General features: G+C 43.8%; 2 protein-coding genes across 7 annotated transcripts; one reads left to right on the top strand and one right to left on the bottom strand.

Moving 5' to 3' along the window:
• Positions 1 to 17,086: 17,086 nt before the first annotated feature.
• On the top strand, positions 17,087 to 94,264 carry daw1 (dynein assembly factor with WDR repeat domains 1). The gene is made up of 13 exons (XM_068042430.1): positions 17,087 to 17,160; positions 17,741 to 17,813; positions 42,925 to 43,069; positions 47,488 to 47,546; positions 50,112 to 50,234; positions 55,874 to 55,973; positions 59,418 to 59,525; positions 60,662 to 60,768; positions 66,067 to 66,169; positions 68,673 to 68,787; positions 71,432 to 71,508; positions 92,219 to 92,381; positions 93,712 to 94,264. The coding sequence occupies exons 1-13, from the start codon at positions 17,121 to 17,123 to the stop codon at positions 93,744 to 93,746; spliced, it is 1,248 nt and encodes a 415-aa protein (XP_067898531.1). The 5' UTR covers positions 17,087 to 17,120; the 3' UTR covers positions 93,747 to 94,264.
• Positions 94,265 to 96,218: 1,954 nt separating this feature from the next.
• Positions 96,219 to 473,427, bottom strand: sphkap (SPHK1 interactor, AKAP domain containing). 6 transcript variants are annotated; one of them, XM_068042424.1, is made up of 13 exons: positions 473,339 to 473,427; positions 250,446 to 250,560; positions 218,763 to 218,873; positions 160,385 to 160,444; positions 158,870 to 159,007; positions 155,607 to 155,934; positions 150,553 to 154,345; positions 130,046 to 130,201; positions 126,372 to 126,458; positions 122,832 to 122,884; positions 122,550 to 122,734; positions 97,656 to 97,827; positions 96,219 to 96,363 (listed from the first exon to the last, which is right to left on the bottom strand). In XM_068042424.1, exons 1-12 carry the CDS (start codon positions 473,380 to 473,382, stop codon positions 97,681 to 97,683), a joined length of 5,217 nt encoding a protein of 1,738 aa, XP_067898525.1. In that variant the 5' UTR covers positions 473,383 to 473,427; the 3' UTR covers positions 96,219 to 96,363; positions 97,656 to 97,680. The 6 variants fall into 6 exon arrangements, with proteins under 6 accessions (XP_067898525.1, XP_067898524.1, XP_067898529.1 ...); XM_068042423.1 differs by having other exon boundaries at positions 96,219 to 97,827; XM_068042428.1 differs by lacking the exon at positions 473,339 to 473,427 and adding an exon at positions 295,578 to 295,850 and having other exon boundaries at positions 96,219 to 97,827.
• Between the last annotated feature and the right edge of the window lie 103,289 nt (positions 473,428 to 576,716).

Below are 576,716 nucleotides of genomic sequence, written 5' to 3'. Positions count from 1 at the left end.
AAACCCTGGTTAGGACTTCACACTGTTTTGCCTCTAAGTGTAAAAGCTTATTGTTTAATTTTCCTAGCCATTCTGTATTCGCTAATCTGATAGTTGGAGGTTCAATCTGAGAATTTCCTAGGCCTGCTTCTGCCTCATCCTCACTATCCTTTCCTTCTCAACAGTCCCGATTACCTGACATTCCTGTACTGGCTTATCCTCCTCCCTGCGGTTATATTGTTTGAGCATATTAATATGACACAACTGGTTCTTCATCCGGCGATCAGGGGTGTCAATCATGTAATCTACCTTACCTACTCCTTTGATCACTCTATATGGGCCACTGAACCATACTTTTAATGGTTTTCCCTGTGACGGTAACAAGACTAATACTTCATCCGGTGGTTTCATGGTAGGTTGTGGCTTTCCCACCATTTGACAGGTTTGGCACGCCCTACAAAACTGTCTCACATCCATTGTAAGACTTGGCCAGTAATAATGTTTGCTTATGTATGATTTGGTCTTCCGAATTCCCCTACGTCCTACAAAAGGAATGGTGTGTGCTAACCTTAATAATTCTGGTCGATATTTAGGCGGTACCACTATCTGTTCAACAACTGTCCAGTCTTCATCGGCAGGTCTATGAGGCGGTCTTCATTTCCTCCTCAAAACCCCGTTTGCCTTCCGGAACTCCTTTCACCTCAGCTTCTGACAGAGCCGTCTGTGTCATTTGGTATATCTCTTGTTTAGCTTGCTTTGTTGCAATGATAGACGATCTGTTAAACATCTCATTTGGATTATCTAAATCCCCAAATAAGGTTTCAGATGCCTGGCTATCTACTTGTGGTGTCCCTTTTACCTCCGACAATGGATCCTGTTTAGCCATTGCTCAGGTAACTACACACGCAGGAAATATTCCTGGAACTTGTTCTTGTAATTGCTCCGTTTCCTGAATTTCACTCCGTTCCTCTGTAACTAAAGAAGAAACGGATACTTTTGATCCAACCAAATCATTTCCTAGGAGTAGATCAATTCCCTTTACTGGTAAATTGTGGACAACACCTACAGTCACTATTCCAGATGTTAAGTCACTTTCTAGGCATACTTTATACAAAGGTACGGGTACATACTTCCCGCCAATTCCATTCACTAAAACTTTAGCGTTCAAAGCTATCTTTCCCCAGCAAGAGTGTTTGGATTGCTCCTGTGTCCCTGAGTATAATGATAGGTTTTCCTGCCTCATTTACAGGATACGGAGTTACTCTCCCCTTTGACAGAAATTCTGTATCACTGTCAGGTATTTTATTCTTAACCTCTACACTCCTTTTAGTTTTAGTATCTGGTTTCACATTCACAGCTGTCGTTAAAGCTATAGCCTGGTCTGCTATACTGTCAGTCAGAGTCTTTTCCTCTGCACTAACTTTGCATACCACAACAAGTCCTATGGGTTTACCATGAAATTTCCAGCACTCTGAACGAAGATGACTTGTTTTGCTGCAATGATAACACTTTGGCTTGCAAACCTCATTTCTACCCTCAGCACCTTCCTTTCTGACTTGAGGAGGTGATCCTGGGGCATTCCCAGCTGTTCCTTCTTGTCCCCGGCTACTTACCTTCCTTTCACTCTCCCACTTTCTATGCTTCTCGGGTTTATGGGGGTGACGGATAAAATAGGTTGGCTTATTCACAAGCACAAAGTCATCAGCAATCTCTGCTGCTTGCCTAGCTTTCAAAACTTTCAGGTTATCTATATGAGTTCTCAAACCCTTTTACGAGAATTAATTCTCGAAAGTTCTCATATGTGGTTTCTATCTTTAACGCCCGTATTCAACGGTCAAAATTCATTTGCTTCACCCTCTCAAATTCTAAATATGTCTACCCAGCCAATCTCTGTAAGTTCCTAAACTTCTGACGGTAAGCTTCAGGGACTAACTCATACACAGCGAGAATAGCCTTTTTTGCCATCTCATAATCTGCAGAAGCCTCTTCAGAAAGCATGGCATAAGCTTCATGAGCTCTCCCTACCAACCTGCTCTGCACGATTAATGTCCAGCTTACTTTTGGCCATTTCATCTGTTTGGCTATTTTTAAAAAAGATAGGAAAAATGGTCTCTATGTCCCTTTCCTTGAACTTAGGAAGAGCTTGAATAAATTTAAACAGCTTTTTGCTGGGTCCTGAACTTAATTCAGATTCTTCCTGACCCAAATTTTCCCTGGATTTAAGCCTTCCCCTTTGTCTTAGTTTCATCCCTTTTAACCTAAATTCCCTCTCTTCTCTTTCACTTTCTCTTTGAAGTTCAAGTTTTCTTATTGCTATTGCTTTTTCTTTTTCCTATTGAAGCTCCAGTTTTTTCATTTCCAACCAAATCCTAGCCAATTCCACTGCATTACTCTTGGACCTACGACCTTCTTGTCTCTTGTATTCCCATTCTTGTTCCTCATATTGCCCTTCATCTGCCTCATCATCATCATCATCATCACCAACTTCTACTAATTACAGATGTTCGGCTATTATGTCAATTATCTCTGCTTTTTTGGCAACTGTTTTCAAATCCAACCCCAATTTTGCTGCCAATTCTTTTAATTTGTTCTTAGTTAAAGTTATCAAGTCACTCAGGGAAACATTCTGCTTTCCCAAAAATTCTGCTATAACTACTAATGCCATTACAATGGTATAGACTGTACCTTATTATACAAGAGACTTGGTTCTTTTCTTTGTAATTGGTGTCAGATTTAGATCCCAACAATTGAGTTTCCAATTGATATGATCCCAGACTCGAGAGAAATTAATATGATGCCAAATGCAAGACCCCAATTTAAATATGTTATCCCAAAGACAACTAATCAATATGATTCCAAATGTGAGCCCTCCAAATTAGTCTGATTCTGGTCCCAGACACAAGCCATCTAATTAAATATGATTCAATCCTGAGCGAGCCCTCAATTAATATGATTCAGGTGTGAGTGAGCTCCCAATTAATATATGATTCTAATCCCAGATGAGCCCCCAATTAATATGTTATGACCGATCGCTCCAGTCACAGCCCCCAGTCAAAATATACGATTCTGATTATGGTGGGAGAAATGCTCGGATAATACAATCCTGTCCACAGATCGCCTAACGTGTCATTTTAAACTTTACAAATTAAAGACCCAGCCAAATTGTACAATCTATTAACCCCCGAATGAGGCTAACCAAACCAGGTGTCTTTAAATCAACAAATTAACTGTTTAATTAGAAAAACTAAATTCTTAAACACTACTAAGATATAAACAACATTTAAAATAGAAAAATTAGAGTCCTTGCATATTTACGCTCTTGCCAAATGTGGAACAGTCGAGGGTTGATTGAAGTCCTCCCAGCCGCCTGATGGGGAAAAAAAGGTTCTTCAATAGTAGAACAATCCGTAGTCTAATTCAGAAGTCGAAATAGTTGCTCCTTCTCCAGCGATGAATTTCAACAATTAACAACTTGCAAACACTTTTTCGTGAATCCATTTGGCTTTAGAATTTTTGAGGGATAAAATATTGTAACAGTATAACTTCCCTTCCTTCAGTTTAAGTTATCAGAGATCTCTGTTTTGGCTTGACATTTTAGAATTTTGAGAGAGAATAATAAATAAACAGACTAAATTCTCTTCCTTCAGTTTAAATGTCTGAGAGCCCTCCTTTCAGGTGCGAACACACAGCTGTCTGTTTCCCCTGTTAGAACCATCTGTTTTTCACTATAAGCCAGTTCAACATTAAACTGTAACAAATGTATCTCTCGATACTCAGTCTGAGTGGCTGTATCCAAGGCAACGAGAATGCACCCTTTGAATCGCAGTCTCCGAATGGCTGTATCACGGGGCAATGAAAACGCATTCTTTGACTCAGCTTCTGAAGCCTGCTGCTTTAAAGCAGTACGGCTCCTTTTCCCAGCCTTAAAGGCACACCACATTCTTCCCCCAAAAAAACTATAGGATCATAACAGTATCCACATTGCTCCATTTTACTTTGGACGAGGTTGGTTTGGAAATTTGATTACAAAGCCTGCCACGGAAGATAAATTCATCTCCAACACAGCTTGCTGAGACACAAAGGTAACATTCAAGCACTGCAGCCACTGAAGAGAAGAACCACGAGGCTGATCTCTGGCATCAGGAAACTGATTAGAGAAAATTGGGCTTTTAATTTGGAAAGGAAGTATCAGTGGAATGATCTTATAGAGATATAAAAGATAGAAAATGGAAAAGTTAAATCTTAAATATATTACTTTGTGAGAATAAGGGGACATAGGTTCAAACCAGTAAAAGGTAACCTTAGGACTGATGTCAAGAACCTCTTCTTCATACAAAGAGTAATCAACAATTGGAATGGACTTCCAGTAGTGTTGTGGAGGTGAAAATCGTTGGATGAACTGCAGAAAGAATTGGGTGCTGTAATGGGAGAGTGTAGGATGGCGTCTGGATGGATGAAATAACGTGGGCCAAACGGTCTAACTGTAGTTACCTTGTGATCTCCAGATCATGGAGACAACTTAACTCTAAAAATACCCAATATACCTACAATGCTTCATCATCATCAAAGGTCACTACTAACAACAAGATCATCTGCAATCACTTCTTCAACTTTCACCATACACAGCTCCCTGTCTAACCTTTTCATTCCAAGCCCCTAACTTCTTAAACTTGCATATTCCTCTCTTCTGTCTGCCACCTAACACTAATGCTGGTGTCTTTATTGATCTTCTGAACAGCCTTCCTAGCATGTTAGAGCCCTCATCCCAACCACATTCCAGATCATCTCACTGCGATCCCTAGTACAAGTGTTATCTCCCATTCTAAACTATTGAGATGATATGAGAAACTTGAAGTTCTTTGTTTCCAAAATGGAGGCCATTCACTCAGCAGTCTGCATCTTCCTCTCTTCCATCATTCACTTCTCCTCAACCCAATCCAACACAGCTCACAAAACTTAAAACTTTGCAGTTTCATTTCCAAATACCACCCAATCTTGGCTGTAATCAGATTTATTTCCTCCTGGAAGCCTAACCCTCCTCTCTCAACACCCTTTCAACTACTACTTCTTTATCCAATGTTTATCAACATGGCAACGTCCATGATCTTTCGGCATATTTCTCCCCTTTCAAATCATTTGTTGCCCTCCTCCTCTTAAAAAGCCTTCCTTTAACTCTTCTATTTTCCAAACTACAACTCTACCTCTAACTTAATTTTTCCCTTCAAATCAACTTGAATGCATCATTGCCACACAATTACTGCATTAATGCCCCTCAATGTTTCCTGTTTTAGTGAATCTAAGCCAATTTCCAAGTCACCCAAAACAGGTGGACAACTTGCAAATAACATCCTGCATGACTGAGACCATGTTTTGTTGTTGTTTTTCAATCTCCTTCACCTTTCTATCACTTTTGACAGCTTCAGTCATTCCATTCACCTTATAGGACACTCATAGGACTTAGGAGGAGTAGGCCATTTGGCCCCTCGAACCTGCTCCACCTCTCTGATCTGATTGTGGTTTCAATTCCACTTTCCTGTCTGCTGCCATTATCTGAGACTCCCTTGTCTATCGAAAATCTACCTCACTCAGCCTTCAATAAATTCAATGACCCAGCCTCCACTGCATTCTGGGGTTGAGAATTACACAAAATAAGAACCCTCTGAAAGAAAAAAAAAATTCTCCTCATCTCCACCTTAAAACGAGAGATCTCTTATTCTTAAACAGTGTCCACCACAGTCTCCACCACAAAAGGAAACATCCTCTATCAAGTCCCCTCAGGATCCTAAATGTTCCAATAAGATCACCTCTCATTCTTCTAAACCTTCATTGTCTTTCCTCTATGGTCCACCTCTGGATCATTGTTCTTCTGTAGCCCAGTCCTATTCGGCCCAATGAGGTCACTTCATCTCCTTAAGTGGTTTTTCTTATGTACCCACATGAGCATGGCCTTAATTGCACACGTGGTCTTTAGGTTTATATCCCTAGTTTGCTCCTATTCATTTCTATATGGTACTTCGTGATGGTATTAGCTACAAACATGGTGCCAGTTTCTATATGTACATATATAACTGGCTTTACTCACTCAAGCTGAACCTCAGGGTATACAGACTCAGCATCTTGTTCAACCCCGAGAGGAGTTTTCAATGCTACATCTGGTCCTTTGCTTTCCTCCACCTCTGGAACATTACTTGATTCCTTATTTGCCTAATTTCCACTCCCTTTATCACTAAAACCCTGATTCATGCCATGGCTGAGTTGGTGGCACTTTCACCTCTGAGTCAAAAGGTTGTGGGTTCAAGTTCTACTCCAGGACTTTAGAATAAAAGTCAAGGCTGACACTCCAGTGTAATACTGCCCTGCCAGAGATACTGGCCGGGATCTTGTGGAGGTGACAGGGCTCCCAACACCGAGACGAAAAGGTGCGGGGGATCCCCACCTCAGCCTTTTCGTGCTCCCCCGGCATGATCCTCTGTTGCTTCGGAGGTGACGTTTCTGGTGCCGGGATTTTCATCCCTTTAAAGACAGGGATCCCGTCTCCAATAGCTGCTGGCCAATCAGAGGGCTGGCAGCTCAGCAGTCTTGGCAGCGCCACTGGGAGTGGTGACCACCGCCAGTACTGCAGAAGCCTTAAACCCAGGCCCAGTGCTGGAACCCCAGACCTCTAGTTAAGTGAGGCGGGGTCATTGGGCCCAGTATGGAAGGCCCCAGTGATTGGGTGGGCATACCATCTGGGGGAGGGAGGGGGGGGGGATTCCATGGAGGTGGAAGTTTTGCTGATGGGTCTCCTCCATGGGCCACAGATTGCCCATGGAGGAGGGGACCCCCCCCCACCCCACCTCCAAGCCCGGAGGGAGTACACCTCATTTTACAAGACACCCTCAGCATGTGGTGGAGGTCCCCCTCCGCCGCTGGTTGGATCCCAATGGTGGTGGTTACTTCAAGGCCTCTATTGGCCTCTGGGCGGGATGACCGTCGCTGGTCTATCCCGCTCCTGGCAAAATGCTTGGCGACAGGGCAGTGACTGGCCTTCTGCCCACTACCACCCCTTCATGATTCTATGGGCCACCCATCCTCCAACACTGCCTCGGCGGGGTGGGGGTGGGGGGGGCGGGGGCATAAAATCCAGCCCGCTTTCATTTTGTTAAACTGAGGCTCCTTTTGCACTATTTTGAAGAAGAGAAGAGGAGTTATCTCCTGTGCCCTGGCCACTATTTATCCCTCCATCAACATCATTAAAACATATTATCTGGTCAATATCACATCACAGTTTGTTGGAACCTGCTGTGCACAAATTGGCTGCTGTATTTCCAACATAATTGTGACTACACTTCAAAAGTACTTCATCGCTGTAAAATGCTCTGACACATCTTGCAGTTGTGAAAGACACTATATAAATGCAAGTCTTTCTTTTTCATTCTTTTTTATCACTTCAAATGTTTATTTCTGAAATGGTCTCTCTGCTAGCTATTCCATTTACATCCTACATAAACTTAATTAATAAAGGAATCTGCAGCATGAATCTATCTGCAGAAATTTTTGCTTACTATCCTCCTTTGTCAGGGAGTGCACAAATGAATCAATTGCAAAACAGTCGATTCTATTCTTTTGGGGCAGTGAAAATTTACATTTTACATTGTCTCTTAACAATACTGGGCACTTGTGACATGAGGCTGTTACTAGCGTCTTAGGTTTCCACAATAGTAATGATGAAAAATGTAACACATTGCATCATTCCGTCATTACCACCTTTCTTGAACACATAATTAACGTGTGTCATCGTTTCCAGTGGCAAATCCTGGAAGAGACAGCGAATGATGAGCAGAACGGTTTGCTGGCCAATTTTACTTCCCACTCCTGTACAGTCTGAAATTGACTGGTAGGCCAGAAGAATATCTGGGCCTAGCTACCTTCCTACCAGGATATTTCTTTGATGTGCCAACCATTACATGTAACCTTGTCTCTCCTTGCATCGGAAATGTCATGCTAGGCCCCCACCTGCCAAGAATGAGGCACATTAATTTTGTCATGAACATTGATTTTTGAACTGTTGCTGGAGCAAGGAAAGGACTTGTTAAACAGTTCAGCTGTGGCTGGAAAATACTTTTTCATATTAAAAGACAGTGCTTGGAAGGACAAAGGACCATTCCCTGACACATTCAATCCACAATGGACCTTGATCACCAGGTATTGTGTGTCAGAGAAACATTCCAGAGACTGCTAAAGTGATACAATTCAGGACTGGTTGGACCAGCTGGTCACATGACTAACTGGCTGTTCCAGGAGGGCTTTTGAACTAGCCACAGAGAGTTTGAACTCAGAAAGACTGTTTGCTCCTGGACTGAGAAGATCTCTCCCATCTGCTCCCATCTCTTTCTTACAAGCCTCTGAATCCACTGAAGACACATGAACCTCAAAAGAGAAAAGTCTCCTACAATGAACAAGGTTTAAGAATACTGGGCCCCAATGAAAAGCAAGAACTGCCTATAATCAAGGACTCTACAGTGAGCTCGAAGAACCATAACAAAAACTCTTCAGATATTGCCTCACACTTTTCACTTTATTTTTTCTTCTGCTCTTTTCTGTCTCTATTTTGCATGTATCATGTATGCATGCTAGCGTGGGCGCATCGTGTATCTGTAGGCGTCAACCAAATTAGAGTTTAAGTTTAAATTTAATAAATGTCAATCTTTCTTCTTTAAAGCTAAGAAAACCTGTTTGTGCAAGTTTTTTTGCCTTATAATTGGAAAGTGGTGAACAAGGATTCACCAAGGGGTGCTAAAAATATGGTGCGTTTCAAATTAAACCCTGTTACAGTAAGACCAGGTGAAGGCTGAAAGGGTGCCCTAGACACCTTTCTCACCTGGTCGTAACAGGAAACTTCCAAGTATAAAATACCTCACAGCCAGGGGAATCCCTAATGTAATTACTATGTTAATGACTTCCCTCTGAAGGGACAGCTGTACTACCATCCACAAAATTACCTCCAAGGTGACCTAACCCAAGGTTGTCCAACATACAGCCCAAAGGCCAGGATCCGGCCCAGAAAAGGGTTCCATCCAGCCCATGGACGTATTTCAGAGATGAGAAATTTTCCAGTGTCTTCTTCTTTCAGACTGGCCTTCTAAAAAGATCGCAAGTCAGTTTCACAGCTGATAGGTGCTGATATCGGGAACAGCGGTTTCCCAACTTCAGACTGACTCGAGGTTTTCCAGCAGCTTTCAACGTTTTTGTAAAACCCTGAATCTGTCCAAAGTTGGCGGTTGTTCCTGATGTCAGCAGCTGTCAGCTGTGAAACTGACAGAGCAACTTCATTAAAAAAAACTGACCAACCACAAAGCTGCTGTGCTGAGCGCTCCTGCTCCCTGCAACTGCCAGAGAGAGAGAAAGAAGGACAGGGAGAGATAGAGGGACAGAGAGAGAGAGAGAGAAAGAGAGAGAGGGAACAGAGCATGAGAGAGGGGGGAGAGAGACGGGGGGCAGAAAGGCGGGGGACACAGAGAGAGTGAAGGGCAGAGAGAGAGAGGGAGAGAGAGAGGGGGAGTCAGAGAGAGGGGGAGGGGACAGAGCAAGGGAGAGAGAGATGGGGGGAGAGAGAGAGGGGGGTCAGAGAGAGGTGGGGGGGGGGACAGAGAGAGAGCAAGGGAGAGGGAGAGAGTGATCAAGATCATTTCTGACAGATGAACATCTTTCCACAATACTCTGCATCGCTACAAGTGTGAGGGCAAACATTGACTACTTGTGCAAACAAAAAATTGCAGGTATCTCACTAAATCAGTGTCCAACACAGTGATGAAAAAATAAGTCAATAAATTAATCTTCTCATTTGAAGCTTCTTCACAAAAGTGCCCGTTTCTTCTTGTTTTGATTAATAGTAAGATACATTTTTAATGCCTTTATCCTTCCAAAATTGTCTCACCAGCCCCCTATGTGAGACAAAAATTGTATTCTGGTTTCCCACGTGATAGGTTGGACAACCCTGACCTAACCAGCATAATTTATTCATGCTCCCCTTAGGCACCGTGACAAGAGATCATTTTATAGTGCAGCTAATAATAGTGACTTCACAATACATGGTTCAGCTAAAAATTCATATGAAAAATATTAGACAGAATTTTTATAATATGAACTGGGAGGAAGCTTCCTGGTTCCCACAGAAGTAGCTCAGAGTATAAATGTTAAGACCTGCAAATAGGATATAAACCCAACCCAGAGGCAAAATGTTTGTTGGCAAAGTAAGCATACCAGCAGAAAACAATGAAGCTGATTGTATCACTAACAGTCATAATTTAAAGCAGATAATACTACGATTAAAAAAGCTGATTATTTACTATTTATCACTTTCATCAGTTATTGACAGTCCTCTTAATAGGGAAGCGACGGTGCTTGCCGCTGACCTCAAAGAAAGCTGCCCACAAATATCTAGCAATCTCTATGGTGTGGATTTCCCGTTTCCTGATGGTCGTTTAAATCTGGCAGCAAGTCATGGGGGGGTCTCCAGGCATATAGCAATAGTGATGTCTGCAAGAAGGGTAAGCAGCCAATCCTCCTACATCCTGGGTTTTAAAAGAGATAGCTGCAGATATAGTGGATGCGCTGGCTATGATTTTCCAAAATTTCTTAGATTCTGGAATGGTCCCATCAGATTGGAAGTTAGCAACTGTTACACCACTTTTCAAGAAAGGAGGGAGAGAGAAAAACAGGGAACTACACGCCAGTCGTTGGGAAACTGCTGGAATCTGTTATTAAGAAAGTCTTAACAATACACTTAGAAAAGCACAGTATGATTAGAACAAGTCAACATGGTTTTACTAAGGGGAAGTCCTGTTTGACAAATTTATTGGAGTTTTTTGAGGATTGACCGCCAACAACCACAACCATCATCCTTTGAAACACAGAATCACAAAATTATTACATGCAGAAGGAGGCCATTTGGCCCATCGTGTCTGCACCAGCTCTTTGAAAGAGCAATTCACTGAGTGCCATTGCTCCACTTTCCCCCCGTAACCCTGTACACTGTTCATTTTCATATAACAGTCTAATTCCCTTCTGAATGCTTCAATTGAACCTGCTTCCACCACACTCTCAGGCAGAACATTCCAGACCTTAACCATTCGCTGCATGAAAACATTTTTCCTCATGTCACTTTTGCTTCTCTTATTTACTACTTTAAATCTGTGCCCTCTCGTTCTCGATCCTTCCACCAAGGGGACCAGTTTCTCCCCATCTACTCTGTCCAGGCCCCCTCATGATTTTGAATACTTCTATCAAATCACCTCTCAGCATTCTCTTCTCCAAGGAAAACAGTCCTAACTTCTCCAATCTATCTTCATAACTGAAATTACTCATCCCTGGAACCATTTTCGTGAATTTTTTCTGTACTCTCTCCAAAGCCCTCACATCTTTCCTAAGCTGCAGCACCGAGAATTGGATGCAATTCTCCAGCTGAGGCTAAACTAGTGTCTTATACAAGTTCAGCATAACTTCCTTGCCCTTATTAATATAGCCCAGGATTAGGTATCCTTTATTAACCGCTCTCTCAACCTGTCCTACCACCTTCAATGACTTATGCACACATACACCCAGGTCCCTCTGCTCCTGCACCCCCTTTAGAATTGTAACCTTTATTTTATATTGTCTCTCTGTGATCTTCCTACCAAAATGGATCACTTCACATTTCTCTGCATTGAACTTCATCTGCCACCTGTCTGCCCAGTCCACCAACTTGTCTATGTCTTTTTGCAGTTCTACACTATCCTCCTTACAGTTCACAATGCTTCCAAGTTTTCTATCATCCACAAACTTTGAAATTGTGTCCTGTACACCAAGGTCTAGGTCATTAATATATATCAGGAAAAACAAGGGTCCCAATACTGACACCTGGGGAACCACACTACAAACCTTCCTCACACTAAAAAACATCCATGAAACCACTACTCTTTGTTTCCTATCACTCAGCTAATGCTGTATCCACGTTGCGACTGTCCCTTTTATTCCATGAGCTATAACTTTGCTCATGAGTCTGTTGTGTGGCACTGTATCAATTGCCTTTTGAAAGTCCATGTACACCACATCAACTGCATTGCCCTCACCAACCCTCTCTGTTACCTCCTCAAAAAACTCCATCAAGTTAGTCAATCACGATTTTCCCTTAAGAAATCCATGCTGGCTTTCTTTAATTAACCCGCATTTGTCCATGTAACTATTAATTTTGTCCCGAATTATTCTTTCTAGAAGTTTCCCCACAGCCGAAGTTAAACTGACTAGCCTGTAGTTGCTGGGCTTATCTTTACACCCTTTTTTGAACAAGGGTGTAACGTTTGTAATTCTCCAGTCCTCTGGCACCACATCCGAGTCTAAGGAAGACTGAAAAATTATGGCCAGTGCCTCCACTATTTCCACCCACACTTCCCTCAGAATCCTTGGATGCTTCTCATCTGGTCCTGGTGTTTTTTCCACTTTAAGTACAGACAACCTATCTAATATGTCCTCATCATCAATTTTAAACACTTCTAGTATCTGAATTACCTCCTCTTTCACCATCTTCTTCATTTAATACCTCAGCTATGCCCTCTGCCTTCATGTGTAAATCCCCTTTATGGTCCCTAATTGGCCTAACTCTTCCTTTAACCACCCTTTTATGATTTATATATCTGTAGAAAACTTTGGGATACCCTTTAATGTTAGCTGCCAGTCTCTTTTCATGTTTTCTTTGCTTCTCATTTGCTTTTTCACTTCCCCTCTGGACCTTCTATATTCAGCCTAGTTCTCAATAGTATATTCTACCTGGCATCTGTCATACTTTTTCTTCTTTATCTTAATCTCTACCTCTTTTGTCATCCAGAGAGCTCTGTATTTGTTTAACCTACCTTTTCCCTTCGAGGGAACATACCTTGACTGATGTGATAAGTAGGGTAAAGGGGAACCAGTAGATGTAGTATACCTGAATTTCCAAAAGGCTTTCGATAGGTGCCATACAAAAGGTTAATTGGCAGGATAAGGGCTCATGGAGTTGGCGGTAATATATTAGCATAGGTAGATGTTTGGTTAACATATAGGAAGCAATGAGTGGGCATAAATGGGGCATTTACAAATTGGCACGTAATAAATAGTGGAGTGCTCCAAGGATCAATGCTGCGGCCTCAGCTATTTACATTCGATATTAATGACTTAAATGAAGAGACATAGAGTGATGTATCTATGTTTTCTGATGGTAGAAGCTCGGTGGAAAGGTAAGCTGTGGGGAGGACACAGAGAGGCTGCAAAGAGATATAGACAGGTTAAGTGAGTGGGCAACAGATGGCAAATGGAGTATAATGCAGGGAAGTGTGAAGTTATGCACTTTGGTTGTAAGAATAGAAAAGCAGAATATTTTTTAAAAGGTGTGAAACTTGTAAGTGTCGATATTCAAAGAGACTTGCTGCGCTTGTACAAGGAACCGCAGAAAGTTAACATGCAGGTACAACAAGCAATTAGGAAGGCAAATGGCATTTTGGCCTTTATTGCAAAGGGAGTGGAGTAAAGGAATAAGGAAGTATTGCTACAATTATACAAGGTTTTGATGAGACCACATCTGGAATACTGTGTGCAGTTTTGGTCTCCACATTTAAGAAAGGATATACTTGCATTGGAGGCAATGCAGGGAAGGTTCATTAGATTGGTCCCTGGGATGAGGAGGTAGTCCTATGATGAGAGACTAAGTAAATTGGGCCTGTATTCTTTGGAGTTTAGAATAATAAGAGGTGATCTCATTGGAACATATAAAATTCTAAAGGGGCTGGATCGGGTAGACACAGAGATTATTTCTTCTGGTCCGGGAATCTAAAACACAGGGGCACAGTCTCATGATAAGGAGCCTATCATTTAGGATTGAAATGAGGAGAAATTACTTCACTCAAAGGGTTGTGAATCTTTGGAATTTTCTACCCCAGAGGGGTGCTCCATTGTTGAAAACATTTAAGGCTGGGATAGACAGATCTCTGGTCTCTCAGGGAATCAAGAGGTATGGCGAGCGGGCGGGAAAGTGGAGTCGAATCCTAAGATCAGCCATGATTGTTTTGAATGGGGAGCAGGCTCAATGGGCCATATGGTCTACTCCTGCTCCTATTTCTTGTGTTCTTGAGTTCACATTGAAGTCCTTTCATAGACAGCAAAGCAGGAAGTTAAAAAAGTACTGATTATCCTTCAGTTTTAATTCAAATTTTCAGATATTGAAATAAATTATTATTGATTTCAGATAGAAGCTAAAATATCATAAGCAAACTTTAAAAAAATTAAGAATATCTGGAATTTTATCAATATGGAGAAATCTGATATTCCACAAATGTAAAATTAGCTTTTCAGGGCCAGTGAGGATGTTTGGCAGTAATGATGAACTCAGTATACGATTAAAAACCCAGTTTTACCTCATGCAACAAGGTGCAACTTTTATCAAGAGTTTTTACAGTGAGAATAGCAGCGTAAATGTGTAAGTTTTCATCAATTCAATGATTGGTTAGGGATTTCACTCTGGGGGTCATCAACAGCACACTTTCCAAAGGACTGCAGAATCATGGACAGCAACTTCTGGATTTTCATATTATTCTGCACATGTTTGGACTCCTGAAGTTGCCATCAGTTTCAGTGAAGTAATGATGGTGAATGCTAACAATTTCACCATCATTACCACTGCAAAATCCATGCCGTTATTTTACAAAGTGGAAGCATCAAGAGGCATAAGATAAGAACATAAGAAATAGGATCAGCAGCAGGAGGACATTTGGCCCTTCAAGCCTGCTCCAGCATTCAATATGATCATGGTTGATCTTCCTCAATTCCACCTACCTGTACTATCTCCATATCCCTTAATCCCCTTCTTGTCCAAAAATCTACTGATTTCTGTCTTGAATATATCAATGACTCAGTATCCACAGCCCTCTGGGGCAGAGAATTCCAAAGATCCACATCCCTTTGAGTGAAAGAATTTCTCCTCATATCAGTCCTAAATGGCTGACCCTTTATTCTGAGACGCTGTACCTATGAACATACAAATTAGGAGCAGAAGTAGGCCATTCGGCCCCTCGAGCCTGCTGCGCCATTCAATAAGATCATGGCTGATCTGTTTGTGTTTCGAATTCCACACTCCCATCTACCCCTGATAACCCTTGATTCCCTTGCCTAGTTCCAGACTTCCCAGCCAGGAGAAACATCCTATCAAGCTACAGTCCGTTAACCAACCCTCAATCCATGCTAATATATTATACAATGTTAGATCTCATGGGATTGGGGTAATAACATCTTGTGTGACACCTTATCCAATGCTTTCCAACAATCCAAATACATGACATCCACTGGTTTCCCCCATCTACCTTGCTAGTTACCTCAAAAAGTCTAGCATATTTGTCAAACACCATTTCCCTTTCATAAATCCGTTTTGACTCTGTCTAATCATATTAACCATGTTTACTTTTGCTAATTTCTTCCTTTTGACATACCTGCAGAAGCTTTTACAACCTGCCTTTATGTCTCTTGCAAGTCTACTTTCATATTCAAGAGATAATGGGCAATTTTAAAGAGGCGGGGAGCAGGCCAACTGCTGGGATAAGACCAGGTAAAGGCCGGCTACCTGACCCAAACCCGACGGGACCCAACGACATCTAAAGGATCATAATATGATTAGACATCCTTTACCATGTCCCTAATAATAGATTTGAGCTTTTTCCCTCCTACTGATGACAGGCTATCTGGCGTATAGTACCCTCTTTTCTCTCTCCTGCCTTTTAGAACAGTGGGGTTAGGTTTACTACCGTAATCATGGGGACTGTTCTAGAATCTGGGGAATTCTGGAAGATTAAAACCAATACATCCACTATCTCTGCAGCCACCTTTTTATTGTCTTCGGATGCAGGCCATCAAGCCCAGGGATGCAAACTTTAAGTGCCATTAATTTCTGCAATATTATTTATCAGTACTAAAATCGCTAAGTTCCTCATTTTCACCAGATCATTTATTCACCATTACATCCGGAATGTTTCTGTGTCTTCTACCGTGAGACAGATACAAAGTATTTCTTTGATGTCTCTGAAATTTCCTTATTCCCCTTTGTAATTTCTCCTGTCTCTGCCAAGGCATCCATGTTTACTTTTGCTAATTTCTTCCTTTTGACATACCTGCAGAAGCTTTTACAACCTGCCTTTATGTCTCTTGCTAGTCTACTTTCATATTCAAGAGATAATGGGCAATTTTAAAGAGGTGGGGAGCAGGCCAACTGCTGGGATAAGACCAGGTAAAGGCCGGCTACCTGACCCGAACCCGACGGGACCCGACGACATGTGTTGGGTTCGGGTCGGGTTGCACTTTCGGGTCGGGCATTCGGGCTCGGGTTGGACACACTCTATCACAGGTAAGTGGCTCCAATGTTAATTTAATTTTTGGACTAGAAAGGTGGTTTTGTTACAGTTATTTTAAGCTTGTGCAGATCAGCAGCTAAGTGAAAAACGGAAGGTAAGTTAACTGATGGTCGGGTGCTGCGCGGGAAAAAATGGAAGGACTCGGGGCGGGGGCGGGGGCGGGCTCGGGTCAGGGTTTTTTTTGCAGACCCAAGCAAGCCTTTAAGACCAGGTGTTCATGTTTTCCGTCTCTAGGTTCAGTATAATGTGTCACCTTGCTGATACATATGATTCCAAAATGTGGTTGAGTCTTCAAATGCCCTCTGAAGTGGCCTAGCAAGCCACTCAGTTCAAAGACAATTAGGGACGGACAATAAATGCCGGCCTAGCCAGCGACGCCCACATCCCACAAACGAATAAAAAAATGTTAAGTATTGTGGGAAAAGTATTTACAAATGGCTTTAATATAAAAGACTCTCTACAAATTTATACATCAAATAAAAAAAACAAACGCAACAAATCAAATTGAACAGTGTTAACACCTCATCAATAGGCGGACCCAATGAGACGGCCCTGACCCAAGTGACGCGCGGTCCTGCTGCGCAGCCATTCCCAGGCACCGGGCAAACTCTCCTTTGCCAAGATGGACGCCTCAGAGCTGTTACTGGAATGTGCGCATGCGTTTGAGCTACCAGTCAGCCTCCCCGTTGTGCGATTGCGCAGGCTCGGCGGCAGTTTCGTTGCTCGGCAACAAGAGAAGGACGCACTTTCAGAAAGATGAAACTGAAACGGTTCCTGCTGCGGTATTATCCGCCAGGTGAGAATGAAGGGTTACTGCCTGCCAGCTGAGACCGGTGTGAGGGTGTGGGGTTGGGGTTGGGGTTACGGTTACGGTTACGGTTACTGCCACTGCCTGCCAGCTGAGACCGGTGTGAGGGTGTGGGGTTGGGGTTGGGGTTGGGGTTGGGGTTGGGGTTGGGGTTACGGTTACGGTTACTGCCTGCCAGCTGAGGTCAGAGTGTAGGGATGCTGGTGTCTTGAGCTCTGAGCCTTAGCTATCTGGGGGTTCGAGACCTGTGTCCACAAAGCGGAGCCCTCGCTGCTATTACCGCCACGGCTTTTCTATTCGTTGTTTCTAAAGTTGCAAAATCATTTTTAAAAATTGGCTGTACAGCAGATGTGGGGGTTTGACGTTTGAAAGTTCGTTACTGAAAGATTTTTAACCTTTTTTTTTGTTTTATTAAGCCGGACAGGAAGGTAAACCGTAATTCGGAGGTTGCCTCCAAACTCTTCAGTGTCCTGATCATTTTTAGGAGATGTAAATACAGGGATGCTGAAATTATCAAAAGTTTCGTTGCTTTGCACAAATACACAATGAATGTTTTTTTTTTGTACAGGAATTATTTTGGAATATGAAAAAGGAGGGGAGACGAAGAACAAATCCATTGATCTGCTTGACTTGACACCAGTGTAAGTGTGATGTCTGAGTAGGATTAAAAATGCAAATGTTATTACATAGTATTACATAGTATTTACAGCACAGAAACAGGCGATTCAGCCCAACAGGTCTTATCACCCTTCTTCAACTAACCTCATCAATGTATCTTTCTAAAATAAAAACAGAAAATGCTGGAAATACTCAGCAGGTCAGGCAGCGTCTGTGCAGAAAGAAACAAGTTAACTTTTCAGGTGGATGACCTTTCATCAGATGAAAGATTGCAATGCGGAATTAACCCACATCCATTTCTACTGTTGCAGACAACAGGCAAGCTTGTTGCTGCCTGCTGAATTGCTTGATTGCAGTGTGCAACCAGGGCTAAATGCAATGCTGAGCGGTTGTACACCTCAGCAGGAGACCCAAGTTTGTGCGACACCAGCAACACTTAAAGTTAGTTTACACTACTTAAAGCCAGCCTGCAGCTCTTAAAGGGGAGGTGCATTCTGGCTGGAACATGTGCTGGAACTGGTTGTAGAAGAACCTGTGAGCTCGAACACTGAATAATGGTACAACAGGACAGAGAGTGTGCTCCAAGTTTCTCTGACGCGTAATAGACACCTAGATGGAGGAGGTGGACATGAGGAGCGATGTCCTATATCTGCAGGGGGCCAGGAGGCCCTCCAAACAAACTGTGCGAAGGCAATGGAAGATGATAGCTGTTACTGTCAATGCCAAGAGTCTGGCCCTGAGGACTGGACGCAGTGCTGCAAGTAGTTCAATGACCTGACACGAATGGTCAATTCATCTTCAAATGCTAATTCTCACCAACTGTACCACTAGCTTGACACGCTACTCAATGCACCATTCTGCCTTCACTCATCTGCCAACAATCTCTATCCATCACAACGCATGCATTAAATTCACAAGGGAGGAGCCGGTGGCACAATGGTAATATCACTAGACATAAAATAGAGCCCCAGGCTAATGCTGTGGGGACACTCAGTTGCATCAAACTGCTACCACTATAAAGTCTAAGAAAAGGAATGAAACCGGACTGACCACCTGGCATTGACCTAGGCACCAGAAATGACAATGGCAAGCCCAGCCCTGTTGACCCTGCAAAGTCCTCCTTACTAATATCTGGGGACTTGTGCCAAATTGGGAGAGCTGGGAGAGAATTATAACTTGCAGACAATGTCCCAGATACCACCATCACCTTCCCTGTCCCACCGACAGGACAGACCTATCAGAGGTGGCGGCACTGTGGTATATAGTCAGGAGGGAGTTGGCCTGGGACCCCTTGAAGTCTCATGGCATCAGGTCAAACATGGGCAAGGAAACCTCCTGCTGATTACCACCTACCGCCCCCACCTCGGCTGATGAATCAGTACTTCTCCATGTTGAACACCAGTTGGAAGAAGCACTGAGGGTAGCAAGGGTACAAAATGTACTCTGGGTGGGAGACTTCAATGTGCAACACCAACAGTGGCTCGGTAGAACCACTACTGACTGAGCTGGCCAAGTCCTGAAGGACATTGTTGCGAGACTGAATCTGTGGCAGGTGGTGAGGGAACCAACAAGAGGGAAAAACCTACTTGACCTCGTCCTCATCAATCTACCTGTCGCAGGTGCATCTGTCCATGACAGGATTGGTAGGAGTGACCACTGCACAGCCCTTGTGGAGACGATGTCCCGTCTTCACATTGAGGGTACCCATCATCATGTTGTGTGGCACTACCACCTTGCTAAATGGGATAGATTTTGAACAGATCTAGGAACTCAAAACTGGGCATCCATGAGGCGCTGTAGGCCATCAGCAGTAGCAGAATTGTATTCAACCACAATCTGTAACCTTATGGCTTGGCATATCCCCAGTCAAGCCGGGGGATCAATCCCTGTGCAGGAGGGCATGCCAGGAGCAACACCAGGCTTACCTCAGAATGAATTGTCAGCCTGGTGAAGATACAACCCAGAACTAATTACATGCCAAACAGTGGAAGCAGCATGCGATAGACAGAGCTAAGTGATCCCACAACCAACGGATCAGATCTAAGCTCTGCAGTCCTGCCACATCCAGCCGTGAATGGCGGTGGACAATTTGCGGCGGAGGCTCCGCAAATATCCCCATCCTGAATGATGGGGGAGCCCAGCAGATCAGTGCAACAGATAAGGCTGAAGTATTTACATCCATCTTCAGCCAGAAGTGCCGAGTTGGTGATCCATCTCAGCCTCCTCCTGAGGTCACCAGCATCACAGATGCCAATCTTCAGCCAATTTGATTCACTGCACGTGATATCAAGAAACGACTGAAAGCACTGGATACTGCAAAGGCTGTGGACCCTGACAACATTCCGGCAATAGTACTAAAGACTTATTCTGCAGAACTAGCCAAGGCGCTAGCCAAGCTGTTCCAGTACAGCTCCAACACTGGCAATATGGAAAATTGCCCAAGTATGTCCTGTGCACAACAAGCAGGACAAATCCAACCCGGCCAATTACCACCCTAACAGTCTACTCCCTATCATCAGCAAAGTGATGGAAGGGGTTGTTGGCAGTGCTATCTAGCGGCAATTGCTCAGCAATAACCTGCTCTATAACGCTCAGTTTGCATTCCGTCAGGGCCACTCAGCTCCTGACCTCATTACATACTTGGTCCAAACATGGACAAAAGAGCTGAACTGCCGAGGCAAGGAAGAGTGACTGTCCTTGACATCAAGGCAGCATTTGACCGAGAATGGCATCAAGGAGACCAAGCAAAACTGGAGTCAATGGGAATCAGGGGGAAAACTCTCCGCTGGTTGCAGTTGTACTTAGCACAAGGAAGATGGTTGTGGTTGTTGGAGGTCAATCATCTCAGTCCCAGGAGATCACTGCAGGAGTTCCTCAGGTAGTGTCCCAGGCCCAAACATCTTCAGCTGCTTCATCAATGAGCAGGGGCTCTGACACAAATTTTCAAATCTTCTCTGGCCACAGGAGAGGTACCAGAGGACTGGAGGACAGCGAATGCGGTATCATTATTCAAGAAGGTTAGCAGGGATAAACCAGGTAATTACAGGCCAGTGAGTCTAACATCAGTGGTAGGGAAACTTGGAAAAAATTCTGGGGGACAGGATTAATCTCTACTTGGCGAGGCAGGGATTAATCAAGAATAGTCAGCATGGCTTTGTCAGGGGGAGATCCTGTCTAACAAACTTGATTGAATTTTTCGAGAAGGTGTGTAGATGAGGGTAAAGCAGTTGATGTAGTCTACATGGACTTCAGTAAGGCTTTTGATAATGTCCCGCATGGGAGATTGATTAAGAAGGTAAGAGCCCATGGATCCAGGCAATTTGGCTTAGTGGCAGGAAGCAGAGGATGGTGGTTGAAGGTTGTTTTTGCGAGTGGAAGCCTGTGACCAGTGGTGCACCGCAGGGATCAGTACTGGGACCCTTGCTGTTGGTAGTGTAGATTAATGATTTATACTTGAATATAGGAGGTATGATCAGTAAGTTTGCAGATGACACTAAAATAGGTGGTGTTCTAAATAGTGAGGAGGAAGGCCTTAGATTACAGGACGATATAGATGGGCTGGTAAGATGGGCAGAGCAGTGGCAAATGGAATTTAATCCTGAGAAGTGTGAGGTGATTCATTTTGGGAGGGCAAACAAGGAAATGGAATATAGAATGGATGGTAGGATCCTAGGAAGTACAGAGGGTCAGAGGGACCTTGGTGTACTTGTCCATAGATCACTGAAGGCAGCAGCACAGGTAGATAAGGTGGTGAGGAAGGCATATGGGATACTTGCCTTTATTAGCCGAGGCATAGAATATAAGAGCAGGGAGGTTATGATGGAGCTGTATAAAACGCTAGTTAGGCCACAACTGGAGTACTGTGTACAGTTCTGGTCACCACACTATAGAAAGGATGTGATTGCACTGGAGAGGGTGCAGAAGAGATTCACCAGGATGTTGTCTGAGCTGGAGCATTTCAGTTATGAAGAGCGACTGGATAGGCTGGGGTTGTTTTTCTGAGAGCAGAGAAGGCTGAGGGGAGACCTGATTGAGGTATACAAGATTATGAGGGGTATTGATAGGATAGATAGATAGGAACGTTTTCCCTTAGCAGAGGGATCAATAACCAGGGAGCATAGATTTAAGGTAAGGGGCAGGAGGTTTAGAGGGGATTTGAGGAAAAATTATTTCACCCAGAGGGTGGTTGGAGTCTGGAGCACATTGCCTGAAGGGTTGGTAGAGGCAGGAACCCTCACAACATTTAAGAAGTATTTAGATGAGCACTTGAATTGCCATAGCATAGAAGGCTATGGGCCAAGTGTTGGAAAATGGAATTAGAATAGATAGGTGCTTAATGGCCGGCACAGACACGATGGGCCGAAGGGCCTGTTTCTGTGCTGTATAACTGTGACTCTATGACCTTCCCTCCATCATAAGTTCAGAAGTGGGGATGTTCGCTGATGATTGTGCAACGTTAAGCACCATTTGTGACTCCTCAGATACTAAAGCAGCCTATGCCCAAAACGCAGCAAGGCCTGGACAATATCCAGGCTTGGGCTGATAAGTGGCAAGTACTATTCACGTCACACAAGTGCCAGACAATGACCATCTCAAATAAGAGAGAATCTAACCCTCTCCCCTTGACATTCAATGGCATTACCATCGCTGAATCCCCCACTATCAACATCCTGGGGTCCACCATTGATTAGAAACTGAAGTGGACCAGCCACATAAATACTGTGGTTACAAGAGCAGGTCAGAGGCCAGGAATTTTGCTGCAAGTAACTCACCTCCTGACTGTCCATCGTCCACCGTCTACAAGGCACAAGTTAGGAGTGTGATCGAATACTCTCCACTTACCTGGATGGGTGCAACTCCAGGAACACTCAAGAAGCTCGACACCATCCAGGACAAAACAGCCCACTTGATTGGCATCTCATCCACTGCCTTCAACATTCACTCCCTTCACCACCGATGCACTGTGGCAGCAGTGTGTACCATCTACAAGTTGCACTGCAGCAACTCACCAAGGCTCCTTTGACAGCTCCTTCCAAACACGTTACTGCTACCACCTAGAAGGACAAGGGCAGCAAATGCATGGGAACACCACCACCTGCAAGTTCTCCTCCAAGCCATACACCATCCTGACTTGGAACTATATCTCTGTTCCTTCACTGTCATTGGTTCAAAATTCTGGAACCCCATTCCTAACAGCACTGTTGATGTCCCCACATCCCAAGGACTGCAGCATTTCAAGAAGGCAGCTCACCACCACCTTCTCAAGGGCAATTAGGGATGGATAATAAATGCTGGCCTAGCCAGCGCCGCCCATCTCTCAGGTACGAATAAAAAACATGCCTCACCTTGCCCTCACACTCTTGGCTCTGCTGCAAACTTCATACCAACAGCACACATCTTGTCTGCATTGCCAGTTATTCAATCATGACAGCCACCATCATCATAAGATAGGACAGTTCTTAACCAGAGGCAGCAACCCTTAACTTGGGGGGACCTGGCAAAGCCGCATGTCCTAACCTCGATGTCATCATTGGTGCATCCATCGCTGAGGTGTGGACAGTGGTGGGGCTGAAGCAATTTCAGATGCTGGTATCCTGATACCTAATCCTCCTTCTCACATGCCCTCTAATCCCAAAGTTTCTCCCGATTTACAAGCTGCAAGTGGTGTAAACATGCATGTCTTGCTTTCCCACCCTTCCTTCACCATAAGTCTACCCTTGTGCCATTCTCCTTTCCAATACCCAAGAACTGCAAACTGGACAGGCAGTGGTGGAGGAAGAAGAATTGGAAGAGGAGGAAGAGAGTGATGAAGAAGAAACACCATCACTTGCTCTCTCACACATAGCCTCCAGCTCAGGCACTGACACTGTGTGTTCTTTTTAGCAAGGCTGAGAGGTGATACACAGGGCATGAGTGACTTAGAGCCAGGGTAGGCAGCAAGGACAGCGCAGGTGCCAGCTTGCCAGAGGACGAGGTTGCACACCAGTTCTCCTGCAGTGCACTCAGATAAGGACTCCTATGGGGGTTCCTTCAGAAAAAGGTTGATAGGTATGCAAAATTGTTATGACCGAGGCAGGAGGAGTGCACTGTTTATGCTAGTTCCACCTCTCCATGGATCAGAAGGTATGTTTAATATTTTTCCCACTACCGATACGGTCAATCAAAGACGCTATATTTTTATCCTAGAATAAAACACACCAACTAAGTTTCTTCAATAAACAACAAAATTATCAGTTTATTATGAAACAAGTTCTCTTTTTACTTTAGCTCCTCACGCTCACAGACACACACATACATTGGTTAACTGGAAAAATAAAGGGATTTGTGTTGTAGAGCTCTATTACAAACATGGAAGGTCTGGTAGGCTAAACTGCATTTACTTTAATGCAAGAAGCCTTACAGGTAAGGCAGATGAACTCAGAGCATGGATTGTGATGTTATAGCTATTACGGAAACGTGGTTGAGGGATGGGCAGGACTGGCAGCTCAATGTTCCGGGGTACCGATGCTTCTGGCGTGACAGAGGTGGAGGTAAGAGTGGAGGGGGAGTTGCACTATTGATTAGGGAGGACATCACGGCAGTACTTAGAGAGGATATCCCAGGGGGAACATCCAGCGAGGCCTTATGGGTAGAACTTAGAAATAAGAAAAGGGTGATCACTTTGATGGGATTATACTATAGGTCCCCCAATAGAATTGGAGGAGCATATATGTAGGGAAATCACAGACAGGTGTAGGAATTATAGGGTTGTAATAGTAGGTGATTTTAACTTCCCTAATATTGACTGGGACTGCCTTAGTGCTAAGGGATCAGATGGGGAAGAATTTGTTAAGTGTGTCCAGGATAATTTTCTGAAGCAGTATGTGGATGGCCCTACTAGTTCCGAAGAAGGGTCACTGACCCGAAACGTTAACGCTGTTTCTCTTTCCACAGATGCTGCCAGACTTGCTGAGTGGTTCCAGCATTTCTTGTTTTTATTCCAGATTTCCAGCATCTGCAGTATTTTGCTTTTATTATAGGAGGTGTTGGAGGTTTTGAAGCGCATTAAGGTGGATAAATCCTCAGGGCCTGACCAGGTGTTTCCTAGGATGCTATGGGAAACAAGGGAGGAGATTGCTGGGGCCCTGGCAGAGATTTTTGTATCATCGTTAGCCATGGGTGAGGTACCTGAAGACTGGAGGATAGCTAATGTTGTGCCTTTATTTAAGAAGGGCAGCAGGGATAAGCAGGGAACTACAGGCCAGTGAGCCATACATCAGTGGTGGGAAAGTTATTGGAAGGGATTCTGAGAGACAGGATTTATATGCATTTGGAAAGGCAAGGTCTGATTAGGGATAGCATTGCTTTGTGCATGGGAACTCATGTCTCACAAATTTGATTGAGTTTTTTGAGGAGGTGACCAAGAGGATTGACGAGGGCAGGGCAATGGACGTGGTCTACATGGACTTTAGCAAGGCCTTTGGCAAGGTCCCGCATGGTAGGCTGGTCCAGAAGGTTCGAACACATGGGATCCAGGATGAGCTAGCCAATTGGATACAAAATTGGATTGGTGATAGGAGACAGAGGGTGGTAATGGAGGGTTGTTTTTCAGATTGGAGGCCGCTGACCAGTGGTGTGCCGAAGGGATTGGTGCTGGGCCCTCTGTTGTTTGTCATATATATTAATGCCTTGGATGTGAATGTAGGGGGCATGATTAGTAAGTTTGCAGATGACACCAAAATTGGTGGTATAGTGGACAGTGAAGAAAGTTGCCTAAGGTTACAACAGGATATAGATGAACTGGGCAAGGGATTGGCAAATGGAATTTATTTATTTTTATTTTATTTATGTAGAGATACAGCACTGAAACAGGCCCTTCGGCCCACCGAGTCTGTGCCGACCAACAACCATCCATTTATACAAACCCTACAGTAATCCCATATTTCCGACCACTACCTACAGTAGGGGCAATTTACAATGGCCAATTTACCTATCACCTGCAAGTCTTTGGCTGTGGGAGGAAACCGGAGCACCCGGCGAAAACCTACGCAGTCACAGGGAGAACATGCAAACTCTGCACAGGCAGTACCCAGAATCGAACCTGGGTCCCTGGAGCTGTGAGGCTGCGGTGCTAACCATTGCGCCACTGTGCCACCCCAATTTAATGCAGACAAGTGCGAAGTGATGCATTTGGGGAAGGTAAACCAAGGCAGGACATATACAGTGAATGGCAGGGCCCTGGGGAGTGTTGTTGAGCAGAGAGACCTTGGGGTGCAAGTATATAGTTCCCTGAAAGTGGCAACACAGGTAGATGGGGTGGTGAAGAAGGCGTATGGCATGCTTGCCATCATCTGCCAAGGCATTGAGTAAAAAAGTTGGGCCGTCATGTTACAGTTGTCCATAACGTTGGTTAGGCCGCATTTGGAGTACTGTGTGCAGTTCTGGTCGCCGCACTACAGGAAAGATGTCATTAAGCTAGGGAGGGTGCAGAAAAGATTCACAAGGATGTTGCCTGGTTTGGAGGGCTTGAGTTATAAAGAGAGATTGGATAGGCTGGGTCTGTTTTCCCTGGAGCGAAGGAGGCTGAGAGGGGACATGATACAGGTATATAAAATTATGAGAGGCATAGATAGGGTAGATAGCCAGAGTCCGTTTCCCATGGTAGGGGTGACTAAAACTAAAGGGCATAGAGTTAAGCTGAGAGGGAGGAGGTTTAAAGGGGATCAAAGAGGTAAAGTTTTCACACAAAGTATAGTGGGTATCTGGAATGAGCTGCCAGAGGAGGTGGTGGAGATATGAACAGTAGCAACATTTAAGAGGCATCTGGACAGGTACTTGAATGAGCAAGGCATAGAGAGATATGGAATTAATGCAGGCAGGTGGGATTAGTATAGATAGGCATTATGGTCGACATGGACACGGTGGGCCAAAGGCCTGTTTCTATGCTGTACGACTCTATGACTCTTAAACAAACAAAAAACACTTGGGTTAAATACTTGCTAATTGTTGAAGAAGAAAGAGAAGATATGGAAAGATGTCCTTTGTTTTGGTTTGGCATTCCAAATGCGTATAGACGGCTGTCACTGGGATCTTCCTCGAACAGTTCTTTTCAGGCAATGTTGAAGATCAATTTGGGTAGGATTTCCAGGAAATGCAGCAACAGAGGTTTCAGAGAAAGGCCTTAAAGGAGGAATACAGCAACAGTTTTGGTCTGCTTCTTACACTTGCTTTCCAGCTCCTTGAGAGATGGAAAACTGACAGGCTATTACCAAAGGCTGCGTTTGCTGACAATGCAACCGTTGGGTGGCGTAGTACTGGAGCAAGCACAAATGCAGCCTCATCCACTGAAAAGGCATTGTCTGTGAAGTCAAGGAAGCTGTCAATAATAAAGATGGCGCTGCTCAATTTATCACAAAAAACAAATTAAGCCCAAATCCACTCAGTGGCTGTGATTGCCGCCTCTATGCAAACCCCAACAGTACCCCACTCTCTTCTGCCACTGCGCTTCTCTTCCCCACTTCCTTCTGTACTCATTTGCTCGCCGCTAGCCACTCACCACCCCCCCACTCTGCTCGCCGCTGCCTTCCCTCAGCCACTCGTTCCCGGCCTCACTGCTTTCCCCCCCCATTCCCCCGGCCTTGGCCACTCGCACCCTGCTTCACCCCACCCCCACATCACCAGCCGCTCGCTGGAGGCCTCGTCGCTTGCCCCCTCGGCTGCTTGCTCCCTGCCTTGCCCTTCGGTGGCCGTTCCCCGCCAAAGTGAGCAGCTGGGGTTAGGGGGGTACGAGTGGCCAGAGGGGATGGGGAGGAAGTAGCAAGTCTGGGAGCATCTGAGGGAAGGCAGTGGCGAGGCTGGGAGCAAGCGGCCCTGTTCCAGCACTCGATGACGTTTTTGAGCGCACGCGTGAATTAGTCCTGGCAAGCTGGGTGCTGACGTAAGCTGCACATGCGCAGCACTGCTGTAAATGACTGTATGTCTCTATGACTCTATGACCATACTGGCAGGATGAAACCGTTCTGCACACGTGCGCAGCTGGGAATGCAGCAATGACATCGGTGCTTGGCTGCATTGTCAGGAGTCACTTTGTTTTCCAAACTGCTGGAACAGACTGAGTTGGGGTGGTTTGTTCTTGGCAAGTTTTCTTCAACTGTCTTTTCAAAACATTGTCCATATCTCAACTCACTGTCCAAAGTGAAACCCTAAACAAAAACATTGTCCATATCCCAATTCACTGTCCAAAGTGAAACCATAAACGATGTCACAAGAGACAAGCCTCCTGACCTTTATAAATCGTGATCTGTCACTTCTCTATAAACATCTTCCCCAAGTCAAAAACAACCCCTACTGGGTAATTATTTGAAAACATGTGCCTTCCAGGAACTGTTTGTTTTCAAAGCCAGACTGTCAGTGACACTGGTAAAAACCCATCCATGGAGTCTTTTCACTTTTCCCAAAATAAACCAATGTCCAGCTCTAAAATACATGAGTCCTCAAAGAATGCTTAAAAATATAGAAGCACTTATAACACCTCCACCCTTGGAGGAATGAAGTGCCATTTTTAAATGCGTTCCATTACAAACTGTGGAAAAAATAGAAGTCGAAAAGAATTTTAAAACTGATTCTCACACTCATACGTATTCAATCTTTACCTGTAGCTAATACTGTTCTGCTTTGTACCACCTTTGCATTCAGATAACTCAAATCAAAGTTAGATTCTAGATAAACATCTGCATTGCAATAGTCTAGCATTCTGGTTTTTGAATTTTTGGCAAAGTTTGTTACCAAATCAGCCAGCTGTAATTTTCTAAACAGAGCTTCAAGTTGTTTTAAGTGGACCTTCCAAGTGTCACTGTGTACCAGCACATCATCAAGGTAATCTACACAGTTAGGAACACTGGCTACCACTTAGTTCATTAGTCTCTGCAAGGTTGCTGGGGCATTTTTTAGCCCGAATGGCATCACTCGGCATTGGAAAAGGAACTTTAACAAATCTTTTTTGTAAGTAATGTGGCACTGCCCACTCTGTCAATACGGTCTTCCAAGCGAGGAATTGGGTAGGAGTCTGCCTTTGTTACTGCATTATTCTTTCTGTAGTCTATGCAGAGTCCAGTTGAACCATCAGGTTTAGGCAATAATACCACTGGGGAACTCCAGCTACTTTGATTGGGTTCCATAGGTGGTTTTACAGCATGTATTGGATTTCTGCTTTTACCTGGGCCTGTTTCTCGAGACTTAAGTGATAAGGTTGCTGTTGGATAGGAAAGGATTCCCCTAAATCTACATCATGTGTGGCTAAGGTTGTTCATCCTGGCTTATCCCTACAGACTCTTTTGAATGCCGTGAGTGGTCTTGTTAGGTCTTCTCGTTGTTCTGCATCTAAATATGAAAGCAGAGTGCCAATCTCCCTAACAATTTAGTATTAGTGAACCAGATAATAGGAGGTTCAATCTGAACCAATTGCCTAGGCCTCCTTTTGCCTCATCCTCGCTATCCCTTTCATCCTTCACTGTCCCTATTACCTGACATACCTGTGCTTGCTTATCCTCCTGGTGATGATATTGTTTCAACATATTGATATGATACAGCCGATTCTTTTTCCGACGATCTGGGGTGTCAATCAAATAATTTACTTTACCAATTCTGTTGACCAATTTATATGAACCACTGAACTGTGCTTTCAATGGTTTACCCTGCAAAGGTAGGAATATGAACACCTCATCCCCTGGTTGAAATGTTCGGGTCTTGGCATGCTTGTCTGCCCATTTCTTCATAGTTGTTTGGGAAGCTTTAAGGTGTTTCTGAGAAACTTTGCAGGCTCTTTTGAGCCACTCCGGGAACACAGATACATAATCTAGCATCGAAGATTTGTTCCTATGTTCTAAAAACCTTTCTTTAATTAGTTTTAGAGGACCTCTTATCTCATGTCCATAAACTAATTCAAAAGGACTAAAACCGGTACACTCTTTCGGTGAATTCCTCGTGGCAAGCAAAAGAAATTCCAACCCTTTATCCCAATCATGGGGATACTCATGACAGTATGTCCTGATCATTGGTCTGATGGTACCTTTCTAAAGCTCCTTGTGTTTTTGGGTGGTATGCTGAAGACTTCAACTGTGTTATACCCAAATTACCCATAACTTGCTGAAAACTTTTAGGCATAAGATTGGAACCTTGATCCTACTGAATCTCGTTTGTATTCTGTATTGAGGGAAGAACTGGGTTAACTTCTCTACCACTACCTTAGCAGAAATTGTTCTCAAGGGAATGTCCTCTGGAAACCGAGTAGCCATATCTATGATAGTGAGTACATATTGGTGTCTCACTTCTGTTTTCGGTAAGGGTCCTACACAGTCTACCAATACCCTACTAAATGGTTCCCCAAAAACTGGTATGGGAATTAGAGATGCTCGTTTTATGGCAGGTTGCGGATTTCCCACAATCTGGCATGTCTGGCATGTTTTACAAAACTGCATCATGTCCGTAGAAAGACTTGGCCAGTAAAAATGTCGACTTATATGTGATTGGGTCTTCTGGATCCGCACATGTCTCACTATAGGAATTTTATGCGCTATCCTTGATAGCTCCTGGCGATACTTAAGCGGTACCACTATCTGATGAACAACCGCCCATTCTTCGCCTACAGGTCTGTGAGGAGGTCTCCAGTTCCTCATCAGAATCCCATCTTGAATATAGTAGCCTTCTGGAACTCCTTTTCCCTCAGCTTCAGTTCGAGCTGACTGTGCCACTATCTTTAACTCTGGATTGGCTTACTGAGCCTTGATCAGAGAAGACTGACTAAACATTTCCTTCGGATTGCCCAAATCCCCAAAGAAAGTTTCAGATATTTGACGATCTGACGGTGCCAATTTTACCTCCGACAATGCAACATATTTAGCCATTGCTCGGGTTACTACACATGACGAAAAAATTCCTGGAACCTTTTCCTGCAACTGTTCTATGTCTTTAACTTCACATGGGTTTTCCCTTTCCTCTTTTTTAAAATCCAAGCTTCTTTGTTGTCAATTGTCTTTTGAGCTCAAGTTTTTCCCAATTTTTTTCTCTCCTTTTTCTGTTCTAGCTTAAGTTTTACCATTTCCTATTTCTGCTCAAGTTTTTTCAATTACTTTTCCTGCTCAAACTGCTTCATTTGTAACTGAATTTTAGCTGATTCAACTGCACTACCCTCTGGTTTGCTTTCTTCTTCTTCCAATTGCAAATGTTGTCCTATTACCTCAATTATGTCTGCTTTCTTAGCTCCTGGTTTTAACTCTAACACCAACAGTTCTGCCAAATCCTTTAGTTTAACCTTGGTTAAGGTTAAGGGATACATCCTCTTTAGAAAGCCTGTCATCAATGTCAAGGAGCATGGTGGGGTTTAGCACCAACTCGGCACAGGGCTTTGTGCAGAGCTTGGGACCATCCATTCCAACTTGGAAGTGTTGACCAAATCCATGAGGGCACTTTCTTCCATTGCAGCACAAGCAGAAACCCCCCACTGTCTGGGATCTGCTGTGGGAGCTCAGACTGATGTCATGCAAGCTCAGCTGTCTGCCTCTGAAGTTTAGACTGCTCTCAGGAAATCTCAGTTTGCTGCCAAGCAGGATCACTGCTGCCATCATGGCTGCCATACCAGTGTCAAAGGGACTTACAGGATATCACAACAGTCCAGCAATTTGTCCTCCAACAGATTACTAGGATTCCTGAGGTGCCGCCTTGGGGGAGTGGGAGTGGCACTGTGGAGCACAAACCTGCTGTCCTCTCTCAAGATGACAGCATTCGTCCTCCCACCATTGCTACTCCATCAAACTCCTTGCTGTTGCCTGTCAGTCAGCCAGCCCAGACTGCTGCCGCCCATGCCAAGCTGGTGCAGTTAGAAACAGGGCCTTCTAGAACCAGAGCTGCTCTAGGTCATCCTGCAAAGCCATTTGCAGTCTCCCCCACTGGCCATGCTGCAGCCACAGGGGAAGCACTGCACAGAAGTACTTCTTCTTTGGCCTCCTTGTCTCGAGAGACAATGGGTAAGCGCCTGGAGGAGGTCAGTGGTTTGTGAAGCAGCGCCTGGAGTGGCTATAAAGGCCAATTCTAGAGTGACAGGCTCTTCCACAGGTACTACAGATAAAATTGGTTGTCGGGGCTGTTACACAGTTGGCTCTCCCCTTGCGCTTCTGTCGTTTTTCCTGCCAACTGCTAAATCTCTTCGACTCGCCACACTTTAGCCCCGCCTTTATGGCTGCTCGCCAACTCTGGCGATCACTGGCAACTGACTCCCACGACCTGTGATCAATGTCACAGGACTTCATGTCACGTTTGCAGACGTCTTTAAAGCCGAGACATGGACGGCCGGTGGGTCTGATACCAGTGACGAGCTCGCTGTACAATGTGTCCTTGGGGATCCTGCCATCTTCCATGCGGCTCACATGGCCAAGCCATCTCAAGCGCCACTGGCTCAGTAGGGTGTATAAGCTGGGGATGTTGGCCGCCTCGAGGACTTCTGTGTTGGAGATATGGTCCTGCCACCTGATGCCAAGTATTCTCCAGAGGCAGCGAAGATGGAATGAATTGAGACGTCACTCTTGGTTGACATACGTTGTCCAGGCCTCGCTGCCGTAGAGCAAGGTACTGAGGACACAGGCTTGATACACTCGGACTTTTGTGTTCCGTGTCAGTGCGCCATTTTCCCACACTCTCTTGGCCAGTCTGGACATCGCAGTGGAAGCCTTTCCCGTGCGCATGTTGATTTCTGCATCGAGAGACAGGTTACTGGTGATAGTTGAGCCTGGGTAGGTGAACTCTTGAACCACTTTCAGAGCGTGGTCGCCGATATTGATGGATGGAGCATTTCTGACGTCCTGTCCCATGATGTTAGTTTTCTTGAGGCTGATGGTTAGGCCAAATTCGTTGCAGGCAGCCGCAATCCTGTCGATGAGTCTCTGCAGAGATAGAAGTACTCAGACAGACAAAGGCACATGAAAGACAGGCACTAAGGGAATGCGTGAGGGTGATTAGTTGACATTGGTAGGCAATATGGCAATACTTGATTTATATATTTGTTTGTGTTGTTTGTTTTGTGGTGGCTTAGAATTCTACATTGGTTTCAAGAGGATGCTGTGAGGTCAGTATCAGAGGGAATGTAAAGTATGGGATTGTTGGTAAATGGGGTTGTGTTCATTGGTACTGAAGTCGGATGTGTCGATCACAGATAACCCAGCCAGAAAGGGGCTGTATTGGTTGCCTCCTCCCTTCCTTCTCTTCACTGGTCACTGGTGGCAAGGGCTGTGCCCTCATGATGGCGAGGTTGTGCAGCATGCTGCAGATTAGGATGAATCTTGACATGCTCTCTGCTGAGTACTGCAGGGCTCCTCCAGAGTGGTCCAGGAAGCTGAAACACTGTTTAAGCACCCCAATGGTCTGCTTGATTACACTTTATTTGGCAGCATGCGTTTAGGTATATGCATGCTGCCCACATGTTCATTTCTCACCTGAGTCATGAGCCACGTGGTCAGCAGATAGCCCTTGTTGCCTGTATCCATCCTCTGGTTTGTCTTGTTGGCTTGAATGCAGTTGGCACAGTGGACTGCCGCAGAATGAAGGTATCTTGACCATTTCTAGGATACTGAGCACTGACCTGCATGATATGCGGCGTATGGTCGCACACCAGCTGAATGTTGAGGGAGTGGAATCCTTTGCAGTTGTGGTACATCTCAGAGTTGACATGCGGCACCCACTAACTGATGTGGGTACAGTCAATGGCACCCTTCACCAAAGGGAAGCCTGCAATTGTCACAAAGCCATATGCTCACTCCAATTGTTTCTCTCTGGCTGGGTAAAAATGAAATATGTTCAGCTCTCTTGGAATACAGAGCCTCAGTAATCTCCCTTATGCAATGGTGGACAGTGAACTAGGTGATGTTACTTGCACCAGCCTGGAAGGAGTCAGATGCCTAAAAGCTCATTGCACTGTCACCTTCACAGCCACTGGTAATGCCATCCTTGTCCTGCTTTGAGGTTGCAGGTCTGCCTGCAGCAGGTGGCAGATTTCAGTGATGACATCCTTAGTGAAGCGGAGACGTCTGACACACTGGGCTGAATTTTGTGGAGGCAGCAGAGGTCCCACCGCTGGAGTTGAAAGTAGGAGGCGACCCTGCTTTGACTGGCAGCGGGACCCAGGGCGGCATACTGCCAGCGGCAGCTAATTAAGTGGCTGCCACCTGGACTGCCATCCAATTAAAGACGGAAGCCCGCCCCTAGCTGCCAGCCCAATTAGATGGCTGGCAGCTAAGCAGCCTCAGGGAGAGATGGTCCCTCAATGGCTGGGGGCCTTAAAGAAAGGTAAGTGAGGTTGGGGCATGCCGGTGCCAGGCAGGCAGGCCCCAGTGATTAGTGGGGTGTGGGGCTCACTAAGCACCTGTTCAGGGGCCCCTCCATGGGCCATAAAGTGCCCATAAAGGAAGGCCCCCCCTCCACAGAACCCTCTGGGAGGCCGGTAAGTTTCAATGGGCGGGCTCCCCACGTGACAGTGGGCCCTCCGACACAGGCAAAATGTCTGTGGAGGAAGGAAGTGGCCCTTAAGTGACTGCTTAAATGGCTCAATTGACCTCCCAGTGGAAAGGTGATCTGCCAACCTTTCTGCTGTTGACAAAATGGCATGGCAGTGGGAGGGCATTGGGCACCTCCTTGACACCTACCTGCACCATTTTGCCAGCCTTCCGGCCTCCCAGACTGTCACCAAAGGGCCTGGTAAATTCCAGTCGTTGTTCCTCACTGAGGCTCAGAGGCCAAGGATTGCTCCCTGCATACTCTGAGTGGATATGGCTTCCTGCTGAGAGCCCTCTCCTCCCTCTTCCAGCAGCTTATTCTGCTGTGTCACCTCTGCACCTGTCATGCTGTAGTCCACGGTGGATGCAAACTGCTGCACCCATGTCTGGGAGCAGGTGGTTCGTGCCAAATCCTTGAAATCAGGCAAAGTCCTTCAGCATGTGCCAGACCACTCCCTCTACACTTTAATAACTTTAAACAACTCTGGAAACTACCAAACACTTCTACAAACACAGCAAGAACCAGTAGAGATCAATCTGCAACTAACCTGGAAGTAGTTGATGATCCCTTTAAATTGCACTGATGGGGGATTCTTTCTGCTGCTGAATGCATGTCAATCTATGTGAGGTTAAGTGGGGGCATTAGCTGGAGTGTTGAGATCCAAAATGGCAGTGCTGGCATATCAGTGTTACAAGCTGATTGGTGTCACCATCTGCCTGCTTTGCATATGGGTGCTCCCTGTGTGTGCACTAATGCCTTCACTATAATTGCATCTGGCGTGGCTAGCAACAGACGTGTGTGCTGTGGACACCATTTTGGAGGCAAAATGGTGCTAGTAGCCCAAAAAAAAGACTGCATTTGTTGACAATGCTACCGCTAGGGGGTGTTGTTGTGGCACATGCGCAAATGCAGCATGTGCCACTAAAACGTCACAGACTGCGACTTTAGGCAGCTGCCAGGACTAAAGATGGCGCTGCTCAAATAATCACACGGAGGCAGCCTAACAAACACATGTCAGCATACAATGGCGGAGTGAGAGAGCGAGCGAGCCAGGGCCGGGGAGCAAGCCGGGGCCGGGGAGGGAGTGGGGGGGGCGAAGCGTGCCTGGTAGGAGTGCAGTGGCCGGCGAGTGGGTGAGCGAACGGCCCAGTGACGGAGGGAAGCGGAGCGGGCCTGGGGGGTGCGGTGCGGCCGGCAAGTGGGTGAGCGAACGGCCCAGTGACGGAGGGAAGCGGAGCGGCCGGAGACAGCAGCGTGAAAGGGGGGGGGGGGGGGGGGGTGCGTTTTTCTACGCATGCGCCATAAATTTGCAATGGCAAAAGACGCACCAGCCGGTCCCCGCACCCAGCGACACCAGGTCTTCGGCCGCTCGCTCCCCGCGGCTCTCTAAGGCCTCTCGCTTCCGGCCCTCTCCATCCAGCCGTTCTCTCCAGCTGCAGATCCCCCATCCAGCCGCTTTCTCCCTTACTTCTCAACTGTACTTCAGGCATTGCAGCTGTCTGGTCCCTGCCTTTTGCATCCCCCTCTTCAGGAGCTTCTGAATTTAACTCCCTCCCACTACCCCCCCACACCCCCTCTCTACCTCCCCCTCACACCCCCTTTCCCCCCACCCCTTCACAACCCCCTCCCTCTTCCCCCTCACAACCCCCTCCCTCTCCCCCCTCACAACCCCCCCTCTCCCCCCCCTCTCCCCCCCCACCCCTTCACAACCCCCTCCCTCTTCCGTCTCCTCCTCCGCCCCCCGCCACCAAGGACCACACCGCAGTTGAATATCTGACGTGCAGTTGCAAAGTCGGGAAAATAACTTCAAAAATCTCAACAATTCCAGGTTTAATTATTGAGAAATTTTATTAAGTGCATTAAACATTCGAGGCACTGCTGTGCATGGATACATGAGTGTTGTGTTGCCAGCATTCCCGTGAGACAGACAGGCCGAGTCTCTGCTATGCAGAACTAAAGAGATTGTTCCTGGAGAGCCTTGTGGTGAATGAACGCGTGGCTATCTATTCCACTACTGTATTGTCCATGTGAAGAAGGCAAAGTCACAAAGTCATGCTTTGAATCCACCCAGGACTACAGGTATCTCTGAGAAATACAACGTTCCTCGGACTACTACTCTCGCCGCATCCTGAGATCCACGCTCAGTGCTGTGCGCCGCCACAAGCACACACTGGACCTCTCTCTCCTTGAAGAAAGTCACAAGAGTCTGAGCTCAGTCTATTCTTGGTGAATGTTCCCCAAATGCATCCCAATGTGCGCTCCCACTTCATCCATAAATGCAAGGTTCCTTTACGTATCGTGACAAGCTCCGCAGCATGATCCAGTTGCCTTCGTTGCTTGAATGCTGATCTCAAGTCTCAAGGATTGTTTTCTCAAGGGCATGTTTTACGTGAAAAGAAATAAGGAAAGAACATCAGTGTCAGAGCTTCCCTCCTCCAATGAAATTACTGTTGAGCATGCTTTATGTTCTGCAGTAAAGGCATGTACTGATAACGCCGCCAATGAATTACTTACTACCCACCTCAGCTGTAGGAGTCAGGATGATGTTACTGCCCCATCTCGTGATGGTTCAATGCTGCTCTCAGGGAAAACATGAATGATGTGAGGGTGCTGGAAAATGAAGCACATTTCTTTTGGACTATGAACATAAAGCAGGCCATTTAGCCCAGCTGTTCCCTGCTAGTGGTTATGCTACTTGTGCGCCTTCCCATCCGCTCCCATTTAATCCTGCCTACTACTATCAGCATCATCTTCCATTTCTTTCGCTCTACTTTTGCCTTCAAGCAACACTGAGGATGGAGAACGGTGTGGCTGCACTCCCACCTTACCAGTTGTGTACTCAGCAAGAGCATTCACATTTGTGCTACCACTGGACACGGCATGCTTGTTTCTTTCAGTGCTCAGTCTCATCTTTCTGGATGTTCCCCAAGTGCTTGACCGCTTAGGATGCCCTCTCTGCTTGACAGGCAGCAGCTGGCAATTGCAGAGTTTCACAAGGCTCTGCATGGTAGTTTCAAGAGCGGTTGGGGACACATGTGGCTGTGTGTCCATGTGCATGGCTCTCATGGATGCAGGAACAGAGCAACTTACAACAGGGACTGGAGCACATGTACTGCCTGCACACAGCCCCAGACAATGGAAAGGATTTTAGTGCAGTGCAGTGGACTGGAGTACATGCAGTGCCCCAGACAATGGAAATGTTTTCAGAGCATCTTACAACAGGGACAGGAGCACATGCAGTTCCCCAGACAATGGAAATATTTTCAGAGCAACTTACAACAGCAGAGCAACTTACCTTGGAGCAATCTCATCTTTCTAATAAAAATGAAGCAGACTGAAATCTCCAAAATGACTAAATAATTGCGAGAAAATGCCCGACGAAACCTCTCCTCCTTCCACTTTCAGAAACTCGCGCCGAAGCTTTGACGCATGCGTGAATATCAGAAGGTTGACGCATGCGTGAATACCCGTTGGTGTTGCATAAAGCGCATGCGCAGAGGCCGACCAGGTGCGTTGCCCGAAGAAGCAGACGTCACGCGATGACGTCATCGGCGCATGCGCTAACCAGTCCTGGCAAGCCGGAACGCAGCGCATGCGCAGAGAGCAGGAGACCGTCTGTGCATGTGTGCACCGCGGCGCAGCCTGATGACGTCAGTGGCGAGCTGCGTTGTCAGGAATCACTTTGCAAAAAAAAACAGATGCTATGGATCTGAATTTTACTGCCCCATTTTCCAAGAAGTATGTGGCCTACTTATTCTTTCTAACAAAATGGACCCCCTCACACTTGCCTTTATTGAAGCTCATTTCTCAATTACAATTTTAAACATGCTTCCATTTTTAAATGCTTGCTTCTTCAGTTCCCTTTTGAATGTTTGCAGAAAATTCATACTCACTACACAAGCTTGCAGCTTGTTCCAAAGGTCAAAAACCCTTCGTCAAAGGCAAAACCTTCTGACATCTGACCTAGCTGTATGCTTGTGTAAATCGCCTGGTTTTCTCTACTATATTATAAAATACACTATCCACATGGACAAAGTATTGTCACTTCATTATTTTAAAGACAGCAATCAAATCTCCTCAAGGACACTGCTTTTAAAAAAAAAAGACCGAGCTTTACAAGCTTATCGTGGTAATTAAGAACCTTCAAGCTAGGTATGAATCTACTGATTCTCCTCTCTATTGTTAGCCATATTTTAGGGGCCCAAACTGGGCAAAGTATTCCAGATGAGGCCTAACCAAAGTCTTTCACAACAGCTGTATAGCTCTAGAAAAACAGAAAATTCTGGAATACTAAGCAGGCCAAGCTGCATCTGTGGAGAGAGAAACGGAATTAATGGGGTAGAAATTCGTTTTAGGCAGGAGTGCAAGATGAGTGGTATCGCATCCATGACCTGTTATATGACCTGCATGCTATTCAGTTCCAGTGACTTCAATAGACTTCAAAATGTGGGAATTGGAAAGGACTTGTTTGAGGGCCCTGTCATTCATGGTGGAAGGGAATCCTCAGTTGAGGAAAAAGAAAAGCATATCAGAAGCACTTGTGTGGAAGGTGGAATCGTCAGAACAGATAGGGTGGAGAAAATGGAAGAATAGAATAGCGTCCTTACAGGAAGCGGGGTGGGAGGAAGCGTAATCAAGGTAACTGTGGGAGTCATTGGGCTTATAGTAGATACTAGTTGTTTTTTATTCGTTTCATGGAATGTGGGCGCACTGGCCAGGCATTTATTGTGCATCCCCAATTGCCCATGAGAAGGTGATGGTGAGCTGCCTTCTTAAACCGCTGCAGTCCATGTGGGCTAGGTACACCCACAGTGGAAGGGAGTTCCAGGATTTTGACATCTTTTCTCCGGAAATGGAGATAGAGAAGCTGAGGAAGGAGAGGGAAGAGTTAGAGATGGACCATGTGAAGGTGAGAGAAGGATAGAAATTTGAAGCAAAGTTGATGAAATTGTCCCACTCTCAATCTGACCTTAATGTTCTGTTTCAATGAAGTTTGAGGAACAGCGCCTCATTTTTCGATTATGGTAAGAATGGAAACATTCTACAAGTGTCTTGACAGATGGGGATAAATTTCCCAGCCCTATGGCAATGGGCTGGGAGGCGGGAGCAGACAGAGTATTGTGCAAAAGGCATTGGAACGACAGTCCGACATCTTGACATTGCAAATGGATAAACCAAAGGACAGCCGGCATGATGGGAGGACCTCCTGCTCAAAATGGTGGGAAGATAAATAAACCTGTTAAATAGGCAATTGAGCAATTAACTGCAATTTTACTGGGGTTTTCAAATTTTACAAAGCGTGCATGGGAACCACGAGGCTTCAGAACCTTGCCAGGTATACCAAGGTAGTGAGTTAGCGGAGGTCAGTGATGGCTCCAGACAGGAACCATTGTGAGCACCAGCATGGCTTGGCAGGAAGGTTGGAACAGCGCGACCATTGGCTGTATCATTTGGGAGCAAGGACAAAGTTGCTAGCACATTAAGGGGCATACTGCTAGAGTGCCATCTCAGAAGTAGCACTTGTGCGAATAAAGCTGGGCGGGAATTGGTGAGATGCCCCGGAAACTGAGTGCAGCTACCTGCCATGGCCCTCATTCACTCAGGCTTTGGGGCCTCCACTGAGGAGGACCGTCAGAGAGGGAGAGAGCTGCAGCCATAGGCAGTGGGACAGCAGCAACCTGAGGGCCAACAGGATCTCCAGCGTTAGTGGGGCTGAGGTCATAGCGGCATGGCGCAGAGGGGCACTCAACCAGCCTTCTGTGCACAAAAGAGTTTACCCTCGAGAGGGTCTACCATCTGAAGCTCAACTACCTTCAAATGTTGGAGTAACAGTGTCGCCGAAGACTGCATCTTTCTATGGAGGCCATCACAGAGCTGTGCGCCATGATGGAAGACAGGCTGAGGCCTATGGGAAGTGGTGGCCACCCAAGCCAGTGGTGCTGAAGGTCACAATGGCATTGAATTTCTACACTTCAGGATCATTTCAGGGATCTTTTGGAGATAGGTGTGGGATTTCTCAGTCTGTGGCTCATCACAATGGTCATTAATGCCACCTCAAGAGGGCCAGCCAATACACGCACTTTTGTACTGACTCAGACAGTCAAGCTGAGAAGACCAGAGGGTTGAGGGCCAACGCTGGATTCCCCAGGTGCATGGTGTCATTGACTGCATGCATGTAGTCATCAAGGCTCCCACAGACCAGGCTGCAGCCTTTATCAACAGGAAGGACTTCCACTTGATCATTGTACAACTTATCTGTGACCACCGCAAGTGGTTCCTGCAGGTGTGTGCAAAGTTCCAGGGAAGCAGCCACGTGGCGGACATACTAAGTCAATCCCAGGTGCCAGAGTTTTTCAGTCCCCCGCTCACTTTCGTGGATAGATACTGGGTGACAAGGGCTAACCACTGAAGATGTGGCTGCTGACACCTGTGAGAAACCAAGCATTGGATGTAGAGAAGAGGTAAACACCTGCCACAGGACAACTCAAGTGACCATTGTGCTGGCCATAGGGCTTCTGAAGATGTGGTTCAGATGCCTCGATTGATCCAGTGGTACCCTTCAGTATGCTCCAGCAAGGGTCTCACGTAGAGGGCTATATAATTCCAGTATTAATCCTGGATGGGGAGCGCACATCTTCTCTTGCAGCTTTTGGTCTTTGGACTTCTTTTCTCTTTGTTTTGATGTTTCTGGTTCTCTCCACCATACAGATGTGGTCAGGAGGGTCTCTTTTATCCTGGCTCTTATCCAATTAACCCCTTCCCCTCCCCAATCACGTTCATCCTGTGGCTATCATGCCCTGTGCATGCCTTTCTTGGCCAATCAGGCATTTGTTCATGTGGCTGCTACCAACCTTAGATAATTCCATAATGCCCTTTTAATTCACCACTGTCTTATTTTCTCCTTTTCTCAAGGTTTCTACATCCCGTGGTCACTTATTTACTTGAGAGAGGCCTCTGCATCGCTGCTAGACAGTACACAGACAGTCTCAGACAGTTTTCAAGGACCTTTAGCTTCAGTTGCGCTGAGCTTGTTACAGCTTGACACGATTTTCAACAATCCCTCTACCTTGACATCTTTTATGTTATTCTCTATGTTTTGACTATACTATACTATAAAAAGGCTTTTTAGTTGGACTAAATGTTTAATAATTTGCTGACCTTGCTGCCCCGTGGCTTCGGATGACCTTTGCGGTCATCTCCTGCCACCTGATGCCTGGTGGGCCCCGGCATATCAATGACCCCCTGCAGCCTCCTCTGTTGGCACAGCTAAGTGAGGCTGGTGTCACTAACAGAGGGGCAGAGGAGCCGCTATCCATGCCAGGACCACCCTGAGAGGAGCCCCCAGATGCTGTAGACAGTAGCACCTCTTCCCTTTCAGGGCACACTTGTAGCTCCCTGCTCATCTGAGGAGTTGAGGACCTGCTGGTGAGTCCAGGTGCCTCGAACCCTCTCACCCAGCCATTGCTCTGTGTTCATACCCTCTGTCCTGTTGAGTGGCAGGTGGTTGAGGAGAAGGCTACTGCTATTCCTACTGGTGCTGCTCTGCTGCTGTAGGTGTTGCTGGTGCTGTTTGCATTGTTCCTCATCAGAGGTTCAAGGTATAATTGCGGTAATGGCTCCCATGCTGCTGTGAAAGTTGACAATGGGATGTGCTGATCAAAGGCAGCAGAAATGACTTCGGAGAATTTTAAATTGATTTATTCGGGAAAGAGGGGGGAGCATGGTCAGTAAGGACCAGGTGAGGAGAAAATAGGATTTTGAGCAGGATACATTGCCTGAGATTTGGGTAAGTTGGAATGTTTGGAGGATAAGACGCCAGCAAAGAGCATTGGGGTAAGAATTTTGGAGATGACAAAAGCAGAGTAAGGGTTTTGACAGTAGAGGTGTTGAGGTAAGAGCAGAGGCAGACAATGTGCAATTTACTTGCACATTAGTGTAGCAGGGTATTAGGACCAATTTGACAACTGAAGGACATGATCACCCTGACTATTAATTGTTCCAGATTGTGGTCTGATGGTTAAGTCAATGCTCTTAATTTCTTTTACTTAATAATATCCATGCCTGCGAAGTGGTTACAAAATGCTGTGCTGTATTTTGAAGTTTATCATTCTTCAAGAAAAAGCACTTCTCAATGTAATTCAATGGTTTTATGATATTCTCACAAATGTTGCTTTTATTTCTTAATTTGCAATTTATTAAATATTGTGGATACAGCCTGTAGTGGCTATTGCACCATACGATCAGGCCTAATGAGAGGTATCCAAGACTTTAAAACTTGTCCAATTTTCATAAGCTTGTGCAGTCCAGGCATCAGATGAAGTTTTGGTGGACATTCCTTTTCTTAAGGAATTTGTATAGAGATTGATGCCCTATATTTAAAGGTAGTTAATCTCACATGAAATGTATTGGATTTTGCAGATATGCTCAGTAAACCTTTGTTAAAGTCTTGAGAATCTCAAGATTTAACTTTGTCTTGGCAGAATCGTTTATTTTTGCAAAATATTTCCAAGTAGTGTTGCAATTTGCTCTGTTCTTGTCTATGCTGCTCAAAATCTTCTGGTGTTGAGGTCTGTTGGTATTAAAATTTATTTTTCTTTCACACTATACTCAATCCAGTGCAGACGCAGATGCTGTGGTTGAGGAAATTCAGAAGATTGAGCCACTCATAACTGCATCCCGCACAGAGCAGGTGAAACAGCTGGTGCAGAGGCTCCAAGAAAAGCTTGGTCAACAGGATGATCACAGATTCTACCTTTTTAAGGTGAGACGTTTTCATGATGTCAATAAATAAAAAGTTCTGTTGTGCTACAACCTAAATTGTTCTTTAGAGGGCAGTAGTTGCCAGGAAATGCTGACATTGTTCTGATGCAAAACTATATTGTTATGACACCAAATGGTGGTTCCCTTGGGCAATATTTATATAATGAGCTGAGTGGGCCTATGCATTGAGACAATTAGGCAAATGAGTTAGCTTTTTTTACATTAGGAATCCCTTTTTTAAATTCTGTTCATGCCTTGGTTATGGTCTAGTTTATAAATTATGAAGGATTTGTCAGAGAATTTTGCAAAAGTACTCCCTGTGACCGCAGGTTGATAGGTAAATTGGTCATTGTAAATTGCCCCTAGTGTAGGTAGGTGGTAGGAGAATGGTAGGGAATATGGGATTAATGTAGCATTAGTATAAATGGGTGGTTGTTGGTCGGCACAGACTCGGTGGGCCGAAGGGCCCGTTTCAGTGCTGTATCTCTAAATAAATAAAAAAATAAATAGTAGATTATACAATAAAACCTTACTACAGGACTAGATTTAGTTGCAGTAACCTGTGAATTAATGTCCACTTGATGTAACAAACACCATGGCTGCGCTTTAAGAGCTCTATCACTGTTGGGTAAGAGGGCAGTCCCTTTTCCCTTTCCCAAGAATAAAAGTATTGCAGAATGGTCCCAATTAAAGTCCAACTACCCATTTGAAAATGCTCACATTTACAAATGTCCCAAGTTTGTATTTTTGAAAAAAAATTAGTTAGCTTTAGTGATGGTTCTTCTACAATTGTCAATTTGAGTGTTTAGCACAGAAAAAGGCAGCTCTCTTACAGAGTTTCTGCTCCACAGCTTTAATTAAGGGTAATGTCATACAGACCCCCACCTGCCAAGAATGAGGCACACATTATTTCACCACATGAACATTACAACTTCAAATTGTTGTTGGGTAAAAAAGAGGGCCTATCACAAAGAATTATCAGGCCCCTTGCCGGAAAGATCTTTTCTGCATACTAGCAGATGGTGTTGGAACAAAGGAACCAGTCCCTACTTCCCCAGTACAAAGAAGACGTGGTCAGACCAGTTTAGCGACATGATTAACTGGCTGTTGGAGTTTTTTGAATTTGAACTTGTCACAGAGTTTTAGAACTCAGAAGGCTGTTTGCTCCTGGACTGAAAAGACCTCTCTCCTGTCTGCTCTCATCTCTTTCTCATGGAACTGAAGAACCATTGAGGACACGTGAACCCCAGAATTTCTACAGTGAACAAGGTTTAAGAAGAATACTGGGCCCCAACAAAAAGCAAGACTACCTACCATCAAGATTCTACAGCAAGCTCGAAGCACAGTAAAAAAAAACACTCTTCAGAGATTGCCTCTAACCTCTCCACTATTTTTCTTCTGCTCTTTTCTGTCTCTATTTGCATGTGCGTATCGTGTATGCATGCTAGCGTGGGGCGCGGCATGTATCCATAGGCATTACCTGAATTAGAGGTTAAGTTTAATAAAATTTCACTTTTCTTCTTTAAACCTGAGAAAACCTGTTGTGCTGGTTTCTTTGCCTTATCATTGGAAAACGGTGAACAAGGATTCACCAAGGGGGAGCTCAAAACACAGTGTGTTTAAAATCTAAATCCTGTTATAGTAAGACCAGGTGAAGGATGAAAGAGGCTCATCCCAGATTTTACCCACAGACAAACGAGAGAAATGGAAGTGGGAAGCCAAATTGTTCCCAATCAAAAAATGAGTACGTTTTCAAGAGAGGTTTTCTTGTGTTTGTGTGTGCTTGAATATTAACATGTCTGCAACTGAAGCAAGCAGCTCCCTGAGCCAGGATCAAGTAATTTGGGATAAGTTAAAAGCACTGTTTAGTTTAGTTTAGAGATACAGCACTGAAACAGGCCCTTCGACCCACCGAGTCTGTGTCGACCATCAACCACCCATTTATACTAATCCAATATTCCTACCACATCCCCACCTGTCCCTATATTTCCCTACCACCTACCTATACTGGGGGCAATTTATAATGGCCAATTTACCTACCAACCTGCAAGTCTGTTAAATCCTGTTACAATAAGACCAGGTGAAGGCTGAAAGAGAACCCTCGACACCTTTCTCACCTGGTCGTAACAGTAATGATACATTTGCTGATTAATGGTTGTTCTTATATTTTTGTGTGAGTTTCTGGTAATTGTGAGAGACCAAAAGTTAATTTGCATCAGATATCTTTGTGTTTTTTCATGTGAATTCTGTATTTATGAGGGTGAAGAATGTTGATGCTGATCTTGAAATTATTTCTATTTTGGGCACCAGTGTCAACAACAAGCACTCCTAGATTATGTGTAGCTCGTGTCCTTTTACTGATTGCTACAGATAAATTCCTGAATTATTTTTGGATTTGATTTATAAAAAATTGTCCCAGATGTAAGGAAAAAAATCTGAAATTTCTGTTTTTTTCTTATTAAAACCCACATCTGGATATGTGTGCAAATTGTATCTTTGACATGTTGCATGATGTAAGTACATTTCTGAGGCCACTAACGTGGTTTTCATCCCTCGACCCAGTTTTGGGTTGGGAAGGAAATGAAGGCTCTACTTTGGACTTTGTTTAAAGGGACGTGAATCAACTTTAGGTAAAGAGAAAAGAAAGGCTTGTATTTATATAATGCCTTTCATGACCTCAAGACATTTCAAAGTGCTTTACAGCCCATGAAATGCTTTTGAAGTGTTATGCAGGGAATGCAGCAGCCAATTTGTGCACCTCAAGCTCCCACAAATGGCAATGTGTTAATGACCTGATAATCTTATTTTTTCTGAAGTTGATTGAGAGATAAATATTGGCCAGGACACTGGGGATAACTCCCTGTTCTTCATCAAAATAGTGCCAAGGGATCTTTTACGTCCATCTGAGAGACAGTGTACCTTGCTTTTACATCTCATTCAAAAGACAGCACCTCTGACAGTGTAGCGCTCGCTCGGTACTGCACTGGAGTGTCAGCTTAGCTTTTTGTGGTCAAATTCTCTGGAATGGGACTTGAACCCACAACTTTCTAACTCAGAGGCTATCAAATAAGCCACAGCTGATAAAGCTACAGCTACTACAAGCACAGCTCTGAGGACTATACTCATTATACTGCAACAAGCATCAGGCTTTCACTCGTAGTTAAATTCGGAGTGTGATCAACAGTGCACTGACATAGCTGCAACATTTATAGTCCTCTGAAGATTGAAGTCATCAATCAGAGACTAGTTCAGCTTACACACAAAGGCATTTTTTAACAGCAAGACCACAACAGTTCCCCTATGCCTACTCTACAATAATTTTTAATATCCCACCATCAGAGTAGTAGGTAAATGGTAATAAACATAGGTTTGTCAAACTTACTTTTAATTTGGACAAACTATCAAGGAGTTCAGACTCATTGTTGCTGTTGACCTGATGGATGGGAATTTAGTAGTAGTAGTATCAAGGAATTGTAAAAGTCTGATGGTGATCCCCATAAAAAGTGTCTGTGATCTGTGTAAATTATTATGGATTGATGGTTAGCTCAACCGTGTTTATTTCAAGTCCTTTGCTTGTTTCCTTGAGTTTTAGCGATGTTAGATTATTGATTTGCACTGAATTGATCTGGGTTTTTTTGGAGTCCAGTTTTTTTACACTAAAAAAACCCATAAAAACCCAAGGAAAACCTTGACTTTCAAATTGGCAATAAAACTTGACTTTAAAGGTCTTTACTTATAGCAAAAGTAAATGCAGAAAAATAAGTAAGAACTGGATTGAGACTGCCCCAACTCATTTCACATAGTATTCCAATAAACAATAAAGGAGACCAGAGGCACTCTTGCTGACTCCATACACACTAATGTGGGCCACTGCCAGCCCGAGTCAACCCCCTCATTCACTCCTGCAAAAGCTAAGGGCCACTGCAGGCATCACAGCTGGCCAAAATTGGTCCAGGGGTAACCAGTGAGTTGCCTCAAGAAGCCCAACAAATGCCCGAAGCCCAACTTTGGGCCAACCGGCTTCTGTCGCAGGCTATGAATGTACTGACGAATTTCTCCCAAACTTTCATTTTCTTCAATGGCATGTGCAGGCTTCACTGCCCAACACTGTGCACAAATTATATACTAAACACAGATTAGGGGAAATTTTGAAATTGTGATAGTTTAAAAAGGGGATAAGGAATCAGGAGCTTGAATTACATTGCTCCCGATTTTATTTCCATTGATTTCATAATTCTCATTTTTTAAATCGTCCTATCAAGGTAATCTTAATGTCTGTAAAAGTTGAGTATTGACCCAGTCAGAAAACAATGTTATACGAAAGCAGATTCAGACTGGGCATACTCTAGGTGGGTGTACCTGAAGGTTGTAACAAAGAAAACCGAAGGTTTTCAGTAACAATTCTCTTTTTTCATATAGGTACTTCGGGCACACATATTACCACTGACAAATGTTGCATTCAACAAGTCTGGCTCAAAGTAAGTGTTCCACTTGCTGTATGAAATCTTACCTTTTTATTTTAATCCCCTTGTCGGAAAAGTTAAATGTGACTTTTTTGTGTGTGCAGTGACCCATCCAGTGGTGTCCTGATGAAACCTGAAATGTTGGCCCTGGTATTTGTGGGGGATTGCGCCAGGAGTGTGGAGGTTCTGCCTTTGAATTCAAAGGCAGAACCTCCTTATAATTTTTTTCTTCCATTTCACACGTGGCTGCCAGACAAGTTGACAGACTGGGTGTCAGGCAGGAAAACCAGTGATAGGAGGCTGCAACTCGGGACCCTTGGTGATGGTTCCCAGCAATCAGGAGTGAGGGATCAGGAGCTGGGGGAGGGAGGTGGAGAGAGGGAGAGACCATCACAGAAGGGAAGGAGGGAGTGATTGGGGTTGGGCCTGGGGGCGGATGTGGTGTGGAGGGAAGCTGGCAATTGTGGCAGTGGGAAGGGATAGGCACTGATCGGTAGAGATGAGGCAGACGACTTTGTTGAAGGGCTGTGAGAAATACTCTTGCTCCTCCTGGCCCACAAGGACTGTTGTGAAAAGTACTTACCTTCTTGAGCTCGCAGCTTCTGCCTCCCTTTGAATCCTGAGCTTTGGGAAACTCACCCAGCAAGTTAAATTTAAACCAGGATCCCAACTGCACTATGAGAGTCTGATTTAAATGTGTTAATGAAGTTCTCCGCCTGCCTCTGGCAGGACACTTGTACAACACAAAATTCATCACCGTAAAAATGACAATGCCATGGGTTGGCACGTTTTAAAATTTTAACCCCCCTGCTCTCCACCCCCCCAACCTGACACTCCCCAACATGTTGTGGGATGAGAGGTAACTATTGAGGCCATTATTTTTGTTTATAACTCCACAGATGCTGCCTGACCAGCTGATTGTTTCCAGAATTTTCTGTTTTAATTTCGATTTCCAGAATCCATAGTATTTTGCTTTGTTTCTGTGAACATTCAACATCCATTAGAGCACTAGAAAAGTATTTAAAAAGAAAATACTGATGCAGTCCCAATTATTGCAGTTACAAGTACAAGTCATTGAGAATTGTAAAGGAATTTGAGTTTAAAAATTGTAGTCTATGTCAAAATGTGAGTTTTCATTTAAAGTCAACTATTATTAATTATTAATTAAGCTCGAGTTGGGCTTAATCGCACAAATATTTGACATGGGTTCGAGCGCTGCCATGAGTGAAGCTGACATTAAAATAAATTTTAATAGTTCAATCCATGTTATAAACAGATAAAAAGAAATAAACATTAATGTTACAAGAAATGTGAAAACTCAATGCCAGGCTGTGAAAGTTCATTTGTCTTACTGTGGATAATCCCAAACTGAGTTAAAATTGAGTTAGACAGGTTTACAGTGGAAAGAGAACAAATGTTTCACAGGGCAGCATTGAGTTCTGTTTATCAAATTCCACTTCAAACAGTACAAACTTAATGATTTTTACATTTCTTCGAAGTGGGACATATTAGGAAACCAGAATAAACAATTGGATGAGGTCAGTAAACATCAGATTGCATAACCTTATTGGAAATCAGAGAAAAATAAGGTCAACTGTCAGTCCACATGAATGTTAAATTGGGACAATAGCATTCAACACTGGTATGTTTATCAATTAACAAGTTTCAACTGCTGCATAATTACAAATGGAATCAGATCTCCTCATAAACCTAGATATTTTGTTAAAAATCCCAAATGCACACCATCCCAATGGATGATCTTTTCAGTGATATTTTTGGTGCAAATGCTAATGAAAGATCAATCTTGATGATTCCTGGTAGTTTTATTTTAATTCCAAGCCTGCAGAAAAGATCAGGGATGCAGTAAATATACTTTGTATTTAATATGTTTCCCTTATTGCTGAAAAGGCCATAAAAATGCGAATCAAATTCTAGGTTTTGTCATGAAATATAAACTATAAAAGTCAATGATGGGCCTCTATAAAACATTAATAAGGTCTTAGTTTATTACTGTGTACAGTATTGGTGTCCACACTCTAGAAGGATATTAAAACATTAGAAAGGATACAATGCAGATTCACTAGGGTGCAGCCTTGTTTGAGGAAATACAAATAAGCCTCTCCTTTTCTGTTAAACAACAGGATTTGGAGCAATATGACAGAAGTGTTTAAAATTATGAAAGGAAGGGACAGGGTACATAAAGGAAGGCTGTTTCTGGTAGTTGATGGATCAAGAACGAGGGGCCTTAGATACAACATTAAATGCCAGAGATTTACAACAGAGGGCAGGAGAAACTTCTTTACACAAAGAGTTGAGGGTATGGAATTCATTTCCAGGATTAGCAGTTGGGGCAGAATCTATGTCAATGTTCAAGGTCAGATTGGATAGGTAGATGAAGGAAAATGGGATGAAGGGATACAGGAATGGGATGGTTAAATGCTCATGTAGAGAGTAAACACTGACACTGGCTGACTGGCCTATTTCTGTATTGTAACTTCTATCTATTTCCAAACATTTCTCTGTTATTTTAAGTAAACAATTATGTTTTGGTGAAATTAATATTTGCTTTGCACTTGTTAGCTTTATTACAGGAAGCTATGATCGGACTTGCAAAGTGTGGGATACCGCATCAGGAGAAGAGCTGCACACACTTGAGGGACATAGGAATGTGGTCTACGCTATCGCATTCAACAATCCTTATGGGTGAGATCAGGAATGGCATGTTATTTGTCAATAAACCTGTTGTATTGCTGAAAATAGAGTCATTTTGTCAAAGCTTTTCGTCTTGCACTCATCAGGACAATTCGCAAGAATACCAATGTAAGGGAAAGCAACAAATTTATACTGTATGAGAAGAGAGTGTTGATTGGTTGGCCAGTGGATTCTGATTGGTAGAGGCGTTGCCATGGGGAATGCACCAGTTTATTGTGACTGACAGTTAACTGCCAAGCTTTGTTTGAAATTTAAACCAGGCAGCTTGACTCCGATTGGTCAAGGCATTGCCCTGAGGGATGAACCAGCGAATGGCTGCCACTTATTTTGTTTAGCTGAAACAGGCACAATGGGCTGAATTTTACTGGCCCTTCGTCACCGCCGTCGAGGCGGGCCTCTCCCCGCAGCATTTTACCGGCAGCACGGGACCTCGGTGCGACTCCCCCACGCACGGCAGCGGCACCACAATCAACATATGGTAATGTTATTTACCTATGCTGATTATGCAGCCCGCCATTTCTCCACTGTCACTGCCGGATTTTTCGTTGAATGGGCAACTGTCACATGATGTCCTGTTCACGATCTGAAAATCCGGCGGGTCTTCACTCAGCATTTTGGAAGGGAGGAGAGAGGGGGGGGGGATACACAGGGGTCTAACTCTGCATTCTTAAAGGGAGTTGGATCGGATATGCAGGGTCTAACTCTGCATTCTGGAAGGGAAAAGGGAAGGGGACGTATGCAGGGGTCTAACTCTGCATTCTTAAAGGGAGGGGGTAGTGGGGGATACACAGGGGTCTAACTGAGTGCTTAAAGGGAGGAGGGAGGGGGAATATGCAAGGGTCTAACTCTGCATTCCTAAAGGGAGGTGGGGTGGATATACAAGTGTCTCACTCTGCATTCTGAAAGGGAGGGGGTCTGGGATTACTGGAGGGGAAGTTGTGCTGGCATAAAGGGAGGTACCGCGTACCATCTCTCTGTTAACAGTGTACGCTCTGTGTTTGTGAGGGGGCAATGGCACACTAGGCACCCTGTGTGTGGGGAGGGTGCCAGAAAGGGCAGGAGCATTAAGGTTTTATGGATGGTAGGGGCAATCGATTCAGCTGGTAGGATCTTGATGTGGTCATGCTGTGCCACTCTGAGTGTTGGCCAAGTTGGGCATTGCCATGGCACGCCATATAGTTGATCCAGGAAAGCAACTGATGTATCAGTCAATACCAATTCATGCCTTGTTAGGAACCTTCGAATACATGCAGGGTTCAACTTTATTTATCACATGGAAATAAGTATGGCTCATCCTACATTGTGTGATCCTCTGCACGTGAGGATTCGTATGCACCAGAGGCTAGAGGCCCCTGGTTGTGAGCAGCAGCCCCCAAGGCGAGCCTGCCATTACAGTTGCTGTGCATCTACAGGCCCCACATGACATGCCATCAGATGTCAGAGCACCAGTGTCAGAGGAGATTGCGCATATATGGTGGTGACACGTCTCTGTGCCCTGTTTAAGGATGGCCTGCAGCCCATGGGCTCCAGTGGACTTCCCATGCCTTTGTTCCTCATAGTGGCAGCGATTCTGAAGCGTGACACCTCTGCAGCCTTTTAGGGGCCCATCAGAGACCTTTGTACGGTCAGCAGTGCACCGGTGCATCTGGGAGGTCACCCATGCCCTGTACCGGAGGGCCAGTGAAGATGTCCGCTTCAGGACAGACTCTCACAGCCAGACCCAGAGGGCCATTTGTTCTGGTGCCATTGCCGGAGAACCATAGGTTGTAATGTTCATAGACTGCACTCATGTGGCCATCAGGCCTCCCGCCAGGCTACCACCTGCAGACATCACCATTAAATGAGCCCTCTCAATCTAGGTGAAGCTGGTATGTGAACACCGCAGATGCTTGCAGTGAATCTGTGACCGCTTCTCAGGCAACTGCCATGACACCTGGATCTTGCGCCAGTCCTGCCTGCCACCGCAGTTCACTGAACTGGCTCAGATGGAGGGGTGGCTTCTTGGAGATAAGGGCTATCCTTTGCAGATATGGCTCCTGACACCGGTGAGAGACTCCACCACTGCTGCAGAGGAGAGATACAACACCAGCCACTGAGCTACATGAGCCACCATTAAGTAGGAGATCGGCATGCTGAAAGAGCGCCTCCAATCCCTGTATGGATAGGGTGATGCCCTGTACTACGGGCCAAAAAGGCCAGCTCCTTTCTTTGCTGCTCTGCACAACTATGCACCCAATAGGCCTGGCATGATGAGGAGAGACGTCAACAGGATTCCTCCTCGGACTATGAGGACGCTGAGGACCTACAATATGAAAGACGCATGGGAGGGCAGATGGCACCCAGGCTCTACATACAGGACTAGCAGCGAGCTAGGGATGTACGGAAGTGGCTTATTGGACAAAGGCTGCCTGCTCCATAGGAACTGACATGAGCTCTGCAAGTCACACATCGCCCTCGCTCACTTGTTGTGCACCAGTCCACACCTGCAGCATCCCTGTGTAAACCATTAGAGGCAGCAGCTGACTGAGCCAATGTCCATGTCACTGCATTCGTGGAGACACTCATGTGTAATGGTGGCTTGGCAATGATGTTATTGCATATGTTGGCTGTTCTGAAGGGCCAAAGGTGCAAAGGGATGTGACATTGGTGCTACATGCTGGTACACATAATTCGCACAGAGAAAAGGACACACATGTTGGTGAGGAACATTTCGTGAAAGACGTATTTACATTGCTGTGACACCCGTGCATTCCCATTTGTGTCACTGTGTTCTCTGTAAACCTCTGTAATACCTTTTATGGTGTATTTAAATCTCACGTCCTGGAATGTGCAAATTAAAGATTATTCACCCAGGTGCAGCACGCCTACAAGAAGGAATGTTACACTTGAGTGGGAGAAGAGGATCGCAACTTCACAGGACACTGGGACACCGCAGGCTAAGTATGTGGCAGCAAAGCATAAAGTCCTGGGGTCACTCAGCAGGTCAGGCAGCGTCTGTGAAGAGAGAAGCAGAGTTAACCTTCAGGTCTGTGAACTTGGACATGTTAACTCTGCTTCTCTCTCCACAGCTGCTGCCTGACCTGCTGGATTTCTGCAGGACTTTATGCTTTGCTATCAGATTGGCAGCAGCCCCACTCTTCAGCAGTCAGGAAGCAGGTACTGGGGTGCTTTAAATATTGCCCCATCACCTGCTGCACAACTGTCAAAGGGTTCCTCATTGCGCCGAATGTTCTGCCTCTTCCCACGTAATATCGGGGCGGAGGTGCGACACAGTGATGCTAATGAGCCTCCGCGCGTAATAACATGGGGGCTCTGTGGCAGCCGCTAAATACGGCCACCGTGCTGAGTTCAAAGGGCGCTGAATGCTGCCCAGTGTGTGTCCATGTTCTTCCTGTCTGCAAAGAACAGGGCCCTGTGTATTAATACATGTAGCTTCCACTACGCACAAATGCGCCACTCTTACACTGCAAGCTCGACTGACAATCTCAAATTGATTGTCAGCATAATTCTTAGCACACTGAGGACTTTTTAGCAAATGTTATCCAATCGTGGAATCACATCTAATGTTGGACACTGTATTTTGAGTTTTGTAAGCATGGGCTGGTTGGGTACGGTCTGTACCTTGCCTGTTGCGAACAGCGGAAGGGACATGCTATTTGATACAATCTGCCAGTCTTTGGGACGTACGGCCTACATGCGTAGTATCACACTGGCATTGAAATTCATATACCACATTATTAATTTGTGTGATAGGCAGAACGTCTTTTTGGCTTGACAGCAGCATTCCATTAGTAGCGAACACCAAGTGTGATGCTACTGCATAGTAGCAGTGTGAAACAGCTAACTTCACCTGTTGCTCAAATTTTTGAAATACCTTACCTTCCAGGGTAACCTGAGGTGGACTGACACTTTTCAGGACCAAAAATGCCGGTCTTAGGAATGTTCATAAGTTTGCGCGATATACAGCGAGAAATGTGTTTTATAAACAAATATCCATTCACCAAAATCAGGAAGCTGATGACAATCTCTGATCCACAACTGTTTTATTTTCAATTCACAGTTCAGTCCTAATATCAGTTCCCACTCTTCCCTTCGAGATTAACTCTCTGTCCAGAGGTAACTCCCTGACTGGGGAAAAACCCGGCCCTGAAATGCAAACTGCAATGAGCATCACCCGCTCTCTATTAACACTGAATTTAAGTTCTGTTTAATTAAAGGGACCAACATTTTCAAGATAGTCAAAACGATCTGATCAGGGTAGCGATTATCATGCAGGATGCCTTTGACTCGCCCTATTTCAGCATCAAGTTTGCATGGTGAGCAAATGGCTTGGGCCCTATTTACGAGGTTGTCGCTAAGGCCAATTTTATAGCACATGGAACTGTAAGAATCCCAGCCCGTCCTTGCAAAACACAAAACACAGTGTCCAACATTAGATGTGATTCCACGATTGGACAACATTTGTGCACCCAACTGTGATGCAGTGTCTGGTGACTGAGAAGTCAGCTTCCATTGCAGCACAAGTAGAAGTCGCCCAATGTCTCAATGCTGCACTGGAAGCTCAGACTGATCTCATGAGATCCATGCTTTTTGCCATGCAACCTTAGTTTCATGCCATGCAGGCTCAGACTGCTGCCATAATGGCTGGGGATACCAGTGCTCAAAGGGTTTCATAGCAGTCCAGCAATCTGTGCCTCAGTAGATTACTAGAATTGCTTAGGCACCGCTCCGGGGCAATGTTCATGGTTCTATGGATGACAGCATTCATGCTCCCACCATAGCCATTCTGCCAGTGCCCTTCAGCCAGCCAGCCAGCCTAGCCTGCTGCCATCCATGTTGGTGTAGTTCAAAGCTGGGCCCTCAAGGCTCAGAGCTGCTCAAGGGTGTCCTACAACATCTTTAGCAAGGGTCAAGTTCTGTGCTGCCAAACGACTATTTGTAAACCTGTAGTAGTGAATTTCTTGTCTGAGCTTTGTTAAAAATCACAGTCACAGTATAAAAATTGCACACACACACCCCTCAAATTATCTATATTTCTAACCAGCAGATGCTGGTGATTCAATTTTGGTAATTGCTTTACTTGCAAATGTTTAGGTAATTGCATTGTTATAAACATTATAATACAAATTTACATTTATATTGTGTATTTCACATTTTAAGTTCCCTTCAGTTTTAATGTTTAACCCTTCTTCAACCTAGGTGCATGAAATTATAGAATGTCAATGTTAGCATATGAGGCCACTGGTGCCATGATTGTAAGGGTGCTAGTTTGGGCACCAGAAGCATGCAAAGTGGGCAGGTCATTAAGTCAGTGTCTCATGTTGATTTGGTGCTCGACCTGCTATTTTGGACCTTGCAGGTCCTGCTAATGCCTCTCATAATTCTTCCCATGCATTCAACTGCACAAGGGTGGGTTTCAATTTCCAGGGGGTTTTTACAGATCCTCTGCTGTAACTTTGGCAGAACTGCAGAAACCCCAGGGAAATAACATATAATTTCCAGGGTTTCTGCAGCTCTTCCACTGATGTTACAACAGAGATTGGAGAACGATCCCATGAAAATTCACCCCCTATGTCTTTCAGATGACACCTTTTGAGTCATATTTAAAATGTCTGCTCATTTTTATTTAGAGACAAGATTGCAACTGGTTCATTCGATAAAACCTGCAAATTATGGAGCTCTGAAACAGGCAAATGTTACCACACATTTCGTGGACACACTGCAGAAATTGTAAGTTTTTATGCTTCTTAGACTTAAAGAGGACAGCTCACTGTTATTGTTCCTCTTAATAATCAAACCTCTAAAAACCTCTTTTGGGATTTTGTTGTTTTTTGTATATTTTTAATTTCTAAAGAAAATTGTGAAGGCATCTTGGGAGGAGTTGAGTGAGATCCACTGTCTTGAATTTATTTACATAAGAGAGTTGTATTAATGACCATATCAATTAGACCTAGACTGTTATTTCAACTGTTTGTGTTAGCACAGCTTCCTGGCAACCTAAGTTTCAAACTGGGGTCTGCATTATCATCTCAGGGGGTCCGTGATGTTCTCACATTTTCATCCATTTGTCACAATAAGCGCAGGACTGAGTTTTGCTATGGAGATGGGGGTCCTGGTGGCGGGCCGGAAGACCCCGCCTCAGCCCACCGTCAGATCCCTGTGCTATTTAACAGCAGGCAGGCAAGTAACTGCCCAGTGTTGGGCATGCCATCCTTTAAGCGACAAGCTCCCACCTCCAGAGCTGCCGGCTGGGATCAGTGGTGATTGCTGATACTGCAGAAGGCCCTGCAGTGCTGAGGATGGTGGAGACCTTGGGAGAAGTAAGTGGGATCGGAGTCACCAGGGCCATTCAGGCAGGCCCCGGTGATGGGTGGGGTTAGGGAAGGTTATCTATTGCTGCTGGGGTGGGGCCTCCGGTGGCCCTGGATTGTCCCCATAGGAGGGACCCCCCGACCCCCCCCCTAGAAGGCCACTAGGTGTTTCCCGGCGGCGGGGGGCCCCTCCACTTTCTATTAAATTGAGGCAGAGGTGGGGTTAGCCATTAATTGGACACTTAAGGTCCTCAATTAGCCTGGGGTGGGAAGGTTGTCCTTGGCCTTCCCCGCCCTGGACTAAATTGGAAGGCATCGGGAAGGCGACTCCACCTCCCGACACAACTTTATGAGCCGCACCACCTCCATTTCTGTCCCGAGGGGGGCCCGTAACATTCAAGCCATGTTGTCTGAAGAGTTCAGCATTTTATAGGTTTTGGATTTGTCTCACATTTGCACATTATTTCTTTTATGTTTAGAGATACAGCACTGAAACAGGCCCTTTGGCCCACCGAGTCTGTGCCGACCAACAACCACCCATTTATACTAACCCTACAGTAATCCCATATTCCCTACCACCTACCTACACTAGGGGCAATTTACAACGGCCAATTTACTTATCACCTGCAAGTCTTTAGCTGTAGGAGGAAACCAGAGCACCCGGCGAAAACCCACGCGGTCACAGGGAGAACTTGCAAACTTCGCACAGGCAGTACCCAGAATTGGACCCGAATCCCTGGAGCTGTGAGGTTGCGGTGCTAACCACTGCGCCACTGTACCACCCACTTTTGCTGTATGCACATTTTTTAATGCAATGATGACATTATTTTCCTTTTGCTACCTGAGCTGTTTTTTGAAAGTTAGGATAGGGCTTTTCATCACAGAGCTCAATAACTCCCTTAATATTGGCAATGTCACGTTAATGAAAAATAAAAGCAAATAAATTCATTAGTAAAAAGCTGAGGCCCCAGTACAGATCCTTGGGGAACATCACTTGTCATATCCCACCAATCAGAGTACATTCCCTTTTATCCCTACTCTGCTTCTTACCTACCAATCCATGTCACAAGGTTATGTCAAATTCAGTGTGCATTTATTTGTGTTAATCGTCTTTTGTGAGGAACCTTATCAAGTGCATTCTGGAAATCCATATAGACAACATCCATAGACCTTTCCCTAGCCACCATATTAGTGACCTCCTCAAGAAGTTCAACTAAATAGTCAGGCAAATCACAAATCAATGTTATCTCTTTTTGATCAGTTCATCCTTGTCCAAGTCATCAGTTACACTGTCCCCAGTGATAGATTCAAGAAACTTCCCCACATTGATATTAAACTAATAGGTCTGTAGTTACTTCGTCCCTCACGCCCTTCTTAAATAGTGGATTAACGTTTTCAGTTTTCCAATCCAAAAGAATCAAGAGGGATTTGAAAAATTATGATTCTGGATGGACATGGTGTTTGTTTCTGTTTTGGATAGAATGGAGATTATATAACGTTCAGCATACAATTTCCACTACCCTGAAGTTGAAACCTGGAGATTTGTCTATCGTATATTCCACTACTTTCTGCATTACCATTTTTTAACTTATATTAAATACACTGAGTTCTTCCCTTGAGTTATTTTTTTAGGCTCCCTTGTTATTGTGGTGCTTTTGCCCTCTTCCTTTATTGTAAAAACGGATACAAAGTATCCATTTAACCTGTCAGCTGTTTCCTTTGGGACACAGATTCACATATGAACACGAGCCACTTGGCGAGGTACAGGAGGGCTGCAAGTGCCTTTGGAAAATAATATCCTAGTATGAGATGCCATCTTCAGGCCAGAAGAGTGTTACCATTTTGCACTTTTAAAACTGTTCTTCCTTTCAGCAGTTATATCAGATAACATGAGTGAATATCACCTGTGATCTATAAAAATGTATCTTGGGTTCTGGAGCTCAGACTTAACAGCCATCTGCAGTGAAACTGTATGCTGAACGTTATATAATCTCCATTCGATCCAAAACAGAAACAAACGCCATGTCCTTTCAGAATCTCCCAGATTTACACCTTAAAGAGCATACCGAGTTTGAGAACTGGGCAGCACACTGAATTTTGTTTTAGTACAATTACATAATTCTTGCATCTACTGTATACTCTACAGAGGTTTGTTACATTGGAGGCCTTTAATCTGCCATCTTTACTGAAGAAACAAATGGAATTAATTTGACTTTGTGTAAGGCTAGCAGGGTAAGAAAAAAATCTATTCTTATCAGGGGGTAAAAGGGGAGAAAACTGGAAGGGGAGCAGGAATCATTGGCTGCTGTTACATGACCTCACCAGATATCTTACAGTCATACATACATACATAATCCTATATCTCTCTGAAATAGTTATTTGCAGTTACTCTGCAGTTCAGTTCATTGCAGCATCAAATTTTGTATCTTTAGTTTTTATGTTCAAATCAATATTATGCTCTTTTAGGCATTATACAACATAATGTTAACTATTGGAAAACCACAAGAATAATGATGAAACAAATTAATATTTGTGTATAAGTGAACAGCCTAAAGCAGTAATTTAGTTGAGAGGTTCAGAGGATGTTCAAAAATCCATGGTTCAGACTTTTGTGGGTTGTGATGTCCTTTTATTCCTGTGATTGGACCAGTGTTTTATGTAAGCATCATCCATTGTGCTTCCAGAAACCGCTGTTCATGTTCATGCAATTTGAAGAGAGCCTGATATAAATCAATGTGGTTTTTATGTGAAGTAAAATAACATACCAGAGTTAAAAAGAATTAAGGTGTCCTATAAAAAATGTTCATTGTTTTTTATTTATAGAGGTTGATATTTTTAACTCCTATTTTTTAACCTTTTATAGGTGTGTTTATCATTTAATCCTCAAAGTACTGTAGTAGCAACAGGCAGTATGGATACTACAGCAAAGCTCTGGGGCGTCCAGTCTGGAGAAGAATCCGTTACTCTAACGGTATATGTAGAATAATGCTAGAAATACTTCTTTTTAGTTTAAACATACAGTGATTTTGATCTTCTTGCACAATTTGATGACAAACGGTTTACATTTTGATACTGTCTCTTCAAATATTGTGGTTCCTACTGGCATACGTTCAAAAAATTCTACTCCAGCCTTTCTTCTCTTTTGATTATGTATGTCTTCTCTATGTAAATGTTTACCCAGCATACTTCCTGAGTGATGACAGCCATTGTTCTAAGCTGCCTCTGGCAGTGTGGAGTTGGTGGAAAATCAGTCTCCACGTTAAGTGGGCTGTTTGAACTTTTTCTTAATAATGCCTGACTTGGTTGCGCTCAAGAGTCATAATTCAAATTAGAGGTTATAGATGACATTGGCACTTCTCAATATAATCCTAACTAGGTCCACCCCTTGGTTTATTGGTAGCACTCTCACCTCTGAGTGAAGATTCAAGTCTCACTCTAAATGACTTAAGCACATAGTTTAGATTGATATTCAGTGCAGTACAGAAAAAGTGCTGCACTTTTGGTGCCATCATTTGGATGAGTCGTTAAATCAGGATGCTGTCTACTTCCTCAGGTGGCTGTAAAGGATCCCTTGGCACTATTCACAGCTGTGCAGGAAGCTCTTTTGTGGCCTGGTCAATTGTATATCTCAACCAACTCACCAAGCCTCCTTCGACAGTGCCTTCTAAATCCGTGACCTCTACCACCTAGAAGGACAAGGGCAGCAGATGCAGGAACACCACCACCTGCAAGTTCCCCTCCAAGCCACACACCATCTTGACTTGGAACCATATCGCCGTTCCTTCACTGTCGCTAGGTCAAAAGCCTGGAACTCCCTTCCTAATAGCATTGTTCGTATACCTACACCAGATGGGCTGCAGCGGTTCAAGAAGGTGGCTCACAACCACCTTCTCAAGGGCAAATAGGGATGGGCAATAAATACCTGCCTTTCCAGCGCCAATCGCATCCCATGAAAGAATAAAAACAAACTATAAATAGATTATCTCATTGCTGTTTCTGGGACCTTGCTGTAGACAGATTGATTGCCATGTTTGCCTACATAAGAACAGTGACTTTACTTCTAACATACAGGTTGTTCCTTTCTGATAACTTATTTCTTTCTTTCAGGGACATTCAGCTGAAATCATCTCTTTGTCATTTAATACAACAGGAGATAAGATTATCACAGGCTCCTTTGACCATACAGTTTCTGTGTGGGATGTGGGATCTGGCAGGTGTGTAATCTGCTTTGTATGATATCTGTAAGTTTTAAACACCTTTTGGAACATTCATGTTTTGGAACATGCTTTCTCATGTAACCTATAATGCCTCGTATCTTTGTACAAATTATGAAAAACAAAATTTCAGCACAGATTCTTGGATCACAACGGTACCCACATCCCATCAATGCAAAAAGCAACCATTTATCACTACTTTTCTCACTTAGTAATCTTTCTATCCCCTAGCAATCATTTTATCCTTATGGCTGCATTCATTTTAACATTGTGTGCCTTAATATTTGACACTTTGATCAAATGTCTTTCAAAAAATACACAATACAGCATTCACTGTTTTCGCTTTGTACAAAAAAGAATTAGTCAAGCATGCTGTACTTTAAAAGTTCATAAGTTTTACAAATCCTCATAAGACAACCTGCTCATTCCAGGTATCAATCTAGTAAACCTCCTCTGAACTACCTTCAAAGCATTTACATCCTTCCTTAAATAAGGAGACCAAAACTGCACACACTATAGAGATGTAGTCTCACCAATGCGCTATATAACTGAAGCATAACATCCTTACTTTTATTTTCAATTCCTTTCGTAATAAAGGAAAGCATTCCATTAGCCTTCTTTATTACTTGCTGTACCTGCATACTAACTTTTTGTGACTCATGTACTAGAACATCTAGATCTCTCTGCACCCTAGAATTCTGCAGTCATTTTCCATTTAAGTAATACTCTGCTTTTTTATTCTTCCTTCCAAAGTGAACAATTTCACATTTTCCCACATTATACTCCATCTGCCAGATTTTTGCCCACTCACTCAATCTATCTATATCAGTCTGCAATCTCCTCATGTCCTCTTCACAACATACTTTCCTACCCATCTTTGTGTCATCTGCAAATTTAGCTACCATGCCATTGCTCCTCTCATCTAAGTCATTGATATAAATTGTAAAAAGTTGAGGCCCCAGCACAGACCCCTGCAGGACTCCACTCATCACATCCTGCCACTCAGAAAAGGACCCATTTATGCATATTCTCTGTTTTCTGCCAGCCAGCCAGCCAATCTTCTATCCATGCCAATATGTTACCCCCCTACACCATGAGCTCCTACTTTGTGCAATAACCTTTTATGTGGCACCTTGTCAAAAGACCTGCCCTCAGAGTATTTATTTGCACTGCTTCATTACAAGCTGAAGACGTCTTGAGCTAATCATAACCAGGTGTAAAACAATTGGATGATACAAGATATAACCTTTCACATTTAGAGTTAATGTTAAATTAACAAGGTGTCAGCCTTGGCTCACTGGTAGCCTCTGAGTCAGAAGGTTGTGGGTTCAAGTCCCACTCCAGAAATTTGAGCACATATTCGAAGCTAACATTTCAGAGAAGTACAGAGGGAGTAGTGCACTGTCAGAGGTATTGTCTTTTAGATGAGATGTTAAACCTAGACGCTGTTTGCTTTCTCAGGTGGGTGGAAAAGATTCCATGGCATTATTTGAAGAAGAGCATAGGAGTTCTCCCCATTGCCAATATTTATCCCTCAACTAATATCACTGAAACAAATTATCTGGTCGTAATTACTGTTTGTTGGACCTTGCTGTGCACAAATTGGCTGCCATGTTTACTACATTACCACACTACACTTCAAAAGTACTCCAGTGCAGTTTGGGTCATCCTGAGGTCATGATAGGCAGTATAAATGCAAGTTATTTCTTAACTTCTATATAAAACATTCAATTCTATCTTAGTTAATGCATTCAGAAGGGAAATATATTTACTATTCATCAGGTAAAAGGAAGGTGAAGATAATCCGTAGTGGTCTTGACAAGCGAAACTGTGGAATAGTGGGGGACAAAATTAGATAAGGCCCAATAAAGGTATGGGGATCCTGATGCGCGATTAACCTGCACCTGTTCATTGCAATGCAGGCAGCACACAAACTTCTTGCTGTCGGATCATTATAATGATCGTAGCATGCAGCCCAGTGCTAAATGTGCTGCTGAATAGTTACACATCTCAGCAGGCAGCCCAAGTTTGTGTGAGGCTAGAAACACTTAAAGCCAGTCTCTAATACGTAAAGCCAACCTACACCGTTTAAAGGGGAGTGAATTCTGGCTGCATACGTGCTGGAACTGTTTGTGAAATAAGTCTGAGCAGGAAGAAAAATGAAAATGGAGCCACAGGAAAGAGAGCATGCTCCAAGGTCCTCTGATACTGCACAGGAAGGCGATGCAAAAGGTGGACAGGAGGAGAGAAGCCCTCTTCTCACAAGGGGCCAGGAGGACCCCAAGACAAACTTTCAGAAGGCAATGGGAGCAGATAGCTGTGCCCGTCAATGCAAGTAATCTAGCCCTAAAGACCTGGTGCAGTACAGGAAGTTGTTTAATGACCTCACATGAGTGGTCAAGGTCAGTGAATGCACCTTCAAATGCCATAGCCTTATAAATCGTCCACTAGCCTCACACACTGCTCCATTCACCACCCCCACCTTTGCTCAACTACCAACATTCTCTGTGAACCATGACTCATATCTAAAATTCTTAGCCCCACCTCACCCAAACACACTTAGCACTGCTACAAGCCTCACTCTCGCATCTCACAACTTGCACACGCTGCCAGTTATTCAATTATAACAGGCACATCAACCAAATTCATAGCAATACACATACTGACACTCTTCCCTCTTTCCTGCAGGATAAGGTGGCATGTAACCCCAGGCAGCAGCATCTAACTGGTGAGGAACAGGCATGGCTGCATACCCTCATTCCCATGGAGGAGACAGTGCCGGCAACCATTGGAGTGACCATGACTGAGGCTGTGGCAAGTGGCGGGGTTGAAACCATTAAAGATGATGGTATTTTCCTGCCTAATCCACCTTCTCACATCCCACTTCCGCATCATCCCACAATGTCTTCAGATATACAAGCTGCAGAAGGTGTAAGCATGCACCCCTTGCTTTCCCTGCCTTCCTCACTGCAAACCTATCCTTGTGTCTTTCACCTTTCAGTTGCCTAAGAACTGCTACCTGAACAAGCACTCGTGCAGGAGTATGAAGTGTAAGAGGAGCAGCATACCTGATGATGAAGATGTTACTCGATGTGGCACTCCCAGCACCAGCTCAGATACTGGGACTTTGTGAACTTTAGAGGGTATCCTAGATGTGGGACCTACAGGTGATGAATCATCGGGCATGAGTGGCCTGCACAAGGCAGGAGAAAAGGGTAGCATTGGTGCCAGTTCCCTGGAGTATGAAGTCGCGCATGAGTTCTGCAGCAGGGAACTCAGATGAGGACTTTGATGGGGCGGAGTACATAAAAAGGCTGATGGGCATGCACAATGAAATTCTTGGTGCATTGGCTGGCCTTCCAGAAAACTTGCTTTCACTGTCAAGGAGTGTGGAGGCATCCGGCACCAATAAGCATATAAGGGAGAAGAAAATAGAGAGTTACGATGACAGATTTAGATGAGGAAATATGGGAGGAGGCTCGGGCGTAGCATAAATGGTCTGGTTGGGCCGAATGACCTGTTTTTGTGCTGCATATCCTATGTAAAGCTTGGCACAGGTCTTTGCCCAGAGCTTGGAGTCCATTCTTTACAGCATGGAAGTGGTGGTTGACTCCATAACAGCACTTGCGGACCTGACCATGATGCAGCATCTGATGGCCGATGCTCAGCTTCCATTACAGCAGAATCAGAAGCCACCCAATGCCTGAGTGCTGCAGTGGAAGCTCAGACTCAGGTCATGAAATCTCTGCTTATTGCTATGCAAGCGCAGCTTGGTGCCATGCAGGCTCAGACTGCTGCTAACGTGCCTGCAGATACCAATGCTCAAAGGGGCTTTCAGGGTAGAGGTCTGCTCAGGTCGGGGAAAAAGAACCCAACCCGAACCCAACTGAACTAAAGCGGACCCCAGCCCGACCCAGACCAAGTCCCCCTGATTTAGCCCTGGGCCCTACCCGACCCGAACCCGCCCAGACTCGATCTGACCCAAGCCCAACCTGACCATCCCTTTGCTTACCTTCGGACTCGGAACCTCCAGACAGCTACAGCGCATGCGTGATGACATCATGGTGACGTCACTCGATCAGTGAACAGACTCAGTTTCGTCCCGGACTCCCAGCTCAGGTAAGTTTTTTATTTTCAATACTTACCAGTAGAGCACTTACCGTGTGTGTCCGACCCGACTCGACCTGGCCTCGACCCGACCAGAGCCCGAAAGCCGGACCCTAAAGATGGGACCGACCCGACCCGAACCCGACACATGCTTGCAAGAGGTGCCAGATTTCTGTGAGCACCTCCTTCATAAAACAGAGTTAGCGTGCACACTACTCCTGGCTTGGGTTGCGGTAACAGAAATGCTCTTAGAAAATCCTGGATGGATAAAGTCTCCTGCTGAGAGCCCTTGTCATCATTCTCCTCCTACCCGCCTCTGTGAGCAGCTCGTCCTCTTCTATGCTACCTCTGCTCCATGTCCTTCTCATACTACAGGCCAAGAGGGATGATTACTACAGCAGCCATGACTGGGAGCAAGTCCTTGAAGTCCATGTGCAGCACTACTCCCTGTTGAATTCACCAACTTTAAGTGGGTCTGCAATCCACCAATTACTTCTACAAGCTCAGAGTCAGTAGAAATTAATCAGCAATAAGCTGAGAGCGGTTGATGATCTCTTTAAATAGCGCTGGTGAGAGGAAGTCCTTCCTGCTGCTGAACGCATGTTCAGTTGTATGTGTTTAAGAAAGGGTATTAGCTGGAGTGGCAAGGTTGAAAATGGCAGCGCTGGCATCAAATGAGCATTATATTTTAACTGATGTCATGACCTGCCTACTCTGCATAGCTTTGTCGCATGCTCTTGACGTTCATGCTATTGACCTTCCCACCATGGCATCCGGCGAGTGTCAACAGAAGTGTGCATGCACAGCGTGCACATCATTTTGAAACCAAAACAGCACATATAACGCCAGAACTTCATGGGCTACAGAACTAAATTTTGTGTCCGTGATCTTTACATTTTTCAGTTGTGTACTCAAATGCTTGAATATTCAACATTGAAGACTGAAAACTTGGGAAACAAGCAAGCAATAATTACAGTTCAATTTTGGATAAGTACAAAATGTAAAATTCTATACTGACATTGCATTTGTACAAACTTGCCTTTTAAACTTGGGATGTGTGACTCGTGCAACAGTCTGCTTTTTTGGTCCTTTGTTCTCATATCCAAATATGCATAAGGTTGAAAATAAAGGTTTATACTCTGAACAGTTAGAGAATATTAACTGGCTGTTGTTAATTCTGTGATCTGTTAGGAGAATGCATACCCTGATTGGGCACCGAGGAGAGATCAGCAGTGCACAGTTTAATTGGGACTGTTCACTTATTGCTACTGGATCAATGGACAAAACCTGCACGGTAAGGATGTCACTAAATGCTGCCAGCATATTGTAGAAATTCCTATAGCTTTATTGAGGAAATGGCACTGCTAGCTTCAGTCACATGAGGTTTCAGTATGAAATGGCCCAATGTTTCTGTTATTTGGCACTGCAGGTCTGGAACATAATTTCTAGTTAAATTTCTTGTTTAAAAATTGTTTGTTATTATTTTGTTTTTCCTACAGCCTCAATTTTAAAATTAAACTCATGAAATGGAAGATGAACTTACATGGCTCTATGATTTTGTGAGCTGTGAATAGGTTAGTGCTGCCAACATTCAGGCCTCTGGCACCTACCTATGCTCCTGAAAAGTTAAACGAGAAGTGATGAACAGCAACCCTGTGGTGCATAGTGCTGGTTGTTTAATGCAGTCATAATTGTATTTTGAGCCTGTACTATGCAGGAAAAATTACAAAACAAATTGCTTATGGAGGCATTGGGAGGAATTTTCATGCTGTTCCCATTTTAATACTTAAATTTGTATTTCATCCAAGCCATAAACTGACAATTACATAGTCTTGTTTCAGCAATGTCATCGGATAACACAGCTTCAAATTCCACATGTACACTAACCACACTTAGCTCTACCTCACCCCACCTCTCTTGCCCCCTCCATGGTCTCTGATTTGTCACACTGCTTTTCCTACATCAGAAATTTCTTCCCATTGCATATTGGGAAGACCGAAGCCATTGTCTTCGGTCCCCAACACCAGTTAGCTACTGATTTCCATCCCTCTCCCTCGCCACTGTCTGAGGCTAGACCAGACTGTTTGCAACCTTGGCATCCTATTTGACCCTGAGCTGAGCATTGTTCCTGATATCTTCTCCATAACCAAGACCGGTTCCATAATATTTCTCGTCTCTGCCCCTACCTCAGCTCATCTTCTGCTGAAACCCCCATCCATGCCTTGTTTAACCCAGACTCGACTATTCCAGTGCTCTCCTGGCTGGCCTCCCACCTCTGTGAGCTCATCCAAAACTCTGCTGCTCAGACCAAGGACTCATACAAAGTCCCATTCACCCATCACTCCTGTGCTTGCTGATCTACAGTGGTTCCCAATGCAGCAACGTCTTGACTTTATAGTTCTCATCCTTGTTTTCAAATCCCTCCATGGCCTCGCCTCTCCATAACTCTGTTATCTCCTCCACTCCTACAACCTTTTGGCTGTGCTCCTCCAAATCTGGCCTCTTACGCATCCTCGATTTTCATCGCTCCACCATTGTAGGCCAAGCCTTCGGATGCCTTGGCCCTAAGCTCTGGAATTCCCTCCCTAAACCTCTCTACTTCTCTATCTCTGTCTTCCTTTAAGTCGCTCCTTAAAACCTATCTCTTTGACCAAGTTTTTGGACACCTGTCCTAATATCTCTTTATGTGGCTCTGTGTCAAATTTCATTTGATAACAATCCTGTGATGCGCCTTGGGACGTTTTTATTACATTAGCGCTGCTATGTATATAAATGCAAGTTGTTGTTAAATATTTTTCCTAACATTTAACTTTTGTCATTTTATTTGCTTTGTGACTTCTCTCAAACCATAAATGTTAGAAACTACTCCTTGTCTATATTTGGAGTTTCAGTTTAAGCTCTGGCAATTTATCTCCGCCAATTTGTTGTGTCATATAGTGACCAGTAGTGGGTGCATATCTGCAGTTCCCCTTACGGTGAGCCCCTGATGTTGGTCAGAGAATGGAAACAGCAAGTATAGCTGATGGGTTTTCATGAAGAAAGGGATAGAAATCACAGGGCAGTCATCCTGCAGTACTATTGTGCATCTCCCACCAGCATTGGTAGAACCCAGAGAGCAGATTGCTAGTTTTCTGATAGAATGGTGTGTGTCAAATGGAGATCAGAAAACAAGTTGAGAAAATGTTAAATTCGGAACTCTGCATTGCAGTGTTTCTGTGGTCCTATGCCTTATGCATTTACATTAAAACCGATTTTTGGTGGTAGTTAGGAAAGGAGTATTTGTACTGTATATCATAGTATAGGAAAGCTAGAGGTAGAAGTTGGATCTCATTGCACCTGTTTTCCAGGAGTAAAACAATTGCCATGAGTCCTGATTTTGGAGTCCAATTGCCTGCATTCCAAGGACACCCGACAAAGAACCAATCCGAAATTTGCTTGGGCCATTTGACAGGCAGTCAGGATGGCCACCAAAACAGGTGTTAGGCCCCTTGAATACACTAATGAAGGGTCTAGCACCTGTTGTAGAACTCTGCTGCCCTGAATGCAATAGGTGATGGTCCTGCTCCGCTTGGGTTTTCTAGATATGGATGTAGTATAACCAGTGATTTCCCACCCCACCCCCATTGCTGCAATCCCAGTCTTTCTTAAGCACTTCCTGGTGTACTGGCAAAAACATTGGGCAGGTTAACTACCTGCCCCTTCAGTTGAGGTGCAAGGCAAGATATTTTGCATTTCTTTCATTAGAAGACTCTTTAATAATGCATTAATTTGACTCATGAATACTGAATATTTTCTAGCTTTGGGATGCTGTCAGTGGAAAATGTGTGGCAACATTGTCTGGACATGAAGACGAAGTACTGGATGTTTGCTTTGATTACACGGGGCAGTTTATAGCAACTGCATCAGCTGATGGTAGGTATACTAACAATTGGGTCTATAAAAAGGAATAAGTGTGTCCGTTGAGCCTCTTTTATGTTCTGGTGCTTGTATGCCCCACTTTCAAGGAAATGTACTCAGTTACACCCCATAATGAATTTTATAGATAAAATATACAAGATGAGGAGGTAAATGTGATATGAAATCTTTGGTGCGAAGGCCTACTTTGCTTGCCTGGAGGCAGGCTGCACCAGGGCCACTACCTGTACAGCTCGTGTGGCATTCTCCATTGATATGAGCACTCTCAGCTGCTTCCCCTGTGTGCTCCCGAACACGATGAATTGGCGCTATCCTGACTAGTTGATGTGACGCCAGGACTCCAAATTTGACAGTGCAGGTCCTGGCAATGGCTGTGTTGTCACTCCTGAAATTAGAAGTGTGAAACAGCAAGCTGGGCTTTGCAGCAGAGTTATTTGAAAGACCAAGCACCTTAATTGCAGGCAAGTTAAATTTTTGGAACCTTTTCTATTAGAAAGTGTCTGAAAGTATTCTGCAGTATTTTTGGAGGTTTGGTGCATTTACCAGAAAGTGTTGCTGCATCCTCATAGAGATGGCAGAGGATTAGGTGACCTGTCCACATAAAGCCTGCAACAGGTATGGGGCAACAGTGTCAGTGTCTCTGGGCCTGCAGCAGGATAAGAAGATGGAACAGAGGCTGTGGACAGGGCAAGCTCCATGCCATGCCCTCTGCCAAGTTGGAACCGGACTTCTCCTTGACAGTGACAGGAGGCTACCTGGCAGACCAGCCAATGCACCCAGTGTCTCAATGTGCATGCTCATTCAGCGCTCTACTCTATGCTGCCCCATCGAGGTTCTCATCTGAGTCCTCTGCAGAAGTATTCATCTGCCACCTCCCCCTCCAGTGGGCTGGAAAACGAATCATCCTTTCAGCCTGGCCTGGCTACAGCCCACTTGTGTGCACTGTGCTGATCACCATGTGCTGATCCCAACTCTATACTAGCCTCTGAGATAAGTGCAGTGCCAGTGTTTAAGCTGATGGCTGAGAGTGTCAGATCAAGTAACAGAGCTCCTTCATCTGTGCTGTGCTGTTGCTCTGTTTCCTCCTCCTGGGCTGCTGCGACTGGGCAGGCAGCAGTTCTTCAGTGTCTGAAAGCAGGAACTCAGAAGGGGAAGGTTCATATGAAGGAAAGGAGTTGGGGTGGAAAGCTTGCTCCTCATGCCAGATAGCTGGATGGGGGTGTGCTGGGACTTGAGAAGGGGCATAAGGCAGGAAGATACAATCATCCTCAATGTTCTCAGTGGCGTTGGGTGCTGCGGTCCCTGTTGCAGCCGACCCCGTGATGCTACAACCCATCTTCTCCATAGGGCTCAGGTGATGCAGGCATCCGTGTCCCCTGCCAGCTCTGCTCTGTTTCTTTCTATTGTATGTCTCCTTGTCCTGCAAGAGAGAGGGTAGAATATCAGTGGTTGTTAGCACTGTGTTTGGGTGATGTGCCTGCCATAGCTGAACAGCTAAATGCATTTGCAGTCAGTCAGAGGTGGCTGTGAGGCTGGCAGTGTGAGGGTCAGCTGGAGTATTTGGATGTTAGCCGTGTGTCCTGCATGCCAGGGAGTGCTGCTGGGTGAGTGATGGGGGTGTACTAAATTGAGCAGCATGAGAGGTTGGTGGTGTGGTGAGTATGTGATGACATGAAGATGTTGACCGACGTTGACCACCCACATGAGGTCATTAGACCTCTCATGGCACTGCTGCAAGATTCTCATGTCCAGACTCCAGAAGTTGACCTTCCTGGCCACATGCTCCCAGTCTCTTCAAAAGGTGGCCCTTAAGTGTCTTCTGGCCCTCCGCAGGGCTAAATGAGTCTATTGCTCAAAGCAACAATGCAATGTGCAGCCTTCCCACAAAATTACAACTGGCAAGTTTTAAGCAAGATCAGAGTGGCAGCACTGGCTGTCTAGTTCATGTGGATCACACACGCAACTCACACCAGAAAATTCAACAGGGTGAATTTCAGGAGTTGTTTCGTATGTGTTGATTTTCTAAGTTATAAGTGAGATGGTGGCTTTTTACTTGAGTGAATGAATGTCAGAATTGTACCAGTTTAATACTTATTATATGATTTGTCATTTTAATCACTATCTGGAATATGTTACATGATTATAGACAGCCCAGTCATCACTAACTGCCCTTGGATAGATTTTTAATTTTCACTGCAAGTATATCACCTAATAATTTAACTAGTCGGTAAGAATGATTTAATTATTCAAACTGTAATTAATCAGTTAATAAAGTAAATCATTATTTAAATATTTTCAGTTAAAGAGGCAGGATGTAGTTTGGCACATCTAATTATCACTTAATGTAAGGTGTGTTTAACCCCTTCTGGGATAATGAAGTTGTTACTGATCTTTGGGAGTGATAACAAGTTGGTAATTGGGTTCTGATGACATCCCTGTCTGGTTTCTAAAGGTCAACTGAAGCCAGGGAATAGGTAATACTTTGAGTTATTCCCTGGTATACACTGACAGATCAAATTTTATCAAGTTTTAATTTGCAGCTAATCACGAGAAAATTTCACACCTTCATTGTAGTTGTTTTATACATCTGTGCCATTTGTCCAGAGAGGCCTCGATGCTGACTACGTTTGTTTGCTTGAAGGTACTGCAAGAGTTTACAGTGCAGCCAGCCGCAAGTGTGTGGTGAAGCTAGAAGGTCATGAAGGAGAAATCTCCAAGGTAGGTGTAAAAAAACTGGCTGAAGAATGATTGTATAAAAGGTAAGATTTAGGGGCATAATTCGTTTGCACCCAAAATGCGCACAAATTCAGCAGAACAATTGCTCTGAGTATTGGTTTGTACTGTGTCAAAGTTGGCTTTGAGCATTATATAAATGTTGTGGGCGCAAATGTGTGCCCCACGTTGCCTGTTATGTGGAGCCAGCCAGTAACTCTGGTGTTTGAACGGGTTCAAATCCAACTGTAGGCCTAGGCTTTTTGTGGACTGCAGAGGAGCACTCTTGCTTCTCCTGGACCCAGAAATAAACACGCTGGGCCTATTTCTGAGCAGCCTCCACTGGTTTCTTTAAGGATGGTAGGTTAGGTCACTTGACCTGGTACAACTAGGCACAAGTTCCACCCATTTGTATCCAAATTTCGCTTTCGGGGTCTTACAACTGGTGTGAAACAAACCTAATGCCCATTTCAGGTGGGCAGCTTGAATGACTCAAAGATGCCCAAGCCAATATGGTGTCTGGCACACTTCTGGTGTAATTAGGGAGTGGCAGGTAGCTCAGTTATTTAAAAGGACGCTGCTAGGATGAGAATTATGAAGTGTTTAAACAGAATCAATGGATCCACAACATTGCAAAATAGCACCGCACTTCACAGATGCCTCTCTAGAGATGATACTGTGGGCTGTAAGGGCTCAGAGGAAAATTCAGTTCCCTGCCAATGGAAGGAAGAAGTCTGCTACAGAGAAGAAAAAGGCGTGGTTGGAAATCACTGAGGAGGACAGCAGAGGCAGTGTGGTGCCATGCTCTGGATGCAGTGCCGGAAGAGGTTTAATGACCTAATTCTTCTTTCTCTTCTTCTTCTTTGGCCTCCTTGTCTCGGGAGACAATGGGTAAGCGCCTGGAGGTGGTCAGTGGTTTGTGCAGCAGCGCCTGGAGTGGCTATAAAGGCCAATACTAGAGTGACAGACTCTTCCACAGGTGCTGCAGAAAAAATTGGTTGTCAGGGCTGTTACACAGATGGCTCTCCCCTTGCACTTCTGTCTTTTTTCCTGCCAACTGCTAAGTCTCTTCGACTCGCCACACTTTAGCCCCGCCTTTATGGCTGCCCGCCAGCTCTAGCGATTGCTGGCAACTGACTCTCACAACTTGTGATCAATGTCACAGGACTTCATGTCGCGTTTGCAGACGTCTTTAAAGCGGAGACATGGACGGCCGGTGGGTCTGATACCAGTGGCGAGTTCGCTGTACAATGTGTCCTTGGGGATCCTGCCATCTTCCATGTGGCTCACATGGCCAAGCCATCTCAAGCACCGCTGACTCAGTAGGGTGTATAAGCTGGGGATGTTGGCCGCCTCGAGGACTTCTGTGTTGGAGATAGGGTCCTGCCATCTGATGCCAAGGATTCTCTGGAGGCAGTGAAGATGGAATGAATTGAGACGTCGCTCTTGGCTGACATACGTTGTCCAGGTCTCGCTGGCATAGAGCAAGGTACTGAGGACACAGGCTTGATACACTCGGACTTTTGTGTTCCATGTCAGTGCGCCATTTTCCCACACTCTCTTGGCCAGTCTGGACATAGCAGTGGAAGCCTTTCCCATGTGCTTATTGATTTCTGCATCGAGAGACAGGTTACTGGTGATAGTTGAGCCTAGGTAGGTGAACTCTTGAATCACTTCCAGAGCGTGATCGCCGATATTGATGGATGGAGCATTTCTGACGTCCTGCCCCATGATGTTAGTTTTCTTGAGGCTGATGGTTAGGCCAAATTCGTTGCAGGCAGCCGCAAACCTGTCGATGAGACTCTGCAGCCACTCTTCAATGTGAGATGTTAATGCAGCATCGTCAGCAAAGAGGAGTTCCCTGATGAGGACTTTCTGTACTTTGGTCTTCGCTCTTAGACGGGCAAGGTTGAACAACCTGCCACCTAATCTTGTGTGGAGGAAAGTTCCTTCTTCTGAAGACTTGAACGCATGTGAGAGCAGCAGGGAGAAGAAAATCCCAAACAGTGCGGGTGCGAGAACACAGTCCTGTTTCACGCCACTCAGGATAGGAAAGGGGTCTGATGAGGCGCCGCTATGCTGAATTGTGCCTTTCATATTGTCATGGAATGAGGTGATGATACTTAGTAGCTTTGGTGGACATCCGATCTTTTCTAGTAGTCTGAAGAGACCACGTCTGCTGACGAGGTCAAAGGCTTTGGTGAGATCAGGAATTAGAGCAGGAAAAGTGAGTGGTATAGCACATTCAAGTATATTCTGATGTGCATCTTATCACAACCCCCTTCACACTGCCTTGCCAAGCCTAATCCTGCACATCACTCCTCATACCAACTTACCTTGCATGTGCACTGTTCCATCTCTGTCAAGGCACCTCCTCACATCCCATCTGACCTGGATCTAACACTGGAGGCGATGAGGGAGAGGAAGGAGGTCCTCTTTCTGGAAGATGGCTAGAGGAAGCCACTTTGTCATGCAGCAAGGGCACCTCTCTGTGCAGTGTCATCTCCCTCTGCCTCCAATTCCTCCATCACTCTTACCTCTTGCTCCTGCTTCTCTCGCAGTGAGCTGTTTGCTTCCAGGGCTTCACCATCTTCAAGTTCCACACTTTTCTGGATGGCCATGAATTGGAGAGCGCAGCAGACCACCACAATGACTGAGATCCTTTGCAGGAGAGTATTAGAGGGTGCCACCTGACTAGTCCAGGCAACAAAATTACATCCCCAGAATGGTTGTCCTATTAAGCAGGTGGAATTAGTTTTATTGTCTCTGTGGCTCTGTCTGGGGCTCCCAAAGAGGAGTGAGTAGCCATGTCTTCAAGGGATATCCCTTGTTTCCTCAGATCTTTTTACATATTTGGGGGTTGGCGTGGAGATCTGGCAGAGGATGAAGGAGTCATGGCAGCTAACAGGAAAGAACATAACAAGAAATAGGAGCAGGAGTAGGCCATTTAGCAGCTCCAGCCTGCTCCACCATTCAATAAGATCATGGCTGATCTGATTGTGGCTTTAATTCCACTTTCCTGCCTGCACCTCATAAACCTGACTCCTTTGCCAATCAAAAATCTGTCCAGCTCAGCTTTGAATATATTCAATGATCCAGCCTCCACTGCTCGTTGTGGTAGAGAATTCGAAAGATTAACAACCCTCTGAGAGGAGAAATTTCTCCTTATCTCCTTATCTCCATCTTCACTAGGAGACCCCTTATTTTGAAACTGTGCTCCCTAGTTCCAGATCTCCCACGATGAGCTGTTTCCTTCCAGGGCTTCACCATCCTTAAGTTCCACACTCCTCTGCACGGCCATGAAATGGAGAGTGCTGCAGACCACCGCAATAACTGAGACCCTTGCAGGAGGATATTGGAAGGCGCCACCTGACTGGCCAGGCAACAGAATCGCATCCTCAGAGTAGTTGTCCTATTAATCAGGTGGAACTGGTTGTATCACCTATGTGGCTTTGTCAGCATCCTCTCAGCATCTACCCTGTCCAGCCCCCTCAGAATCTTATAGGTTTCAATAAAATCGCCTCTCATTCTTCTAAACTCCAATGAGTAAAGGCCCAATCTGCTCAACCTTTCCTAATAAGACAATCCCTTCATCCCAGGAATCAACTAGTGAACCTTCTCTGGCTGCCTCCAATGCATAGTATATCCCTCCTTAAATAAGGAGACCAAAACTATACGTTGTACTGTAGGTATGGTCTCACCAAAGCCCTGTACAGTTGTGGCAAGACTTCCCTACTTTTATACTCCAATCCCTTCCAAATTACTTGCTGTACCTGCATACTAACTTTTTGTGATGCATCTACCAGGACACCCGGATTGCTCTATACCACAGCATTCTGCTATCTCTCTCCATTTAGATAATCTGCTTTTCTATTCTGCCCACCAAAGTGGACAACCTCACATTTCCCACATTATACTCCATCTGCCAGTTTTTTGCCCACTCACTTAACCAATCTATATCCCTTTGCAGAGTCTTTGTGTCCTCCCCACAACCTCCTTTCCTACCCATCTTTGTAGCCTTGGCAAATTTGGCTGCAATATACTCGGTCCTTTCATCCAAGTCACTAATATAGATCGTAAATGGTTGAGGTGCCAGCACTGATCCCTGTGGCACCCCACTAGTTACAGTTTGCCAACCTGAAAATGACCCATTTATCCTGACTCTCTATTTCCTGTTAGCCAATCCTCTATCCATGCTAATATGTTACTTCCAACACGATGAGCTCTTATCTTGTGCAGTAACCTTTTATGTGGTATCTTATGGAATGCTTTTTGGAAATCCAAGTACACTACATCTACTGGTTCCCCTTTATCCACCCTGCTTGTTACATCCTCAAAGAGCTCGAATAAATTTGTCAAACACTATTTTCCCTTCACAAAACCATGTTGACTCTGTTTGATTTTATTATGTCCGGCTACTATTTCCTTCATAATGGATTCCAGCATTTTCCCAATGACAGATGTTAGGCTAACTTGCCTATAGTTTCCTGCTTTCAGGCTCCCTCCTTTCTCGAACAGTTTTCCAATCTGCTGGGATCTTTCCGGAATTTTGGAAGATTACAACCAATGCATCTACCATCTCTGCAGTCACTTCTTTTAAGAAGGCTATCAGGTCCAGGAGACTTATCACCCTCTAGTCCCATTAGTTTTCCAAGTACTTTATCTCTAGTGATGATTGTTTTAAGTTCCTCCCTCCCTTTTGCCGCTTGATTTTCTACTATTCTTGGGATGTTTTTTGTGTCTTCTACTGTGAAGACAGATACAAAATACTTGTTCAAAGTCTCTCCATTTCCTTGGTTCCCATTATTAATTCCCCAGTCTCATCCTCTAAGGGACTAACATTTACATTAGCTACTCTTTTCCCTTTTATATACTTATAGAAGCTCTTACTGTCTGTTTTAAAATTGTTTGCTAGTTTACTCTCATATTCTAATTTCTCCCTCTTTTTGTTTTAGTCATCCTTTGCTGGTTTCTAAAATGTTCCCAATGTTTGGGCCCACCACTAATTTTCACAGCATTGTACGCCTTTTCTTTCAATTTGATACCATAGATAATTTCCTTAGTTATCCACAGATGGCACATCCTTCTCATGGAGTTTTTTTCTCAATGGTAATTATCTTCGTTGAGTTATGAAATACCTCCGAAATGTGTGCCACTGCTTATCTACAGTGTTACCTTTAACCTATTTTCCCAGTCCATTATAGCCAACTCCGTCTTCACACCTTTGTAATTGCCTTTATTTAAGTTTAAGACACTAGTTTCAGACCCATGTTTTTACCCTGAAACTGAAAGAGAAATTCACAATCATGTTATGATCACTCTTGCCTAGAGGATCCTTTTACTTTGAGGTCATTTAATTAATCCTGTCTTATTACACATTACCGGGTCCAAAATAACCTGTTCCCTGGTTCATTCCTGGACGCATTGTTCTAAGAAACTGTCCCAAATGCACTCTATGAACTCATCCTCAAGGCTACCTTTGCCAATTGGATTTGTCCAATCGATATAAAGATTAAAGTTGCCCATGATTATTTGCAGTATCTTTCTTACAAGCCCCCATTATTTATTGATTTATGCTCTGTCCTATAATGTGGCTACTGTTTGGTGGCCTGAAAACTACTCCCACCAGTGACTTCTTTCCTTTGCTATTTCTTACCTTCAGCCAAACTGATTCTACCTCTTGATCTTCTGAGCCAAGATCATTTCTCACTACTGTACTGATCTTATCCTTTATTTATAGAGCTACTCCACCTCCTTTTTCTTTCTTCTTATCCTTTCGAAATGTCAAATACCCTTGACTATTCAGTTCCCAGTCCTGGTCACCCTGCAACCACATCTCTGTAATGGATATCATATCATCCCCACTTATTTCTATTTGTACTATCAATTGGTCCCTCTTGTTACAAATGCTGCATGCATTCAGATAAAGAGCCTTTAATTCTGTCTTTTTAACATTTTTCCCGACTCTGACCCTATTTGCTGGTGCATGCCTATATTTGTATTCTCTGTTCCTTCCTGTCACACTCTGCTTATCATTACTCTTATTGCATCCCTGCACTATCCTTGTCCTTTCTCGTTAACTTTCTAAATCTCCCCTTTTGTGAACCTGCCCCCCCACCCCCGGCACACTACTTAGTTTAAAGCCCTGTCTACAGCCCTAGTTATATGATTTGCCAGGACACTGGACCCAGCGCGGTTCAAGTGCAGCCTGTCCTGCCTGTACAGCTCCCTTTTTCCCCAGTATTTGTGCTGGTGCCCCATTTCTCTGACACCAATCTTCGAGCCACGCACTCAACTCTCTGTTCTTATTTACCCTCTGCCAATTTTCTCATGGTTCAGGTGCAATCCAGAGATTATTACCTTTGTGGTCCTGCTTTTTAATTTAGCCTCGAGTCGCTCATACTCCCTTAGCAGAACCGCTTTCTTAGTTCTACCTATGTCATTGGTATCTATGTGGACCACGACAACTGGATCCTTCCTCTCCCACTCCAAGTTCCTCCTTAGCCTCGAGGCTCTGTCCTTAACCCTGGCAGGCTACACTGCTTTCGGGATTCATGCCCTCGGCTGCAGAGAGCAGTATCTATTCCCCATAATTATACTGTCCCCTACTACTACATTTGTACACACTACTGAGTCAGCGGCGTTTGAGATGGCTTGGCCATGTGAGCCGCATGGAAGATGGCAGGATCCCCAAAGACACATTGTACAGCGAGCTCGCCACTGGTATCAGACCCACCAACCGTCCATGTCTCTGCTTTAAAGACGTCTGCAAACGCGACATGAAATCCTGTGACATTGATCACAAGTTGTGGGAGTCAGTTGCCAGCGTTCGCCAGAGCTGGCGGGCAGCCATAAAGACAGGGCTAAAATGTGGCAAGTCGAAGAAACTTAGTAGTTGGCAGGAAAAAAGACAGAGGCGCAAGGGGAGAGCCAACTGTGCAACAGCCCCGACAAACAAATTTCTCTGCAGCACCTGTGGAAGAGCCTGTCACTCTAGAATTGGCCTTTATAGCCACTCCAGGCGCTGCTTCACAAACCACTGATCACCTCCAGGCACGTATCCATTGTCTCTCGAGATAAGGAGGCCCAAAAGAAAGAAAGAACTACTACATTCTTTTTTACTCCCCCAACTTGAATGGCCCCCTGTACCATGGTGCTGTTGTCAGTTAGCTCGTCCTCCTTGCAATCCCTGTTCTTGTCCACACAGGCTGCTAGAACCTCAAACCTGTTGGACAAAAGCAAAGCCTAAGGCTCCTCCATTGCTACTTTCTGGATCCCCATACCTGCCTCACTTGTTGTCGCACCCTGACCACAGACCAAATCTGAAGTACCTACCTAAGGGGTGTGTTGCCTCCTAGAACGAAGTGTCCAAGTAACTTTCTCCCTTCCTAATGCATCGCATTGTCCGAAACTCAGACTCCAGCTGACCAATGTTGAGCCAAAGTTCCTCAAGCTGCAGACACTTACTGCAGATGTATCCATCAGCTTCCACATGCTACAGCTGCAACACATCACCTACCCTGCCATCTTTATTGTATTTTGTTTAACTAATTAGGGTTTCAAGTTTAGAAATATTACTCAATGATAATTTGTAATTATATTAAGTAGTTTAAATAGTTAAGCTATAAATTTAATAGAGTCCTTTGTCTTTCCTGTGGAGGGTGTTATCACCACTGGGCCTAAAATCTGACAGTTGTGCCCCCATTGCTAGATGCAGTTTCCATTTTGGACTACTGGCTGCCCAATTGTCCTTGACAGCCTTGCCCCCTGCTCGTTTGCCCGTACGATGCCAGAGCGGTGACAACCCCGTTTAGTGCCTGAGAGCTGAGTGCATAATCTTCCCACTACCTGTGCAGCATCAAGGGCTACTCATAAGAACTTGAGAACTAGGAGCAGGAGTAGGCAATTCAGCCCCTCGAGCCATTCAATACTATCATGGCTGATCTCATCTCGGCCTCAACTTCACTTTCCTGCCCATTCTCCATAACCCTGTAGTCAAGGTAGCTGTGGGAGTCGGTGAGCTTATAATGGGTATTAGTAGACAGCCTATCCCCAGAGATGGAGATAGAGAAGTCGAGGAAGGGAAGGGAAGTGTCGGAGATGGACCATGTAAAGGTGAGAGAAGGGTGGAAGTTAGAAGCAAAGTTGATAAAGTTTTCAAGTTCGGGGCGGGAGCAGGAAACGGCACTGATACAGTATCAATGTACTGGAAAAAGAGTTGGGGGAGGGGGTCTGAGTAGGACTGGAACAAGGAATGTTCAACATATCCCACAAAAGGACAGGCATAACTAGGACCCATGTGGGTACCCATAGCAACACCTTTTACTTGAAGGATGTGAGTGGAGTTGAAGGAGAAGTTGTTCAATGTGAGAACAAGTTCAGCCAGGCGGAGGAGAGTGGTGGTGGATGGGGACTGGTTGGGCCTCTGTTCAAGATGGTAGTGGAGAGCCCTCAAACCGTCCTGGTGGGGGATGGAGGTGTAGAGAGATTGGACGTCCATAGTGAAGAGGAGGCGGTTGGGACCAGGAAACTGGAAATTGTCAATATGACGTAGGGCGTCAGAAGAGTCACGGATGTAGGTGGTAAGAGACTGGACCAGCGGAGAAAAGATAGAGTCAAGATAGGAAGAAATAAGTTCAGTGGGGCAGGAGCAGGTTGACACAATGGGTCTGCCGGGACAGTCCTGTTTGTGGATTTTGGGAAGGAGTTAGAAGCGGGCTATCCGGCTTTGTGGGACTATGAGGTTGGAAGCTGTAAAGGGAAGATCTCCAGAGGAGATGAGGTCAGTGACAGTCCTGTGGACAGTAGCTTGATGTTCGGTGGTGGGGTCATGGTCCAGAGGGAGGTAGGAAGAAGTGTCTGAGAGTTGGCGCTGAGCCTCTGCAAGGTAGAGGTCGGTACGCCATACAACAACACCACCACCCTTGTCTGCAGGTTTGATGACCATGTCAGGGTTAGACCTGAGAGAACGGAGTGCCTCAAGTTCAGAGGGGGACAGGTTAGAGTGAGTGAGGGGGGGCAGAGAAATTGAGATGACCAATGTCTCACAGACAGTTTTCAATGAAAAGATCAAGAGCGGTAAGAGGCCAGGGGGAGGCGTCCAGGTCGAGGGAGAATGCTGGAGGCAGATGAATGGGTCTATTGTTCGGGGGAAGGACTCCTGGTCAAGGAAGTGAACCTGGAGGTGGAGGCGACAGAAGAAGAGCTCAACGTCATGCCGAGCGTGAAATTCAGTGAGGTGGGGGCGTAAGGGGATAAAACTGAGACCTTTGCTGAGTACAGAACATTCAGCGTCAGAGAGGGGGAGGTCAGAGGGTATAGTAAATGCATGGCAAGGGGTCAGATCTGAAGAGGTGGAGTCAGAGGGAAGTGAAGGGGAAGAAGGATCTGGAGGGGCATTAGTCCCCATCAGCTGCTGGAGCTTGCGTTCCTTGACACCTGAAAGGAAGAAAAAAAGTTTTTTGTTAATGCGTCGGATGAGACTAAGGATGAAATGAAACTGTGGAGTAGAACAGCTTTGAGCTAAGGTGAGGCGGTGCTGCTGGAGAGAGAGGTTCAATGTGTACATGTGGCGACACATAGCACTGAGTGTGGATCTCAGGATGTGGTGAGAATAGCAGTCCGAGGAACGTTGTATTTCTCAGAGATACCTGTAATCCTGGGTGGATTCAAAACATGATGGGTGAAACTGCAGTTGGAATCCACGTGGAATAAGTCGGAGCCAGAGACTGTCACTGAGGAAGGAGATGTGGCTCTGAAAACAAGTTTTGGTCGACTCTTTATCAAACACCAGGAGGGAAATAGAAAGCAATAGAAAGCCATGTGATCCTACCTTGTGTATTAACCTTTTGTGCGGCACCTTATCAAATGCCTTCTGGAAGTCCAGATATACTACATCTACAGGATCCCCATTATCCACTTTACTTTGAAGAACTCTAGCGAATTAATCAAACACGATTTACCCTTCATAAAACCATGCTGACTCTGATGGATTGCGTTTTGACTTTCTAAACCTGTTATTACTTACTTAACAATGGATTCGAACAATTTCCCAACGACAGATGTTAAACTAATTGGCCTGTAGTTTCCTACTTTCTACCTCCCTTCCTTTTTGAATAAGGGCGTTATATTAGCATTTTTCCATTCCAATGGAACCTTTCCCGCATACAAGGAATTTGGAATATTATAACCAATGGATGCACTATCTCCGCTGCCACTTGCTTGAAGGCCCTTGGATGTAAGCCATCAGGCCCTGGGGACTTGTCTGCCTTCAATCCCAATAGTTTGCTCAGTACTTTTTGCCTAGTGATGATGATTGTTCTAAGTTCCGCCCTTTCTAAACCTCTTACTCCTTACCCCTTTGCCTCACTGACCCTCTTATAGGGCTGGTGTGATGCCTTGGGGCAGCTATGATTGGCTCCTCACTCTTTACTTGCCAACCCTGCAACAGACAGCTCCTGAAACCCATGCGTCCCCTTCAAAATTCCACCTTCACCCTCCAACAAACTCTTAACAAGCTTTTTAAATACTTTAATTGACCTCAATGAGGAGGAGAGTGAGATCCCTGTCCCGCCCCTCCCCTTCCCAAAACATTGCTTGCACTGGGAACGGCATCCTGAAACTGATAAGTTGGCCAGCGCTGGTATTATTGAGCCGCTCCATCTCCGTTCCTGACCTTGTTGCGCGGGGGGTGGGGGGGAGGGGGGTGCGAAAATTCAGCCCGTGGTGTCGCACACATCACAAGTGAGCTGAAGCAGGTGGTGGTGAGAGGGACAGCAGTGGAGTGTCCTCATCGGAGGGCGCAGGATGCTCCAAGCTCTGCTCAGCTGGATGCTGATGCTGAGCCTTGGGAGCCATTGATAAAGGACAATTCTGGAGCAGCAACAGGAAATGTGAGATTCTGTCAGCTGTTCCAGCCACACTGCACATGATTGAAGAGAGTTTGGAGGGGTCTATCTCTAGAGTGAGTGCTATGATGTTTCAGGCCTTCATGTTGATATCTACATGCATGGAAAGATTGACCGCCTGCATAGAGCATCAAACACGGCAATCGATCGAGTGCATGCTGCCCTCACCAATGGCTTGCACACTCGGAATGCCACCTGAAACAGGATTAATGAAAATTAGCCTTGGCCTTTCAGCACAACACTGAAGTGCAGGAAAGTGCTCTCCTGCTCGTTACTAGAAGGTAAGTGGGGTGGTCCATGAGAGGGGAGTTAGAGAAAGGGGACATGTAAGTGGGGACCCTGCTCAAAGTGCTCCATTTCTGACCCCTTGCCCCCCTCCTCATTTAGAGCCCCACATGTTGCCTCCTGTCCTGATGGTCGAGTTTGACCTTGCACAGGTGGGGCAGTTGTTGGCGGGGTCCTCATGAGCTCCAAAACCCAGAGGACATTGGCTATGAGCATCTGAGCAGTCAGAGCAGGGATATGAGCAGCCTGGCTTATCTCTGCTGAACCACAGGGGATGCACCATGTAGGAGTAGTCCTAAAAGGAGGAGTAAAGAACTGTAGTTGCTCAGCGGAGAGAGCGGCGGCAGAAAGAGCGGGAACAGGCGAGAGGAGCCGGGAGATAAAAGGAGCCGAGGCCCGAGACTAGAAGCAGGTGCGAGAGCTCTCTCTTCTGTTCTGTGGACCCGCTTGACCAGCAAAAGTCGAAGTGTGATGTCACAGGAGAGCTGGTAAGTGATTGGTGGGTATTTCTTTCTTCCGTGTCTCATGTTTTTTTTAGTTTTGGCCAAGTGATTTAAATCAGGTGACGTCATTACAGGTTAAGAGTACACTTAAATTGTTCTTTTTTTTTGTAATACTGAGATCCAAATTAATTAATTAAATAGAAGAGATAATTGGGCAGGCGATGTGTTGCAGCTGGTGGGAGCTATGTGGGAGCTGGTGTGATCCACGGTGACCACATCTGCAGCAAGTGTTGGCTGCTCAAGGAACTTCGGTTCAGAGTTGATGAGCTGGTGTCCAAGCTGCGGACACTGTGACACATCAGGGAGGGGGAGAGTTACCTGGACACTGTGTTTCAGGAGACAGTCACACCTCTTAGATTAACTACCTTGAATTCAGCCAGTGGTCAGGGACAGGAGGATGTGACTGTGAGTGAGGCAGGTATGCGGATCCAGAATTTAGCTTTGGAGGAGCCTCAGCCAGTCCCCTTATCCAATAGGTATGAGGTTCTTGCTCCCAGTGTAGATGAGGGCACAGACTGTAGGGAGGATGAGCGAACTAACCACAGCACCGTAGTTCAGAGTGCCATTCAAGTGGGGGGAGAAAAGAGAAATGTAGTTGTGGTAGGGGATAGCATAGTTAGGGGAGTAGATACTGTTCTCTGCAGAAAAGAGAGAGTCCCGAAGGCTCTGTTGCCTACCTGGTGCCAAGGTTAAGGACAAGTCTTCTGGGCTGGAAAGGAACTTGGAGTGGAAGGGAAAAGATCCAGTTGTCGTGGTCCACGTAGGTACCAACGACATAGGTAGGACTAGGAAAGAGGTTCTGCTGAGGGACTATGAGCAGCTCGGGGCTAAATTAAAAAGCAGAACCTCAAAGGTAATAATCTCCGGATTACTACCTGAGCCACATGCAAATTGGCATAGGGTAAATAAGATTAGAGAGGTAAATGTGTGGCTCAAAGATTGGTGTGAGAGAAATGGGTTCTGATCATGGGACACTGGCACCAGTACTGGGGAAAGAGAGAGCTGTTCTGTTGGGATGGGCTTCACTTGAGCCATGCTGGGACCAGTGTCCTGGCAAATCGTATAACTAGGGTTATAGATAAGGCTTTAAACTAAATAGTGGGGACGAGGGTTCAATTGAAAGCAAGTTTAAAAAGTCGAAAAGTAACGAGAGAGTAGAGCTGCAGGATAGTGAAGGAGCAAACATTAATCAGAGAGTGACAGGAAGGGACAGAGAATACAAGCGCAAGAGTACAACAGAAATTAGAACCAGAGTAGGTAGAAATGGTAAAAAGTACGTAGTAAGTACGTAAGTAACAAGATAGATGAGCTGACGGCACAGATAGAAATAAATGAATATGATTTGATAGCTATCACTGAGACTTGGTTGCAGGATGACCAGGACTGGAATCTTAATGTTCAAGGATATTCGACGTTCCGGAAGACTAGGCAGAAAGGAAAAGGAGGTGGGGTAGCTTTGTTATTAAAGGAAGGGATCAGTGCAGTTATGAGTAATGATATAGGTGTAATAGATTGTGATGTAGAATCAGCTTGGGTGGAAATAAGGAATAGCAAGAGAAATAAATCACGGCTGGGAGTGGTCTATAGGCCCCCGAAGAGTTGCCTCTCTGGAGGACAAGATATTAATCAGGAAATAATGGAGGCGTGTAAGAAGGGCACTGCAATTATCATGGGTGATTTTAATCTGCATATAGACTGGACAAATCAAATTGGCAAGGGTAGCATGGAAGACGAATTTGTAGAGTGCCTCAGGGATTGTTACTTAAAGCAATACTTTGCAGAACCTACCAGGGAACAGGCTATTTTAGATTTGGTATTGTGTAATGAGGTAGGATTAATAAGTGATCTCGTAGTTAAGGATCCTTTCGGGGGAAGTGATCATAACATGGTAGATTTTCAAATTCAGTTTGAGGGTGAGCAACTTGGGTCTCAAACCAGTGTCTTCAACTTAAATAAGGGCAATTACAGAGGTGTGAAGAAAGAGTTGTATAAAGCGGGCTGGGAAGATAGACTACAGGGGAGGTCAGTAGATGAGCAGTGGCAGACTTTTAAGCAGATATTTCATAACACTCAGCAAACATTTATTCTAGTCAGAAGGAAGGGCTCGAAGAGAATGATGAACCACCCGTGGATAACAAAGGAAGTTAAGGAGAGTATCAAATCAAAAACAAAGGTGTACAATGCAGCGAAAACGAGTGGTAGGCCAGAGGAGTGGGAATTTTTAGAAACCAGCAGCGGATGACTAAAAAACTAATCAAGAGGGAGAAAATTGATTATGAGAGTAAATTGGCAAGAAATATAAAAACAAACAGTAAGAGCTTCTAAGGGTATATTAAAAGGAAGAGAGTAGCTAAAGTAAGTGTGGGACCCTTAGAGGATGAGACTGGGGAATTAATAACAGGGAATAGGGAAATGGCAGATAACTTAAACCAATATTTTGCATCAGTCTTCACGGTGTAGCACACTATAAACATCCCAACAATAATCGATGAAAAGGTGTAAATGGGAGGGAGGAACTTGTAACAATCTCCATCACAAGGGGAAAGGTGCTGGACAAACTGATGGGACTAAAGGCAGACAAGTCGCCAGGACCTGATGGCCTGCATCCAAGGGTTTTAAAAGAAGTAGCTGCAGAGATAGTGGAGGATAGTGGAGTAAGATACCAAAACTCCCTGGACTCCGGTACGGTACCAGCGGATTGGAAAACCGCTAATGTGACACCCCTATTCAAGAAAGGAGGGAGACAGAAAGCAGGAAACTACAGACCAGTTAGCTTAACATCAGTCATTGGGAAAATGCTAGAGTCCATTATTAAGGAAGAAATAGCAGGACATTTAGAAAAGCATAATGCAATCAAACAGAATCAACATGGTTTTATGAAAGGGAAATCATGTTTGACAAATTTGTTAGAGTTCTTTGAGGATATAACAAATAGAGTGGATAAAGGGGAACTGGTAGATGTAGTGTATTTGGATTTTCAGAAGGCATTTGATAAGGTGCCACATAAAAGGTTATTGCACAAAATAAGAGCTCGGTATTGTGGGTAATGTGTTGGCATGGTTTGAGGACTGGTTAATACACAGAAGGCAGAGAGTCGGGATCAATGGCTCTTTTTCAGGGTGGAAAGCTGTAACTAGTGGGGTACCACAAGGATTGGTCCTAGGGCCTCAACTATTTACGATCTATATTAATGACTTAGAGGAAGGGACAGAGTGTAGTGTATCCAAATTTGCTGATGGTACAAAAATAAGTGGGAAGGCATGTTGTGATGAGGAAACAAAGAATCTGCAAAGGGATATAGATAGATTAAGTGAGTGGGCAAAAACTTGGCAGATGGTGATCAATGTGGGAAAGTGTGAGGTAATCCACTTTGGTAGGAAGAATAAAAAGGCAGATTATTATTTAGATGGAGAAAGACTACAAAATACTGCAGTACAGAGGGATCTGGGTGTTCTTGTGCATGAAACACAAAAGGTTAGCGGGCAGGTGCATCAAGTAATTAGGAAGGCAAATGGAATTTTGGCATCTATTGCTAGGGGGTTAGAGTTTAAAAATAGGTAAGTCTTGTTACAACTGTACAGGGTGTTGGTGAGGCCACAACTGGAGTATTGCGTACAATTTTGGTCCCCGTATTTAAAGAAGGATATACTAGCATTGGAGGCAGTTCAGAAAAGGTTCACTAGGCTGATTCCTGGGATGAAGGGGTTTTCTCATCAACAACGGCTAAACAGGTTAGGCCTTTATTCATTGGAGTTTAGAAGAAAGAGAGGTGATCTTATAGAAACATATAAGATTTTAAGGGGGCTTGACAGGGTAGATGTTGTGAAGATGTTTCCACTAGTGGGGAATCTCAAACTAGGGGACATAGTTACAGAATAAGGGGGCATACATTTAAAACTGAGATGCGAAGGAATATCTTCTCTCAGAGGGTGGTGAATCTCTGGAATTCTCTGCCTCAGAGAATTGTGGAGGCTAGGTCACTAAATGTATTTAAGGAGGAGGTAGATAGATTTTTGAAATCTTGGAATTTTGGAGTCGAGAGTTAGGCAGAGCAGGCCCAAAAGAGGAGTTGAGGCCTGGGACAGATCAGCCATGATCTTATTAAATGGCGGGGCAGGCTTGAGGGGCTGAATGGCCTACTCCTGCTCCTATTTCTTATGTTCTCAGGGGCATGTACCTGGGTGATTAACACAGTTTTTAGATTGTTAATTTTCTGTTCAGTTTTTTTGTATGATAGAATGTATTAGTTTGCTCCATTTTCTTGTATTGCCCATTTTTACCTGCTGATTGGAAAAAGACCTTCTGCCTTGTGAAGGACGGGAAGAAAAGCATTAAAGATGATCAATGGGTGACTGTGAATGGGATGGATTGTTGATCTTGGCACTGCTTTGTGCTGGAGTTTAGGGGAAGCCAAGTAAGTTCAGAATTTTGTTGTCTGATGGGTGCACTGCCTCAGTTTAAGTGAAGTGTGCATGAATTAGTCCATCCTGGGCATCCCAGGCAGCTATGTGTGCAGATGTTGGTGCCCTCGCCACATCACACGCCTCCTCCTCCTGTTCTTCATGTTGCTCTTCCTCCTCCTCTGAAGAGACAGTGCATTCAGCACCTTCCTCCTCCCAGAGCTCCAATCCTCGCTGCTGCACTATGTTGTGCAAGCAGCAGCAGACCATTATCATTCTTGATATCTGGGCTGGTACATACTGAAGGGTGCTGCCAGATCTGTGAGGTACCTAAAGTGCATCTTCAGCATCCCAATTGCTTGCCCTATCACAGTTCTGGTGGTCTGGTGGCTTCTATTTTACCTCTCCTGGGCATCATTATCTGGGCTCATGGGTGTCAGCAGCCACATCTTCAGAGGGTATCTCTCATCTCCAAGGAACCATCTATTAACTCTGTTTTGAGGTGTGAAGATCTTAGGGAGTCTTGACTGGTGCAAGATGAAAGTATTGTGACAGGTCCCTGGGAATCTGGTACAAACATGCATGATGATCTTTCTGTGGTTGCAGATGAGCTGAACATTGATGGAGTGAAATCCCTTTCAGTTGAAGATTCCAGGGTGATCTGGGATGCCCTGATTGCCACATGTGTGGCATTGATAACTCTCTGGAACAGTGGGAAGCCAGCCAGAGTGGCAAAGCCGCGTGCCCACTTATTCTAACTGGCCTGATCAGTTGAGAAGTTTGCATAGTTCCCAGCCTTGGCAACATGGCATCGATCACCTGTGAGATGCTCTTGTGGGCAGCAGATCGTGAGATTCTGCAAATATCACGATCAAATCCCTGGAAGGAGCCTGAAGTGAAGAAATTAAGGGCTGTGGTGACTTTGACAGCCACTGATAATGCATGCCCACCTGTCCATTTGGCAGGAGTTCTTCCAGGAGGCTGCAAATCTCTGTGATCACCTGACATGAAACCCTGAGGCACTGCTGCTTGGTTATGTCCAGGATACTTATCCTCTGTTTGTAAACCCTGTGTGGTGCGTATCACCTCCTGTGAGCGAGACCTTTGTGCTCATCCCCTCTCTCCTGTGGAGCAGCAGATGGTTGAGGAGAAGCCTGCTGCTGCTGCTGCTGGCACTGCACTTTCTATTGGTGGTGGTGCTCCTGCTGCTCATCTTGTTCCTCATCTGAGGTCCGTGGTAAAGCTGCATAAGTGGCTCCCATGCTGAACTGAAGGTTGACAGTTAGGTGGTGTAGATCAAATGCACTCAACTCCAAAGTAGTAGAATGACCTCCAAAGTAGTGGAAATCCTCTCCAAAACAGTGAAAACACACTCTCAGAACAGGTCCTGTGAACAAAAGCCTTTCACATAGACAAGGAAACAGGTATGAGGCCTTAGTATTTTAAGAATTTCTTGCCAGTCATTTGTTCAGCCCCCTCAAATTCCGCTGTCCTCTTGCCTTTATTTCCCTGGCGAGTTCCACAAAGCCTGAGGAACCTGTGCACTCACAGTTAAAACAGCTGATAATGGCTATTTTACCAACTCCAGTTCCACATGAGTTTCCGTGTGCAGCAGATCACGCTGAGTTTAAAGATGGAAGTCGTTGAGTTCCTGCCTGCTTCCCAACCCACCGGCAATTTCAGCCCTTCTAACTGCTCACCAACATTTCACATTGAAATTCCTCCCATTGTCTCAAAAGATTCTGGCCAACAGCAGCAGCAATACTGTCAATACACAAATAAATACTGTGTGCTGCATTACCCAGGAGATAACAGCAAAATTACTTACCAACTAGCAGCAATGAATTTAATTGATGGGGCAAAAGGTTTCATGAAAGAGTTGGTATAAAATGGAAACTATACATGTAGGAGGGTGCTGTAGTATGATTAGCATTTTTATGGCTTTTCTCATTATTGCAGTGATGCATGCATCAGTGTGATAAGTTAGTGGCAACAGTGAAGAGGTTAAACCAAATGTTTTCATTATGTGAAAGGATAATGATAAAGTACATTTCATTCAACATCATAATTCTCAAAATAACTATTTCCCATATGCTATTGAATACTTTTGTACAATTGCCTTGAAGCTTTAGAGCTGCCTGACCTTGAAAGAATTGAAGTAGCCTTTAATCCCATGTAAACCTTCATTCCAGCTCTGATAAAACAGTATGAATGCCATGACTGAGTATTGCACTATAAAACTTCTGTTCTCGAATGTTGACCTTTGAATTTTTGTCATTTCTCTGTCCAAAAATTCCAATTCTCATGTAACTGACTTTGTTATTCGTTTGAATTCCTTTTGCCGTTCCCTAAATTAACATTTATGTAATTTAAAAGGAAAGAAAGCAATGGGGGAGTACTTTCTGTTCAAGTTGTATGTAATAGAATTAAATTGTTATAAACCTCTTCACTTTTATACACTCCTGATGACTCTCAGCCTACGCTGTTACTTACATTACTTTGGAGGGGTCTAGAAAAATGGGGGTAATTGTAAATACGCTCACAAAAATCAGATGGGTTTGGTTCAGATGGACAGTTAAGAATCTGAAACAGGAACCCAACTCGCTTCAAACCTGCCCACTTCCATTTTAATGGTAGTGGGATGAGGGGCAGATGACCAATCCACTCTCAGGAGGTGGGTCAGTCCCTGAAAACTTTTAAGGAGGCTGCGTGCTTCCATTTTGACAAGCTTTGTCTTTTTAACCCATGTTGGCTGGGTTTTCCTGGGCTTGGGAAACCTGGCAGGTAAAAGGAGGCCAGAAGGGCCTGGATCAGTCAAGTAAGTGCCTTTATAGGAGCAGCAGGAGCATTTCCTCCAGACTCAACAAGCTAACATGTAAACCACCACCCCTCACCAACACCCCACCCCATAATCACTGAACCCCTAGACCCTCCTGTGATCTCCCAGTCCCCCACAATCTTCTCCAAACCCTTCAACCATGCTCTACTACCTCCCTCCCCACACCCCCGTCGTCTCTACCCAACAAGCATGAAACTTACCTAATCCTGAGCTGTACCCTTTTCTGGAACCTTCATCGCCCAGCAGGCAACCAAACCCGTTCATCAGGCCAGCTTCCGGACAGGGAGTCTGTTTAAAAAAAAAAACACATGCTCCACACTGTTTGGGGAAACCCACACTCCTGGGTTTCCTGACCATAACTCCTCCCTCCACCTCACTGCTACAGTGAATTATTGTGGCCATGGTTTCAGCCTTTCTGAAGGTACAAAAATCAAGACTATTTCTAGCAAGATTATGAGAAACTTGAGGCAGTGCCAACAAAAGGTATTCTCCAGACGTTTCATGCCCATTATATAGTTAAGAAACAAATTATCATATATTAATAATACCACATATTAAGCATATATTTCAAAATTTGATACACCAGCAACTGTTTAGTTCTGTGTTTTATGTGATATTGAAGACTACAGTACTGTAAACCTCTTCCCACTCCATTCAGATTCAGTAGCCCAATTTCCTAATAAGCAACCTAGCAAGAACAAGACCAGAACCTATTTATAGTCAAAACTCTAGTACTGGATTGCATGGAAAATTAATGCAGTTCCAAAAAAGGTAATATAAAAAGATTTTCAGTAATCATTTGCCCAAATCTAGCGAGACTGATGTCAGGGCTGGCAGGCTGGAGTGGAAATTGGGTGGGGAGCTGGAGGACACTGAGGATCCAAGGGAATGGTCCTTAACATAAAGTTATTGCTGAAGACGTCAATTTGACCTCACCTGAGAAAAAAGCAGCTAGCAGTTGAAAATCGGGGTGGGTACTTCCACCGTTAAATTGATACCCAAGGCTTGTCAGATGCAATTTCCCGGCAGCCTTATAAATGGGCAAGTGCATAGGCAGGAGGCTGCTTAAATATGCAAACTGGGGCCCTACATCAATGATACGATTTCAAGTGCAATTGTCAGGTGAAAATGGGCAGAGACCATTGGAGGCTAATTCAGAAACAGCCCTGGAAACTTTTGATTTTTTTTGGGGGGGGGTCAGGGGGGACAGGAGTGCAGGAACTTTCAATGCTCCCATCAAGATTACTTCCCTCCCCCACTACTAGTCGGCTCAGAATGTGAGCCCGCCAATTTTGCAGCCTCTCACAACTGGTGAACTGCAGTGCGGTACCCATTTTCCACCTTTGGTTCACCAGCAGCAGTTGAATTAAGCTGGAACTGAAAATGTTTTTGTCGTCTTGATGCAAGCATCGGTCATCCAACAATGTTGTTGCTCCACTGACATCGCACCAGGTTCCAGTGTAAGTGAAAAATCGGCCCCATAATGTTTGGTCAGTTTGATTTCCCAACAGTAGTCTTCCCAAATGAGTATATCATACAATATCTTTAAATATGTGGCATATACAGCAACACCTCGAAGGAACAAAGGACAGCTCCAACAAATCCACAATGCATCCTCATGGGTTGAGATAAGCAGGCATGACTTTAAAAATCATATTTAGTGCTGGCGAAGTTTGCATTCTAGCCATAATAGTAACATTGTTATTATAGCCTTTTAGGTAGTATGAGTAGTTCTTATGACGTAAATGCAGAATTGTTCTAATGTTTCAATGGTTTTGTCAGATTTGTTTCAATCCACAGGGCAGTCGTATTCTTACAGGCAGTTCTGACAAGACGTCCAGGCTTTGGGATCCTCGCACAGGTCAATGCCTTCAGGTGCTGGAAGGTCATACCGATGAAATTTTCTCATGTGCATTTAATTATGAAGGAAATGCCATCATCACAGGTACTGTATGAAATGATACTTGGATAAGTAAATACTTTTCTGCCTGACATGCTGGTGAAAGCAGATTCAATAGTAACTTTCAAAAGGGAAATGGATATATGTTTGGAAAAGAAAACCTTGCAGGGCTATGGGGAAAAGAGTAGGGGAGTGGGACTAATTTGATAGCTCTTTCAAAGAACCGACACAGGCACTATTGGCCGAATGGCATCCTTCTGTAATGTATGATTCGATGATATTTTTTCTTTTCCCCTGCTCCCTTTAAAAAGTGCAACAATTTTCTTTCCTAATTAAGAGTACAGGAAAGTTCAATCTGCATGTCTTTATTGACTCACCTATATGTCCTGCATTTCAATAGAGACTACACTTCAGAAGTGCTTCATTGGCTATAAAGGCTTTGAGACATCTGGTGGTCATGAAAGGCGTTATATAAATGCAGGTTTATTTTCACCTGAGTGTGAACTTGATCAATGTTGGAAAGGCTGGTCCTTTAGATGCGCCAGTAGAGACAAGCAAATAATTGTATTCTTTATTAGATTATATCCTTCAAATCACTCCCTAATATGTATAATTTTTTAAATTCTTTCATGGGACATGAGCATTGCTGGCAAGGCCAGTATTTGTTGCGCATCCTTAATTGCCCTTTGGAAGGTGATGGTGAGCTGCCTTCTTGAACCACTGCAGTCCATCTGGTATAGGTACACCCACAGTGCTGTTAGGGAGTTCCAGGTTTTTGATCCAGTGATAGTGAAGGGACAGCGATATAGTTGCAAGTCAGGATGGTGTGTGACTTGGAGGGGAACGTGCAGATGGAGGTGTTCCCATGCATCTGCTGCCCTTGTCTTCCAGATGGTAGAGGTTATGGGTTTGGAAGGTGCTGTTGAAGGAGGCTTGGCAAGTTGCTGCAGTGCATCTTGTAGATGGTACACACTGCTGCCACTGTGGAGGGAATGAATGTTTAAGATGGTGGATGGGGTGCCGATCGAGCGGGCTGCTTTGTCCTGGATGGCATTGCGCTTCTTGAGTGTTATTGGAGCTGTACTCATGCAGGCTATATATCTATATTTATTTATTGTACATAGTTGGTGTAACTTTAATTCTTATTGTACTTGATTGAGGGTCATGAGCCTACCCCTAGTCTGTGAGGTGAATAGTGCAGTCTTTTCTCAATGTTCCTTGAAGGGTATTCAACTTGTATGTGAAGTCAATTACTGCAGGTTCAGAAATAAATCACTTGCAGAAGAATGCATTTGATGTCCAGTATTAAATATTGAAGATCTTTGGCTTATTTGGAGTAAGAAGAATTACGTTTATTTTTTTTTTTACAATACAGGAAGCAAAGATAACACTTGCAGGATATGGCGCTGAATGAAGATGGAGTTACTAAGCTAACTTAGTAAATTCATACTGATAAATCTCTAGGATAAGAATGCTGTAATGTTGTCTCAAAGAAGGACTTGTGAAGAAATCTAAGCAGCATGTTCAGTTTCTTTGTTGTGTACAGACAACTGTGATTGCAAACTAGTGGCAAATAAGATATATCAGCTCATCAGAGAATTGTCTTAAACAAAGTGTGAGCTATACTTCTGACTGCAACAAAGCTTATGTAAGATCAGAACCTGAATTTTTCTTTCTGATGAGGTTTGTTACAACAAGTTTAAGCTTTAATGTGGTTAATAATGCAATATTAACTGTTCTGAAGTTTGCAAATATTAAAAAAACTATATTTGACCGTATTTGATCATTGAGTCATTGCACGTAAATGGAATGCTTTTATAAAGTACCACAATTAGACTGAAGTATTCTGCCATAGCAGCTAACCATCTAAACCTTCTTCAATTTGTTTACAAAATAAAAGCTTGATCTGTGTATCTTGGAGTTCTTCATTTAAGTGTCTTGCTGTCTTCATTAATCCTATACACAATGGTTATCCAAAGCTAATTAGAAAGCAGTTACCACTGAGATTCAATTTTTATGAATATGCGCTCCAGCAGAGGACCTTGCTTGCCAACAGTGCAAATTAAGAAATCACAGACTTTTCTTCATGATTTTCCATGCATTAAAATTAAGGAGTAGAAAATCACAAGGAACTCATTTGTGATTTCCCATTTTGCATGGTCACCAACCGAGGGTCCCTGCTGGGAGTGTGCATTTGTAATATCAGCCCTCTGATGCTCTTCATGTAAAGGTGATCAGATAACACGCTCAGGTTGAAGATGAATTTTATCGGGCCCTCCCAGGTGGATGATGCACCACATACTTAACAACAAAACTTTGACATTTTTGGTGTTGCATTTTAATTTTTCAGTAATTGGAAATGCATATAGTTTATTTTCTTCTGTGCTTTTTTATGATTGGGAAAATTAGTCATACTTGTGCAGGGAAGGAATCTTAAAAGGAGGTACATTAACTTCATCTGTTACAAAGGAGCTGTTGCTTATACTTTGTTTGCAATACTTTTTTACATCGCACAAAACGGGTCATTACCTCTACAAGAGAGAATGTTAAGCAGTCACTTCTTGTGATTTCTTTTACTGAAGTGTGTCTGATTTGGGTCAGTAAGCAAAAGAGTGATTTGAGGCTCCTCCTTAATATCCGTGTCCCTATATTTTTTCAGGTTAGGCTCCACCAAAAACTTTATTGCCCACTTGCAGTGAATACTGGTCCTAATCAAGTGTACAATTAACTGCAATGTTTATATTAGTAGTCTAAATTTTCTTCTCTATTACACATACTAATTCACTTGATTCTTTTACACACGTTTAAGAAACAGCCATGGCTCAGTTGGTAGCACTCTTGCCTTTGAATCAGAAGGTTGTGGGTTGAAGTCCCACTCCAGAAAATTCAACACAAAAATCCAGGTTGACACTCTAATGCAGTACTGTGGGAGTGCTGCACTGCCAGAGGTGGTGGTGTTTAGATGAGAGGTCATATCGAGGCCCATCATCCCTGTCAAGTGGGTATAAAGATCCCATATCACTATTGCAAAGAAGAGCAGGGGAGTTATCTTGGGTAGTCTGGCAAATATTTACCTTTCAATATACAAAAAAATTATTTGGTCATTATGACATTGCTGTTTGTGGGAGCTTGCTATGCAAAGATTGGCTGCTCCATTTATACATTACAACACTGATTATACTTCAAAAGTACTTCATTGACTGTAAAGTGCTTTGAAATATTCTGAGGTCATGAAAGGCACTACCTAAATGTAAGTATTTCTTACACACATGCAGAAGGACAGTCAAAGAAAGGAAGAAGGGTCAGGGCCACTAAGGGGTAAAGAATCCAGCACCAATCCTGCCCAAGTTTACAGGGCCAATAGAAGGGCACTACATCAGCATGAGGCAAGCAGGTGCATATGTCACTTCTGATGGAAATTTACCAGCTGGTTATTGTGGAACAGGACAGGGGATTTCCTGCCTCTGGTCCCACCTCAGCCATTGACTTGCCTTGTAACAGGTGGACGGAAGTTCTGCTTCTTGCATGTTAAATCAGAAACTCCTGAAAATGGCCGCAACCAGGTGGAAGTGCCATGGAATTTCAATCCCAGAGATTTAAATGCCCAGACAAATGAGGAGGGAAGCTGACTGACAGCTTGATGGTGATGGTGTTAATGCTAATGCTAAACTCAACATACATGCCAGATACCAAAATTTTAGTATAAAGATGAGTTAGTAAAGTTCTGCCTTCCCCTAACATAGTTAACAATAATTCAAATGTTTTCAACATAAAGACAAAAGGAGGAGAGGAGAAAGAGTTCTCGAATTCAGAGGAACAAAAACCAGTCCTGAGACTTTTAATCAATATTTATTGTAAGTTACATTAACAATGAATCTAGTTTCATAGAAGAACATGAAGAAGATGGATGTGTGTCATGCGAAGTGCTTACAGTAATCAGGACAGTAAAGCACTAAATCCTAAACAAGATTCCAGAGGAAGTTTGAAGTGCACATGTTCTGTTTTTTTTCACGGTTTTGATATGGTACTGTAAACAAATTTTAAGAAAAGTTTAATGACTACATATGGCAAAATAACTAATATGAAGTACTACAAATGAACTCATATTTCTTGTACAGAATCCACATTCTTTTTGACCCCGAATATTTGATTTTAATGAAACACTGTAGATTTTAGCCTTACTCGTCGCTTGTCCCAAATTTCCCTCTGATATCCTAGATTTGTGCTTTTTAAACGTTTTAAAGGAACTGTATTGGTTTGAAAATTCACAAATAATTGGGCCAAATAGAAACTGCACAAGGTAAATTATTCTATTTCTCCTCCAACCCTGTCAATGTCAAAATCTTGCGTTATTTTCGTCTCCAATGTCATACTGGACAGTTTTAAACATGTGACTGAATGTTTTTTCCAACAATAAGGATAGACCTCTGGAATGTAGATGTATTAATCACAGTGTGTAGTTTGCAACTGGATTGATTCCCATTTATTTGTTTGTGTTGCCAGACAATACTGCCCCTGTAACGGAGCCGGCTGGAAATTGTAGCAGAGTTATAATTGTGATTGACAGCATTTTGCAAAGATTTTGGTTTGGATAGGCAGCATTTTTTGGTGTTACATTTTAATGTTTGACCTAATATCGTATATCCTTTTCAACAGAGTAAGCAGCCTCAGAACATTAAAATCATTGTTGCAATTGTGGTTGTCTAGATCTATACACTAACTTAAAAGTTGGCTGTATAGACATACATGATCACTGTACATACATTATACAGTTTTAATAAGATGATTGCAAAAATATTTTTTCAAAACACTATCCAAATCTGCTCTAAATACATGCCACACAAATATACATGTACAGTACACACTTGATAAAAGCTGACAGTTTGTTGCTGTCTGATACTATATGGCTTGTGTATGTCAGTGTCAACTTCTCAACATGTACAGTACACATCAGATAAAAGATAACAACTTATTCAACTTTGCACTATGTGGCTTGTTTTCATCAGTGTCAGCTCTTATACATGTATACTGCAAAATGAGTACATTTTATGCCCATTATAATGGTGGAGCTGCTTTGGCAATGAAAGAGCATTTTTATCCATGTATAATCATAGATAGCTACATCAACTTGCTCCTGATTGACACATATACAATTGATAGCTTTCACGTGTTGTGTACAGTACCACTTGGTTTGCCCATGTGTACATGATGTATGATTAGTCACTTCAAGAAGAACACAAACTGGCTTTAAAATAGTCATACAAACCAATTCCAAATGTCAAAATGGTTTCAAATTGACTATTATGCCTTTTTACCTACATAGTCAAAATTCCCAATTGAATCTTTAGCCAAATTCAAGGAGCCAGTCAAACAGACTTCTTGGCGGAAGGCTTCCTCCCTCCTCCTGTAATTTACAATACTGCAGGATTGCAAGGAACAGATCTTTGAGTTTCCAGGCTTGCTGGTGAGCAGAGTGGACAACATCTAAAAACTGAATCCAAACAAAGAAATCAGTTATTGCACAACAGTACTTTGCCTTGACACAAATTGCTGCAAAGTAAAAGAAAATGGTATACATTATTTCTACACAGTTTACCAGCAATTTCATTACAATAATCTTTAGGATGTCATAATTTTATTTCTTCTTTCTAAACTCCCAGTAGCTTTAATGTTTTTTCATCTGCATAGTTACATAATTTACTATCAAGGAAAAGAAAATTGTATTTATAGTGGTTTCACAATCTCAGGGTGTTCCAAAGCTCTATATAGCCAATTTTTTGTTTTGTTTTAAGCATAGTCACTGCTGTTATGTAGCCATACAAAGTAGCAAAACTCCTTAACCTCTATAACCTTTCTGCAAACAAATCTAAATCAAGGTCGCTCTTCTGGTTTTCACTTTGTTTCAGGAATTGAGAATTATTTTTCTTTGACCTTTAATTAAAAAGGAAGGCTGGTCAATGACTGCACCACATTTAAGTGGTGCAGAAGGTTTAGAACTCCTGACCAAAGCCATGGAGCATTAGCAAACTGTATGGGAAGGTCTTGGGTGCTTGCATACTCTTAACCAATAACTTGAGCTCCCAGTCAGTGACGAGGTACAACAGGAGATGGTTGCATGATATTAATTTTGAACCAAACAAGCAAAGAGCTCACAATCCCCGAAGGAGAACAAAGCCAAGAATCAGTTGCTGTTCAGTTGAATTCCCAGATACTCTATTATACAGCAAGACTGCTGTCTGTAGACAGGTGACTGGATTTAGGTGGAAATGATAACACTGTTGTATGGGAAACATCACAATTGGTTCCTTAACAAAATGTTATTCAGAAAAGGTATGACTGCCTTAAGGTAAAGGCAGGGGAGTTTTCCCTCGTGTCCTGGACCAACATTTACTCCTCAACCAACATAATGAAATACAGATGATCTTGTCATTATCACATTGCTGCTTATGGGAGCTTTCTATGCAAAAGTTGGCTGCTGCGATTCCCACATTAAATAGTGACTATGCTTAAAAAGTACCATGAAGTGACTTGGGACATTGTGAGGTCATTAAAGACTCAAAATATGTTAGATTTTTCTCTTTACTAACATGGGTGTCTATCACCAGTAAGGTCACATCCCAGTCAATCATATGCTCGCTGACCCACATTGGCTCCCAGTCTGGCAGTGCCTCAATTTCAAAATTGTCATCCTTGTTTTCAAATCCCTCCATGGCCACTCTCCTCCCTATCTCTGTAACCACCTCCAGCCCTACAACCCTCCTAGATCTCTGCATTCCTTCAATTCTGGCCTCTGGTGCATCCACCACTTTGTGCCACCATTGGCAGCTGTGCGTTCAACTGCCTAGGCTCCAAGCTTTGGAATTTCCTCCCTTAGCCTTTTTATCTCTCTCCTGCTTTAAGCCACTGCTTAAAACCAATCTCTTTGACCAAGCGTTAGGCCACCTGTCCTAACGTTTCCTTCTTCCACTTAGTGTCAATTTTAGTCCGATAACGCTCCTGTAAACATTTTGCTATGGAAAGGCTCTGTATAAATGCAAGTTGTTCTTAAACTCACAGATTAAGAATGGCCACTTGGGCAAAATACTGGGAGCTGTTGAAAGCTGTGCTATTGTGCCTCACCATATTGGCCTCTTTATCTAGATTCTGGTAGCTGTCTCCTGGCATTTATACCATTAAAAGCTATGTTCCCGTAAACTGGGTCTCATAGATGTAAGCAAGACATAAGAACATAAGAACTAGGAGCGGGAGTAGGCAATTCAGCCCCTCGAGCCTGCTCCGCCATTCAATACGATCATGGCTGATCTCATCTCGGCCTCAACTCCACTTTCCTGCCCGTTCTCCATAACCCTTCAACCTATTACTAATTAAAAATCTATCTATCTCTTCCTTAAATTTACTCAATGTCCCGGCATTCCACCGCACTCTGGGGTAGTGAATTCCACAGACTCATGACCCTTTGAGAGAAGTAATTTCTCCTCATCTCTGTTTTAAATCTGCTATCCCTTATCCTAAAACTATGACCTCTCGTTCTGGACTGCCCCACAATCTCCAATTCTCCAGGTGCGGTCTCACTAATGCCTTGTACAGTTGCAGAAACACTTTCCTACTTTTATACTCTATTCCTTTAGCAATAAATGCCAAAATTCCATCTGCCTTCCTTATTACCTGCTGTACCTGCATACTAGTTTTCTGCGATTCATGCACGAGGACACCCAGATCCCTCTGCACCGAAGCACTCTGAAGTTTCTCTCAATTTAGATAATAATTTGCCTTTCTATTCTTCCGACCAAAATCGATAACCTCACACAGATCCACGTTAAACTCCATCTGCCAAATTTTGGTCCATTCACCTAACCTATCCATATCCATTTGTAAATTTCCTATTTCTTTCTTGCAACTTACAATCCCACCTATTTTAGTGTCATCTGCAAACTTGGCTATAGTACCTTCTATCCCAGCATCCAAGTCATTAATATAGATTGCAAATAGTTTGGGCCCGAGGACCAAACCCTGTGGCGCCCCACTAGTTACATCTTGCCAACCAGAAAAAGACCCATTTATCCCGACTATCTGTTTTCTGTTGGTTAGTCAATCCTCTATCCAAGCTAATAAATTGCTAAATTTCTAAATGTCCTGTTATTACTTCCTTTACAATGGATTCTAACAATTTCCCAACAACAGATGCTAAACTAACTGGCCTATAGTTTCCTACTTTCTGCCTCCCTCCCTTTTTGAATAAGGACGTTATATTAGCTTTTTTCCAATCCACTGGAACCTTTCCCGCATTTGAGGAATTTTTTTAAATTTTATTTGTTATTTAGAGATACAGCTCTGAAACAGGCCCTTCAGCCCGCCGAGTCTGTGCTGACCAACAACCACCCATTTACACTAACCCTGCAATAATCCCATATTCCCTACCACCTACCTACACTAGGGACAATTTACAATGGCCAATTTACCTATCACCTGCAAGTCTTTGGCTGTGGGAGGAAACCGGAGCACCCGGCGAAAACCCACGCGGTCACAGGAAGAACTTGCAAACTCCGCACAGGCGGTACCCAGAATCGAACCCGGGTCCCTGGAGCTGTGAGGCTGCGGTGCTAACCACTGTGCCGCCCCATTTTTAAATTTTATAACCAATGGATCCACTATCTCCATTGCCACTTCCTTTAAGACCCTAGGATGTAGCCATCAGGCCCTGGGGACTTGTCTGCCTTCAATCCGAATAGTTTGCTCAGTGCTTTTTCCCTAGTGATGATGATTGTTCCAAGTTCCTCCCTTTCTATAACCTCTGCATTACCTGTTACTATTGGGATGGTACTAGTGTCCTCCAGCATGAAAACTGAAGCAAAATACTGATTTAGTGTCTCTGCCATTTCTGTATTCCCCTTTATTAACTCCCCAGTCTCATCCTCCAAGGGACCAACATTCACTTGAGCTACTTATAGAAGCTTTTGCTATCCGTTTTTATATTTTGCACTGGTTTTCTTTCATAATTTACCTTTGCTCTTTTTATTACTTTTTTAGTAACCCTTTGTTGATTTTTAAATGTCTCCCAATCTTACAGCCTGCCACAGGTCTTTGCAATATGGTATGCCTTAGTTTTTGGGGCTAAAGACTGGGGCTAAAGGTCTAGATGCCAGTATACAGAAAACTGATTTAAATAGCAAAAGCATCGGAGTCCACAGAAAGGCCTACATGAACCTTCAGGAAAAAGGAAAAAAATTAGGGAACCCTGTGGAGTAGAATGAAATAATGACAGAGGAAAGATAATGGTTTACATCATATTCAGTAATTGCAAATTCAGTCAGCATCAATGGACACCTAAACATGTAAATTGAAACACTGCTACATTATTCAAAGTGCTCCGACCAGCGATCCAGGACTAACTCCTTGTCGATGTGTAGGATCTTGCCATCAGCGCACCTCAGGGGGTTTTGGGTTTGATATATGCTGGTCCAATAGACAGATTTTAGTTCTTCATAAAAACTTCTTATATCGCCAGCTTCGGCGTATAGTTGAGTTTTTTCTGCAAGTGCGATCCACCAGTCATTTTGGATGTTCCTCAGTTTGCATTGAAGGGTGCTGCATGCTTGACAATAGGCTATCTTTTTCTCTTGGCTGGCCGACTGAGCCAGGTGAGCCTGATGAGCTGACCTTTTTATTTTTAGCAGAACTTGAATTTCCTTGTCATTTTCATCAAACCAGTCCTTATTCTTCTTGGTGCTATGTCCGATGACCTCGTTGGAAGTATCCAGTACTGCAGCTTTGATGTGTTTCCAGAGTACTTCTGGAGTGGAATCAGCAGTGAGATCAGAATGTTCCAGTCTAGTCTGTAAAGTTATAAAAACAAGAAATGCTGGAAATACTCAGCAGGCCTGGCAGCATCTGTGGAGAGAGAAGCAGAGTTAACGTTTCAGGTCAGTGACCCTTCATCAGAACTGGTAGAGGCTGGAAATGTAATAGGTTTTAAGCAAATAAAGCAGGGGTGAGGCAACAGATAACCAAAGAGGTGTTGATAGGACAAGGTCACAGAGAATAACTGACCAGAAAGTCATGGAGCAAAGGCAAGCGGTATGTTAATGGAGTGGTGAAAGACAAAGCGTTAGTGCAGAGAGGGTGTTAATTAACAGAAAAATAGAACAACCTGGCCCAAAGCACAAACATGACAAAAAAAAGCACTGGGTAGGCACAAGGTAAAAAATGATTGATGAAACAACATGAAATAAAATAAACAAATGAAAAATAAAAAATAGCTGAAAATAAAAAGGGGGTCCTGTCATGCTGTGAAATTATTGAACTCAATGTTCAGTCTGGCAGACTGTAGCATGCCTAATCGATAAATGAGATGCTGTTTCTCAAGCTTGTGTTGATGTTCACTGGAACATTGCAGCAAGCCCAGAACAGATATGTGGGCATGAGAGCAGGGATGTGTGTTAAAATGAACAGCAACCGGAAGCTCGAGGTTATGCTTTCGGACTGAGTGGAGGTGTTCCGCAAAGCGGTCACCCAATCTGCGTTTGGTCTCCCCAGTGTAGAGGAGACCACATTGTGAGCAGCGAATACAGTATACTAAATTGAAAAAAGTACAAGTAAATTGCTGCTTCACCTGAAAGGAGTGTTTGGGGCCTTGGATAGTGAGGAGAGAGGAGGTGAATAGGCAGGTATTACACCTCCTATGATTGCCTGGGAAGGTGCCGTGGGAAGGGGATGAGGTGTTCGGGGTAATGGAGGAATTTTCAGCTTTTTTTTCTTTTTTCTTTTTCATTTGTTTATTTTATTTCAGTTTGTTTCGTCATTCTTTTTTTTTTACTATCTGCCTACCCACTGCTTTTTTTGTCATGTTTGTGCTTTGGGCCAGGTTGTTCTATTTTTCTGTCAATTAACACCCTCTCTGTACTAACATTTTGTCTTTCAGCACACCATTAACATACCGTTTGCCTTTGTTCCATGACCTTCTGGTCAGTTATTCTCGGTGACCTTGTCCCATCAACACCTCTTTATTTATCTCTTGCCCCATCCCCGCTTTATTTGCTTAAAACCTATTGCATTTCCAGCCTCTGCCAGTTCTGATGAAGGGTCACGGACCTGAAACGTTAACTCTGCTTCTTTCTGCACAGATGCTGCCAGACCTGCTGAGTATTTCCAGCATTTCTTGTTTTTATTTCAGATTTCCAGCATCTGCACTATTTTGCTTTTATTTGTTTAGGCCACCTTTTCTAGGCCCCTCTCTAATTTCGGAGCAAGCAGTGCGGTCCTTCAAAAAGGCTGCTTGGTCGCTCAGGGTGCTACCGGGTGATGATGTCGTCTCTAGGTCCTCATCAAAACGAACAATATCCTGAGCCGCCTGCATGCAGGATTGGAACTGTGGCTGCCAGTGCCATCTTGCACCTGCCGTTTTTGCCCCTTTCCTGTTGCTACAGGGCTCACTAGTTGAATTATAGTTGGGGTGGATTTCCTTCCTGCCTGTGCAGTGGTGCTTTAAGATGGAGTACAGTTTGCGCTGCCTGACCTCACCTTTAAGCCTGGAGCTCATCTTTCGTGGCTTCATGAACTGGGACGGCAGTAGCGAGGTCTCCAAGCCTAGACTTAGATTCTGAGTTTTCCTCTCCTAGATGGGTTGCTGACTAAGGCTCGAAGGGACCCTCCTGCCCTTGCTATTTTATCCATAGATGGTATACCAACAATCGTAGCCCACGCAATATGGTGTGGTACGCCTTTGGTCCAGAACATGATGGTCACTTGAGCCGCTTGGAATCCTTCCAGCCTGGCCATTACCTTTATCAAGAAAGACATCTGCCCAGGTGGTGTCATGTTCATCATTTCTCCCCTCACTATGTTTCACCCGTCAGCTGAGACGGTGTACTGGGGTGTGGCGCTTGGAGCCAGCAGTGCGAGCTGGGTGTAGATGAGGGTACTCTCTCTATCTGAACTCTCTTCAGTGCCAAGTGCACAGTGCATGATATTGCCATCAATCACATCCAACAACAGCCTGTCAAAGAAGGATGACAGCCCAACTCTGCAGGAAACTGTGACCGCCATCAACCAGATGAAGAACAACAAAGCCCCCGGAATCGATGGAATTCCACCCGAAGCCTTGAAGCATGGTGGCCCTGCCCTATATACCAAGCTCCATGAGTTTTTCACGGCCTGCTGGGAACAGGGCAGGATTCTATGGGATCTTCGTGATGCTGTTATCACCTTGTACAAAAACAAAGGAGAAAAATCAGACTGCTCCAACCACCCTGGGATCACCCTCCTTTCTATTGGTGGGGAGATCCTGGCTAGAATACTTCTGAACAGGTTTGTGCCTACCATTGCGGATGGAAACCTCCCAGAGAGCCAGTGTGGTTTCAGAGCAAACAGAGGCACCACAAACATGGTATCTGCACTCAGACAATTACAAGAAAAGTGTCATGAGCAAAACAAAAGCCTGTACCTCATTTTCGTAGACTTCACCAAAGCATTCGACACTGGAGATGGACTTTGGAAAATCCTTGAAAAACTGGGATGCCCACCCAGGTTCCTGGCCATGGTGAAGCAGTTTCATGAAAATCAGTACAGACAAGTTAAGCAAAACAGCGACTTCTCAAGTCCCTTCCGTATCTCCAATGGTGTGAAGCAGGGATGTGTGCTGGCCCCGACCCTATTCAACATCGTTTTCAGCAGGATGCTGCAGCAGGCAATGGAAGGCCTTAAGGAGGGAGTTTGTGTGCGCTTCCAGACTGATGGAGGCCTTTTCAATTTCAGGCGTCTTCAGGCTCACATAAAGACACATGAAAAACTCATCTGTGAACTTCTTTTCGCCAATGACTGTGCTCTCCTGGGTCATGCTGCCCAGATGGACGACAGTCGCCTGCCCAAGATCATGTTGAGTGGAGAGCTGACCATGGGTAAAAGAAACAGAGGGGCCCCATACAAACGTTTCAAGGATTCCCTGAAGAAGTCCCTCTCTGTGTGCCACATCGACTATTGCTAGTGGGAAGTGCAGGCCATAGATCATGATGTCTGGAGATGCTACATCAGGAGGGCTACAGACACATTTGAGACTGAGCCAAGAACCAGCATGAAAGAGAAAAGGAGAAGGACAGATCCAATTGCCCCCAGCAGCGACTACACCTTCACTTGTACCCGCTGTGGGAGAACCTGCCGGTAACGGGTAGTCCTGACTAGCCACCAGCGGGCCTGCAACCGATGACTGCAACCTTCCCAAAATCTTTGTCCATGAAGAAATGCCAAAAAGACATTTTTCAATGGCAGACTCAGAATAATCTTCACTTCCAACTGCATTCCTTCACTATAAAAACCTCAGTATCTGGTGTTCCAACAAAGACATTTTCACAGGTGCCAGGAGCTGCCATTGGATCTCTGTTAAAAGTGGGCCTGCAGAGTTCTCTCCCTGTTAGCAGTTGGAACAATGGGTTTCCTTTCTCTGTCATTCAGTAAGCCTCAGTAGGGGCATCTGAAGCAAATGGAATAGCAAGGCATCAAGGGGTAGTGGATTTCTCAAATTAAGCAACAACACCCCTCTGCTGGCTGACTCACTTTGCCACCCGATCCAATAAAGGCTTAAATTTAAAAGTCATGTTCTTGTTTATAAGTCCCTCCATTGCCTCACTCTTTCCTTATCTCTGTAACCTCAACCAGCCCTACAACACTCCGAGATCTCCATGTTCCTCCAATTCTAGCCTCTTGTGCATTCCTGATTTCCTTTTCCCCATCATTGACAGTCATGTCTTCAGCTGCCACGGTCCGAAGTTCTGGAAAGCAGAGGGACAACCTGACTCCAGCCAGCCTGGAAGCTATGCTGCTATTTTGTGTGGCTCAGGCCCTTAATTAGCTGCAGTCAGGATTTCTGCGACTCGGAGGCAAGAAGTCCCACCTCCAAGAGCTGCCAGCCAATCAAAGGGCCGGCAGCTCTTCAGTCCCAGCAGCGCCACCGGGAGCAGTGGTCACTGCTGGGACTGCAGCCACCCAGGATCAGCAACATCAGAGGAGGACCTGGAATGGAGGTATGTGTGTGGGACCTCAACAGGGACAGTCGGCTAGGTCCTGGTGAAGGGGGAGTCAGAGTGTAGGACAGGGGGACTGTTTCAGCAGGGGAGGCCTGTGCTGCTGGGGGGGAACGCTCCATGGAGCACAGGGTGCCCGATCAGGAGGCCCCTTCCACCCTCTGACAGCCTGCAAGGAGGCTGCCACGAATTACTAAGTGGCCTCCTCCAGTGCTGAAGTGCCCTCTACTGTTGGTAAAATACCAATAGCAGTGGGAAAGGCCCTTAAGCAGCCATTAATTGGCCACTTAAGGGGTCAATTGGTCTAGGGCGGGCACGCCGCCTGCCACCTCCCTGCTGTTGATAAATTAGCAGCCAGGGTGGAAAGACAATGAGCACAGCACTCCTTGCCACCCATCCTATTTTAGCTCTGTCAAAGATCCAGCACAGGTACGATGGGCTGAATGGTCTCCTCTGTGCTTCTATGGCTGTCTGCATCACTTGAGGGTCAGATTTTCTCTCTTCTATCCCTCTCCCCTTAGGATACACAGTCTCTTCTCAACCAGAGCAATTTTTAAAAATTCTTTTGCTAATTGCCCTTGACAACTGAATGGCTTGCTCGGCCATTTCAGAGGGCAGTTAAGAGTCAACCACATTGCTGTGGGTCTGTAGTCACATGTGGCCAGATCAGGTAAGGATGGCAGATTTCCTTCCCTAAAAGGAGGATTTTTACGACAGTCAGTGATAGTTTCAGGGCACCATTACTGAGACTGACTTTCAAATCCAGATATTTTTAATTAATTAATTGAATTTATTAACTAATTGAATTTAAATTCCACCAGCTGCCATGAAGCTGTGTCCCCAGGGCCTGGGCCTCTGGATTAATAGTTCAGTGACATCACCACTGCATCATTGTCTCCCCAGAAAACTAACCAGTCAATAGCCTGAGTCAGAGGTTTACAGTTCAGTTGGAAAAGAATTATGCTGTTGCATTTTCCCCTCAATTTAATAAAACGGAAATAAGTATAGTTTTAGTGCAGGTGAGGTCCCTTTCGACCAAAAAGGAGCTTTGTGTAATTTCACATACCTGCACAAAATGCCCCAGTCTCAAGGCTATATTTAAGCTGTTTCTACACATGTTAAAACTGCTCCAATCTAAACAAGAGTGCAGCATCCTCCTGCTTTTGCTATCGCGTACAGTGCAAGTCACACTGCGATCGACTGGATAATGCCATCTGGTTCTATTTAATGTCAACATGAAGGAACGGTGGGGAGATGATGAAGCAAAACCAACTCCGCACTTTAGCTTTGTGGACAGGCAAGCTCGAGTCTCACATTTTTATGGATTTACAATATCAGTTATTTACACCTGAGAGACACGCAGGCTGGCCATTGTTGACAGCACTGGTGTAATGTAAACCAATTCTTTTATCAGTTGTCTGAAGCATTAAGAGGACAGGTAACAGAAAGTCTTATAAAAATAGTAATAAATAGGTTTAAACATCCACTCCCTCCACCACCAATGCACTATGGCTGCAGTGCATACCATCTACAAGATGCTAAGGGTCCTCAACAGCACCTCCCAAACCTGTAGCCTCTACCACCTAGAAGAACGGGGGAAGCTGGTTCACGGGAACATCACCATTTCCAAGTTCTCCTTCAAAGCACACACTGTCCTAACTTGAAATATATTGGCCGTCCCTTCATTGTTGCTGGGTCAAAATCCTGGAACTTCTGTCCTTGTAACAGTCGCTTGTTGATGATTTTGAATGTCCTCGACTCCATCCCTCAAAACCCTGTCCAGCTCAGTCTCGGTGCTACCCCAGTCCGGAGCGAGGCCGAGAAAACCATTCAACAGTTGAAGAACAACAAGGGCTCTGGAGTGGATGGAATCCTTGCTAAAATCCTGAAGCATGGCAGATACACACTCCTGGCACGACTGCACAACCTCATATCCCTCATTTGGGATGAGGAATGCTTGTCGGGTGACTTCAGGGACGCTGAAATCGTGACTGTTTTCAAGAAGGGAGACAAGACCGATTGCGGCAACTAAAGAGGAATTTCTCTGCTGCCTGTCACAGGGAAGATCATTGCAAGGATCCTCCTCAATCGCCTCCTCCCAGTGGCTGAAGAGCTCCTTCCAGAGTCACACGGCAGCTTTCGCCCATTGAGAGGCACCACAGACATGATCTTCACTGCACTGCAAATTCAAGAAAAATGTAGGGAACAATGCCAACAGCTATACATGGCTTTTATTGACCTCACAAGAGATCTTTCAACCGCAAAAGTTTATGCAGCATCCTACTCAAATTTGGCTGTCTTCAGAGGTTTGTCACCATCCTTCGTCTGCTCTACGATGACATGCAAGCCGTGATTCTCACCAATGGAACCACCACAGACCCTATTTCAGTCAAGACCAGGGTCAAGCAAGGTTGTGTCATTGCACCAACCCTCTTCTGCATTTTCCTCGCTGCAGCGCTACACCTCACCTCCAACAAACCACAGGTGAGGAGATAATCTACAAAACAGACGGGAAACTGTTCATCCTATGCTGCCTTCATTCCAAAACCAACCGACCTCAGTCATCGAGCATCAGTATGCAGACGATGCCTGCGTGTGTGCTCATTCTGAAGCTGAGCTCCAGATCATGGTCGAGTCCTTCTCCGAAGCATATGTGATAATGGGTCTTTCACTAAACACTCAGAAAATGAAGGTCCTCTTCCAACTGGCTCACACAGCACAACACCTCCCCCTGTCAATGGTGAGATCCTGGAAAATATGGACCATTTTACCATATCTTGGGAGCCTTCTCTCAGCGAAGGCAGCCATAGATGACGAGGCTCATCATTACCTCCAATGTGCCAGCTCAGCCTTCGCCTGACTGAGGAAGAGAGTAACTGAAGATCAGGATCTCAAACCCGAGACTAAGACCATGGTTTACCGGGCAGCAGTGATCCCTCCACTCCTATATGCTTTGCAGGCTTGGACAATCTACAGCAGGCACTTAAAGCACTGGAACAGTACCACTGGGGGTGCATCCTCAAGATCCTCCAAATCCAGTGGCAAGAATGATGGTCCAATAGCAGCATCCTCTCCCAAGCCAACCTGCGCAGCATCAGGGTGCTAATCACTCAAAACCAGCTCTGCTGGGTGGGGCATGTCGTTCATATGCTTGATTTCAGACTTCCAAAGCAGCTGTTCTACTCAGAACTTGGTTGCGGCAAGAGACTCCCAGGAGGACAGATGAAACGCTTTACAGATATCCTCAAAGCATCTCTGAAGAGATCAAACATCCCCCTCGATGCGTGGGAGTCCCTGGTTCACGACTGTCCTAGATGGAGAAAGCTCATTCAGGAAGGCATCATACACCTCGAGGGAACATGCAGAGGCGAAGTTGAGGCATCAGAGGGAGCGCACAAACCTCCAAACTACTCATCTACCTGACCCTTCAAGCACCACCTATCCCTCTTGTGGCAGAGGCTGCAGATGGTGTATTGGACTTATCAGCCATCTCAGAGCCCATCGAACCAGAGTGGAAGCAAGTCATCCTCGATCGCGAGGAACTGCATAAGAAGGCTTTCCAGTCATTGATAATTGATCAAGAACAGAAACACTATCCTAACCCAGGCCCTCTAACTCTCCTTGTGCTCTTCCGGTTTGCTGTGCGGAAAAAGGCAGTTCCGTTTCCTGCATTACCATAGTTGAAAAGTACTTCTTGGTTGTAAAATGCTTTGGGCCATCCAAAGGTCATGAAAGGTGCCATCAAGAGAAAGACCTGCATTTATATAGCATCCTTCATGACTCCAGGAGGTCCCAAATCACAATGAGCTACTTTTGAGGCTTTGTCACTGCTGTAATGTCAGAAAAGTGGCAGCCACCTTATGCACGCAAGATCCCACAAACAGCAATGTGATAATGACTAGATAATCTGTTTTAGTGATGTTGTTTGATATTGGCCGGGACACTGGGGAGAATTCACCTACTCCTCTTTGAAATCACAGAATTATTAGAGCGCAGAAGGAGGCCATTCAGGCCAGCGTGTCTGAACTGATTCTCTCTGAATGAGCAATTCATTTAGTGCCATTCCCCGCCTTCTTTCCGTAACCCTGCACATTCTCAGATAACAGTCTAATTTCCTTTTGAATTCATCGATTGAATCTGCCTCCACCACACTTAGGCAGCACATTCCAGACCTTAACCACTCGCTGCATGAAAAGTTTTTCCTCATGTCACTTTTACTTCTTTTGACAATTACTTTAAATATCTGCCCTCTTGTTCTTGATCCTTTCACGAGTGGGACTAGTTTTTCCTGATCCACTTTGTCTGGACCCCTCATGATTTTGAATATCTCTATCAAATCACCTATTAGCCTTCTCTTCTCCTAGGAAAAGAGTCCCAACTTTTCCAATCTATCTTCATAACTGAAGTTCCTCATCCCTGAACCATTCTCATGAATCTTTCCTGTACTCGCTCCAATGCTTCTACATCTTCCCTAAAGTGCAGTGTTCAAAATTGAATGCCATGCTCCAGCTGAGGCCAAATTAGTGTCTTAATCAAGTTCAACATAACTTCCTCACTCTTGTACTCTATGCCTCTATTAATAAAGCCCAGGATACTGTATGCTTTATTAACCACTCTCAACCTGTCCTGCCATCTTCAATGACTTATGCACACATACACCTAGCTCCCTCTGCTCCTGCACCCCCTTTAGAACTGTATCCTTTATTCTACATTGTCTCTCCATGTACTTCCTACCAAAATGAATCACTTAACATTTCTCTGCATTGAACATCATCTGCCACCTGTCTGCCCATTCCACCGACTTGTCCACGTCCTTTTGAAGTCCTACACTATCCTCCTCCTCAGTTCACAATGCTTCCAAGTTTCATATCATCTGCAAACTTTGAAATTGTGCCCTGTACACCAAGGTCTAGGTGCTTAATATATATCAGGAAAAGCAAGGGTCCCAACACTGACCCCTGGGGAACTCCATTACAAATCTCCTCCAGCCTGAAAAACATCCATTAACCACTACTCTTTGTTTTCTGTCAGTCAGCTAATTTCGTATCCATGTTGCTACTGTCCATTTTATTCCATGAGCTATAAATTTACTCACAAGTCTGTTGCATGGCACTGTATCAAATGCCTTTTGAAAGTCCATGTACACCACATCAACAGCATTGCCCTCATCAACCCTCTCCGTTGCCTCCTCAAAAAACTACAAGTTAGTTAAACATGATTTTCCCTTAATAAATCAATGCTGGCTTTCTTTAATTAACCTGCATTTGTCCTTCCCAATTTGGTGATATAAAAGTACTTCTTTCCTTGAATGTGGTGACCAGAACTGGACGCAATACTCCAGCTGAGGCCGACCTTGTGTCTTACACAAGTTCGACATAATCTCCTTGCTCTTGTACTCTATGCTCCTATTAATAAAGTCCAGTATACTGTATGCTTTATTAACTGCACTCTCAACCCTTCCTGCCACCTTTATGCACATATACACCCAGGTGCCCCCACTCCTGCACCCCCTTTAGAGTTGTATCCTTTATGTTACATTGTCTCTCCATGTTCTTCCTACCAAAATGAATCACTTCACATTTCTCTGTATTGAACTTCATCTGCTATTTGTCCACTCATTCCACCAACTATGTCCTTTTGAAGTTCTACACTATCCTCCTCACAGTTCACAATACTTCCAAGTTTTGTATCATCTGCAAATTTTGAAATTGTGCCCTGCACACCAAGGTCTAGTTCATTACTATGTATCAGGAAGAGCAAGGGTCCCAACACTGACCCCTGGGGAAACTCCACTACAAACTTTCATCCAGCCTGAGGAACATCCATTAATCACTGTTAAACAGGTAGATGTCCAGTAGCCAAAATCAGGAAGCAAATGACAGCCTCTGACCCACAACTGTTTATATTGGCAATTCATAGTTCAGTCCAAACATCAGTTCCCACTCTTTCCTTCTGTACGAACTCTTTGTCCAGAGGCAAAGCTCCAACTGGCCAAAGACCCAGCCCTTAAATACAAAACTATAATGAGCAACACCTGCTCTCTATTAACACTGAAATGAGTCCTGTTTAATTAAAGGGACCAGCATTTACAATCTTGTCAATCACAACTCTCTGTTTTGTATCCATGTTGCTACCGTCCTTTTTATTCTTTGGGCTATAACTTTGCTCACAAGTCTGTTGTACAGCACTGAATCAAATGCCTTCTGGAAGTCCATGTACACCACATCAATAGCATTGCCCTCATCAACCCTCTCTGCTACCTCTTCAAAAAACTCCAGCATGTCAGTTAAACATGATTTTCCCTTGACACATCCATGCTGGCTTTCCTTAATTAACACACATTTGTCCATGTGCCTCTTAATCTTTCCCCAAATTATTGTTTCTAGTAGTTGCCCCACCACCAAAGTTAAACTGACTGGCCTGTAGTTTCTGGGCTTATCTTCACATCCTTTTCTGAGCAAAGGTGTAACATTTGCAATTCTCCAGTCCTCTGGCACCACCCCCGAGTCCAGGAAGACTGGAAAATTATGGCCAGTGCTTCCACAGTTTCCACTCTCATTTCCCTCAGTATCCCTGGATGCATCTCATCCGGTTCTGGTGCCTTATCAACTTTAGATAATTCCTCGTTAACAACTTAAAATCCTTCTGTTGTATTAATTACTTCATCTTTCACCATGGCCTGGGTAGCATCTTCTTCTTTAGTAAATACAAATGTAAAGTATTCATTTAGCACCTCAACTATTCCCCCTGCCTCCATGTGTAAATCCCTTTTTTTGCTCCCGAACTGGCCCTACTCCTCTTTTTACCAATTTTTTTCCAATTTATATGACTTATAGAAGACTTTGGGATTCCCTTTTATGTTAGCTGCCAGTCTCTTTTCATTCTCCCTCTTTGCTTCCCTGATTTGTCTTTCCACTTCCCCTCTGAACCTTTTATATTCAGCCTGGTTCTCCATTGTATTATCCACCTGAGATCTGCCATAAGCACACTTTCTCTTCTTCATCTTAATCTCTATCTCTTTTGTCATCCAGGGAGCTCTGGATTTGTTTTCCCTACCTTTCCCCTTCGAGGGAATATACCTGGACTGTGCCTGAACTATCTCTTCTTTGAAGGTAGCCCATTGTTCAGCTACCATTTTTCCTGCCAATCTTTGATTCCAATTTATTCGGCCCAGATCCATTCCTACCCCAAATGCTGCTGTGGGATTTTTTACAACCATGCGAAAGGGCATATGGGGCCTCGGTTTACTGCCTCATCTGAAAGTACAGCACCCCCTCAATATTGTGATGGGAATATCAGCCTAGAGTTTATGCTCAAGTCTCTGGAGTCTATATAAATAGAAATCTTTCTCCTGCCTTGTTGTACATACTCGATCATTGGTGGAACTTGTTCAACATGTTGAGAAAGCAGTACCCAAGATTTAGTACAAAACTAATGGTTTCCAACACACACACACACAGCGCTGGGTTTTGTGTTGCCAGTGAAGCTCCTGGGGCCGGGCCAAAAAGGCAGGGGGAACCACACTTCAGCCTCTTCGAGCCCCCACCACCAGCCCGGTGTGATCCTGCTTTGCTCCAGAACCGACGTGTCCGGTGCCGGGATCTCCATCTCTTTAAAGATGGGGACCCCGCCTCCAGGAGCTGCTGGCCAATCACAGGGCTGGCAGCTCAGCAGTACCGGCAGTACTTCCAGGGGTGGTAGCCACTGAGGGTACTGCAGAGGCTTTGGACCTAGGCCCAGCGCTGCAGCCCTGCACCCCAGGTAAGTGAGGTAGGGTTGCCAAGGCCAGTCTGGAAAGCCCCAGCAAGGGGGCGTGGGGGAGGTGTGGGACGGTGGGTGTGAGGTGCAGGCGGAGGGGTGTCCATGGAGGTGGAGGTTTTGCTACTAGTGGTCCTCCTAGGCCAACAGATTGCCCATGGAGGAGGGATCCCCCCAAAGCTCTCAGGGAGGGCACTTTGTATTACCAGGCACTCTCCCCATATGGCGGAGGCATCCCCCTTCGTTGGTTGAATCCCAGTGGCCAGGGCAAGAGGCCCTTAAGTGGCTGTTAATAGGCTACTTAAGGGCCTCAATTGGCCCCTGGCCAGGAAGGCCGCTGTCAGCCTATCCCGTGCCCGGCAAAATCGCTTGACGATGGGGAGGCTACAAGCCCTCTGCCTCACACTTCCCGTTGTGATTCTATGGGCTCCTTTCCTCCAACCCCCCTCAGGGGGGCCCATAAAATCCAACGACACACTCTCTCACACACACACACATACAAACACACACAGATCTCGGAATTCTAGAATGTCTCATGTGCCAAAAAATATTGACTGGAAGGAACAAATCCTAAAAAGGAGTAAAAGGTAGGGAATGGTTGAGTTGAATGCCACAATAAAGGCTGGCCAGGAAACAGAGTCGTCTAGGTTGACATTTAACTGCTGTATTGAGAGACTGCCACATTTTTGAAGGTTCTGCCTTTTGGATGAGATGTTAACGTAAGCCCCATCCACCTATTAAGGTGGATAAAAAAGATCCCATTGGACTAGTTGAAAAGGTATAGGGAGTTTGTGTAGTGTCTGAGCATACCTTCCTCAAAAAAAAAATCCAGTCAAACAATCATTCATTTCATTCGCTGTTTGTGGGATTTTGTTGTGTACAAAGTTGCTGCCCCATTTTGTTACATAACAAAAGTAATGCAGGGAAAAATGCTTTAGAACATCCTGAGGATGTGGAAGAATATATAAAAGCAAATTGTTTCTTTCTTAGTTACAATCCTTGATACCATGGCTCCAATTTCTAAGTCTTCTCTGGCCATAATCACTTTCAGCATGACACTGAAGAGATATTGACACAGTGAAATGATTTCCAGCATGTGGACAATTCTATTTCAGGTACTTCCAACATCCCTTCACAGTCCAGGGATTTTTTCATTGTTGGAAGCTCTTATAGGATGGAAATAACCTATAATTCCTGTATTTTGATTTGATCTGTGATGCCTCCTCCACTTCAATATACAATCTGTGCTTAATGGAAGATTTCATCAGCACACCAATCTGCTGATATGCAACATTGGCAAAGCAAGGCAAAGCAAAGCAAAGCTCCTTGTCAGTACTGCTTACTCAGGTAAATCTCCCCTCCATCACTGCAGATAATCTAGATCAGAGGTTCTCAACTGGGGGTCCATGGCCCACTAAGGGTCCGCGAGAAGATTTCAAGGGGTCTGCCACTGTCACCCTGTGGGTTCTCCCAACACCATCAATGTAGCCCCCAAACCAGCTCAGCTCTTTCTGACCGATTGGCAGTCATCACAGTCAGCACAATGTCAGTCATGTGTCCTCTCTCACGAGCCAACAATTCACTTACCAAGTTCAACGTTAAAACTAAACTGCCAGCAATATTTTGAATACATTTTGCACTGTTTAGATCCAATAATAAAGGATTATTTTATGACTGTGTTATGTTTGATTTATTACCGCTCTCTCCAAGCATTCTGCCCCCTCCCCCAACCACATGCTTCTGCATGGTGTGAGCCAACTGTTCCGTTTGAATTATCAGTGCGAAGGGGGGATAGAAATTTTAATAGAGAGAGGGCTTCCGGTATTGAAACTGCAAAGCAGACCTTATAGCAGAATGAAACATTTGAGTGGGAACTATTTAGGCACCCGTCAGAGGCAGCAGGAAGCTACAGAAAGAGGAAAGCAGGTGAGGAGAAAAGCCTGTAGAATCAATCCCTCTGAAGACAAAAATCAGGCAAAAGCAGGACCTAAAAACAGTCAGAAAAGCAAAGAAAACTGGAAGCTATGGGCGCCCTGTTAATTCTACAAGTAGAACATCTTGGCACTGGTGTTGCTATTAACAGTCAGAATTATGTAGGGGGAAGTGGCAGGCACAGACTGCAAAATCAGTCTCCAAGAAAAAGACTAACAATTTATTCAAACATAGAAAGAGGGGATAAAAACAAGAAATGCTGGAAATACTCAGAAGATCTGGCAGCATCTGTGGAAAGAGAAGCAGAGTTAACATTTCGGGTCAGTGACCCTTCTTTGGAACTGAAAGAGGGGAAACTGAAGCAAGAACAAGGGTGTGTAGTTGTTCCAGTCCCGCTGTTGTGCTGGAGGGAGGCGAGGAATGTTGGTGATGCCCTGGAGCTGTGAGGTTGTTCGAATTGTGATGTCGAAAGGACAGGTATGGGGATCTGCAGCTCAGCTGGTGATGGGTGACAGGTAGCTTCATAATGCCTGATAGGATGGTCAAAATCGATTTAAAAGTAGCTTTCAAAAGAGAATTGTATAAATACTTGAAGGAGAAAAAATTGCAGGGATGTGGGGATAAAGTTGGGAAGTGGGACGAACTATATTGTTCTTCAAAAGAGCCAGCACAGGCTCGATGGGCTGAATGTTCTCATTTTGTGCTGTGCTATTCTTTGATTCTATTCTATTGGAGAGAGTGAGGGCTCCTGGCACTGGAGGCAATGAGGCTCTGGGCACCCAAGATAGTGAGGGCTCCAGGCACCAGAGGCAGCAAGGGGTCCGGGCACCGGAGGCAGTGAGGGCTCTGGGCACCGGAGGTAGTAACAGCTCTGGGTACTGGAGACAGCAAAGCCTCCGGGCAATGGAGACAATGAGGGCTCCAGGCACCAGAGGGAGTGAGGGCTCCAGGCACCTGAAACAGTGAGGGGACCGAGCACCGGAGACAGTGAGGGGTCCAGGCACCAGATACATCAGTGACCCGAAACGTTAACTCTGCTTCTCTTTCCACAGATGCTGCCAGACCTGCTGAGTGGTTCCAGCATTTCTTGTTTTTATTTCAGATTTCCAGCATCCGCAGTATTTTGCTTTTATTATTCAATTGTATAGAACCTTGGTTAGACCACACATGGAGTGCTGTGTGCAGTTTTGGTCCCCTTACCTTAGGAAGATTATTATTGCCATAGAGGGAGTGCAAAAGAGATTCACCAGACTTGTTCCCAGGTTGGCGGGACTGTCCTATGAAGAGAGATTGGGGAAATTGGGCCTGTATTCTCTAGAGTTTTGAAAAATGAAAAAGGTGATCTCATTGAAACCTACAAAATACTTAAAGGAATAAACAGGGCAGAATCTGGTAAGATGTTTCCCCTGGTTGGGGAGTCTAGAACCGGGGGACACAATTTCAAAATAAGGGGGAAGCCACTTAGGACAAAGATGAGGAAAGATTTCTTTACTCAGAGGGTTGTGAATCTTTGGAATTCTCTACCCCAGAGGGCTGTGGAAGGTCAGTCATTGAATATGTTTAAAGCAGAGATTAACAGATTTCTAAATATAAATGACATAAGGGAATATGGGGATAGTGTGGGAAAAAGGCATTGAAGTGGATGATCAGTCATGATCATATTGAATGATGGGGCAGGCTTGATGGGCTGAATGGCCTACTCCTGCTCCTATGTTCCTATGTCCTATGTTCCTATATGTATATAACACAGGAGGGTGACCTCAGAAGCTGAGAACCCCGATCCAGACAATACAGATAATGTGAACTGCAAGAAATTATTTATCAGCTGCTAGAGCTTCTTAAAGATTTAATTAGCATTTCCTCAATATACTTCATTATCTAACTGTAACTGCTATAAGGCTTGGCCTTCAATTTCCTGATTGTGCACATGAATAATAGACACACAGGGAATGGTCCCAAATGTTGGCGGAGATCATTCACACGATCACAGACAGATTCGTAATTAAGTCCAATGTTTTGTCCTTGGTTACTGGCAGGTTTTAAATAGTTTCAGCTGGCAGTGTGCCATTCACAACCTCTTTACTTAGGTTAGCTGATTTGCATAGATTTCAGGTACAGATTTGGATGGTTGCTGGGAACACAATAGTAGAGGGAGTGGAGAATTGTAAATAAGTGTATTTTAATGAAGAGATTCACAAATTGGAGGCAGAGGGCCTGATTTTCCTTCCAGGGTCAGGAAATGGACATCAGGACTGTTTCTGGGTCCAGATCCTGCCCTGGGGGGGTAACAGTCACAGGCCCTGATTTTCAGGTTGGGCGGTCAATTAGCAGCCATGGGATGGGAATGGAGGTGGGTCTGAAAGATTGTGAACCCATATTTAAACATTACTCATGTTGTATATCGCTGTCACGATATTGTTCATTGTTGGTAGCGAAGTTATAGGGTTCTTCACAAAGATCTCGGAGTCTCTGCCTAGCTAAAAATCAACTCTTTATTTACATTTACATTCTATTTACACTCTCCATTAGGATCTCTATCTAGCACTTCTAATGGTGCTTCTAGCTCCTTCCAAGCCTACTGCTCATGTGAAATTATTACCATGTCATCACTACAGTAGGAGGGGTTACTCTCTCTGTTTCAACCATTAACGCTGGGGTGGCCATGAGGGGCTCCCTGCTGTGTTGCTGCCTCCATGCAACTAGTCTGCCCCTAACCCGGTGTGCAGCCCAGGCGTCCTCACCAAACTCTCACACAGCACAGTGGCACAGTGGTTAGCACCGCAGCCTCACAGCTCCAGCGACTTGGGTTCAATTCTGGGTACTGCCTGTGCGGAGTTTGCAAGTTCTCCCTGTGACTGCGTGGGTTTGCTCCGGGTGCTCCGGTTTCCTCCCACAGCCAAAGACTTACAGGTTGATAGGTAAATTGGCCATTGTAAAATTGCCCCTAGTGTAGGTAGGTGGTAGGGGAATTGAGGGAAGGTGGGGATGTGGTAGGAATATGGGATTAATGTAGGATTAGTATAAATGGGTGGTTGATGCTTGGCACAGACTCGGTGGGCCAAAGGGCCTGTTTCAGTGCTGTATCTCTAAATAAATAAATAAATGTCCCTCTACGAGCTCTCAATAAGCTCATCGACAATCTTAATTGGATTCAATACCAGGTCGGGCAGGTTCTTGGAGTCAGTCTCCCCCCACCCCCCCACCACCCCGCCCAGATGAAACTCGCTGGAAATGGGAAACCGGCATGCTGGCCGGCGACACTATTTTCATCACCCACTCACCTTTGTTCCCGCCCCTGGCAGACCTAAAGCCCCAGCCCAGAAACTCGGACAGCTTTTGGAAACCTGTGCAAAGTCTGAGGAGAAAGGGACGTCAGAAGTAAGGAAACTCAAGGTTCAAGCAGGCATCTGTAGGTAAGGAAAAGAACAACCCCGCACCTAACCTCACGTTGAAGGCTGCTGAAGTGTGCTGGCTCCCTGCGCTACTCCATGGTTGAAATGAAAATCGGTCAAATTCTCTACCAGGCGATCGATTTGCTCCAGTTTTACACAGGGACAGAAAGTTGAAAATCTATCTCAATGTCTTGCACACTGAAAATTTCAGGAAATGGTGTGTAGGATAGCCCTGCCCTCAAATGAATATTTGAAGGAAGCACCTGCTTATTTGAGGTGAACATTTTCTATGGAACGTTTGGCCCACCACACCCCCCAAAACCTCCCCACTGCAGCATAAAGTGTGCAAAGTTCTGCTACCAGCCCCCATTTATACCACTACAACTGGCAACTAAGGTATAAAATCACACTTATTATAACATACGTATTAGAAGCAGCAGTGGGCTATTCGGCCTCTTGAGTCTGCTGTGCCATTCCATAAGATCATGGCTTGTGGAAACAACTCCACTTTCCTGACGATCCCTGATATCCTTTGACTCCCTTGTTTGTCAAGAATCTGTCTATCTCTGCCTTAAAAACATTCAATGACCCTCCACTGCTGTCCAGGGAAGAGAGTTCCACAGACTCACAACCCTCTGAGAGAAAAAATTTCTCCTAATCTCTGTCTTAAATGGGAGACCCCTTGGCTGGAATTTTACGTTGAGCGGGAGGCCCCACCCACTGGCCGTAAAGTCGGGGGCAAACCCGCCTCCACTTGGCTGGAGAGCCCAAGTGGAATTTTTCGCTCCCCAGGCCCATAATTGACTTTGGGTGGGGGTTTCACCTCTTCGAGGCAGGAAGTCCTGCCTAATGGAGCTGCCGGCCAATCAGCGGGCCGGCAACTCTTAGTCCCAGCAGTGCCACCGGGAGCGGTGGCCACTGCTGTGTCTACACTTAGCCATCGGAAGCAAGAAAGGATGATGGCGCCTGAAAGATGGTAAGTTTTTGGGGCTTTGCCAGAGATAATCGGCTGGGTCTCGGTGATGCAAGGTGGGGGGTCATTTGTGGCAGTTCTAGGGGGTGAGGGGTCAGTGTTGTGCAGTGGGGGCGGTTGGGGCTTCGGGGGCGGCCCTCCATGGGCACAGGGTGCCCAATCAGGAGGGGCCCCACCCTGCTCACATTAAAGCTGCCAGGTTTTACCTGGTGGTGTACTTTGGTGCCTGTGCCGTTCTGCTGCCGATGGTATTTTAATAAAAATTAAAATACCAGCAGCGGTGGGAGAAAGCCCTTAAGTGACAGTTAATTGGCCACTTAAGGGCTTTGATTGACTTGCGGCAGGTGGGCTGTTCCTCGCCGCTGCCTGCTTGCGTAAAATTGCCGTCGGGCGGGGTCCCCTCTGCCTGCCATTCAATTTTATGGCCACCTGCCCGCTCGTTCAGGGGCCATAAATCTCTGACCCTTATTTTTAAACTGTGCCCCCTAGTTTTAGTTTCTCCCACAAGGGGAAACATTCTTTCAGCATCCACCTTGTCAAATCTCCTGAGGATTGTAAGATCACCTCTCATCCTTCTAAACTCCATTGAATACAGGCCCAACCTGTCCAACCTTTCCTCATAAGATAACCCTCTCATCCCAGGAATCAGTCGAGTGAACCTTCTCTGAATTGCCTACAATGCTATTATATCCTTTCTTAAGTAAGGAGACCAAAACTGTACACAATACTCTAGATGTGGTCTCATTAATGCCCTGTACAACTGTAGCAAAACATCTCTACTTTTATATTCTATTCCCCTTGCAATAAATTACAACATTGCATTTGCCTTCTTAATCACTTGCTGTATCTGCATTCTAACATTTTGTGTTTTTTGTACTGGGACACCCAGATCCCTCCGCATCTCAGAGTTCTGCAATCTCTCTCCATTTAAATAATATGTTGCTTTTCTATTCTTCCGGCCAAAGTGGACAACCTCATACTTTTCCACATTACACTCTGCCAAATCTTTGCCCACTCACGTAACCCACCTATATCCTTTTGCAGACTCCTTATGTCTACTTCACAGCTTACTATCCTACCTGTCTTTGTGTCATCAGCAAATTTAGAAACCATACATTCTGCTCCTTCATCCAAGTCATTGATATAGCTTGTAAATTGTGGAGGCCCCAGCACTGATCCTTATGGCACTCCACAAGTTACAGCTTGCCAACCTGAAAATGACCCATTTATGCCTACTGTCTGTTTCCTGTTAGTTAACCAATCCTCTATCCATGTTAATATGTTACCCCCTATACCATGGGCTCTTTTTTTTTAGTAACCTTTGATGTGGCACCTTATCAAATGCCTTCTGGAAATCAAAGTACACCACATCCACAGGATCCCCTTTAGTCACGTAGCTTGTTACTTCCTCAAAGAACTTTAATAAGTTAGTCAAACACGATTTCCCTTTCACAAAAGTATGTTGACTCTGCCTGATTGCATTGAGATTTTCTAAATGACTTGCTATAACCTCCTTAATAATAGATTCCAGCATTTTCCCTATGACAGATGTTAGGCAAACTGGCCTGTAGTTTCCTGCTTTCTGTCTTCTTCCTTTCTTGAATGGCAGAGTTCCATTCGCTATTTTCCAATCTGATGGACCTTTCCAGGATCTAGGGAAATTTTGGAAATTTAAAACCAATGTATCCACGATCTCAGCAGCCACCTCTTTTCAGACCATATATAATAGAAGTTGTTATATGACTTATATGCCCTCCTGATAGCATCTATACCACCTTCTGAGGTTAGATTGTCTGGCATTTGCTGTTATTTTAATATAGGCACTCTTCATTTTGTATCTGGCTATTAATGTTTTCATTTTTCTGATTGTTGAGCTTAGGCTGTAGTTGCCAGTTGTGGTTCTGTCACTTACATTGAGTACTGGAAGTACATTTATCTATTTCCAGTCTTTTCTGCAGAGGGGCGAGAAAAAAATCAAAGGCCAAAGCTAATCCATACTGCTGTCACTCATCTGGTGATAGCTACATGTAAAGCACAACTGCCAGGTGTTTGGGAGTCAGTCTGGTATCTGGTATAGGAAGCATTTTAAGGGGAAGACAATAATAAGAAGTAGAGTTAGCGAACATTGCAATGAAATTAAAGCTACCTTTTGAATCATCTTTTCCTGGGATTTTTTGAAGTAAATCACTGGAAAACCAAGTTCAGAAGCTGCTATCCACTGCAAAATTGCTCTTAATTCAGAGTCAACGCAGTCAGGGCTCAGGTCAAAATTCAGCACAAGAAAGTCCCTATGGCAGCTGACTGCACCCATTGACAACTGAGACATATTTTCTGCAAAACAAAAGATTCAATGTATTTACAGGCACATGCGGAACGGTTGTCAGTCAGAAATGTATTGTTCTATTATCCAACACAAGTATTATCTTACCATTCAAATGCTCTTGGTTCCCTTTTATTGTCTCCTTTTCACTTATGATTTCACTAGTGAAAAAAAAGTTACATGATTATTTAGAACATACTCCTAATTATCATTTAAAGTGATAGGAGTATGGGCCTCTTTGTAGTTGCCTAATTTTCCTATTTGAATTTAGGTTTGTAGCTTGTATTACTATTTGCCTCTCTTATTGGCACCACTATGGATGTTGAGCTTTGTTTGCAGTATTTGGCAGCCAGAGGGAGTTTTGATACAAAATGTACTTGACCAGGATATTCATTATCCAGGACATATCCACACAAGGACTTGTAGAGCATTATCTAGGCTGACACTTTGGGCTGAATTTTCTGGCAGGAGTTAGCAGCCGGCATCACGCCCATAGGAAGGTCCCGAGCCCGCCCATGTCGTTAGTGTGCCCACTGGTGCAACCTTCTGGGAGGCAGCCTCCTAATTGGCTGCCACCGTGCCAGGTGGGCTCCCGAGACTGCAGGCTCAATCAGAGAACCCACAGCAATGTCAGGCTGGCAGCCCCACCAAGAGAAGTGGGCACTGCCGAGGCAGGCAGGTGAGCATGAGGGCACCTCAACATGGCAGCAACCTCTCATCCCCATGGACCCGACATTTGGACGGAGCTGCCAGGACACCACCTCGAGTGGGGCTGCTCTGATGGCGGTAAAATACCAGCCCCATCACAAAATGGCCCCCAAGTGGGGCCTTAATTGGACTAATTGGTTGCCCGCCTTTGTAGAGCAGGCAGCCAAACCTCTTCCCAGCCTGCCCCTAGGAAAATCCCCTGGAGGCGGAAATACATCAGGGAGCCATCCCGACATGGCTCCCCTCCCCACCCCCCATTTTCCCAGCCTCCAAAACTGTCTCCACCGAGCCAGGAAAATCCAGTCCTTTAATGCACTTCAGAGGATGTACTAAAATGTTGGAGGTCTTGTCTTTTGGATTAAATATCCTGCCTGCCTGTTCACCTGGACATCATACATCTATAGCATTTTTGAAAGTACAGAGGAGAGTTCTCTTGGTATCCTAGCCAATATTCTTCCCTCAACCATTATCTCAATAAGAGATTAACTGGTCACTTTACTGCTGTTTATGGAATTGCTGCTGCAGAATGGCTGCTGTGTTTGCCTACATAACAATAGTCACAGCACAGCAAAGTAATTCATTGAAAGGTTTCAACAGACTGAGGGGCAATATAAATGTAAATATTATTATACTGTTGATAGAAGTTAAAGAGGGAGCAAACAGCAGGGCTGTAGACCATTGCATAACAATGCAATGGTCTATAAAATGTTCAAATAGATTCAGAAGCTTTCTGTGACTCTTGTTCTATAAATAACCAGGTATATCTTAAGTAGTTTGTGAATGATATAGAAATTAAGAATAACAGTATCTGTAATTCTAATTTAAATACTGCAATCTAACTTGTACCAAGTTAGTATTCTTACATAATGAATGAATCAATTGCATGCACATCTTCAATTTTATAACAGGGCTAAAAGGGTAAATTATGGGGACAGGTTGCATAACTAGGCTTGTATTCCCTTGAATATAGAAGTTTAAGGGTTGATATAAGTGAAGTATTTAAGACGATTAAACAATTTGATAGGGTAGATAGAAACTATTTCCTCTGGTGGGAGAGTCTAGAACAAGGGGATATTACCTTAAAATTAGAGCTAGGCCACTCAAGGGTGATGTCAGGAAGCACTTCTTTACACAAAAGGTAGTGGAAATCTGGAACTCTCTCCCCCAAGAAGCTGTTGAGACTAGGTCAATTGAAAATTTCAAAATTGCGATTCATAATATTTTTGTTAGGCGAGACTATGAAGGGTGGATGCAGTTAAGATACAGATAAACCACAATCTAACTGATAGGCAGAACAGGCTCAAGAGGCTGAATATCCTACTCCTGTTCCTATGTATACCAAGTAAAATATATCTTGTACCCTATTTAGATTATGTGCAGTAAATTACATGATTTAGACTCCATAAACTAATTTTGATGATATCAGAAATTTTGTCTGAGAAATTCTTCAGAGCTGCTCCTGCTTCATCTGTGCTACTTTGCCAGAAGTGCTGCAAAAACCCTGTAAAAGGGGTTTCCATCACACTTCTGGTTAAGTAATGTTGGCGGAACACAATCAGCTCTGGGGAATTTCCCAGTCGAAGTACAGATTGAATAATCACAGCAGAACTCTGAGAGTAAATTATAATCTCAGATTCACATTGGCTGATTTTCAATTTGCCACCCGGGTGTAATTCTTTTAGAGTCATAGAGTGGTAAAGTCATTACAGCACAGAAGGTGGCCATTCAGCCCATTTTAATTCATTCTCAGGCTGTGGGTGTAGCTGGCAGGATTAGCACTTATTCTTAGTTCATAGTTGCCCTGAGAGAGTGGTAGCGGGCCTTCTTCTTGATTAGTGGTATGATACAACTGAATAGCTTGCTAGGCTACAGGGCAGTTAAGAGACAACCATGTTGATGTGGAACTGGATTAAATATAGGCCAGATCAGGTAAAGATGACAAGTGTTCCTCCCTAAATGATGGTTGTGAACCAGTTGGGTTTCTAATGACAGTCCAACAGCTTCAATGAACACATTTACTGATACCAGGTTTTTAAAAACTGAATTCAAATTCTCAAACAGCCAGGGGGATCTGAAGTCATTTTTTCTGGATTACTAGTTCAGTAAAAGTTTTACACCAGGGCTGCAAGTTGAAATCAGCATTTACAAAAATGTACATTGAATAGATTTATATAAAAAAATCTCATTTGCTTCCAATGCATCAGAGGGTATTCACTGGTACTGAGTGTGATGGCAGAATGAAATAATGATAAAACTGGCTGTGACATAGAGCTGAAGATATCACATGCAATTTTCTGCTAAGCAGAAATTTACTGTTATTTTCTCATATCTTCATTCTTTTCCAAGTCACTCACTTTTTGGTAGATCCTGAGGTCATTCATTTGTTTCTTTCTGATAGAGTGCTGCTTACTGTTGTTTGACTTGTATCTAATATTCTGTATGTAATACATCATCCTTTTTAACATTATAATATTGAATATTATTTTGTGAAGTTATTCAGCACTAGTTTGTTCTTCACAGATCTGGAGGCCAGTGCTTCCCCTGGTAAGTTTTCTATTTAAACAGCACTTGATCACAGCAAAATATCTCAAAGCATTTTGTGCATCAATTTTGATGAAGTGTGGTCAGTGTTGCTGTGTAAGCAAATACGTCAGCCATGCTAAACCATCAACATCCCAAAAACAGCAATGAGATGACCAGTTAATCTGTTGTTGGTGGTATTGAATAAGAAAATAATGCTTGCCAGGGCAAAGCTCATCTCTGAATAACGGCATGGGGTTTTTAGTCTCTACCTAAACAACCAAATTTTAGTGGTTCGTCACTTCCTTGCTACTGCACTATAATGTCAGCTTAGATAATGAGCTCAAACTCACAAATCCTGAAGTACTAAAGAATAATTTTCATCCCTCTTGTTTTTGAAGATGATTTATGATATCAAACCTGGGTAAAGCAGAGGTTGCGAGGTTTTCTTGATAGGCATCCAGATCCACTAGGCCAAGACTACTTGAAGTGCTGCTGTTCCCATTGCTGATGAAAACAAGTAATTTAAAATTAAACAGGCATATTTCTCCACAATTAAAATAACCTTTCAAAAGAATGTATAATTAGTGGGAAGAATTATCCTATCTCAATGGACAAAACTATTTCTCATTCATTCCTTATTATACAATCCAAATGGATCAAATCACTTCCTATTCATAATCATTGTACTGAACACCTTAGGACATTTTGCGATGTTAAAGGCACAATATAAATGCAAATTGTTGTTGAACCATATTGAATTAACTGCCTTTCCATCTACTTCCATTATATAGCATTCCATTTGATCAATACACAATTCCTCTTAATGTAGTGCATCCCAATGGATTAAACCAATTCCCAGTCATTCCTATTTTATAGTTATAATGGATCAATCCTTAGTTTACTTCTGTTGTTTTGCATCCCAATAAATTAAGCCACTTAATTATGCAATTAAATTGAATTTTAATGAACCAATCCAACTCCCATTAATAGAAAATAAAATGCTGACCCAAGCTTAAGACATTTTGCATTCATCAACTTTGTGAAGCTGAGCTCCCTAAACACAGCCAAATTTAATGTAGCAAACTCAGAATTTAATTACATTAGTGTAAAAATTGCATTCAGTGCTTTCTATTTCTGTTTAAATTGGTTTGCTAACTCAATGATTAAATAGGCCATGAGATAAAGATTTGCAAATTAACTATTTTTACCTTCAGTATGTGCAGTGCAATATGATTTGATAACCCATCAGCAATTTCCACCTGTACCACAGAGCTCCAAATCCAGCTCTAATGAGTAATGACACTGACGGCACATAATGTCTATATGGTAACATTGGTCTACACACCACAGGGTCGATTTTAACTTGCTGAAACCGCTAACTGGGTGTGAACAGCCTCAAAAGGGGCCGATAGACATACTGCCCTATTAATACCACCTTGTCACAGCCCTACCACTGGGTGGCTGAAGTGCCTGCTTGTTTCAGGCAGAGGGCCCCTTTTAATATGTAAATTGATATTCTATGATGTACATAGGACCCTGATTGCCATTTTAGGATAGAAAGAACTTGCAGTTATATAGTGCCTTTCATGACCTCAGCACGTCCAAAAGTGCCTCACAGCCAAGTAAGCAGATTTGAAACATAATCACCGTTGCAATGTAGGAAATGCATAAGTCAATTTTTTGCACAGCAAGGTCCCACAACTAGCAACATGATAATGATCAGGTAACTTGTTTTATGTGTTTATTAAAGGATAAGTGTTGGCCAGGACACTGGGAGAACTCACTGCCCTTCGTTGAGAAGTGCCATGGGATATTTTACGTCCAGCTGAGAGGGCAGATGGGACCTCGGTTTAACATCTCATCCAAAAGACAACTTCATCATTGTAGTGCTGCCTCAATACTATGCTAAAATGTCAGCCTAGATTATATCTCTTGAGTAGGACTTGAATTCACAACCTTCTGACTCAGAGCCAAGAGTACTATCTGAATCACAGTTGACACCTTGGGCTGGATTTTCCACCAGGTGTCAAGACCCCGATGTTGGCCCATATGGGGCTCCCAAGCCCGCCCATATCATCAGTGCGCCTGCTGGCACAACCTTCCCGGATGCGGCATCCTAATTCGCTGCCTCCACAATGGCCATCCTATTAAAGATGGCAGGCAGGTTCCCAATGCTGCAGGCCCAATTAGAAGGCCTGCAGCAATGTCAGGCCGGCAGCCCCACCAGGCGAGGTGTGTGCAGCCAAATAAGGCAGGCGAGTACGAGGGTAACTAAACAAGGAGGTGTTCTTGGTTGCCTACATTGAAGTTATAAACTAAAGTGGCCTGAAGCTGGTAGGACCATCTGGTTGGAAGGGAAACCCTTAAAAAGAACTGTTGAACCCCTCTGCAGGCCTCTTCATGGATGTGGGGAGCTGCAGCTTTTCATCCCCATGGCCCTATCATTGGGGCAGAGCCTCTGGCTCAGATGGCCCCTGACCTTACACCAGGAAGCTGCCTTGATTGAACTGGCAGTCTCAGCACACGGTGCAGAGCTGCTCCCACACCAGTAAGGAGCAAGCACAAAATGGCCCCTAAGTGGGACCTTAATTGCATTAATTGGCTGCCCACCTCCGTGGCCTTCGTTAAAAGGCACTTAGTTGCTGAATGAGGGAGCCGGCATCGGGAAGGGGGGGGGGCCCGCTGAGAGCCCTTGCTACCGATCACCTACAAACCCCCTTTCCCACAACCTCTCACCCTGCAAGACCCCTCCCGCCCTGACCTACATGTGGCCTGGGTCCAACAATGCTACTTGGTCACCACTAGGTGCTTCTCCAGCAGCAGCCATCGCTGCTGCCGGCCTCTGATTGGTTGGCAGCTCTCTAACGATAGAACTTCTGGCGAGTGTATCCTTGATCCTGTGGAAAGCCCACTACTGTACACTGAAGTGCCTGATTGGCACTAGATTCAGTGGGCCTTCCGGAGAAGAGGCAGTGCAGAGATCTTGGCGCCACCTTTTCCGGTCGTCGAGACCCTCATCGCCAGAATAAAATCCTGGCTATTATCCCTGTTGCACTGCTCAGCCATTCTTGCCCATATGCTGCACCACCTCTCCCTCCCATGCATTATGCAGTTGCTGCACCATGATATACTGCACTGAATGATAGTGCCGTAAAGTGAATATTGGTACTTTTATCTTATTCCATTCATTGCTCTCAGTCCAAATTGTCACCCTAAGCAAAACATTGCTCAGAATGCTAATTTTGGGTTAGGAGCAATAAATGGGACAAAACAAAAACACATTTTATAGCACAACAGTCTGAAGAGCAATGAGGTGGGAACCAAATCAGAATGTGAGAAACAATGGGGATTCCTATAGAAAACTAATTCATTTGAACTGACCGGTACAACTGCTGGTAAATGGGTTTTGGAAAGCCCAGTTTAAACATCAAATCCACATGATCACTACAAGCAGTGAGAACTCAAGGTGTTCTCTGCTGTATGTACTTTTTACTACAATATATGTATTTGATTCATGAATGCAGTTTTAACAGCTTGTACCAGTTACTACATACTAGTCCTCTAGTTGGTAATTCTAAAGCTCTGATGCATATTATCCTGGTGATATTATATGTTGCTGTTTTGGAGATATGAGTTTCTACATATGCATCCCATTGAAGAAACTGGTTGTTGGCTTTAATCCTTCACAAGAACATTTTCATTAAAGAACACATGCATGTAGGTTGTATAATATTTTAAGTACGTAAATGGCAGCTTAGACTATGGTGGGACATCAGCATGTAGAATATTTACATCTGATTGCTATCAATCATTGTATTGGTACTAATCTTCATAGTCATACTATTCAATCCTGAGACATCAAACTTCTGTTACACTTCTGTGTTACACCACCCTTTTTACTACTTTGCATAACATGTCATTTTGTGATTAATGGCTTAAGGTACACAAGATAATTTAATTTTAATCAGCTGGAAGGCTGAATAGACCCATAACATGTTGTTATAACCCTACAATGGCCAGGTCGTAAATTTAGATAGCAATCATTAGCCTCTTGTGCTTCACTGAATCAACTGTAATATTCTTTTAATGACCTTTCACTAAGATGAAGATAACTACTGCTATCTTCTGCATGATCCTCTTCATTAATGAGCTGTGACCAGCTCCCCATGCTGTCATCACTGGTGCTCAGACTGCATGGAATCTCATCGGCTGTGGCCTTTTCTGCTGCCACTGGATTCTTCATAAAGCTTTTGGGAGAAAGCAGAAAGAAGAAATTAATTAATTGATGTGCTACTGGATAATTATTTTTTTAAAAAGTCTTCCATGTTCTTATATCCCTCCTATAAACCAATCATTAAGTAAGAAAATGGTTAAGTGGCATTCTTCCAGGCCTTTACCAACGACTCACATGCAGCACCTGCCAGTAGGTGTACAATGCCCTATAGAGTAAATTCTCTTCTTGCTTTGCCTGCTACCAGGCCTGCTAGATTTCTCTGTCATGTAGCTTTGGCAAAGAGCAGGAAGTGAACATGCAAAAAGTCACTGAGGTCTTTAAATTCATTTCATGAGCACAGTCTCCTGAGCTCACTGCGTGGGTGAATCATGCAGTTTTGTACAATATAGAGGCAATTTTCCAATTTTACTGGTTCTGTTTTGTTGAGAGCTTTTCCCAGAGAAAGCACATATCTGAATTCAGGATTCAGATCCACAATTTTAAATGGTTGGATGGTCATGGGCAATGCCTATTCCTGATGGGTGCTTTTGGTCAGCAAGGCCCCTCATCAATGTAAGCATAAAGTCAGAAAATTACCCCTTTGGTGTAAAAACAATCTACTGACATTTTATTTAATACTTGCAACTAAACTTATGGACGCCGTAAGGGGAATCATGTTGATTTTCGATACTCTAATTGCAACAAAGTGATAAAATCAGTGACTGGGACAGTGAATTGCAATCAGCCATGAGTTGAGACCTCTGCAGCTGTCATACAACGGGGCTGATGTTCACTTTCAGCACTTGTGGAAAACTGATAGCGTGGTTTGGTACCTGAAATGCAGCTGCCTGGTTTTTCTTTACTTTGAAGTCAATGGAGAAGAAAATTACAATTAATGTTCCACCACTGAAGCTGAAAGTGAAAATGATCTCTCAAGTTCTATGCAGTTTTAATTGTGGATTTCAATTAAGAACACTCACTACTGTCTTTTCCCCATAGATTTAGACATTGTGTAATACTTATACATCGTAGTGACCAACTATCAAAGGCCCCTCTTTTGGATCTGTATTGTACCCTGCAGACTCTGTTCCTCATTCTCGTGCAAGCAGAAGGAGATTTGTACGTGGCTGGGTTCTTCTCCCATTGGCCGGTTAGCAGTGGGGTGGGTCTTGCAGCTGTCCACTCAAGTTTCCTGGACTAGCTCTCATCAGTTACGCAGGGCAGGTTTACAGTAGTAAAGCCATTTCTTATTGATTTACTGCTATAGGAAGGGAGGGAATTTCAGTGGTGCTGCAACATTTGGAAGGTTTCAGCTGATTAAAGGCAGCATATGTTCTTTGGCAGGGAGCAGCAGAGCAGTACAGCAGTGCGTAAGGAGCATTGAGAGGACAGATCAGCAGCAGGAAGGGCTTCCAGATTTAAGATGCTTTGCTGGCTGTCCTGGTAGAAATTAGAGTGAAGAGAGAGGGTATCCTGGAAACTGAGGCAGGAAGTATCATGAGAGGATGTTCCAGACTATATGGAAAGAGGTAGCAGAGGGTATGAGTGCAACCTCTACCATCCCACAAGCTACCACATAGAGCAGGAAAAGTTTGATAACTTCACAAATGTAAGCTGAGTTTGAGATTTGAAATGCCTGTAAATTGATGTTCTACGTTGAGAAGATGGCAGCTGAGTTTAAGATAACAGAGGAATGGAGGAAGGGGTCAGGGATATCCTTATGCAAAAATAGCTATTACTGAAATTAGAAAACATTGAGTATATAAATTTCAAAATTTGCCGATGGTACCAAACTTGGAGGTGTCTCAAACAGTGAGGATGATACAAATTGACTGCAACCAGACATCGATAGGCTAGCAGAATGGGCAGACAAGTGGCAGATGGAATTTAATATGGACAAGTGTGATGTGATGCATTTTGGCAGAAGGGATAGGGAGAGGCAATATAAACTTAATGGCACAGTTCTAAAGCATGTGCAGGGACAGAGGGACTTGGGGGTTCATGTGCATAGATCTTTTAAGGTGGCAGGACATATTGAGAGAGTAGTTAGCAAAGCATATGGGATTGTAAGCTTTATAAATAGAAGCACAGAGTACAGAACAGGGAAGTTATGCTGAAATTTTATAAAGCTCTGTTTAGGCCACACCTAGAGTATTATGTCCAGTTCTGGTCGTTACACTTTATGAAGGATGTGAGAGTCCTTGGGAGGGTGCAGAGGAGATTTACCAGAATGGTTTCAGGAGTAGGGATTTTAGCGACAAGGTTAGGTTGGAGAAGCTGGGGCTGTTCTCCTTGGAGCAAAGAACATTGTGGAGACCAAACTCAGATTGGGTGACCGTCTTTGCAGAACACCTCCGCTTAGTCCACAAGAATGATACCAAGCTTCCAGTTGCTTGCCATTTTAATTCACCACCTTTTTCTCATGCCCACATTTCTGTCCTCGGCCTACTGCGATATTCCAGTGAACATCAATGCAAGCTCGAGGAACAGCACCTCATCTTCCGATTAGGCACTCTACGACCTTCTGGGTTGATAATTGAGTTTATTGAGTTTAATAATTTCAGACCATGAGCCCCATTATTTTTCATGTATTTATTATTTTTATGTTTTTAATTATTATTTTTTTATATATATTTTCTTCTTTTTTAATTATTTATTTTTTAACCATGTGCTAGTCTTAAACTTATTTTTCATGTTTTTGCTTTCATTCAGAGCTGTTCATTATTCTGCCATTAGTACACTCTCTGGACTCTTTGTCTTTTGCTACAACTATTTAGAACTCCATTTGCATTATGCTCCATGACATCTCTGTCATTTAATCTCTCCCCTCTCCATCCTTTCACAGTCCTTCTTTCTTGTCCTTCTTCCCCCCTTCCCCCTTATACTTGCTCAAATACTGTTACATTTCTAACTTTTGCCAGTTCTGATGAAGGGTCACAGACCTGAAACATTAACTCTGCTTCTCTCTACACAGATGCTACCAGACCTGCTGAATATTTCCAGCACTTTCTGTTCTCATTTCAGAGTTCCAGTATTTTGCTCCTATTTCATTCATGCCTTTATTACCTCTAGACTTAACTATTCCTACGCACTCCTGGCTGGTCTCCCACATTCTATTGTCCGTACACTTGAGCTCATCCAAAACTCTGCTGCCCATGTGCCCATGTCTTAACTCGCACCAAGTCCCGTTCCCCTGTCACCCCTGTGCTCGCTGGCCTACATTGGCTCCTGGTCAAGCAACATCTTTATTTTAAAATTCTCATCTTTGTTTCCAAATCCCTTCATGGCCTCGCCCCTCCCTATCTCTGAAATCTCTTCCAGCCCCACAACCCTCCAAGATATCTGCTCTCCTCTAATTCTGGTCTCTTGTGCACCCCTGTTTTTTTCCCCAAAAATACACTTTATTCAAAAAAATTTGTAAAAACAATTCAAATTGGACATTTCATAAAGTGCAACAAAGATCAATACAGTTGATAAAATATCAATACAATATTCTTTCAATACAGTACGAGGTGCCTCACTACTCTTGCCATTCCAAATTGTATTTACACTACATTTGCACTGCCTACCAAAAACATTCTCTGGTGTTCACAGCCCGAGGGGTTTTATACAGGTTCCAGACCCTCGGTATACTATGGCTGGAGGACATTACACAGCAGCCTTTCCCCATTGAGCCTTTGCAGCAGCTGCCCCAAGCTTTAGTGCACCCTCAGCACTTAGTCCTGGACCTTGGAATGTGCCACTCTGCAACACTCGGTCGTCGACTGCTCTTTGCACTGGAAGACCAGCAAGTTTCAGGCAGACCAAAGTGCACCTTTCACCAGGTTGATGGTCCTTCAGCAGCTGTTGATGTTTATCTCAGTGTGCATCCCTGGGAACTGCCCACTGTGTTACAGAGCTGCTCAGGATGAACCTTGATAAAAATCACTGCATCTCTTTCCAGACCTGCTTTGCAAAGGCACATTCCAGAAGGAGGTGGACGATGGTCTCTTCCCCACTGCAGCCGCCTCAAGGGTAGTGTGCAGAGGTGGTGAGACTTCAGGCATGCAGGAAGGACAGGAAAGGCCCTTCTCACCACTAGCCAAGTCTTGGTGCGTGTTTGAAAGTTCTGGCGATGAGGCATTCTGCCAAATGAGTTTGACAGTTTGCTCGGGGAACCGTCCAACACGATCTACCATCTCCTTTTCCCGCAGGGCCTCAAGGATGTTACATGCAGATCACTGCCTGATGGACTTGTGGTCAAAGGTGTTTCTTTGCATGAACTTTTCCACGAGGGACAGGTGATGCGGCATGATCCAACTGAATGGAGCATTCCATGGCAACATGGCCAGACCCATCCTTCACCACACCGGGGACAGATAGAACCTCAGCAAGTAATGACACTTCGTGTTTGCGTACTGGGGTCTATGCACAGCTTGATGCAGCCACAGACAAAGGAAGCCATCAGGATGAGGATGACGTTGAATACGTATTTTCCCCCTTTACCTCGAGGTTTGAACATCATGACCCTGCGGATACGGTCCACTTTCCATCTCCAGATAAAGCAGAAGATGGCTCAGGTTACCGCAATGGCGCAGGAATGGCACCACGTATGGCATCACCGAGAGCACCTCACACCTGATGACCAGGTTCTTACCCGTAATGGGGAGGGAGCGCCATTCCCACATGACCAGTTTCCGTTTCACCATGGCTGCTCGCTCCTTCCAGTTTTTGGCGCATGCCTGGCCCCTCCAAGCCATATCCCCAGCACCTTCAGGTATTTTTTTTTTCAGAGATACAGGTATTCTGATCTGACGGTAACAAGGACAAAGGATTGATTGGCCCACTTCCCAAAGAACATGGCCTTGCTCTTGCCATGATTTACTTTGGTTTTGGTTTATGAGGCCAGTTCAAACTGGTCGTAGATACTCATCAGTCTACAAACTGACAGTGGATCCGAGCAGAAGATGGTGACATCATCCGTGTACAGGGACCTGAGTGCCTCTGTTGCCTGGGATTGTCACCACTCTTATTCCCATATCCTTCCTGATGGACTCAGCAAAATGTTTGATGCAGCAACAAACAAGACAGAGTAGAAAGGACAGCCCTGCCTGACTCCAGATTTGATCGGAAAATTTTCTGATTCCCACCCATTGTTTGAGACTGCGCTGCTGATGTTTGTGTTGAGCATTTGGATCCAATTGTGAATTCCCTCCCCAAACCCCATTTTGGAGAGCACATCCATCATGTCAGTGTGCGATATCCTGTCAAAGGCCTTCTCCTGGTCCAAGCTGATGAGGCAGGTGTCCACCCCCCTGTCCCATACATAGGGGATTGTATCCCTGAGTAGCGTGAGGCTATCAGAGATCTTCCTGCCTGGTACAATGCAGGTCTGATCAGGGTGAATCACCAAATCCAAAGCAGACTTGATACAACTGGCGATGACTTTGGACAGAATCTTGTAGTCCACAGTAAGCAGTGAAATGGGCCACCAATTTCTGATTTCCGCCCTCTCCCCCTTCCACTTGTAGATGAGGGTGATGATGCCCTTTCTCATGGATTCTGACATGCGGCAGGCCAGAAGCATACTCTCGTACACTTCCAGCAGGTCTGGGCCGATCCAGTCCCAGAAAGTCGAATACAGCTCAACTGGTAAGCCGTCGCTTCCAGCAGTTTTATTCGTCTCGAAGGACCTGACGGCCTTTGTTAGCTCATCTAGAGCTCGCCATTTGTCCAAACTCTCCTGCGTACTAAGACATCTATGACAGAAGACAGGAAGGACTGGGAGGCCATGCTGGCTGTGGGCTTCACATCGTACAGCCCAGCATAAAAGGATTTGCTGATCCTTCGTATGTCTGACTGTGATGATGTTACCAAGCAAATCCTCTTCTTTCAGGTTGCTGATCACAGAGCTCTCTCTCTTTACCTTTTTTGAGGAAGAAGCATGAGCGGGTCTCATCCTACTCCATGGAGTGGACTCTGGATTGGAAGATGTTCTTCACCTCTTGGAGATCCTCCTTGACCTAGACCCCCGTTGACTGCAAGGAGAGCAGATTCTGCAATGCTTTTCTGGAGTGGGGACATTTCCTTCTGTCTCTCTCTCCTTTGAACCCCTGTGAGGATGAAGAACCTCTTGATGTTCATCTTGATTGCTCCCATCAGTCGGTCTGGGACTCAAAAAAGGGTTTCATGGTTCTCCAACCTTTGTAATCCCTTTTGAGTTCCTCAATGTTCTCTGGGGTCAACAGTTTCATATTCAGCTTCCATGTCCCCCTGCCAACTCTCAAGTCGTGTAAGTGACAGTCAGCCAGTAGGAGGCAGTGGTCAGAGAATAACATCGGTTTGACATCAGTGGATCTGAACATGAACGCTCGGGACACAAACAGGAAGTCAATCCTGGAACAGCCGAACCCATCACAGAGTCATTTACGGCACAGAAGGAGGCCATTCAGCCCATCAAGTCCATGCTGGCTCTCCACAGAGCTAATGCCGTCATTCCCACTCCCGGCTCGATCCCCGTAGCCCTGCAAGTGTATTTCTCTCTGGTGGCCATCCAAATTTCTTTCAAAGTCATTGATCGTCTCTGCTTTTACCACCCTGTGGTCAGCAAGTTCCAGGTCAACGACCTGCACCGTAAAAAAAAGTGCTTCCTCATATTCCCCCTGCATCTCTTGCCCAAAACTTTCAATCTGTGTCCCCTAGTCCTTGTACCATTTGTTAATGGGAACAATTTTTCCTTGTCTAACTTATCTAAGCCTGTCATAATCTTATACACTTCTATTAAATCTCCCCTCAATTTCCCTTGTTCTTACAAGAACAAACCCAGCTCTTCCAACCTAAACTTATAACTAAAATCCTCCATCCCTGGAACCATTCTGGCAAATTTCCTCTGCACCCTCTCAAGGACCCTCACATCCTTCCTGAAGTGTGGTGACCAAACTGGATGCAATACTCCAGCTGGGGTCTAACCAGAGCTTTATAAAGATTCAGCATAATTTCCCTTCTTTTGTACTCAGTGTCTCTATTTATGAAGCCCAAGATCCCACATGCTTTACTAACCACTCTCTCAATATACCCTGCCACCTTCAAAGATCTGTGTGCATGCACCTCCAGGTCCCTCTGTTCCTGCACACTCTTTAGAACTGTGCCATTAAGTATATATTGCCTCTCCCTATTTGTTCTGCCAAAATACATCACCTCACACTTGTCAGTATTAAATTCCATCTGCCACCTCTCTGCCCATTCTGCTAGCCTCTCTATGTCCTTTTGCAGGCTGTTCATATCATCCTCACTGTTTGCCATACCTCCAATTTTGGTGTCATCAGCAAATTTTGAGATTCTACTCTGTATTCCAAGATCCAAGTCATTCATATATATAGCAAAAAAGCAGTGGTCCCTGCACTGACCCATGGGGAACACCACTGTCCACCATCCTCCAGTCTGAAAAGCAACTATTTACTATGACTCGTTGTTTTCTGTCCTTCAGCCAATTTTTTTTTATCCAGTTGGACACTGACCCTCCTATGCCAGGAGCGTCAATTTTCTTAACCAGCCATTTATGTGGCACCTTATCAAACACTTTCTTCAAATCCATATAAACAAAATCCACTGCATTCCATCAACCTTCCCTGTTACTTCATCAAAAAATTCAATTAGATTAGTCAAGCATGATCTGCCTTTTACAAATCCATGCTGATTATCCTTAATTAACTCAAACCGTCTGGTCTTGACCAGGTGTATCTATGCTGCGGTCTGTCTGCAGGGCTGCTGAAGACATCGTGCAGCTTGGCATCTTTTATTGTTTCTATCAGGAGTCTGGATGTGGCATCCATTTGGCTGTTGGCCCTGCTAAATCATCGAGCCATGTCGATGATGCAGTTGAAGTCACTGCCTAGAATGACTAGCCTGGACGTCGCCAGCAGCTCTGGGAGCTGCTGGAGGACAGTCAGCCTCCCACTGTATTGAACTGGGGTGTACACGTTGATTAACCGGAGTGGAGCATTGTTGTACATTACATCTGTTACGAGGAGGCGACTACCTACCACCTTGCTAACTTCGGAGATGGTGAGGTTGCCTCCACACAGTGGGTAGCACAGTGGCACAGTGGTTAGCACTGCCGCCTCACAGCTCCAGGGACCCGGGTTCGATTCTGGGTATTGCTTGTGCGGAGTTTGCAAGTCCTCCCTGTGACTGCGTGGGTTTTCGCTGGCTGCTCCGGTTTCCTCCCACAGCCAAAGACTTGCAGGTTGATAGGTAAATTGGCCATTGTAAATTGCCCCTAGTGTAGGTAGGTGATAGGGAATATGGGATTACTGCAGGGTTAGTATAAATGGGTGGTTGTTGGTCGGCACAGACTTGGTGGGCTGAAGGGCCTGTTTCAGTGCTGTATCTCTAAATAAATAAAAATAAAATAATATCCAGGCCAGAGGAACGGGAATCATTTCCCCATGAGGAGATTGATGGCCCGTGGGAACACCATCGTAACCATTGCCTGTAGGTGCTGAGGTATGGTATTCCACACTCCTGCAGAAACAGCAGGTTGGCTTTGACCTTGGTGAGGTACCCCAAGGACGAAACACATTGTGTAGTAGACTTAACACTACGCATGTTAATGCACCCCTGATTTTTATCACTTCATGACTGGAGGCAGTACCTTCAGTTGCCTAGATCCCAAGCTCTGGAATACCCTCCCTCACCTCTCCTTCCTCCTTTAAGACACTCCTAAAACCTACCTCTTTGACAAAGCTTTTGGTCATCTGACCTAATATTTCCTTTTGTGACTCGGTGTCATATTTTGTTTTATCATGCTCCTGTGAAACGCCTTAGGACGTTTTGATACTATGAAGGTGCTATATAAATACAAGTTGTTGTGTTATTTACATGCAGTGAGGGTAGGGGTTGGGAGAGAGATTTTTTACATGAATGGTACTGCAAACTGGAGGTTTTTCAGAGAAAGAATCTTGCTGCAACTTTTTAGGGCAGTATTTTTTGCAGCAATAAGACATACTATTCCATTTTACTGGTTTTAGTGTCCCAACACCATTGAAGAATAGGTGTTAAAAAGGGAAATCCACCCCATAAATTATGAGAACTGTACACTATTCAGACAGCAACCATCTAAAATATCAGACATGTGAAAAAAGGCTCCTCGATCTTCAGCAGAGCCTGACCAGGTCTCAGTTATCAGCTTTCTTTTTATTTGTTCAGGGGATGTGGGCATCGCTGGCTAGGACAGCATTTATTGACCATCCCTAATTGCTGCTGAGAAGGTGGAGCCACCTTGTTGAACTGCTGCAGTCCATGTGGAATAGGTATACCCAAGTGCTGTTAGGAAAGGAGTTCCAGGATTTTGACTCAGAGACAGTGAAGGAATGGCGATATAGTTCCAAGTTAAGATAGTGTGTGGCTTGGAGCAAACTTGCAGGTGGTGGTGTTCCCATGCATCTGATGTCCTTGTCCTTCTAGGTGGTAGATGTCGTGGGTTTGGAAGGTGCTGTCTAAGGAGCCTTGGTGCGTTGCTGCAGTGCATCATGTAGATGGTACACACTGCTGCCACAGTGCGTCAGTGGTGGAGGGAGTGAATGTTGAAGGTGGGGTGCCAATCGAGCGGGCTGCTTTGTCCTGGATGGTGTCAAGCTTCTTGAGTGTCGTTGGAGCTGTGCCCATCCAGGCAAGTGGAGAGTATTCCATCACACTCCTGACTTGTGCCTTGTAGATGGTGGACAGGCTTCAGGGAGTCAGGAGGTGAGTTACTCACTGCAGGATTCCTAGCCTCTGACCTGCTCTTGTAGCTGCAGTATTTATATGGCTACTCCAGTTCAGTTTCTGGTCAATGGTAACCCCCAGGATGTTGATAGTGGGGGATTGAGCGATCGTTACGCCATTGAATGTCAAGGGGAGATGGTTAGATTCTCTCTTGTTTGAGATACTCATTGCCTGGCACTTGTGTGACGCAAATATTACTTGCTACTTATCAGCCCAAGCCTGGATATTGTCCAGGTCTTGCTGCATTTCTACACGACTGCTTCAGTATCTGAGGAGTCGTGAATGGTGCTGAACATTGTGCAATCAACAGCAAACATCCCCATTTCTGATCTTATGATTGAAGGAAGATCATTGATGAAGCAGCTGAAGATGGTTGGGCCTAGGACACTACCCTGTGGAACTCCTGCAGTGATGTTCTGGAGCTGAGATGATTGACCTCCAACAATCGCAACCATCTTGCTTTGCGCTAGATATGACTCCAAACGTGGAGAGTTTTCCCCCTGATTCCCATTGACTCCAGTTTTGCTAGGGCTCCTTGATGCCATACTCAGTCAAATGCTTGATGTCAAAGGCAGTCACTCTCACCTCACCTCTGGAGTTCAGCTCTTTAGTCCATGTTTGAACCAAGGCTGTAATGAGGTCAGGAGTTGAGTGGCCCTGGTGGAACCCAAACTGAGCATCACCAAGCAGGTTATTGTGTGATGGAATATAGGTATAATAGGCTTAATTGGGTAGAATTTAGATATATTTAATATGTTATAACTTTTAGAATTAGAGGTTGAATAAATGGTCAGTTTTCAAGACTCACTGACATTCCCCTTTAAGAAGGTAGAGTTAAAAATTTCAAGGTCCCTGTTACAATAGAATGTGTACCAGAAATACCTTTTAAGTTGGGAAATCCATTTCAGTGTTGCCAGGGAATTAGAGGATAAACACACATTGAAATGTCCTGTGTGACATCAGTTAAAGCTAGTCATAAATTTAATTAATTGATGGTGTTGGTAAATGTAGATGGATTGACCCACAAAGAGAGTTCAAGCTACCATAAAAAAGACTATTATAGAGAGAAACGTGGAGAGATACGTATTTGAGAGAGTTTCCCAGACCCTTATAATATCTGGGATATTTATGACTTCGCCATAATTATTTTAAAATAGGCTATCCAAAAGATGGTAATATTCTCTGTTGGTTTTCTTTCTTTGAGAGAAAACTAGTTCAATTCTTTGGACGCAATTCAGTGTCTATAAGAATTTGTCTAGTCTGAATTTAATTAAAGGAGATTTATAGGAATGTACTCCTGATTTGGTTTAGTCTGTATAAGGGGTTAAAGTCATAAATCACTTCAATTGCTAAGCAAGTGCCTCTTGATAGCACTGTCAATGACACCTTCCATCACTTTACTGATGATCGAGAGTAGACTGATGGGGCGGTAATTGGCCGGGTTGGATTTGTCCTGCTTTTTGAGTACAGCACATACCTGGGCAATTTTCCACATTGCCAGGTAGATGCCAGTGTTGTAGCTGTACTGGAAGAGCTTGGCTAGGTGTGTTGCAAGTTCTGGAGCACAGGTCTTCAGTACTGTTGCCAGAATGTTGTCAGGGCCCATAGCCTTTGCAGTATTCAGTGCCTTCAGTCATTTCTTGATATCACGCAGAGTGAATCGCATTGGCTGAAGTCTGGCACCTGTCATGCTGGGGACTTCAGGAGGAGGCCGAGATGGATCATCCACTTGGCACTTTGGCTGAAGATTGTTCCAAATGCTTCAGCTTTATCTTTTGCACTGATGTGCTGGTCTCCCCCATCATTGAGGATGGGGATATTTGTGTTGCTACCTCCTCCAGTTAGTTGTTTAATTGTCCACCACCATTCATGACTGGATGTGGCAGGTCTGCAGAGCTTAGATCTGATCCATTGGTTGTGGGATCGCTTAGCTTGGTCTATTGAATGCTGCTTACGCTGTTTGGCATGCAAGTAGTCCTGGGTTGTAGCTTTACCAGGTTGACACCTCATTTTGAGGTATGCCTGGTGCTGCTCCTGGCATGCCCTCCTGCACTTTTCATTGATCCAGGGTTGGTCTCCTGGCTTGATGGTAATGGTAGAGTGGGGGATATGAAGTTACAGATTGTGGTTGAGTACAATTCTGCTGCTGCTGATGGCCCACAGCGCCTCATGAATGCCCAGTTTTGAGTTGCTAGATCTGTTCAATATCTATCCCATTTAGCACGGTGGTAGTGCCACACAATGCAATGGAGGGTATCCTCAGTGTGAAGACGGGACTTTGTCTCCACAAGGACTGTGCGGTGGTCATTCCTACCAATACTGTCATGGACAGATGCATCTGCAACAGGACGAGGTCAAGTATGTCTTCCCTCACCAACTGTCGCAGACCCAGTCTAGCAGCTATCTCCTTTAGGACTCGGCCAGCTCGATTAGTAGTGGTGCTACCGAGCCACTCCTGGTGATAGACATTGAAGTCCCCCACCCAGAGTACAGTCTGTGCCCTTGCCACTCTCAGTGCTTCCTCCAAGTGGTGTTCAACTTGGAGGAGTACCGATGCATCAGCTGAGGGGGGTGGGGGGCAGTAGGTGGTAATCAGCAGGAGGTTTCCTTGCCCATAGTTTGACCTGACACCATGAGACTTAATGGGGTCCAGAGACATTGTTGAGGACTCCCAGGGCAACTCCTTCCCGATTGTATACCACCTCTGGTGGGTCTATCCTGCCAGTGGGACAGGACATACCCAGGGTTGGCGATGGCGGTGTCCGGGACATTGGCTTTAAGGTATGATTCTGTGAGTATGACTATGTCAGGCTGTTGCTTGACTAGTCTTTGGGACAGCTTTTCCAAATTTGGCACCAGCCCCCAGATGTTAGTAAGGAGGAACTTGCAGGGTCGACAGGGCTGGGTTTGCCATTGTCGTTTCCGGTGCCTCGGTCGATGCCGGGTGGTCCGTCCTGTTTCATTTCTTATTGACTTTGTAGCGGTTTGATATGTTTCAGAGGGAATTTATGAGTCAACCACTTTGCTGTAGGTCTAGAGTCACATGTAGGCCACACCAGGTAAGGACAGCAGATTTCCTTCCCTAAAGGGCATTAGTGAAGTAGGTGGGTTTTTATGAGAATTGACAATGGTTTCACGGCCATCATTAGACTGGCTTTTAATTCCAGATTCACTAATTGAATTCAAACTTAACCTTCTGCGACGGTGGGATTCAAGCCCATGTCCCCAGAGCAATACCCTTGGTCTCTGGATTACTAGTCCAGTGACAATACCATTACGCCACCACCTCCCCTCAGCCTACCGGGGATATACATGTAACTCAATTTACTGGATTAAAAAAATAGGGTTTAACAGTAGAACCTACAATCTATACAGAAACAGCCATAAGTGAAATACTCCCTCTTAACTCCAGTGTGTTTCCACATATAAAGCAGAGTTGACACAAAGATATTATATTCAAGCCATATGTATCAAATATGAGTGGTCATTATTAAAGTCTAGAAAAAAATGCAAAAATCTAATTGGGACGGGAGATCGGAAAAATAGACTAATTGTTTTCTGTCACTGGAGCCCTTCATGAACCGTGCAAACATTTACATTCCAACTGGTAGCAGAGAGTAGATATTTGAGCTTCCAACATGTCCTCTTCAGCACAAAATGCACTTACTTCCATTGCTGTAACATTGCCTACTTCTGCCCCTACCTCGGCCTGTCAGCTATTGAAACAGTCATCCATTCACCCACAATTTAACTCACCATTCATCCTCCATAAACTTCAGGTCAACCAAAACACTGCCGCACATATCCTACCCTCACCAAGTCCTGCTAACCCATCACCTCGACTGCACTGACCTATATTGGCTTTCGGTACCCCAGTGTCTCAAATTGAAAATTTTTATCCTCATATTTAAATCTTCCCTCGCTATTTCTGTAATTGTCTCCTATAATGTCCTACCCTCAAATCATTGATTCTTCTGACTTTAGCCTCTTGTATATCCCCTCTGTCTTTATCCCACTATTGGCAGTCATACCTTCAGCTACATGTGTTATGGAATTCCCATCCTTAACCACTCTGCCTCTCCACTCTCCACTTTTCCTTTAAGACCTTTCTTAAAACCCACTTCTTTGACCAAGGTTTTGGTCGGCTATCCTAATATCTCCTTCTTTGACTTGGTGTTAATTTTTCTAATTATACTTATGTGAAGCACCTTGGGACATTTTTCCCTGTGTTTGGTACTAATCTGACATAGGTATGATGGGCCAAATGGCCTCCTTCTGTGCCGTTCCATTCAATATGCAGGGGTAGCTTTAGGACCTTGCAACTGCACAGTGACCCGAACTATTTAGGTGCCCGGAGCAGTTCCAGGGATAAGCTTGTTTAGTAAACTGTCAGAACTGCAAATTCAAACCTTTGCCTGGGCCCCCTGCAAACAAGCAAGTATCCCGGCTAAAGAAATGAAAGTTGTTGTTGTATTGCAGTAGCTCAGTTCAAAGCAAATTTAATGAGCTTTGAACCTATTATAGATCTGAAAAGTGGGTCCCAGATCTGAAATCTGTGAAATTTTCAAACTTTGTAGTGATTCAAAGGCCTTGAACCCATGGTATATTATATGTTTTGTTGTTCTAACTTTAGCTAAATGGGACAAGTGCTATTTTTCACTTATCTTTATGAAGTTGGAAAGAAGTTTTCATTATATCAGCAGTTTCAATACATCAAGTCCAGTTTTAGACTAGTTGGCATCTTTGCTAAAAATAAAACAGATTTGTTATAAAAATGGCTCAATGTAAATTACAAACCAAATTGTTGGCATAATGCTCAAATCCTCCGCTGTAAAACGAAAGCTTTGCAAAAATATCATCCCCTTGTTGAGTAGCTGCATTGTGCTATAAAACTGCAGTTACTCAAATATGCTTAATTGGTTTCATTTAGGCTTTCTGGGCAAATTATGTTTATTTATCCATTATGTATGGAGTTAGTTGCAAAGTAATTTTTGTTTTCAGATTCCTGATTTAAACAAATCACATTCTATTATTTACAATAGGGATGCTGCAAGCTAATCATGATCTTTTCTCCCTTGTTACATTTCCTTTTTTTTCTCTGTTAAATGCCAATTACCAGTGATGTCTGTATGAATGATGCATGATGATATTTCCATTGAAGAATTGGGATTTTATTGCTATCAGCTCATAGCCCCAGATTTTCTGGTGGTAATGATGGCAAAACTGTTAGTGTGTCATCATCATTACTCCATTGAAACTGACAGCAACTCTGGGAGTCCATACATGTGCAGAATAACGCAGAAATCCAGAGGTTGTCGTCAGTGAATCCAAGCTCCTCCAGATAGTGTGCTGTTGAAGTCCCCCCAGAGTGCAATCACTAAGCAGTGAATTGACGAGAATTTTTACACTGCCAGACTCTTTGTGAAAACCCTTAAAAAAGTTTCACCTTATTGAATGAAGTGCAACTGTGCTTTTAAACTATGTTCATAAATAATGCTAAACATCCTCACTGTCTCTGAAAAGCTAACTTTATATTTGTGGAATGGACTTGCGCCATTATAATAAAAAATTCCCATTTTAAATTTTTTTATAGTTTGTTTAGAATATTTTATCTTCTATCTTAATCCAATCAATCATTTATTTTGCTATCTAAAAATTTTAATTAAAGGTGACTCTGTGGATTGCTGTTTACTGTTTGTGAGAATACTTCAATATGATTGGCTGCTTATCCTGCTTGCTAGCATCATTGCTGCTGGACACCTGGAGATCCCCTTGACTTGGTGCCAGATTTAAACTTCCATCAGGAAAGGGGAAATCCATGTAGAAAGATCACTAGTCTCCTTCAAGGTCATTGGCCAGGGATTTTGCTTCACTACTAACAGCAAAATCCAGCCCAAGATCCACAGTTGATCAGGATAAAAAACCCCACAGTATATATTAAATTATGTAGTTTACAGTACTCTTTTAAAATACCTCAGTATGTAAGACCAAAATATTTTCATTCAGGAGCCCCAGTTGTCAGACTTGTTCAGCTACCTGTCTGCCAACCATCATGAAGCTGGCGATGAGACACTGAACATGTACAGAGGGATATTTTGACAATTCTAGCATGTATATTGCCTATTTAGTCAAGTGATAGGAGCATTCAAAGATACAAATCAGGTCAAATCCAGTTCTCATCAGTTTAATTCAAAGTTGCTTTTAGAATAGTCAACATGATGTGTGTCTATCACATTTCAGGATCTTTCCGCTGTTTTTCCAGATATGATTTGGAAGAATTGTTACTTTAAATGCTCTGTCCTAAAACATAGTGCATTCATTCCAGCTAAAAAAAGTTTCAGAGAGAAACAATTTAGATACGAATGAGCCAACTTCGATGTTTCTTTATATACTGTAAATAATAAGCAATTCATTAGGTTCTCTGTGTAATTGATAAACACCTTACAATCACTGTATTGTAAAGTCTTTGATTTATTTTCATAGCTGTGAACAGAGAGAGATTTGAGATAGAGACAGGGATACAGACAAGCAGAAAGGCTTTTGAAGCAGGATGCTGCACTGGTAGACAAAGCTTTTAAAACATAAATCTTCAAATTAGTGAGGCCCAGGAAAAGATTGTGAGATGGTTACAATGGGTTGCCGGGGAGGGGGAAGGTGGTGAGGGACAGCAGTTAGATATATTATTTAAGTCAAATAAGATTACTCACTGAAATGGGGAAGCGTAGCTTATTTATTATTTTCAATATATTATGAACATGTACCAATTAACTAAGGAATTTCATCATAACTTGCTCTGTATGTCCATGCACTCTGAAATAAACCAGTCCAATGATTCATGTCAACACTAATCTCAGCAAGTGTTTGCTTGTTCCACTGTGAGAGAAACTGATGGACCACAGTGGAAAAAGATGTGAATATCCAGCCCAGGTCACAAGGGGATAGTAAGGTAACGTTCCTGGGTTACTTTATTCTACAAATAGATTGTAGGGTAGTGTGAGTCAACTCCAATAAATTAAAATACTCATGCAGCTGACCCTGAAAAAGTATCTACAGTTGACCAAGAACTTGTGCCACTTAGGGTTAATAAAGTTGACTGGAAATAGTCTTTGTACAAAATAATAGCATTGATGTGGTGAACAGGGACTTTCAAAAAGCATTTGATAAAGTGCCACATAACAGGCTTGTCAGCAAAGTTAGAGCCCATGGAATAATAGGGACAGCAGCAGCATGGATACAAAATTGGCTGAATGACAGGAAACAGAGTAGTTCTGAACAGTTGTTTTTCAGACTGGAGGAAGGAATATAGTGGGGTTTCCCAGTGGTCTGTGCTAGGACCCCTGCTTTTCTTGATATATATTAATGACCTAGACATCTGCACACAGGGCACAATTTCAAAATTTGCAGATGACACAAAGCTTGGAAGTATTGTGAACTGTGAAGAAGATAGCGATAAACTTCAAGAGAACATAGACAGGCTGGTGGAATGGGTGCACAAGTGGCAAATTAAATTTAATGCAGTAAAGTATGAAGTGTTTCATTTTGGTAGGAAGAACAAGAAGGGGCAATATAAATTAAAGGATACAGTTCTAAAGCGGATGCAGGAGCAGAGGGACCTGTGAATATATGTCCACAAATCATTGAAGGTTGCAGAGCATGTTGAGAAAGTGGTTAATAAGACATACAGGATCCTGGTATTTATAAATAGGGGCATAGAATACAAGAACAAGGAAGTTATGATAAACCTGTAATAAAACACTGGTTTGGCCTCAACTGAAATATTGTGCCCAGTTGTGGGCACCACACTCTGGGAAGGATGTTAAGGCATTAGAGATGGTGCAGAGAAGATACACGAGAATGGTTCCAGGGATGAGGAACCTCTGTTTCGTGGATAGATTGGAGAAGCTGTGGTTGTTCTCCTTGGAGAAGAGATGATTAAGAGGTGATTTGATAGCGGTGTTCAAAATCATGACGGGTTTGGACAGAGTAGATCGGGAGAAATTGTTCCCAAAGGATCCGGAACCAGAGAACACCGATTTAAAGTGATTGACAAAAGAACCAGAGGCGACAAGAGGAAAAACTTTTTTACACAGCGAGTGGTTAGGATCTGGAATGCTCCGCCTGAAAAATGTGGTGGAGGTAGATTCAATCAAGGCCTTCAAAAGAGAATTGGACAATTATTTGAAGAGAAACAAAATTCAGGGCTATGGGAAAAAGACCAAGGAATGGGACTAGGTGAGTTGCTGTTGCAGAGAGCCAGCACAGAGATGATGGGCCGAATGGCCACCTTCTGAGCTGTAAACTTTCTATGAGCCTATGATTTATTTACTCAGCAATAAAAGTCTATATTCCTTTTGCACATCCAATGCTTATAAGATGCCTCTGGGAATTGGACAGATCAGACTGCATCTGACCAGACAGATCTAGTTATCTAGTAATTACCTGGAATAGCCATTAGAGCAAGAAAGACCTCATTTGTAATTGTTAATATCCATTTATGGAAAGTCTTTTTTTCTAACAGCATTACTTTGTCTTTGACCTTGAGCAGTGTTGTCAGTGACGAGCCTCCCTGGGTGACAAACATGAATGCCGATTGGTTCACAACAACTACGGTCAGAAATTCAGGGTTGTGCTTGTCACCTTCATTAAGAGGAAGATTATCTCTGAGGGATATCCCATGAAATGGAAACCAATCAAATTAATTCAATGGAAAACTTTTCTAAGCCAAGGATAAACTTTGGAGCATTGAGACATTTCTCCAGAATTAAAGAGCATTAACCCCGAAGGTTTCTGTATACAGCAGGTTAGCAGATTTTTAAAATTCCTTTCAAAGCGCCTTCTGCCAACTGCATAAGGAAGGTAAGTAAAGGACCTTTTCTGGACCTATAACTAGGTTACTTTCAAGACTGCTTGGGGGACAGCTCAAGAGCAACCTAGCATGACTCACCACTACTCGTTACCTTTTATCTGACTAGTAAGGGCTCAGAACTTGCTGCATGAAGAATTCTAGAGGCAAACCTTCATCCACATTGTACAGAAGAATCAGATGACAGCCCTGGCTTATTGGTTACAGTCTTGGCAATGAGCTCTGAGTCAGAAGGCTGTGGGTTCAAATTCTAGTGTAGAGATGAGCACATAATCTAAGTTGACACATTTAGTGCAGCACTGAGGGGGTGCTGCACAGTCAGAGGTGCCAGTGAGATGTTAAACTGAAACTGAGGCCCTGTGTGTCATGTCAGGTGGATATAAAAGATCCCTTAGCATGATTTGAAAAAGAGTAGGAAGCTCTTCTGATGTCCTGTCCAATATTTAAGCCTCAACCAACATCACTATAAAAAGGTTATCAGCTCATTGATCTCGTTGCTTTTGTGTGATCAAATTGGCTGTTGTGTCTCCCTACATTATAACAATGACTACAGTTCAAAAGTATTTAATTGGGTGTAAAGTACTTTGTGGCTCTAGAGGTTGTGAAAGGTGCTAAATAAATGCAAATCCTGTCCTTTCCTTTTTCCCAATGGCAGACCATCTCAGTGTGCTATCATAGTAACTTCTGAAATTTTTAAGGGTTTTGCCACAAAACATTTGGCACTCACTGACGTAATAGCACTTACAGCTTACTAGTTGGGAGGAGACTTGTGTTAACAGAAGCAGAGCTCCATCATGTCTCGAAAAATAATATTACTATATTCTATTCATCCTTTGAAATGATTTTAGATAGTGGGAGAATAATGTGCTTTAAAATAGACCAGTTAGCTGTGGCTGAGACATTTGACATCTGTTTAACTTCTTCTGTCTTGCTATCAGTGGGGCAATAAACAACACAAAAACTGTCAAATGACGCTATTAGTTTCACGGAGAGGGTTTGTTAAAACTGTTTTTTTCTTGGGATGTGAATGTTTCTGGCAAGGCCAGCATTTATTGCCCATCCCTAATTCCCCTTGAAAAGGTGGTGGTGAGCTGCCTTCTTGAACCGCTGCAGTTCATGTGTTGTAGGTACACATGCCATGCTGTTAGGAAGGGAATTGCTTGTGCCATTGTTTGGAGTTACAGTTGATTAAAAATGGCCTGCACTTGAAGAGGGGGCGGGGGGAGGGGGGCATAGTGGGGGGGTTAATTCAAAACAAATCTGCGGAAGCATTATTAAAGTGGGGGCGGTCAATCTATAGAACAGGCTCCCTTGGGAGATGGTGGAAGCAGAAAGTATTGATTAATTCAAATGCAAATTAGATAGATTTATTTCAGAAAATATTTTGGGATGCAGCATGTAAGTAATTTGAGACATGGCATATAGTAACTGTAGAATGCTTTGGAGGAACAGGTGACTTTGTACCAATGGTTCTCAAAGCTTTCTATCTCTGGGGACTTTCCTTCCCTTCTGGGTGGGTCTGCAGTGGACTAATTGATAGATTGATTTGCTGTATTAGTCAACAACTGCGATATTGTTGTATCACATGTCTATCAGGACGCTGGAAGGCAAACTAGATGTAAGCCAACATCCTATCATGATGTCCCATCCCACACTTATAATCTCTTGTCCTTTGTTTCATAACATTAAAAAGGCTCCAGATTTTAATTTCTGTTACAGGTCACAATTTGCACTGTTAAACAAAGAGATGACATTTGCTGATTTGTTCTGTCATTTACCTGCTGGATATTATAGAACTAGTCTCGGTATGCCCTTCAGAATCAACTTCTGGAAGTTTCCTTTCCAGGAGGCTCCTTTCAGTCGATGTCTTCGCATTACAGACAATCTTTGCCTGAAGACATTCCTTGATCTCTTCTCTTTGATCATCCTGTATATGAATTAAAGGGACTTCCCTCAGGCAGTGGGACAACTTCTTTCTCTTCACAGTTGCGCAATCATGTGATGATGTGAAACACTTTTTATCAATCACGATTTTTGCTTTCTCTAATTTGTGTTTAATGGGTGCCTCACATTTTTTGCTTTTTGTTCCAGAGTCATGGGGTGCAGCTTCAATAGAATCCTGCAGGCTGCTGATGGATGCTTCCCCACACCTAACAGTGTCTGATACTACCCCGGTGGCATATTGTTCAACATGTGGCTGGGCTCTGCTTGATAGCTGCTCGGCACTCTGACTGTCAGTATCACCACAGATAATTTTATTTTTTCTCATTAGGGCCTCAATGGAATTTGACCAAGTTTCATTTATCAGCATATCGGTGATACGGTCAGTTTTACACTTCCGATACAAACAAGAGTCTGTTAGAGATTTATAGAGATTAGTGGACAATCCTGTGTCACCTATATGTATATCTAATATGTTTCTGCGATCATTTTGGGCAAAGCCGTCAAAGGAATTTGCTTTCACAGGGGGAGTTACTGTTAATCTTTCCTCTGATGTTCGTCTATCTGGCATTGATGACTGCCTGAAACACATGACTGTTCGCTCAGCGGGCACTAGCAATTCCTTGCTGGATTTATTTTCTTTGCTTTCTTTATCCAGCTCCTGGAGCATATATCTGTAGAACTCCTCCGTTATGCTCTCTGTACTGGATTGTTTTGAAAGACAGGATGTATTTACACTAAGGTGCCCATTCTTTCTGCACACCTGCTGGAGTGCTGCATTTAAAATATTGCTGGCATGCTTGCCGGCATAGTAATCCAGCAGCAAATCGAATCCCCACCCTTCATTTTCCATTTGATTCACCATAAAGTTAGAAAATTCATCAGTGATACTCTCACAGCTTGATTGTTTGGAGATGGAACTGGCCCTGCTTATTGGCTGTCCAAGTTTAGCCATGGCACCTAGGGCAGCCCATGAACTGCTGGAATCTGTGTCCTCTTCTGGAATGCTTTCATAACTGGATGCCTTTCCCCTGCTCCACCTCTCACACAGCAGCCTATTTCTGGCCAGCCCCTGTCCTTGCTTCACTGAGTCTACTACGGCTAGTTCAGCTGAGTTTACAATTTTTGCTGCCACCTCATTGGCAAAGTTGTTTATTGGATCTAAGGCTTCATCGAAGTTCAATGATTCATCAACTACTCTGTTCATTAGCTTTTCCTTTAGCTCAGGTTGTTCTTGTGTTTTTCTTTTGATCTCACTAAGTCTGGGTGGCTTAAGTCTCTTGACAATTGGAATGACGGGTTGGGATTCTTTACTCCTCATGACTATCCTGGATGAGGATGACTGGGGAACCATGAATTTTTCAGGGTCTCCAAGTCTTCTTTTCCATGGACAGAACCATGGCTGCTTAGCACTTGTATTTTCAAGACAAATGGCTGCCATCTCGGTTGCCATGGAAACAACTGTTTTGGATATCTGGTCAGCAAACCCATTTATTGAAAGGTTTGGATCTGTTGACTGCGTGACATAGAGTGAAGATTTAGATGAACTTAAGGTATTTTGTGCATTTATTGTAAAGAAGTTCTGTTCTTTCTCTGGCTGAGATTTGGCTCTGTGCAATTCTCTGGTTTTCGTAGGAGTGCTAGTATAACCACATGTCTGTGCTGGAATGACACCACTATACCCAATACCTGTCTCAAGAGTGTCAATGGAGAAACATGAACTTGCAGTTTTGTCACACGTTTTCTGCTGAAGTTGTGGGGTAACACAATTGGGAATAGCAGCACTGGCAATCCTTGATCTCAGTTGGTCAGTCAAATTGTGTGTGTTGTTTGCACAGTCACTACCTCGTCTACTGCAAAACCACATTGAGTTCAGGTTAACCTGCTGTGAAAGATCTGGCCCCTCAAATCTGTTTCTATTTGAGATTGAGGGGTCTATTAGGCTCTCTTGAACAGAGAGAACATTGTCTGGCTGACCAAAGTCTTCAAAACTGTCATTGCTATTATGATTCTGTGCAATTCCATCTTTCTGCTTGATAGTGTATTCCAAATCCTTCCAGTTGTATGTTTCATCTTCTTGAAAGTTCATGGAAATATCATTATGCCTTACAATGTCCTTAATTTTCCTACAAGTGGAGTATATTATGCTGAAGAGAGACTTATTTGCACTTTCAATAAATATGCTGGTTGGATTCACATCCAAATGGTTCTCTTTTTCCTGATGTGCTATTCCCACTTTTCCATTTGCTTCTTGGAAAGAATGCTTTAGAATTAAATTTGACACATTCTGGGCAAAATCATCGCTGGTCAATTCATCCCACTGAGAGATTTTTGGACTCGTCACTGTTTCAATTAACTTTCTGTCCACGGATTCCATAAATTCACCAACGCTTTTGTAATTGTCAGGTTTTGTAAGAACAGTGGTTGCTTCTTTGAGCAATACTTCAGCAATGTTACAGGAAAAGTTTTCTACACAGCTGCCGACACTCACGCTGCACTGCAGGGTAATTGCAGCAGAGGTTTCAGCTGCAGATAGAAGACCACTCGAAGTCGCAGAAAAACTGACATCTGATTCATCACTTAACCCTGCAACTCCTATGGCACTGGCCACCTGGGTCACACCATACAGAGCTGAAGAGAATGAGAAGTTCATTTCATCATGTTCAGAATCATTTAATAATTCTCCATCTTCTTCATTTCTATTGCAAGATAAATTATCTGTAACATCATGTAAAGTTTGGTCTAACTGCAGACTCTCAGCAACGTAAGGGCTTGAAATAGTCCCTACAACACTGGCTGCACAGACTAGTGCTACCTCCACAGAACTAGGAGGCAATCCACTTGACTCAGAATTGCTATGGTCCTGCACACAGGCTAGAGGTTCACTCAAAGGATCTGAGTCCAGGCATAAGGCTGTCGTTGGGCTGGAGAGTTCTTGCCATTCCGAAGCATTCTCACAGTTGTCCGGACTTTGTACAATAACAATTTTGGGAAGAACATTCCAGGGACAAGAAGGGCTTGTTGTATCTGCTTTCATATTACTGGCTGAAAGGGCACCATGGCTTTCTGCAGAGATGCTAACTGCAGCTTCTGTAGTAAAAGTAGGTTCTGACTGGGACAGTCTAATGAAGGCATCCTGCAAAACAGATTCAGCTAAGTTTGAAGCGTAGTCACCCTCCACGTTCTGATTGTCCTCCAGAGATGAAGAAACACTATGTTTATCTTCAGTGTCCTGCATATCTATGAACTCTGTTAGAGAATTGCTCTGAAGGTGTTTACCAACACATTCAATTATGCAAGAGTTGTGGTCTTCCTCCACACCATGTTTCGTTGAAAGAGTGCTTTGAAATGATTTTACGACTAGTGTTTCTTGTTCAGAGTTTTCTTCTAGGTTTTGCCTTTCTGTGTCTCTTTCTTCGGTAACATAGTTGCTTTCATGGCAAAGTGTCTGCACTATGTTTCCACAGCTCTCTTCACCCGTGTGACTGGACACTGAAGTATCCTTGGGACTGTATGTCCTTTGAAGAAAAGAATTTTCTTTGTTTTGTTGCATCTGCAAGAGACCCCGAGTCTTTCCTTTTCGCTTTTTACTGTCTCTTGCTGGGTCTGAGCCAATAATCCTCAGAGGATCTAAGAGAAAACAAATTAAAATTTGAGTGCACAGTATCTCTTGGATCATTGCTCCTTGAAAGGCATTTTGGTACAGGCAAATAAATAGAAATCTGTTGCAAATATGGCAATTTAATCTAATACACAAACAAATAACTGATGCTTGTAGTTGTACAATTTGCTCTTTCTTGTTCATCCGAGCTCCCAAAAGTCCACTACCAATACTAAGTGTCATTTTCAGAGTGCCCTCCAGCAATCCCTTTTAAGGAATGCTGGTTTGGCCATATTCCATTGGCTTCAGTGGGCAGGTGCTACATGTTCACAGATGAAAAAGGCAGCCAGGTTCTGTCTACGTCATAGACTCTCAACTCATGGCTCTCTCCACTTCTGGCAGGTGTGATGGTCATTTTTTTTCCTGGGCTGGTGCATAATGGCAATGGCTGGAAAGACAGTGGGAAAAAAATTAAGCGATTTTGGTCTTGCTACTGCTCCTTTCCCACCAAAAGGTGGGCGATCAGAAAAACCAAAATCACTGTCATTGCAATTCCAACATGTTGCCATTTTGTAGTGATTTAGGTAATTTTAGGTGATCAACTATGACGGGGGTATTTTCTCACGGCTGCTCCCACTCCATCATCATAATTTCACAGGAAGCACAGCAGAAATGTTTTTGCATGTAAAAGGGGTTTCTACTGAACTTCTGGTGAAGTTACAGCAGCAGAATGGGAGCAGCTACAAGAAAATACTTGGTGCGTGTTTCTGTTATCAGTCGGTGTTGCATTGTAGCTCATTACTTCCAATATAATGATCAAGAATCTACCAAAACCTAAATTTTAATGGGGCATTGTGACAAGTTAAAACTTTGGCCTGCACTCTGCACCACACTTGTCTCTACTATCTAGCCAGAAGTCCATTCCAAATGTTAACCAACCTCTCTTTGCATGAAGAACACCCTGAAATCAGTCCAAGTCCTAAGGTTATCAACCTGTGGTTACGTGGTATTTTTGAGAGAAAGACAGAATCGAACTTCCCCAACCATCGACAAGAATTTCAGGCTTGTGAAACAAGATTTGTAAAAGAGTACAGGAATTCTTCATCATATCAAAAACTTTACACTAAGAGTACACAATAAAAAGATTGTATTGTGTTCTTTGTACATATGCCAATTCTGTTTTACCTTCTACAGTTCTGCTTGTACTTCTAGGATCAAGTTCAGGTGGGCAGCAAACTCAGAGTTAACATGTATGCTTACGAGAAATATTGACTTAAAGTAAGACCTTACCATTTAAGACACTGCTGGCTTCATCTTCCTCATCATTGAAGTGCTCAGAGGCAGTGATAAAGTCCTCCTCAATGGATGATACAGAGCAGTTGGTGTCATCCCCTGCCTTGCAATTGGTGGTGTTGTGAAGGTGTATTCTCTTTCCTTTAACATAGTTCAAGCCAATCATGCATTTGTTTATTTCATAAATGACACAGGCCATGTCATCCTTCCTGCACCTTCTGGCTGATTGAACTAAACAGACATCTGGCGGTCTGGTCCACTGTGGAGGAGGAAGGAGACATTCATCTTCCAATTGATTGGTGGATTCATCTTTCAGATTAAGACCCTAAAAACAGATTTTTACAAATTAAAAGTTAGTTGGCTTTGCATGATTTTTAAGGAATTGTCCTTTTGTAAATACAAACAGTCACTTTAAGATATGGAAAGTTAAAACCGGCATTATTTTACTAGGATTGTTTGGTGGGTTTACTGGCATAGTCTAGAGGCATTTTTGTGCATTTGCTGGATTAAAACACATGGTCCATAAATTTTCATGGGGCTGGTGGCACTGCCCGAGCACAAGTCAACTAAAAGCACAGCAATGCTGCAGGGAAGCTGGCGAGGAAACAGGTATGCTGGATCCCAGCACAGGCTGTGAATTTGCAAGGTGTTTGGCTGACGTGGAACATCTGTGTGTTGCAAACATGCCCTCTGACATCAGAGGAAGTGGGGCAGGCAGGAGGAAATTCCTATACAGGGATTTTAGTAGGCCCATGCCTCGCTAACACTGAGCGCTCTGGCATGAAGGTGAACTCGGCATATAGGCATGTGGAATACACATCAGGATCCAAGCCTGGAACTCTAATTAAAACTGCTGCTCATCCCCTACATTAAGGGAGCTGATTGGAAGAAATAACAACTGGTGGGATCACCTGCAGCTGAGCAATATCACTTCCCCTCCCACCTGGTGTGTGATCAAGATATGCTAACCTTTGAGGTTCTGCTTTATAATTTAGCCCCTAGCTGCTCATACTCCCTATGCAGAACCTCTTTCCCAGTTTTATCTATGTCATTGGTACCCACATGGACCACGACAACGGGATCCTCCCCCTCCCACTGCAAGTTCTCTCCAGCCCCGAGCAGATGTCCTGAACACGAGCAGCGAGCAGACAAACACAGCCTTCTGGACTCTCGCTCTTTGCTGCAGAGAACGGTATCTGACTATAGTGTGCCCTACTACCACTACATTCCAATTTACTCCCCCCACTTGAATGGCTTCCTGTACCATGGTACCATGGTCAGTTTGCCCAACCACCCTGCAGCCCTCGCTCTCATCCATACAAGCTGGAAGAACCTTAAATCTGTTGCACAATTGCAACGGCTAAGCCTCCTCCACTTCTGCCTTCTCGATTCCCTTACCTACCTCACTCGCAGTCACACCCTCCTATTCCTGACCACCGGCCAAATCAGAAGACCCTATCCTATGGGGTGTGACTGCCTTCTGGAACAAAGTGTCCAGGTAACTTTCCCCTCCTTGATGCATCGCAGAGTGTGTAGCTCGGCCTCTAGCTCAACAACTCTGAGCCAAAGTTCCTCGAGACGTAGACACTTACTGCAGACATGTTTGCCGTGGATCACACTGATGTCCACCAGCTCCCACATACTGCAGCTGCAACACATCATCTGCCCTGCATTCTGATTGTTTTTAAATAACTAATTAATTATTTACTTAATTAGTGGAAATATTCACCAGCCAATCTACTAAGCTTTACTAGTATTCATTCATAAAACCTTACAATTACTAAAACTAACCGAGTTTTGAAAGATAAACGATAGTAAACTCACCAACCAATCAACTACCTGTTTTCCGGTGACGTCACAATTTGATTTTTTTTTTTCTCTCTCTCAGAATGAGGTCGGTCTGCTCTGATGGCCTAGACTGGACTGGATAGCTCTTTCCACTGCCGCTCTTTAAACTGCTCGCTGGTCCCCTCTCTCTCTCTCTGTTGCCCACCGTCACTCGCTCTCACTCTGCTTCCTGCTGCTGCTCTATTGAAGTGCCTGCTGGTCCTGCTCACACTCTCTCTCTTTCTCCTTCCTTCCACCACTCTTTTAAACTGCTTGCTGGTCCCGTTCTCTCTCTCCCTTCTTCCCGCCGCCACTCTTTTGATGTGCTCGCTGCTCCTGCTCGCACTCTCTTGGCTTCCCGCCGGCACTCTTTTAAGCTGTTCGCTGGCCCACTCTCGCTCTCTCCTTCCCGCTGCCGCTCTTGTGAAATGCCTGCTGGTCCCACTTGCTCTCTCTCTCTCTTTCTCTCTCTGCTTCCCGCTGCCGCTCTTTTAATCTACTCGCTGGTCCCGCTCGCTCTCTCTCTGCTTCCCTCCGTCACTCTTTTAAACTGTTCACTGGTCCTGCTTGCTCACTCTCTCTCTCTCTCTCTCTCTCTCTCTGCTTCCCTCCGCCACTCTTTTAAACTGCTCCTGGTCCTGCTTTCTCTCTCTCTCTCTGCTTCTTGCTGCCGTTGTTTAAACTGCTCCTGGTCCCGCTCTCTCTCTCTCTGCCGCCACTCTTTTAAACTAAATGGTCGTTATTTGCTCATTTTAAAATTTGATTTCATTAATTTAACTGCTGAATATTTTGCAACCAGTACAACAAGGAGCATTTACAGCAGATTCCAATGATACACTATCCAAATTAAAAATGTAGGCCAACTAATTAAAACCATAATGATCCATTATTATGGAATGTAGTTTATCTAATTAAAACAGAAAACTCTCAGTGGAAAGGAATTTCATGAGACAATACTGTGACAAACATTCTCCAACAGGTTCACTGTGCAGTTGTTTATTTACTGTACTTAGCAAAGTAGCACAATCTATTGCAATAGTGCAATTTATTTGAAGGAATGTTGGTGAAAATGTGCTGTTGGCATGAATGCTAACAGGTGAAACCTCAGGACCAATATCACCTGAGTGCATCTTCAAATCAGACTGGTAAATGAGAATTGTTAAATTGTCTTAGGACAAATTTATGCTCAGTAGTCATGAATGATTTTGACCTCTCATGCTTACAATCTCCATTTCTTCTTCCTCCTAGCCCCAACTATTTATTTTGAGAAAAACTTTCCAAATACTTGGTTCGCATTCAGCGAAAAGTAGCTGTAGTTTTTCAGTCTGTGGAAAGTTCAGACATCAGGTATTGACATAATCACATCATAGATACAACCAGGTCAACCTTTGAGGTGTTTTTTCCAATGGAAATGAAAATCACAAGTTTCGTACCTGGGAATCATCAGAATTGTTGTGACAGCTTCCTGGAGAAATTAATCCACTCACGAGGATGAGTTCATTATCTTTCATTTGGCAAACATTTAAAGAATTGATGAGGTATGGGAGATCAGGGGACACAGTAACTAATTTCTAGATAAAGAAAAACACAAACAAACAAAAGAGGCTCATAATATTTGTTAATGCATCACCTATGTATTCAACCATACTTTTTGGCCTCAGTAAGTGTCTCTACCCCTTTATGATATACCTTGGGACATTTTGCTACATTAAAAGGAATTATATAATTACTATCTATTGTTGTCAAAAACAAGAGTCAGAACCATGACTGATTTATTTTCTCCCTAAGACTCAGGGATACTGAGGCTAATTGCCAGACTTAATTACTACCGCAGCCAAGACTGGCTAACTTAACACAAACCAGTGATGAATCTAAGACCCTCCAAGCCGGCATAACTCTGTGTCACATTTGTGGCATTTGCAATCAGCTACATTGCATATTTTGCTCAAGGTAAAAGAAGTCAGTGCTGGGAATTGTTTTCTACTATTTATCCCAGTGTCAATATTGAGCATTTGTAGGTATAGTGACTAGTTCATGCAGCTCCCCCTCCACCCCTTACTCTTGGCTAAAGAAAAATGTTACAGGGATTCAGTAGGTCACCTTACCTGACCTTCCCTGCGCCTAATATGTACAAGAGGATATCCAAGGGGCACTCAAAATGCAACAAGTCAAAGTGTGGTAAAAATGAGACATACATCTTTTTGCATTTACTATTTCCAAATTCATTATGTGTTCATTTATTGGAGATTTGGTTGGTGATGATCTTAGAATTGCTCAGATCTCATTGCATTTCTGTTGCTGTTTTCTACATCCACAAATCAATAGTTAAATGGATCTACTAATGTAGTGCAATGATCTGTGAAATTGTTGTTAATTGATATTATATAGAGGTTCCTTGCAATCTCCTGTTAAACATTGTCTGATGAGCTAGCAGAGAGAGGGTGTATTTTCTACAGTCATCATTCAGCATCAGGCTGAGACTTTGGAATCCTTCCTGCAATGGTAATATTTAACTCTTTCACTGAAACACAGCTATATTCAAAATGACATTGGCATGGAGATTTCTGTTTCACAGCAATTTTCAGAACTATGCAGGATGTAGTGAATGAAATTGATTTATTTCATGAATCATTTTCACAGAGTCAAGATGTAGTCAACAGTAAATTGACAAAAAATAGTCAGAAGTAAACTTCACCAAATTCAGATCTTAGTCCTGTCTCTCCCTTAGGCCCTGAAATTATTCAGTTATACAAATGGTCATCTGGAATTCCTCCCCCCACTATTTTAATGAGGCTGTTTACCTGTTTAACATAAAGAGGCTAATGTCCCTTCTAAAACAGCAGAGGGGAAATACAGCCAAAAATGTTGCACATCCATAGACTAGTATCCCACAGTGTAATTTCTGTGCCTAGGTTTCTACAGGAATAATTTTACCTGAGTTTTCTTACCTGTTGGAATTCTTTATTATTGCTCTTTGCATCCACTCCATTAAGATTTACAAAACAGATCTAGAGAAAGCAAACATCTGAATTCAGCTCAAGAACATTCATGGTCAAAGGTTAACATCGACAATAAAAACAAAAAGTGCTGGAAAATGCTCAGCAGGTCTGGCAGCATCTGTGGAGCGAGAACAAAAGTTAAAGTTTCAGGTCAGTGACCTCTCATCAGAACTGGCAAAGGTTAGAAATGTAATAGGTTTGAAGCAAATAAAGTGGGGGTGGGGCAAAAGAGAACAAAAAAGGTGTTGATAGAACATAGGGTCACAGAAAATAACTGACAAGGAGGTCATGGGGCAAAGGCAAAGAGTGTGTTAATAGTGTGGTGAAAAACAAAGCATTAGTGCAGAGAGGGTGTTAAATGCCATTTCCGCCACATCCAGCATGATGCCATTACCAAACGCATCTTCCCCTCCCTTCCCCTGTCAGCATTCCGAAGGGATCCTTCCCTCTGCGACACCCTGGTACTCCTCCATTACCCCCAACACCTCGTCCCCTTCCCACGGCACTTTCCCATGCAATCACAGGAGGTGTAATACCTGCACTTTTACCTCCTCTCTCCTCACTATCCAAGGCCCCAAACACTCCTTTCAGGTGAAGCAGCGATTTACTTGTACTTCTTTCAATTTACTATACTGTATTCGCTGCTCACAATGCAGTCTCCTCTACACTGGGGAGACCAAATGCAGATTGGGTGACCGCTTTGCAAAACACTTCTGCTCAGTCCAAAAGCATGACCCCGAGCTTCTGGTTGCTGGCCATTTCAACACACTCCTCCTGCTCTCATGCCCACATCTCTGTCCTGGGATTGCTGCAGTGTACCAGTGAACACCAACGCAAGCTCGAGCAACAGCACCTCATTTACTGATTAGGCACGCTACAGCGTGAACATTGAGTTCAATAATTTAAGAGCATGACGGGGCCCCACTTATTTATTTTTAGTTCCACTTTTTAAAAATTTTTACTTCATTTTATCATAAGAACTAGGAGCAGGAGTAGGCCGTCCGGCCCCTCAAGCCTGCTCCGCCATTCAATATGATCAATGCTGATCTTTTCGTGGACTCAGATCCACTTACCCGCGCTCTCACCGTATCCCTGAATTCCTTTATTGTTCAAAAAGATATCTACCTTAGCTTTAAAAAAGTTTACTGAAGAAACGTCCACTACTTCACTGGGCAAGGAATTCCATAGATTAACAACCCTCTGGGTGAAGAAGTTCCTTCTTAATTCAGTCCTAAATCTGCTCCCTCTAATCTTGAGGCTATGCCATCTTGTTCTAGCTTCACCTGCCAGTGGAAACATCCTCTCTACTTGCATCTTATCTATTCCCTTCATGATTTTATATGTTTCTATAAGATCCCCCCTCATTCTTCTGAACTCCAATGAATATAATCCCAATCTACTCAGTCTCTCCTCATAAGCCAACCCCCTCAACTCCAGAATCAACCTAGTGAACCTCCTCTGCACCCTCTCCAGTGCCAGTATATCCTTTCTCAAGTAAGGAGACCAAAACTGCACACAGTACTCCAGGTGCGGCCTCACCAGTACCTTATACAGCTGCAACATAACCTCTCTGCTTTTAAACTCAATCCCTTTAGCAATGAAGGACAACATTCCATTTGCCTTCCTAATTACTTGCTATACCTGCAGACCACTCTGCGATTCATGCACAAGGACACCCAGGTCCCTCTGCATAGCAGCATGCTGCAACTTTTTACCATTCAAGTAATAATCCTTTTTACTGTTACTCCTACCGAAATGAATGACTTCACATTTATTAACATTGTATTCCATCTGCCAGACCTTTGCCCACTCACTCAACGTATCTATGTTCCTCTGCAAAGTTTCACAGTCATCTGCACACTTTGCTCTGCCACTCATCTTAGTGTCATCTGCAAACTTTGACACCCTACATGTGGTTCCCAACTCCAAATCATCTATATAAATTGTAAATAATTGCGGTCTCAACACGATCCCTGAGGCACACCACTAGTGACTGATTGCCAACCAGAATAGCACTCATTTATCCCCACTCTCTGCTTCCTGTTAGTCAACCAATCCTCTATCCATGCTAATACTTTATCCCTAACGCCATGCATCCTTATCTTATGCAGCAGCCTCTTGTGCGGCACCTTGTCGAAGGCCTTTTGGAAATCTAGGTACACCACATCCACTGGGTCCCCATTGTCCACCTTGCTCGTAATGTCATCATAGAATTCCAAAAGATTTGTCAAGCATGACCTGCCCTTCATGAACCCATGCTGCGTCTGCCCAACGGGACAATTTCTATCGAGATACCCTGCTATTTCTTCCTTGATAATAGACTCAAGCATCTTCCCCACTACAGAGGTTAAGCTATAATTCCCCATCTTTTGTCTACCTCCCTTTTTAAACATTGGTGTCACATCTGCTGTTTTCCAATCAGCTGGGACTACCCCAGAGTCCAGCGAATTTTGGAAAATTACCGCCAGTGCACCTGCTATTTCGCTCGCCATCTCTTTTAGTACCCAGGGATGCATTCCATCAGGGCCAGGAGACTTATCAATCCTTAGCTCCTTTAGCTTGCCCAACACTACCTCTTCCGTAATAATGATTGTTTCCAGGTCCTCACCTACGTTTGTCTCTTTGTCAATTACTGGCATGTTATTAATGTCCTCCACTGTGAAGACCGATACAAAATACCTGTTCAATGCCTCGGCCATTTCATCATATCCCATAACTAAATTCCCCTTCTCATCCTCTAAAAGACCAACGTTTACTTTAGCCACTCTTTTTCATTTTATATATTTATAGAAACTTTTGCTTTCTGTCTTTATATTCTGTGCTAGTTTTTTCTCATGTTCTATCTTACTTTTCTTTATAGCTCTTTTTGTGGCTTTCTGTTGACCTTTAAAGTTTTCCCAAGCTTCTAGTTTCATGCTGCTTTTGGCCACTTTGTATGCCTTCTCTTTCAATTTGATAGTCTCCCTTATTTCCTTAGACACCCATGGCAGATTACCCCTTTTCTTCCAGTCCTTCCTTTTCACTGGAATATACTTTTGCTGAGCACTTTGAAAAATTGCTTTGAAAGTCCTCCACTGCTCGTCAACTGTCCCACCATAAAATCTTTGTTTCCAGTCTACTTTAGCCAAGTCCTCCCTCATTCTATTGTAGTCCCCCTTGTTCAAGCGCAGGACCCTGGTATTAGATTTTATCTTCACACTCTCCATCTGTATTCTAAATTCAACCATACTGTGATCACTCCTTCCAAGAGGATCTCTAACTATGAGGTCATTAATTATTCCTGTCTCATTACACAGGACATTATTTTTGTTTCATCATTCCTTTTTTTTTACCATGTGCCTGCCCACTTTTTTTCATGTTTGTTCTTTTGGCCATGGCTTTCATTATTCTGTCATTTAACACCCTCTTTGCACTAACGCTTTGTCTTTTACCACACTATTAACACACTCTTTGCCTTTGCCCATGACTTCCTTGTCATTTATTCTCTGTGACCCTATGTGCTATCAACACCTTCCCTTTTGTTCCCTTTTGCTCCACCCCCACTTTATTTGCGTAAAACCTATTACATTTCTAACCTTGGCCAGTTCTGGTGAAAGGTCACTGACCTGAAACATTAACTTTGCTTCTCTCTCCACAGCTGTTGCCAGACCTGCTGAGCATTTTCCAGCACTTTTTGTTTTTATCTCAGATTTCCAGCATCTGCAGTATTTTGCTTTTGTTTTAGTGTTAACCTGGACAATATAGTTTCCAGCCATCAGGCCAGCTAATAACAGCAAAGCTTTTTAATCAGCACTGAGCTGTAAGTAGGGAAAGGGTGACAAGTCTGAGCTTACTGCAGCTGTCAGGGGTTAAACTGGGAAACTTGCATATCTTTAGAAGAAAATTGGACCTATAAACATTAGGGACATTCAAAAAGTTGCTGGGCCCTACAGTGGGAGAGCTAGCACACTAGAAAGATGAGCTTGGATGGGCTGAATAACATTTTCTTGTACTTAGCTTTTTACAGGCATTGCAATCCAATTTCATGTTTCATGTGCAATAAAGCTATGCAAAGATATTGATATTGGAGCAATGCATGAAACTCATCCAAAGCACATAAATAGTATAAAAATGAAAAATGTTAGGTTAAATGAATATTCATAGGGCTATGGACTATAAAATTAAGTGCTCCTGATTTTGGCCATTTGTCCCAGACTAGCAGGTAATGATGCATAAAATCTTGTTTGATTATTTTCAGTTCATCCATTTACTGGACTGATGTGTTCAATGAGTCCATTCAGTACATGTTCGATAATTTAGTCCCTTGCTCCCATCCTAATTATTTTACATTTATCTACATTTCAATTGAAATTGCTTGGCATTTAGTTGCATTGCTTCTAATTATTTGCTTTCCATCCATGTATTATACATTTTATTATCTACCAACTTATTTTTGATAGCTTCATTCAGGTTATTTATAAATTACAAGGGGCAAGAACTGATATAAAAGTATCTCATTTAGCTACACAAATATTCATCCCACGAGGCCCCCGGAGATGGGCTGAAAAGGCGGGGGGAAACCCGCCTCGGCCTTTTCAAGCCCTTCCCCCCACTCCTCACCCCAGCGTGCTCCTTCATTGTTCCGGAAATGAAGTTTCCAGCCTCGGGATCCCCGGCCCTTTAATGGAAAGGATCCCACTTCCAAGAACTGCTGGCCAATCATAGGGCCGGTAGCTCAGCAGTATCGGATAGTGCCACTGGGAGTGGTGGCCACTTCCAGTACTGCAAAGGCCTTGGACCCAGACCAGCCCTGGAGTGAGGTGGGGTCACCAGGGCCAGTCCGGAAGGCCCTGGCGAGGGAGGTCCATGGAGGTGGGGTGGAGGCTTTGCCAGCAGGGTCCTCTGTGGGCCACAGATTTCAGGGAGGACTCTCATATTACAAGGCACCTTCCCCACATAGCATAGGCACCCCCCTGCCGCTGGTTAAATCCCAGCAGCAGGGGTTGGAGGGTGGGGGGGGGGGGTGGGGGGAGGGGTAGGCCCTTGTGGCCATTAATAGGCCACTTAAGGGCCTCAATTGGCCGCTGGGTGGGAAGTACATTGCGGCCAATTCCACCCCTGGCAAAATCGCTTGGGGTCGGGGTGGCAACGGGCCCTCTGCCCCCCTGCCTCCCATTGTGATTCTATGGGCCCCTGCTTCTGGCCCCGTCTCAGTAGGCCCATAAAATCCGGCCCACTTTTTATATCTACTAAATTCTGTGTGTACTTCTGGTTTAATTTTGACAAGTGGCCCTTTACATTCATCACCTATACTCTGCTAGATTGTTCAACAAAGAACTCTGAATTTCTAAAAGACCTTTCCGTATAAAACAAAATACATGGCACATCAGAAAGAACTGTAATGGTTCAGTTCTAATAACTTCTTTTGTAGCTATAAATGTAGAATGAGATTATTTTATTGGCTACAAAGTGATATTTCAGTATTGAGTATAAGATAAAGGAGCATGCTGTAGAGACACTGCACCAGCTATAACTACGCATGTCAATACGTTTTTAACTAGACAATATATAAAATTCATATTGTATGCCATGAAATGGGAAACTGATAGAAATTCATCTTCTGGCAATTTACATCTTGACACAATTAGGAATTCAGGATTGGACATTTAGCCTTCATTTTGATCTGTGAACTGAAATCTTTTGCAAGATGACTTATAGAAAATACAGCTGATTAAGTTGCCTGATATGCCCTAATTCAATCAAGCTCAGGAAAAGCCCACCCCTAGTCCTGGTGTTAACAATAACAGATCTGTGTTTATCTGTGTAAGTATGATGGTGCACCAGTAGAATAAAAGAATATCCCGATGCTTGCTATTGACATGCAATAGGACTACCAAAGCACCCCATCTCATCTCAGTTGGGAAATAAAGCTTGGACATAATTTTAATCTGTCCTGCCAATCACAGGAACTGTGTGAGACAGATGTGTGCGCATCATAGGAACAAAGCTGTGGTAACTTCTGAGGAGCATGAGAAGTCTAATAAAATGCTGCTCTTCTTCTGTAAACATGAGCAGGCAAACATTAACCTGGGGGAACAGTAGCATAGTGGTTATGTTATGGAACTGGTAATCCAGAGGCCTGGACTAATGATCTAGTGACGTGAGTTCAAATCCCACCATGACAGCTGGGGGAATTTAAATTCAATTAATTGACTAAATCAGGATTTTAAAAAACGATGAACCTACCGGATTGTTGTAAGATCCCATCTGGTTCACTAATGCCCTTTAGAGAAGGAAATCTGCTGTCCTGGCCTAAATGTGACTCAAAATCCACAGCAATGTGGTTGACTCTGCAATGGCCTAGCAAGCCACACAGTTGTATTTAAGCTCACCATCATCTTCTCAAGGGCAATTAGGGATGGGCAATAAATGCTAGTGACACCCACATCCCATGAATGAATTAAAAAAACGTTGGATTGGGAATGCTGATTTTCAGCATTATAGCAGTAAGTGTATGCATGACCACTTGGTGGATGCATGGAAGCATGCCCTACTTGGGCTTACAACCATCAGAGGAGGAGGAGCAAGGAAAATAATCAAACAGGAATCTATAACTATTCCTTTCAACAATAGGAAAATGATGCTGATGTCCATTGGTTTCAGTGGGTGCAGTCCTGCTGCCAAATCTACTTCAATGGATGCATTACCTCATCTCAGGGAATGTGTGAGAATCCCCAAATTCAGTATATGTCAACTGTATTTCAATTAAAAAATCACATAAATGTGAAGAAATTGTAGACAATCCTTATGTTACATGGGTAGAAACTCCCAGGTTCAGTAGTTTAAAGAACAGTAGTAACAGTATAGCAGAGGTCCCATTCTCTGCTACACCACTATTTCAATGAAAGCCAGATCCTACCTGGCATCTTACTATTCTCTGACACTTGAACATGATAATACATGGTACTAGCACATTGTTGGCAATCCTGAGAAAGAGATAAGGGGCCTGAGAAAGTGGACAGCAAGATGTTTTGAATTTCATCATGTCAATCCATTGGACACTACTCTACCTTTAAAAGATGTAAAGCTATACATATAAATAAGGTGTGATCAGGTCTGCATAGCTTGAAGTATATGGATATTTTGATAAGGAACTAGTACCTCAGAAAGGTATAAAAAGTGGCAGCTTGAAGTAAGGATTTGGATTGGAACAACCTGAATACTGACCTTAGAAGTGTAACATTTTTGAGTCCTTAACCATTATGTGAGGGTGGAAGGACTATTGCATGCATGATATACTTATTAAAACTATGAATGCTTAACATCATTGTTTCAAGAACCTTGCTGATTGTGAGGAATAGATAGACCAGGCTCGTTCAACATATAGTCCGTGGGCCAGGAACTGGCCCACCAAAGATTTCCATCCAGCCCGCAGATGTATTTCAGAGATGAGAAATTTTCCATTACCTTCTTCCAGACCAGCTTTTTAAAAAAAAAATCGCAATGTCAGTTTCACAGCTGACAGGTACTGACATCGGGAACAGCGGTTTCTGAACTTCAGACAGATTCGGGTGTTCCGGCGGGTTTGGATTTTTTTTTAAAAGGCTGCCGATAAACCCCAAATCTATCCAAAGTTCAGAAACCGCTGTTCCCGCTCTCATTCAGCACCTGTCAGCTGTGAAACTGACATTGTGAATTTAAAAAAAACTGACCAACCACAAAGTTGCTGTGCTGAGTGCTCCTGCTCACTGCAAATGTCGGGGGGTGGGGGGTGCAGAGAGAGGGGCGGGGGGCAGACACAAAGAAAGAGGAGCAGAGAGACAGGAGGGCACAGAGAGAGGGAGAGGGTGGAGAGAGAGAGGACACAGAGAGAGGGGCAGAGAGAGAGAGGGGCAGAGAGAGAGTGGGACAGACAGAGAGAGGTGGGAGAGAGAGAGAGAGAGTGATCAAGATCACTCTTGACAGAGAGACATCTATCTGCATCGCTACTACAAGTATGTGGGCAAGCATTGACTACTTACGCAAGCAAAACAATGCCAGGTATCTCACTAAATCAGTGTCCAACATAGTGATGAGAAAGTAAGTCAATTAAGTAATCTTCTCATTTAAAGCTTCTTCACAAAAATGCACATTTGTCGTTGTTTTGATTAATAGTAAGATAAAATTTTAATGCCTTTATCTTTCCGAAATTGCCTCACCGGCCCCCTATGTAAGACAAAAATTGCAACATGGCCCCCACATGAAAAGGTTGGGCAGCCCTGAGGTAGACCGTTTTATCAAAAATAAAAACCATCCTCTAATACCTAGATATTGAATTTTCAAACTTATCTCAATATTTTGTAAAGTCTAGTGTATATTGCTCATTGAAACTTTTTTTAAAATGCCCCTGAAATCTTCTGTCCTCTGATTTTATACACCTTTCTGATAGCTGGACAACCCCAGATCAATGATCTCCTACAGTCTCAAGTTCAAACTAACTGCCGGACAGCCTGATAACCTTGGATTAACCATCTCCAACTGTCTCAACTTTAAACAACCAGACTGATTGTTTACATCTCTAACCACCTTGCACTGCAGTCTCCTGACTCCAACCCATGACAATTGTCAGTCAGGCATCAAAAAGATCCAACCTTGATTCTTTATCCTTAAGACAGCCTCTGAATTCATTTTCTGTTTCTTTTTTGCTTGTGCCGCTTGTAGGATTGATGAGGAGCCCTGATGCCCATACGGGGTGTCATCTGTTATGACCTGCACTCCAGTATCCAGACTCCCAGTAAAGGTTCTGTGCTCTCTAAAGCTAACGCTTGTTTGCCACAGGTTAAATGAAGGTGTTGCACTTTGCAAACATTGCATCAGTCACTTGCTTGACAAATCTATGGTGGCTAATTCTGTGATGGTCTTTATGTTTACAGGAAGAGCTTTCTCTTTATCTTTCTTTCTTCCTTTCCTTTCCTTCCCTTCCACATGGTAGGTGTGAGCATGATGTCCTGAACATTGAGCAGTTTCTTCAAACTGTAATACTTGGACCTGCCTGGTTAATTTCACAATCTAAACTAGCCTGGAGCAAGATTCCACGCCGCATGAAATCAGGATTATGATATTGATTATTCTGAATTTTCAATTAAGGTCAAATGAGCATCCATTTCTCTCAAGGCAAGTAGTTTTATTGTAGCAAGTAACATTCTGAGAATTCAACAGTGTTATTTTCAGCCTTTGGACTTGATCCTCTATCACCATACTTTTAAACATATTTTTAGATAGAATGGGTATTGCTGAAGACTCACTTTCAATCAAACCTAAATCTTCAGAGAGATCTGTCAGCAGTTCTTCAACTTCTTACCATCTGGCTGAGCCTCAGCCTCCAGATGAGGGTGGCATTTGTTGTACTTAGATGTGCTGATGTAGAGAGCTGCTTAATGAAGCTATAAGTGAAAACCTGTGGACTTATATTGTGCCAATCCTTAGCTGATGCAGTTGTGACAGAAGCAGTAACAGCTTGGGCTAGGAAAATGAAAAAAGGTGGGGGGGTGGCATTGGGGGAGAAATGGAGATAAGGCCAATGTATAATATATCTTGAGCAATTATGCAAGAAAACATGTTACTGCAATTATAAATTACAAGTCCAACTGAAGCTGGAAATACAAGTGGCTTTGACTACGGATGAAGTATTCAAATGAGAATGAAAGTTTCTAGATTTATAAGCATCATTTGAAGCATCATATTGAATTACAACCTTTTAATCACTCTGCCAGATATTACTTTTTTAATAATATACACTGATCTCAATAAAAATTAACAACATTATTTATACACTTTAACAAGATGAAATGCCACTAATGGAAGAGTGCATGAGGCTACTGGGATAATATCACTCTGCAGAGTATTATAGCTGTGTCACATTCCTAACAGGTGGGCAGAAAGAGTGAAATCAGTATGTGATTAACATCAACCATACATTCAAGTTGCAAGAACAAAGGTTTCTTCATGTGAAATAGCTAGAAAATATTCTCACATCTGCAGTCTTTAACTGTTAAGAACGTATTATTTTTATAAAATTATTTGTTTACCTAAAATCATGATTGTCTGAATCCCACACATGAGCCACATCATTCTGCTTCCCTTCCTTTCTCTGTGAACACAGCTAACCGAATCCCACATCACCTCTATTCCCATCACACTCCATCTGTACATGGATAGTTGAGGTCTACAAACTGCTCTGTTCTCTCCTTTTTACAATGATTTTTAAAATAAAGATATGATATATAATTGGATTATTTGTTCAGGAGGACCAACTCTGGTCCTTGGAAATTTCTATATATTATTGATAGTGTCTTCGATGGCTCTGGGCATTGGCCTGTACACTACGGTCAACTCTCCCCTGTGGCTTCTTAGAATTGTTAACACGTGACAGCTTTCATATCTTAGTAATGACATTGACTAGAGTGCTGAATTAGATGAGGATGGCCAGCAGCCTATTTGACACTGAATGAAGACTGGGTGTGGTGGAGTCAGTTGGCCAATGGCAGTAAAGTGACCATAGCAATGTGCACGGTGCATAAGAAGTGCAACTTAGTCATGAATTGGATCTAACTTACCACTGTGGAATGATTTCAAGGGAACACATAATTTGCGTGCCAGCCAGAGCACTTAGGTAATATGGAATGAAATATTCACTAATTTCCAGTGTGGAGAGGGCACATAGAGAGATAGAAAGAAATTAAATTCAGAATGCTACTGATAAGTACTTGGAATAGTTAAGCCCAAGTGCTCTTTTGAACTGAAGGACTACATAGGCAGGAAGTAAAGAGTAAGAAGGTAAGTACCCATCAGAGGAATAAAAGAGCAGCGGTGCTATGAGTAAACCACCTCCTACGTTAATCTAGATGCATTTTCTAAGTCTTTCCGGAGCTGGCACACACATGGTGACCAAACAACCTTGAGTGTTTACTGGAGGACAGGCATTGCATTCTTGTCTGTTTAAAGCAACAGTATTTAGCAGAACTGCTGGATTAGCCATTTCCTCTTAAGTGGCTGAGTCACTGATCAGAAATGATTGCTTTCTGTTAGTTTTTTTAAGCGCTCTTCTGGTGAAGTCCACTGTTCAAACTAGAAGAAGTGGAGAAGTACTTTTACTGATTGATTAATTATTTTAAGCTGAGACCAGAATTAACACAATTTCAAATATTTTGCATTGACTCTCTTAACATTGAAACAGACGTCATTAATCTTTGCTCCCTACTCTTGTTTTCATTGCGTTTACTGGCTGCTATTTATTTACTCTATTTGTGTTCTGACTGGAAGATTATATTGAGTTACATCGAACCTCCAGCACACAAACAGGCCATTCAGCCCTGCTGGTCTAAGCTGATGTTTATGCTGCATACAAGCCTCCTTCCACCCCTTTACATCTAACCCTATTAGCATATAGTCCTGGAAACAGCCAACATCACCAGCATCGAGGCCATCCTCCTGCAAAGCCAACTGCATTGGGCGAGTCACGTTGCCCGGATGGACAACAGTCGCCTGCCCAAGATCGTGTTGTATGGAGAGCTGACCACGGGTAAAAGGAACAGCGGGGCCCCATGTAAACGTTTCAAGTAGTCCCTGAAGAAGTCCATTTCGGTGTGCCACATCGACCATCGTCAGTGGGAAGCGCAGGCCATAGATCGAGATGTCTGGAGATGCTACATCAGGAGGGCTACAAACACCTTTGAGACTGAGCGAAGAACCAGCATGAAAGAGAAAAGGAGGAGAAGGATAGATCCAATTGCCCCCAGCAGCAACTACACCTTCACTTGTATCCGCTGTGGGAGAATCTGCCGGTCATGGATAGGCTTGACTACAACCTTCTCAAAATCTTCATCCGCGAAGAAATGCCAAGAAGGATTAGCATATACTCCTATTCCTTTCTCCCTCATATGCTTCCCCATAAATGCATCTATCCTATTTACCTCAACTACTCCTTGTAGTAGCGGGTTCCACATTCTTACCATTCTTTGTGTAAAGAAGTTTTTCCTGAATTCTCTATTGGATTTAATAGTGCCTATCATATTTACAGCCCCTCGTTTTGGACTCCCCCACAAGTGGAAATGTTTTCTCTACATCTATCCTATTAAAGCCTTTTAGTATCTTAAAGACTTCTATCAGGTCACCCCTTAGCCTTCTTACTTCTGGAAAAAGAGTGCCAGCCTGTTCAGCCTTTCCTGATAAGTATCACCTTTGTGTATCTTTTTACACCTTTGCCCCGATATACTTTTTATTGTATGGAGATATGAAGAACTATACCCAGTACTTCAAACATGGTTTAACCAAGATTTGACACAAGTTTAACGTAATTTCTCTTGATTTCAATTCTATCAACCTAGAAATGAACCCAGTGCTTGGATTGCCTTTTTATGGCTTTATTAACCTATATCATTACTTTGTTTATATCATTACTTTGTTGATTTGTGTATTTGTACCCTAAGAGCCCATTCGTACCCCTAGAGCCCTTTGCTCCTTTACCTCATTTCATAGAAATGGTTACAGTACAGAAGGAGGTCATTCAGCCCACTAGGTCCATGCCAGATATATGGAGAGATTAGACTCTTATTATCCAAGCAGCATTTAGCCTCTTTAGACTTGCTACCAAAATGCACCACCTCACACTTAGCTATATAGAAATTAATTTGCTAATAACACGTCCTTTTTTTTTTATTCGTTCATGGAGGATGTGGGCGTCGTGGCTAGGTCAGCACTTATTGCCCATCCCAAATTGCCCTTGGATTGAGTGGCCATTTCAGAAGGTATTTAAGAGTCAAATACATTGCACGTTTATTAATGTCTTGCATTTTTCCTGGCATAATTCTTGCATTTTGTTGCATTCTTCCGTTGTGTTAACGATATCCCCAATTTGGCATATTATGTTAATGCAGATTTTATATGCTATTATAATTGTACTGCTTTTAATTATGCATCCCACTAATCACACTTCTAAGGCTGCAAAGGAAAGATGACATTTTATTGAGTCATAAACTCAGTCATACAGCACAGAAACAGGCCCTTCGGCCCATTGTGTCTGTGCCAGCCATCAAGCACCTAACTATTCTAATCCCATTTTCCAGCACTTGGCCCACAGCCTTGTATGCTATGATGTTTCAAGTGCTCATCTAAATACTTCTTAAATGTTGTGATGGTTCCTGCCTCTACCACCTCTTCAGGCAGTGTGTTCCATATTCCAACCACCCTCTGGGTGAAAAAAGTTTTCCTCAAATCCCCTCTAAACCTCCTGCCCCTTACCTTAAATCTATGCTCCCTGATTATTGACCCCTCCACCAAGGAAAAAAGTTTCTTCCTATCTAATCTATCAATGCCCCTCATAATTTTGTATACCTCAATCATGTCCCCCCTCAGCCTTCTCTGCTCTAAGGAAAACAACCCTAGCCTTTTCAGTCTCTCTTCACAGCTGAAATGCTCCAGCCCAGGCAACATTCTAGTGAATCTCCTCTGCACCCTCTCCAGTGCAATCACATCCTTCCTATAGTGTGGTGCCCAGAACTGTACACAGTACTCCAGCTGTGGCCTAACTAGCATTTTATACAGCTTCATCATAACCTCCCTGCTCTTATATTCTATGCCTTGGCTGATAAAGGCAAGTATCACATATGCCTTCCTAACCACCTTATCTACCTGTGCTGCTGCCTTCAGTGATCTATGGATAAGTACACCAAGGTCCCTCTGACCTTCTGTACTACCTAGGGTCCTACCATCCATTGTATATTCTCTTACCTTGTTAGTCCTCCAAAAATGCATCACCTCAGACTTCTCAGGCTTAAATTCCATTTGCCACTGCTCTACTCATTTTACCAGCCCATCTATATCCTCCGGTACTCCAAGGCTTTCCTCCTCACCACTTACGACACCACCAATTTTCGTGTCATCTGCGAACTTACTGATCATACCTCCTATATTCACGTCTAAATCATTAATGTACACTACAAACAGCAAGGGTCCCAGCACCGATCCCTGTGGTACACCACTGGTCACAGGCTTCAACTCGCAGAAACAACCCTCGACCATCACCCTCTGCCTCCTGCCACTAAGCCAATTTTGGATCCAATTTGCCAAATTGCCCTGGATCCCATGGGCTCTTACCTTCTTAACCAATCTCCCATGTGGGATGTTATCAAAAGCCTTACTGAAGTTCATGTAGACTACATCAACTGTTTTACCCTCATCTACACATCTCGTCACCACCTCGAAAAATTCAATCAAGTTAGTTAGACACGATCTCCCCCTGACAAAGCCATGCTGACTATCCCTGATTAATCCCTGACTCTCCAAGTGGAGATTAATCCGGTCCCTCAGAATTTTTTGTAATAGTTTCCCAACCACCAATGTTAGACTCATCGGCCTGTAATTACCTGGTTTATCCCTGCTACCCTTCTTGAATAATGATACCACATTCGCTGTCCTCCAGTCCTCTGGTACCTCTCCTCTGGCCAGAGAGGATTTGAAAATTTGTGTCAAAGCCCCTGCTATCTCCTCCCTTGCCTCACATAACAGCCTGGGATACATCTCATCTGTGCCTGGGGATTTATCCACTTTTAAGCCTGCTAAAACAGCTAATACTTCCTCCCTTTCAATACTAATATGTTCAAGTATATCATAATCTCCCTCCCTGATCTCTGCACCTACATTGTCCTTCTCCATAGTGAACACAGAATGAAAAGTAATCATTTAAAACCTCACCTATATCCTCCGGCTCTAAGCACAGATTGCCACTTGGTCCCTAATGGGCCCTACTCTTTCCTGCTTATCCTGTCCTTAATATACTTACAAAATGCCTTAGGATTTTCATTTATCTTGCCCACCAGTGTTTTTTCATGTCCCCTCTTCGCTGTCCTAATTACTTTTTTAAGTACCCCCCCGACAATTTCGATACTCCTAGGGCCTCCGCTGTTTTCAGCGCTCTGAATCTGCCATAAGCCTCCTTTTTTTTCCTGATCCAATCCTTTATATCCCTTGACATCCAGGGTTCCCTGGACTTGTTCGTCCTACCCTTCTCCTTAACAGGTACATGTTGGCTCTGAACTCTCACCATTTCCTCTTAGAATGACTCCCACTGGTCTGATGTAAACATTCCTACAAGTAGCTGCTCCCAGTCCACTTTGGCCACTTTGAATGCAATAATTTTAAATAAATGAAATTTTATTTTGCTCAAAGTTACTGATACACCAGGCAGGGTTTTCCTGTGGGCTTCAGGACCCTGCTGTCAGGCTCAAATGGGGATCAGAAGCCTGCAGTGTGAGAGAAACAGTCACTCACCTGTGATTTTACCCAAATTAATGGCCAGAGGACGGTCTCACCATCCAATTAAAGCTGGCAAGTGGACTCTCAAAGCTGGAGGGCTAAAATTCCAGTTGGCCTCTGACAACAGGCCTTAATAAGCCCTTAAGCAGCTCAATTGGCTACGCACCACTTCTTGGAAAATGGCCCAGGGCAGATGGAGCCAGGAAACCAGCACCCAGGCCTGCAGTATGAAATTTTGCCCCCTCCACCACCAACCCCACCCCCAACTCCATTCCTGCCCCTGGTGGGGTCTAAAAATCCAGCCTACCATATGGAGATATAATTTCACAATTCGAAGTCTGCAGGCCAGTATGCCATGGAAAGATTCTTGTTCATATACTGCTGGCTAAATTTTAATTTTTGCCCTGTCAATAGTTTACATATCTGTAGATATTTGGATGAATAAACAGTTCTTCTGAATGGATTAGTATTTAGTAAGCATATAATAGATTGTAATACAGAGAAAAGAGCAAATTAGACCACAAGCTATATTCAATTAAATAATAGAATAGAGCATAGGAGTTATTTTAGAACACTAAATTAAGAGCAGATTGCAGCACAGAGCAGAGTAGTGCACAAAGAGAGAGCAGGGTAAATTACAGTAAACAGAATAGATTAATGTACCGTGTTACGAGAATTTTAAAAAATTAAAACTTAGAATTCTGTGTTTTTAAAAACTGAAAAAGATTTCAGTGGACATTGAACCATTTATGGATGTTTTGAAAGGAAGTTCAATAAAAGCTGAACTGTAAACAAGAACTGGAATGCAGGTAATTTCAAGGAAACCAGCAGGGGGTTGACCTCCAAGCTATCCTTTGTAATGACAAGAGAGAATTTATGACTGATTTTGTGACTTGTTTCAGGAAGGTTTTGGTTTCAGTTTTGAAGTTTAAAAAGCCAGTGGCTTTGGACAAATACAGGCAATTGAAATTACCTCTCTGTAAAGAATCTCTGCAGCAAGTGTGGTTTCTGTTGCCTCCTGTGTTTTAAGAAATCCTGAATATTGGAAGAAACCTTTTGCTGCTGTACTACTGCTGTAAGACCTAAGAAACTGATGGAAGACCTTATGTGAAGCCTTCTACTGTTGAAGTTCTTTGAATGCCTACCCATCACAGACTGTTCATCAACGTTGCCTGGAAAAACTTCGAGTGACATCCAACTATTTGACTTTGGGACACCTCACCAAACCAAAGAACTTCCTTCCAGATCATATCAGACTAAGTTTTTATTCCTTTCATTTCTATGAAACAGCTGTAAACAAAATCCTTTTTTTTCTCCTCGGTTAACTGGTTTTTGGATGTATGTGCATGTGCATGAGCGCTAGAAAAATTAGGAGCTTTAATATATCAATTCATATCTAGATTTACTCCTCTATTGGTTAAGACTTGGTTTTTTAATGAATGGTTAATTTTGTTGTTGATTAAAGAAATCTGGTTGGTGTGCTTTATTCTGGGGCCAAATAAAGTACCTAATTGGCTGTTTCGGTAATTGGGAACATTTATTGATATGCTGTGACCTGTGGAGAAGTGGCACTGAATTAACAGTGCACTCCTCCCGCCTTGGTCGTAACAACTGAGTAGAACACAAAATAGATTAGAGCAATGGCCAGAATGCACTGAATAGCGGATTATGGAGCAAATTAGATTTAGAATGCATTGTCACAAATGGCACCGATTTTAGAAAATTGAGTTAATTGAAATAGAGTTTAAAATAAAGGGTTGGGTTGAGCACATATCAGAACATAAATCTGAGAGCAGAGGATCAACTCAACATAATTTAAAAATAAATACTTCCTTTTTGTCTCTTTGTTGCAATCATTGATCACAACTTGCAAAAAAAACTTGTGTAATCAGTTTATCATCAGAGTCTTGTGTTTTTTTAATGAAAAATGCGAGGAATCGTTTAAAAATAAAAATAAAAAGCACAAATAGATTGGGTTTTAATTGTAAATTATGTTTATTTGCAATATAAGTGTGGATAGGACTCTTATGCCTTGAATCTTAAATCAGAAGTAATTCACCATTAGTAAATTTAAAGATGGATGTGCTTCATGAAAAAGTTCTTGGCAAATCTGTTTTTGTTTGTTACAATGGTGTAATAATATAAATCACTCCAAAACACATTATCGCACCACTTGTGCATGATGTTATTATAACAAAATAAAACATGGTGCTTTATTTTATCATAATATTATTCCTAAATGAGGTAAAGATGACATTGCCAAATACACTGTAATAAAAATGATACCTCATTATCTTTAGACAGAATATTTGTGATACGAAGAGACTATCTACACATTTAAAGCAAAGACTACTATTACGAACGCTGGACTTTGTAACATGATTATGTTTTAAAATTTGTGATTTTTATAAGTTTAAGATGGAGTCTGAGAAGTCAGGTGATCTCACATCGACTCTGCTTAAGGACAAAACAGAAATCTTGGTTACCAGGACAACATAGAATACAGATCAAAGACTTTTTTTTTTGAAGAAACAGGTTGCAGGGGTATAACGCCTGAAGAACAATGGGTTTCACCCTCCCAGACCTTCGGATAGTTAACAAGGAGTCAGTGATTCTGAGGATGCAAATGTACCAAGTAGTTGTTAACACCTGGAAACAATGGAAGGCCCAGGTGGCTCGGCTAAAACCACACCTCTGGACTTTGGATATTGGAAAACAACAATGAGCAATTGACTTTTGATTCCAGATAAATTTAACAGATTTTCTGAAGGCAGACAGGCTTTAAGAAAGAAAATCAGTGGTGGCACCCTCAGAGCAGGCTGCAAGAAAGGAAGACAACCAGCAGTAGCAGCCTCAAGGGAGAGAGAGGAAACACCTGCTCTCAGAGAAGACTGATAGAGTGATGGGCTGCAAAGACTTGAACCTGTTTTGAAAGATTTGAGGCTTGCGGAGAAGTAAAAGCCCAACTGGATCACCAGGAATTGGACATCTAGGTCGAAAATGTTTGGAGAAGTGAGCGAAGTGGACATTGATTTTGAAAAGGTCTGGGAAATCTAACCCATTGCAACTGGGAGGAGTTTGGGACTTTTAACCATAAAGATTTTGTCAGCAAAGAGGACTGTGTAACATATAAGTGTGCTGTGAGGTTTTCAAGTATCAGCTACTTACAAAGTACTATTTAGTTAATGGGGATTTCTTTTAGTTATTATAATAAAAGTCCTAAAACCTGAAATCTTCTTGTGTAATTCTTTAAGTGGTCTGGGGGTTCACATCTCATTTTTAACATTAACAATCTCACTAAGGTTATAACACTACATAGTGGTAATACATCAGTACCAGCTATGCATTGCCACATACCTTCAGGTCCTATTTCACTATTATCTTTTCATACTTCCACTCTACTTCGCGTCATTTTTACCTCATGTCATCATATCACAGTTAGATTCTGTGTGCTATAAGGAGAAATAAAAGCTTAATATATATATTCCTAAAGGACACTAACTGTCTGAGAGTGTTTAAGACTGTAAATCACACTGGGAATTTTCTTCAAAAAGCTGCCATAACTCCAGCAGAAGGCTTTTCTATTTGCAGCCAGAGTTTCTGATGATCTTCTGCTGAAGTTACGATGGTTGATTAAGAGACGCTGAGGAAATCCCGTTTTCAATTTTAATCTGCTGATATTTGTAAAGTGATCAAGCTTCGTCATTTGACTATCCAGCCATTCCAGATTACACACCTCCACTCTTCCAATTTTGGAGTTCTGTTTATTCTCTATTGCCTCTGCTCTTGTCATTAAGTTACTATGCCCCTTCTAGTTCGAATTATCTCCTAAAACCACTTCCCCTTGCTATAAGTACATAAGAAATAGGAGCCATGTGACCCTTTGAGCCTCTTCCGTCATTCAGCAAGATCAAGGCTGATGTTCTACTTCAACTCCAGCTTCTGCACTATCCCCATATCCTCTAATTCCCTTAGTACCCAAAATCTATTCATCTCAGTCTTGAATATACTCGACAACTGTGCATCCACAGCTCTCTGGGATAGAGAATTCCAAAGATTGTGCGTTGAAATTTCTCCTCATTTCTGTCCTAAATGGCCAACCCTTTATTCTAAGACTGCGGCCCCGTGTTTCAGATTCCCCAGCCAGGGGAAACATTTTCTCAGCATCTACCCTGTCAGGCCCCTTAAGAATTTTATATGTTTCAATTAGATCATCTCTCACTCCTTTAAACTCCAGGGAAATATAGGCCTACTTTATTCAATCTCTCCTCCTAGGACAATCCCCTCATCGCAGGAACTAGTCTTGTTCGTTTTCTCTTACCTCAAAAGCAAATATCAGTTCCTACTTGCTTCCCTCCCACTCGCCAACCTTGTCTTTCCTGTCTAGCATCCTCTTTTCCCTCTTGTACATGGTCCTAACTGTTATTCTACATATATCAATGCAAGTTATCGTGGTGGCATTTGATTTCATCAGAACTACTAAAGTGAATTCCTGATTTCATTCACTGTCAAGCATCTACTGTTCCATATATAGCAGAGACTGACTGGGTTGAATTTTGATATTGACAGTAGGTTAAAAAAAGTAATTACTATTCTTGTCAACCTCACCAGCTGCTAATATCTTATGAATGTTATTATGCATGAAGGACAAAGTGTGCTGGCAGCTACCAATGGCAAAAAGACAACTCAAATACGCAACACAATCAGCATTTATTCAGAGAAGCAAATGAGTTATCAGGATATGGACCAAAGTTTTTGCTCTATTTGTTTTTTATAAAAATGGTATTTACAGGATCCACCTTGCCTCCTCTAGGGTCTTCCCTTACCACATAGATTTCTCAGCTGAGAGGGTGGGCAAACAAGTTTCTACTGTATTGAAACCAAGATTTAAGTTCACAATCTTCTTGTCCTCCTTCCAAGTCCTTGTCATCACCTAACCAAAGAAACATAGAAGCATTGAAAATTTATAGCAAAGAAGGAGGCCATTCTGCCCATTGCATCTGTGATGGTTGAAGAAGTGCTATCCAGCCAAATCCCACTTTCCAGCTCTTAGTCCTTAGCACTGGAGGTTATGGCACTTCAAGAGCATACCCAAGTATTTTTTAAATGCATTGAGGGTTTCTGCCTCTACCACCTTTTTCAGCAGTGAGTTCCAGACCTCCTCCTCTGCATGAAAAACGTTCTTCTCAACTCCCCTCTAATCCTTCTACCAATTACTTTAAATTTATGTCTCCTAGCTATTGACCTCTCTGCTAAGGGTAATAGCTCCATCGTATCCATTCTATCGGGGCCCCTCATAATTTTATATATCTCAATTAAATCTCCTCTCAGTCTCCTCTGACCCAAAATAAACAATTCCAGGCTATCCAATCTTTCCTCACAGCTAAAATTCTCCATTCTTGGTAACATCCTTGTAAATCTTCTCTGTACCCTCTCTAGTGCGATTCTATCCTTCCTGTAATGCGGTGACCAGAACTCTATGCAGTATTCTAGCTGTGGCCTAACTAATATTTTGTATAATTCTAGCAGAATCTCCCAGCTCTTATATTCTATGCCTTGGCTAATTAAGGAAAATATCCTGTATATCTTCTTAGCCACCTTAACTACCTGTACTGCTACTCTCAGGGATCTGAAGACATGTACTCAAAGGTCCCTCTGTTCCTCTACACCTCTCAGTATCGAACCATTTATTGTGCATTTCCTTGCCTTGTTTGCCTTCCCCAAATGCATTACCTCTCACTTTTCTGGAATGATTTCCATTTGCCACATTTCTGCCCACTTGAATAGATTATTGTTATTTTTGTGCAGTCTACAGCTTTCTTCCACATTATCATGACCAATTTTAGTATCATCTGCAAACTTCTTAATCATGCCCCTCTATTTAAGTATAAATCATCGACATATACCACAAACATCAAGGGATCTAATAGTAAGCTCTGCAGAACCCTACAGGAAACAGCCTGCTAGTCACAGAAACAACTGTCAACCATTATCATTTTCTTCCTGACACTGAGCCAATTTTGGATCCAAACTTGCCTGTTGCTATTAGCTCTCATGACCTGTTACCTTTCTGACCAGTCTGCCTTGTGGGACCTTGTCAAAATCCATGTTGCCTATATCAAATCCTCATCAAACCTCCTTTTATCTCAAGAAATTCAATTGTGTTAGCCAGACATGACCTTCCTTTAACAAATCCACACTGGCTGTCTTTGATTAATCCATGCATTTCTAAACAACTACTTATACTGTCCCTCAGAATTTTTCCCAATAATTTGTCCACCGCCAAGGTTAGGCTGACTGGCCTGTAATTACTCAGGCTATCCCTTCCTCCCTGTTTAATCTACTTCTTGACTTATCAGAACTTATCTCCAATGCGTCACTCTGTGGAGTTATATTCTCCTCTGATTGCTATCATTAATAATCAAAAAGTGATAAGTGTAAAATGGAGGTCCCCACTTTATAACCATGTCTATCTTTTAAACAATAATACTGAACAAAGGAAAGCATGGACTGAATTTGTGCCTGCAGCGGGGTCCCAATTCCTAGGCTGAAAAGCCAGGCGCAACCCCACCTTGGCCGTTCGGGGGTGGGGGTGGGGGGGTCCCCCGGTCATATTTTTCAGCACTCAAGTAATTAACTGCCTGGCGCTGGGGTTCCTGTCCCTTTAAAAGTTGGAAGCCTGCCTCCAAGAGCTGCTGGCATCGCTTCAGTCTCAGCAGCGCCACCAGGAGTGGTGGATGTGCTTGGACTGCAGCAGGCCTGGATCAGCCAAAATGGAGGAGGCCTCGAAAAGAAGCTGTGGGGCTCATCAGGGCCAATAAGGAAGGCTCCAGCTGGGGTTGGGGTTGGGGGGGGGGGGTGGGGAGCAGTCGGTTGTGAGCATGGTGGGGGGGAGGCTCATCCTGAGGGGGTGGCCCTTGCCACCAGGGGAGCCCTCTGTGGGCCACAGGTTACCCGATCAGGAGGGCCCTACCCCCACCGCCCCCCACCCCCTATCCCGAGCCTGCAGGGAGGCTGGCAACTTTTACTGGGCAGCCTCCTCACGTGACCAAGGGCCCCCCAGCTGCTGATAAAATATAATTGGCCTTTGGGCGGGTAGGTCATCCTCGACCTTTCCCGCCCCTGGTAAAATTCTATGGCATTGGGAAGGCAACGGGCTCTGCACCTTCGCTCGTCACCCCCCGCTTCCCTGCCAGTCCCAGAGGGGTAGTAAAATCCAGCTCTCTAGCTCAAACATTGGAGGACGTTGAGAATGAACTGATGCAGCAAAATCCCAGAGAGCCTTTTTGTGCATTGTTCAGCAGCTCATCACAGAGCAATACTAGCACAGATGTAAGAGCAGGCTGGTCATTCACTAGGTTAGGGAAGTTGCTTGGTCTGCAGAGATCTTGATAGGGGTGAGGAAGAAAATTATATTGATATCGAAAGAATGATGTTAAAATGGCTGTAGCAACATATTCGGCCATACAGATTCTGAGAATTGGATTCAGCAGCAACTGTGCTAAACTCAAATGATATTCAAATTGATACCTGCTGCATCATTTCGTTCTTCCATCCCTGACCCTTCCATCCAAACTGCTGGGTAGCATTGATCTCAACCAATCTTTATAGCAGCTATAACCTGCATCCCATTGCCTGCACCTCACCCGTGCCAAATAATTTGTTGGGCTAGACCGTGAAGGATTTTGGATGTAATTAATAAGTGGGTGACACCAGTGAAATATTTACACTTTTGATGTATTCATTTTTAAGCCCTTTATAAAGTGTAGTATTCTGATAGAATTCTGTCAGCAACAATGACAAAAATTATTGTAATCACAGCAATTAGTGATTCAACAGCTCTTGAACTCATCAATAATGATCAGTCAGAACCTCCTGCACTTTTCAATAATTCCACCTTTTAAAGAGTCTGGAAACTCTTTAATCAGCTACAAATGATTATTATTTTTAATATCATTTTGGTTATTTCCATTCCTTTTCTGTTTTTTTGAATAATTCAGTTTAAACTGTGAGTCCTGATGACATAATCAGGTTCGGAGGAGTTACTGAGTCTGTGTCGTATTAACATCAGTAAAGATATACCACTAACCCATGGCGTTTCAGCCATTGTATTATTGCGATTATGTGTATTTGTTTATCCAACTCTCCCCTGATGGCAGGATCAGTTACTTCCAACATCAAATTCAGTAACTTCTCCAAACTGGGTCCCAAAACAATCTTCCCTTCTATCCTAAAAGGAGTGACTCATGCTGGGATATGGCACCAGCAGACAGCCACAATCTCACTCAGATGTATTTTGTATATAGTCCTGGACAATGAGTGCAGACAAGACATTTAATATATAAAGGGTATCACAGCTGAGTTTAATCCTGTTCTCATTTGACATCAGAGAATGGGCACATCCTAGCATTGATTAATGGAAACTGGTCAGGAGTAGGAACCCTGAATAAATTTAACCCATCCTGCTCAAATTTTACTCTCCCTGTCCAGAGCACTATTGTTGATTGTTGTATCCCTCACTACTGCTATGGCTGAGGTCAATTAACTCCTTCAATGGAGGGCAAGGATGAAACTAAAGACTTCCCTGCTCTGTACAGCTCAGTACCATGGGGGGCAATTTTAACCTCTCACACTGTGGGAAACCCATGGAATCAGGAGGAATGCTGATCTTACACCATGCCCAATAGGGCAATTGTAACCTATCCCACCAGACGACAAACTGACCGTACAGTGTTGGTTTAACACCCAGCCTATTTATTCTCCATTGAAGTTAATTGTGTGTGTAGTGTACGTATTTACGCACAAGCAATTGAAGCAGTGCCCTGCCCACCTTCAGACTGGCCGTATTTCTATATAGGATGTGGTACAGTGATAGTTGTGATATGTTTTGTATCTACTTTTGCCAACTGATCTGTAGGAGATGGAACCAGCTCAATGACAGGTACACAACCTTGGGGCAGCACAGTGGCGCAGTGGTTAGCACCGCAGCCTCACAGCTCCAGCGACCTGGGTTCGGTTCTGGGTCCTGCCTGTGCGGAGTTTGCAAGTTCTCCCTGTAACCGCATGGGTTTTTGCCGGGTGCTCCGGTTTCCTCCCACAGCCAAAGACTTGCAGGTTAATAGGTAAATTGGCCATTGTAAATTGCCTCTAGTGTAGGTAGGTGGTAGGAGAATGGTGGGGATGCGGTAGGAAATATGGGATTAATGTAGGATTATTATAAATGGGTGTTTGATGGTCAGCACAGACTCGGTGGGCCGAAGGGCCTGTTTCAGTGCTGTATCTCTCTCTATGACTCTATAACAGTAAATTAAAAAGGGTGCACTCACACTATACGAGTCTCCTCAAAAACGAAACAAATTTGCAACAGTGCTAAACCTGGAGTGTAAATCAGGTGCAAAGGCTTGAGCTGACTCCTGGGCACAGTTTAGTGAAACTACCTCTCCAGGCAGTTTCGGCCAGTTTTGCTCCTGTGCCAGCCCAGGCACTAATGACAGGCTCAAGCCTGCACCAATGGTGCGATGCCAAACCACATCACATCAGTACTGCAGTTGTAGTGTGAATCTACCCCAAAAGATGAAGTATTAAAGAATGATTTGACACAAATAAGTATCTCTGTTAAAAGAACACTTTTAAAGTTCGTCATAAGTATTAATGTTTTGAGTTAAAAATGAGAGAAAGCAAGGAGGTAGCACTGTTCCAGCAACAACAGTGGTGATGAAACCCTTCTATTGGAATGATACTCCTTACAGTTTAAATATAGGACTGCAATACTGCAACGGACACTGTCATGGCCCATTGGCTGTAAAAGGGTTGTTGGCCTGCATATCATAGAATCATAGAATAGTACAGCATAGAAAGAGGCCATCAGCCAGTGAGTCTGTGCTGGCTCTTTTGAAGAGCAATCACACTCCCACACTCTTTCCATATCCCTGCAATTTTTTCTACTTCAAGTATTTATACAATTCCCTTTTGAAAGCTACTATTGAATTTGTATTCCGATCAGGCAGTCATTCCAAATTCTAATCACACATTGCATAAGAAAAGTTTTTTCTCATGTCGTCTCTGGTTCTTTTGCTAAATAGCTTAATCTGTGCCCTTTAGTTCTCGACCTTTCAGCCATTGGAAACAGTACTTTATTTATCTCAACCCTTTATGATTTTAAACACAACTATTAAATCTTCTCTTAGCCTTCTCTGCTCGAGAAAGAACAACCTCAGCTTCTCCAATCTATCCACATAGCTGTAATCCCTCAGCCCTGGAACTATGCTAGTGAATCTCTTCTGTACTTTCTCCATATCTTTAACCAATCATTCTCGGATAACAGTAAAAGCTAACTGCAGGTTCAAATTGCTAATGCTGCATCGTCTGTGCAGCAGCAGAGATAATAGTGTAGAAATTGTCAGTGTGCTATTGAAAAATTAATTAAGGCTTAATCTTGATTCTGAAGGGTTATGAGAAAGCTTAACACACAAGTTTCTTGTTTTCTGTACACAGGCAAAAGAGTGGGCTTTAATTCCTACTCTGGAAGGAGTGTTTGGGGCCTTAGATGGTGAGGAGAGATGTGACTGCATGGGAAGGTGCCATGGGAAAGGCATGAGGTGTCAGGGGTGATGGTGGAGCGGACCAGGGTGTTGTAGAGGGAACGGCCCCTTCAGAATGCTGACAGGGAAGGGGAGGGGAAGATGTGTTTGGTGGTGGTATCATGCTGGAGGTGGCGGAAATGGTGAGGATGATCTTTTGGATGTGGATGCTCCCTACTGTGAGCATAAAGTTGGAATATTGTGTCTCATTTGTTCATTTCCTGGACTAGGGTGTGATCCCTTAAACTTTAACTTAAAGGCTGGCATTAGAAAATTGTGAGCACCATGTATCAGTTGCACTGATGTCCACTCCTGATTCTCCAATTCTATGCTTCCAATGTTGGTCCTGTATTCTTATGTAAAGAGCACCTGTCCCTCAACCAACTGCTTCAGTTACTGTCATGGCAGCACCCTGCCTCCTTCAAGCGTCTGATCAGCTGCTACAAGTAAATTCCTGTCTCAGGTTCTTGCTCTCCAGTTCCTGTATGGATTCATTCCTTGCTAAAGCCTTGATTCTCTTAGCAGATCATATAAGAATTAATCTTCTGATCAGACTATTCAAATAAATATTGCTTTAATTCCCACAATAAGCTGCTGTTCAAAACTTACCATAACTCACTGGTGTCCTCCAAATGTCTGGCCAAATTTAGTTGGTACATTATTTTTTTCCCCTTGTCCTGTCCATTTAGTTTCTGCATTCACTACAGAAACAGAGGGCTGAATTTTCAAGCCCCACTGAAGTCGGGAACAGAGGTGGGTTGGACCCGAAAATACCGGCACTGGCTTTGGTTTTGGTTTGGCAACAGCCATGTTCACCAGGGCATGAGGAGGGTGGGATCGTGGTCCCTTCTGCTGCCTGATTAAGGCCAATTAAAGTTGTGAAAGATCTCATTATGAGTTTATTAAAGTGGGATGTTGAGATTTTTACAGAGGGCATGGATTGTACGCGCTGTCTGGGGCAGACCAGCTGAAGGGAGATGTATACAGAGTGGGGAACCAGTCACAGCCGCCTCAGTGAGTTACCTGGGCCCCATAAAATGATCAGCAATGCAGAGGGTGACACAGCCTTTGGGAAACAGGTGCCCTTGGCACTACACAGGTGGTGGGGAGTGTGGGCAGTCAGCGCTCAGGCAGTGCAGGGGGTCGTCACCATTCTGGCATCACGGGCGTAGAAGAGCAGAGGGCAATGCTACCAATCACAGTAGGGTGGCCATCAGTCCACAAGGAAGGCGGTAGCTGGCATTGGGGGCATGACTCTCAGATTTTAGGCATGCCATCTTTCCACATTTCAGCTCAATGCAATCCTCACAGAGTCGTCTTTTTCCTTCCAGCAGATTTAAACAGCAGCCACAGTAATGGTTACCATGGGGATTGAAATTGGACTCGCACTTTATCTGACTCTCCTTCGTTCCTGCCGCCGTGGTCTCTAACTGGCCGCCAAACCTGATTCCAATCCAATTAAGCAGTTAACCCAGCGAAAATCATTGCTTTACTCTACTTACCCCCAGAGGCGGGTTCGGGACTCGGAAACAGTCCCCACTTCCATTTTCTACCTCCATCGCGAAAATTCAGCCCAGAGTGATGTGGGGCTGTATGTACACAAATCTTGCAAAGTGGCAGGATAGGTTGAGAAGGCTGTTATAAAAGCATATGGGATACACAGCTTTATATATAGAGGCGTAGACCAGACTTTTATGTCCCCCGGGTATGGACTAGGAGGCAGGGACGTAAAATCCAATGGGATGTTGGGGGTACCGTGCCTGTCGCCTACCCACTCCTGCTGCTATTTTACCAGCGGCGGGAGAGATGGCAGGCACCCTGCCCACCCTTAGGCCAATTAAGGCCCTTAAGTGGCCAATTAATGTGCGCTTAAGGACTTCTTCCTTCTGCCACTGGTATTTTACTAACAGCAAACGGGCTGTAATACCTGGTGGCCTTCTTGCAGGATGGGGGCAGGGGTCCTCCTGAACGGGCATCCTGTGCCCCATAGAGGGCCGTCACAGCAGCACGGGCTGCTCCCGCTGAAACAACCACCAAGCCCTACACTCTGACCCACTCACCATGGCCCAGCTGATTGTCCCTGGTGAGGCCCACCCCACTTACCTTTTTGGAGGCCAACGTCCATGTTCCTCCTCTTGCTGAGTGCAGTCCCAGCAGTGGCCACTGCTCCTGGTGGTGCTTCTGGGACTAAAGAGCTGCCGGCCCTCTGTTTGGCCAGCAGATCTTGGAGGCATGACTTCTTGCCTCAGAGGAGTGGAAGCCATGACTGCAGGCACTTACATGCCTGAGCCATGTAAAATAGCAGCATGGCTTCGAGGGCCGGCAGAGATGGGCTAGCACCCGGCTTTCCACCCGGTGGGCCGGCCATAGCCTCATCATGAAATTCCAGCCATAAAGTACAAGAGCAAGGAAGTTGTACAAAACCTTAATAAATCACTGGTTAGGCCTCAGCTGGAGTACTGTGTTCAATTCTGGGCACCACATTAGGAAGGACGTCAAGGCTTTAAGAGAGGGTGCAGAAGAGATTTACCAGAAAGGTACGAAGGTTGAGGGACTTCAGTTATGTGGAGAGCCTGGACAAGCTGGAATGTTCTCCTTAGGTTAAGAGGACATTTGATAGATGTGTTCGAAATCATGAACACTCTGATAGAATACATGAAGAGAAACTGTTTCCAGTGGCAGAGGGGTTGGTAACTGAGAACACTGATTTAAAGTGATTGGCAAAAGAACTACAGGCGACATGAGGAAACAATTTTTTTATGCAGTGAATTGCTCTGATCTGGAATGCATTGCCTGAAAAGGTGGTGGAAGCAGATTCAATTGTAACTTTCAAAAGAGAATTGGATAAATACTTGAAGGAAAAAATGTTACATGGCAATGGGTACAGAGCTGAGGAGTGGGTTTAATTCGATAGTCCATATCTATCGTGCTATATCATTCTATAATTCTATGAAATGAATCACCGCAAGGTATAAAAACAGTAGAGATTTGACGCAACCCTGACATTTGCTAATGGGTTTAACAAGTCTCCTGTTGCAATTACAGTAGGTACAGGAGGTAAAGTATACAAAATGTAACAACTGCTAATTTAAAAGAGAGGATATCACAAAACAGAACATTATATTGGATGATAAACGCCAGGAAGAAGCGACAACTGAAGAAAACAATAACCATGGACAACTTCTCGTTGCCGGCGGTCCCAGAGGCGAAACTGCTCTGAATATACAAGATTAGGCAGACTGGTTCAGTGAAATGCATTCTGCAGTTACAAAAATCAAATATTAGTAGTGCTTCCAATTACTAATTTTTGTTTTTTTCATAAGATATCCTTGAACTCTTGTATCAGCACAAACTTCAGCAAACCTGAGAAATGGATAAAATATACTGGAAAGGCCACAATGACAGAGACTGAAAGTGTAGTGAACTGGTATAGAGACAGGTAAACATAGAATTCAGCCAAATGTTAGAGAGAGCCCCTTCTCTGTCCAGCTCCCTAGCTAACCGATGTCTTCAATTATACTCAGGAGCTGAGCAGATCATTGTTGTGATGGAATATAGGTATAATAGGCTTAATTGAGTAGAATTTGGAAATAGTTAGTGCATTATGCCTTTTAGAAGTAAAGACGGAATAAATGGTCAGTTTTCAGACCTCACTGAAATTCCCCTTTAAGAGGTTAGAGTTAAATATTTCAAGGTCCCTATTAGAACAGAATTTCTGTTGCCAGGGAATTGGAAGATAAACACACACATTGAAATATCCTGTGTGACTTCAGTAAGAAGTAGCAATAAACTTAATTAGTTTATGGGGTTGTTCATTCAAACAAATTGGCTCTGGAGGTTGCTTTTAGGTACCATAAAAAAGGCACTTATAGTAAATGGACTTACAGGAACAAGAGAGGTCAAGTAAACACAATTATAAACATTTTGACCAGATAAAGGCTTGCAAATTCAGAAAACAGGGCGTTTCTAGTAAAACATTAAGTGGAAATGGTAATTAAAAATATGGATTTTAAAAGGAACACAGGAAGGTCACATATATGCTGGAAGTCAAATGACACCTTAGAAATAGTATAAAAGTTAGAGGTTTTGAAAGCAAAGTTTAGGGGTGTTGTATCCTCAAACAACGCTTCTCATCCCATGCCTTGCTTGCGGTATTTAAGGTAAAAGTTTACTTTAAATTTTGATGGATATTCTAGGATAATTTTGCTGTAACGTTAGTAAGGTTAAACTTTTTGATTCTATCTTAGAAATAAGAATGTGTTACATCTGTCATAATATTTGATATTGTGATATACTTATGCATTTAAGAAGTTTATTGCATGTTAAATTCTTTAATCAATCTATAAAAGTTAATAAATAAGAACCCCCTCTCTGTGTCTCTTTAAGTAGAGAAATACATATTGAAGAGAATCTCCCAGACCCTGATAATATCTGGGATATTTATGACTTAGCCATAAATATCAAAATAGTCTATCCGAAAGATGGTAATATTCTCTGTTGGTTTTCTTGCTTTGAGGGAAAGCTAGTACAATTCTTTGGACCGAAATAAGGGTCTGAGAATTTGTCTGGTTTGAACTTGATTAAAGGAGATTTATAGGGATGTATTCCTGATTTGGTTTCATCCCAATAAGGGGTTAAAGTCATAAATCACTTCATTGTCTGACTATAATTTGAAAGGATATGCAAGAACCATGAGTCATAAAGATTAGCAACAACACTTACGGCATTAGGAACATATTCTTAACAACCATTGCTCTTTAAACAGGAGCTAACTCTTCTGCTCCCATATAAATATGAGACAATGGACTGGATTTTGCTGTAATCATAACTATTATTACAGGGTAAATTGGACAGCAACTTTTGGCATTGTTAAACATGGAAATCCAGAAGTTGCTGTCAGAATGCCCCGCTCCTCCACAGACTGCGCTGCTACAGTCCTCACCAATAGACTCCACCCTGTAATGAATGCAATGTTGAATGCATTGCTGTAACTCCACTAACTCCACACTGAAAATTGTTGAAAATGTTAGGGCTGGTGCAGTCAGGAGTAAGTCAGTTTTTTTAACAGCCTTAGAAGTGATAATTACTGCTGAACAACCTCTCTGGCTCTGCAAAATTAATTTTGCACATGTGCAGTCTCATTCCCTCAGAAGAAAATTAGTGTTGGAGATTTTAAGAAGATTTTTTTTTTACTTTTTCTGTCTCTTTTATCTCTCTCCCCTAATCCCATCTGTACTTCCCAATCTTTATTTTGCCATCTGTATATGATTTAAATCTATTTTATATTTCCTGCTTTATACTTCCTGGTTTAGACTCTGTGTGGCGCACTGAGGATTCTTCAATCTGATTGGTTGAAGGGGCTCCCATTTCTTATCCTACTCACAGACACCACAAACTGCCTGGTGAAGATGCTGCGTGGAAACAGACGCCTGATGACAGGAAGTCTCCTCTCTAAGGCCCATTAAACCTTTGTGGGCAGCTGTCAGCGGGATGAATGGTAAGTGTCGTTCCTTCGCCGTTGACTGCAAATTCTATGTCATGGAGTTAGGACACTGCTTAACATATGCTGAAGGCTTCAGAGTTGGCATATCACCCTCATCACCAATTCTGCCCTGAACAGTGATACTAGAGGATTTTTTCTCTAATTCATGCTAACTGGAATTAGTTGGCTTTGATTTTATAAGGAATGCTTACACTGGCTTTGATTTTTTTTTCTTTAATAGGATGTGGGCATCGCTGGCAAGGCCAGCATTTGTTGCCCATCCCTAATTGCCCTTGACAACTGAGTGGCTGGCTAGGCCATTTCAGAGGCAAGTTAAGAGTCAACCACATTGCTGTGGGTCTGAAGCCACATGTAGGCCAGACCAGGTAAGGACAGTAGATTTCCTTCTCCTAAGGACATTAGTGAATCAGATGGGTTTTTATGACAATCAATGGTTGTTTCCCAGCACCATTACTGAGACTAGTTTTCAATTCCAGATTTTTATTAATTAATTGAATTAAATTCCTCCAGCAACTGTGGTGGGATTTAAACCTGTGTCCCCAGGGGATTAGTCTTGGGCTTCTGGATTATTAGTCACTATGCCACTGTCTCCCCCATACCTGCAATGATGTCAACATTCTCAGATATCACTTTCTTTATTGTGACTTTATTCGTAGAATCATAGAAAGTTTAGGGCACAGAAAGAGGCCACTTGGCCCATCGTGTCTGCGCCGGCCGAAAAAATGAGCCACTCAGTCAAATCCCACCTTCCAGCATTTCGTTCATAGCCCTGAAGGTTATGGCACTTGAGGTGAATTGTTATTGAATATTGCTTTTCTTATTCCAACAATAATTTTATAATTTTGCTAAAGTGCCAGTCAAATTGCCTGACATAACAGCGGTGTACATATTTGCTTTAAATAAAGGTTGTTGATTTCCAGTAAGGAGCTTCTGCAGCTTTCTGCCAGACCTGGCATTGCCAAGACTTTCTTAGATCTCTTTCCAACTGCTAAAAAATACATCATATACACATATGTTTAATTTTTGTGAAAGAAAAATGGACTCCTGGCATCAAAAAGGCAGTTGAAAATTTTGCTCGAAAATTAGAATCTTTTGTTGTGCTTGCCTGCTCTGTTAAAAACTGAAATATATTATGCAGCATGTGTATTCATTTAAATGTCATAAAACTGTCAAGATGGATATTTGGACACATCTGGATTTCTTGTTCCATCTACTCATTTACAGCTTTCTAATAATGAATGTTGCTCAAATCCCCCAGTGTGCGAAACAAAGGCATCATTACAGATGGGCTGGAGCGTCAGTAAAAGAAAAAAGTGCAATCATTCAAATTCTGTTCAACAGACTGAGATATTAGACAGTAAATTAACAAAAAAAATCACTTTATTGGCACATAAAAACTCAGCCCTCACCCGAGTCATGTGTGGAGCTTATTCCTGTATATGTATACTCACTCCAGGATCTGAAACTCTACACGATTCATTCCTGTGTGCATAGGCACAACCAAGAATCTAGACTTGTGCACAGCTTCTGCCTTTAGGACTTACCATGTCCTAAACAGCCAAATATTTTTCAACCTTTTGCCATAGTGAGCCACATCCACGAGCTTTGATTAGCAGCTGGACCATGTATGATTTATATGCTTGAGTCATAATTAAACAACATGTATATCTTCAAAAGTATTTTTTTTTAATCATTTGCAGTTGTCGGTCAATGCCAATAAACAAGATCACAAAAGAAGCATTGAGTGAAATACTGTGAGGGTATTAGCTATGTAGAAATTCACCTCTTTGAAATATTAAGAAATTTAACATGACCCAGATAAATGAAAAGGTGACTGACTTGAAAGGGAGGCAGAGCCCATGTGGGCTCTTTGGGCTGAATTTTGTGTGACGTTTAGGGCGGGTTCAGTGGAGGGGCTGGTGGGGGGTGATGGGGACAGAGAATTGCAGCGGAGCCGGCTGCCCTGAAATCCAGCGTCGTTCCATAGCTTCCTGACTTTGGCAGAGGCAGGGAAGTACCATGGCGGTGTTAACGTCCTGATGCAATGGAAACCTATTTTAAATTGGTGAAATGCTGTTGAACATGAATTTAAATATAATTACTTCCGATTTACTGACTGGACCATGATTTTGTGACTGGTTGGTGGCACTCACGTGCCTTCAGCCTGGCGACTGTTAAAAGCTGGAGGCACTGAGGTGAGAGGCCTCAGTGCCGCAACGGGGAGTTATCCTGACCATTACAGCGTAGAGGAAGTGGGGGTTTCTGAGGCCATTGTCGCTCTGTTGATGTAGGCTCTGCAAGGGGTTGTGTACATCAGTGTCTCTGTAAGGGGGTTGTGTATTGGGGCTTTGCAAGGGGGTTGTGTGTTGGGGCTTTGCAAGGGGGTTGTGTGTATCAGGGCTCTGCAAGTGCTTAGGTTGGATGTATCGGGGAGGACCTTAGAGGGCCTCATAAATGCTGTGTTACTGTGTGTGGGGCTCACACTGCTGGAAAACATAGAAACATAGGAGCAGGAGTAGGCCATTCGACCATTCAATATGATCATAACTGACCATCCAAACTCAGCAACCTGTTCCCGCTTTCACCCCATATCCCTTGATCCCATTAGCCCGAAGAACTATACCTAACTTTTTCTTGAATATATTTAATGATTTGACCTCAACTGCTTTCCATGGCAGAGAATTCCATAGGTTCACCACTCTCTGGGTGAAGAAATCTCTCCTCATCTCAGTCCTAAATGGCTTACCCCTTATCCTTAGACTGTGACCCCTGGTCCTGGACTTCCCCGCCACTGGGAACATCCTTCCGCATCTAGTCTGTCCAGTCCTGTTAGAATTTTGTAGATTTCTATGAGATCTCCTCTCATTCTTCTAAACTCTAGCGAATACAAGCCTAATCGACCCAATCTCTCTTCATACGTCAGTCCTGCCATCCCAGAATTCAGTCTGGTGGACATTCGCAGCACTCCCTCCATAACAAGAACATCCTTCCTCAGATAAAGAGACCGAAACTGCACACAATATTCCAGATGTGGTCTCACCAAGGACTTGTATAATTGCAGCAAGACATCCTTGCTCCTGTACTCAAATTCTCTCGCTATGAAGGCCAACATACCATTTGCCTTCTTAACTGCCTGCTGTACCTGCATGTTTCCTTTCAGCACCTGGAGCACAAGGTATCGGTGGACCTCCCCCTTTCCCAATCTATCGGCGTTCAGATAATAATCTGAAAGATGATGGCCCAACAGTAACTTTTAGTCTTGAGGCGCATCAGACATTTAGACAAGCAAATAGCGATGGGCATAGTTGCCAAGGCAGGCTCGTCTCTGCATGTGAAGTGATCCGAAGACCCCAGGACACTTGCCATGGGTTTCATATCCCTGTGTTTCTGGACCCTCTTTGCGTGTTGAAGCACCTCCAATGATGGCGGGCCCAAGGGGCAGTTGTACCTGACTCTGAAGCTCCAAGACATGAAAAGCAGCAGCCAGCCAGGCCTAGAAGGGCCCAAGTACACCAGAGAGTCTACAGGACTTGCATCACCTACCTCCAAATGTCCGTACAACACCGTACTACGACTCTCCAGGGAGGCCGTCACCGATTATGCAGCCTTCTGCAGGACAATTTGCGACCTCTGGGATTTGGGGGTCATCCTAAGCTAGTCGTCCTAAAGGTCACAGTGGCACTGAACTTTTAAGCTTCTGGAGCTTTCCAGGGATCCACTGGGCAGATGTGTGGGATCTCCCAGGCTGCAGCCCACGCTGCATCAGGAGGTGACTAATGCCCAGTTCAAGAGGGTCGGTGACTATGTGCGCTGACAGTCAGGCTGAGAGGGCCATCAGTTTCAGGGTCAAAGCTGGATTCCCCCAGGTGCAAGGTGTAATAGATTGCACACATGTGGCCATCAATGCTCCAACAGACCAGCCAGCCGCTGGTTCATCAACAGGAAGGGCTTCCATTCAATCAACGTTCAACTGGTCTGTGACCACCATAACCATTTCCTGCCTACATACTTCGACAGTCCCAGGTGTGGCAGCTTTTCAATCCCCCCACTTGCCTTTGGGGATGGATTTTCAGGGACAAGGGATACCCGTTGAAGACATGGCTTCTGACACCTGTGAGGAACCCTTGCAATATAGTGGAGGAGAGGTGCAACAGGTGCCATGGCTCCACCCGAGTGACCATCGAGCAGGCCATTGGGCTGCTGAAGATGAGGTTCCACTGCCTTGACTGATCCAGTGGAGTCCTGCAGTATGCCCCATCTCGTGTATCGTGGTGGCCTACTGTCTCTGCACAATCTCGCACTACAGAGGGGGGAGGCCTTACAGGAGGACAATAATCCTCCAATGAGGAAGATGCGGAGGTCAGATAGGTGCAACCAGCAATGGATGATGATAGCACGGCAATGGAGGCCAGACATGTTGAGCGCTGCAAAGGAGGCAAGAGACAATCTCATAATGATCCGTTTTCAGTCCACTCAGCAAGAATACAATAAAGACTCACCTTCATGCATGTGGTCTTCCGTGTCCTTTCCATCTGTGTTCCCTGAATGCTGACCAGCTGCAATGAACCCTAGTTCCCATGGGAAAATTTATGATAATGAGATCTGCAGTCAGATTGCCATGATAACGAGGGCTGAGTCACAGTGACACTGACTAAGGGGTAGAGTGTAAGTCAGAAGCTCATAATTAAGGCATGTTGGAACATGGTTTCCACACAATGATGGCTAATGATTGGCACAAAAGAGCATTTAATTAAATGCTAAATAACCTATTTGCATCATCTGGGAATACCCATGTGTGGCTAGGTGCTTTTCTTAATATGTTTGCGGGTGCTCCTACACGGTGTGACCCCTGCACTAGCAGCTGTGCTGGAGGCAGGCTGCTGATCCGGATGCCCCTTGCCTGAGATGACTTCGGCAGCTGTCCTCTGGGTACCTGAGGCCCGGAGGTGCAGGACTCTCCTCAGGCGTTGCGGCTGCTGGAGCTGGGCTCACTGGTGGATGGGCTGAGGAGCTGGTGTCCACACTCAGAGCTCCCTGAGGGGAGCCCTCAGATATGAAGCGCATCCTCTCCTCCTCCCTTTCAAGGCCCACTGGAACCTCCCAGCTCACTGGAGAAGGATGCGGAGCAAAGTCTCCAAGCTCCTCGTCCTTCTCTCGTCTTTCTACTACTGCATTGAGCTCACGGCCAAGGCGATGGTGAGCAAGTCCTGGCGCATCCGTCAGATCTGACTCTCCAAGAGGGTCGCCAACCTCTCATTGGAGGAAGTCATGCACTCATATGCCTAGGACATGGCAGCAGTCATGGCATGGATGGACCCCACCATCATCTGCTCATGGCTGTGCATGGCCTCTAGCATCTTTGCTAGATGTTGCCTTACTTCTCTTTGCAATTCCAGCATGCCCTGTGCTGTCAACACAAGAATCTCATCATCATCCTGGGGCTCAGCATGGGCTTGGTCATCCACAGTCCTCTGACTGTCGGAGGCCTCGGCTGTCTCAGCCTCAGCCAGCTGCTTAGGCATGTGTGCAGTGCTCTCCAGCTGGTGAACTGGATTTTAATGTCGATCGATTACCCACTGAGGGGAAAGTATCTGCACTGGTGGAAGGCGCAGGAGAGTCATAGGATGGTGCTTCCTCTGAGTGGTCCTCCTCCTCAGAGGTTGATGGGTGCCCCTCTGGGACTGCAATCACCTACGAACGCTGACGTGCATGAGAGAACAAAAATGTGTCGGTTCAGCTGCACATATCCCGTTATGGCAAACATGCCTGATGTGATTCTCCATCATTCATGAACTTTTCGGTAAACAGCAATAATTACTCTCTTGTGCAGAGACTCCGGTCTCCCCGTCAGATATAGCACGTCCGCTCTGGCTCCCCGCTAGTTCTAAAGCCTCTTCTTCGGCCTGGCTGAGAGGGCGAATGTCAGGGACCCCTCTACCAGCCTGGCTGCCACCATCCTATTATGGGCCCTCTTCCCCTGCAAGAGGAAGGATGGAGAAATTACAAATAGGCATAAGTTTCACCATGACAGTTCTGAGCCCCTCGTCCCCAAATGGGGGAACTGATATGTCTCATGATGACACACACTGTCATGGGATTTACTGGGGGGTGAGCTCAGAATGAGGATGGCGTGTGGCCCAGATGTAGCCATGCATCTGTCATAATAAGGTTATAACCTCTCTGTCATTGCACTGGCAGTGGAGCCCCCACCATGTCGCACATCCTGTAGTGACATCCAAACCCAAGAAAAGAGCATTGGAACATAGCACTCACCTTGGCTGAATGCAGGAAGTCACTGACCCTTTTCCTGCACTAGACCCATTTGCGTCAGGTGACCCATGGCTGCTGACCTCCTCTGTGATCTCCACCCTGGCTTGCTTGGTCAGGTGGGAGGACCTCTTCTTGCTGCCTTTCCCCTGAAGCCTGGAGGAGAATCAGCAGGGAGGCATCACTGGAGTGCGGGGTCACCCTTGGTCTACCATCTACCATCATGTCCACTCTTCATGGGTGGGGAGGGGGTTGGGTGGTGTAGGAAACAGTGCTTTGATTTTTAACATCCCACAGTAAACCGACCTTCTATAGCCCTCAGATATGAAGTGCATCTTCTCCTCAGGAATGAACGCACGGCTGGCAGGCTTCTAAAGATGGAACCAGCACCTGATCTGCTATCATATGGCCACCCTCCTACGTAATTGGGGGTGAATGGTGCCTTCATTATGCTACTCGGCTGCATTATTGTGTGGTGTGGCCACACACATGGCGCACGGGAATGCTGCCGTTTTCTGGGCCCGCTGCTCATTAAATTCAGCCCTTTGTCTGCAGTCCCTAGCTTCATTGAAGTGTACTACAAGGTCTCTTTGCAACCAGCAGATGCATCCAAAATACTCAATTCACAATACTTTTGAACTTTGAATGCAAAATAATTATATGGAACTGTCCTTAGCTCCCTACTTTCTGTCATAACACATGCCTGATCACTTGTCATGTGAACTAAATGTTGAGCTCAGCAATTTATTTCACCCAGCCGCTGTGCTGTTTCTGAACCAGTGGAAGTCATTGCTGAATCTGCTAGCTGTCAGCTGCTTGTGCTGTTTTATGCAGAGAGGCATTACCTTTAATTCTTAAATTGCCCTGGAATGCAATCCATCATCTGACCCCAACATTAAAGACACTTTGAATGCGGTAGGACAAGCTGGACATGGCTGTTAAAAAGCATTTGGGAAACTTGGCTTTATAAATAGATGCATGCAGTACAAAAGCAAGGAAGTTGTGCTAAATCTTTATAAATCACTGGTTAGACCTCAGCTGGAATATTCTGTCCAATTCTGGATACCATCTGTTAGGAAGGATGTCAATGCCTGGGAGTGGGCTCAGAGGGGATTTACCAGAATGGTATCAGGAATGAGGGACTTCTGTTATATGGAGATACTAGTGGGGATTATTATCCCCATGTCAGCTGTGGCTCAGTCACTCTTCTCTCTGAGTTAGAAGGTTGAGGGTTTAAATTCCACTCCAAATGCCTAAAAATCTAGGTGAACACTCCAGTGCAATACTGAGAAAGTGCTGCATTGTTGGAGGTGCTGTCTTTCAGATGAGGTTTTAAACTGAGGCCCTGTCTGTCCTCTCACATGGATGTAAAAGATCCCATGATGCTAATTCAAAGAAGAGCAGGGGAGTGACCTGGTGTCTTGGACAATATCTATCCCTCAACTGACATGAAAAACAGATAATCTAGTCATTATATCTCAGTGTTGCTGTGTGCAAATTGGCTGCTGCATTTCCTATATCACAAAAATATACTTAAGATACCTCATTGGCTATAAAGCACTTTGGGATATCGTTTGGTCGGGAAAGGTGTTATATATATATACAAGTTTTTCTTTCTTTTCCTTTGAGAAGAGATGACTAATGGGAGATTTAATTAGGATGTTCAAAATTATGAACGTTTTTGACAGAATGGATAGGAGAAACTGCTCTACTGGGAGGAGGGTTGGTAACCAGAGGAACGACATTGAAAATAATTGGCAAAAGAACCAGGGGGGAAATGAGGAGAATTTATGTTTTATGCAGTAAGTTCTTATGCTCTGGAATGCGCTGCCTGAAAGGATGGTGGAAGCAGATTCAAAAGTAATTTTCAAAATGGAATTGAATATATACTTGAATAGCAAAGAAGATGCAGGATTGTGGAAAAGTGCAAACACTTAGCATGTCAGAGTTAATGCCCGCAATACGTACAGAGCATTAGGGAAAGTAGGTGTGGGGGTATAGTAGCTGAGAAATGTGGGCTATGCGGAGCTCCTGCTGAAATTAACAACACAACCTCATTTTTAAAACATGTCTCTATTTCCTGGCTGGCAGCTGTTGGGTGGGAAGGCCTGTGCTGGTAGGCTGCAACTGGGGAGGCGAAAGGAGGGATGGAGGGAGATCATGGATTGGAGAAGAGATGATGGATAAGTTGAGACATTGTGGCTGGGAGCCTGTGGTGCAGATCATGGAGGTTGGGGTGAACTCGGAGGCCAGTGGGGGAGATCGCAGGGCGGGAAGTAGGTTAGCATGGGTGAGCAGGGAGAAGCACCCCTGCTCCTCCTGGCCCACAAGCAGTGCTGGAAAGGCACTTACCTGATGGACCACCCTGTCTCGCCTCCCTTCAGCTGTTGAGATCCCGAACCCTGGGAAACCTGGCGCGTAGGTGTTAAAGGTAAAACCTGAGGCATGCAGCCTCAGAAACATTTAACTAATGGACCTACCTTTTGACAGCAGGTTAGTCGCTTATCCCTCAATTGTTTCTGTTGAAACCAAAAGTGGACGGGTTGGGAAGCAGCTTGTGGTTGGGTTTCCGTTTTAACTTTAAACCCCTTCCCCCACACCATGTTTAAAGTTACCCCCAATGTTGCAGGTCAATGGCCTTTCATCAGAACAGTTCAACAGTTCTGTATCTGAACTCACAGCTCTATGTTGAATTCTTTCTTTGGAAGCAGTTTTAGATGCATTCTAAAATGTGACATTTCTATGCGGATTCCCAATCCACTTTGATTAGTAGCGTTGACTTCATTCCAGTGTATCTTGGGATGGTTACAATCACCCAATATCATTGGTCGCTTGTTCTTGCATATCTTCCTGAACTGTCTGTAGATCTCCACCTTTATTTCAGTTCCACTGTCTGGTGGTCTGTAATGCACACCAAAAAATGTACCATTTCCCTTCTTATTTCTTATCTCTATCCTTTTAATCCTTGCATTTTAGTGCATGTTGAAACCCTTCACTAATAATGCCACCTCACCTTTTTCCCTCCTTTTCTTTACTGAAACTATTATAATCAGAAGTGTTACAATCAGGTGAGGAGGGGTGACAATGCCCCTCTTGTCCTTCCTCTTTTTTGACCACAACAGTATTTATTCTGTTTTTAAACAGTGGATGTGCTTACTACCAAAGTGAGTGTTTACCTTTTACCTTTGTTGTGATTGTTAAAGAACCAATTGGACAGGTTTTCTTGAGTTTAAACAAGAAACAAGAAAGAGGTGAGTTTATTATACTTAGCAATCTAAACCCGATCTAAAAAAAAATAAAAATTATGCCACAAATTCACACACACACACAAGAATCACACATAAACACACACAAATAGATGACAGAGGGATGAGGGGTAAATTTGTGGTTGGAGTAGAGTCCAGAACAAATAAAAATTAACACAGTCTGTGGGGTTGAACGATTCCATTGTTTTCTGGCTGAAGTTGTGTTCCTGAAGTCTTTGGCTAGTAAATGTGCAGTTTGTAGTTGGCCCACCTGGTTCAGGCTTTTCTTGTAGGCAGAATTGTAGGTGACTTTCTTCCCCTGGTGTCTTTGTCTTGGATCCAGTAACCAGCAGATAGGTTTCACATGAGGTCTTCTGGAGAGCAAGAGAGGGAGAGAGACACCCCTTCTGGCTTCTGCCCAAATGAGTCACTGGCTTGACTGTTTTGTCCAAGGGAAACACCCAGTTTTCAGAGAGATGGAGAGATGATCACATGTCTGCCTCAGTGTATTATCCAGAACCTTCTAATGAGATTCAAGTTTAGGCATTTCAGTTCCCTTAGGCCTCAGGATGTTAGTGTTTATACCTGGAAGGCTGGCCCTTTTAAGGTTAATGTACCATGATAGCTTTGAATGTCCTGCTAATGAACACAATCTCCTGTGGTTCACTCAATAGAGTGAACCATTGTCTTGGGTATAGGCTGGTCAGACATGTGTCTCCTCTTTGAGACCTTGGAATGTGCAAATTGCGGTGGCCATCTTGGCTGCCAGCTTTTTAAAAAAAAAATTAACTGCAGAATTCTAGTTCTTTCTGTTTCATTAAAAGTTTAATGTAGGTTTCCAATCGATGAATTAAAAAAATCCCCCTTTGGCATAGAAAGTTTTCATGACAGGAGTATTAAGTTATGAGTCCTGTTCAGATTTAAGTCACTTCTCCCTAATAGCTACAATATCATATCGCTCCATAATTTTTAATGTCTCTGACTCTCCAATTTTGTTGTTAAATCTTTGTCAATTTAACACATATACCATGCAATTTGTGATTTTTTTGAACAATGACCCTTCTTTTTCTCAGTTTTCTCATTACATTTTTTCTTATCCTTCCCTCCTACACCAGCCCTGCAGCCACAAATTGACTTTCTTCTCTTTAACCTGTCTAACACACACCAATCAATCTGAAAATACCATCCCTGAGGTGTGATTTTCAATCTAGCTCCTTAAACTCCCTCTACAACAGCTCAAATGTACTTCGAACTAGGCCAAAGGTTCCACGGGGAGCATGGTTTTTGGCTGCACACCCTCCCTTCCAAGAGGTTTCTCCACTTTCTTCATGATGTCCTTCACTCTGGCATCAGGGAAGCAGCTTATGTTGCTACGTTTCTCTATTCTCTGCAGGGCTATTCCTGTATCTCCTTTTTCCTGTTTATCTCTGGTTTTCTCTCTTTCTCTATGTTACAATACCAACATTTAGCTTCTCAATAGTATTTTGTGGAAGGTATAAAGTAGCTTATTGAGCAAGATTGCAATCTTGTAAAAGGACCTGAAGAATTCATCAGGACATGAACACTCTCCAATGCCAAATATTATCAAATATATATAAAAATCAGAATGAACAAAAATTAATAAAAGATTTCAGGGATTCATCATCATGCTATAAATGTAAGTGAATCAAATGACAACTGCATTGCTCCCACTCAGTTTGTTCTTTCCAGCTTCTTGCTAGTGTTGTCTCTTATTAAATACATTTTACTTTCAAACCACATTCATCGGTTTTTCTATCAGCACCATTGATAAAATTTCAAGTCATGTTTGGCTCTTAAATGACCCAGAGTTTTAAAAAAAATTATTACTCCCTTTGCTAAATACAGATGAAACCCAGACTGGACGAGCCTATGGATGACTTTTGGATTGGTGGGACATGGCTAGTGGTGTACCCCAGGGATCTGTGCTGAGTTCTCTTTCATTTTCCATTTATCTAAATTATCTGGATTATATAGTATTATATAGAATATACAGCACAGAAACAGGCCATTCGGCCCAACTAGTCTCTGCTGGTGTTTATATGCCATGCAAGTCGTCTGCCATTCCATTTACCTTATCTCAACCTTTCAGCATCTCTTTCTACTCCTTTTTCTCTCAAGTACACATCTAGATTCCTTTTCAAACTTATTTGCCTCAACCATTTTCTGTGGTAATGACTTCCACATTCTAACCGCTCACTGAGTACAGAAATTTCTCCTTATTTTCCTATTGGATTTATTAGTAGCTATTTTGTATTTAAGGCCCCTACTTTTAGATTCTCTCACAAGTACAAACATTCTCTCTACGTTTACCCCATCCAACTCATTCATAATTTTAAAGACCTCAATCAGATCGCCTTTCCTTTGCTGGAGAGAAAAAAAAATCCAACCTGTTCAATCTTACCCAATTGCTGTAATCTCCCTGTTCTAGTACCATCCTTGCAAAATCATTTTTGCACTTACTCCAGTATTTCTATGTTCTTGTTACAGTATGAAGACCAGAATTGAGCACAGTAGTAAGTGTGACCTGACTAGGGTCCTTACAATTTTAACATAATTTCACTCCTTTTTGAATTCTATACCCCGAGAAAAAAAATCCCAGTGCTTTGGTAGCATTTTTAATTGATTTGCTGACCTCTGATGCTGCTTTTAATGATTTGTTCACTTGTATGTTCTAATCCAGAAAGCCCATTGTTGAAGGATGATGAGCCAATGTTTACTCAGTCTTAAATTTATTTACAGAATGAAACATTACAACAGTATATCTCTGAACTCAACTCCACCCTCTTTCAGTAATTGTCTCCTTATACTTTCTCAAGGAAGACCTTAATTAACACCCACCACCTGCATATAATTAAACACAATTGATATACAATTAAAAGATTCCCTGCTTTCTCTTTAAATAAAACTAAGGGCTGAATTTTACTAGCCCCTCGACGCCGCAGGTCGCGGTGCGGGGGCCGGTAAAATGCTGCGGGGAGAGGCCCACCTCGACCCGTGACTTCAAGAAGGGCCCTCCGCATATTACCGGCATCAGGGGGACTTCGGTGCAGCCCTCCCCACCACACGATGGCGGACCCTTCATCTGAATATGCAAATGCACATTAATTACATGCTAATAAACATACTTGCAGGCAGTGGACATCCCGCGCCGATTTTACTGGAGATTACGATTTTCTGCAGCTCATGCACCTGCAGAACTCCATATGGAGTTCTGGGCGAGAACCTGGTGGGGAAGGGGGGAGGAATAAGATTTTCAGGGCGGGAAGGGCAGAGGAGCGGGGAAATAAATTTTTATTAGATGTGGGGACGGTGGGAAGGGGCTGAAGGGCTAAATATTGAAGGTTGGGGGGAGGGGTGGGGGAAGTTTGTGTATTTGAAATATCAACTGATGGTCATTTCATTGCCTGAAATGACCATGGGTGGGGGGGGGGGTGGTTGGCAAAGGGCCTCCATCACTTGTTTTTCGATGTATTAAACATCGTTCACATTTACCGTATAAATATTGAACGTCTTTGAAAGGGCATAAAGCCCTTTAAAAATGGCACCGGCGCCATCATCGGTGGTGGCTGCTCCGCCCCCTCTATTTAAATGAGCCCCGCATGTGATATCATGGGGGCTCAGGGATGGCGCATCTGCACGGGATGCACGCTGTTCTGAGAGTGCGCCGCCGCGAAATGCGGTGCACTCATAAAATTCAGTCCTAAGAGTGTAACATGCACAAACATTTCAAACAAATCAAAGTAAGTTCCATATTTGATACAAAGCATTACAAGATGCTCCTCCTCTAGCACCCCTAACAATTTCTTTGTTTTACAAAAAGAAATGCTTGTACAATCAGATCGTTGATGACTTGCATCTACCCATTTAATTTTGGAAATGTTCTTTCTCTCCAGCAATAGTTTCAAGCCAGCAAGTCAATCTGTAATCTTTTCTTACTCACACTTTTTTGTAGAGTGTATATTTTCCCACAAGGAACGGTTATTCACATAACATTCAATGAGTACACTATCTACAGTATGCCCCTTGTACAGAATCTCAGTTAAAATATTTAACAAAAAGAACCCCATATCCACTGCCTCCACAAGAGCCAGTATTTCTTCAGCTAAAGAGCTTTTAACAACCCTTTTTATGTTCTTTGCTTCCAAGGTAAAGGACAACACTTTGCATTTTCACCCATCAGAAATATTATGAAACCAACTGCACTGAAATACCCATGTGAAGCATCACTAAAAATGACCAGTTGCATATTGTTTGGGTCACCTAAGGATGGGAACTTAAGAATGCATTTCTGCAGATTTAAATTTTGTAATGTCCCTTATTTGTCCTTAAAACATTCTCAACTTTTGGGTATTTTATCACAGTACTTAACTCCAACACATCAAAACTAGCATCTGGTTTAGTCTGAGTGCACAACCAGTTCAACTGACCAATCAAGCTTCGCAATTGCTCTGTCTCTTCTTTAGATGTAACATGATGGGCTGAATTTTATGAGCCCCCCGAGCCAGGTTTGGAGGCGGGGGGACCCATAGAATTGCAATGGCAGACGGGGTGGGGGGGGGGGGGGGGTGGGTGGTGGATGGCCCATCACCTCCCTATTGCAATGCAATTTTGTCGGGGGTGGGATAGGCCGAAGGTGGCCTTCCCGCCCAGAGCCCAATTGAAGCCCTTAAATAGCCTATTAACAGCTTGGGTCGAAGGCCTCTTGCAGTACTGGCAGTGGCCACCACTCCCAGTGGTGCTGCCAAGAGTGCTGAGCTGCCAGACCTGTAATTGGCCAGCAGCTCTTGGAGGCAGGATCCCTGTCTTTAAAGGGATGGGGATTCCTGAGCCAGGCTGTTAATTGGCTTGGTGGTGTAGAATCGCTCTGGGGGGTGGTCGGGAGGGTTCCAGCTGGCCAAGGTGAGAGTCCCCCCCTGCCTTTTCAGCCTGGCGCTGGGAGCCAACTGTGGGCAAAAAATTCAGTCCAATCTTTCTGTGATGACCAAGCAAGATTAACCAGAATGGCTGTAGCACTCTCTAAATAGGATTGTTGATTTAAGGCTATTCCAGACCTACTCTACTTAATATCTAAACCAATATATTTAAAAGCTCCACAAGCCTGACTCCAAATCTTAAATTCTACTCTGATCTATTAATTGTGTCATGGTCCTGTAGTTTTTTTTCAGAATATGCAGTTTGCCTTTAAGGCTTGCAAGGGATCAGTATTGCTTTAAGAGCTGGCAAGCCTCAGGAGTTATAGGAAGGTGCATTTTCATTGTCTTAGAAACATCCATTTGGAGACTACGATTCAAAGGGTGCATTCTCGTTACCATAGATATAGCCACTGGGAGTGAGTTTCATGTGATACATTTGTTACAATTCAGTTTTGAACTGGCTGTTAGTGGAAGACAGTTTGTCTAACAGAACACACAGACACAGAGGACAGCTGGTGTTAGCACATGGAAAAAGAGCTCTCCATCATTTAAACTGAAGGAATAAGATTTTTGTCTGTTTATTATTATCTCTCAAAATTCTAAGAAAAAGTCAAACCAAAACAGAGATCTCTGGTAATTTAAATTGAAGAAAGGGAAGTTAGACTGTGACAATCTTTTATCCCTCAAAAACTCTAAAGTCAGATTGATTCTGTTGAAAGTGTTTGCAAGTCATTAATTGTTGAAATTCGCTGGAGAAGGAAACCAACATCCTGTGAGGACTTCGAGCAACATCTTATGAGGACTTCAAGCAACATTGGACTGTAAATTTGCAATGACTCTAACTTTTTCTATTTTAAATGTTGTTTATATCTTCATAGTGTTTAGGAATTTAGTTCTTCTAATTAAAGAATTAATCTGTTGATTTAAAGACACCTGGTTTGGTTAGCCTCATTCGGGGGTTAATAGATGGTACAATTTGGCTGGGTCTTTCTTTAATTTGGAATGTTTTAAATGATATGTTAGCTGATCTGTGGAGCGACGGGATTGAATTAACAGTGCATTGGTTCCATCACAATCAGAATCGTATATTTTGATTGAGGGCTTTGACAGGAGCGATCGGTCGGAACAATAGCACATTTCTCAAATTCCACAGTACCACCCCATAAGAAATCAGATGCCAGAAAGTCTCCCTTTATGATACGAAAAAAACATTACAGGATCTGCTTTTAGTTGAACATAGCCTGTTTTCATCAAAACAGATCTCACTGAGAAATACCATACACTGGAGGCATCATTCAGGCCATGGAGACATCTGTTTAGTTTCCATAGTTTCCCTTCTGCATCTGCTGCCTCTTTGGGTGGTTTCAGAAACACTTCGATCTAAAAAGTATCACCCTGCAGAAATGCAGCTTGATCTATGCTCCCATAAATATGTGGCCAAAAGAGTTAAAAGAATTTTCAAGATTACTTTTCCAGCTGTGGGAGAGTCCACTCTAACATCCGTATCACCCAGTTGCTCTTCAAAACCCCTAGCAACTAGCCTTGATTTAGTCTTATAAGTCCCACCTGCAAGGACTTTTTCAGTACAAATTCATCCATGTAACAAGGTTGGCCGCCCCTTATCTGGTACCTCAGAATAAACACCAAACTCTCTCCAACTATCTAATTCCTTTTGTTTTGCCTCTCATTAGTTCATCCTCAAGTTTATTGGCAGCCACCAAAATTTCATCGTCATGAGTACTTCTGCTTCTAGTTCTAGTGTGAGACTGTTCTGTAGCCCTCTTTTCATTGTGTAATCTGTTCAAGCTATGGCCTCTACATGCACTTTGATGTCTTTTGGGACTACTACTGTAAGACCTCTCTCCCGCATTATCAGAGGCTCTTTTTCCAATATGCAATCATTTTCTGATGCAAGAGTCACTTCCAGACCCACTATTACAACCGCGCTTTCTTATTCTCCACTCTTTCACCCCATTCTGCCAGTCCATGAACCTTGCTTCCTAACCATCATCCTGGACATTCAACCAATATTTAAACTTGCCTGTAGATTTTCCTGCACATCCCTCCATTCATTAGAGCCCTCTGGAATATATGTCACCCAAGAAACCACTCTGGGCAATTGGATGCAATAGCTCTGTCCTGTGTGCCATGATTGCTCACATTACCACTATCAAACCCTAGATTTACTGTATTTTGTTCCTTAGGACCTTCATCACAAAAAACATGAGTATTTGAGGTACAAGGTGCCTCGTTTCCTTTTATCAGCTGCTCAGATTCTGAGATTTTGTAATTAATCATGAGGAATGAACCTGATCAGTTTGATTATATTTGATAACTACTGTCCTACTGTCATGACGTATTACCTTACCAGGGCCTTTTCATTCCATATGGCCCTCTCTTTTATAATACATCAAATCTCTTGAATTAAATTCTCTCTCAGAAGGCTTTATACGATGCCTCAGAGCTCTCCAAATTTTCTCCAAGACCTCAGCCTTGATGAAAGCCCATCTCCCTGCATGTAAAGCATTCAAATATACAGAAAAAGTCGAACTAATTATAGTCCCTTCTAGAGCAGGAGGATCATCACATACCACAGAAGGCAATTTGGAATTTCACCCATAGACCAATTGATAGGGACTATATTCTCCAACCATCTGAAGTGAATTCTTTGCATGAACCACCATACCAGGACGGTAGTCAACTTGCAGTTTGGTTGGTCATTGCAGCATTTAATCGATCACCACATGATTCCTTTCAGAGTCCATTGCTGAAATGACTTTCAACTGTGGTATTCATGACCATAATGTTAATGTTTTTACAAATGTCTCTGAACTCGTCATTGGCTAATTCCCCTCCATTATCAGTCAGAAAATTAGCTGGTGCCCCAAGCCATTTTTCCATGATTTTGTCTATAATCATCCTTTTGTCCTTGCTGTGTATTATTGTAGAAAAATTAAATTTGGTTGCCTGGTCCATAAAGTGTCGAAGAAAAATATTTCTGTCTTTGTCTCATACCTTTTGATCCATGGCAATTACCTTGATAAAGTCATATGGAAGGCTTACAATAGGACATGGCAGCTTTTTACAGATTTCACACTTTCACATCGGAGCGTTAGAACATGGAATGATTTAATAATGTGGCTGCTAAAATTAAAAGGGGAAAGGGCAGACAAATGAGGTGGCCTCCTTCTGTGCTGTAATTTCTATTATTTTATGATCCTTTAAAATGAAAATCTTGCATATGGTCAGTCAGGTTTAATGTGTGATAAAAACAGAACATGCTGGAAACACACAGTTAGCATCTGTGGAGAAAACTAGGTGCTAAATGGCAGTACATTTGTTTTTTTGATGTGCTACTAAACTGTTTAAAGTGCATTCTGAAAAATGTGTTGAGAAGTGAACGTATAAATACCAGCAGGTGCTATATTTCACTAGTCCCATGTATTTTCTCACTCTGGGTCTCTGTATAAAAGCAGGAGCCCAACACACATACAGGGAATGGCATGCTAGTCATAACGTAATAGTGGGAGAACCATATGTAAGTGTTGCTCCCTTGAAACTGGATGCTTTGTTAGCACAAACATTTAAAGCACCAGAAACAGACATGTAAACTTGGAGATTAGCATTTGTGATAGTAGTGGACAAATGCGTAATGCATTTATATGACATTCCCCTGTCCACTGTATTTATAGGGTTATTAACCCATTTAAAATAAATGGGTTAATACCTGCATTAATGCAGGGGCAGAGAGTTGTCATTGGAACATATTGATATCAGTGGATAAACATTCAATGACACTAATTATCAGCCTGAGACCACACCCTCCAGCATTCTTAAAAAAGCCATAGGGAACCCATTAAAAAAATGTGCTAAAGCCTTAAATAAATAGATGATATTTTTAAATAAACGAGAAGCACCCTGTGAAATAAAATGCAAAGAATTGACGGAGCAACCCTACCAACCCCCACCTCCACCACACAAAATAGTTTAAAAAACACATGGGGTAGCCACATAGAAAAGAGATATATGTAACTTGAATTGCTCTTACTGGATTTAACTTGAAGTTCCAAACAGCTTCAGCACTTAGATCTGCCCTTAAGTGGTGGTGACAGAGGGCCAGAGTTTGCAGTAGCAGGGTATGTGATGGCATTTGCTCTTATTTGGACTTGCCTCTGCATCCTTTATCTCAAACTATGTTGCTGACAATGTGAATTGATAACGGCGCAGCAAGGGAAACAGGGCATCTGGGATTTCAATAAACAGGACATCTCCCTAACCAATCAGATGACAGGATTGGGAAATAAATTGCAGAAACACTGAGAAGGAAGGTAATTTAAAGGAGGTGAATTCAATGTGAAACCAGGTACAGAAAGATAAGTGAAGAGATGGATAGAAGATTTGGATTAAACGCAAGAGGAAAGGGAGCCAGAAAGGACAAGTAAGAAAAAAATGTTGATTTTAAATTTGAAATTTTTAAAATCTCCGAAAACAATTGACAACTTGAAGGAATGAGACTCCACACTGATAATAGTTAATTTTCGGTGCCAGAGGGGTTGATTGTCAGTAATTAATACTTAGTGTTAAAAGGGTACTTATGCTTGTAAATACTAGCCTAAATATCTGCAGTAGCTTTAGTTCATATCAACTGCACTAATACAGCAACATCATCACATAAACGCATGTCAATGGTGAGGCAGATAACAAAATGCTGTTTTCACGAATTTAACAGTAGAATAGCACTACTCAAACAGCAACTTTTGATATTGGCATTTAACCGAGCATCTTCCCTCACTTGGAGCTGCTGTAGCATTTCTACATAAATAACGTTGAGTAAAATCTGGCTGTCAAGAGTTTATTACTTTAAATCAGTTTTGAACAGTTATGAAATTTGAATATCAGGTGTAATTGGTCTTCTGATAATTATTGGGTTGCTAATTATGTTATTCCAGGCATTTTTGCATGAGTATCTTATGATTAGGAAATAAAATTGACTTCTAACTAAATTGATTATTGTGTCCTTCAATATTATTTGCTTGTTTTCTAATTTTTTGAAATGCCCATCCAATTCTTGAACATTATTTTAGGTTTACTTCTACATATTAACCAGAAATCATCATAATATTGCTGAGGAAATATTAAAAAGACCTTTCAGATTTACTGAGTCACTTAAAAGACCTTCACACCTTGAAAATGTAACCTTGATTTGAGGGTTGCAATTTAGTGTTCTCACTGCACAATTTCCAAACAACCCACACACTGTTCGTGTTCTGATTAGAAAAGAAATCAGCTGTAGGGAATGGATTCTGAATAGTAAACACGTTAAAAATTTTGGAACTATGCATTTCAGGGTTTCCTTCATAATTTGTTTTCTATTTGTTTATTTATTTGGATATTAAATTAAGTTGCAGGAGTAATATGCATTTAAAAAAAAAATAAGCATGCTGTGCTTTGTGGATAATCTTTCGTAAAATAATTTCTATTTTTACTTTTTAGAGTTGCTTTGGAGCAACTGCCGGCGTGACAACACTGTCTCAATTTCTCTGCTCCCCTCACTCCAACCTGTCTCCCTCTGAACTCGCTGCACTCCGGTCTCTCAGGTCTCACCGTGACATTGTGATCAAAGCTGTTGACAAGGGTGGTGCTGTTGTTGTCTGACCTCTACTGTCAGACACTTTTTCCTACCTATCCCTGGGCCATAATCCCACCACCGAATATCAAGCCACTGTCTCCAGGGCGGTCACTGACCTCATCTCCTCTGGAGATCTTCCCTCTACAGCTTTCCACCTCATTGCCCCACAACCTCAAACAGCCCACTTGTACCTCCTTCCCAAAATCCACCAACAGGACTGTACCAGTAGACCCATCGTTCCAGCCTGTTCCTACCGCACTGAACTTATTTCCTTCGATCTTGACTCTATTTTTCTCCCCTTGACCAGTCCCTTCCCACCGACATATGCGACTCTTCTGACACCTTACACCATTTCGACAATTTCCAGTTTCCTGGCCCTAACCACCTCCTCGTCACTACGCACATCCAATCTGTCTACACCTCCATCCCCCACCAGGATGGTCTGAGGGGTCTCTGTTTCTTACTTGAACAGAGGTCCAATCATTCCCCATCCACCACCATCCTCCTCCGCCAAGCTGAACTTGTTCTCACATTGAATAACTTCTCCTTCAACTTCACTCACTTCCTCCAAATAAAAGGTGTTGCCATCTGCATGGGTCCAAGCTACTTCTGCCTTATTGTGCAGTATTTCGAACATTTCTTGTTCCAATCCTACTCAGGCCCCCTCCCCCAACTCTCCTTCTGGTACATTGATGACTATATTGGTGCCGTTTCCTGCTTTCAGCCCAAACTGGAAAACTTCATCAACTTTGCTTCCAATTTCCACCCTTCTCTCACCTTCACAAGGGCCATCTCTGACACTTCCCTTCCCTTCCTCGACTTCTCTGTCGCTATTTCTGGGGATAGACTGTCTGCTAATATTCATTGTAAGCCCACTGACTCCCACAGCTACTTCTACTACACTTCCTCACATCCTGCCTCCTGTAAGAACTCCATTCCATTCTCCCAGTTTCTCTATCTCCGTTGCATCCATTCCGATGATGCAACCTTCCGCAACAGTACTTCTGGAATGTCTTCCTTTTTCCTCAACTGAGGATTCCCCCCCACTGTGGTTGACAGGGCCCTCGACCGTGTCCGACCCATTTCCTGCACTTCTGCCATCACCCCTTCCCCTTCTTCTCAGAACCGTGACAGGGTTCCCCTTGTTCTCACTTTCCACCCCACCAGCCTCCACTTCCAAAGGATCATCCTCCATCATTTCCACCATCTCCAGCGTCATGCCACCAAGCACATCTTCCCTCCCTTCCCCTGTCAGCATTCCGAAGGGATAATTCCATCCATGACACCCTGGTCCACTCCTCATCACCGACACCTCGTCCCCTTCCCACGGCACGTTCACAAGCAATCGCAGGAGTTGTAACACCTGCCCTTTTACCTCCTTTTTTCTCACCATCCAAGGCCCCAAATACTCCTTCCAGATGAAGCAGCAATTTACTTGTACTTCTTTCAATTTAGTATACTGTATTCGCTCTCACAACGTGGACATCTCCACATTGGGGAGACCAAACGCAGATTGGGTGACCGCTTTGAGCAACACCTCTGCTCAGTCCACAAGCCTGACCCCAAGCTTGCGGTTGCTTGCCATTTTAATCCACCACCCTGCTCTCATGCCCACATTTCTGTCCTCAGCCTGCTGCACTGTTTCTGCAAACCTCAAAGCAAGCTCGAGGAACAGCACCTCATCTTCCGATTAGGCATTTTACAGCCCTCAGGACTCAACATTGAGTTCAATAACTTCAGACCATGACCACCATTTTGATTGTTTGTGTCTTAAACTTGTTTTACGTGTTTTTGCTTTTGGACAGAGTTGTTCATTATTCTGCCATTAACACTTTCTCAGGACAAATGTTACTACTCCCTTTGCCTTTTGTTCCATGACATCCTTCTCATTTAGTCTCTCCTGTCCTCTGTCCTATCACAGACTTTGCCTTTTGTTGTTCTTCCCCATTCCCCCTTTCACTTTCTCAAAGCCTATTACATTTCTAACCTTTGCCAGTTCTGATGAAAGGTCACAGACCTGAAACATTAACTCTGTTTGTCTCTTCAGAGATGCTGCCCGACCTGTTGAGTATTTCCAACACTTTCTGTTTTTATTTTGGTCCTGATTCCCTCTGACTTGTTGTACTTAAATATCATCAATTGAACACTAGAGGGCCCACTAAAGGGAGGAACCATACAGTTAAAATAGATCTCCTCTTGATAATCGTTGCTCTAACCAGCAAGGGCTGATCTTGAATGAACTGAATAAAGCAAACTATTACATTACTGAGTCAATTGAATGTTTAATAACATTAGAAAAATTCCAGCATAGGTCAGGGTGAGGTGTTTAGTGTGCCCGACAGCCCCACAGCTTCCCATAGCAACATCAGAAGAGATGATAGGACTGGGGAGATGATACCACCTGCTGGTTACATCTCCTCTGCCTCCAGTCCAATCACTGTCCTCCCAATAGATAATTAGAATAAGAGTCACCACATCATTGCCTAAATGTGGAATAGAGGCACAGAATAATTGCATATTAAGGATAGTAAACTGTCGTAATAAAAACAAGAAATGCTGGAAATACTCAGCAAGACTGGCAGCATCTGTGGAAAGAGAAGCAGAGTTAATGTTTCAGGTCGGTGACCCTTCATCAGAACTGACAAATATTAGAAATGTAAAAGGTTTTAAAGCAAGTAAAGTAAGGGTGGGGCAAGAGATAACAAAAGGGGTGTTGGTAGGACAAGGTCACAGAGAATAACTGACCAGAAGGTCATGGAGCAAAGGCAAACAGTATGTTAATGGTGTGGTGAAAGACAAAGTGTTAGTACAGATAGGTGTTAACGGACTGAAAAATGAACAGCCCTGGCTCCAAGCACAAACATGAAAAAAGTGGGTAGGCACAGTAGAAACAAACTAAAATAAAATAAACAAAGAAAAAAGAAAAAAAAGAGAACTAAAACTAAAAATAAAAAAGGGGGGCCCGTCATGCTCTGAAATTATTGAACTGAATGTTCAGTCCGGCAGGCTGTAGTGTGCCTAATCGGTAAATGAGGTGCTGTTCCTTGAGCTTGCTTTGATGTTCACTGGAACACTGCAGCAATCCCAGGACAGAAATGTGGGCATGAAAGCAGTGGAGGGGGTGGGGAGGTGTTGAAATGGCAAGCAACTGGAAGCTCGGGTCATGCTTTCGGACTGAGCGGAGGCATTCCGCAAAGCGGTCACTCAATCTGCATTTGGCCTCCCCATGTAGAGGAAACCACATTGTGAGCAACGAATACAGTATACTAATTTGTAAGAAGTACATGTAAATGGCTGCTTCACCTGAAAGGAGTGTTTGGGGCCTTGGATTGTGAGGAGAGAGGAGGTAAACGTGCAGGTATTACACCTCCTGTGATTGCAGGGGAAGGTGCCATGGGAAGGGGACGAGGTGGTGGGGGTAATGGAGGAGTGGGACCAGGGTGTCGCGGACGGAACGATCCCTTCGGAATGCTGACGGGGAAGGGAGGCGAAGATGCTTTTGATAATGACATCACGCTGGAGGTGATGGAAATGGCAGAGGATGATCCTTTGGATCTGGAGGCTGATGGGGTGAAAAGTGAGGACAAGGGGAACCCTGTCGTTGTTCTGGGAGGGAGGGGAAGGGGTGAGGGTAGAGGTGCGGGAAATGGGCCAGACACAGTTGAGGGCCCGGTCAACCATAGTGGGGGTGAATTGTCAGTTGAGAAAAAAGGAAGACATATCAGAAGCGCTGTCATGGAAGGTAGCATCATCGGAGCAGATGCATCGGAGACGGAGGAACTGGGAGAATAGAATGGAGTACATACAGGAGGCAGGGTGCAAAAACTACAAAGTAGGTTTAGTTTTTCATACTTTGCCAGAGAATATTAGTGACAGGGCTGTAATGTTCTATGATCATTTTAATTGAGTTACCATTAAACGCTCAACATGCCTCAACATGTTCAATAGAGCAAATAAGACAGTTTCTCTAATTATGTCAACTTGTGGTTTAAAAGAAAATTAGTGAAATTAAATTATACATTAATGTTCAATATTAGCATGTGCATGTCATAGTTGAGTCAGCCATTTTAGGGAGAAATTAACACATTTAAAATAAGTGGGTAACAGTCTCTGTTAAAAGAGGAATGTCGTTTGAATCTAAGGAGCATCTTTCACAATTAAATACAGGGGTCAATCATAGCGTGGTGCAAATGGTTACAAGGAAATAAAGATTTGAATTTTAATTTCATTACTACAGGATGACCTGAAGCACTTCAAAATTAAACTACTTTTGAAGTGTAGTCACTCCTGCAATGTAGGAAACAAGTAGCCAATTTGTGCACTGCAAGCTCCCACAAGCAGTGATAAAATGAATGGCCAGATCACCTGCTTTTGTTGAGGGATATAGATATTAGCCAGGACACTGGGAAAACTACTTTCCTCTTTGTAGAATAGTGCCATGGGATCGTTTATCTCCACCAGAGAGGGCAGACAGATCCTCAGTTTAACTTCTCATCCAAAAGACAGCACCTCTGACAGTACAGCACTCCTTCAGTACTGCATTGGAGAGTCAGCCTAGATTATGTGCTCAAGTCTCAGGAGTGTGTCTTGAAGACGCAATTTTCCGACTCAAAGGTAAGAACGCGAGGACTGAGCTACAGTTGACAGACATTTTGCCACTCCATAGGACTATCACACCAAGTCAGAAATCTGGGTACCCTGGCTGATGATCACCCTGGCATGTCTTCTTTCAGGTTGAGACACTGAATATATGGTATATTGTGATTTCAGTACTTCAAGCATACATCAGATAAATTGCTCCGGTCTCCCTTCACCAAACATCAAAGTTCTAAAGCTAGAAAGCGCACCCAAACTAACATAGGTGAAAGGACTATAAGCCATTTTCAGCAATCCTGTGGAGCATGGATGGCTGCCATTTGGATTTGCTCACTGCATTCTCATTCGTATGTGTAAACCTCCTGAATTTTTCCAGGTCTGAACAGCTGTAAGAGAATCTAGTTCAAACCATGAAAGTTCCCAGATAATTGAGCCACAAAAACCTTCTAAGCCAAAAGCCATAAACTAATTAAGGTTATAAAAGATTCTAAGTATGTACTCCAGAAAGGACAGTGTTCATACTACATATATTTCTCACTGATGTGAGAAGCCATTATCCCTGGTTCTGTACTGACCAACGTCTATGAAGGCAGTTTATCTTGATCGTTGCCAGGTGTGGGGTCAGGATATCCAGATATGGTTGGCAATAAAATGGTGGATGAAGACTGGCCAGCTCCGGTACCTGCTGAACTCCCTGACAAGCCTTCTTTCATTTCGTATCACATCAACCATAAAATACTGGGGTAAATTTTTGTCTTTACCACTGATAGAGTAGAATGCCCACCTGTTATAAAACCTGTTTCATTCTCCAGATAACTAACCATGTGATGATGATGATGAAAATGTGTTTAAAAAGAACCCCATCATTCATTTTAATTTAATTTAGCGACCACCACAACATTTTGTAGCTTGCACTTGGATGCATCGTTGCTTCCTGAGCTCCTGTGAATGTTTGTACCATTGGAGTTTCTTTTCACATCCATTCTCTTTTTCCGCTCTTCCTGTTCTGTTAAATGCTTCAAGCACAGCTGGTATCAAGCTGCTGAACCTAATATCCTAGTTGCCTACTCTTGCTTCCACCTAAACACTTCCTACTTCTTCTGAAACAAAAATAATAGAGAAAAAGACAACATTTTGCCCAAAGCACAGTAATAAAAGACACTGAAAAATGAAAATAAAAAACTCATACAAAAGAGCCTTTGGTCCTTGAAGAGCAGCATCATGCATGGAGCTTATCTTTATGACCACACCAGATGGATGAGCAAAGCACATACAGTGATTCTGTTCGAAACCAACAGGAAATCACTCTGTGCCATATTTACATGCATCTAAATTGATTCGAGTATTTAAATTAAGCATTCACACATTTTGTCAGTGTTACAGTAATAATGTGGGATCCAGTGAATGAGATTAACCACCCAATTTACTTTCACTCAATGAGATGGATGGTTTGCCACCTGTCGTGTGATTATGTCCCAGTGAGATACCTTGTTGGTGGTACTTTAACAATTAATTTTCTTTATCAAATGAGGATAGATTAGCTTGCTTAGTCTTTCTTGAGAACTGAATGATTTGTAGCCAGGAATCACTTTTATTGTCCTTCTCTGAGCACATTCCACTGCCAGAATTGGACAGAACAGCATGGGTTACCTGCCCAGTGACACTATATTGATGTACAAATGGGGAATTTCCTCTATGTGCTGAGATGAATTTAAAAAGTACAAGTTTACAATTTCATGACAGCTAGTGTACAAAAGAACCCTTCACCATGCTTAATCTTGCATGCAAATTATCTTTCAACAGAAATCAGCACAAAGGTACTGCTAGATACTGCAATATACTAAAGAGCTGAATTTCTATGGGGCTCTCATGGTCATCTGCCCTAACTTCAGCAGATCTGCAGAAACACCAGAGAAATTGCATGAACTCCAATAATGGTTTCTTTTTCAGTAAAGTCGTTCCCTCCTGTCACATGACAAGAGTGAGGATTTTGACTTTCTGAGCAACCCCCTCTTCCTAGTGGGTTGATGCATAAACAACACAATACAACGGAATGACTTAGCAAGGAGTAAGAGTGAGAGTAACATTTTAGGAAACAATTTTCAACTCACATGAAGTTTTTCAGTAAAATTATTGATAGCAGTCATTTGGCAGCAACAACCTCATCATCCAGCCTACCCCATCCAGCCCACCCCCATCCAGTCAATACTTATTAAAAATTAGAATCATTCAAATCCTCTCTGGCACCCTCTGTTGAAAAGTTGATGGGTATAAATCGTTCTTTGAATTTCTATCACACGTACCGTAGGGCAGCTGTTTCCTGCCTTATCTTCCAGGAATCCAACCTGGCAAAGTTTCTTCTCATTCCGCAACCAATATTCCGCAGAGTCCAATAAGCTATTACTGCACAGGACCTGTTGAAAGAGAAAATCAATTTATCTCTTTGCTTCAATCTGCAGATTTGTTTTACCATCAGCAAATGTGTTTTTATATAAATATATTATCATTCAAGGCTGCTGCCCATTAGTACGATTTTTATTTCAATTGCAGGAAAAGGGGCAAAAAAGATTTGCAACATAAAAAGGTTGCTGAGCTGCAGGCACAAGTCACCACTTGGGACTATGGCACAGTGGCAATAACAGATCTAGCACAAAGAAGGGGAGGATTGGGAATTTAGTATTCCTAGTTACAAGGTATTCAGGAAAGATAGAGAAGGAAAAAAAAATGAGGGGGGCGGGGTGACACTGGAAATGGATGGTGTAATTGAGGGAAATATATTTGGTTAGAATTAAGGAACAATAATAGGAAGAAGATAGAGGAGTACATTTGCAAACAAATACAGATTGTAAGAGCTATAGAGTAATGATAATGGGAGCCTTCAATTATCCTAATGTAGACTGGGATAGTAATAGTATAAGGGACAAAGCAGGGAGGAATTCTGAATATCTGTACAAGAGATCAGTGTATTTCCAACACAATGAGGAAGAAAGCAGTTCTGGATCTAGTTCTGGGGAATGACATGGGGTAAGTGGAGCATTTTTCAGCAGGGGAGCATTTGGGAAACAGTGATCATAATATCATCAGGTTTATAACAGTTATGGAAAAGGACAAAGAATAATTAAGCATAAAAATACTTAACTGGAGGAGGGCTAATTTCAGTGATTTGAAAAGTGATCTGGCCCAGGTGGATAGGAATCAAACATTAATAGGCAAAACAATAATTGTAACAGTAATTGAACCTACAAAGAGGAGATGGCTTGGATACAAAATAGACACATTCCCATGACAGGGAAAGGAAGGGCATCCAAAGCTAGAGCTCCCTGGATGAAGTAAAATATACATATTAAAAAGGAGGTTTATGACAAATGTAAGGTTCATAATACAGTAGAGAACCAATACAGAAAGTACAGAGGAGATCCAAAAATGGAGATACGAAGGCCAAAGAGAAAGTATGAGAATCGCAGCTAACATGAAAGGAAATCCAAAAATCCTTTATAAACATATACATAGTAAAAGAGTAGTCAAAGGAAGGTGTTGGTGGGGTGATTTGGGACCAAAAGGGAGATCTTCTTATGGAAGCAAAGGGCATGGCTGAGGTACTGAATGAATACTCTGCATCTGTCCTCACCAGAGAAGAGGATACTACCTATGTCACAGTGAAGTAGGAGGTAGTTGAGATATTGGATAGGATAAAGTGGAGGTACTTAAAAGGTTGGTGGTACTCAAATTAGAAAAGCCACCTGGTCCAAATGGGATGCATCCTAGTTTACTGAAGGAATTAAGAGTGGAAATTGAGGAGGCCACAATCTTCCAAACCTCAGATATGGGAGAAGTGCCAGAAGACTGGATGATTGCAAATGTTATACCCCTTTTCAGTAAACAGAAGAGGAATAAACCCTGCAACTACAGGCCTGTCAGCCCAGTGTTGGTGGTGGGGAAACTTTTATAGTCAGTAACCAAGGACAAATTGTAATTTGGAAAAGTATGGGCTAATAAATGTTTAAGACAAATTATGTTGAATAACTTGATTGAGTTCTTTGATGAACTAATGGAGTGGGTTGAAGAGGAGAGTGGGTTGATGTTGTATATCTGGAATTTCAAAAGGCATTTGATATAGTATCACATAATGGACTTGTTAACAACAAAATTGGCAAGGGACAAAAATCAGAATGCAATGGTGAACATTGTTTTTCAGACTGGAGGGAAGCATACAATGGTGTTCCCCAGCAATCAATAATAGGACCACTGCTATTTTTGATACGTGCTAATGAACTGGACTTGGATATACAGGGCATAATTTCAAAGTTTGCAGATGACATGGAACTTGAAAATGCAATAAACAGTGAGGAGGATAGTAACAGACTTCAGGAGGACACAGACAGACTGGTGAAATGGGTAGACACACGGCAGATAAAATTTAATTCAGAGTGGTATGAAGTGACTCATTTTATTAGGCAGAATTTGGAGATGTAATATAAATTAAATGAGACAATTTAAAAAGGGGTGGAGGAAGAGAGTGACCTGAAGGTATATGTATTCAGGTCTTTGAAGGTGTTAGGACAAGTTCAGAGGGCTATCAAAAATGCACATGGGATCCAAGGCTTTATATGTAAAGGGATAGAGTATAAAAGCAAGCAAGTTATGCCAAACCTTTATAAATCATCAGTTAGACCTTAGCTGGAGTATTATGTTCAATTTTGGTCACCATGCTTTAGGAAGGATGTCAAGGCCTTAGACAGGGTGCAGAAGAGATTTACTAGAATGATACCAGGGATGAGGGACTTCTTCAGTTTTGTGGAGAGACTGGAGAAGCTGGGATTGTTCTCCTTAAAGCGGAAATGTTTAAGAGGAGGTTTGGTGGAGGAGTTCAAAATCATGAATGTTTTTGATGGAGTAAATATAGAGAAACTGTTTCCAGTGACAGACAAGTCAGTAACCAGAGGACACAGATTTAAGGTGATTGGCAAAAGAACCAGAGGCAACACGAGGAAACATTATTTTTACACAGCGAGTTACTGTGATCTGGAATACACTGCCTGAAAGGTTGATTGACGCAGAGTCAATAATAACATTCAAAAGGAAATAGAATAAATACTTGAAAGGACAAACATTACAGGGCTATGGAAAAAGAGCAATGAATTAGTTGGATAGCTCTATCAAAGAACTGATTCAGGCACGACGGGCCAAATGACCCCTCCTTCTGTTCTCCATCCTTCTATGATTCTAATGCCTAAATTTAACTCTAATTTACAGGGGTAGAAATTGTTTCTGGCCCTTTCTCAACTAAATAACTAACAGAGCTTATGGGAACATAGGAACAGGAGTAGGCCATTCAGCCCCTCGAGCCTGTCCCGCCATTCAATGAGATCATGGCTGATCCGCAGCCTAACTCCATATACCTGCCTTTGGCCCATATCCCTTAATACCTTTGCTTAACAAAAATCTATCTATCTCAGATTTAAAATTAACAACTGTTCTAGCTTCAACTGCTGTTTGTGGGAGACAGTTCCAAACCTCTACCACCCTTTGTGTGAAGAATTGCTTCCTAACATCTCTCCTGAACAGTCTGGTCCTAATTTTTAGACTATGCCCCCTAGTTTTAGAATCTCCAACCAGTGGAAATAGTTTATCTTTATCTAGCCTGTCTTTTCCTGTTAAAACCTTGAAGACTTCGATCAGATCACCCCTTAACCTTCTAAATTCTAGCAAAAACAGGCCTAATTTGTGTAATCTCTCCTCGTAACTTAACCCCTGTAGTCCGGGTACCATTCTTGTAAACCTACATTGCACTCCCTCCATATGCCCAACCAGGTGACTCAAGGCTCACCTGCATGGAGATGTACTGGAGAATACCTTCCTTTGAGTTTGAGAATAGTCTAATTTTTTAGCGACATTTTATTTTCGTGCTTCTGCTACAGGACAACATTTTGCTTTCCTGTTGCAGTGGCAGAAGGACACTTGTCATGCTGACGAGGCAAGGAGTTAATACGACTTGCATTTATATAGTACCTTTAACATAGGAAAACATGCAAAGGTGTTTCACTGAAGCCTAAGGAATAAATGGATTCCAAGCCAAAGAAGGAGTTATTAGGAGGCTTGAAGAAAAGGTTGGCCAAAGATGTGGATTTTAAGGAGGATCTAATAGAAGATGGAGGTATAGTGGTACTTGGATTTAGGGAGGGAAATGCAGAGCATGAAGCCTAGGTGATTGAAGGCACAGCTGCCAACAGTGGGGCAAAGGGATGGGGAATGCACAAGAGGCCAGAGCTGGAGGAAATGAGAGAGATTGGGGGGACTTCTAACTTTTTGACACACTGGAAGCGAGGGGGTCCAATAGCACGTGGAACACCTAGAAGTCGGGATTTCCCCGCACGCTACTGGCGGGTGGTAGGTGTCATGCAGGCCCCCACCTGCCAAGAATGAGGCATATTAATTTTGTCATATAAACATTGATTTTAAACTTGCTGGGAAGAGGAGAGGCCTGTTACAAGGGCTGCCAGACACTTAGCTGAAAAAACATTGGCATACTAACAAACAGTCCTTGTGGAGACAAAAGGACCATTCCCTGACACATTCAACCCACAATGGATTTTGATCACCAGACATTGAAGGTGTTAGGAAGAGCATTCCAGAGACTGCTAATGTGATACAATCTACAAAAGGCAGCACTGGTTAAACCAGTTGGTCACATGACTAACTGGCTGGTCCAGGGTTTTTTTGAACTAGCTAGAGTTTTTGAACTCAGGAAAGACTGTTTGCTCCTGGAGTGAGAAGACCTCTCCTGTCTGCTCCCATCTCTTTCTCACAAACCTCTAGACCCATTGAGGACACATGGACTTCAAGAGGGAAAAGTCTCCTCCATTGAACGAGGTTTACGAAGAATACTCGTCCCCAACGAAAAGCAAGACCTACCTACAATCAGGAACTCTACAGTGAGCTCGGAGAACAGTAACCAAAACCATCTTCAGATATTGCCTCAAACTTTTCCACTTTATTTCTTCTGCTCTTTTCTGTCTCTATCTGCATGTGTATCGCGTATGCATGCTAGCGTGGGCGTGTCGCAGAACCATAGGTGTTAACCAAATTAGAGTTTAAGTTTAATAAAGTTCAATCTTTTCTCTTTAAACCTAAGAAAACCTGTTTGGCTGGTTTCTTTGCCTTACAATTGGAAAGCAGTGAACAAGGATTCTCTAAGGGGGAGCTAAAAAAAATGGTGTGTTTAAAATTAAACCCTGTTACAGTAAGACCAGGTGAAGGCTGAGAGGGAACCCTAGACTCCTTTCTCACCTGGTCATAACAGAAATTTGGGGGTTACTGTCCTGGATTTTACCCACAGACAAATGAGGGAAATTGGAAGTGGGAAGTCAAATTGTTCGTAATCAAAAAGAGCAAAATTTCAATACAGGTTTTCTTGTGGTTGTGTGTGCTTGAATACTAACATGGCTGCAGCTGAAGCTAGTAGCTCCCCAAGCTAGAGTGAAGTAACTTGGGATAAGTTAAAAGCACTGTCTATGGAGGAACTGAGAAGAATGGCTGAGCAGTGTCCATGCCAAGGCTAGAAAGTTTGACCTCCCAAAACTAGTGGCTAACCATTTTTCCCTTGAATCTGAAGAAACAGAAACAGGGTTAGAAGTAGACTCTGACAGGGTATTGTTAGCAAAGATACAATTGGAATCTGAGGAAAGGGAAAAAGAGGGAGAAAAAAAGAGCCTTCCAGAAGGAACATGAAGAAAAAGAAAGACAGGAGCAGGAACGGGACAGAGAAAGAGAGAGACAGGAGAGAGAGAAAGAAAGAGTCTTCCAGAAGGAACGTGAAGAAAAAGAAAGAGAGAGAGACAGCAGAAAGAGAAAGAACCTTCCAGAAAGAATGCGAAGAAAGAGAGCTGAGATGACTTGAGTTATCTGGGGGGGGGGGGGAGGGGGTGACAGAGTAACTCCAGTGAAAGCATGGCTAATATGGAGGAGTGTAATTCAGGGTTGGGTACAGAATTGTTAAAACTATCTCAACTAATACCAAAATTCAATGAGGAAGATGTGGAAACATTTTTCTTTTAAGAAACTGGCAAAGCAGCTAAAATGGCCAGCTAAGACCTGGTCTCTTTTATTACAATGCAACCTAACCGGAAAAGCCGATGAGGTTTATTCCCTGTTGCCAGATGAGAGTTCATCAATTTATGAACTGACAAAATATGCTATCCTTGGGGCATATGAATTAGTACCTGAAGCCTATCGCCAAAAGTTTAGAACCCTCAAGAAGCAAGCTAATCAAACCTATCTGGAGTTTGAGAGAAGTAAGCAGCTGGCTTTCGACCAGTGGCTGAGGGTTCGTAAAGTACAGCTCAGCTATGAGAATCTCAGAGAAGTAATTCTGTTAGAAGAATTTAAAAACTCTCTCCCATTCTCCATAAAGACCCATGTAGTGGAGCAGTGGGTTCAGAGAGCCGGGCAAGAAGCCTTTCTGGATGATGAGTTTGCTTTAATTTATAAGTCAGTTTCCCAGGGGAATACCTTTCCGAGTCACCTCCACTAATCCGAAAAAGACAAAGGTGGGAATGTGATAGGAGCCCAAGCAGTCCTGGGAGAGAAAGAAAAGCAGGAGACACAAGGGGCCCTTCTCTAGCCAAAAAGGAAGGAGCTGTGAGCAGGAGTGAGACTTGGAGACCTGTGTGCTTCCATTGTAATAAGGCAGGTCATCCCAAAGCTGACTGCTGGAAACTAAAGGGAAAACCTGCAGGGTTGATTAGGGCACACCCACTCAGTGAAGAAGGGAACCTGATGGAAAGCACAGCAGAACAAGCTGTGGCTTTAACTGCAGTAACAGTAAGACCCAGGGAGCTTACTACTGCAAGTGCAGGAAAATTTAATAGGATTCCTGAAGGTTATCAGGGTTTTGTGTTTAAAGGGAAAGTAACTCGAGTGAAGCAAGCAAGCCCATAGTGATTCTCAGGGACACAGGGGCCACTAGATCCCTTTTACTGGGAAAAGGCCTGACCCTTCCCCCAAAGAGTGCAGTGAACACCAGAATGGTGGTGAATGGTATTGAAGGGCAGTGTATGCCTGTACCTGTACACCGGTGCAGCTGGAGTGCGACCTAGTTTCGGGACCGGTGACTGTAGGGATTGTCCCTAGTTTGACTGTGCACAGAGTTGACCTGCTCCTATGTAATGATCTGGCGGGGGTGAGGGTGGTAGCCCCCTCCCCCCCCATAGTGAAAGAAAGACCACAGGAGATCAGAGATTCAGGACAGTGGCAGGTGACGGTCCCCTACAGTTTCCTTGAATGTGTAATGAATCAGGCCATGATCAAACCAGCTCCCCCAGAGGAGACTGCATTGGCACTGCAGGCAGATGACCATGAGGGCTGTCGGTCCAAGACTTTCTTTAGGAGGTTAGGAGACTCAGGGTGTGAATTAAATAAATTTTTCCGAGGTGAGGCTCAGCGAATCAACCCGGTATTGCGAGAGTTAGCACAGGCTGCCCAGTCTGAAAGTGAAGCAGAGGGAGTCCCTGATTGCTACCATTTAAAGGATGAGGTACTGATGAGGAAGTGGAGTTCTCCTCACAGACCTGAGAGCAAGGAGAGGACAGTAGTTCACCAGTTAGTGGTGCCACAGGGGTACTGAAAAGAAATATTAAGAAGGGACCACGAGACTAGTGGCTGTACATGCCGGTATACCAAAGACCAAAGCCCACATAAGACAGCAGTTTGACTGGCCAAAACTCCACAAAGATGTGGCGGAGTACTGCAGGAGTTGCCACATGTGCCAGGTTGAGGGGAAACCCCTACCTACAGTGAAACCTGCACCCCTAAGTCCTGTACCAGTGTCAGGAGGACCCTCCAGCAGAGGGCTGGTGAACTGTAAGGCCCCTCCCCCAACGCAGAGAACAAAAGAGGACAGGCAGGCACAAGGCTGGCAAAATATTAGAAAGGGAAGGGGAAAAAGTGACCAAGAGGGCAGGTTAAAGGAAGTCTGGGAGGAATCTTGGATAGAAGCCCCTACTGGCCAATCAGCCAACCCCGAAAAATTTAAAAAGTTAGAGCACACATCCTCCTACGTAAATGCAGACATGAGAAGCACTCCACCAGAGTAGCTAACAGCATTTACAGGAACCTGCAGAAACAAAGAAAGACCTCTAGGGGGGCAGAGAAACCGTGAGGGTGATGCCTCACCTAGTCAAAGTGGGGAGTGCAGTAGCGTCTGCACAAATACCTGCAGGCAGGAGTGTCCCAGAGGACAAAGGGGAGATTAGCAAAAAATCCTCCCCCACAGTCCAAGAAAAAGAGAACTACTCATCCCATGAAGTCAAAAGCCTTTGCATGACTCAGCAAAGCATTGAAAGAGAGTTCAGGATAGACCTGCCCAATACTAGCTCTCCTGAGGGAAAAAATTCCAACTTAGGGCTAATTAAATCCCCCCTCCCCACTGCCTTTTTGCCGACCTCAACAAGAACAAAGAGCCTGGGCAGTCATGGAAATGGGCAAACTGAAGAAAAACTTCCCCAAAGAACCACAGGTTTATTGGGATGCCAAAAAGGGCAGTTTACAGCAACACTGCTTCCAAGAAAAGACAGGTAGTAATAAATCTTTGGATTTATGAATCAATATGAATGTCTGAGAGAGAGAGATGCATGCTTTTTCCTGTGTCTTATATTTTCTCTCTCGACTCTTTTTAATGAAATGCGCTTCAAAGCGCATTTCATTCCATTGGGTATGGAGGTGTCATGCAGGCCCCAACCTGCCAAGAATGAGGCATATTAATTTTGTCAAATGAACATTGATTTTAAACTTGCTGGGAAGAGAAGGCGGCCTATTACAAGGGTTGCCAGACACCTAGTTGAAAAACATTTGCATACTAACAGACAGTGCTTGTGGAGACAAAGGGACCATTCCCTGACACATTCAACCCACAATGGATTTTGATCACCAGACATTGAAGGTGTAAGGAAGAGCTTTCCAGAGACTGCTAAGATGATACATAGAAACATAGAAAAATAGGAGTAGGCCATTCGGCCCTTCGAGCCTGCACCACCATTCAATACGATCATGGCTGATCATCCAAACTCAGTATGTTGTTCCCGCTTTCTCCCCGTATCCCTTGATCCCTTTAGCCCTAAGAACTATATCTAACTCTTTCTTGAATATATTTAATGATTTAGCCTCAACTGCTTTCTGCCAAGTTTCCCAAGGATCTTGAAACCCAGACGTCCAGAGCTAAATTTAAAATGCTGCATAAAAAAGAGAATGCAGCCCATTATAATATTTAAATTGCCCTCCCACCCATCTCATCAAAGCAGAAGTGGGTGGGTTGGAGATGGGTTGCAGTCGAGATTCAGATTTTTAATATCCTTTACCTCCCACCCAACCCGAACCCGCCAGTGTTACTTCTTCCAGAGTGAGAGCGATCAGATCCTCTTCCAGGCTCAGCAACATCAGCTCCTTAAATTGGCTGCTGTGTTATGAATCCTGCCTCCACGTCCAATCTGTGTCCGGAACACAATACTAATATGGGGATGGGCAAACCTTACAGTATAAACAGAGCCTGCACCAGACTATTTACAACCACAGCAATCTGAAAGGGGCAGAGGGATGGGGTTGGCAGTGCCATAGAGGGATTAAAGATAAGGAAGAGTATTTCAAATTTGTGGCACTGGAGGCCCAAGAGCCACTTTAGGTCAGTGAGATCTGGGCTGATGGGTGAGCGAGACCACACAGCGTGAAACAGGAACAAGGTTTGTTTTCAGGCCAGAAACCCTCTTCCGGTGGGAAATAGATTAAAGTGAAGATTTTCACAGGGGTAAGCTCTTAACTGGCCTGGAAACAGGTATTCTGTACAATTAAAGCTGGTGGGGGCGAGAATGGAGGTGCGTCAGATGAAGTATGGGACTCATTTAGACTCCCACGGCAGTCATTACTGAGGCTGCTGATTGTCCTGAGGGAGAAATCTGCGGTTTGTGCCAAAGCCTTCCACAGCACCAGAGGGAAGCGAGATGTTACGGGGAGTCAGAGGGGTGGATCCCAGGGCAGGGTTGCTCCTCACTTCATCAATGCTAACCTGGATCCAATGCTGGAGGCCGTGAGGGTGAGGAGGGAGATCCTCTTCCCGGAGGGTGGCAGGAGGAGACCACCTTGTCAAGCAGGAGAAAAGGACTCACAATGCCCAAGGAAGGGCACTGACAGGAGGAGGAGTGCCCCATCTGCACCTTGTCACTGCCATGGGAGTAGAGAGCCATGGAACACTCAAGGATGGACCCTCAGGAGCAAGTCAGGGAAGGTGAGATGGGCATTCCTGGTGGAGAAGGTGAAAAGATACTGCAATTTGTAGATGAAGGGCATGCAGTGCATTCCAGTCTGCACTGCAGAGGTTTCTGCTCTCCAAGGCCAATTCTCATGATCTCTTCTTGTGTCTCGTGCAGGTTCTGATGTGGGGGGGCGGGGAAGATCAGAATCATGTTGAGGTACTGGAACATGCGCTGGAAGCAGAGACATCAGAGCAAGTACCGTCACATCTTACAAGCGCAGCCTCTACCAGCACAGACACGCTCACATCGGTGGGTCCTCACATGCGATTAATAGAGTGGTACTGAGCGGAAAGCCTGTCACGAATGAGTAGGAGGAGGTGAGACAGGCAGAGGCCGCTGTAGGTAGTCCCCTTCAGAGAAGGGAAGACATCATGCCCTGCTTAGCTGGGCGCAGATGCAGGGCCTCAGGAGTCACAAGATAGGAGACTCGACTTAGACCACTAGCAACAGATGTGTACCAACATGTCAGAGTTCCCTGAGGCAGTGCGGGGTCATGGGCTGAGAATGAAGGAATCTATTCAGCTCATGTGTGCCACCGTGGTTCAGGGCTTTGAGCGCATGAGCTCCTCCATTGAGAGTGGCCAGACTCATGGAACGCCACATATGGCAGCATTCAGGAGGTGTGCACTGACAGGCACAGAATGCATGCCATGCTCTGTAGCCTTGATCATCAGTGGCACAGAGATATTTGAAGTGGATGCCAGTTGTGCCCCAGCTGGTGCTCCCGTCCAACCATCTGGAGCACCATCCAAGTGCTGAGGCAGTCACCGAGGAGGATGAGGGTGTCACACCTGACAGGACACCATCATCATCCTCCTTGACCCCTCTGACTGAAGACCTTCTATGCAGCAGGGCCCAGTGACAGAGGCTGCCCCTGCATTGATGCCAATGCAGCAGCCTCTGGGAGGTGCCTCCACTGGCACTTCCACAATGAGGACAACTGCCATGTGCATTTTGGCTGCAAGCAAAGACAAGTGAGCAGGCTGCCTCCACTTCCCCTGTGGCCACAAAGGGGCACCATGTAGCAGTAGCCGAGAGCGGGAGCCACTGCTTCGGTCAGGGCACTGGGGTTTATTTGACCTGTAAATGTCACTCTTCCTCTTATTCAACACAATGTAAATATTAACAAATGATGTCAGACATCAGAGCTTCCTTTTTTTTAATGGCAACACTGAAGAAGAGGGAAGAGGCGGCGAAGGGAAGCAGGGGTCCTTGAAGGCAGATACTGAATCCTATGGGATGAGAATAGATAGGTGCTTGATGGCCAGCATGGACATGATGGGCTGAAGGGCCTGTTTCTGTGCTGTATAACTCCATGACTCTATGGAAAGACATGGATCATTTATTGGCAGGAAGATTCAATCTATTCCACGCTGCGTCTTCAATGAAAGTGCTCTCACGGACAGCTGAAAGTAAGTTCCAGACCCTGCCATCCTCCTAGATTAGAATGGCTCAGCTGAAACGTGCCTGGATCAGATGATCCTGCCATTGATGACATCCTGACGAAGCTCTCGAGACCTGCACAGGCCTCAGCAGCCCGGGCATCTCTGCGTTCTGCACCTAACCCCTCCTTCTCCTCTTCTTCCTCCTCTTCCACATTCTGCTCCTCCTTTCCCTCCAATGAGCTGTGTCATTCTAGGGCTTCACCCTCTAAGTCGGACATCTCTCTGGAGGGTATGTTATGGAGAGCGCAGCAGACCACCACAATGTGGGAGACCCTTGCAGCAGAGTACTACAGGGTGCCACTGGTCCAGGCACCGGAACCGCATCTTCAGAAGCCCAGTGGCCTGCTCAATGTGGTCCTTGTTAACAGATGTCTTCGATTGTAGTGCCTTTGTGGCTCTGCCTCAAGGGTCTCATAGAAGGGTGAGTAGCCATCTCTTCAAGGGATAACCCTTGTCCCCTAGAATCCATACAAGGAATTGGGGGCTGGGGTGGCAGGGGCGGTAGGGATGTGGTGGTGGTGGAGTGAAGAGCTGCCCCAGCCTGGACTGCCAGAGGATAAAGGAGTCATGGTAGCTACCAGGAAAGCAAGTGCACACATGCAGGAAGCTCTTGTTGTAGTCACAGACCAGTTGAACCTTGAGGGAGTGGAAACCCTTCCTGTTGATGAATCTCACTGGGCAATCATTTGGTGCTGTGATAGTCACATGGTGCAATCGAGGATGCCCTGCACCTGGGGGATTCCAGTGATGGAGTCGAAACCCACTGCCCTCTGTACCTGGGGTCCCCATCTGTCTGGAACTGAATGTACTGCGCAGCTCTTGCAAATAGGGCGTCAGTGAGCTATGTGCAGCTGTTTGCAAGAAGCCACCAAGGTCTGCTGCTGATCCTTGGAAGGAGCCAGAGGCAAAGAGGTTCAAGGCCACAGTGACATTGGTGGCTACTGGCAAAGCATGTTGAGCAATGCTGCAAGGTGTGAGGTCTTCTGTGACGAGGACACATATCTGAGTGACACCTACCTGGACAGGCGCAGTCTCCTGTGGCACTGGTTCGCCAACATATCCAAGTAGCTCCATCTTCGTCAGTAGATCCTCTGCTCACAGCATGGCCTCCATTGCCTTCCTGCCCCTTATCCCTGGGTCTCTGCCTCTTCTGCTGAGGATGTTGCTTTTTATCACCACTAGACCCAAAATCAGAGTTGCGCACCCTTTGACAGCTATTGCCTTTCTTGTGCTCAGCTGGACTCCCTATTATGTCTGTAAGCCTTACCCACTTCTCTAATGCCCCTGCAATGCCAGGAAGGTGATGACCTCCTGCACTGCCCAATCACCTTGACAGCATTCTCCCAGTAACCTGTGTGCACCCGATGGCACCCTGTGTGCCAATGGCTGTACCCCTCTCAGCCATGGACCCTTTTATAGGCCCACCTAAGCTGATGCGGCCATAACTGGCTCCTAGCTGTGTTGCCACCTCCATGCAACCTGTGTGCCCCCACAAAACTCCCAAACAGGCCCTCAATGTGCTGTCACTGAGTTCCTTAACTACTTTAATTGGCCTCATTGTCGTATCGGGCAGTTTGCTGTGGCCCGCCTTCCGCCAGCCTGATGTAACTCACCGGCAGTGGGAACAGTGACAGGAAACGTCGCCCACCTCCCTTCCCACCCTGGCGGGACCTAAAAATCCTGCCCCTGGTGTGAGATAGAAAGATGGGCAATAGCGTTTTGGATCAACTGAAGTTTGTGGAAAGTGGAAGATTGGAGGCTGAGAGGACATTGAAACAGTTGAGTCTAGAGTTGACTAAGACAGGATGAGGGTTTCAACAATAGATGGGCTAATGTAGGATTGGAGGAGACTTTTGTGACTTTTGAGAATATAGTGTCAGAATCTTTACTCGGGGTCGAATAAGATGCTGTGGTTGTAAATAGTCTGGTTCAGGCTCAGTTTATATTGTAAGGTTTGCCCATTCCCATATTAGTGTTGTGTTCCTTGCACAGACTGGATGTGGAGGCAGGATTCCTGGCACAGCAGAATATTAAAGAGCTGATGCTGCTGATTCTGAAAGGGGAGCAGACGACTCCCTCCTTGTGAAGAATGCTTCAAACATTTCCTGCCATACAAAAGCTTTTATATTTTTAATTTTTGCACATTTGTTGGAACTTCTTCAGGATTTCTCCCATTTTACTGCTAAAGTTATGGCAGTGGAGTGAGAGAAGCATCTGGGAAATTGCCACTGTTTTTTGTTAATTGGTCAAGTTAATCTTACCTGTTAGTTTTAGTAAACCTGTTCTATAGTTTATAACCTAATTCACAGTCTGTGAGAGGATTATTTTTTACTTTCCAAACAATTGGTCTTCCTGTCATGTCCCTGCTGCAACCCCCCCAGATTATTCGGGCCGCTCTCTTTGGTTGAAAGCATCCCTCTGAAATATTAATCTACCTTTCCCTTTCTGATACCTTCCCAATGGTTTCAGAATTTGGTCATTTTCATTCAGACTTTCAAAATTCACAGTTTTTCTTTTTACACAATCTACCTTCTTGTACTTTCCCTTGGATTGCTGATCTGTGAGTGGCGGTTTGGATAAAATAGATTATTCTCCTCACAGGAATTGACTGTTATCCACGATGGGTTTAAGCAAACCTCGCAGCTGCACTTGTCTTTGCTTCTTACGTGATCATGGAAGATTTGGTCATTGGATCAAGGTTCCTGGCAATATCTTCCTTCCATTGGCACTGGAGCAAGAATTGCAGGTTTGGCAGGAACAGCAGCTTTTTACTACAATCAGATTGAACATACTTTAACGGCTGACAGCATCTCAGATTCTGGCAGCATTCCAGACCACTAGTACTAAAATACAATCCATTATCTTTAATATTTCATTAATATTCATTAGCATTCCCCACAATACTTAAACATGGATTATTCTAAATCGCTCAAAGTAATATTTAAGAAATAGTACCCAATCCAAAAGAAGGTTTTGGTTTCTGGCTCATTTTTAGGCATTTTGCAATATACTGTCATCCTACCTTTCAAGCCAATAATATGTTTTTCCTGGAAGGGTTACAATTACTTTAAATATGAAAATTAAAATAGCTGTAGGGATCTCAATATAACTTTACAGAGTAAAGTGAAGATAAATGGGTTGAAGACCTCCATTATAATGATGGATAAAGGAATATTAAACCAACATCTTAAGCATTCATTCACGATTGTCGTCGAAAGTGATTTAATAGAATGATAGCATACAGCATTGAAAGAGGCCATTCAATCCATTGAGTTTGTGCTGGCTCTTTGAAAGAGCTGCTCAATTAGTCTCACCAATCTTTCCATAAGCACCGACAATTTCTCCTATGCTAGATTTGTAACACTTATTACTATTTTAAACCTACTAAAAAGGCTTAGTTTTTGCACTGGCAATAGAAATGATCAAACACAATTTTTTTTAAAGAACTAAAGTTCCATGAAAACAAGATTTGCAGGAACATGTTCAGAGAGCACCAGTTTATGCTGTTGGATGTACCTGATTGTCTTCAGTCTGGAGTTTGCAATCTTTTATACTCTTATTGATTACTAGTGTCACTTTTCACATTTTCCCACGATGCTGATTGCCAATATTAAAACAATCTACATCCAAAGGGAAATGGGAGGACTGACATTAACTGATGGGTGTCATAGATGAATTGGATGGTATGGGCTTTCTATCCATTTATAGTATGGTAATAAACTTAAAATAAATTGAAAACAGCTTTCAAAGTTACATAATATAGCCAGCCACTACTGAGTGCTAGTGAGTTTAGAAATAAGAGGATAGAGCAGATGAATGCCTGGCTGAGGAGATGGTGCAGGAGGGAGGGCTTTAGTTTCTGGATCACTGGGTCTGTTTCTGGCAAAGGTGGGACCTGTACTAGTTGGACGGGTTGCACCTGAACTGGAATGGGACAAGCATCCTTGCTGGGAGGTTTGCTAGTGCTGTTGGGAGGGGGGGTGGGGTTTAAACTAATTTGGCAAGGGGATGGGATACAGAGTGGAGGTACAGTAGGCTGTAATATAGAACAGAAAGTGAGTCTGTCTGGAAGGCAGAGCAAATATAGACCTGTTAAGGCACAAGTGAAAAATGCAAGGTTGGATTGCATCTATTTCAATGCAATGAGTCTTACTAGTAAGGCAGATGAATTGAGGGCGTTGATTAGCACATGGGATTATGATATTATTGCTATCACAGAGACATGGTTGAGGGAGGACAGGACTGGCAGCTCAATATTCCAGGGTATAGAATCTTCAGGCACGACAGGGGAGGGGATAAAAGAGGAGGCGGCGTTGCACTGTTGATCAAGGAGTCAATTACTGCAGTAAGGAGGGATGATATCTTAGAAGGTTCATCAAATGAGGCCATTTGGGTAGAACTTAAAAACAAAAAGGGGGCAATCACTTGGCTGGGAGTGTACTATAGTGGTTATTGACAACCGGCAGCTGATGTTATCAGACTGCGCCAATCTAAGCAGATGCGCAGATTGGCTCCTTCTTTCTGCGCATGTGCTACGTTCCACAGTGCCAGGACAGGTTGGGGCATGCGCAGATGACATAACGCAGGCAGCGAGCCGGGGTGGGGGAAGCGGGGAGAGGGCGGGGGGTGGCCCCGTTTGCTCCCCCTCTCCCGCTTGCTCCCCCTCTCCCGCTTGCTCCACCACCCCCCCCACTCGCTCACCTCACTCCCCTCCCCCCACGCCCCCTCACTCCCCCCCGGCCTGCTCGCTCTCGCCCTCCGTCCATTGTGTGCTGCCATATGTTTAGGTTGCCTTTGTGTGATTATTTGAGCAGCGCCATCTTTAGTCCTGGCAGCTGCTTGACATCACAGACTGACGTTTTAGTGGCACAGGCTGCATTTGAGCATGTGCCACTGCAGCGCCACCTAGTGTTTGTTTTGTCAGCAAACGCAGCCAAAACAAAAAGGGGGCAATCACTTGGCTGGGAGTGTACTACAGGCCTCCAAACCAGTCAGAAAGAGATAGAGCAGATATGTAGGCAAATCTCAGAGATGTAAAAATAATAGGGTAATAATAGTAGGGGATTTCAACTTCCCCAATATTAACTGGGATAGTCTTAGTGCGGTTAGCACCGCAGCCTCACAGCTCCAGGGACCCGGGTTCGATTCCGGGTACTGCCTGTGTGGAGTTTGCAAGTTCTCCCTGTGTCTGCGTGGGTTTTCTCCGGGTGCTCCGGTTTCCTCCCACAAGCCAAAAGACTTGCAGGTTGATAGGTAAATTGGCCATTATAAATTGTCACTAGTATAGGTAGGTGGTAGGGAAATATAGAGACAGGTGGGGATGTTTGGTAGGAATATGGGATTAGTGTAGGATTAGTATAAATGGGTGGTTGATGTTCGGCACAGACTCGGTGGGCCGAAGGGCCTGTTTCAGTGCTGTATCTCTAATCTAAAAGGCTTAAAGGGGGCAGAATTCTTAAAATCCATACAGGAGAGCTTTTTGAGCCAGTACGTAGAATGTCCTACAAGAGAAGGGGCAGTACTGGACCGAATCCTAGGGAATGAAGCCGGTCATGTGGTAGAAGTGTCAGTGGGAGAGCATTTCGGGGATAGTGACCATAACGCTAAGACTTAAGGTAGTTATGGAAAAGGACAAAGATGGACCAGAAATAAAGGTACTGAATTGGGGAGGGCCAATTTCAATATGTTAAAACAGAATCTGGCCAAAGTGGACTGGGAGCAGCTACTTGTAGGAAAGTCTACATCACATCAATGGGAGTCATTCAAAGAGAAATTGAGAGAGTTCAGAGCCAACACGTACCCGTTAAGGTGAAGGGTAGGACTAACAGGCCCAGGGAACTGTGGATGTCAAGGGATATAGAGGATTGGATCAGGAAAAAAAAAAAGGAGGCTTACGGCAGATTCCAAGTGCTGAAAACAGTGGAGGCACTAGAGGAGTATAGAAAGTGTAGGGTCGCACTTAAAGTAATTAGGAGAGCGAAGAGGGGACATGTAAAAACACTGGCAGGCAAGATAAAGGAAAATCCTAAGGCATTTTATAAATATATTAAGGGTAAGAGGATAACCAGGGAAAGAGTAAGGGCCCATTAGGGACCAACGTGGCAATCTTTGTGTGGAGCCGGAGGACATAGGTGAAGTTTTAAATTATTACTTTTCATCGGTGTTCACTATGGAGAAGGACGATGTAGGTGTAGAGATCAGGGAGGGGGATTGTGATATACTTGAACATATTAGCATTGAAAGGGAGGAAGTATTAGCTACTTTAGCGGGCTTAAAAGTGGATAAATCCTCAGGTCCAGATGCGGTGTATCCCAGGCTGTTATGTGAGGCAAGGGAGGAGATAGTAGGGGCTTTGACACAAATTTTCAAATCCTCTCTGGCCACAGGAGAGGTACCAGAGAACTGGAGGACAGCGAATGTGGTACCATAATTCAAGAAGGGTAGCAGGTATAAACCAGGTAATTATAGGCCGGTGAGTCGATCAGTGGTTGGGAAAACATTGGAACAAATTCTGAGGGACAGGATTAATCTTCACTTGGAGAGGCAGGGATTAATCAGGGATAGTCAGCATGACTTTGTCAGGGGGAGATGGTGTCTAACTAACTTCACCGAATTTTTCGAGGTGACTGGATGTGTCAATGAGGGTAAAGCAGTCGATGTAGTATACATGGATTTCAGTAAGCCTTTTAATAACATCCCGCATGGGAGATTGGTTAAGAAGGTAAGAGCCCATGGGATCCAGGACAATTTGGCAAATTGGATCCAAAATTGGCTTAGTGACAGGAGGCTGAGGGTAATGGCCGAGGGTTGTTTTTGCGAGTGGAAGCCTGTGACCAGTGGTGTACCACATGGATCGGTGCTGGGACCCTTGCTGTTTATAGTGTACATTAATGATTTAGACATGAATATAGGAGGTATGATCAGTAAGTTCACAGATGACACGAAAATTAGTAGTGTCGTAAATAGTGAGGAGGAAATCTTTAGATTACAGGACGATATAGATGGGCTGGTAAGGTGGGCGGAGCAGTGGCAAATGGAATTTAATCCTGAAAAGTGTGAGGTGATGCATTTTGGGAGGACAAGGGAATATACAATGGATGGTAGGACCCTAGGAAGTACAGAAGGTCAGAGGGACCTTGGTGTACTTGTCCATAGATCACTGAAGGCAGCAACACAGGTAGATAAGGTGATTAGGAAGGCATATGAGATACTTGCCTTTATTATCCGAGACATAGAATATAAGAGCAGGGAGGTTATGATAGAGCTGTATAAAAAGCTAGTTAGGCCACAGCTGGAGTACTGTGTACAGTTCTGGGCACCACACTATAGGAAGGATGTGATTGCACTGGAGAGGGAGCAGAGGAGATTCACCAGGATGTTGCCTGGGCTGGAGCATTTCAGCTATGAAGAGAGACTGGATAGGCTGGGATTGTTTTCCTTGCAGTGGAGAAGGCTGAGGGGGGACCTTATTGAGGTATACAAAATTATGAGGGGCACTGATAGGATAGATAGGAAGAAACTTTTTCCCCTTAGCGGAGGAGTCAAGAACCAGGGGGCATAGATTTAGGGTAAAGGGCAAGAGGTTTAGAGGGGATTTGAGGAAAAATTATTTCACCCAGCGTGTGGTTGGAATCTGGAATACACTGCCTGAGTAGGTGGTGGAAGCAGGATCCCTCACAACATTGAAGAAGTATTTAGATGAGTACTTGAAACGCCATAGCATACAAGGCTACAGACCGAATGTGGGATTAGAATAGTTGGGTGCTGGATGGCCGGCACAGACACGATGGGCCAAAAGGCCGGTTTCTGTGCTGTATAACTCTATGACTCTATGACTATAATTACACTCAAACAAGCCAATGGTCTACAATATTGTGGTAAAATGGGAAGCTCAGTGGCATTTTTTAAATTAAGTAATGACCATCGTCAATCCAACCCCACTCCTTATTTTGTTTCCAAACTCTTACTTCTATGGTTGTAACGACAGGAATTCCCAACTCCAATTAATGTATTCACATCAAGGGAACATTCCCCTTATCTCAAAAAGGCAGTTGCAACTCGCATTGATTAAAACTACAGGTGAGCATGGCCAAGAAATTATTTGGAGGAAAATGAAAAGATTTTAAAATAGTAGTTTTAAACTGGTGGCAAATAGGCACATGCAGTCTGACTGAGATGTCAGCTGATCTCCTTGGCATGCTTTCTTTGATCTTCTTTATCTTCAAATGTGAATGTCTGTGGTACGGATGCTGAATGCAAACTACATGAGAGAAAAATGGCCCTTTAAAAATGTTTGTGTACCATAAAGAGTTCATTTTCCCACACGCAATTATGCTGCTGACACTTTCAATGGGTGGACTTAATGCTGGGCAGCCCCTCTGGCCAGAAAACATGAAATGGAGGTTCTCACCACCATTCTGGGTGGGAACTACAATTCAGAAAATAGCTTGGGGTGTATTGGGAGTGAGGAGCCAGCCAGATTGATAAGTTTGGATTTGCTCACTGCCTGCTCACTCATTTGAGGAGACCATTCCTGGCAATTAGAATATCAATCCTAAAATTAATAGTCGTTTGATAGCAGAGAACTTTTTTCGAAGCTTTTTGTCTTGCACTCATCAGGACAATTCAAAAGAATACCAATATAAGGGAAAGCAACAAATTTATATTGTATGAGAAGCGAGTGCTGATTGGTTGTCAAGTGGACTCTGATTGGCAGAGGCATTGCCATGGAGAATGCACCAGTTTATGGTGACTGGCAGTTCACTGCCAAGCTTGTTTGAAACGTAAACCAAGCAGCTTGACTGTGATTGGTCAAAGCATTTCCCTGAGGAATGAACCAGAGAATGGCTGTCACTTATTTTGTTTGGCTGAAACAGGTGCAATGTGCGTACATGTTCTTTCTGTCTGCAAAGAACAGAGCCCTGTGTATTAATATATGTAGCTTCTAGTACGTGCAAATGAGCCATACTGCGAGCCTGGTTTACAATCTTAAATTGGTTGTCAGCGTAATTCTTAAGCACACTGAGGATTATTTAGCAAATGTTGTTCAATCGTGGAATTACATATATTGTTGGACACTGTTTTGGGTTTTGCAAGCAGGGGCTAAAATTACTAAATGTAGGTGAGCTGTATATTGAGTTAGAAATGGTCCCTTGGCATTTACAAATGGGGCTGGGCTTTGGTAGCCATAAGACAAATATCTGTTAATTAAGGAATAGTGACAGAGACCGCAATTAGAATTTGTAGTCACCTTCAAAACAGCAGCCAGTGTTTTTGTGCAGAATCAAGAACTTCAAAGTATCAGCCTTTTCTCAGGTGCTGAAATTGCACAGTTGACCTGTAATGGATTTTCAAAAGCCTATGACAAAGTACCACATAATAATCTTGTTAGCAAAATTAAAGCCCATGGGATTAAAGGGATAGTGACAGCATGGATAGAAAATTGACTAAGGGACAAAAAGCAGAGAGTAGTGCTGAATGGTTGTTTTTCAGACTAGAGGAATACAGTGCTGTGCCCCAAAGGTCAGTATTTGGATCACAGCTCTTTTTGACATATGTTAATGACCTGGATTTGAGTATACAGGTCATAATTGTAAGTTTACAGAGGATATGAAACTCGGAAATGTATTAAACAAATGGGCAGACACATGGCAGAGGAAATTTAATGTAGAAAAGTGTGAAGCGATTCATTTTGGTAGGAAGAGTGAGGAGAAGCAACAGAAAATAAATGGTACAATTTTTTAAAAGTGGTGCAGGAATAGAAAGACCAAGGGATGTATGAAAATATATCTAGTCAGGACAAGTTGAGAAGGCTGGTAAAATGATAAATGGGATCCTTGGCTATATTAACAGAGGCACAGATTACAAAAGCAAGGAAGGTATGATAAACCTTTATAAAAATACTGGTTCGGCCTCAGCTGGATTATTTTGTTCAATTCTGAGCACCATACAATAGGAAGAACCTTAGAGAGGGTGCAGAGGAAATTTACTAGAATGGTACTGGGATGAGGGACTTCAATTATGTGCAGAGACTGGGGTTCTCTTTAGAGCAGAGAAGGGGATTTAATAGAGGAGTTCAAAATTATGAAAGGTTTTGACAAAGTAACTGAGGACAAACTGTTTCTACTAGCATAAGGATTGGTAGGCAGAAGACACAGATTTAAGCTGCTTGGTAAAAGCACCATAGGTGACATGAGGAATTTTTTTTTTACGTAGCCAGTTGTTGGGATCTGGAATGAACTGCCTGAAAGGGTGGTGAAAGCAGATTTGATAGTAACATTCAAAACAGTACTGTTATGCTAGGTCCCCACCTGCCAAGAATGAGGCACATTGATTTTTATTTTATTTATTTAGAGATACAGCACTGAAACAGGCCCTTCGGCCCACCGAGTCTGTGCCGACCAAGAACCACGCATTTATACTAACCCTACAGTAATCCCATATTCCCTACCACCTACCTACGCTAGCGGCAATTTACAATGGCCAATTTACCTATCACCTGCAAGTCTTTGGCGGTGGGAGGAAACGGGAGCGCCCGGCGAAAACCCACGCGGTCACAGGCAGAACTTGCAAACTCCACACAGGCAGTACCCAGAATTGAACCCGGGTCCCTGGAGCTGTGAGGCTGCGGTGCTAACCACTGTGCCACTGAACTGTTACTGGAGTGAAGAGGACTTGTTAAACAGATCAGCCATGGCTGGAAAAGACATTTGCATACTAACAGAGAGTGTTTGGAAGGACAAAGCAGCCATTCCCCGATATTCAACCCACAATGGACTTTTGATCACCAGATGTTGAAGGTGGGCGAGCTCGCATTCCAGGTTGACTGCTAAGATGGCCGAATACACAAACAGACATGGTCAAACCAGCTAGTCACATGATTAACCTGCTGGGCAACTTTTTTTTTGCATTTGTACAAACAGTTTGGGCAGAAAGCTGTTTGCTCCTGGACTGCTATCTCTCTCCTGTCTGCTCCCATCACTTTCTCACAAGCCTATGAATCCGCTGAAGACACAAGAAGCCCAAGCGGGAAAAAGATTCCTACAGAGAACAAGGTAAAGAATACTGGGCCCCAACAAAAAGCAAGATCTACCTACAATCAAGGACTCTACAGTGCGCTCAAAGAACCATAACAACAACTCTTCAGATATTGCTTCAAACCTTTCCACTATATCTTTCTTCTCATTTCTGTCTCTATTTGCATGAGTATCGCGTATGCATGCTAGTGTGGGGTGCATTGTGCATCTGTAGGCATTAACCGAATTAGAGTTTAAGTTTAATAAATTTCAACTTTTCTTCTTTAAACCTAAGAAACCCTGTTTGTGCTGGTTTCTTTGCTTTATAATTGGAAAGCAGTGAACAAGGATTCACCAAGGGGGAAGCTAAAAACAGTGTGTTTAAAATTAAACCCTGTTACAGTAAGAGCAGGTGAAGGCTGAAAGGGAACCCTAGACTTCTTTCTCACCTGGTCGTAACAGTACTGGATAAATACTTGAGGGAGAAAAAAAAAACATTACCGGGCTATGGGGAAAGATCAGGGGACTGGATTAAGTGGATACTAAAGAACTGGCAAAGGCACACTGGACCAAATTGCCTCCTCTATGCTGTATCATTCAGTGATTCTGCATTTCTGTGATACTAACTTATTCGTCTGAACATAGTTTCCTTGCCATTTTAATGGAGGCATTAACCCAGAGCTTCAGGATTTATAACTAAATACTTGTTATAATTAAACATCTTAAGGACCTCACCATTCACATCCTTTTAAAGATGTTAGTATTAAATAGGGTGTCTTACAGTCCAAGCAAAGGATATTTGCTAACCAGTTAAGTGATTATCAGGATTTGCTGGTAGTGCAATCTGCTTGATGTTCTGCCTCCTCTTCTTGGCACTGATAACACTGGATGCACCTCCTGGCAAGTCAACTTGAGCCTCTCCATTCATTATCAGAAGTATCGCTGACTCCAAATCTTTAATGTCACAGCTCTCAATTTGGCAGTCAGTTACAATTTATTCCACTTAAATGAATATTGAATGTAAAAACCTAAAGTATCCTGCAAACTGAGCATCCCTGGAAGCAGCCTGGAGGCACAGAAGGTTAGCGCATTGTTAAATCGGATCACAAATGGAGGATATTGTTCTGCATTTTGATTATTTAGCGCATTTACGACCGTCAGCTGGCAAGGGTGGGGCGGGGGCGGTGAAGGCAATGGTGGTTGAACAGCAGAAGAGCTTTAGAGGTTGCTTGCCGTTTGAAAAAGGTTAAGAGAATGAATTTAGCTCAACTGGAAAGATTTTGGAGCTTTTAAAAGCGATTTCATCCAGGAAGAGCTTTTCACAATTCAGGCAAATGATTCATGTTAAAACAACAAAGACAAAGCTAAAGATATTGAGGTGCAGATTTATAATGATCAGCTTTGAGACTGCTGAACATTACCCTAAATTAAGAAGCTACTCTGCTGAGTTATCCATAGAAGTTGTGTATATGGAAGTGTAACGGGGCTAAACTGAATAGGCCCTGAAAACGGGCATGAGGATTGTAATGCCCAATTAACTTGTGCCCATTGACTGAAATGCAGGCAGCACACCATCTTTATGCTGCCTGCTTATTATAATGATTTCTGCATGCAGCCAGTGCTAACCACATAGGCCATTACCTGCCTACAGGCATGGACTGCTTCAGGATCTGAGGAGTCACGAATGGTCCTGAACATTTCGCAATCATCAGCGAACATCCCTACTTCTGACCTTATGATGGACGAAAGGTAATTGATGAAGCAGCTGAAGATGGTTGGGCCTACGACACTATCCGGAGGAACACCTGCAGTGATGTCCTGGGGCTGAGACGATTGACCTCCAACAACAACTATCTTCCTTTGAGTTAGGTATGATTCCAACCAGTGGAGAGCTTTTCTCGGATACCCATTAGCTTTAATTTTTCTAGGGCTCCTTGATGCCATACTTAGTCAAATGCTATCTTGATGTCAAGGGCAGTCACTCTCACCTCACCTCCGTAATTCAGTTCCTTTATTCATGAATGGACCAAGACTATCATGAGATCTGGAGCCGAGTGGTCCTGGTGAAACCTAAACTGAGCACCGATGAGCGGATTATGACTGAGTAACTGCTGCTTGATAGCACTGTCAATGACACCTTGCATCACTGATGATTGAGAGTACACTGATGGGGTGGTAATTGGTCGGATTGGATTTGACCTGTTCTTTGTGGACAGGAGATACCTGGGCAATTTTCTGCATTGTCGAGTAGATGTCAGTCTTGTAATTGTACTGAAACAGCTTGGCTAGGGGCATGGCTATTCCTGGAGCACACATCTTCAGTACTATTGCTAGAATGTTGTCAGGGCCCACAGCGTTTGCTCCATCTGGTGCCGTCAGCCATTTCTTGATATCATGTGGAATGAATTGAATTGGCTGAAGACTGGCATCTGTGATGCTGGGGAACCTCAGGAGGAGGCCGAGACAGAACATCCGCTTGGCACCTCTGGCTAAAGATGGTTGCAAATGCTCGGCCTCGTCTTTTGCACTGACGTGCTGGGCTCCCCTATCGTTGAGGATGAGGATATTTCTACTGCCTCCTCCTCTGGTTAGTTGTTTAATCATCCACCATCGTTCACTATTGGATGTGACAGGACTGCAAAGCTTTGATCTGATCTGTTGGTTGTGGGATAGCTTAGTTCTATCATATGCTGCTTCTGCTGTTTTGCGTGGACTTAGTCCTATGTTGTAGCTTCACCTGGTTGACACCTCTTCTTTTTCAGGTATGCCTGGTGCTGCTTCTGGCATATCCTCCTGCACTCTCTTGCATTTCCAATGGCTACGTTGATACAGAGTGGTCTATCTGATTTTATTCTTTGCTGTTGCAGTGTGGTACAATGGAGTGGCTTGCTACGCCATATCAGAGGGCAATTAAGAATGAACCACATTGCTATAGGTCTGGAGTCACATGTAGGTAAGACTGGGTAAAGACAGCAGATTTCTTTCCTTAAAAGGACATTCATGAGTTTTTATAATAATCCGGTAGTTTCATAGTCATCATTACTTTATTCCAGATTTTTTTAACTGAATTTTAATACCTCCAGCTGCTGTGGTGGGATTTGAACTTGTGTCTCCGGAGCATTAGTCCAGGTCTCTGGATTGCTCGTCCAAGTTACATTATTACTGCACTACCGTTCCTCTGGGCAATCTGATCTCCTGCTAAGAGCCCTTCTCCCCTTCCTCTAGCAGCTTATCCTGCTCTGTGACCTCTGCTTATTCTCCAATGCATACTGTATTTTAAGAGGAATTGCTACTAGTGCACCCATGTCTGGAAGCAACTCGTTTGTGCAGAAGCCTAGAAGTCAGCAAAACGTTTATCTGCACCTGCCACACCACTCCCTGGAGACCATTGCAACATGAAAGAACAATGGAAAGCACTAAACACTGCTGCGGAGATGGAAGAGCTGCCAGCCCTCTGATTGGCCGACTGCTCTTGGGGTGGGGCTTTTAAAGGGACGGGAGCCCTGACGGCAACTAATTAGTTGCCGGACAAACAGAAAATGTGGCCAGGGGTCCCACAAACAGCCAAGGCAGGGTTGCCCCCAGCTTTCAGGCCCGTCATCCAGGCTCCTGCCATTCCGACAAAATTCAGCCTTATGTGTCTGCAGTACAACCTCTATGCCTTTAATCATAAGATCAACACTGATGAATTTGCACTTCTAAGGAATGGCAAGTTGAAACTCTTTCTATTAATAGCTACATAAAGTGAATCATTACAGGTGATTGAAGACAAATACATTAAAGGAGAAGTTGTTGAATTCCAGCCCTGGTTAGCATTATGCTAAAGGCATTAGTATCTGGAGCAGAGCTCAGTGCTAATAAAAATAAGCTGAAACACTTTACCAATAAGGAGAAATTGTATTCATCAGAATTTTCACATAATCCTAAATGGTGCAAAGGAGATACCTAGGGAATGGGCCCGATTTTCACTCTGTGTAAGTGAATGGGCTTTGACTGAGTTAAAATTGCACCCCATTAGCACCGATATTAATCTGAAGGGGCCTTTTGCATGAGGGGGATGGAATTGTGTGGGAAAAACCTGGAAGTCAACTCAGCGGATCAGAATCTACCGATCTCAGCTCACTTGAATCAATTAATTTTGGCTTCCAGGTTGCACATTTCCAAGCTGCGCAGTGGACATGATGTGCATTTGTGTGAAATGATCTCAGTTGTATTTAAAGGGACAGTCAACAAATGGAAATTGAAGGTGCTCAGAATGGATGATGGATGTAGAGCAAGGGCAACACCCAGATTTAATGACATCTCACTGCAATTACTGCTGGGTACAGTCAGGAGAGCAATGGGGGAGGGAAGAAACTTACTGCTCTCACCAAGAAGGTATGGTTGGAGGTAATGGAGGAAATGAGCATCCGTAGCGTGGTACCCAGAACATGGATGCAATATAGACAGCAGTTTAATGATCTAAGCAGGTCAGGAAAAATGAGTAAATTCGTTGATTCAATTAAACCTTGTGCATTAAGCAACCTCTCCCCCCAACTTCAATCTGCCTTGCTAAGTGTTCTCCATCGCATCACTCCTCACACCCATTTAACTTGCAGCAGCACCGAGCCTTCATTTCCAATGCACTTCACCAAGTTCCCATTTATCCATTCAGTATTTACACTTATCCCAGTCCTTATGCAACATGGATGCCGGTGACTCGTAGTCACACTCACTGAATGCATCATTTCCATTGGGTGAATACCTCACCTTCTCTCATTCACAGGTCTGTTTATTCAACTCTTGTGGGAGAATGAGCACAAAATGCAAGGAAAAGGTGTTGGAGAAACTTCCAAGCCTGTTTGAGAAGAAGACACCGAGACTAGGATGCTTTGGTGGAGATTGTTTACTGCTTGCCAGAGGGCTTACTTCTGCTCTCCAAACACCACCACCAGCCAATCCTGGCTGGCTCTTCTTTATATGGACATAATTGAACACAATTGACTAAGACCCAACACCTGTTCACCCTATTATCTTGAACTAACATTCATTAACAGACACCAACAGAAAGGACAGGACTGGTGGTGGGCCAGTACAAATAGTACAGTGCACAAATACAGAGGAGGACACCCTGGAGATAAGTGGCACATCTTTGTGCCCCTAAGTCGGAGGTGGAGAGACAGGGAACTTGCAGATAGCTGATGACAGAATTACAAATATCCCTGACACATAAATGCTGACTTCCTTTGATGAATGATTGAGTTATAATAAAAACAAGAAATGATGGAAATACTCAGCAGGTCTGGCAGCATCTGTGGAGAGAGAAGCAGAGTTAACGTTTCAGGTTAGTGATCCTTCATCAGAACGAGCAGATTTGAGAAATGTAAAAGGTTTTAAGTAAAGCAGGGGGTGGGACAAGAGATAACAAAAGAGAAGATTTTGATAGGACAGAGGGTCACTGAGAATAACTGACCAGGAGGTCATGGAACAAAAGGCAAATGGTATGTTAAATGGTGTGCTGAAAGACAAAGCATTAATACAGAGAGGGTGTGAATAGACTGTAAAGCACAAACATAAAAAGAAAACAGAAACAGTGGGTAGGCACAGTGGAAACAAAGTTTAAAAAAAAAATTTTTTTTTTTAAACGAGAAAAACATTAAAAAATGGGGGCCCCGTCATGCTCTGAAAATATTGAACGCAATGTTCAGTCCGGCAGGCTGTAGCATGCCTAAATCGGTAAATGAGATGCTATTCCTGCAGCTTGCATTGATGTTCGCTGGAACACTGCAGCAATCCCAGGACAGAGATGTGAGCATGAGAGCAGGGGGGTGGTGTTGAAATGGTCAGCAACCGGAAGCTTGGGGTCATGCTTACGCACTGAGCGGAGGTGTTCTGCAAAGTGGTTACCCAATCGGCGTTTGGTCCCCCCAATGTAGAGCAGACCACATTGTGAGCAGTGAATACAGTATACTAAATTGAAAGAAGTACAAGTAAATCGCTGCTTCACCTGAAAAGTGTTTGGGGTCTTGCATAGTGAGGAGAGAGGAGGTAAATGGGCAGGTATTACACCTCCTGCGATTGCAGAGGAAGGTGCTGTGGGAAGGGGACGAGGTGTTGGGTATAATGGAGGAGTGGCCGAGGGTGTTGCGGAGGGAATGATCCCTTCAGAATGCTGACAGGGGAAGGGAGGCGAGATGAGTTTGGTAGTGGCATCATGCTGGATGTGGCGGGAGTGGTGGAGGATGATCCTTTGGATCTGGAGGCTGGTGAGGTGGAAAGTGAGAACAAGGGGAACCCTGTTGCGGTTCTGGGAGGGAGGGGAAGGAGATGGAGAAACTGGGAGAATGGAATGGAGTACTTACAGGAAGCAGGGTGTGAAGAAGTGTAGTCGAGGTAGCTGTAGGAGTCGGGGGGCTTATAATGAATATTAGTGGACAGCCTATCCCCAGAGATGGAGACAGAGAAGTCGAGGAAGGGAAGTGTCAGAAATGGACCATGTGAAAGTGAGAGAAGGGTGGAAATTAGAAGCATGTTATAAGACTGATTATGTGGATTTTCAAGATTGTGACTTTGCCACAACTAAATCATATCCTTTTCTTTTGACTTCCAGGGTCTTCATGTACACAGCAAGTCTTGCGGGACATGCACGAAGACGATTCCTCAGAGAATGAGAGTGCATGGTGCACCATCACAGGACCTGCAGCCATGCATCAGTGCAAATACTAACACTTTTCTGGGTCCCGTTAGATAGTTAGTTGTGTTTTCACCTGGTGATTCTCGGTTCACACATGAGCCAGAGCAGACACTGGTGGCAGGGACAACTGTGGAGAGTTTGCATCCAGGGATGCAATTCTCTCCAAGCTCTGCTCAGGTGCAGGATGCTGAACACCGGGGGCTATTGTTGAGAATGAGAACACTAGAATTGCATCAGCAACTTAGCCAGGTACAGACAGATGAGCCACACACACTCTCCACAACAGCAGAGAGTACGGGGTAGTCTAACTCAATCACTAGTGAACTGGTGGTGCAGCGAATTGCAAAAATGTCTGTCATGGAGAGAGAGTCTGCTCCACTGAGCTTCAAGGAAGGTTCTCAAGTCCAAATGCAAACTATGGGCACAACCATGCAGACATTGGAGATCAACTTGCCAGCTGCCTTAAGTAGGATGGCAGATAGCTTATCCACGTCACTGATCTTCACCAACCTGCTTCCAGGACAGAGGTAGGAGTGATACACTGATGGCCATGGAGATGAATGATGACCACCTCCTCTACCTCTGCTGAAGCCACCAAACTTCACCACATAGAAGCACAAGTTGAAGAAATTGTAATTCACCAAGAACCTGTACATGGTTGTTTGACAAAATGGTGTGCAACTTAGCCCCACACAGGACCCGACCTCTCACCCGGGATGGGCAGCCCCTTTGGTCCAACCCCCCAGAACACCCCTCTCCAGTTGACCACCACCCCCCCACCCCAGATTTCACCCCCTTCCAGTTGAACCCCCACACTTACTACCCTTCCCCTCCTGTCAACCACCCCACCCCCCCCACATTAATCCCCACATCGTCCCCTCTTCTGTTGACACACCCCCATCACCCCTCCCACCAACCCAGTCACCCCCTTCATCCTTGCTTGAAGCTTTATGGAGCAGTTGAAACAGTCAGAAGTAGCAACATGCTCCCCTGACTTTACAGGCATCGCTACCCCTGCCCCCAACTTCTGGGAACCTGCCCCAACCCCACCCAATCCCAAACTTCCCTGAGAGTCGCTGCCAGTGAGACAGCATCCTGTAATAAATAAAAACAAGAAATGCTGGAAATACTCAGCAGGTCTGGCAGCATCCATGGAGAGAGAAGCAGTGTTAACGTTTCGGGTCAGTGACCCTTCTTCGGAACGGTCATTGATGTCTTCCCTCAGGCGAGTGGCCTGTGTAAGCGCAACACAGGTAAAGTGCCAGGAACTTGCTTCACATATGTTGATGAGGCTCGGTATTGATCTTCGGGCCTCTTGGTTCAGGTGTCGCTATGCCTGGATGCGAATAACTGGTACATTTTCTGTTATTGATGTGCGATTATGTTTATATTGCGCAATTAATAATGGCCAGAAATAACCAACCCGATTAAGTTCCTAATCAAACTATATCACAGTTATTAGCTTAAACATTCACTCCCTCCACCACCAGTGTACTTTGGCAGCAGTGTGTACCATCTACAAGATGCACTGCAGTAACTCGCCAAAGCTGCTTTGACAGCACATTCCAAACCTGCGAACAAGGGCAGCAGGAGGATGCAAACACCACCTATAAGTTTCCCTCCAAGTCAAACACCATGCTGAAATACATCACTTTTCCTTCATCGTCACTAGATCAAAATCCTGGAACTCCTTGCCTAACAACACTGTGGGTATACTTACAATGCACAGACTGCAGTGGTTCAAGAAGACAGCTGACCACTACCTTCTCAAAGCGAATTAGGGATTGGCAACAAATGCTGGCCTTGACAGTGACACCCACATCCCATGATTGAAAAAAAAGTTATCAACATGATCGGATTCTGGTTCTGTCAGATTGACTCAGCTCCATACCTCATCACAGCTTTGATCTAGACATGGATGCAAGAGATGAATGCCAAAGGATTGGTCACCATTGCAGCCATGACCACAGGTTACTTCGGGTAGAATTCTGCTTCTTTCCAACAAGATTCTGTTTTGCTATTTATTGATCTTGCATATATTTTAAAATGTGTTCTTCAATTCTTTCAACTGATTTAAAAAAAAATTCTTTTTGGTATTTTCCTTCATGTCACGTAATGTTACAATCTTATCGCTACCGACAGCTGCATTGAGTTTGCTTAGCATTTTAATATATAGTAGATAACCGACACATGGGAGGAAGTTACAGGCTGAAATCTAACTGAAAGGATCTCATGGTTTATACATTGGGTAAAAGACAACTGGAAGGAGTTGTATTCCATAAATCTAATTGAAGAATGGTTTTCTCTCTGGATGCTGATAACTAGTATAGTTTGTCATTCATGCACAATTAGGTTCATACTGTGTATAACTATTACAATGTCCAGAAATAATTTTTAGACCATCAGCAGAAAATTCTTTGAACAGTATTTGCTTGCTAGCTGTCAGATCCCATTCTGTTTCTGGAGTTGTGCGATTGCCTGCTGTGTAGTATCGATAAGCAATTACAAGTCACATATGGAGTGCATTTTGTGTTAAAGTGGTGAGATTATTTACCTTTTTACATGCTGTGATGGAGCTCCCTGCAGTGCACTTGTGGCTCTCTGCTTCACTGCCTGGGATTGTCTCAAAGTGCTCTGAGACTTGACGCATTTGTGAGGCTTCAAAGTTACTGCAACAGAAGACAGAAAATTGACAAAGGATGGCACTAACACTAAACTGGTACAATTTTATTGCATGTTCTGCTGGAACCATCAGACTTTCATGCTGTATGATTGCTAGAAATCATTAACATTGCCTGTAATTCCTTTCCATTCATACTCAAGTACTATTCCAGTTTGCGTGTTCAGATTGGATCCGTTTGTAGCACCCTGACCTCTGATTCAGACATTCCAGATATGAATAAAAAGCAAAATACTATGGATGCTGGAAATCTGAAATAAAAACAAGAAATGCTGGAAATACTCAGCAGGTCTGGCAGCATCTGTGGAGAGAGAAGCAGAGTTAACGATTCAGGTCAGTGACCCTTCTTCAGCACTGAACAGCCTCTTAGCTTGTAGCCCAACTAGGAGGTCTGAGGCTGGCCCAATATTGGGCCTCATTTAATAATTTAGGCAACCAGTTGCACCTCTGGAATCAGCTTGGCTGTTTCATCAGATGTATTACAGGTGGTTAGCTATGCTGGGAGAAGCCCTCAGGTAAGTCTCAGGTGGTGGTGGGGGCTATGGGGAGAACAGCAGGAGGCAGATGATTGCAGTCAGCAGGAATGCTATGGAGTGAGTAGGACCATTCCAGATATTCCTGGCCGCACATGAAGTTATCTTTTTGGTGGTTGTAGATTCCTAGGCCATATCAACACCAGGAAGATCCAAATGCAAACGTGGTAAGCAACTGTATAACAAGTCTTTCTTTGCTTCAAGAAGTAGGGCTGAATTTTACCAGCCCCTTGACACCATGGGTTGTGGCGGGGAGGCCCGTAAAATGCTAGCAGGAGTGGCCCGCCGCAACCCACGACGCCAAGGCGGCCCTGCCGGTTATTAGCGGCGGTGGCGAGGCCTCGGAGCAGCCCCCCACCAATTGGCAGCGGGGCCTTCATTAACATATTTAAATGAGCATTAATGCAATTCAAATTAATTTGCCTGCCGACGGCGGCTGTCCCATGCCGATTTTATGGCCAACCGGCCATGACTCTCATGCCAGGCAAGACGCTGGTGGGGAGGGGGAGGAATAAAATTATCAGGATGGGAGGGGTGGGGGAGCAGGGAAAACACTTTTTATTGGCTGTGGGCTGGTGGGAAGGGGTTGAAGACAAATGGGAGAAGGTTGGTGGGTGAGGGGAAGTTCGGGTCGGGAATGAAATACATTTTCTGAATATAGGGCAAAGAAAAGACCTGGGTTGGGGGGGGGGGGGTGGGCAGGGGTGTGGGTGGGAAAGGGCCCCCATCTTCTAAATATTTATTAAAAAACACTGAAATCTAATATCCCTTTAAAAATGTAAATTTTTGCCAAGGGCTTGTAGCCCTTTAAAGATGGCGCTCGCGAGGTGGCGCTGGACGCCATTGCCGGTGACGCAGCAGCCGCCCCCTCTATGTCATTGGGGGCCGCTCTGTCCCTTCCATTTAAAATCAGCCTCCGCGCATCATATCGCGGGAGATGTGCGGTGGAACCTCCGTGTCGGAAGGCCGCCGTGGCAGAGCCCACGCATTGATAAAATGCAACCCATGGTCCCAGCATCTTATTTTAGTGCATTGTTTGGATTTGAGAATGCATCAGTGGAAACATCCAACACTACTACTTCTTAAATTTCTGCTATGGCAAAGACATATTGCCATAGTGCAACCTGTTTCTCCATCTGAGAGGACCTAGTTGACTAACAAATTAGGCAAACAGAGCAGAGTGGTAGCAGTGCACTGAATACTTAATTATCCTTTATTGATTAAAACAGTAGGTCATTAAATCTGAAATTTTAGAAAATAGTTTCAATAGAAATAAGCTCACTGTGACAGTACCAATCAATATACCATCATATTTTGCCACATAGGGACCACACATGTTTTATTTAATCAGAGGAGGAGGAGGAGGACATAAGTTTTCTTCATTTGCTTTTGGTAACAAAAATATGTAATGAAAGAATACGCTCCCAAAAATCTATGGGACATGATTGCATTCGTTACATCAGGAATGCATCCATTGATGCCCTCTATAACTGATCTCACTGTAGTTTGCGGGATCAGCAGGAGAAGATAAAAGAGAGAGAGGGGAAAAAATAAGTGATTTTATCCACTGCCTCCTTTATGGTTGTCTCCATCCTTACTCACTGACTTGCAATTCATCTGCTGCGTGTATCCTTACTTATTGTCTGATCTTTTGGTCACCATTACTCACTGTCTTTCTATTCTTTTCTCTATCCTTTGCCATTGCCACTCTGTGCATTGTTCTCTCTTTAATCATTACATTTACTATTATTCTACTCTCTGTATGAACGGTTTCTGTCTTCTTGTCTCGAGGCTGTTTTCAATAAATGTAAGTCATCTGCAGTTATTAAAAATGTATTAATTTCAGATAACCACCTATCTGATCCATACATATAACTCCACAGCATTAAACACCTTCCCATTCATACTCATTACAATGGACTAAATCACTTAATATTCACTCCTATTTGGCAGACAGCTTCCTTTCTAATCCATTCTGTCAAATTGCAGTGAACCCACCTTCTCACATCTAATTCTAGTGTACAGCATTTGAATAGACATACCCCTTTACAATTTATTATAAGGGTACAGAATTCCAATTGACCAAGTGAGATCCTATTCATTCCTATATTTTCAATTGACCATATGTCTGTAGAGTCATTCCCACCGCGTAGAGTTGCAATGGTCTAGCATTCCTTATCTTTTTCTTCTTTCGAATGGTAGTAGCAAAAAAATCATAGATCAACATCTAAGTCAGATAACCAGGTCAAAGCATTGGCTGCAGGAGCTTAGATGTCTTGTCGGCTGCCTGTGAATTTACTTTGAGGCAGTGTTTGATGATGTGCTTCAGGGTCTGGATTAGGAGCTCTGCAGTCGCATGATAGGAATGCTTTAATCTTTTAAATTAAATTAAAACATTCCTTATTATTTCTGTTGTAAAAGAACTACAAAGTTGTCTTATAGAATTAGAGGGAACCACACCACTTCCTATTCATTTGTAGTTTGTATAATTTAAATATGTCAAATCACTTTCCACTCATTCTTACACCTTGTATATATTGATAATTTGCTAACTGAACACTGACTTTTCTAATGCAGTTTAGTTTTCAATCACTAATGAAGATTACCAAAATGACGAGTGGTGAACTGCTATTATTCCAGACCACCTATCATAATCTGTGATCGATTTCTGAATCTGGAGAGACCAGTTTCCATCAAACCGCTGGTTTGATCTACTAGTTACCTAAAGAGTAGAATTTATGATGTAAAGAATTCTTAACTGATGAAATCATTGTGGCAGCACTGACTCATTCCTGCATGCTGAAGTGAGAAAAGAGTTAATAATTTGTGTGCAATTAAACAGCTTTAAATTGATGGAAGCTGTTCTGGAATATATCTGGATCCAGATTACCTGATCCAAAGTAGAAATGTGTCACAGTGGCCAAAATCAATTCCTATTTATCATCACTGTGTGTATTTTCTATTATCCATGTCTTAATTATCAGAACACTCTGTTCTACCAAATCATTGCCAAAAGCCTCTGAAAGGTTGCAGCACATTTTAGATGCATAATCACTTTTGCTTAGTTTGAATTATTGAACAAGTGATTAATTGGATTCGCGTACAGATATGCAAACTAGCTGTTTAGAAACTGCTACTTATAGCATCTTCCATCAAAGGATAATTCCTGTTGCAAGCATACATTTCTGGGAAAACTAGAAATGTGTTTAAAGACATTCAGCTGTAATATCCTAAGGGTGAGAAGAAGTCACCTAAACAATTCCATGGGCTTTGCAGACAGGGCACCGGTTTCACCTGTTCACAACAGATAGTCAGTGAAATATCAGGAAAATAATCTACAATGAAACAGATGAAAAGTAAAAACAAGTTATATATTATGACACATGCCTACTGGATGGGTATCTGAACTGATAAACACTCCTGAATTTAGGGTATTTTCTGGCACTTCTTTGTACTGGCAGCTAGTGCAAATGATTAGAAGATGATGGGCTGAATTTTATTCGCGCGCTTGGAAGCTGTCCGACATGGAAGTACTGCGGCACAGCACCCACGATATTACGCGAGGGGGTTGATTTAAATAGGGGGGGGGGGGCGAAGTGCAGGTGCCAGTGCCATTTTTAAAGGGCTTCAAGCCCTTCAGTTACATTTTAAACTTTAAAGGTCCTGATCTCTGGGAAATAAAAATAAAATGTTATTTCAACTGTAAATCATGTCTCCCACCCCGTCAATGGGTAATTTATACATTAATTGCTCTGTCCCCCCCCCATAATAAGCTTTTATTAGTGTCCCCAACCTTCCCCCCTGAAATTAGTTTCCTTTGACCCTCAACCCCTTCCCACCATCCCCACAGTCAATGAAAATTGTTTTCTCCACTTCCCCATCCCTCCCACCCTGAACATTTTATTCCTCCCCCTCCCGACCAGGTTCTTGCTTCGGAACGCCGTACGGAGTAAAATCGGCGTGGGATGGCTGCTGCCTGTAGGTAGGTCAATTTACATCTAATTATCGTTCATTTGAATATTAAGATGAAGGGCCTGCTGTCAGGCAGCGGGGCGGGGCCACACCGAGGTCCCCCTGCCACCGGTAATATGCGGTGGGCCCTTCTTGATGTCGAGGCAGGCCTCTCTCCGCTGAATTTTACCAGCCCCCCAGCTGCAGCCCACAGTGTCCAGGGGCCTGTAAAATTCAGCCCGATATTGCTAAATTTCACTTTCAATTCAGCAGGATTCACCAGCAAATTTCATACTCGTTAAGCATTTTACAATCTGTCTGCATTCTATCTTTCTTTGGTGTTTGGGATTTATTGATGGGCTACTTCAGTGATAAGTCCATAGGACGTATCCATCAGTAGGAATGACGAGGCCAATCCTGCAAAAAGGAGCTTAATTTTACCAGTTTGCCATATTTTCCGATAATAGCTGAATGACCAGTAATAAAACCAGTCAGTAAAATGAAATTGCACATAATGCAAAAGTTTTGAAACATCAGACGATCATTCCCAGAATATATATCTATGGCCTTTGTATCTAACATCAATAGGAGTCGGGGGGTAGGAATGGAAATTCTCCTTGGCCTAATCAGTTGCAGATAACAGTGTACACAATGTCATGTGGATGAAATACAGTTAGGAAATTGATCTATAGTTAATAAAGCTGTAATTAGCAAAAGAAGCAATAGCGGCATGAGGAAGAACTTTATTATGCAGTGAATGTTTAGGATCTGGAATGCACTGCCTGAGCACATGATGGACCAACTTCAATTGTAGCTTTCAAAAAGAAAATTGGATAATTACCTGAAGAGAAAAGATTTGCAGGGCTACAGGGAAAAGTCAGGGGAGTGGGACTAGGTGAGCTGCTCATGCAGAGAGCTGGCACAGACACAATGGGCTGAATGGCCTCCTTCTGTGCTATAACCAACCATTCTATGATTCTCCCTGCCTGTACTCACCAAGACCCACTTGTGTAAAACATCTAACCTCCCTCCCATACTCACCATGATCCACTGTCTAAAACATCTATTCCACTTCTAGCTATCATCTAGAAACATCTCTGTGCCTTCTAACCGTACTCAACAAATGTCAATCATCGAAACAACTTACACTTCCTCCAGTCAATTTCCTCCAATGATATTCATCCAAAGGGTACTTTTTCATCCCACACACTTCACTAGATGGTAATTTTCATAAGCATCCATTTTACCGTAAGCCAAATTTACCCGATATCATTTGTCTAAAGTGTTTAAATCTTCCAGCCACATTCACCAAATATGACGAAATGACAGCATACATATTACTCCTGGCCATGTTTGTCAAACATTGCTCATCTAAAGTGTACACATTTCTTCCAGCTATTTATCGTTTGTCTGAATCATCCATACTTCTCCAGGCTTATTTGCCAAATACCAGTTGTCTTAATGTCCATACCCTTTCAGTCTCATTTACCACAATGCCATTCATACATAGGATTGTATGTTACCCCTGGTTGCATTCACAAATGCCTTCTCAAAAGGTTTTTTGCTTTTGATCTTTTTATTTATTTTTCATATTATTCTGGTCTGCTATTATTCCTGTTCTTATCTGAAAGGACTTTTCCATTAGCAAAATTAAGTAGTTCTTTTGTCCTTGCTGGAAGGAAAATTCTAAATTGAAAAATGGATCATAATTCATCATGTGTTCATGGCTTTTTATCTGTCTCATATACACATACATGTACACAGAAATGGATGGAATTATGGAGGTTTAGTACCTGAAACACACATACATTGGCACATAGTAAAATATTTGAAAAACAGAAGCACACAAACAGAAAGAGGCAATGAAAGGCAGATAGGCAAACACAGATATAAATAAGACATGCAAATAGCCACGTATGTTTCACTGCATAGATTTTGGCAATGATACATGCAGAAGCTGGATTATGGCTTACAAAAGAACTAAAAATGCTTATTTAAGTATGAGGCAAAATAAGAGGAATAGCAAACAAAGAATAAAAGATACAGAGCTGCTTTGCATGTACACTCTTCTACAGAGTGATGGGGAAAACAGAGAAGAACTGATTGAAGTTTGGCTTGAAGGTTTTATGCAATCAGAATGCAAAGAAGTTGAGAGGAGAACGGATACCTATGACATCAAACAGAACCTTCAGGTATCAGCTAACATGGAATTGTCATCACACGATTGTATCCCAGGCAACCTTTGCTTATACTGAAAAAGTACATTTCCCTTATCAACTTTGATATTTATTCTTTATTTCCACTCCACCACTTTTCTCCCTTTATGGCTAAAATAACAATCAACTACTGCAGCTGCTTTTGACAAAACAGTTGGGCACATCTGCTGCTTTACCCTTCTTTCCTCTGGGAAGGTGCTCAGCTCTTGCTCTGTGCTTTCTCTGCCATAGATCAGCATGGCTCAATTTGTAGTATTTTGCCTCTGAGCCAAAAGGTTGTAGGTTAAAACCCTCATCTGGTCTGGAGTAAATAAAATCTAGGCTGATACTCCAGTGCATTACAGCGGGAGTGCTGCATATTTTAATGGTGAAGTGTTTTCTAAATCAAGGCTTTACCTGTCATTGGTTTATGTGGACATTAAAGATTCCATGGCACTATTTGAAGAAAAGTGGGGAAATCTTCCAGTATTCTGGCCAAGAAGCTTTCATCAAGCAACATCTTAGCAGCCAATACTTCTCATTGCTGTTTATGGGTTCTTGCTGTGTACAAAATGGCTTCTGTATTTGTGTAATATATATATATATATATATATATATATATATATATATATATATATATATCAGTCATTGCACATCAGGATAATAAATTATTTTGAGAAACTTAATAAGGCATCATAAATGATACTTCTTTCTTTATTAGCGCTTCTCAGACCCCACAAAGGAAGCTTAGCCTTCCCTGCCCCAGATTTCCATCTTCCGAAGTGTAATGCCCTGTGTGAGATGTCCTTGGAACCCTATCCTGCCACCTACCGGTGTCAACAGGCAGCCTCTGGTCAATGTTTTTCCACTGCTTCCTATTAACTGCCCACCTGTTCTGCCTGCATCTGTGTTTACAGGGGCTTTCAAAAGTATGTAATCAATGAATTGCACAACCAAATGACCAGTGTGCAGACTACTGCAGCAACCTTCTGAAGATCCTCCTGAAGGACTTTGAAAGCAGATTTAAAATCAGATAGAAGCCTAAATTGAAGTCAGTTCCCAGCTCCACAAATATCTTCTTTCACCTGGAGTTTATCTCAAGTATGCAGATCTAGTGCATCCAGCAGGTGAGAAACCCCCAGTTATTCAGGTATCTCCCCTTGGTTCATAAAACTGTTTTGAATGTGCAGGTATGTGGAAAATGATGTGCTCATTAACACATTATACAATGCTGACACTTCAGTTTGAGTATTTAGCATCAGATCAGTACACCTTCCTCTTGATACCAGACTCAGTCATATACTAACGAAGCATAACTTAGGAGACAATGTCCTTGGGAAGTTAAGCAGTTACTTTAATGCTTCAGTACAGGCTATATTTCATGACAGACAGAAATAAGGACTCTGTCTCTATAATCTCTGTGTAGGTATATTTTAGAATCATGAAATAAAAGACAATGATCAAAAAATACCAATTAAATTTTCTAGTTGATTCACTTCCAATGCTACTTAGTGATGTTTTCAAATAGATTACTTATAAATAGACTTAGAAAGTGAGGAAAAGTAATTCATCAAGCACTGGGCGTAAACAGAGATAATATGCCATGGAATTTTTATATGGATAAACATCCTTTTTAGTTTATTTATATACACTTGTACAGAACATTTAATTTTGCTCCATGATGCATTGTTACATTAAAATAAAAAAAGGGGATAATCTCAACTACAATTTCAAATAATTGCTGGGAATTATTATTTCATATTCCTGTTTCAATTAAAAAATACTTGAGCTTCCCAGTAGCACAGATGTAGTGATTCAGTATTGGAATCACATAGGCCAGGAAGATTCCAGGTTCAATCTGCATCCCACGGTGAGTTATATAACTGAGCTGGGTAATGGTAGGGGCACCTCTGGTTAAACAAAAATCAAATAGAATTAATGAAGGGACAGTTGGGCTGAGTTCTTGTTGCTAATTGCATACTGAAAATGCATGTGTTTGCATGCCAGGTGATGGCAGGATCCTCTATATTTGGATGGTCTACCAGCACTTACTGTTAAAGCCCAGAATTGAATAATGGCCACTTGGAGAACATGGCAGAAGGTGACTGATGCCTTCAAAAAAGGATGGCGGGGGGTGGGGGAATGAACATTTTCAAAAAAATGCAATACAAACTCCATTACCTTGTTACCAATTCCATCATCCAAACCCATTGTGTCAGGCTGAACCAGACTGTTCACAACCTTGGTGTCCTATTTGATCCCATATCATCTCCATCAAAAAGACTGCCTACTTCTCCTCTGTAACATTGCCCACCACTGCCTCTGCCTTAGCTCATCTGCTCCTGAAAAACCCATCCATCCTTCTGTTGCCTCCAGGCTCAACCATTCCAATGCTCGTCTAGGAGTAATGTGCAGGGGTTGCTTGGAAATAACAGTTTAAAAAGACAAGTCTGGCTAAAGATTACAGTAGCAGTTTGAAGGAGTAAGAAAGTGTTGAGGTTAGTGAGTTCACTGTCAAGTAGGTGTATTTTGATGGCTCATGTATCATTTTGTCCCAATTCTCAGGAATAATTTCAACTCGAGCATCTGGCACAGACAACTGAAAAAAAGACAAGGACACTGCAAGGAGGAAAAGAAGAGAGCACAATTTCAGTGAAAACAATCTCCAAATTCTCTGAGGAAACTGAACACACGAGACATAGACTGTGGGGTCTGGATGGAAGGCAACCTGAAATATATGTATTTTGTGCCAGGTGGAGGGAGGTGGCACTGGCACGGAGTGCCAATTCTCTCACTCCTAAACTGGGTGGTTTTATTTTAATAAAAAAAAAGTCAACAGATGAAACTCTCCGCCGAACAAAGGCGGTGGAGGGGTGCCACCACCACCCGGTAAACGGGACCTGGAACAAGCAGAGATCAGCTATAACAAATTCAATGCCCTCACCATGTCAGGAAAGGTAATCAGCCACTCTCCTTTTTCTTACTTAGGAAATCTGGGTGGCCATACATTCTATAATCTCCAAAAGTAAGGGCTGCACAACTAATGCCTCACAATGCACTCTAGTTAAAGAGGTGCACAAACTGGGGATCTTTCAGATCTTCTTCCAGCCATATCTTGTTGACCCCTAGCTGCGATGCTGAACTTGATGAATTTCCAGCTTACCTGAAAAATGTGTCCATCACTTGACAAATATTTGCATATATAGCATCATGGCTGATATTACACAAATGGCTGCCTGAAATGATTGTGTGCCATAAACGTTAAAGACAGTTATCACTGACATAACCATAGGCAGAGCAGTGTGGACAAACGACCATGGCTATCGGTCCTCCTTTAGCAGTGGTAAAGTTTTCCGATTGGAGATGCATACCTTTCCAATGTACACCTTCTTTCGAAGATTCTTATAATACCTGTGTTGCCTGTACAGTCATTAGAGGGGGAGTAATATATGGTGGGGTACATCCTCCTTAAATACCACCTGACTTTCCTTTCCTTCATCCTCCTCTGCTTCTCCTCCTCCTTAATAATACTACACAAAAAAAGATACTCCAGAAGGAATGCAATATCCTGAGAACTGAGGGTGGCACTGTGGGTCAAAATCTATTGATGGTCTCACCCTCCCATAACCAAGCTGTGTAGGCTTTAATACTTTAATAAAATGTCCCCAGCTGCAGTAATCATCAATCAGCAATCATTAGGGTCAATAATTCCTTTCTTCGCCTGTCTCAGTTGGTCCTGACAACAGCTGCACCTAATATTTTTCGATCTAATTTATCCCTAGTGAATTGAGAGCATAAGGAAACTCAGTGGTTGGGGGTTTGGTGGCACGGGGGCAGAGGGAGCAGCATCACTGGCCCTCCTTTATATATATTGTGATTAATTGGCTGGGGGATGCAGCAGGTGGACTGCAAGAAGATGCCAAAACTCATTAGAAAATTGGACATTCCTGATCTTGGGATGGAAAACTAGTGAAAATGTCTTTCACCCCCATTTGCCACTCAGCAAATGTATTTGACCTGATTTTACACTAAGAAAAGGCTAAATTTTGGGGTTCAACAAGACCCTGATATTAAATTAAAGCTTCTGCAATAATGTCTATTTTCTGTAAGAAATGCCCATTAGATCAAATACGTTAACCACACTGGTGCTTAAATCACAATGTTCTGGATGCTAGCTGGCTTTGAAATGGTTCTTTCATATTTCGAGAATATATAAGAAAAGAAGAAGATGTCAACATCAAAAATGTCAAACCTTTTTCTTAACATTTCTGAAGATGAATGCACTGAGGGAATTGAATGTCATATGTAAATAATGCTCATAAGAGTTTAACAGCAGTTAGTAATGTTGTTTGAACAGAAAACATCACATAATTCACAGGACAGCATTTTAAGGAAGCTTACTGAATTATACTGTGTGTAACGAACTATCTTTGTGCTATGTGTTAGTCCATAGAGAGTATTCTATGTTTTATAGAAGGAGTTATTTTTCTAGTACATATTGCACAATAGAACCATAATACTGAGTAATTCATTCTGGATGCAATATAATATGATTTACTCTGGATATATATTTTACCATCTCAACTATATATTTTTCACATAATGTGTTATAAGGTCATAAAATAAAACACAGAATGAGAAAATATCAAATTTATCCTTCCAATCTGTCCCATCCAATTGACCAGGTGGACAGTGCAGATTCTCTCCAACTTACTTTATGTCCTGCGGGAGACCAATAACTACAAGTAAAGTTTCTAAGATAAAACTGTAAAAATCCTCCCAACATACCCAACAAAATGTATGTAAGATATCAAACTATGTTATAATGGGGCATGATTCCATCTGTTCACAAATTTTCAACAAAATTGTAAATGTGTTTTTGTTGCTGTGAAGAAGTTAGCAAAGGGAATTTGCAACCCTTTGTATATTAACAATTTCAATTTTAGCCTTGTGATACTACATCTATTATACCCCATAACCTGGTTACTTTCATACAATGTTTATCTTTCCCAACACCACTGGCAAAGTTCGCAACTGAAAGGAAGGAACTCTAAAACAGTAGACCACTGAGAATTTCAGGAACTCTGAGGACCTCAAGTTTTCTCAGTCGTGCACTACTACTAGTCTTTCATAATCTTGTCTCCAGTTCCAATCAATCAACGACACAGAAGCAGCATTAGAATTAGAATTAGAATATTACAGCGCAGTACAGGCCCTTCGGCCCTCGATGTTGCGCCGATCATCTGACCTACACTATTCCATTTACATCCATATGTCTATCCAATGACCACTTAAATGCCCTTAAAGTTGGCGAGTCTACTACTGTTGCAGGCAGGGCGTTCCACGCCCCTACTACTCTCTGCGTAAAGAAACTACCTCTGACATCTGTCCTATATCTTTCACCCCTCAACTTAAAGCTATGTCCCCTCGTGTTTGCCATCCTCATCCGAGGAAAAAGACTCTCACTATCCACCCTATCTAACCCTCTGATTATCTTGTATGTCTCTATTAAGTCACCTCTCCTCCTCCTTCTCTCTAACGAAAACATACGGCCACATTGTTTTCAATCAGCGATGGTCTTTACAAAGCAGCAGCACACTTACTTCTCCAAAAAGAAAGTAACTTCAGTGCATCGCCCAGCGACCACATAAACAATACTAAATATGCTAGAGAGTTAAAAGCAATAATTCCATATCGGGGTTTAGATGACGCATAAATTGTTCAGGCTTCGCTGTTACTGATTTTGAATATCACATTGGAATTACAATTACTATCTGGTGACTCACTTTGTGTACAATTATTCGATATATTATGCAGTTTGTGTAGACGATAGAATGCTGCCTAACTGCAAGGTTTGACTGATGACAACAGGGAGATGTCAGATGAAATGTTACTAATCAGGATTTAGGATCTTGTTTAAGATGAGTTAGTAGCGAAGCTTTAACAGGCAGCCACTTATTTAGATTAGTTCAGAATAAAAGGAAACAAAGCTAATTACATCAATCAAATAACAATCGACAAAAAGAGTGTAAAAAGGAAATCTCAATAAGAAGAAATAGCTACGTACCCTGGCACAGAGAGCAGACTACTGTGATCCATCACTCGCTGAATTACCGAAAATGCAATGACTCCAGCTGTTGTCTCTCACCAGAGAAACAAACATAAGAAACTCCTTAATTATGATTATGCTTCCCACCTCAATTGATTTCAGGATCACATTGGCAATGGAAAAATTCCCTGTCTTAAGCTCTAAACCACACTAGTTTATACTTAGCACTACACAGTCAGTAGCGGTGACACTCTCTTCAAGCAACAGCAAGTAAAATGATTGCATGTGACAGTGCTTGAGCGTCCCACACAGAGAACATGCTGCACTCAGGCATAGGATTGAAACCCCATAACCTTCTACAGCAGACTGCAGGGCACCGGTGCTCAGCTGACGTACGTCTCATGTCCTTGTGTATGTTAAGTAGGGCATTGCATTCCTTATGATTAACTCTGTTACCATGAAATGGCTTTCATAACTAAATGAGGTAAAGAACCAGCAAACACTTTTTTTTTTAAATAATTAAAATTTGAGAGGCAGTGTCACCATTACAACCCCTCCAAATATAGTCTGTTATCACAGCAGCCCTTTTAAAGGGACAGCATCACCTTCAAAGGTCCATGGTTGGGAACAGAGCAGTGCAGCTGCCATTGGAAGTCCAGCAACATAAGCAGTTTGTTCATGCGACATTGCACTCTCATTCCGTGACCAAATTCCCTCTTGTTATGATATTTTTCCCACATTGCATCCTGAAATAAGGCAGATAGTGAACCTTTTCCTAAGCCTATGCCATTGCACCAGGAGTGGCTAAGCATGACACGTTATGCCCCACTCCCCCCGCCTCACCACCCTTTTCAAAGTTGACATTAATAAAAGAAATACTTGCATTTGTATAGCACCTTACATACTGTTAGGATGTCTCAAAACAATTTACAGCCATTGAAGTACTTTTGAAATATAGTCAGTTTTGTCGGAAACACAGTCACCAAACTGTGCACAGCGAGGTCCTACAACAGCAATGCGATACTGATAAGATAATCTGTTTTTAGGTGTTGGTTGAGGGATAAGCATTGGCCAGGATACCTGGGAGAACACACCTGCTCTTCTTTGAAATAGTGCCGTGGGATCTTATATGTCCACCTGATAGGTGTTAAATGTCTCATCCGAAGGACAGCACTTCTGATCATGCAGTACTCCTTCAGTACTGCACTGAAATGTCCTTCTCTATTGTGTGTTCAAGTCTCTGGAATGAGATTTAAACCTACAACTTTATAATTCAGAAACAAGAGTGCAACCACCGAGCATCCCTAAAGGCCATGGAATAAACTTTGATTTTCTGTATTCCGTGGCACAGTATCACAGTGGGCTCTGTATTTATCCTCCACTTATCAAGGGGCCATAGACCTCCCTTAAAGAGAGATATTCACCATCAGAGAACTTTGAAAGACCAAGGGGCTGGATTTATGCAGAGGTTCTCCTACTTGTGTTCTATGACTTCAGCGGAAGAGCTGCAAAAACCCTGGAGAAACAGTGTAAATGTTGTTTATGCCAGTTTTCCAATGTTTTCCCAATTCTTCCACCAAAGTTACACCAGACAAGTGGGAAAAGTCCCGTGGAAATACACCCCCCCCTCCCCCCTCACCAAATATCAGAAATCTTCATTTAGAAAGACACAGATTAACCAAAGACATTCAGCACGGATTGGTTAGGGAAGGTTGTATCTGACTAACATGTTTGAATTTTTTGAAGAGGTAACTAGAATGGTCAATGAAGGAGGTGCATTTTACATAGTCCATATGGATTTTAGCAAGGCTTTTGATCAGGTCCCACTGGTAGTGCAGACTGGTAACAAAAGTAAAAGCCCATAGGATCCAAGGCAAAGTGGCAAGTTGGATCCAAAATTGACTCAGAGGTAGGAAGCCAAGGATAATAGTCAATGGGTGTTCTGGGGACTGGAAGGCTGTTTCCAGAGATTTCCGCGGGGCTCAGTACTAGGCCCCTTGTTTTTTATAATATATATACATTAATGATCCCGACTTGAATGTAGGGAGAATGATTAAGGAGTTTGCAGAGGATACAAGAATTGGCCGTATGGTTGATAATAAAGAGGAAAGCTGTAGACTGCAGGAAGATATCAATTGACTAGTCAGGTGGGCAGAACACTGGCAAATAGAGTTCAATCTAGAAAAGTGTGAGGTAGTACATTTGAGGAAGGCTAACAAGACAAAGGAATACACAATAAATGGTAGGACACTGAGAAATTTAGAGGAACAGAGGGACCTTGGAGTGCATGTCCACAGATGCCTGAAGATGGCTGGACAGGTAGATAAGGTGGTCAAGAAGGCATACGGGATACTTGCCTTTATTAGCCAAGGCACAGAGTATAAGAGCTGGGAGGTTATGCTAGAACTGTATAAAACATTGGTCAGGCCACAGCCAGAGTACTGCATGTAATTCTGATCACCACACTATAGGAAAGATGTGATTTCTCTAGAGAGGGTACAGAAGAGACTTACAAGGATGTTACCTGGACTGGAAGGTTTTAGTTTTAGATTGCATAGGCTGGAACAGAGGAGGCTGAGAGGTGACCGAATTCAAGTATATTAAATTATGAACGGTCTAGAGAGAGTGGATAGGAAGGCCCTGTTACCCTTGGTTGAGGAGGCATAGATTTAGGGTCAGAGGTAGGAAGTTTACAGGTGATTCAAGGGGAAATATTTTCATCCAGAGGAACTTGACAATGTGAGTGAAACTAAATGCTATACATTTTAACTGAAATTATTGCAATATATTTATATAATTGGAACAGGTTACTGAATCATTCCAACTGATATGGTCACTGCTGCACTTTAATTTAGGCTAATTCATATTTAATCCATCAACTGAAACATTCGTTACAAAACAATAGGAGCCAACTCACTCCAGAAACATTGCAACATATTATAAATTAGTTCAAGGATACAGGATAATTACTGATAGTGGAATTTTGTAATTACTTTATTTGTACTCTGACAACAATATTATATGAATTTTCTGAGTGACTGGGTTTGCTGGAAAATCTAAAATAATTTTGAGGTGCGTATTGTTAATTTCATTGTACTTGTTTACTCTTTTATTTCTAATTTTGTGTATGCTGTTTAACTGAGGTTTTTTTTCTTGAATTGCCATTCTATTATTTATGCTTGATGGCCCAAGTGACTGTATTGCAATGCTCCATTAATTGAAATTTTGGAACGAAAATGAGGATCAAGTATTTGAGTCACTCATGAACTGCTCCATTTCTCTCCCGTGTTTAGAAAGAACAGATTTTAAATTTGCATTTTACATTTAAGACTCATTGCTCTAAATGTTCCTACATTTCTATGAGATGTACAGCCTACAGCGGCAGTAATCCGTAATCTGTTTATGTGACGTAACTTGCTGTGCCTGGCCAAACACTTTTCACCTGTCCCTTAGGGGATAGTAGTTCCTTCTGTTGGCTGTTGCAAGACCTCTAGTGCAAAAGCTGTCTGCTATAATCAGCCCATGCACTCCAGCAGAATGTTTGTGCACCCTTAGGTCAAACCTGTCAAGCTGCTTTGCTGTACACAGGAATTTTTAAATTAGTATCTGTGTTCGTATGTTAGTGTTTGAGATTCAATCTCTGACGAGTACCTTGTTCATATATTAAATGCATGGTCACATCTAGCATACTTGCTTTGACCATCATGAAAAATCCACAGCATTTTATCACATCTCAGAATATGATAAATGACTCCAAATAACTGAAAGGCTAATCTCCAATTGGCAGATGGAAAAGCCTTTTTGGGCATATTTTGGATTTTTACAGGAACAAAAATGCAAATAGCATTTTCTACCATATCATCCATCATGATGTCACTAAAAATGTCATCCGTGGAGAATTAACACGTGAGCTCAGCAGTCAGTCTGATATATTTCAATTTACAGTCATAACTGCCAGGCATAAACGAGTTGACATAGCAAACTGTGAGGAAGAATGCAGGAGACAGCTGGAGGTCATGGGCAGGTTAGGAGAGTAGGCAGATATTGTACAAGTGAGTTCAATGTGGATAAATATGAAGTAATATATTTGGGGAAAAAAAGGAAATAAAAGGTAACATTCTCCATAGAGCAGAGGGCAGAGGTGATCAAGGGGCACATGTTACACAAATCTTTAAACATGGGATTGCAGATGGAAAAATACATAAAAATGGATGAAAGGTCACATTCTATGGAGCCCAATTTCTCAAGATGCACTTACTGTGAATGCTGCTCCCCATTGGGTGCTTTGGATAACACTTGTCAGATAATTCTGAAAATTACATTAAATACTACTAGATGGCTTGCGGCATTGTTTCAGTAAATCAAAGGATTCTGAAATGTGCTATCTGAAGTGTTTCATAAAGTAAGATAGTTGTTTATGGGAATTGTGCACTATGCCTAAGATTTTTAATACATGGTTGTGAGTCGTCTATGGCATTGCCATTGGTAGGTCAGAATCTTGTGTCATCTTCATGTTTCTGCATTTATGTCTGTCTCACATTGTTGGCGTTTCCCTCTGTGTTGTGTTGCAGAGGAGTTTTCCCTGGTGTCCTGGCCAATATTTACCCCTTAATTAACATTACTAAAAAAATCACTTTGCCATTATCTCATGCCAGATCTTGCTATGTGCAAATTGGCTGCTGTATTTCCTACATTGCAACAATGACTGCACTTCAAAAATACTTAATAGGTTGTAAAGTATTTTGGGAAACCATGTGGTTGTAAAAGGCGCTGTATAAATGTGAGTCTTTTATTCCTGTTCTGTTATTTTCTTTGTTTGGTCTCTCTCTTATTCTGCTCCTTTTTTCACATTTTTCACTCCTGCCTTCTGCTTCTGTCTCTTCTTGTTCTTTTTTTCAAGTGACAGGTGCTGAACGGCATGGCAGATCTGGGCAGATTGTGGGTCATAGTCTGGGGGAGGGAATGAACCAGGGGCTGCAGTGTAGTTTTGAGCAGTAATGGGAAGGGAAGGGGACAAGGCATAGGCCATTTCATGCCTACTTTATTGCAATATAGATTGGCTTGCATCATGTTCCATTCCATCAAACTGTCATTACGATCTCTGTATGGTTTTTGACTCTTTTTGCACACTCCACCATCACTGCTGCTGCTGTTATGTCCCATGGCACCCAAAGTCATTCCCTCCCTCTCTACATGCCAAATTATTTAACTTCCAACCCCTTATTTTCATCCCACCCCATGGCTTATATTGCTTTCTTACAACTTCCCAGTTGTACCATGCACACTGGTTTTTGGTTGTATGTAGGGTGAACAATTCCCTAAAGGGTTGTTGGGAGGGGAAGAAAATCTAGCTAGGGTGCAAGGAACTTCTATGCTTCATATTCGCACTATACTGTCAATGGCTACTTTGTACTCCTTCTACCTGCCCTTTCAGTCCCTGCATCCTTGCATGTGGTTACCTTCTACTGTGCAGTCTAGTCCCGAGACCTCGCCTGCTCAAGTAGGTTCCCTAAAGGGAAATAATTGTGTGAACAATTCTTAAAAATTGTAAATATTCTATTGCATTTTATTCCATGTGCTTTTCATGGGTTGTCTGCCATTTGTGAACTCCTTGGATTTTTCCCCAACAATTTCCTTCATCATATTTGGTTGTTGCTGTCATTTAAGGAGTACCATACAAAGTGGTGAGGATGGGAAGACTTTGAGGAGTTTCCATAGTGCAGCATGGTTTAGATGAGTAAGACAGGTTCACGGTTGGACAACAAATGCAAGTACAAAGACATTTGAGGAGTTTTCCACACCAATCACTGTCGTGGAACCCACATTTATAGACCCCTTCACACAAATCTATTAGATCTGGTCTATATAGATTAAAGGTTTGCTCATAGGGGATTTGTGATTATAGAGGATAATCTGAATGAGTCTAAAATGGATTGTAGCTGCCCCGAATGATTGGTAAAATTTGAGTTTGAATTTGGAGACACCATGGGCTGAATTTTATTCGGGTACCGTGCTCCGCGGCAGCGCCCTTTAAACTCAGCGTGGTGCCCACATTCAGTGGCCACGAGGAGCCACCGCGATATTATGTGCGGGGGCTCTTTTAAATAGTGGGGGCGGAGCGGCCGCCCCTGATGATGTAAAGGGGGCGGCTGCCACGTCCCCGGCAACGGCGTCTGGCTCCACTGTGCAGGTGCTGACGCCATTTTTAAAGGGCTGTAAGCCCTTAGGAGAAATTTTAATTTTTAAAGATAAATTATGAAGAATTATTGCATAAAAATTACAGACATAATGGAGGCCCTTTCCCATCCCCCCCAATGTTTTTTTAAGGGACATCGGCACAAAATGAAACTTTACGACCAACTGGCACTTCTCCCCCAACCTCTTTACATTTGCCCTACAACCCCTTCCCACCATCCCCACCTCCACTTAAGATTGATTTCCCTGCTCCTCCACCCCTCCCGCCCTGAAAATTCTATTGCTTCCCCCTCCCCACCAGGTTCTCACCTGGAACTCCGTACCGAAGGCACGCGGAACACTAACGGCGGCCGTAATATTGGAGTGGGACAGCCGCCGCCTTCAGGTAAGTTTATTTAAATATTTTAAATGTTTATTTGCATATTTTAATGAAGGGCCCACCGCCTAGCGGCAGGCGGCTGCACCAAGGTCCTGCCGCCACCGGTAATATGTGGCAGGCCCTTCTCAACGTCGCGGGTTGAGGGGCGGGCCTCTCCCCGCAGCATTTTACCGGCCCCCGTGCCGCCACCCATGACTTCGAGGGGCTGGTAAAATTCAGCCCGATGTCTACCATACCATTATTAACCCAATTTGTTGAAGAGAGGTAGCCATTAACACAGATTGGGCCATTTACATTTTAATGCCTTCTCCAAGGCTGATCCAGAGATGAAGATTGACTTAGGGCTCTTGTGGTTTCCATGTGTATTGACAGTGCAGGATAAGGTTACCAGACCTCTCAATACCATATTGTTTTTCAGGAAAAGTGCCCGTTCTGGGTTTGATTTATAAGGTCATTACATAGTTCATAATTTCTCCATGCGTGAGCATGAAAACTGATATTCTTTTTCATTCGTTAATGTAAATGTGGAAAGGGTGTAAAATGGGTTGCCATTTCCTTGGGCTGGATTTTATTTTCCTGCTGCCGCTCCCGGTGGCAGGCGGAAAAAACGGTGGCGCACACATACAGGCCATGCACCGCCACGCCGCTGTGATCTAGTGCATGGTGGCTCATTATAAAATGCAGAGTGACTGACCTCCCCCCTCCCAAATCACGTGGCGGGGCCAGCCTTGGCAATGCCATCAATAAAAAATACATTGAAATCTAATTCCCCACGAACTTACCTTTGGTTGTGGATCTTCAGCGCGACGGGCAGCACTCACGTGCCTCACGCCTGTTTATGTGCAGGCACTGGTGCCATTTTTAAAGGGCTGCCAGGCCTGCTTTGACAGATGACAGTTGACCCCGTTCACCATCGCCCCCCCCCCAACTACACTAAAAATAAATGTTTCGCTTATTCCCGCTCCCCCCCCCCCACTGCCCTGCCCTGCCCACCAATACACTGAAATTGCAGAGTTGATGCCTTCTCCCCCACTGCACAAAGTGCAGAAGTCAACCCCACCCCCCCACCCCCCCACCACCTTACACTAAAAATGCAGTGCTGACCCCGTCCCCTCCCCCACTAAATTAAAAATGCTCTGATCCCCCCTTCCCTACCTCGGTGGCGCCAGCTTTCCCTGGACGAGAAAGTGAAGGCACGTGAGTGCTGCCCGTCGCACTGAAGATCCACAACCAAAGGTAAGTTCGTGGGGAATTAGATTTCAATGTATTTTTTTAAATTTGTTCGGGGGATTTGGGTATTGCTGCCTATGCCAGCATTTATTGCCCATCCTTATTTGCCCTTGAGAAGGTGGTGGTGAGTTGCTTTCATGAACCACTGCAGTCCTTGGAGTGTAGGTACACCAACGTTGTTAGGAAGGGAGTTCCAGGATTTTACCCAGCGACAGTGAAGGAACAGCAATATAGTTCCAAGCCAGGATGGTGTGTGGCTTGGAGGGGAACTTACAGGTGCTGGTGTTCCCATGCATTTGCTGCCCTTGTCCTTCTAGGTGGTAGAGGCTGCAGGTTTGGAAGGTGCTGTCTAAGGAGCCTTGGTGAGTTGCTGCATTGCATCTTGTAGATGGTACACACTGCTGCCACTGTGCATCTGTGGTGGAGGGAATGAATGTTGAACGTGGCGGATAGGGTGCCAATAAAGTGGGCTGCTTTGTCCTGGATGATATCGAGCTTCTTGAGCGTTGTTGGAGCTGCACCCATTCAGGCAAGTGGAGAGTATTCCATCACACTCCTGACTTGTGCCTTGTAGATGGTGGACAGGCTTTGGGGAGGTGGTCAGGAGGTGAGTTATTCGCTCCAGAAATTCCACCCTCAGACCTGCTCTTGTAGCCACAGCATTTTTGTGGCTGCTCCAGTCCAGTTTCTGGTCAATGGTGACCCCCAGCATGTTGATAGTGGGGGAATTCAGCAATGGCAATGCCATTGAATGTCAAAGGGAGATGGTTAGATTCTCTCTTGCTGGAGATGGTCATTGCCTGGCACTTGTGTGGTGTGAATGTTACTTGCCACTTATCAGCCCAAGCCTGGATATTGTCCAGGTCTTGCTGCATTTCTACACGGACTGCTGCAGTATCTGAGGAGTCGCGAATGGTGCTGAATATTGTGCAATCATCAGCAAACATCCCCACTTCTGACCTTAAGATTGAAGGAAGGTCATTGATGAAGCAGCTGAAGATGGTTGGGCCTAGGGCACTACCTGAGGAACTCTTGCAGTCATATCCTAGGACTGCGATGATTGAACTCCAACAACCAAACCATCTTCTTTTGTGCTTGGTATGACTCCAACCAGCAGAGAGCTTTCCCCCTGATTCCTATTGACCCTAGTTTTGCTAGGGCCCCCTTGATGCCATACTTGGTCAAATGATGCCTTGATGTGAAGGGCAGTCACTCTCACCTCAGCTCTGGAGTTCAGCTCTTTTGTCCATGTTTGGACCAAGGCTGTAATGAGGTCAGGAGCTGAGTGGCCCTAGCAGAATCCAAACTGAGTGTCAGTGAGTAGGTTATTGCTGAGCAAGTGCCACTTGACAGCACTGTCGATGACACCTTCCATCAATTTACTGATCGGGAGTAAACTGATAAGGCGGTAATTGGCTGGGTCGGATTTGTCCTGCTTTTTGTGTACAGGACATACTTGGGCAATTTTCCACATTGCCAGGTAGATGCCGTGTTGTAGCCATGCTGGAACAGCTTGGCTAGGGACGCAGCTAGTTCTGGAGCACATGCCTTCAGTACTATTACCAGAATGTTGTCAGGGCCCAGAGCCTTTGCAATATCCAGTGCCTTCAGCCATTCTTGATATCACATGGAGTGAATCGAATTGTCTGAAGATAGGCATCTGTGATGCAGGGGAGCTCAGGAGGAGGCCGAGATTGAACACCCACTCAGCACTTCTGGCTGAAGATTGATGCAAATGTTGTCTTTTGCACTGATGTGCTGGGATTCCCCGTCATTGAGGATGGGAATGTTTGTGGAGCCACCTCCTCCAGTTACCTGTTTAATTGTCCACCACCATTCATGACTGGATGTGGCAGGACTGCAGAGCTTAGATCTGATCTGTTGGTTGTGGGATCGCTTAGCTCTATCGCATGCTGCTTCCACTGTTTGGCACGCAAGTAGTCCTGTGTTGTAGCTTCACCAGGCTGACACCTCATTTTTACGTATGCCTGGTGCTGCTCCTGGAATCTTGGCTCCTGCAGTCTTCACTGTATGCAGAGAGTTTATTTAACTATTTAAAGTCGGGTCCCTTCGCTGAGCGGTGGGTGTGCCACCACAGAGCCTTGCCGCCACCAGGAAGATCAGGCCCGGCAATCTTGGCGTCACACTTCGTGGCGGGCTGCTGCCTCTGCGATCTACTGCCCCCACCCACCACCCCCAACCCCTACGGAGCCCGAGGTCGGGAGCTCAACAAAATCCCAGATCTTATCTCCAATATGCACTGCAGTTCTGCTGAAAGCCAATTTCACCTACTAGGGTTAGAATCATGAATGATAAGTATAGGAATGGAAACCACCAATTCACTTAGGTCATATACATCACAAATCAGACTCAGGTTAAAGCTTGCTTCACACTGTTTCAGCAATGAATTTTGGTCCCAATTGCCATGAATGCTCAACCAATGTGAAGCTTCCATTGTCCACACCTTCCATACTTCTGGAAACTATTGCTTATTGAATACACTTTCCTCTGTTTAATGATAAATTAGATTTGACAGTAAAACTGTGTTCTCTGTATAATACTCATGCCTACCTTTTCACTAATATTAATTAGTAGAGGAAAATATCTCCCCTAATATTGAATTTAAGACCTGTGCGCTGTTTATTTGTATTCAGAGGGATCCAGGTTAAAACAGCCAAGACTCACTGCACTTAGAATTTTGAAAGCCACCACATCATCTAGCCTGGATTCAAATGTAAGTCTCAGAGGTAAATGACAATGCTTTAACTTTCCTGTCACAATTAACCCTCACAAGATAATTTCAGATAAGGAAAGCCATTCTTATTTAATTCATCCCTAAAGTCTCCCAATTTTAGCATCTAATTGGTTCTTTATAAGTCAGAAATTTCACCTCCACTACCTTATCCAGGTATGTTAATCTCTCTTTCTCTGAAGAACTTCCTAATATCAATCCTAAATTTACCTTAAACTAATGTGAATCACCTTGTCCCATACTTCTAAATTAATTTGAAAGAATTTTCCAGATTTACCTTTTCCATACCATTTACAATCTTGTGCACTACTGTAACATCTCCTCTCAGATGCCTCTTTTTGAGGCTGAAGAGTCTAATTTTCCTCAGAACTCAGACCTCAATGACTAGTGGTCAGGTATGGACTCTTCTCTGCACTGTCTGCAGTGCTTCAGTATCTCTCATTGCTCCACCTAAACGAGTGGAAACAGGAAAGTAACAAAAAAGCAAGCAAAAAGTTTCCATGATAGACTGAAAATGCTGCTGCATATCTTGCTGTGGGGCTCTATGATGTACATCTGTAAAAATATGGGTGGTCAGATGACTGAAAGCTACATCAGGTTAGGCAATTGTATGGACACATATATGATAACACTGGGGCCTGACTTTAACACAATTTACCGCAGATTAGCAGGCACTTCTGGTACCAATACAAAACCCGACTAGAAATTGGATGCTAAATTGGTGAGAATTTGGTGAAGCAGATTTCTGCCCATTTTTTCGATTGGTTATGCCAATTCTACACTCGTTAATGTTAAAGGTGCGACACAAATGCAAGCTGTTGCTTTAACTGATTTGAAAGCTTACACGGATTGGCATCCACCTTCATGAAAAATATCTGGCGAACCTCTTTTAGTTTGTTTGCAAGGCAACTGAAGCAACTACATAAATCAGTGTCAGCTCCAAAGGTATATAATAGATCACATTTTTGGCTAAATTTCATATATGTGTCATGATGTGAAGTACCATATAAATTTGTGTCATGGAATCATCGAATGATTACAGCACATCATGTCCGTGCTGGCTCTCTGCAAAAGCAACTCTGCTAGTCCCACACCCCCACCCTTTTCCCGTAGTCCTGCAAATTATTTCTCTTAACAGGTGGTTATCCAATTCCCTTTTGAAAGCCATGCTTGAATCTGCCTCCACTACACTCTCAGGCAGTGTATTCCAGATCCTAACCACTCGCTGCATAAAAAAAGATTTTCCTCATGTTGTCTGTTATATTTTGTGCCCCAAACATGAAGAAACTAGATACACAATTTCTGAGTGTGTGAAGGCTTTATTGAAGCTGCCTGGAATCTGTCTGGACTTGTCTTAGCCCAAAATGTTATGCCCTCTCCAAAAGAGCAGGTTGGTGGCGGGGGGTGTGGGGGGGGGGGGGGGTGGGGGAGGTTGCATAAAGTGGAGTGGGAGGCTGCGGGATGCCCTTCCTGACCGGCTGCCACCTCCACTGCCAATTTATGCAGGGCGATGTGGCGAGAAACGGCCCACCCGCCCCAGGCCAAACAAGGCCCTTAAGTGGCTAATTAACTGCCACTTAAGTGTCTCCTCCCGCCGCCACGGGGATTTTACAGTTGGCTGGTGGGTGACTGAGGCCTCAGAAAAGCTGCCGGATGAAACTAGGTAGCCTTCTTGTGGGTTGGGTGGGGGGGGGGGCCTCCTGATCGAGCACTCTGTGCCCCATGGAAGGCCACTCCCGAAGTCCCATCCAACCCCAATGCACAACCTGCCCCCCTAACCGACCCCCCTTGCCTTGCTGGGGCCCGACCAATTGTCCCCGGCGAGGCCTTAAAAACTTACCCTTTATCTGGGGCCGTTCTTCATCTTCATCCAGAAGCTGGGTGTAATCCCAGCAGTGGCCACCACTCCCGGTGGCACTGCTGGGACGGAGAGCTGCCGGCCGACTGATTGGCCGGCAGCTCCATTAGGTGGGACGTCCTGCCTCAATGAGGTAGAAGTCCCGCCCAAGACCAATTAAGGGCCTGGAGAGTGTAAACTCCGGTCTGGATCCCCAGGCCCGTTGGAGGCAGGCCCTGCCTACAGTAAAATTCCAGCCTTAGTTTCACTTTTGGAACCATACCCCTTCCAGGGTTGCCTAACAGCATAGTGATCAGTGTTACACAGCACAGAGCAATCAATCACTGAACAATCAAACATATCTTCCCATTTGTAAACTAAGGAGCTGATTTTGAACTAAACCTTAATCAACATCAAACAGGTATAACTTGAGTCATTTCTTAGAGTCCATTTGTTCCTCTAAATACACAAATAAGCTTTGAGATATGGAGGTCTCCTATGATGGCGCTGAGATTGACCAACATGTGGTTGTGGTTCAGCGTGATCAGCTTGATGAGGTAGAAGATCAAATAATCAGAAAAGGAAATGTGTCCTCATAGCCACAATTGTCGAAATCTCCTCGATAGGTCGGAATTAGGATATGAATGGATTGTTCAAACATTTCCCCTCCGACATGCTAGCTCTCAAATTGTCCTTGATCACCCTGTTGAAATGTTCAACACCGCCATTCGATTTTGGGTTGCATCGCGATGTCAGACGTTGGTGAGTTCTGTAACTTGCGAGGAACTCAGTGAATTGACTGGAAACAAACTGCGGCTGTTGTCCATAGTGATGGTTTCCGTCAAATCCCATTTTGTAAACAACTTGTCTAAAATGTTAATGACCGAAGTGGCAGTTATGGAATTTGTTGTAGCAATTTCCAGTCACTTGCTATGTAGATCATGAACAACAAGCAAAAAATGTTGATTGCTAGCGGCTGCATGCACTTCTCCGAAAATATCTACTTGGAGTTGTTGCCATGGTTTTGTTGGCCACTGGGTCGGTTGTAGAGGTGCGGGACATGGTTTAGCAGATTTTTCACTGAGTGTACATGCTACGCAGTTTCTGATGAACTCTTCTCTGCGGCAATCTATTGCTGGCCATCAGACTGCTTCATGGAATCGTCGTTTCATCTTAACACCCAGATGCCCTTCATGAGCAAGATGCAACACCTGTTGCTGCAGCGCTTTCCAGATAACCGCATGTGATACAGTTGTCCTCAAACAATGTGAGCTCACTGCGTACTCTGTACTACAGAACCAGTTCTTCCTTTATTTCGTGAGGCCAATCAGTTTTTAGGTACTGGCTAACTTTCTGCAGTACGCTATCTGCCAGTGACTCTGCCATCAACTCCTCTCGCACCACAAGCTTCATGGTTGCATGCGAAATCACTGTGACTACATAGTCTTCAATGTCAGAATTTGTGTCACGCTGTCTGTGATAGTAGTGTGGCTAAGCATGGCAGCTACTCGGTTGTAGGAATCTGCAAAATACTTGACCTTGAAGTTGTACTGATGAAGGCGATCAGACCATCGGTAGATGCACAGAGGCTGACGTGGCTAACAATGTAGTCAGCACTTGATGATTGGTGTGGAGGGTGAACTTCCTACCACAGAGATACATGTGCCAATGTTCACAAGCGTAGATGCAGGCTAGTGCTTCCCACTCTCCTGTGGAGCATTTGTGTTCACGTTCCGACAACGGGCGTGATGCATACTGATCAGTTGTTTGCTTCCTGGAATGTACTGTGAGAGTACAGCTCGATTGCATTTCCTAACATGACTGTTGTGACATATGTTTCTGCATGTGGGTTGAAATGTGTCAGGATTGGAGGAGATGATATCTTCGCCTTGAATTTGTCAAATGCTGTTTGCTGTGCGATTGTCCATTCCCATTGTGTATCTTTGCGCAGCAGCTCTCAAAGAGGCTCTGCAATCTCTGCATAATGGGGAAAAAACTTGTGATAAAAGTTGGTAGTGCCGAGGAACAATTCCAACTCTGTCCCATTGGACAGGGTCAGAAGTGCATGAATGGCTTTGACTTTGTTGTATGTAGGGTTTACTCCAGCCACTGTCACTTTGTACCCAAGAAAATCAATCTCGGATGCCGCAAATGTACATTTGTCCTTTATGAGTGTCAAATTGGGTTGTGCGAGTCAAGCGAGCACTGCGGATAGCCACTGATCTGTTCTGCTTTGTCCCTTCATGGACAACGATGCTTCAAGAAGATTGAGCATCCCCCTGATGTCTGATAAGAATGAAGAGACAATCTTCTGGAACGTGCTAGGTGCTGAACTTAGTCCATAGGAGATTCTGCACTACTGAAACACACTGTTGTGTATACAAAAGGGTGTAAGATGTTGGCTTTGCTCTGCTGGTGGTATCTGAAGATAGCTCTGTTGCATGTCCAGCTTCATGAAGACTGTGGAGTCACAAAATGATGCTAATAGTTATTGGATCTTAAGAACTGGATACTTGTCTGGAATGATTTGTTGACTGACGTAAGGTCAAAGCATACTCTACGTTCTCCATTTTTCTGTCGTGCAATGACTAGGATTGATATCCATGGGAATGAGTTGATTTGCTCAATGCAACCATCAGCTTCAATCATTTACCTTTATAAAGCTTTGGTTTGGCCCCACTAGAGTATTGCATCCAGTTCTGGTTACCACACTTTAGGAAAGATGTGAGGGCCTTTGAGAGGGTGCCGAGGAGATTTACCAGAATTATTCGAGGGATGGGGAATTTTAGTTACAAGGTTAGATAGGAAAGGCTGAGTTTGTTCTCCCTGGAGCAAAGGAGATTGAAGGGAGATTTGATAGAAGTGTAGAAGATTATGAGAGACTTAGATAAGTTAGATAAGGAAAAACTGTTCCCATTAACTGATAGTCCAAGAACTAAGGGACTCAGATTTAAGATTTTGGGCAAGAGATTCAGGGAGAATGTGAGGAAAAATTTTTTTTACACAGCGAGTGGTAATCATCTGAAACGCGCTGCCCATGAGGGTGGTGGAAGCAGAGACAATCAATGATTTCAGAAGGAAATTGGATGGGCACTTCAAGGAAATAAACTTGCAGGGCTATGAGGATCGAGTGGGGAGTGGGACTGACTGGATAGCTCTGTGGAAAGCTGGCATGGAGTGAATGGGCCAAATGGCCTCCTTTTACGCTGTAAATGACTCTATGACTCTATAAGTTGCACTCTTTCCCTTGTGTTGGACATGGTGTTTTGAATCCATTTGTACCTCCACAATTTGGGCACATTTTTGAGGGTGCCTGACTGTGATAGGGCAAGTGTTGATGAACTTGCTGAGGTCTCTTTGTCTGTAACCCTTACACTGGAGCTGATTGGGCAAGCTGTGTCTGTGACCCTGACCCTGAGGGTGTAGTTTTGTGGAACATCATTGAATCTAACATGGCAGATTCAATTTGAATGGCCAAGATCGTGGTCTTTTCCAAAGTCAAACCATCATCCTCCATGAGTACACATTCCTTAATTCGTAGGATTGAAGTTTTTCCAATTTGTTGGTCATGAATTTGTTCATTAGTGAGTGTGCCAAATTTGCATGCAGAAGCCAACTGAAACAACACTGCCACATATTGTTTTATGGGCTCACCATTTCCCTGGCATCTCTGGCGGAATGTGTATCATTCAATCGTGACACTTTTCTTCGGGTCAAACTATTTCTTGAGAGCACTTACTGCCTTCTCCAACATAGACGTTTCCTCCATTAGCTGCTCGAATTGTGGATGGCTGCCACATCTGAACCATCCATACCTGTAGTGAGCAAGTAGGTTTCAAACCCAGAAATCCATCTGTCCCACAGAATGGAATGATCCCCTGTGATGACAGGAAAGCGGTTGGATCCGGTAATTTTAAATTACATGCCATCTTCGTCGCCAGGTGTTATGTTTTGTGCCCCAAACTAGAAGAACTTATACCCCTAAAGTGTCTCGCAAAAGATTGCACATGGGATGAATCTCATCTAATATCTTATTACTGTGATTAGTTAACAGTATAAAATGAATGGTACTTTTAAATCACCACGTTGGGAAGGACAAATGCAGGTTAATTAAAGAAAGGATTTCTTAAGGGAAAATCATGTTTAACTAACTTGTTGGAGTTTTTTGAGGAGGTAACAGAGAGGGTTCATGAGGGTAATGCTGTTGATGTGGTGTACATGGACTTTCAAAAGATGTTTGATACTGTGCCACTGAGCATTTTAGTTAAGAAGAGAGACTGGGTAGGCTGGGATTGTTTTCCTTGCAGCGGAGAAGGCTGAGGGGGGAACCTTATTGAGGTATACAAAATTATGAGGGGCACTGATAGGATAGATAGGAAGAAACTTTTTCCCTTAGTGGAGAGGTCAATAACTAGGGGGCATAGATTTAAGGTAAGGGGCAGGAGGTTTAGAGGGGATTTGAGGAAAAAACTTTTCACCCAGAGGGTGGTTGGAATCTGGAACACACTGCCTGAAGAGGTGGTAGAGGCAGGAACCCTCACAACATTTAAGAAGTATTTAGATGAGCATTTGAAACACCATAACATACAAGGCTAGGGGCCAACTGCAGGGAAGTGATATTAGTTTTGGATGGGTGCTTGATGGTCGGCGCTGGCGTGTTGGGCCGAAGGGCCTGTTTCAGTGCTGTAAAACTCTATGACTCTACAAGGCACAAGTCAGGAAAGTGATGCAACACTTGCCTAGATGGGTGCAGCTCCAACAACAGTCAAGAAGCTCTACACCATCCAGGACAAAGTAGCCCACTTGATTGGCACCCACCAACCACCTTCAACATTCATTCCCTCCACCACCAGCGTACAGTGGCATCAGTGTGTACCATCTAAAAGATGCACTGTAGCAACTCAGCAATGCTCCTTTGACAACACCTGCCAAACCCATGACCTCTCCCACCTAGAACGACAAGGGCAGCAGATGCATTGGAGCACCACCACCTGCAAGTTCCCCTCCAAGCCACACAATACTGACTTGGAACTATATTGCCATTCCTTCTCTGTCACTGTGTCAAAATCCTGGAACTCCCTTCCTAACAGCATTGTTGGTCTACCTACATCCCAAGGACTGCAACGGTTCAAGAAGGCAGCTCACCATCACTTTTCCAAGGGCAGTTAGGGATGGGCAATAAATGCTGGCCTAGCCAGCGGTGCCCACATCCCCCGAATGAATAAAAGATGTTTAGAACCCAGGCAACTGAAGGCATGGGCATCAGTGGTGGAGTGAAGGAAGTTGGGATGCACAAGAAGCTAGAATTCCAGAAACGCAGTGTCCTCAAAGAGTTGTACAGCTAGAGCAGATAACAGATATAGGGAATGGCAAGGCCATTGAAGGATTTAAACACAAAGATACAAATTCCAAATTTGAGGCATTGCTGAATCAATGTAGGTCAGTGATCATACGGGGGAATGGGTGAATGGGACGAGCTGCGAGTTAAGATATGGGGAGCAGAATTTTAGATGAACTCAAGTTTATAGAGTGTGGAAGATGGAAGGCTGACCAAGAAAGCATTGGAATAGTTGAGGCCAGGGGTAACTAAAGCATGGATGAGGATTTCATCAGGAGATGGACTGGGGCCGGGACAGAGACAAGCAGTATTACAGAGGTGGAAGAGTTGGTTTTAGTGATGGAGAGAATATGGGTTCAGAGGCTCTGTTCAAATAGTAGAAAGGAAATAGAGTATCGTAGACAAATTAGAGAACAATGCAGGAACAACAGGGCAATAATCACAAGATCACAAGATAATTATGAATGAGAGGCAGAAAGTAAAAGGGGTCAGTTGTAAGCCCAAAGGTAAGAACTGCTCTCAGACTTCCCTCACTGTTCTATATCTGCTCCACATAACTTGTAAAATCATAGAATATTACAGCAGAGAACCATCAACAGGCACTTTTCTACCATGAGGCACCTAATCTCATGCCATTTTCCTGTTCAATTCCCATACTCTTTAATATACCTATTTTTGAATAACCATATGATTATTTTTAAAGAATCATGGACTTTGCTTTAACAGTGGTCTGTATCAGTGAATTCTAGTTGTGAATCATTCTCTGAGTAAGAGTTTTTTTCTAAACTACTCTTTAACTCTTTCATTGATACTGCTTGATTTTTGAAAGAGTACCCTCTACACCCAAGATCATTTTGAGATATCTAGAGAAGAGCAATGTTCCCAATACTACCACAAGGGGTCACTATTGTTTTCATCCCTTCAGTCTGGAGAAAACATCCATTTACCAATTGAAAATCCACATATGCAACTGTTGTATGATTGCCTTGAAAAGTGATGCCCCTTTAAAACTTAATATGTTGTCATGGTAGGTCTTTTTTTCGGAATATGCGGTTTGCCCTTAAGGCTTGCGAGGAATCAGTATTGCTTTAAGAGCCGGGAAGTCTTAGGAGTTATAGGAAGGTGCTTTTTCGTTGCCGTAGAAACAGCCATTTGAAGACTGCGATTCAAAGGGTGCATTCTTGATACCATAGATACAGCCACTGGGAGTGAACCTGATGCGAAACATTTGTTACAATTCAGTTTGAACTGGCAGCTAGTAAGACAGTTTGAACACACAGACACAGAGGACACAGCTGTGATGAGTACACCTGAAAAAGAACTCTCTACCATTTAAACTGAAGGAAGAGGATTTTAGTCTGCTTATTATTAACTCTCAAAATTCTAAAAACATCAAGCAAAGACAGAGATTTCTGGTAATTTAAATTGAAGAAAGAGAAGTTAGACTGTGACAATCTTTTATCCCTCAAAAACTCTAAAGTCAGATTGATTCCATTGAAAGTGTTTGCAAGTTGTTAATTGTTGATATTCGCTGGAGCAGGAAAGCATCACCTACTGAAGTTAGACTACGGACTGTTCTACTGTGGAAGAACCTGTTTTCCCGCATCGGACAACTGTGAAGACTTCAAGCAACCTCGGACTGTAAATTTGCAAGGACTCTAATTTTTTCTATTTTAAATATTGTTTATATCTTCAGAGTGTTTAAGAATTTAGTTCTTCTAATTAAAGAGTTAATTTGTTGATTGAAAGACACCTGGTTTGGTTAGCCTCATTCGGGGGTTAATAGATGGTACAATTTGGTGGGTCTTTCTTTAATTTGGAAAGTTTTTAAATGATATGTTAGCTGATCTGTGGAAAGACGGGATTGAATTAACAGTGCGTTGGTCCCACCACAATCAGAATCGTATATTTTGATTACGGGCTTTGATAGGAGCGGTCAGTCATAATATATTTATTGGGGGCTCATCTGCAACTTGAATAACATATTAATTGGGGGGCTCGCTCAAGATTTGAATCACATAGTAATTGGGTTTCTGGATTTGAATCATATTTAATTTGGTGGCTCGTGTCTGGGATCAGAATCAGACAAATTTGGAGGGCTCGCATTTGGAATCGTAGTAATTACTCATCTCTGGGATAACATATTTAAATTTAGGTCTCACGTTTGGCATCAGATTAATTGCTCTCGAGTCTGGGATCTTATCAATTGGAAACTTGATTGTTGGGATCTAAATCTGACATCAATTACAAAGAAATTAAAAGAACCAGGTCTCTTGTATAATAAGGTACAGTCTATACCATTGTTATGACATTAGTGGTTGTAGCAGAGTTTTTGGGAAAGCAGAATGTTTCCCTGAGTGACTTGATAACTTTAACTAAGAACAAATTAAAAGAATTGGCAGTGAAATTGGGGTTGGAATTGAAATCAGGTGCCAAAAAAGCAGAGATAATTGAAACAATAGCCGAACATCTGGAATTTGTAGAAGATAATGATAAGGGTAATACAGATGCGGGGCAATTCGAGGAACAAGAAAGGAAACACGAGAGACATTAGGTAATAGGTCCGGGGGTGATGCAGTGGAATTGGCTAGGATTCAGCTAGAAATGAAAAAACTGGAGCTTCAGCAGGAAAGAGAATTAAGAAAACTTGAATTGGAAAAAGAGGAAAGGGAGAGAGAAAGGGGATTTAAGTTAAAAGAGATGGAACTAAGACAAAAGGGTAGCCTTGAATCCAGGAAAAATTCGGGTCAGGAAGAATCTAAGTTTAGATCAGGACCCAGCGAGAAGTTATTTAAATTTATACAGGTTCTTCCTAAGTTTGAGGAAAGGGACGCAGAGGCATTTTTCATATCTTTTGAAAAAATAGCCAAACAGATGAAATGGCCGAAAGAAAGCTGAACATTGCTCATGCAGGGCAGGCTGGTAGGCAGAGCTCATGAAGCTTATGCCATGTTTTCTGAAGAGGCTTCTGTAGATTATGAGATGGCAAAAAAGGCTATTCTCGCTGCATATGAGTTAGTCCCTGAAGCTTACCGTCAGAAGTTTAGGAACTTACAGAGATTGGCTGGCCAGACATATTTAGAATTTGAGAGGGTGAGGCAAATGAATTTTGACCATTGTTTACAGGCATTAAAGATAGAAACCACATATGAGAACGTTTGAGAATTAATTCTCTTAGAAGAGTTTATAAACTCCATTCCTTCAGTAGTGAGAACTCATATAGATAACCTGAAAGTTTCGAAAGCTAGGCAAGCAGCAGAGATTGCTGATGATTTTGAGCTTGTGAATAAGCCAACCTATTTTGTCTGTCACCCCCATAAACCCGAGAAGGATAGAAAGCGGGAGAGTGAAAGGAAGGCAAGTAGTCAGGGACAAGAAGGAACAGCTGGGAATGCCCCAGGATCACCTCCTCAGGTCAGAAAGGAAGGTGCTGAGGGTAGAAATGAGGTTTGCAAGCCAAAGTGTTATAATTGCAACAAAACAGGTTATCTTCGTTCAGAGTGCTGGAAAGTGCGAGGTAAACCCATAGGACTTGTTGGGGTGCGCAAAGTTAGTGCAGAGGAAATGACTCTGACTGAGAGGATAGCAGACCAGGCTATAGCTTTAATGACAGCTATGAATGTGAAACCAGACACTTAAACTAAGAGGAGTGTAGAGGTTAAGAATAAAATACCTGAGAGTTATAATTATTTTTTGTCAAAAGGGAAAGTAACTCTGTATCCTGTAAGTGAGGCAGGAATACCGATCATTATACTTAGGGATACAGGAGCAACCCAAACACTCTTGATGGGGAAAGATATGAGGTTTCCACCAGAGAGCGCCTTGAACGCTAAAGTTTTAGTCAATGGAATTGGCGGGGTGTGTTTACCCATACCTTTGTATAAAGTACGCCTAGAGGGTGACTTAATATCTGGGGTAGTAACTGTAGGTGTTGTCCACAGTTTACCAGTAAAGGGAATTGATCTACTCTTAGGAAATGATTTGGCAGGATCAAAAATATCAGTTTCTCCTATGGTTACAGAGGAACCATGTGAAATTAAGGAAACAGAGCAATTACAGGAGCAAGTTCTGGGAATATTTCCTGCGTGTGCAGTTACCCGAGCAATGGCTAAACAGGATCCATTGTCGGAGGTAAAAGGGGCACCACAAATAGATAATCAGGCATCTGAAACCTTATTTGGGATTTAGATAATCCAAATGAGATGTTTGACAGATGGTCTATCATTGCAGCACAGCAAGGGGTTCCAGAGATCTACCAAATAGCACAGACGGCTCTGTCAGAAGCTGAGGTGAAAGGAGTTCCGGAAGGCTATTATATGGCAAGTGGGGTTTTGAGGAGAAAATGGAGACCACCTCATAGACCTGCCGACCAAGACTGGACAGTTGTTGAACAGATATTGGTACCACCTAAATATCGGCATGGATTATTAAGGTTTGCAAACGGCATTCTTTTTTCAGGACATAGGGGAATTCGGAAGACCAAATCACAAATAAGCAAGCATTATTACTAGCCAGGTCTTACAAAGGATGTGAGACAATTTTGTAGGGCATGCCACACCTGTCAAACGGTGGGAAAACCACAACCTACCATAAAACCATGGGATGAAGTATTAGTGTTGTTACCATCACAAGGAGAACCAGCGAAAGCACGGTTCAGTGGTCCACGTAGAGTGATCAAAAGAGTGGGTAAGGTAGATTACTTGATTGACACCCCTGATCGCCAGATGAAGAACTGGTTGTGGCACATTAATTTGCTGAAACCATATTACCGCAGGGAGGAGGATAAGCCAGCACAGGTATGTCAGGTAATCGGGACTGTGGAGAAAGAAAAGGATAGTAAGGATGAGGCAGAAGTAGGCCTAGGAAATTCTCAGATTGAACCTCCAACTATCCAATTAGTGAATTCAGAATGGCTAGGAAAATTAAACAATAGGCTTTTACACTTAGAGGCAAAACAGCATGAAGTCATAACAAGGGATTTCACAATTTTTCAAAAAGTTTGTAGTGATAAGCCAGGATGTACAACCTTAGCCACACATAATGTGGGTATAGGGGGAACCATTCCTTTAAAAGGACATCCTTGTCGCTTAGGTCCAGACAGACAGGCCCAAGTGGAAGCAGAGGTACAATGCATGCTGAAGGGCAGCTTAGATGAACCTAGTCAGGACAGCTGGAATTCACAGATGGTTTTGATGACTAAACATTGTGGGTCAGCTCAAACTTGAATGGACTCTAGAAAAGTCACTGTGGTAAAGAAGACAGGCTCCTACCCAAATTCTCATTTAAAGGACTGTATGGATAGAGTGGGCAACAATGGGTCTTAAAGAGTCAGATGTGTTGGAGGGATACTGTCAAATTCCTTTGACACCCCTGGGTAAGAAAAAAATCATCTTCTGTTACACCGGACGGGGTTTTCCAGTGTCAAGTAAGGCCACATAGGTTAAGGGGTACTCGAGAAACTTCTCAGAGAATAGTGAACCCAGTAGTGGTCAGTGCTCCTAGCTGTGCAGCTCACTGGCTGAGGTGATGGACAATAGGGACACTTGGAAGAAAAACACAAAACAACCTTTTGAAAATTTAAAGCCGTAATGTCCTGGTGGAATTTGTTGCTGTAGTCTAAACATTTTTTTTCGAAATGTATAAACCTGTAAATACTTGGAAAAAAATGTTAGCGTTTTTTCAATTTGTATTTTTTTTACCCATTGTAATGAAACGCATTTCAGGAATGGCGTTTCATTCTGCTAGGGGCGGAGGTGTCATGGTCCTGTAGTTTTTTTTCCGGAATATGCAGTTTGTCTTTAAGGCTTGCAAAGGATCAGTATTGCTTTAAGAGCCGGCAAGCCTTAGTAGTTATAGGAAGGTGCATTTTTGTTGCCTTAGAAACAGTCATTCAGAGACCGCGATTCAAAGGGTGCATTCTCGATACCATAGATACAGTCATTGGAAGTGAGCGTGATGCGATACAAGTAAGGCAGTTTGAACACACAGACACAGAGGACACAGCTGTGATGAGTAGACCTGAAAAAGAGCTCTCCACCATTTAAACTGAAGGAAGAGGATTTTAGTCTGCTTATTATTAACTCTCAAAATTCTAAAAACATCAAGCAAAGACAGAGATTTCTGGTAATTTAAATTGAAGCAAAGGAAGTTAGACTGTGACAATCTTTAATCCCTCAAAAACTCTAAAGTCAGATTGATTCCATTGGAAGTGTTTGCAAGTTGTTAATTGTTGATATTCGCTGGAGAAGGAAAGCATCACCTACTGAAGTTAGACTATGGACTGTTCTACTGTGGAAGAACCTTTTTTCCCACATCACATGACTGTGAGGACTTCAAGTAACCTCGGACTGTAAATTTGCAAGGACTCTAATTTTTTCTATTTTAAATATTGTTTATATCTTCAGAGTGTTTAAGAATTTAGTTCTTCTAACTAAAGAGTTAATTTGTTGATTTAAAGATACCTGGTTTGTTTAGCCTCATTCGGGGGTTAATAGATGGTACAATATGTGGGTCTTTCTTTAATTTGGAAAGTTTTTAAATGATATGTTAGCCAATCTGTGGAACAACGGGATTGAATTAACAGTGCGTTGGTCCCACCACAATCAGAATCGTATATTTTGATTGGAGGCTTTGACAGGAGCGGTCGGTTGTAACAATGTTAATGAGCTAAGTACCAGGATGCAGTCATGTGACTCCAAGCCAGAGTCACTCTGCAACTGTAACATCCAGAGTAAGGTTCTGTAAATAGTTTGTGCAGTACTGTATATAATAGTTTAGTTGCAATAAACCTGTTTGAGATCTTCAATCACCTGGACTCCATGCATCTCATTTATCATCAGACAGCATAAAGAACTCATTATATGGTGACAGCAGTGGGATGAGGCTGGGCAGTGATCGGGTTTTGCCCTTGCTTTTTGCAATCGGACATCTCCTGTAATGGTGTTGGCCTCGATAGCCTGGGAAAGAAATCGAGTTTTCCCATCCAATAGTTTAGCTGTAATAAATCGGTTTGAGATCTTCAGTATAACTGGACTCTATGCATCTCATTTATGTTGCAAAAGACCATATAAAGAACTCATTATATGGTGGTAACGGTGGTGAAAAGCCAAAGTCTAAGTTGAAGAACATGGGTAAAACAGCTTTGAAAATGACCCTTCCTACAGCCAAAAGAGAGAAGGTTCCACAGAAATACTTGCCCAAACAGTCGAAAGAAAAGAGGAACTTACCGCCAGCTGTAGAAGACAGAACACAGAACGACAGGCTGCATGTAAAACAGGTGAATCATTGTGCCAATGGTCAAGGGATACTGTTTGAAAGAAAACCCTCTGAAGTGCTTATAAAGTGATTTTTTTCAAAGACTCCATAAGAAAAAGAATGCGGCGAAGACCCGACTTCTCTCCCAGGCTGATCGAGGTTGGCGCCATTACAGGAAGCGTCCAATTACAAAAAGTATGGGAAAACCCCAATCACTGCAAAGCCTCACCTACACAGCCAAATTTAAAAAAATATTAAATCAGTCGAGTGTGAAGAAGAGCTTCCATTCATGCAGCTACGGCTATAAAAATACTATTAAACCACTCGAGAGTGAAGAACATGAACAAACGTTGGTAAAAAAATCAATTGAACTGCCTAGTGAACAGCTGTGTAAACAGACCAGCTTAAGTGCTGCAAGCACGATAAACACAGAACACTATCAAACACCTGCTCCTCTCAATCCAAGCAGCTAATCTAAACAACAGAGCATTTCTTAAAGGGGAAACAGTGCAGAGTCATAAAACAGTCTTAAAGCAATTTTTAGCAAATGAACAGCAGGAAGATGGATACCAAATTTCCAAGCATGAACCGGAAGGCCATTGATATCCTATCTGAGTTCAAGCTTTTCAAACAGAGAATGCAGTTATGCTTCATCGACCAAGTGATTACAGAACCAGAGAAGCAGGCTGTTAAAATACTGATAGCAGTTAGAAATGAGGGATTACACAGAATCAATACCTTTGGCTTATCTGAAGAAGGCCAGAAAGATCCCACAAAGATATGGAATGTGATAGAAGATCAGCTCCGGTTACGAGTGAATTTTAGAATGCACCATATGGAATTGATGTCCTACAGGCAAAAGCCACAGGAATCAATAGACCAGTTCATCAGTAGATGCCCTAGTAAGAGCGACGAATGTGATTTCTCAGAAACTGAGCTGTCAGAGCAGCTAATGGAGTGAATGATTGTGTCAACACCCATTCAAGTATTTCAGAAAGACCTCTTGGGGAAAAAGAAAGGACATAGCATTGATGCGCTGCTGGAAGATGGCAGGAAATACCAAGCCATTGTAGCTGGACAACAGCATCTGCAAGCACTAGGTGAAGCCAACATTATCAGCACAATAACCAGGTCAAGAAAAGCAAGCAAGCTGTGTGGTCCCACTCACTGCAAAGTTGTCCTGCATTTCAAAATCTGTGCAAAGCGTGGGGTGTAAAAGGACACTGGTCCCACCTGTGCAAGAAATGTGGCTCCAACGATGCAGCCAGAAGTCACAATAGGGCACAAACAAACAGAAGACAGGTGCAGCAACAAGGCAACAGCAGCAAGGGAAATGCCAGAGATCTGCAAGCCGATACATGAAATCCACAATGAAACAAACCTGAGACAAGACTCAGAAAAGATTAATTTTCAGCCAGATGATGAACAGACGTTTCACATTGTGAACCTGATACATCATGTTGATGAAGTCAAACAACTTGAAGCTTTTGTTACTATTAACATGTGCCCAAAGACAGCTGTCAAACATACACTCAGGGTTAAGATTGACTTCGGAGCTTGTGCAAATATCCTACCAGTCCGGATCCTGAAGGATATGTACCGGAGTCATTGGAAATCAATGATACAACTGACAATTGCAAAGTTATCTGCGTACAGTGGGTCACCTATCCTTTGCAGTGGCACACTAACAATGCAATGCACCTATGGCAAGTCGGCATGGAAACCACAAATATTTTACCTCGTAGACACGAGTGGACCAGCAGTGGCAAGACTACCAACGTGTAAGGACCTGAACATCGTGTCCATCCATGAGGTCACCAAGATACCCATTACAACAGAAGAGACCAAGAGTACCCACGTCGAGTCAGTCCATGACCTACAACAAATGTATTCATGCAGGTTCGATGTCAGAGGAGATTTCAGAGGTGATATCATACTGCACATCAGAGAGGATGCAATTCCGTCAATCGACCCTCCCAGAAAGTGCAGCATGCACATACAAGTAAAGCTTAAGTGCTAGTGAGATGACATGGAACGCAATGGCATCATCCGTCATATGCATCATCACACAGACTGGTGCAGTTCAATTATGTGTGTACTAAAGAAGGATGGAGCAATCAGGGTATATCTAGATCTGAGGTGTCTAAACCTCTCCCCAAAAGAGATGCCCCCATAAGATTCCGACATTGAGGAATTGAATCCGAAGTTCACAGGAGCCAAATTCTTCTCCAAGTTAGATATTAAACAAGGATATTGGTCAGTACACATAGCTAAGGAATCTCAGGAAGTCACCACCATTTGGAAGATATTGCTTCCAGAGACTACCCTTCGACTTATCTGTCAGTCAAGATCTGTTTCAGCAGCAGATGGAAAGAATCATAGAAAACATGCCTGGATGTATATGCATTGCTGATGATATTGCGGTAATGGGCAAAACCAAGGAAGAACATGATCGAAATCTTCATTCACTGATGGCAGTAGCTCGTTGCAAAGGGCTCATTTTTAACAACAAGAAGTGCCAGGTGAATGTAAGTCAAATCAATCTCTTTGGCTCCATCTATTCCGATTGTAGAATCCGTCCCAACCCAGGCAAAATTGAAGATGTAAGGCATATGCCTACCCTACAAGACAAGGAAGACCTCCAGAGATGTCTTGGATTTTTCAACTTCTTGGCATCACACATTCCAAATTTGTCTGACAAAGCATCATCACTGAGAGAGCTCTTCAAGAAAGACATACCATACATATGGCAGGACAACCATCAGCATATACTTGAGCCTCTTAATCAAGCATTATCAGCAGATACCTATACCCTGCAGTACTATCATCCCAAGGAAGAAGACAATCCTGGAAGTTGATGCCTCACAGAAAGGGCTAGAAGTTTGCATCCTGCAGGATGGCAAACTAATAGCATTCGGGTCCAAATGTTTATTCTCAGCACAGTCCAATTACTCAAACATAGAGCATGAAACACCTGCTCGGGTGTTTGGGATCACAAGGTTCCACACCCACCTGTTCGGTAAGCAGTTCACGGTGGAAACTGACCACAAATCACTGGAGATGATCTGGTGCAAACCATTGACAAGCGCATCACCTCGACTACAGCGACTCTGAGTGAAAGCACAGGGGTACGACTTCGACGTCTGCTACAGACCGGGTACCAAAATGGTCACCTCGGATACACTAAACAGATTGCCAAACCTGAACAAGAATGAAATAGTTCCACTGGATCTACAAGTAGACAGCATGGACATTGAGGTGGACAATGCACTCAAATCGATTTATTGCATATTGGTCAGCATAAATGTGGCCAACTACAATCAGAATCAGCCAATGACCCACAACTGAAGGCACTGTAGAGAGTCATCACAGAAGATTGGCCAGATATTGGCCTGGTAATTATAGACCTGTGAGCCTTACTTCGGTTGTGGGTAAAATGTTGGAAAAGGTTATAAGAGACAGGATTTATAATCATCTAGAAAAGAATAAGTTCATTAGAGATAGTCAGCACGGTTTTGTGACGGGTAGGTCGTGCCTCACAAACCTTATTGAGTTTTTCGAGAAGGTGACCAAACAGGTGGATGAGGGTAAAGCAGTGGATGTGGTGTATATGGATTTCAGTAAGGCGTTTGATAAGGTTCCCCACGGTAGGCTATTGCAGAAAATACGGAAGTATGGGGTTGAAGGTGATTTAGAGCTTTGGATCAGAAATTGGCTAGCTGAAAGAAGACAGAGGGTGGTGGTTGATGGCAAATGTTCATCCTGGAGTTTAGTTACTAGTGGTGTACCGTAAGGATCTGTTTTGGGGCCATTGCTGTTTGTCATTTTTATAAATGACCTGGAAGAGGGTGTAGAAGGGTGGGTTAGTAAATTTGCAGATGACACTAAGGTCGGTGGAGTTGTGGACAGTGCCGAAGGATGTTGTAGGGTACAGAGGGACATAGATAGGCTGCAGAGCTGGGCTGAGAGATGGCAAATGGAGTTTAATGCGGAAAAGTGCGAGGTGATTCACTTTGGAAGGAGTAACAGGAATGCAGAGTACTGGGCTAATGGGAAGATTCTTGGTAGTGTAGATGAACAGAGAGATCTTGGTGTCCAGGTGCTTAAATCCCTGAAGGTTGCTACCCTGGTTAATAGGGCTGTTAAGAAGGCATATGGTGTGTTAGCTTTTATTAGTAGGGGGATCGAGTTTCGGAGCCACGAGGTCATGCTGCAGCTGTACAAAACTCTGGTGAGACCGCACCTGGAGTATTGCGTGCAGTTCTGGTCACCGCATTATAGGAAGGATGTGGAAGCTATGGAAAGGGTGCAGAGGAGATTTACTAGGATGTTGCCTGGTATGGAGGGAAGGTCTTACGAGGAAAGGCTGAGGGACTTGAGGTTGTTTTCGTTGGAGAGAAGGAGGAGGAGAGGTGACTTAATAGAGACATATAAGATAATCAGAAGGTTAGATAGGGTGGATAGTGAGCGTCTTTTTCCTCGGATGGTGATGGCAAACACGAGGGGACATAGCTTCAAGTTGAGGGGTGATAGATATAGGACAGATGTCAGAGGTAGTTTCTTTACTCAGAGAGTAGTAAGGGCGTGGAACGCCCTGCCTGCAACAGTAGTAGACTCGCCAACTTTAAGGGCATTTAAGTGGTCATTGGATAGACATATGGATGAAAATGGAATAGTGTAGGTCAGATGGTTTCACAGGTCGGCGCAACATCGAGGGCTGAAGGGCCTGTACTGCGCTGTAATGTTCTAATTCTAATAATACGGTAAAAGAGGTGCCAGAAATCCTCATATGCTTTTGGCCTGACAGAGATGAACTCAGTATCTCGAGAGGTGTCAGCTTCAAGGGAAAACAAGTGATTGTGCCCAAAGCTCTCCGAGAGGGCATCTTGTAACAACTTCACCAAGGCCATATGGGCAATGAGTGAACCAGACAACTGGCATGAGACACTGTTTATTGGCCAGGGATAAACAGTGACATCGAAAGGTTAGTGAAGGCATGTGAGGAATGCCAGAGCCACCAGCCATAACAATGTAAAGAACCTCTGCAACCTCATGGGATTCTGTCAGTCCCATGGTCCAAAATCATTGATCTATTTTCTGTGAATGGAGAAGACTTTATCTTAGGCACTGATCAATTCCCCAAATTTCCCAATGTCAGACAGGTAAAAGACACTTCAAGTGCAGTCATCGCAGACACATTGGGCTGAATTTTATAAGCCCACCGCCGATTTTGTCAGCAGGTGAAAAAAATGACGGCCCACCCATGCGGGCCGCACTCCAAACAGCCGCCGTAATTCCAAGCATGGTAGCTCATTTAATTAGCTGGGGTGGGCCACCCTACCCCGTTCATGTGTTGGGGGTGGGCTGTCTGTCCCTGGCAATGGCGTCAGCTGCCTGTCTGCAGGCGTTGACACTATTTGTAAAGGGCTGCTAGCCCTACTGGCATATTTAAATATTTAAAGAAGCATTTAATGAAATTAAATAAATACGTCACTTATGCCCCTCTCCCACACCCCCCCCCCCCCCCCACAATAATAATTAAATTAATTTTTTGCCCTTCTCCCCCCAAAACACTTATCTTTACCAGCTAACTTTCCCCCCCACCAAAACACTTACTTTTACAATCGGACCTTCCCAACCACAAACTGCACAAACTTTAAACTACAATGCTTCCCACCATCCCCTACACCGATAAAGTTAATCTGACTGTTGACCCCGTTCCCCACCGCCCCCCCCCCCCCGCACTATGAAACTTACCTCCTCCCCCTCCCCACCAGCGTTGTGCCTCGTTTCCCTGGACAGAGATCCAAAGGCTCAGCAGTGCTGGCTGCCAGGCCCCACAGTGCCCCGCTGCTGCCGGGAGGATCGGACCGGGCCCTGCCGGCGTTGAGGTCCGTGGCAGGCCTCATCCGGGGCCATCTCCAGGCCCCCCCACCCCCACCACCACCATGGATCCCGACATTGAGGGCTCCTTAAAATCCAGCCAATTGAGTGCCACATTCAGTCTATTAGAAGAAATCATTTCTGACAATGGGCCACAGTATATGTGTAGATCTTTCAAGGATATGTGCGCCAATGGGCGCAAACCATGTGATGTCCTCACTATATTACCCTAGGTCTAATGGTCTTGCCGAACGAATAGTTTGCACAGTCAAAGCACTTATCCTGAAGTGTAGGATAACGAAACAAGATTTTCGTGTTGCCATACTCCACCTCAGAGCTACATCTATGGATATGGGCTTACCGTCACCAGCAGAGATCATGTTTGGCAGACAAGTGCGAACAAGTCTGCCAAGCCATCATCTGTCCAAATTCTTTGAGATACAGGAGACACTGCTCAAAAAACAGGGAGAATGAAGATGGTGCATGACCGACATGCAGGGGCAGAACTACCTCAGCTACACATAGGACAAAAGGTCAGGGTCATACATCCCTCAATGAGAACATGGTTACTCGCAGTGGTATCCAAAGTATGCAGTGAGCCTAGGTCGTACGAGATTACAACATCTAGCGGAGCGGTGTTGAGAAGAACCGAAGCCAACTAAGAGAAGTGTGCAGTACTCCAATTGCGCACAGCGGACTCGAAAGAACACATTCTGTCGATGAGGGTGTGATGCAACTACATGACAACCAACACATTGACAACATGTCTGCAAACCAAAAACAACCAAGACTGAAATCCACATCCCCAGAAGGTTATACTATAACCAGATCTGGAAGAGTTGTCAAACCACCAAAATGATACATGGACTCTTAAGCTTCCATACTTGTAAATGTTATAATCTATATCCTATATAATTAATGTTGATGATATATAATGTTATGACCTTTTAATTGTTGCAGTGGAGATTTATCTTTGGAAAGAAAGGGGATATTATATGATTGCTTTTATGAGTGATGTCCCTTTAAGATCTTAGTATGCTAATGAGCTAAGTACTAGGATGCATTCATGTGACTCCAAGCCAGAGTCACTCTGCAACTGTACCACCTAGAGGAAGGTTCTGTAAATAGTTTGCTCTGTATTGTACATAATAGTTCAGCTGCAATAAATCTGTTTAAGATATTCAGCATAACTGGACTCCATGTACTTCATTTACATTGCATCAGACAAAATAAAGAAATCATTACAGCAACATCTATTCCATGTCTTTTCATCAATAAAGTCCATAATTATCACATTGCTATTCTACATTACAATGACTACACTTCAAAAGTACTTCATTGGCAGTAAATTCTTTTGGAACAGTACAATATAAAAACAAGTTCTTTCTTTTCTTTCTTTATGTTACTTACCTGCCTTCCTACAGCCACCCTCACTCTTGCTTGATGCTTCTTACTTCTCTTAACAACAATCTCAAGTATTTTTCCAAGATAGTGGAAATCAAGTTTTCTCTGCAATCCACTGAATTTCCAAACACAGGAAGATTGTCATGGTCATAGTAATAAATAATGTTTTCATTTACATGGCATCTGATCACTCTGAAATTTATCAACGTTCTTCACATGATAAATCACTCTGAAATGTTGTCAGTGTTGTTGCATAAGGAAATTGCAGCTTTTCTGTGGTAGCAGTATCCCAGCAACAGCAATGAACCTATATTTCACATCTTCTCTGAAGGACGTGACAACCGGAGATCAGGTGCTTCCTCATAAGAAGTGAAAGAATTTTAGCAAGAGACTGGGAGTTATTTTGGTGAAAATGTGAAAACAGGCTCTAACTGGTTGCTGTGCTAATAAGACACGCCTTTTCAAAGTTTTGTTTTTGCACGCAGTTTTGGGTTTAAGTGCTGATTACCATAATTTGAACTTGCACGTTTAGCATTCTAGCATTGATTAGAAGCAATTTTTGTGGACAGTATATGTGGGCTCCATGAACCCACTTCCACTGCAGGTGTGGAGTGACAGACAACGTTAGGTTTCAGGATGGCTCAGGGACCAAGGGACAGGGCACACAGATTCTCAGACACAGCACTGGAGGTCCTAGTGGAGGAGGTTCAGAGGAGAAGGGATGTCCTGTACCCACAAAGAGGACCGAGTCCATCTCATTGTCTTGGCCCTCCTGTCCCTCTCTCTTGCAGCAGCTGATGCCACTCTGCCTGGCCTAATGTTCTCCTCCCATTCCTCCTGCAGACCAAGAGGGACTCCTAGCAAGATGTCCATGGATAAGCACTCCCTGTCTCTTGGTGTCCTATAAGATGTCCAATAAGGTAAAATAGCACAGCACTAATTCTTTTTAGGTGACTTTCTCAGAGAATTTTCAGAATAAATGTTGTTAGAGTGTTGGCGAAATCTTGACAAATTGTCCCAGAAAGTCTCCCCATGAGTTTCAAAAGTCCTTTTTAAACCTCCAGCAGCAAATTAAGAGTAAATGGTGATATACCTTTAGGTAGCACCTGAAATCCTAAGCAATGACTTGTTCACTCCTACTCAACTGGGCGATGTTAGGACAGGACATTTGGCCAAGCGCTAACCACTAAAATGCTGTGCAGCCTCTCCAATGTGCTCTAGCAGGTGATTTTATGTAATCTGCCCCTTAACAATCCTCAGGGCGGCTGTTCCTAGCACTCCTCCAACTCCTTTACCAAGGTAGAGTCTTGTGCTAAGCGTGGGCTAAACCGGCATTTCAGTTCAAGACTCCATCTTAACCACCTAGGAGGATCTTTGGTGCCTAAAGTAGCTGACAAAAATCATCCCCTTATTCTCAAGCTGTTCTACAACCGGTGTGAAAATTGGTAGAAACCTGGGAGTAATTCATGTACTTGCCCTCTTCTCTGTTTGTGGTATGTGGCAGTTGGTATAAAATTGGGCAATAAAAACATTTTCTTTTTTGTCTTTTGTTGGAAAATGAATTAAATGCCTGTTATCCATTTTCATTTATGACCTGATAAAAGAAATTGTGGGAATCTACAATTTTTAAAATGTATACTGCTATTAGGTTAGCAATAGCAAAACAAGACCAATCACAGTATGAATCTATAACAATGATTCCTTAACACTACTCAAGTAATTTAGTGAGATCCTCAACTGGTATAAATATCACAAAGTTTGTCAATGTAGCTATGGAGTGTGCAAGTCCAGTGGTAAATGGCTGAGGGAAAATAGAGATAGTCCCAATTTACTCACAAGGCATCTATATTTCATGTTCAAAAGTGGTTTGAAGTATAGTTCGAGAATACCAGACAAACTCTTGATATAATGGGGACATTAAAGTGGAGAATCGTTTTATAATTCTCTGCCAGTTTTGTGCTGTTCTTCATCTCCCAGCTTTGGCTATGCTTACTGTCTGAATTTCAATCGATGCAGTCTAGGTCTTTGTCGTACTGCTATTTTTTTGTCATATTAACATTTTAGAGAACGCTCCTTGATATCTATGTGATAAGGCTTATCACCAACTTCCAGTCATATATGCATTGCTTCCCAGAACAAAGATTTAATTAATTTTTAATCCGAGGAGAAAATAAGATTAGATAGCTTTACGTGATCAATATACTAGAGTAGGACAAAGTTTTAGCTTGAGAAACAGAAAAATACTGTAGTATTGGAAAGTTCTTTAAACCTTGGATTTAATGTTAACTTTAATTAGTTATTTGGCAGTACAGAACTTGAGTATTGCTGAAAATAACGACATGTTGTCGAAACTTTTCATCTTGCACTCATCAGGACAATCCGCTAGACTACCAATGTAAGGGAAAACAATAACTTTATACTGTATGAGAAAAGAGTGCTGATTGGTTGGCAAGTGAACTCTGATTGGTACAGGCACTGCCATGGAGGATGCAACAGTTTACATTGACTGACAATTAACTGCCAAGCTTTGTTTCAAATTTAAACCAGGCAGCTTAACTCTGATTGGTCAAGGCATTGCTCTGAGGAATGAACCAGTGAATGGCTGTCACTTATATTAATACACAGGGCACTGTTCTTTGCAGACAGAAAGAACATGTAGAAACATTGAGCCTGCTTCAGCTAAACAAAATAAGTGACAGCCATTCGCTGGTTCATTCCTCAGAGCAATGCCTTGACCAATCAGAGTCAAGCTGCTGGTTTAAATTTCAAACAAAGCTTGGCAGTTAACTGTCAGTCACTGTAAACTGGTACAGTCTCCATGGCAATGCCTCTACCAATCAGAGTTCACTTGCCAATCAATCAGCACTCTCTTCTCATACAGCATAAAGTTGTTGTTTTCCCTTACATTGGTATTCTTGTGGATTGTCCTGATGAGTGCAAGCCAAAAAGCTTCGACAACATGTCTCTCTTTTCATCAATACTTAACTTTAATTGTTATTATTTTGCAATAATATAAATAAAGTGGCCAAAATGTCAGTAATAACAGTCAAGGAAAAAATGGTTTAAAACTATTCAGTTTGTATCCAGCTTTTTAATTTATATTTTATAATAAAATGGAACCACTGCACAATATTAATTTATACAGAAAAAAATTATATTTTCCACAACTTATAACCTAAAATAATAAATTATAGTTCATTTTTCTATAATCTCCTAATAAAATATTTTTTAAAATTCAGGGAGGAAATAGTATTATGAGAATATAACTACGGTAAGAATATTTTTTAAGGCTTTCCCTTTCTTTTAAATTACAGATTCAAAGATTTTCAATGGCAATCATTTCATATGGGAAAATAATGCAGTGTATTTCTAATATTGAGGTTGTTCAAACACTGTTCATAGTTTTATTCTAATAATCATTCTCATTCTAATCTGTAATCAAGGCTCTCCTACCATTGTATGTTGTTGTAGCAACGGTTTGTTGTTCGATAATAACCTGCCCAATCAGTACTATGAGGTGAAATGCTACTCAGCATGAAATTTGGCCTTGGACTTCATTTACATATTCTAGGCAAGCTGCTGCCACCTGTCACAACTCCAGTCAGCATGTGCAACAAGCAAAAGGAATTTCAGGCAATCAGCAGCAGCATTAGGGAAGTTCCAGGAATGGGGGGGGGGGGGGGGTGGGGTAAGGGGGGGGGGGTTAGATAGGACAATGGGAGTGCCAATCACAAAGACTGTAGTGGGAGCGGTCCTAACACTTACTGAGGGGCTGATGAATAATCCTGAGCAGATCCACCACCTGCCCTGTTCTTTGCTAACTCATTTTATCAAAGGGACCCTTAAGCAAGCATTAGGCCCCTTATTAACTTAATGAAAGGCCTTAATGCCTGTTTTAAAATGGTTCCTACAAACATAGCAATGGGACCACCACCTGCCCAGATTGTGAGCGTGCCATCACACTGCTAGGTTTGCATGCTTTACACCTGTTTTACAGCCAAAACATGGACGCAACAAATACCAATTTCTATCCCTATTCTATTTTTCATTATCCATTAATCGGAGTTTAAAAAATTGCAGCTTTTAAAAGTCATTGCAAAACAAATGTAGATTAGATTAGAGATACAGCACTGAAACAGGTCCTTTGGCCCACCAAGTCTGTGCCGAACATCAACCACCCATTTATACTAATCCTACACTAATCCCATATTCCTACCAAACATCCCCACCTGTCCCTATATTTCCCTACCACCAACCTATACTAGTGACAATTTATAATGGCCAATTTACCTATCAACCTGCAAGTCTTTTGGCGTGTGGGAGGAAACCGGAGCACCCGGAGAAAACCCACGCAGACACAGGGGGAACTTGCAAACTCCACACAGGCAGTACCCGGAATCGAACCCGGGTCCCTAAAGCTGTGAGGCTGCGGTGCTAACCACTGCGCCACTGTGCCGCCCAATGTAGGTCAATTCTGCATTCTTGTGTGCCCTGTGAGGAAGCCTGGCTGGAAGGGAACCCAGATCTGGGTTTGGACTATAACACTGTTGTTCTGATTCTCTGACTGATGCTCTTCATGCATGGCTCCCTACAGGAAACATAAGATCATGGAATTTATGCTGTATTTACAGCAGCAATCAAATCCATTCTTGTAGGAGATTGTTAGTGTATCCTTTTTAACAAAAGAGGTTGTGGGAGTTACTCATTTTTCAATGCTTGTTTTTTTGCGATTTGTTCTCAAGATGTGGATGCCTCTGTTAAGACTGCACTTATTGACTGTCCCAGTTGCCCTGGGAAGGTACTGGTAGGTTGACTTGTTGAACCCTTCCAGTCCTTGTGGTGATGGGGTTCATTTAACACAGGGTTTTTACTTGTTATATAAGACTTTCTATTTTACCGCTGTCATTTTTATTTACTTGTTTTCTTCTGAAGAATCAAAGATAATAATCTAATCATTATTTATTTATAAGAATATCTGATTATACTCAAAGTAAACTGGCTCTGTGTTATTCACATCCATCACAGAACTGGTGATACTTTGACATATTCCTGTGTTATGTTAACTAATGTCAGGTCTGACTTGGAGGAAATTATGAAAATAATATGGTGAGACTTCACCCCCAACTTTCTGACTCTGGCAGAATGCTATCAGTTAAGTGTACACATTAATGACCTTAATTAGCAAAATCAGCTATTTTTCTTATATTTTGCTATTGTTCACTAATCGATTTTTAGAAGGGTAGGAAACTTCAGACCACCATGGAATACAGATGCCTGTTAATTCTTTGTAGAACAGAAAATATAGTCACAGCATTTACTCTCAATGAATTAAATTCTTCTCTATCAATGGCACAGAATGAAATGCTGGTTTGACTTTGATCCCACTGTAGATGCAGCATTCTCAAATTGCCTGGACGGATGCAGATCTAGCAGCATTTATGAAAATTGACACCATCCAGGACAAAGTAGTTCACTTGATCACATCCCCACTGAAAGATCCAGTCTCTCCACCCTGTGTACCATGACAGCAGTGTGCACTAGCTACAGGATGCACTGCAGCATGTTGTCAAGGCTTCTTTAAAAGCATCTCCAAAACCTGTGACCTCCACCACCTAAAAGGAGAAGGGAAGTAGGCACAAGGAAGCACCACCATCTCCAAGTTTCCTTCCAAATCATACACCATCCTGACTTGGAAATATATTGCTGCTCCTTCATTGTTTCTGGGTCAAAATCCTGGTTCTCCTTGCCTAACAGCCCCATAGGTGTTCCTACTCCACACAGACTGCACTGGTTCACGAAGGATAGCCACCACCTCATTTTCAAGGGCAGCTACAGATGACCAATAAATGCCAGCCTTGTCAATGAGACCCATCACCTGAAGAATAAGTACAAAAACTATTTTTTTATTCATTCATGGTATGTGGGCGTCGCTGGCTAGGTCAGCATTTATTGGCCATCCCTAATTGCCCTGGAGAAGGTGGTGGTGAGCTGCCTTCTTGAACCACTGCAGTCCATGTGGAGTAGGGTCACCCACAGTGCTGTTAGGACGAGAGTTCCAGGATTTTGACCCAGCGACAGTGAAGAAATGGCGATATAGCTCCAAGTCAGATGGTGTGTGACGTGGAGGCGAACTTGCAGGTGGTGATGTCCCAACCATTTACTGCTCTTGTCCTTCTAGGTGGTAGAGGTTGTGGGTTTGGAAAGCTGTCGAAGGAGCCTTGGTGCGTTGCTGCAGTGAATCTTGTAGATGGGACACACTGTTGCCACTGTGCATCGGTGGTGGAGGGAGTGAATGTTTGTGGATGGGGTGCCAATCAAGTGGGCTGCTTTGTCCTGGATGGTGTCGAGCTTCTTGAGTGTTGTTGGAGCTGCACCCATCAAGGCAAGTGAAGAGTATTCCATCACACTCCTGACTTGTGCCTTGTAGATGGTGGACATGTTTTGGGGAGTCAGGAGGTGAGTTATTTGCCACAGGATTCCTAGCCTCTGACCTGCTCTTGTAGCCACGGTATTTATATAGCTACTCCAGTTCAGTTTCGGGTCAATGGTAACCCCCAGGATGTTGACAGTGGGGGTTTAAGCGATCATAATGCCATTGAATATCAAGGGGAGATGGTTAGATTCTGTCTTGTTAGAGATGGTCACTTGTGTGGTGCAAATGTTACTTGCCACTTATCAGCCCAAGCCTGGATATTGTCCAGGTCTTGCTGTATTTCTATATGGACTGCTTCAGTATCTGAGCAGTCGCGAATCATGCTGAACATTGTGCAATCAACAGTGAATATCCCCACTTCTGACCTTATGATTGAAGGAAGGTCATTGATGAAGCAGCTGAAGATGGTTGGGCCTGGGACACTACCCTGAGGAACTCCTGCAGTGATGTCCTGGAGATGAGATGATTGACCTCCAACAACTACAGCCATCTTCCTTTACGCTATGTATGACTCCAATCAGCGGACAATTTTCCCCCGATTCCCATTGACTCCAGTTTTGCCAGGGCTCCTTGATGCCATACTCGGTCAAATGCTGCCTTGATGTCAAGTCACTCTCACCTCACCTCTTGAGTTCAGCTCTTTTGTCAATGTTTGAACCAAGGCTGGAATGAGGTCAGGAACTGAGTGGCCATGGCAGAACCCAAACTGAGCATCACTGAGCAGGTTATTGCTAAGCAAGTGCTACTTGAGAGCACTGTCTACGACCCCTTCCATCACTTTACTGATGATTGAGAGTAGACTAATGGTGCGGTAATTGACTGGGTTGGACTTGTCCTGCTTTTGTGTACAGGCCATACCTGGGCAATTTTCCACATTGTTGGGTAGATATCAGTGTTTGTAGCTGTACTGGAACAGCTTGGCTAGAGATGCAGCAAGTTCTGGAGCACAGACCTTCAGCATTAATGCCAGAATGTTGTCAGGGCCCATAGCCTTTGCAGTATGCAGTACCTTCAGTTGTTTCTTGATATCACATGGAGTGAATCGAATTGCTGGGGACTTCAGGAGGAGGCCAAGATGGATCATCGAGTCGGCACTTCTGGCTGCAGATTGTTGCAAATGCTTCAGCCTTATCTTTCACACTGATGTGTTGGGCTCCCCCATCATTGAGGATGGGGATATTTGTGGAGCCACATCCTCCAGTTAGTTGTTTAATTGTCCACCACCATGCATGACTGGATGTGGCGAGACTGCAAAGCTTAGGTTTGATCCGTTAGTTATGGGATCACTTAGCTCTGTCTATAGCATGCTGCTTACGCTGTTTGGCATGCAAATAGTCCTGGGTTGTAGCTTCACCAGGTTGACACCTCATTTTGAGGTATGCCTGGTGCTGCTCCTGGTTTGCCCTCCTGCACTCTTCATTGAACGAGGGTTGGTCTCCCAATGCTATATATGTATATATTGTCATACTATCTGTAAAGTGTTAGGTACTAATTAGCTAGGAACTAGTCATTATGTGTCAGTGTTTTGGTGGGGGGGCTCATTCATGGCCGCACTGGGAGTCATGTTATAAGTAACACAAGAATCAGGCTCTGCAGCACAAAGTATGGTACAGTGATAAACAAGACTGACTCCAGCCTTTTCCAAGTTCAAAGTGTGATTCTTTCCAACATCTGGGAACCAGAAACAACATAAAAATGAAACATGGTGACAGCGAGTGTCTGTGAGTAAGCCTAGAACATTTTTAAAAGCATTAGATTGAGAAAAGTGACACAAATTAGTACCAGAAAGAAAAACTGAGTAACTCATTTGAAAACTCGAAAAAAAAATAAAAATGTCAGCTGGGACAGGAATGAATGCACAGCTACAGCCCATCATGAATTAGAAAGCTGATGATATCGTAGAGGCATTTGAGAAGTTTAAACAAAAGTGCAATGTGGCATTCGGTAGTTTCCTAAAAGGTACTAGTGCAGAGGAGATGGTCAGCTATATCCTTCTCTGGGCTGGAGATAAAGGATTAAATTTATTTAACAGTTGGGACCTAAGGGAAGAGGACAGCAGAAACTCAGACAACATTTTTGAAAGATTCAGAACCCATCTCCAGCTAAAATCAAATCATTGGATATACTGGTATGAATTTCAATGCCTCAGACAGGAACTAGGTGAGCCTATTGACAATTTTGTAGCAAGATTGAAAAATGCAGCCAGAAAATGAAAATTTAAAGACACAGATGAACGGCTGATAGAGCAGCTAGTTTGGGTTCCGCCAGGGCCACTCAGCTCCTGACCTCATTCCAGCCTTGGTTCAAACATGGACAAAAGAGCTGAACTCAAGAGGTGAGGTGAGAGTGACTGCCCTTGACATCAAGGCAGCATCTGACCGAGCATGGCATCAAGGAGCCCTAGCAAAACTAAGGTCAATGGGAATCAGGGGGAAAACCCTCCGCTGGCTGGAGTCATACCGTACGCAAAGGAAGATGGTTGTGGTTGTTGGAGATCAATCATCTCAGCTCCAGGTCATCACTGCAGGAGTTCCTCAGGGTAGTGTCCTAGGCCTAACCATCTTCAGCTGCTTCACCAATGACCTTCCTTCAATCATAAGGTCAGAAGTGGGGATGTTCGCTGATGATTGCACAATGTTCAGCACCATTCTTGACTCCTCAGATACTGAAGCAGTCCACATAGAAATGCAGCATGATCTGGACAATATCCAGGCTTGGGCTGATAAGTGGCAAGTAACATTTGTGCCACACAAGTGCCAGGCAATGACCATCTCCAACAAGAGAGAATCTAACCATCTCCCCTTGACATTCAATGGCATTACCATCACTGAATCCCCCACTATCAACATCCTAGGGGCTACCATTGACCAGAAACTGAACTGGAGTAGCCATATAAATACCGTGGCTACAAGAGCAGGTCAGAGGCTAGGAATCCTGTGGCGAGTAACTCACCTCCTGACTCCCTAAAGCCTGTCCATCATCTACAAGGCACAAGTCAGGAGTGTGATGGAATACTCTCCACTTGCCTGGATGGGTGCAGCTCCAACAACACTCAAGAAGCTCGACACCATCCAGGACAAAGCAGCCCGCTTGATTGGCACCCCATCTACAAACATTCACTCCCTCCACCACTGACGCACAGTGGCATGCTGTGTACCATCTACAAGATGCATGGCAGCAATGCACCAAGGCTCCTTCGACAGCACCTTCCAAACCCGCGACCTTTACCAACTAGAAGGACAAGGGCAGCAAATGCATGGGAACACCACCACCTGCAAGTTCCCCTCCAAGTCACACTCCATCCAGACTAGGAACTATATCGCCATTCCTTCACTGTCACTGGGTCAAAATCCTTGAACTCCCTTGCTAACAGCACTGTGGGTGTACTTACCCCACATGGACTGCAGCAGTTCAAGAAGGCAGCTCACCACCACCTTCTCAAGGGCAATTAGGGATGGGCAATAAATGCTGGCCTGGCCAGCGACGCCCACATCCCATGAATGAATAAAGAAAAAGTTCATTTGGGGTTCTGCACATTCTGAAGTACAGAAAGGTCTAATCGGACAGTGGAAGCTCACCATATCGTGGGCTGTAGACACTGCCAGAGCACATGAAGCCATGAGCAGACAGAGGAAGACTGACTTACCAAATGGCTAGCCTTCAGTTAAGCCAAGAGACAGGCAGCAGAGTCGATGCAGTGAAACAACAACTAAAGAATGTACATCAAACATAGAGAGAGAGCTTATGGGAGTCATGTATGGATGTGAGAAGTTTCACACATATCTCTATGGGAAGAAGTTCACAGTGGAGAATGATCATCATCCACTGGAGCAGATCTACAAGAAATATCTATGTAAAGCACCAGCAAGACTGGAGAGGTTACTCTTGAGGCTTCAGAATTATGATTTCACTCTGAAATATAAGCCAGGAAGAGAAATGCTGCTGGCCGACACCCTATCTCATTGTCACCACAGGAGAAACATGAGATAAAAGATCGAGGCATAAAGATTCATCACCTCGTGAACGTAACACCACCGAAACTGAGTCAACTTAGAGATGAGACCAGCAAAGATGAGGAGTTACAGATACTATCTCAGCAAGTGATCCAGGGATGGCCTGATAGGATAAGCACACACAGCCAGCAATACCGGTCTATCAGAGATGACATCTCACTGGAAGATGGTGATCTGCTGGCCGGATCCAGAATAATCATTCCCAAAACAATCCAGGAAGAACTTCTCCAAAAGATACATAAAAGCCATATGGGAATGGAGAAGTGTAAGCTCAGAGCCAAATCAGCTGTGTCCTGGATAGACATATACAAAGATATCGAAAATATGGTGTCTACATGCAATGTATGCCAGAAGTACAGAAACTCACAACAGAAAGAGGAGATGATAGCTACTGAAGTACCACCCAGGTCATGGCATATTGTAGGAGTTGATTTATTCACACGTAATCAAGAATGTTATCTTATAGTTGCAGACTACTACTCAAAATGTCCTTTTATCCGGAAGATGAATGACTTGAGAGTCACAACAATAATCTCAGCAGTACGAGTTCTGTTCACTGATCGAGGGATTCCTGAAAGGTTTATATGTGACAATGGCACCCAATTTACATCCAAACAATTTAAGGAATTCGCTGACCAGTATGGGTTCAGCACCATCACCATCATTAGGGCGGCACAGTGGCGCAGTGGCGCACTGCAGCCTCACAGCTCCAGGGACCCGGGTTCGATTCCGGGTACTGCCTGTGTGGAGTTTGCAAGTTCTCCCTGTGTCTGCGTGGGTTTTCTCCGGGTGCTCCGGTTTCCTCCCACAAGCCAAAAGACTTGCAGGTTGATAGGTAAATTGGCCGGTATAAATTGTCACTAGTATAGGTAGGTGGTAGGGAAATATAGGGACAGGTGGGGATGTTTGGTAGGAATGTGGGATTAGTGTAGGATTAGTATAAAATGGGTGGTTGATGTTCGGCACAGACTCGGTGGGCCGAAGGGCCTGTTTCAGTGCTGTATCTCTAATCTAATCTAAAACCTCATCACCACACTACCCACGGGGACATGTCCAGATGGTCAAAAGGACACTTGTGAAATGCCAAGAGACGAAGGAAGACCCAAAACTGGCCTTATTGCCACTCCGATCCACACCTCTCAAGGCTGACATGAAATCACTTGCAGAGCTGTTAAATGGAAGAAAATATAAGACAACTCTGCCAAGCAAAATACATCCTTCAAGTGACCAGGCGGAAGTGAGACAACAACTCACTGAAGCACAGGTAAGAGGAGAGCAACACTTCAACAAATATGCTAAATCCCTACCCGAACTGTTGAAAGGACAAACTGTACACGTACAATCATGATAACTTGGAGCCCAGAAAAAGTTGTTAGTGAAGCTGAGACTCCAAGGTCATATATCATTGAGACTGAAACCGGTAACCAAATGAGAAGGAACAGAATCCATATTTGACCTACACTTGAGCAGAAACAACAGAAAAGACCATCAACAGCACCAGAAACATCACTATCAAGAGATACAACCTTAACAACATCACCAGCAAGTGACACAACATCGCCTGTACAGTGTGCCAACTCACCACTGAGAGCAACAAATGCCAAATCTACAGGATGGAGGCACGACATCTTACCACCCAAGTGATACCGTGAATAATATTTTAAAAGACTCTAAAAAGGGGTTCAGATTATTTCCACAAGTCAGATGATAATCTTCTTTATTTATATTGACAGTTATATTGATATAAGAAAGAGGGATGTTATATATATGTATATTGTTATACTATCTGTAAAGTGTTAGGAACTAATTAGCTAGGAATTAGTTGTTATGTGTAAGTGTTCCAGTGGGGGGCCTCATTCATGGCTGCACTGGGGAGTCATGTTTTATGTAACACAAGAATCAGGCTCTGCAGCACAAAGCATGGTACTGTAATAAACAAGACTGACTCCGGTCTTTTACAGGTTCAAAATGTGATTCATTCCAACATCTGGGAACCAGAGACAATATAAAGATGAAACACCCGGCTTGATGGTAATGATAGAGAAGGGGATATGCCAGGCCATGAAGTTACAGATTGTGGTTGAGTACAATTCTGCTGCTGCTGATGGCCCACAGCTTCATGGATGCCCAGTTTTGCTTTGCTAGAACTGTTTGAAATCTATCCCATTTAGCATGGTGGTAGTGCTACACAATAAGGCGGGACTTTGTCTCCACAATGACTGTGCGGTGGTCACTCCTACCAATACTGTCTTGGACATATGCATCTGCGGCAGGCATATTGGTGAGGTCAAGGTCAAGTATGTTGCCTTACAATAGTTATGCAGTCACCGACCATATCTGATTCACAACCTGTACATATACACACTGCATACCTTGTCTAAAGATAAATTTCTGTTTTCAACATCAATTTCAAATGCAGTAGAATGAATAAACATTTACCTACATAATAGCTCTACCAGAGCCAACTGTGAGAAATTGTGGTGGTGGGGGGAGCAGGAGGGCGTGGGTGCCGGGGTGAGGTGGGGTGGGGTTTAATGTAAGTAGTAACATCACTGGTGCTGGATAAATAACCATTTGATCTTAGTACACCTGTGAGGCCATAGTTTCATCCAGCCTTGTTGAAATGCTTCTCTAGAATGGGTCTCCAGATTCCTTTATTATCTTCACACAGGATTCATTTAATTGTAAGAATTAGCAACAATAAAAAAGCATTCTACAAAACTAGCCTGTGTAGCAAAAATCAATATTCAGAAATGAACATTGTTTCCGTGCCATTGCATTCCTCAGATCCTAAATAGTAACAGTTAGTAAATTCAGCTGCAATTTACATCTCTGCTGGCAGCTAAAGATTTGAAACTGACTTTGTCTTGATCATAAACAGAGATCAAATATTTCATTTTTGAGCATTTTTCTGTCTCATATTTCAGAATATTTTTTAAAAGTTTCATTGTTTTAAAAGTGGGGTATTGATAACCACAACAGTTCAATGACCTAGAAATGCCTGTCCTGTCTGGTAATTTTGTCCTTGGAGAGTCAGATTACAGTTTTTGCTGTATCATACTGTCAGCTTTTCAATGTGCCGTGTTTCTTTTAAGATAATAAAATAAAACAGAGTGAAGACTCTTTCACAACCTTGAAAGCTTCCCGCATATTATGATATCTCACATTTTATAGAATTTTGAAAAGAAAATGTCAACATGAAGGGCCCTCGACAGTCGTGTACTCCCTGGTTGGGTTTGTCTGTAAGATGAACATCGTGGACTAGAGATCTTCCCTCTGTTTAAAACAACTTTGAGAAATTAAAGAGGAAATAAAATCCTATTTTGAGCAGCCATTGCTTTTTGAATCTGTCATGTTTGGTTTGTGTGCTGAGGTAACTAGTTGCTGAGTGAAGTTCCTGTGCTTCAATCATGGGGCTGACTTTCAGTGCCTCTGCCTGATGTCAATCAGTCAGAAGAGGCCTGAAAATGACGTTAGGTCACTTACCGCCCCACTTACATTGGTGTCCTGTGCACTGCCATATGGCTAGGATCCTGAGATGGGTGGCCAGAATGTTGCCTGTTTCAAGTGGGAGGCCATTGAAATATGTAAATCATGTGATGTACATTGGATCTGAGCAATTCTGAGAGATATCTTTTACTTTTGTGAGGCCAGAAGGAGCAGGAGTGAACTGTTTGCTACATTACAACAGTGACTACACTTCGAAAGTGTTTCATTGCCTGTAAAAAGCTTTGGGATGTTCCTAGGCACTGAAAGGTGCTATATAAATGCAGGTCTTTCTTTCCCTTCCTGTCTGCCCCTGATATTGACTGTAGCCAACAGCTGAAGTATGGTGGTAGAGTCATGGTCCTGTAGTTTTTTTTTCTCCGGGGAATATGTGGTATGTCTTTAAGTCTGGAAAAGAAGCTGTACTGCTTTAAGAACCTGCAAGCCTCAGGAGTTAGAGAAAGTGCATTTTGGTTGCCGTCGGATACAACCATATGGAGAAGGAAGCAACTAGCTTCAGAGATGCATCCTGGTTACCCAGCAACAGCCATTCAGGAACCCAGGACCGGATATACAATGTTGCAATTATTTTTTGAACTGGCTTTTTATGTTGAAGGCAGTCTGTCCGAACTGAAAACAGAGAGACAGCTGGTGCTAGCACCTGAAAGAACAGCTCTCAGTCATTTAAACTGAAGGAAGAGAATTTAGTCTGTTTAAGTATTATTATCTCTCAAAATTCTAAAAAAAAGTCAAGACAAAACAGAGATGTCTGATAATTTAAATTGAAGGAAGGGAAGTTAGACTCTGACAATCTTTTATCCCTCAAAAACTCTAAAGTCAGATTGATTCTATTGAAAGTGTTTGCAAGTTGTTAATTGTTGAAATCCATCGCTGGAGAAGGAAAGGATCATTTACTGCTGGAATTAGACTACGGACTGTTTTACTGTTGAAGAACCTTTTCTTCCCATCGGATGGCTGTGACGACTTCAAGCAACATTGGACTGTAAATTTGCAAGGACTCTAATTTGTTCTATTTTAAATGTTGTTTATATCTTCATAGTGTTTAAGAATTTAGTTTTTCTAATTAAACAGTTAATTTGTTGATTTAAAGACACCTGGTTTGGTTAGCCTCATTCAGGGGTTAACAGATGGTACAATTTGGATGGGTCTTTCTTTAATTTGGAAAGTTTAAAATGATATGTTAGGCCATCTGTGGAGGGATGGGATTGAATTAACAATGCATTTCTCCCACCGCAATCAGAATCGTATATTTTGATTGGGGGCTTTGACGGGAGCGGTCGGTCATAACAGTAGTTCCTCTGGTTGTGGCAGGAAGACTCATGCCCCTTGATGCAGAGAGAGGATCTTGTAGTAGCCTTCCCTCTCTCGATTTCATCTCCCAATGATTACCTGCTGAAGGTTATAGTCTGTCTTGGCCAAGGCTGTCAACAGGAGATTTGCTGAAGTCTTCGGGGTTCTCCATCCATTTAATGTGGTTCCTGCCTCTTTTGATGTTGGAGAGGCAGCCCTGCTGCAATACTGCCTCCATCTTTCTAGACGTCATGTGTAGCCTCCCAGCAGATGCCAGGAATCCTACCGGAATATGTAATTGTTTTGTCTTTATGTTGTTTTTGGTTCCCAGATGTAGGAAAGAATCACACTTTCAACTTGGAAAAGGCTGGAGTCAGTCTTGTTTATTTCAGAACAATGCTCTGTGCTGTGGAACCTGGTTCAATTGGTTCTTGTGTTAATTATAACATGACTCCCCAGTGCAGCCATGAATGTGACCCCCCTACTGGGACACTTACACATAACAACTGGTTCCTAGCTATTGAGTTCCTAACACTATACAGATAGTATAACAATATATACATATATAACATCCCTCTTTATTTAAAACATAATGCCCCTATATCAATATAACTGTCAATATAAAGATAGAAGATTATCATCCGACTTGTGGAAATAATCTGAACCCCTTTTTAGAGTCTTTTATAGCGTGTATTCTTTTTAAAAAATATTATTCACGATATCACTTGGGTGGTAAGATGTTGTGCCTCCATCCTGTAGATTTTGCATTTGTTGCTCTCAGTGGTGAGTTGGCACACTGTACAGGCGATGTTGTGTCACTTGCTGGTGATGTTGTTAAGGTTGTATCTCTTGATAGTGATGTTTCTGGTGCTGTTGATGGTCTTTTCTGTTGTTTCTGCTCAAGTGTAGGTCAAATATGGATTCTGTTCCTTCTCATTTGGTTACCGGTTTCGGTCTCAATGATATATGACCTTGGAGTCTCAGCTTCACTAACAACTTTTTCTGGGCTCCAAGTTATCATGATTGTACGTGTACAGTTTGTCCTTTCAACAGCTCGGGTAGGGATTTAGCATATTTGTTGAAGTGTTGCTCTCCTCTTACCTGTGCTTCAGTGAGTTGTTGTCTCACTTCCTCCTGGTCACTTGAAGGATGTATTTTGCTTGGCAGAGCTGTCTTATATTTTCTTCCATTTAACAGCACTGCAGGTGATTTCATGTCAGCCTTGAGAGGTGTGGATCGGAGTGACAGTAAGGCCAGGTCTGGGTCTTCCTTCATCTCTTGGCATTTCACAAGTGTTCTTTTGACTGTCTGAACGTGTCCTTCTATAAATCCGTGTCCCCGTGGGTAGTGTGGTGATGAGGTGATGGTGCTGAACCCATACTGGTCAACGAATTCCTTAAATTGCCTGGATGTAAATTGGGTGCCATTGTCACTTATTAACCTTTCAGGAATCCCCTGCTCAGTGAACAGAACTCGTACTGCTGAGATTATTGTTGTGGCTCTCAAGTCTTTCATCTTCTGGATAAAAGGACATTTTGAGTAGTAGTCTGCAATTATGAGATACCATTCATGATTACATGTGAATAAATCGACTCCTACAATATGCCATGACCTGGGTGGTACTTCAGTAACTATCATCTCCTCTTTTTGTTGTGAGTTTCTGTACTTCTGGTATACATTGCATGGAGACACCTATTTTCGATATCTTTGTATATGCCTATTCAGTACACAGCTGATTTGGCTCTGAGCTTACACTTCTCCATTCGCATATGGCCTTTATGTATCTTTTGGAGAAGTTCTTCCTGCATTGTTTTGGATATGATTATTCTGGATCCGGCCAGCAGAACACTATCTTCTAGTGAGATGTCATCTCTGATAGACCAGTACTGTCGTATTGCTGGCTGTGTGTGCTGTATCCCATCAGGCCATCCCTGGATCACTTGCTGAGATAGCATCTGTAACTCCTCATCTTTGTTGGTCTCATCTCTAATTTCACTCAGTTTCGGTGATGTTACGTTCACGAGGTGATGAATCTTTATGCCTAGATCTTTTATCTCATGTTTCTCCTGTGGTGACAATCAAGATAGGGTGTCGGCCAGCAGCATTTCTCTTCTTGGCTTATATTTCAGAGTGAAATCATAACTCTGAAGCCTCATGAGTAACCTCTGCAGTCTTGCTGGTGCTTTACATAGATTTTTATTGTAGATCTGCTCCAGTGGACAATGATCACTCTCCACTGTGAACTTCCTCCCACAGAGTTATGTGTAGAACTTCTCACATCCATACATGACTGCCAAAAGCTCTCTCTCTATGTTGGCATATCTTGTCTCAGCTGACGTCAGAGCTTTGGACGCAAATGCTATTGGCTTTCCCGCTTGTACCAAGGCTGTGGAAACATCTACTTGTAGAGTGAAACGTTTCTTTCTGTCATAGTACGACAGACCTGTCTCCTTGCATACTACCTTTTTGAGTTTGTTGAAACTCCTAACGTGTGACTCTGACCACTGGTACTCTACATCTTCTTTCATCAGCTTTTGTAGGTTTGCTGTGTGTTCCGACATTTGCGGAATAGAGGAGCTCATGTATTGTATCAAACCAAGGAATCTTCTCAACTTTCTCTTATCTCTTGGGGCTTCCATCCCCGAGATGGCTGAGATTCTTTCAGGGCTCAGCTTAACTCCATCAGGTGTGTACACCATTCCGAAGAACTGACATTCTGTCACTTTCACAATGCATTTGTCTGCGTTTAGCTCAATCCCAGCTTTCCTGGTTCTCTTCATGGCTTCATGTAGATGGTTAGCATGATCTTTTCCATCGACACCATACATCTGGATATCATCAGCTATGCTGACTGCTCCTTTGCATCCCCTGTATGTCTCGTCTACTTTCTGCTGGAACATATCTGGCTCACTTTGAGGTATACGCAAGAATTTGTGACGTCCAAAGGGTGTGTTGAATGTTGTCAACAGTGAAGATTCTGCGTCGAGCTTCACATTCCAGTAGCCATTTCTGGCATCAAGCTTGCTGAAAACTTTTGCCCCTGCCAGTACTGGTGTGATTTCTTCCAATGTTGGAATAGGGTAGTGATCCCTCTTTATTGCTTGGTTAAGATCTTTGGGATCCAGGCAAATTCTTAGCCGTCCATTTGGCTTCTCTCTCACCACGATGGAATTTACCCAATCTGTCGGCTCTGTGACTCTGGTGATCACCTTCTTTTCTTCCATTTCTCGGAGCTCTCTTTCAAGCTTTCCTTTTAGTTCTACTGGTACTTTACGTGGGGTATGAATCACTGGTTTCATCGCTGGGTCAAAATCTTTGAAGCATCCAACCGTCTCATCAAAACACTCTGGGTACATTTGTACCAGATCTTCTTTGCTTCTTATCGGAGGGCGATTTTCAACGGGTGTATTATCTTCAACCCTCAGTGTCGCCTCCTTCACCTCATGGTTTACTGAGATAATCTACAGCTCTTCACAACTGCTCAACTCCAGGACAGCTGGATCATCTGTTTCTGTGACATAGAACATACAGGTAACATCTTTTCCTTTGTGTATCCCTCTGATTTGGGTTGTTCCTAGCTGTCGAATCTCAGTTCCCCCGTATGCTGTTAGCATGACGTTGTTTGGTTTCAGAGCACCTTCTCCTAGATAACCATTTTTCTCCAAATTTTCAGAAAAGATCTGCTGGTATTGTCTGAGCGGGATGATGTTACTCTGCGCTCCAGTATCAATCTTCACCTTCAGATTTATCATTGTGGGCTTATTTCTCAGCCTCTTCCTGATCTGAATGGTTGTGTGAATTTCTTTTCTCTGGGAACTGTCACATCCAGACATTTCGTGCAATTCTATGGTTCCTATGTCTATCATGTTCTCAAACCCATCGCTATCTTCCAGGGTATGGTTGTTTTGCTTTCTTTCACTATTCCTTTGCTCTGTTCTCTGGCTCTGATGACTCGTCTACCACCTTCTTGCCTAGTTCTGCACATCTTTTCCCAGTGACTGTTCTTTCTGCAAGCTCTTTGCTGTTTGTAGTATATATAAATGATTTGGAGGAAAATGTAGCTGGTCTGATTAGTAAGTTTGCGGACGACACAAAGGTTGGTGGAGTTGCGGATAATGATGAGGATTGTCAGAGGATACAGCAGGATATAGATCGGTTGGAGACTTGGGCGGAGAAATGGCAGATGGAGTTTAATCCGGATAAATGTGAGGTAATGCATTTTGGAAGGTCTAATGCAGGTGGGAAGTATACAGTAAATGGCAGAACCCTTAGGAGTATTGACAGGCAGAGAGATCTGGGCGTACAGGTCCACAGGTCACTGAAAGTGGCAACACAGGTGGATAAGGTAGTCAAGAAGGCATACGGCATGCTTGCCTTCATCGGTCGGGACATAGAGTATAAAAATTGGCAAGTCATGTTGCAGCTGTACAGAACCTTAGTTAGGCCACACTTAGAATATTGTGTGCAATTCCAGTCGCCACACTACCAGAAGGACGTGGAGGTTTTGGAGAGTGTGCAGAGGAGGTTTACCACAATGTTGCCTGGTCTGGAGGGCATTAACTATGAGGAGAGGTTGGAAAAACTCGGATTGTTTTCACTGGAACGATGGAGGTGGAGGGGCGACATGATAGAGGTTTGCAAAGTTATGAGCGGCATGGACAGAGTGGATAGTCAGAAGCTTTTTCCCAGGGTGGAAGAGTCAGTTACTAGGGGACATAAGTTTAAGGTGAGAGGGGCAAAGTTTAGAGGGGATGTGCGAGGCAAATTTTTTACACAGCGGGTGGTGAGTGCCTGGAACTTGCTGCCAGGGGAGTTGGTGGAAACAGATACGCTAGCGACGTTTAAGAGACATCTTGACAAATAAATGAATAGGAAAGGAATATGGGCCCCGGAAGTGCAGAAGGTGTTAGTTTAGGCAGGCATCAAGATCGGCGGAGGCTTGGAGGGCCGAATGGCCTGTTACTGTGCTGTACTGTTCTTTGTTCTTTGTTCTCTGCAGATTGATCCATATGTGGGGCATTTCCTTCTATCTGTCAATTCATGTGGTCGTCCATAGCTCCTGCATGTCTTTCTCTTTGTTTGGTGTACATTCTTTAGTTGCTGTTTCACTGCATCGACCCTGCTGCCTATCTCTTGGCTTAACTGAAGGCTAGCCATTTGGGAGGTCAGATTCTTCACCTGTCTGCTCATGGCTTCATGTGCTCTGGCAGTGTTTATAGCCTGCGATATTGTGAGCTTCTCCTGTCCGATTAGAGCTTTCTGTACTTAGATGTGCAGAACCCCAAATAAGCTGATCCATTAGCCGTTCATCTGTGTCCTTACATTTTCATTTTCTGGCTGCATTTTTCAATCTTGCAAAAAAAACTTTCAATACACTCACCTAGTTCCTGTCTGAGGGCTTGAAATTCATATTGGTATATCCGATGATTTGATTTTGGCTGGAGATGGGTGCTGAACTTTTCAAAAATTTTGACTGGGTTTCTGCTGTCCTCTTTGCTTAGGTCCCAACTGTTAAATAAATTTAATCCTTTATCTCCAGCCCACAGAAGGATATAGCTGACCCTCTCCTCTTCACTCGTGCCTTTTAGGAAACTACTGAATGCCAAATTGCACTTTTGTTTAAACTTATCAAATGCCTCTATGACATCATCAGCTTCCCAATTCATGATGAGCTGTGGCAATGCATTCATTCCTGTCCCGTCTGACATTTCGATCCTTTTTGTAGAGTTTTCGAATGAGTCACTCAGTTTTTCTGTCTCTCTCTCTCTGGCACTAATTTCAGTCACTTTTATCAATCTAATGCTTTTAAAAATGTTCTAGGTTTACTCACAGACACTTGCTGCCACCATGTTTCATCTTTATGTTGTTTCTGGTTCCCAGGTGTTGGAAAGAATCACACTTTCAACTTGGAAAAGGCTGGAGTCAGTCTTGTTCGTTTCAGCACAGTGTTCTGTGCTGTGGAATCTGGTTCAACTGGTTCTTGTGTTACATATAACATGACTCCCCAGTGCAGTCATGAATGTGGCCCCCTGCTGGAACACTTATACATGACAACTAGTTCCTCGCTTATTAGTTCCTAACACTTTACAGATAGTATAACAATATATACAAATATAACAGTAATAATCCCTGACCTAGAAAACTAGATCATTGTGAATTCAGGGTGATTGGCATAAATCTCACCTTGACCCAGAAGGGATGGAAGAGGGAAACTCAGCCCGTACAATTCAAGGCACCAGCAGGACTGAAAAGAATACAAGAGAAGATGAAATAAATCAGGAAATAATGTGTAAATCAAGCCTGTGTTTCAAAAGTCTGGAAATTGTTGATGGAAGGGAAAATGGAGGGAGTTCCTAGTAATCAATGAGCCAGAGTGGATTCATTTAATTATGGGGGAGATGGTGGCATAATGGTATTGTCACTAAACTGGTAATCCAGAGGCCCAGGCTAATTCCCTGGGAACATGGGGTCAAATCCTACCATGACAGCAGGTGGAATTTAAATTTAATTAATTAAAAAAAAATCTGGAATTGAGAGGAAGAGCATTGCCGAATGTAGAGCAGTTAACTCTGGATAAAATTGGACTTTATAGAGGGGTAAACATTATTTGAGAGGAAAATAAATGTTTAGTATGGAACAGGATACCAAGCTTCTTTAGCAATAGAGGAGATATCAGATTTTCATTTGATATCAGAGAATATAGGTACAAGTGTAGAGGAGACTCATCAGTAAAAGAATATTTCAGCACTAAAAGGGGTTAAATGACCAATAGAGGATATTGATATGAAGGAAAGAGTGCAGAGAGCCTATGCAAAGAAGAATCACCTTTATGGGGTGGGTTGAGAATGGGCATGTTTTCAAAGGGAAGGAAAATGTATAAACTTGAAGGCACATATCTGAATGATGATAGGATGGTTACCAACAGGACGGAGGATCTTATTGGAATCCAGAGTGGAGATTTCAAAGGGCCTGATGGGGAGAAAATTTGATATCAGTCTTCATAATACAAGAGATGGAATAATGAAAGGAGTTTTTAAACCAAGAATGAGATTAGATTTGGAGGAGAAAAATGAGTCAAATTCATCAACTTTTTCTTAAGGAATTAGCAAAGGTACCATCAGGTTGGAAAAGAAATGACAACGAGAATTCTCAGAAGTTAGAAATATAACATAGGCAGACATAAAAGATCAGGTGGCATTATTTCAAAGAATAGCAGTGGAGTTTCCCCGGTGTCCTGACTAGTATTTATCTTTCAACCAATATTACTGAAAACAGGCGATCTGGCCATTAGCACAATACTGTTTCAGGGACATTGCTGGAATGAATTTAATGGCACCAGCAGGGCTCCCAGGCGCCAGGCCAAAAAGGCAGCGGGAATACTGCCTCAGCCAGTTGGAGCCTTCCTGGTGCAATTCTACAGCGCCAGGACAATTAACAGCCCGGCACCAAGATTCCTGTCCCTTTAAAGACAGGGATCCTGCCTCCAAGAGCTGCTGGCCAATCACAAAACTGGCAGCTCAGTGACATTGGCAGTGCCACAAGGAGTGATGGCCACTGCTGGTATTGCACCAGGCCATGGACCCAGGACCAGCGCTGGAGATCCAAACCAGAGGTAAATGAGGCGGGGTCGCTGGGGCCAGTCCGGCAGGCCCTGGCGATGGTGGGAGTGGGGGAGGTGGGTGTTTAGTACAGGGAGAGGGGGGATCCAGGGAGATGGGTTGTTTGCTGGCAGGGGTGCTCAATGGGCCACAGATTGCCCATGAAGGAAGCCAGATCCCCCAAAGCCAGCAGGAAGTTTGCCTCGTTTTACTGGCCTACCTCCCCAAGTGGCTGAGGCCTCCTCTCCTCCACCCCTGGCTTAATGCCAGTGGTGGTGGGAAGAGGCCCTTACATGGCTGTTAATAGGCCTCTTAAGGACCTCAATTGGCCTTTGGCTGGGAAGGCTGTCATTGGCCTATCCCACCCCTGATAAATTGCGGTGCGGCGGAAGGCGATGGGCCCTTTGCAACCCCCCGCCTCCCATCGCAATTCTATGGGCTCCCCAGCCTCCTAGCCCATCTCTGGGGAGGGGGCATAAAATTCAGCCTGCTGTGTGCAAATTGGCTGTCACCTTTCTTACATTACATTAGTGACTACACTTAAAACCAGAGTTTTACCTGCTGATTGGTTCCAGCATTTCTTGTTTTTATTACTTCAAAAATATTTATTGGCTGTAAAGCTCATTGGAATATTCTGAGGTCCTGAATAATGTTGTATAAATGCAAGTTCTTCCTTTAATTTTAAGTTGTTACCGTGGTTCATTATTAGAGATGAATCGTTGCACCTTCTAATTCTAATGGGGAAATGTGTGATGTATAGCACATACATATTAGTAACTGAGGTCTAGACAGCTGCCTGCTGGAAGTAAGCACATTGTCACAATTAGGCTTCTCTTGTATTACTTTGTTATTCTTTGTTAGGAATATTCTGGAGGGTTATTACCAGAGCAATTAGAGCATTTCTTTGGACATAACACTTGAACATTGAATGTCAACGTGATGTAAAGGGTTAAGCAGTGTTAGTGAATAAAGTACCAATGAAGCATGGATTACTTTGCCTGATGCTTTCACAAGGTACACCCACAAAGGATATACTTTATTACTGGACACAAAGGAAATTATGTAAAACCCCTGAGGGGGGGCAATCTTAAATTTTGGTAGGGCTGGAAAGCTTGTGGTGGTGGATTGGCTGCCTGTATACATCCCACCCGATTTCTCTTCGCAACGACAGAAGGAATTAACAGGGAAAGGAAAGAGGGAAATTAGAGACTAGATGCCGAAGAAAGCATCTTGGAATGTTTTACCACATTAAAAGTCTTGTATAAATGAATGTTGTTGTTGAAGAACATGCATATTCATCCCCCAGCAGCAGAACAACAGCCGTGTTTGTGTAGGCCTCGGGCAGATATCCCATCTTCCCTCTTTGCTATGGATGAATGCATGACTTGAACAGACTTGAAGCGAAGGGAGAAGATAAACAGAAAAGAAAAGAAAAATAACTCAATATTCAGGAATCCTTGGCTATTTCATACTCATACATTATTTTTATCTCTTCACCAAGAGCTGAACAATTGCAAATCGTATTAGTCATCCTTGAAAATTACCTCCTGCAACTCGAAGGAATTTGTCTCATCCAGTTAATCAGCTGTTGTGATGAACAATAACAGACAGTTCATTAAACTAAAATAGCTTGGGATTGGAATGATTGCGATAGTTGTTAATAATAAACGAAAATAAACTACAGTAAAAAAAAATTCATATCTTCATGTCCAATGTTATTTGCATAATGAGTCACAATCCAAGTGCAAACTCTGCCAGCTCTAAAATTGCATGAAAGTTAAATTTAAAGGAATGGGACAAAAAAAGGGGAGTGTCACAGGAGAGGGATAAAAATTTAGACAGCTTTGGAGAGCATTGAAAGGAATCTCAACCCACAAGCAACTTTTCCCAAGGCTAAGAGAATGCAACTGAGAAATTATGGAATTAAGAAATGGTGGACAATAATGACCTCTGGATACAGGCAGGAGTCTGCAGATAAGTGACAGTGCAGCCTAGCACTTGGTCTCCTCTTTGATGGATGCTGAATTTCAGTTGATGCTGTACCAGATGCTTGAAGAGGAGGGTTTTTTCTGTACCACTCTACAGCTCCATTCATACCTGGGCCAGATCGGCATGAACGCTGCCTATTGTCACACACCAGCTGTATGTTTAGCAGGTGAAAGTCCTTCCTGTTGACATATACTCCAGGATTTTGCATTGGAGGCATGCAAGACTATGCACATGCAGTCAATGATGTCCTACAACTGGGGCAAAGCCCAGACACCTGTCTTCCTGCTTTGCAACCTCTACAGCGAAGTAGATGAAATAATTTGGCTCTGGTGAACAGTGTGTCTGTCACGTGCTTGAGGTAGACATGCACAGCTGATTTACTAATATTGCTAATGTCATCTATAGAATCATAGAATGGTTGCAGCACAGAAGACGGCCATTCAGCCCTTCATGTCCATGCTGGCTCTCCATAAGAGCTACTCAGCTATTCCCACTCCAGTACCTATTCCCTGTAGCCCTACAAATTCTTTCTCTTTAGATAATTATCCAATTCACTTTTGAAAGTCATGATTGAATCTTCCTCCACCACACTCTCAGGCAGTGCATTCCAGATCTTAACCACTCACTGCTTGAAGAAATTATTCCTCATGTCGCCTCTGGTTCTTTTGTCAATCACCTTAAATAGTTGTCCTCTGATTCTTAGCCTTTCCGCCAATGGGAACAATTTCTCCCTATCGACTCTGTCCAGACCCCTCATGATTTTGAACACCTCTATCAAATCTCCTCTCAACCTTTTCTTCTCTAAAAAGAACAATGCCAGCTTCTCCAATCTATCCTTGTAACTAAAGTCTCTTATTCTCAGAACCATTCTCACAATTCTTTTCTGTGCCCTTTCCAATGTCAATCCTTCCAATACTGTGGTTCCCAGAATTGGATATAATGCTCAAGTTGAGGTCGAACCAGTATTTTATAAAGGTTTAACATAAGTTCCTTGCTTTTGTATTCTATGCCTCCATTTATAAAGCTCAGGATCCCGTATGCCTTATTAACTGCTTTCTCAACCTGCCTTGCCAACCTCTATGTTTGTGGACATATACTCCCAGGTCCCTCTACTCCTGTACCCTCTTTAGAATTGCACCCTTTATTTTATATTGCCTCTCCTTGTTCTTCACACCAAAATGTATCACTTCACACTACTCTGCCTTAAATTTCATCTGCCACGTGCCTGCCCATTGCAGCAGAATCAGAATCACCTCTTGAAGTCTATCACTATTCACTTCACAGTTCACAATACTTCCAAGTTTATGAACACCACATCAACCACATGACCCTCATTAACTCTCTCTGTTACTTCATTGAAAAACTCAATCAGATTAGTTGAACGCAATTTGCCCTTAACAAATCCATGCAGGCTTTTCTTAATTAATCTGCTTTTGTCCAAGTGACTGTTAATTTTGTCCTGGATTATCATTTCTAAAAGCTTTGTCACCACCTAGGTTAAGCTGACTGGCCTGTAGTTGCTAAATTTATCCTTACACCCCTTTTTAAACAGGGTGTAACATTTGGAATTCTCCAGTCCTTTGGCACCACCTCTGTATCTAAGGAGGATTGGAAGATTCTGGCCAGAACCTCCACAATTTCCACCCTTACTTCCCTCAATATCCTCGGTTGCATCTGATCAGGTCCTGGTGACTTATTAAATTTAAGTACAGCAAGCCAATCTAATGCCTTCTCTTTAGCAATTTTTAGCTCATCCAGTGTCTCAACTACCTCCTCTTTCGTTACAGCTTTGTCTTCTTTGGTTAAGACAGATGCAAAGTAGCCATTTAGTATCTCAACCATGACCTATGCCTCCATGCGTAAATCCCCTTTTCGGTCCCTAATCAGCCCTATTCCACCTTTTACTACCCTTTTGCTATTTATATGCCTATAGGAAACGTTTGGATTTCCTTTTATGCTAGCTGCCAGTCTCTTCTCATATTCTGTCCTTGCCTCTCTTATTTCTTTTTCACTTCACTTCTGAATTTTCTATATTCAGCCTGGTTCTCACTTGTATTATCAACCTGATATCTGTCATATATCATACACAACCTTTTTCTGCTTCATCTTATTCTCTCTCTGTTTTGTTATCCAGGAAGCTCTGGCTTTGTTTGTCGTACCTTTCCCCCTCATGGGAATGTACATCAACTGTACCCGAACTGTCTCCTCTTCAAAGGTAGCCCATTATTCAATGACAGTTTTGCTTACCAATCTTTGATTCCAATTTACCTGGGCCAGATCCATTCTCACCCCACTGAAGTTGGCCCTCCTCCAACTAATTATTTTTACTCTGGATTGTTCTTTGTCCTTTTCCATAACTAACCTAAAACTTATGATACTATGATCACTGTCCCCTAAATGTTCCCCTACTGACACTTGTTCCACTTGTCCTTCCTCATTCCCTAGGATCAGATCCACATTGGACTGGAATTATATTGATGCAGAAAGATTTCCTGAACACGCTTTAGAAAGTTTTTTTCTCTGTGCCTTTTACACTATGACTATCTTAGTCAATATTAGGATAATTGATGTCCTCCATTATAACTACACTGTAGTTTTTGTACCTGTCTGTAATTTTCTTGGAAAGTTGTTCCTCTATATTTTCCCCACTAGTTGGAAGCCTATAGAATACACCCAGAAGTAATTTCTCCTCATCTCTGTTTTAAATCTGCTACCCCTTATCCTAAAACTATGACCTCTTGTTCTAGTTTGCCCCAGCAGAGGAAACATCCTCTCTATGCCTACTTTGTCAATCCCCTTAATCATCTTATATACCTCAATTAGATTTCCTCTCATTCTTCTAAACTCGAGAGAGTCAAGGCCTAAACTGCTCAATCTCTCTTCATAAGATAAATCCCTCATCTCTGGAATCAATCCAATGAACCTCCTCTGAACTACCTCCAATGCTACTACATCCCTCCTCAAGTAAGGGGACCAAAACTGTATGCAATACTCAAGGTGTGATCTCACTAATTCCTTATACAGTTGCAGCAACACTTCCCTGCTTTTATACTCCATTCCTTTAGCAATAAATGCCAAAAGTCCATTTGCCTTCTTTATTACCTGCTGCACCTGCATACTAGTTTTCTGCGATTCATGCACGAGGACACCCAGATCCCTCTACACCATTTCTCCCCACGTTAAACTCCATCTGCCAAATTTTGGCTCATTCACCTAACCTATTCATATCTGTTTGTAAATTTCTTGGTTCTTTATTGCAACTTACTATCTCACCTATTTTAGTGTCATCTGCAAATTTGGCTGTAGTACCTTCTATCCCTGCATCCAAGTCATTAATACAGATTGTAAATAGTTGGGGCCTGAGGACCGAACCCTGTGGCACCCCACTAGTTACATCTTGCCAACCAGAAAAAGACCCATTTAACCCGATTCTCTGTTTTCTGTTGGTTAGCCATTCCTCTATCCAAGCTAATAAATTGCCCCTAACCCCAAGTGATCTTACCTTGTGTATTAACCTTTTATGTGGCACCTTATCAAATGCCTTCTAGAAGTCCAGATATACTACATCTACAGGATCCCCATTATCCACTTTGCTTGTTACAGCTTCGAAGAATTCTCGCAAATTAGTCAAACACGATTTATCCTTCATAAAACCATGCTGACTCTGATGGATTACGTTTTGACTTTCTAAATGACCTGTTATTACTTACTTAATAATGGATTCTAACAATTTCCCAACGGCAGATGTTAAACTAACTGGTCTATAGTTTCCTACTTTCTGCGTCCCTCCCTTTTTGAATAAGGGCGTTATATTAGCTTTTTACCAATCCACTGGAACATTTCCCACATGCAGGGAATTTTGGAATACTATAGCCAATGGATCCACTATCTTCACTGCCACTTCCTTTAAGACCCTAATATGTAGGCCATCAGGCCCTGTGAACTTGTCTGCCTTCGATCCCAATAGTTTTCTCAGTACTTTTTCCCTAGTGATGATGATTGTTCTAAGTTCCTCCCTTTCTATAACCTCTGCATTACCTATTACTATTGGGATGGTACTAGTGTCCTCCACCGCAAAAACTGAGGCAAAATACTGATTTAGTGTCTCTGCCATTTCTGTATTTCCCTCTATTAACTCCCCAGTCTCATCCTCCAAGGGACCAACATTCACTTTAGCTACTCTCTTCCCTTTTATATACTTATAGAAGCTTTTGCTATCAGTTTTTATATTTTGCGCTAGTTTTCTTTCATAATTTAGTTTTGCTCTTTTTATTACATTTTTGTAACCCTTTGTTGATCGTGAAAAATTTCTCAATCTTCCAGCCTGCCACTGCCCTTTACAATACGGTATGCCTTAATTTTTTTCTTTATGTTATCCCTAACTTCCTTGCTTAGCCATGGATGTTTTTTTCCCATTCTTAGAATCTTTCTTCCTCTCTGGAATACATCTTAGTTGGGAGGAATTGAATATCTCCTTAAACATCTGCCACTGCTCATCAACTGTCCTACCTTTTAGTCTTCCTGCCCAGTTCACTAGGGCCAAATCTGTCCTCATGCCTATGTAATTACCTTTGTTTAACTCCAGAACGCTAGTGTGGGACTCCAGTTTCTTGCCCTCAAACTGAATTTGAAATTCTAGCATGCTATGATCATTCTCCCCTAGAGGATCCTTAACTCTGAGATCATTAATGAATCCCACCTCATTATACAATACCAAATCTAGAATAGCCTGCTCCCTGGTTGGTTCCACAACATATTGCTCCAAAACACAATTTCTAATACATTCAATGAACTCTCCCTCGAGGCTACCCTTGTCAATTTGATTAATCCAGTCTATAAGCATATTAAAATCACCCATGATTATTGCCATACCTTTCTTACAAGCCCCCAGTATTTCCTGGTTTATTCTGTGCCCCACTGCAGAACTACTGTTTGGGGGACCTATAGATTACTCCCACCGGGACTTCTTTCCCTCGCTATTTCTTATTTCTACCCACACTGATTCTACATCTTGATATCCAGTGCTATATCGTTTCTAACTACAGCACTGATCTCTTCCTTTACTAACAAGGCTACACCACCTCCTTTTCCTTCCTGCCTATCCTTCCAAAATATTGAGTACACTTGGATATTCAATTCCCAAACTTGGATTCCTGCAACCAGGTCTCAGTAGTCGCCACTGAATCATACCCATTCGTCTCTATTTGCACTGTTAACTCATTTATTTTATTCCGAATACTTCTTGCATTCAGATACAAAGTCTTTAAGTTTGTTCTATTATCAAATTTCCCTACTCTTGTATGATTCCTCGGTGCAATGTTACATTCACACGTTTTGTCCCTTGCTTTTATTTTCTGGTAACAATCAGCCTCATCACTAACCTGCACTCCTACCGTCTCCTCTAACTTTGACTTCCTAACTTTCCATGCAACTGAACCCTCCGCACCACTATTTAGTTTAAAGCCCTATCTACAGCCCTAGTTATGCAATTTGCCAGGGCTCTGGTCCCAGTATGATTCAGGTGGAGCCTGTCCCATCAGAACAGCTCCCTCCTTCCCCAGTACTGGTGCCAGTGTCCCATGAATTCAAACCCATTTCTCCCACACCAATCTTTGAGCCACGCATTTACCTCTTTAATCTTATTGACCCTGTGTCAATTAGCTCGTGGCTCAGGTAGTAATCCAGAGATTATTACCTTTTTGGTTCTGCTTTTTAATTTAGCCCCTAGCTGCTCATATTTCCTCAGCAGAACCTCTATCCTCATTCTACCTATATCGTTGGAATGTACGTGGACCACAACAACTGGATCTTTCCCCTCCCACTCCAAGTTCCTCAGCAGCCCAGATGAGATATCCTGAACCCTGGCACCAGGTAGGCAACACAGCCTTCAGGACTCTCGATCCTGGTCACAGAGAACAGTATCTATGCCACTAACTATACTATCCCCAATTACGACTACATTTCTCTTTTCTCCCCCAACTTGAATGGCTCCCTGTACTACGGTGCTTTGGTCAGTTTGCTCGCCTTAATCAATACTGCCACCAATTCTCCTTTCTTTCCTTCCCTATCTTTCCCGAACACCTTGTATCCAGCAATATGTAGTACCCAGTCCTGCCCTCTTTTTTGAGCCGGGTCTCCGTTATTGCCACAACATCATAGTCCCATGTGGCTCAGGTCACCAACCTTATTTACCACACGTGCAGTGTAAACCTAATTTAGACCTTATTGCATTCCCTCTTACTCTGACCCCACCTAATACTTTACTATTTATTAATCTAGTGCTATTTGTCTCTCCTAATTCTTTGAGCACCTGCTGCAGCCTGGAATGATTCTAAGGCATAAAAGTTCAGGGGAACAGTACATTCAGAGCCACAGGCAAGGCCAACTGCGACCTGGTGCTGGGCTGCAGTTGGTGCTGCAGCAGGTATCATAGCTCTGTGACAGGCTCCAGGGGGACTATGGAGCCTCTTCACACACAGCTCATCTCTGAACTGAAGGTATGATGCTGTTGACCTGTGCATTCTAGCTGACCAGAAGCCCATGGTCAAAATTCCAGAACATACCCAGCCTGATAACATTTTGGAAAGTTTAATGCTCAGTCTCACAGATGGCACAGCTGAAAAAGCAGCATATTAGTAGTCAAAATGAACAAATCGATGATTTACAAACAAGTTCACAGCTCAGAAACAGGCCATTCGGCCCAATAGATCTATGCAGTGTTTGTGCTCCACAGGTGCCTCCTCTCATCTTACTTCATCTCATCCTATCAACCTATTCTTCTGTTCCTTTCCCTTTCCTGTGCTACTCAAGCTTCCTCTTAAGTGCATCTATGCTGTTCTCCTTAACTACTCCACGTTGTAGCAACTTCTACATTCTAACCACTCTCTGGATAAAGAGGTTTCTCCTGAGTTCCCTAGTGGATTTATTAATGACTATCTTAAATTATGGTCCCCAGTTTTGAACTCTCCCACAAGTGGAAATAACTTTTCTATGTATGCCCTATCGAATCACTTCATAATATTATAACCAGTATTAGGTTACCCTCAGCCTTCACTTTTCCATAGAAAAGAGCCCCAGCCTGTTCAGTCCTTCCTGATAAGTAAAACGTCTCAGTTCTGGTATCATCCATGTAAATCTTCTTTGCATTTCTCCAGTTTTAAAACAACAATGAGGTTAATCTGACTTCAATATACTCATTGTTCATAGATTACATTTAGTCTGTCTTTTTCAACGTGTAAAATCTATTTTTTTGCTCTATATCCCCTGTAGCTTTTATGAGGACTAAGCAGTTGATGATCCCTTTAAATAACACCAGAAATTTCATTATCCTGGCTGTTACCACCAATGATACGAACATACGAATTACGAGCAGGAGTAGGCCATTTGGCCCCTTCGAGCCTTCTCCGCCATTTAATAAGATCATGGCTGATCTGATTGTGGCCTCAACTCCACCTTTCCGCCAACCCCCGATACCCTTTGCCTCCCTTGTTAGTCAAGAATTTATCTACCTCTGCCTTAAAAATATTCAATGACCCTGCCTTCACCACTCTCTGGGGAAGAGGATTCCAAAGACTTACAACCCTCTGAGAGAAAAAAAATTCTCTTCATCTCTGTCTTAAATGGGTGAACCCTTATTTTTAAACTGTGTCCCCCTAGTTCAAGTCTCTCCCTCAAGCAGAAACATCCTTTCAGCATCCACCATGATTTGTGGATCTATTGTAGAAATAGTGCATGTTACGCAAAACCAATTGAAAATGACATTTGGACCCTTACACAAGCGCAGGACCCTTATTTGCATATATTAAATAGGTGCCCACTGATTTCAGACTGACATGTTGGTCCAACCCAAAATGGCATTGGGTGCACTTTCAGCACAAAACCAGCAGGTGAGACCTATCACCCAAATTACCAATGTTAAAGGAGCAGATATTAATTGAAAATTACCCCAAATGTGTCTGGACTCAATGTATTAAGTGTCATATGTTCCTTTGTGCATTAAGTTTAATACAAAAAGTAGATGTGAATAAAAGGTGTTTTTTGGCTATTCGTTTTTGGGATGTGAGCATCATTGGCAATGCCAGCATTTATAGCCCATCCCTAATTGCCCTTGAGAAGGTGGTGGTGAGTCACCTTCATGAACGGTTGCAGTCCATGTGGTGTGCATACACTAACAGTGCTGTTAGGGGGGGAGTTTCAGGATTTTGACCTAGCAATAATTGGCAGGATTGTATTTGTCCTGTTTTTTGAGAACCATACACACCTGGGCAATTTTCCACATTGTCAGGGAGATGTCAGTGTTGTAGCTGTACTGGAGCAACTTGGCTAAGGGCACGGCTAGTTCTGGAGCATTGCTCCTCAGTACTACAGCCAGGATGTTGTCAGGGCACATAGCCTTTGCTGTATCCAGTGTGTTCAGCCATTGCTTGCTTTATGTTAATAAAAGCAAAATACTGCGGATGCTGGAAATCTGAAATAAAAACAAGAAATGCTGGAACCACTCAGCAGGTCTGGCAGCATCTGTGAAAAGAGAAGCAGAGTTAACGTTTCGGGTCAGTGACCCTTCTTCGGAACTGACAAATATTAGAAAAGTCACAGGTTATAAACAAGTGAGGTGGGGGTGGGGCAAGAGATAACAAAGGAGGTGTTGATTGGACCAGGCCACATAGCTGACCAAAAGGTCATGGAGCAAAGGCAAACAATATGTTAATGGCGTGTTGAAAGACAAAGCATTAGTACAGATTAGGTGTTAATGCACTGAATATTGAACAGCAGCAAGTGCAAACCTGAAAAAAAACAGTGGGTAAGCAAACTGAACAAACTAAGATGAAATGAAATAAATGCAAAAAAAAGATTGTAAAAAATGTAAAAAAAAGAATGTAAAAGAAAAAGAAAAAATAACTAAAACTGAAAGTAAAATGGGGGGCTGTCATGCTCTGAAATTATTGAACTCAATGTTCAGTCCGGCAGGCTGCAGTGTGCCTAATCGGTAGATGAGATACTGTTCCTCGAGCTTGCGTTGATGTTCACTGGAACACTGCAACAATCCCAGGATAGAGATGTGAGCATGAGAGCAGGGGGGAGTGTTGAAATGGCAAGCAACCGGAAGCTCAGGGTCCTGCTTGCGGACTGAGCGGAGATGTTCCGCAAAGTGGTCACCCAGTCTACGTTTGGTCTCCCCAATGTAGAGGAGACCACACTGTGAGCAGCGAATACAGTATACTACATTGAAAGAAGTACAAGTAAATTGCTGCTTCACCTGAAAGGAGTGTTTGGGGCCTGGGATAGTGAAGAGAGAGGAGGTAAATGGGCAGGTATTACACCTCCTGCGATTGCAGGGAAAGGTGCCATGGGACGGGGACAAGGTGGTGGGGGTAATGGAGGAGTGGACCAGCGTGTCGCGGAGGGAATGATCCCTTCGGAATGCTGACAGGGGAAGGGAGGGGAAGATGCGACTGGTAGTGGCATCACGCTGGAGGTGGCGGCAATGGCGGAGGATGATCCTTTGGATATGGAGGCTGATGGGGTGAAAAGTGAGGACAAGGGGAACCCTGTCACGGTTCTGGGAGGGAGGGGAAGGGGTGAGGGTAGAGGTGCGGGGAATGGGCCGGACACGGTTGAGGGCCCTGTCAACCACAGTGGGGGGAAATCCTCGGTTGAGGAAAAAGGAGGTCATATCAGAAGCACCGTCATAGAAGGTAGCATCATCAGAGGAGATGCGTCAGAGACGGAGAAACTGGGAGAATGGAATGGAGTCCTTACAGGAGGCAGGGTGTAAAGAAGTGTAGTCGAGGTAGCTGTGGGAGTCGGTGGGCTTATAATGGATATTAGTAGACAACCTATCCCCAGAGATGGAGACAGAGAAGTCGAGGAAGGGAAGGGAAGTGTCAGAGATGGACCATGTAAAGGTGAGAGAAGGGTGGAAATTGGAAGCAAAGTTGATATAATTTTCCAGTTCGGGGTGGGAGCAGGAAACGGCTTGCTTTATGTTATTCATTCATGGGATGTCGACATCGCTGGCTAGGCTAGCATTTACTGCCCATCCCTTATTTCCCTTGAGAAGGTGGTGGTGAGCCGCCTTCTTGACCCTCTGCAGTCCGTATAATGTAGGTACACCCACAGTACTGTTAGGAAGGGAGTTCCAGGATTTTCACCCAGCGACAGTGAAGGAATGGCAATATATTTCCAAGTCAAGATGGTGAGTGACTTGGAGAGGAATGTGCAGGTGGTGCTGTTCCCATGTGTCTGCTGCCCTTGTCCTTCTAGGTGGTGGACGTTGTGGATTTGGAAAGTGCTGTCGAAGGAGCGTTGGCGAGTTTCTGCAGTGCATCTTGCACAGATGGTACACACTGCTGCCACTGTGCACAGTGGTGGAGGGAGTGAATGTTGAAGGTGGTGGATGGGGTGCTGATCAAGCGAGCTGTCTTGTCTTGGATGATGTCGAGCTTCTTGAGAGTTGTTGTAGCTGCACTCATCCTGACTACTAGCTGTTTTAGCGGGCTTAAAAGTGGATAAATCCCCAGGCCCAGATGAGATGTATCCCAGGCTGTTATGTGAGACAAGGGAGGAGATTGCAGGGGCTCTGACACAAATTTTCAAATCCTCTCTGGCCACAGGAGAGGTACCAGAGGATTGGAGGACAGCGAATGTGGTACCATTATTCAAGAAGAGTAGCAGTGATAAACCAGGTAATTACAGGCCAGTGAGTCTAACGTCAGTGGTTGGGAAAATATTGGAAAAAATTCTGAGGGACAGGATTAATCTCCACTTGGAAAGGAGGGATTAATCAGGGATAGTCAGCATGGGCTTTGTCAGGGGGAAATCATGTCTGACTAACTGGATTGAATTTTTTGAGGCGGTGACGAAATGTGTAGATGAGGGTAAAGCAGTTGATGTAGTCTATATGGACTTCAGTAAGGCTTTTGATAAGGTCCCACATGGGAAATTGGTTAAGAAGTTAAGAGTCCATGGATCCGAGGCAATTTGGCAAATTGGATCCAAAATTGGCTTAGTGGCAGGAGGCAGAGGGTAATGGTCGAGGGTTGTTTTTGCGAGTGGAAGCCTGTGACCGGTGGTATACTACAGGGATCGGTGCTGGGACCCTTGCTGTTTGTAGTGTACATTAATGATTTAGACATGAATATAGGAGGTATGATCAGTAAGTTCGCAGATGATACGAAAATTGGTGGTGTCGTAAATAGTGAGGAGGAAAGCCTTACATTACAGGACGATATAGATGGGCCAGAAAGATGGGCGGAGCTGTGGCAAATGGAATTTAGTCCTGAGAAGTGTGAGGTGATGCATTTTGGGAGGACCAATAAGGCAAGTGAATATACAATGGATGGTAGGATCCTAGGAATTTCAGAGGGGCAGAGGGACCTTGGTGTACTTGTCCATAGATCACCAAAGGCAGCAGCACAGGTAGATAAGGTGGTTAGGAAGGCATATGGGATACTTGCCTTTATTAGCTGAGGCATAGAATAAAAGAACAGGGAGGTTATGATGGAGCTGTATTAAACGCTAGTTAGGCCATAGCTGGAGTACTGTGTACAGTTCTGGGCACCACACTATAGGAAGGATGTGATTGTACTGGAGAGGGTGCAGAGGAGATTCACCAGGATGTTGCCTGAGCTGGAGCATTTCAGCTATGAAGAGAGACTGAAAAGGCTAGAGTTGTTTTCCTTAGAGCAGAGAAGGCTGAGGGGAGATATGATTGAGGTATACAAAATTATGGGGGGCACTGATAGGTTAGATAGGGAGAAACTTTTTCCCTTAGCAGTGGGGTCAATAACCAGGGGGCATAGATTTAAGGTAAGGTGCAGGAGGTTTAGAGTGGATTTGAGGAAAAATGTTTTCACCCAGAGGGTGGTCGGAATCTGGAACGCACTGCCTGAAGAGGTGGTGGAGACAGGAACCCTCACAACATTTAAGAAGTATTTAGATGAGCACTTGAAACACCATAGCATTCAAGGCTATGGGCCAAGTGCTGGAAAATGGGATTAGAATAGTGAGGTGCTTGATGGCCGGCACAGACACGATGGGCCAAAGGGCCTGTTTCTGTGCTGTATATCTCTATGACTCTATGACTTGTGCCTTGTAGATGGTGGACAATATTTGGGGAGTCAGGAGGTGAGTTACTCGTCGCAGAATTCACAGGTTCTGACCTGTTCTTGTAGCCACAGTATTTATATGGTGGTCGAGTTAATATTCCGGTTAATGCTAAATCCCAGGATGTTAATGGTGGTGGATTCAGCGATGGTAATGCCATTGAATGGCAAAGGGAGATGGTTACATTCTCTGTTGTTGGAGATGGTCATTGCATGGCACTTGTGTGAATATTACTTGTCATTTATCAGCCCAAGTCTGAATATTGTCCAGTTCTTGCTGTATGTGGGCACGGACTTCAGTATCTGAGGAATTGTGAATGGTACTGAACACTGTGCAATCATCTGCGAGCATCCCCATTTCTGACCTTATTTTGGAGGGAAGGTCATTGATACCTGGAGTGAATCGAATTGGCTGAAGGCAGGCAGCTATGATTCTGGGGACCTCAGGTGGAAACCAAGATGGATCATCCACATGGTACTTTTGGCTGAAGATGGTTGCAAATGCTTCATGCTTGTCTTTTGCTGTGACGTGTTGGGCTCCACCATCATTCAGGATGGGGATGTTTCTGTGCCTCCTCCTCCAGTTAGTTGTTTAATTGCTCACCACCATTCATGACTGTATCATGCCCAGTAAGGACATATCATATTCCTCACTTTTCAGATACAAACTTTATTCAATGCAGACTCCTTGACTTTGAGGTTTCCTTTTAAAAAAGTGGACAATGTGCTGCAAAGATGGCCACCGATGATTAGATGACTTGACCTGTGTATTCAAGAACTGTCTCACTGTCTGAAAGGGACAAAAGTATACATTCCAGACTAAGAGGTGTCAACTACATTCTGAAACCATCAAGAGACATTCCTGAATTGAATGGGTTTCTTCTCAGATAAGGAAAGTGTGAAGTACTAAATCATAACAGAATGATATTCAGCCAAACATCAATAGATAACCATGGATTCTACATCCTGGTCTATTGTGTGGTCACACCAGGGTAGTAGGCCATGTGTCAACTAAAAGAAATGCTAACATGAAGGATTTTGACCTTAAAAGGTAGCCCTCTAGAGAGAGAGGGGAGATCACAGCTAATTATCAGAAAGCATTCTGGACAGTGGCTGTGGAAAGAAGTCCAGCAGGCAAGGAAGGAGCCCTGCTGCTAATTCGACACTTCAACTTGCTGCAGCAGAGAACTGAAAGTGACTACCACCTCCAGTCTTAATCTTAACTGCCAGCAATCTATGAAATCTCAACAAGTTCAAGGCTACAAACCCCAGGCATGAATCTTTAAAAGTGACTGTCCTACTTAGAAGATTCAAAAGGTTTACTGTAAACCACAAACAGCTACCACACCTTGAACTCTTACCTTTTACCTTCTATCTAACTTCTCTTGAGAGTGCATGTGAGAGTGAATGCATGTGTGAATGGTGTTGCAAACGTTTCAGGGAATGAATATTGTTTAATAAATAGTTAACCTTCTGTTTTAAATCTACAAGAAAACCTGTCATTTGCCTATTTATTTGTCCCTAAAAACACTCAGGGACTTACTCATCATTTTAAACAAAACACAATTGTGGACAGTTGGAAGTTGAACAGTAGGAACCACTCATACCCCTTACCAGCTGTCCGTAACAACTGGATGTGGCAGGACTGCAGAGCTTTGATCTGATTCATTGGTTGTGATCACTTAGCTCTGTCTATAGCATGTTGCTTCCACTTTTTAGCATGCATGGAGTCCTGTGCTGTAGCTTCACCAGGTTGGCACCTCATTTTTAGGTATGCCACGTGCTGCTCCTATTATGCTCTCCAACAACCCTCATTGAACCAGGGCTTGATGGTAATGGTACAGTGAGGGATATGCCAGGCCATGAGGTTACAGACTGTGCTTGAATACAATTATGCTGCTGCTGATGGCCCACAGTGCCTCAGAAATGCCCAATTTTGTGTTGCTAGATCTGTTCTGAATCTACCCCATTTAGCAAGGTAGTAGTGCCACCCAACATGATGGAGGGTATCCTCAGTGTGAAGACGGGACTTATTCTCCACAAGAACTGTGCAGTGGTCACTCTTACAGATACTGTCATGGACAGATGTATCTGTAACAGGTAGACTGGTGAGAACAAGATCAAGTAAGGGGAACAAAGAACAAAGAACAGGACAGCACAGGAACAGGCCATTCGGCCCTCCAAGCCTGTGCCGATCTTGATGCCTGTCTAAACTAAAACCTTCTGCACTTCTGGGGTCCGTATCCCTCTATTCCCATCCTATTCATGTATTTGTCAAGATGCCTCTTAAACGTCTCTATGGTACCTGCTTCCACCACCTCCCCCGGCAACAAATTCCAGGCACTCACCACCCTCTGTGTAAAGAACTTGCCTCGCACATCCCCTCTAAACCTTGCCCCTCTCACCTTAAACCTATGTCGCAAAGTAGCTGACTCTTCCACCCTGGGAAAAAGCTTCCGACTATCCACTCTGTCCATGCCGCTTATAACTTTGTAAACCTCTATCATGTCGCCCCTCCACCTCCGTCGTTCCAGTGAAACCAATCCGAGTTTATCCAACCTCTCCTCATAGCTAATGCCCTCCAGACCAGGCAACATCCTGGGAAATGGTGGTGTAGTGGTAATGTCACTGAACTAGTAATCCAAAAGCCCAATTAATGCCCTGGGGGTATGGGTTCAAATCCCCCCACAGCAGCTGGTGGAATTTAAATTCAATTAATTAATAAAAAGCTGCAATTGAAAGCTAATCTCAATAATGGTGCTATGAATTGATTGTTGTAATAACCCATCTGGTTCATTAATGTCCTTTAGGGAAGGAAATCTTCCGTCCAATGAGAGGGTGCAGAGGAGATTCACCAGGATGTTGCCTGGGATGGAGCATTTCAGCTATGAAGAGAAACTGGATAGGCTAGGGTTGTTTTCCTTAGAGTACAGAAGGCTGAGGGGGTACCTGATTGAGGTATACAAAATTATGAGGGGGATAGTTAGAAAGAAACATTTTCCCTTAGCGGAGGGGTCAATAACCAGGGGGCATAGATTTAAGATAAGGGGCAGGAGGTTTAGAGGGAATTTGAGGAAATTGTTTTTCACCCTGAGGGTGGTTGGAATCTGGAACACACTGCCTGAAGGGGTGATAGAGGCAGGAACCCTCACAACATTTAAGAAGTATTTAGATGAGCACTTGAAACGTCATTGCGTACAAGGCTACGGGCCAAGTGCTGGAAAATGGGATTAGAATAGATAGGTGCTTGATAGCCTGCAAAGACACGATAGGCCGAAGGGCCTGTTTCTGTGCTGTATAAGTCGATGACTCTATCCTTACCTGGTCTGGCTGACATGTGACTCCAGACTCACAGCAATGCAATTGACTCTTATGTTACGACCAGGTGAGAAAGGTGTCTAGGGATCTCTTTCAGCCTTCACCTGGTCTTACTGTAACAGGGTTTAATTTTAAACACACCATGTTTTGAGCTCCCCCTTGGTGAATCCTTGTTCACTGCTTTCCAATTATATGGCAAAGAAACCAGCACACCAGGTTTTCTCAGGTTTAAAGAAGAAAAGTGAAATTTTTATTAAACCTAAACTTAATTTCTAATTTGATTAACGCCTACGGATACATGCCGCGTCCTATGCCAGCATGCAAACACGATACGCACATACAAATAGAGACAGAAAAGAGCAGAAGAAAAAATAAAGTAGAGAGGTTTAAGGCAATCTCTGAAGAGGGGGTTTTTGTTACTGTGCTTCGAGCTCGTTGTAGTCCTTGCGTTGTAGGTAGATCTTGCTTTTTGTTGGGGCCCAGTATTCTTCTTAAACCTTGTTCACTTTAGGAGACTTTTCTCTCTTGGGGTTCATATGTCTTCAATGGTTTCTGAAGCTGATGAGAGAGATGACAGCAGACGGGAGCGAGGTCTTTTAGGTCCAGGAGCAAACAGCTTTTTGTGTTCAAATTCTCTGTGGCAAGTTCAAATTCAAAAAAGTCCAACAGCCAGTTAGTCATGTGACTAAACTGGTCTGACCACGTCTGTTTGTTTTTTCGGCCATTTTAGCAGTTGTGGATTAAATTGGAGCAGGGAGTGGCCCCTTTGTCCTTTCCAAGCACTGTCTGTTACTATGCAAATGTCTTTCCAGTCAAGGGTCTGCTGTTTTTATTTAAAAAAGCAAGATCTTTCATGTGGCGAAATATATGTGCCACATTCTTGGCAGTTGGGGGCCTGCATGACACTTAACTGCCCTCTGAAATTGTGTGACAAGCCACTCAGTTATCAAGGGCAAATAGGGATGGGAAACAAATGCTGGCCTTGCCAGTAATGCCCACACCCCATGAAATAATAACAAAAAGTAGCTTTTTCCCTCTTGTTGGTTCCCTCACCACCTGCCACAGACCCAGTCTGACAGTTATGTCCTTCAGGACTCGACCAGTTTGGTCAGTAGTGGTGCTACTGAGTCATCTTGGTGACAGATATTGAGGTCCCCCAAAAAGAGTATATTCTGTACATTCAAAAAGTGTAGCAACAGCAGGAAAAAACAATACCACCTTTAAGTTTTGTTTCCATATGAAACTGTTCATACAGATCAAACAAAAATAATGAGTTCTTTTATGGCTTGTTGAAGGCTTCTTGAATGTCAATCAACAACAACTTGCATTTATACAGCATCTTTCCAGTAAAAAAAATACCAAGCGGGTTCACAAATAATCCTGAGGAAAATGGCTGCTGAGTCAGGAAGAAAGAGAATTGAAGGCTGGCCCAGGAGTCTTCGAGGGTTTGCTATTTGCATATCTGCCAGAAAGTGCACTTAAATGAAGATGTGCTCATTACTTTCCCAGGCAATGCCTGCAGCCATTTGTGCAATGGCTTAATAATGGCGAGGACTGGCTGCTTAATATACAAGGATATAAAGTGTTCGGAAAAGAGACAGAAGGAAAAAAGGGAGGTGGGATGGCGCTACTGATTAGGGAAGATATTGCAATGTTGGAAAGAAAGGATGTCCTTGAGGGGGCAAGGACAGAATCCATTTGGTTAGAGCTGGGAAGCAAAAGTGTATGATAACACTACCAAGGGTATTCTATAGGCCTCCAAAGACTGAGAGAGAGAAAGGAGCAAAGCTGCAGGGAAATCACAGAGATGTGAAAGAACTATATAGTGGCGATATTGGGGAACTTAAATTATTCAAATATAGATTGGGATAATTTGAGAGTAAAGGGTAAGGCAGGTGAGGAATTTCTGAAATGTGTTCAGGAGAACCTCTTTGATCAGTATGTTCTCAGCCAAACTAGAAAGGAAGCAAGTGGATCAAGTGTCGGTCTGGAGCACTTGGGTAAGAGTGATCATCGTATCATAAGGTTTAGACTAGTAATGCAGAAAAGCAAGGAACGAAATAGGGTAGAATGTCTAGATTGGAAGAGGGCTAATTTCAACGTGATGAGAAGGCATCTAGCCAGGATAAAATGGAACCAAAGACTGACAGGAAGAGCTGTAACGGAACAGTGGGTTATATTTGAGAAAGAGATGCTTCAGGTGCAGGCTAGGTACATTCCAATAAGGGCGAAAGGTAGGGGAGCCAAGAACAGGGCTCCTTGGATGATGAGGGAGATAGAAATTATGATGCAACAAAAAAGAGGGTGTATGATGCATGTCAGCTGAATTCTTCAAGTGAGAACCAGGCCAAATACAATAAATTGAAGGCGGTGGGGAGGTGGGTGCAGGGGTCAAGAGGAAAATAAGACTGGCAAAGAGAGAACATGAGAATAGAATGGCAGTCAACATAAAGGGTAACCCAAAAATCTTCTACCAGCATGTAAATAGTAAGCGGTTAGTAAGAGGTGGAGTGGTGCCTATTAGGGACAAAGAAGGTAATATATCCTTCGAGTCACAGGAAAGAGTAGAAGCAATGGATAGGGTAAAAATTGAGAGGGAGAGGTACTAAAAAGGCTGGCTATGCTTCGGGTAGATAAGTCACCTGGTCTGGATGGCTTGCCTCCCAGGTTGCTAAAGGAGGTGGGTGTGGAGATAACGGAAGGGCTTGCCATAATCTTTCAATCTTCCCTGGATTTCTCAGAGGGTTGGAGTGTGGCAAATGTGACACCCTTGTTCAAGAAAGGGTGTAAGGACAGTCCCAGCAACTACAGGCCAGTTAGTTTAACATCAGCGGTGGGTAAGGTTTTAGAAACAAAAATCAGAGAAAAAATCTACAGGCACTTGGAGAGGTTCAAGTTAATTAAGGAGAGCCAGCATTGATTTGTAAAAGGGAGACCATGCTCGACTAATCTAATTGAATTTATAATGAAATAACAGAGAAGGTCGATGAAAGTGGTAGATGTTGTTTGTATGGATTTTAAGAAAGTGTTTGTTAAGGTGTCACATAAAAGGCTGTTTCACAAAATTGAGGCTTATAGAATAGGAAGGTCAGTGTCCAATTGGATAAAATATTGACTTAAGGGCAGAAAACAGCAAGTCGCAGTAAATGGTTGTTTTTCAGATTGGAGGATAGTAGACAGTGGTGTTCCCCAAGGGTCAGTGCTGGGATCCCTGCTGTTTTTGCTATATATAAATTACTTGGATATTGGAATAAGGAGTAGTATCTCAAAATTTGCCGATGACACCAAACATGGAGGTGTGGCAAACAATGAGGATGATATGAACCGCCTGCAACAGGACATAGATAGGCTCGCAGAATGGGCGGACAGGTGGCAGATGAAATTTAATACAAACAAGTGTGCGGTGATGCATTTTGGCAGAAGGAATAGGGAGAGGCAATATATACTTAATGGCAAGTTCTAAAGAGTGTGCATCGATCTTTGAAGGTGACAGGACACATTGAGTGAGTGGTTAGTAAAGGATATGGGATCTTGGGCATCATAAATAGAGGCAGCGAGTACAAAAGCAGGGAAGTTATACTGAATCTTTATAAAGCTCTGGTTGGGACCCAACTGGAGTATTGTGTCCAGTTCTGGTCACCACACTTTAGGAAGGATGTGAGGATCATTGAGATTGTGCAGAGGAGATTTACCAAAATGGTTCCGGGGATGGGGGATTTTAGTTACAAGGTTAGTTTGGAAAAGCTGGGGTTGTTCTCCTTCGAGCAAAGGAGATTGAGGTGAGATTTAATAGAGTGTACAAGATTCCGACAGGCTTAGAGAAGTTAGACAAGAAAAAACTGTTCCCATTAACTGATGGTACAAGGACTAGGGGACACAGATGTAAGGTTTTGGGCAAGAGATCCAATGCGAACATGTGGAAGAGCTTTCTTACACAGTGGGTGGTAATTATCAGGAACTTGCTGCCCGCAAGGGTGGTGGAAGCAGAGACAATCAATGACATCAAAAGGAAATTGGATGGCCACTTGAAGGAAGTAAACTTGCAGGGCTAAGGGAATCGAGCGGGGGAGCGCAACTGACTGGATAGCTCTGTGGAGAGCCGGCATGGACTCAATGGGCTGAATAGCCTCCTTCTGTGCTGTAAATGACTCTATGACATGGTGACCCAGAATTGATGTCTGCATGACTATTGAAGGCCAACTCCTTACAATGCTCACTGATATATCTGAGCATAGGACAGTGGGCCATTCTGAGTTCTTTTTTTCTCTGTTATCCGTAAACATTGATTAAGCAAGTCAAGGCAAGCCTTAACTGCTTCTTGGGTTTTGGAATCCAAAGCATTCAAAGCAGCACTGGGAGCAGTTCTGAGAAATATATCTATGACTACAGTTCCTGTTGAGGTTACTATGTGTTTATCTGCCTGTACTATGTCATACTGCAGTTCAAACAGCTTTTCATCTATACCTTGCACTGACATGGCTTTGGTCCAACAATCCTTGACATAGTCCAGGTATAGCACCACTCTCTTTTGGAAAACAGTAAAGTCTTTATGCTGAGGGACTCACAAAAACATTCAGTATGCTGGACCTCTGTCCTATATCTATCGATTGCTCAGCAGCCATCACTTCTGCTCATCCTTCAGCACAGAGGCACTGATTGATGGACTGATTGTACTGATTGTTACCACCCAGATTTGCATAAATCAGCAGCCACAATGCAGACACTGTGGGAATAAGTTTCTGAGTTCGCAGTGCCGGTAGGAGCTTTGCCCATCAATGGCACATATTGAGTAATTGCAGGCATGATGGCCATGATTTTGACCCATTCAGAATAGTGGACATGATAGACATGGCAGGCAGACAAAGTTTCCATCGGAAGTGCTAATTCAGTAAATTACCCCCCTCACACCCATTACTTACAGAAGATGCTGTGACAGCACAGGGTGAAGTACAGATCACTGGTACTGAAAAGAAAGCAAGTGTGGGTGGTAACCATCAGTACTATCATAAATATCCCTCTGTGACTGCCTTTTAAGACCACTGGTGTCTTCATGCTCCATGAAGAAAACATATGGGATGTTAGTAGTACCTAAGGTCACCGCACGATAGGAAAGATGTGATTGCACTAGAGAGGGTACAGAGGAGATTTTCGAGGATGTTGCCTCGATTAGAGAATTTTAGTTATGAGGAAAGATTGGATAGGTTAGGATTGTTTTCTTTGGAATAAGGAAGGCTGAGGGGTGACCTAATTGAAGTATATAAAATTATGAGGGGTCTAGGTAGATTGACTAGGAAGGCCCTATTCCCCTGGGTTGAGGGGTCCATAACCAGGGGCATAGATTTAGAGTAAGAGGTGGGAGGTTTAGAAGGGATTCAAGGGAAATTGTTCCACCCAAAGGGTGGTGAGGATCTGGAACTCACTGCCTTAAAGGGTGGTAGAGGCAGAAACACTGATAACATTGAAAAAGTACTTGGATAGGCGCTTGAAGTGCCGTAACCTACAAGGCTACGAATCAAGAGCCGGAAAATGGGATTAGGCTGGATAGTTTCTTGTTGGCTGGCGCAGACACGATGGGCTGAATGATCTCCTTCCGTGCTGTAAAATTCTATGATTCTAAGTGCACTCATTCATTTCAATATTTCGTTTTCATTATATTAAGTGAATTGAGGCACTGATTTAACATCTGCGCAAATCAGAGACAATGCGAGAAATATGCTGTGTACTAAGTGGTCTGTGCAATCCTCCACACTCCCAAGAATGTGTGTTTCTATCCTTCCTATAAAGTGGCTTATGTGCAGCTCCTATGCTGTCAAAGGTTTCTCCTGTGACAGCCACACCTGTTCCACTCCTTTACTTGCAAATTTGGTCTTTAGACATTACAGTCATCTGAATTAATAAGAAAGGCTAATGTACTGCCTGCCACCACAACTGTGAATATTTTTTTGACTTTATTCATATTTTAAAAAGTCAAAATTAATGACATCATTCATATATGCTCTTCATCTTTACTTGAAGACAAATTATGCATCATTTTGGTTTAATTTAATGAATGTGAATCTTTGAGTAGGAGATTGACTTGGCTTAGTGACAGCAATCTTCTTCCTGAGTCAGAAGGCTGTGGATTCAAGCCTCACTCTTAACATAGAAGAAGGTGTTGGAGACGGGGACCACAGTGCTGTTGTGTCCCTGTCAGAGGATGCAGGACACGCCATCTCCACCATGCATTCCATGATGTCTCAAGCCTTAGCACTGATGTCTACATCCATGGAAAGAGTGGCCACCTGCATGGAGCATCAGTTGTGGTATGCCACTGAGTGAATGCTTGTCTTCACCAATGGCCTGCACATTCTGCCAGCTTAAACAGGATGGAGGAAAGCCCTGCCTTGGCCGGTCAGCACCTCACCGAAGTGCAGCAAAGTGTTCTCCAGCAGTTTGCTGGAAAAGAAGTGCAGGTGGGGCCATGAGAGGGAAAATGGAGAAAGGGGACATGGAAGTGGAGACTGGGCTCAAAGCACTCCTGCTCTTCCCCTTTGCTCCGTCTCAGACATAGTCCCATGTGGTGCCTTCAGTCCTGATTGTTGAGTCTGCCCCTGCACAGATGCAGGTGGAGCAGTCTTTGATAGGGCCCTCATGATCTCCCAAACCCAGAGGACACTTGTCAGAGCGGGGGAACGAGCAGCCTGCCTCCAGCTCTGCTGAAGCCGCAGAGCAGGGGTCGGCAGTATTCAGATATCAGTGTCCGTGGTAAAAAGTGAGGTCCGTGGTAATATTAAATATCTTGCTTCAAGCCTTTAAACTTGTGTTTTAAAATAACCTAGTGGCTAGGTTATTTTAAAACATAAGTTTAAAGGCTTGGAACAAAACATTTAAAATTACTAGGAGCGAAAGTAATTTGAACAGAACGGGATCATCGGGGCATCGGCAGCACCCACTTCCCCCAGTGAGACAGCTCGCCAGCTCTGACTGGAGTATGCACAGTGCGGGTGCTGGAGCTGAACAGAGGCAGTCGCGTCAGATCCCCAGCAGACAAGAAACAGCCAAGTGCAGGAGAGGAATGGAACTGGTGAGTGGATGGGGAGGAATTATAAATACCTGGTGTAGGCCTCAACACCCCCAACACCGAGCAGGGTGGCAGCTTCTCCCGGTGATGGGCCCAGGTTAACGGTCACCAGATTTCTAGCTGTTTTGGAGGAACTAAGGATTAATAAATTGTAACATCAAACCCCAAAACTTTAAAAGAAACTTAGCTCAGTTATAAAGGGGCCTGGGGGAGTGGAAGGAGGAACCATTTGGGATGCAGCACAGGTGACGGTGTGTGTGTGAAAGAGAGCCTGCAGGAAGGGGGAGAGCAGGTGATCCAGAGCTACTGCATAAGGTAAAAATTCCTTTAATTAAAAAAAAACTCAGTCTGAAAAACTAGAAACTCCCCAAAAATACTGTTTTAACATAATATAAAGAAGAAGCATGCGAATTTGAGTAAATGAGCTCTTTCACAAGGACCGCAGTGATAATGTGCAGGTTGTGGTGTTAGCGTCTGTGAAGGACATCAATCTACACAGTCACATCTCATTCAGTTTTTGGACTAGAACACATTTATAAAGTCTAACGTGCAATAAGTGTCCTCAATGACCACAGAGGCACTTGGGAGGCAGCTGTGAATTCTGATTCTACATTCCCATTTTTCCCGTTTTTTTCCTACTTGTGACAAAACATGGCATCGAATTTGAAAATAAATCATTCAACCCAGCTTGGCAAAGGGACCGTTACTTCTCACAGTCCTGGTTTGAATCACATAATGGTTTAGCTGGCTGGCTACATGCTAATACAATGTTAGCACATGGTGTAGCTAACTCTGTTCTGTCAACAGAAGTAATTTGCATTGGCATTGCATATTGTTTTTCTTGCTGGCTAACGAATACAGTTGTGCTGCTCTCCATTGATGTTTGTATGCTACTTTATTCATCAGGGGAAATGTGGTCTAAATCGGACTGTGTTTTGATGGCATTAGGTTGGTTATACACTTTATATACAGATTAATTGCCCCCACATCCGTGGCTGTGTCAATAATTTTGTCAAATGCCCATGGTGCAACATGTTGCTGCCTATCCCTGCCGCAAAGGTAGCCCGACATCGGAGTAATAGGAAAAAAAAGAGAAAAACTTTGTAGTTTCACAAAGGAAATCACTTTGTGTCTAAAGGTTTGTTAAATTGTCAGTTTACATCCATAAACTTTATTTCAAAGCTCCATCGACCAGTCATCCTCAGTGTTACCTGTCACCTGCCAAGTATTCTTCATCCTTGAAGAATAAAGGTATGACAAGGATAGAAGACAAGCAATAGATGTCATTGAGAGGGATGGATTGTTGACAGTGGGGCTGTTTTGTGCTGAAGGCTGGGGTAGGCACAGTGGGTTCACACTTGATGAGTCTGTCCCGGGCATCCCTGGCAACTAATTTTGCAGCAGCAAGTAGCCTGGCCAAATTTTTTTTTTGCTCCTTCTCCTCCTCCTCTCCTGTTGCTCCTCCTCCTCCAGAGATACAGAGCAGTCATCACATTCTCCCTCCTGCAGCTCTATATTGTGCAAGGTCCAGCAAACCACTATCATTCTGGACACCTTTGCTGGTGCGTACTGAAGGGCACCCGCACATCTGTCCAGGCACCTAGAACATAGAACATTACAGCGCAGTACAGGCCCTTCAGCCCTCGATGTTGCGCCGACCTGTGAAACCATCTGACCTACACTATTCCATTTTCATCCATATGTCTATCCAATGACTATGTAAATGCCCTTAAAGTTGGCGAGTCTACTACTGTTGTAGGCAGGGCGTTCCACGCCCCTACTACTCTCTGTGTAAAGAAACTACCTCTGACATCTGTCCTATATCTATCACCCCTCAACTTAAAGCTATGTCCCCTCGTGTTTGCCATCACCATCCAAGGAAAAAGGCTCTCACTATCCACCCTGTCCAACCCTCTGATTATCTTATATGTCTCTATTAAGTCACCTCTTCTCCTCCTTCTCTCTAACGAAAACAACCTCAAGTCCCTCAGCCTTTCCTCATAAGACCTTCCCTCCATACCAGGCAACATCCTAGTAAATCTCCTCTGCACCTTTTCCAAAGCTTCCACATCCTTCCTATAATGCGGTGACCAGAACTGCACGCAATACTCCAGGTGCGGCCGCACCAGAGTTCTGTACAGCTGCAGCATGACCTCGTGGCTCCTAAACTCGATCCCCCTACTAATAAAAGCTAACACACCATATGCCTTCTTAACAGCTCTATTAACCTGGGTGGCAACTTTCAGGGATTTATGTACCTGGACACCAAGATCTCTCTGCTCATCTACACTACCAAGAATCTTCCCATTAGCCCAGTATTCTGCAATCCTGTTACTCCTTCCGAAGTGAATCACCTCACACTTTTCCGCATTAAACTCCATTTGCCATCTCTCAGCCCAGCTCTGCAGCCTATCTATGTCCCTCTGTAACCTACAACATCCTTCGGCACTATCCACAACTCCACCGACCTTAGTGTCATCCGCAAATTTACTAACCCACCCTTCTACACCCTCATCCAGGTCATTTATAAAAATGACAAACAGCAGTGGCCCCAAAACAGATCCTTGCGGTACACCACTAGAAACTATACTCCAGGATGAACATTTACCATCAACCACCATCAGCTAGCCAATTTCTGATCCAAAGCACTAATTCACCTTCAATCCCATACTTCTGTATTTTCTGCAATAGCCTACCGTGGGGAACTTTATCAAACGCCTTACTGAAATCCATATACACCACATCCACGGATTTACCCTCATCCACCTGTTTGGTCACATTGTCAAAAAACTCAATAAGGTTTGTGAGGCACGACCTACCCTTCACAAAACCGTGCTGACTATCTCTAATGAACTTATTCTTTTCAAGATGATTATAAATCCTATCTCTTATAACCTTTTCCAACATTTTACCCACAACCGAAGTAAGGCTCACAGGTCTATAATTACCAGGGCTGTCTCTACTCCCCTTCTTGAACAAGGGGACAACATTTGCTATCCTCCAGTCTTCCGGCACTATTCCTGTCGACAATGACGACATAAAAATCAAGGACAAAGGCTCTTCAATCTCCTCCCTGGCTTCCCAGAGAATCCTAGGATAAATCCCATCTGGCCCAGGGGACTTATCTATTTTCACACTTTCCAAAATTGCTAACACCTCCTCCTTGTGAACCTCAATCCCATCTAGCCTGGTAGTCTGTATCTCAGTATTCTCCTCGACAACATTTTCTTTCTCCACTGTAAATACTGACGCAAAATATTCATTTAACACTTCCCCTATCTCCTCCGATTCCACACACAACTTCCCACTACTATCCTTGATTGGCCCTAACCTATCTCTAGTCATTCTTTTATTCCTGATATACCTATAGAAAGCCTTAGGGTTTTCTTTGTTCCTATCCGCCAATGACTTCTCGTGTCCTCTCCTTGCTCTTCTTAGCTCTCCCTTTAGATCCTTCCTGGCTAGCTTGTAACTCTCAAGCGCCCTAACTGAGCCTTCACGTCTCATCCTAACATAAGCCTTCTTCTTCCTCTTGACAAGCTCTTCAACTTCTTTAGTAAACCACGGCTCCCTCGCTCGACAACTTCCTCCCTGCCTGACAGGTACATACTTATCAAGGACACGCAGTAGCTGCTCCTTGAATAAGCTCCACATTTCGATTGTGCCCATCCCCTGCAGTTTCCTTCCCCATCCTACGCATCCTAAATCTTGCCTAATCGCATCATAATTTCCTTTCCCCCAGCTATAATTCTTGCCCTGCTGTATATACCTGTCCCTGCCCATCGCTAAGGTGAACCTAACCGAATTGTGATCACTATCACCAAAGTGCTCACCAACTTCTAAATCTAACACCTGGCCGGGTTCATTACCCAGTACCAAATCCAATGTGGCATCGCCCCTGGTTGGCCTGTCTACATACTGTGTCAGAAAACCCTCCTGCACACACTGGACAAAAACAGACCCATCTAAAGTACTCGAACTATAGTATTTCCAGTCAATATTTGGAAAGTTAAAGTCCCCCATAACCACTACCCTGTTCCTCTCGCTCCTGTCAAGAATCATCTTTGCTATCCTTTCCTCTACATCTCTGGAACTATTTGGAGGTCTATAGAAAACTCCCAACAGGGTGACCTCTCCTTTCCTGTTTCTAACCTCGGCCCAGACTACCTCAGTAGACGAGTCCTCAAACGTCCTTTCTGCCGCTGTAATACTTTCCTTGATTAACAATGCCACACCCCCCCCTCTTTTACCATCTTCTCTGTTCTTAGTGAAACATCTAAATCCCGGAACCCGCAACATCCATTCCTGTCCCTGCTCTACCCATGTCTCTGAAATGGCCACAACATCAAGATCCCAGGTACCAACCCATGCTGCAAGCTCACCCACCTTATTCCGGATGCTCCTGGCGTTGAAGTAGACACATTTTAAACCAAGCTCTTGCTCGCCAGTGCCCTCTTGTGTCCTTATAACCTTATCCCAGACCTCACTACTCTCAACATCCTGCACACTGGAACTACAATTTAGGTTCCCATCCCCCTGCTGAATTAGTTTAAACCCCCCCGAAGAGCACTAGCAAATCTCCCCCCCAGGATATTGGTACCCCTCTGGTTCAGGTGAAGACCATCCTGTTTGTAGAGGTCCCACCTACCCCAGAAAGAGCCCCAATTATCCAGGAAACCAAAACCCTCCCTCCTGCACCATCCCTGCAGCCACGTGTTCAACTCCTCTCTCTCCCTATTCCTCACTTCGCTAGCACGTGGCACGGGCAACAACCCAGAGATAACAACTCTGTTTGTTCTCGCTCTAAGCTTCCACCCTAGCTCCCTGAATTTCTGCCTTAAATCCCCATCTGTCTTCCTATCTATGTCGTTGGTGCCTATGTGTACCACGACTTGGGGCTGCTCCCCCTCCCCCTTGAGGATCCCAAAAACACGATCCGAGACATCCCGTACCCTGGCACCTGGGAGGCAACACACCAACCGTGAGTCTCTCTCGTTCCCACAAAACCTCCTATCTGTTCCCCTAACTATGGAGTCCCCAATGACTAATGCTCTGCTCCTCTTACCCCTTCCCTTCTGAGCAACAGGGACAGACTCTGTGCCAGAGACCTGAATCGCATCTTCAGCATCCTGATATTTTGCTCAACAACCACTCTTGTGTTCATGTGGCTTTGGTTGTAACTTTCCTGGGTGTCAGTAGTTGGGTGTCTCACAGATGTCATCAGCCACATCTTTAGAGTGTAGCCCTTGTTTCTAAAGAGCCATCCAATGACTCAATTTGGAGTTGCGAACATCTGTGGGAGGCTTGACTGGCGCAGAATGAAGGCAACATGACAGCTAACCAGGTATCTTGTGCAGACATGCATGATGATCTTTCAGTTGTTGCATACCAGGTGAACATTAATGGAGTGGAATCCCTTTCAAATGATAAATACTGATGGTTAATTTAAGGGCACCTTGATTGCCAAAGTGTGCAATCCATGAATCCCTGTACCTGTGGAAATCCAGCCAGATCAGAGAATCCAAGGCCCCTCTCATTCTGACTGGCTTCATCGGTAGGGAAGTGGACATGTGAAAGCCCTGGCAAATATGGCATCTGTCACCTGGGAGAGGCACTTATGCACAGCAGATTGTGAGATTCTACAGATATCCCCTGCAGATCCCTGGAAGATGCTGGAAGTGAAGAAATTCAGGGCTATGGTGACCTTGACCACCACTGTCAATGCATGCCCACCTGGTCCACTGGAAGGAGGTCATCTTCCAGGAGGCTGCAAATGTCAGCAATGACCTGCTCAGAAAGTCTGAGCCTCCTGAGGCACTGCTGCTCAATGTGTTCAGAAAGCTTATCCTCTGCGTGTATACTGTTTTGGAGATATCATCTCCTGCGAGCTGAAGCTTTGTGTTTATCCCCTCTATCCTGTGGAGTGGCAGGTGGCTGAGGAGAAGGCAGCTGCTGCTCCTACTGATGCTGCTGCTGCTCCTGGTGTTGTTGCTGCTGTTGCTGCTCCTCTTGTTACTCATCAGTGGTCCAAGGTAGAGAAGTGGCTTCCATGCTTCTGAGAGGTTAACAGCTGGAACATGCAGATCAAAGTCAAAAATCTCAAAGGTAGCAGAAATTGCCTCAAAAGTATTGGGGAAATCACCTTCACAGCAGTGAAAGCACACTCTCAGAACAAGACCTGTGAACAAAAGTGCTAACAAATGGCCACAAATTAAATGAGGGAATCTGCGGGTTCTTGCTGGGTTCCTGACATGCTGAGATTTTTTGCTTCTTTTTAAAAGAAAGGGTGGATGATGCATGTCAGGTCAATTCTTCAAGTGAGAATCAGGCCAAATACAATAAGTTGAGAGGAGAAGTGAAGAGGAAAATAAGACTGACAAAGAGAGAATATGAGAATAGAAAGGCAGTTAACATAAAAGGGAACACAAAATCTACTAGCATGCAACATAGTAAGTGGGTAGTAAGAGGTGGGGTTGGGGCCTATTAGGGAGAAAGAGAGTGATGTATGCTTAGATTAGATTAGATTAGAGATACAGCACTGAAACAGGCCCTTCGGCCCACCGAGTCTGTGCCGAACATCAACCACCCATTTATACTAATCCCATATTCCTACCAAACATCCCCACCTGTCCCTATATTTCCCTACCACCTACCTATACTAGTGACAATTTATAATGGCCAATTTACCTATCAACCTGCAAGTCTTTTGGCTTGTGGGAGGAAACCGGAGCACCCGGAGAAAACCCACGCAGACACAGGGAGAACTTGCAAACTCCACACAGGCAGTACCCGGAATCGAACCCGGGTCCCTGGAGCTGTGAGGCTGCGGTGCTAACCACTGCGCCACTGTGCTGCCCCTAAGAGGTGCAGGGCAAGGCTAGAATACTAAATGAGTACTTTGTATCAGTGTTTACTAGGGAAGAGGATACTGCCAAAATATAGGTAGAAGCAGAGATGGTAGAGGTAATAGGTGGGATGAAAATTGACAGGAAGGATGTACTGGAAAGGCTGACTATACTCAGAGTGGATAAGTCCCCTGGTCCAGATGGCTTGCATCCCAGGTTACTAAAGGAAGTGGGAGTGGAGATACCGGACTGGCTTAACATAATCTTTAAATATTCCCTAGGTATGGGGAGGTTCCAGAAGATTGAAGGGTATCAGGACTTCCTAGTGATGACAGGTCAGTTAGTTTAACATCAATGGTGGGTCAGGTTTTAGAAACAATAATCAGGGGGGAAAAAATCAACCAGCACTTGGAGAGGTTTAAGTTAATGAAGGAGAGACAACACGAATTTGCTAGACTAATTTAATTGAATTTTTGATCAAGTAACTGAGAATGTTGATGAAGGGAAAGCAATAGATATTGTCTACATGGATTTTAAGAAAGTGTTTGACAAAGTACCACATAAAAGGCTGGTTAAAAAAATTGAGGCACATGGAATCGGATGGTGAGTGTCAGCTTGGAGAAAACAAATTGGTTTAAGGACAGAAAACAGCAAGTCATGGTAAATCATTGTGTTTTAGACTGAAAGATGGTAGACAGTGGTGTTCCTCAAGGTTCATTGCTAGGACCACTGCTTTATGGATACATATAAATGACTTAGATATTGAAATACAGAGTAAAATTTCAAAATTTACCAATGGTACCAAACTTGGAGGTGTAACAGACAGTGAGAATGATACCAATCAATTACAACAGGATATAGATAGGCTAGCAGAATGGGCAGACAAATGGCAGATGGAATTTAATCCAGAGAAGTGTGAGGTAGTGTATTTTGGCAGAAGGAATAGGGAGAGGCAATATAGGCCAAATGGCAATAAGTTCTAAAGAGTGTGCAGGGACAGAGGGACCTGGGGCTGCATATGCATTGATATTTGAAGGTGGCAGGACATATTGAGAGAGTGGTTACCAAAGCATATGGGATCTTGGGCTTCATAAATAGAGGTATTGAGTAGAAAAGCAGGGAAGTTATGCTGAACCTTTATAAAGCTCTGGTTAGGCCCCAATTAGAGTACTGCATCCAGTTCTAGTTACCACACTTTAGGAAGGATGTGAGGGTCCTTGAGAGGGTGCAGAGGAGCTTTATAAGAATGGTTCCAGGGATGGAGGATTTTAGTTACAAGGTTAGGTCGGTAAAGCTGGGGTTGTTCTGCTTGAAGCAAAGGAGATTGAGGGGAGATTTGATAGAGGTGTATAAGATTATGACAGGCTTAGATAAGGTAGACAGAAAAAAGCTGTTCTCATAAGCTGATGATACAACGACTAGTGGACAAGATTTAAGGTTTTGGCCAAGAGATGCACGGGGATGTGAGGAAATACTTTTTCACGCAGCGAGTTGTAATGACCTGGAGCTCACTGCCTACGAAGGTGGTGGAAGTGGAGACAATGAATGATTCCAATAGGAAATAGGATGTGTGCTAGAGGGAAATAAACTTGCAGGGCTGTGGGGATGGACCTGGGGAATGGGACTGTTTGGATTGCTCTACAGAGAGCAAGCATGGACTTGGTGGGCCAACTGACCTCCTTCTGTGCCGTAATGACTCTATAACTCTGTGACTCTGTAATTAACAGGAGTTACTCTAACAGATTCCCAGGCAATTTCCCATCCCAACTTCAATGTGCAAGTTTTTTTTTAAAATGATGCAATTGGCTCTAAAGCACTTTGGGGTGTCATGAGGTTGTGAAAAGCGCTATATAAGTGCAAGTCTTTCAAGCCTTTCTTTATACTTTATAATATTGCATGTCAAACAGTTTCATAACTGGAAATGAATTGCTTGTCTGACCTTTGCTAATGAGTTTGATTTAGCTTCACTGGTGCCAACTGAAGCAAAATACCTTCACAGCCCTCACATTTTATGAAGCATCAGCTTCATATTTCAATGAAGGAATTCATTAAAAGGAATGAGAAAATTATGAGCTCAAAAAAGCCCTTAACTGTCAAAATGTCTAAAACAAAATTATACTACTAATTAAGAAAATGTCAAAAAAAAAATCAAGAGGAAAACAGAAGGTTTCAGAAAGAAGATGAATGACCTCAAAAAAGTGGCAAAGAGGAAATTACTACGAGCAATCTTAGTGGACAAATAATGTGACAAATAATATGACATTTCTGTTGGTTATTTTTGTGCATGCACTAGTCAGATTATATTAAATGGGCTGCACATCTGCTAAAATAGCCAACAAAGGAACATGTTAAGTCATTGTACATTAATGTTTCTAGGCTCCATACTGAAACTTGATAATCTGGCAAAAATAATAACACATGCATAATGTTCTTTTTGTAAGCTGCATTTTCATGAAGATGTGCCATCAGATTTAGAATTCAGTGTGGTATGATGCAGGCTGTTCAGAAATCATATTTTTATATCACAAAGTTGCACTCCCATCCCAAACCACTGCTGATTCCCCAAAAGAAGAAGCCTTGTCTGAGAAGGAGGAGGAAGAAGACGTGGAGACCAGTGACATCATGGAAGGTAATCTGGCTTCGATGAAATGCAACAGCCGACAAAAGAAAAAGCCTAGAGAACTGTCCTGTACAGGGACACCACTGAGAAAGGCTGTCCTTGGACCTAGAGATCAGATGAAGGGAACTGCATCCACAGATATCAGAGGTTTATGTGAAGGTTCTTATCCGTGTTTTGAGACAGCAAGAGACAGTAAGCACCTTGAGAGGTCAAAGCACACAATTGTTTTCCAGCCTTGGGATGTTTTTTACATCAGAGACACTATCCATGTACAAGTTGTTACTATTCTAGACTATACAGCCTAATATGTATCAACTGTGATATTACAGGCTTGATTTTAACTACTGAGTGAAAAATGACTAAGCAAGTGGTGTGCCCATCTGGGAGAGACACCACTGCTCCTTTTGGCCCATAAGGATACTAAAATGTTTAAAAACTTACCTTGTTGGATCTCTTTTGGCATTGGCTGCTGTTCCGGCCAAGTTTTGCCTGGAGGGGAAGTCGCGGCTGCTGCTTCGCTCAGGCCTCAAGTTAAAATTCCAGATCAGGCCCCAGTGACATCAACAGAGTCCAGTCTGTATATTTAAACAACACCCTGCCAGCCTGGGCTGGTGACCTTGCTGCCTGCAATTTAAAATTGTAGTTGGTCAAATCGGGGCAGGACTGAGGTGGGTAAGTCCCTTGCTCTATTTGAACTGCCCCTGTTTCCTCCAGGCGGGGGGAGGCAGGATGGGGAGGAAGATTTAAAGTTGAGCCGTATATTTTTACACCATCATATTGTATATTTTTTGCTGAGTTTATCACCTGCCATCCTCTTTTGTACAGCTCTGGGGTGTACAGTCAGAGTTACCTGGAATCCTTTAATAACTCCCTAGGTGGGAATGTTGGGGTAACCTCAAATGCCATTGCCACTTCAGTCAGATGTCGGCCCTTAAAAATCCTTTAGACTGATGATTTCTCTTAAAGCTTTCCTGTAGATAGTGTTAAACAGGCAGGTGCATTACCTCAGTCATTTCCATTTTTGCAAAATCCAAACTCTAAACAATGCAGCAAACTTCAACTTAAAATATTCTAAACTACAAATTCTTCCTTTCAAGTTATTTAGAAAAACATAAAGCCATAATGGTCCCAAAATACAACAGGAAACAGAAGGTAGAGAATTGCAAAAGCCCAGAATAGTTAAAGAAAGAACTGCATTTATATTGCACCTGATGCCATCCCTCAGAAATGCCTGAAAGCACTTTATATGATATGAACTACTGCGAAATAGAGTTCTATAGGTGAATGCTGCATTTGTTTTTTGCTTGATTAGAATTCCTGCCACTGGACTCAATATCCAACCCTTCTGCCACCGGCACGCTATGGCATTAGTCTGTATTATCTACAGAATGCATTGCAGCAATTCATCAAGCTTTCTGCAAAGCACTTTCTAGATTTGAGGCCTCTTAAGCCATCTTATAGACAGCATTTGTGAAGCATTTGTGAAGCAGGCAACTTAGAACAGATTGAATATTGGGAAAACCAAAGTCACTGTTTTTATTTGCCACCATTAACTGTTCCTTTGCCATTCATATCCTAGGTCACTTGCTCAGCCAGAACCGGACCATGCAACACTTTGCATCTTTTTCGATCCATGGGCAAGTTGCAAACCCTGCATTGTATTCATCACTAAGAATGCTTACTTACACCTCCGCAACATTGTTTACCTCCTCCTCTACGTCAGCTGCTTCATTGCTCAAACCTTTATCCAAGGAACTTCTTTCCAGCCTTCCATAATCCTCGTTCAGTAAACTTTAACTTGTGCAAAACTCAGTCCTACACAGACTCACACTTGCCATCACCTCGATCCTCAGTGACCTACCCTGTCTCTCTATTTTCTTGCACATTCAAAATCCTAATCTTCATGTTCAAGTTTCTTCATGACCTCACCTCAGCCTACCTTTGCACAATTCTCCAGATTTAAATCACACTCTGCAACCTTTATTAATATGATTCAGATCTTTTGTGCATTCCAGCCTCCCTTCACCCCACCATTGGTACCTTGGCCCTGATTTGAAATCCCCTCCATAAACCTCTGTGCCTTTCCATTTTACTATTAAAAGCCTTCTCAAAACCCATTGTAATTAATTGACCAAGTTTTTAGTGACCTCTTTTAACTCTCCCTTCAGGATTTAGTTTTCATTCCTTTATTCCTCCCACATTATGAAATGCCTTTGGATGCTTTTGCACTCAAGGAGCTTTGCAAATCCTTGTAATTGTATCGATAAAAATGCTTAATTTTTGTCACAGAAACCACCTTTGTGATCTCAAAAGAAATTTTCATTGTATACTTAAACCACAGACCGCTAGGAAGTTATTACAGCTCCATGCTCTTTGTTAAATACTGCCATGGGATCTTTAATGTCTACCCGAACAGATGGATGAGGCTTTAGTTTACCAACACAACTCAGAGAATCCTTTTGACAATACAACTCTTCCTCAGTACTGCATTAGAACATTAGAATAGATTATATGCTCAAGCCCTGGTCTTGAACCCACAAACTTCTGACTCAAATTGTTACCAACTGAACCAAGCTGACAAGATACAACTTATTTATAAAATGATGTCTTGGATTATCTTAAACACCATAGCGCTCTTTTGGATTCAAGATGACAGTGTAAATCATTTGAGTTTATTCTTACAGCTGATGGCCCCATCTAATCCTATCTTGTACATTACAGCCTTGTAAACTCTCCGTGGCATTTTTTGTTCTCTATATCGCATACTCAAATAAAATCTGTCCACAGGGAAGCAAATATTTCCCTTAAAGGCAGCGTTCTATAAACAAAATCAAGGGGAATTTACCTGGGGTCAAAGTACTCTTGAAATTGAAAGTAAAAAAGAATTAGGAATAAAACATGACAGGTCCCCACAGTAATGTGCACCTCAAAAATAGTCAGCTTATAAATAAAAAACTGAAAGCAGTGAGTTTTATAGGTATATTGTGTATCTTACAGTATAGGTTATAGTTTTTTTGCAGAGTTTTATAATCACTTTGTTTTTGAATGCATTTTGCATTTCATACTTGTTCAGTTCAAAAAGCTGCCCTTCAGAACAGTGTGGGTTATTTGCTGTACATATAAATAATATTCATGTTTTTCTACACATACTTAAAATAAGACATTGATCTGAAATTACATAACCTGATACCAGTATGAGCCATTAACATGCTAGTTTCAAACTCCTTTCTCTGTCACTTTACTGCTAAAATAACCGAGAAAGGAATTTCAGCTGCACTTGAGTGTTTTGTATGTGAGTATCTGATGATACAATTGCAGGATCTATGTCTTTAAAAATGGTTCTTATGGTGAGACCTGCTCTTTATAAGTCATAAACATATTAAGTTGTTAATCTATTTTCATCCACTGAAAACACCTTCTGAATTTATACCCCAGTGAGTCCTGAATGGAACAGAAACTTATTTTTCCTGCACAAAGGTGAAATGAATTGTTGTTATGTCTTAGGGTTTCCATTGTATAATCTATGTTTAATCAAGGCTAAAACATCAGTGAATGTCCAAACAGGCATTGGAAAGGGAGATGCTGGCTAGAAGCAAAGTGCAATCCATTAACTATTAGTCCTTTGTGTATAAAAATAGGTATAATTACTTAGACGGTGGCCAGATGGTTTCAAATATGTGGAAAGCTCTCTTGACATGCCTCACTTCTTTCATAATATAATGTTGTATACTCCATGGAGTAGATTGTCAGCTTGCCACCTGGACGTAAAACTGGCATTGATTTCAATGGAAGTGAAAATAGGGCCATTTCTACACCTGGAGCAGAATGCCAGTACAGCCATTGCGTGATATACTCCAAGCTATTGTTGGCAATCCAGCCTCATTGTCAAATGCCCATTAAGTGCTTAGAGGTGAAGTAGCAGAATGACTCAAATAATAAACAGGAGCTGAGCACAATTATTACTGCAGACCTTGCCTCAACTATAGCACCTTCAAATAATGCAGAGAGCAAGTGCATGATACAACATACTGCTGCCTACACAATCAGCTTTGTCAAGCAACTGCATCAAGATTAGATAAGTGAGAATGACTATTTAACCACTTCTATGAAGCACTGAAGAAAGTGATGATGGTGGTACCCACATAATGGTAAGGCTAATCTCATGTAGAGATGGCACTAGCACTTTGAGGAACTATTAATTAGGTCTTCCATTACTGATGAAGCTTCCAATAAAGTCACACATGTCACAATATAACAACATGGACAAGATCCCTGCAGTTGCTAAGGTTACTAAAGCTATCAAGGCAATAATGATCGGTAAAGTTCCAGGATTAGAATATATTCCTAGAGATTTGCAAGTGATGCTATAGGGTGCTCACTGACCAGCTACACAGACTCTCCAGAACCATCTAGAGAGTTGGCATCATTCCATAAAATATCAATGGAGCATGACTGCAGGTCTTCAATCAACAAGTCACAGAGATGTTCTATCGATGATGATGATAATGACAGATTCTTAGCAGACAAAGATCATGGGCAGGCTTGTCTCTGAGGTAGTCGGCATGATCATTGGTGACTGAGGAGGCCAATTCTTGATCTGCAGGCTCTTGAGCAGTTGAGACAGAAGAACTCCTGGTTTGGAGAGGCTCTGGTATAAACAGACCCCTTCTGTTGTCTGCACCTTTCTTCGGCAGCTTCACGCCTGTTTTGAACTTGTAGGCTGGTTGTTGGTTGTTGTGCGCCAGCTATCTCTGTTGGCAGCCTCCTGCTCCCACAGCCTTTGGTCAATACCAAAGCCAGAGAGAACTGTCTTTTCAGCTGGTCTTTGAAGCATTTGTAAGGTGCACCTCGATCTTGCTTACCAGAGCATAGTTCACCATAAAGCACTGCTTTTTGCATTCTGGAATCCTTCGTGCGTGACACATGCCCTGCCCAGTGCAATTGGCGTTGTAAGAAAATGCATTCTGATGTTCATGATGGATCAAAGACAGTGTGGATGGAAGTGCTCCAGCAGTCACATTTGTTTTCTGTAGATAACCCATGATTCTGACACATACAAGAGGGTGGTGATGACAATTACTCTGTATACTTGAATTTTGGTCGAGATGTGTAGTGAATGGTTTTGCCAGGCAAGCTTCGGAAGGCGGCCAAAGGAGCAGTTGGCCTTGGACAGTACTTTGTCTATGTCCTTGTTGACAGTGGCCTCATTTGTGATAATGTTACCTAGATAGGTAAACTGTTGTACTGCATTGAGGTTACTGCTGTCAATGCTGATCTGCGGTGGATTGTAATTTCCTCGTGGCCATGGTTGGTACAGCACTTCTGTTTTCTTTAGACTAATAGTATGGCCTCAGAGAAACAGTTTACAATGAGTGCATTGTCTCCTCTGTGTGTACCAGAAGGACACAATCATCATAAAACAGAATTTCCATGATAAGCTCTTCTGTGATTTTGATATGTGCCAGTAGCCGTTACAGGTTGAAGAGTCACAGAATCATTTACAGCATAGAAGGAGGCCATTCGGCCCATCGAGTCCATGCTGACTCTCCGTGGAGCAATCCAGTCGGTCCCATTCCCCCACTGCTGTCTGTTCAGAAGCAGATGTATATGCCCTCTGTCATGCCTGCCTTTGTCTCTTGAAGCGACATGCTGAAAAAAATAGAGAAAAGGGTCAGTGCAGGTACACACCCTTGCTTAACACCATTGAAGATAGGGAAGCTGTCTGAGAGGGCTCCATTCTGTTTGGCCAGACCTGCCTGGCCTTCGTGCAGTTGATAGGGAATGATGAGGAACATTGGAGGGCACCCCAATCTAAATAGTATCTTCCAAAGTCTGTCCCGGCTGACTGTATCAAATGCCTTGGTGAGATCTATAAAAGTTGCATGCAGGCAATATTTTGTTCCTGACACTGCTCCTGGATCTGTCTCAGCACAAAATCATGCCTGTAGTTCCCTATTGGGTCTGAATCTGCACTGACTTCCAGGGAGGTGTTCTTCAGCTATTGTCAGAACAAGTCTACTTAGAAGCACTCTGGCCAAGATTTTGTCTGCAATAGAGAGTAAGGCGATGCCTCTGTAGTTTGAACAGTCAGACTTCTCTCCCTTGTTTTTGTAGACGGAGACAATTACTGCATCTTGAAGATCATAAGACACTGTCCCTTTCTCCCAGCATGCTGCAAACAGATCTGTAAGCGTATCACGAATCACATCTCCTCCCTCTTTATAGACCTTGGCTGCAATCCCATCCATTCTGAGGGCTTTGTGTGATTGTAATTGTGCCGCAGCAGTCTTGACCTTTTCATAGGTTGGTGGTTCATCCAGTGCAGACTTCACTTTCCTCTGGGAGATCTTTGCAATGGATGTTTCCTGCACCATCTGCTGGTCACCAAATAGGCTCTCAAAGTGTTCTGACTGTTAAACTCCAGAAAGCTTGTTATGGAAGGATAAGGCTGGAGCCTATACTTACTCAGTTTCACATTTATTGTGCATAATAAAAGGATCGCAAACATGCAGCTCTTCACTCAAAACCCTCTCCCAGTCCTGGTGAGTGTCTGCTTTTAAGTGCTCAACTAAAACCCCAATTAACTCCCTTCACCTGCAAAAGATCACACAATTAACAGATTCCCTTCTTTCTTTTACAATACAACTTAGATTAACATGCTGAAACAACATTTAAAAATAAATTCCATATTATGCACAAAGTATTAACATGCTCAAAGAATACTTCAAAATAAATCAAAATTAAATTCCATATTGGGCACAAAGTTTTTACATTGTGAGACGCCCCACATCCAGCACCTCCAACAATCTCTTTGCACTCGCATTTCTCTTTGTGAAACAATCCGATAGCCGATGACTTGCATCTACCCATTTAAGTTTGGAGATTTCCTTTCTTTCCAGCATTTGTTTCAATCCAGCAAGGTCAATATGTAGTCTTTTCTCACTCACACTTTTTGTAGAGTATATATTGTCCCACAAAGAACAATTATCCACATAACATTCAATGGGTATCCACTTTTCAGGATGTCCCTTGTTCAGAATTTCAGCCAAAATATTTGACAAATAGAACCCCAGGTCCACAGCCTCCACAAGACCCAGTATTTCCGCAGCTAACATGCTTTTAACAACCCGTTTTATTTTCTTAGCCTCCCAAGCTAAAGGACATTTCCCATTTTCACCCATCAGAAATATTATGAAACCAGCTGCACATGAATACCCATCAGCAAGATTAACATGTGAAGCATCACTAAAAATTATTAGCTTCATTTTCTTTGGGTCACCTAAGGATGGGAACTTCAGTACACATTTCTCCAGATTTAGTTTTTTCAGCATTTTATTTGCCCTTAAAACATTCTCAGCTTTTGGATGTTCCATCATCGTGCTTAATTCCAGCACATCAAAACTAACATCAGGCCTAGTCTGAGAACCCAACCAGTTTAATTGACCCACAGGCTTCGCAATTGCTCAGTCTCTGCTTTAGATAGATCATCAGCTTTCTGTGATGACCTAACATGATTAACCAGGATGGAAGTAACACTCCCTATATAGGATTATTGATTTAAACTTATTCCAGACTTATTCTGCTTAATATCTAAACAAATTCATTTAAAGGCCCCACAAGCCTGACTCCAATCTTAAATTCTGCCCTAATCTTATTAATAACATATTTCTCAAAATCCACAGTACCACCCCATAAGAAATCATCAACCTACATCATGAAGATGCCTGAAAGTTTCTCTTTATGATACCAATAAAACATTGCAGGATCTGCTTTTAGTTGAACACAACCAATTTTCAACAAAACAGATCTCACCGAGAAATACCACCCCCTGGAAGCATCATTAAGGCCAGTGATGCATTTGTTCAGTTTCCCTAATTTTCCTTCTGTATCTGCTGCCTCTTTAGGTGGTTTCAGATACACTTCCCTCTGAAAAGTATCACCTTGCAAAATGCAGCTTTTATGTCAATTGATCTACACTCACATGAATATGTGGCCAAGAGAGCCAAAAAGATTTTCAAGATTACTTTTCCAGCTGTGGGAGACTCCACTCTAACATCAGTATCACCCAGTCGCTCTTCAAAATCCCTCGCAACTAACCTGGCTTTAGCCTTATAAGTTCCATCGGGAAGAACTTTTCAGTACAAATCAATCTATGTGACAAGGCCGGCTGTCCCCTATCTGGTACCTCAGAATAGACTCCAAACTCTCTCCAACTCTCTAATTCCTTATGTTTTGCTTCTCTTATTAGTTTATTGGCAGCCACTTAAACTTCACGATCATGAGGACTTCCACTTCTAGTTCTATTCCAAGACTGCTTTCTGGCCTTTGTTTCATTGTGGAATCTGTTCATACTATGGCCTCTATTAGCACTTTGCTGTCTTTTAGAACTACTGCTAGAAGATCTCCCTCACACTTTATCGGAGGCTCTTTCACCAGTACGTGATCGCTTCCTAATGCAAGAGTCACTTCCTGACCCACTATCAAAATTTGCACTGCGCTTTCTTACCCTCCACTCTTTCCCCCCACTCTGCCAGTCCATGGCTCTGGCTTCTAGGCCATCATCTTGAACATTTAACCAATATTTAAACTTGCCTGTAGATTTTCCTGCACGCCCCACGCCCCACAATTGTCGCATCCCTCCATTTACCAGACCCCTCTGGAATATATGTCACCTGTGTACCTACTCGAAGCAATTAGCCTTTGGATGCGATAGCTCTTTCCTGAGCATTATAATCGGTTACATTACTGTCCAACTCTTGATCTACCTGTTCTTCAGGACCTTCATCACAAAACACAGGAGTATTTGAGGTACAAGGTACCTCTTCCCCCTCTATCAGCTGCTCAGATTCTGAGATTTTGTAATCAACCCCGTTTAATCATGAAGAATGAACCTTAACAGTTTGATTTCTATGCTTGAGAACAACTGTTTTACCATCCCGACTGATTGCCTTACCAGGGCCCTTCCATTCCCTATGGCCCTCTCTTTTATAATAGACCAAATCTCCTGAACTAAATTCCGCCTCAGATGGCCTTATGCGATGCCTCAGAGCTCTGTGAATTTTCTCAGAGCCTTGATGAAAGTTCATCTCCCTGCATGTAAAGTATTCAAATGTGTAGAAAAAATGAACTAATTGTAGTACCTGCTAGAGCAGGAGGACTGTCGCACAGTACAGAAGGCAATTTGGGATTCCATCCATAGACCAATTGATAGGGACTATATCCTCCTCTAGAATTGGCCTTTATAGCCACTCCAGGCGCTGCTTCACAAACCACTGACCACCTCCAGGCGCTTATCCATTGTCTCTCGAGATAAGGAGGCCAAAGAAGAGATATCCTCCAACCATCTGAAGCGAATTCTTTGAATGAACCGCCCATGCCAGGGCAGTTGTCAACTTGGAGTTTGGCTGGTCAGCCAAGATTTTATGTAACATTTCATCAACCACTGCATGATTCCTTTCACAAAGCTCATTGCTGAAAGGACTTTCAGCTGCAGTATTCATAACTGTAAAGTTCATGTTTTCACACATATCCCTGAACTCGTCATTGGTAAATTCCCCTCCATTATCAGTCAGAAACCTAGCTGGTGCTCCAAGCCCAGTCCCTATCCATTTCTCCATAATTTTGTCTATAATCACCCTTTTGTCCTTACTATTTATTATTGTAGAAATACTAAATCTAGTTGCTTGGTCTATAAAATGTAGAATGAAAATATTTTTGTCTTTGTCCCATACCTTTAAATCCATGGCAACTACCTTGTTAAAGTCACATGCCAATGGAAGGCTGACAATACGACGTGATGGTGTCCACCGATACATTTGACAAATGTCACACTTTTCACTAATCTCTTCTATTATCCTCGTATACTCTCCATCAATCACACCTGCATCTTTTAGTAGGGTTTTTAATCTCTGACAAGAAGTGTGAGAAAATTGTCTGTGTTACTTGAAGACAATTTGCCTTTTATCTCTCTGATTCGTAACACCTGATGCCATCAATACTTCTCTAACACTCTGACTAGAAATATCAAGTTTTGTTAAGGGGATACAATAATGCCCTGACTGGGTAAATTGCAAATTCACCGGCTTCCCAAAAACAATTGCCTTATCATGGTCCGTATCACGTTTCATCTGTGCCTTTTTCGTTGAAGGCTTATTTAAGAGTAAAGGTATCTCACTGGAGACGACATCAGTCCTGATAAAATGGCTTACCCCAGCTATTTTACATGGGATTACTAATTCCTTCAGTGACTTCAATGTGTTGTCATCACCAAACCTAAAGCTGGTAGAACTTTTATACTCCTTAACCTTGCATCAATCCTCACTACTGAGTGAATCCAGATAACAATTTAACCAATCAGTTCCACATACGGTCGACATACAAGCACCATCCAGTACCACATAGTTGAATGAATCCACAACCAACACATTCATCACAGGACTAAAATTTCTTGTGACTAGTACAATTCGTTCAGATCCATCAGTATCTTTCTCTTCTGCCTCAGAATTCTCTGTGTCATGTGTTATTTTGAAGACTCTGCCCCTCCGCTTAGGGCAGTTCACTGCGTAATGATACTTTGAGTCGCATCTGAAGCACCTAATAACTGTTCTTTGGGCATTCCTCCGATTCATTCATCTTTGATTGCTGTTTCAACCCTGTCTTCTACTGTAATATTCAGACCTGCTAAAGGTGCTTTCATCCTCATTCCTCCTGCCTTTAACTTTTCCATTATACTTAGGCCTGCTTCCAGTCCCTGGATTATGTCTAAACCTTGTAAACATTGAGTCCTCCATTCTTTGTGTCACTGCAGAGTGCCCTGCTTGTTCTACCAGGACTGCGGGAAATGATTGTTTTCCCAGGTATTTTTGAAGGCCGCGGACATTTGGCCCAACAGGGAGTCTTCGTCCAAGAACTGAACCCCAGTTAGTATCAGGAGCCTGTCCAAATGCAACATCCCAGCACAATCTAACAAATTAAAAGCTAGCACTCAACCAGGGATCTCCAAATTTAATTTCCTCAATCTTTTATACAGTCTGTTAAAGTCCATGATATATTCCTCCATTGAATAACCATCTGTTTTCCAAAATCTATGAAAGTCTGACCACACTTCACACAAATTCAATAGGTCATATTTCTTGTAGATTTAATCCAAGAATTCTAACAGAAAATCCAACCCTTCATCAGTATCCAACTAACCAGGATCCAGTTCAGAAAACACTTTACTTCTGATTTTACTTTTGTAGGAAGTGACAACGCCAAGGCAATACCTTGTTTCCTTTTTGGTCGAAATGTAGATGATTGATGAAGGAAGGGCAGTGGATGTTGTCTATATAGACTTCAGTAAAGCCTTTGACAAGGTCCCTCATGGCAGACTGGTACAAAAGGTGTAGTCACATGGGATCAGAGGTGAGCTGGCAAGATGGATACAGAACTGGCTCAGTCATAGAAGACAGAGGGTAGCAGTGGAAGGGTGCTTTTCTGAATGGAGGGCTGTGACTAGTGGTGTTCCGCAGGGATCAGTGCTGGGACCTTTGCTGTTTGTAGTATATATAAATGATTTGGAGGAAAATGTAGCTGGTCTGATTAGTAAGTTTGTGGACGACACAAAGGTTGGTGGAGTTGCGGATAGTGATGAGGATTGTCAGAGGATACAGCAGGATATAGATCGGTTGGAGACTTGGGCGGAGAAGTGGCAGATGGACTTTAATCCAGATAAATGTGAGGTAATGCATTTTGCAAGATCTAATACAGGTGGGAAGTATACAGTAAATGGCAGAACCCTTAGGAGTATTGACAGGCAGAGAGATCTGGGCGTACAGGTCCACAGGTCACTGAAAGTGGCAACACAGGTGGATAAGGTAGCCAAGAAGGCATACAACATGCTTGCCTTCATCGGTCGGGGCACAGAGTATAAAAATTGGCAAGTCATGCTGCAGCTGTACAGAACCTTAGTTAGGCCACACTTGGAATATTGCGTGCAATTCTGGTCGCCACACTACCAGAAGGACGTGGAGGCTTTGGAGAGGGTACAGAAGAGGTTTACCACGATGTTGCCTGGTCTGGAGGGCATTGGCTATGAGGAAAGGCTGGATAAACTCGGATTGTTGTCACTGGAACGACGGAGGTGGAGGGGCGACATGATAGAGGTTTACAAAGTTATGAGTGGCATGGACAGAGTGGATAGTCAGAAGCTTTATCCCAGGGTGGAAGAGTCAGTTACTCGGGGACATAGGTTTAAGGTGCAAGGGGCAAAGTTTAGAGAGGATGTGCGAGGCAAGTTCTTTATAGAGGGTGGTGAGTGTCTGGAACTTGCTGCCGGGGAAGGTGGTGGAAGCAGGTACGATAGCGATGTTTAAGAGGCATCTTGACAAATACATGAATAGGATGGGAATAGAGGGATATGGTCCCCGGAAGCGCAGAAGGTTTTAGTTTAGACAGGCATCAAGATCGGCGCAGGCTTGGAAGGCCGAATGGCCTGTTCCTATGCTGTACTGTTCTTTGTTATTCTTTGTAACCCGTGTCCACATATCCACTTCGGGATTCAGACTCCGAAAATACCAGAGGGTAATCATACCCTGACAATTTGCACTTGCTTTCTGCCATATTTTTCACAATGGCCCTTGAGACTATAGTTTTCTATCCAAAAATAAATGTCCTATTTTCCAACCATCAGCTTCAGGCAATCATCCTCTGCTACCATGTTAAATCCCAGAAAGCTTGTGATGGAAGGATAAGGCTGGAGCCTATATCTAATCAGTTTCACATTTATTGTGCAGAGTAAAAGGATTACAAACAGGAGTAAAAGCTCCTCACTCAAAACTCTCTCCCAGTCCCAGTGAGTGTCTGTTGTAAGTGTTCAATTTAAACCCCAATTAACTCCCTTCACCTGCATATAATCACACAATTAACACTGACCATTGGACCAAAATAGACTATGAGCAGGGCTGTGGTCTTCAATCAGCAGGTCACAGAGATACCCTATCACTGCTTTGGTAAAATACAGATTGCTTATGCAGAGCACCTCAGAGACATCTTGATATGACCTGTGCTGCCTATATATTCTTATAGGGAGGTAATAACTGTTGGGCTGCATCCTCCTTGAATGCTGCTGCTCTTCCTAATCTATTACCATAACATAGAGTAGAATGCCCATAGGAAAAGCTTCACCTTCTTTTGAGATGTCCTGATTGCAGGTCAGCAGAAGGGAAGGGAGAGTGCCTAGAAAACCAAGGCTGACCCTGTGAGAGACAGTCTGAAGCAAGTGTGAAAATGCAAAAAGGTGAAATGTATTAAGATGCAGAAATCTCTATATAATATGTCCAGATACTTCCAGCACACAAACACCTTACATCCAGCTTGGTCAGGCGATTTTGGCAGATGCTATGTCTCAGAAATTGCAGTTACCCAGACCGCATTAGCAGAGTAAAGGCAGGGAACTTGCAGCTGCTATCCCATTGGCCCTCTGATATGTGCAAATGAGGCTAGTGTGGACTCAATGGGCAAATTACGGGAAGACTCAAAAAGTTGAGAAAACTCAGGAAAGCATTTTGAAGGCGCACAAGTGGCTGAAGCAACTTCCACCTGAATTTCCTCAAACATTTTTCATGCATCATATATACACTACTAATCATGGAATCATGGTGTTTTAGTTTTAGAATAGTACAGCATGGTAGGAAGCCAATCGGTCCATCCAGTCTGCACCAGATATTTTAAAGAGTGATCCAGTTAGTACCACCTCCCTGCTTTTTCTTCCTATGCCTGCAATATCTTAAATGTCTTTTCGTTCAAGTATTTATGCAATCCCTTTTGAAGGCTACCATTGAATCTGTATCCCTCATCCCTTTATATATGTTTGCCTCAACTACCTGGCCTTTGCATTCTGTGCCTCTATTTATAAAGTCCAAGATCATATATGCTTTATTAACTACTTTCTTAACAAGGATGTATGCACAAACAACCCAGGTCCCTCTCTTCTTGCACCCCCTTTAAGATTTTACCCTTTTGCATGCATTGTCTCTCCTCATTCTTCTTAACAAAATGTATTACATTACACTTTTCTGCACTGAATTTCATCTGCCATGTGTTCACCCATTCTACCAGCTTGTCTATATCCTCTTGAAGCCTATTACTATCGTCCTTACTGTTTACTACACTCCCAAGTTTCATGTCATCTGCACATTTTAAAATTGTGCCTTGTATCCTCAAGTCCAAGTTATTAATGTATATCAAAAACAGCCTTGGTCCTGGTACTGAGCTGTGAGGAACACCACTGTATCCCTCCCTCCAGTCCAAAGAGCAGCCACAACTCGGTTTTCAGTCCCTAAGCCAGTTTGTATCCCGACTGCTACTGCCCTTTTTAGCCTGTAGTCTTCAATGTTGCTAACAAGCCTAATATGTGACACTTATCAAATGCCTTTTGAAAACCCATATACACAACATCAACTCCACTGGTCTCCTGCACACTTCCTGTTACTTCATCAAAAACCCAATCAAGTTAGTGAAACATGATTTGCCCTTAACAAATCTGTGCTGGCTCTCCTTTATTAGTTCATGCTTGTCGAAGTGGCTGTTAATTTTTTTTTCCCAGAGTATTGGTTCTAAAAGCTTCCCCAGCATCGATGTTAAACTGATTGGCATAATCATCACATTTATCCTTCTCCCATTTTTGCAATTCTCCAGTCCTTTGGCATCACCCCAGTGTCTAAGCAAGATTGGATAATTGTGGCCAGCACATTCACAAAAGTCACGCTTACTTCCCTCAGCAAACGAGATGCACTCCATCTGGACTGGGTGACTTATCTACTTTAAGTACTGCCAGCTTTTCTACTGCCTCCTCTTTCTCTACTTTTATCTCAACCAGTATCCTGGAAATTGTAGCTTTGACAAAGTCCTTTTGCTTGGATGCACATTGATGCAAAGTACTCTTTTAGTACCTCAGCCATGCCTTCTGCCTCCACCAATGGATCTCCATTTTAGTTCCTAATTGGCCTTACCATTCCTGTGATAAGTCTTTTACTGTTAATGTGTCTGCAGAAGATATTTGGATTCCCTTTTAACTGCAATCTATTCTCATACTGTCTGTTTGCTGTTGTTATTTCCTTTTTCACTACTTCTCTGTACTTTTTATATTCGGCCTGATTCTCCCTTGTATTATCTAGGTGATATCTATCATTCTGCCCCCACCCCACTCTATCTGCTTCATCCTACTCTCTAACTCCTTCGTCTTCCACGGACTTTGGCTTTGGTTACCCTCTCTTTCCCCCTTGCGGAAATGTACCTCGACAGTAATCAAATCATCTGCTCTTTAAAAGCTGTCCAATGCCTGATTACATTTCTGCATGCAAATCTTTGACTCCAATTTATCCAGGCTGGATCCCTCCTCAATTTGCTAAAATTAGCCTTCTGCTAATGTGCTGAAAATGGTGAGGAAAATCACCCACATGAGGTGGATTCCCTTGTGTCCACCAAGGAGTTGCACTGGTTGAAACATAGGAACATAGAAACATAGGAAATAGGAGCAGGAGCAGGCCATTCGGCCCCTCGAGCATGCTCCGCCTTTTAACATGATCATGGCTGATCTTCTACCTCAACACCATTTTCCCGCATTATCCCCATATCCCTTGATATCTTTAATATCTAAAAAATCTATCAATCTCTGTCTTGAATGTACTCAATGACTGAGCCTCCACAGCCCTATGGGGTACAGAATGCCACAGATTCACCACCCACTGAGTGAAGAAATTCCTCCTCATCTCAGTCCTAAATGGCTTACCTCTTATTCTGTGTCACTGGTTCTAGACCTCCCAGCCAGAGTAAACATCCTTCCTACATCTTCCTTGTTGAGCCCTGTAACAATTTTGTATGCTTCAACGAGAGCACCTCTCATTCTTCTAAACATGAGAGAATATAGGCCCAGTCTCCTCAATCTCTCCTCAAAGGACAATCCCCTCATCCCAGGAATCAGTCTGGTGAACCTTTGTTGCACTCCCTCTATGGCAAGTATATCCTTCCTTAGTTAAGGAGACCAAAACTGTACACAATACTCCAGGTGCGGTCTCATCAAGGCTCTACACAATTGCAGCAAGACTTCTTTACTTCTGTACTCAAATCCTCTTGCAATAAAGGCCAACATATAATTTGCCTTCCCAATTGCTTGCTGCATCTGCATGCTAGCTTTCAGTGGCTTATGAACAAGGACACCCATGTCCCTTTGGACATCAACATTTCCCAATCTCTCACCATTTAAGAAATACTCTGCATTTCTGTTTTTTCTACCAAAGTGGATAACTTCACATTTTTCCATTTATATTCCATATGCCAAGTTCTTGCCCATTCACTTAGCCTGTCTAAATCCCCCTGAAGCTTCTCTGCATCCTCCTCACAACTCACATTCCCACCTAGTTTTGTGTCATTTAGAAAGTCAAAATGCAATCCATCAGAGTCAGCATGGTTTTACGAAGGGTAAGTCGTGTTTGACTAATTTGCTAGAGTTCTTTAAAGATGTAACAAGTAAAGTGGATAATGGGGATCCTGTAGATGTAGTCTATCTGGACTTCCAGAAGGCATTTGATAAGGTGCCACACTAAAGGTTAATACACAAGGTAAGATCACATGGGGTTAGGAGCAATTTATTAGCTTGGATAGAAGATTGGCTAACCAACAGAAAACAGAGTCGGGATAAATGGGTCTTTTTCTGGATGGCAAGATGTAACTAGTGGGGTGCCATAGGGTTCGGTCCTCAGGCCCCAACTATTTACAATCTATATTAATGACTTGGATGCAGGGATAGAAGGTACTATAGCCAAATTTGCAGATGACACTAAAATAGGTGGGATAGTAAGTTGCAATAAAGAAATAAGAAATTTACAAATGGATATGGATAGGTCCAGTGAATGGGCCAAAATTTGGCAGATGGAGTTTAATGTGGATAAGTGTGAAGTTATCCATTTTGGTCGGAAGAATAGAAAGGCAAATTATCTAAATGGAGAAAAACTTCAGAGTGCTTCAGTGCAGTGGGATCTGGGTGTCCTCATGCATGAATCGCAGAAAACTAATACGCAGATGCAGCAGGTAATAAGGAAGGCAAATGGAATTTTGGCATTTATTGCTAAAGGAATAGAGTATAAAAGTAGGGAAATGTTGCTGCAACTGTACAAGGCATTAGTGAGACCACACCTGGAGCATTGCATACAGTTTTGGTCCCCTTACTTTGAGGAGGGATGTAGTTGCATTGGAGGCAGTTCAGAAGAGGTTCACTGGATTGATTCCAGAGATGAGGGGTTTGTCTTATGAAGAGAGATTGAGTAGTTTAGGCCTTTGCTCTCTAGCGTTTAGAAGAATGAGAGGGGATCTAATTGAGGTATATAAGATGATTAAGGGGATCGACAAAGTAGACGTAGAGAGGATGTTTCCTCTGGTGGGACAATCTAGAATGAGAGGTCATAGTTTTAGGATAAGGGATAGCAGATTTAAAACAGAGATGAGGAGAAATTACTTCTCTCAAAGGGTTGTGAGTCTGTGGAATTCACTACCCCAGAGTGCGGTGGATGCTGGGACATTGAGTAAATTTAAGGAGGAGATAGACAGATTTTTAATTAGTAATGGGTTGAAGGGTTATGGAGAATGGGCAGGACAGTGGAGTTGAGGCCGAGATGAGATCAGCCATGATCGTATTGAATGACGGAGCCGGCTCGAGGGGCTGAATTCCCTACTCCTGCTCCTAGTTCTTATGCTCTTATCAGCAAACTTGGAAATATTACATTTGGTCCCCACATCCAAATCACTGATATAGATTGTGAAAAGCTGGGGCCCAATCATTCATCCTTGCATACCCCACTAGTCACAGCCTGCCAACCTGAGAATGACCCATTTATTCTTACTCTCTGTTTTCTGTCCGTTAACCAATTCCCAATCCCACCTGTTCTAATTTTGCTTACTAACCTCCTGTGTGGAACCTAATCGAAAGCCTTCTGAAAATCCAAATACACCACATCCACTGGCTCCCCCTTATCTATTCTGCCAGTTACAGCCTCAAAAAACTCTAACAGGTTTGTCAAACATGTTTTCCCTTTCATAAATCCATGTTGACTCTGCCCATTCCTACCATTATTTTCCAAGTGTCCAGGTATAACAACCTTTATTATAGATTCTAGCATTTTCCCCACTACTGATGTCAGGCTAACAGGTCTGTAGATACCTGTTTTCTCTCTCCCTCCTTTCTTAAATAGTGGGGTTACATTTGCTACTTTCCAATCTTCAGGACCCATTCCAGAACCTATAGAATTTTGGAAGATGATCACCAATGCATTCACTATCTGTACAGCCATCTCTTTCAACACTCTGGGATATAGATGATCAGGTCCAAGAGAGTTATCAAATTTCAGTCCCATTAATTTCCCCAGTACTACTTTTTTACTAATACTAATTTCTTTCAGTTTCTCACTCTCATTAGTCCCTTGGTTCTTTAGTATTTCTGGGAGTTTTTTTTTATATCTCTGTCCATGAAGACAGACACAAAGTATTTTTTTAGTTTCTCTGCCACTTCCTTATTCCCCATTATAATTCCCCTGTCTCTGTCTGTAATAAGCCCACATTTATCTTTGCTAACTGTTTCCTTTTTACATACCTATAGAAGCTTTTACAGTCCGTTTTTATGTTTCTCGCTAGTTTACTTTCAGATTCTATTTTCTCTTTCTTTATCAGTTTCTCAGTCCTCCTTTGCTGAATTCTAAAATGCTCCCAATCCTCAGGCTTACTACTTTTTTGGCAACTTTATTCACCTCTTCCTTTGATCTAATACAGTCTTTAACTTCCCTTCTTACCCATGGTTAGATCATCTATCCTGTTGGGTTTTTGTGCCTCAAAGGAATGTAAATTTGTTGTAAACCAAGTATTAATTCTTTAAATGCTAGCCATTGCCTGTCTACCACCATACCTTTTAATGTAATTTCCCAATTTACCACAGCCAACTTGCCCCTCATATCTTCATAGTTTCTTTAGTTTAGATTTAAGGCCCTGGTTTCAGATTGAACTACATCACTTTCAAACTTAATATAAAATTCTATCATGTTATGGTCACTCTTCCCTATAGGCTCCTTTACAGCGAAATTATTAATTAGCCCTTTCTCATTGTACAATACCAAATCTAAAATAACCTGTTCTCTGGTTAGTTCCTCAACATACTGTTCCAGAAAAACATCTCATATACATTCCAGGAATTCATCTTCCAAAGCATTTTTGCTAATTAGGCTTACCCAGTCTGTATGTAGATTAAAGCTCCCCCATGATTACTGTATTACCCTTCTTACATGCACCTCTAGTTTCCTGATTTATACCATGCCCTATATTACCTCCACTGTTTGGTGGCATATAAACAACTCCGACCAATATTTGCTTCCCTTGCTGTTTCTTAGCCCTACCGAAACTGATTCTACATCTTGCCTCTTCAATCCAAGATCCTGTCTCACTAATGTACTGATCTCCTCCTTTATTAACAGCGCTACTCCCACCTTCTTTTCCTTTTTGCCTGTCTTTCCTAAATATTGAATACACTTGAACATTCAATTCCCAGCCTTGGTTACCCTGCAGCCATGTCTTGGTAATAGCAATTAGATAATACCTGTTTACTTGTATTTCCTGAGGGGTTTTGACAGGGTGGATGTGGAGGGATGTTTCCCCTTGTGGAAGAATCTAGAACTAGGGTTCACTGTTTAAAAATAAGGGGTTGCCCATTTAAGACAGAGATGAGGAGAGATATTTTCTCTCAGAGGGTCATGAGTCTTTGGAATTCTCTTCCTCAAAAAGCGGTGGAAGCAGAGTCTTTGAATATTTTTAATGCAGAGGTAAATAGATTCTTGATAAGCAAGGGGGTGAAAGGTTATCGGGGGTAGGTGAGAATGTGGAGTAATCAGTTCAGCCATGAACTTATTGAATGGTGAAGCAGGTTCGAGGGGTTGAGTGGCCTACTCCTGCTCCTAATTTGTATGTTCGTATGTTCGTATTTGTGCTGTCAATTCATCTACCTTGTTGTAGAGGCTGCGTGCATTCAGATAGAGTGCTTTTAATTCTGTCTTTTTATTATTTTCACAACCTCTAGCCTTATCAGCTGATGCACTCTAGGTTTGTACACTCTGTCCCTTTCTGCCACACTCAGATGATCAATTCCTTTCTTGCTAACTTTCTCTTTTGTCTTCTCCTCTTTCTTTAAATTATCACATCTTCCCTCACTTGATCCCTTGCCCCCACTGTTTAGTTTAAAGCCCTCTCTTCTGCCCTAGTTATACGACTCACCAGAACACTGGTTGCAACATGGTTCAGGTGAAGACTATCCCAATGCTACAGCTCCCATTTTCCCCAGTACTGGTGCCAGTGCATCATGAATCAAAACCCATTTCTCCCATACCAGTCTTTGAGCCACGCATTTAAATCTCTAATCTTATTTACTCTACACCAATTTGCTCGTGGCTCAGGTAATAAACCAGAGTTTATTACTTATGAGGTTCTGCTTTTGAATTTAGCTCCTAGCTGCTCATACTCCCAATGCAGAACCTCTTTCCTAGTCCTATCAATGCTGCTGGTACCCACGTGGACCACGACAGTTGGATCCTCCCCCTCCCATTGCAAGTTCCTCTCTTACATAAGGATGCATCCAATCTCTGTGTTTGCCTTAGATTATAGGGGACATCCCTTTCTCACGCAGCATCTTGTACTTCCCAAATTGTGAATCTCTTGATGGTCATAAGTTTAAAAGAGTACACCGTGTAGACCGTATCACAACATTTGCTAGATTCATTGGAGAATGTACTCCTCTTTGCTTCTTTTAAAGTTAACAATCTGGAGTATGGACCAGAAATTTGATCTTCGTTTGTTAGACCATGCTGAGCCACAGTGGTGAACTGGAATACTGATTGCTAGAACTGTAAACATTGGTTATATTCTGGATATGATGCTCAGAAAGAAAAGTAGTAGACTGCCACCAAATTCAGGGGAGTTGGAATGCCTATTTTAACCAGTCATGAATACAGCATCCACACCATAATCAGTTATTATTTGGTCAAACAGGATAGAGTTTGTGTGCGACTGATTATTGGGCCAAAATTTGCCCAAGGATAATGGCAATTGCCTTTATTTACGGGTAAATGGTAAGTTGCTCTCTGAGTTGCTCTGCTTCACCATTAGCTTTGCAAAAGTGGCATCTCACTCTTAGCCACCCCTTTTTTTCAGGAACTTGCTGTATTTGACCATCATTTACACATTTCAGCTGCAGCATGACTTGCTGTAAGTACCCTTTTCATCAAGCGATAAGTGTAATGACTACCAGTTAACCTCTCTTCCTTTGAAAATTAACTATTAAAAATGTGGAATCTCATTCCTTCAGATTTTGAATTTTTCCGGGAGATTTTAAAAATGTCAAATTTTAAATGTTCTATTTTTTTCTTACTTTTCTGTCTCTTTTTGTCTCTCTTAATCTAGTCTTTCTTTTTCTCCATTTATTTCTCTTTCTGTATTATTAGCGAGAGACAGCATGGTTTTGTGAATTATTAGCGAGAGACAGCATGGTTTTGTGAAGGGGAGGTCGTGTCTTACTAATTTGATTGAGTTTTTTGAGGAAGTGACAAAGATGATTGATGAGGGAAGGGCGGTGGATGTTGTCTATATGGACTTTAGTAAAGCCTTTGACAAGGTCCCGCATGGCAGACTGGTGCAAAAGGTGAAGTCACACGGGATCAGAGTTGAGCTGGCAAGATGGATACAGAACTGGCTTGGTCACAGAAGACAGAGGGTAACAGTGATGGGTGTTTTTCTGAATGGAGGGATGTGACTAGTGGTGTTCCGCAGGGATCAGTGTTGGGACCTTTGCTCTTTGTCGTATATATAAATGACTTGGAGGAAAATGTAGCTGGTCTGATTAGTAAGTTTGCGGACGACACAAAGGTTGGTGGAGTTGCGGATAATGATGAGGATTGTCAGAGGATACAGCAGGATATAGATCGGTTGGAGACTTGGGCGGAGAAATGGCAGATGGAGTTTAATCCGGACAAATGTGAGGTAATGCATTTTGGAAGGTCTAATGCAGGTGGGAGGTATACAGTAAATGGCAGAACCCTTAGGAGTATTGACAGGCAGAGAGATCTGGGCGTACAGGTCCACAGGTCACTGAAAGTGGCAACGCAGGTGGATAAGGTAGTCAAGAAGGCATTTGGCATGCTTGCCTTCATCGGTTGGGGCATAGAGTATAAAAATTGGCAAGTCATGCTGCAGCTGTACAGAACTTTAGTTAGGCCACACTTAGAATATTGCGTGCAATTCTGGTCGCCACACTACCAGAAGGACGTGGAGGCTTTGGAGAGGGTACAGAGGAGGTTTACCAGGATGTTGCCTGGTCTGGAGGGCATTAGCTATGAGGAGAGGTTGGAAAAACTCGGATTGTTTTCACTGGAACGACGGAGGTGAAGGGGCGACATGATAGAAGTTTACAAAGTTATGAGCGGCATGGACAGAGTGGATAGTCAGAAGCTTTTCCCCAGGGTGGAAGAGTCAGCTACTAGGGGACATAGGTTTAAGGTGCGAGGGGCAAAGTTTAGAGGGGATGTGCGAGGCAAGTTTTTACACAGAGGGTGGTGAGTGCCTGGAACTTGCTGCCAGGGGAGGTGGTGGAAGCAGATATGATAGCAACGTTTAAGAGACATCTTGACAAATATATGAATAGGAAGGGAATTAGAGGGATATGGGCCCTGGAAGTGCAGAAGGTGTTAGTTTAGGCAGGCATCAAGATCGGCGCAGGCTTGGAGGGTCGAATGGCCTTTTCCTGTGCTGTACTGTTCTTTGTTCTTTGTACCTGATTTGACAATGAATTCACACCTTTAATTCACCCTCCTTCTCGATCCTTCATGTGTTTATTTTTTAATCTTTAAATCTCACTGTTTAAGGAGATACCCAGTTGGTTGCCTTGTCCTCTCAGATCACAGCCCTGTTTCCCTCACTGCAATGTTATCAGCTCGCACTTTCAGGAGCTTTGTAGGATTTTTTTCATCTGAAGCGTTAAGTCTAACTAACAGCAGATGCCATTACATGCCGTGCTACATCAAATTCTGGCTCAGTAAGACTGATCCTTGGTGAATAGATTTATTTGCTTCCAATTTATTCAAGACTTGTCTCTAAAGAATATTTTGTGGTGGGGGGTGGTGTTGTATCATCTTTTCTGGGGTCATCAGTGAAACGCCATGGAGCTAATTATACTGATGACAGTTTGGAATGCTTATGGGCAGTCAAGATGAAGAAGTTACTATGGTTACAGATGATACGCACTGATGGCAAGAATGAATGCTCAACAGTGTGATTTAATTTTGAAACTGCCTGTGCCTGCTTGGAAACAAATTCTACTCAGGTTATTCTCTCACATGTACATGGACTAAGTCCCATTTAATGTCGGGGAGACAGCATCCAGTTTTGGGCCATATAGGTTGTACACATGGCAGATGAAATTTAATACAGAGAAGTATGAAGTGATACATTTTGGTAGGAAGAATGAGGAGAGGCAATATAAAATAAAGGATACAGTTCGAAAGGGGATGCAGGAACAGAGGGACCTGAGGATATATGTCCACAAATCATTGAAAGTGGCAGGCAGATTGAGAAAGTCATTAATAAGGCATACGGTATCCTGGACTTTATAAATAAAGGCCTAGAGTACAAAAGCAAGGAAATTATGGTGAACCTTTTTCAAGCATTGGTTTGGCCTCAACTGGAGTATTGTGTCCAATTCTGGGCACCACACGTTAGGAAGGATGTGAAGGCATTAGAGAGGATGCAGAAAAAATTTATGAGAATCAGTTATGTGGATAGATTGGAGAAGCTGGAGCTGTTCTCCTTGGAGAAGAGAAGATTACGAGGCGATTTGGCAGAGGTGTTCAAAATCATGAGGGGTTTGGACAGAGTAGATAAGGAGAAACTGTTCCCATTGGTGTAAGGGCTGAGAACCAAGGTGAATGGTGAAAGAAAAAAGGCGACATGAGGAAAAACATTTTTTATATAGCGAGTGGTTAAGATCTGAGATTGTGGTGGAAGCAGATTCAACTATGGCTTTCAAAAGAGAACTGGATAGTTATCAGAAGAGAAAAATTTTGCAGGGCTATGGGGAAAAGGCAGGTCGTGGGACTAGCTGAGTTGCTTCTGTACAGAGCCAGCATGGACACGACGGGACAAATGGCCTCCTTCTGTGCTGTAACCATTCTTTGATTCTATAATTTTATAATAAAAGGGAGTGAAATTGGCCTTCGGCAGTATACCAGGATCATTTTTGTTCAGGGCTAAAGATAATTTTGCACAAACAAGTATCAGCATTGTATGGGGCTCAAGTGAGAGGGTGAATTTGTATACCAGTTTTGTGTTTTTCAGTTCAAGTTAATACAGAAATATTACACTTAAAGTTTGAAAACCTACATTAGTTTAAACTGGTATAGAGTCTCCAGGGTAACCAAAGTTAATGCCATCTTGAGGAAGCTGGATAGGTACAGAACTATTAACATAATACAGTTAATTGGAATGCAAAGGGATGTATTTTCAGATACTGAGGGATATTTTTGACTTTGGGCGATAGTGCAAATAGGGTATATCGATTCAGCCACCCATTATACATCTCTCCTGATTTTCAGTTCCATTGACTTGAATGATGGCTGAATCGATATTACCCGTTTTATACTATCACCCAAAGTCAAAAATACCACCAGCATCTCTATTCTAATGAAAGCAATAGTTCATTATTTATGTAAATCTGAACACTGGGAAACCTCCATTTTCCACCAAAATTGTCCACCTGCTTCTGATTAATCAGATTTTCCTCATAGGACACATCAATAACGTTAACAATTAACATGCAATCAAATAATAACCAGATTGGCACTTTTTATATTTCTGTGTGTGTTATGAATTTGATTTAAAGCAGGTGTTAACACTTGTCAGAGTGTTACTCTAATATTTTGACATATATTTATTATGGATGCACCATGTCTTTTAAAGAGTAAAAATGCATTATCATCAACTTTGATGCACCCAGCAACTCCTCCTAAATAGAATAAAAGACAGCCCTCAGTCGTTTCAAATAACTTTAAGTTTGTGTAGTTGCCACAATTAAAAACAACAGTAAGTTTAGTTAAACAATCGAAATTTGAGGGGTCAGACAAGGCAAGTAGTTCCATAATCTGCAAGCCATAACCTTGTGTGAGGCACCTAATTAGTGGACAGCTCATCAAGCTATCTGACATAAATTAACATCAGAACCCAAGGAAGTGTAATCCAATTCTTGTTAATTTTATAGTACTAGTCATTATTTGTGTACCAGAGGGTGATTTTTTTTCCCCTTTGTTGTGCTGAGGGAAAGGATTCCATATGCCTTCTTAACCACCTTATCAACCTGTCCTGCTACCTTCAGAGATCTGTGGACATTCACTCCAAGGTCCGTCACTTCCTCTACACTTCTCAGTATTTTCCCTTTTATTGTGTTCCTTTGCCATGTTTGACTTCCCCAAATGCATCACCTCACACTTCTCCAGGTTGAATTCCACATGGTTAGTTTCCTTGGTTAATTGAGATTGAGGTTGATGGGGGGGGGGCGGCGGTAGAGGGAAAGGAGAGCGATTCCCTTTATTGTGCTGAATTCCTATGTACAACAATGAAGGAAAGGGATGGAGACCCATTCAACTGGGTCTCTGCTCCAACAATATTGTCCTGGGATTTACTGGGCTTCCCGAAGGTCAGGTCACTAAAACTGTGATTGTCGAGATGAAGATTCAATGTAAGCATGCAAATGAGGGGAGGAGGAAGTAGTCCCTGCTTCCTACCTCAGATTCCTCTCACTTTACCTATTGGGTGCCCAAGTGCATGAAGAAACTGGGACTACAAATTCGTTCACTGTGATCTTTGGGTGCAGGAGCCACGATTTGCGACCTGCGCCGTGCTGGCTTGGAAACGAGGTGGGCTGCTTGTAAAATTCATGTACTCACCTCATTTCCCTGATTGTGGCATGGCCACGAGCAGCTCCCGCATTGCCCTGGTCTCCATTGCACGGCCGCATTGCCTGCATACCACATACTAACATTGTGAAGAAACCATATTCTTCAGGCAGCCTTCCCTTTTTAAAGGCGAAGTCCCTATAAAAGGGAAGTTGCGGCAATGCACCGCAGGTTGCTGGAAAACCACATTGGCGCACTGAGGGAGAAGGAGGATGGCACACCAGGGGAAGGAAAGGCCACCCCCGCTTTAGTGATGCCATCTGGGATGCACCAGTCCGAGAGGTGGAGGCCATGAAGGAGGCTGTGTTTCTGCTGGGGGGCAGGAATTCCTCAAGATTGAGCCTCCACAGGAAATGGGAGCAGATGGCAAGAGTGTTTAATGCCCAGAGTGTGGCACCAAGAACATGGGTAGCAGTGCCAAAAGGCATTCAATGACCTCGCTCGGGTGGTCAAAGTGAGTGATCCACTCACCCACACCCACCAGGCCACCTACCTCCTCTCACTGCTTAATGAATCACTCACCCAGCAGCAATCCCTGACCCTCTGCACTCACCCATAACTTCCTCACCCATGCACACCATCCAATCATGCCAGCTGCATACACCTCTATATGTCTCTGCAAAACCTACATCTGTCCAGCTACAGCAGGCACATCATCCAACCACACTGACAATTCAGCCATTGACATTCTGCCTTTTCTCTTGCAGGAAAAAGTGGCCCACAACAAGAGGGAGACCCACAGGATGGGTGGAAGACCAGCACGCAAGTATCAGCTCAGAACCCAGGAGGAGATGCTGTACTGGATAATGGGCACCATTGTCACCAGTGGCACCCATACCTGCTGAACCTTCCAGGATGATGGTGAGTTGCTGCCTTATCACCTTCTCCACTCAATCCTCAACCTCATCCTAAAAGGTGCCGTGAAATGGAAACTGCAGATGGAGTGACCGTGAATCTCTTCCTTCCCTTCCTACCCACCCTTCCCTCAGCCCTTCCTTCCCTTACGCTTTTGTGCTTTCAGATAGTTAACAATTGCTGTCCAATCAGCCACTGCAGCCTCAGGTGAAACGGTGAGAGGAAGAGCAGACCTCTGAGGAAGTAACACAGTTACTTGATCTGACATTTGCAGCCACCAGCTCAGGTACTGGCACTGCACGTACCTCAGAGGCTAGTATAGAATCAGGATCTGCACGTGGTGAGTCACGGAGCATGAGTGGGCAGTAGCCAGGCCAGGGAGATAGGTCAGCTCATGTGTGAGCTCCTTGGAGGGCGAGATCACAAACTAGTTCTACTACAGGGACTTGGATGAGGACCTTGCTGGGGCGGTTTACAGGAAAACGCTGATGATAATGCACACCGAAATGCTTGGCTCATTGGCAGGCTTGCCAGATAGCCTATAGTGACTGGCTGGGATCATGGAGGAGTTCAGCTCCACTGTGGAACAGGGCTACGCACAAAGCTCGGAGCCCATCCTTTTCCACCTAGGATGTGGTGGCTAACTCCACAATGGAGCGTCTGCTAGCCGTTGGCCGGAATTTTTCTTTGGGTGGGAGGTCCCGCCCACCGGCCATAAAGTCGGGGCCGAGCCTGCCTCCGCTGGACCTGGGGAGCGAAAAATCCCAGCCTGGCTCCCCAGGCCCTTAATTGGTCTTGGGCGGGACTTCCATCTCCTTGAAGCAGGATGTCCCTCATAATGGAGCCGCCAGCCAATCAGTGGGCCTGCAGCTCTTAGTCCCAGCAGCGCCACTGGGAGCAGTGGCCACTGCTGGGACTACATCCTGCCATCGCAAGCAAGGTGAAGGACAGCCCGGAGGACACGTAAGTTTTTAGGGTCTTGCCAGGGACAATTGGCCGGGCCCTGGTGAGGCAACGAGGGTTGGTTAGGAGGGTGGGGGAGTGTTGTGCGTTGGGGGCGGTTGGGGCTTCGGGGGAGCACAGGTTGCCCGATCAGGAGAGCCCCCCCACTTCCCAGCCCGCCAGAAGGCTGCCTTATTTTACCAGGCGGGGTTCTTAAGGCTTTTGTTGTCTGGCTACCGAGGGTAAAATACCAGCGATGGCGGGAGGAGGCCCTTATGTGCCGGTTAATTGGCCACTTAAGGGTCTTGAATGGCCTGGGGCGGAAGGGCCGTATCTCGTCACCACCGCCCCAGGTAAAACTGCAGTGGGGGTGGGAGGGGGTTGGGAAAGGCCCCCACCCCACCTCCCACTCAATTTTATGGCCCCCTTCCCCGCCACCAGTCTGCTTGTTTGGGGGCCATTAAATTCCAGCCATGGTCTCAGTTTCCACTGCACCACAGGCAGAGGCCTTCTGACTTCTCAGTCCTGCAACTCAACAGAGGTCATGAAATCCCTGACTGCTGCCATGCAGGCTCAGACTGCTGCCATCGTGGATGCGGATCTCAGTGGCCAACGGGACATGCAGGCTTTCACAGCAGTCCAGCAATCAGTACTTCAGCAGGTTACTAAGGTCGCTGAGGTCCAGCCCCATGGGAGTGGCAGCATTACTGTCGAGGACAAATCTGCTGTACTCTCAGGATGACAAAATTCGTGCTCCTACCATTGCCAATCCCCGAGTGCTCTTGCCGTTGCCTCTCAGACAGCCAATCCAGACTGCTGTCACCCATGCCGAGATGGTACATTCCGAAACCGGGCCGTCAAGGGCCAGAGACACTCGAGGGTGTCCTGCAAGACCATCTGCAGTCTCCCCCAGTGAAAGTCAGCATCCTTCCACCAGCTATGCTGCAATCACTGGGGTAGCACTGAATAGGTGCACTAAGACAGGCAGGACAGGCACTAAGGGAATGCACAAGGGTGATTAGGTTTTTTTGTATTATTGATGTATTGCTGGATAAATTTATTGAGCGAAGGTTTTTGCTGTTGCTTGTTATTGAATGATGTTGGTCAAAGGGACTTTGTGATGGGAGCCTGAAATGGATGCACTGTTAAGAAATGGTGGGTCATTGTTGGAGGTGGGGAAGATTATTTCAACTGAAGTGAAACCTCACAATGTTGCACTGGTGAAAGTTGTCACCTCCCTTCTTCTTCCTCCCAAGGTGCGCTCCAGATCCTAGGAGGTATTGGCTGGGCCCTCAGAATTGTAAAGTTGTGGAGGATGCAGCACACTACCACAAACATGGACACCCTATCGGGTGTCTGCTGCAGAGATCCCCCCTCCAAACGATTTAAACAGCGAAACCTTTTCATTAGGAGACCCATGTTGCAGGTGGTTCCATGGCTTCTATTGAAGGCCCTCCGATCTTGTGTGGTGGGATGACGGAAGGGAGTTATGAGCCATGTGTGGAGTTGTTGCCCTTCTCACTGAGCAGCCGTCTGTGGTGAGCCTTGGAGACATGAAGTCGGTTAGAATTGCTGACTGTTGCAGGATAAAAGCATCGTGGGTGCTGCCAACAAAGTCAACGTTCACTTAGAAAAACTTTTTGGTACAGTCGCACACCAGCTGCGCATTGAGAGACTGGTAGCCCTTATAGTTACGGTATCTCTCCCAGTTGACGTGTGGGGATGCAGTGCCACGTGAGTGCAGATGATGGGGCCCTTCCATCCTGCACTTTCCTCCTCAAGGAGAAGAGGATGAAGTCCCCTCTCCATCTGTACAGTGCCTCCGTCACCTCCCTGATGCTTCTATTCACGGTGAAATGCGACATGTTGCTGATGTCATTTGCTCCCACCTGGAAGGATCCTATGACATAGAAAGTCAGGGTGACAGTGCCTTCATGGCCTCGGGGAGGGTCATCCTCACCTTGGTTTGAGGCTTCAGGTTATTGTCAAGGAAGTGGCACAAATCAGCCACTACCTCCATTGAGAAGCATGTGGCACTGCTCCTGGCTCATTGCTACATAGGAGTGGTGCTCCAAGTAGAGTCTTCTAAGTAGAACCCTCCTTCTCCTCCCACCTCAGAGGTTTCCCTCCTCTGCCTGTCCTGCTCATAATCAGAGCAAGTGACACTGCAACTACACCCCCATACCTATGGAAGGCAACATTATTTTTTCCCTTCCTGTGGCCAGCAAAAAACCTCCAGCAATTCACCACAGTGCTTCCAAAAACTCTGCCTGAGCACAAGTATGTCAAAAGCATCTTAGCTGGAACTTGTTGAGTGATCCTTGAAATAGCCACAGAATAGAGCCCAATTTGCTTCTTAACACTTGATATTTTAGGAGTGAATAAGGAAGACGTTGCCGACACACTTGTTAACTAATTTTGGTATCCTAGCATTGCATCACCCCCTTCACGTCAATGACATCATGATAACACGCTTCGTCTTCCACTCCAGGCTGTGGGTCCTTAGTAATCGAATAGTCCAATTTTGGATCCACACACTCTGCCACAGGTGGGGCAGGTGGTGTTTGGTGAGGTGATTAAATGGAATGCTCGAAATTCCGAATGCTCCTTCTGCTGTTTGCACTTGGTCACTGCCGGGGAAAGTCGACCTTGTTCGAACTGGCTGGCACCGTCGCGGATGCTTCTTCTCCATTTTCGGTGGTCTCGGGCCCCGAATCGGTGGAGAGGTCACATTTTTTCAGGGAGGCTTTAAGGACTTCCTTGTAGTGTTTCCTCTGCCTTCCTGGTAGCCTCTTGCCGTGACGGAGCTAGGAGTAGAAAGCTTATTTTGGGAGCCTAGTGTCAGGCATGCAGACGATGTGGGCCCGCCCAACATAACTGACTAGCCATGACCAGTGTCTTGATACTGGGGATGTTAGCCTGAGAGAGGATGCTGATATTGTAGTGCCTGTCCTGCCACTGAATTTGCAGGATCATGCGGAGGCACCGCTGTTGATATCACTCCAAGGCTTTGAGAGGTCTGCTATGCAGTGTCCATGTTTCTGATGCATACAGGAGGGCAGGTAACACTGTGGCCCTGTAGACCATGAGCTTGGTGCCAGGTTTGAGGTCTTTGTCGTCAAACACTCTTGTCCTTAGACGACCGAAGACTGCACTAGCATACTGGAGGCGATGCTGAGTTTCATCGTCTCAAGAAAACATCAGGTAGCCCTTCATGGCACAGCCAAATGAATTTCATGCCCCTGGTGTTAGGGATTGTGCTGCGACCTGCTGTATGTTGCACTGGTCAGCTATTCAGCGGGGGGCTATTGAGGAACATTAGTCCCCAAATGTGTAAGACCAAAATTCATGCTTAATTATCTATCAATGTTCTGTAATTACAGCTGGAGAATTCTTCTTGAATATGGAGAGCAACATTGTTTATATTTATGAACCTAGTTTATATGATAAATAGATGCATTTGAAATATTTAATGAACTGATTCTAAGTAATTGTTATTTTCTGACTAAGGAGTTTAATGATGAATTTAATGCTCCTGATACTGTCCAAATTGAGCATAATTAGTGATGTGATTGCACCTGGAAGTGACATGCGGTGTTCAAATTACCTATCTCACTGAGAGCTTGTTAATCCAGTTTTACCAATATAAAATTGCCTTTGGATAAACAATTGGTTTTCCAGAAGGATCATTGGTTTCAATGACCTTTTAATATTGTGGACTGTTGGACATTTGCGATACTTTGTTCACCACAAAGTTTTCTATATTTTAACTTTATTAAATGTAAGTTATAGAACAGTAGGTAGCTGGGCTAGCCTTATAATACTTTTACATTACATGAGACCCACATCAGTATCCCTCTGGATTCTTAGAAGTGTGGGTCTTGTAGAACTAGCTGAAAGTTGAATATAAAACTGCAGGATTTGCTCAGACCAGTGGATCAGAAGACCCATTAAAAACAGGCCTTCTCACAGCCTGTTTTATTGAATCCCAAGTTTTATCCCACACTCTGAGAACTGGGCATCAAGTATAGTGTGATTAGACTCAGGATCATGCTACTACTTAAATAGCTGATCCTCAAATGTGGAAAGACTTTCATTATTGTGAATATAAAGCCAATTTTAACAGATTTTCAAAGTTCCTTTGTGGGTCATTTTTTGCCGTGGGATAGATTGCTGGTGTTTACATAATAACAGTGAGCAGAATCTTCTGCCCTTTGAAAATTTTCTGGTGTTGGAACCATTTCTGGGTCCTGACCTTGCACGGGTTTGAAGTGCGCTGACAGTTGGAATCTTCCGGGAGGTGGCCAATTAACAGGCCATCTCCCTGTTCGCCATCCAGTTAATGACGGCGGGTGGGTTCCCGAGGCAGGAGACCCCATAGGTGGGCCTGCAGGACTGGATGGACAGAAGCCACATTAGCAGAGGTGGATGCTCCTGAGGCAGGGAGGGAAGCGTGAGGGCACCTCAAAATGGAGGCACCCTTGGAAGCCTGATTAACATTTGAAAAACCAGAAGGCCCACAGCTCGTAGGGCCATCGGTGTGGAGGGGACACCCTTCCATAGGAAGGGCAATGGGCGAGGCTGCAGCCTTTGAACTTTTGTGGCACATTCATGGGGCCAGTGACAGGAGTTCCGATGGCCCTACATCTTGCCACCGCAAGTTTCAAATTTTTCTCCCAGTCCTGCCTCCAAATCCACCTTTGCAGAGCTGGGAAGATTCCACCCAGTGTTTTATCTATGGATCTGAATTCATTCAATTACAAACTTGCTTTATTGGACATTGATTCTGTAATTCTTACCAAGGGAGTCATTTGAATCTAAATTGCCCAGTAGGAAACTGTTGGAATCGAACCAGCCACCAGTTTTGCACTTCCCCCTGACATTATTTCCCATTAATTTCCAATGGAATGTAAAGTCGGGCAGAGTGGAAAGCAGATGGCTGATCCAATCCAGTCAGTTTTCTGCTTAGCAGGTTAGATTCAACTTACTCCGAAATGTTAGTTTGGTTCACTTGGTGGCATTTTTGCCTCACAAGCAGAAGCTTAGGAAGGTTTAAGTCGATTCCAATATTTGAGCAGATAATCTAAACTGACACTTCAGCATAGAACTGAGGCAGTGCCGCATTGTTAGAGGTGCTGGCCGCAAGATAGAATAGGGAGTTCTCCTGGTGTCCTGGGCACCATTTCTCACTCAACAAACTTAATTAAAAAAACAGATTAAATGATGAATGATTCATCTTATTTGGCATTTACAGGACCCTTCTGTTTACAAATTCGTTGCAGCATTTATCTACATTACAACAATGACCGTGATTGATAAAGTAATTCACTGGAGGCAAAACATATTGGGTTATCTCCAGAGATATGATAAGATGCTATATAAATGCAAGTTATTTCTTTCTTGCAGCGACCCTATTCTCTACCATCATATTTGTGTGCTGAATGTACTTACATTACGAAAGCGAGCACAATAGTAAACAATAACAAGGAAAACTTGCATTTATATATCGCCTTTAACATAGTAAAACATCCCAAGGCATTCACAGGAGTATCAGCAAATAAAATTTGGCACCAAGCCATAAGGGGATATTGGGTCAGATGACCAAAAGCTTGGTCATAGAAGTAAGTTATAAGGAGTGTCTTAAAGGGCGAAAGCAAGGTAGAGAAGTGGAGAGGTGTAGGGGAGGAATTCCAGAGCTTAGGGCCTAGGCAACTGAAGGCATGGTCACCATTGGTGGAGCAATTAAAATCCAGGATGCTCAAGAGGCCAGAATTAAATGAGGGCAGATATCTCTGCGGGTTATAGGGCTGGAGGAGATTACAGAGACAAGGAGAGGCCGGGCCATGGAGAGATTTGAAAATAAGGAGTAGAATTTTAAAATTGTGGCGCTGCTGCACTAGAAGCCAGTGCGGGTCAGTGAGCACAGGGATGATGGGTGAACATGACTTAATGCAAGTTAGGATATGGGCAGCACAATTTTGGATGAGTTCAAGTTTACAGAGGACGTAAAGTGGTAATTTTCAATGTCAGACCAATCACAGGGAGGACCATTCTTTTTAAAAGGTTTAACCCAATGAAAAAGCAACACTCAAGTAGATAGGCATAGCAGCTTAGCAGTGAGTGCTAACTTCATAATTAAACATATAGCAATAGAAGGAAGAAGGAAAAAGACTTCAAATAAAAACAAACTGTGGCTTTGAGACCAAGGCACTATTTAAAAGAACACAAGCTTTGCACAGACAAATGGATTAATCACTGAATAGAGTGCTAAATCATCACTAAAAACCTGGAAAGTACTTTAATTCCACATCAGTAAAATAAAAACTTATTCAGTTATCATAAAGCTATTGCCTAATTATAAATAGATAAAATTGTAGAATTAATAAAAATGAAATTTGACACTGTGATCATAAACATGGAGTTCACGTGCAGATGATTTGTGGAGATGCTGCAAGTAGCATTTCCCAGAAAGACAGAAGTCAGATTACATCACTCTGGGTAATTCTTATCAATATCGAAGCGATTGGTAACAAAGGCATTGTCATGCTAGGCTCCCACATCCACAACAATTATGTCATGAACATTGATTTTAACTGTTGTTGGAGCGAGGAAATGACTTGTTAAACAGATCAGCCATGGCTGGAAAAGAAACATTTACATACTAACAGACATCGAAGGTGAGGAAGCGCATTCCAGGACCTAAGGAGGATACAATCCACAAGGGCCAGGACTGGTTAGATGAGCTGGTCACATGACTACCTGACTGTTCCAGGATTTTCTTTTCAACTGGCCACAGAGAGTTTGAACTCAGTGTCTGTTCGCTCCCGGACTGAAAAGATCTCTCTTCTGTCTGCTCCCATCTCTTTCTCACAAGCCTCTGAATCCACTGAGGACACATGAACCCCAAGAGAGAAAAGTCTCCTACAGCGAACAAGATTTAAGAAGAATATTGGGCCCCAAAGAAAAGCAAGATCTGCCTACAATCAAGTGATCTCAAAGAACCATAACAACAACTCTTCAGATATTGCCTCAAAATTTTCCGGTTTATTTTTCTTCTGCTCTTTTGCATCTGTGTATCGCATATGCATGCTAGCATGGGGCGCGCCATGTATCCGTAGGCGTTAACTGAATTTGAGTTTAAGTTCAAGTTTAATAAATGAGAACTTTTCTTCTTTAAACCTAAGAAAGCTTGTTTGTGCTGGTTTCTTTGACTTATAATTGGAAAGCAGTAAACAAGGATTCACCAAGGGGGAGCTAAAAACACGGTGTGTTTAAAATTAAACCCTGTTATGGGAAGACCAGGTGAAGGCTGAGAGGGACCCTAGACACCTTTCTCACCTGGTTGAGAGAAGATTAGAGGAAGGTCACAGTGTACAGCTCTTGGGATCAGGGGAGTTGAAGATGTATTTTAAATTAAAAATTGTGACTGGCAAATGAAAAAAGAAATGTTAGTATGTGAATCCTTGAAGTGATAACAAAACTAATTCACAAATACAAATATGCATTTACGACTTATGGTCTTCTGAAGACATGACGGAGTTGTAACAGATTACTGAGTTTGACGCTGTACATCTATAAGAAATGCAGAAGGGATGAAAGCTGATGGTTTTGGAATGTTTTCTAATTTGACAGAATATGTTGTTTATCTGAAGCAAACTGATAATTTGACAATCTCGCTTTTATACTTTTGTTAATTTATTCCATTCTTCCCTTTAACAGCCATATTTTAAATGTTTGACATGAATGTGGTCTCAGCAGATATTTATTACATTCTTATCTGAGACACCAATAGTACAAACTACTTTTAGTTCAGCAGGGATCTGTTTCCCATGCTATATAGTTTAATTAATTCAAGACAGTAATAGGTTAAGCAATTGATTCATTTAAATCTTCTGTGTGGCTTTTAAAGGCATTAATTTCCTTCATTTCTAAAAGCCCCGTGGGTAATCTTAATGCTTTAATTTACAACTATTATAGAGTATAATGAGTTTGCCAGTGAATAGTGAGACCTGTCTCCTCTGCTAAATATGTTTGTCTCTCTCTCTCTCTCCCTGTGGCTCAGCCACGGTTTGGTTGGTAGCGCTCACACTTCAGAAGGTTGTACGTTCAAAGCCTACTCCAAGACTTGAGCACAACAATCATAAAAGTGCCATCTTTTAGATAAGACCTTAAACCAAGACCCCACCTGCCTTCTCAGGTGGATGTAAAAGATCCCATGGCACTGTTTCAAAGAAGGGTAGGGGAGTTGTCACCAGTATCCTGGCCATTATTTATCCCTCAATCAACATCACAAAAGCAGATTATCTGGTCATTATTACATTAATGTTTGAGGGAGCTTGCTGTGCAAAAATTGGTTGTCATGTTTCCTACATTACCTCAGCGATTACACTTCAAAATTGGATATGAAGTGCATTGAGACGTCCTCTAGTCATGAAAGGTGCTATATAAATGCAAGTCTTCCTCTTTTTTTCTCTGTTTATGTGTGTTCTCTTTCTAGTTTCCTCTCTCTCCTCCCAAACTGCGTGTTGTGCCAAAATGGGATGTGGGGCATTAAACAGAGGTATGGAAACTCAGTTTTTCTCCTATCTGTTCTGCTTTTATGTGGGTGTATTTGTATGTGTATGTATCTATGTCTGCTTTCCTCTCCTTCTGCATTTCTCTTCTTGTTTGTCTGTGTACATGTCTCTCTCTCTCTCCCCTCCCCATTTTCCCTGTGCCATTTGTGCATGTATGTTTGAGTGTGCTTCTATCATCCTCGCTCTTCCTCTGTGTCTATTTCTTACTGCGTGTATGTCTCTCTCTGTTAGCCTCACTGTCACACATCAGCCCTGAAATGTTTCGTGCTATTTTGTTGCAGTCTGCAAGTAGGCTTATTGTTCAGTTTAAGAGATCCTGGAGTGAAAGAAAATAAAACTCAAGAATTGAACACTGAGTAAGCAATGATAAGAAAGAAAAGAAAAACAGAAATTATCAGAAAGAACAAATTTGTTTACCCACATGAATTTGGTATTACAATCAAAGAGGTTGGCCATTAAAACAAGACTGCAGAAGGGGCACTGGAAGTCAACAGATAATGTTTCTGAAGTTATAGATGATAACCTAGTGACCTTCAATGGTATGGGCATAAAAAACAAAGAAGGATAAAGTATAGGGTATATCAAAACCAGGAAGTCAATGAAAATATGCGAGAAGAGGTAAAACTGGACATGCCGAGAGGTATACCCACTCTGGAGACAAAGAATAACGAACGAATTTGCTGGACTCTATGTCAGGAATCAGTTTTAGTGGTGATGGTTGGTGCATAAATATTGGTCAGGATAGAGAACCTTAGATGGAGCACGTCGCCTTGCATGAGCAGATTAGATCAGGTTGGGGTGAATATTCACTACTGATTTATCTTTGCATGCGGTGGTTGCCTTTTTAAGCTATGCAGATGTATCCATTCTCCAGATTTGGGATGGAGTCTCCACAATGAGGCTAGAGCAGGCAGGGGTTCCATTCTGCTATACTTGCACCAGTCAAGCAAACAGCTGGAAATTCTGGGTCAATAATGAAGTTAGAATCACTTGGTGAACCTATTGTTTGGTAGAATATGCTGAGTACTAAAAAAAGAAAGACTTGCACTTTTCATGAGCACAACATGCCTAAAAGCCCTTTACAGTCAAAAAGTACTTTTGAAGTGCAGTCATTATTGCAATGTAGGAAAAATGGCAGCCAGTTTGCGCACAGCAAGCTCCCACAAACAGCAATATGTTAATAAAAGCAAAATACTGCGGATGCTGGAAATCTGAAATAAAAACAAGAAGTGCTGGAACCACTCAGCAGGTCTGGCAGCATCTGTGGAAAGAGAAGCAGAATTAACGTTTCGGGTCAGTGACCCTTCTTCGGAACTGACAAATATTAGAAATGTCACAGGTGAGAAGCAAGTGAGGTGGGGGTGAGGCAAGAGATAACAAAGGAGAAGGTGTAGATTGGACAAGGCTACATAGCTGACCAAAACGTCATGGAGCAAAGGCAAACAATATGTTAATGGTGTGTTGAAAGACAAAGCATTAGTACAGATAAGGCGTTAACGGACTGAATATTGAACAGCAGCAAGTGCAAACCTGAAAAAAAACAGTGGGTAAGCAAACTGAACAAACTAAGATGAAATGAAATAAATGCAAAAAAAAAGATTGTAAAAAATGTAAAAAAGAAAAAAATAACTAAAAATGAAAGTAAAATGGGGGGCTGTCATGCTCTGAAATTATTGAACTCAATGTTCAGTCCGGCAGGCTGTAGTGTGCCTAATCGGTAGATGAGATGCTGTTCCTTGAGCTTGCGTTGATGTTCACTGGAACACTGCAGCAATCCCAGGACAGAGATGTGAGCATGAGAGCAGGGGGGAGTGTTGAAATGGCAAGCAACCGGAAGCTCAGAGTCCTGCTTGCGGACTGAGCAGAGGTGTTCCGCAAAGCGGTCACCCAGTTTGCGCTTGGTCTCCCCAATGTAGAGAAGACCACATTGTGAGCAGCGAATACAGTTTACTACATTGAAAGAAGTACAAGTACAAGCAATATGTTAATGCCAGATAACAGTTTTTTTGGAAATGTCGATATATTTGAATCAGAAAGACTTAGTAATATGTGATGATAGTGGGAGATAGACGTATCTAATTACTATGAGATAGTAGCATTAGCCTGTGGTAACTTTTATTTCGACTGCTAACACTCAGGAATGTAGAAAAAGCAGTACTAGTGATCAATGTCCCCTCTAATTTCTTTTTGCTATGAGTGGCCTATTCAGTTCAGTGCACAGTGTCGCACTATCTCTTTCGAGACTAATGAAAGCAAAGCTATCACAATAAACAGTACCTTTAAATTATTTTTGCTTGGCCACACATGTGCAGCATCTTAAAAGGGACGACTTGTGAGCTGCCTGCGTGGTAGCTTCCGAGTTGCTGTGCAGCCGCATGACCGCACAGCTGAGAAGAAACACTGGTAGTGATAATGTTCAATCCCTACTCTCTTCTAATTTCCCCCACAACATCAATTTATCCATCAGTCTTGAGGTATTTTAATGTGAACAATAACAGATGTACCCATTTGCATGCCAACATGTGTGACTGTATATGACTGAGTGACCACCTGCCCATAGATCATGCAGTAAGTTATGTCTCAGTACTTTGATATGTGAAACTCATGAAAGATATAAGAGTAGCCAAGCCTTCAATTGTACACTACAGGGGGTATTGTGGCCCCAGGATGAGTGCTAAATGGGTGCAGTGCTAATAAGACTAGCCTGTTTGAAAATCTGGATTCAGTGCAGAATTTTTGGTCCTAATTGCCGATTACCATAATTTCAATTTACCTGGAAGTGCTAACCAGAAACCAAAATTCAGCACCACAGTACCACTGGTGCTGGCGCTATGGAAGCCTGAAGTTCAAAAATTGTCAGCCAGAGCACTTCCGGTACAGCCCATGCGACATGCCATGACTGTAAGGGCACTCGTACAGATGTGCCATGTGCGCTCTGAACATGTGCAGAGTGGATGGATTGTGATGTCAAACAGACTCAAACATTGACTTGGTGCACTGATTTGCCATTTTGGATGGTGGAGGTGCAGTTCACACCCTCTCTTAATCACTCTGAGCTGAACATGCTGTCACCTGCATGAGGGATACCCCCTACAAGCATTATTTAAAATAATACAATATTTAGGTGAGGTGTTTTTGATTTTTGTTGGCTGGTGCTGAGTTAGTGGAAGTACTCTGTTGAGTGTTATTGGAGGAGCCTTGCAAATGTTTTGGATTCATAAGGGAGTGATGCTGGCCTTTGACAAGGAGATCAGAGGAATTGGAAGACCTATAGGGTGACAGCCTATATTCAGTAATGGGGGCTATAGTTGCACTTCCTTCTGGGCTGCAGCATGACTGAACAATGAAGCACAGAAGGGAGGAGGCTCAACGGAAGGCCCTATGCTCCAAAGGTCATTCGGGAGCACTTCTCCTACCTCCACCTCAGCCAGGAGCAGTGTGTGAGGTGCCTATGTTTCAACAAGGAGGTGCTGACTGAACTGTGCCACTTCCTCCGACCTGACCTGCAGCCGCACAGCCAGGGCGAGGACCATGCCACCAGTGATTGTCAAGAACAAGGTGACCCTAAATCTCTACCCCATTGTATCTTTCCGGGTGGGAGCGGCGGGGGGACCCTCCTGATCAGGCAATCTGTGGCCCATGGAGGGCTCGCAGCAGCAAAAGTCACCCCTATGCCAACACCCACCCCCTAGCCTTCACCCTTCACTGGGGCTTGCCTGACTGGCCCCAGCGAGCCCGCCCCAGTCTGGAGATCCAGTGCTGTTCCTGGTCCCAGGCCTCCTCTTGAGAGAGGACAGAAAGTGCGTGCACCACAGAGCCACTGCAACTCCCTCAGTGTGGCGCCTCAGCAATCTGAGTAATTTGCAGATTTCTGAACTGCTGTGAGAGCCTGTATGCCCTTTTGAGCACAGAGATCTGCAGCCACGATGGCAACAGTCTGAGCCTGCTTGGCACCAAGCTGAGCTTGCATGGAAAAAAGCCTGGATCTCACAACTTCTGTCTGAGCTTCCAGTGCTGCAATGGAAGCTGATACATTTGCCACCAGATGTTGCACTGCGGCTGGAAATGATCGGCTACAAGCTCTGAGTGAAGCCATATGCAAAGTTGGAGCCGAGACCTCCTTGCTCCTTTACAGTGATGAGGCTCTGTGCCACAGCTGCCAATGTTCCAAGCATCTCTGTGTGAATGCCCATTAGAATTCTCCTGTGTGCCACCCATCAAAGTTCTCAACTGAATCCTCTGGAACAGAACTCGTCTGTGACCTCGCTGTCAGAGGAGCTCGCACATGAACTATCTTTTCTCCCTGGCCTGGCTGCAGCCCACTCATTCCCGGTGACGCACCATGCAGTTCCAATATCTGAGTTGTTGGCTGCAAATGTCAGAACAAGTGACGGGGTGCTTCTTCCTCAGAGTGGAAAGTAAAAGGGTCCATGGTCACACCATCTGCAGCTTGCATTTCTTGCCAGATAGCAGAATGATGGTGGCGGAATTTGAGAAGGGGCATAAGGCAGCAACATACCATCATCCTGATTGTTCTTGGTGACGCCAGACACAATGACCTCATTCACAGCTGGCCCCCTGATGTGGAGCACCATAAAAAAAAAGTTATAGACAAGGCTTGCTTCTGGGTTGCACTTCTCTTTACGATTGGCACTGTAGCCAAGCACCAGAATTCCCCTTTGCAGGAAATATGCACCAGATTAACATGCATCGCACTTCAAGCTCATTTCCTTCCTAGTTCTAATTGGGAACCTGAAACACTTTTGATCTCTGTTTAATTTTTAATCCTTTAAAATAAATCAATTACTCCTACATCTGTTAAGCAGCAGTAAGCTCCAGGGATGAGCATCAGAAAGAGATTTCCCTCTCCTTCTTCCAAGGGGAGGATCTTTGCTGATCTTGTTCTTTCCCTCCTTGATCACCTTTAAACACGTGGACCCTTAAATCATTTTGCACCACCCTTTAAAAAAGGAGAAAACTTGCTTCCTCAGCACACTTCAAAATAAAATCAATGAATAGTTACTTTACGTTTGTCCACTTGTGTTGAGCATTTTAATCTTGAGTTAGTCATGGTTGAGAAAGCAGAGACCAGGTGCTTACAGTTCTATTGCCAAATCAAGTTTATTTGTTCATCCGTTAACTCAGGACTCTTACAGCTGGTCCATATGGCAAATATTGTCACGAGGCATAGTTAAAGTAATGGTACCAATCAGATCAGTATCTTACTTTCAGACAATGCGTCTTAATGTACAATTTGCAAAAGTTACTTCCCACCACTACCACCACCTTTGAAGAAACACCAGTAGAGGGCTAGTAAATAGATTTCAATAATATAAACTGTTTCCACCGACAGGAGCATTGGTAACCAGAGGACACAGATTTTAGGTAATTGACAAAAGAACCAGAGTGGGAGATGAGAATTGTTTTTAGGCGGTAAACTGTTAAGATGGGGAGAAAGAGGGAACAGGGTACTGAGTTAGACGATCAGCCATGATATTTTTTGAATGACAGAGCAGGCCCAAAGGGCTGAATGGCCTCCTCCTGCTCCTATTTTCTATGTTTCTATCTCCTTCAAAGAGCTCAGGATATGCAGACGTACCTGCCCTCCTCCTCTCTGCTGCTCCCTGTAGTTGTGGACCACCTTGTCCTGCAAGAGAGAGGGATGAATGCGAATGAGTTTGTTGCAATGTGTTTGGGTGATTTGCCTGCCATAGCTGAATAGTTGGAGGTATATCAAAGCAGCAAGAGGTGGGTATGAGGCTAGCAGAATTAGTAAGTGTGTGAGGGTCAGGTTGAGTCTCTGAATGTTAGGCATGAGTCCTGATTGCTGAGTGGTGCATTTTGCAGCATGAAAGGTTGCTGGAGCGATGAGTAAGAGGTATCATTTGAAGAGACAGTCACTGACCTTGAGCACCCACGTAAGACCATTCAGCATTTTATGGCAATGCAGTCAGCTCCTCAGGGCCAGACTCCAGGAATTGACCACCGTGACCACCTACTCCCATTCCCTTCTCGGGGTGTGCTTAGAGGGCCTCGCTGTAGAAACACAATGCTGCTCCTCTTTTCAACTTCCATTATTGAGGCCTCCAGCACTACATTCGAAAACCTTGGAGCCCTCTCTCGCCTGTTGCTCCATTTGCTGCCCTGTGTTTTCACCAAAGCATTCCTGAGAACGTTCAAGCAGCTCCTGTAGCATGAGTGCAGCTTCCCTTTAAGGGGCAGGCTGGCTTAAAGAAGTGTGGGCTAGCTGTGCGACATGCTAGCCACAGACGAACTTGGGCCCCCTGCTGAGCATGCAGCCAGTCAGCAGTGCATTTTATGCTGGGCGAGTGCTGCAATCATGTAGACGAGTAGGCAGCAAGAAGTTTGCGTGTTGCCTGCCTGAACAGGACCGAGTGCAGGGTAATCGCACATCACGACCCTTGCACCTGACATCTCATCTTCCTCACCCTCCTGCTCCCCTCTCCTGCTGCTCTGCCTGACCTCGTGACCTCTTCCAATTCCTCTCCAGATCAAAGGGAACCCTTAGTAAAATGCTGAAGATCGAGCACTCCCTTTCTTTTGGTGACTCCTATAAGGTATCCAATAAGTTAGAGTAACACAACTCTTACTCTTTTTAGGTGAAGTTCTCATAGAATTTCCAGAATAAATATTGCTCAAGTGTTGGTTAAGTCTTGACAAAGTGTCCCAGAAAGTCTGCCAATGTGGTCCTCTTCACAGCTCCAACAACAGTAACTCTGAAATGGTGAGCACCCCTTTAAATAATGCTTCAAATCAACATCAACATCGTGTTTATTCCCAGGCAGCTGATTGCTGTTAAGAGAGGGTATAAATTGAAATACGAGCCATCAGAATGTTGTGCAGCCTCATTAATGGGCGCTAACAGGCTTTTTAAGTGACAATCAGCAATTAAAAAAAACCTCTGGATGGCTGTTCCTAGCACTGGCTTCAACTTCTTCACCATTGATGAAAATTCAAGTATCATTTATGTTGGAATCCCAATATTATTGACCCTATAATTTCTTCCTCCTTTAAAAAGAAAATCTCATTCCTTCTTCAGGTTCTTTCACACTATTCCAGTGCAAGTGATCTTTCCAAGGTTTTTGTAGCTCATGCTGCTAATTCAGGCACTTGAAAATACATGGAAATAACCCAATGTATCAACTTTATCTCCTGCCATCTGCGGGTATAGGCTTGGCATCTATCCAGTGTATCTCCAGAGTGGCCAGCTCAAGAACAGGTACCTGCTACATGGGAAATATTGGAATGACCCCATATCCTATCACAGAATATTAGCATTTCAGCCCAGTGCACTGCTGGGCTGCAGGAATAAAACATACTGAACATTGTTAATAATAATACGTTTAGCTTGTGTTAGAGGATTGGATTTAATAGGATCAAGGGTCTGATTGAAACTCTCTCTCCAATGCATGACTAACAGCTCTTGAAATGAAATTATACATTATATGAAGTGTCAAGTCTAAGATCAGGATTGTAAACTTGAACAAAAGTAATACCATGTTGTAAACTGAAGTGTTGCTGATCCGAACAATTTTGACCTTCAGACACACACAGTGATGTTAAGCAGATGACACACACAGCCATACTACGATTGAGTATTGTACAAATGTGAAGACACCTTTTACAAAAGTCAATGTCTTCACTGAATCACACCCTTGACATTTAAATACACAGCCCTATCTCGCCCAGCTAATTGGTACCTCGCGTGGACTTTATGCTTCAGTCAGTCCCAATCGCTTAATTCAATGTGAAACAAACTGGAACATTCATTATATTATGGACATATTATCAGCTGAAACATTGAATCCTTGCAGTGTTAGTCGACAGGGAAGGTGGTAATATATATTAAAATAGTTAGAGCCTTTAGGACGGATTTCCCTGTCCCTGCACCTGTGTGTATTCGATTACATGGGAACTGCAAACACAGGAAAATTGAGTGAAGAGGATCATACATAAGGGAGGCCATCCAAAGAAATGGAAAATCATGTAAGTCCTATCAGAGGCATGTGCTTATCTGTGCCCAGTTTTCCTGTATTTGCTGCTCTGGGTCGGGTCAATCTAGTAGTCCCGGGAACAGGAAAACCTTCCCTATTTTGTAGCAGGTTCACAAAGAAGGCACGCTCCAGTGTATTACCACAGCTCACTTTAAATAGTGGAATTGGCAAATGAAATCCTAATTTGTCCGTCTTCCATTTTAATTGGCAAATCATACTAAATATAACAAATTACAATGATTTCTATCTCAAACTATGTAATTCATGGAATAATCAATGTTATAAATCTATCATAAATGATACTTGAATTTTCATCCCTCCATCAATGGTAAAAGAGTTGAAGCCAGCGCTAGGAACAGCCACCCGGAGGTTTGTTTAATGGGTGATTGTCACTTAAAATGCCTGTTAGCACTCATTAACGAGGCTGCACAGCATTCTGGTGGCTAGCACTTCAACTAATACCCTCTCTTTACAGCTATCAGCTGTCTGGGAATAAACATAGCGTTGATGTTGATTTGGAGCATTACCTAAAGGGATGCTCACCATTTCAGAGTTATTGTAGTTGGAACTGTGAAGAGGACCACTGAAACACATTGGCAGACTTTCTGGGACACTTTCTCAAGACTTAACCAACACGTATGCAATATTTATTCTGGAAATTCTCTGAGAACTTCACCTAAAAAGAGTAAGAGTTGTGTTACTCTATCTTATTGGATACCTTATAGGAGTCACCAGGAGAAAGGGAGTGCTTGATCTTCAGCATTTTATAAGGGTTCCCTTTAATATGGAAAGAGGAATGGGAGAAGGACACTAGGTCAGGCAGAGCAGCAGATAAGGGTCAGATGTCATCCCTCTCCCCTGCTGGTACAGGCCATCCTCCTCCTCTGGACCTCCTCCACCAGGACCTCCAGTGTTGCATTTGAGAACCTGTGCACCCTCTCCCTCGATCCCTGAGCCAGTAAACACTTACATTCCCAGACACCATCAGGTAAACACTTATATTGTTCTTGTCTCTATCTCATTCTCCCCTAATTTCCGAATCTTTCCCCCATTCTGTGTGTGTGTGTCTCTCTCTCTGTCTTTCTATCCTACAACATGCTGTTGGGTGCCAACCAGATACTCAACACCTTCAGTAGAACTGGGTGTGAGGAGCCCACACAAACTACTCCACAATAATTGCATAGATCTTTGAAGGTGGCAGGACATATTGAGAGAGTGGTTAGTAAAGCATATTGGATCTTGGGCTTCATAGATAGAGACATTGAGTACAAAAGCAGGGAAATTATGCTGAGCCTTTACAAATCTCTGGTTAGGCCCCAGCTGGAGTATTGCATCCAGTTCTGGTCACCACGCTTTAGGAAGGAGGTGAGGGTCTTTAAGAGGGTGCAGAAGAGATTTACCAGAATGATTCCAGGGATGGGGGATTTTGTTATAAGCCTAGGTTGGTTCAAGAAGGCAGCTCACCACCACCAACTTCTCATGAGCAATTAGGGATGGGCAACAAATAAAGGCCTTGCCAGTGATGCCCACATCCCATGAAAGAATAAAAAAAGAAAACTACCTCCTCTTTCACTATGACATTTACCAGAATGGTCCCAGGGATGAGGGATTTTAGCTACAAGGTTAAGTTGGAAAAGGTGCAATTTGTTCTCCTTGGAGTAAAGGCGATTGACAGAAGATTTGATACAGGTGTACAAGATTCTGAAGGGTTTGTAGAGGGGAAACACATACAAGCTGTTCCCATTAGTTGATGGTACAAGGACTAGGAGACACAGATTGAAAGTTTTGGGCAAGAGGTGCAGGAGTGATGGGAGGAAGAACTTTTTTATGCTGCCAGTGGTATTGACCTGGAACTTGCTGCCTATGAGGGTGATGGAAACAGAGACAATGAACGATTTCAAAAGGAAATTGGAAGGGCACTTGAGGGAAATAAACTTACAGGGTTATCGGAATAGAGCCAGGGAATGAGCTCTACAGTGTGCCAGAATGGATTCAATGAGCCGAGTGGCCTCCTTCTGTGCCGTTATGACCCTCTATGACTTTGGCAGCAGCTTCTTCTTCGGTAAAGACAGATGCAAAGTAATCATTTAGTATCAAAGTCATGTACTCTGCCTACATATGTAAATCTCCTTTTTGGTCCCTAGTTGCCCCACTCCTCCTTTACCACACTTCTGCTATTTATATTTTTATTTAGAGATACAGCACTGAAACAGGCCGTTCGGCCCACCAAGTCTGTGCCAACCAAAAACCACCCATTTATACTAACCCTACAGTAATCCCATACCACCTACCTACACTAGGGGCAATTTACAATGGCCAGTTTACCTATCACCTGCAAGTCTTTGGCTGTGGGAGGAAACTGGAGCACCTGGCGAAAACCCACACGGTCACAGGGAAAACTTGCAAACTCCGCACGGGCAGTATCCAGAATCGAACCCGGGTCCCTGGAGCTGTGAGGCTGCTCCACTGTGCCGCCCCATATGCCTATAAGACGACTTTGGAATTGCCTTTTATGTTAGCTGACAGTCTCTTCTCATTCTCTTGCTTTGCTTCTCTCATTTCTTTTTTCACCTCCCCTCTGAATGTGCTGTATTCAGCCTGATTCTCACTTATATTATCAACCAGACATCTGTTTTTATTGAGGAAATCAATGTTGGGACAGGGATCATATTTGTAGCAAGAATTTAAAACACAGATGGGCTATAGACAGGTGGATTCTCTGCTTGCTATCTTTGAGTTTCACTTGTTTCCGCAGACTGCCCACTTTCTTTACAATTTCATATCTGTCTGCTGAAAAGCTGTTGACTGGGCATCCTTGCTGAGTCCAATCACAGAAATTCAGCAGGTACACAACTATGATTCTTAATGAAGGATTATTACTCCTGTTTCAGTGTGCAGCCAACTCTTCTGCTAACATTAGCCAAGCACCATATGCTCCAATTGCCTTCATGTGAAAGCCAGAAACATCGGAAATTAAAATCATGCAGCATTTAATGTCATTTGTAATTTCAAACAATAATTGTATGTTATTTCGTAATGTTGTAGGACAAGATTGAATCACACTAATATTCTTAAATAGCATTAGAAATAAGCTGCAAAACATTTTTAAAGTATTATTAAATTCTTCCATTAAAGGGACCATAATTTTTGGACTCTGCTAATCGGGAGAGGAATTGTAGAGATGAGTCAGGGAAATCTTTAACTTGCCATGCATTTTAGCATGTGCATGCAGTTCTCCATTTCATTTCAGCCTAATTTTGGATAGATTTAGCACAGGAAGTTGGCTGGTGAGTGGGTCCAGCAGCCGCTGCAATAGCCACTATTTCAGAATGTTTGGAAGTAGCAGCAGCCATTATGCATGCTCACCTAATAATAATAATGGCAGAGTAATGTCATGCATCACATTTTCTGTCATTACTTCTACGGTTGATAGATGAAAGGAATGCCAGCAGAGAACTCTTTTTTTTAGCAATGTTGTGGAGGGGATTTAACATTGAAAAGACCCCCATCAGGAGAATAATTGAGACACAGTATGAGACTTAAAAGAAGGGTTGTTTTGCTCCTTCAAAAAGGAGCTAGAAAATATCTGGTTGGACTGGGCTAGATTACAGATCCTCAGTACATCCCAAAGCATTTCACAGCTAATAATGTACTTAAATGTAATCGCTGTTCTTTTGTAGGCAAATGTGTCAGCATTAAGCAAAGTCCCATGAATAACAAATTAAATAAATGAAACGTTAATTTGTTTTTGGTGATGTTGATTGTGACATAAATGTTGTCCAGGACACCAGGACTACTCCCTTCTATTCTCCAAAGAACGTAAGGATCCTTTATGCTCACATGAACAGCTAGACAGGGTCTCAGTTGATGTCTCATCTGAAAGGTAGAACCTGTGACCAGGGCAGAGTACCTCCCCCACAAGGGTGCGGGATCCTTCGGGATTCACACAGGAAAAGGACGGGTTGGGGGCCAGACAACATTTTGTTATAGAACGATTGACGGGGCAGTTGGGAAATCTCCCGATTTTCCATATGGCCAGACCAACCCGCCTCTGTCATTGCTGAGCTCCCTCAGTATTGCACTAAATTGTCAGCCCAGATTATATGTTCAAATTCTCAAGTAGGATCATAATCCATAATCCTCTGACTGAGACATGTGACTCATAAAATGAGCCAAGCTGAAATATATAGACTAAGATGATAAAAATGCTTCTTGCGATATGGTATGCTGGGGGTTGGTAATGTTGATTTTGGGTGAAGTCGCTGGAAGGGAAAATTGGGAGAGATAGATAATGTGTGACTGAATCGATATCGTCCGTTTTACGCTATCGCCCAATGTCAAAATTATCCCCATGGTAATTCCTGGCTGTGGAGGGCAATGAGTCAGATTTCAGCAATGGAGATGGATGAATATTGTAGAACTTTGCTTGTTTAAACAAAGCATTATTCAGAACAAATGTATGTATCATATATTTGTTCAGTCCCACCATTTTACAACAATGCTTATAATTCTATGACCTTGATTTTATATTTGGACTTCTTTACTTTGCCTTACAATCACTTATCTATGAATATAGATATCCAGTTATCTATGAATATAGATTTCATAATTCATCTGCATTTATTATTTTTCCTAACATTTTCACAATACTTACTAACCTAGTAGGAATATAAGATTGTACAGAATCGGAGAACAGAATCAATGAAAAAACTCTAATATTTGCCTTTTCCTTCTGCTGTCTGGTGCCAATATTTTACTGTACAGCTCATTTTCAATGTCATTAGAATCTAATGTAGCAAAGCCTCTTGAGCATTAGCTTGGCTGAGGTCTGTGACTGCTAGGGAAATTAGAGTGTGTGAGAAAGGCAGATCAGCAATTGTCAGAATTGGCTGATTAAGTTGTGCCTTTTGAAATATTAGTGATGCTACATTTTGCAGTACGGCAATTTTTGGAAATAGCCTTGGCTCTGTGGCACCATTGTAATGTAAACAAGATAGTGAGAATTACTTTGGCAACCCTGTAGAGACAAAATTCTGCAACATGTAAACACAATGGTTCAGAATTTGCTGGCAAGATGAAGGTACCCACCATGATTAGTGTGTATATAGTCAACCAGTCTGCGGTGAGGAAGAGATATGGCATGAGTTGCAAATCACCAGAAATTTCTGGACAATTTGTGCCACTCTGCCGTTAGCCTTGCTAAAGCCAGAGCTTGCTGTGAGTTTAGGAATTTTTTTTTATTTATTTAGAGATACAGCACTGAAAAGGCCCTTCGGCCCACCGAGTCTGTGCCAACCATCAACCACCCATTTATACTAATCCTAGATTAATCCCATATTCCTACCACATCCCCACCTTCCCCTACCTATACTAGGGGCAATTTATAATGGCCAATTTACCTATCAACCTGCAAGTCTTTGGCTGTGGGAGGAAACCCACACAGTCACAGGGAGAACTTGCAAACTCCGCACAGGCAGTACCCAGAATTGAACCCGGGTTGCTGGAGCTGTGAGACTGTGGTGCTAACCACTGCGCTGCCCTTGAACTCTAAGTACGAATTAACCATCACAGAAAGTTAGGGCTTGTATTTCATGATGTAGGGAGCCTTTTAATGGGGTAGTTTATGTTTCTGCAGTGTTACTCAACAACAACAACTTGTATTTCTATAGCACCTTTGGCATAGTAAAATGCTACAAGGTGCTTCACAGGAGTGTTATCAAACAAAACTTGATAACAAATCACATAAGGAGATATTAGGACAATGACCAAAAGATTGATCAAGGAAGTAGATTTTAAATAGCATCTTAAAGGAGGAGACAGAGGCAGAGAGATATAGGAAGGGATTCCAGAGTTTAGGGTAAAGGCAGCTGAAGGCATGGCTGCCAATGGTGGTGCAAATAAAATTGGGGATGCATAAGATACCAGAAGGCCCAGAAAGGGAACAAGTGAAACTTTGGAAGCACACTCCTGCGGGTAGTAAACTATTCTTAGAGGTTTTTTTAAATGTCAAATGTTTTAATTATTTTCTTACTTTTCCATTCTGTCCCTTTTTCACCCATTTTCTTAATCCAATCTTTCTTTCCCTTTCTATTTCCTTCTGTATCTAATTTGACTTTAATTACCCTTATTTCCTTTTCCGTTGTTTTTTCTATCCTCAAATAGACTGTTGGTCCTATCATTCACCAATGACCCAGATATGAATCATTAACAACTCGTACTTCCAACAATTTGCAGAACAAAATTAATTGGAGCTGAAAGGTGAGGAAAAAATCCAACTCCCGCTCACCATGAAGTCCCCCTCGCCATCAAAATGTGCACTGTTACTGCAGCCATTAGGAATACTGGAAAGTCGTGGGATACAATCTTGCACATAGACCATTGATTCTATGTCTCTGCTAGTGCAACACATTGCTAAACTGCTTTTTTTTAGAAGAATATTACAGCGCAGTACAGGCCCTTCGGCCCTCGATGTTGCGCCGAGCTGTGAAACCATCTGACCTACACTATTCCATTTTCATCCATGTGTCTATCCAATGTCCACTTAAATGCCCTTAAAGTTGGCGAATCTACTACTGCTGCAGGCAGGGCATTCCACGCCCTTACTACTCTCTGAGTAAAGAAACTACCTCTCACATCTGTCCTATATCTATCACCCCTCAACTTGAAGCTATGTCCCCTCGTGTTTGCCATCACCATCCGAGGAAAAAGACGCTCACTATCCACCCTATCTAACCCTCTGATTATCTTATATGTCTCTATTAAGTCACTTCTCCTCCTCCTTCTCTCCAACGAAAACAACCTCAAGTCCCTCAGCCTTTCCTCGTAAGACCTTCCCTCCATACCAGGCAACATCCTAGTAAATCTCCTCTGCACCCTTTCCATAGCTTCCACATCCTTTCTATAATGCGGTGACCAGAACTGCACGCAATACTCCAGGTGCGGTCTCACCAGAGTCTTGTACAGCTGCAGCATGACCTCGTGGCTCCGAAACTCGACCCCCCTACTAATAAAAGCTAACACACCATATGCCTTCTTGACAGCCCTATTAACCTGGTTAGCAACCTTCAGGGATTTATGCACCTGGACACCAAGATTTCTCTGCTCATCTACACTAACAAGAATCTTCCCATTAGCCCAGTACTCTGCATTCCTGTTACTCCTTCCAAAGTGAATCACCTCACACTTTTCCGCATTAAACTCCATTTGCCATCTCTCAGCCCAGCTCTGCAGCCTATCTATGTCTCTCTGTACCCTACAACATCCTTCGGCACTATCCACAACTCCACCGACCTTAGTGTCATCTGCAAATTTACTAACCCACCCTTCTACACCCTCTTCCAGGTCATTTATAAAAATGACAAACAGCAATGGCCCCAAAACAGATCCTTGCGGTACACCAGTAGTAACTAAACTCCAGGATGAACATTTGCCATCAACCACCACCCTCTGTCTTCTTTCAGCTAGCCAATTTCTGACCCAAAGCTCTAAATCACCTTCAACCCCATACTTCCGTATTTTCTGCAATAGCCTACCGTGGGGAACCTTATCAAACGCCTTACTGAAATCCATATACACCACATCCACTGCTTTACCCTCATCCACCTGTTTGGTCACCTTCTCGAAAAACTCAATAAGGTTTGTGAGGCACGACCTACCCGTCACAAAACCGTGCTGACTATCTCTAATGTACTTATTCTTTTCAAGATGATTATAAATTCCACAGTATAAACAGACTACAATGTTTTATATTGCAAAATGTATTACCAATATGTCATAAACATACAGTACAATAACAATTGACAATGTTTGCATCTAGCTGCTCTTAAAAAGTACTATGTGGATCAATGGCATGGAGGACAGCAATGCATAATTCTTTACATTGATGTGACACACAAAACTAAAATCTTACTGTGTCAAAAAAGGCAATTCAGTCCAAAAAATGCAAGTCAAAAGAAGTTTTATCAAACATTTGGACAAATAAACCTGTGTCCATTTAAATTTGTTTATACATTTCTGATATCAAATATCAAGGCTAGAAGTTAAAATGCTGTGAAGCTATGAGTAGTAAGTGATGTCAGGTTGGACCTTTTCCCTATAAGGGTACTAAGATGTTACAGAAGGCCATTGGTATAGGTACCCTAGTGACTTTGGAATAGCAAATTGTGAAATTAAATACAATAAATTTGGCAATTGGTGGTCTAGCACCAGAATATAACCTTGGTGGATTGTTATTAAAAACCCAACTGTTTCATTAATGGGAAGAAAACCTGCTTACATGTGTCTCCAGACCCACACAAGTGATGGCCTCTTTAAAAGAGAGGGCTAGTCTGCCCACATCCAAAGAACAATTTAAAAAAAAAGTAGTTCAAGAGATACTGAAGTAGACAAGAGTGTTTCTGGAGAAAAGGAGTTGATGGGTATGATAAAAAGATGTTGTTGATCTATGAAAAAGAGGTGTGCTTGTTCCTAAAAAATATGGTAGGCCCCAGAAATCCCTGATGCCAGAGCCCTCCCAGATTGGCCTGGTTGGATGAAGCCTACCTCTGCAAGGCCATCACTATTGGTGGCATAGAAGACAGGGTGGACACTCTAGAAAAAGAGTCCCTAATGTTCCAGGCCTCAGTCAAGACTGCGGCAGACATCACTGCCTGCAATAGGTAGATATTACAGGGAATTCAGGGTCAGAATGAACTCCTGGACTAGTTTCGATTGCCTAGATGGGTTGCTGAGGAATTTCCCAGTTTTTTCCCCCAAAATGGCCCTGCATTCTTGCCTGGTTTTTCACCTCCCAGGAGATTACATGGTTTTGGATAGGGTAAAGGGTGTATATATAGAGGTATGTGTAATCTCAACAGGTATACCTCCCTGACTGAGGCAAAAGTAGGGACCACTCAAAGGTCCAGACTAGAATTTTGGTCTTGTCAGCTTTTTGGGGGCTATATCAGCTTCTTGAAACTTTTCATCAGCATTTCTCAGTATTGTAGGTTGGTATATATGTAAATTCTCACCAGATTCACTTTAAAGAGAACATTTTCAGTAAAACTGCCATCAATATAAGATAGTCACCAAGAAATCTAATAGGGAATTCAGAAGAAACTTCTTTACCTAAAGAGTATTGAGAATGTGGAACTCACTACCACAGGGAGTGCTTGAAGCAAATCATACAGATGCATTTAAGGGGAGGCTAGACAAACATATGTGGGAGAAGGAAATAAAGGGTTACACTAATAGATTTAGATAAGGAAAGATGGGAGGAGGCTGATGTGGAGTATAAATGCCAGCCTGGACTGGTTGGGCCAAATGGCCTGTTTCTCTGCTATATATCCTATTTAAAAATACTTGCAAATAAGTATCTTTGGCAAGATGAAACACACATTTATCATCATTTCATTTTACAATCAATAATTGGTAGTTTCCAAGGCTGCAGTGTGCTTCCTAGTTACTGAATGAAATGGTTTGTGAAAACAGATGGTTTATTCATTTTAAATTTAGCCTATAAGCAACTCAATAGTTTATTTTCAAAGCTCTGACAGAAAAGTGCTAAATCTTCTATGGAGACAATCACCAAAGTCATTAAGATTTAACATCCAGGGCCATAGGGCATAATCATCTAATTGGCTTTAACTGGCAGTGTGCATCTGCGCTTGCTGACCAATCTATGCATAGTCATAGCAAGTGAAATCACCAACAGCTCAGTCCTAAATAACTGGAGATGGTAATTATACAACAACAGTTAAGTGTATGCATTGTGTTGACAAACTGATTGGATGATTAGCACATGAGACTGATGATAAAAGTTTGCCTCTTTTTCTGCCAGATTTGAGTTTAATAAGACAATGAAAACTGTGAATGCTGGAGATTGGAAATAAAAACAGAACAGGCTGAAAATACACAGCAAATCGGTCAGCATCTGAAAAAGGAAAGAGAAAATGAACATATATTGCTTTGCCAGGATTGATATAAAGGCCTCAAAAATTTCATAGGCTGCAATCTGGCCCAAAATGTAGCAATGTCACCAACGATATTGATACGAATGCTGGAATCGTGTCCCAAGGATTTTCAGGGCCATTGCCGTTTGTCTTGCCTGTACCCAATAGTTTCTTGAATATTTTGATTCACTCATCCTGAACTTTCTCTTCTTCAGTACATCCATTCACAGTTTCTTTGATCTCTCCTCAGATGTCAGATGACTAATTCGAGCCACTAATTTTGCTGTCCTGTGCTCCACCGTTCCTAATGTTTGGGTGCCCTTCCCATGATATGTTGACCAGAATTGTGCTCAATATTCCAGGTTAGTCAAGACCAGCACTCTATACAAACTCATTATCATTTTCTGAGCATTGTTATCCTGCCTAGCCAATTGATATTGCCTAGGCCAATTGCAGAGAGAAAGATCTTGTGAGGAGGATCGTATGCTGGTAACAGAACCTACCTGGTTTTCCTTTCACTTATGCTCATGGAAGGAAGGTCAAATGAATTCATAACGGGCATGTCCTCCTCTGCACCTATTTTCCTCTCTACACTTCACTCAGACGATATTGCTCAATTATGTGGTGAAGATGAAAATCTATCCAATCCTGTATTTTTCTGGTTATTCAATGCAAATTCTTATTTGTGCTTTTAACCGCTCCCATATATTGTGCTGATGGCTTCAGCAACTTAGCCACCAGTATGCCAGTTCCCGTGTCATGTCTTGCAAAATAGTACCATTTTGTTTATATTGCCAGCATTTATTATCCTTTCCCCATCTCATGAATTTATATTTGCTCATTTTAAATAGCATCTGTCACTTGTCAGTCCAGCTGTCTTATCTACAATAGGCCCTTCTGCATTTGATCAGCCTGTTCCCTCTTGTTTGCAGTTACTCACAATTTAGAATAGACTGTGAATTTGAGGAGCATTATTTAGTTCACTATTTTCAAGTCATTTATAATAGACCGCAATTGTTGACAACACGATCGGTAGGTGGCGCTGTTTTGGCACATGCGCAGATACAGCATGTGCCACGAAAACGTCACAGCCTGCGACTGTAGCAGCTGCCAGGACTAAAGATGGCGCTGCTCAAAAAATCACAGAGATGAAACCTAACAAACACGTGGCAGAATACAATGGCCGGAGTGAGAGAGTGGAGCGGGCCGGGGAGATCAGCGCGGGGGCCGGGGAGATCAGCGCGGGGGCCGGGGAGAGCAGCGGTAACGGTGCCGGGGAGGGGGGGTGGGGAGAAAGAGGGAGAGGTAAGGAAGGGGGAGGGGGGGGAGAAAGAGGGAGAGGGAGAGAAAGAGGGAGGGGAGGGGGAGAGAAAGAGGGAGGGGAGGGGGGGAGAGAAAGAGGGAGGGGAGGGGGGGAGAGAAAGAGGGAGGGGGGGAGAGAAAGAGGGAGGGGAGGGGGGGAGAGAAAGAGGGGAGAGAAAGAGGGAGGGGAGGGGGGAGAGAAAGAGGGAGGGGAGGGGGGAGAGAAAGAGGGAGGGGAGCGGGGGAGAGAAAGAGGGGAGAGAAAGAGGGAGGGGAGGGGGGGAGAGAAAGAGGGAGGGGAGGGGGGGAGAGAAAGAGGGAGGGGAGGGGGTGAGAAAGAGGGAGGGGAGGGGGGGAGAAAGAGGGAGAAGTAAGGAAGGGGGAGGGGGAGGGAGAGGGAGGGGTAAGGAAGGGGGGAGGGGGAGAGCTGGGGGGAGAGGGAGGAAGGGGAGAGAGTGGGGAGGGGGAGAGCTGGGGGGAGAGGGAGGAAGGGGAGAGAGTGGGGAGGGGGAGAGCTGGGGGGAGAGGGAGGAAGGGGAGAGAGTGGGGAGGGGGAGAGCTGGGGGGAGAGGGAGGAAGGGGAGAGAGTGGGGGGGGGGGGGGAGCAGCGGAACGGAAGGGGAGTGCCTTTTTCTGTGCATGCGCCATAAGCACAACAGCAAAAGACTTACCCGGTGACACCAAGGTCTTCGCACGCTCGCTCCCCGTGGCTCTCTACGGCCTCTCGCTTCCGGCCCTCTCCATTCAGCCGTTCCCTCCAGCTGCGGATGCCCAATCCAGTTGCTTTCTCCCCTACCCAGTTGCTTTCTCTACTTCTCCTCAGTACTTCAGGCATTGCAACTGTTTGGTCCCTGCATTTTGCATGCTCCCTCTCCCCACCCCTCCCCGCACTCCCCACCCCTCCCCCTCTTCACCCACCCCTCCCTCTACCCCCCCACCATAGTTGAATATCTGAAGTGCAGTTGCAAAGTCGGGGAAATAGCATGCAAAACAAAACCTCAACAATTCTGGGTTTAATTATTGAAAAGTTTTATTAAGTTCATTAAGTATCCGAGGAACTGCTGTGCATGGATACATGAGTGTTGTGTCCAGCATTCCCGTTAGACAGACAGGCCGAGTCTCTGCTATGCACAGCGAAAGAGATTGTCCCTGGAGAGCCTTGTGGTGAATAAACGCTTGGCTCTCTATTCCACTACTGTATTGTCCATGTGAAGAAGGCAAAGTCACAAGAGTCTGAGCTCAGTCTATTCTTGGTGAATGTTCCCCAAGCGCATCCCAATGTGCATTCCCAATTCATCCATAAATGCAATGTTCCTTTCCACATCGTGATGAGCTCCGCAGCATGATCTAGTTGCCTTCGTTGCTTGAATGCTGACCTTAAGTCTCAAGGATTGTTTTCTCGACGGCATGTTTTACATGAAAAGAAATAAAGCAAATCAGAGTCAGAGCTTGCCTCCCTCCATCCACTGAAATTACTGTTGTGCACACCTTTTTAAGTTCTGCAGTGAAGGCACCAATTGATAACGTCGCCAATGAAGCACTTATTACCCACCTCAGATGCAGGAATCAGCACATCCTTGCGTCCTCTCCCGCACTGCCTCCTTTGCTTGAATGCCGTCCTTAAGTGTCAAGGATTGTTTTCTCAAGGGCACGTTTTACATGAAAGAAAATAAGGAAAGAACATCAGTGTCAGAGCTTCCCTCCCTCCAATGAAATTACTGTTGAGCATGCTTTGTGTTCTGCGGGAAAGGCATGTACTGATAACACCGCCAATGAATCACTTAGTACCCACCTCAGCTGTAGGATGCAGGATGATGTTACTGCCCCTATCTCGTGATGGTTCAATGCTGCTCTCAGGGAAAACATGAACGATGTGAGGGTGCTGGAAAAGAAGCACATTTCTTTTGGGCTATGAACATAAAGCTGGCCATTTAGCCCAGCAGTTCCCTGCCAGTGGTTATGTTACTCGTGCGTCTTTCCATCCATTCCCATTTAATCCTGCCTACTACTATCACCAGTTGTGTTCACAGCAAGAGCATTCACATTTCTGCTACCACTGGACACGGCATGCTTGTTTCTTTTAGTGCTCAGTCTCTTCTTGCTGAATGTTCCCCAAGTGCTTGACCCCTTTGGACGCCCTCTCTGCTTGACAGGCAGCAACTGGCAATTGCGGAGTCTCACAAGGCTCTGCATGGTTGTTTCAACGTCGGATGGGGAAACAGGTGGCTGTGTGTCCATGAGCACTGCCCTGATGGGTGTAGGAGCAGGTAACTGTGTGCCCATGAGCACTGCCCTGATGGGTGTAGGAGCAGGTAACTGTGTGTCCATGTGCACTGCCCTGATGGGTGTAGGAGCAGGTGACTGTAACTGAGCAGCAAGGAGAGGGTACCGCAGGTAGGGGAAGTGGAGATTTGAACAGGCAGGCATATGTATGGTCCATCAGATCATTAGGCCAGGGGGTGAGACGCTCAGGATCCAGGGTTTGTGACACGTGACTGATGTCCAGCGCGCGGCCACCTCCATCCGAAGGTGCTTCCGGGCAATTGTTGGGCATAGTAAATGGCTCCATCTCATCAGCCAGTCCTTGCTGCCAGCGGAGAGTCTGTTGCCGCAGCCAGTCCAGTCTCCTCATGAATGCTGCCGTTCCACTCTGCAGAACGGCCTGTTGTAGCTGGTACAATTGATCTGAAAGCAAGCGGTATTTTTCATTGTGGCTGAGGGGCCTTGGCTGTTCCTCTGTAATCACAATGGCAGCAGCCATGCCTGTCGTCGTTGGTGTCTGAGATGCACGCCAGCGACAATTGGGGGCGAGCATGTCCAAAGGCAGACCCAGATGCCTCTGCACAACAACAGCATGTTTGCAGGGCAACAAAGTCTGAATGGAGAAGATGCAGCTGCAGGTAGCCTGGCCATCATGTATCTGCAGTGTGTACTGTTTGGCGCCAGAAATCACAGTCACTGTGCCTTCATCCTGCTACATGCGGTGGCCCAGACAATGGAAATGTTTTCAGAGCAACTCACAACAGGGACTGGAGAAAATGCGGTGGCCCAGACAATGGAAATGTTTTCAGAGCAACTCACAACAGGGACTGGAGAACATGCGGTGGCCCAGACAACGGAAATGTTTTCAGAGCAACTTACAAAGGCAGAGCAACTTACCTTGGAACAATCTCCTGTGTCAAATAAAAATGAAGCAAGTCTCCAAAACGAATAAATAATTCAGATAAAATGCGAGAAAATGCCCGACGAAACCTCCCCTCCTTCCACTTTCAAAAAGTCGCGCCGAAGCTTTGACGCATGCGCAGAGGCCAAACAGGCGCGTCGGCGAGGAAGACGAAATAACGCGATGACGTCAACTGCGCGTGCACACAACGGTCCTGGCAGGTCGGACCGCAGCGCATGCGCAGTGATGAGGAGACTGTGTGCGCATGCGCGTACCGCGTCATCTGCGCATGCGCAAAGCGGTCCTGGTAAGCCGGACCGCAGCGCATGCGCAGGGGGCATGAGACCGTCTGCGCATGTGCGCACCGCGGCGCATCCTGACGACGTGTCCGATGAAGTAGCGTTGTCATGAATTACTTTGTTTATAATAATGATCCCTAAGGCATCCTCTTAGCTATCTCCTTCCATGCCAATCCAAATCCACATAGAGCCTTAAGATTCCTCCATTTCTACTATTTTTCAATCTGTCATGCTTTCCAACCTGTGGCACTGTATCAAAACCTTTGCTGAAATTTAAATAAACAATATTGATCTCCGTTTCCATGAGTTTTGTTATCCTCAAAGAACAAATGATTCACCATGCATGATCTCCCTCCCATATTTGTGCGATAGTAATTGTGTCATTGTAATTAAACTATCAAATGGTAACCTTTGTGGGTTAGTCACTGTGTTGACTGGTAATAGGTAATATGTTACATGGCACCTAAACATCATAAGATTCAAGGGATTCATTTAACTCCTGGTCAGCAGACCCTCTTGGAGAGGTACTTTGAGAGGCCTGGTCCATTTTAATCAGCGAGCCTCATTAACAAAGATGCAGCTGGCTGCCCACCCAAAACGGGCATCCGGAGGCAGCTCACCAGGTTCAAGCCATCAAATATTGGGTGACTTGGAGGCTGTTCAGTCAGGACTCAAGTAAGTCATCAAGGGTTTGGGGGGGTGGGTTCGAGTGGGTTTCACAAATACAGAAAGGGGACAGCCCAGGCGGCAGCAGACTAAGCTTGCTTTGTGGGACCCAGTAGAGCATTTTTCATGAAATACTTTTTGCACTTAACTATAAAGACCTTCACTTCTGCTCACCAGGCTTTATTGGGCAGAGCATCCATGGCTGATGTTCCGTCCAGTAGGCCATTCAAACAGCTATCCTTAAAGAGGCAGATAAAAATGGAAAGCACTTAACTCCAGAATCAATCTCATACCTTTTTGGAAGCTACTTTAAGAGCAACATTGGTAAAGATCCGGGAGTACATTGTATGCCCCAATAACCCTTGCACCCTCCCCTCCACCTCCGCCGCAAGCAACAAAGTGAATGGAAGGGACCAAACAGGAAAAGAGAAAAATAAATCAGCTGAAATGGGGTGTGGGACAGAAGTGAACTGTGATCATGAGTGTCTAGACTGCTTATCTGTAAGCAAAATCTGCATAAGGCGGTAGATGTTTCAAAGTAAACTGTAATTCTGAAATTACTCATGACATATTCAGTTCATGATTATGCTGCAAGCTTCACATTTATGCACAGTTTGTACCTGATCCTGCCACGTACATTTAGAAAGTATTTTGACAATATTTGCAATCTGCTATTTTCAAATATTGCAACATAATTTTTATTTTTACAGTGGGACTTCTTATACACATATTAATTAGTAATCCATCATTTGCCCAGCAAATACTGCTCTTCCATTGGAAACATTATGAGTAATTATCTCAAACATCCTAGACCTCTTTGCATTGTTTATTTCACCGCAGGCTTCTCAAGGGCAATTAGGGATGGGCAATAAATACTGGCCTTGCTTATATCCCATGAATGAAAAAAATGTGATGGGGTTACCAGGTTCTCATGTAGCCTCATGAGTAAACAATACAAAATACAAAAATGTCCCTGTCGCCAAGGCTTCCAATGCAGCCAACTTGTTGAAATGATCAAGAGGTCTGAGATAGAAGAAGGCAAGCAACCTGTCCCAGTGTTGGAAATAGTTGTCAGAATGTCAACTTCCCCACCCTAAGGCAATGAATCCTCTATATTGATTGATATTGAACCATCATGGTGTACCTTAGATTCTGCCAACATTTACTCTTTACAATCAGAAATGTCCATCTTCCAACAGTGATGTTATAAAAGTAGGAATACAGAAGACATCACCACATGCACATAGACATAGGATCAGAACATAAGTTTTATTGGGAGGACCATAAAGTGCCCAGAGAAGGACATTTCCTACTCATGGAAATAGCACAGTGGGGTGAATTTCAATAGCAAGTTTATGCCATCACCAGATAGACCCTACCCTCTCACATAATTGCCAGCTCATCTTCCACTGATGCAAGTCATTGGGATTGGAAATCCTCATTTAGTTCAGAATAGACACTCCAAGAACATAAGAATTAAGAAATAGGAACAGGATTAAGCCATTTAGCCCTTCCAGCCTGCTCCACCATTCAACAAGATCATGGCTAATCTTCTATCATAACTTCACCTTCCTGCACACAATCACCATATCTCTTGATTCCCTTAGTATCCAAAAATCTATCATCTCTATCTTGAATGTATTCAATGGCTGAGCATCCACAGCTCTCTGGGGTAGAAAATTCCAAATATTCACAATATTTTGAAGAAAGTTCTGGTCATCGTAGTCCTAAATGGCTGACCCCTTATTCTGAGACTGTGACCCCTCATTCTTGACTCTCCAGCCAGGGGAAACATCAACCTAGGGTCTACCCTGTGACGCCCCTTAAGAATTATAAATGATTCGATGAGATCACCTCTAATTCTTCTAAATTCTGGGAAGTACAGGCTTAATATACTCAATCTCTCCTCATAGGACAATGACCTCATCTCAGAATCATGGCAAGGTTATGCAGCATGCAACAAACTGAAATCATTCTGTACACTGGCCCATACTGAGCAAGCCAGGCAATTGAAGCTCCAGTTAACGGCAGCAAAAGTATGAAATAGTGAGCCTGGTTGTAGCTCTATCCTGCTAGTAACTGTGGGCTTTGCAACATGGTAATCAAAAATGCTTTCAAAACATAACCCAAAACCCCCAATAACCAGACATGTAGCCAGTCAATATGTGTAAATGTTGCAGTCAGGGACAACTGGCTGAGGGTAGAGAATTTAAATGTTGATCCTGGGGAATTATGTTTTCCTATGCAAGATCATTAATTATGCATTGCAAACTACATGCACATTAAGTGAGTAAATGTCTTGTCATAGAGTCATACAGCACAGAAACAGGCCCTTTGGCCCATCGTGTCTGTGCCGGCCAGCAAGCACCTATCTATTCTAATCCCATTTTCCAGCACTTGGCCCGTAGCCTTGTATGCTATGGCGTTTCAAGTGCTCATCTAAATACATCTTAAATGTTGTGAGGGTTTCTGCCTCTACCACCCTTTCAGGCAGTGCGTTCCAGATTCCACCCACCCTCTGGATGAAAAATGTTTCCTCAAATTCACTCTAAACCTCCTGCCCCTTACCTTAAATCTGTGCCCCCTGGTTATTGACACCTCCACTAAGGGAAAAAGTTTCTTCCTATCTATGCCCCTCATAATTTTGTATACCTCAATCAGGTCCCCCCTCAGCCTTCTCTGATGCAAGGAAAACAAGCCCAAGCCTACCCAGTCTCTCTTCATAGCTGAAATGCTCCAGCCCAGGCAACATGCTGGTGAATCTTCTCTGCACCCTCTCCTGTGCAATCACATCCTTCCTGCAGTGTGGTGACCAGAACTGTACACAGTACTCCAGCTGTGGCCTAATTAGCATTTTATACAGCTCCATCATAACCTCCCTACTCTTATATTCTATGCCTCAGCTAATAAAGGCAAGTATCCCATATCCCTTCCTAACCACCTTATCTACCTGTGCTGCTGTCTTCAGTGATCTATGGACAAGTACACCAAGGTCCCTCTGACCCTCTGTACTTCCTAGGTTCCAACCATCCGTTGCATATTCCCTTGCCTTGTTAGTCCTCCCAAAATGCATCACCTCAGACTTCTCTGGCTTAAATTCCATTTGCCACTGCTCTGCCCATCTTACCAGCCCATATATATCGTCCTGTAATCTAAGGCTTTCCTCCTCACTATTTACGACACCACCAATTTTCATGTCATCTGCGAACTTACTGATGATACCTCCTATATTGACATCTAAATCATTAATGTACACTACAAACAGCAAGGGTCCCAGCACCGATCCCTGCAGTACACCACAGTCACAGGCTTCCAATCGCAAAAACAACCCTCGGCCATCACCCTCTGCCTCCTGCCACTTAACCAATTTTGGATCCAATTTGCCAAATTGCCCTGGAGCCTTGCGGTTAATGTAGGCCATGGAGTTAACCGTGGTGACGCTTATTCCCATGTGTGTGCAGTCAACAACACCCATCGCCAAATTGAAACAGTATTAATGTAGAATTGTTGCTATTGACTCACATTTCCATGGAAATAAATGAGCCTGCTGACTCTGTGGAACTGTGTATGAGTCATCCCTCAAGTGCAGACATGTAATGTTCTTTGGCCTATGCACAAAAAATCACTATACCAGACAACTGGAAGTAATCATCGGTGGAAACATTTAGGACATCTGCAATCTTTACAGCTACAGGTGAGACCCTCAAGGCATTTACTACCATTTGCCACGGTAATTGCCTCCCTGGAAATGTACAGCCCCCCCCACCCCCCCCAAAATCCCTTAAATGCTGCTGGTCTCTGTTGGTCTGGGTAATACACAGTGATAAGTGGACCAATTCCATAGACTACAGTAGCAAAAGGATTATGTTATTGGTCTACTAATCCAGAGGCCTGGACTAATGATCTGGAGTATATGAGTTCAAATCCCACCAGGGGGATGGGAACCTAAGAGGGAGCTCAGATTGGACGGAAGCAAAACTGGTAACTTGTCTGGGGTGTGGGAACCAGGAGCAAGTATTAGAGAGAAATACCAAGGAGGTAGATAGCACTAGAGTAGGGAATATAACATTATTAAGTGTGGTCAAAGTAAGGGAGAAGGTAATAAAATCTGAATCAGGGTTAGTGTGCATGTATGTGAATGCGTGGAGCATGGTTAATAAGACTGGTGAGGTACAGGTGCAGATTGCCATGTGGAAATATGATGTTGTGGCGATAATAGAGACCTGGCTCAAAGAAGGGCAGGACTGGGTGTTAAATATTCTTGGATACAAGGTGCTCAGGAAAGATAGGAAAGGAAAAAAAGGGAGTGGCGGTATTGATTAAGGAGAGCATGGCAGTGCTGGAGAAAAAGGATGTCCCAGAGGGGTCGAGCACAGAATCAATTTGGCTGGAGCTAAGGAACAAAAAAGGAGCAGTTACATTGCTCGGTGTTGTCTATAGGCCACCAGCTAGTGGGAAGGACGTGAAGGAACAAATTTGCAAGGAAATTATAGAGGTGCATAAATTATAGAGTAGTTATAATGGGGGACTTCAATTATCCAAACATAGACTGGAACAATAGTAGTGTAAAGGGCAGTGAGGGGCAAGCGTTCCTAGAGTGTGCTCAGGAAAGTTTTCGACAACAGTATGTTTCTAGTCCAAGGAGAAAGGAGGTTTTGCTACACCTGGTTCTTGGGAATGAGGTGGGCCAAGTGGATCAAGTATCAATAGGAGAGCATTTAGGGGATAGTGATCATTGTATCATAAGGTTTAGGCTGACTATGGAAAAGGACAAAGAGCAATTCAGGGTAAGAATAATTAACTGGGGGAAGGCCAACTTCAATGGGGTAAGAATGGAGCTGGGGCGAATAAATTGGAGTCAAAGATTGGCAGGAAAACCAATTGTTGAACAATGAGCTACCTTCAAAGAAGAGATAGTTCAGGCACAGTCAATGTATGTTCCCTTGAAGGGGAAACGTAGAGCAAACAAATTCAGAGCTTCCTGGATGACAAAAGAGGTAGAGACTAAGATAAAGAAGAAAAAGTGTGCTTATGACAGATGCCAGTTACAAAATACTGAGAACCATGCTGAATATAGAAGGTCCAGAGGGGAAGTGAAAAAGCAAATAAGAGAAGCAAAGAGAGAGCATGAAAAGAGACTGGCAGCTGGCTTAAAGGAAATCCCAAAGTTTTCTATAGGCATATAAATAGCGAAAGGGTGGTAAAAGGAGGAGTCGGGTCGATTAGGGACCAGAAAGGGGGTTTATACATGGAGGCAGAGGGCATAGCTGAGGTATTAAATGAATACTATGCATCTGTCTTTACCAAGGAAAAATATGAAACCCAGACAATGTTGAAAGAGGAGGTAAGTCAGACTCTAGAAGGGTTTAAAATTGATAAAGAGGAGGCATTAGATAGGCTGTCTGTACTTAAAGTACATAAAGCACCAGGGCCAGATGACATGCATCCAAGGATACTGAGGGAAGTATGGGTGGAAATCGCAGAGGCACTGACCATAATTCTTCAGTCTTCCTTAGACTTGGGGGTGGTGCCAGAGGACTGGAGAATTCCAAACGTTACACCTTTGTTCAAAAAAAGGTGTAAAGATAAGCCCAGCAACTACAGGCCAGTCAGTTTAACTTCGGTGGTGAGAAAACCTCCAGAAAAAATAATTTGGGAGAAAATCAATAGTCACATGGACAAATGCGAGTTAATAAAAGAAAGCCAGCATGGATTTCTTAAGGGAAAATCATGTTTAACTAACTTGCTGGAGTTTTTTGAGGAGGTAACAGAGAGGGTTATGAGGGCAATGCTGTTGATGTGGTGTACATGGACTTTCAAAAAGCATTTGATACAGTGACACACAACAGACTTGTGAGCAAACTTGTAGCTCATGGAATAAAAGGAACGGTAGCAACATAGAACATAGAACAGTACAGCTACAGGCCCTTCGGCCCACGATGTTGTGCCGAACTGTTAAGCTACTCTAGGAACAAACTACCTACATACCCTTAATACTACTATCATCCATGTACCTATCCAAGAGTCGCTAAAATGTCCCTAATGTATCTGCTTCTACTACCACCGCTGGCAGTGCATTCCACGCACCCACCACTCTCTGTGTAAAGAACCTACCTCTGACATCTCCCCGAAACCTTCCTCCAATCACCTTAAAATTATGCCCCCTGGTGATAGCCCTTTCCACCCTGGGAAAAAGTCTCTGGCTATCCACTCTATCTATGCCTCTCATCATCTTGTACCCCTCTATCAAGTCACCTCTCATCCTTCTTCGCTCCAATGAGAAAAGCCCTAGCTCCCTCAATCTTTCTTCATAAGACATGCTCTCCGGTCCAGGCAGCATCCTGGTAAATCTCCTCTGCACCCTCTCTAAAGCTTCCACATCCTTCCTATAATGAGGCGAGCAGAACTGAACACAGTATTCCAAGTGTGGTCTAACCAGGGCTTTATAGAGCTGCAGCATAACCTCGCGGCTCTTAAAGTCAATCCCCCTGTTAATGAAAGCCAACACACCATACGCCTTCTTAACAACCCTATCAAATTGGGTGGCAACTTTGAGCGATCTATGGACATAGACCCCAAGATCCCTCTGTTCCTCCACACTACCAAGAATCCTGTCTTTAAGCCTGTATTCTGTATTCAAATTCGACCTTCCAAAATGAATCACTTCACACTTTTCCAGGTTGAACTCCATCTGCCACTTCTCAGCCCAGCTCTGCATCCTGTCAATGTCCCGTTGCAACCTACAACAGCCTTCCACACTATCCACAACTCCAGCAACCTTCGTGTCATCGGCAAACTTGCTAACCCAGCCTTCTACTTCCTCATCCAAGTCATTTATAAAAATCACAAAGAGCAGAGGTCCCAGAACAGATCCCTGCGGAACATCACTGGTCACCGAGCTCCATCTACTACCACCCTCTGTCTTCTATGGGCCAGCCAATTCTGTATCCAGACAACCAACTTTCCCTGTATCCCATGCCTCCATACTTTCTGAATGAGCCTACCATGGGGAACCTTATCAAACGCCTTGCTAAAATCCATATACACCACATCCACAACTCTTCCTTCATCAACGTGTTTTGTCACATCTTCAAAGAATTCAATAAGGCTTGTGAGGCATGATCTGCCCCTCACAAAGCCATGCTGACTGTCTCTAATCAAACTATGCTTTTCCAAATAATCATAAATCCTGTCTCTCAGAATCCTCTCCAATAATTTGCCCACTACCAACGTAAGACTGACTGGTCTATAATTCCCAGGGTTATCCCGATTCCCTTTCTTGAACAAGGGAATAACATTTGCCACCCTCCAATCATCTGGTACTACTCCAGTGGACAGTGAGGATGCAAAGATCATCGCCAAAGGCGTGGCAATCTCTTCCCTCACTTCCTGTAATATCCTTGGGTATATCCCGTCTGGCCCCGGGAACTTATCTGTCCTCATGTCTTTCAAAATTTCCACATGGATATGAAATTGGTTGAGTGACAGGAAACAAAGTGTAGTGGTTAATGCATGTTTTTTGGGCTGGAGGAAGGTTTGTAGTGGAGTTCCTCAGGGATCAATGTTGGGACCCTTGCTTTTCCTGATATATATTAATAACCTAGACCTTGGTGTACAGGACACAATTTCAAAGTTTGCAGGTGATATGAAACTTGGAAGCAATATGAACAGTGAGGAGGATAGTGTAGAATTACAAAAAGACATAGACAAGTTGTTGGAATGGGCAGACAGGTGGCTGATGATGTTCAATAGAGAGAAATGTGAAGTGATTCATTTTGGTAGGAAGAACATGAAGAGATAATATAGAATAAAGGGTACAATTCTAAAGGGGGTGCAGGAGCAGAGGAACTTGGGTGTATATTTAGAATTTAGAATATTACAGCGCAGTACAGGCCCTTCGGCCCTCGATGTTGCGCCGACCTGTGAAACCATCTGACCTACACTATTCCATTTTCATCCATATGTCTATCCAATGACCACTTAAATGCCCTTAAAGTTGGCGAGTCTACTACTGCTGCAGGCAGGGCATTCCACGCCCCTACTACTCTCTGAGTAAAGAAACTACCTCTGACATCTGTCCTATATCTATCACCCCTCAACTTAAAGCTATGTCCCCTCGTGTTTGCCATCACCATCCGAGGAAAATGCATCTAACTATCCACCCTATCTAACCCTCTGATTATCTTATATGTCTCTATTAAGTAACCTCTCCTCCTCCTTCTCTCCAACGAAAACAACCTCAAGTCCCTCAGCCTTTCCTCGTAAGACCTTCCCTCCATACCAGGCAACATCCTAGTAAATCTCCTCTGCACCCTTTCCAAAGCTTCCACATCCTTCCTATAATGCGGTGACCAGAACTGCACGCAATACTCCAGGTGCGGTCTCACCAGAGTTTTGTACAGCTGCAGCATGACCTCGTGGCTCCGAAACTCGATCCCCCTACGAATAAAAGCTAACACACCATATGCCTTCTTAACAGCCCGATTAACCTGGGTAGCAACCTTCAGGGATTTATGTACCTGGACACCAAAATCTCTCTGTTCATCTACACTACCAAGAATCTTCCCATTAGCCCAGTACTCTGCATTCCTGTTACTCCTTCCAAAGTGAATCACCTCACACTTTTCCGCATTAAACTCCATTTGCCATCTCTCAGCCCAGCTCTGCAGCCTATCTATGTCCCTCTGTACCCTACAACATCCTTCGGCACTATCCACAACTCCACCGACCTTAGTGTCATCTGCAAATTTACTAACCCACCCTTCTACACCCTCTTCCAGGTCATTTATAAAAATGACAAACAGCAGTGGCCCCAAAACAGATCCTTGAGGTACACCAGTAGTAACTAAACTCCAGGATGAACATTTGCCATCAACCACCACCCTCTGTCTTCTTTCAGCTAGCCAATTTCTGATCCAAAGCTCTAAATCACCTTCAACCCCATACTTCCGTATTTTCTGCAATAGCCTACCGTGGGGAACCTTATCAAACGCCTTACTGAAATCCATATACACCACATCCACTGCTTTACCCTCATCCACCTGTTTGGTCACCTTCTCGAAAAACTCAATAAGGTTTGTGAGGCACGACCTACCCTTCACAAAACCGTGCTGACTATCGCTAATGAACTTATTCTTTTCTAAATGATTATAAATCCTGTCTCTTATAACCTTTTCCAACATGTTACCCACAACCGAAGTAAGGCTCACAGGTCTATAATTACCAGGGCTGTCTCTACTCCCCTTCTTGAACAAGGGGACAACATTTGCTATCCTCCAGTCTTCCGGCACTATTCCTGTCGACAATGACGACATAAAGATCAAGGACAAAGGCTCTGCAATCTCCTCCCTAGCTTCCCAGAGAATCCTAGGATAAATCCCATCTGGCCCAGGGGACTTAACTATTTTCACACTTTCCAAAATTGCTAACACCTCCTCCTTGTGAACCTCAATCCCATCTAGCCTAGTAGCCTGAATCTCAATATTCTCCTCGACAACATTTTCTTTCTCTACTGTAAATATTGACGCAAAATAGTCATTTAACGCTTCTCCTATCTCCTCTGATTCCGCACACAACTTCCTACTACTATCCTTGATTGGCCCGAATCTAACTCTAGTCATTCTTTTATTCCTGATATACCTATCGAAAGCCTTAGGGTTTTCCCTGATCCTATCCGCCAATGATTTCTCGTGTCCTCTACTTGCTCTTCTTAGCTCTCCCTTTAGATCCTTCCTGGCTAGCTTGTAACTCTCAAGCGCCCTAACTGAGCCTTCACGTCTCATCCTAACATAAGCCTTCTTCTTCCTCTTGACAAGCGCTTCAACTTCTTTAGTAAACCACGGCTCCCTCGCTCGACAACTTCCTCCCTGCCTGACAGGTACATACTTATCAAGGACACGCAGTGGCTGCTCCTTGAATAAGCTCCACATTTCGATTGTTCCCATCCCCTGCAGTTTCCTTCCCCATCCTACGCATCCTAAATCTTGCCTAATCGCATCATAATTTCCTTTCCCCCAGCTATAATTCTTGCCCTGTGGTATATACCTGTCCTTGCCCATCGCTAAGGTAAACCTAAACGAATTATGATCACTATCACCAAAGTGCTCACCTACATCTAAATCTAACACCTGGCCGGGTTCATTACCCAGTACCAAATCCAATGTGGCATCGCCCCTGGTTGGCCTGTCTACATACTGTGTCAGAAAACCCTCCTGCATACACTGGACAAAAACTGACCCATCTAAAGTACTCGAACTATAGCAATTCCAGTCAATATTTGGAAAGTTAAAGTCCCCCATAACAACTACCCTGTTACTCTCGCCCCTGTCGAGAATCATCTTCGCTATCCTTTCCTCTACATCTCTGGAACTATTCGGAGGTCTATAAAAGACTCCCAACAGGGTGACCTCACCTCTCCTGTTTCTTACCTCGGCCCATACTACCTCAGTAGACGAGTCCTCAAATGTCCTTTCTGTCGCTGTAATACTCTCCTTGATTAACAATGCCACACACCCCCCCCCCCTCTTTTACCATCTTCTCTGTTCTTACTGAAACATCTAAATCCCAGAACCTGCAACATCCATTCCTGCCCCTGCTCTACCCATGTCTCCGAAATGGCCCTACATCGAGATCCCAGGTACCAACCCATGCTGCAAGCTCACCCACCTTATTCCGGATGCTCCTGGCGTTGAAGTAGACACACTTTAAACCAGGTTCTTGCTTGCCAGTGCCCTCTTGCGTCCTTGTAACCTTATCCCTGACCTCACTACTCTCAACATCCTGTGCACTGGCACTACAATTTAGGTTCCCATTCCCCTGCTGAATTAGTTTAAACCCCCCCGAAGAGCACTAGCAAATCTTCCCCCCAGGATATTGGTACCCCTCTGGTTCAGGTGAAGACCATCCTGTTTGTTGAGGTCCCACCTACCCCAGAAAGAGCCCCAATTATCCAGGAAACCAAAACCCTCCCTACTGCACCATCCCTGCAGCTACGTGTTCAACTCCTCTCTCTCCCTATTCCTCGCTTCGCTATCATGTGGCACGGGCAACAACCCAGAGATAACAACTCTGTTTGTTCTCGCTCTAAGCTTCCACCCTAGCTCCCTGAATTTCTGTCTTAAATCCCCATCTCTCTTCCTGCCTATGTCGTTGGTGCCTATGTGGACCATGACTTGGGGCTGCTCCCCCTCCCCCATAAGGATCCCAAAAACACGATCCGAGACATCACGAGCCCTGGCACCTGGGAGACAACACACCAACCGTGAGTCTCTCTCGTTCCCACAGAACCTCCTATCTGTTCCCCTAACTATGGAGTCCCCAATGACTCATGCTCTGCTCCTCTTCCCCCTTCCCTTCTGAGCAACAGGGACAGACTCTGTGCCAGATACCTGTACCCCATTGCTTACTCCTGGTAAGTCGTCCCCCGCAACAGTATCCAAAACGGTATACCTGTTGTTGAGGGAAACAGCCACAGGGGATCCCTGCACTGCCGGCTGGTTCCCTCTCCTTCCCCTGACGGTAACCCATCTACCTACTTCTTTTACCTGAGGTGTGACTACCTCCCCATAACTCCTCTCAATCACCCTCTCCGCCTCCCGAATGATCCAAAGTTCATCCATATGTGCATAAGCCATTGAAGGTGGCAGGACAGGTTGAGGGAGCAGTAAATAAAGCATACAGTATTATTAATAGGTTTTATTAATAGGGGCATAGAGTATAAGAGCAAGGAAGTTATGATGAACTTGTATAAGACACTGCTCATCAGGTCTGGCAGCATGTGTGGAGAGAGAAGCAGAGTTAATGTTTCAGGTCAGTGACCCTTTATCAGAATGCTAACTCTGTTTCTCTCTCCACAGATGCTGCCAGACATGCTGAGTCGTTCCAGCATTTCTTGTTTTTATTTTGGATTTCAAGCATCTGCAGTAATTTGCTTTTATTGTATAAGACACTAGCTCGGCCTCAGCTGGAGTATTGCGCCCAATTCTGGGCGCCACATTTGAGGAATGAAGTGAGGTCATTGGAGAGAGTACAGAAAAGATTCACGAGAATGGTTCCAGGGATGAGGAATTTCAGTTATGAAGAAAGATTGGAGAAGTTAGAACTGCTTTCCTTGGAGAAGAGAAGGCTGAGAGGTAATTTGATAGAGGTATTCAAAATCATGAGGGGTCTGGACAGAGTAGATGGAGAGAAACTGTTCCCACTCATGAAAGAATCGAGAATGAGAGAGCACAGATATAAAGTATTTGGTAAGAGAAGCAAAAGTGACATGAGGAAAAACTTTTTCATGTAGCGAGTGGTTAAGGTCTGGAAAGCGCTGCCTGAGTATATGGTGGAGGCAGGTTCAATTGAAGCATTCAAAAGGGAATTAGACAGTTATATGACAAGGAGGAATGAGCAGGGTTACAGGGAGAAGGCAGGCGAATGGAACTGAGGGAGTTGCTCTTTCAGAGAGCAAGTGTGGACACGATGGGCCAAATGGGCTGCTTCTGCACTGTAACAATTCTGTGATTCTATGGTAGTTGCGATATTTGAATGTAATTAAATAAATCTGGAATAAAAAGTATGGAAAGTCCTCATCAAGGAACTCCTCTTTGCTGACGATGTTGCATTAACATCCCACACAGAAGAGTGTCTGCAGAGACTCATCGACAGGATTGTGGCTGCCTGCAACAAATTTGGCCTAACCATCAACCTCAAGAAAATGAATATCGTGGGACAGGACGTCAGAAATGCTCCACCCATCAATATTGACGACCATGCTCTGGAAGTGGTTCAAGAGTTCACCTACCTCGGCTCAACTATCACCAGTAACCTGTCTCTCGATGCAGAAATCAACAAGCGCATGGGAAAGGCATCCGCTGTTATGTCCAGACTGGCCAAGAGGGTGTGGCAAAATGGCGCACTGACACGGAACACAAAAGTCCAAGTGTTTCAAGTCTGTGTCCTCAGTACCTTGCTCTACGGCAGCGAGGCCTGGACAACGTATGTCGGCCAAGAGTGACGTCTCAACTCATTCTATCTTCACTGCCTCCAGAGAATCCTTGGCATTAGGTGGCAGGACCGTATCTCCAATGCAGAAATCCGTGAGGCGGCCAACATCCCCAGCATATACACCCTACTGAGCCAGCGGCACTTGAGATGGCTTGGCCATGTGAGCCACATGGAAGATGCCAGGATCACCAAGGACGCATTGTACAGTGAGCTCGTCACTGGTATCAGACCCACCGGTCGTCCATGTCTCCGCTTTAAGAACATCTGCAAACGCGACATGAAGTCCTGTGACATTGACCACAAGTCGTGGGAATCATTTGTCAGTGATCGCCAGAGCTGGTAGACAGCCATAAAGGCAAGGCTCAAGAGTGGCGAGTCGAAGAGGCATAGCAGTTGGCAGGAAAAAAGACAGAAGTGCAAGGAGCGAGCCAACTGTGTAACAGCCGCGACAACCAATTTTATCTGCAGTGCCTGTGGAAGAGTCTGTCACTCTAGAATTGGCCTTTATAGCCACTCCATGCACTGCTCCACAAACCACTGACCACCTCTAGGCACTTACCCATTGTCTCTCGAGACAAGGGGGCCAAAGACGAAGAGAAGGAATAAAGAGCTAGTATCAGTAATGGTGGCCTGTAGGACAGTATTGTCCTAAAAAAAAAATCTGGTTCACTAATGTCCTTTAGGGAAGGAAATCTCTTGTCTTGGCCTATATGAGACTGCGGACCCACAGCAATTTAGTTGACTCTAACTGCCCTCTGGAGTAGCCTAGCAAGCCCCTCAGTTGTTTAGTTTAGTTTAGAGATACAGCACTGAAACAGGCCCTTCGGCCCACCGAGTCTGTGCCGACCTTCAACCACCCATTTATACTAATCCTACACTAATTCCATATTCCTACCACATCCCCACCTGTCCTTATATTTCCCTACCACCTACCTATACTAGGGGCAATTTATAATGGCCAATTTACCTATCAACCTGCAAGTTTTTGGCATGTGGGAGGAAACCCACGCAGACACAGGGAGAACTTGCAAACTCCACACAGGCAGTACCCAGAATTGAACCCAGGTTGCTGGAGCTGTGAGGCTGCGGTGCTAACCACTGCACCACTGTGCCACCCTCAATAAAGCAGAATTGTATTTAAGAAGATTGCTCACCACCTCTTTCTCGAGGGCAATTAGGGATGAACAGCAAATGCTGGCTTTATCAGTGACACCCACAGCCTGTGAATGAATAAAAAAAATCCTTCTGATACCCATTATATTGTCCCTTTGCTGCATTTGGTTATGAGTCATATTACCACCTGCTCTGAGCTAGACTTCCAGGCAATCAAAAATTGCAACATATTTCTACCTAATGAACATGATTGAGGTTTTGTGACACTTCTGCATTCATATTTTTGACATCCGAAATATGCATTCATATGAAAGATTCACAGCAATGCCTCTTTTCAGCGTCATTGACTATTGCAAGAACTGTCAGCACCCAGAAGCTCAAGTCCTTTGTTTACCTAAAAATGTTAATACCAGGAAATACAGGAAGCAGGCATCAGGCCAAACAAGGTTTTCTTTTTTGATAGAATTTAGCTCAACCTCTGACCACACCCCTCAAAATCCTCTCTCTCTAAGGAGCATCAAATTGCCTCCTGAACCTCTTTATACTGTACACTTCAATTATCACTGATTCCCTAATTCTATTATCCTTTGGTGAAACAAGTTCTGCCTGACACAACCTTTTCATTTTTAATCAATGTCTCTGATACTTGAAGCCTTTTCAACTTGCCTGGATCAACTGTCAATCCTTTTCATATTCTCGCAAATTTCAATTAGGGCAGCTTGAAGTTTATACTTTTCAAAAAGGAATAAATACTTTGTCTCGTCTTCCAACTTAAAATCCCTGCACCTCATAATGTCTTTGTTACTCACCTCTATATCTTCTTAATGACAATAATATCCTTCCTATATTTAGTTGCCCAGAAAAACAACAATAATCTAAATGGGGTCTGAATGAAGAGTTTCTTTTAACAGCAAGAATATAACTTCTCATTTATATTCCATTCCTCTCCTATTTCAAGCCAGGATTGTACTTGCCTTTATAGAATCATAGAATAGTACAGCACAGAAAGAGGCCATTCGGCCCATTGTGTCTGTGTCAGCCCTTTTGAAGAGCAATCTGGTTAGCTCTACTCCTCCACTCTTTCTGTAAATCCCTGCAATTGTTTCTTCTTTAAGTATTTATTCAATTCCCTTTTGAAAGCTACTATTGAATCTGCATCCACTACCCTATCAAACAGTGCATTCCAGATTGTTACACACCCTTTAAAATTGTAATATATAGCATGTATTGTCTCTTCTAATTTTTCTTACCAAAATGTATCACCCCACACTTTGCTGTTATGAATTTCATCTGCCATGTATCTGTTCATTCCACCAGTCAGTCTATGCTTTCTTGAAGTCTAATGCTATCTTCCTTGCTGGTTACTACACTTCCAAGTTTTGCATCATCTGTAAATTTCAAAACTGTGTTTTGTACCCCCAAGTCCAAGTAATCAATGTGTATGAAAACCAGTAGTGGTCCTAGTAATGAACCACTTTCTTATAGCAACCAAACAATTGGTTTGATGGTTTCAGAGATTCTTGCATAATACCCCTCAGACCTCTTTCTTGATCTGTATGTTATAACAACTATTCTATTAATATATACTGTACTGGGCTGGATTCTCCTTTGCAATTCCACCCAAAATAGGGTGAGATCTTTTGTAAATATTTTTTGAACACCTTTCTTTTAAATACTGGCATTTGGCCCCACTTCTATGTTTGCTATGCTCAGTCAAAAAGAGCATTTGTCTTGAAGCTGGTTACCCAATCGTCTGCATTGAGAAGGCTAATTTCTGCCATTCCACTTACCATTTTTGCAGCAAACCCAATGGACTAGGCTGTGCAAAGGATGTGATCGGACACTCAAAGAGAAATAAGACATTCCTTGAACTCCCTAACAGCACTGTGGGAATGCCTGCGTGGTTTGCAGCGATTCAAGAAGGCAGCTCACCACCACCTTCTGAAGAGCAATTAGGCATTGGCAATAAATGCTGGCTTTGCCAGCGATGTTCACATCCCATGGATGAATATATTAAAAAAGCAGTGCAAAAAGACATAAATAAGCAAAACACAGTGAGTCTTGGCGTAAGCCAGAACTAGGAGAAACAGAGGCTGGAATTTTTTGCTTGGCAGGGGGATCCATCCACCGGTATAAAAGTTGGTGGCAAGCCCGCTTCCACTGGGCCTGGGGATCCAGACTGGATTTTACGATCTCCAGACCTTTAATTGGTCTTGGGCGGGACTTCCACCTCATTGAGGCAGGAAGTCCCGTCTAATGGAGCTGCCTGCCAATCAGACGGCCGGCAGCTCTTAGTCAATTGTATGGAACCTTGGTTAGACTGCACTTGGAGTACTGTGTGCAGTTTTGGTCCCCTTACCTTAGGAAGGATATTATTGCTATAGAGGGAGTGCAACAAAGGTTCACCAGACTTCTTCCCAGGATGGCGGGACTGTCCTATGAAGAGAGACTGGGGAAACTGGGCCTGTATTCTCTAGAGTTTCAAAGAATGAGAGGTGATCTCATTGAAACCTACAAAATACTTAAAGGAATAGACAGGGTAGATGCAGAAAAGATGTTTCCCCTGGTTGGGGAGTCTAGAACCAGGGAACACAATTTCAAAATAAGGGGGAAGCCACTTAGGACAGAGATGAGGAGAAATTTCTTTACTCAGAGGGTTGTGAATCTTTGGAATTCTCCACCTCAGAGGGCTGTGGAAGCTCAGCCATTGAGTATGTTTAAAGCAGAGATTGACAGATTTCTAAATACAAATGACATAAAGGGATATGAGGATAGTGTGGGGAAAAAGGCTTTGAAATGGATGATCAGCCATGATCATATTGAATGGCAGAGCAGGCTCGATGGGCTGAAAGGCCTACTCCTGCTCCTATGTTCTTATGTTCTTATGTCCCAGCAGCACCATTAGGAGCGGTGGCCACTGCTGGGAATACACCCAGCGTCAGGAGGAAGCCCTAAGTTTTTAGGGCTTCGCCGGGGACAATCGGTTGGGCCCTGGTGAGGCAAGAGGGGTCAGTTCGGGGGGGCGGGATCCATGTTGTGCCTTGGGGCATGTTGTGCCTTGGATACAGCCCTCTGTGAGGCAAAGGGTGCAGATCAGGAGGGCCACCCCCCAGCTTGCCAGAAGGCCACCTAGTTTCATCAGGCGGGCTTTCTGAGGTCTCAGCCATCTGCCAGCCAAGTGTAAAATATCTGTGGCAGTGGGCGGAGTCCCTTAAGTTTCAGTTAGTTGGCCACTTAAGGGCCTTGATTAGCCTGGGGCGGGCTGGCCATTTCTTGCTGTCGCCGCCCCTTCGTGTAAATTGGCAGTGGAGATGGGAGCAGGTCGGGAAGGGCCCCCCTAGCCTCCCACTCCATTTTACAGCCTGCTCTTTTGGGGGGGGCTTAAAATTCTGGCCAGAGTTCCTGGGAAAACCAAAAAACAGGGGAAAAAAAGAGATTGAAGACCATGTTTGGAAAACGAGAATTGCCAAGCAGAAAAATCAGAGCAAACAGAATGGGTGACTGAGCCTGTGACATAAACATGACATCTGTAACAACCTCCCACCAAATTCTAACACACATTGGCCTCTAGCCGTACTCCAGTTCAACCCACACCTCAAGCCTTTAACACTACTTTATCTTCACCCTTGCCACTCCCTGACCGCTAAACCTCTATGTTCCCACCAATGTCTGACTTAAAGCTACCTTTCACTTTTACCCTCTTCTTGCTTTCAATATTTTAGCTCACCTGCAGTAGCAACACATGTGGTATTCGCCACAATCAGGATGCTGCCGTCGAGCCAAAAAAATGTTCAGCCTATCACACAAATGAATAATGTGATATATGAATTTCAATGCCAGTGTGATGCTAGGTAGATAGGCCGTATGTCCCAAAGTCTGGCGGATCGTATCAAACAACATATCCCTGCCGCTGTTCGCAATGGGCAAGGTACAGGCCGTACCCAACCAGCCCGTGCTTGCAAAACTCAAAACAGTGTCCAACATTAGATGTGATTTCACGATTGGACAACATTTGCTAAATAATCCTCCATTTGCTAAGAATTACGTTGACAATCAATTTAAGACTGTCAGTAGGGCTCACAGTGTGGTGCATTTGCACATACTGGAAACTGTATATATTAATAGAGAGGGCCTTGTTCTTTGCAGACAGAAAGACATGTAGAAACATTGCGCCTGTTTCAGCTAAACAAATAAGTGACAGCCATTCGCTGGTTCATTCTTCAGGATAATGCCTTGACCAATCAGAGTCAAGCTGCTGGTTTAAATTTCAAACAAAGCTTGGCAGTTAACTGTCAGTCACAGTAAACTGGTGCATTCTCCATGACAACATCTCTACCAATCAGAGTTCAATTGCCAACCAATCAGCACTCTCTTCTCATACAGTACAAAGTCATTGTTTTCCCTTACATTGGTATTCTTGTGGATTGTCCTGATGAGTGCAAGACGAAAAGCTTCGACAACATGTCTCTATTTTCAGCAATACTCAAGTTCTGTACTACCAAATGACTAAAAGCATAGTACTGCGGATGCTGGAAATTTGAAATAAAAGTAGAAAGTGCTGGAAATACTCAGCAAGTCTGGCAGCATCTGTGGAGAGAGATGCAGAGTTAACGCTTCAGGTCTGTGAACTTTTATCAGAATATCAGAAGTGTTGAAAGTCCTTGTGTATGCCTTTGCATGGCTGTACCAAATTCAAAGCAGGCCTTTAAACAGGCAACCTGTACACCTGCCCAAACCAGACATTTATAAAGCAATGAGTGGAGCATGCATGGTGCATGCCAGTCCCATTTCTTTAGATGTTGAGAGGCCTAACAGGGAAATTCTTAAAAGCATCACTGTAGGCCTCTGCAAAAAGGTAAATTTCATGTTTTTGAAAAAAAACTCCTCCACTTCCTGATTCCACGAAAGTCTTCTGGTCCACTCCCACCCCTGACAAGCCTTACCTACCGGCTGCCTGCATGCTGCAGCCAACCAATTTTCTGCCACAGGAAACTGGTGATCCTGTTTGCTGCCTAGAGCTTGATGGCAAAGTGTTAATAAGGCCTGAACCCAAAAGATTCCTGACTGCCAAGGTGGGAAGACACAGTGAGAGCATCACTGATACCTTGCCCATTCGGTGCCCAAACCAAAGCTCCCCCCATGTGTTTTTGGTTGTGAGCAAACTAATGGAAGCTCAGCTGGTATATTGTAATAATTTAACATGACATTGCATATATTATTCACACTGATTGGAATTATTATTTTAATATCATGCATAACATTGGAAGGCTTTCCTTGTTCTCATCGGAGGGGATTCTGGGGTGATCTTTAGTTTTACTGTCAAACAGAAAACAGATATTCGCAGATTGGCCAGTCATTTTACACTCTACCCGTTTTCCATTTCTATTGACTGTTGGATGGGGTGTAAATGGCACGGCCAATCAACTAACAGCCTTTTTCTGCCCATCGCTGAATGTAAAAATTCTCCCGTTTTCTCAAACCTGACATGCAATGACTCAGACACATTCAAGCCTAGCAATTTATTCTAAAGCCCTTTTTAAATTTAAATTAGTTGAAGTGGATAAAATGTTACAGTGTTAGCTTTTCCATGCAAGTGTGACTGGATGGAAAGTGTAGTAAATGTCAAGCTGAAAGAAAAGGTAAGATAGGCAATCGTCATTCTTGAAGAGATTCTGACGGAGATATTCACTGTTTTATAATAGCCAAGATGGAGATGCTCTTTTCTATTTAGTTATTTCATTTTGGTGAATATTATGTAAAATTCACTGACTATTCCTGCACAGGTACAATGAACTGAATGGCCTCCTTCTGAGTTGTATCATTCTATTCAAATGTAAAATAAAATACAAACACACCAAATATTTTCCTTTAACTTTGTGCAAAATCAATTAATGCAGTTGGTACATATTATAATATTAATTGTACATGCCTTTCCAGTAATTCCATTGAGATTATCTAGCGGCCCACTGGTTTTTAAACACAAAGAGGCAAAATTCCAAGGGCCTTTGTCCTGCTTTAACTCACCAGGGTCAGTGTGTACAGGGATATAGGTAGCTGAGGTACAAAATAAATGTAGACAAAGAGGACGTCACTGAGCGGAGCCACCAGTTCCAGTATTACCAGAGGCCTAAGCAGACTGTGGAAGCATGCATGCCAAGTAGAAAATTCCCCCAGAACTGTACAAAGTCCTTTTTTGGCCTCCTTGTCTTGATAGACAATGGGTAAGCGCCTAGAGGTAGTCAGTGGTTTGTGGAGCAGCGCCTGGAGTGGCTATAAAGGCCAATTCTCGAGTGACAGACTCTTCCACAGGTGCTGCAGGTGAAGTTGGTTGTTGGGGCTGTTACACAGTTGGCTCTCTCCTTACACTTCTGTCTCTTTTTTTGCCAAATGTCTCTTCAACTCGCTTCTCTTCAGCCCCACCTTTATAGCTTTCCGCCAGCTCTGGCGATCGCTGGCAACTGGCTCCCACGACTTGTGATCAACGTCACAGGACTTCATGTCGCATTTGCAAACGTCTTTAAAGTGGAGACATGGATGACTGATGGGTCTGATACCAGTGACGAGCTCGCTGTACAATACATCCCTGGGGATCTTGCCATCTTCCATGCAGCTCACATGGCCAAGCCAACATAAGCGCTGTTGGCTCAGTAGGGCATACATGCTGGGGATACTGGCTGCCTCGAGGACTTCTGTGTTGGAGATACGGTCCTGCCACCTGAAGCCAAGGATTCTCCGGAGACAGTGAAGATGGAATGCGTTGAGACGTCACTCTTGGCTGACACATGTTGTCCAGGCCTCACTGCTGTAGAGCAAGGTACTGAGGACACAGGCTTGAAACACTCGGACTTTTTTGTTCCGTGTCAGTGCGCCATTTTCCCACACTCTCTTGGCCAGTTGATTTCTGCTTCGAGAGACAGGTTACTGGTGATGGTTGACCCTAGGTAGGTGAACTCTTGAATCACTTCCAGACTGTGGTCACCGATATTGATGGATGGAGCATTTCTGACATCCTGTCCCATGATATTCCTTTTCTTGAGGCTCATGGTTAGGTAATGTTCAGGTAAGGGTGAAAGCACTGATTAACACTGATCCTTTCTTTAGTACCAATCTGTCAGTATTGAAGTAGATCAGAGACATTGCATGGAATTTTAGGGCTGATTCCTTCAGTATCTGGAGAACAGGTTCAGAAGTAACAGAGTGGTAAGGAGATCCTGTGCCAACATCTGTCTGGGCAATTTCCTGCTCATCTTTTATTAATAAGCTGAAGCACATGCACCTCACGAAGACTCCAAATTTATGTAAAAATATTTGTAAATAGTCACCTGACAGAATTCCCAGTGCTCATTTTCTTTAAGCTTTCATTTGGAATGAATGTAAAGGTAGCTTTGTTGGTGCAGGAGCTCTTAAGCAGCTTCTGGAAGGTTTGTTTTGATGTTTTCAGTACCTATTTAGTGTGATGTCTTATTAAGGCACTTCTATATTTTTGAAATTATTAAAATCTAGTTTTTATTTCACCAGAGAGATCAGCAGGCTCCAGAGTTTTCACAGATCTTGGCAAGTCTACTTAACAAGCATTCAGAACAACTAATTTGATTAACAAGGCACCAGGAGGGAGCTTTATCATCTACAATAATGACACTTACAGCAATCTTGCAACATAAGCGCAGCATGACGAATGTTTGGTAAGGTCACCACGGTCCTCAAATATTATGGCTCATACCTGGCCAGTACTGCAGTGCCAGGTATTTGGTGCCCACATATGCATCAGAAAGGTGTTGATGAGCATATCAGTATATTTCCTAAAGTACAGAGGGTCACAAATGCTGCATGTGTCCAACCTGGAGCCTTTGGAAATATGAGAACATAGCAAGACTTTTCATTAGATGTTGCATCTTTACTTTGTGCCCTGCTAACGTATGAATATTCTTGAAATTTGCTAAATGAGCTAAGGTTATAGCAAGGCTTGACCTGGACAAACAATGAATATGCAACAGGTTAAGAAGTGCCATCTGCCTGGTTCGTAGTACTGTTGGTTTAGCTTACTGTCCAGATTTCGTTAACTCGTCTCCTGTTTCTGTTTCCAAGTATTGCAGGTACTATCTACAATGTTCAGTCTGGGCCTCACCTCAGGTAGAAGAAAATGACTGCTTACCTCTGGAAAGAATGCCCTGGGATGCCAATTGGAGCAAGCCTCCTTGCAGCCATTTCAAGCACCAACACATTCACTTCATGGAGTCATGGAGTCATAGAGTTATACAGCAGAGAAACAGGCCCTTCGGCCTATCGTGCCTGTGCCGGCCAGCAAGTACCTAACTATTCTAATCCCATTTTCCAGCACTTGGCCCATAGCCTTGTATGCTATGGCATTTTAAGTGCTCATCTCAATACTTCTTAAATGTTGTGAGGGTTCCTGCCTCTACCACCTCTTCAGGCAGTGCGTTCCAGATTCCAACCACCCTCTGGGTGAAATTTTGTTTCCTCAAATCCCCTCGAAACCTCCTGCCCCTTCCCTTACCTTAAATCTATGCCCCCTGGTTATTGACCCCTCCGCTGAGGGAAAAAGTTTCTTCCGATCTAACCTATCAATGCCCCTCATAATTTTGTATACCTCAATCATGTCCCCCCTCAGCCTTCTCTCCTCTAAGGAAAACAACCCTAGCCTATCCAGTCTCTTCATAGCTGAAATGCCATTAATAAATACTTCACCCACCATGAAACAGGAGGCACCATGGGATCGGGTGGCAGCACTTTGCTCCATTTTGTGCCTCAACAGTGGATTTTCCATTTACTTCCTTGCTGCTTGATACTTCTTTCCCCCATGCTACCTTTGGAAAGGCTAACCTGAAAAGACTATTGTCAGCCATTCAAAAAGCTGGAAAAATTTTGCCTGCCTCCCAATCCCTTTTCAGCAGCCATTTAATTTTGAGTAGCAGTCCATTAAGGGCACCATGCTCCTAATCCCATGGGCTTCCTGCACAATTATCCCTTACCCGTGAAGGACAGGATGTTTTCCCTTTATTGGGCTAGCTGGTGTGAAGTTGTTTTGGTGCGCTTTACATATCTCCCCTCCTGCTGATCATGTAGAATTTCCTGGTAGTGGTTGGGGTGGGGTTGGGAGGGGGCAGATTTTTTGGCCAGCTCACAGCAATGTTTCTGCCTATATCAGGAGAGTGAGAGGAAAATCGACACTGTTGCAGGTGTCTGGAGCCTGCAGCAGCTTAATTAGGGAACAAGGAGGGTGGGATTTTGGAGACTAATGGCCAACACTGAGATTTATTGCAGCTTTCAATGCCGGGTGTCAGTAAACTGGTGGAGTGAGTAGCATCCACTGTTGCTAAGCTAGTAATGATGGAAACTGTGACCTACGGGGGAGGGTTCACAGTAGAAAATGCAGACAGTGAGGTCTATCGTGACTTACTGCCCTACGTGGAATGCCTTCTCTCCACTCCTGCTAAGACCGCTCGCTGCAAATGGTGGTAGGGGCACAGGGCCTGGGGGTACAGTGACTTTTCCTTCTGTCCAGCCCATTTACAGCTGCTTCTCAGGCCCACCATGTATACTGTGGCCATGGGCCCAGGAAGCAGCAATAAAGGATCCAAGGTCTCCCAGAGCAGAGAGTGGATTTGCAGCAGCCTCCACCCCTCCAGGTTGGGCTCAGCGCTTGCCTACTGAAGACCTCGGTCTTGGTCAAGGCCTTCAGTTGGAGTATTGTTGCCACATTTAGAGTGTTACTGCCCCTTAAATGTTTCTTGTGTTTCAGTGGTATATCCACAGCAGAATGTCCAAGATTCTCCACTTTCGCACTGGTGGGTTCCTGTTGATGGTGGGCATCTTGCCGGGAGCCCACCCTACAGATGGAATGATCCCTGTTCCAGGAAAATGGGCCACATTTTTTGTGGATCTGGAGGAGTGGGAAGAAGTGCAACCCTGCCACAACTCTGCCCTGAAGGAGAGAATCATTCCATGATGTCATTCCACCTTTACTGTCTTACTTGTTTCAAGGGCAATTATTCAATCAGCTTCCAAACTCAAACGCAAAGTCAGTTAAGGACATAGGGCTGAATTTTCACCACGGAGCATGAAACAGGAGCTGGGTTTGTTTTCGGGTCAGAAACCCACCTCCGGTGGGGAACTGATTAAAGTTAAGATTTTCACGTGGCGATGTCCTTAATTGGAATGGAGACGGGTTTCCTGTCCAATTAGATCCAATGGGGGCTAGCACAGAGGCGGGTCAGAGGAAGTGTGGGACTGATTTAGACTCCCACCGCAGTCATCACAGAGGCTGCTGGTTGTCCTAAGGGAGAAATACCGGAGGCATTGTGGAACAGGAAAGAGGTCCTTTTCCCGACGGGTGGCAGGAGGAGGCTGCCTCGTCATGCAGGAGACGCGCTCTCTGTTCAGCATCATCTCCCTTCACCTCCAATTCTTCCTCCTCCTGATTCTGCTCTTTCCTAATGAGTTGTCTCCTTTCAGAGCCTCATCATCCTCAAGGTATACACTGCTCTGCAGGACCATGTATGGAGATCTCAGCAGACTACCACACTGACCGAGACCCTTGGAGGAGGGTGCTGGAGGGATCACCTGACTGGTCCAGCACCAGAATCCAATCTTCAGAAGCTCGATGGCTTGCTCAATAGTTGTCCTGGTGAGCAGATCGCATTTTCCGTTTCGCCTCTGTGCCTCTGTCTGGAGCTCCCAAGGAGGGGTGATTAGACAAGGATTTCCCTGGTCCCCTAGGATTCATCCACGCACTTTGGGGGTTGGAGTGAAGATCTGAGGCAGCCTGGACTGGCGAAGGATGAAGGAGTCACAGCAGCTGCCAGGAAAGTGAGCTCACACATAGAGGAAGCTCTTGTTGTGGTCATAGACCAGTTTGACATTGAAGGAGTGGAAGCCCTTCCTGCTGATGAATCTGAGTGGCCGGTCGGGTGCCTTGGTGGCCACATGAGTGCAATTGATGATGCCCTGCACCTGGGGGAATCCAGCAATGGAAGTGAAACCCAATGCCCTCTGTCCCTGTGAGAACATGTCTATCGTGAAGTGAATGTGCTGTCCAGCTCTGACAAAGGAGGCATCACTGACCTGCAAGATGCAGTGGTGTGCAGCCACTTGCGAGATGCCACTAAGCTCCGCAGCTGATCCTAGGATGGAGCCAGAAGCAAAGAAGTTCAAGGAGACAGTGACTTTGACAATTACTGACAGGGCTTGGCGAGCAGTGCTGCCAGGTGCAAAGTCTTTAGTGACTAGGGCATAGATGTCTGTGCAGTATTGGGTCTTGGTCATTTCCAGGTAGCTCCGTCTTTGGCAGTAGATCCTGTGTTGAGGATAGGGCCTCTGTTGCCTTTCTGGCACTCTTTCCTCTCCCATACCCTCCTGGATTCCACCCTTCCTGCGCAGGGTGTTGTCCCTCATCATCACAGGGCCCAAAATCTGTCAGTCATGCCCCAAATTCCATCTGCAGCCTTCCTTTTAGACTGGTGGCAGCCTTGCCCCTGCTCTATTGTCCCCGTGATGCCAGGGGGTGATGACTCCATTCAGTGCCTGAGTGCTGAGTGCCCACTCTCCCTGCCGCCTGCGCAATGCCAAGGGCACCTCCTTACCTACTGCCGCATTCCCCTTTGCCCCACTGACCCTCTAATAGGGCTGGGGTGATGATCTGGGGCAGCCATGACTGGCTTCCCACTCTATACCGCCTTCCTTCAGCTGATCTGTTTCTGAAGGCATGGATAAGCCGTGCACCCCTTTAAAATTTCCACCCTTCTACTTTTACAAGCTCTTAATGGGCTTTTAAACTGCTTTAATTGGCCTCAATTGGGAGGAGAGCAGGATTCCTGTCCCCCACACCCAACCCTAGCCCTGGTTAACATTGCCAGCACTGAGAATGGCAACCTGTAACCGACACGCCGTCTGTCACCAGTATTTTCGGGGCCCCCCACCCCCATTCCCACCTTCTGGGGGTCCAGAAATTCAGCCCATAGTCAATATACAGTGAGAACATAGTCTGAATTGACTGCTATTGAAATGCATATTCAGAATGGTCTTATTTTTCATTTTCTAAGCAAAATGAGAAAAACACTATTGGGAAAGATAGTGCTTGATCAAAGCAATGGGGTGGAAATTGGTTACGGCCCATTTTCAGGTGCATAACAATGGTGCACTGACAACACGCACCCTGACCAGGGGCTTGAAGCCAGCCCAAAATTGGGCTTCAGGTTTCAGTTCAATAATCTGGGTGAGTTGCTGATGCCTATTGTGCCTTCACAGGCAGCTGACTGGTTGAAGAAAGCAATGTAGGATTCATAGAGTTATACAGCACAGAAACAGGCCCTTCAGCCCATCATGTTTGTGCCGGTCATCAAGCACCTATCTATTTTAATCCCATTTTCCAGCACTTGGCCTGTAGCCTTGTATGCTATGGCGACACCTTACCTTGCCAGCATTGACCCAAAGGTAAGTCCTACTGTGGGGTGGAGCGGGTGCAATGAGTTTGAAATCAATTGCGGGTGCTCTGGCATGGCACCTGCTCCTCCTGGCTTCACAGCAATGATTACTAAAGAATCTTGCATTTCATTGGCATAAATAGAACTGGCCCGGCACCTCCTCCACAAATCAGCAACACATTTCAGCAAAGGAACCTAAAACAGGTGTTTAGCATCTCATTTACATATGTAAGGGGCCTAATGCCTATTTTAAACAACTGCCCGGAACACCTGCAAAGTCTACTGTGGCGATGCCCCAACACACGTGCTCATCGGGTGTGGATCACTGCACCCCAATAATTGGTCCTTTTTACCCCCATTTTCCACTCAGCAAACAGGCAGAATGAAGACCAATTTCTACCCAATAAATTGCAACATTTGTTTGTTAATATTTTACAGGCTGGAGGGGAAGAGTTGCTCCTGATATGTATCAGATGGGTACATTAGAGAGATGGTTAGATGAATTATTTGCTATTCTGCTGAACCCTTGCTCAATCTTCCCATTTAAAGTTATTGCTGCACAGACTCTGTAACACGTCAAAAGCCTAAAGAATGCAGCAACAGGTACATAGGGCAGTATTCTATGGGGCCTGGAAGAGCAGGAAATGTGGCGGGTGGGGTAACTTAAAAAGGCAGGAGTCGAAATTTCTTTTTACTGACAGCGGGATGAGAATCGGGGATTAATTCAGTGGCGTCTTTGTGGCAGGTCAGTCCTCAAGCACGGCGGGTTCCAATTTTTAATACATTTGTATGCCCTGCCCACATCTTCTGCATCCCCGCATAAGTTCCCTTGTACATTTCTGATAGACCCTACCCTTTCCTTAGTTATCCTCTTGGTCTTAATGTACTGTTAAAACATTTTTGGGTTTTCCATGATTTTACCTGCTAATATTTTTTCATATCCTCTCTTTGCTTTCCTAATCTTTTTTACTTCACCTCTGCACTTGCTATACTTTTCACGGTTTTCTGAAGTATTAACTTTTTTGTGACTGGCATTAGCTTTCTTTTTCTTTTTTATCTTGATTTTGATTTAGAGATACAGCACTGAAACAGGCCCTTCGGCCCACCGAGTCTGTGCCGACCATTAACCACCCATTTAAACTAATCCTACACTAATCCCATATTCCTACCACATCCTCACCTGTCCTTATATTCCCCTACCACCTACCTATACTAGGGGCAATTTATAATGGCCAATTTACCTATCAACCTGCAAGTCTTTTGGCTGTGGGAGGAAACCGGAGCACCCGGAGGAAAACCACGCAGACACAGGGAGAACTTGCAAACTCCACACAGGCAGTACCCAGAATTGAACCCGGGTCGCTGGAGCTGTGAGGCTGCAGTGCTAACCACTGCGCCACTGTGCCGCCCCTGTATGCTTCTAGATAACCAGGGAGCTCTAGATTTGGCAGTACCACCCTTTTTCTTTGTGGGGACATGTCTACACCGTGCCCGTAGAATCTTGCTTTTGAATGCCTCCCACCAGTTTGCCACTGATTTTCTTTCAAGTAGCTGTATCCAGTCCACTTTCGCCAGATCATCTCTCTGCTTCATTAATTTTGCCTTCCTCCAATTTAGGACTTTTACTCCTTTTCTATCTTTGTCCTTTTCCAAAATAATGCTAAATGTAACTGTATTATGGTCGCTATCTCCAAAATAATCACTCACTGCTACTTCATCCACTTGCCCAGCCATGTCCTAAGACTAAATCTAGTATTATAGTATTGTGTCCCCTCTTGTTGGGCTTGTTAGGTGCTGGCTAAAAATGTTCTCTGAATGCAGTTCAAGAATTTTGTGCCCTCTGTGCCCTTTGTTTATATCCCAGCTGATCTTAGGGTAGTTGAAATCCCCAACTATTATTACCCTATTGTTTTTGCACTCAGAATTTTGCCTACATATTTGTTCTTCTATCTCCCTCTCACTATTTGGGGGTCTATAGTACATTCCTAGTAGTGTGGCTGCCCTTTTTTATTTCTGAGCTCGACCCAAATGGCCTCATTTGATGATTCATTTAGCATGTCATCATTCCTCACAGCTGTAATTGATTTTTTAATCAATAATGCAACACCCATTACTTTTTATCCCCCTTTCTATTCTGCCTGAAAATTCTATATCCAGGGATGTTGAGCTGTCATTTTTGCCCCTCTTTAAGCCAAGTTTCCATAATAGCAAAGATGTTGTGTTGCCATGTGTCTATCTGTGCCCTCAGCTCATTGGCTTTATTTGCCAAAATAAAAGTAAAACACTGCAGATGCTGGAAATCTGAAATAAAAACAAGAAATGCTGGAAATACTTAGCAGGTCTGGCGGCATTTCTTGTTTGGCTTTATTTGTATACTTTTGCATTTAAATAAATGCCTTTTAATACTGCCAAATTCCTGTGCTGTACACTTTTTAACCTTTGCTTCTTCTGTCTTTCAGAGTCACTCGCTAATTTTCTGCCTTACATTCCCTGCTCTGAAGTTGTCCGATCTGAAACTGCCCTCAGGTTCCCATCCCCCTGCCAATCTAGTTTAAATCATCCCCAACAGCACCAGCAAAGCTTCCTGCAAGGATATTCATCCCAGTCCTGTGCAGGTGTAGACCATCTGGCTTGTACAGCTCCCACCTTCCCCAGAACCGGTCCCAATGCCCCAGAAATCTGCAGCCCTCCCTTCTGCACCATCTCTTCAGCCACACATTCATTTGGTGTTTTCTCCTATTTCTATACTCACTAGCACAGGGCCTTGGGAGTAATCCGGAGATTACTACCTTTGAGGTAAAGCATAGCTCGGGTATAAAAATAAAACATGACTGGGCCCGACCCGACAACAGCCAACCCGAACCTGATTTGGGCCCAAGGCCTTTAATTTTTTTAAATGCCTGACCCAACCCGAAAATAATAAACATATTATTGAAACAGATAAAAATCGTAAATTAAAACGAAAACAATACGAAACAAAACAGTACAGTCCAACCCGGCCTGACCCGAACACGAATGCTGGACGCAGATTACAGACCCAATCCGACCCGAACCCGATACATGCAGTCGGGTTTGGTCGAGTTCGAGTCTGGTAGCCAGGCTTTACTTTGAGGTCTTGCTTGCCTAAATCTTTCCTTACTCCATAAACTCAGCCTGCAGGACCTCCTCACTTTTTCTACTTATATTGTTGCTACCAATGTGGACCATGACCTTTGGCTGTGTACCCTCACCCTCCAGAATGCTCTGTAGCCGCTCGGTGATATGACCCTTGCACCAGGGAGGCAACATACCATACTGGAATCACGTCTGCTAACTACAGAAACCCCCACCACTATTGCCCTCTTGTTTTTTCTTCTCACTCCCTGCACAGCTGGTGCTCTGGTTATGATTCTCGCTGCACTCTCCAGAGGAATCCTCTCTCCCATCGGTATTCAGAACTAAATATGAAGTGGGATGCCCTCTGGGGACTCCCGCACTACCTGCCTTGTCCTTCTTATCTGTCTGGCAGCCACCCAGTCCCTCTCTGCTTGTGCTCTCTTAATCTGCGGGGTGACCACCTCCTGAAATGTGCCATCCATATATCTCTCATCCTCGCAAATGCACCTCAGTAACACCAGCTGCTCCTTGAGTTCCAAGATTCAGTGCCTAAGTTTTTGCATTTGATGGCACTTTCTGCACATGTAGTTGTCCAGGACATGTGTAGGGTCCTGGAGTCCCCACATGGCACAGGATGTACATTTGATGGGTGGGAGAAGCCCTGCCATACCTTGAATTATTTATTTACTGCACTAAAATTGGAAGATAAGTAAGCACAATAAAATGGTTATAAATAGAACGAACAACCTACAGACTACTGGCATTTTATCTTCTACTTAGTAGATAGACTTAAATGGGTAACCACCTACCGACTACTGGTATTTTATCTTCTACCTAGTAGATAGAATTAAATGTTAGAGAAAAAAATTGAAAAAAATCAGCAGAAAAAGAAAATAAGAAAGTAACAAAATACCTACCAGATACTCACCGACTAGCTCCCTGTACCCTGCCACTCTCTCTTCCCTCTCACGCTGTTTGTAGCTCCGAAGTCTCAGACGGACAATCACCTGCCTGCTTCCCTGTGATATCACACCTTGATTTTTCTTTCCGAACGTTGGCAGGCTGGCAGCCGCAGCAACAGCAACAGCAACTAGCTTCGCTCCTCTTTCACTGTTTCCCAATCAATTAAGCCTAACTAGTATTAGTAAATAAAAGCTTACAATTCATAAAATTACCCGAGTTTTGAAAGATAAATGATAAAAAAACTCACCAACCAACTACTTGTTTCCTGTGACATCACACTTTGATTTTTTTTTCTTTCTCCTCAGCACAAGGTCAGTCCACTTTGGTGGCCTAGACTGGATAGCTGTTTTCCACTGCCTGCTGGTCCCACTCGCTCTCTCTCTCCCTCCCTCTCTGCCGGCGCTGTTTTGAACTGCCTGCTGGTACCGCTCACTCTTCTCTGCCGCCGCTGTTTTCAACTGCCTGATGGTCTCATTCACTCTCTCTCTCTGTCTGCTGCCGCTGTTTTCAACTGCCTGATAGTCTTGTTCACTCTCTCTCTCTCTCTCTGCCACCGCTGTTTTGAACTGCCTGCTGATCCTGCTTGCTCTCTCTCTTTGCCGCCACTGTTTTCAACTGCCTGCTGGTACCGCTTGCTCTCTCTCTCTCTCTCTTCCCCTCTCTCTGCCGCCACTGTTTTGAACTGCTTGCTGGTCCCGCTTGCTCTCTCTCTCTTTGCCGTCGCTGTTTTGAACTGCCTGATGGTCTCGTTCACTCTCTCTTTCTCTCTCTCTCTCTGCTGCCACTGTTTTCAACTGCCTGCTGGCCTCGCTTGCTCTTTTGATGTCCGTGGGCGGGTGTTCTCTGAAGATCCAAGGGCTTGAGAGCACAGGCCTGATGGAGGTCTCCTGCACTGGTGCAGGGGCATCCTCTGTGGCCTTGCCTACTCAAAAGAACACAAGAAATAGGAGCAGAAATAGACCATATGGCCCATCGAGCCTGCTCTGCCATTCGATACAATCATGGCTGATCTTGGGCTTCAATTCCACTTTCCTGCCTGCTCCCCATATTCCTTGATTCCTTGTGAGACCAAAAATCTATCTATCCAGCCTTAAATGTAGTCAATGATGGAGCATACACAACCCTCTGGGGTAGAGAATTCCAAAGATTCACAACCCTTTGCACGTACTAATTTCACCTCATTTCAGTCCTGAATGAGGCCCCTTATCCTGAGACTGTGTCCCCGTATTCTAGATTCCCTGACCAGCAGAAACAATCTCTTAGCTTCTACCCTATCCTAAATGGAAAAGTCCTGGGGAAAATTGATGTACAGAGAGATTTGGGTGTTCAGGTCCATTGTTCCCTGAAGGTGGCAACGCAGGTCAATAGAGTGGTCAAGAAGGCATACGGCATGCTTTCCTTCATCGGATGGGGTATTGAGTACAAGGGTTGGCAGGTCATGTTACAGTTGTATAAGACTTTGGTTCGGCCACATTTGGAATACTGCGTGCAGTTCTGGTCGCCACATTACCAAAAGGATGTAGATGCTTTGGAGAGGGTGCAGAGGAGGTTCAACAGGATGTTGCCTGGTATGGAGGGCGCTAGCTATGAAGAGAGGTTGAGTAGATTAGGATTATTTTCATTAGAAAGACGGAGGTTGAGGGGGGACCTGATTGAGGTGTACAAAATCATGAGAGGTATAGACAGGGTGGATAGCAAGAAGCTTTTTCCCAGAGTGGGGGATTCAATTACTAGGGGTCACGAGTTCAAAGTGAGAGGGGGAAAAGTTTAGGGGGGATATGCGTGGAAAGTTCTTTACGCAGAGGGTGGTGGGTGCCTGGAACGCGTCGCCAGCGGAGGTGATAGACGCGGGCACGATAGCGTCTTTTAAGATGTATCTAGACAGATACATGAATGGGCAGGAAGCAAAGAGATACAGACCCTTAGAAAATAGGCGACATGTTTAGATAGAGGATCTGGAACGGCGCAGGCTTGGAGGGCCGAAGGGCCTGTTCCTGTGCTGTAATTTTCTTTGTTCTTTGTTCTATCAAGCCCTTTCAGTATCTTGTATGTCTCAATTAGAACGTGAGGGTGAGTTGTGAGGAGGATGCAGAGAGGCTTCAGGGTGATTTGGACAAGTTGGGTGAGTGGGCAAATGCATGGCAAATGTAGTATAATGTGGACAGATGTGAGGTTATCCACTTCTGTAGCAAAAACAGGAAGGCAGATTATTATCTGAATGGCTATAAACTGAGAGAGGGGAATATGCAACGAGACCTGGGTGTTCTTGTACACCAGTCGCTGAAGGTAAGCATGCAGGTCCAACAGGCGGTAAAAAAGGCAAATGGTATGTTGACCTTCATAGCGAGAGGATTCGAGTACAGGAGCAGGGATGTCTTGCTGCAATTATACAGGGCCTTGGTGAGGTCACACCTGGAATATTGTGTGCAGTTTTGGTCTCCTTATTTGAGGAAGGATGTTCTTGCTATAGAGGGAGTGCAGTGAGGATTTACCAGACTGATTCCTGGGATAGTGGGACTGACGTATGAGGACAGATTGAGTTGGTTAGGATTATATTCGTTGGAGTTCAGAAGAGTGGGGGGGATCTCATAGAAACCTATAAAATTCAAACTGGACTTGACAGGGTAGATGCAGGAAGGATGTTCCCGATGGTGGGGGAGTCCAGAACCAGGGTTCATAGTCGAAGGATATGGGGTAAACCATTCAGGACTGAGATGAGGAAAAATTTCTTCACCCAGAAAGTCGTGAACCTGTGGAATTCACTACCACAGAAAGCAGCTGAGGCCAAAACATTGTATGTTTTCAAGAAGGAGTTAGCTATAGCTCTTGGGTTTAAAGGGATCAAAGGATATGGGGTGAAAGCGGTAACAGGTTACTGAGTTGGATGATCAGCCATGATCATAATGAATGACAGCGCAGGCTCGAAGGGCCAAATGGCCTACTCCTGCTCCTATTTTCTATATTTCTATGCTTCTTATAAACTCCAGAGAATATCAGCCCAATTTACTCAGCCTCTCATCATCGGACAACCTCCTCATCCCAGGGACCATTTTAGTAAATCTTCATTGCACCACCTCCAGTGCAAATATATTTTTTCTTAAATATGGATACCAAAACTGCACACATTATTCCAGGTGTGGTCTCACCAAAGCCCTGTACAGTTTTAGTAAGACTTCTTTATTTCTTATGCTTGGATTCCAATCCTTTTGCAATAAAGGCCAACATGTCATTTGCCTTCCCAACAGCCTGCTGCACCTACATGTTAACTTTGTGTGTTCCTTTGTATGAGTACCCCCAAGTCTTTCTGAACATCAACACACCTTTTAAAAAATATTCTGCTTTTCTATTTTTACGATCAAAGTGAACAACTTCACACTTCCCTACATTGTACTCCATTTGCCACCTTGTTGCCCACTCACTTAACCTGTCTATATCTCGTTGCAGCCTCTCTATGTCCTCCCCGCAGCCACTGAGCTTTGTATCATCAGCAAACTTAGATACATTACTCTCTCTCTCTTCATCCAAGTCATTAATATAGAGTGTAAATAGCTGAGGCCCCAGTACTGATCCTTGCGGCACCCCATTATTCACTACCTGTCAACTTGAAAATGCCCCGTTTATGCCCACTGTCTGCTTCCTGCCTGTGAACCAATCCTCTCTCCACGCTAATATATTACCCCCAACACCATGAGCCCTTATCTTGCCATTAATATTTTATGTGGCACCTTATCAGATGCCTTTTGGAAATCCAGGTATACTACATCTACTGGTTCCCCTTTATCTACCCTACTAGTTACATCCTCAAAAAACCCTAATAAATTTGTCAATCAGGATCTCCCTTTAGTAAAACCATGCTGAATTGTTCGAATCATACTATGCTTCTCCAAGTGTACTGTTAAGACTTCTTTAATAATAGTTTCCAACATCTTCGCAATGACTGATGTTAGGCTAACTGGCCTGTTTTCTCTCTGCCTCATTTCTTGCAAAGCAGCGGAACATTTGCCAACTTCCAATCTGATGTGACCATTCCGAATCGAAGGAACTTTGGAAAATCATAGCCAGCATATCCACCATCTCTTCAGCTATCTCTTTTAGAACCATAGGATGTAGGCCACCTGGTCCCAGGGACTTGTCAGATTTTAGTCCATCAAGTTTCTCCAATATTTTTTCTTGGCTGATATCAATATCCTGAATTTCTCACTCTTTTTACCCTTTAGGTTACTGCCTATTTCTGGTATGGAACTAGTGTGTTCTACTCTGAAGACAAATACAAAATATTTGTTCAATGCCTCTGCCATTTCCTCATTTCCCATGATTATTTCTCCTGTGTCTGACTTTAAGGGACGAACTGGATATAATGGGGTCACTGTCAGAGGGAATGAGGAGATGCCACTCACCTCGGGGTGTCAGGAGACGATGGCCCGGGGGCAGTTGGCAAGCACTCCTCATCCATCTGTGTGTGCAATGGCATCTGCCTGTCTCTCTAAGGGATAGAGGCACCTGGAGGGCAGTCCATTTTCCCCTCTCACTTGGCCACTGCTGCACTGAGCCCATGGCTGGAGCGATGGAATGCAGGTCAGAGCTCATATGGGTCGAGAGAGCTACCTGGCTCTCCATGGCAGTTGCCAACCTCTCCATGGACAAAGCCATGAGCTCACATGCCTGAGACATGGCGAGCTCATGGCTTGCGTAGACTCCTCCATTGCTTGCACAAAGCTGCACATGCTCTCTGGCATTTCCAGGATATGCTCCCCTACCTTTTGCTGCATGTCCAGCAGGCTTCTTGCGACCGCTACCAGATGCCCATCATCAGCTTGGATCTCAGCAGTGGCCTGGTCCCCAGCAGTCCTCCGAGTGTCAGGGACCCGACTAGCATATTCTCCATCTGCTGCTGTAACGTGTCCATGTTGTGACTACTAGATTGTGACTCTAATCTTAAACATGATCCCTCCGTGACCCGTGTGAGTGTAAATCACTGGCAGAGGTTGATGAAGAGACAGAGGATGCCTCATCCTCTGGGACATTGATCTCATCATCCACAAGAGGTGGAGTTTTCAGGTTCTTTACATGGTTGCTGCCTGGACCTGGGATTGCAATGAACTGCAGTAAAGAACAAACAAAACCACATCAAGGTTCATCACAGTATGAGCTTCACATCTCTTCTTATTCCATCTGTGTGCCCATATGTCATCACCAGGTTGAATGCATTTCAACACTAAGCCTGGCCTTTCCAGCCTTGCCATCTGCTCCTGCTCCTCCCCTCTCCTCTCCTGTGAGCTGTAGAGCATCTTCCTCAACAGGGGTGAGAAGCCTCAGCTCAGGAACACCACCTCCTGTCTTAGATCTTTCTCTCACATTATGTCTCTGCTTGCCCTGCATGGCAAAGTGCAGTTATTTACATCTCAAGTGACTCCTATCCCTGTTGGCTGCATGCATCCCCATCACAGATGCTGTCCCATCAGTCACAAATTGCTTCCAAACACTCACATCTGCTGGACTTTCACATGATTTGACATCAATTGCCATGCGGCGCCGAGGCCGGCCACCCGTTCCAATGCCTGGCATACCTGCCCGCTCGCTACTATGCATTGTTGTCAACCCCTGAGAGAACCTTTGGTGCGATGCAACCCTCACACTTACTCTGCCGTTTTGGAGTAGGTCGGTGACCCGTTTCTCACACTGCACCCATGTTCTCAGATGGACCCCACTGCTGCTCACCTCCTCTGCTCTTGGTCTCTTGGTGCCAGCTTGGGGAAAAAGCACCACCCGTGTTCCCCAGCGGCCTAGAGGAGAACATGCAAGGTAGGCATTGTTGAACAGTGGGGTCAGTCTATGTCGACTCACAAGACATTAGATGTGATCAAGGGAGGTCAAAGACAATAAAAAATAATAGAGAAATGAATGGTGGGGGCAGATGTTTGAGTGGGGGTGCGGGACAAGAACTAGTGCTACAGGAGAAGCTAGCATTTTACCGTACCACATGTCACTCAGTTCAACTATAGCAAGCATTTTACCCCACAGATAAACCCACCCTGGTGATTGAGATGGTAAGCTTGGGGAGGAAGTGTGGATCAATCACTGAGCATGTGGAAGGAGGTCCATGTGGAGTTGCCAGAGTAAGAGCAGGAACCTACTGGCTGAAGGGTCACCTTGTATACTCAAATGACAGAAGATATGTCAGCAAGCAGGCAGAATCAACCAGACACAACAGCAGCAGATATAGCAGAACCAGTGGCAGAGCCAAGCTCCAAAAAGATATAGGGCCTTCTCAATATCAAAACACTGTCACTGATGCCCAGCAACAAGTCATCTCAGATAATGGTTTCACTGGACTGCACCAAGAAAGAGCACTAGAAAATCTTACAGAAGGTACATACATACCATAAACTGTCAATGAAGGCAAGCATTAAGGTTAAATACTGAAAAACCACAGATTGCTTAGAGGGAAATAAGTTGCTTGACCCTTATTTCATCTTTATCTGGACAGCTTACCTTCATTGGTACCGAATAAAATAACACATAAAATAACTTTTAGTCAAAGGTTAGACATGTAGAGGACAATATTGAAGATGTTTTGTGCCACTGCATTATGCACATGTGGACAAGACAGTTACTTAATTGGATGTCTCAGGTACTTACGTGTTTCATTGTTAATGTCCTGATCATTGCCTGTGAATGGGCCTTTCCCTGCACAATTAGGCTTCGCAAGGTTGCTGAGCATGAACAGGCAACACAGATCTTGGGGATCTTGGCAGGGCTGTACTGCAAAATTTGTTCCGAGCTGTTCTGGTTATTTGAAGTGTTGCTTCAAGGTGCTAGTAGTTTGTTCTATTATCAGTCTAGCAGATGCATGAACCACATTGTATCAGCTTTTATGTTTTTTTTCAAAGCATGTCATTAGCCAGGACTGCAGAGGCAATCTTTATCTTCTGGGAGCTTTCTACTTCAAATAAACCACCCACCAAGCGCTGTCTTAAAATATGAAAATAATGTGACTGCTCCGTGGGAAACAGAAAATGACTTCCTAATGGGGAATTGAGATAATTTTGATTGTTATGACTAAAATTGTTGAAGTTGATGTTGTACACATTGCCTTGGGCCTGCTTCACTCAGGCTTTCTGGACATGGGTGTGACCTAGTCAGCGGCTGCCACCAAAATGGTAGGTAATTATTTTTTAACTTCTGATGTGGAGCCAGGAGGAACAGTCTTCCCCAAGGCTCCACCATACGCATGTCGAGCACAATTAGTCTCCATCCCTCCAGTGTCCACCAACCCTCTGGGGCTTACCCGAGGCCTCTGCTGGCGAAGTAGGCAACTCAAAATTGCAGTCTTCCCTCAGGTGAGCTGCCTGTGGAGGCACTTGTAGCTTGCTGCTGTTATGTAGATGAGGCCTTCTGAAATGGCCTAGCAAACCACTCAGTTCAAGGGCAATTAGGAATGGGCAATAAATGCTGGCCTAGCCAGCGACACCCACATCCCATGAACGGATAAAAAAAAGGCCCAAGAATCAATTGCTTGCAATCCTTGTGTTTCCATCTTCAAGGACCATTTCCGACAGCCAATTGGCATTTTAAGAATGGCCTAAAGCCAATGGGCCCATCCCATATTTTCTTACCTGGTAACTTGTTGACCCAAGTATGCTGTGTTTGGGAGGCTTCAAAGAATGAACTTCAGAGGGAGATTCAATCCCAACCACTCCCACAGCATAGATATGGACAGGGAAGGCCAGTTACCTCAGTCAGACAAGTAATTATATTGTTTCTTAAATGAATACAAGAGCTTCCGGGGACAACATTGGGTAGCCCATGAAAACAGGCTCAGGGATTGCAATGCGCAATTAACCCGTGCCCGTTACTTCTGATGCAGGCAAACCGTCATGCTGCCTACTCATTTATGTGATAGCTGTGTGCAGCCCAGTGCTAAACTGCATGCCTTAACAGGGAGTCCAAGTTCATGTGAGACTCGCACCACTTAAAGGGGAGGTGCATTCTGGCTGCAGCAAGTGCAGGAAGTGGCTGGGGAAGAGTATCTGAGCAGAAGAGTGATTAAGGTACAATAGGGGAGAAGGTTTGGTCCAAGGTTCTCAGACACAGCACTGGAGGCTTTAGTGCAGAAGGTGGACAGGAGACGAAATGTCCTCTATCCACAGGAGATCAGGTGGCCCTTCAGACAAACTCTCAGAAAGCAAGGGGAGCAGATAGCTGTCACAGGATGTAGTGCTGCAAGAAGTTCAATGACCTTACACGAGTGGTCATGGTCAGTGCGTTCATCTTCAAATGCCATATTGTTAAATCTGTACCACTAGCCCCAGACGCTGCTCAATTCATCACCACCCACCCTTCCTTTTGCTCACCTACCAAGATTCTCCATCATAATCATGACTCATATTTCACATTCATATGCTCCACCTCACTCTCACACACTTAGCACTGCTGAAAGCCTCACACCCACATATTGTGATAGTGTTTTTGTCAGTATGTTAAATATAATATTTTAAATATAGTTTTATGCTAATATGTATGTCATCACAGGAAGTGATGCAATATCACATGATGCAGTTGTCTCGTCAGTTATCAAATGTAAGCTGAAGCAACAAGAAGTCTCCATTAATGCTCTGTGTTCATCCTCTATGCCTGCCCTTCATCTTCATTTGTATTAATCTAGAAAGAGATAATACGATATGGTGGCAGCGATAGTGAGTCAAATACATTGACCAGCAGCTGAAAAATGACAATTCAAGTCAGAAGCCCTACCTGAAGTTCTCATACCGGCAGAGCAATGGTGTGAGTTGACATTGAAGGCGATTTGTGCGGAATCTCGGTTTTGCCCCGAGCCAGCAAGACAAAAATCAACAGTAGTTTCAACCACAGAGATAAGTGCAGCATTGTGTTTTGGCACGATTCCTTCCCGCTGTCGCCGCACTTGTGCACCGTTAGCCGACCCTGATGCCAAGGCCCCTTCCGCCTACAACCTCACAAGCCTGTACTGCAGCAGCATAGCTCAGGGTGTGGCTCCTGCTCAGCTCTGCAGACATTGCAGCTTTCTACAACTTTTAAAGCAAGGTTTGCTCCACAGGGGGAAAAAAGAGCCAAAGGCTTAGGAAATGGCAGCCGGATTTCCAGAGATGGACTGGAAAGCACTTGATGCCCCAAGCTCAAACTGTTTAAGCAGAGCATTGAACTATTATTATGAGGTTGTGGATGAAGAGAAGTCGGTGATTAAAATTAAGATCGCCACAGGAAACAAAGGTCTATGCAGAATCATTATCTTTGGTTTATCTGATGCAGACCAGAAGGCGCCATCAAAGCTATGGTTAACATTATAAAATCAGCTTAAGGTCAAAATCAATTTCAGTGTCCACCACCTGGAACTCATGAGGTATAGACAGAAAGCTGACGAGAGCTTGAACAACTTTGTGAATCGTGCAGGGAGAAAGCAAAAGAATGCGACTTCTCTAATACTGAACTTTCAGAATGAATTATGGAGTCGGTGATCGCCTCCATTCCTATTGAGGTGTTCCAGAAAGATCTCCTGGAAAAGCCAAAGGAACACTGTATGGAGAGTATGCTGCAGGACGGATGCAGATATGAGGCAATTATCGCAGGGCACAGTGTTTGCAAGCCTTAGAGTCTGAAATGCCTGTCAGTACAATATCCAAGGCACCCAGGCAGAACAAGGTGTGCAACTGTGGGCCCTTCCACCAACCGCATAAATGCCCGGCATACACAGACACATGCCAGGCTTGCAGGCTTAGAGGGCACTGGGACAAACTTTGCAGAGAGATCCAACAGCAGGAACACAGGGAGCAGCCAGAGTGGGCAGTGCTCAAACCCCAGAAGTATGCCACCCAGAGGCAAAGGGAGGTGAGACACTCCCAGGCATCACCAAAGCATAGACCCATCAACAAAATGGGGGAATGCCTGACCAAAATGGATGAGGTGAATTGAACTGAAGACATTACAGGTGAACAGCTATTTCATATGATCACGAAAATGGAAGCTTTTGCAATACTGTAGATCGTCTGCCCCAATAAGGCTGGACGGGATCGACCGACAGTGAAGGTTGACACTGGTGCAAGTGCCAAAACTCTACCTTTCCGCATCCTCAAGGACATGTACCATGAGGCATGAAAGTCTGTGCTTCAACCCATAAGCGTGAAGCTTACGGCATACAATGGCGCGATGATAGAATGCCTAGGTTCCCAGACCTGGAATGCAGGTACAAAGAGTCAACATGGTCTACTCAGATATTCTACCTAGCGGACATGTCAGGGCCAGCAGTAGCAGGACTGTCAGTGTGCAACAAACTTAACATGGTCACCATCCATGAACTGACCCAGTCAGAAGATCACAGCAGTCAAAACAGGTGCACACACCTGCACACAAGATCTCCAGAGGTTGTACCTGGATCGGTTTGACACGGTTTGGAATTTCCACAGGGACACAGTCCTCCACCTTAAAGAAGGTGCAATGCCATCAATCGGCCCACTGGGAAAATGTCGCGTGCACAGTCAAGAACTGGATGGAATGGAAAAACAATATCTGTTTTTTACTACTAATTTGGAAAAGTGTTTCGCTCCAGCATCATTCGATGAGTGCAACATTGTACACTGGTGCAGTACCATCACTACCGCAACAAAAAAGGATAGTTCAGTTCAACTATGTTTAGACCTGAGGAGGTTAAACAAAGTCTTAAAGAGTGTCCTGATAAGATATCAACGCTAGAAGAGTTAAACCCAATGTTTGCTGGAGCGAAACACTTTTCCAAATTAGTAGTAAAAAACAGATATTGGTCCGTACACTTGTCAAGCGTGTTGCAAGTGCTAAGAACGTTCAGAACTCTTTTTGGCAGATACTGTTTCCTTTATTTACCATTTGGGCTGTTGGCCAATCATGATATACTGTTGAAATATATCGAACAGATAACGGAACGAGTCCCAGACTGAGTGTGTATTTCAGACAATATCACCATAGTAGGATGTATAGAAGAAGTGCATGACAGAAACATACACATTAACGGGGACTGCCAGACGAGAAGATTTGGTTTTCAACATCAAAAAGTGCTCCATTAAGACAGATCACATAAATTGTTTTCAATGCCATTTTCTCAAGCTCAGGTATCTGCCTGGATCCTCAGAAGGTCGATGACATCCAGTCAATGCCGTCACCGTGGGACAAGGACGACCTCCAAAGGTGTCTAGGTCTATCCAACTTCCTTGCTGCAGACATACTGAGCTTCTTGGAGAAGGCATCTCCACAGAGAATTGCTGAAGAAATACACGTCATTGCTATGGCAGGACAATCACCAACATCCATTCAATGTTTTGAAACAAACACCGTCCTCCAAGTTCTGTCTTCAATACTATGACCCTCCGAAAGCAACAACATTAGAAGTGGACGAATGGCAGAAAGGTCTCGGTGCATGTCCTCTTCAAGATGCCAAGTCTGTCGCATTTGGGTCAAAAAGTCTGTTGCCAGCACAATCAAATTACTCCAAGTATCAAGCAAGAAACTCTCACTTTTGTTTTCGGGATCACCAGGTTCCACACATACTTATTCAGGAAAGAGTTCATGGTTGAGACAGATCATAAGCCACTGGAGATGATCTGGAGAAAACCGCTCACAAATGCACCACCTCAACTCCAGAGGTTACTTATCAAGATTCAGGGCTACAACTGTGATGTCAGCTACAAACCCGGTAGTCAGACGATCCTATTGGATACTCCAAGTACATTGGCCAACACTGGGAAGGCACGAGACAAACCACTGGACTTCCAGGTGGACGAAGTCTGAGCAAGATTGGAGGATGTCTACAATGTAGATCTCACGTGCTTCAGTCAAAACAAGAGAAAGGGACTTCAGAGGGACACTTCTCAAGACACCAAACACCAAGCTCTATGGTAAATTGCTACTGAGGGTTGGCCTGAGACCATTCAGGAAATCCCTATGGATCTAAGAATGTATTGGCCATGCAGAGATGAAATCGGTATATCCAATGGAGTACTATTCAAAAGGCATCGAATACTCATCCCAGTGACATTTCAATCTGACATACTTGGACAGTTCTACCAAGGACACATAGGAATAGAAAGAATGAGATGACTCACCTGCGAGTCAGTGTTCTGGCCCAGCACCATTGACCAGATGGTGAGATCTTGTGATATGTGTCAGGAACACCAGGCTAGTCAACAGAAAGAGCCTTTCCAACCACATGACATACCTTCATCACCGTGGATCAAGATAGCAACTGATCTGTGCTCTCTGGGCAGAGAAGACTATCTGCTAGTGACTGACTATCACTCCAAATTTCCTATTGTGCAGAAGCTTCGAGATCCATAGAGTACAACAGTGGCCTATACTGTTAGTGCCATCTTTAGTTTTTTTGGTGCCCTGGTAGAAACGGTTTCCAACAACAGTCTGCGTACACTGGAAAACTGTTCTAGGATATGTGTGACCAATGGTTCGTCAACCATATCACCCATATTTCCTCTTTTGAATGGGATGGCTGAACAGTCAAATTGCTGATCAAAATACGGTTTAAATGTTAGTTTAGAAACCAGGCAAGAAATCCAAGTTGCATTATTGCATCTTCACACAATGTCATTAGACTCCAGATTGCCATCATCTGCTGAGATTATGTTTGGTCAACTGATGAGAACCACGTTACCAAGCTATCATCTCACCAAGTCGTCCTTGATCACAGACCGGTTACATCAAAAACAAAACAAGATGAAAGACGCACATGACATGCATGTGGGTACAGAATTACCACAACTATACAATGGACAGAAGCTCAGGGTCCTACACCTGCAAGAACTGACATGGATCCCACCAGAGGTGTCCAAGGTGTACAAAAAACCATATTTGTATGAGGTGACAACACCAAATGGTGCGATACTGCGAAGGAATCGATCTCACCTCAGGGGACTGTCTGCTAGCTATGCACATGGCGACCATCCATCGCCTATGTGTACCCGCATACATTTTGCAGACGATGATACAACAAGAAACACACCGAAAAACTGAGGACAATCCTTCCAAATGCAATCTTCACGAGGAGAGAGGCGACAGTTCAAGATCACACCCACATCGTTGTCACAAGATCTGGTCAAGTCAGCCGATGACCAGTATGGTTCCAAACGTAGACAACACCTTGAAGAGGAGTGTTCCAAATGTTCTTGTTATAATTGCATTAGCAAGCCTGCCAGCAAATGTGAAAGAGCATGGAGGAGTCCGGCACCAACTTGGCACCGGGTTTTATGCAGAACTTGTGTCCATCCTTTCTAATGTGGAATGGCTAACTCCATCCGCACAGTTGTGGACCCAACCAGGATGATGGCCAATATCTTAGCTTCCATTGCAGCAGAAGCAGAAGCCACCCAACGTCTGGGTGCTGCAGTGGTAGCTCAGACTGAAGTCATGCAAGCTCAGCTTGTTGCAGTGGAAGCTCAGATTGCTGCCATCACAGCTGCGAATAGCAGTCTGCAAAGGGACTTGCACGATCTCACAGTCGTCCAGCAATCTGTCCTCCAACATATTGCTACGTTTGCTGAGACACCACCCCAGGGAGTGGCAGTGTCTCCATGGAGCATGAACCTGCTGTCCTGTCTAAGGATCATAGCATTCGTGCCATTGCCCTTACTGTTGCCTATCAGCCAGCCAGCACTGACTACTGCCACCCATTGCTGAAATAGTGCAGTCTGAGGCGAGCCTTCTGCAGCATCCCTCACTAAAAGTCAGGAGCCTTCCACCAGCAATGCTGCAGCCACTGGGGAAGCACTGCATAGGAGCACAAAGCCAGTCAAAGGAACATGGAAGACAGACAATAGGGAATGTACAAGGGTGATTAGTTCACTTTTGTGTGCAATGTTAGACAGTTTGATTTATAAATGTGGTTTGGAATGTTTGTTTTATGGTGGCTTTTATTTCAGCATTGTGGCCTGCGATGGTCTGTATCAGAGGGAAGGTAAGCTGAGGGAGACTGCTCGTGAATGGGAAATGGGGGTTGCTTTCACTGGTACTGCAGTCGGATGAACCGATCACGGACACGCCACCCAGAAAGGGGATTTGTTGCTTACCTCCTCCTCCTCCTTTTCCTCTTCGTCCTCTCCCTCAGCTGCTCACCATATACCTGGTGAGAAGGGCTCTGTTGATCTTGTCAGCGACACCCACATTCCATAAATGAATAAAGAAACCGATGGCTAGGCTGTGCAGCATGCAGCAGACCACAACGGATCATGGCACGTGCTCTACCAAGTACTGCAGGGCTCCCCAGAATGGTCCAGGCAGCAGAGGCATTGCTTAAGCACTCCAGTGGTCTACTCGATGATATTTCTTGTAGCAGCATGGCGCTTGTTATATACATGCTGTCCATGTGTGCATGGGTTGCGCACTGGAGTGATGAGCCAGATGGTCAGCAGGTAGCCCTCATTGCCAAGAAGCCACCCTCTGGTTTGTCATGGTGACTCAAGTGCAGGTGGTACAGCAGACTGTTGGAGAACGGAGGCATCGTGACTGCTGCCTAAATATGAGGCATTAAACTGCATGATGCCCCGAGTATGGTCCTACACCGGCTGGACATTGAGGGAGTGGAATTGCTTCCGCTTACATTTCAGAATTTACATGTGGCACCCACAGAGCAATGTGTGTGCAGTCATTGGCACCCTGCGGTATCAGGAAGCCTGCAATCCTGGTGAAACAATGTGCTCACTCCACCTACTTCTCTCTGGAAAGAGAGATTGAAATCTATGCAGCTGTCTTCGGACAGAATTTTATCAGCTGCAGGGAGGCAGCTTTGTAGGCGGGGATGTGGGTTAGTTTTAGAAAATCTCGTGGGCAGCTCCCCGACACATTCCCACCTCTAAGTGATCGTGCCAGAAGCAAAGTGAGACAGGCATCAGCTACCCACCCAGCAGCAGTGGACAGCTAATCAGCAGCAATTAGGTGCCCACTTAGGGGCAGATTGGTGATGCCACCGGGATCTTACTGGTGGCAGACGCCCCAATGAGCCTGAAGCCCAGCAGATGACTGGAGGCAGCCTCCCAGTGGCAGGCCTGGGGGTCAATGAGGCATCTTCTAATGCACCCCTCCCCCACCCCATCTCGGAGACGCAGGTGCCAGATGACCATAGCTGTAGCCACAGGGCATCCTGTGGAGGAGCTCCCCTCCACAATAATGGCCTGGCAGCCACGAACACAGTTATTATGAGATTTTTTTGCAGTCTTCAGAGGGTGCCTCCATCTTGAGGTGCCCTCATGATCTTTTATCTACAGTGGCAGCACCCACTTCCCCTGGTGGGGCTGCCAGTCACCCAGAGACTAAGCACTCCAACTGACCTGCCCACCTGCACAGCCCATCTGCCATCCTTAATTGGATGGGGCTCCCAAAGGCCAGCTGTTTAATTGGTCATCTCTGGCAAGATCATGCAAACGGGTGGACCTCAAAAACTACTGGGGTCGGGACCTGGAAATTGACCCAGCCGCTGATGAAAAACGAAGGCGGTAAGATTCCACCCTTAGCATCCAAACTCTCAGTGACCTCCCTTACGCTACAGCGGATGACCAACTTGGTGATGCTGCAAATATCATCTGCTCCAGCCTGGAAACAGCTGAACACTTCAAAGTTCATGGCTACATTCACCTTCACAGCCTTGGCAAAGCCGTCCTTGCCCTGCTCTGAGGCTGCAGTTTGGGCTGCAAAAGGTAGCAGATTTCACTCAGCACCACGTTAGTGAAGCGAAGATGTCTGCCACATTGGCTGGAATTTTACCGGCACACCGTGAGACCCACCACCAGGACCAAATGCAGGTCCTGAGCCCACATGGGTAAACAGTGGGACTGTGGAGGTGATTTTACTGGCGGTGGCCAATTAAGAGAATGCTATTGGGACCGCCATTAAGGACAGTGGCCTACCTCTCCTAGCTGCCAGCCCAATCAGATAGCTGGCAGCCTCAGTAGTGCCACCGATAGAGGTGACCGCTGCTAATGCTGCAGGGAGAAGGAGAGGGCACCTACACATTGAGGTGCCCTCAAAGGCCCATTGAGAATTTTTCTTAATATGCTGGGGCCAGGCCGGCAGGACCCAGTGATCGGTGGAGTAAACACTCCTGCAGTGGCGGCATCTGAGCCATGGGGCAGCAAATGCCACCAGTGGGTCCCACCATGAGCCATCAAGCATCTTTAAAGGAAGGCCCCGCACTCCCAGGAAGCCTCTGGAAGCTGCCTCAATGTACCTGGCGGTCTCCCACTTGGTGAGTGGCTGTTCCGACATCGATAAAATGGCAGTGGAGACATGAAATGGCCACTAATAGGCCTGTTAATTACTTTAATTGGTCACTTGCCTCTGGTCAGCGGTCAGCAGAGCCACTATTCCCGCCCCTCGAAATATCCTATTGTGGTGGGAAGACATTAGGCTTCCCTGCCACTGTTATTTTACCACCCTTCCTGCCTCCCAGCCCATCTCCAGAGGGCTGGTAAAATCCTACCCAATATTCCTCACTGAGGTTGAGGTACGAGAATTGCTCCTTGAAGACCCTAGGTGGATATGACCTCCTGCTGACAGCCCTCCTCCCCTTCCTCCTCCCCTTCCTCCTCCTCTCTCTTTGAGCAGCTTGTCCTCCTCTGTGTCACCTCTTCTCATTCTGCCTCTCTTGCTGCAGGCCAAGGGCGATAGAAACTGTTACTCCCATGTCTAGGAGAAAACGGTATGAGCAGAACCCTGGAAGTCAGAATCAAAGCGTTCACCATGTGTCCCTGTAGACCCGCAACTTTAAGCAGCAGTACAAGGCACCAAACACTCCTACTAACTCATCAGCAGCCAATAGAAATTAACCAGCAATTAACCTGAAAGTAGTTGATGATGCCTTTAAATTGCACTGGTGGGAGGTCCTTCCTGCTGCTGAACACATGTTCAGCTGAACAAGATTAACAGAGGGCTTTAACTGTAGCATTCAGATGGAAAATTACATGCTGGGTGATGTCATGATCTGCCCACAGTGGATACTTCCGGCACATTCTCCCTCTGTGTACAGCCCTTAACAAAATAGCATCTGGCATGGCCAGCACCAGAACTGTGCATGAGCAGTGCAACACCATTTTGGACTCAAAAAGGCACCCGTAGAAAATACTGCAGATGCTGGAAATCTGAAATAAAAACAGAAAGTGCTGGAGTCAGGCAGCATCTGTGGAGATAGAAGCAGAGTTAACATTTCAGGTCTGTGACCTTTCATTCGAACTGGCAAAGGTTAGAAAATAATTAGGTTTTAAGCAAGTGAAGCGGGGGCGGGGTTGGTTGGGAAGGGAACAACAGAAAAGGTGTGTGATAGGGCAGAGGGCAGGAGAGGTTAAATAACAAAGCTGCCATTGCACAAAGGCAAAAAGAGTGTTAATGCTTGTTGTGAAAGATAAAGCATTAGTCCAGAGAGTGTTAATGGCAGAATAATGAGCAGCTCTTTCTACATGAAAAACAGGCACATGTTTAAAAAATCAAATTAAATAATAAAAAAATATAAAAAAGGCCAGTCGTGCTCTGAAATTATTGAACTCAATGTTCAGCCCTCAAGGCTGCAGAGTGCCTAATCGAAAGATCAGGTGCTGTTCCTGGAGCTTGTGTTGATGTTCACTGGAACCCTGGAGCAGGCCAAGGACAGAAATGTGGGCATGAGAGCAGGGGGGAGTGTTGAAATGGCAAGCAACCAGAAGCTCAGGGCTATGCTTTTGGACTGAGCGGAGGTGTTCCGCAAAGCAGTCACCCAATCTGTGTTTGGTCTCCTCAATGTAGAGGCGACTGCATTGTGAGCAGTGAATATACTATACTAAATTGAAGGAAGTACAAGTAAATCGTTGCTTCACCTGGAAGGAGTGTTTGGGGCCTTGGATGGTGAGGAGAGAGGAGATAAAAGGGCAGGTACTACACTTCCTGCAATTGCATGGGAATGTTTTGTCCGAAGAGGACGAGGTGTCAGGGATGTTGAAGGAGTGAACCAGGGTGTCGCGGAGGGAACAATCTCTTCAGAATGCTGACAGGGGACATGAAGGGAAGATGTGTTTGGTGGTGGCATCACGTTGGATGTGACGGAAATGGCGGAAGATGATCTTTGGATGCGGGGGCTGGTGGGGTGGAAGGTGAGGACAAGGGGAACCCTGCTGCAATTCTGGGAGGGAGGGGAAGGGGTGAGGGCTGAAGTTCAGGAAATAGGTTAGACACAGTTGAGGGCCCTGTTAACCAGAATGGAGGGGAATCCTCGGTTAAGGAAAAAGGAAGACATATCTCCATCCAGGGCAAAGCAGCCTGCTTGATCGGCACCCCATCCACAAACATTCACTCCCTCCACCACTGACACACAGTGGCAGCAGTGTATACCATCTACAAGATGCACTGCAGCAACTCACCACGGCTCCTTCGACAGGACCTTCCAAACCAGTGACCTCTACCACCTAGAAGGACCAAGGCAGCAGATGCATGGGAACATGTGGCGCAGTGGTTAGCACTGCAGCCTCACAGCTCCAGGGACCCGGGTTCGATTCTGGGTACTGCCTGTGTGGAGTTTGCAAGTTCTCCCTGTGTCTGCGTGGGTTTTCTCCGGGTGCTCCGGTTTCCTCCCACAAGCCAAAAGACTTGCAGGTTGGTAGGTAAATTGGCCATTATAAATTGTCACTAGTATAGGTAGGTGGTAGGGAAATATAGGGACAGGTGGGGATGTTTGGTGGGAATATGGGATTAGTGTAGGATTAGTAGGTGGTTGATGGTCGGCACAGACTCGGTGGGCCGAAGGGCCTGTTTCAGTGCTGTATCTCTAATCTAATCTCTAATCACCACCTGCAAGTTCCCCTCCAAGCCGCACGCCTCCACTCAGTCTGAAAGCATGACCCTGAACTTCTGGTTGCTTGCCATGTCAACACATCCCCATGCTCTCATGCCAACATCTCTGTCCTTGGCCTGCTCCATTGTTCCAGTGAACATCAATGCAAGCTCAAGAAGCAGCACCCAATCTTTCGATTAGGCACTCTACAGCCTCGCAGACACATCCTTGAGTTCAACAATTTCAGAGCATGACTGGCCTTTTTAAAATTTTTCTATTTTTTATTATTTTATTTTATTTTTTAACCATGTACTTGTTTTTCATGTAGACAGAGCTGCTCATTATTCTGCTATTAACACTCTCTCTGGACTAATGCTTTATCTTTCGCCAGAAGCATTAACACACTCTTTGCCTTTGTCCCAGAACAGCTTCGTTATTTAATCTCTCCTGCCCTCTGCCCGATCACACACCTTCCTTGTTGTTCTCTTCACCATCAATCCCGCACCCCCCCCCCCGTTCACTTGCTTAAAACCTAATTCTTTTCGAATCTTTACAACTAAAGTAAGATAGTTTCACACTACATGAATTTAGAAACGTTAAAATGGTAGACATTTTAAGGCTGCATCATGCTATGTGCAGTAAAACCTTACATTTGGTAAGAGCTGAGAGCTTTTTAAAAATAATCCATGAAATTGTGTGCCACTCACATGACATTAACCTCTAGAAGCAGGTGTGCACCAGTATTAATGGGCTAATTATACAGTTAAAATCCCACTCTGCAGCAGTTCTGAATGGGGTCATTACTGAGCTATTAGAGTAGCACGGCATTATTATTAGAGGACGGCATTACCCCTGAAATAATCAAGAGTGCTAAGCCTGCTATACTCTCAGCACTCTACAAACTACTTTGCCTGTGCTGGGATGAGGGAGCAGTACCACAGGACATGCGCGATGCCAATATCATCACCCTCTATAAAAACAAAGGTGACCACGGTGACTGCAACAACTACCGTGGAATCTCCCTGCTCAGCATAGTGGGGAAAGTCTTCGCTCGAGTTGCTTTAAATAGGCTCCAGAAGCTGGCCGAGCGTGTCTACCCTGAGGCACAGTGTGGCTTTCGAGCAGAGAGATCGACCATTGACATGCTATTCTCCCTTCGTCAGCTACAGGAGAAATGCCGCGAACAACAGATGCCCCTCTACATTGCTTTCATAGACCTCTCCAAAGCCTTTGACCTCGTCAGCAGACGTGGTCTCTTCAGACTACTAGAAAAGATCGGATGTCCACCAAAGTTACTAAGTATCATCACCTCATTCCATGACAATATGAAAGGCACAATTCAGCATAGCGGCGCCTCATCAGACCCCTTTCCTATCCTGAGTGGTGTGAAACAGGGCTGTGTTCTCACACCCACACTGTTTGGGATTTTCTTCTCCCTGCTGCTCTCACATGCGTTCAACTCTTCAGAAGAAGAAATTTTCCTCCACACAAGATCAGGTGGCAGGTTGTTCAACCTTGCCCGTTTAAGAGCGAAGACCAAAGTACGGAAAGTCCTCATCAGGGAACTCCTCTTTGCTGACGATGCTGCATTAACATCTCACACTGAAAAGTGTCGACAGGTTTGCAGCTGCCTGCAACGAATTTGGCCTAACCATCAGCCTCAAGAAAACGAACATCATGGGACAGAACATTAGAAATGCTCCATCCATCAATATCGGCGACCACGCTCTGGAAGTGGTTCAAGAGTTCACCTACCTAGGCGCAACTATCACCAGTAACCTGTCTCTTGATGCAGAAATCAACAAGCGCATGAAAAAGGCTTCCACCGCTATGTCCAGACTGGCCAAGAGAGTGTGGGAAAATGGCACACTGACACGGAACACAAAAGTCCGCGTGTAGCAAGCCTGTGTCCTCAGTACCTTGCTCTACGGCAGCGAGACCTGGACAACGTATGTCAGCCAAGAGCGACATCACAATTCATTCTATCTTCACTGCCTCCGGAGAATCCTTGGCATCAGGTGGCAGGACCCTATCTCCAACACAGAAGTCCTCGAGGCGGCCAACATCCCCAGCTTATACACCGTACTGAGCCAGCGGCGCTTGAGATGGCTTGGCCATGTGAGCCACATGGAATATGGCAGGATCCCCAAGGACACATTGTACAGAGAGCTCGCCACTGGTATCAGACCCACCGGACGTCCATGTCCCCGCTTTAAAGACGTCTGCAAACGCGACATGAAGTCCTGTGACATTTATCACAAGTCATGGGAGTCAGTTGCCAGCGATCGCCAGAGCTGGCGGGCAGCCATAAAGGCGGGGCTAAAGTATGGCGAGTCGAAGAGACTTAGCAGTTGGCAGGAAAAAAGACAGAAGCGCAAGGGGAGATCCAACTGCGAATCAGCCCTGACAACCAATATTATCTGCAGCACCTGTGGAAGAGTCTGTCACTCTCGTATTGGCCTTTATAGCCACTCCAGCCGCTGCTCCACAAACCACTGACCACCTCCAGGTGCTTACCCATTGTCTCCTGAGACAAGGGGGCCAAAGAAGAAGAAGAAGAAGAAGAAGAAGAGTAGCACTAAAAAGCCCAGAGTTGGATGGATTTTTGTAAATTCTGTGGGGACGGGGTGGTGGTGGTGGCAGGAAGGATTTTGGGTGAAGGTAAATATGATTGTCAGCAACCAGTGCCAACATGATGGTGCAAACTTCTTGGCATAGAAATTTCCTTGTAGAAAAGGGCTAGTTTCCAGGGCTATGTCCCATGTGCCAAGAATGTCTAAAATACGTTCAACCCCATACTATCCTGGGCAATTTTTCAGGCTTCCCTGGCAATCACCTAAAACAGGCATTAGGTCCTAATATATAGGAATGAAGGGTCTAACATCTGTTTTCGGACCCTTTCCTGAAATTGGGCTGCCATGAATGCAGCTGGTGCCAAGCCAGCTGTGTTCAGAATAACCAGGTTGATGTGTGGCCTAAACAGTGGTCCTAAAAAGGGTCGCTGGAGGCCATCACCAAAAAAGTAAACTTATTTTTAAAAAAGTTTCACCTGTATGTGGATCCAGGAGGAGCAGAAGGAATCCCTCCAGCTCTGCAGCAGTCCCAAAGATCGTTGCCCACTCCCACTCCTCCTAATCGCCTCCCCCCTACCTCCCACCACCTCCAGACCGATTTCATAGATGCCAGCATGGCAGTGGCCCAAAATGGATGTCTGCTTCCCCAGTGAACATCCTGGGGATGTGCAGCAGGTGATCACAGATCATCAGTTTAATTTAAATGAGGCCCAACACCCACTTTCGATTGGTGCAATTGAAATTCCTCACCATCGGCACATAGTCAGAAAATTTAAAGGTTCTAAGTACAATTAAGAGTGGTGCAGTGGTTGGCACTGCAGCCTCACAGCTCCAGCGAGCCAGGTTCGGTTCTGGGTACTGCCTGTGCAGAGTTTGAAAGTTCTCCCTGCGACTGCATGGGTTCCCTCCGGGTGCTCCAGTTTCCTCCCACATGCCAAAAACTTGTGGGTCGATAGGTAAATTGGCCATTGTAAAAATAATTGCCCCTAGTGGTGGTAGGAGAATTGAGGGAAGGTAGGGATGTAAGAGGGAAAAATGGGATTAATGTAGGATTAGTATGCAGACGCGGTGGGCCGAAGGGCCTGTTTTGGTGCTGTATCTATCTATGACAATTAATTATGTTGATCTGTTACAAAGCATTGACACCACTAGATTTGGACATTGGCACACTTTTAGTCACCATATGCCCTGTTTCTGGGGTAAATCAGCTTTGGAAGTAGCCACTAGGAGTTATTGCGACAGCAGCTTTGGCGATTAACTGTCTGACTTCTTTCCCTTCTTGAGAGGAAGCATCTGTTATCTGTTTAGTCCCTTTCCCTATGATTCAGGTGAGATTGGGAATTCGCCATGTGGGAATTGGAATTATGAACTCTGCATCACATCACTCTGTGCGATTGCTTCTACATATAAATGTTTGCTTCTGTTAAGAACCAAGGTTGAAATTTCCAGACACCAGTAAAAGATTCAAATTTAATTCAGCTACCCTCTCCCCCTTATCCCAGTACAGACTGATTAAAACATACATATAATAGATTAAGAGATATTTTTGCAACAAGACCAAACCTAAGCTGCATAATGAGCATCTGTTACTCAGCATGTTCTCTCATTAATTGGAGAGCCTAAGGTCCATAAAGGACTATTGAAAACCATCTCGTCTACAAGTGAATTGGTTTCAATGGTAATTCATTTCAAATGCATTTTCCAACTTGCTTATTTTGTTTTGAATGCAGTAATGAAAATCCTTGGGACATTACACAACACTTACAATTATTTAAGATGTAAGTACTAGGATATGGCAAGAATATGTCATAATATATTATTTTGCCATTACAGCACCTCTTGTACATCTGGAACCATACGAATATTGCATTTGCCTCCCATTAACACTCAGTAATTGTTGGGCTGGAACCCAAGAGATGTTGTATTAACATTCTGACAGATACTGTGGGAATAGAGGCTGAAATAGCAGCATATCAGGCAAATCACTTCCTTAGTAAACAGATGATAACCAACATTTCTGCTACAAATTGTGAGCTTTCTCCACATTTTCAAAATGCTGCTACACTCCAGGCATTAAAGGGCCAATTTTAACTAGGGGTGAGAATTGGGCCTGTGGAGGCCAAAGCAAGCAACAGGTCATATGATCCCCCAGAGCATGAGGCACAGATTTTAACTCCCAGGCCTCATTTACATGCCCCATTCCTGACTCCCGCCCAAATTCAGTGGAAATGATATCACTGCCAGCAGGCGGGAATCCCAATAGGCCAGAGGCATGTTAGGCCTCTGCCAGGGGACCATGGAAATGGCTTCTGGTAAACTAAGTAACGATATGTGAGCAGAGGTCAACAAATCCATAAATTAGGGAGGCCAGCATTCAAGTTATACACGTGGGGCCATGAGAATCACCCTGCTTTCTCCTGACCCAGAGGAAATATTTAAAAATGTTTTAAACAGCAGTGACCCTGCCTCCTGTCACTGGAATTTCTGGTGTCAACAGATTGGAGGCTGTGCAGCCCTTAGTTGAGCTCACAGCTAAAATGGTGTGCACGTCCCAGTGATGTATTGGGACATGACACTGCCATTCAAATTAGGTCCCCGCTACTCTGTGGTGGGCGGACGCCCCATACCTGAATTCAGGTAATTGAAAATAGTGATAGGGTAGGAGGGGGTGGGATTGCATTGGGAACATGGCACAAACCCCACCACTCCCACCATCTTAACCCTGCCTCCCACACAATTATTGTCAAGGGTTGGGGGGTAGGAGTTAAAATGTGCCCTTAAATACAATGTTTGAAAAATTGCATCAGGATTCTAACTGTGTTTAAATGTTGTGCAGACAGATGTTGCACTTAAGTTTAATTTATGTTCTTTATGGCAATTGCATCTCCTGTTAGATCTGAAAGACAACAGTGCTAAAACAAAATGCAACTGATATCTCATGAACTTCATCATTTTTTCTTTCTCTCTCAAGGTTTGTTGTTTTCATGTCGAGGTACATCTCCTTTTACAGATCATATGTAGCCCAACCAATCATTGATGCTAGTTCTGTTTTAATCTCCTGAGGGAAAGTTCTGAAATATTTCTTCACAATTCCCAAATCAAATCTACAGAATATTGCTCCAGCCCATATCTCTATGATTCAATCAAAAAAGTTTGGTTTCTTTGGTCTCTGTTCCCCAGAGCCATTGACATCCATGGAGTATTTAATTTACTTCTTCAATAAAAAGTTGGATAAATATTTATTTATGAACAGGGTATGTGTAAACAGAGTTAATTAATACAACCTTAACTGTTTTTGCCACAAGTCTTTTTCATATATTTTTTCTGTGAGAATTATAAAGTCTTTTAATGTCAAGTGAGGCTGGCCAATGTTCTTGTGTCCAATTTAAAAAGTATGTTGATATTTGTTATTTAGGCCTCTATACCCTCGCAATCCATTAATATTTTTGAAGCTGAAGTGCTAGAATAATGAGCAACTTAATGAGGTGACGAATCTGTTGCAGAGTTTCACTTGACTGAGCACAGGGCAGTGAATCACAGCTACGGGACACAAAATTGGGATAGTTTGCTCCATTTTATGCAAACTATGAATGCCCTCAGATTTCCAAAATGCCACCCATACACACTTTTGGGAAAAACAAGCTGGACATCATACTGGCGAGGGCATTAGTGGGTGATGTGCTGAGCGGGTAGATAGTGACACAATCAGCTCCAACAATGCCCTCTCTGAACTTAGCATTTAATAGTAACAAGGACACCCCCCACCCCCACCCCCACCCCCACCAGTGCTATTTAATGGGATCATGAACTATTTACAGGTTAGTTGATGGTTGATTTCTGCCGACTGTTAATTTGATTCTACAGGCGTTTGGTGCTTTCTATAGTTATTTAAAGTTGCAAAGGTCTACAGGGAGTGGTGTGGTGGATGCTCAAGGAGTTTTTGGTGACTGCAAGACTTCTGCACAAACCAGTTGCTCACAGACACAGTGCACATTTCCCACAGCATGGAGTGTGAACAGAGAGCATGCAGAGCAGAACAAGCTGCTGGAAGAGGGAGGAGGAGGAGGAGCGGGAGAAGGATTCTCAGTAGGAGACCATATCCGCCAAGGGTGTTCAGGGAGCAGTTCTGCTACACAACCCTCAGCAAGGAACAATGTGTGCAGCTTCTGCACTTCAGTAAGGCTATCCTCACTGAAATCTGCCTCAACTGCATCCTCAGATCAAGGCAAGGACCATGTTGCCAGTGATTGTAAAGATGACTGTGATGATGAACTTCAATGCATTTGGCTCCTTTCAGGCTGCAGCTGGAGATATTTGCAACATCTCGACGTTGCCATCCACAATTGTGTAAGGGAGGTCACTAAGGCGCTCTATTTGTTGAAAGCTAACTACATTTCATTCTGTCTTGGCAGAGACAAGCAGGCAGAGCAAGCACAAGGTTTGCTAAGATTGCAGGCATCCCCCTGGTGCTGGGTGCCATTGAATGCACGTAACACACTTTGCAGGCATTGCATGTCAACTCTGCGCTATATCAGAACTGAAAGGGATTCCACTCCCTCAACACCCAGCTAGTGTGTGACCATATAGAGACTCACGCAGGCTAATGCCTGGTTTCCTGGCAGCAGTCATGATTCATTCATTCTCTGGCAGTCCGCTGTGACAGCTGCATTTCAACCCCCATGGTAAACCAAAGAATGGCTACGAGGCGTCAAGTGCTATCCACTGACGACATGGCTGCTGACTCTGATGTGCAACCCACAGACACATGGGCAGCATGCATTAGACAAAAGCCATGCTGCCGCATGAAACATGAAAGACAGACCATTGGTATACTGAAACAACACTTCTGCTGCTTGGCCCACTCTGGAGGAACCCTGAAGTACTTGGCAGAGTGGTGTCAAGATTCATCGTGGTCTGCTGCATACTGCACAATCTCGCAATTATGAGGGAACAATCCTTGCCACCAGCTATACAACGAAAGGAGCATGAGGATGAGGAGCAGGAACAAGAGGAGCAGGAGGAAGAGAAAGGGAGGAGACAACTTACATAGCCTTTTTCCGGCTGTGCTGTCCATGAAGAACCGAACCAAGTGTGATACCACTTACTGCCACTGCAATTCCCCATTTACCTACAGTCCCACACTTTAACTTCCCTCTGTCACTGACCATCACAGCATCTACTTGGCCACAATGTAAAAATAAAAAAAAACACAAAATAATCATTCTATGTTGCTTACAAAAGTCAAATAATCACCTTTGTGCACTCACTTAGTTCCTGTCTTCCATGTGCCTTTGCCTGAACTCGTGCTCCTGCGCAGTGTTACCCCTGTACCTGCAGTATGGCTGGTGGAAGGCTGCTGACTTTCAGTGGAGGAAACTGCACATGGCCTTGGAGGACTCCAGTAGCTCTGGCCCTAGAAGGCCCAGCTGCAGACTGTACCATATTGGCATGGGCTGCAGCAGACTGGGCTGGCTGGCTGACTAGCAACAGCAAGGGTACTGGTGGAGTGGCAGCAGTGGGAGGATGAATACTGTCTTCCTGCGAGATGACATCAGGTTCATGCTCAATAGAGCCACTGCCACTCCCCCAGGATGACGTCCCACCAATATTAGTAATCTGTTGGAAGTGAGATAAGAATGACAGCCCTTGACATTATCAAGGCAGCATTTGACCCAGAGTGGCATCAAGGAACCTTAGAAGAATTTAAGTCAATGGGAATCGGGGGAAAACCCCAAGAACAAAGGAAAATGGTTGACCTTGTTGAAGGCCAATCATCTCAGTTGCATGACATCACTGCAGGAGTTCCTCAGGGTAGTTTCCTAGCCCTAAACATCTTCAGCTGCTTCATCAATGACCTTCCCTCCAACGTAAGGTCAGAAGTTAGGATGTTCACAGTTGATTGCACAATGTTCAGCATCATTCACAGCTCTTCAGATACTGAAGCAGTCTGTGTCCATATGCAGCAAGACCTGGACAACATTCAGGCTTGGGCTGATAAGTGGCAGTAACATTCACGCCACATAAGTGCCAGGCAATGACCATCCCAAACAAAAGAGAATCTAACCATCTCCCCTTGTGTTCAATGGCATAACCATCGCTGGCTCCCTGACTATCAACACCCTGGGGGTTACCTTTGACCAGAAGCTGAACTGAACCAGCCACATAAATGCTGTAGCTACAAGAACAGGTCAAAAACTGGGAATTTGGCAACAAGTAACTCACCTCCTGAATCCCCACAGCCTGTCTGCCATCTACAAGGCACAAGTCGGGAGTGTGGTGGAATACTCTCCACTTGTCTGGATGACTGTGGCTCCAAAAACACCATCCAGGACAAAGCAGCCTGCTTGATCAGCATCCCATCCACCACTTTCAACATTCATTCCCTCCACCATCGAAGCACAGTGGCAGCAGTGTGTACCATGTACAAGATGCACTGCAGCAACTCACCAAGGCTTCTTTGACAGCACCTTCCAAACCCACGAGCTCTCCCATCTGGATGAAAAAGGGTAGCAGATGCATGGGAACACCATCACCTGCAAGTTCCCCTCGAAGTCACACACCATTCAGACTTAGAAATATATCACTGTTCCTTCACTGTTGTTCAGTCAAAATCCTGGAAATCCTTCTCTAACATCACTGTGGGTGTACCTACACCAAATAAACAGCAGCGCTTCAAAAAGACGGTTCACCACCACCTTCTCAAGGGCAATTAGGGATGGGCAATAAATGCTGACCTTGCCAGTGATGCTCATATCCCATAAAATTTTTTTTAAAAGTTTGCTGGACTGCTGTGAGAGCCTGGAAACCTCTTTGCTCATTGTAATGCACAGTCACAAATGCAGCAGTCTGAGCCTGCATGGCAACATGCTCAGCTGGCATGACTTCAGTCTGAACTTCCAGTGTAACACTCAGAATTCTGGTGGAAGTTGCTTCTGCTGCAATGGAAACCGAGACAGCAGCCATTAGATGCTACATCATTTTTGGCCTACAAGTGTGCAAATGGAGTTGGGGGACTTCATTGTTGTAAAGAATAAATTCCAAGCTCTGCACAAGTCCTGTGCCAAGTTAGTGCTGGACTCCTCCATGTTCCTTGACATTCAGCACAGGCTTTTTGGCAGGTCTCCCAATGCACCAAGCATTTTGTTGTGCATATTCATCAACCTTCTTCTGTAAGCTGCCCCATTGAAGTCCTCATATGACTCTTCTGCAGGACTCGTGTGCGACCTCGTCCTCTGGAGAGGTGGCACCTGCGCTATCCTTACCTGCCCTATTTACAGGCCAAACACGCCCTGTCTCTCACCACATACAGATCCCATGTCTATGCTATCCTCTAAATCATGTGCAGTGTCAGTATCTGTGCAAGTGATTGTGAATGTGAAATTGAGTAACGCATTGTTTTTACTATCACTGAGTTCTTGCTGTTCCTCCACTGCCTGACCAAGTTACACTTCTTGGGTATTTGAAAGCAGAAAGGCACAAGGTTGAAGATGTGATGCAGGATGATGAGGTAAAGGAATAGGTGCATGTTTGCACCATCTGCAGCTTGTAAATCAGAAGAAGGTGTAGTATGAGGAGGAAGTGGGATGTGAGGAGGATTAGGTAGGACGATACCATCAGCTTCGATGGTTTCAATCCCTTCACTGGCCACAGCCTCAGAAACGGCCATGCCAGTCAGCTGCACCGTCTCCTCCATGGGAGTCAGGACATGCAGGTGCACCTATCCCACTCCAGTTAGCTCCTACTGCCTCCAGTTGTGTGTCACCTTGTCCTGCAAGAGAGAGGGAAGTCCAATCTGTTTGGCTGATGTAGCTGTCATGGTTGAATACTGGCAGTGTGTGCAAGCTGTGAGATGTGGGTGTGAAGCTTCGAGCAGTGCTAACTGTGTGAGGATGCAATGGAGCATATGAATGCAAGGTATGAGTCCTGATTGATAGAGATTGCTGGTAGGTGACTGATGTGGATGTGATGCTTTGAATATTGGTTCATTTGTAAGGATATGGCATTTGAAGATGCATTCACTGAGCTTGACAAGGACCTTGTGCAGTCATTGAATTTATTGTGGCATCCAGGTCCTTTGGGCTTTAGTCCTGTCATTGACCTCTGTGACTATCTGCTTCTACTGCCTGCTGAGCATGCATCTGAAGGGCCTCCTAGCCCTCTGCAGATACAGGACATCTCTCCTCCTTTCCACTTCCTCCACCAAGATCTCCAGTGCAGCATTCAAAAATCTTAGAGCCCACTCTGTCCCATGTTGTGCCATTATTCAATGTTTCACAGATCAGATTCACTTCCTGCATGACTGGCAACAACTGCTCCGGGCACAATGCACTGCCCCTTTAAGAGGTGCAGGCTATCTTTAAGTGATGCTATTACTTACAATATTGGCCCACCGCTGAAGCGCCCAGCCAATTAACAACACGGTTAGCACTGGCTGGACACTGGAATCATTTAAAACTACATTCAGCATGAATTTGGCATGCTGCCTGCATTACATCGAACGGGCACAAGTTAATCGCACCATGAATCCTGTGCCCATTTTGGGGAGCTATCAATAACCCCCACAGTCTTTTAAATCTTTCTCTGACTTGTGATCCTATCCAGCAAAACTCAGTTCCCAGAGTGGGGCCTTACTCTATTTCTCAAGCCTGACTCCTCTTATATCTATGCAGGATTAAAATACCTTGATTTGATTTAAAATCAAACTTCCTCAAGATGTATCCGAGTACTTGATTAGCTGTGTTGAAAACAGCTTCACATTAACTAAAGATTTCCACAATGGTCAATTACCACATCCATAAAAGACTGATTGGAAATAATAAATTGAGGCCCAGTAATTAAAATCAGTCGCTTCCTTTAAAACTTTCAGTTGCATCTTCTACTTAGAACCTCCCATGCAATCCTACCCTTCCTTACAACCACCCCCTCAGCCCCACATTTCTTATAAAATTGGACCCATTTCAGACTTGGTATTTTTCTTCAATTTCAAGAAGTACGTCTTACTGGTCAGTCAAAAATATTTACAAATAAGCCCAAAAGCAAAATGCAACTTTTTACAGTAAGATTTAATAACTTCCTTTACATATTGTCATCAAGCATTTGATCTTTTTGATGGAAAGCTATCAGTAACCGCTTTAACCTTAAGTTACATCTGTGTTCAGTGCTATATATCACTGAAAAGTCTTTGGATCAGGATTAGTTAAATAAATACAGTGCTGTTCCAAGTCCAAGTCGCAAAAACTTAGAACTAAACATTTCTGCCTTACCTCTCAGTGTAGGTTTTCAGGATATTCATTACTGCACTAAACATGCTCACTTCTTTACCGAATCCTCACATTTCACTTCATTTCCTATTTGTCTGCAAAATAACAATTGCATACTGTTAATAGATATATTATAAAGAGAGGAAATCATCATCAGGACTCCTTTCAAAGATTAAACTGCAATATCACCTGCCATTCTCCCCTATCTTGAACTTTATTGGTAATTTTGTGTTCATCAAGCTGAGGGGTATTAATGCTAGAAAATAGAACTTTCCTCTTTTTAGCCACCCCACTGTGCATCCAGCACTCAGATCGGGTCCAATGCAGTGTTAAATACAGTAAGAAGCTCTGTCTACTCAGCCCAGAACAATCAAGCCGTGACATTTTCCATTTCCCACACCAGCACCCCATGGCTTCATTGAGTAAGAATCCTAATTGTCAGTTTTGTGAATGTGGGCTTAAGTCTCTTAGGAACTGGGTTGAGACTGTGAAAATTTATTTCACATGGGGCCTTTACAGACAACTGATAAAAGATACTTACAGCGACTCAGTCGAGGCTGGATTAAAACCCAGGTCCCAGAGACTCATTGCCCTAATTCATTTTGTCACCTAGTCCGCCCACCAGGATTATTTTTTCCATGCAGTTTTACCATCAGGAATGAAATTCAAACAGTTATATTCAGAATAATAGACACCTGAGTGTGATTGCAATAGAATAATCTCATTAAGCTTTCAGATGAAATTGTGAAAACTCACAATTCCATCCATAAAGGGAATATCTCAAAGCACTTTACAAGGGGGAGTCGTGGCCACCGAGCAGGGAAATAAGGAAAAATGGAACGGAGAGGGTGGGTGAATGGGTGAGGGGAGAGAAAGGCTCAGTCAAAGGGCTGAGGGATTTTTGGGAGGGTACTGAAGGCAGCATCGTGCATGTCCTGTGGTACTGCTCCCTAATCCCAGCACAGGCAAAGCAGTTCATGGAGTGCTGAGAGTATAGCAGGCTTGGCACTCTTGATTATTTCAGGGGTAATGCTACCCTTTCCAGGGGCTTTTCCACTGGCTACAGAATCAATGGCATCACTGAGTTCCGATTTTGATGGCTGTTCGTCCAGATCATCCATGACTGGCAGGGACTGGGCTGCATTGAGGGCGGTATTAGTGACAACATTTTCCCTTCTAGGTAGTGCTCCGCACAGCAATCCATTTGCTTGCGTTGGTCAGTGATCATTTCCCCTGATTTAGACTTGAGGGGGGGCGATCTTCCTGATGGCTGGCCCAAAAGGACTTTCCGTACTTTGGACTTCGCTCTATAAAAACAAAGGTGACCGCGGTGACTGCAACAACTACCGTGGAATCTCCCTGCTCAGCATAGTGGGGAAAGTCTTTGCTCGAGTCGCTCTGAACAGGCTCCAGAAGCTGGCCGAGCGCGTCTACCCTGAGGCACAGTGTGGCTTTCGTGCAGAGAGATCGACTATTGACATGCTGTTCTCCCTTCGTCAGATACAGGAGAAATGCCGTGAACAACAGATGCCCCTCTACATTGCTTTCATTGATCTCACCAAAGCCTTTGACCTCGTCAGCAGACGTGGTCTCTTCAGACTACTAGAAAAGATCGGATGTCCACCAAAGCTACTAAGTATCATCACCTCATTCCATGACAATATGAAAGGCACAATTCAACATGGTGGCTCCTCATCAGAGCCCTTTCCTATCCTGAGTGGTGTGAAACAGGGCTGTGTTCTCGCACCCACACTTTTTGGGATTTTCTTCTCCCTGCTGCTTTCACATGCGTTCAAATCCTCTGAAGAAGGAATTTTCCTCCACACAAGATCAGGGGGCAGGTTGTTCAACCTTGCCCGTCTAAGAGCGAAGTCCAAAGTACGGAAAGTCCTCATCAGAGAACTCCTCTTTGCTGACGATGCTGCTTTAACATCTCACACTGAAGAATGCCTGCAGAGTCTCATCGACAGTTTTGCGTCTGCCTGCAATGAATTTGGCCTAACCATCAGCCTCAAGAAAACGAACATCATGGGGCAGGATGTCAGAAATGCTCCATCCATCAATATTGGCGACCACGCTCTGGAAGTGGTTCAAGAGTTCACCTACCTAGGCTCAACTATCACCAGTAACCTGTCTCTAGATGCAGAAATCAACAAGCGCATGGGTAAGGCTTCCACTGCTATGTTCAGACTGGCCAAGAGAGTGTGGGAAAATGGCGCACTGACACGGAACACAAAAGTCCGAGTGTATCAGGCCTGTGTCCTCAGTACCTTGCTCTACGGCAGCGAGGCCTGGACAACGTATGCCAGCCAAGAGCGACGTCTCAATTCATTCCATCTTCGCTGCCTTCGGAGAATACTTGGCATCAGGTGGCAGGACTATATCTCCAACACAGAAGTCCTTGAAGCGGCCAACATCCCCAGCTTATACACACTACTGAGTCAGCGGCGCTTGAGATGGCTTGGCCATGTGAGCCGCATGGAAGATGGCAGGATCCCCAAAGACACATTGTACAGCGAGCTCGCCACTGGTATCAGACCCACCGGCCGTCCATGTCTCCGTTATAAAGACGTCTGCAAACGCGACATGAAATCGTGTGACATTGATCACAAGTCGTGGGAGTCAGTTGCCAGCATTCGCCAGAGCTGGCGGGCAGCCATAAAGACAGGGCTAAATTGTGGCGAGTCGAAGAGACTTAGTAGTTGGCAGGAAAAAAGACAGAGGCGCAGGGGGAGAGCCAACTGTGCAACAGCCCCAACAAACAAATTTCTCTGCAGCACCTGTGGAAGAGCCTGTCACTCCAGAATTGGCCTTTATAGCCACTCCAGGCGCTGCTTCACAAACCACTGACCACCTCCAGGCGCGTATCCATTGTCTCTCGAGATAAGGAGGCCCAAAAGAGAAGAGACTTGAGGGGGGGCGATCTTCCTGATGGCTGGCCCAAAAGCTCTCTTAATGCCATCATACATTCCTCTGACGTTTCCGGTGTCGAAGGCCAGCTGAATATGACTGCATAGGTGTTGCCAGTAATCATTTGCACAGCGCCTGGCTGTTCTTGGTGCAGTACTTCTGGCTACTGCCAATATCATTACCCTCTATAAGAACAAGGATGACTGCGGTGACTGCAACAACTACCGTGGAATCTCCGTGCTCGGCATTGTGGGGAAAGTCTTCGCTCGAGTCGTTTTAAACAGACTCCAGAAGCTGGCTGAGCGTGTCTATCCTGAGGCACAGTGCGGCTTTCGAGCAGAGAGATCCACCATTGACATGCTGTTCTCCCTTCGCCAGCTACAGAAGAAATACAGCGAACAACTGATGCCCCTCTACATTGCTTTCATAGATCTCACCAAAGCCTTTGACCTCGTCAGCAGACATGATCTCTTCAGACTACTAGAAAAGATTGGATGTCCACCAAAGCTACTAAGTATCATCACCTCATTCCATGACAATATGAAAGGCACAATTCAGCATAGCGGTGCCTCATCAGACCCCTTTCCTATCCTAAGTGGCATGAAACAAGGCTGTGTTCTGGCACCTACACTGTTTGGGATCTTCTCACTGCTGCTCTCACATGCGTTCAAGTCTTCAGAAGAAGGAATTTTCCTCCACACAAGATCAGGTGGCAGGTTGTTCAACCTTGCCCATCTTAGAGCGAAGATCAAAGTATGGAAAGTCCTCATCAGGGAACTCCTCTTTGCTAACGATGCTGCATTAACATCCCACACAGAAGAGTGTCTGCAGAGACTCATCAACAGGATTGCAGCTGCCTGCAATGAATTTGGCCTCACCATCAGCCTCAAGAAAACAAACATCATGGGACAGGACATCAGAAATGCTCCATCCATCAATATCGGCGACCACGCTCTGGAAGTGGTTCAAGAGTTCATCTACCTAGGCTCAACTATCACCAGCAACCTGTCTCTCGATGCAGAAATCAACAAGCGCATGGGAAAGGCGTCTGCTGCTATGTCCAGACTGGCCAAGAGGGTGTGGGGAAAATGGTGCACTGTCACGGAACACAAAAATCTGAGTGTTTCAAGCCTGTGTCCTCAATACCTTGCTCTATGGCAGCGAGGCCTGGACAACGTATGTCAGCCAAGCGACGTCTCAACTCATTCCATCTTCGCTGCCTCCGGAGAATCCTTGGCATCAGGTGGCAGGACCGTATCTCCAACGCAGAAGTCCCCGAGGTGGACAACATCCCCAGCATATACACCCGACTGAGCTAGCGGCGCTTGAGGTGGCTTGGCCATGTGAGTCGCATGGAAGATGGCAGGATCCCCAAGGACACATTGTACAGCAAGCTCGTCACTGGCATCAGACCCACCGGCCATCCATGTCTCCGCTTCAAAGACATCTGCAAATGCAACATGAAGTCCTGTGACATTGACCACAAGTCGTGGAAGTCAGTTGCGAGTGATTGCCAGAGCTGGCAGACAGCCATAAACGCGTGACTGAAGAGTGGCGAGTCGAAGAGACTTAGCTGTTGGCAGGAAAAAAGACAGAAGTGCAAGGAGAGAGCCGACTGTGTAACAGCCCCGACAACCAATTTTATCTGCAGCGCCTGTGGATGAGTCTGTCACTCTAGAATTGGCCTTTATAGCCACTCCAGGTGCTGCTCCACAAACCACTGACCACCTCCAGGCGCTTAACCATTGTCTCTTGAAACAAGGAGGCCAAAGAATTGAAGGCGGGGAAAGAGTAACAAAACAAAGTAGTTTGTGATCAGAATTCTAGAGACCAGGAATATAATGACCCCACAACTGGCTTTCTATAGTGGAGCAGAGGGACTAAGGAACAAGTGATGAACTTACATCAGAGGAACAGAGAGTACAAGTCTCACTCAGGTAGGGTGGAGTGCGACACAGATATTTGAAAATGTGAACCAAGGCTCTGAAGTATATTCATGGGGCACAATACAGCTTGATGAGGGCAGAAAATAATGTATGTGTGAGACTTCATGTGTGAGAGAATAATGGTGAGGGTGAAGAAGCCTGCGCGGAGATTATTTGAGAAATCAGATCCCTGAGGTGATAAAAAGGTATAATATGGGTTTCAGCAATGATGGAGGAGAAATTGGGCATACACAGACAATGTCTCAGAGATGAAAGAGCGCATCAGGTTGGACATGAGTCAAAAAGCTTAGTTCAGATCTAAACACAATATCCTGATTAAACACCATCAGATTCATTCCAAACAGGCAACTGGGAAGCTGATGGATTTGAATGCAGAATCAGGTAGACACTGGCCAAAAATGATTGCTTCCTTTCTGCTGCTGTTGGGCAGAAGCAAATTTTGACTCATCTGGAATTTAACATTGGGCAGGCAATTGGATAGGATACCAATATGATAAAAGTAGGGTTCCAAAAAATGAGCAGGATAGTGGACTTATACGAGCATACAAACATACGAATTAAGTGCAGGAGTAGGCCACTCAGCCCTTCGAGCCTGTGCTGCCATTCAATAAGTTCATGGCTGAACTGATTACTCCACATTTCCACCTACCTCCGATAACCTGCCACTCCCTTGCTTATCAAGAATCTATCTACCTCTGCCTTAAAAATATTCAAAGACACTGCTTCCACCGCCTTTTGAGGAAGAGAATTCCAAAGACTCACAACCCTCTGAGAGAAAACATTTCTCCTCATCTCTGTCTTAAATGGGTGACCTCTTATTTTTAAAAAGTGACTTGAATATGTGGTTGTCAAAATGATACATACTGGGCCTAATGACTTTATGGATAAGAAACATTCTGAATGGTAGATGGCTGTTGTATAGAAGTAATGGGTTACATAGGGGCTAAACTTTTGGCACAGAATATGATAAATTACCTGGGATACAATAAAGCTAAAACTGAAGTGGTCATATAATGTTAAACCAACGTAAGAACATAAGAAATAGAAGCTGGAGTAAGCCATTTGACCTTCGAGACTGCTCTCAATTCAACAAGATCATGGTTGATCTATCTCAACTCCACCTTCAAGCCTTATCCCCATATCCCTTAATTCCCTTAGTACCCAAAAATCTATCAACATGAGAAGTAACATGAAGAACAGTGAAGGAAAGAATATTGATCAAGATTGAGGCAGGAATACAATTTCAGTAAAAGCATTGCTCCTATTGGTTGCACAGGTACATGGCTGAGAAAAAAAATGAAGGACAGAAAATGAGATTAAGAGACTTTCGAAGTGTTTGTGAAGAATGACCCAACAAATTAGTGAGAAAAGTGGCACTGCTGTTAATAAAGGGCTCAACAGCTATCAAAAAATGTGGATATAACAGCAAAAGAGGTTAGTATGACAAGTGAAGTTTGCATTGGACGTTTTATATTGCTTCTTTATTTTGTAATCGATTGAGAGCAGATAGAAAAGTTAAATCTCTTTCGTTCATGTGTATTGATGTGTATCTGAGAAAGAACACAAAAGCAAGTCCGCAGGCAAAGGAGAGAAATCCTGGAAGAATTGTACCATGATTTACATACGGAACGCATTCCTTTATTTAAAAAAAACTCCTGCATTTGTTCATGCTACATAAACTGGAGCTCTATTACAACAAACACCCTATTGCAGAAGAAGGAAAGCAGGCAGTGATATTTACTTAATTTTTAAGATGTTGACGAAACACCTATCATTTAAATTACACTGCGAACAGGTACAGCCTTCTTATTTTGCTCTAACCCACTTTTAGTGCAATGGGAACAGAAATTTCAGGGTTTGTGGTCTCCAAATCCACTGCTTCTTATTTTGATATATAAAATCCCAGCAACATCAGCAAGCACACATATATGGAAAACTTCAGATCAAGTTGAGAACTGCAGTATAGCCATTTTAGGGCCATAGCCCAGCAGAAATGAATCCCTGCCCAGAAAATTACTTGCAGACTGATTTTAATGCAAGAAACTCACTAAAAAGCAACAAGTAAATTTGGAACCAAAATGCTTTAACATCAGAAATAGGTTATGAAAGATGCTAACTGGATTTATTACTTCGAACTATAATGTGCCTAAAGAACTAAAGTATTCTTTTCCTTCTGCTCATTCACCACCAAGCCTCCCTGACCTACAATATTAACTAATCTGTAACAACAACATGGCCCCTCGACTGTATGGAGTGATTACCTGTTTATCTTTTGTCTTTACAAACTGATTTTGTGTTTAATTTGAATGTATCCAGTCCTCAATTCAAACTTGATAACAAATTAGGGCTCACTTGCTGCCTAAACCAGAGATATGCTTGAGGCAAAATGAACAATTCCTGTGAAAAGGTAGACTGGGCCAAGTTTCAATTCACTTTATGGGAATAGCTTAAGTAAACTGAAACATAACACAGCATGGCACTAGTGAAGGCTAGATCTCGATACGGGACCACTCAGTACCACTATTAAATTAAAAACAAAAGTAAACCAATACAGTTGTGCAATTCTATATGGTAAATGGGAAAATGGATAATTACTCAGCAATGAAACAGCAGTTGAATTAGGATTGATCCAATCAGCAACTTGATTCACCAACGGTGAAGCAGATGCTACATATTTCACTAAGCAGAAAAATATGTTAGGAACCAAAATAATGCTTGCTTCCCCTGCCAATCTACACTTCCTGACAATAACTGTTAGCCTCTACAGATGTCAGAACTACCTGAAAGGCCACAGCAAAAGGTAGGTACAGATTCCTATGGGCCTTTTCCATCTGGGAGCAAGATGTTATAATCTATATGTATCCTCAAAGCTACTAATTAAGATTGTTATGTATGAAATACAGTACACAAATGGGCAGAATATTATCACTCTGTATATCCTTAAGGAGTGAAAATGGACAATGATATATCTATCTATAACAAGGAAATGTTTGCCTATTATATTGGTTTTAGATATTGAAAATGACATGAAACCTCTTGCCCCAGAAGAGTGCTTAATCCAACGAGCCAGGAAGTTATCAAAAGGAAACGCATAGAAAGATAAATTCTACAAATTCTTGTGAAAACACCAACCAGCTTCACATTGCACTAAACACACATCTAGTGCACAATTTCTGTTTTGTTGCAAATTGGAGCTTCTTCCATTTATCAACCCAACATGGGTTTTTTTTCTATTGGCTCATGCGATGTGGAGTGCCACTGGCAAGGCCACATTTATTGCCCATCCCTAATTGCCCTTGAGAAGGTGGTGGTGAGACGCCTTCTTTAACTGCTGCAGTCCATATGGTGTAGGCACACCCACAGTGCTGTTAGGTCGCGAGTTCCAGCATTTTGACCCAGCAACAGCAAAACATATAGTTCCAAGTCAGGATGGTGTGTGAATTTAAAGGAGAACTTGCAGGTGGTTGTTTTTTTATTTCTTTCCTGGGATTTGCATGTCATTGGCAAGAACAGCATTTGTTCCCCATCCCTAATTGCCCTTGACAACTGAGTGGCTTGCTAGGCCATTTCAGACGGCAGTAAAGAGTCAGCTACATTGCTGCGGGTCTACAGTCACATGTAGGCCAGACCAGGAAAAGATGGCAGATTTTCTTCCCTGAATAACATGAGTGAACCAAATGGGTTTTTACAACAATCAATGACAGTTTCATGACACCATTACTGAGACTAGCTTTCAATTCCAGAATGTTATTAATTAATTGGATTTAAATTCTATCTGCTGCCATAGTGGGATTTGAACCCGTGTCCTCGGGGTATTGGCCTGAGCCTCTGGATTATTAGTTCAGTGACATTACCACCATCATCTCCCTCTATCCCAAGAGCCTGCAGCTCTTGTTCTTCCAGGTGGTGCAGGTCATGTGTTTAGAAGGTTAAGAAACAACAAGGAAAATGAAAATTCATGCAGATTAATAATTCAGGTTGAAATCATTTATGATCTAACATTGTAATGGTGTATTGGTTTCTCAAAGAAAAAATAAAAAAAACTACATCATTCTTTCTAAAACTCTACAGCGGTCAGATTAATGTTAAAGGCTGCATGGCCACTACTCAAAGAAGATAATCATACTTCACAAACATTTTCAGTTATGTCTGTGTCTGACAAAAAAATAGTGATAACAATAAGGTCTTAAAGACTTCCTGCCCAGACATTACCTCACAAGTTAAAAAAGATCATTCAAGTGCTATAATGCTGGTTGGTAGCGGTATTAATTATCAAGTCTAAAGGATGCCATCTTAGTAATGAAGATAATGTTACAAATCTAAGTAGATAATACCATGCTTATAGGTCAAAACTTTGGCATGTAAAATAAAATGATGGATACACATGTAGTTGTGTACTTAATGTCATAATTTCTGATTATCTATTACAAAACAACAACAACTTAAATTCATAAAATGCCTTTAATGTAATAAGACATCACAAACATGGAATGCATCTATGTGTAATAAAAACAAGAAATGCCGGAAATACTCAGCAGGTCTGGCAGCATCTGTGGAGAGAGAAGCAAAGGTAACGTTTCAGGTCAGTGACCCTTCTTCAGAACTGGCCAGTTCTGAAGAAGGGTCACTGACCTGAAACGTTAACTCTGCTTCTCTCTCCACAGATGCTGCCAGACCTGCTGAGTATTTCCAGCATTTCTTGTTTTTATTTCAGATTTCCAGCATCCGCAGTATTTAGCTTTTAATTTAATGGATCTATGTGATTGGCACAGTATTTATCAAGGGAGGCTGTAACATGGCTAAAAATGAACTACCAAGTCTGAATTGTTGTTTATTCACTACAGTCTCCACTTGAAACTGGATTGAGAAATCCTAAATTCATTTTATTTAGTAATCTTATATCCAGCAGAAAGAAGAGACATTCATGTCAAAATGTGGGCTGCATTTGAACCTAGCTCCAATTGATTGAAGGCTAGCATTTGAATATATTAGATACCCTTACTTAATTAGTGTTGGTGAATTAGAGAATGCCGATAACCAAGAATGTCCCAGTTCAATTCTCATTATCTCCAGTTATGTCCCTGCTTCCCGCAACAATACACTCTTCGAGAAAGTATTTTGTCTGAATGGTCACCTTCATAAGAGACTATTCCAATGCTCTTCCAGCTGGATTCCCATTCTTCATCCTCAGTCAACTTCAACTCATTCAAAACCTTTCTCTCAGTATCCTATTCCACACCAAATCCCACTGATCTATCACCCCTGCCCTTGCTGACCTACATTAGCTCTCAGTCACCCAGTGCCTCAAGTTTAAAATTCTCATTCTTGTGTTTAGAGTGCTTCATGGGCATACACCTCACTTACCCCCACCCCAAAAACTTTCTATTACTCTAATTTTGACCTCTTGTGCACTCTTCCTTTCTCCACCCCGCCACCGGAGATCATGCCTGCAGTGGCCTCGGAACCATGCTCTGGAATTCTCTAACTAAATCGCTCTGCCTCTTCATTTCCCTCCCCTCCTTTAAAAGCGGCCTTAAAACACACCTCTTTCAGTGCTTATTTGGTCACTTTTCCTAATATCTTCTCTTTTGGCTTGGCACCATTTTTCTTTCTAACTGCACCTCGGTGAAGCACCATAAGTTTTCTAAGTTGAAGGTGCTGTATAAATGCAAGTCCTTGAATTGAGTAATTGGCTCAAGCTCTTTACTCCAATGCTGACTGCAGTGAATTGATAAAATAAACTAGTCTCAAGAGGATATAAGACTTTACATCCTGTGTCACGTCATAACCTAGATGGTGCGCAAAAGGCAAAGTCGTTTTTTCATTAAGAGCTACTTAATGCAGATATGCTGCTGTCATTTCCATTCTTCATTTGAAATATTGATTCTTTCCTTAAACTTTGAGTCGAGTTTATTTCATTACAGAAAGACATTTTACCTGAAAAAAATTTCCTCCATTTTATTTACCAGCTTCCTAGCCTGCCAACAATTCAGCCATAATTACTTTATATTAAAAATACCAGCCAAACTGCAACAGTGTATCTTTCTATTGAAGGGATACGTGTTAGATTTGGCAAGGTCATGAGCCAACAAATAGTTTCCAGTGCTAAATAAATAAAATGGTCAGGCTGAATAATTTATGACTGTGCTGAAACTGGTTTGGTCATGTATATGGGCTACCTCTGATGAAAGTAGCTATTTTGTTAATTATTTAAATTGACTTTATGAATACTTTATTGTATTGCAACAATTAGGTTTTTTAAATAAAATAATTATACTGAATTGTGGGATGTAGTTTATCATTCCCTGAGCAAAAAAAAGTCATCAAATCTTATCATTCTGAGGTGCAATGTAATAATTTGTTTTTAAGTTATGCAATTGCTCAGTGAAAACTGCCTCTTGACTTACTGATATGCATGAGTTAGGTCATGTAATACATCCTAATTTCTTAGTAGGGGGAAAAGAACAGTAGAACCTTATTACAGCTGGTTCGTAAACAATTCTAGGGTTTTTGCCCCTCTATCCTATGCCATAAGTCTATCCGTGTATTTGATCATTTTGTGGGGATCAGTGTGTATTGTCTGAAAGGTTGGTGGAAGCAGATTCAATAGGAATTTTCAAAATCGAAGTTAATAAATACTTGTAAAGGAAACATTTGCAGGGCTATAAGGAATGGGACTAATTTGATAGTTCTTTCAAAGCGTTGGCACAGCATTATGGGCTGAATGGCCCACTTCTGTATCCTTTCATTCTATGATTCTCTTGAAATATCTGATGTCAGCACATAAACGTCCTATGTAATATGTAAATTGTCCTTTGCTGCAAGATCTTTTCATATGTTCATCTTACTATATCCATGTACATTTTTGCAAATTACTGCCACTGACACAGAGCTTGTTCACAGATGAGAGTTCATATTGTCATATTGTGAATTCAAGCAGTGAGAAGTTAATGTTTCCCACATGATTTTCTATCCATGGTAGATCGAAAGTCAGATGGGATGTCCTGGACGTTTGGACCTGAATTCCTAATATCCTGTTGCCTGAAGCTGTACCATTTCCATATACTCACTGTGCTGTGTTTCAGTATTTCTACATTCAAATTTCTGTAATCTGTATTCTCAAGATATTAGCACTATTATGTTCTGCTATAATTATGGTATATATTCATCCTACTGTGTGTTAGGATTTGCAGTAAGTTGATATCACCAATGTTGCACAATTTTACATTTTTTTCCCCAAAAATATACTTTATTCATAAAAATTTGTAAAAAAAAAATACATTACTAAACAATTCAAAGCAGTTCAAATTTGACATTTTGGAAAGTACAATAGCGATCAGATTCCTTCGATACAGAATATGAGTTGTCTCACAACTCTTTTCATTCCATTTTATATGCAATGTACATTTGCATTACATAGCAAAAACATATTTGCTCCACACAGCCCGAGACGTTTTACATGGGTTTCAGCCCCTCGGCATACTATGGCGGGAGAACCTTACATCGTGGCCTTTCCCTATTAAGCCTTTGTGGCAGTTGCCCCAAGCTTTAGTGCGTCCCTCAGCACATAGTCCTGGACCTTGAAATGTGCCAGTCTGCAACACGTGGTCGTTGACAACTCTTTACATTGGAAGACCAGCAAATTTCAGGCAGAGCAAAAAGCATCTTTCAGTGAGTTGATGGTCCTCCAGCAGTAGTTGATGTTTATCTTGGTGTGCGTCCCTGGGAACAGCCCATAGAGCACAGACTCCTGTGTTACAGAGCTGCTCAGGATGAATCTCGACAAAAATCACTGCATCTCTTTCCAGACCTGCTCTGCAAAGGCACATTCCAGAAGGAGATGGACGATGGTCTCTTCCCCATCACAGCCACCTCGAGGGCAGCGTGTGGAGGGGGTGAGACTCCGGGCGTGCAGGAAGGATCTGACGGGGATGGCCCTTCTCACCACCAGCCAAACGTCTTGGTGTGTGTTTGAAAGTTCTGGTGATGAAACATTCTGCCAAATGACTTTGGCAGTCTGTTCAGGAAACCATTCAACAAGATCCACCATCTCTTTTTCCTGTCGGGCGTTGAGGACATACTGTGCAGATCACTGCCTGATGGATTTGTGGTCAAAGGTGTTTTTCCGCACAAACTTTTCCACGAAGGATAGCTGGTACGGCACAGTCCAACTGGATGGAGTGTTCCGCGGCAATGTGGCCGGTCCCATCCTTCACGACACTGGAGACAGATAAAACCGCAGTACGTGACGACGCTTGGTGCTGGTGTATTGGGGTTCTATGCAGAGCTTGAAGCAGCCGCACACAAAGGTGGCCATCAGGATGAGGGTGACGTAGGGTGCATTATTTCCCTCTTCATCTAGAGGTTTGCACATTATGTCCCTGCAGCCACGGTCCATTTTCGATCTCCAGATAAAATGGAAGATGGCTCAGGTGACCGCCATGGCACAGGGGTGGGGCATGGGCCAGACCTGCGCCACATACAGTAACAGCGTGAGCGCCTCGCACCTGATGACAAGGTTCTTACCTGCAATGGAGAGAGAATGCTGGTCCCACATGCCCAGTTTCTGTTTTACCATGGCTACTCGCTCCTTCCAGTTTTTGCTGCATGCCCTGGCCCCTCCGAACCATATTCCCAGCACCTTCAGGTAGTCTGACCTGACGGCGAAGGGGACAAAGGGCATGGCCTCGCTCTTGCCGCGATTTACCATGGCTCCTGAGGCCATTTTGAACTGCCTGCAATCAGCCTGCAAACGGACAGTGGATCTGAGCAGGAGACAGCGACATCATCCATGTACAGGGAGGCTTTAACCTTGAGTGCCTCTGCTGCCTGGGATTGTCACCCCTCTTATGCCTGCATCCTTCCTAATGGACTCAGAAAAAGGTTCGATACAGCAAGCAAGACAGCGAAGAGAGGACAGCCCTGTCTGACTCCAGATTTGATTGGGAAACTTTCTGATTTCCACCCATTAATTGAGACTGCGCTACAATTTTACATTTACAATACTTCAACTGCTGTATCACTTGGAAACAATCTCAATTCCTATGGAATGGAGTAGATTTTTCCTCTATCATTTTGTACCTCAATCACATGGTGGTGAGCTCTTTCACCCATGATGCCATCCGTTGTTCTATACAAGGGACAGCTCCGATTGTTCTCATTCCAGATCACAGACGAATACTTTTTTTTGAATGGAATTCAGTAAGAAAATATTTTGTATTTATCAGACAAATGCTGATTGAATATTTATGGCATCTCTCCAGTTTAGCCATGCATGCCATTTGTCTTTTACTAGCCTAGAACCAACTTGAGGTTGTCTCATTCGCAAATCACTAGTGACCATCTGTAAGCTCTCTTTACTATGCACAGAATAGAGTCATAGAATCATTATGGCACCGAAGGTGGCCATTCGGCCTATCGAGTCCATGCCCACTCTCTGTAGAGCAATCTAGTCAGTCCCATTCCCCTGCTCTATCTCTGCAGCCCTGCAAGTTTATTTCCCTCAAGTGCCTATCCAATTTCCTTTTGAAATCATTGATTGTCTCCACTTCCACCATCCTCGTAGGCAGCGAGTTCCAGGTCATTACCACTTGCTGTGTAAAAAAGTTCTTCCTCGCATTCTCCCATGTCTCTTGTCCAAAACCTGTGTCCCCTAGTCTTTGTACCATCAGCTAATGGAAACAGCTTTGCTTTGTCTACCTTATCTAAACCTGTCATAATCTTGTACACTTCTATCAGATCTCCCCTCAACCTCCTTTGCTCCATGGAATACAACTCCAGTTTCTCCAAACCGACCTTGTAGTTAAATTTCCTTGTCACTGGAACCATTCTGGTAAATCTCCTCTGCATCCTCTCAAGGACCCTTACATCCTTCCTAATGCATGGTGACAGAACTGGCCACAATACTCTAGTTGTGGCCTAACCAGAGCTTTATAAGGGTTCAGCATAACTTCCTTGCTTTTGTACTCAATACCTCAATTTATGAAGCCCAAGATCCCATATGCTTTGCTAACTACTCTCTCAATATGTTCTGCCACCTTCAAAGATCTATGCACATGAATCCCCAGATCCCTCTGACCCTGTACACACTTTAGACTGTGCTGTTACGTATATATTGCCTACCCTTATCCCTTCTGCCAAAATGCATCACCTCACACTTGTTTGTATTAAATTCCATCTGCCACTTGTCTGCCCATTCCTCAAGCTTATCTATGTCCAAGTTTTTTGAATAACTTTTTTGCACTTATTACACTACACTGTTGTAAGACTACCAAAGATGGCAATCTTTTAATTAATTGTTATGGGGTTTTGCAAAGAACGAATACATAATTAGTCTAGATCACAGAGAATTACAAAACCAAATATGACAAACGCACTCTGAATGGGACAACAATACTAAAGGAAAAAATAAAGTCAATGTGGACAAAGAGCAGAATGTCATTGAACAGGAAAGCAGGTACTGTAGTATAGTGGTTATATCACTAGATTAATAATCCTGAGGCCTGGACTAATGATCTAGAGACTGTGTTCAAATCCCACCATGGCTGCCGGGGAATTTAAATTCAATTAATCAAATAAATCAGTATCTAAAAAAATTAGTAATCGTGACCATGATTGGATTGTTGTAAAAACCTATCTGGTTCACTAATGTCTTTTAGGAATGGAAATCTGACATCCTTACATGGTCTACCTATGCTTGACTCTGGACCCACACCCACAGCAATCTGTTGGACTCTTAACTGCCCTCTGAAGTGGTCTAATAAGCAAGTCAGTTGTATTTAAGAAGGTGGCTCACTACCATGTTCTCATGGGTAATAAATGCTGGCCTTATGAGTGACGTCCATATCCTGCCAATGAATAAAAACAAAATCTGAGATTTGGGGTCAGGGTCTCCAAGGAATAGAACAGATTACAGATATTCTTTGCAGGGATGACTGATGAGGTTGACAAAACTATCTCATTCATCCAGCCCCAGGAAAGCAGTTATTGCCTAGACCTGCCAGCATCTAAAAGTTAGAAATTCGACAAAAGGGGGATTGAAGAAACAAAACAATATCCATTGTTCTTTGCAGCCATTTGCTTAATTTTAACAGGTCCCTGTTCAACTGCATACTTTTACCGTCAAAATCAGGGGTTGATCACAGCAGGAATATACTCACAGAATCCCTTTTAGGTCCTGTGCCATTATTCCAATGGCTAAGACTTTTTTAACAACAAAATAAAAATAAAATGTTTGCCACATGTTGGATAAGTAAAATCATTTAATTTGCTTTGGTGTCTTTTATCCATGGTAAGAGGGGCACGCACACCATTCGCCTCTGCTTTTTGTTGTTGTAGCTTAAAGATACCCAGCTGCAGTGGTACCCCAAGAAACAATAAATTTGCTTGTGCTGGGATCGCACTCAGATTGGAGAGTCTGAGAGGAGGCCCTGCTGCAAATCAAAGAGGATCCATACAATGAGTAGCAGATTTTTTTATCTTCTCCCACCTTACCTTCAGGCATTGAAGCCCTGTTAATGGCCCAGTACATCATATGCCTCCCCAGTTGACTTTGAAAAGGAGCAGCACATTTCGGATGCACTGTGCTTTTTCAGAACTGGATAGAGGGAGGTCAGGTAAAACAGTTCCATTATGTCCAACTGAACAGGGCCTCAGTTTAATGTTTCATTCAAAAGCCAACAATGTTGTACTCCCTCAGTAGTGCATTAAAATGTCAGCCTAGATTATGTGCTCAAGTGAGGCTTTCGCCCAATGCTTCTTATTCAGAAGTAAGAGTTCTATCAATTGACAGAGCTAGAAACCATTTTATTATGAGTTCGAACTTCCTACAGTGTGCCTAGAATGGTAAAATAGCACAATCCAGCAGACATGGTAAATTTTGATATATTTATTGCAATCACGCTCCTCCTGAGTACCATTTCAGCATGTTGCTAGAGATAGGCTCCCACTGAGAACAGAACTGTATATGGAAGAAGACTACTATCACCTGGAGACTGGTGACAAAACTGTCTCACAAAGTAGTCAAGCAACCATCTGATATAGGTATGATTTTTGAGAATGACTATCAGCCCACCCACCACCTTAAACATCCATTTCCACCACCAGGGCATCGTGGCTACTGTGTGTCTGATCTACATGATACACTGCAACAATCTGCCAAGGATTTTTCCACAGCACCTCACAAACTTGTGACCTCCAGCTCCTAGAAGGACAAGAGTAGCAGTTGCATGGGAACATCATCACCTCCAAGTACCCCTTCAAGTCACACACTCGGCATATCCCCCACTCTACCATTACCATCATGCCGGGAGACCAACCCTGGTTCAGTGAAGAGTGCAGGAAGGCATGCCAGAAGCAGCACTAGGTATACCTAAAAATGAGGTGTCAGCCTGGTGAAGCTACGACACAGGACTACTTGCATGCCAAACAGCGGAAGCAGCATGCAATAGACAGTGCTAAGTGATCCCACAGACAACGGATCAGATCTAAGCTCTGCAGTCCTGCCACATCCAGTCATGAATGGTGGTGGACAATTAAACAACTGACAGGAGGAGGAGGCTCCACAAACATACACATCCTCAATTATGGGGGGCCCAGCACATCAGTGCAAAAGACAAGGCTGAAGCATTTGCATCCAGCTTCAGTCAGAAGTGCTGAGTTGATGATCCATCTCAACCTCTTCCTGAGGTCCCCAGCATCACAGATGCCAGTCTTCAGCCAATCCGATTCACTCCACATGATATCAAGAAATGACTGAAGGCACTGGATACTGCAAAGACTATGGGCCCTGACAACATTCCGGTAATAGTACAGAAGAATTGTGCTCCAGAATTAGTCGCGCCCTGAGCTAAGCTGCTCCAGTACAGCTACAACACTGGCATCTACCTGGCAATGTGGAAAATAACTCAGGTATGTCCTGTGCACAAAAAGCAGGACAAATTCGACCTGGCCAATTACCGCCCTATCAGTCTACTCGCGATCATCAGCAAAGTGATGGAAGGGGTCATCAACAGTGCTATCAAGCGGCACTTGCTCAGCAATAACATGTTCACTGATACTCAGTTTGGGTTCCACCAGGGCCACTCAGCTCATGACTTCATTACAGCCTTGGTCCAAACATGGACAAAAGAGCTGAACTCAAGAGGTGAGGTGAGAGTGACTGCCCTTGACATCAAGGCAGCATTTGACTGAGTATGGCACCGAGGAGCCCTAACAAAACTGGAGTCAATGGGAATCAGGGGAAAACTCTCCACAGGGTTGGAGTCATTCCTAGCGCAAAGGAAGATGGTTGTGGTTGTTGGAGATCAATCGTCTCAGTCCCAGAAGATTCTGCAGGAGTTCCTCAGGGTAATGCCTTAGGCCCAACCATCTACAACTGCTTCATCAATGACCTTCCCTCCATCATAAAGGTCAGATGTGGAGATGCTTGCTGATGATTGCACAATGTTCAGCACCATTCACGATGCCTCAGATACTGAAGCAGTCCGTGTAGAAATGCAGCAAGACCGGGACAATATCCAGGCTTGGGATGATAAGTGGCATGTAACATTCACACCACACAAGTGCCAGGCAATGACCATCTCAAACAAGAGATAATCTAACCAGCTCCCCTTCACGTTGAATGGCATTACCATTGCTGAATCCCCCAATATCAACATCCTGGGGGTCATCATTGACCAGAAACTGAACTGGACCAGCCATATAAAAGCTGCAGCTGCAAGAGCAGGTAAGATGCTAGGAATTCTGTGGCAAGTAACTCACCTCCTGACTCCCCAATGCCTGTCCACCATCTACAAAGCACAAGTCAGGAGTGTGATGGAATACTCTCCACTTGTCTGGATGGGTGCAGCTCCAGAAACACTCAAGAAGCTCAACACCATCCGGGACAAAGCAGCCCACGTGATTGGCACACCATCCACAAACATTCACTCCCTTCACCACCGACGTAGATTCATAGAGAAATACAGCAATGAAACAGGCCCTTCGACCTATCGAGTCTGTGCTGACCATCAACCACCCATTTATACTAATCCTACATTAATCCCATATTCCCTCTCACATCCCCACAATTCTCCTACCACCTACCTATACTAGGGGTAATTTACATATCAACCTGCAAGTCTTTGGCTGTGGGAAGAAACTGGAGCACCCAGCGGAAACCCACGCAGACACAGGGAGAACTTGCAAACTCCACACAGGCAGGATCCAGAACTGAACCTGGGTCGCTGGAGCTATGAGGCTGTGGTGCTCACCACTGCACCACACTGCAGCAACTCACCGAGACTCCTTCGACAGCACTTTCCAAACCCATGACCTCTACCACCTAAAAGGACAAGGGCAGCAGATGAATGGGAACACCACCACCTGCAAGTTCCCCTCCAAGTCACACACCATCCTGAACTATATCGCCGTTCCTTCAATGTCACTGGGTCATACTGTGTACCTCAACTCCAAGGACTGCAGCGGTTCAAGAAGGCAGCTCAGTACCACCTTCTCAAGGGCAATTAGAGTTGGGCAATAAATGCTGGCATAGCCAGCGATGCCCACATCCCCCGAACGAGCCACCATGCCTTCATCATTGCTGGGTCAAAATCCTGAAACTCCCTTCCTAATAATAACTTCACCACGTAGACTCCAGTGGTTCATGTAGAAATCACACCACCACCTTCTCAGGGGGAACTAGAGATCTGCATTACATTCTGGCCTCACTAGCGATGCCCACATCCTCAGAATATATGAAAATAAAGAAACTGTACAAAAATACAGGCAACCTGAAAATATATAAGAAGTGCATTATGATTGTTCTGCTTTCAATATAGCAGAAGCTTGGTTTTCCAACTGGCCAATATAGAATCATAGAATCATAAGGCTGGATTTTCAGCTGGTCATTGGGACTTTGACGTCATGCCCATATTGGGGTTCCAAGACTGCTCATGTCATCAGCGCGCTTGCTGCTGCAAATTTCTGGGAGGCGGACTCCAAATTGGCTGGGTTCCAGAGACCGTAGGCCCAATCAGAGGGTCTGCAGTGATGTCCGGCTGGGAGCTCCACCGGAAGAGGTAGCTGCTGCTGAGGCAGACAGACAAGTGAAAGGGCACCACAACATGGAAGTGCCCTCAGTTACCTGCATTGAAGTCAGCACACAAAGAGGCCTGAAGTTGGTATGGCCATTGGAGTTGAGGGGAACCCCCTCTGCAGGTGTAGTGATGGACCTGGTTGCAGTCTGTCATCCCCGTCATTGGGGCATGGAGCCTCTGGCTCCAATGGACACCTGACCTGCCACTGGAAGGCAGCCTTGATTGAGATAGCAGCCTCCGCATTCAGCGGGACAGGGTTTGGCGGGGGAGGGGGGGGCGGGTTGGTGCTGCTCCAATGGCAGGAAAACACTGAAGCCATCGCAAAACGGCCCCTCAGTGGGGCCTTAATTGCCCTAATTGGCTGCCTGCCTTTGTGGAGCGGGCAGCTGACCTGGTTCCCAGGCGACAATGGGAGAGTTCCCGGTAGGTGGGCCCCAATGCAGCTCCCCTGCCATTTTCCAGGCCCTCCCCCTCCCACCTCCAATCCCATCTCCACAGGGCCAGGGAAGTTCAACCCATAAAATAATGCAACACAGAAGGAGGCCATTCTGAACATCATGTCTATTCTGGCTCTTTGAATAGAGCTAGGTACCAGGAACACTGCTTTTCTTGATATATACATTCATGACCTAGACATTGGGTGAGCAGGAACAGAGACATGGGGGTATATGTACACACATTGTTAAAGGAGGCAGGGCAGGTTGAGAAAGTGGTTAAAAAGGTATGTGGGATCCTGGGCTGTATAAATAGAGGCATGGAGTACAAAAGCAAGGAAATTATAATGAACCTTTATAAAGGACTGGTTTGGCCTCAACCGGAGTATTGTGTTCCTTTCTGGGCACTGTAGTTTAGGAAGGATGTGAAAGCTTTAGAGAGGGTGGAGAAAAGATTTACGAGAATGGTTCCGGGATGAGGGACTTCAGTTACCTGGATAGATTGGAGAAGCTGGGGTTGTTCTGCTTAGAGCAGAGAAGGTTGAGAGGAGATTTGATAAAATTGTTCAAAATCGTGAGGGGTCTAGACAGAATAGGTAAAGCAACCCATTGGTGCAAGGGACAAGAACCAGAGGACCCCAATTTAAGGTGATTAGCAAAAGAACCAAAAGTGATATGAGGAAAATCTTTTTTACGTCACAAGTGTTTAGGATCTGGAAAGCACTGTCTGAGAGTGCGGTGGAGGCAGATTCAATTGTGGCTTTCAAAAGGGAATTGGACACCTGAAGGGAAAATAGTTCAGCACTATGGGGAAAGGGCAGGGAAATGGGACTAGCTAAATTGCTCTTGCAAAGAGCTGGCACGGATTCGACGGAACAAATGGCCTCCTTCTGTGCTGTAACCATTCTATGGTTCTATTCTATGATGAAGCAGAACTGAGGTTGCCCAAATTCCACTGTAAGGGTTCCTTTAATTTTCCCAACACTTGCTCTTTATAAGTGGTAGAGGGACGGGCAGCTCTCAAAAAAAAATGTTTTTATCTGCACAGTACAATTAATGATATACAGGAGGTGAAATTTACCAGGAAATTGAAAAGCTTGTCAAGGCTTAATGTGGGTGTAATGAGTGACGTGACTCTTAAATGGGTGACTGTTACACATAATGCTTGATAGCTGGCATGTATTCTACAATTATGAGGGAACAGCAGTTCTACCAAAGCCTTGAATGTCTTGTGAGTGTCTAATTGTATCTCTCATTTCATAAACAGCATCCTGTTTGTCTTCCCACATCAGTTGTATTGAATGAATTTAATTAGAACCTCTGGGTCTCAGTCCTGCATCTGTCTCCGGTTTCTCACTCCATCACCTGTACAGTTGTATATCACAGTCTCATACTCACATTTAATCTGTAAATCAGGCAATTCAGAGTAATTCAAGAAAATTCTGATATCTTGCACCCAGATTCTGATCAATATTTGTTCTTTTTGCATAATAAATAATTCAGCAATATATTGAAAAACTCTAATATTTTGATTTACTCCCATAATAGTCTGCCAATATCATATATTGATATAGTTTAATCAACACACTCCACAAATTCACACATAGAAAGAAATAACTTGCATTTATATAGCACCTTTTGTCCCCAAGATGTCCAAAAGTGCTCCGCAGCCAACAAAGTACCTTGAAATGTAATCTCTGTTGAAATGTAGGCAAATACTGCAATGGGGTAAGGGGCTAAAAAGGGACTGGGGACGAATCTGAAGGTATGGCAGAGTTGTGCACAGTATCGTTCCTTTCCATTTATCCCCACATTCCTTTCATTAAAAAAACTTTTCAGCATTTTTTCCTTGTCACTGGCCCGTGTTGTTTTGGGACAAGCACTGCCTTATGGTTACTATGAGGTCCCTGCAGTGCATCAGGGAGTCGCTGAGGTTTGCAGGCAGGGAGAAGGCCAACAGATTTAACTGTCCCCTTTGGACCTCTCCAGATTCAGGATTAAAACTTTTAAACTAGAAGTAAAAATAACCTGATGGTTGTTCAATTGTGCATATATCTGGATCTCATGTAGCAAAAGTTGCCAAATCTGTGGCAAGATGGGGAGAAGCTGCCAGAGCTGAGAAAATGCTTGGAATATCTTGTGTTGGTCCTCCCAGTTGCTCTTCTTGTTTCCTAATTGTACCTCTGGTATCTTCGAATATCCTAGTATCGTCCTCTTTAAGAGATAAGGAGATTTGCATTTGAACATTTCCAGTTATAACTTTTATTTCTATGATGCCAAGAGTTTAAAATATTATTTGCAGCTATGACAGAATATTCAGTTTGTATAGAGGTATCTTTCAATTTGTTCTATGGATGGAAATGTATTCTCCTACTGATTGATTAAGTTCTCAGTATCTATTTTGACAGAGATTGCAACACCTTTGAAATGTGGTAACTTGAAGACCAGACAATTGATCCAGTTTATTGCAGAATGTTTAGATAAACATATGGTACAGAGGAGCCTGGTTTATTAAGGAGATTGAAGCTAAATTTGAATCCCCATTCCAAAAAAACAGAACTGATTGAATTTAGGATGTGAATAACTATGTACTCCACCTTTTGCCAAGAATAATGTCGGGCATCAGTAATAAAACAAGCTGAATGAGATAGATGCAGTAATTGTATCAATTAGGATTGCAACTAAAACCAAGATTCACTGAGATTATAATTTTAATGCTGAGGTTAACTACAATTAATGTTTTAATTGCTCGGCGGTCTTACTTAGCACAAATTCTAACACAGCATGTAACCGTTTCCTGACCCACTGCTGCTCTTGTAATAAATTGTCTGCCTACCCTATTGCAGAAGGAATAGACCATGGTAGTAGGGGTGGGTGGGGGAATGGAAACTAAACCTAACCTTTACTAAAGTGACAATGCTGCTTTAAACTTTAATGATTTATAGGTAAGATTATATGGATGGGCAGTTTCGGACCAAGTATTGATTCTAGTGAGCACATTAAATCTGGAACACTTTCTCTCTCTGAACTGAGCTTGACAAAAATGAATGATTAGTCCGACTGAATTGCAACAGCTGAGATTGATGAATCATTTTAGGATTATAGCCGTGAAATTGGATAAGGCCCGAAAATAGGCGTGGGGATTGCGATGTGCAATTAGCTCATGTCCGTTTCTTCTGATATAGGCAGCACGCAGACTTTGAGCTGCCTGCTCATTTCAATGATTTCTGTGTGCAGCCACTGCTAAGTGTGCTGCTGAGCGACTGCACGACTGAGCAGGGCAGGCAAAATTGGAAGAGGCTAGCACGAGTTTAAGCTAGCCTGCACTATTTAAAGACAGCTTGTATCCTTTAAAGGGGAGATGCATTTTTACTGGAGCAGGTGCTGGAACTCATTCTAAGAGCAAGTCTGACCTGGGGAAGACACAGGAATGGTACAACATGGCAGAGAGAAGGCTCCAACATTCTCTGATGCAGCACTGGAGGCCTTGGTGCAGGAGGCGGACAGGAGGAGAGAGATCCTCTATCCACAAGGAACTAGTCAGTGGGAGCAACCATCGCAGTTAATGCCAGCAGTATAGCCCCAAGGACCTGGATGCAGTGCTGCAAAAGGTTTAATGACCTCACATGAGCGATGTTTCCTCAAACATCTGTTTGCTGTATGCAGCTGACTGATTGCACTGTGCGGTCCCTTTAAGATTGATGCACAGCTGTGCATGTGCACATCTTAAAAGAAACGTTGCTTGTGTATATCCTGTTTGTTCCCCATGTGGCACATACCCAATCTCTACACACCTGCACACCCACACAGCTTAGAGGAAACATTGCACATGAGTGGTCTAGGCCACTGAATGCTTATTCAAATGCCATAGCTTTACAACTAAACCACTAGCCTCAGACACTGCTCAGTTCAGCACCATCCTTTCACTTGCTTTCCAACAATCTCTATCAACCACAACTCACTGTTTCACATTCATAGGTTCACCTCATCAATCTGACCTAGCGTTCATAGCCTCACCTCACCTTCACACACTTAGCACTGCTGCAAGCCTCACCCCCACATCTCACAGCTTGTACACATTGCCAGCTATTCAACAAAACCAGCCACATCATCCATATGCATTCACACCTCACTCACTGACATATTTCCCTCTCTCTTGCATGACCAGGTGGTGCAATCGCATGCAGCGGCGTCTAATCAGCGGGGTATAGGCACAGCTGGAATTCCTAACCCCAGTGGAGGAGACAATGTTTGCCATCATTGAAGCGGGCATGAACAAGGCTGTGGCCAGCGCCAGGGTTGAAACCATTGAAGGTGACGGCATGCTCATACATAATCCTCCTTCTCACATCCACTTTCCACTCATCCCACAATCTCTTCTGATTTAGAAGCTGTCGTTGACTTCAGGATGCACCTCTCGCTTTTCCCACCCTCCTCACTGCAATCCTACCCTCTGCTTTTCTCCTTCCAGATACCCATGAATTGAAACCTGATCAGGCAATGGTGCAGGAGCAAGAAGTGGACGAGGAAATTTATTTAGAGGTACAGCACTGAAACAGGCCCTTCGGCCCACCGAGTCTGTGCCGACCAACAACCACCCATTTATACTAACCCCATATTCTCTACCACATCCTCATCATTCTCCTATAACCTACCTACTAGGGGCAATTTACAACGGCCAATTTACCTATCAACCTGCAAGTCTTTTGGAGGTGGGAGGAAACCCACACAGACACAGGGAGAACTTGCAAACTCCGCACAGGCAGGACCCAGAATCGAACCCAGGTCTCTGGAGCTGTGAGGCTGCGGTGCTAACCACTGCGCCACTGTGCCGCCCAAAGACCGATGATGAAAAAACACCGCCACTTGCTTGCACACTCGCAGCCGCCAGCTCATACACTGACACTGAACATAATTTAGAGGCTAATTTAGAGACGGGATCGCCGCATGGTGAGACACGGGGCATGAGTGGCCTGCAGGCAGGGCAAGGGGGAAAAGGAAGTGTAGGTACCATCTCGCTGGAGAGGGAGGTCACACATGAGTTCTGCTGCAGAGGAGTCAGTTGAGAACATCAACGGGTGGCCTAAAGAGAAAGGCAGATGGGTATGCACACAGAAATGTTTGTTGCATTGCATCTATGGTCAATGTCAAGAAGCATGGAGTAGTCCAGCACCAAATTAACACAGTGCTTTGTGCTGAGCTTGGATCCCATCCTTTACAGAGTGGAACTGGTGGCCAACTCCATGACAGCACTTGCAGAGTCAACCATGATGCAGCATTAGATGGCTGATGTTTCAGCTGCCATTGCAGCACAAGCCAAAGCCACACAATATCTGAGTGCTGCAGTGGAAGCTCAGCCTGAAGTCATGCCATCTCAACATGTTGCCATGCAGCTTCAGACTGATGTCATCATGGCAATGGATACCAGTGCTCAAAGGGACTTGCAGGGTATCATAACAATCCAGCAATCTATGCTGTAACAGATTACTAGGATTGCTAAGGCGCTGCCCCGGGGTAATGGCACTGGGTCCATGGAGCAGAAACCTGCTGTCCTTTCTCAGCCAGTGCCCTTGTTATTGCCTGTCAGCCAGCCAGCCCAGGCTGCTGCCACCCATGCTGAGATGGGACAGTCCAGAGCGGGCCATCTAGGGCCAGAGATGTGCGAGATCTTCCTGCAAGGCCATCTGCAGTCTCCCCCATTCAACCTCAGCAGCCTTCCAACTCACTGTGCTGCAGTCACTGGGGTAGCACTGCATAGGAGCACTGGGCCAGGCAAAGACGCATGGTAAACAAGCACCAAGGAAATTCACAAAGGTGACTAGTTGACTTTTGCATGGAATATTGGATGGCTTCTTTGATTAAGTTGTTTTGGAATGTTTATTTTGTGGTGGCTTTTATTTCTGCATTGTGGCCAAGTGGGTGCTGCGATGGTCAGTAACAGAGGAAAGGTAAGGGATTGGGGTTGCGTTCACTGGTATGCAGTCGATTGAGCTGATCATGGACAGTCCAGCCAGAAAGGGATGTGTTGGTTGCCTTCTCCCTTCCTCCACCTCCTCAACCTTCTCCTTCTCCTTAACTGCTCGCAGTGTACCTGTTGGCAAGTGCTGTGTCCTCATGATGGCAAGGTTCTGCAGGATGCAGCAGATCACAACAAATTACCACCCAGAGAGGTCTATAGGGCCCATGCAGAGCCGTCCAGGCAGTGGAACCATTGCTTAAGTACTCCAATGGTCTTCTCAATGACATTTCCTGTGGCTCTCGTTATATACATGCTGCCCACATGTGCATGGGTGGTGAACCAGAGTCATAAGCCAAGTAGTCAATGGAGAGTCTTTGTCTCCCATTAACCACCCTCTAGTCTCTCTTGGTGGCTCAAATACTGATGGTGCAGTGGACTGGCACAAAATAAAGGCATCATGACTGCTGCCAGGATACTGGAAATTAACAGGCATGGTGCATTAAGTATGGTTGCATACTAGCTGCAAATTGAGTGAGAGGCATCGTTGGCAGTTGTGGTACATTTCTGAAAAGTCAAGCGGTGCCCGCAAAGTAACGCGTATGCAGTCAATGGCTCCCTGCATCATGCTATCTTGGCAAGGTCGCATGCATGCTCCATCTGCTCCTCTCTGGAAAGAGAGAATGCAATGCATTCCCCTCTCTTTGCACACAGAGCATCAGTCACCTCCCTTATACAGAGGTGCCTGATGAACTGGAAGATGTTGGGGTTGTCCCCTGCTCCAGTCTGGAAAGAGCTTGATGCGAAGAAGTTCATGGCCACTGTCAGCTTTACAGTCACTGGCAATAGTGTCCTCGTCCAGCTGTGAGGCTGCAGGTCTGCCTGCAAGAAGTAGCAGATTTCACTGAGCATCTCTTTGGTGAAACAGAGACGTTGCACATACTGTTCCTGGCTTAGGTTTAAGTAGGAGCATTGCTCCCTAAAGACCCTGGGCAGACACGACCTCTTGTTGAGAGCCCTTCTCCCCCTCCTCTGTCTCTCTCTTCAAGTAGCTTGTCCCCATTCTTGTTCTCCCTGCCACGTTTCAGGCCAAGGGGAATAGAAACTACAGAACTCATTACTGGGAGCAAGTGATCTGAGCAGACCCATTGAAGTGAGCACCAAGGCATTCACCGCTCCTTGCATCACCGACTTTAAGGAGCAGTTAAAACTCCAAGGACTTCCACCAACTCAGCAACAGCCAGTTGCAATCAATCAGCAACTAACCTGAAAATACTTCCAGCGCTTGCTCCCAGAGCCGCACTAACGATCTATGCAAAACGGTGCCCGGCACTGTCTGCATCAGTACTGTGTGCACATAGTGTGGATGCCATTTTGAATCCAAAATGGCACCCATAGCACTGAAAATACGGGTGCTACACAACTGAATATCGCAGTCTATTTTTAAAATGGCCATGTGTTAAAGGTGTATTGTACCACAATCTCAGTCAGGAACACTCTTAACTGATTGACAGAAAATAATTAGTCAGATTATACAGTTCTGTTCTTGCTGTGTAAGTGTTTCCATTTCAATGTTGTCTTTTGCAAAAGTTACCACAGTTAGTTAAGTGTACACTGCCACACACGCAAGTAAACACACATGCAGTCAAGTACAGATGAGCTCAGCTATATTCTTACATATAAGTGCTGTGGTGGGATAGTAAAATTCAAAAATTATGTACCGTAACACCTGAATTGTTATAATTCCATCCAGTTGTGGAGCCTGTGGTGTTATATTTGAATCACTTTCATCTTATTGTGTTGTTGTGGTCCTTTGCGAAAGAGCTTCTACTGAAAGAGTTATTAACGTAGCTTCCTGGCTCAGGTCTCAAATCGGGTGTACACAATTAGTGTGTGCCAACTGTTAATGTGCTGATACTGTCTGTATTTCTGGCATTAGCCAGGATTTGTATTTGTATTTTGCAGGTGAGCTAACAGCATGAAGAACACCTCTAATTGGGAGCTTGGTCACTCACAGGTTCCTAATCAGTGGTTTTCAGGGAGGAATGAGCTGAGTCTGCAGCAGTTTAAAGGGCAGTCCATTTCCGTACGCACACTGATGAAACAAAGGGAGCAGATAATTTCACAATGTCTGTTTCTAGTGATGTTAACTTCAGGACAGCCATTTATTAAATAGAATCATCAAAATATTTTAGGAACAGGGGTGTCATAGGACAGAAACCCTTTTGAGATAGCAAATACCCAGATAAACTGTTCAGGTTGCAAGTATGGTGGTGGCCTTAATGTAATTGCACTGTACACAATTCAATGGATCAGGCTGCAGTGCCACCTAAAGTTCAATGACCTCAGCAGGTCAGGATAGGTAGCATCATCCATCATAACCTCCTTGTGTATTAAGCATGCATAGTGCAGAGTTACCTCACTCTCAAATTTATTTACACTCAAAGGCACAGTCAAATCTGCATTCTTGATTATGGAATTATGGAGGAATGTTCTTCTAGCATTGCCAGTGGAAAATAGTGTAGATGTCAAAAAGACATCAGGACCAGACCATTATAATATTGTTATGATGTTCCCACCTCTTTGTGGTTGGAGTTTCCTCTGTTAGTCCAAACTTCCACTGGAAATCTGCATAATGAGTGGGTAGATCTCATGGCAGTTTCTCTATCCCTACTTCCAGTTGTCTATGTATTAATTACGCTTATTTATGAGCTTAACTGAGCAGCAAACCAACTCCACTTTATTTAATTAACACTATTCACATGCTATAGAAGTGGGAATTAAATACCAATGCAATCTGAATAGATTTCACGTAGGTCTGGTTTCTACATTTAGTTTGTCAATAGCTTCTACTATCAAGTTGATATATTTAAGACAGTACACTTTGGGGGGAATTTTATGCTCTCTCCCACGGTGGGTTTGGAGACGGGGAGAGCATATAATTGGGTGGGATGGTGGCACGGGACCCTGCCACCTTCCCGCCGCCAGTGAAATGAGGTCTGAGGCGGGAAGGCCTGTGAGCGGCCTTCATGCTCCACTGCCAATTGAGGTCCTTAACTGGGCAAATGCCCAATTAAGGGCCTCATCCCATTGCCACCGCAATTAATCAAGCGGCGGCCGGGCCTGGCACCGCATGGGAAACACGCCACGAAAAAACAAAAACTGTGCTTGTTGCTTGTGGCTCCTGGGGGGGGAGAGGAGGGGAGGGGGGGGGGGTCCCCTCGTTAAAAGGTACTTAGTGCCTGAACGAGGGACCCGGCATCGGGAAAGGGTGGGTGCCGCTCAGAGTCACTCCCACCTCGCCTTGCTGCTGATCCCCCCTACAATCCCTTCCCCCCAACCCTTACCCTTCGTGACCCATCCCAGCCTGACCTACTTATGGCCCGTGTCTAGCACTGCTCCTCAGCCTCAGTTGGGTGCTCCATCAGCAGCAGCCACCAGCTCTGCAGTGGCAATGCTCAGTTAAAGAGCTGCTGGCCAATTAGAGGGCTAGACTTCTGTCGCCGGGGTCCCTGATCCCAAGGAAGGCCCACCACAGTCCAGTTAAGTACCTAATTGGCACTTGATTCGGCGGGCCTCCCACAGAAGGGGCAATGTGGGATTGCCGTGGGTGTTTTTGCCGGACGTTGAGAACCCTGTCGCCCGGATAAAATCCCTGCCCTTGTTTTGGTGTAAATTTCATTATTCTTCTACTCCTAAAACAAATTGAGTTAGCAATGTTCCAGATACAGAATGATTGACAATGGAACTATTTATTTTTATTGCAAATTCTTTTTTACTATAATTTTGGATTTGTTGTAGGGGAGCTCAGCCGAACGCACTGCTCGATATTGAAGAAAAATGATCCAAAGAACATTGGGTGCTTAGGCTATTCAGCAAACAAAGGCAATGATGAATATTAACTGAAAAGTTATTTGGCTTCAGGGACACTTTGGTCTCGATTATTCTATTACTTTAACATTACTTATATGAAGTACACTGTGTTACAAGCAAAAGGCATTTTATTCCCTACCTTTTATCTTGAGGCTTATGGGCTACCCAGTACACAATGCAACTCAACCTTTTACATAAAGCCTCTGTCATCAAACCAGACATCATTCAACAGAGACAGCTGATCATGATCTTACCTTTCAGAATTAATTATGAATGCATGGACATTGATCATTGATAAAGGTGTGATTCAAATCTAAATGACTTTCAGTAGCCGATCAACCACCTTGTGAAATTGATTTCCAATACATAACCAAGTTTAATTCTTATAAAACTGAAGGAACATCTGGGAGAGGCATGCTTTGTTCAAAATATTTTAATAAAATGCTAGGCTCAGAAGAATTCTGGTTGTCACTTCTTTAAAAAAAAAGAAAACTTTCTTACCAGTGTGAAAACACATAAGCTGGCCTTGCTGCTAAACTGTTTCAGAGATATCATTGATGGAGAACAACCCCTTATGTCCTGCAGAAAATACAGTGGGAATCATAACACCAGACTAGCCTGAAACCCAATCCAGTGTCACCTGACACTAAGAAACCATGCTATCAGCTGGAGGGTCTTTTTTTTCCAGCTGATAATATGGTTTCTCAGGATCTATTTTAAGGTGCAAGTACGATCGTGGGAATTCTAGGCATGTCAGCGGGACATCTGTAGTAGAAAAAACATGAAGGCTGCTGTAAAGAAAGCACTATAAATATCTCATATGCCCTGGGACCTCTAGAAATACATGTGCCAGTGGGAGTGGTGGAGGAGCATCCGGAAGCAATAGGGGTGAAAGTCAACTTTGACGGGTGCACAAAGCAAGCACTAGTGATCGACCGCTTGTTGTACATCCCATTCACTTTCCATTTCCATTGACTTCAATGGCAAGGAAAGAGATGTTTAATCTGCAGTCATTCTGTTATCATTCATTTTACACCCCTACTGAAATTGAATTTCACTCATAGGAGGCAATGTTTGACTTTGGGCAATAGTTGAAGCCTGGCGCTATCAACTCAGCCACCTGTTCTACACCTCTCTGAACTTCCAGTTTTTCGGGTGAGACGTTAAGCCGAGGCCCTGTTTGCCCTCTCAAGTGGACACAAAGGATGCTATGGCACTATTTCAAATAAGAGCATGGTATCCTGGACAATATTTATCCCTCAATCAATATCACAAAAAACTGATTGTCTGGTCATTATCACATTGCTGTTTGTGGGATTTGCTGTGTGCAAATTGCCTGCTATGTTTCCTGCACTACAACAGTGACTACACTTCAAAGGTACTTCATTGGTTGTACAGCACTTTGGGATATCCAGTGGTCATGAAAGGCACTATATAAATGCAAGTCTTCCTTCCTTCCTCCCTTCCTCCCATCCTCCCTCCCTTCATCCTTTTCTGTTCCATTGCTAGATGGATAAGCTTGCACCTCAGGAGATCAAAGAGGACCCATCCTAATGCCATCAGACTAGGACGATATGCCACATGACATGCCAATACACATTTGAGAGTGGAAGATTGGTGTTACAACTTTGATGCCACCTTGAGAAACATCTTCACCATCAGTGCAAACTCATGCTGGCTGACACTCTGTCAGAATGTCCTGGCATCTGTGGCAGCAGGTCAGTAAGCAGCAATGAAGTTGCTGAAGCCAGCATTGTGGTTGTTTCAATTTGATTTCCCAACATGACAAGACAGACTGTGAGAGATTGGAACTCAAGGTCCACACAGTCCCAGTAGCCTTTGGCAAAACAGCTGTGGCTGAGCTTAGGGCTGCAGCATCCTGTGCATTTGAAAAGTAAGTGAATAGTTGCTAGAGTGCTGGGCACTGTTTCCCGTGATGCTACACCAATCTTATGTTAAAAAACGGTTAAGGTGCATTGTAACACAACATTATTAAATTATCCAAAATACACGCACACCTACCTGGCGTCCTTGCATAGTCCAGCAAGTTTGTTTGTCATTTACTCTCAGGTTTAAGCTTCAGGTGATTCCGTATTAGTTCTGTCACCTCCATTCAAGCTGCTGTGGCAGTACTCCTGACTGGAGAGTGTTCTAAAAATGATTTGCCCTTGTCAATAGCACCTTATGTAATGGCACCTCCATAACCACAACAGGGCTGCATCTTACTTCATTTCAAATTCCATTGTAAGGATGGCCAACAGTGCTTTAAAAGGTGCTGCTGCTGGCAAACTCACCCTGTTCCCTGTTCACTTCTAGCAGGTTGTTAGAGCATTATAAATTATCTGGCCTGACTTTATCATGGCAGGTTAGTTTTGGACAGTGGAGCTGCATACAGAGCATTGGTCCCAGCAACATTGTGGCTGGATTGCATTGGACTCCACCAAACTATGAAAAATTGCAAAAGTACTTCAAAAAAGTCAGACATGTTCAACTAAAAGTGACATTACAACTCAGCTCTTTGAAACCAATTCTAATCCCACTTCTTCTTTCAGATTTTTATTTTTTTTAATTAATTTTTTTATTTAGAGATACAGCACTGAAACAGGCCCTTCGGCCCACCGAGTCTGTGCCGACGAACAACCGCCCATTTATACTAACCCTACAGTAATCCCATATTCCCTATCACCTCCCTACACTAGGGGCAATTTACAACGGCCAATTTACCTATCACCTGCAAGTCTTTTGGATGTGGGAGGAAACTGGAGCACCCGGAGGAAACCCACACAGACACAGGGAGAACTTGCAAACTCTGCACAGGCAGTACCCAGAATCGAACCCTAGTCCCTGGAGCTGTGAGGCTGCGGTGCTAACCACTGCGCCACTGTGCCGCCCGTTTGCCTCATAAATTGAAAAAAAAAAGAGAAGGAAAGGAAACCCTGCCAGCACTCACTTCCTCCCTCTTAAACATCAGTCCAGAGACCTCCATCCAGAGGAAATCAGGATGAACCGGAGGGAATAGCACAGTGTGACGCAGAATAGAAGTGAGCAGGGTGTGTTGGGGATGGAAAAGGTATCTGGACATTTGCTGAAGAGCCTGGGGAACCAGATCTTATGGATGCAATCAGTGGGTTAATTTGAGTGCATGACCTTATATAGCTAAAAATAATAATAGAGTACACATGCCTCTGAGTCAGAAGGGTGCAGGGTCACGATCCACTCGAGACTTCAGCACAAAATCTAAGCTGACACATCAGTCCAGTACTGAGGATGTGCTGCACTATTGGACACGCCATCTTTCAGATAAGACATTAAACAGAAGCCCCATCCGCCCTCTAAGCTGAATGTAAAAGTACCATGGCACTATTTTGATGAAAAGCAGGGGGGCTCTCCCTGGCATCCTGATCATTATCGTATTCCTGTTTGGACATTCTTGCCATGCACAAATTGGCTGCAACATTTCCTACATTACAGTCGTTCAAAAAGTACTTTGGGCCGCCCCGAGGTCTTGAAAGGCATTATATAAATGCAAATATTTCCTTCTTTCTTTCTATGAAGGGAAGATACTTCATACTCAATTTACATTGAACTTACTCACCCCCTACGGTTACCGATCTCATGAATTGTTTGTCTATCTACTGGAGTCTAGTGGAGATTAATATCACACTGAAAGCTCTTTAATTACAACTGGATTGTACTATTACTGGAAATATATACAGCATGTTTCTAAATAAATGACTTTATCTATAACAAACTTTACATCAGTTCTGACAGAGTCAATACAGCTGAAACATTAACATTTTTCCTTCCTCCACAGATGCTGCCTGTAGAGCATGGTTACCTGACCTGAACCTGACGGGACCCGACGACGTGTCGGATTCAGGTTGGGTCAGGTTGCTCTTCCAGGTCCAGCATTCTGGCTCAGGTTGGGTTGGGCCGAGTCAGACACACTCAATCACCACCTCCGGTAAGTGGCTCCAATGTTAATGTACTTTTTGGACTGGAAAGGTTGTTTTGTTACAGTTTTTTTAAGCTTGTGCAGATAAGTAACAAAGAGAAAAACGGAAGGTAGGTTAACTGATGGTCGGGTCGGGTCATGTGCGGGAAAAAATGAAAGGACTCGGGCCGGGTCGGGCTCTGGTCGGATGTGGTTCTGTCGGGCTCGGGTCAGGTTTCATTTGCAGACCCGAGCTGGCCTTTAGCTGCCTGACCCGAGAGGTTTCAGCATTTTCTGTTTTTATTTTAGATTTCCAGCTTTGGCCAAACTTTGCTTTTTGCTTTAGATCTATGTTTTTCCTTCAATCGTTGTTTTTGTCTACATTGTGCTGAAGTCTCTGGAGTGGATCTTGAACCTGCACCCTTCTGACTCAGAGGCAAGAGTACTCTATTTTTAATGCAGCAATGCAGCCAAGGATTCAAAAGAAAGCACTGAATTATTTTTCCAGACTGAAGTCATAACCTGGGGCTCCAGGTACATGACAGTGATAGCTTAAAAGAAAGACTTGTATTTATGGGGCACCTTTTGGTAGTCACTGTTGTTTTGCAGGCAAATGCAGCAGTCATTTTTTTTGTACAGGCTGGTCTCACAAAGATCAAATGAGGCAAGTGATCTGGTAATCTGTTTTAGGTGAGTGATGAATATTAGCCAGAGCACCAGCAGATCTTCTTTGCTCATTCTCAAATCGTGCTGTGAATATTCTTATCTTTGTATGAATCGGTTAGACAGGACCTCACCTGAAAAAGAGCACCACTGACAGTGCAGTACTCCATCAATACTGCACTATAATGTCAGCCTAGATTATTTATTCAAGCTCCAGAGTGGGACTTGAACCCCAACCTGCTAATTTATAATGCAACCACTAAGCCAAGCTACCATTTCCAGTACTACTTTAAAAGGTCTCTATTGTAGCAATGCAAGTCCTGCCCATTGAAGGAAGGGAAAACCGCTGGTGCTGTCAGCTTCAGAAAGCAATTGACAGAGACTTGGGAGCAGGTTGCCCATCTGGACTCTGAGCTGCAGCTGTGGTAAATAACCGTCTTCTGAAATCCACAGAATAGCCCTTCCAATGCAGCTTCCTTACAAAGTGCATCAGTTTCTTCAAATTGCGTTAATTTTCCTGCTGCTTAATTATGGACTATTAATATATTAACCTTAAATAAAATTGCACTTTCCAAAAGCAATCAAAAATCACTGTTGGAGTTGGAAGGCCAGCTTCTTTAAAGAAGTACGTTCCTAAATCTGTAAATTATTCAGGTATTAAAGTTTATCACTGCAAAAATCAATTTCAGGAAGTTGCCATTATGCACTCATGTCATTAACCTTCCTGCATGAATGCTAGCTTTGTGTGAATCAAACAGCAGGATGCAGAGATCAGTGAACTGAGTTCATAAAGAGTACTTCTTAACAATCGGACCTCACCAACAAACACGTAACGTATTTCATATAACACAAGAGGAAGAACTTTAAAAATAAGGTTGACTGTTTTGATCCAACCAATGTGCAAAACAAAAACTGGGAAAAAAACAGAGCTGGGAAGATTAACCATACAGAAAGGTCACTCACTGGTTTCAGGTCGCTGAGGGAGGTGGTGATAAGATCAACATGGTTCAGTTAACAAGGCTTACTGTTTGCTTATCCCCTGCTTTTATTTTCTAAGCAATGGAAAATAAGAGAACCAGAAGCACACTGTAATTTACTTCGGGGGTTCAAATATGTTTTACAAATACAACAATCAATAAGCGCGAGTTAGTTTCAGCTGTAATTTAATCAGGGGAATTGGATGGTTTGTTTAGAGTCTAAAAGGTACCTGGGAGTGATTACAAGTAAATCACTTCATGGGGGAGAGGGGGTGTTAAGATTATATCATAATCCATAAATTTATTGCCAGTTGGAAACCAAGGTTAGATTATTTTAATTATAGCAGTTTCCCCAACCATTATACATTAATAACATGCAGCTAAATTATATAAAATGAAATAAATTAAGTTGACCTGTTAAGCGACAGTCTGTGGAAGGTGATTTTCAGTAGCAGGTGTGAAATGCTTAGGACACTCCATTCAGCTGAGGTACAATTATCTCATAAATAAATTACATTTCTGACACTGTGATTGCCAAGATTAGGATATTGAATATGGATACGATTCTATATGAAATAGAATATTAACCTGCACATTTTTATTAAGGATTCGCAGAATTTATGATCAACCATAGCTTTTACTGATTGAGCCAATAGTCCACCAGTACAGAAGTGATTGGTGTTCCTTGCTTCAACAAAAAACATCAAGTTGTACGGAGCCATCTCCATATTAGAAAGATCGATTTTCCACTCCATCAGCTTTCATTATCACACAGTTATTTTTCTAAGCTCCAGAGAATGTTATACTGAAATCTAAGATTCATGATCTTAAAGGCACATGGTGGATGATCAAGCTGTCTTTCAAGATACTTGACCAGATATCTGAAAAGAGGAGTGTGTGTGATAACATGATTATAGATGTCTTTCCGAACCTTTAAGCATTTTTAAAATTGAGGGTAAAAAAGAAAAGCACTGTAAAATGTATTTCTTTATTTAATCCTCAGTCTGTCCTCAGGGTAAGCTAACATCAAGCTTGACTGCAAGGGAGGGAAGGTCAGTGCAGAAGTGAAAATCAGCCAAGATTCCTGGTTGCTATCCAGTGACACAAGCTAGAAAATATGCCTATATGTATGTTAAGAAATACGAGCATAAGAAATAGGAGCAGGAACAGATCATTTGGCCCCAGCACTGATCCCTGTTGCACCCCATTAGTTACAGTTTTGAACCTGAAAATGATCTATTTATCCTGACTTTCTGTTTCCTGTTAGTTAGCCAATCTTCTATCCATGCTAAGATATTACCCTGAACACCATGAGCTCTTATCTTATGCAGTAACCATTTATTTCACACATTAATGAATCCACATACACTACATTAAATAGAATCATAAAAAGTCTACAGCACAGAAAGAGGCCACTTGACCCATTGTACCTGCACTGGCCGAGAAATGAGCCATCCAGTCTAATCCCACCTTCCAGCATTTGGTCCGTAGCCGTGCAGGTTACGGCACTTGAGGTGCATATCCAGACACCTTTTAAATGAGTTGAGGGATTCTGCCTCAACTACCCTTTCAAGCAGTGAGTTCCAGACACTCATCACCCTCTGAGTGAAAACATTTTTCCTCATCTCCCCTCTAATCTTTCTACCAATCATTTTAAATCTATGCCCCCTAGTCACTGACTTCTCTGCTAAGGTAAATAGGCCCTTCACATCAACTCTATCCAGGCCCCTCACAATTTTGTACATCTCAATCAAATCTTCCTTCAGCCTTCTCTGTTTCAAGGACAACAACCTCAGCCTATCCAATCTTTCCTCATAGATGCATTTTTCCAGTCTGGCAACATCCTCGTAAATCTCCTATGTGTCCTCTCTAGTGCACTTGCATCCTTTCTGTAATGAGGTGACCAGAACTGCACACAGTACTCAAGTTGTGGCCAAAAGAATGATTTATATAGTTTGAGCATAAAACATCCACTGGTTCACCGTTATCGACTCTGCTTGTTACATACTCAAAAAAAATCTAATAAATTTGTCAAACACGATTTCCCTTTCATAAAACCATGTTAACTCTGCTTGATTATATCACAATTTCCTAAATGCTCTGCAACTACTTCCTTAATAATGGATTCCAGCATTTTCCCAATGACAGATGTTAGGCTAACTGGCCTATGGTATCCTGCTTTCAGTCTCCCTTTTTTTTGAATGGGGTGTTAAACTTGCGGTTTTCCAGTCTGCTGGGACCTTTCCAGAAACTAGGGAATTTTGGAAGATTACAACCAATGCATCCACTATATCTGCAGCCACTTCTTTTAAGACCCTCAGGTGCAGGCCATTGGGTCCAGGGGAATTGTCAGCCTTTAGTCCCACTAATTTTCCTAGTATTTTTCCTCTAGTGATGCCCCTTGATTTTCTGTTATTATTGGGATGCTTTTATTGTTTTCTACTGTGAAGACAGATACAAATTACTTGTGCAGAGTCTCTGCCATTTCCTTGTTTCCCGTTATTAATTCCCCGGTCTTATCCTCTAAGGGATCAACATTTAATTCAGCTACTCTCTTCCTTTTTATTATACTTGTAGAAGCTCTTACTGTCTGTTTTTATATTTCTTGCTAGTTTACTCTGATATTCTAATTTCTCCCTCTTTATTTCTTTTTAGTCATCCTTTGCTGATTTCTAAACTTTTCCCAATCTTCTGGCCTACCATTAATCTGCACAGATTGTATGCCTTTTCTTTCAATTTGATACCATCCTTAAATTGCTTATTTAACCACGAATGAATCATCCTTCTCATAGAGACTTTCTCAATGGAATATATCTATTGGGGGTGATGAAATATCTCCTTAAATGTCTGCCACTGCTTATCTAACGTTTTACCTGTTTTCCCTGTCCATTTTAGCCAACTCTGTCATCATAACCTTGTAATTGCCTTTATTTAAGTTTAAGACACCAGTTTCAGACCTAGGTTTCTTACCCTCAAACTGAATGTGAAATTCTATCATGCTATGATCACTCTTGTCTAGAGGATTCTTTACTATGAGATCATTAATTAATCCTGTCTCAATACTGTTATGACTGAGGCAGGAGGAGTGCACTGTTTATTCTAGCTCCACTTCTCCATGGGTCACAACATATATTTACATTTTTTCCCACTTAGTGATACGGTCAATCATAGACTCTATTTTTATCCCAGAATAAAACACATCAACCTGGTTTCTTTAATAAACAACAAATTTATCAGTTTATTATCAAACAAATCTTAACTAGTAATGAAGTAAAGCATAAATACACAAATTGAAATATTAAAGTTCCCTTTTTACCTTAGCCCCTCACACTCACACACATACACACACTTACCAGAAAAAAGGATTTTTATTTTTTGAGCTCTATTACAGACAAAAAAAAACACTTGGGCTGAATTCTTGCTCATTCTTGAAGAAACAGCAGATGAGATAAGTTTTGTTCCAAAACTGGCATACTGTCTGGACTCCAAGTACACATAAATAATTCACTGAGATTTTTTCGAACTGTTCTTTTCAGGCAGCATTGAGAATTAATTTAGCAGGCTTTTCTTCAAAGAGAGGAGATGAGATAAGTTGACACAGTGGACTTCTCAGGGTCTTTTAGAGAGATGCTGGAAAGCTGAGTTGGGTTGTGGTCTTCTGTCCTTCCTTGAGAACTCTCTTCTCTCCTTGGAAGTTCTCTCCCTTTTTATACAGTTCAACACCAACTCAAAACAAATCAAAAGTGAAACCGACAACAGGAGGTCAACTATTTGACCTCTGTCAATCTTGACCTGTCACTTCTTTGTAAATAAATTCTCCAGGTGACCAAAATTCTCTGTTGCTTATTGAACTGGAAGTCAGGTGTTATCCCAGAAAAGCTTGTTGCTGTTGCTGGAAGTCAGGTGGTTTCCTGGAAAGGCTTGTTTTCCTCACAAGACCTCTCAGTGCACCTTTTAAAAACATTTCCAGGGGGTGTTTTTCAAAGTCAAGTGGCCTTTACAAGACCCCCTTTGAAAACCCCAAAGTTTAGCATTTCTTCAATCTTTCAAAAATGAATCCTCAAAAAGTATATTTAATAAAACACAGAGGCACTTTTGTAACATTACATATTACCATATTTAAAATAATCTGTTCCCTGGTTGGTTCCACAACATATTGTTCTAAGAAACTGTCCAGAATACACTCTGTGAATTTGTCAAGGCAATCTTTGCCAATTTGATTTGTCCAATCTCAATGAAGATTAAAATTACCTACGATCATTGCAGTACCTTCCTTACAAGCCTCCATTATTTCTTGATTTATAATCGGTCCTTCTGTGTAGCTACTGTTATGCAGGCCATATAAACTACCCCCACCAGTGACTTCTTTCCCTTGCTATTTCTTATCTCCACCCAAGCTGATTCTACATCTTGATCTTCCAAGCCAAGATCATTTTTCATTACTGTACTGATCTCATCCTATCTTAACAGAGATACACCATCTCCTTTACCTTTTTGCCTATCCTTCCAAAATGTCAAGTACCCCTGAACATTCAGTTCCCTACCTTGGTTACCTTGCAACCATATCTCTGTAATGGCTATCAGATCATACCCATTTATTTCTATTTTTGCCATCAATTCATCTGTCTTGTTATGAATGCTGTGTGCATTCAGAAAAAGAGCCTTCAATTCTGTCTTCTTAACATTTTTCCCTATTCTGACCCTATATGCTGGTACACTCTTACATTTGTACTCTCTGCCTATTCCAGCCACTCTCTGGTTTTCATTACCCATATCACTACCCTGCATTATTGCCTTGTCCTTTCTCTTTAACTTTCTAACATTCCCCTCACCTGAACTCTTCCCCCCACCACCCACTATTTAGTTTAAAGCCCTCTCTATAGCCCTAATTATTTGATTTGCCAGGTCATTGTTTGCAACACTGTTCAAGTGTTCTTGTCCCAAGAAAACAGTTCTGGTTGCAGTGCCCTATGAATCAAAACCCATTTCTCCCACAGCAATCTTTGAGCCATACATTCAACTCTCTGATCTTATTTACCCTATGCCAATTTGCTCGTGAAGAGTATCAGACTTTGATGTGAAGCCACTACAGAATCCATTACTGATTAGACAGTACATGGACTGTGAAAGTGATAGACCTCAAGGGCAGAGTGGCCTTTTTTTCCATTCTGCTTTATAAAACAAAAAATCAACTTTGAGACTGCAAACTGTAAAGTATGTGACAGCTTCATTAGCCATAATTCTAGTAAGTATTCTATAGGCCACCAACTAATGGGAAAGATATAGAGGAACAAATTTGCAAGGAAATTACAGAAGATGTACAAGAATTATAGTAGTTATAATGAGAGACTTTACATTTCCTCATATAGACTGGGAAAATAATAATGTAACGGGAAGAGAGGGGCAAGTCTGTTCAGGAGAACTTTCAACATCAGAATGTTTCCGGCTGAACAAGGAAGGAGGCATTGTTGGATCTGATTCTGGGGAATAGGATGGGTTAAGTGAATCAAGTGTCAGCGGGGGAACATTTAGGGAACAGTGATCATGGCATCAGAAGGTTTAGTTTAGCTTTCGAAAAGGACAAGGAGTAATCAAGAGTAAAAATAACTAATTGAGGGATGAGAATGGATCTGGCCCAGGTAAATTGAAATCAAAGGTTGGCAGACAAAACTGTAACTGAACAATGGGCTGCCTTTAAAGAGGAGATAGTTCAGATACAATTAAGGTACATTCCCAAACGGTGGAAAGACAGGGCAAACAAAACTGGAGCTTCCTGGGTGATGAAAGAGAAAGAGAAAAGCATGCATATGACAGATATCAGATTGATAATATAATTGTGGACCAAGCTGAGTATAGAAGGTTCAGAGGGGAAGTTAAAAAACAAATAACAGAAGCAAAAAGAGAGTATGAGAAGAAACTGGCAGCTAACATAAAATAGTGTGGCAAAAGGTGGAGTGGAGATGATTAAGGACCTAAAAGGGGATTTACACATGGAGGCAGGGGACATGGTTGAAGTACTAAATGAGTACTTTGCATCTGTCTTTACCGAGGAAGAAGATGCTGCCAAAGTCATAGTGAAAGAAGAGGTAGTTGAGACATTTGATGGGCTAAAAATTGATAAAGAGGAGGTATTAGATAGGCTGGCTATACTTAGAGTTGATAAGTCACCAGGACCGGATGAGATGCATCCAAGGATACTGAGGGAAGTAAAGGAGGCACTGGCCATAATCTTTCAACCCTCCTTAGATATGGGGTGGTGCCAGAGGACTGGAGAATTGCAAATGTTACATTCTTGTTCAAAAAAGGGTGTAAGGATAAGCTCAGCAACTACAGGCCAATCAATTTAATCTCAGTGGTGGGAAAGCTTTTAGAAACAATAGTCAGGATTTAGTGGAGCCAGCATGGCTCCTGGTGTTGGGCCAAAAGGACAGTGGGAACTCCGCCTCAGCCATTCGGAGCCTTCCTATGCTCTATTTAATGGCGACCGGGCAATTAACAGCCCTGTGCCGGGATCCCCGTTCCTCTCAAGACGGAGATCCCACCTCCAAGAACTGCCAGCCAATCAGAGGGTCAGCAGCTCAGTAGTATCAGCAGCAACACCAGGAGGGCTGCTACTGCTGATACTGCAGGAGACCTTGGAACCAGGCCCAGCACTGGAGACCCTGACCCAAGTTAAGTGAGGCAGGGTTTCCAAAGCCAGTCCAGCAGGCCCTGGAGATGAAGGGAGTGGGGTGGGGTGGGCATGGGGAGAGTGGGCGTTAAGAGTAGGAGGAGGGTGGTTTCAGGGAGGTGGGTTTTTCTGCCGGGGGCCCTCCATGGACAATCATTTTACTGCGCAAGCTCCCCATGTGGCAGGGGGAAGAGGTCTTGAAGTGGCTGATAATAAGCCTTACAAGGGTCTCAATTGAGCTCTGGATGGGAAGGCCATCGTCAACCTATCCTGCCCCCGACTCAGTTGCGGTGTGACGGGCTCTCCACCCCTCTGCCTCCCATTGCAATTCTATGGGCCCCCCTACCTTCTCTCCATGAGGGCCCATGAAATCCAGTCCAATAATTCAGAACAACACTAACAGTCACTTGGACAAATGTGGATTAATTAAGGAAAACAAGCACGGATTTGTAAAGGGCAAATTGTGTTTAACGAATTTGCCTTGAGTCTTTTAAAGAGGTGGTGTAATGGGGAGGCGGTGGCACAGTGGTATTGTCACTGGACCAGAGACCCAGAGTATTCCCTGTGGGGACATGGATTCAAATCCCACCATGGCACAAGGTGGAATTTGAATTCAACTAATAATAAAAAAAAACTGGAATTGAAAAGCTGGTCTAATGATGGCCATGAAACCATTGTCGACTGTCACAAAAACCCATCTGGTGTTGCTGCTGATACTACTGAGCTGCTGACCCTCTGATTGGCTGGCAGTTCTTGGAGGTGGGATCTCCGTCTTGAGAGGAACGGGGATCCCGGCACAGGGTTGTTAATTGCCCGGTCGCCATTAAATAGAGCATAGGAAGGCTCCGAATGGCTGAGGCGGAGTTCCCACTGTCCTTTAGGGAAGGAGGTCCGCTGTCCTTACCTGATCTGGCCCACATGTGACTGCAGACCCACAGCAATGTGGTTGACTCTTAAATGCCCTCTGAAGTGGCCCAGCAAGCCACTCAGTTGTACCTAACCACTAAAAAGTCGATAAGGAATAAAACTGGACAGGCCACCCGGCATCGACCTAAGCACCAGAAACGACAAAGACAAACCCAACCCTGTCGACCATGCAAAGTCCTCCTTACTAACATCTGGGGGGTTGTGCCAAAGTGGGGAGAGCTATCCCACAGAATAGTCAAGCAACAACCCGACAAAGTCATACTCACCAGATCATACCTTACAGACAAGGGCCCAAACACGACCATCACCATCCCTGGGTATGTCCTGTCCCACCAACAGGACAGACCCAGCAGAGGTGGCAGCACAGTGGTATACAGTCGGAGGGAGTTTCCCTGGAAGTCCTCAACATCGGCTCTGGATCTCATGACGTCTCATGGCATCAGGCCAAACATGGGCAAGGAAACCTCCTGCTGATTATCACCTACCGCCCTCCCTCAGCTGATGAGTCAGTACTCCTCCATGTTGAACAGCATTTGGAGGAAGCAGTGAGGGTGGCAAGGGTGCAGAATGTACTCTGGGTGGGGGACTTCAATGTCCATCACCAAGAGTAGCTCGGTAGCACCACTATTGGCTGAGTCCTAAAGGACATATCTGCTAGACTGGGTCTGCAGCAGGTGGTGAGGGGAAAAACATACTTGACCTCATCCTCACCAATCTGCCTGCTGCAGATGCATCTGCCATGACAGTGTTGGTAGGAGTGACCACCGCCCAGTCCTTGCAGAGACAAAGTCCCGTCCTCACATTGAGGATAGCCTCCATCGTGTTGTATGGCACTACCACCATGCGAAATGGGATAGATTTCGAACAGATCTAGCAATGCAAAACTGGGCATCCATGAGGCACTGTGGGCCATCAGCAGCAGCACAATTGTACTCAACCACAATCTGTAACCTCATGGCCCGGCATATCCCCCACTCTACCATTACCAACAAGCTGGGAGGCCAACCCTGGTTCAATGAAGATTGCAGGAGGGGATGCCAGGAGCAGTACCAGGTATACCTCAAAATGAGGTGTCAACCTGGTGAAGCTACAAGCCAGGATTACTTGCATGCCAAACATTGTAAGCAGCATGCGATAGACAAAGCTAAGCGATCCAACGACCAACAGATCATATTTAAGCTCTGCAGTCCTGCCACATCCAGTCGTGAATGGTGGTGGACAATTCAACAACTAACAGGAGAGGTGGCTCCACAAATATCCCCATCCAAAATGATAGGGGAACCCAGCACATCATTGCAAAAGACAAGGCTGATCCGTTTGCAACAATCTTCAGCCAGAAGTTCCGAGTGGATGATCCATCTCAGTCGCCTCCCAAAGTCCCCAGCGGCACAGATACCAGTCTTTAGCCAATTCGGTTCACTCTGCGTGATATCAAGAAATAACTGAGGATACTGGATACTGCAAAGGTTACAAGCCCTGACAACATTCCGGCAATTGTACTGAAGACCTGTGCTCCAGAACTTGCCACGCCCCTAGCCAAGCTGTTCCAGTACAGCTACAACACTGGCATCTACTTGGCAATGTGGAAAATTGCCCAGGTATGTCCTGGTCACATACAGCAGTACAAATCCAACCCTGTCAATTACCGCCCCATCAGTCTATTCTCGATCATAAGTCAAGTGATGGAAGGTGTCATTGACAGTGCTATCAAGCAGCATTTGCTCAGCAATAACATGCTCAATGATGTTCAGTTTGGGTTCCGCCATGGCCACTCAGCTCCTGGCCTCATTACAGCCTTGGTTCAAACATGGACAAAAGAGCTGAACTCAACAGGTGAGGTGAGAGTGACTGCCCTTGACATCAAGGCAGCATTTGACCAAGTATTGCACCAAGGAGCCCGAGCAAAATTGGAGTCAATGGGAAAACCCTCCACTGGTTGGAATCATACCTAATGCAAAGGAAGATGGTTGTGGTTGTTGGAGGTCAATCATCTGAGCTCCAGGACATCACTGCAGGAGTTCCTCCGGGTGGTGTCCTAGGCCCAAACATCTTCAGCTGCTTCATCAATGATCTTCCTTCAATCATAATGCCAGAAGTGGGAATGTTCGCTGATGATTGTACAATGTTCAGCACCATTCGCACTCCTCACATACTGAAGCAATCTGTGTAGAAATGCAGCAAGACCTGGACAATATCCAGGCTTGGGCTGATAAGTGGCAAGTAACATTTGCGTCACACAAGTGCCAGGCAATGACCATCTCAGAGAGAATCTAACCATCTCCCCTTGACATTCAACAGCATTGTTATTGCTGAATCCCCCACTATCAACATCCTGGGTTTACCATTGACCAGAAACTGAACCGGAGTAGCCCTATAAGTACCATGGCTACAAGAGCAGGTCAGAGGCTAGGAATCCTGCAGTGAGTAACTCACCTCCTGACTCCCCAAAGCCTGTCCACCATCTACAAGGCACAAGTTAGGCATGTGATGGAATACTCTCCACTTGCCTGGATGGGTGCAGCTCCAACAACACTCAAGAAGCTCGACACCATTCAGGACAAAGCAGCCCACTTGATTGGCACCCCATCCACGAACATTCACTCCCTCTACCACCAACGCATAGTCACAGCAGTGTGTACCATCAGCAAGATGCACTGCAGCAGCGCACCAAGGCTACTCAGGCAGCACCGTCCAAACCCACGACCTCTGCCACCTAGAAGGACAAGGACAGCAGATGCATGGGAACACCACCACCTGCAAGTTCCCCTCCAAGCCACACACCATCCTGACTTGGAACTATATCACCGTTCCTTCACTGTCACTGGGTCAAAATCCTGGAACTCCCTTCCTAACAGCACTGTGGGCATACCTACCCCACATGGACTGCAGGAGTTCAAGAAGGCAGCTCACCACCATCTTCTCAAGGGCAATTAGAGATGGGCAATAAACACTGGCCTGGCCAGCAATGCCCACATCCCATGAAATGAATAATAAAAAAAAGAGATGGTTGATGGGGGTAATGAGGTTGATGTGATAAACATTGACTTCCAAAAGGGATTTGATAAAGTGCCACACAGAATAAAAGGGATAGTAGCAGCATAGATATGAAATTGGCTGAGTGACAGGAAACAGAGAATAGTTATGAATGGTTGGTTTTCAAACTGGAGGAACGTATATAGTGTAGTTCCCCGAGGGTCCCTGCTTTTCTTGATTTGTATTAATGACCTAGACTTGGGTGTACAGGACACAATTTCAAAATTTATGGATGACACAAAACTTGGAAGTATTGCGAACTGTGAGGAGGAAAGTGATAAACTTCAAGAAGACATTGACAGGATAGTGAAATGGGCAGACAAGTGGCAGATAAAATTTAATGCAGAGAAGTGTGAAGTGATTCATTTTGGTAGGAAGAATGAGGAGAGGCAATATAAATTATCGGGTACAATTCTAAAGGGGATGCAGGAGCATTGGGACCTGGGAGTATATGTGCAGAAATCATTGAAGGTGGCGGGGCAGATTGAGAAAGCGGTTAATAAAGCATACTGAATCCTGGGCTTTATAAATAGGGGCATAGAGTAAAAACGTAAGGAAGTTACGATAAACCTGCATAAAACACTGGTTTGGCCTCAGCTGGAGTATTGTATCCAGTTCTGGGCATCACACTTTAGGAAGGATGTGAAGGCATTTAGAGAGGGTGCAGAAAATATTCACTATAACAGCTCCAGGGATGAGGAACTTCAGTTACGTGGATAGCTTGGAGAAGCTGGAACCGTTCTTCTTGGAGAAGATTACGAGGACATTTGATAGAGGTGTTTAAAATCATGAGGGGTCTGGACAGAGTAGATAGGGAGAAACTGTTCCTATTGGTGGAAGGATTCAGAACCAGAAGACACAGATTTGAGGTGATTGGCAAAAGAAGCAATAGCAACATGAGGGAAGCTTCTTTACACTGCGAGTGGTTAGGATCTGGAATGCACTGCCTAAGAATGTGGTGGAGGCAGATTCAATAAAGGCCTTCAAAAGAGAATTGGATAATTATCTGAAGAGAACACGTTTGCAGGGCTATGGGAAAAAGGTGGAGGAGTGGGACTGGGTGAGTTGCTCTTGCAGAGAGCTGGCACAGACTCAATGGAACAAATGGCCTCCTTCTGTTCTGGTAACCATTTTATGATTCTAAGTAAGTGTCATTCACTAAAACAAAGACTTTTCCAATCTTTAGATAGACATCCCATCCAGTGTTAGTTCCATCCATTCACAATGGATGTTAACAATAAGCTATATGGAGAAGGGAACTGAAAGGGACAGAGGGTAGTTTGAGTATTTTTAGGAGGACCTGGTAGTTTGGCAAGAATTTTTGTCGGGGTTTTTGTTTTTAAAAATCAGAACATGTAGAAAATGGTTTTGTTCATAGAAACAAATCAATCACATCATTGGCTGTAAATCACCAACTAAAATAACTGTAAATATGGTTCAGCTTTTTACCCTGGGAAGGAAATAGCTGAGAGGTGATTTTATAAAGATATATAATGTTGTTAACAGACTGGAAAAGGTAAATCTGGAATATTAAAATAAATTAAATTGTGAAAGGAGGACAAGAAGACACAGGTTCAAACAAGTAAAGGGAAAATTTAGGACTAATATTAGGAAATTAAGAAATTCTTCTTCATGCAAAAAGTAATCATCAAGTAAAATAAAGTTTCAGGTAGAGCAGAAAAGGCAAACAAAAAACAAGATTCATTTTAAAATAATTGGACACTGCAAAAGGCACTATTTTCGGGTCTTTCTGAATGGATGAGTCAAGATGAACAAAAAGGTCTTCCTCAACTGTATTTAATTATCTTATGATCTACAAACGTTCAGAAGAGCAAGAATATCCCTAAAGAGAGAAAATCCATAAAGTATCTCATTCCATACAAATTTTCATTCTTTCTCAGGAAACAATTAAGAACACAAATGCAAGCTAGAGTTCAGTATCGTTTAGACTATCAACTTAAAACTAAAAAAAATACGGAATTGATGGGCACGAAAAGACCGGATGGTCCATCAAGCTAACCCCACACCATGATGACAGGAACATCATAAAAACAGAGAGAGGGACAGAGAGAGAGAAATGTCACAACTTCAGAAAAGCATTGCAGAATCTGCTCCTGCTACAGTTGATAGGGGTTGATGTCAAGGATGATCTCCAAGAGGTGAAGTGCCAGCAGGCCTCGTTCTTTGCCGCAGAGGCCTCCAAAATCATCTTCAGGTCCAGAGTATGCTCCGTGGAGCAGGATGAGACATGCTCACGCATCTTCTTCCAAAGTGTACACAGAGAGAGCTCTGTGATCAGCAGCCTGAAGGAAGAGGATGGCTAGGTAAAGTCATCGCAGTCTGACATACTAAAGATCAGCAAATCATTTTATGCCGGATTGTATGGCGTGAAGCCGACAGACAGCACGGCCTCCGAGTCCTTCCTGTTTTCCAACATGGAGGTCTTAGATGACAATACACGAGAGAGTCTGGACAAACTGCTATCTCTGGACGAGCTGACAAAGGCTGTCAGGTCCGTCGAGATGAGTAAAACCCCCAGCAGCAATGGCTTACAGGTCGAGGTGTATTCAACTCTGAGGGACTGGATCAGTCCAGACCTGCAGGAAGTGTGCAAGAGTATGATTCTGGCCGGCAGCATGTCTGAATCCATGAGCAAAGGCATCATCACCCTCAAGCGGAAAGGGGAGAGGGTGGAAATCAGAAATTGACGGCCCCTCTCATTGCTTAAGGTGCACTACAAAATTCTGTCCAAGGTCATCGCCAATCGGGTCAAATCTCCTCTGGAGACCTGTACTGTACCCGTCAGGAAGATTTTAGATAGTCTCGTGCTACTCAGGGATACGATTGCCTATGCATGGGACAGGGCGGTAGACACCTGCCTCATCAGCTTGGACCAGGAGAAGGCCTTTGGCAGGATATCGTACACCTACATGATTGACATTCTCTTCAAAATGGGGTTTGTGGAAGAAATCCGCAATTGGATCCAACTGCTCTACACAAACATCACTGGCGCAGTCTCAATCAATGGGTGGGAATCAGAAAGTTTTCCGATCAAATCTGGAGTCAGACAGGGCTGTCCTCTCTCCCCTGTCTAATTTGTTTGCTGTATCAAACCTTTTGCTGAATCCATCAGGAAGGATACAGGCATAAGAGGGGTGACAATCCCAGGCAGCGGAGGCACTCAGGTTAAAGTCTCCCTGTACATGGATGACGTCGCCGTCTTCTGCTTGGAACCGCTGTCAGTTTGCAGACTGATGAGTATCTGCGACCAGTTTGAACTGGCCTCAGGAGTCAAAGTAAATCGCAGCAAGAGTGAGGGCAAGTTCTTTGGGAACTGGTTATGTCCTCTTATGATGGACTCTTCCACCAGAGAAAATTGTTTCTCTCTCTCTACCCGATCAAATCCTTTAATTGGATTAAACAGTATGATTGAAGGCTTTGACTCGTGGTCTTATTTTTCATTCAAAGTACATTCAGTTCAAGCTGAATTTAATTGTAACTGACTGTACAACTAAATATCCATTATTGCTTAATTAGGTTATGCATCAAATTGATAATATCTTCACTTTATAAACCACTCTTCCATCTGATGTTTTTACACACTAATTAAATCTGTACTTTTGTTATTCTGTAGTAGGAGGCTCAATGGTGCAATCTGTTAAATATTCAAATACGCTGTGTAACAGAGTTACTGATTTCAGCACCGCCAACAGGGAGAGATAAAATATGTTCCCTACAGAAAGGAAGATGGAATATTATATGTTGGGTGATAATGGCACAATCTTACACAATGCCGAAAGGTTGGCTGAAGAACAGCATGAGCATATTCCTGGAGCAGATTGCCTGCCTGCAGTAGAATGGTGGAGGATGATTTTTCTCTTGTGATGTTAGTGACACGATCAAAGAACAAAGAACAAAGAAAATTACAGCACAGGAACAGGCCCTTCGGCCTTCCAAGCCTGCGCCGATCCAGATCCTCTATCTAAACATGTCGCCTATTTTCTAAGGGTCTGTATCTCTTTGCTTCCTGCCCATTCATGTATCTGTCTAGATACATCTTAAAAGACATTATCGTGCCCGCGTCTACCACCTCCGCTGGCAACGCGTTCCAGGCACCCACCACCCGCTGCGTAAAGAACTTTCCATGCATATCCCCCCTAAACATTTCCCCTCTCACCTTGAACTCGTGACCCCTAGTAATTGAATCCCCCACTCTGGGAAAAAGCTTCTTGCTATCCACCCTGTCTATACCTCTTTTGTACACCTCAATCAGGTCCCCCCTCAACCTCCGTCTTTCTAATGAAAATAATCCTAATCTACTCAACCTCTCTTCATAGCTAGCGCCCTCCATACCAGGCAACATCCTGGTGAACCTCCTCTGCACCCTCTCCAAAGCATCCACATCCTTTTGGTAATGTGGCGACCAGAACTGCACGCAGTATTCCAAATGTGGCCGAACCAAAGTCCTATACAACTGTAACATGACCTGCCAACTCTTGTACTCAATACCCCGTCCGATGAAGGAAAGCATGCCGTATGCCTTCTTGACCACTCTATTGACCTGCGTTGCCACCTTCAGGGAACAATGGACCTGAACACCCAAATCTCTCTGTACATCAATTTTCCCCATGACTTTTCCATTTAGTGTATAGTTCACTCTTGAATTGGATCTTCCAAAATGCATCACCTCGCATTTGCCCTGATTGAACTCCATCTGCCATTTCTCTGCCCAACTCTCCAATCGATCTATATTCTGCTGTATTCTCTGACAGTCCCCTTCACTATCTGCTACTCCACCAATCTTAGTATCGTCTGCAAACTTGCTAATCAGACCACCTATACTTTCCTCCAAATCATTTATGTATATCACAAACAACAGTGGTCCCAGCATGGATCCCTGTGGAACACCACTGGTCACACGTCTCCATTTTGAGAAACTCCCTTCCACTGCTACTCTCTGTCTCCTGTTGCCCAGCCAATTCTTTATCCATCTAGCGAGTACACCCTGGACCCCATGCGACTTCACTTTCTCCATCAGCCTACCATGGGGAACCTTATCAAACGCCTTACTGAAGTCCATGTATATGACATCTACAGCCCTTCCCTCATCAATCAACTTTGTCACTTCCTCAAAGAACTCTATTAAGTTGGTAAGACATGACCTTCCCTGCACAAAACCATGTTGCCTATCACTGATAAGCCCATTTTCTTCCAAATGGGAATAGATCCTATCCCTCAGTATCTTCTCCAGCAGCTTCCCTACCACTGACGTCAGGCTCACCGGTCTATAATTACCTGGATTATCCCTGCTACCCTTCTTAAACAAGGGGACAACAGTAGCAATTCTCCAGTCCTCCGGGACCTCACCCATGTTTAAGGATGCTGCAAAGATATCTTTAAGGCCCCAGCTATTTCCTCTTTCGCTTCCCTCAGTAACCTGGGATAGATCCCATCCGGACCTGGGGACTTGTCCACCTTAATGCCTTTTAGAATACCCAACACTTCCTCCCTCCTTATGCCGACTTGACCTAGAGTAATCAAACATCTATCCCTAACCTCAACATCCATCATGTCCGTCTCCTCGGTGAATACCGATGCAAAGTACTCGTTTAGAATCTCACCCATTTTCTCTGACTCCACGCAAAACTTTCCTCCTTTGTCTTTGAGTGGGCCAATCCTTTCTCTCATTACCTTCTTGCTCCTTATATATGAATAAAAGGCTTTGGGATTTTCCTTAACCCTGTTTGCTAAAGATATTTCATGACCCCTTTTAGCCCTCTTAATTCCTCGTTTCAGATTGGTCCTACATTCCCGATATTCTTTCAAAGCTTCGTCTTTCTTCAGCCTCCTAGACCTTCCTTTTTCCTCTTAGCTAGTATGCTTCCTTTTTCCTCTTAGCTAGTCTCACAATTTCACCTGTCATCCATGGTTCCCTAATCTTGCCATTTCTATCCCTCATTTTCACAGGAACATGTCTCTCCTGCTAATCAACCTCTCTTTAAAAGCCTCCCACATATCAAATGTGGATTTACCTTCAAACAGCTGCTCCCAATCTACATTCCCCAGCTCCTGCCGAATTTTGGTATAGTTGGCCTTCCCCCAATTTAGCACTCTTCCTTTAGGACCACTCTCGTCTTTGTCCATGATCAGGGTTGCATTAATTGCCCATCCCTACTTACCTTGAGAAGGTGGTGGTGAGCCCTCTTTTTTTACGAATGGAGTGACTTGCTAGACTATTTCATTGGAGCCACATGTAGTCAGCCCAGGTAAAGGCGGCAGTTTACCTTCCATAGATTTTTGTTAGGGACGGCTTTTCGAGGGATATGGAGTTCAGGTACAGATCAGCCATGATCTAATTGAGTGGCAGGACAGGCTCGAGAGGCTGAATGACCTACTCCTCCTCCTACTCTTCTATTTATTCAGTTCAGTTTCATTGCTTATCAAGGTAGATGTGAAGTCCCAACTTCTGGGTTGCTGTTCCAGTCAGAGAATCACTACACCAACACTAACTAGAGAAGAGAGCAAAATTACATTGGAAAAAAGAATTACATTTTTAAAATAATTGAGATTATTTCTGCAAAGCTGAATGGAAATGCAATATGCCTAATTTTCGGCACTCCAAACTGAATGTGAATGGTTACTGAAGACTAATATTGGCCAGTTCCGAAAAAAAAAGTTGAACACAGGCCAGTTCATGCATAAAGGTGGTGGAAAGACTGTTGCTGCTGAGCTTGCAGCACTGAACACTTTATTCTCGTCTACCATTTCTTTGGACTATTAGAGGTCATAAAAAGAACAACTATTCACAGTTCAACACCCACAAATAACTGTCCACCACTACTTTCAAAGACTGAATATTATCCTCAGTGCTCCTTCTAAAGGATTAGCCTCACTTTCAATGATCTACTAAAAAGTGAAACAGTTACAAAGAATTCTGATGAGCTAAAACATCTCATTGGTTTTCTATGCTATTGTTAGGATCTTTAAAACTAAACAGTAGGGTAGATTTTAACTGGGTCATCATCTCACAGATGTTTTTTAATATAGATGAATGTGGTGTTATGCATGTGGGGAAGGCAAACACCACACAACAGTGCTGTTCCTGCCTCAGTTCATCTGCTGCTGAAACCCTCATTCATGTCTTTGTTACTTCTAGGCTTGACTATCTCAACACACTCCTGGCTGGTCTCCAACATTCTACCCTCCGCCAACCTGAGGTCACGAAAACTCTGCTGCAAGTCGCACCTAGTCCCATTCACCCATCACTCCAGTGCCACTGACCTACTTTGGTTCCCAGTGAAGCAATTTCTTGATTTTAAAATTCTCATCCTCATTTTCAAATCCCTCCATGGCCTCGCCCCTCTCTATCTCTGTTATCTCCTCCAGCCTCTCAACACTCCAAGATATCTGTGCTCCTCGAAAGCTGGCCCCTTGTGCATCCCTGATTTTAATCGCTCTGCTATTGGTGGCTGTGCCTTCAGTTGTCTAGGTCCTAATCTCTGGAATTCCCTCCCTAAACCTCTCTGCCTCTCTACCTCTCTTTTCTCCTTTAAGACACTCCTAAAATAACTACCTCTTTGACTAAGCTATTGGCCATCTGCCCTAATATCTCCTTATGCAGCTCAGTGTTATATTTTGTTTAATAATGCTCCTGCGATGTTTATTACATTAAAGGTGCTATATAACTATAAGTAGCTGTTGTTGTTGTGTACTGAAGGTTGCTGGGTTGGAGAAAGATTTGGGCCGCAAAATCTGGTTGCGTAGCACTGTACTTTTGGCACTATGGGTGCCATTTTAGGTTCAAAATGGTGTATGTGCCCTGTGTGCGCATGCACACTTCTGATGCTGGCTGCATTGAACGACATTTTGATAAGGGCCTTAGTGTGCAGAGTCGGCAGATCTCAGCAGCTGTACTGCTGTTTTGTTACCAGCGGTGCCGTCTTTCACCTGCACCCTCCAGCTCATGCCCTCTCTTAACCTCGCACAGCTGAACATGTATTCAGCAGCAGGAAAGCCTCCCTACCAGGACTATGCAAAGGGATCATCAACTGTTTTTCCAGTGAGCTGGCAGCTGCACTATATTTTTCTCCTGCCATGCCTGCAGGCCGCTCATGCCGGGAGTCGTGCCATTTGCAGATTCCATCTCTGAATTACCCTCTGAAGTACACACAGTGTAAGAATCTGAGCTGGTGGCTGTGAATGTGAGAGCAAGTGACAATGTTTTATCATCATCACTGTCTTCCTGTTCTTCCACCTCCGACTGTCCCAACACTTCCTGGCCAGGTGACAGTTCCTGGGTATCTGAAAGGAGAATGGTATAACAATAGGGTTGCAGTGAGGGGGACCCACTGGAAAACCCTGAATCTATCTGAAGTTCGGAAACTGCTGTTCCTGCTCCCAGTACCTGTCAGCTGTGAAACTGACATTGCGATTTTTTTAAAAAGCCGGTCTGGAAGAAGAAGCCAGTGGAAAATTTCTCATCTCTGAAATTACCAGTCTTGGACCCCTGGTGAGGATGAGGAATGGCCCAATACAGTTTACATCTGTGGCCGGATGTAAACCTTTGGCAGGCCAAATCCTTGTCCCTGGGTCATAAGTTGGAGAATCCTGACATAGAGGGTAGGTTCAGGAAGTAGCATTGACAGTGCTAATTGACACAAAAATTGCATTGTGGATTCTGCAGCATTAATTGACCTCGATTTGAATATTTCAATTAGGCTTCTGTTTCCAGCAGGAGTGCTGGCTGCCTAAGTGAATATCTGCTGAAAATGAGAACGAGTGGACCTCTAGTCGTCAGTCTGCTTTTTTCTCTTTCCTGATTTTCATCTTGCTATCACGCACTCTACAGGTGTAGGTGGGGCAAAAGCAAAGTCAAATTTGGCTCAATAGTTAGAAGGTACAGAATGGTACAAATGGTGGAATGAGTAGAACAGAAGCCACTTGCAATAAAGAAGAAAACTGTAGTGTTTGATTGATCGAGGTTTTATTGTATTAGTCTATCCACTTATCTGTGTTCACTTTGTTTGATTGCTTAAGCCTATGGGTGGAGCTTAAGAGTTAAAACTGCATCTAAAAGACAGAACTAGAATCTTCTACAGAAAACACATTGAATGCTCAGAGAAGACGTTGTACTGAGATCTTGTAAGAACTGATTTTTTAAAGTGCTGTAAATAAACATAGTTGGTGACTTAATACTGGTATGATATCTGCATTGCGCTGAGATAAATTAGATATACATAATATATCCAGCAACCCAGCGAAAACATAACAGAAACTATTGTCCAGCTGTTTGGGAATGTGAGATTGGAAGGCAAGGAGGACAGCATGAAACTCATGGAATGCACCAGAGTATTCAGTTATTCTATGAGTCCCACAGACTGCTGCATGAATGCTGTCATGCAGTGGTTACACAGAAGTCCATAATAGAGAATGTAATGGCAGTGAAGTACGCATATAGACAAGTGTACTTATTTACACATAATGTATCACATGCTCGCTTCACAGAGCAAAGAGAACTCGTGTTTTGGAGCAAAACATTAGATTAGCAACATTCACCACAGCACCATCCATTAAAATCCACAGTTGCATCAGTCACAATAGTGCTGAGTGTACCTCCAGACTTATATGAGGACAAACACCTTTATGTGGTTGCTTTGAAGGAGAGACTGATACCAGAGGAGGATGTAATCCATTACTTGCTTCCATGCACACAACAGTGGAATGTGGCTCATCTGGATCTGCAATATCATCTCCTATATAAGTCATAACATGGAGCATCGATTGTTTGCTCTGAAGTCTGTCAGGCAAAAGTCAAGGTCAGTGGCGTCTGCAGTGAATATGTCAGTTATGTAGGCCATAGGCCCTTGTAGGAGCATCTTTTATGAATGCTTCTACTGCTGCTGTATACACAGCACAATTACTGTTCATTCAATGCAGCTGTACCTTTTTTTAAAATAGTCATTCATGGGATGTGGGCGTCGATGGCTAGGCCAGCATTTATTGCCCATCCCTAATTGCCCTTGAGAAGGTGGTGGTGAGCTGCCTTATTGAACCGCTGCAGTCCATGTGAGGTAGGTACACCCACAGTGCTGTTAGGAAGGGAGTTTCAGGATTATGACCCAGTGACAGTGAAGGAACGGCGACATAGTTCCAAGTCAGGATGGTGTGTGACTTGGACGGGAACTTGCAGGTGGTGATGTTCCCATGCATTTGCTGCTCTTGTTTCGAAGTGGAAGAGGTCGCGGGTTCAGAAGGTCAGTCTAAGGAGCCTTGGTGCGTGGCTGCAGTGCATCTGGTACATACTGCTGCACTGTACGTCAGTGGTGCAGGGAGTGAATGTTAGTGGATGGTGTGCCAATCAAGCGGGCTGCTTTGTCCTGGATGGTGTCGAGCTTCTTAAGTGTTATTGGAGCTGCACCCATCCAGGCAAGTGGAGAGTATTCCATCACACTCCTGGCTTGTGCCTTGTAGATGGTGGACAGGCTTTAGGGAGTCAGGAGGTGAGTTACTCGCTGCAGGATTCCTAGCCTCTGACCTTCTCTTGTAGCCATGGTATTTATATGGCTACTCCAGTTCAGTTTCTGGTCAATGGTAGCCCCTAGGATGTTGACAGTGGGGGATTCTGCGATGGTAATGCCATTGAATGTCAAGGGGAGATGGTCAGATTCTCTCTTGTTTGAGATGGTCATTGCTTGGCACTTGTGTGGCGCGAATGTTACATGCCACTTATCAACCCAAGCCTGGATATTGTCCAGGTCTTGCTGCATTTTTACCCGGACTGCTTCAGTATGTGAGGAGTCGCGAATGGTTCTGAACATTGTGCAATCATCAGCGAACATCCCCACTTCTGACTTTATGATTGAAGGATGATCATTGATGAAGCAGCTGAAGATGTTTGGGCCTAGGACACTACCCTGAGGAACTCCTGCAGTGATGTCCTGGAGCTCAGATGATTGACCTCCAACAACCACAGCCATCTTCCTTTGCACTAGGTATGACTCCAACCAGCGGAGTGTTTTCCCCCGATTCCCATTGACTCCAGTTTTGCTCGGGCTCCTTGATGTCATACTCGGTCAAATGCTGCCTTGATGTCAAGGGCAGTCACTCTCACCTCACCTCTTGAGTTCAGCTCTTTTGTCCATGTTTGAAACAAGGCTGTAATGAGGTCAGGAGCTGAGTGGCCCTGGCAGAACCCAAACTGAACATCACTGACCAGGTTATTGCTAAGCAAGTGCTGCTTGATGGCACTGTTGATGACACCTTCCATCACTTTACTGATGATTGAGAGTAGGCTGATGGGGCGGTAATTGGCCGGGTTGGACCTGTCCTACTTTTTGTGTACAGGACATACCTGGGCAATTTTCCACATTGCCGGGTAGATGCCAGTGTCGTAGCTGTACTGGAACAGATTGGCTAGGGGTGAAGCAAGTTCTGGAGCACAGGTTTTCAGTACTATTGCCGGAATATTGTCAGGACCCATAGCCTTTGCAGTATCCAGTGCCTTCAGTCGTTTCTTGATATCACATGGAGTGAATCGAATTGGCTGAAGTCTGGCATCTGTAATGCTGGGGACTTCAGGAGGGGGCCGAGATGGATCATCAACTCGGCACTTCTGGCTGAAGATTGTTGCAAATGCTTCTGCCTTATGTTTTGCACTGATCTGATGATGTTCTGTCCGGCCAGTGGGACAGAACATACCCAGGGATAGTGATTGCAGTGTCTGGGACATTGTCTGTAAGGTATGATTCTGTGAGTATGACTATGTCAGGCTGTTGTTTGACTAGTCTGTGGGACAGCTCTCCCAACTTTGGCACAAGCCCCCAGATGTTAGTGAGGAGGGCTTTGAAATCTATCATCTTTTATTGTGCAGGAAGAAGCTCTAAGTTTTCCAGAAATAAACAGGATAGAATGTATGTTATTCTCTGCAAAAAATATGAAGTGACGCCGAGAGCAGCCTAACGATTGCAACTTTGTTGAATTGAAAGTAGTCGTTAGAGTTGCTGTAAAGTTAGAAGCCAACAGTTTAGCCTGTTAGCGAGAAAATGTATTTGCCTCATCCTCCAACAGCTGCAAAAGGAATCAAATATTTTTTTTTTGATAATTGTTTGGTGCCAAAACCCCCTAAAAATATATCTTGCACCCTCATTTCTCAAATCTTCCTTCAGAGATCTCTATTTCTGCTACTGCTTGGTTGTTGGTTTTATGGTGGAATAGCATAGCAATCAATCTGCGAATTAGCTTAATCAAATATTAGTTTTTTTATGTTTTGCTGTTCTCTTCTTTCTTCAATTACACCATGGAGACTCAAACATGGCAATAGATTTCTATGCAGCTAACTAAAGAAATCTTCATTCTCTACAACTGTGCTATATTTCTGTCAGATCAGTAGTTATGGATCCTATACTCCAGTTACCCACTGTAACTGAGTACTCCTTTAAATACTTCTACAATGGCTCAAAGAGACCAATTCGACTAGCTTTTACTGGTGGCCTGACTGCCAATGGTGGAGCGATTAAAATCATTAATGTTAATCATTAATGTACTTGTGCACTGGAACTGTGTCGTCGACCAGAATATCACAGGTCATGCATAGTTAAGTCTTAGTGTTACTATAAAACAATACAAACTTTTGACCAGATAAAAGCTCACAACTTCATGAGAAGGGAATTCTCAGCAGATAATTAATTGGGAATAAGTAGCCAATGATATTACCATATATGGAAAACGAAAGCAGGAAAAACATGTACAGAAAGGTAACACCTACAGTCCAAAAGATGAGTTAATAGATTAGAAACAGTATAAATGTGAGAGCTTTGAATTGAAAAATCAGAAGTATTGAAATTCCTCATCAATGCTTCACAACCTATGGTAAGAACGGTTGACTGCATGACAAGAGAATTCTGCTGTTCACCGAGAATGTTTTGTCTTGTTAAGCAGGAGGCTTACTCGGGGAATTTAAGGTAACAGTTTACTTTGAATTTTGATGGATCTTCTAAGATATTTTGTTGTAACATTGTCAAGGTTGAACTTCTGGATTCTATTTTAGAAATAAGATTATGTTTTACATCTCTTAGTAATCTTTGATATTGTAGTATACTTATCCACTTAAAAGTGTATTGTATGTTAAATTCTTTAATAAATATATAAAAGTTAATAAATCGTCTCAGGAAGCATTCTATATACAACTACAAGAACCCCCTTTCTGTGTCTCGTTAAGTGGAAAGATATGTATTGAAGAGAGTTTCCCAGACCCTTATAATATCTGGGATATTTATGACTTAGCCATAATTATTTTTTAAAAAGGCTATCTGAAAGATGGCAATATTCTCTGTTAGTTTTTTTTCTTTGAGGGAAAACTAGTTCAATTCTTTGAACCAAACTAAGTGTCTATAAGAGTTTGTCTGGTTTGAACTTAATTAAAGGAGATTCATTGGCAGGTACTCCTGATTTGGTTTAATCCCTATAACGGGTTAAGGTCATAAATCACTTTAGTTGGTGCCCAAAACGTGTCTTGTTGTTAACAGAATCTTGTACTTAGCTATTTGTTTTTAATATTTAGTTTAGATTTGTAAGAACGGAAGGCGTGTTTTACTGCCAGCGGTACTAGGACCTAGATTTAAATATCTAGAGACAGCAAACTCTTGATCATGGTTTGTGGATCTTAAATCAGAACTCTCTCATTCTACATTTGAGGTTTGGAAATTTCCCTTAAAGTTCACTTTAAATCCTGGCTGCAATTAAGTTCTGACACATTTTAACTCTTAGTTCAGGTTCCATTCAGACATAATGGCTAATGTTGAAGGGATTGGCTTAATTTTCTTATTGGGTGATCCATCAACTTGTTTCAGTCGAGTACAGAATCCCATAAAGAATCAGGTAGTTGTCTTTGAGATAGATAATTTTGATGCTGATGGTTCATTTAGAGCTCATGGTCCTATTGTGGCTGACCCCCAGGAGGAAGGGATAGAACCAGTGGGATAATCAGAATCATGCCCCAGACTCACAACATTCCTTAATGATAAAGTGCACGCCTGCACAATTGGGTGGCCTAATGACTGGTAAATGGCAGGCCAGGAGTATCCATGGTAGAACTGTAGGTCCTGGGTCTCCCTGCATGCGTGGTGGCCATGGGTTTCAGATTAGATGGCTTCCTCACAATAAGGTTCATGATCAGAACTTGTGAGAGGATAATGGACAGCTACTGATACATCACCTTCAAATGAAACACTTCCTTGTCCAGGCTTTTGCTAATGATGGTACTGCAGGTTTTCATCTGTCTGTGGGACAGCCTGTGCAGTCTCAAATTACACCCCTAGCCAATGAGAATCTTTACTCTATATATGCCATGTGTGTCAAGCCTGGTCTAAGCAACCAAGATAAAACATGATGGATTTTAAACAACCTTGAAAGACTTGACACTTGCTGTCAAGGCTTGAGTGCTGCACATTTACAGCAGCTCCTGTCGATGATGATGAGCTCTGATCTAGTCCCCCCAATCAATCGGTGCAACAACTGGATTCAAATTTATGCCCACCTTCTGAGCGCAACTCAGGGTGGGCATGTTATGGGCTCAATTAAAGAAATCCTTCAAAATACAGTCAGGTTGAATGGTTTGGTAGCCGCCTATCGATTAAGCAAGGACCTTACACATGGAAACTGGGAAATTATTCACGGTTGTCTGGCTAACCAGTATCAGAATTCTGTACTTAGACTAGCCTGTGAAGATGCATTATCTGCTTATCCTGATGATCAGCAGAGGTAGGATAATGTTGAGCACATTATACGCTCGAACCATACCCTGCCGTGACTGCCCTATACTAAGCCCATGGTCCAAACAGATCCTAAGGTTAAAAATAATACAGATAATGTCTCTGCTTCACACAGACAGGGACAGGATGGGACCCGGGCTCATTCTCGTTCCAGTCCCCCGCCGACTCGTTTCTTTGGGACCCTGGGTGGGTGCTCTGGTCGGTCTGCACCGCCATCTCACCAGCAGCGCGAGCAGCATACCTTCCTGGAACGGTCTAGCACCACACCTCTTAGAGATTGCAGGGTCAGCTGGGATCCCTATTGTGATGGATTTTACAGGGTAATGGGAGGATCCAGGGCTGACAGGAGCAGAGATCAGAAAGACTCCCGACAGGATCAGCATCGACCCCAAGGGGGCGATTGTCGTGACTGTAAACCTTCTGATAGACCACCTAAGGGATCAGGAAAGCTTGAGACTCCTAAGAGGGAGAGGTGGACATCAGTTAAAATCATCAGAAATCAAGACAGGGCTGATAGTCAGGAGTCGGAAGAATATGACTCTCCACAATGAAGGGCTGGCACCCAGCCAGGGTCTCTTGAATTCCCCTATGCCCTGACAACACTGCCCACTGCTGAACAGGTACAGGCACTCTTTGATACAGGAGCCGATTACTCCGTCATGGATCGTGTAACTATAAAAACTCAGTGGTCAGATTTGGGGAGCCCAATTTATCAGTTATTAGTAGGGGGAGTCACACAGTATAAGACACTGCTGATTGATTTTTATGAAATTCCTGTTACTATCTACGGCATTACAGCCACCCTAGAGGTGGGATTGGTACCTGATTTAGTTTTCCCTCTTATTATAGGACAGCCTGATATTAAATACTTGTTTAAGATCACGTCCAGGCCTGTGGAAGCGTCCACAGACCAAGATGACCAACCAACATATATTCAGGCGCAGCTTGACCGCACCTGCCTGGGGTGGGGGGGGTGGTGGGATAAGGGTCTCTTGGAACAGCTTCTAAACAAGTACTACCCTTATCTACAGTGTCATCCGAATCAATGTGGCAAAGTAGATATAGAACCTCACTCTCTTGATGCAGGCTGGCACAAGCCAGGAAACAGTAGCCTATTCAGGATCATAAAGGGAAATTAAATCTACTCGACATTATTAGGGATTTAGAGCAACAAGGTGTCCTCATAAAAATGCCCTCTGGAACTAATTCACCATTGTTTGGTGTCCCTAAACCTGATGGCAGATGGAGATTAGTGGTCGATTATACATCCCTTAATAAAGTCTCAGTGCTGAACACTGCTCAGCAGCAGAATTCCACTGCCCTTCTTTCCGGCATAAAAAGGAGAAAAAATTAAATCTTTTATAGATTTGGCTAATGGTTTTTGGTCTCACCCACTTAAAGAATATGACTGGCAAAAGACTGCGATGACTGCCCCTGATACCGTTGTACTAGATTACCCCAGGGATTTCAAAACAGTCCCCGTTCTTTTTTCTGCACATGTTCTCAATCGTTTAAAAGACCTGCCCAATGTTAACTCTTACGTGGATGACATTTATGTTTCACATAATGATCTCCAAAAACACTTTCAGGCTGTTGATACAGTTTTATCTGGGCTCACTGCTGCTGGATATCTGATCAACATTAAAAAGAGTCAGTTCTTTCGAGAGGAAGTAGATTTCTTAGGCCTCCGCATAACTGGAAATGGTGGGGGATTAACTCAGTCCTATAAAGACAAACTAGACACAATTCAATATCCCCGAAGCTTGAGAAATCTGCAGGCAAGTTTAGGTCTCCTGAGCTTTGCTAGATCTTTTACATCGACCTTTGTTGAGTTCTCAGCACCTCTATATGCTAGAGTAGGTGAGACAGCTAAAGGCCCATTCATTTTTTCCCCATTTGATTACTCGAAATTACAGCAACTGTGCTGCAATGTACAGAAGGCTATCGATCTGGAGCAAAGGGACTTGCAGGTCCCACTTAATTTTCATGTTAAAACATCTCCTAAAGTAGCAGTTGCAGTTTTTTACAATGAAAATCGCTTTGTGCCTGTTCAGTTTCATACTTATAATTTTTCCAATGTTGAAAGACGGTACAACAAAAAAGAGTCATGACAATGACAGTTCAGTGTCTCATTAAAGCACGGCCCCTTCAAGGGATACAGCCCATTACAATTTATACTGAAATACCGGACTTGAGATCAGTTTTGCGAATGGCCTCTGATGACAGAAGAGCCACTCAAATCCGATACGACAAATGGACCTCCTTTTTGAATGATCCTACATTCATTTTTATTTTTCTATCCTCAGTCATGGACTTAGAACACCTCCCTGTTATGGAAGATGATGATACCGAGGAGGGAGTTAAACAAGTACCTCTAAAACCACTTACAGATTATCGTCAGGTTATTTACTGTGATGGGTCATCAATGATGATTAAAAAAGGGACATCCCAACAATCTTCAGCTGGGATGGGGATAGTAATAGGTACCTTTCGGGATTCTTATTCTATCTATCTGGAGGAATTGTTAGCCATACCCCTTGGCCAACAGACAGCACAGTATGCTGAAGCTGCAGCATTAAGGTAGGCTTTAGAAAAGGCAGACCTAATTAAGCCCACATTGATTTGTACAGATAGTGTCTATTGTAAACGGGCTTATAACCAAGACCTAGTGTTCTGACAGCAGACAGGCTTTACCAATCATAAAGTTAAACCCATAAAACACAAATTATTGTGGGAAGATATTCTCCATTTATGAAAGGAGAAATGTAATTGTCAGGTAATTCATGTACCCGGGCATACCACTGGTTCAGTACATTCAAAGTACAACAGTCTTGCAGATGGACAGGCAAAACATTCAGTCTGCATGACATCCCCTCGAGAGGGGCCTGCCATAGTTAATGTAATCACTAGAGCAGAATGGACAGCTAATCAGAATGAGGAACTGATTCAGCTATTAGACCCGATGAAAGAGAATCCAAAAGAATATCCATGAAAGTACTTCTAATCAAAGACCGTGACTGATATCGTACTGGTTAAGTTGCCCAAGGGTGTCTGGGAAGTATCCCCGAGTCGCAAATGAGAACAGCTTGTAAAAGAAGCTCACGAAGGTATAGGGGTCAGGAATATAGTGGTGCCCGAACAACATTCTGCAAATTGACTCCTTTATATTGGTGGCCAGGCATGCTTAAAGCCTGTAAAACATACGTGGCAAATTGTGAGGCATGTAATTTAACCAACAACTCATCATTTATTAAACCGCCACCGTTGGCTCCTGTGAAGCCTAATAAATCAATGGAGAAATTTTTTTGTTGATTTCATTGGACCACTTCCCCCATCAATGGGGTATAAACATGTTCTCATTTGTGTTGATGGCTGCACTTCTTTCTGCTGGCTGGTCCCCACAAAAACTGTTTTGGAAACCGCACTTGGCAATACTATTACTGACATTACTACTGTAGCTGGTGCACCCAAAGTCCTACACTCTGATTAAGGTGGAGCCTTTGTTTCCAAGGTTTTCAAAGACTATTGTGTGTAAAGGGGGAATGGGTTGGAGCACAGCACATCATGTCATCTGCAGTCAGTGGGACTGGTGGAACGTAAAAACCAGGAAGTAAAAAAGCTAATGACCAAACTGTTGAGAATCAGAGGGAATAAGTGGGCCGCCATCATTCTGGAGGTGCAGCTATCAAAAAATAATGTGCCCATGTGTGCATCAGGGACAGTGTCCCCCAGAACACCATATTATTTAATGTATGATGTTGAAATGCATACACCTCTTACAGTTCTTTTATTGCCTCTACGCTTTCTGACTCCTTGACCCGACAGCAACAATTAGATTTGAAACAAGAAATAACAGATCAAATTCATGAAATTAATCAGAGGATCAGAGAGAAGAATAGACAAAAACAAGCAACTAGCAAAGCTTGGAAACCTATAACCAGTGAGTGGGTTCAGGAGAAAATGTTTGAACAGAAACCTGATTTGAGACCTAAATGGAAGAAACCTGTTCAAATACATTCTGTTATTAATGAAAGAACTGTCAAACTATTTGCTAATCAGCCGACTGGCAAGCAATCTCTTAAACTTGTCTCTGTAGACAACCTGAAGAGGTGTCCTGAAGGGTACAGGAATGAAGGAACAGTACAAGATGCAGTCATACACTACCTTTCAGGACCCAGCCTGGAGGATGGCATCGGAAGTGACGCTAATCAAACGACAACCAACTGCGCCAATAACAGTCCCTCCCCCAAGCAGGACCTCGCAGAGCCTCAAAGGTTGGTTTCACCGGAAACCACACCTGACGCAATGAGCGATCATCAAGCCACAACAACAGAAGATGGAGAAACTGCTGGAAAGGAACAAAGCACCAAAATCCCTCAGTGATGGGATTTGCTCTCAAGTAAGGAAAGGATTGAGGTACTGTTGTTTTATTTCAGCCTTGATTATTCTTCTGTTTGTCACTTTAGTTACTATTTTATGGACTATTATTAAATATGGTGCTTATACTCAGACTCAAATTACAGAAGATTTGTTTCCAGATCTTCGTATTAACCCTAGCAGTAAAATTCTTACTTTGGCTTCCACACTTGTTTCTCAAAGACATCGTTCTCTCACAATTTCTAATAACAGATCCATGATGTCTAAGGTACTGCTTCCTTTTGGTATTATGTCTATACCTCAGCCTCAATCACTTGTGTTATCACATGATTCTATAAATCAGCCTACTCAAGTTGAATTCGATACCACAATTTTGGCGAAAACTCTTGAAATGCAGTTGATTCGAAAAGAAAATGAACTAGTTAACTAACTTAATGCTACCATGCGTAACCTTAGGGATGAAAACCTGACTTTTCAGATGTCAGCTGGTGATCTAGGTGGACAAACACGCAATGAGCAATGCTTTGAACAGGTGGGATATTGCTATTCTATTGAATGGGGTAAACAGAAAACATATCCTCACACTGATGGGGTTGGAGAACATTCTACACCAAATTTCGCAACCACTGACTTCCCCCTCAACTCGATATTTTCAATTGCAAAAACATATCCGCATAAGGGCATGATGTGGAATCATTGTGAGTCACCTCAAGAATCAGGTGTATTTGGCTCCACTTCTCCAATTCGTCAGTATGTTCCTAAAATGAACTCATCAGGTCATCTCTGGCACCATAATAAACCTATGGTTTTACTCCCTGTGGATGGTGGCTTTCCTTATAATTTCACAATTTTTTGCCCTCAAAATTCTACTCTGAATCTTTTAAGAATTCATGGACTTCTGATGGGATTGCTGAAATTGATCGAATGCTCGCTAATGATTGCAGAAAGAAGCATCCCAGCTTGTCAGACAACAAGTATCGCCTAGCATCATCTTGCCTGCCTCGAGATTGGCATGTGAAAGGTACTGATAGATTCTTTATTAAAGGTCTTCCAGATGCAAGCAGTGCATGTGACATGCCAGAAATGGCTTACTAGTTGAACACCTCACACTATGCGATTTCCCACAGAGATGCAGAGATCAAACATTTTACTGCATTTGACCCGAGTGACATATGGAGGGGAGGTAATGTGATGGTCCCATTCATTATAACATTGGAACAGTGCGATGGCACAAAGGAAAACATGGCGGAAAGGCTCTTCTTTGTATCGCCAAGTTAGCTTCTGATGGAACATACAGCTGCTATAAAGATAATCAAATTCCGAATGGCCCTTCTATCCAGGACACATCAGAATTGCCTGATATTAAGGTCTATTCACTTTATTTCTGGTGTAAAGATGTTAGCTGGAATGTGACTAAAAATAGACTGCAGCACATTTTAGTCTATGCCAACAGGACTTTATCAATTCAAGATCGAGCGGCAGCTAAGCAGCCATACTTCTCTAGAAGCAAGAGTAGGTTTTTGAAGCGCTTGTATCTGACACTGCTTTGAAACTTTTGAAGAATACAAGAAGATGCTGTCTACAGATACCCTGATCAAAGCCGTTGCTGCTACTATGAAGGTCCCCAGTTTGATTCCCAGTAATTATCAGAGGAGTTATGTCAGGTGGGGGCAGGTTTTCAGTAAAATAATCTAGGGTTTGATGTTGGAAATCATGCTGCTTCTAATTTACATGAATAACGGATCACAAACTCAAAGTAAATTGGTCATACTTGCAAATAATAATAAACTGTAAACTTGAGCTCATCCAAAACTCTGCTGCGGTGTCCTAACTCGTATTAAGTCCCATTCACCCACCAGCCCTGTGCTCACTGGCCAACATTGACTCCCAATCTGACAATGCCTCATCCTTGTTTTCAAATTTCACCACGGTCTCACCACTCCCTATCTCTGTAACTTCCTTGGGCCATGCGCCCTCCAAGATCTCTGTGTTCCTCCAGTTCTGGACTCTTGCGCATCCAAAATTTTCTTCACTCCACAATTGGTTGCTGTGCTTTCAGCTATTTAGGCCCTAAGTAGGCCTGGTAGATGCAGTAAGGATGTTCCCGATGGTGGGGGAGTCCAAAACCAGGGGTCATAGTCTAAGGATATGGGGTAAACCTTTCAGAACTGAGATGAGGAGAAATTTCTTCACCCAGAGAGTGGTGAGCCTGTGGAATTCACTACCACAGAAAACAGTTGAGGCCAAAACATTGTATGTTTTCAAAAAGGAGTTAGCTATAGCTCTTGGGTCTAAAGGGATCAAAGGGTATGGGGCAAAAGCCGGAACAGGCTACTGAGTTGGATGATCAGCCATGATCATAATGAATGGTGGAGCAGGCTCGAAGGGCCAAATGGCCTACTCCTGCTCCTATTTTCTATGTTTCTATGTTAAGTACTGGAATTCCCTCCTAAACCTCTCCATCTCTCTACCTCACTGTCCTCCTTTAAGGCACTCCTTAATACCTACCTCTTTGAGCAAGCTAATATCTCTTTATGTGGCTCAGCATCAAACTTTGTTTGATAATCGCTCCTGTGAAGTGCCATCTCAGGCTTGACACCCTCTTAGATAAGCCTGCAGCTTCCCTCTGTGCCTCTCTGAAGGGCCCATTGAGGCACCTGTCATTGTGCAGCAATCCCAACTGTCCCATCCTATTCTCTCACCGACCTTCATACCCACTAGGGGCTAACCTTGCCAATCAACATCCTGTCCACTGGAGTAATGACACCTTTCCCCTTAATACAGCTCTCCCGCCTGGCTGTACCTTCCACCGCTTTCCTCATCCAGACCGCTAGGTGGCGATGTGGCCCTTATCACCAACTCACACCTTGGTCAGTCTGTCTAATCCTCTGCCACCGTTTTTTCCTTTGAGTACCTTGACAATCAACTTTCCGTCCCACTCACCCCTCCAGCATTGACCCTGTAGACTCTGCCAGTGGATCCGCTATCACTGTCTTTCTCTACATCCCCTGTCAGAATGTCCGTTGAGTTGTGAAAAGGCCCTTGCTATCCAGGAGCTTATTGCCAGAGGCTTCAGACAGGTCAAGAAAATGAGGAGCGATAGTTTACTATGGTCACTATCAAGTAGGCTGCCAGTTGTGACTTCGATAAGGGCCATGTCAGTACTATGGCGGGGCAGAAACCTGATTATTCGGGTTCAAACATGGAGCTGCAGGTAAGGAGGGCACGGATTTGGGTGGGGACAACACATTCAAGGACTTTGGAGAGAAGAGGGAAGTTGAAGATGGGGAGGTAATCTGCAAGAACCGACGGATCAAGGATGGGTTTTCTGAGGTGGGGGGTGATTGGGAGATTTTGAGGTAAGGGGTGATGCAGCTAATTTGAAGGGGAGGGGCCAGTTCCTCAGCAGCGTAAACAATTAACTATCAGCTAACATGGTAGCCAGGAAGAGAAGTTGGGTGATCAGCAGTTTGGTTAGAATAGAGTGGAGGGAGCAGGAGGTGGTTCTCATGGACGATAAGTTCCGAAATGGGAGGAGGGGACATAGTAGAGAAACTAGAGAAGGATGCAAGTTCAGGGCTAGGGCGCGGGTGGGCAGTGATCCTTAAAGGAAATTTGGATTTCTGGGCTAGGGGAAGGGAGGGAAGCAGGGGAGGCAGCTAAACAGATGGTCTTAATCTCAGTGACAAAGAAATCCATGAGCTCTGTGCATTTCTTGTAGGAGGCAGGGAAGCGAAGTTTAAGACGATGATCTGTGTTGTATGATTGCCTTTAAGAGTGATGTCCCTTTAAGATTTGAGTATGCTAATGAGCCAAGTACCAGGACATAGTCATGCAATTTGGAGCCGGAGTCACTCTGCAACTGTAACATCTCGAGGCAGGTTCTGTAAATTATTAGCTCGGTAATGTATAATAGTTTAGCTGTAATAAACCTGTTTGAGATCTTCAATAACCTGGACTCCATGCATCTCAATTATGTTGCATCAGACAACATAAAAAGAACTCATTATATGGTGGCAGCTGTGGTGAGAAGACAGAATCCAAGCTTGAAGACCACAGGGAAAACAGCTTTAAAAACTACCTTCCTACAGCTAAAAGAAAGTTAAAAAAAATACTGGCCCAGACAGGGATAGAGGAAAACACTTATCTCAAGCTGTAGAAGACAGCGTGCTGAATGCCAGGTTGTAAATCAATCACTGCAATTGGATGACTCATTGTCCCAATGGTCCAGGAATCCCCGTTGAAAAAAAGCTTTGATGTGCTTGCAAAGTTGATTTTTTTTTTAAAAGATAAAAGAAAAAAACAGGGAAATCCCAATCCCTATCTCAGGCTGACTGATTGTTTTCAAAGGCTTCCCCACCCCCAGGCTGATCGAGGTCCACGTCATTACAGGAGCAAAAAGCTTGGGAATCCTCCATTCATGCAGCTCGCAGCTAAAGCTATCAAAAGAAACCATTAAACAACTCGAATGCTGCAGAGCCTTCACTCACTCAGCTAAAGGTTTAAAAAAAACATAAAACTACTCAATGTGAAGAATTGCCAATTGAACTGCTGCATAAACAAGCTGCAGCAGGGGAAAAAAGCACTTGAAATGTCTCTTGCTTCTTCTTTGGGCTTCTTGTCTCGGGAGACAATGGGTAAGCGCCTGGAGGTGGTCGGTGGTTTGTGGAGCAGCGCCTGGAGTGGCTATAAAGGCCAATTCTAGAGTGACAGGCTCTTCCACAGGTGCTGCAGAAAAATTTGATTGTCGGGGCTGTTACACAGTTGGCTCTCCCCTTGCGCTTTTGTCTTTTTTCCTGCCAACTGCTAAGTCTCTTCAACTCGCCACACTTTAGCCCTGCCTTAATGACTGCCTGCCAGCTCTGGCAAAGGCTGGCAACTGACTCCCACGACTTGTGATCAATGTCACAGGACTTCATGTCGCGTTTGCAGACGTCTTTGAAGCGGAGAAATGGACGGCCGGTGGGTCTGATATCAGTGGCGAGCTCGCTGTACAATGTATCTTTTGGGATCCTGCCATCTTCCATATGGCTCACATGGCCAAGCCATCTCAAGCGCCGCTGACTCAGTAGTATGTAGAAGCTGGGGATGTTGGCCGCCTCAAGGGCTTCTGTGTTGGAGATACGGTCCTGCCACCTGATGCCAAGTATTCTCCGGAGGCAGCGAAGATGGAATGAATTGAGACGTCGCTCTTGGCTGACATACATTGTCCAGGCCTCGCTGCCATAGAGCAAGGTACTGAGGACACAGGCTTGATACACTTGGACCTTTGTGTTCCGTGTCAGTGCGCCATTTTCCCACACTCTCTTGGCCAGTCTGGACATAGCAGTGGAAGCCTTTCCCATGCGCTTATTGATTTCTGCATCTAGATACAGGTTACTGGTGATAGTTGAGCCTAGGTAGGTGAACTCTTGAACCACTTCCAGAGCGTGGTCGCCAATATTGATGGATGCAGCATTTCTGACGTCCTGCCCCATGATGTTCGTTTTCTTGAGGCTGATAGTTAGGCCAAATTCATTGCAGGCAGCCACAAACCTGTCGATGAGACTCTGCAGGCACTCTTCAGTGTGAGATGTTAAAGCAGCATCATCAGCAAAGAGGAGTTCCCTGATGAGGACTTTCCGTACTTTAGACTTCGCTCTTAGACGTGCAAGGTTGAACAACCTGCCCCCAGATCTTGTGTGGAGGAAAACTCCTTTTTCAGAAGACTTGAATGCATATGAAAGCAGCAGGGAGAAGAAAATCCCAAAAAGTGTGGATAGGAAAGGGGTCTGATGAGGTGCCGCCATGTTGAATTGTGCCTTTCATATTGTCGTGGAATGAGGTGATGATACTTAGTAGCTTTGGTGGACATCCAATCTTTTCTAGTAGACTGAAGAGACCACATCTGCTGACAAGGTCAAAGGCTTTGGTGAGGTCAATGAAAGCAATGTAGAGGGGCATCTGTTGTTCGCGGCATTTCTCCTGTATCTGACAAAGGGAGAACAGCATGTCAACGGTCAATCTCTCTGCACGGAAGGCACACTGTGCCTCAGGGTAGACGCGCTCGGCCAGCTTCTGGAGCCTGTTCAGAGCGACTCGAGCAAAGACTTTCCCCACGATGCTGAGCAGGGAGATTCCACGGTAGTTGTTGCAGTCACCGCGGTCACCTTTGTTTTTATAGAGGGTGATGATATTGGCATCGCGCATGTCCTGAGGTACTGCTCCCTCGTCCCAGCACAGGCATAGCAGTTCATGTAGTGCTGAGAGTATAGCAGGCTTGGCACTCTTGATTATTTCAGGGGTAATGCTGTCTTTCCCAGGGGCTTTTCTGCTGACTAGAGAATCAATGGCATCACTGAGTTCCGATTTTGTTGGCTGTATGTCCAGCTCATCCATGACTGGCAGAGGCTGGGCTGCATTGAGGGCAGTCTCAGTGACAACATTCTCCCTGGAGTACAGTTCTAGGTAGTGCTCAACCCAGCGGTCCATTTGTTTGTGTTGGTCAGTGATTATGTCCGCTGATTTAGATTTGAGGGGGGCAATCTTCTTGATGGTTGGCCCAAAAGCTCTCTTAATGCCATCTACATTCCTCTGATGTTTCCGGTGTCTAAGGCCAGCTGAATATGACTGCATAGGTGTTGCCAGTAGTCATTTGCACAGCGCCTGACTGTTCTTTGTGCAGTGCTTCTGGCTGCTTTAAGTGCTACGGATGTTAACTCGCTGGGGGCTTTCTTGTAGTTCAACAGTGCAGTGTGCTTAGCGGCTATGACAGGTTCTAGATCTTCAAAGTGAGATTGAAACCAGTCTGCATTTCTCTTCGCACGTTTGCCGTAGGTGGTCAAAGCTGACTCATAGATGGCGTCTCTGATGTGGGCCCACTTGGTCTCAGCATCCCCTGTGGGAGTGTTTTGAAGGGCTGTTACAAGTGAATTTAGAAATTTTTGTAACAGTTGTGGATGAGAAATTTTGCTAGTGTTGATGCGCGGAATGATGCAACTTCTTTGGTTTGAGTCTGACCTTGCTGCACACCAGGGAGTGGTCGGTGTCGCAGTCCGCACTGTGGAAGCTGCGTGTGATTTGAACACTGTTTAAGGACGCTCGCCTTGTGACGATGAGAAAGAACGAGTTGGTGATGCAGAGGTTATGATAGGTACACAACTCAAGCAGTCACTGCCCGTTCTCATTCATCCTTCCAACGCCAGAGCGCCCAAGGCAGGAGGGCCATGAGTCATGGTTGGCCCCAATCCTGGCATTAAAGTCCCCCAGCAGGAATAGGTGTTTGGTGTTGGGGTGCTGCTCATGATGTTATGGAGTTCCTTGTAGAACTGGTCTTTAGCTTCAGGTGGGGAGCAGAGTGTTGGAGCATAGATGCTGAGTAGGTGTACTGGACCAGAGGTGGTGAGCAGTCGGATGGACAGTATGCGTTCCGAGCCATTTGAGGGAGGCTCTATCATGCTGAGCAAGGAGTTTCTGATGGCGAAGCCCACTCCATGCTGTCTTGGTTCTTCAGGATCCCTGCCCTGCCAGAAGAAGGTGTAGTCTTGCTCTGCTAGAGATCCACTCGTGGGGAAGCGTGTCTCCTGAAGTGCTGCAATGTCCACATTGAGTCTACTGAGCTCGTTGTTAATGATGGCGGTCTTCAGAGAATCGTTGATTTGTGTAAGGTCTTCCGACATGCCAGGACACATAGTTCTGACGTTCCAGCTTGCAAAGCGAAGGGCTGGTACCTTCTTTCCTTTTTTCATGTTGTTTGGTGCGGTGTTGCAGTCCATCTTTCGGGCAATGACCCTGAGCTCCAAGCACCCATTGAAGCAGGTGGACTGTGGCGGGACAGAACCTTATTGACCGGGGGCTGCCCGGTTTGAGGCGGACGGTAGCTGTCCAGTGAGGTGCGATGACCTCTCCCGCCGACAAAGGCAACCCGTGGCGCCCAATCTCTACGCCAATTTAGCTGGACTTATAACCCGTAACTGCTGCCTTCCGTGTTGTTTCAGTCGCTGTGAGGCGGCTATGGAGTGACCTCTCCATGGCGCATGCCTGGACGCATGTATAGAGGTTGAGAGTTGCCCAATCGTCAAAACCTCCCTCTCGGCCTTTCTGGTGGGGTCCAAAGGAGTGCAGAGCACAACGTTTGGCACCGGTATGGCTGCAGGAACTGCCGGAAACATGCCAAAGGTGACACATGACCGCCTACGGGGTTCCGCTCTGGATTTTCTGTCAGGGTTTACTCCCTTAGCCTTGATCTCTCCCGAGACACCCACAAGGCAGTGGCGTTGTTAGGGCCCCTACACAGGTGTAGGATGATGCCGGTGGGAGGAGGGGGTGCGAGGGGGAGGGGTAGAGGGAAGGGGATGTGAGAGGGAGCTGGGAATGGGGCTGTAAGGGGGTATGGGGGTGCAGGGGGAAGATGGTGCGAGGGGGGGGCTGGGAAGGGGTTGTGAAGGGGAAGGGGGTGCGGGGGGGGGGGGTGAGCTGAGAGAGTGGAGCTGGGAAGGGGAAGGGGGGGGGGAAGGGGAAGTGGGGGGAGAGCAGGTGAAGGTAATAAGCCATTTCCTCAGTTCCCACCATCGATGCCTGGAAAGCTCATCCGCGTCCTTCGGGTGGTGAGCCACATCCTCGTGCGCTGGTACCAGCATTGCCGACAGTGCGCTGCAGATGCTCTCCGAGCCATCTCCCGCAGGCGCTTTGAAGTTGCGGCCGAGGAGCCGTTTGTGGATTTTTGGGTGTTCGGGGCACCTTTTCGCAAGGCTACCCTAGGGACCCGCTGCTCCTTCTTCTCTTCAATGGACTTACCACACGCCGTGGCCGCGGACACTCTTGCACAGCTGTGTAAACAGACAGACTAGAGTGCTAGAAGCTAGATAAACAGACAAGCACTGCTAAACACCTGCTCCTGTCAATCAAAGCAGCCAAGAGAGTTTTTTTTTTTAAGGGAAAGCAGTACAGAGTCACAGAGCCAAGTCTTAAAGCATGATTTAAAACAAAAGAACAGTAGGAAGATGGATACCAAATTTTGCAGCATGAACTGGAAGGCCATAGATATCCTATGGGTGTTACAGCTTTTCAAACAGGGAATCCAGTTATGCTTTACAGACCAAGTAATTGTAGAACCAGAAAAACAGGCTATGAAAATAATGATAGCAATTGGAAATAAGGGATTGCAGGGAATCAATACCTCTAGCTTATCTGAAGAGGACCAGAAAGATCCCACAAAAATATGGAATGTGCTGGAACATCAGCTCAGATTAAGAATGAATTTTCAAATTCACTGCCTGGAATTGATGTCCTGCAGGCAACAGCCACAAGAATCAATTGACCAGTTTGTCAGCAGATGCCACAGTAAGGGCAATGAATGCGACTTCTCAGAAACTGAGCTGTAAGACTGAATAATGGATCTGGTGATTGTATCGACACCCATTGAAAAGTTTCAGAAAGACCTCTTGGGGAAAAAGAAAAATTACAGCATTGATGCACTGCTGGAAGGTGGCAGGAAAAATGAATCCATTGTAGCTGGACAACAGCACCTGCAAGCACTAGATGCAGCCAACAGTATTGGCATGATCACTAGGTCAAAAAGAGCAAGGAAGCTGTGTGTTAAGTGTGGTTGGTCCCGCTCACCATGACGTTGTTCTGCATTTCACGATCTGTGCATGGCGTGCAGTGCAAAAGGGCACTGGGCCCGCCTATGCAAGAAATCTGCTCCGAAAACACAGGCGGAACTCATAGTAGGGTGCAAACAAACAGACGACAGGCCCAGAAACAGGGCAACAGCAGCAAGGAGAGCGCCAGCGACCTGTGTAAACGCAAGCCGATACACGGAGTCCACAGTGAAACAGACTTGAGACAAGACCCAGAGAGAAGTAATTCTCAGCCAGAAGACGAAGAGGCATTTCAAATTGTGAACCTGACACATCACGTTGATGAAGTCAAACAACTGGAAGCTTTCACCACTATTAACATCATGTGCCCAAAGAAAGCTGGCAAACATACAATTAGGGTTAAGTTTTACACTGGGACTAGTGCAAATATCCTATCAATCTAAATCCTCAAAGATATGTACCAGAGTCATTGGAAATCAAAGATACAACTGACAACTGCATACAATGGATCACCCATCACTGTAGTGGCACACTAACAATGCAATGCAGATCTGACAAGCCGGCATGGAAACCTCAAACATTCTACCTAGTAGACATGAGCAGACCAGCAGTGGTAGGACTACCAGCGTCTAAGGAACTCAACATCATCACCATCCACGAGTCACCAAAGTAACCATTACAGCAGAAGAGACCAATGGTATCTGGTTGATAGTGGGGAGCATTGCCAAGAGGCAATCTCTGAAAACCGGAACACGCACGCAGACTCTGGCCAGCATCAAACGGTGCAGTCTGGAAACTCAGCAACAGCACAACTATGCTGCGCCTTTACTTCTGCTCTCTATAGAACCGCCAGCACCACAACGAGCCAGACAGACAGGTACCTCCATGAGACCATGTCCACCTCCCCCAACAAGTCCTCGACCTTGAGCCCTAAGCCTTCAGATGCAGAGGATGAAGAGAGGCAAAGGTCACGCAATGTCCTGAGGAAGCAGAAGAGAAATTAGTTGAAGCATTGTCTGTTGGATCTTCAAGATGCAGTGCCAGAACTTCCCAAGAATGACAAGGCCTCAAGGCTGGTCATCTTGAGAAAAGCAACAGAGTATCTTAACAGGCTGAAGGCAGAGCAACAGAAACTGAATGCAGACAGGGAGAATCTCCAGAAAGAACAGCAACAGATGAGACACAAATTCCCCAAGCAAGAGTTGATGTTTTGATGTTATCTTAATTTTATGTGTTTTATACTTTTAGCTTACGAGACATATCTTTGGAAAGAGGGGGATGTTGTATGATTGCCTTCAAGAGTGATGTCCCTTTAAGATCTTAGTATGCTAATGAGCCAAGTACCAGGACGCAGTCATGTGACTTGGAGCCGGAGTCACTCTGCAACTGTAACACCTTGAGGCAAGTTCTGTAAATTGTTAGCTCTGTACTGTATAATATTTAGCTGTAATAAATCTGTTTGAGATCTTCAACAACTTGGACTCCATGCATCTCATTTATGTTGCATCAGATATTACAATCTTTAGTGGAGAAGAGAAGCCGGATGTTATCTTTGCATTCCAGGATGAACCTGTGATAGGAATAATTTTAGTAGAGGAGAGCAAGACCCTCATAAAAACTTGGCTCCACTTCTTCCTGAACTGCCATTTAGGGGCTTTTGGGCATAAAGTGACAGGCTGGTATTGTCAAAAAGGCCTTTATTTTTTTGTTTTGAATAAAGAATAATTTTGATGCTGAATGTTGCAAGTCATGTAAACTGAGTGGTGTCAGCACTGTTTAGTATTGCACCACACCCTCTGTACACACCATTTTGTGATATAGCTTGTTCAAAAAAGGGTGTAAATATAAGCCCAGCAACTACAGGCCTGTCCATTTAACTTCGGTGGTGGGGACACGTCTAGAAACAATAATTCAGGAAAAAATTAATAGTCACATGGACAAATGCGGGTTAATTAAGGTAAGCCAGCATGGATTTGTTAAGGGAAAATCAGGTATAACTAATTTTCTGGATTTTTTGAAGAGATAACGAGAGGGTTGATGAGGGTAATGCTGTTCATGTGGTGTACATGGACTTCCAAAAGAATAAAAGGGACAGTAGCAACATGTAGATGAAATTGACTGAGTGACATGAAACAGAGAGTAGTGGCTAATGGATGTTTTTTGCACTGGAAGAAGGTTTGCAGTGGAGTTCCCCAGGGGTCAGTGTTGGGACTCTTGCTCTTCCTGATATGTATATTAATGACCTAGACCTTGGTGTACAGGGCACAATTTCAAAATTTGCGGATGATACGAAACTTGGAAGCATTGTGAACTGTGAGGAAGATAGTGTGGAACTGCAAAAGGACATAGACAAGTTGGTGGAATGTGCGGACAAGTGGCAGATGGAGTTCAGTGCAGAGAAGTATGAAGTGATTCATTTTGGTAGGAAGAATGAGGAGAGGCAATATAAAATAAAGGGTACAACTCTAAAAGGGGTGCAGGAGCATAGGGACCTGGGTGTATATGTGAAGGTGGCAGGGCAGGTTGAGAGAGCAGTTAATAAAGCATACAGTATCCTAGGCTTTAATAGTAGGGCATAGAGTACAAGAGCAAGGAGGTTATGTTAAACATATGTAAAACACTGGTTTTGCCTCAACAGGAGTATTGCATCTAGTTCTGGGTACAACATTTAAGGAAGGATGTGAAGGCATTGGGGAGAGTGCAGAAAAGATTCACAAGAATGGTTCCAGAGGTGAAGAACTTCATCTACAAAGATATTTTGGAGAAATTGAGACTGTTTTCCTTGGAGAAGAAAAGGCTGAGGGGAGATTTGATAGAGGTGTTGAAAATCATGAGGGGTCTGGACGGAATAGATAGAGAGAAACTGTTCCCACTTGTGAAAGAGTCAAGAATGAGAGGGCGCAGATTTAAGGTAATTGGCAAAAGAAGCGACCTGAGGAAGAACCTTTTCACGCAGCGAGTGGTTAGGAGCTGGAATGCACTGCCAGAGAGTGTGGTGGAGACAGGTTCAATCGAGGCAGTCAAAAGGGAAACAGATAGTTATCTGAAAAGGAAGAATATGCAGGATTATGGGCAGAAGGCAGGAGAATGGCACTAAGTGAATTACTCACTCGGAGAGCCGGTACAGACATGTGTTGAATGGCCTCCTTCTGTGCTGTAACAATTCTGTTCTGTGATTCTGTGATAGAGGAAGATAAAGTGAAAGAACCAATAGCCCCTTGACCATAGCTGAATAAATTTGCCTTTCCCTCTCCAGAGCTTCTAACAGTTTTCCTAGCACGGAACAAAATTCCTCTCACCTCCTGACAAGGCAATTATTCTATGCCACCTTGAATTTAAAAAATTAATTCAAAGTCAAGCCAGCACACTCTTCAGATTGCTGAAAAATAGTTTTTCATATCTATATTGTTACCCCTCTTTTTCAGCTATTGCTTGTCACCAGGGTTTCGCCCTTTTAACAATTCCTTTCAAGCAGACTGCAGGGGTCCCCAGACTATTACTTGGGGTGCTTCTGCAATCCCAGCTGTGGCACAGCAGCATGCTCACATTCACAGGGGATGGCACACTTAAATAATTGATAAAAACCACATAAATGCAAATGAGAGCATCTGGCTGACTTAAATGGCTTGCAGCACTTTCCAAAATTCATTAGCTGCTGACTGATCCACAAAAATCAATGTTTTCTTTTTATGGGGCATTTTACATTGTGCTTGATCCTTAAAGGGGGCTCTTTAGAGGGGACTTCCAGTCCTCTTCATGACTGCATCCAATAGTGCGCGTCCATGCCTGTAGTATTTAAAGTAGGGTGGACAGGAAGTTGTGATTATCGAGAACTGAATTTCTGGTGTGCTGTACACAAATTGCCCTGGACATTGTCAGTAAAGGAAATTCAGAGCTTGTATATTTCATTACAGAAGAACAATATGAGAGATAGCCAGTGCAATGGAGTCCACCTATAGCAGATAGAGTTTGTTCAGAAAATTGGGTATGTAATGAGTTCTTTTAAGTTGTCTGGTGCAACCTAAATGAGATGTGTGGATTCCAGTTATACTGAAGATCTCAAAACAGGTTTATTACAGCTAAATTGTTATACAGTACACAGCTAACTCTTTACAGAACTTTCCTCTATATGTTACGGTTACAGAGTGATGCTGGCTTTGAGTCACATGACTGTATCGTGGTGCTTAGCTCATGAGCTACTGTGACTTCTGGCTGTGTCTTTGGAGCCAAATCTCTTGCATAGGTGGGTTCTGTGTCCTTTTGCACTGCCACCTTGCACAGGCCTTAAAATGCAGGACAACTTCATGGTGACTGGGACCAACCACACCTACCTCACAGCTTGATTTCTCTTTTCGACCTGGTTATCGTGCCAATACTGTTGGCTGTACCTAGTGCTTGCAGGTGCTGTTGTCCAGCTACAAGGGCTTCGTATATCCTGCCATCTTCCAGCAGTGCATCAATGTTGTCACCTTTCTTTTTCCCCAAGAGGTCTTTCTGAAACGCTTCAATGGGTGTTGAGATGATCATCAGATCCATTATTTGGTCCAACGGCTCAGTTTCTGAGAAGTCGCATTCATTGCCCTTACTTTGGCATCTACAGATGAACTGATCTATTGATTGATGTGGCTGTTGCCTGTAGGACATCAATTCCATGCAGTGAATTCAAAAATTCACTCGTAATCTGAGCTGATCTTCTAGCACTTTCCATATCTATGAGGGATCTTTCTGGTCCTCTTCAGATAAGCCAGAGGGGTTGATTCTGTGTAATGCCTCATTTCCAAGTGTCGTTAGTATTTTTACAGCCTGTTTTTCAGGTACTACAATTCTTGGGTCTGTGAAGAATAACTGCATTCTTTGTTTGAGCAGTTGGCACTTGGATAGGATATCCAAGGCTTTCCAGTTTTTTTTTATTCATTCATGGGATGTGGGCATCGCTGGCCAGGCAAGCATTTATTGCCCATCCCTGCTGGGATGCTGGGAAATGTGGTATCCATATTCCTGCTGTTCCTTAGCTTAAAACCTGCTTTAAGACTTGTTTTATGACTCTGCACTGTTTTCCCTTTATAAAACAGTCTGTTATTTAGACTGGCTGCTTTGATTGACAGGAACAGGTGTTTGCTAGTGCTGAGTGTTTATCTTGCTTCCAGCACTAGAGCCTGTTCCATTTACACAGCTGCTCACTAAGCAATTCAATTGGGGTTTTTTGCTTGAGTTTGTTGATGATGTTCACACTCGAGTGGTTTTACGAGTTTTTTTTACTATGGCTTGGTGAATGGAAGCTCTTATCCACAATGAAGTAGTTTAATGGTTTATTTAAAAATCTTTGGATGAGGTTCTGCAGAGATCAAGGTTTTCCACGTGTTTTCTAATGGATGCCTCCTGTAATGGCATCAACCTTAATCAGCCTGAGAGGGGAGTTGGGCTTTTCCCCTTTTTTAACATAGGCTTTGAAAAAGATCAATTTTAAACACTTCAGAGCTTTTTTTAAATCAGTATCCCTCGACCACCGGCACAATAACTCACCCAATTTACTTGTAGCCTGTCGTTCTGTGCTCTGTCTTCTTGCATGAGGTAAGTCCCTTTTTTCAACTGTTTGAGCCAGTACTTTTTGAACTTTCTCTCCAGTGGCAGTAGGAAATTTGTTTTCAGATCTGTTTTACCTGTGGCCTTCAAACCTAGCCTCTATTTTCTCACCACAGCTGCCACCATATAATGTGTTCTTTTATGTTGTCTGATGCAACATAAATGAGATGCTTGGAGTCCAGTTATGCTAAAGATCTCAAAACAGGTTTATTACAGCTAAACCATTGTACAGTACAGAGCTAACTATTTACAGAACCTTCCTCTAGGTATTACAGTTGTAGAGTGACTCTGGTTCTGTGTCACATGACTGCATCCTGGTACTTAGCTCATGAGCATACTGAGCTGTTAAAGGGACATCACTCTTAAAGGCAATCATACAACAGGGTTATCTGGAATTTAAATTAATGGAAGAAAAAACCTGTTGGGTTCTATAAAGGGGCATGCGGTCGAGCCATCAGATCTTACATTCTGTGTTTTCGTATAGGTGATGCTTAATGCCCAGGCAGTGAAATCGAAAATCTACCCCAACTTGTTTAAAATCTCTCCCACCCAAGAAAAGAAATTCTCCATTTTCTTGGTGAGAAAGCAGTTGGCTGGAGATCTCTCATGTTAAGTCTTCCCGGTAGTACAAATCCACTGGGTGATTTAGCAGGGAGGCTATTCTTCAGCAAATTGTCATTATATTGTGTAGGAATCAGCTTCCCTTCTAGCAAACCTGTTGCTCCATCACAATTGAAAAGTTAACTGTTGTCAGGACCGCTCAATAAGATAGCACCCTTATAATTACTTGCAGATATCCATTATCCTGTGTGTAAGCCATCTGGATGTCTTGAATAGAAACTGGTCTGTAACTTGCTCCAAGACTCCATTAGTTTATACATGAACCGTTTGATCCACTCAATTAGATTACTGCCTGTAATTCATTTACAGATATCCATAGTTCTGCACTTAATTTCTTGATTAGATTTCAGCCAATAATTCGCTTGAAGGTATCTGTCATTCTCTATATGGTTCTGCTTTTTAATCATCATTAAAATAAGCAGTGCGTGATCTTTCCATATGTTATAGAACATCCTACTGAGTTAAGATCCCTCTTATTTATTCATTCACGCTGCACTGGTGACTACAAGAACTGATTTTATATCTACATTATCATGTGAAATCAAGTTTGTATAAATACAGAATTATCAATAAATTAATTGGTTATATTTTGTCATAACTGCTGATAAAACTACTGTTAGAGTGACATTTGCATCATTAAAATAGCTATATATTTTAACATTGGTGCCAAATTGGTTTTGCCTAATAAATGCTGTAATTGGTTCATACTTTATTTAAAAGTCAAATGATATCTCCTCTGCATTGTATTTGACAATTTTTGCAGATTTTTGAATATCTGGTTTAAATACATGCTGCGGATAGTTACTAAGCCTGAAAGTATGAGGAAGATACAGCACTGATTAAACCAGGGTGTTTCTTTAATTATGTTATTTTAACTGTGCACATTAATTCATTTCTCTCACACTACTGGGCTCAATACATGCACCCAGTTGGTTCTTCTTCACAGCAGAAGCACCCTTAAAGGCTCTATCAAATATGCAGTCTCTGTCAAAGAATACAAAAAGACAGAGGCATGTTGGGTTCAAAAATTGGATTGCGGCATTATTCAGGTATGGTGATCGCAATTCCAGTGGAAGTAGGCAGCATTCAAATTTGATGCTGGCATTTCCATGATTATAACATAGGACCGTGTATTGGCCATGCTGCTGGCTGCCTCTGCACTCAGCAGAAAGCCAAAGAGTGCTTGCAAATAGCACATGGTGCAGCCAGACTTCTGTTCTTAAAGGCAGTCTATCCCCCTTAAGGGAAAACTGCACTGAATTCTAGGAGGCTGCTGCTGAATACTATTGTTGAAATTCTACAGAAGGAAAATCAAACATCAGGACAGAGAGAGGGTTCCAGGGTCACGGTTCTGGTGCTGGAGGCCTTAGTGGTAGAAGTGGACAGGAGGAGAGATGCCATGCTTCTGCCAGGGGGTGAGGAGGCACTCAGTACAACCCTATGAGGGATTGGGAGCAGGACCTCATGTGGGTGCTCAAGAACAGTGAATGTCTCTTCACATGACATCGCCTACCCACCAGGGAGCACCAGGCTCTCACGCTGCTCAATGCAACCCCCACCATCACTCATCCAGTAGCAGTCCCTGGCACTCAGGACTCATACCTAATATTTAGATACTCCACCTCATCCACCTACCAATGATGTCAGCCTCACACCCATGTCTCGCTGCCTACACATACCTCCAGCTATTCAGCAATGGCAGGCACATCACCAAAACAGAGTGCAACACACTCACTGATATTCTTCCTTCTTTCTTGCAGAACAAGGTGGCACACAATAAAAGGAAGCAGAGCAGAGCCAGCAGGCGAAAGAAATGCTTGCATCTCCTGAACCCTACAGTAGAGATGGTTCTCTGTCTCATGGGGCTACCTGCGACAGGGCCCATGGCTTCACTGGGAACATTGAGAATGATCTTATATTCCTCCCTGATGCCACTTCTCAGCTCCCAGCCCATCCTCATTCTGTTAACTGGCATGAGGAGCAAACAACTGATGGTGTGACCATGGACCTCTTGCTTTCCACCCCACCTCACTTTCCTCATTCCAACTCTCCTCTTCTGATTTTCTGCTTTCAGACACCCAAGAACTGCTGCCTACCCAGTCACAGCAGCCCAGGAGAAGGAGAAAGAACAACAGCTCAGCACTGATGAAGTAGCCTCATCACTTGATCGAACATAAGCAGCCACCAACTCAGATGCTGGAACCGCACCCGCCTTGGAGGTTGGTATAGAGTTGGGATCTGCACATGGTGCGTCATGTGGGCACAAGTGGGCTGCAGCCATGCCAGGGGAAGGATGGTTCATGTGTCAGCTCACTGGAGGGCGAGGTGACAGATGAATTCTGGTACAGAGGATTCAGATGAGGACCTTGACGGGCAGCATGCAGTAGAGCGCTGCTGGGCATGCACACCGAATTGCTGGGTGCATTGGCAGACCTGCCAGACAGTCTCCGATCACTGTCAAGGAACATTGAGGATACCGGCTTCAACCTAGCAGAGGGCACAGTGTGGAGTTTGTCCTCTGTGCAGTCTCTGTTCCATCTTCCTGTCATGCTGCAGACTCAGAAACACTGCAATTGTAGCCCCTATACCTGTTGTAGCCTTTGTCACATACTCCTCTGCCATCCCTGTGATGATGCAGCAGCGCTCCCTTCCACATCCAGGAACTCATTACAACACTTTCAAAAACACTCCAGAATACTTCCAGGCACTTTGCCATAGAAGGTCTTCAAAATTACCTTACCTGCAAGTTGTGTGCCTGTCCAGAAGTGGGTGCTACTGCAGCAAGCACACCTAGGATGGTGTTTGGCTTCAGTAGCACCGATGGGCATCCAAATTTTGCGTCTGTCAAAATATTATATTACTCTTTAGGCTAACAATGTCTTCAACTGAATTTGGTTTGGCCATCATAAACAATCATGCAACACACAAGATTAAGATGAGGTGAGAGTGACTGCCCTTGACATCAAGGAGCCCTAGCAAAACAGGTCAATGGGAATCAGGGGGAAAACCCTCCGCTGGCTGGAATCATACCTAGCACAAAGGAACATGGTTGTGGTTGTTGGAAGTCAATCATCTGAGATCCAGGACATCACTGCAGGAGTTCCTCAGGGTAGTGTCCTAGGCCCGACCATCTTCACCTGCTTCATCAAAGAACTTCCTTCAATCATAAGGTCAGAAATGGGGATGTTCGCTGATAATTGCACAATGTTCAGCACCATTCTTGACTCCTCAGATACTGAAGCAGTCTGTGCAGAAATGCAGCAAGACCTGGACAATATCCAGGCTTGGGCTGATAACTGTCAAGTAACATTCGTACCACACAAGTGCCAGGCAATGACCATCTCCAACAAGAGAGAATCTAACCATCTCCCCTTGACATTCAACGGCATTACCATCGCTGAATCCCCCACTATCAACATCCTAGGGGTTACCATTGACCAGAAACTGAACTGGAGTAGCCATATAAATACCATGGCTACAAGAGCAGGTCAGAGGCTAGGAATTCTGCAGCGAGTAACTCACCTCTTGACTCCCCAAAGCCTGTCCACCATCTACAAGGCACAAGTCAGGAGTGTGATGGAATACTCTCCACTTGCCTGGATGGGTGCAGCTCCAACAACACTCAAGAAGCTCGACACCATTCAGGACAAAGCAGCCCACTTGATTGGCACCCCATCTACAAACATTCACTCCCTCCACCACCAACGCACAGTTGCAGCAGTGTGTACCATCTACAAGATGCACTGCAGCAATGCACCAAGGCTCCTTAGACAGCACCTTCCAAACCCGCGACCTCTACCAACTAGAAGGACAAGGGCAGCAAATGCATGGGAACACCACCACCTGCAAGTTCCCCTCCAAGTTACACACCATCCTGACTTGGAACTATATCATGGTTCCTTCACTGTCGCTCGGTCAAAAGCCTGGAACTCCCTTCCTAACAGCACTGTGGGAATACCTACGCCAAATGGACTGCAGCAGTTCAAGAAGGCAGCTCACCACCACCTTCTCAAGGGCAATTACAGATGGGCGATAAATGCTGGCCTGGCCAGCGACGCCCACATCCCATGAATAAATAATAAAAAAAAATTAAGCTGCTATTAAATTTTACAAGATTTCAAGTAAATGTATTGGATTTCCAGTTTCACCTGTTACTTCCCTCCATTTTTCATACAACAAATAGGTCACATAATTCTTGAGTTACAAAGCTCAAATATTTTGAATATATGCCACTTTGAATCAATGGTATCCGCTCACTTGTTCAGAGACCTGCTGGTGAATATGGGCCAATAAAAGTCATTCCCTAAGTCATTCACTACCCCTTCTTTGGCTCTTCTGTTACTATTCCTTTTCTCTGGCTATACTTCGTGGCCACTGCAGATTGTTTTCAGCCTGTGTCTTGGGCTATTCCTGCCTCTTTGTTATTTATCTGCTTTCTTTTTGTGGTCATTATGTAATTGATTCTGACACCATGGGGGTAGATTTTTCTGTTCCAGCGCCTATTGGATCAAAGCAAATATTGCAGTAAAGGGCTCAGGCAGGGTTTATTGGGAGACTGGGCTCCTCCCATCTGATTTCTCTATATTTGCCTGGCTCAGGTGATCCAATAGCTCCAGGCATAGGAACAGAATGATTGGTTCACATGACAACCCTGATTTGGGTTTATTCATGAGGCTCTTGTTTCTTTCATGTGGGAGCTTTGAGTGCAGGGATTATTGTCCTGCAGTGGTTCAATAAGGCGGCTCACCACCACTTTCTCAAGGGCAATTAGGGATGGGCAATAAATGTTGGCCATGCCAGCGACGTCCACATCCTGCGAATGACTGATAAAAAGGCATTACTGAATTGAAAAGAAACTGAGAGAAATCAGCTTCAGCTGGCAAATGGAGTATGATTTTAAATAGCACCATCAACTGAATAGAGAAAACATTGTGTTAGTACAAAAATGGCTTTTGAAGCCAACATTCTTGACAACTCTGGTAGCACAAGATAATTTACTGAAAGGAAAGCTTGTGAATTGCTGCAGGAAAAACCTCTTAGACAACATTTTAAATGTTTCTGGCAGTATTAAATTATCTATAAAAAAAGACAATTTTCTAAGGGAAGACTGTAGTTTGTCATAAGTGATAACATTTTGCACTCCTTTGACTGAAAGTAAGAAATAATTTTCTGGATAGGAAGGCAAAGTACAAAGAAAAAGAAGAGTTCAGACTTGAAACACGTTTAATGGCAGAATGTTTTCAAGCTGAGTTCAGAGCTGCATCTGTCGAGCAAAGAGATTACAATCCATTATGATAGCATTTGGAAATATAAATGCTGACTTACCAAAGTAATTATAGATTTGTGCTGATGGAATGAGCGTTGTTAGGAGGTAAGCAGATCCAATGAATACTTACAAATGTCAGCAGCAATACGCAGTTGTATCTGTAAATAACATAGTTTTTGTAAATTGCATGGTGTGGAATATTTAATTGGACTTTAACTAACCCCATCCACATAAACCTAAATGGGAATTCCATGAGTAATGTAAGGAGGATTGAGCCTTTCTGAGATGCTGCCTTTAGGAGTAATACGGAAAACTGTGGATTGCAATATAAATGAGGTAGCCCTAAGCGATACATGTTAATTTAGAAGCTGTGGTATGTAAGAAACTGTTAAAGTAATATAGCCAATGAAGGAACAATAAGCAAAATTTATTATGCTAATAGTCAATGTCTATCAAAGAATGCTACAAGAGTAGGTGTGAAATATCAGAGAGTGCTAGAATAAGAGTATTGGCTCACAACTCAAAGATAAAGGATGCAAAGTATCGTTCCCTGGTATATTTCCAGTATTTGGTAAAAGAGGAAGGAGGTCACCAAAACAACTAAGGAGGTAAATTAGTGGCTGGTGGCATGGCATAAGTTAAACAATGATACTTTGATAATAGCTGGGAATCCTTCCAGAATAAAAACAGAACAGGTACGGAAGAAACTGGCTGCATTCAAAGCAAATAGGAATAAAAGGAACATTGAGGCAGTAATAGACAGTCACTTAAACAAGACAGGTGAAGGGTGGGTGGGAAGGAACCAGTTCCCAGTCAAGACGGATTATATGGTGGAAGGTAGTGAGCAGGTGGGAATAAATTCAGAAACTCAGGAAGACACACACATAAATTGGATACAAGGAGATTGTATGGAGAGGCCCAGAGTTGCTTGCCATGGGAAATCTTGAAAATCCCAGGACAAATTAAAAGATGAGACACATTGTAACTGAGTATTTCTGAGTTCGAGGGCAATATCTGGTGTGTTTTGAAGCATTTTGTCCCCTCTTGTAGATTTTTTTCTTTAGCACTTTAGGATTAAGCATTATTTGTGAGATCATAAAGTGAAAAATGGATCAAAAATTGGGTGGGCTGCATTGTAGACATGCGATTGACAACACTCAATTTTCCTCTTTGTATTCCACCCAGGCGATGGTTTACACCCAAATGCTATAGACAATAATTTATCTCCTCCTTTCCAGCGCACCATCAGTGCCTCATTGGACTAGCACACCATTCGTTCACATCTAAAATTCAGTTGAATCATAACCAAGAGTAACAGCTTGAGAGTTTCCTCTTTCTGTTGGATGTAAGGATCCTATGTGAAATGAATTGGACAGTTTCAAACTCATTCCCATTCAGTATGACTCTAAGTCCACAGAACAAAACTGCCCTTCAATTGATACTGAATTGACAATGCTGATGTGATAAATGGAAATGTCACACTGATTCAGTAGAAAATGCTCTGCTTGTGGTTTAGATACATTATGGAGACAGAACAGAGAGACATTCTGCAGCTAACAGCTTTGTGCCTGATCTGAGAGTGCTTAATGGTAGCACCTAAATGTCTAAAATGGCAGAATGTTATGTTCCACTGTACTTATTACCAATTTAAAAACCTTTGTTGTACATTTTTCAGGGGTTTTTTGGTGTAAAAAATCACTGAGGAAAAAAATCAGTTCCCAAAAACAATTAGGTAAATTCAGAAAAATAATCAGCAAAAATAGTTTTTATTTTGAATATCAGTTAAATACAAAAAACAAGTATGAACATATGAAACCATCAGATGAAAGAAGACAAGCTGTTCCATCAAGACTCTCCCATATGGTTATGATGCCTCACATCAAGAGACTCCCTACCCTTTAGCTGCCAATGTATTGCCCTGGGAGAGGTAGAAAACCAAATCACAAACCCAAGGCTAATTGAAGAAAAAAGATCTGGAAAATGCCTCTCTGTCCCCTCTCGGTGACCGAAACTAATCAAAAAGATCACATTAATCATGACTTATATTAATTGGTACTAGCATCTTCCATCGTGTGATCTCCGTCACAGATGGGAAACCAGCGCAGTGAGTGAACCAGCATTCACCAAACAAGAACACAAGAAATAGGAGCAGGAGTAGACCAAATGGCCCATCGAGCCTGTTCCTCCATTCAAAAGGATTATAGCTGATCTTAGGATTCAACTCCACTTTCCTGTCTGTTCGCCATATCCCTTGATTCCCCAAGAGTCCAAAAATCTGTCTAGCCCAGCCTTAAATGTATTCAATGATGGAGCACCCACAAGTCTACTATTATCTGAGAAATAGGCAGAATCTCACCTATTTCTTCCCTTGCCCAATTTATACATTTGACACCTGGTCCTCCCCAACGTTTCAAACTGAAATAATTTGCCAGCATGAACACAATATAATCCTTTCATTATTTTGTTGACCTCAATCAAATCGTACTTGAGTTAATCCATTGAGAATCATAAGAGGTAATTTTAAGTTTTTAGTTTAGTTTAGTGATACAGCACTGAAACAGGCCCTTCGGCCCACCGATGCTGTGCCGACCATCAACCACACATTTATACTAATCCTACACTAATTCCAGATTCCTACCACATCCCCACCTGTCTCTATATTTCCCTACCTATACTAGGGGCAATTTATAATGGCCAATTAATCTATCAACCTGCAAGTCTTTGGGCACGTGGGAGGAAACCGGAGCACCCGGAGGAAACCCACGCAGACACAGGGAGAACTTGCAAACTCCACACAGGCAGTACCCAGAATTGAACCCGGGTCGCTGGAGCTGTGAGGCTGCGGTGCTAACCACTGCGCCACTGTGGCTAAGATGATATCTTCATCTATTTTAGCATTTACAATTTTATTGTCAACAGTGCCACTTGCTGTTGACAGGCAAGTATCATCTTTAAGGTTAAAGACTAGTGTGAAGTAATTAATACCTCTACGATCCCCGGGACTCCATTTGGCCTTTTCCCATGGAATCTTTCACTGGTCTTTACAGTCTTAAAATACCTCTGACTTCTAACATAGTTAAAACAAAGCTTTTGCCATTGCCATTACAACTGTTCACCATCATCTTCTCCAATGCCTTTTTAGCTGCTGAAATAGCAGCTTCTGTTTTTTTTTAAATTTTGTACAATAAATAACTTTGTTTTCCTGAGAATTACAGTCAAGCTAAAGGAACAACACACAATTACTTGCACAGTTCATGGGCATCTTTTTTATTGAGCTCACATCCGACTCTCACTGAAACCCCAGTTTTAAAAAAAAAAGGCATTATTGAAGAAATTGGTCTGAAATATCTCTGCACCATGATTCTGATGGTCCTACTGGCATTGCATCCATCTGTGCCCTGCAGCATAGACCCTACTGATTTCATGGGGTTCTGTGATAGGACACTTAATCCACGAAAAGCCAGCAGGCACCACACACCACAGGGTATATGTCCAGCACACGGCTGCTCAATGCAGCTGGAGAATCAGGTGTATGACCATTATTGGGAGGAGATTGTCCAGGCGATCCCCCAAAACCCCTCCATTCCCTGTGTAAATTGTTTTAATGTTACATTTCCTTCAGGGATCCCCTTGCTTCGAGTCACATGCCAATGAACATAACATGTCCGAGTATAACAAGTCTCTGCATCTAGCTACATCTTGAGAGCCGCCTCCTGATGTCATTGGCCTGCATTATAGATGTGGGTGAGTGAAAGTTCTACCCCCTATAAGGCTGACCAGGAAATCCCATAAACGGTGGGAACTCGTGTGCATTCAGGTCATTGCTGTTTTCTGATGGATTCCACCAGACCGCCACTGGAGTCATAGCAGAAATCTGGGGCTACCCTTGAGAAATTGGGAGTCCCTATGTTTATTGTTGTGGTTCCAGCCACTTACCTGCCACTATGATGGTGGGATATTGAGACTTCTTGTAGGCTATCACATTGTGATCTTGAATTTTAGGAAACAGTACTTTGCTGTGTGACATGAATCAGCCGTTGATATTGCTGACCTTAGGCTTTTGGGGACTGTCACTGTGGTAACTGTATCAGCGCACTGCTCTTCTTGCTCCACACTTAACTACGAGTGAAAAACTGACGTCTGCTGCAGTGTAAAGAAAATAGTCCTCAGGGAACCAAGTCGATTTAAAAAAATCCAAATTGCAGAGCCTTCATTTCTTTCCCAGCCAAAAACTGGGTCGGGGGATGAAAACACATCGCATCAGTGACCTCAGCAACACAATTAAAGCATACAATATGTGTGTTGACGTCAAAGATGTGTTTCACATGGATCTCCAGATGCAATTTTTAATAAGAATAGAATGGAAAATTTCAGGGTTTTTTCTCTCCAGGTTGGAAGGAGAACAGGCTTAACTGATTCACCACTCCAAAAATATCCATGAATTTATCGAAGGAGGTTCGTAAAAACTGATTTTAAAGATAGCAATCTGTACTAATGCTCTTCATCTTCTTGAGCATAATTTTTAAAAATAGCATTTTTTATTATAAGTATAATTTACATAATAGTATTTTTCAAAACTTTACAACTGATGCATACTAAAATGAGCCCGCCGCAGGTCCCGGCAGTGGTCCCGAAAATGTGCGCTGCCAGTCACATGGGCAGCCAGCCGACCGCGATCACGTGGCGGATGGCCACGATACATAATGGAGGCGTGGAGCCTGGCCAATCATGCAGCAGGGGCGGGGCGAGAGACACCGAATATGGCATCGGATAACTCCGGAGCAGGTGATGGCGCCATATTTAAAGCCCTGCCAGCCCTGCTTGCATTGCTGCCTTGGACTGATTTGCTACCAGCTGTTCACAGCTGAGACTGATGTTGGAGTGATTCCTGGACTCCCCACCCCTAGAGACTGACCCCGTAGGATGGCAGAGTCAAGGCACAGGGTGGCTCCACAGCTGGGCGATGCCTCCTGCTGATTTTCCTCCAGGCTGCAAGGGAAAGATGGGAGGTCCTCCTCCCTCGCGATAGTAAGAAGAGGTCCTCCCCGCTGACAAAGCAAGCCTGGATGGAGATCGCAGAGGAGGTCAGCAGCCATGGGGTCACTCCCCTGGAACTGGGTACAGAGTTGTAAGAGGGTCAATGGCCTCCTTCATTCTGCCAAGGTGACTGCTCATAACTCTCTCCTTTTTAGGGATTGCAATGGATATGCCGACGGAAGTGGGAAATGGGGAGGGAGGCACCACAACGGCGCCAGCAGTTAGGGTCAGACATCACCTCAACCTGACAGATACATGGCTGCATCTCGGCCACAGGCCACCTTCTTTCACAGATCACCCCCATTAACTCCCCTAAAAGCTGATGGGAGCATGAGTGATGTGTGATACCCAAGTAGGGGACAAAGGGTTGACACTTGCTGAACTGTCATGTTGATCTCTCTGAGTGGTATGACTATCTCTCTCTTTCCACTTGCAGGACAAAAGGGCCTATAACAGGAGGGAGGGAGCCCAGACTGGTGGAGGCAAACCAGATCTTCAGTCTCTCTCGACAGCAGAGGAGAAGGTACTAGAATTAGCAGGGACACAGGACGGCCTCTCCATATCTGATGGAGAGACTGAAGTGCAAGAGAGTGAGCATTGTCTTCCACTGAAATACAGTTCTCTTCTGGAGAGTCACGTCAATTATGGTTGGCACAATGAGATATGCACAGCCTAACCCACACCTGTTTGTGTTCTCTCATGCATGTCGGCATCCACAAGAAATTCCAGCAGAAGGACAGCCGTCAACCTCTGAGGAGGAACCACAGCTAGAGAATGCACCATCCGATAACTCTCCTGTACCTTCCACCAGTGCAAATGTGTTCACCTTGGTGGGTTTCCATTTGGCTTTAGAAACATGGTCACAAGCTGGTGAGAGCGCTGCACACATGCCCGAGCAGCTGGCTGAGGCTGAGACAGCCGAGGCCTCTGACAGTTGGAGGATTGTGGGTGGCCAGGCCCATGCTGAGCCCCAGGATGATGACGAGTCTCTGGTGTCAACAGCACAGAGCATGCTGGAGTTACAGAAAAAGACAAGGCAACATCTGGCCGGAGATGTCAGAGGCCATGTGCAGACATGAACGGATGATGGAGATGTCCATACATGCCACGACTTCTACCATGTCTCAAACGTGTGAGCACACGGCTTCCTCCATCAAGAGGTTGACGAGCCTCATGGACGCCAGATCCCATAGATGCACGCAGATCTGCACACCATCGCCTCAGCCAAGAGCTCAACACAGCAGTGGCAAGGCGAGAGAAGCTCGAGGCCCTTGGAGTCTTCTCTGGTGAGCAGGGAGGTTCAAGTGAGCCTTGAAAGGGAGGAGGAGAGGCTGACATCCACAGCTGGGGGCTCCCCTCAGGGCACTCTGAGTGTGGACAGCGGCTCCTCAGCCCCTCCACCAGTGAGACCAGCTCCAGCAACCTTGACGGCCGTCCTGCATCTGTGCAGGAATCCCTCAGGCAGCCAGGGCCCTCCATAGAGTCACAGAGATATACAGCACAGAAACAGGCCCTTCGGCCCATCATGTTTATGCCGGCCATCAAGCACCTAACTATTCTCATACCATTTTCCAGCATTGGCCCGTAAGCTTGTATGCTATGGCGTTTCAAGCGCTCATCTAAATACTTCTTAAATGTTGTGAGGGTTCCTGCCTCTACCACCTCTTCAAGCAGTGGGTTTCAGATTCCAACCACTGAGTGAAAACGTTTTTCCTCAAATCCCCTCTCAACCTCCTGCCCCTTTAATTTTGTATACCTCAATCAGGTCCCCTCAGCCTTCTCTGCTCTAAGGAAAACAACCCAAGCCTTTTCAGTTTCTCTTCATAGCTGAAATGCTCCAGCCCAGGCAACATTCTGTTGAATCTCCTCTGCACCCTCTCCAGTGCAATCACTTCCTTCCTGTAGTATGGTGCCCAGAACTGTACACAGTACTCTAGCTGTGGCCTAACTAGCATTTTATACATCTCCATCATAACCTCCCTGCTCTTATATTCTATGCCTCGGCTAATAAAGGCAAGTATCCCATCTGCCTTCCTAACCACCTTATCTATCTTTGTTGCTGCCTTCAGTGATCTATGGACAAGTATGCCAAGGTCCCACTGACCCTCTGTACTTCCGAGGGTCCTATCATCCATTGTATATTCCCTTGCCTTGTTAGTCCTCCCAAAATGCATCACCTCACACTTCTCAGGATTAAATTCCATTTGCCACTGCTCCGCCCATCTATATCATCCTGTAATCTAAGGCTTTCCTCCTCACTATTTACGACACCACCAATTTCCATGCCATCTGCGAACTTACTGATCATACCTCCTATATTCGTGTCTAAATCATTAATGTACACTACAAACAGCAAGGGCCCCAGCACCGATCCCTGCAGTACACCACTGGTCACAGGCTTCCACTCGCAAAACAACCCTCGACTATCACCCTCTGCCACCTGCCACTAAGCCAATTTTGGATCCAATTTGCCAAATTACCCTGTCAATCGCTGATATGCTACTGTGCATTTTATTCTTTACTTGTCAGATTCTGCTCTGTGATAGAACAAAGAACAAAGAAAATTTCAGCACAGGAACAGGCCCTTCGGCCCTCCAAGCCTGCGCCGATCCAGATCCTCTATCTAAACATGTCGCCTATTTTCTAAGGGTCTGTATCTCTTTGCTTCCTGCCCATTCATGTATCTGTCTAGATACATGTTAAAAGACGCTATCGTGCCCGCGTCTACCACCTCCGCTGGCAACGCGTTCCAGGCACCCACCACCCTCTGGGTAAAGAACTTTCCACGCATATCCCCCCTAAACTTTTCCCCTTTCACTTTGAACTCGTGTCCCCTAGTAATTGAATCCCCCACTCTGGGAAAAAGCTTCTTGCTATCCACCCTGTCTATACCTCTCATGATTTTGTACACCTCAATCAGGTCCCCCCTCAACCTCCGTCTTTCTAATGAAAATAATCCTAATCTGCTCAACCTCTCTTCATAGCTAGCGCCCTCCATACCAGGCAACATCCTGGTGAACCTCCTCTGCACCCTCTCCAAAGCATCTACATCCTTTTGGTAATGTGGTGACCAGAACTGCACGCAGTATTCCAAATGTGGCCGAACCAAAGTCTTATACAACTGTAACATGACCTGCCAACCCTTGTACTCAATACCCCGTCCGATGAAGGAAAGCATGCCGTATGCCTTCTTGACCACTCTATTGACCTGCGTTGCCACCTTCAGGGAACAATGGACCTGAACACCCAAATCTCTCTGTACATCAATTTTCCCCAGGACTTTTCCATTTACTGTATAGTTCACTCTTGAATTGGATCTTCCAAAATGCATCACCTCGCATTTGCCCTGATTGAACTCCCTGGATCCCATGGGCTCCTACCTTCTTAACCAATCTCCCATGCGGGACCTTATCAAAAGCCTTACTGAAGTCCATGAAGACTACATCAACTGCTTTACCCTCATCTGCACATCTAGTCACCGCCTCGAAAAATTCAATCAAATTAGTTAGACACAGTCTCCCCCTGACAAAGCCATGCTGACTATCCCTGATTAATCCCTGCCTCTCCAAGTGGAGATTAATCCTGTCCTTCAGAATGTTTTCCAATAGTTTCCCAACCACTGAAGTTAGACTCACCTGCCTGTAATTACCTGGTTTATCCCTGCTTGAATAATGGTATCACATTTACTCTCCTCCAATCATCTGGTACCTCTCCTGTGGCCAGAGAGGATTTGAAAATTTGTGTCAGAGCCCCTGCTATATACCCCTTGCCTCACATAACAGCCTGGGATACATCTCATCTGGGCCTGGGGATTTATTGACTTTTAAGCCCGCTAAAACAGCTAATACTTCCTCCCTTTCAATGCTAATATGATCGAGTATATCACAATCCCCTTCCCTGATCTCTACACCGACATTGTCCTTCTCCATCGTGAACACAGATGAAAAGTAATCATTTAAAACCTCATCTATGTCCTCCAGCTCCACACACAGATTGCCACTTTGGTCCCTAATGGGCCCTACTCTTTCCCTGGTTATCCTCTTGCCCTTAATATACTTATAAAACACCTTAGGATTTTCCTTTATCTTTCCCGCCAGTGTTTTTCCATGTCCCCACCTCTCCAGGCCTCAGACATTCAATTTCTCCAGTGTTTTTACACAGATAATGTCATAGTAATTTTCTGTTAGCACTTTTTAAACTGAAGGTTCTCTAGAACTTTTAGCACAAAAATAAGAACCCTCTGTAAATCAGACAGCAAAAGGATGGGCAGATATCAGAGTATTACTCCAATTTTTCAGTAAATTACAATCTAACGTATATAGATAACACGAGTTAAGTAAAAATATTTAAGTTAACCTCCCTATAAAATAAAGAGAAGCAGCTGATTGGTGAGTAGCTGGTATATATTTATTCATTTGTGCATTTAATAGTCTAATAAATAGAGGGAACTTGGTCCTGTGGAGTGCGCATCCTGTTCCATGTATGAACTCCAGGATGCTTCTTGTGTCCTGGACAACCACATGTGCAGGAAGCATCATCAGCTGCAGCAGCTCGAACTCTGGGTTTCGGAGTTTGAGCAGCAGCTAGCATTACTGCAGTGCATCCGCAAGGCTGTGAGTTTTATGGACAGCACATTTATAGATGTGGTCACTCTGCAGCTTAAGGGTATGCAGGAGATAGGGAATGGGTGACCGCCTGACAGTCAAAAAGGACCCGGCAGGTAGTAAAAGAGACAGGTAGTACAGGAGACCCCTGAATGCATCTCACTCTCCAACCAGTAGTCCACGACACCACAGCTGGCTCAGCTGTATGGGGCGGGGGGGTGTGCAGAAGGAAGATTGTAAAAGCAAAACTGATAGGGGATTTGATAGTTAGGGGAACAGACAGGCATTTCTGCAGCCGCAGACGGGAAGCCAGGGTGGTGTGTTGCCTCTGTGGTGCCAGAGCCAAGGATGTCACTGAGCAGCTGCAGAGCACTCTGAGGAGGGAGGGTGAACAGCCAGCAGTCATTGTTCAAATTGGTGCCAATGCCAAAGGTAGAAAGAGGGATGAGGTCCTGAAGGCAGAGATGGGAAAGGAACTAACAAGCAGGATCTCAAAGGTAGTAATCTCTGGATTACTTCTAGTACCACGTGCAAGTTTGCAATATGAGGATAGAGCAGATGAATGCATGCCTGGAGAGATGATACAGGAGGGAGGACTTTAGATTCCTTGGAAATTGGGAAGACTTCTGGGGGCAATGGGACCTGTCCAGGCGGATGGGTTGCACCTGAACAGAGTTTGGACTAATGTCCTTGTGGGGCAATTTGCTAGTGCTATTGGGGAGGGTTTAAATTCACTTAGCAGGCTTGTGGGAATCAGAAGTTAATATTAGAGATGAAAACCAAGGTGCACAGAGAATTGGGAGAGACAGATAGCACTAGAGTAGGAAATAGCAAGGTATTTGGTGGAGTCAGAGTAAGAGGAAATGTAAGAAAAATGTAAGAGGGGATGTAACCCAATAAATTAGGTTTATTGTGCATGTAAGTGAATGCACGGATTATGGTAAATAAGGTTGGCGAGCTGCGGCTGCATATAGCCACATGGAAATACGATGTTTTTGCGATAATGGAGACCTGGCTCAAAAGAGGTCAGGACTGGGTCTTAAATATTCCTGGATACAAGGTGTTCAAGAAAGATAGGGAGGGAAAGAATGGAGGAAGGGTAGCAATATTGATTAGGTAGAATATTACAGTGCTGGAGGATGTCCAAGAGGGGTCAAGGACAGAATCTATTTCATTAGAGCTACGAAACAATAAAGGTACTGTTACATTGCTGGGTGTATTCCATAGGCGACCAACTGGTGGGAAAGATTTAGAGGAACAAACTTGGAAATAAATTACAGAGAGGTGCAAGGATTGTACAGTAGCTCTAATGGGGGATGTTAATTACCCGAATATAGACTGAGAGGGGCAAGAGTTTGTAGAGTATGTTCAGGAAAAATGTTTATATCAGTATGTTTCCAGTCCAATGAGGAAGGAGGCATTGCTGGATATGGTATCAGGGAATGAGGTGGGTCAGGTGGATCAAGTGTCAGTAGGGGAACATTTAGGGGACAGTGATCATAGTATCATAAAGTTTAGGTTGGCTGTGATCATAAGATCATAAAACAAAAGAAATAGGAGCAGGAATCAGCCATTCAACCCCTCGAGCCTGCTCCACCATTCAATAAGATCATGGCTGATCTGATTGAGGCCTTAATTCCACTTTCTTGCCTGCTGGAGGGTTTGGCAATGTGTCTGTACACGAACACCACTGTCCATGGTAAAAATTTTGATGTCCATGACAGGTAATTTCAAGGATGAGAAATTTCCCATTGGCTTCTTCTTTCCGACCAGTCTGCCATTAAAAAATTCACAGTCGCCAGTTTCACAGCTGACCGGAGCTTATAGCAGAGACAGCGCTTTCGGACTTCAGACTCTTTCATGGTTTTCCAGCAGGTTCCAATTTTTTTTTTAAAAAGCCCGCCGCAAACCACAAACCTATCCAGGTTCGGAAGCGTTGTTTCTGCTCAAAGCACCCGTCAGCTGTGAAACTGAAGGCTGCAATTTTTTTTTAAAAAACTGACCAACCACAAAGCTGCTCAGCTGAGAGTTCCTGCTCTCTGCAACTATCAGAGAGAAACAGAGAGAGAGAGTGGCGCAGAAAGAGAAGGGGGGCAGAGAGAGTGAGAGAGGGGAGGCAGAGAGAGAGAGAGGGAAGGGCAGAGAGAGAGAGAGTGGGGCAGAGAGAGGGGCAGACAGAGAGAGAGGGGAGAGAGAGGGGGGCAAAGAGGGAGAGAGAGAGCAGTAGGCAGAGAGAGAAGGGGATAGCAGAATGGGGGCCAGAGAGAGAGAAATAGGGGTACAGAGAGAAAGTGGGGGGGCAGAGCGAGAGCGAGGGGCAGAGCGAGAGCGAGGGGCAGACAGAGAGAAGGAGGGGAGCAGAAAGAGAGAGATGGGGGCAAAGAGAGAGAGAGGAGGGCAGAGAGAGAGAGAGAGAGAGAAGAGGGGGCAGAGAGAGAGAGAGGGAGCAGAGAGAGAGAGGGGGCAGAGAGAGAGGTTGTCAGAGAGAGATAGATGGGGGCAGAGAGAGAGAGGGAGGGGGAAGAGGGGGGGCAGAGAGAGAGAGGGGTGCAAAGAGAGGGGGGCAGAGAGAGAGAAGGGCAGAGAGAGAGGGGCAAAGAGAGAGGTGGGGCCAGAGACAGAGAGGGGGGCCAGAGACAGAGAGGAGGGCACAGAGAGAGAGGGGGGACAGAGAGAGAGTGGCAGAGAGAGAGAGAGGGTAGGCCAGAGAGAAAGGGGAGGGCCAGAGAGAGAGGGGAGACAGAGAGCCATCAAGAGAGAGAGAGAGACAGAGGGCAGCGATAGAGATAGGGGAGGGTGCAGAGATAGAGAGAGTGGGGGCAGAGAGTGAGGGGGGAACACAGAGAGAGGAATGACAGAGAGGAGGGGACAGCAGAGAGGGGAGAAAACAGATAGGGAGACAGAGAGGGGGGGAGAGAGACAGACTGATAGACAAAGAGGTGGAAGAAAGCGTGATCATGATCACTTCTGGTTGATGGAGGTCAATCCAGAATACTCCACATTGCTAAAGAAGCATGTAGGCAAACACTGACTCCTTGTGCAAGCAAAAAAAAGTTAGGTATCTCACTAAATCAGTACTCAACACAGTGACCAGGAAGTAAGTCAATAAATTAGTCTTCTCATTTAAAACTTCTTCACAAAAATGCACCTTTGTTGTTGTTTTGTTTAATAGTAAGATACATTTTTAATGCTTTTATCTTTCCAAAGTTGTCTCACCAGCCCCTTATGTTAAGACAAAAATTGTGATGTACCACCCTCCCACACCCCACCCCTCCCAACATGCAAAAATGTTGGGCACCCCTGGTCCAAGCCTTTAATCTTGTGTTTTAAAATAACTGAGCAGCTAGGTCATTTTAAGTACAAGTTTAAAGGCTTGTGTTATGTGAACTAATTTTAAAATTGCAAAAGTCACTTACGGAATGACTCGATTTCTACACTCTGGCATGCATTACTTTCACTTGGGACACAAGCTCCGTGACAAGTCGAAAGATGCTGTACTTTTACTTCTATATAAATGTTGCAATTTCGCTGCTATCCATTTGGAATCACATTGTTCCAGAACATGTATTAAGGGGAAAACATGCAAGAAAATCCAAGGAATCTCCCAGAGGTCAGCACTGTAAGTTCCTCAATAATGCAAGAGTATGGTGTAATGGGACTGAATGATATTGCAAAAACAAGATGCTGCTGACCCTATACAATAGTTAGTAAATGCAATGTAATGGATAGCTTTAATAACTCTTAATCTATAATGAGCTGTCTATGATTCCTTAGTAAAATATATGCTGCAATTGCATAAAAATGTTTATGTTTCAATGACCATGTTAGAAACAGTCATTAACAGATTTTTTTTGCTGCGAATTGGATTAGATGACAAGTTTTACAAGCATGTCAAAGATCAGTAACTGCAATGTGCATCATTTACTATCCAGGGAACAAGAAGGAACAGTTGGGAACATCCCAGGATCCCCTCCTCAGGCCAGAAAGGAAGGTGCTGAGGGTAGAAGTGAGGTCCACAAGCTGAAGTGTAATAATTGCCACAAGATGTGACATCTTTGTTCAGAATGCTGGAAGTTGTGAGGTAAATCCATGGGACTTGTTGGGGTACACAATGCTAATGCAGAGAAAGGGGCTCTGACTGAGAGTACTGCAGACCAGGCTTTAGCATTGATGGCAGCTGTAAAACCAGATACAAAAACCAAAGTGAGTGCTGGGGTTGAGAATAAGATACCTGAAAGTTATAGAGAATTCTTGTCAAGAGGAAAAGTAACTCTATATCCCTCAAGTGAGACAGGAAAACCCTATCATTATACTTAGGGATAAAGGAGCAACCTCTTTTGCTGGGAAAAGATATAACATTTCCACCAGAGGACACACTGAATGTGAACGTTTTAGTTAATGGTATTGGTGGGGAGTATATACTTGTACCTTTGTATCAAGTGCATCTAGAGTGTGACCTAATGTCTGGGATGGTAACTGTAGGAGTTGTCTATAGTTTGCCGGTAGAGGGAATTGACTTCTTCCGAGGGATTGATTGGCCAGTGCAAAAGTATCAGTTTCTCCTGTAGTCACAGAGAAATATGAACAAGTTCCAGGAATATTTCCTGCTGTGTAGTAGCCCATGCAATGACTAAACAAGGTTCCATTGTTGAAGATAAAATTGGCACCACAGACATAAAGCCAAGTATCTGAAATTTTCCTTGGGGATTTAGATATTCCAAATGAGATGTTTAACAAATCTTCTATAATTGCAGCACAACAAGCTGATCCAGAGTTACATAGAATAGCACAGTTGGCTCTGACAGAAGCTGAGGCAAAGGGAGTTCCAGAAGGCTATTATGTTAAGACGGGGTTCTGATGAGTAAATGGAGACCCCCTCATAGACTTGCGGATGAAGACTGGATGGTTGTTCGACAGGTAGTGGTACCACCTAAATATCGCCAGAAATTATTAAGGTTAGCACATGACGTTCCTCTAGCAGGACACATGGGGATCAGGAAGACCAAATCACGTTAAGTCAACATTATCACTGGCCAGGCCTTACAAAGGATGTGGTACAGTTTTGTAGGACATACCAAATGGTGCAAAAACCACAACCTACCATAAACCCAGCACCCCTAATTCCCATACCAGTTATTGAGGAACCATTTATTAGGGTATTGGTAGACTGCGTGGGAACATTGCCAAAAACAAAAGCGGGACATCTAAATATACTCATTATCTTGGATATGGCTACTTGATTTCCAGCGGTCATTCCCTTGAGGGCAGTTACTGCTAAAGCAGTAGTAGAGAAATTAACCAAATTCTTTACAAGAGATGGATTACCACTTGAAATTCAATCAGATTAAGGTTCTAATTTTATGTCTAAGATATTTCAAGAAGTCACTGTTGAAGTATCCAACAGTTAAAATCTTCAGCATATCACCCACAGACATAGGGAGGTTCAGAAAGGTACCATCAAACTTTCAAAACAATGATTAGAGCATACTGTTACGAATATTGGGATAAAGGGCTAGACTTTCTTTTATTTGCCATGAGAGATTCATCGAATGAGTCTACAGGTTTTAGTCCTTTCGAATTGGTTTCTGGACATGAAATAAGAGGTCCTCTAAAACTCATCAAAGACAGGTTCTTAGAACAAAGGAATGAGTCTTCAGTACTAAACTATGTATCCGTGTTCCAGGAAAGACTCACGAAAGCTTGCAATGTGGCTCAGGAACACCTTAAAGCACCCCATACCACTATGAAAAAATGGGCAGATAAGAATGCAAAGACCCGAACATTTCAACCAGGGGATGAGAAGTATTAGTATTATTACTGTTACAGGGTAAACCATTAAAAGCACGGTTCAGTGGTCCATATAAAGCGGTCAAAACGGTGAGTAAGGTAAATGACTTGATTGACACCCCAGATGACCGGTAAAAGTATCAGCTGTGCCATATCAATATGTTAAAGCAAGACTATCGCAGGGAGGAGGATAAGCCAGTACCGTATGTCAGGTAATAGGGATAGATAAGAATGTAAGGGATAGTGAGGATGAGGCAGAAGGAGGCCTAGACAATTCGCAAATTGAACCTCCTACTATCCGGTCAGCTAATACAGAATGTCAGGAAAATTGGACAACATGCTTTCATACTTAGAGGTAGAACAACAAGAAGACCTAACAAAGCTACTCACAGCATTTAAAAGAGTCTGTGGGAATAAGCCAGGATGTACAACCTTCGCCGCACAGAATGTGGATGTAGGGGAAATCCGTTCCTTTAAAACAGCATCCTTACTGCTTATGTCCAGGCAAACAGGCCCACGTAAAAGCGGAAATCCAATACATGCTGGAAAACAACTTAATTGAACCTAGTCAAAGCTGCTGGAGTTCAGCAATAGTATTCGTGCCTAAACCTGATGGGTCAACCCAACTTTGCATAGATTACAGAAAAGTCAACGCAGTAACAAAGGCAGACTCCTACCCAATTTCTCACTTAGAAGACTGTATTGACAGAGTGGGCCCTGCCATGTTTCTTACAAAGATAGATTTGCTAAAGGGATACTGGCAAGTTCCTTTGACACCTTAAGCTAAAGAAATATCAGCTTTTGTCACACCAGACTGTCTTTATTAGTGTTGAGTGATGCCATTTGGGCTAAAAAATGCCCCAGCAACTTTTCAGAGATTAATGAATCAAGTGTTCCCAACTGTGTAGTGTATCTTGATGATGTGCTAATATAAAGTAGTGCTTGGAAGGAACACTTCAAATAGCTAGAAACTCTTTTAAAAAATTGCAAGCAGATGATTTAGTGGTAAATCTGGCAAAAAGCGAATTCACAAAAGCAAGAGTGACCTACCTCAGGTATATAGTGGGGCAAGGACAGGTGTTGCCAAGAATGGCAAAAGTACAAGCCTGAGTGGAGTTTACAATCCCTAAGACTAAGCATGAATGCATGAGGTTTTGGGAGATGTGTGGTTTCTACAGAAAGTTTGTACCAAATTTTAATACTGCAGCTGCTCCACTAACTGATTTACTACAGAAAAAGAAAACCAAGGTAGTGTGGTCAGGTGAATGGAACCTCACCCAAAGGGAGGGTGATTAAAAAAAACCTAAACTTGAACCTGAAATGGCTGTCACAAGTAATGCCAGCTGAAGCAGTTGCA

This window comes from Heterodontus francisci, chromosome 11, assembly GCF_036365525.1.
Source record: "Heterodontus francisci isolate sHetFra1 chromosome 11, sHetFra1.hap1, whole genome shotgun sequence".
Classification (NCBI taxonomy): domain Eukaryota; kingdom Metazoa; phylum Chordata; class Chondrichthyes; order Heterodontiformes; family Heterodontidae; genus Heterodontus; species Heterodontus francisci.
Note: the sequence above shows the minus strand (reverse complement) of the source record. Positions and strands in the feature narration are given on the sequence as shown.

Excerpts from the sequence above, each read along its gene's own strand:
- sphkap (XM_068042423.1), bottom strand. The coding sequence starts at position 473,382 with ATGTTTAGTGCAGTAATGAATATCCTGAAAACCTACACTGAGAG. Across the intron at positions 126,459-130,045 it reads TATCTTCATCTTAGTGAAAG|CAATGGGAACAGCAGCACTT; the intron begins GTCATTAAAAGA and ends TGTTTTCATCAG. Across the intron at positions 97,828-122,549 it reads AGGAAAAGATGATTCAAAAG|TTTTTAGATGTTGTCCACTC; the intron begins GTAGCTTTAATT and ends GTTTGGATTCAG.
- daw1 (XM_068042430.1), top strand. The coding sequence starts at position 17,121 with ATGAAACTGAAACGGTTCCTGCTGCGGTATTATCCGCCAG. Across the intron at positions 68,788-71,431 it reads AGCAACTGCATCAGCTGATG|GTACTGCAAGAGTTTACAGT; the intron begins GTAGGTATACTA and ends GTTTGCTTGAAG. Across the intron at positions 71,509-92,218 it reads ATGAAGGAGAAATCTCCAAG|ATTTGTTTCAATCCACAGGG; the intron begins GTAGGTGTAAAA and ends TGGTTTTGTCAG.